The 546,012-nt window shown below is 40.9% G+C and overlaps 4 long non-coding RNA genes across 7 annotated transcripts; all 4 read right to left on the bottom strand.

Annotated features, from left to right (window-relative positions):
• Positions 1-40,215: 40,215 nt before the first annotated feature.
• Positions 40,216-71,725, bottom strand: LOC135454329 (uncharacterized). 3 transcript variants are annotated; one of them, XR_010442079.1, is made up of 6 exons: positions 71,658-71,725; positions 46,940-46,989; positions 46,765-46,851; positions 45,030-45,153; positions 44,460-44,504; positions 40,216-42,696 (listed from the first exon to the last, which is right to left on the bottom strand). It is a non-coding gene; the product is annotated as an uncharacterized LOC135454329 (long non-coding RNA). The 3 variants fall into 3 exon arrangements; XR_010442078.1 differs by having other exon boundaries at positions 46,765-46,989; positions 71,658-71,706; XR_010442080.1 differs by lacking the exon at positions 46,940-46,989 and having other exon boundaries at positions 71,658-71,703.
• An 84,765-nt stretch (positions 71,726-156,490) lies between these two features.
• LOC135454331 (uncharacterized) lies at positions 156,491-430,701 on the bottom strand. The gene is made up of 4 exons (XR_010442082.1): positions 430,542-430,701; positions 323,598-323,664; positions 274,791-274,906; positions 156,491-156,678 (listed from the first exon to the last, which is right to left on the bottom strand). It is a non-coding gene; the product is annotated as an uncharacterized LOC135454331 (long non-coding RNA).
• Positions 298,086-302,026, bottom strand: LOC135454330 (uncharacterized). The gene is made up of 2 exons (XR_010442081.1): positions 301,908-302,026; positions 298,086-298,449 (listed from the first exon to the last, which is right to left on the bottom strand). It is a non-coding gene; the product is annotated as an uncharacterized LOC135454330 (long non-coding RNA).
• An 18,146-nt stretch (positions 430,702-448,847) lies between the features above and the next one.
• Positions 448,848-519,237, bottom strand: LOC135454209 (uncharacterized). Of its 2 annotated transcripts, XR_010442041.1 has the most exons (4): positions 519,104-519,237; positions 518,946-519,015; positions 450,386-450,480; positions 448,848-449,289 (listed from the first exon to the last, which is right to left on the bottom strand). It is a non-coding gene; the product is annotated as an uncharacterized LOC135454209 (long non-coding RNA). The 2 variants fall into 2 exon arrangements; XR_010442040.1 differs by having other exon boundaries at positions 518,946-519,208.
• Between the last annotated feature and the right edge of the window lie 26,775 nt (positions 519,238-546,012).

Raw genomic sequence — 546,012 nt, 5'->3', positions numbered from 1 at the left:
GCAGAATTGATGCTGCAGAGATGTTTTTGTTCCTGCTGAGCAGGGCTCACACAGCATCCAGGTCTGTTCTGCCTCTCACCCAGCCCTGGGAGGAGGCTGAGGGTGAACAAGAGCTTGGGGGGCACGCAGGGGTAATTCCAGACTGTGTGGCATCATGCTCAGTGTGCAGAGCTGGGCAAGAAGAAGGGGAAGAGGAGACATTCAGGGGGATGCTGTTTGTCCCCCCAAACCTGGGACAGAGCCCTGCTTTCCTGGGTGGCTGAACACCTGCCTGCCCATGTGAGATGGGGAACCAACTGCTTGTCTCACTTTGCTGGCACACATGGCTTTGATTTACCTCTACCCAGGAGCTTTTTCATTTTACTCCTCCCTTCCTGCTGCTGGGACAGTCAGGGAGGGGCAAGGTGCTTCTCTGCTGCTGGCTGGGATGAAATCACAACTCAAATGCACCCCAAACTGTGGCAGAGAGGATCCCTAGTGCCCACACACCCCTTCACTGTGGTCTGGGGGTGCTGCAGGAGCTTGCAGATGTGCTGTTTGCCCACCCTGGTGCACACTGGTGTCTGGTCCTCGGGCTGGGGATGTCCCCTGTGGGTGCAGCACAGCCCTGCTGCTGCTAATGAGGGAAGAGCCCTGCTCCTCGTGCCTGCTTTACTGGCTGTGACAACACAGAAGCTCTTTAAGTGGAATTAAAAGCCCTCCCTGCCCTTAATATGCGTGAGAACAAAATGAATTTCTTCAGCAAGATACTCTCATTTTGTGAAACTTCAAAGAAAGCTCAAACTCCCTGTTTCTTCAAGAATAACCCAGTTTGAGGAGTATAATACTAATAAATGCATTAGAACTATTTTTAAGTAAGCAAAGACTGGATGATAGTCATCCAAATTAATGAAGGGTATGAACCTAAAATTGATTATGTAAACTGCATTAAATCCCTGCACAGATTTAATGATTTAAATTCAAATTTAATTTAGATTTAACTCAAACACTAACTTGAATTAAAACCACTTTAATTCTGAATGAGAGTGCCCAGAATGGGCTTTAGTATAGGTTAAAAGATCTGTTTTATGCAAAGATTTTCTTAAACTGCGTTATTTTTTCTTAATGCCATTAAGTCAGTAGATTGAGTACAGTGGGCTCTGAAAGAGAGCCTGTGCTTGGAAGTAGAGCATGACTCACCAAAATGCATAAGCAGCCCCCAGCTATAAGTATAGGAGAAAACTCACATTTTTCATGCTAATTAAATCCCTAAAGGGGAGCTTAGTCTTGCACTTTTCAAAAGAAAAGGAATTCCTTGCTCTGATGTCCAGGACAGTGGGCTGGAGCCTTGGATCCATACCCTGTCCCCCAGGAACAGAGCTGGAAGGAAAAGGAAGTTCCACATTACCAACTCCTGTTACTGGAGTTCATAAAACCCCAAAAATCTAAAGGAAAGCTTGGCTGCTGAAAATGAGCTGGAAGCTCCACACTTTGATCATGCTGACCCCTGGGTTCCACACGTGTCCAGCCCAGCCAGGGCCAGCAGTGCCCAGGGAGCCCTCCTGGGACACAGAGGGGTGGGCAGCAGAGCCAAGCAGGGTAGGGGGAGAGCACTGCATCTGGGTGAGAATTGGTATTGACTCCTCATTGATTCATAGAAGGCTGATCAATCTCTTTATTATATAAAAGAAAATTTTCACTGAAAGAATAATAAAGTACTGGAATGCCCTGTCCAGGGAGGTGGTAGAATCACCATCTCTGGATGTGTTTAAAAAAAGACTGGACAGGGCACTTGGTGCTATAGTCTAGCTGAGGTGTTAGGACATAGGTTGGACTTGATCTTAGAGGTCTCTTCCAACCTCATTATTCTGTGACTCTGTGATATCATTATTAAGAAACCCATTGCTCTTTTATGTCCTAGTTGTTACCGGTAGACCTACTTGTCCACCAATCTAAACACCATCACCATTGGGCAATTAAGAAACCACACTTTGATAAACAAATCTCCATGTTCACAACCACAGGGGCAGCAAGGCAAGACAAGAATTGTTTCTCATTCTTTTCTCTGCTCTTCTCACAGCCTTTCCCAGGACAATACCTGGACAGTAGTGTGTTTCTCTCTGTGGCCAGAGAGCTGCTGCCACAGGGGGACAGCAGCTAGAGGGGTCCTGGATTAAGGAGTGAAGTTGAGCTCAGTGAGGAAGGGGGTTATGGGGGTGTGTGTGTTAGTTTTTCTTCATTTCTCACAATCCTGCTCTATTTTTACTTGGCAATAAATTAGATTACTCTTCCCCAAGCAAACACTTTTTTGCCTGTGAAGGCAGCTGGGAAGGGCTCTCCCTTCTTCATGTTGAGCCATGAACATTTCTATTCTATTCCCTGTCGAGGAGGGGGGTGTGACAGTAGCTGAGCCTTGATCAGGTCAGAGCAGGTCTGAGAAATGCTGTGAGGACTGGTGGTGGATTAACACCCCCCACCCCTCCCAAAGGCATGGGGCAGTGCTCTGGTGGTCACCTGGAACATCTGCTGAGGCAGCTGGGGGGTTGGTTTGCCACACCTGTGTGCCCTGCCTTCCTGGAGGAACCATGGTGCCGCCCATCACCGTTCCAGCTCCTGTGCCTCTCAGCTGAGTGCAGCCAAAATGGCAACAAGGGATGGGAAAGGTCTCCCTAGGATCAGCTCAGTCCTCTTGGGTGGCTGTGAGTGGGACAGCTTCCCCTCTTCCATGCAAAGGAAATTTCCTTGAATTTCTGAGGCCAGAAGAGAGGCTGGCTGGGTAGAAGAGCTTTTCAAGCTGCCTGCTCTGAGCAGGCTGGGTTTCTCTTTAAGAAGGCACACGGTGTGCTCCAGCTTAATGGTACGTGTTAAGCAAGAACATCTGCTTATGGAGAGATAGATATGCTGAAACATTTACTGATGCTTTGCTTCCTCCCCTTGTGTCACCTGAAATCTATCATCTCACTATGGCATCCCAGCACAGTCCTGCTTGCAAATCCAGGGAAGCAGGGCAGTGGTGCACAGCCTTTAGAGAATGATTAGTGGTCTGTCAGGCTCACATCTAAACATGGGCACTGCCTCAGATGTGTTACCTATAAATCCATTCTTCAGCAGCTGAGGAACATATGTGCCTCCTCTTCCTTAAACATAAAAACATTAATTACATTATATTGTACCACACTAATGGGCAACACAGTGACAGAAGCTTGCCAAAGCTTTAATTTTAACCATAAATCTGGTGGGTCTGGAATGGTGATTCAAGCTGCTTTAAGAGATGAAGATAAAGCTGAAATCAGGTGTGTAGGAACGAGACTTGATGGGGGTGGGCAGGAAGGCGTGGAAAATTAGCATAGACTGGCTGAAATACTTGAAAATAAGGTAGTAAAACTACAGTCCTCCCTGGACAAGGGACAGGAGAGAAAAGATTGTAGTTCACTAGAAGATCCTCTTCTGACTTTCTGCAATAGTTGGGGGATAAAAAGTTTCTTCTCTCCTACTGTTGTATCCAGGCTTCCTACTGTTTCATTTTGCTGTCCCTCTTTTTTTCTTCCCTGGTGTAATCATCTGAGCACAGAGGGAATACTGAACAAGCAGCCCTCGGTGTCCTTTTGCTAGCTGGATTTTCATTTTAAATAGAGCTGATCAGGAGAAAAGATGAGGCACAGCAGGTAGCTTGCACTGTCCTTTGTGTCTGGATAAAAGCAACAAGAAGGAACATCCAGATTATTTATCAACAGAAACAGGAGGAGTATGGAAATCTGTGTGTACCATTAAACATGAAAGGCACCAGGATGGGTTCTCCTGTTGCTTAGGTGCTGTGCCATCACTGTTCAAAGGGTTTATCAGCTGGAGCAGTGCTGCTGCTTTGGGAAGGAGAGCTGGAGGCAGCACTGCCAGTGCTCTGTGCCCTGCCTGCCCCGCTCTGCTCTGCCCTGCCTGGCTGCCCTGAGCAGATGATGCCCACAAAATACACCACAAAATCAAGGCAAAGATGTGCAGGCAGAGATTTCTCCTTGCACTTGCCCCAGTCTGCCTGGTTTCACCCCAGGGAAAAGGGCAATAACTCCTCTTTCTGAAATTAGTGTGGATTCCCTCTGAGCTCCCTGCCTTCATTTTAGGATTTGACTGCAGTGTCAGAGCCACCTGGCCATGCACCGGTTACAAATCTAAAACAATGCAGCAACCTGCATCAGATAAGGGGTTTGGTTTTGGTACTAGGTCCTGAAAAGCTTCTCTTCCCTGACTGTGTCCACTCTTTTAAGGAGGAGGAAATTACACTGGAGATGGGGCTCTGCTGAAATCTACACCTTTCTCTCCTCATTTGTTTATTTAATTCTTTTGCCTGTTATACAAATTCATCTCCACAAGAGTTGTAAGTACTTAATCTTTTCCATACTGCTTCTCCTTTCTGATGCGAAAATCTCTCAGAAACTCAGTATTTGAGCTACAGATGTGTTTGTCCTGACTGAGCAGTGCTTTAATTCATCTCAACCCAGCTTCATCAGGCCATGTTAGCACTATTATTAAAAGGGCAAAAAGCTGGACTACCATCTACAGAAAATCAGGCCAGAATTTCTGAGCTCCTAGATTGTTTAGAAATTCTGTAAGGTCCATGACTTTTTTTTTGTTGTTTCCCTGGGCAGGAACCACAACATGGGAAATACTTTCTATTTACCCCTTGGCTAAAGGAACTGAACTGGCTGCCAGATGTATGAGCTGGAGAAGAGAGTGTAGCAGCAGAAGATGGCAACTCATCTGACACAAAATCCAGGCTGGGCTGCAGCTGCTGTGGGGGTGTTTCTGCCCTGTCAGAGCAGCACAGGATGTATCTATCATAGAGCAGAACTCTGAATATTCACTGTGCACTGGACAGCAATATTTCATTTCATGCATCATTAAGAACCTGCATTGATTCCAAGTAGTCATATAACCTCGTCCTGCACTTGCTTTAAAGCAAAAGGGGGAGGAAAAGAAAAATCTCCTTTCCAAGTCACTGAAAAACTTTAGAACTTGAAGAAATATTATTTCTTCATGTCATCTCTGCTGGGGACCTGGATGCTGGTGCAGCATCCATGACCTGGAAACCAGCAAGGACTCCAGTGAGGTTTCAGCATAACATAGATTTGCTTAGCACACATCCACTGTGCCTCATCTCCCTGTCGGTGTTTTGATTTGGAGTAACTTTCAGATGAAATATAATAAAAAGAGATGAAATATAAGAGAAAATACTGGCACAGTCGCTGGTGTTGGTCTCTGCAGCCAGCTGAGCTGGCTGGGAAGCCCACGCTCCTGGGCAGAGCTTTTGCTGCTCTCTGGTATGATCCTGTAAAGCAGAATATCAGCTTAAAATAAAAATAACACCTTAGTACATGTTTCAGTTTGAAGCTATTTGGTGGATTTTGCTCAATTTGCTGCTGGTGCCTAGAGCTATAGCTGAGTTTGGGGCCCAGATTTAGGCTAAGAGCTGTGAAAGGATTCAGTGATACGAAGCTGAGTTGTCCAACACTAATACTTCCCTGCTGGAGAAGGTAGAATGCCTTTGAGGAGCAGCAGAAGTGTTGGATAATGGAATCTCCCTCCCCAGCTGCAGCACATCAGCTGGACATGGCCTTTCCAAGGGTTTTCTCTGGACTGTGAGGGGGGTGTTCGCCCCATTGTGAACTCATTGTTCACCCCATTGTGTTTAGGATGAAAAGATCCCAAGCAGGATGATCTGGGAAGACTCAACCAGCTCTGACTGTATCCTTGCAATGGCCACTGCTCATTTCTAGCCACAGTCCTCGGCAGGTTATTCATGTTTTTAACTGAATTTTCCAAGAATCACACACACTTGTCACTCTCAAAGGGAGGCTGAAAATTTTTATGAGTAGAAGGAAGGACCCTGTAAGACTGAAAGAGGGCATTTAAGGGGAATGTTGCTGCTGGTTCACACTAAAAGTCCCTCCTCCTCAAGGAAAGGGAAAGGGGAAAAAGATGCAAGTTTAGCTGGCATTAGCTCCAGCTGCTCTTACTGACATCCATCTTCTCAGTAAAAAACACTTTGAAGGCTTATTACCTGCCTTCAACAGCAGAAACTGCCTCCTTGCCACTAATCTGTACATCAATGTGTCCCAGCATGTGGGGTAATGCACTACAGAAAATTGTATCAATTTCATATATTATCTTCTTTTTGAGTGAGACACAATACCCTCTGTAAGGTACATGGCAAAGACTGCCAGGGACCTGTAACTTCCATTAAAAGGCAATATTTGTTGTACATGACATAGTCCAGGGTAGAATAAGAGCTTTGCATTCATTTCTGACTGTAATTTAACAAAAACTTTTTTTTTTCTTGTATTTCAGTTTTTCATTGCCATTGTTTGACATTTTTTTATTCTCCCTGTATCTTCAGATCCCACAGCATCTGGTGGCAAATCAAACATGGTAAAATGTTGGTTTTGAGCTTAATAATATTTTCCAAGTCATTTATTTACCAAATGCTCTTGGTGGAAGTGCTTTGTTCTTTATGTTAACAGGTGGAACATACTCAGCGTGAATGTGTGGGTAATCAAAGCAGAGCAAGTCTCTCAGGGCGGTGTGTTCAACTTGGACAAGTTCTCAGTGACTCAGAGGCTCCATGCTTTGACTGTCTCAGTTTCCTGGCCACTCCTCCCAAACACAGTCATGGATTTTGCTGTCACATTTCTTTAACTGTGATTTGTTTTTCTGTTTTATTTATATTGCAGGGCAGTGGTGGCCCCTATCAGGGAGAATGGGCTCACCCAGCACAAACCTTCTGCTGAAAGGTCAAGATTTGGATGGGAAGTGCCCTCCTCATCTTCAGACCCAAGCCAGACCTTGGCACTCTGTGCTCTCTCCTTGGCAGGCTGAGCTTGTCTTTAGAGCTTGCCAGATGTATCTTGGTCTCCAGGTGTTTACTCATATTTCCCAAATAGAAGAGAATCAGCAGTAAAATGTCCAGTTGCTGTTCTATATATTGTCTTTGGATCAGGTCACTTCCAGTCTAGTGTTAGTTACCTAAATTCTACAGGACAAAGGAAATGAATAAAGAAACATTATAAGTAAAGTAGTCCCCCTTTTATTTTTAATTGAAAAATCACATATTTCTTTCAAAGAATGATAATTTTTTATCAGATTTCTTTTTCTTATAATTTCTACAGAATTATGGTGTTATCCTTCATCACTTCTGTGGCACCAAAACATAAGGGGCCTTTACAATATGATACCATGTATTAAAAAAAGTACTAGAAATATATCTGTTAATCAACAAAATAGAAACCCATTTTAATGGTATCAGACTTCCTAAAACCATAACCTTTCTAACGTAAGAGCACTGAGTAAATTCAAACTGTAAACTTACACATGGAAGTTGTTTGGGTTTTTTTCCAATCCACCAAACAACAGGAGCAGATGTAGATTATTTTTTGGATGAGACATCCCTCTTTTGGAATGATTTCACATGCTAACTTTGCTTGGGAACTGCTCCTGTTGGTGACCATGTGTTCAGCACATCTGCTTTGGCTTGTTGTTTTCTCTGAGACTGACAATATTGTGGCAAGGCGTCAGAGTGAATTGAGGTGAAGGAAAGGGAAAAGGAAAATGAACATGAAATAGCTGCATCGCAAGTTCAAATGAACCCTGAGAGACTTTCCATCCCTTGATCCTCCATGTGGATATCAGGATAGGTGTAGAGGGATTTGGAGAGGTGGGGGAACTGACAGACTTGAAGTAATACCTTGGCTTGTCTTGTCACAGTCAAAAACTGAGCTCAGTCAGACACCCTGGAAGGACATTTCTGACTTTTAGCCCACAGGAGAGCATGCCTTCAAAAACTTGGGAAAATCTTGCTAATGACTCATCAAGGCTGGTTTCACTGGTCACTGCACAATGCACCCATTCATCAAACCAAAAGGATTTCAATCAATAATGGCAAACTAAAAGTTATGTATTATATATACATGCACTTGTGCATAACCTGTGTGATGGCCATCATCAAATAAATCACAGGGCTGGCTTCCAAACTGAATTTACCAAAAATACTTCTCTCTACCTGTCTCTTATTTGCACTAAGAGTCACACATAAAATCCAGTGGGTTTTGTCTTCTTCAAACATCTTAATCTTCCCTCAGTTTCCCTTTCCCATTTTCCTTTCCCATTTCCTTTTCCCTTTCCCATTTTCATTTCCAATTTCCTTTTCCAATTTCCTTTTCCCTTTTCCTTTCTCATTTTCCTTTTCCTTTCCCATCCCTTCCCTTCCTTGCTGACTTCTCTCAGTGTCACTTGGTGGCTCCTGCCTCATGGTCTGTGCACTCATGTCCATGTGCCATCTCTCTTTAGACATACCTGACAAAAGAGGAGGCTGAAAATGGCTTTTAAAGCAGACCAGTGATGCAGATGAGGATTGAGTAAAGAATTTGCCTGTCAGGTTGAAATCTCACTCATATGAAGTATTTTATATGGGCATCACAAAGAATCTTGCAAGATAGATATATAAAAACATAAAAAGACATGAGAGTTGAAAGGATTTTTTTTAAATGGGCAAAAAATAGAGCAGTAAATCATGTAGTAAAGGTTCAATTTGACATGGAATGTGCACTGTAGTGCTTAGTCTAGAAAAGTACTTATATACAGATTTTAAATATAAGGATGTGAGTAGGCTCAGTGGAGCTAATGTCAGAATTCTGTTGGTGTGGGGATGGATGCACTGAAAAATACTCTCCAAATACTCTTTCCAAAAATACAGGAAAAGTCCTCTCCTTTTCCTTATGGGCTTGGGCTGCATGAGGTGGCTCAGCTCAGCTTCCCTGTGCTCCCTGTGCATGCACATTGACTGCTCTGATGTTCATGTCTCAGTTTTCTGAATTGCCAGCCCAAGCATCTCAACCTGCAGCAAAAATCCCTGACATTCTCTAAGGAGTGGCAGAGTATTACAAACCCAGAGTTGGGCAGGGTTACCAAGCTACTCTGTTGTGGTCACCGAAGAATGCACAAAGCCTTAACTGGGTAATTATTTTAATTATTCTTACTAATCAAGAGGGAGAAAGTCCTGCTCTTTCCCGCAGCTGTGGCCTAAGCTTTGTTTTTTTGTCTATTAATTTAGGTGTGTCTGTAGGGACAGTTTCTCTCACCTTTCCTCCTACAGCTTGTCTTGCTTTTCAGAGCTTGTTCCCCATCTCCACTCAGTAATCAAGTACCAAATATAGAGACAGCATTTTTGAGATTGCAGCCTGGACACTTTGGAAGCCTTTTGGCAAAACCAGAGTGCATTAACACCCACAGGCTTTGGAGCTCTACTTTCTGGAGTATTTTGTTACTAAAAAACCTAATCCTTGCCTGCTTATTCTACTTTTGAGAGACACAATCAACATTTTTCTGCTAAATGGGTTGAGTACTTTATAATATCAAAGAATTTGTGCCAGGGTTGACCTTACTGTGACTGGAGCTCCCTCCTTGGAGAAGGTTGAAAGCTGCATGGGCAGGCACAGATGGGAGAGGTTTATTGCAGGTATGGGAGCCCAGCTGATGAACTGCAGTGCTAGGTGAGGTATTTTATTCAGCATTTAGCTTTGCCTTGCATGTCTGCAGCCTATTAATCCATTCCCAAGAGACCTATTGTAATTTTCCAGACACTTGAAAATTTTCAAGCAGATGTCACTTTAAACAAAACCAAAAAACTTGGAGAGGTATCTGCTGATCCTTTCTGGTGTCTGCAAGCAGTAATTTCTACACTAAAGTTGTTCATTCTTAAAGTAAGAGAGGGACAGGCTGCAATGTCTGACTGGCAGCAATATTCTTTACATTTAAAAATGGAAATGTGGAAAAGGGATGCCTGTTATGTTGGAGAAGGAAAATTTGGGAGTGAGCACTTGGTTTTAATCCTGAAAAGGTCTGAAATAGTCAGCTTCAAACTGGGATGTGTCTTGCTAGGAGAAACCTTTACATAAGCCTTTTTATCAGCCCCACTCAGGCAGATAATGAAATTATCTGGAAGACGAATAGGGAAATGCACTTAGGAAAACACCAGTGCCAAAAGCTTTGCTAAGTGACATTTAAGTGGGGAGCTTGTCTGCAGGTGGCTCACACCTGAGGAATTTGAAATTTATTGTCATAGTATGGTTACAACCTCCCATTTGCCCAACTCCGTACAGAGATGTTTGAAACTGGATAACCAATGTATCCCTCTCCTTTGCAAGCTAATAGATTTCCAGCACACACCCAGTTTTCTGCACCATTTGAGGACAACCACAGATGTAACAGCATCAAGGTTGTCTGTAGGGACAATTTCTCTCACCTTCCCTCCTACAGCTTCTGCACTTCCCAAGGATTTTGTTACCTGCACACATAGGTGACAGATGAATACACTCATTTTTCCAGTTACTTCACTTGCAGCAGTTTCTGTGGGAAGGTTCAGGATGCTGATTGCTCAATGTGGTGGGACCTGCTGGGCAGCTGAGGTGATGCTGTCCAGCAGCTTTCCTTGCCCCCCCCGCCCCGAACAGCATTGGGGCAGATGTGGAAGGGCTGAAGAAGAGCACAGCAAACCTGGCAGCTCTAGCTCAGCCACCCTCAGACTGTGCCATTACAGGTGCTCAGGAGGGTGCTCCTTCATCCCCTGTGTCAGAAAAAAGGAAGAGTATAAGCAAAACTTGTTTTCTGTCTCTTCCACTCAAGAGTTAACAAAACAAGAACTCTTGTGAAGCTGGATGCCTCAGTCGCTCCCTGAGTGCTGAGGTGGTGAAGGATTAAGAACTTTGCTGGCTCAGTCAGGTCACTTCATGAGCATCAGAAAATCAGGCAGTGGACTGTGTTACCCATCTGTCAGGAAAGCTACCAAACAGCTTTCAATTAATTATTTTTAGGAGGAATGCAGATTGTCTTCACCTGGGACAGGGCGGCTGCAGGCCAGAGTCTGTGCTCACAGAGCAGAGATGCTCCAGCACAGCCAGGGCAACTTGGCAGCCTGAGGATACAACCTCTGCTCATTTTTGCTTAAGCCTTGTACAACAAAATGTTTTAACGCATGATGAGTGTTAGGTTTCTCAGTAGTTCCAGGTAATAATGGGATTCTGCTTGAACTCTTGGTGTTTGAGTCTTCATCAGCAAACTTGCAACTGTTCCAGCTGAACAAGCTGTACGTTTTCCTCTGAGCCAGAGGAAAAGGTTTGCAATAGTTATAGAAGTAAAAGACATGGACAAAATAGGTTTAATGTGTAAAATCAAACCATGTATCTATGAATATGTGAGAAGACATTGAGAGGAAATACTCATTGTGCAGACCACTGAAGGTGCAAGGCAAGCTGGTGCAACGCCACCTGATTTATGGCAGGAGCTTCCCAAGACAAGAAGTTTTCAAGCTTCTCTTCCCTTGCACTGTCATTCTCAACCCCTCCCTTGCACATAGGCAGGCCAATTACTGGGAGAGCTCAGAAGTTTCTGTCACAACTCCAGCAGTTTCTCAAAACAAGTATCAGCTTAAAAAAGCATGGGAGGCTGAAACAGAAGAAAGCTACAGGGATATAGCTGGAGGGGGAAAAGGGAGGGAACATCAGTTGTCGACTTCCAAAGCAATTGTGGATATGGATTGCATGGAAGGCTTCTCATCAGCAGGGAGTCTGACAGGTCTATCAGGGGAGAGTTCATCTACTTCTGTAATAGTAGTTATTTGAACAACTAGAGATCGATATAGTTTCTAGGGGAGATGCTGCTATTTATTGGGAAATAAGAGAGAAACACTGGTGAAAGTTTCCTCTCTGTTTCTACAGTAACCACCATCAGAAGGAGTGTGCACGTGTTTCCTGGCTGGGGTTCAAGGCTGGATGGCTGCAGAGCCATGGCAGGCTGTGTGTGTCACCCACAGACCCCATGGCAGGCTGTGTGTGTCACCCACAGACCCCATGGCTTTGCCTTGAACCCCTCAGGGCTCAGGGGGTCACACAGAGGGCAGTGAGGGATGGGTTAGCCCCTGGAGGAGCTCACTTGTGAAACAGAATTCAGCTCTGAATTTGCAGCAGCCTCTGATGGGGCATTTAGGCAGGGAGCACCCATGGGGGTGCCTGTGAGTGATTCTTGTGGCCCCTGCTGCTTCCAGGCTCTGAGGAGCAGCCCTGTGTGCTCTGAACACTCTGTGCCCCAGGCCCAGCTCATTCCTGTGCAGAAATATCCTGTGGGATGCAGGGTGAGTTTCCTGCAGCAAGGGGGTGAGTCCATCTCATTCATTGCATCCTGTGACACTCCTGGCTCTTGTGAGGGAGATGTGCAGGGCACTGCTGCCCTCCACCAGCTTATCCCACAGGCATCCATCACTTTAAAACAACACTCTAAGGATGTGGGCACCTCAGGGTCTGATTAAGTCATGATTAGGAAAACAGTAAATGCTTCTGCAAGATGCATCATCAAAGCCAGACAGAGACACTTCTACTCTGTTAGCAAACACACCTGCAATATCTTTACCTTAAATGAGCTATAAAGTTGTCTGCCTCCCCTTCACTGTTTACTTTGTGCTCCTGTTTTCTGCACATGCTGCAATATTTTGCTCCTTAAGAGGTGTGTGTGATAAGCTCATGAATAACAAATGAGGATTTATGTTTGTGGATTGTGAAATGATATTAACGTGACTATTACTTTTAATCTTTGCTTTTGAATGATGTATTGAGCTGCAGGTAATCCCAGAGGGATGTTATTCAGGGCTGAGCATTGAAAATGTCTCCTTCTTTTGTCTTCCCTCCTATTAAGTGTGGAATTGAATGTAAAAAAGTGAAGGAAGTAGGGCAAACACAGGCTCTCTGATTTAATGCCTTATTTTATAGTCTTAGACCCCTACCAGCTATATCTTCTGTGGGGAGGAGGGAGAAAAAAAGATGAGAAATTCTGAAATTCTAAACAAGCTACCTTTTTAGAGAGAAATTACAAAAGCCTCTCCATGCTAAATCTTGATCTCCAGTAATGAACACTGAAATTTGCTGTTTCCAGGAAACTTTCATTCACTTAAAAACTCAAACCTTCCTTACTGTTTGGAAAGGAACAAATGCATTTTCTTTGCAGCTTCTGATTACCAGAACTGGGAGCTGAACTGAATTTTGCAGCCCAACATTTACAATAATAGTAGACAAAAGCAAAGTGCTTGCAATTCTATTGGAACAAAATTGAATAGACTGTCTCTCCAAATTTACCCTTTTTCAGCTGACTGTGATAGGATGCTATTTCTTTAAGAGGATAGTTTAAAAATGTTCTGCAGGACTGTAAATGTGACAGTAAAAATATGATGTCTGGGATGGCTTCATGCAAATATTCCCCCTCCCTTCAAACATATTTGTAAGTAAACAGAAGATCCTGCTATCTCTTTAAATCCACTGTTCATTTCACAACATCAACAAATGTTGGTTATTATATTAGCATATCAGCAATACTGCTGATCACCTCCATTCCTACATTATTTTTGTACCTTTGATGGTAGAACTGGCTAGACAATAAAGGACATTTGGGGACAGAGGGAGAAATACCTTATACTATTTTAATTCTCATTTCTCATCCAGATACATTTCTAATAAACATATTTCCATGATACCCATAAAAAACAACTCTGTCCAACCTATTTCCATGATATCCATCACAACCAACTCTGTCCTGCCTTCAGGGGTGCTTCAAACTTCCTGGGAATTGTACCTGGGGTTTGCACTGGACCTTCTGCAGGCAGCAGCAGGTGTGCCCAGGGAGCAGTGCTGCTCCTGGAGGGGACAGGAGGAGGGTGGCTGATCTCAGAGAAGGACAGGAGGAGGGTGGCTGCTCCTGGAGGGAACAGCAGGAGGGTGGCCGCTCTGCTGTGCACTGCTGGGGTTGGCACAGGGCTGGGGAGAGCCAGCTGCAGGGGAAAACAGAGTGACCAGTGTGTCTTGGACCCCCCATCTGTTCCAGAGGCCACTGCTGTCCAGGCTGTGCCACAGCTGCAGCCTGTGGGCCTTAGCAGGGCACTGGTCAGGACAGCTCCCCTGAGGGATGGAAAGCTCCCATCCTCTCTGGGAATTGCTGGGTGCAGCAAAGCATTCTGCAGGACAGGTGTGACTGGGGCCACCAAACCACAGCCTGCTGTTCACCTGCTGCTGTCAGGGCAGGAATGCAGAGATGTCCCCAGGTACTGCTGGTGTCAGCTCCCCACCTTGCACAGAGTGACACCAGGCACCGCTGGAAGGCTGAGCATGGACTGCCACCTCCCCTCCTGAGGGTTCCTCTAGCAAAAACACTGTGGGGTAGCTCAGCTGAAGGTAATGCAGGTTTACAAGAAAAGGGAAAGCCTACAACACCTGGGGGCTTGCAGTGGGTAGACTGGAAATATGGTCCCTACTATGGGGCTGAGCAGAAATGAAAATTGTGGGGCCCAAGGCTGCCTGGGGAGGAGCAGGGTCCCCTTTCAGGAGCAGAGTGCCTGCAGGTCTGCAGCCCTTGGGTACTCACAGCTCAGTCAGGGGGGATAAGGGGTGAGGGTTAGGTCCCTTTTGTCCTTTCCAACCTTTACTCTGTGAGACATTTTAAATTTCAGTGGGAATTCTTATTCTTAAAGCTCAGACAGTGCTGTCCTTGAAAGCTGGTAGACCTAATTATGAGAGGCTTAGAGGGATGGTGAATAGATCATCTTCGCTTCTTGAGTTAATCTTGATATATAATGCATGGCAAATATTGTCTTGTTTCTTTTAAAAACCGTCAGTGAGAGGAAATTCCAGAGACGGGAAATGCAATCTTTCAAAGGATTAAGAGAGAACTAACTAACATGAACCAGATCATTAGCTTTGTATTTTCTGTTCCACCTTCTGATGCCCATATTTCACTCATGAGGATGAGTTGGAATGACTCCAAAAACTAAGTGGAAATTAATTTCTCAAAGGCTGATCTGAAAGTTAAAATGCATTTCAAAATCACTTGCTTTACAGATCCCATCCATTTGCCCTGAAGAAAGAAAAAAAATAATGCTTTATGTAGCAACACAAAGTACAAGTTGAAATGAATCTGGGTGAGGCACTGCAGGAGGCGCAGGGGGAGGCAGCCAGTGAGGCAGGGCTGCTGTGAAATGGCACATCAGCCACTGGGAAGGTGTTTAACGGGTTTGAAAGGGATGCTTAAAGCAGAGGATTTTTAAAGGAAGCTGGGAGGAGGATGCAAGGAGGATTATGCACACTGCAATTTCCCCTGAAATTTTAAGATACCAGAATTAGCTTTTTGAGGGCACTCCCTATATTATGAACCCTGCATTACAGAAAAATCAAGAAAATAAAAGCAAAGGTTTGATTTTATTTTCAACATTATGTTCTCTAATACACACCATTTAAGAAGCTATTTTCAAATTGAGACTAACGCTGATAAAATGTTAAAATTCTTTTCTTCCTCTAAAGGATTATTTTTATGATACATAGATTGTAATCTTTCTAAAATACTAAACCTATGGAAGGTTTAATTACTGCAAGGTTAATTTTCTTTTTGTGACAAAATCCTGCATTGCAGAAGGTTCCACAGAGCTCTTTTGGAACTGGCTGTAACATGAGCGTTTTCCATTTTATTTCCATTGCAAATAAAAAAAGAGAGAGGTAATTAATTGGGTGTTCTACTCTGTTAGTAACATTCTCTTCTGAACATATCTGAGCTCCAAATAAACACAGCAGAACAGGGAGAAAAGTAGGGCTGTTGTGAGGTCTGATTCCAGGCTCAGCCTCAAATAAAGTCCCTCATTTTAAAGCTGAGAAATAAAGGGTGAACCAGTGGTGCTTTGAGTTATGAATACTCTTCAGATCTTCGCTGAACTATGACATGAGGCTAACAATGATAAATATTGTGAAAGTGATTAAAGCACAGAAAAGCATTTATATTATTAATATTCGGTAATTAAGGTCCTTGCATCCTTCCTAGCTGTTATTACAGAGGGGTAAGAGGAATCACAGTGACATTGATACCTGCATTTGCAGAAGTGCTGAAAAGCCTCTTGTGCCACTCTTTTCCATGTGCCATGGCTACACTGAGCATCTCCAGGCAGTCCCAGGGCAGCAGAGCAGTGGCACAACTCAGCTGGTTTCAGATCCATCCTGCAGAGCAGTTTGGAAGGGATTTCTCTTGGCATGGCATAGGGAAGAAAGGATCAAGTGCTGCAAACAAGGTATGAGTCATTTAATCCTGACACTTTGTACTGTGATTCACATTGCAAGTGAAAGTATGCCTTGGGGTAAATAAAATGCTGACTCTGCAGGAGGAAGTGTCAAAATCAGTGTGGATTTTAATAGCATTGGATGTTAGCACTGACATTTCAGTGTGACTGACTGGGGAGATGAGTTACCACGTGCCAATCTAACTGAGAAAAATGCCCACTAAGTCAGAGCTAAAGACTGAGTGGGAGTGACTGGTTCCTTCCTGCTCTGGGGAAGCACCAGGGAGCAAGAAGGAAAGCTGGCCAAACTCTCTGGAGGAATTCTTTGCACCACTGCAGAACTAAGATTCCAGAGCTGCTGTGTAAACTTCTTTCTTAATGTTTAATCTAATTTGAAAAATAAAATGCAGTACCCATGAAAAACTCCCCTTTTTTCCACTCTTCAAATGGGTATTTTCATCCTGTTCAACCGATTTGCATTGAGTTAAGACATAATTGCTAATGCTGCTTTTGGTTCAGTGTTATTCTGGACAAATTAAGGCAATTATCTAGCTCACAAATACATGTAAAACACTCTGGTACTCTCTGTAATTGCCCTTGAAGTTCAAATGCCTGATGTTTAATATGGCCTGTCCCATTAAGTATTGTTCCAAGTAAAGTCAATGGTAAAAGTCCCAGTGACCTCAGGGATGAAGGTTCACACCTTTAGATTTAGTCCATCTTAGTTCAGAGGGAGATTTTGTTTCATTTTAATTCACTAGGTGGTAGCAGTGTACAAATTGTGGGTTTAGGTTTTTTTTTTTCCCGCTAGTTCTAATCAGACTTGCTTCAGGACCTTCCTTCAATTCCCAACCCATCATTTATTAGTCTTGCACTGAGTTCTTGAGGGGAAAGAAGACAAAAGGTTTTAAATACCCTTCTGAAGGGATGCCAAAACTTGTGCCATCCTGCAGATGTTTTCTTGTGATGGCAGAAGTCACACTGTGTTGGAAGAGAACAGCTACTGCTGGTCAGACAATGACATCAAGGCTGAGCTTAAACATTTACATCCAGCCATCATATGCAAAAAGAAGAGCAAAACATCAAATCTTCACTAGTTCTGTGTCCCACCAGTTTTTACTGAATCCCCTGCAATGTGTCAGGCAATGTGATTAAATGAATGTCCATTATTATTGCAGTCAGTCCTGGGAAAGCCACAGTGTTCAGCAAGGGGCAATCTAGCTGACAATAGGCAAGGGGACTTGGGCTTCCAAACTACTAATCTAGGTAGGGTTCCTGCTGAGTGTAATCCATATTTTTCAGCGGTGGATGTGCAGATTAATGAGAAGCTGTCATTTGGAACAGATGTTGCTGTTTTGTTCACTTTTATCACTGCACATTCTGGGATTAACCTCCTGATCTGCATGTTGCTACATGAGCATTAACCATTTCTTGGGAGACACAAAGGGAGGATTACAAAGCCCCCCTGTGCAGTCTTTCTCCAGAAATTGATTTCAGACAGGCAGGTATAACCTGTGACATTTCACTTCACCATTACCCTGCCCTGTCTTTTCAGTGACCATGGCCAGCCTTGAGTTGTGCTCTGAGGGAATTGGTGACACCAATGTGCCACTGAAAGCCTCTTTCCTGCCAAAGTGCTCCTCAGCATCTCTCCAGAGAGTCTGTGTGCCCCTGCTCCTCACCTACCACTGCTCACCCCATCTTTCACAGTTTGCTCTGCTGCTCAGGATCTTCTGGGGGCTGGGGTACATTACAGCACCAGCTTCACCCAAAGCCAACTCCAGAGAAGGGGCTGTGCTGCTGTGGGTTATCTCTAATTTGGGATCATGGCTCATCAAGCACACAGGGGCTCCTCTCCAGGGCTGTCTGGTCCTGCCCCTCTGTGTCTGAGCAACCCTGGCCAAGGGGGACTGCCTCACCCAGGGCAGCAACTTGAAACTAGATCAGCGTTTTAAAAAAAATATGCAGCTCTACATTTCATCCCTCGTGTTCTACTGCAATAGGTTAGGGATGGAGGAATAATAATGGGAATTTGAAGGGCTCTATCAGAGAAACATTTTTAGCCTAAAAACGTGTGATGCTAAGTAAGATGAAGATATTTATGTACTGATAGATAATGGCCAGAAGTAGCAGAGATATGATGAATGCAATCCTCCAGTGAGTAGCACGCACCAGCTGTAGTTATCCAATATCTCTGTCTGATCCTAGTGGGATGCAGATAGGAGCCTTATCACGAAGTAAAACAGAGTCCTGACTGAATCAGACAGCCTGACACTGGCATCACTTTGCAGAAGTTGCTCTATATAAAGCTTGCAGCAAATGTTATTTTCTGGTAGTACAATGAAATAAATCCAGGGGACATTTGCAGGAGAGCTTTCAGAATTCCTCCAGGCAATGACTGTGGAAGAGACACTGTAATATAAGCACACTCCTGCTTTGTGCAAAGCACGGTGAGACAGGCAGAATTAACATTGATGGGAGAAGGAACACTCAGGTTTCATCAAGATGTTTAAATATCTGATGTCATTTTCCCAATTTGAGTAACTGAGTGCCAGGAATATACTGGGTTTTGTATGTTATTTTTGGCAGCAAATGAGATACTGAATTTTTAAATGCTCATGCAAATGCAACAAAATAAAGTCATTGTAAATAGATGTCATAATTTAATGAAATGTCCATTTCCTAAGTCTTTGTATAATACCTTGGATAATATGAAATTTTAATAGTGCCACAAAATAATCCTAAAATATATGATAGAGATGGTGATAAGACAGACAAGATCAGATTTCCATTTTCTTTTGGTCTTGTTATTTCATAATTGCTAACAAAACTTCCAGAATAAAGGTCTCAATCTAAAACTTCAGCAAGGAAATGATTCACAGCTGTAAAGTAGCAAACAAAATCTTCCAGTTCATGTTGCAAAGATGTGAATGAGAGGAAAGCAGGGTATATGCTGATTCTGTGTCATCCTCATCCTACAGCTATCACTTAGGAATTAATAAAACATACCAGGCTCTGGTGCAGCTCCATCCCTGCTGGCTGCTGCTCTGGTGATACATTGCAATAATATGCCAGTGATAATATTCCAGTAATAAATGATGGCAATATCCCATCAGATCCTCATCACTCCAGTGATGCACTGTGCCCATCCATCAGCAGGCAATGGAGTTTAGGCATTAGTGGAAGAGGCAAATTTCATTGTACATGCTCTGAACACAGGGTTTGACATAATGCAGCATATGGGATATGGGGTGGAGCAGGACTGCTCATGGAGTGTCTACTGCAGAAATGGGCTCTTCTTACTCTTTGAATACTCAAAATCTAAAGGGGATGTGAGAGTGCAAACCATCATAGAATTGGATCACAGGCTCATTTAGGCTGGAGAAGACTCCTAAGACCATGGAGTGGTGGAACTGCTTGGGAATCAGCTCTCCAGGTTTTCACCATCTTGTACTGCCACGTGAGGGTGTTTGGTGATTGTCTCTTTGTAGTAATAATATGGAAAAATGATGTGTAGGGCCCTGGCATGATAGGTCAGGGCCAGGGGGCTTTCAATTTAATTTGTGACTGCTTCTCAACCTGTTCCTAAGACAGTGATTACTGCCAGAGGGCCTGTAAACTATTTTGGGAGTGCCAGCCAAGACTTCTGCAATAATGGTGTGATATTACTCCTGATATGCATGTAGATGGACGAGTAATTGGAGGGAAAAAGTAGAGATACTTCTTATCCCTAATTAGTCTTTATTTCTTTTATTTGGCAGCTGTCTTCATGGGAAGCTTATACAGATGCAAATCATCACAGCAGTAACATTTCCTTTGGAGCCTTCTCAGATGACATAATTCACAGTTAACTCTCCAATGAGATTCCCTGAAGAACTGATGCATCCCAGCTCCCAGACAGTGATGTGAGTTTGGGAAGCCATGCTGAGTCACCTGCCCACAAGCAGGTTTAAGCAGAAGGGAAGATTTTATTTTGGAAGCCAAAGCAGCAATACCAAGGGGGTTGAGGGAAGAGAGTCCATTTTGGGTAGCAAAGTGCAGTTTCAGATGTTCAGTTTTGATGACAACAGACCAGAGAATTAAGCAATGCACTTTAAAGATTTTTCTTAGCCTTTCTGATACTGAATTTCTCCAGAGGAATTCAGTACCAGCCAGCTCTGTGATCAATAAGTATGCTATTGATGGAGAGCAAGGGAAGGACTTACAGGATCATTAAAGGTCAGCTGACTTGTCCCTAAAGCTCACATGCTCAGCATCTGTTTCCCTCTTAGGAGTCAGACTGAGGCAGTGAAATGCACCCAGGAAAGAGGTTAGATTTTGTATGGCTGGCTGAAATTTGTATCTCCCAGCACTGAAGAATATTAATTTCTAGGGGCTGGTCAGGAGGAATCAAATTAGTCACTTCTGCTTCCACTGTTCTTTGATGCAAAACAAGTAAGATTGTTCTATTTGAGTTCAAATAAAAAACCCAAGCCAAGTAACGCATCAGTCACAAAACTTGGAGCACTACAGTTTCATCACCCAAAATGATGCTATTGTAAATTTGGTTCAGCTGCAAAGACTGCATCTTTTAGTACATTATAAATAAACTTTTCAGGATACTGTTGCAAGAGTCAATGCCACATGCTGTAAAAAAAGCAATTAGAAGAAAAGAAAGTGAGGAGAGGTGAGGATCTCCAAGTGGAATATACATTTTGTAACCCTGCAGAGCACCAAGAGCCACAGGGGCAAACTGCTGGGCTTGGAACATTTTGTCTGCTTTATTTCCTTCCAGGAGTGATAGTGGGCCTATAGCCTGAGATGGGAAAAATATCCACCTCTGATATAAAGATTGTTAGTGAGGAAAACTATCACAACCTTCATGGAATTGTTCCTCCACTTAGGAAGCACCATTGTTAGCAGCCTGAAATATATGTCTGGAACATACGAAATTTAGGTTGCCTAAAGTTGAAGCAATTTTGGTTCTACCACAGATTTCCTTGTTCAGCACAGGTTTCTGCTTTCTGGTGGCTTTTACCTTTCCAGTTATTTACTCTACAGCCAAGTTATTATGTGCCTTTCTATTCTGTTTGACCTTTAGTACACCTATTGATTTATTTTCTTTTAAACTTCCCAAGTCCACGGTTTTATTTTGTCAGCTGTATAGCAATGTTTTCCTGAAGCCTTGGTGTATTTGTTAAATGCTCTTCCTAAGTGAACTTGGCTAATAATCTCTCTAAGATTACCTTGAGCAGATATGTTTTCCATCCTTGATCAGCATTATCAGTAGCATGCACCTTCCAGTCTCTGTTAATTGAATTAAATATGAGCTTTTCCTTTGTTGTCCCATACTGAACTCAGCCCGTCAGGCTCTGTTGTCTCAGCCACCTTGCCCATACTTTTTAATGAACAAACAAGGAACTAGCATTTTCAAAGTTTTCTGGAAATCTTTCCTGTCCATGAGTTACTGAAAAATGAACATTACCTGCCAAAAAAGCTTCGCAGCCAGCTGTGTTAAAATTTCTCAATGCAAATTACCCAGAACTTCTGATTTAAGTATGTCTAACTACAGTAGCTGTTGATTAATATCCTCTTTAGTTACAGTAGGAATAGAAAGTATATTACCATCATCATCTAACAAATACTTCATCCTTTCTTGCAAATACAGAATAGACATCTTTATTGATTTTTTTTTGCATTGTTGCTAAATAAAAAAGAAGTATCTGTTGTTTCTGTTTGGGAACAGACCCATCGGTCTCTTTCAAGTGGGTTTTTTTCCACTCCAGAAATGTTTTACAAAAACTGTTCCCTTATTAATGTTCTCAATGACACATTTTTGTTTTTGTTGTCAATTATCTATCCTCTTTTACTATCTCATTTGTCTTTTTTGTCCTTATTGGTAAGACTTACTTTTATGGCTGCATTCACTTTCTACTGCAGAGGTTTTTGATTTATTATGCTGAGTTTATTCTGTTGTGTTTCTACATAGATACAGCCTTCTTTCTCCTGTTTAAATAAGATATCCTTAGGTTGTTCTTACAAAGCTCTCATATTTTCTGCCTTATTTCCTTCTTCCAGTTGATCATGCTCATAATGCTTTTTGGCTTTAAAAAGCCAACTTTCTTAAGGCACCACTGTGTTCTGTGCTGGTTCAAACTTCATTTTACTTGCATATAGCAATATTAGTTGAATTATTACCACTCATATGTCAATAATGAAGCCAAGATTGGTGCTTGGTGTAGGTATTTCCCCTTTATTCAAGACCACATCAAAGCTAGGCAAAAATTACACATAAAACTGATTCATTCACTCCTAGCACTGAAGTATTCCTTTCTGGGAAAGGTTCTTCATCTTTCCTCCGGGAAAGACCTGGCTGCAGAGTTAAACCAGGAGAAATGCCAGCCTCACCAGAGGAGTTTTATAGCTCCCTGTGGGATATGGCAAATCACTCCAGCTGGGCCCAGGCACAAATTCCCCCTCCCTCCTCCTTTCCCCATGGCAGGGTTCCCTGGCAGTCCCTGAAATGAGGACAGGCAGCTGTGAGGTGTCCTCTGCCAAGGCAAAGAACATTAACTCTCCTCTGATCACCCGTCTGATGGGGGTTGTAGGGCTTGGGAAGGAATCATTCTCCACACATGGGTTCTACCCCAAGGTTGCCTGCTGTTAAGGGAAAGATCTCAGAATTCTGCACTGGGCTGGCTTCCAGTCTGTGCTTATGGTGAAGATAAAGGATCAGAGCTTGGCTTTCTAGAAGGCTGAATGTTGCATGGTTTTCTGCAGCTATTCACTCAGCTGCTGGCCAAGAGCACATTTGTATCTGTGTGGAGCAGTTTTGGGCTCTTGCTCTTTTGAGGGAGAGAAAGAGCTGATGTTCCACATTCCCCCCTCTCCTTATGGCCCAATATAATGACTGAACAAACCCCTGTTCAGTCTGGGACCCTGGACTGAAACATCCCCTCGTTGTTTTCCTGCCTTGCACTCATTGCTGCTGTAATTGAAGCTGGTTAATGTGCAGTGGCTTCGTTAGGTGGTTAACAGACCCAATTAGGGCTGAGTTCAATATCTGTTCTGTTGCTTTGCAAGGACCAAACTGGCTTACATCTTAACTGATTAGAGAGAGAAAAAAAATCTTTCAGCAGCTCTTTCCCAGTGCATCATCTCCTCTGTCTCTGGAAGTGCTTGGATTTATTTTCAGCAGCAAGGCAAACACACAGAGGGGCTGCCCAGTCCCTTCTCTGTGGGACACTGAGTCCTGTCACCCCTGGGGTCACATCCCCAGCCCTCCCAGCCCTGCTGGGCTGAAGGAACACGGGTCCCCTGACCCCTGGGCTGAAGGAACACAGGTATCCTGACCCCTGGGCTGAAGGAACACAGGTCTCCTGACCTCTGGCAGTGGCTCAGTAGTCCTTGGGCTGAAGGAACACAGGTCCCCTGATCCCTGGCAGCAGTTCAGTGGTCCCTGGGCTGAAGGAACACAGGTCCCCTGACCCCTGGGCTGAAGGAACACAGGTCCCCTGATCCCTGGCAGCAGTTCAGTGGTCCCTGGGCTGAAGGAACACAGGTTCCCTGACCCCTGGGCTGAAGGAACAGAGGTCCCCTGACCCCTGGGCTGAAGGAACACAGGTCCCCTGACCCCTAGCAGCAGTTCAGTAGTCCCTGGGCTGAAGGAACACAGGTCCCCTGACCCCTAGCAGCAGTTCAGTGGTCCCTGGGCTGAAGGAACACAGGTCTTCTGGCCCCTGGCAGTGGCTCAGTGGTCCCCAGAGCTGCCCCTGAGTCACAGTGTGCCCAGCTCTGTGCTCCCCTCTGTGTGATGTGGGGTCCTCTGCTCACTCTGCTCAACAGGAACATCCCAGCCTACTTAAAGTGTGGAGTCAGGCTGAGCATCCAAATATGTCAAAAATATTAACAAAGCTTCTCTATAGCTGCTCTTCCCCCTCTTCATCAAAAAAAAAAAATCCTTTCTATTTTGGAGCTTAGGCTCTAGGCTTAAATAGTACATATACATGAACTTTCACCATGTGATTCTGTACTTTATAAAACCATGGCAAAGAAAATATACTGATTTCTTGCCAGGTTCCTCCCCCTCAGTCCTGCTCCTGACACTAGGAGCTTGTTGTAGAGCCAGGAATATTCCATCCTTACAGCTAAGCTTTGACAGCAGCTTCCTTTTGTGATTGCAAGTGAGCCATAAAAGGAAAAAAAAAAAACAAACCAGGAAGAGTTACAGCAAATTAATAAGTCTGTTTTGCTGAATATGTTATTTCTATTAAAATTTTAAAAGAGTTTTAAGTGACAGTAAATGTGGTCTTATTTTAGAATGGTTTCCATAACACTACACAACAGTTGCCAATGGCACTTATGCCTTGTCGTGCATACACACAGTTATTTAGCTGACAACAGTGTTTAAGCTATTAAACAAGATAATATTGCAACTGTTATGCAATGGTAAAGCTCTCACTTGAAAGAAGTATTTGGGCTTTTTAGCTGAAAGTTGACTTTTCCTCCATATTCATTTATATTTGCTTTATTAGAAATGTATAATTTAATGTAATATTCAAGGCCCTTAGGGTATACACTCAGTTATCTATAAAACATTCATGCACACTGAACACTTTTTTGGTGCCAGTTCTTGGCTTTGTACATCTGCTGTACAATACTGAGTATTCTAACTAACAACATGCCACTGCCTTAATTGAGTTTAGGTGTTCGAGTCATTTATTTAAATTTAGTAGTGTGAATAATTTATTTCAATTTACATTTTAATTATTTTACCCACTTTTTTGGGAGTAACCTCATTTTCTAGCTTCTAAAAAAATAATCGGCATATGTTTACTGCAGCAACATTCACACTTACTAAATTCTCTGAGAAGTTTAGTTCCAAACTGAGAAATACTAATGAATTATTCATACCCCAGGCACTAGCTGGAGTTGAGTTAGGATGTCCAGACCTAAAAGAGACCTGGCCTTCTAGAACGCAACATTCTCTAAAGCTCCTTGAGATTTGGACATCTACTATGGCAAGCTGGACTAAGCTGGATTTAAGTGTGGTAAAATGTGAATATTTCTGCTGCTAATATGGATTTATATGTTTCTTTTATTATTATTATTATTATATATTATTATCTTTAGTTGACCAGTTTATTGGGGCATCATACAAGGCATGGAGTTCCTTGTGCTTTCTTCCCCATCTAAGTAATGGATAGTAAGGTCTGAGACAGGCATTCCATTACATTTTCCTGTATTTTGGGCTCCCACAGGTGGGGAAATGGAACACAAACGTCTCATCTGGGCACCCTCAGATGTTCCCCAGTGTGCCAGAGCTCCAGTGGGATTGCTTGGGAGTCTGCTGGGAGAACTGCAAGGAAGTCCAAGCTCTAAGGACTTATGTCCTCAGAAAGAAATGGGGAATTTGATGGAAAAACAGCAACAGTTTAGAAAGCATTATTTACTTATTACCTAATTGCTTATTCTCCAAAAAATCTGCTTGCTTTAAAGGTAGAATTTTAGAGGGGCTTAAGATCTGCAAACATACCCAGTGTCTGAATCCAGCTCTTACAGAACATCTCTGTCACTGGAACCTGCACAGGTTTCAGAGTGTTAACAGGACAATCACTGTCCCCATTTTGTAGTTTTATAACCAGAAAAAGATGCATTCAACAAAGGGCAATGAAAACCACTTAGCATTTAGAATGAGGAGATTTTCCTTGGTGGCTGAGTCAATTTGCCACCACTGCAGACATGCACCTACACATGCACCTGTGACTCCTGGCTTGTCTCTTTTTTTAGAACGATCCTTTCCAAATACAATGTAAGCACAGGCAAAAATATATGCATTGTTTCCAGCCTGGATGTCTTTACTGCTTGGATTTCTGCATATAGCTATGTTTTTATTATTCACACTGTCTCTTTAGACTCATGCATATCTTTTCACACATACAAGTGTGCCCTGAGATGTTACAATCTCTTTTACCTGTCGATCTATAGCTATATAAATGTTTCTCCAGGTAATAAATTTCACCACATTTTACTTTAAAATGTAATTTTTTTCCAAATTCACTTTTACTGCTAAATATAGTCCATAATGGCCTGTCCATAAATGAACACCTTGAGAATGGAAAGCTGTAAGCAGAAAATATTTTTAATAATAACAATCTTTAGCTACAACAAACTACATGCATATCTTTGTTTTGAATATCAATGGAGATGCTACACAAAGTATTTTTTTTTCAGCTGTAACAGCACCTTCAGTTGTGCAGAAGTTGGGTGCAGAGAGTTCTGGGGAGTGACCTGGGGAGTTGTGGTGACAATCATTTTGGCCAAGACCATGAACTGGAGCCTTCCAGAGTTCAATCCATGGTCTGCAGCACCAGCCAAGGTGGTGCCAGTGCTGCTGTGCCTCAGGGGATTTTCCTGCTCCAGAGGGGACACAGAATTGTCCAGTTCTGTGCACAGGAAGGTGTGACGTGGGTGGCAGTGGGGTGCAGTGGTTCCCCTGCTCCACACTCTGCACATCCCAGCTGGAGCTGGGATCAGCTCAGCAGATGGTTCGACCTTTGTTGGACCAGAGCCATCCCCAATGCTGCACTTGGGGAAGGAGCTGGGAGTGACTGAGACAGGCACAAGGCTGAGCTCCCTTAGGAGGAGCTGTCCCAGGGCCACTGCAGGCAGTGGGGACAGGGACAGGGACAGGGACAGGGAGGGGAGCCCCTGGCTGGGGCTGGGGGCAGCTGCCCTGGGCAATGGGACACCAGGGGTGCAGGGCTGGGCTGGAACCAACAGGCAGCAGAGCAGGAGCATCCCGGGAGGTGTCACACCTGGAAATGAGTTCCAGGGACCCTGAGCTGCTGCAAATCCACTGCATGACAGAATCTGCCCCCCAGCCATCTTTAACTATTCATTCCTCAGCCTACAGTCTCACTAACACAGGCATTTTTCTCATTCAGACTCTTACAAACCCTGTCCTAAAACACAGCAGATTTTGTAGCAATGCTGGTGTGCCAGGAAAAGCTCCTGGTGAGCTGTGGTGAATATTCAATATACACAGCTTATTGTGTTACAAACCTGATTGTGGCCTGAAAAAATACAATTAAAATAATTTTTGGACAACATGACCTCTGTTTTGAAGGTGAAAGACCTTCCTAAAACTAGAATCAGTTGGTGAAAACAGAAAAAAGAAAACCAATTTTTTCCACACAATATATTTATAATTTGTGTGAAAAATGGTTCAAATATTTTGGTATTTTGTGGGCAACTCTGAGACTAATAGTTCTTTCTCCTATTGCACTCATTATCCAATATTGCACATATGCAATAAATTTGCAAGAAGGAAGATCAAAAGTGATGGACATAACTGAAAACAGTTTTGGCCTTGTTTGACTGTGAAAGGCTTTTCAGGGGCAGATTTATTTGAGAAAGGGACTTATTTGATGGCTCTGAACCCACCCCCTCTGCTCACCTTTGTGCTAGAGGCACAGTGGATATGCTGGCAGAAGCCTCATGCCATACTTTCCCCCTAAGCCTCCACTGCTGGAAACAGGATATTAAATGCTTGGCAATAAAGCAGTTTCTGCTTGTTGTTCAGTAACCTTGTAGCCTTCAGCTCTGCTCGAAAATCTTACAGGAGCCAAGCAGGAATCAATGATTTGTATCAGGGAGGTAGGAGGATATTAAAGATACACCAGAGGAAACAAGAAAAGAGGCCAACCTTGGAGCAGCCAAATGGGTAGGGACACTTTGGTTCAGCTCCTAGCCCTCATTACTTGTCCCTTCCTGTGGCTGAATTTAATCTTACATGGTTCTTGCCAGCCCCTCCTCTGGCACTGCAGGCTGGCTTTAAACCTGATGGGTGGCTTTTGTGCTCAGGCTCTGCTGGGCAGGGAGTTTAGCTGGGGAGGGAGATGAGGCAGAGGGGGAAATAGCACTGCTTCTCCATCTGGGCTCTGGCAGGGAGAGGGTTTGTAGGCACTGACAGAGCAGAGGAAAGCAGAGGTTTCTTCCCACACCTTCATTATTAGTCCACCCCTAACTGAGGGCTGCATGCTCCCAGGCAGCCAGCTCCTGGTGATGCCCAGGAGGAGCTGAGCTGCTGATCCCGATGGGAGAGAGGGATGCAGCAGGTGAGGGGCAGGGAGTGATGCAAGTTGAGTGCTGAGCTGCAGGTGAATGAAGGTGTCTGAAGGTGTCTGAAGGTCTCTCGGGTGCTGCTGGAGGTGCTGGACAGGAGCAGGACTTGGCAGGGCTTGCTACTCCTCCCCTCTTGCTCAGCCACTCTAATGGCCTCCCCTGCCTTCTCTATTCCTTTCTCATCTCTTAATAAAGTGTTCAGACTTTTGTTAAACTTGTACCACCCACAGAGCTGTCCCTGCAGAACGAGCCCTGCCCTCTGGCCTCTGCTTTCCACTGAGTGGTCAAAGCTGCAGTGCAGGACGGGCTGCTGGCCAGCCAGCTCTCATTGTAGCTCACATCCCAGAGGGCCTGGGGATCAATCCTCACAGAGACACAACAATTCTCCTCTTCAGAGGTACAGCTTTCTGTAGCTCCTCCTGAGCTGACTCAGCCTGCTCACACAGGGACTGTCCTTTGACAGCCAGGTGAGGCCAGGATTGGATGCCTGGAGGGTCTGTCAGGTACATGTGGCAAGTGAGGAAGGCCAGGTTGTGAGTACAGGACTCAAAATACATTTCAAAGTCCCCAGTGAAGGAGACAGGCAGGTTTGGGAGTGCCAGGTGTGCCTGGTGCAGCTCTCAGGCAGAGGGAGAGCAGTGCGGCTCAGGCCATGGGCACTGCTCTGGTGGCAGGGCTGCAAGGAAATGAAATGTGTGCGTGTTTTGCTTTTCCTCTGAAGCACATAACTCACTGAGAAGTCTTCAGGGAGCCTTACTGTTTACAGATTCTGAGTCAGGGAAGAATTACTTTGTTTTTTCTGAGCACAGTGGATCAAGTGAGTCAGATCAGTTTGGCCAGGAGGATATAACAGTCATGATGCCTTTCTGGAAGGGCAGAGGAGAGCAAGCTGAGAGACTGCAATTCCAAACTGGAAGGAGGAGAAGGTACAGCACCTCATGCTGGTCTCTGAGAGCTCACAGTGGAGAGCTGTGAGGGCACTGAGCCATCATGATTTGGGGACCACCATGATGCAGAACTCTGAAGGCTTAATCTGGTCCCATTTAGAGCAGTGCAATCCCAGAACAGCCTGTTCATTCTGAGATGTGGTGAAGAACCAACAGGAGCACATCCAGCCTCCACGAGCAGTCACCCCTCCATCTCTCCCTGAATCTACCTGGTGAAGCTTTCCCACACTCCTGCACATCCAGGACTGTCCCCAGCCCTTCTGCAGATGAAGGGCCCCCATCTTGATGGGTGATGGTGGCTTGTTCTGAACAGAGCATCTCTCACCTGATGTGAAATGAGCACTCATTCTTGTGCATCACCATAAAATCCATCTGGAATGCTTGATTCTTCCCAATTAAATGCCAAGCTTCCAGATTAGTCCAAGTGTAATAAGAGTCTTTAACTAATTCTGAGTGTTCTCCTAGCCCTAGCAGAAGGCTGGGCGAGAGGATCAGTGCTGTTAAATCCCTCTGCTGTGCTCTCCTAAGAAATGCCACAGCCTTCAGCCCCACCTGGCATTATTGCCATTGTTGTCCTTTAGGGGTTGATGCTAATGACGACTGAAAGAGCTTAATGAGCATGTGCCTTGAATAAGCTCTTTATACCTTATAAAATAATTACATTTTATTGAAAATTCCACAGGGCCAAGCTCACAGAAGCAGTCAGGGGTGCCAATTTAATAGGATATGGTACAGTGCTTTACTCAAATAAGGCCAGATCCTTCAGAAATTCACCTTCATGGCCACAAAGGACAGCAGGGGCCTCCTGAGCACAGGATACCTGCTGTTATCCACCCTGGGGCTCTGGGGAAAGGCAGGATCACAAAACACCTCTGAAATGGAGTGGTGCTGTTTGGTGAGAGGAATAGGATTTGTGTTCTGACAGCGCAGAGACACCTGGTGATCCCTGATGAAAGGTGGCTTGTCAATAGCCTGTTAAACATCCTTTAAATAGGGATGGTGAGCTCCTTTTCCTGCTCTTCCTCCCATCCAGCACAGATCAAAATTGTTGACCTATTAAGGAAAGAAAGACATTCCCAAAGGAATGCCTTGTGGTGTCTTCTGGGATGCAGTGGGGCCTCTGCCTTTAACAACACACAGCAGTGGAAGCTCTTAATGGGGCTATGGGAAGTTCCTAAATAGGAAGGAATGACAAAGAGCCTATTGAATCTGGGTAGGGTAAGTTTCTCATCATGTAAGCATTTTGTAAGAGGAAATGGCTGAATGACTCGCAGATAAATTGCTTGTAATGCATTTCATTAGAAAATTAAAATTTGTAAATTTATTTTTCATCTTTAAGCAAAATGCTTCCATATCTATCACTAAGGAATTACTCTTTGGGTCTGCACTGAATGCAAGAAAGTTCAAACAAAATACTCCCATAATGTGCTTTGAATGTTATCAAATACGTTTTCTGGATGAAATTTAAACCCTTGTAAAAACTTTTTAAATATTATATTATTTATACTGCAAAAATGCTTAAGGATCTCATAATTTCAAGACCAGACCTTTCAACAAAATGTGATTTTTTTTTTCACTAATGGGCCCAAGGAAACTCTTTTCAAAATATTCACTAGACCTGTGTGTCAGGGACTGCAAGGACAGAGGTCAGTGAGCATCCTTGCTGCCCATGACTCTCAAGGCAGGGAGTCTGCAGCTGTTGATGAGATCTGAGCTGCAGCCTGGACAAAAAAAAAAAACAAGGGAAGCCTTCAGCATGCAGATCCCAAACTCCATTGGTGGCAAAATTCTGAATTTTGTGTTAACACAAAATCAGTGCAGAAAATCACAGGATGCTTTAGACGTGAAATTCTGGTGTGTTTTTTCTCTGTCTCATGGTTTCTGAGTCCTTGCAGCAGACTACTGCCATGTTTTCCAGTTTTTCCTCTGTAACTGCGGTGGTTAACAGTGTATTTTAAAATGTCATATGCCTGAATAATTATCAAATTCCTGCTATTCCTGTGACATTTCCAGGCTCCTGTCCATGGCTGCTCATTCCTGCTCAGCCCTCCAGAGCTTCTGAGCCTGCAGCTGAGGAACATTCCCTGTATAATTGCTTAAGCTCTTGGCACAAGTGCAGGGTGGGATGAAAAGTAGGGCATTTTCCAGACTGGGTCCACTTCAAGGAGAACAGAGTGGTTGAAGAACAGAGAACAGAGCCTATGAAGATGCATTTCTGGAGGTTTCACCCATCCCTCTTGTGCAGCAGGTTATGGGACCATCAGAGTTCCCTGCAAGCTTCTGCCCAGTTGTAGTTGTGGTTGTCAGGAGGAATCCAGCCCTGATGGGCAGAAATGTCCAGCACAGACACATTTTGCCCAGTGTAGTTGTGCCTACAAGGCACATAAACAGCAGAGAAGGTGGCAAGAAGTTAAAAACTGAAAATAAGAAAGGTTTTTTAAAAAATCCAAACCTTTTTGAGCAAAGCAAGGCCCAAGCACTTCCCATGTTTTACCCCTACAACAGGGAGCCAGAATAAACCAAGGGAGGGTCCTGAGGGTGTCACCCTGTGTGCAGGGACATCTGCCATGGGCAGTCACTTGTGGAGCACTGAGGTGGAGCTGTGTCCAGGCTCTGGAGCCAGCCCCTCCAAATGTGTGTGTTCAGTGCCAGGGGTTACACTCTGCTGTCTGCCTGCAGTTTGTAATGAAATAATTTCATTAGGCAGGTGTGAGGTGTGAGGTAAATGTACAGTGTAATCCTGTATAACACAATCATCATCACATTTTGATTCCCCTGCCCATCACCTTCCACATTTATCTTCAGAGACCTCTTAATGAAACAGCTGCTTAGATTTAATTAAACAACAGCATTATATAAACAAGTTCTTTTGTTTTGTGTGCTGAACAGGGCATTCATCTTCAAAAGCTTTTCTGCCAGAGCTGGCCTGGCTGCCCCTTGACTTGTCTCTACTCCAATTACCACTCCAGTTTAGCTGATTAATTTGTAGCCACTGGCAAACATGCACAGTTGGCAGGACATCATTCCGTTTCAGTGACAAGCACTATAAAAAGATCATTATTTTCATTAGCATAAATAACTGCATGTTGATAGAACTCTGCTTTCTGAAAATAGGTTAAAGTCTTAACTGGCTGTGTCTTAACAGTGGCCCTGAGTGGGCTGCCCCCTCCTAAAATTCTGAATGGTGCAGGACTTTATTCATTACCCAGATATAATTGGAAGGAAAATTATCACATAAGTGAACAATAAGCTATCAGTGTATAATGCTTAATGACTGCACTCAGCCCAGTAATAGTCTGGAATGATTTTTTTTTCTTAAAATGAGACATTTTTTTGGTAAATGCCTGTGTAGACACACACTAATTTTTAACCATACCATACATATTTGATGGTATATAAGAAAAGTCAATGAAAGAAACAATCATGCACAAATAAATATTTCTCCTGCATTTCCTAAGGCATACAGATATTATTTTTCCAGTCACTGGCCTGGGTTGGCTGCTTTGAAAGCTTTTCTGGCTGCACTCTACTAGTCAATCATGTTCCTAAGAGTTTTTCCCTTAGTGGATTTTTAAGAGTTGATATTTTATAGCATGGTCCTTTGAGAGGAAAGGTTTAGTTTTGTGCCATTCTCTTGTCTCCACCATGATGATGCCTGGTGAACACCAAGACACCAACAATAAGAAAAGAAAGCAGCAATAATAAGAAGCAGTGTTTGAAAGGTGGCACTTTCAATAGGTTTGGTCCCTTAGCCCAGCTTAGCAGCTCTTCAAATGAAAAAGTGTGTTAATACACAGGATGTGACCATCTGGATGTTTTTAACTCATTGTCCTAGAGGGAAAGTTTAAAGTGAGATTTCTGCTGTTAGCTCTTAGGGAATATTTGGTTTTATTTCACACAGAAAACGCCACATATTTTTAAAATATTTGTATATATATATACACACACATACACACATATGAACACACAGAACCCTGGCTCTGTAGCAATGGTCTTGGGTAAACACTAGCAAGTGTTGGCCAAGCATGAATTTTAGTCACTGTACTGTCCATATGTGTTCATGATTCTGAGAAGAACAGCCTCTCAAAGGTAGCACTGTTCTTTTTTTACTTAATTCACTACTGATGGCATTAATGGTAAAATAACTTTTTTTTTGGTATTATACAACAAAACAAAAAATGGGCATGGAAGAACAAGAGAGGCTTTTTTAAAACTTTTTTTTTACCATCAAGAGGCCTTGCCATTACTTTGAAATGTTGCCCAGAGCATTTTTGTGCCCAACTTGTCTATGTCTTTCAGTCTGTGTCAGAAGATGACTTTGAAAATTAGCTGGTTTATATAACAGAGAAGAGCCAAGGGTAATAAAAAAGAGAGCAAATGATTGCCTCAGTATTGAATATTTTCCAGGAAAAAAATGTAGAGGAGTGAAGGGTGAAAAGGAGATTTGGACTCCTGACACGCTCTGCATCTCCTCACAGGTGTCCCCAGGCTCCCAGGCAGAGCCTTGCCCTCCTCCTGGAGCTGGATGGACAGAGCTGAGGAACATCTCAGGTTGTCAGAGGACAACCAAACTGAAAATGCCTTGCAAAATGCTGTGCAATGTTTGCTGAACTGTCACACCCAGAGTGGGATGCAGGGGAGAGGAAGGTGGCAGGTCTGACAGCACTGCTGAACACCCAGGTGGGGAATGCCATGGTGTGTTTGGATGCTGAAATGGATTGCTGGAAACAGATTTTGAAACCACTCTTGTGAAATGCTTGTTTTGCAGCAAATAGGTCATAAACCAACATTAAAGGCACATTGAAACATGCTTTTGCTTGGTCAAAAACAAGTAAAAAAAGAAAAAAAGAAAGAAACAAGCAGGAGAACCCTGTGACTTCATGCTATGGAGCATGCAGAAGTCTGGGAAATGCCTCTCAGGAGGAGTGATTTAGGAATCCATGGTGTTTACTGATGGTGGCAGGAGCCAGAACTGCAGCAAACTGTGGTTACCTTCTGGGGAAGGGAGAGAGGTGAAGGGTTGTTTGCAGTAGACAATGACTTGCAAAGAGGAGCAAACAGTTTTGTTTGTTTGCTTTAAGTTACTTCAAATCACCCTTGAAGGGTATACAAACTGTGTTTTGGACCCAATTATTTAGAGTGTTGTTGAATAGGATGCATTGGATGAGCAGGACAAAATGCACTACTGGGCCAACAGAAGTCAGATATTGAGGTAGAATAAGATCTTGCCTGTTTAATTTCTAGAGAAAACTGGATGTTTAAGATGCAATGCAACTGCTGGCAAATTGTGGCCTTCTAGAATAATGCCATTGCATTTCTGAAAAGCTGCCCAGTTCACCTGGGCTGTATGGACACAGGAGAGGAGCTTTGAGCAGAGCAAGGAGTGCATGGGGCAGCAGTCAGGGTGTCTGTCTGCCTAAATGTGCTCCACCATCCTTTAGGGAAGTGCTGCTTTCCCTACGGCAGCAAACTGGCGAAGAACAGCTTGCCTGAATTTTCTTAATGAAATAAAAAGGCACTCTTTATTTTAGATTGGTAGGCACTTCTGAGTTTTGGTAAACATGAAAATTTTTTTACTTGAACTGGCAGTTATAAATGGTTTTAAAGCACCAATTGCCATCTATGAAAAAAAAAAAAGGAAGAAAGAGATCAGAATAACTTCTTACGAAAGATAAAAGTCATCATCTTGCGTTTAATTGACTTCAAGACCATTTACCTGGAATAGGGGCTGCAATTAAACTCCCGGACTGTCCAGTGTGCCCTCAGAAGCACCTGCTCCATCCACAGGCACAGTTAGCAGCTGGTTTGGCAAGTTTGGCAAGTGACAGTGGGACTTTGTGCTCCTCAAACCCCAGGCAAACACAGGAGCTGCTTCAGCCCATGCTTGAGATGTGCTTTTTTCCTTGGAATGATTATTTCTACACCATCATATTGCAGGGAATATTCCAGAAAGCACAACAAAAGCAGGTGGTTTTCCTTGCAAGAATCAGTGCTGAGGACTCATTCTGGTGTCCTGGTCCTTTGCTGAGCAGAAAATGCTTGTGCTTGCATTTTCTTCAGCTGTTGCTGTCCTGGCTGCCAACATGGCTAAACTCATGATGGATCAGACTCACTGCTGCACGATGCTTGCTTGGAGCCAACCATCAAATGCTTTAAGAGGCATCCATGCTGCTATCCAAGTATCACTGCTGGCTGCCCTCCAGTAGCCTTATCTGGCTAATCCAATACTGCAGAAACAAAACTGTAGAGATTAAAGCAAAAAAACAACATGAATGGACATGTTTGTCTTAGAACACTGACAGGGGAGAACACATTTTTAACGTAATGCAGGTGGCTGGAATATTTTCCATTCCTGTGTCCATTTCCCTGCATGTCATACAGCACATTTAAAAACATCTCAGCTTTTTGAGCATGGATTTTTGGGCTGAAGGATCACAATGAAGCTTTACAGCCCTTTCTTATGAAGTGTGGCATTTCTGACATTATTTGATGCGCAAGAGCAACTGCATTAGTCAGAGGCTACGCTTGAATAGTTATCACTTTAAGCCCATGCCCTGGGAGTATTGTATTCGGTTCCCTCATTATTTCCAGCCCTCCAGGTTATACCAAGAGTTGCTATTAGTACATTACAATCACAAAATGAAGGTAGTCACTTTCTATAAGGGTCAAGCTTTCCTCCTAGGTGCAGGCAAAGTTCATTCTGCAGCTCAGGTGGACAGGCAGTGCCCCATTCTGGGCGTTTTGGCTTCCCAAATGTCTTGTGTATAGCTCTACCTTTTGGGTCCAAGGCTTATTTGGAGAGCCCTAAAACATTCCTTAAATGTTTTAGGGCTGCAGCATCCAGGTGCTGCAGCCATCAGCCTGCTCCTCTTACACACAGGCCAGGGTAACTGGGGAGTGTTTGTGTCCAAGTCAAGGGTGTTGCACATTCCTGCAAGAGAAGAGGATAGGATAAAATCTTAATGCATCTCATTGATGCTGCTTTGCTGAGGGGGCCAGGAAAGAACTTTATTTGGCTGTGTGTGTTGTCTTCATTCTATAATGCTTTCAAGTCTGGTCTTTAAATGTGGCACCTTCTCTATAAATAACTCCTGTTCTTACCTTAATTTCAGTCCTAACTAGCACTAACAAAAGAGTAACATCACAACTGCATCCTGAATAATTTCTTGTCATCTTAAATTTTAAAAGTTTCAACAATACATTAAAAAAAAAAGTATTTTCTTGGAAGCTTTCTGAGGAAACACCAAGTTCCCAGAAGTCTCAGGTTTATGGCATGAAATCCTAAAACTACAAGAACCTTTCTTCGACCCTGTCTTTTTACAGTAGTATGTTAAGAAAAATTAAAATAGTCAAATGACAAAATATTCTCCTGCATGAACTTTTTTCCTGAGATAAAGTAAAAAAAAATATGGTGTGATAATGGGTGTTAACCATGCCATTTGAGGACTTTAAATGCTGTGGTGTTACACAGGGTATCAGACAATAAATGGACTATCAGGGTGATATATTTAACATATTTATTTAGAAATATCTTTCTAAAAGGCATATATAGACTACAGGTAGTCTAGTACACATAGAGATAATCAGTAGAGATTTGTGAGGTGTTTTCCTTCTAATGTGTAGTGCTTGGTAAAGCTTCTTATTCAAAGCATTGTCAGTTTTTGAACAGTTAAGGCAAAGCTACTCATTCTGAGCACTTGCTAAGCTGCTGTTCCAGTGGCCAGCTGGGTCAGCAGGCTCTGTACCCCTGGGCTCCAAAGCTCACCAAAGCCATCTGCCCGCTGCTGCAGGGCCTGTGCTGTGTGAAAGGCACACTGTTGGTGCTGAGGACATTTCAGCCGTGCTGCCCAGTGCAATCCCTTCCCCACAGGCTGGAGAGCCCAGGTCCCACAGAGCTGCTCTTCAAAGGCCAGGGTTCCCCAAACTGGGGCCTGCATTGGTTGGTGCTAACCATGAGGAACCATCGGAAACAAGGCGGGAGAAATGACGAGGAGGCCTCCATCTTATCAAAAGGCTAATTAATTACACTATATTATTCAATATTATATTACACTACATCTAAACTGAATCTGCCAAGCACTCAACTGCACTGCACTCATGACTGTCAGCCCACAGTCCCAACACACACACACACTGATAGGCCCTGACAGGCCAAGGAAACAAAACACCATCACTCTGGGTAAACAATCTCCATATTGCATTCTACTTTCCACAAACACAGGCACAGCAAATGAGATAAGAATTGTTTTTCCTTTCTCTGAGGTTCAGAGAATGTGCATCTCAGAAATATTCTTGGGAAGTTGTGCCTTGCTCTTCTCTGTGAGGAGAAATGTGGCGGCAAGGAACCAACGGAGCATCCACAGTTTCAATACTCCCTTGGTTCCACTGATGAAATTCTCTTCTCTGATGAAAGGAGCTAAAGCAGCACACAGAGGGCTCCTGCCTTGCCAAGGTGTGTGTGGGAGAGGAGAAAGGCAGCCCAGCCAGGCTGCACAACCACCCAGCAGCAGCAACATGATGTATGAGCACCCTGCTCGTTTGCACAAGGCAGCAGTGGAACACTAACTTGTTTCCATGGCAACCTGAAAAAGAATTACAGCTTTAAAGCTGACTGAATGGTAGCCCCATGAAAAAGTAAAGGGCAGACCATATCTTTCTAAAATATAATTTAGTACTAAGTCACCTGAACAGTATTAGCTAAAAGGATTTCAGCTCTGGGCTTGGGAAGTGACCCATTTGGGATACGGAGTGTTAGGTTTTCCTAATGGTGTGCCTGAGATCTGAAGGGCCTGGTGGACACACCACGGTGTACAGCATAACAGAAGAGGAAAATACCCTTATGCCTGAAATCTCTTACCAGAAAAACAAGAATCTCTTCCCTCTTTACAAAAGTGCCAGTTTTCTATCAGATTATTGCACTCCCCTTCATCTCTTGTGAAGATATGGGGACACGTGTTGAGTGCCTGGTACAAAAATACATGGGAAGGAAGGAGAAATGTGGTGAAAATTCAATAATCCCTAGGGTGAGTAGGAGGAAAACTTGTGTGTTCAGACTGGAGACACATCAAGTTAGACTAGGAGGCCAGAATCTGCCTCTAGCACAACACATTATCCTGCCCTCTGAACACTACTCAAATCTAATCCTGAAATCCCAAAAGATTTCAGAAAGTTTTTAACAGAAAAAACTCCCATTAACTGCAGCCAAAGTTGATAAAAATGCTCAGGATTTGGTAATTTCTGTGAAATCAGGGCTGGGGAGAGGGGAAGGGGGCAGTAATTTGTACATGAAAGATGGTATTTTTTTGTACAACCACAGTTAAAAGAAATTATCAAATTTATTATGGTTGAAAAACTACAGAAAGCAGGAATCTAAATTTATTGTCAGATAGTTTTCTTTACAAACAAATAAAAATCAGATCCCAGCGAAGTCCCATGTACATCAGTCACAGAGAGCACTAACCAATATTTGGAAAGTGTGGTTGGAACAATGCAGAGAAACAGATTTGGAGCTCTCATAGACTGACATCAAACACCTGCACTGTTCAGGCTTTGGTCAGTTAAACCTCTCTGTAAATTACATAAATCAGTATTTTACCTAGAAAAATGGCCAATACAGAATTGAGAGCTGTATTCATGTCATGAAAATAGACTTTCTCTCGGGGTGGGGGCCAATCAGCTCCTTCCAAGCCAAACGTGACTGTGTGAGTTGTGCTGAAATCAGGGTGCCCCTGCTCTCTCTCAGTGGTTTACAAAAAGCATCTGTCTGTAAAAACTCATTAAAAAGTCTTGTTCAAAAAATAAGTACAAGAATTGACCTCGGTTTCTAGAAATGGCCACAAGAAGGAATTATTTCTGTGTTTGGGTAAATGAGACCTTCGATCCGCAGCCCTTTTTTTTTCCTTTTCCCAGCAGAAACCTGCAAAAACCCATTGCTTTGAGTATTAACAACACCACTGTCCTGATTCTCAAGAATGATCAACACTGTTAATCCCTTAGGCTGGGATTTTCAGAAGAATCTCAAAAGAAAAACCTCAGTGAAAGAAATAAGCACTCTAGGCAGCCTGGCCATCCCTGTCTGTGGGCCCCAGCAGGGGAGAAGCCCAAGGCTGGAGCTGAGTCCCAAATGTGCAGGATACCTTTACCCTCTTCTGGGAACACTCTCTTAAAACATCCTATTAAGGTATAGGTTGAAACAAATCACGAGTGTGTTTAATAACGTATAAAACAGCTTAGTAAAATTGTCATGAAAATTTAAAAGCTTGGGCAAAAACCCTACACCTCTGCCATTTATACTGATGACAATGATAATGAAAAAAATAATGATGTTTTAACTCACCCATCAAAAAAATTTATTCACCCTGAGAGAGTAGAAATGTGCAAAGCTGGTGGAAAGATATACTTACCTTGAATTTATAAACTGCTCCTCAGATAAAGAAATACAGGATGAGGAGTTGCCTCATTTACATTCATTCATTCATTCACCCTTGGCCATTTTTTCAGCCAAGTGGATGCAAATTCTTTGAAGCCATTAGAGCTGATAAGAGAGAAGCCCCAAACCTGAGCTTGTTGTCACTGTCCTCACACCTGAGGTGGTTCCCTGTGCACCCCAACTTCCAGGGACACCCCACTCACAGCAGCCTCCAGGCACCCTCTGCAGCCCATCCAGGGCTTTAACTGGGAGGGAAGGGCTCAGCACCAGAGGTGAGAAATATTTCCTTGTGGGCCTGCCTTATATAAGTCTGTTGAACAATCTTTCTGCTTAGTAGAAGATGAACAATCTTTCCTTACTTCAGTAGCCACAATGGCAGAGGAAATAGTGGGAATTAGATGATAATTACTAATCTGAGAAGGCAATTCCTATGCACATGTTTCTTTCTGGTTGATGTCCAGAGAAGTTCCCTGTCCTGAGCTAGAGCTTTGCCATCAGTTGGGTATAAAACATATAAAAAACCCAACCAAACAAAAAAGAGTTTATTTACCCTTGAACTCACATGCTGAAAGACCCCGAAGGAATGAAAGGCAGCAGGGGAATCGAACAATAAGAGTTGTGGGGAGGAGATCAATTTCACAAGGAAGATGTTTCTATTTTGGAATTGTTTCATATCACAGGAGAGGCCCAAGCTGGTCAAACTGCCTGGACACAGCAGAGCAGAAGTGATACTTGAGCAGCCCATAAAGAAGAAAGCTTGGCTGGATAGGGCACTTCTCTTTTATAGGGCAAAGCACGGGCATTTGCAATCAAAGCACACACATGGGCATTCAGCCTGAGATTTACTGAAGACAGTGGTGTAATGAAAAGAGAGGGCACACACTGAGCTGTGTGTGGCTTTGTTTTGTGGACAGTCACAGCTGAAGGAAATGAAGGTGTGAGTGAGGACTTTTGGGAAGGTTGCTGTGCTACAAGACATATTCCTGCGAGTGTTTATATCTGTCCCTTCCTAGCTGCAGAAAAAGGACAATTTATCTGTTCTTCTATCACCTTGTCTGACATTAGCCCCTGACCTCACCTGGGTACCAGAAGTATGCTTCAATGTAAACAGACACACATATTTAGCATTTAGCCACATCAGGTCTAAATTCCAGCTTTTCATCCCTGTGGTATAGTGGACTTAGGTTATTTGCCACTGCAAGGAATGAGAATCCCACCAGCAAATTGCTCCTTGCACTGCCCAGCAGCAGACCTTGCAAATGACTGTGATTGAATTTATTCTAAATTAATTCAGAAGCATGTGGGATTTTAAGACTGAAGAAGTGATCACCATGCAGTTAATTGGGCCTGCCCTCTCAGCCCCATGCCCTGTCAGGCCAGCCAAGCAGCTGTCCCAGCAAAGGGAGCAGGGATGCCAAGAAGGCCAGGAAAAAGCCCTGACAAGAATTTAAATGAAATAAAATTGCCAAACTCTTTGCTCTGTTGCCTTTGTTGGGGTTAGGTCTGCAGAGACCTTGAACCAAATGCCAAACACAAACAGAAGACCAAGCCCAGTTTGTGTGGCATTTCCACTTTGCTATCTTGGGATGCTCCTGCTCTGGGCTCTCTGGGGAGAGAAAATGTGCCTGCTCTGACCTCCGCTGTGCTTCTCACAACCACAGGGCTTTGGGGCCCACTTGCCCTGCTAGGCATGGGGATTGAACAGAGCAAACACCCTCAGCATCCCCCTCTCTTTGCCCTGCTGGAATGGGGACAGAAAATAGCAAACCATCCTCAGCATCCCCCTCTCTTTGCCCTGCTGGAATGGGGACTGAGCAGAGAAAACACCCTCAGCATCCCCCTCTCTTTGCCCTGCTGGAATGGGGACTGAGCAGAGCAAACACCTTCAGCATCCCCCTCTCCTGCGCTCAGTGCCTCCTGGTTGCTCATTCTGCAGGCTGGGGGCTGCCAGGTGCTGGGAAAGAGATCCCTAAGCACAAATAACTCCTGCAAATCCCCCAGAAGTGCTGGGGTGTGACAGAGGAGCAGCACTGAGGTGTGCACAGCAGGAAGGCATCAGGCATTTGGGAATGCTGGCTGTCAGAGGGAAGTGCTGGGGAGGGGAGCTCTGGCAGCCCCAGGGGCCGTGGTGCTTTATGTGCACTGCACTCCTGGATGAGGCTCCTGGTAATGACCTGCCCAGCAGAGCCTTTAAAACAAATTATGGATGATAAAGCAAGAATCCAAGGTAAATTTTCAGAGCTGATGAGTGAAAAACAGCTCACATCTTTATGTGCCGGCTGAGCACATTTAGGGGAGAGCCACTGGGGTGCCATAAGCATGATTCCACACTGTGTCACTTTTAGGAGTAAAACTTCATAATCCTTGGCAACTTCTGCATCCTAAAGAGCAGGGTTTGAAAAGTTAGCAGACACTGAAACACTTCCTCCCTGCAGGAGGCCATTTCTGCTCAGGTAACTCCTCCCTTGGGGGCTTTGGGTGAGACACACTCACCTGCTGTGTGAGGACAGGGAGAGCTGGGGCTGGGGGGCTGGATCAGGGACCAGCAGGTGCCTGGCAGGGCTACCAGCCCCACTCTGGGCTCCCTGGCTTGGGGGGCACCAGAAATGCAGCCCCTGTATGAGCCATGCTCACGTGGCTCTCTGCTCCTGATTCCTCAGGCATGGCATTCACAGGGACCAGGATCAATTAAATATTCCAGAATTCTTAATTTTTAGGCAGCAGCTCATCCTACACTAATTAGTGCAAATTGGGGGGGTGGGGAAAGCAGAGTTTAAACACTACAGTGACAGATGCATTTTACAGGATCTAATGATTCATTCTGAGATGCAATCATCTTTTCAAACACTATTACCAGCTACTGTTCAGGGGCTGCCTGTTTTCAGGGCTGTGCCCATCACAGGGCAGATCCAAACAGAATTGGAGATATTGCAAAGACTTAAATGCCTTTGATGTGGGAGGTAGCTGACATGTGAAGAAATAAATCTAATTAAATTCTCTGTTACATGGAATATTTGTGAATACAGGTACACAGAATGTTCTGTGAGGTGACTGTGATGGTAGTTCAAACCCAGCAGCAGTCTGTGGTTGCTGGTGAGCCACTGGTGAAGTTTCTGCTAAAAAAACCACAAAGGCAAGATTTATAAGTAACCCTTCAAGGTAGCTTTTGGCTACCTTGCCTATCCTGTGATGGTAAGGTAGTGTGACACACCAGGACACCATTATAGAAACTTTTCAGACCTGAACTCAGCTAAAATCATCAAATTGTTTTTGAATATTTTAAGCATACTAGAGAAATCTATTATTTTCTTACTCAAGTTTCAGATGTGGTTTTTTTATACTCTAGCAAAGCAGTCTTTAGGGAACAAAATCCAGAATCCTCAGAATAGAGCTGCTCTGTAAAATCTCTTGATCAAACAGAGATTTCTGCTCAGGAATTCAGATCTTCTTCAGTCCAGCTATAATTTTCCTTTCTCTGCCTTGCTAGTATTCTGGAGGTGTGCAATAAGAATCAGGCCACAATAAAGTCTGTTTCTCCAAATTACTGCACAGTACTCCACCCTTTGGGCATCTCAAACACTACTAGGACTGTATATCAGAGTCCTTCAAAACCCAGAGAGATAATTGAGCCAGCACTTCAATTGAAGTGACAGAAAGTTCATCTCTTTCATTCCATTCTTTATTAACAGCCATTCTTAGATGGCATCAGATCCCCAAATCTACTTAGTCCATCTTGTCTGCAGGAGTAGCAAGCAAGAGGTGAGCAGAAGAGAAAGCAGGAGCCAGAGGCCATGGTGTGTCAGCACAGAACTCTCATAATTTCCAATGGAAAGCCAAAGACTCGAGCCAGCTCTAGGGAAAGCTGCTAATCCATCACACCCAAAACCAAGCATCCTCCCAAGGTGGAAATTCCACATCCAGAGCCTGCCTTGTTTGCTGGGTGGCAGCTGGGCCCGAAACAACCTTTGGCAAATGCAAGGCAATGCACTGAATCTGGTCTTTCCTCCAGTTTCATCTGCAGTGGTAATTAATGAAGGTGACAAGTAGCAGACTCTGTCTTTGCATCCTCTCTGAGTGATTTGCCACACAGAGGGCACATCACTGCCTGAACACCTCGCCCACCACTGGGGCGAATATTTATCCAGATTTGTCACCATGAGCTAGCATGATGTTGCAGTAATCATTAATCTGCTATCTAGTGTTTAATTGCTCTTATCTGCTGCTGCAGAGGAAAGGAGCAGCTCATTAGGCAGAGAGCTCCCCAGCAGATCCCTGCTCTCACTCTGGCCAGAGGCTGGCACACCCCACTCCCTCCCTTCTGTGGCTGCAGAATCCACAGTCTGGGGATCACTTGTGCTGGGAATCTGCTGGGTTTGGGGTGTCTGTGGCATTCCCCAGGCTGGGGTGGGGCTGGGCAGGCAGAGCTGTGGCTCTGGGGGCAGCAGGGCTCAGGTGAATGCACTACTGACCATACACCTCCCCAGCACTCTGGACAAAGCCTTGCCTTTGCTCCAGCCTGCCCAGCCTCATCCTTCAGCCCTGGTTTCCCCCCCAGCCTCATCTCCCATGTCCCCTGACCCTGATTTCCCTCTCAGCCTCATCCCCCATGTCCCCAACCCTGGTTTCCCTCTCAGCCTCATCCCCCATGTCCCCTGACCCTGATTTCCCTCTCAGCCTCATCCCCCATGTCCCCTGACCCTGATTTCCCCCCAGCCTCACAATGCCTCTCCCTGACCCTTTGGGGACCTGGCTCATGGCAAAACCCAAACCATGAGTGACTACTGAACGAGATTGGCTGCCAGCTCCTCCTCTTCACACTGAGAATGTGAAGTATGTGCCTGCCAAAAATAACACCACCATCTACACAGATACAACTTACCATCAACCCAGCAGCTTCCCAGCGAGAGGTGTGGATGTGGCTCTTCTGGAACAGAAGGAGTAGAGAAATGTGATATCTACATAACCCAGTTTTCTCTGCTGCCTGCTCCAAATGGCACCTTTTGCTCAGATGCCCTCAGGCACAAAGAATCAGGGTGGCTGGGATGTATAAAATAACAGGTTTAGTTTTAGGGTAATAATATGTCTTTCAAATGAGAATGGTCTATTGCTGCAAGCTTTGAAGAAGCAGCCAGTGCAATTTTTAAAGCCCAAATAGGTATTTTATGATGCAAAGGATAAATCTGTCAGTAAAGATACTCATAAGTCAAGTAAATACAGCTGTTCTCTTATGTGAAGAGCTAGATATTACTTTTGTGGGGAAAATTGTGCCATTTCTTAATAGTGAACAAAGAAAGAGGGACAAACAGGGATGTAAGAATGTGGGGAGTATTTTTTTACACTGTGGAGCAGTGAGCTGCAGCCAGAGGTAGAATTGTGAGGGATGGGCTCTGGCACTTCAGCACCAGCATTTGGGATGTGTGGTGGGGGAAGAGGATGTGCAAGCTGTCACCTCAAAACACAGAATGTTTGCTCCACAGGAACATCAGCTGGTCTTTCAGAGCAGCCCTTTTGCAGGTTGCCGATTCCTCAGGTCTGTGGCAAATGTGGGAACACAGGTGTGGTATGAGATTCACCTGTAAGGGACAATTTAACACTGGTTTAGCTAATAATATTTCAACAGCAGCCATGAAGACACAGCTACATGGTCCCAACCATGATAATATCTAAAGCTGAAAATAAAAGAGAGAAAAGGGACTAAAATTCAGGCTCTGGAGCTGGGAATAAGCAGCCAGAGAGGGTTCATGATGCAGCAGTACAAGACCCTGTGCAGGAGCAGGTGTGTGGTGGAGGAACAGGCACTCCCAAGGTGGCAGCACTTTGTAAATGGGTGTTCAGCTGCCCACAGACACAGACTGGTGTGATCCATCACAGAATGGGAGCTGGCAGGAGCTAGGCAAAGCTGGCATGCACATGCACTGTGACTCTGGATGTCTCATGTGCTTTGTGGTTCTGACAATAAGAAATCAATACTGATGTTTTTATGAAGATAATATTTTGTAATTCCAGGTCCCAAATGGGACTCTTACAGTATTATCGATGAGAAATAGAAAACTCCCAAAAATCATCTTAGAGGGAGAGAGCCCTGTTGCTCCAAGTGGAGGGATGTACAAAAAGCCATGCAAAAACCTTCCTGTTCAATATCAGACTGCAAGATCAGCTATAAAACTGTAGGATCAAAGGTCTGTCTAGCTCAGCATCCTGCTGCTGTCATGGGCTGATATGTGATGCTGAAGGCATCCTGCAAGGGCAGGATGGTCCTGAGCAGTCTCCCCTGTGTGCTGTTCCCATTGCAGACAGTGCTCTACTTCCCCTGTCAGCGTTTGAGCATTTCCTGAGCCAGCAGTTGCCTTCAGCCCACAGTGTGCAGCCATACCTGGACCTTTCTGCCTGGTTAAATTCCATCTGGACCCACAAACAAATGGCAGCCTCAGGGAACGGGTCCCACACTTTGGATGTGTGTTGCACCTAATGAGATGTGTAGAAGAAACCTGAGTTGCAGTTTCTCCTCTCACTGTACCAATGGCTTGGTGAGCATGTGCTCTGCATTCCCAGTGATCAGTGCTTCAGCTGGGCCTGGAGTCCAGCTGGACTCTCCCAAGAGACCCTGGGAGAAGAGGGAAATGTGCTGGGCTGAGCCCTGCTGGCTGCCCCTGCCCACCCAACTGCTGTCATCAGCTCCTCGATGAGACAGGAGAGAAACAATGGAAAACTTATGGTCTGAGATAAAGAAAGGAGATCTCTCACCAATTGCATGGGCAAAACAGATTTAACTTGGGGGAAATGAGTATAATTTATTGCCAGAAATAAAATAGGGTTGGACAGTGAGAATCAAAGACATCAACCCCTCTTCCCAGTCTCAGCCTCACTCACCCAGAGCTGCCCTGGTCTGTGGCTGGTGAAACCCAGACCACTGGGAAATGTCCTGAGACAGGCAGCTGAAGGAGCAGAGTTTGGGGATTGGCTTTCCTGTGTTGGGCATATTCTGCTTAATCTCTGAAGGTTTTTCTTGTTTAATGACCTCCTGCCCTCCCCCCCAGAGCTGACTTTGCTGAACTCCCAGCATAAACACCAGCCCTTGGGTTGTCACCAGGAGGTTTGCTCAGGAAAAGCCACTTTCTCTGGCACAGCATATAGGGATTTATGCTGGATTGCAAAAGCATGATAAATCTTATCATTGTACTTACAGAAACAGGCTTATTCTGTGGATTTTCCCCTTGTGCCACCATCGCCTCCCAAGGAGCTCCTGCTGTCCCTTGTTCTCCCTGTGCAGGCTGGAGGAGACAACCAGGGCTGGATGAGCTTGTGGAGGAGATTCCCAGGAATGAGGTTTTAGCACAAGTTTATTCAGGATTAGTCCACCTGTAATTGAATGTGCTCCAGTGCTGCAGGGTTTTTCCTCCAGAACAACTCTGGAATAATTAAATAATAAGAGAGAGAAGGAAAAAATCCTGCAGAGTTAAATGAGCTTTGGATGTGTGCTGGTCCTACAGCTTTTTGCAGCCCCAGTGCTCCCTGAAGTGGGGCAGCAGGCAGGACACACTCAGTCCCCACTGCTCCCAGAGCCTCTGATGTACTGGTGCTTCAAAAGGAAAAGAGGAGACAATGACAAGTCACTTCCATCAGGCAGCAATTCAGTTTGTGTGGTTCTGAATTGTGTCTGCAGCAAAGAAATCTCATCACAAAGCATCTTTAAGTACAGTGAGCAGCAGAGGAGATGGAGAAATAATGAAACTCAAAATGATCTACTGTAACTCTTTCAACTGTGCTCTGTTAGGGAGAAGCCTAGGTAATAAATTATCATAATTTTAAAATCTAAAATTGAGCTATTTTACAAGTACTTCCTGGTTACAGTTCTTGTCAGTGAACAAATAGTAGTTAAAATCTCCAATTCCATTCCCTTCATTTGCTCAGTGGTCTTTCAGCTGAACAAGTTTGAGCTGGGTTGTACCTCCTGTCTGAGGCTTCCACCCAAAGATGATAATTTCTGAAGAGCTTCAGAAAAAAATCAGGATAGCAGCTTTTGAGTTATGTGAGGGAAGGGAAAAAATATGCTTTCCCCATATGTTGTGATTGAAATGTTGCATTTGCATAAGTCAAAACCAGCTGCAGCTATAAAATTTTTAGCTTAACTTGATTTATTGCCCTTCTTGAGGAAGGAGAAACAACAAAAGATGTCTCAAGAATGATCCATTCAGTGGATTTTGAGTTAGGACATGAATGGTTACGTCTGCCATGTGTGTAGCTGCAGCATTTTCTAGTGGGGTTTTCTCAAAACTCTTCAACAAGAAGGTTTTAGCCTGCATGGCACACTTAGATCCAGGAGTTCTAGATGAAGATGACAGCCTTAAAGGACACTCAGAATTAGTCTGCTCTTAGAAATAGCATCACTGCCTGCAATTGTTTATTATCAGTAGTGTTTAAATGCTGGACAGTCATTTAGCTTCAGGCTAAGATACCACTGAAATGGACTTAAAACTATCAGTGTGACATGTCACACACCCTGCTCCAAAGACCTTGAGTACTTAAAAGCAGATAACATGGAAGCATGTGCCAAATGAGGCAAGGATGGGAAACCTAGAGGGAACTCAGCACCTGAATGACACCATTTCCAGTACCAACAGGAACCATTTCATAATTTCTGTTAAAGGAGCATATTTTGCTCTCAGATTATTTTGTGTTGGGTCCTGATTTTTAGTTCCCTCTACCCTAAGAAGAGTATTCTAATTTTCATCTTAGATGCACCTTGGAACTGGTGTTCCTTTCCCCTCCTAGTGTGCTGTGAGAGGAGTCACCCTGCCCATAAGAGATTCTATCTTCTTCTCTTCCTGGCGCTGCAGTGAGATAGGAAATAAAGCTTTACTGCACAGCAGAGGAAATCTGGTCCTGGTGAAGCAGGAGACAGAAATTTCCATGCATTTTGGTGGGTGAGCAAATCACCCAGAAATGGCTGAGTCATTTTAACTCGTCTCTGTGGAGTGCTTTGAGCTCCATAAGGAGACAGGTTCATTAGTGCAACACACACATTTGTTTACCTGTGCACTAAAAAGTTTCCATAACGTTTTTCAGCTCTCCCACTTGGTCTAAATAAAGATCTCATTGCTGCCTGCACACACTGTCCCACCTGTGTCCCTAAGGGGCTGCAGCAAGGTGCCAGTTTGTTATCAGCAGGAGCCAAAGGTGGACTCTGGCACAATGCTGGAAGGAGGGTTTAAAGAATGATACAGAACTTGTCAGCAGGACAATTATAGAATCACAACCTGAGCAATTTCAGAGGGCAGCAGCCCACACGTGGCTGTTAAAGACAATATTAGGTTAATGCTGGACTGAAGGGAGCCACGTTGAGCTCCTGTGGCAGGAATGTGCTGCACTTGTCCTTGCCATGTGTCAGGCTCTGACAGCCCTTGTCACCTTCTTGTCTCAAAGACTTCTTCTGCAAATAAAACCTTGCTGAGGTTTGAAAAGCACTGGGGGTCTGCATGAGAACACTTGGCTGCCCTGGCTGCAGTGCTCAGGGTACCCCAGGCACACACAGCTGGTCCTGGGACTGCGCTGAGAGCAACTCTATCTCTTTGGCTTTCTGCTCCCCACCCCATGCTCTGCAAGTTTTGCTTTTGCTGGCAAAAGTTGTTTTCTCAGTGTCAAAAAACGAGCCAAAGTCTACAGTGTAAAATGATTTTTTTCACCTCTCTCACCTTTCCGTGGCAATTGGCAGGATTTGCAGGTTTCACATTACGTGTCAAGCTGCTTCCAGAGGCTCCCAACTCCCAGACTCTTAAAAATCAATGAGCTAGACACAGTGAAAGCTCAGGAATTTCTTGCTTCATCACGTACCACACAGTATATAATGGTTTTTAAAAGAAAGAAACCAACACAGGTATACACAAGCCTACCCCGAATTACAGCTTCTCTCCATTTTGGAGGGCTGAAATTTTGGGGAACTTGACAATGTGTCTGTCTGCATTAAGGCAAGATCTCATCAACACAGAGGTCACCAGGTAGGAGCTGTGTGTGGGGAAGAAGTAGCAAACATACTCCTAGTTTTGTAGCCCTCCTCAACATTTTCATCCTGTTGGCTTGAGTGGAAATAAGGGAATCTGACAGGAATAAGTGTGATACCAGCACTGCTTTGTCAGTAGAGAGGACCCACTTGTGCTGGAGAAGAGTTCTGGGGAGGATCACAGCTGAAGTGAGACTAGTAGGAAAAAAAACCCCAACCAACCAATAAAATAAATAAACAAAATTTTATAGCAATAATATAAATATATAAAAATAAATAATTAAAAATATTAAAACCTTATTATGATAACCTGTGAAATTGGGCAGAGTCTACTCTGTTCAAAATAATCTTAGGTAGATTTCAAACATGAGCTTCATAGTAAAGAAAGTAAATGAGATTATTTGGGAGCCCTGAGCTCAGCCCAAGATCTCCAGGGAGCTGGGGTGAGGGAGGAGCAGGTCCTCCTCTGTACCCACTGGAGAAGGAACTGGGGAGTTGCTGCCTGTCTTTCTCTTCTGATACACTAGGAAGGGACAGGATAATCAATGTGCAAATGATTTAAACAAACACCCCAATGGCAGGCAGAAAATGCTTATTCACCCATCTTAAAAAAGAAAATCCCAGCAACCTCTTTCAACAAAATCTGTTTTCCTCTTGGTGGTGAGTAATGAATCACTGTTTATTTACATATGGGAAGTAGCACCTTACAGTAAATGGATGGAAGTGGGGACTAATTTGAAAGTGTCACTTTGTGAAGGGCACCGGTAACATTTGTGAAACATTCCAGTTTTTGACCATCTGGCAATGTTGAGGGCTAAGCTAATGTATAAACCTTGAGAGACCCCATTTGTAGCAGGAACTGCTTTAGACTTCAAATTTTAATGAAGTGAGATCTCAAATCAATGCCACCCTAATAATGCAGAATGGATTTGGGCCAGGACACAGTGCTGTTTATACTGGCTTTCTCTGAAAGGCCAGAATTACAAATCCAGGGGCTAAATCTTTCTCCCCTAAATTGAAAAAGATCTATTAATAATGTTTGGGAGCCAATAGAAAAATCTAGACCCCTCTAGAGACAAAGGAACTGGCAGATACAACTGGGAGGTCGTTAGCTTAAGCTTTGCAATTGCTGCCCAAAGGGGCTCTCTTTCAAACCTGTCAGGAAATTCTTTCAGCTATTCAAAAAGTGTCTGCTTGGATATTGCAAAAGTCAGAGTATACCCAAAGAAAGGACACAGGGAGAAAGAAGTGAAATTTAGCAGCGAATCCAAACCCAAGTTTGATGGTTTGGCATGTATGGAGTAGCTTGGGGAGGCAGCTGGCCTCGAGGGTGCTGGGAAGTGTGGGAGTGAACCCAAAGCTCAATCTCCAGTGCCAGGGCAGGTCTGTGGTGTTGTGAGGTTCTCAGGACAAGGTGAGAGATGAGAATCTGACTCCACGTTCTCAGAAGGCTGATCTATTTTTTCATGATATTATATTATATTAAAGAAATTATAAACTATACTAAAGAAAGGGAAAGAATACATCAGAAGGCTTAGAAAAGAATGATAATAAAAACCCATGAAAGACTCAGAGAGTCTGACACAGCTGGCTGTGATTGGTCATTAAATTAAAACAATTCACATGCTGGGTGAACAATTCTCCAAATCACATTCCAAAGCAGCAAAACAGGGAGAAGCTGAAGCTTCCCATCTTCCCAGGAGAAGAAATCCTGGTGAAGGGATTTTCCATAAAATATCACAGTGACACAGCCCTGTGCCCTCGCCTGCCTCAGTTTCTCCGTGGCAGAGCAGGAGCAGTGACAGCGACCTTGGGAAGTCTTTCCCTTGACTCCAGAGCACACCACAGATGGAAAGTGCTTGCCAAGGGAAACTGCCACTACTTTGGGCGGAGGGAGGTGAGGCCTGAGCAGCTGAGACACTTATCTGCAGGCACACAGCGAGGCAGAGCAGCCAGGAATAGCACTCGGGTCTCTCAGCAACAGATAATGCTTAATAAAGAATTTAAAACAGCAATTAAGGGCACACTCCTCCCGACTCCACATTAAATGAGGAATCCCCTGGCCTCCTTGGGAAGCAAATAGACCTTGGAGCAAATTACGGGTGCAGACCTGGGACCTAGAGGACTGCTTTGGATGAACAGTGTCACTTGAAGTGTTTTAGCAAGCAAAAACCAAAGTCAGTGCTGAGGATTAAGATTTGAAAGTAAGTGCTGACATACTGAGGTCCTTGGAAATTTTGTCTGTGAGGAAATCTACTGTATAATTAAATTTGCAGTTTCCTTAGTGGGACCATCATTTCCTTCCACGAACAAAAAGATAAATTTCTTAGATATTCTGTCATGGAGTCTTCTAATGTAACGAGGCTTGACAGACTGAATAAGTAAGTCCGCAGCTTTTAAGAATAATCTTTTTGATAGCAGCGATTCCCTGAGATGATAACCTTCCTAAAGACAACTAAGGAGTCTAGCAATGAGCTGAGAAGCGTGCTTTCACCAGCCACAGAGGAATTGCAGTCATGACCTTGTCCAGCCTCTCTGACAGGATTTTGGCAATGACTGCAGCAATCGGAGGCTCGAGAGGAAACGCAAACTTCCTGGTCAAAATGCCAGCAGATAAGTAATTCAGCAGGAGTCCCCGGGCTGCACTGGAGGGCTGAGGATGCCAGCACTACATTCAGATGAGATGAGAGCAGTGGTGTCATCAGAAACGTGTCCCACACCTGAGGCAGCCCGAGAAGAAGAGGTTGTTCACAAAGACCTTTTCTGACACAAGGCTGTGACAAAATACCTGTAGATGATGTTATTCTTTCTGTGATGCAAGTTAGCCAACAACTTTTAAAAATTAACCTATTTGTAGGTTAGATGATATCAAAGAATTCTACATTTTCTTCCTCTAGTTTCTTCCATTTGTAGGTGCCATTTATATGGACAGGGCTGCTGCCCTTCAGACACCAAAGCAATGGTTACTGTTTTTACTGTTGGGAAAACCTCACTGGAATTTATTTTTTTAAATTCTAATTTATTCAGACTGAATGAGCTGCCTTAAGTCTTTGAGTAAGAACATTTAGCAGTCCAAGTTTTTCTTTTACAGGATTAAATCATAGAAAAATTCAAACCTGCTCACTGTCTCCACCAAACTAATCACAAATATGAGCCAACAATGGGACAGAAATCTTTTATCAGGAAGTATATAGATACGGCATTACAAAAATATGGGGCTTGGGGTTCCCACATTGGCTTTTAGTTCAAGAGTAATCCATGGCTACAGAGAGAAGCCAAACTGCTCTGCATCTCCTCTGCCTCTCCTCTCCCTGACTCACTGCAAGGTCACTCCAAGATAAAAGCAAAGGGTGAGTGCATCCATGTTCCTCCACATCCAAAGCATCTGCTGGGAAGTGCTTTTCTGCAAGCACAAATTAGAAGTATCTATAAAGGAACAAGCTATAAAAAAAGCATCCATTTATGCCAGTTTATGTCCAGATTCACTCATCCTTTGGTTGTACTTAGAGGACCCTCCTTGTCTGACTTGGCCTTTGTGCACTTTGGGGCATTTAAATGTTGTCTTTGGCACAAAAGGACCATTGAGAGCACTGGAAGAACGTCAGGATTTGTCAGTTTTGAATGTCCTCTCTGCTGTAACTGGAAATCATCCTGCCTGCTTTTCAGTCCTACTACACAAGAATGCTCTGCTCAGTCTAGACAATCTCTTAGGGTGTGGTAGTTAAATATCCCACTGCTGAAATTTGCACCCACAGCTCAGGGAGCAAGGAGCCATGAAAAAATGAGACTTTTTCCTAGTGCATTTCTCTTACTCTGCCTATCCTAAAGAAGACAGTTTCCTGCATTGTTACTTCTTTCCCTTTCAGAGCAAAATCAACCCTAAATTAGTCTGCACTGAACAATTGAGTACAGGCTGATCTGTGAGCCCTCCATCAGAAATGCTCTGTACTGCAGCTGAGAGGAGACTTTCAGGAGGGCTGATACCCAGCTCCTCAGCAGGCATTTCACCATCTGGATCCAGCTGACATTAAAAGGAGTTCAGCCCCAGATAGATTTGAGAAGCTGGGTCTGAAGTCTTATAGAGCTGTCTGAGTGGAGCAGCTGGATCTTGAGAGAATGGGGAATTCTCTTGTGGAGTGAGGCTGGATTGAGTCTCTATCCAGGTTTTTTTTCTTTAAGATCTGGATAGGTGCTGCATGTATGACAAACACTTCCAAAGCTGGTTTTCCCCTTTGACATCTGGTAGCTTGCATGAAATATACCATAATTTTTCCTGCTAATTGAGTTCATGTAATAAATTTTAGTTACAATGGAACTCCTTCAGGGAAATGAATGAAGCTCCCCACATGGCTGAGTCCCAGGAGAAAATAATCTTTACATGTGAATAGCATTTTCTGACAGTCTGCAGTGGTGCATTCTCTTGGCAGAAGTCCTTCCATAAATCACCAACTACAGAGTGTAAAAAAATGAATTTTGGTATGTTACCATGAGATTCCTGGCAGAACTACATGTGAGAGAGTTAATTCCTGTGCCCTGGCAGCTACCTAGTGCTAAAGAATGAAAGATAGGTTCACAACAAGGGCCCAAGGAACCTCAGAGGGACAAATGGTGCTCTGATCACTGCAAAGCTACTTAGGGATAAGGAAAAAAAAATTGTCAGCAAGTTTCTGTAAGCCAGAAATATACTCCAAGAAAATCTGAAACATTTCTGTAACCTCATCCTGCCAGAGTGTGAAGCATTCAGATTTAAGCCTGAATGCCCCAAAACACAGAAGAGTGAATTTGATCTGAAAGCAACTTCAGGGCTGTGGAAAGGGACACACAACATAAAGAAACAAAACAATCCTTCCTGCCTTCTGCTCATGGTTGGAGAGCAGGAATTATGGTCATCAAACAGAAGGCAAAACATTTCTAACATTCGCTAACAAACATGTGGTCACTCAACAACTCATTAGACCTCTGGGCCTTTGAGCAGAACACCATACAAGCTTTTTTTTTTTTTTTTGCCAATGTATTCACAGTCATGATCGTGGCAAATGCATTCACAGTGACATCAAGGGCTTGCAGACCAGCATGGCTCAAAGCACCAAGTCCTGTGACACTAATCCCACTCCCACTGCCTGTGAGAACACCTTTTTTGTGGTTGCTGCCTTTCTGTGCCCCAGCTAGAGGCAGAAGGCAGAGTTAGAACCCTTTCAAACACTCTAATGGGCTGGTTTAGCCCTCAGGAGGAGCCAAGCCCAGTCTCTGACCTCCCTTCTGTCCCCAGGGCTGCAGAGCTGCACTGACAGAGTTTCCTCCGAGCCAGTGCCACCGGGAGCTCCATCCCAGTTAGGGATGAGTGATCTGCTGCTGCACCAAGGCATGCCAGATGTGAGTGGCACTGCTGGGGGGAGGGATGGCAGCGCTGCAGCCCCTCTCTGGCTCCACCAGCAGTTGGCTGCCCATATGGTGGTGGCACACACCCCATGCTGATGGATGCTCAGCAGATGCTCTTCAAGAGCTAAATAATGCAAAGAGAGGCTGGTGTGAGCAATAGACAGCTCTCACAGTCCAGGCTCTGCTCACAGCCAGCAAATGCAGTAAATTGGAGAGAGAAGGAGATGCAGTTTAAAAAAAGAATAGTCTTAAAAACCCCAGGCCAGTTCACCATTTGGTGTGTTAAAAAAAAAAAAAAGTAGTTCCAGGTGGTGCTGAAGAGAAAGTTTTACTGTATTAACAAGGTTCTGTGCCTTCATTAAAAAATATTTATTTTGAAGAAATTTCTTGCTTTATTTAAATGGGTCCTTGGCCTTCAGGAATTTGTCTACTTTTATCTGGGACTGCACTAAAGACACCCATGCATGTGTGTTCATAAAGTGATTGTAGTCCCTGAAAACCCTGGGTCCCTCAAGACCAGAAACCTCCACTGGAGCTAATGGAATTTCTCAGCTCATCTGCAGTAGTCAGATGGGTACAGGCAACTATTGGAATCTGGATCTTTCCAGGATAATGCCAGACTTATTTTTATTGTCATGGTTAAAGAAAGATAACCTCTCTGCTCGTATCAGTACTTTAGAGCATCTTCAGTGGCAGAAATTAGGTCAGGCATAGACAAAATGCTGATAGTTGAGGTGAAAAAAAATAAAAAAATCAGTAAGGTTACCTGATACAGAGAGAGCACAGCCAGCAGCAATCACAATATTAGCACAATATGCATCAAAATCCGCTTATATGTGGGAGTCACAAGAAATGGAAACAAATACTAAAACCCACGCCAAGACATAAGCTGTGATTCATGGGATGAGACAGGAATGCAATTTTCAGAAGAAACAGCACTGAAAACAAAACAATCCAAAGGAAAATGCATTAAAGTGTGAGCCCATTTGAAGGGAAAAGGAATCAGAGCTGCCAGCATTGCCCTGTACCTCCTCCATTTTGATACCACAAGCAGCCACAGGGAAATGAAAGTTAGAACTTAATATCCAAGGTCATTAGTGCTCTCAGTAATAGATTATCCCTGAAAACATGTTAAAGAAGAAAATTGTTTTAAATATAAAATTGGAATAAGCCAAAATTAGCCCATAAACTTGAAATTAAAAAAAAAAATCCTATGCATTGCTAGCGCTTGTTAAAAAGAGCAAAAACTGCAAGGGGTTTAATGCTTAATGTGAATTAACTCAGCCGTGTGTATTCTACAGCCAGAGCCACAGAAATGGCCATCTAAATTGATTCCTGAGCTGGTAGGCCTGCAGCAGATTCGCAAATGATAATGAATATATTAATAGATACTTTCACTAATTTCACTAATGACCAATTTTAACGAGAAATTTGGATTTGTAGATGAACAGAAACATTCCCATTCCATCATCTGTACACGTGCGAAGAATTCCACATCCCAGGCCAGAGACTGAGGCAGCCTCAGCACAGACTCACCCCTGCACACCCAGGGCAGCACCGAGGGTCACTCACAGAGCCTGCCCTCCCCAAGCACCTTCAAGATTTATGTCCTGCAGAATGCTGCTTGGCTCTGGAAAATGCATCCCTGTCAGATTTTGGGACTGGGTGATGAATGGTGTGGGCTTGTGGTGCTGCTGAGGAAGAAATCACACACAAACCAAGCTGACAAACCAAAGAGCAGCCCCTGAGTGTGACACTCCAGGAGCCATGGGGACCCATCCTGCTCCTCATAGGGACCGTCAGGGAGCCCTGGGGACCCAGCAGAGTGTCCTGCTCCTCACACCATGCTGGGATGCTGCAGCAGCTGGACTCTGCCTTCCCACCTTACTTTTTGTGGGGAAAGAACCACCCAGCGAAGCCTGGCTTTGCCAGTGACCACACAGCCAGAAAAACATCCTGGTTGTTGTCCTTTCCTAGCATTTTCAGTCTGATCTTCCAGCACCACAAAGGTTCTGTGGGCACCCAACACCTGGGTGAATGGAAAAATTATTTTAACTGCAACATTAACTCTGGAGGCTTAAAGGTTTTATTTTTTTTCCTAAATTTAATCTGCCTTGCAACTAAAACATCTTACCAGGGAACACATGCAGAGACTCACTATCTCTGCCTCTGGCTTCAAAAGGCTCTGGAGGTTCCTTGGATCCATTCAAAACCTCTTCCACTTTCAAGTGCCACCACACATTATTCACTAGTGGTAACATGAATCTCCAGACACAGTCTGTGTCTGATCTTTGTATCTTTGCGGCCACCAAATTTTTACTTCCTTTCTCTTCCCATCCTCTGTTCTGTATTTCTATGTGTTAAAGTTTTGTTTGTTTTTTTTTTTTTTGGTTTTTTTTTCTCCTTATTTTCATTTTATGTCTCTGTTTTCACATTTCTTCTGACTAGGATGCTTTTATGCCCAGCATAATTTGGTACATATTTGAATAATTGTGCCTTCCTGGGCATTCAGTAAACTATCCTTGAAAATGCCCAGTATTTAGTCCATTAATGTGATTTGTCAGGAATTCTGACAACCAGAGCAAGCTTTGGAAAAAAGCAGGTGGATAGAATTGTAGAATAATTCATGTTGGGAGGGACAACAAGAGGTCATCTAATCTGACCTTTCACTCCAAACAGGGGCAAAAAGGGGTTAGCAGGCTCATGCTTGTTCTGTGCTCATCAAAGACAGGTTCAGATTATGAATACCTAGAGCTACAACACGGGGTAACTCCTCTTGTCCCTCATGAAGAAGTTCAATATTTCCCTTTCCAGAGGAAAGCTAACCTAACTTTAGAAATTAAACATGTAGCATGGCTTGAAATGGCACATGGGGAGTTTCCCCCCCCCATTCTTTGCAGATACCTGCTCAAGGAGATACAGCAGCATGCCCTCCCTCTCTGGATGAAAACTGAACCCAGTCTTGAAGGTTAGATGTGAACTGGAGGAAATCTGCCAACAGTTCACAGTGTCTTGGCTATAAAATAACCTCTCATTGCTTTTTGCCCATACAAAACCGATTTTAACTTTTTTTTTTTCCCCCCTGCTTAGGCATCTATCTGCCCTTTTTTTTCACATCCAAGTCCACACAAAATTCTTCAAATTATTTAGACACTAGCATTACCCTACAGATAGACAAAGCTGTATTTTTACATTTCCATTTGAGTTTGAACCTGTCACAGTCCCAGGGTTTAGTTTTAAAGCCAGCTGCCCAGGAGGCTTGCCCATAAATGCAGGTCATGGTGCAAGCTTTCAGCATGGAGCCACGTGGCAAAGACCTGCTGCAGAGCAGTGGTGGGGTCTTCTCTCTTCATTCTTTCCACATCCACCCCAGAAATCATTCCTGTAACCAGGAAGCATAATCCTATAAATAAGCACAGAATTTAGGCTTGACAGCTGGGCCATCTTGTTGTATGTATTACCCTGAGACACTCTCAGCTAATTACAGGTTTATGAAAAAAAAAAAAAAAATATCAAGTCCTTAGAGGCTTCAGCTATTGATCTAGTCAGTTACATACATATTTTCTTTTTGGTAGGCTGTGGTCTTGCTTTTTTACCTTCCCTGTGAAAGAGGTAACTAACTTTCCTTTAAGAGCAGAGGTGGTAAGGTTTATCTTCTCTATGCCCCCAGCATGATCCCAGCTTACCCAAGTGGGGCAGTGGCCCATGCACACGAGCATGCAGGGATGACTTGGGGGCACACACCATCCAAACACTACAGAGCAGTTCATGAGCACAAGCACAGGAAAGAAATCTCTCTCTGACATGATCTTCATCAGTTTTGGGTGTTCTTGGGTTCTGGAGAACCATCCTGCTGCTTTCTGAGGCTGCTGCCCCCACTGCAGCTGGGGCTCCCATGGAAGAGCCTTGTGCCCTATTCTCAGGCACTGATGTGAGTGTGAGGCTGTCTGGGACTGCACCACGCCAAAGGTGCTTCTTGATGCTGCAGGGACCTGAGTTCTTTCCTTTATCTGCATGGACTTCCCATTTTCCCAGAGCAGCACCACGACAGAAATTTGTTCATAGAGTATCTTTCAGTGCAAACAATTTCTACAAAGATGAAAGATATTTCTAATAAACTGCTTGAAGAGTAAATATTGACAATCAGAAGGGATAACAAGCAGAGTCTAGATGCAAGCTTACACATGGGAAAGTTCAAGCTGTGCTGGCTCCCGTTGCTGCAAAGTAGACCAGAGGAGATTTAGATAAGGGTAACTCTTCATGGGACCAGTACCATAATCAAAGGTGTGTAACAGGAAAGAATATTTTGACCTAAAAGACACCACAGAGTCTGCACTGCAATACTGTTGGAATTGTAACCTGTGAATGATAAAAATGTACTGAAAAATAACTATAACAAATAGAATGAATGAGATCAGAAGAGATGCTCTGTGCTGGAAGATCTGACAGAATCAGAGGGATGCCAAAATCCCCTCTGCAATAATCTATAACAGGAAACCAAGCAGGGTGCAGGTAGCCCTGGAGAGGCTCTAGCAGACATCCGTTCAATGAATTCTGCTGCACAGATGTTCCTTTGTAGTTCTCAAAAACCTTTAAGGCTCCTGGTCAGTAAGGAAGTTTGGAAAAGATTCAAACTTCGGCTCTGCAGTGTCAGCATAAATTCCTGTCTGTGCTAACTAAAGCACAGTGCTAGCAAAAAAAGCAATTCTGTAAAACAATGGCATGAAATCCCACCTTCATTCTCCCTGTTTGATTTCCTGATCACACACTTATTCCCCTCCCCAAAAGTTTCCTCTTGCCAATGCAGATAACCCTGGGAACTGTTTACAGCAACTCTGGAGACCCAAGGCTTGATTCATGTGAAAGGAACAGAAACTTTCAAGTGAAAAATACTCTTAAGAAGGGTGAAGAGAGGACAAGCATTGAATGATTAGCTACAAGGAGTCCTCAGTTCTGGAAAGACCTTAAAACCCAGACTGGCCTTTACAGCTGTCTGACTCAATGGGATATAACATTTGCACCAAGGTCTGGCTGCTTGGCTCGGCTCATTTAAACCTGACTGAAAAGGAGAGCTGAGATCTTGCTGCCTGCTTGCTCAGGGGAGCCTGGTAGTGTCTGTACAAAACAATTAAACTTGGTTTAAAAAACAAACTAACCTAAACCTCCAAACTGCCAGCAACACTGGAAGTATAACTGCACCTTGCCATGCCTGCTGCAAATTCTTTGATTTAGGATTTTACCCTGTATTTGTCTCACCAAATGCTGTCCTTGGCTACATATCAAATTTTCATTTGCTTTTGTATAAGTGGTATTTGTATGGCAGAGCCACTGCTTCCCAGCTGAGGACTACATCAGAGCTAAAAAAATTATACCCTCAGATGGGAGCTGAGGAACCCACAGTGCCTTGGATCACCTCAGTCCCCTCCCAAATGGCAGCAAGACCACATTGTGGGGACATATGCATGTAAATAATATCACATCTTGCCACTGAGGAGTAATCATCAGGCCACAGAAAATGCAAGTTCACAGAGTGGGGCATCTTCACATGAATTCACACTATACAGCAAGATTCATTAAAAAAAGAAGCCAGTTAGCAGTAATGCATAATCTGCATTATGAAATCATGAGCCCTGACCACCTACAAAATGTGCTATTTGGCTTAAGCAAACTGAATTACAGATAAAATTAATGCACTTGCAAAGAAACTGTGAATATTCAAACACAGACAGCAAAGACAAACTGTCTGAGAGAGGAAAAGCTCAGAGGGTACCTATGATGGCATTAAATCACATCAAACTTGCAAACCCTAAATATGTTCCCCCCTCCTTTCCTAACCAAATTCTTCTTGAAGATATCATATATAAATAACTGTGCCTTGCAAGCCTTTCCAACAGATAAAGAAGCACTCTTCAGGACCTCTTATGGTCTTTTATAATCTTAATCTATTTTTCACTTTAGAGATGCCAAATAGTGTTTACCAACATGCAGTTACCTAACAATTGCCATACCTCATGAGTAAATCAATAAAACATCTAATTGCAATTTTTTGCTTATATTACAACTAGTTAACAGAAACTGTTTGGGAAAGGTAAAAGCACATCCAGAAATGCATACAAAGCAGAGGTATTCAGCAAGCTGGAAGAGGAGATCAGACATGCAAGAAGAGGGCAGGCATTTGAAGTCAGAGATTTATATTGGATCAATTATTCCCAACTCCCTTTGACTATCTCAAATGGCTGAGGAACACAGCCAAGTAATGGACAAAGGTTTCTTAAAATTCAAAGTCGGTCTTGATTTGTGTCTTATTTAGAATTTCTATATCCCTGCACAATCCCTGTTATGTTGCAAGACTTCACAATTAGCAGCTTGCAAAAGGAGATAAGTCCTGTTTCCATCAATGTGCACATGTGCTGTGTGGTGTGGGGAGTGAGACAGTGTTTTAGTTGAGTTCTCCACTTTGTGAAAATCCAAACAGTTGTGAAACAGCAAAGCAGAATGAAATGGCACTGATTTCTGGGCTCCCATTGCACACAGCAAGCATTGGAGGCCAAGAGGTTACCACGGCTTGGAGAGCTGGGAATGCAGCAAACAGAATTTCCCCTGTCTTCACAAGAAGCACTAGTCAAGTGGGGTTTAGAGTTAATTTGATTTCCACCCATTAAAATTATATGTTCCACACAGAAGAGTCATAAAGAGCCCGTAAAAGTGAGAGCACACTGAATAACTCTGGCAGTGGGGCTGGCTCAGGGGTGAGGGGCAGCAGGCACAGGGGCAGCACAGGGAGCCCTCCCACCCTGTGACACAAGGGCTGTGGGGTGTGCAGACCCCCAAAAGTCACCCTGGCTCCACTGTTTCATGTCAGCCCAGCAAAACAACACAGGGAACAGGATACAAACCACCACAAAACGCAAGGATATAAGTGGTATTTGCCCTTCTTCCCCAAAATTGCCTGTTCTCAGCAGGCCAGGGCTGGATTGCAGGGTGGGGATGTGCTATAAGTGTGGCACACTAACTGCCACGCTCTTGAAAAGCAGCTGCTCCAGCTTGCCAAGGACTGTGCCTTCAGATGATGTAAATCTGCTCAGCTGCATTGAGCCGTGGTAATTTACACCAGCTGAGGGATGGACCAAAGGCATTTATTAAGGCTGCAGTGTATTTAAGAACAAGCAAAGATCAATAGTCCAACAAATATTCATTTCACATCACTGCTTTTCAGAAGAGAGGTCAAATGGATCCTTACACATTTTTTTTTCTCTCTAAAATTTCAAGCAGAGAGCAGAGAAAGTTGGTAATTAAATCCCCTTTGAAGGAAGCACTGGCAATGAAGAACAGGCAAGAGCTGGTACTGCACAGAAGCTGCAGTTGTGGCTCACAGGTGGCATTAAGGGCTCTGAGAGAGCAGGGCTTGTCCCTTGAACTGTCTTCTGGGAAGCCTGGCATCTCATCAGTGACAGCCCACTTGGAATGAGTGTAACAAATGAACAGTTCAGCCTGTAGATCCCCAAATAAACCAAATTGAACTCTGGACATGTTGAAATCAGTACCTTTCCCTGGTTATTTTTCATTTTAATGTACATGAATTCAGTGAGCTTTGTATTGGTATTGCTCTCTGCCTGGCTATAAGGAAGAAATATAAGTGGCATCACAGGGAAAAGTATTCTCACGAGATTGCCATCCTAATTATGCAAACCCAAGACAACGTTAAGATTTTAATGAAATTTCCAAGTGTATTGACATTTTCAAATACGACATGACAAGGCTGACTTTGGAGAGGGATGCAGTGATTCCTGGGGAGAGAGCACACACAGCCTACAACTGAGCAATCCTGCCAGACCTTGGGACAATTTGTATCAACAATGTGCCTCATCAGAATGACACAAGGAGTTAGATCATCAAAATGCCTCCCTTAGTGAAGGAGAAAGGGAAGATGGAACACCATATGTTGGGAGCTAGAAATCAGGGGTGTCAGTAATGGTAATTTCCTGAAGCTATAATGAACACTCAAATGAAAATTTTAGGTCAGGCTGCATTCCAAAATATGGAAAATTATTTTTCTTGCAGGGTAATTTAAAATTCATCTCACCATATCACCAGCAGACTGCTGTGGTTTACTGTGTTGATCTGTTCTCTCCATCCTCTTCAGAGCACAGCCCAGGCAGCTCTGCTCTCAGTTTACAGCAGGGGAAAAAAAAAGCCATAGGGCTTTAAATTTTTAAGTTGGTGTTTTGAAAATACTGCTGTATGTATTAGGCTTCTCCTGTTTCAGAGGCCCTTTCCTGGAGAGTCTTCCAACAGGAATATCATTTACATCAGCAAGGCTTTTTGGCAGTTTTTCTTTTTTTCCTTTTTATAACCATGTTGCAGTGAGACATCAGTTTAGGCAGCCAGCTCTGCAATAAAACTGACAACAGGTTTATTCTCCTGCTCCTCATGGGACCTATAGGAATTTTAGAAAAGAAAGCAGGAGGGAAGGAACAGCAAAAACATGTGTGTATGATCTGCTCCGTCCCAGCACACCAATTCTGCTGCTTCCAGAGTGATTCTCATTCTAAATTCCAATGTTTTTCTTATGTTTCATTAGATATTTATACATTTGAATTACTCTGCAAAAGCAAAATACCCAAAGCAGAGGCATTAGGAGGTCCTACCAACTTCAGAGCTGCCAGGATTTTATCTTTGGGGTCAAACTGCCCATTGTCCTGTTCTTGTCAAAGCCATGGAAACACCGGTGTCCTGGAACATTTCTGCCAGAGGGAATCCCCCAAACAGCACGGAAAAGATTTTAAAAAGAAAAGCAAATGAAACCCAGGCTCTTCAGACCATTGTGGAAGAAGCTGTTATCTCAGAAGGAAGTTCCTGAACCCTGCCCTGGCTGCTGTGCCTGCAGTCACACAAGTTCAGTTTCTGCTCCTCTCCCTGCAGGCACTGGAAGCAAAGACCTATTTTTCTTTGCACTGGGTGAAAAAAGGGTAATTTTTTTGATGACAGAAGGGTGATCTTCTCTTCCTCACCATCAGATAAATGACTGAAACTCCTGAGCATGCAAAGATGGTTTGGGTTCCCATTTAACCCAATATGATTCTCAAACAGACAGTGGTGAAAAGAGCAGTGAGCACAACACCCAAGAGGCACCAGAAGTCAAACCAGCAGCCTCAGAAGGTCTCATGGCCTGGAGCCAGGGGTTGTATCTCACACATGAGCTGCCTGTGGTGCACACCAGCATGCTTGAAACAGACATGCTGATAGATTACAAATTCCACCTTGATGTAATGGATTTAGTCCCAACAGTCTAGGACATAATTAAATCTTTATGAAAGGATTAATCCATCCTTACTACCTTGTATTTATCACCTCTAAACACTCACAGACTGTGTGTGTTTGTTGGGGGGTACAGATACTTAAATTTATTTGGAGAAAAATGCTGTTTTATGAGCAGGAACCATTTGCAGGTTTGCCCAGGCTCCAAAGTTTGTTTCTCTGAGCTGACTCCATTAATTCCAGCTGCAAACAGAGGCTGTGCCCAGATGATGGCGCCTGCAAATCACGGATCCCTTGGAAATCATCATTAGGTAACTCGTTCTGGCGGGTTACACATTGTGGGCTTTAGGCTTTATTGCAGAGGAAAAGAGAAGTCTTATTGCATTGCAACCCCTCAACCACCAAACCCCCAAACATTGCAACCCCTGCCTTCCTGTCCCCAGAAACCGTGGACTGTGTTATGGTGTTGTGTTAAATTAGCTTTTACAGCACCTTCCATTTGGGGAGTTACAGCACCAGAATAAGATATAAGAAAATACAAAGGGTTTAGACTAAAGATTCTTCACCCCATGGGAAATGCATAATTCAAGGTATTTGTAAATGTGTTTGTGATGTGCTGAAAAGCTGAACTGGAACAAAATAAATAAAGCCAAGCAACCAGACCTGAGAATCCCAATCCTTGATGGAAATCAGACAGGCAGGTTTAGGTGTATTTTTGAGGGGATTGTAGGATTTGGGTCAGCTCACTGAAAGGCTGCCCTGGCCAGCAACAGACTCACATCAGGATGAAGCTCTGAGTGCTCTGTGCCATGCAGGGGCTGCCTCTTACACAGGACAGCTTATGTTCATTGTGGGAGGGGTGCAGGAAATAGAGCTACATAGAAAATAGCAGTCTGGAGGGAGACAAGATTAATTCTAAGTGAATCACACATGTTTCAGGGATTCAGGGTCTGCACACAGAGCAAAAATAAAAAGCTTCAGACCTGATGTCTGAAAATGAGCTCAGCAAAGCATTTGAGTTTGGCTGATGTTTGAGTTCTGATGTTTTCAGAAACCAGGCTTCTCTCTGAGCATTACCTCAAATAGTTGGATACACCAGAACAGCCAGCATGCAACAAATTGGTGAGAAAATCCTGTTTCCTAATATGAAGATGTTTTATTTGAATTTTGTGATCATTGCTAATAGAGGTTCAGGTTTAACACACCATTTCCTCTAAATGTATGTGTTCAGATACATAAATGTTAATTCTGACCTTTGTCTACTAAGTACATCTAATTTTCCTCACATATTTCAGTCACCTATAACAAATTACCCATCCCTTCCAATTCTCTATGTTCAATGTCCTTCTAAAGATGCCCAAAAGAGAGGGAAAAAAAGCTGAGGAATGAAGATATGCCAAATTGATTTCAGATTTGGGAGCTATGCCACATCGTCTTTAGGAAAAAAAAAAACTCCAAAGAGGAAAATAATAAAACACCCCAAAACCAAACTTGTGAGCGTTTTTTTTTTAGCAGAGAGGACTTTTCTAGAAGGTTTCAGGTTTGCTATTTGCTGGCCCACAGCAGTATCACTTTTTCTAGGTCTTGCTCAGCATTGAGAAGTGCCTAAATCCCATGAAGCTCAAACATTCCAAGACTTCAACGTGAAGCTCCAACCAGCAGTTCACTGTTAATAAAACAGCTGGAACAGCTGCAGCTCCAGCCTCCTGTCAGAGCTGGGGAAGGAAGGCTCTGCAGAGCTCCAGGTCCCTTCTCTGCACTTGCACAGCCCCTCTCTGTGGGATGTTGGATCCTGGGCTGTGTCCCATGGGAGGACACTCTCCTCCTTTCCTTCCTGATCACGCTGGGGGCCTTGCATGATCAATATTCTTCCTGTGGCTGAGCCCTCCCAGCTCTGGGAGCATCTCCCCAGCTCCTCAGAGGCCACCCAACAAGTGCAGCAAATTCTCATGGTCTTGCCCTCAGATGATTTCCAGTCTACGTTCTAAAGAATCTCCTTTCTTTCTCAGCACAGCCTTTTGGCTGCTTGGAGCTTTGCTAGGCTGGGGGCACAGCAAGCATTTCCCAGCTTTTCCGTGTGGGGTACAAACAGCACTCACGCTAAATATGATTTTGGGTTCAAGATATGAAGAGTTTTGAGGGTTTTCTTAATATGCTTAGAATGAAGATTCTCAGCATATATGATGACAATTGATTTAAGGGTTTAAGGCTGACTTAAGAAGTCGTGAATGCCAAGAGAGACAGAGCAGATGGAATCATTAGGAATGACAAAATCAGGAGCATTTCCAGGTAATCCTGTGTGATGCTTGATTAATAATTACAGACAACTCTGGTTAAAGAAACTCTGTTTTAAAGATTAACATATTTTTATCCTAATATGTTTTTATCCATACAGGTGAGTGACAATTGTTTTGAATGGGGCTCATATTTTCTGACACACTCCCTACAAACTGAGCACCCAGAGAACCAAGGGGCCTCTCCTGACTCTTGGTGTTCCCAGGGCCATTTCAAGTGCCAAAACATCATTGTGAGGATTTAAAGATAAAACCAAAAAGCCTTGAGGAATGTAGTTTAAAGCCACAATCCTGTAAATGCCTTACTGTGAATTTCTTTTACTAACAGATGATAGATCTATTAAATAATTTCCTCCTTGTAAATGCTAAGAATAGTTTAGTCCCAAAATGGCATCTTTGACTTATTTAAACATCTCTCTCTTTCTGTCTAAGCGCTAGGGATGAAAAAAAAAATAGGCTATTTCAGCAACTAGAAAAAGTATTGTTTAGGTTTAAAATTAATTCTAAAAGACAAATTTAACCAAAGTGACTTGAGAGGTGGACTCAGAGGTCTGGCTGCAAGCCCATGATGAACATCTGAGAGTTGTGCCAAAGACTGCTTTCCATCAGCTCAGTGTGGATCCAGATCCCTTGGGCACTCCAGAATAAAAATGATCTCTGATCAGCAAAAGCAATGGAGAAATCCTGCTTGTTATTTGTTGGTGTCTCTTGGATGACCTTTTAAATAAAAAACACTCAACTAAATCACACTGAGGTTTTAACTGTCATAAAATTCATTAGGCTGGGGAGGATATGAGGGGATCATTAAGTCCATGCCAAAGCAGAGTTCAGAAGTTATTAAAACTATTACTAGGAATACTCCAGCATTAGTTTCTTACATCTGACTATTTTCAGGAAAACATACAGGAATTTAATTATATTTTTCTTTTTGGACTTCTAACCTGTGATAGAGTGAGTTTAAGTCTGTCAATAGGCTCAGGGATTTCTAGTGAAAGAAAACACAGACAGACAGAGTAATCTATAGAAAGTAAGTAAGGATTCTTACAGAAAATCAGACTGTAAAACCCCCAGTATTTGTCAGAAGTGGTCAGACATTTTTTTAGTGTGAAGAAAAAGGTTCTTAAAAGATTGCCAAAGACTCAGTTCCCAGTATTTGGCAATAGTTAGGCTTCTTTAGTCCTGTCCCCAAAATCCCTGGTGATTGAGAACCAGCAATGTTAGGAGAGCTGAGCACTGCCTGTAGTTAATGCAGTGCTGAGGGAGAGCACAGGCAAAGCAAGACTAGGAAACTCAGCTCTAAATAGAAATATCTACATTGATAGAGGGAATTAACTTCTTTCTATTCTGCCTTCACAGAAATCAGCCTTACTGACTCTGCAAGCACGCCAGCTATTGCAGGAAATGCACTGTCCTGCCTTGCAGCACACAAATACCTGAAATGCTGCTCCTGGGCACAAAGCCATGACATAGCTTCACACCCCCTGGCTGGAGTAATGCTGACATTAAAATAGGTGATATGAGTGAGATATTCAATTTTTCAAAAGCTCTGGCATTCCCCAAATTAATGAAACACTCCTAGGGTTTGGCTAAGGCACATAGAGAATCAAACACAGCCATCAGGGTTAGCAAAGCAGAAATATCTAACTCCCAACACATGCTGCAACAGAGCACACATTTATTCATACCCTGTTAGAGGCTCAAGCAAGAGACACAGATTTCCTGCAACTTGTGATTTATTTGTGAACTGAAGGCTAATATATTCTTCAGAATAAAGAAAAAAAATCTCCAACCCCCTCAAGGTTTTATTTGCTTTTCAGCAATCCTGGTCTTACCAATCAGTGTGTTCAAGCCAACTTAAAATATCTCCCAGTCAAACAAACCACAAAGCAGCACTCCTCCAGCTGGACCAGCAATCTTTCCCTATTTGTTTAAATTTGACAATAAACCCATCAGCAGCTGCACAGGATAGTAAGAGAGAGAGCAGGTAAAGGACCAGGCACAGAAATTCTATTATTAACTTTCTCAGCTGTATGACCTAGAAGGGACAACAGATATATTTTTTGCTCCAGATGGTTCCTCAGAGGAAACCTGGAAATCCAAAAACTAAGAACAAAAGGATGAAATAGAAAAAAAAAAAAAAAAAAAACAAAAAACAAAACAACCTTAGAAATTAAGCCAGTAAAGTACAAATAGACTACCAGGAAAAAGATGTACAGAAAGAAGATCGAAATCTGTAGGATGCCCTACGAAGAGGTGAAAAATCTCAGTGTTACAGACACATAAAGCTAAACCTGGATGAGATAATGCCCTTGAAGTTCTTACTGTAGGAAAAAACTTGGTTTTTCTCAGCTGTGCTGAGAAAGGTGGGTGAGGGAGGGTGCCACACAGGCAAGGAGGATTCAGGTCTACCCACATTTGAATGGTGAAAATGCTAAAGCCTCAAGATCTCTCATGTTCAGAAAACCCATATTATTACTAGTAACGAAGCATGAGCCAGAAAAAGCACAGCTTAACAAAGAGAGACCCAACTGAGCTTGTGGATAGGCAGGGGAGCCTCCTCTCCTTACACCTAAACCAACAAAAAACCTCCCCACCAAAACTTTCTGGGAGAAATGAAACTGGGAGAAATTCTTCACTGTGGTGATGAATGGCACTTTTTGAAAACTCTTTTCCAAGGGGAACTGTGTTTCAGCAGCCCAAGGGCAGCAGGAGCTCAGCAATGCTCCTGAGCAGCTCCAGCCCTGGCTCAGCTGCAGGGATCCAGGCTGGGGCTGGGTGCCCAGTGCTGCCCTGCAAAACTCTGTGCCCAGAGGGAATTCCCTGTGTACCCAGCTATCCCAAAGGGCAGTTCTGCAGGCACCAGGATCCAGGGAAACCCACTGCAGAGGCTGTGCTGCTCCCCTAAGGCACCTCCATGGCAGTGCAGCATTCCTGCTGCAGGACACACCATGCCAGAGTGAAATGGATGGGGAAATATGAGGAAAATGACCTACATTTGCAGCAATGGACTGACTCTATGAGAGGTGTTTCTCCCCTGGTAATAAAAGTTGCTCCAACAGAATTCCACTTTTTTTTTATTAATTTTTTTTACTTTCAGTACAGCTCCAGCTCCTTAATGGGGTGACAGACTGTGCTGTCTGTATTAGTCAGCAGTGGAGCTCAGAGAGCTGCTTTGCCTGGTGATGCCAGGGCTCAGTGTAATTCCTGCAGACATCCTCATCTGAAAACACCTCGGGTGACAGTTTGGCAGGCACACTGGCATTTCCAGCTGAGTCCCTGCTCCTCCTCATTGAACTTCAGCACTGCCTAAAGCCACTCAATGAGACAGAAACCCCTCCACAGTAGGAAGGGTGGAAACTACATGAGGACTATTCTGTGTCTCTATGCCTTGATAAAGAAAATAAACTAAATGGGGAAGGGGAAAAGGAGGTACAGAGAGTGTGACCATCTCTGGTCCTTGGTTGCTGTCTTATATATTAAGAGTTCTTTTATCATGACAGCACAAGGATTTCATATCCTCCGAGTTTCATACCTCCTCGATGTTTCTCATAGGCAGATCCTCTAAGCACTGACTGTTCTTGGTCTTGCAGCAGTCATCAGACTCCTCTGACTTATTTCACTCCCCTGACTCCAGTTCCCATCAATCCACTCTTTTATACCACTTGTTCTTATTGGTTACAGGGGTTGCCTGTTATCAAAAGGCCTGCTCCTAATCTTTAGTAATAGGGTCCAGCTGCAACTTGTTGGGGGATAAGATTGCATTCTACATTACCTGCATTTATCCACACTGTGTCCCCTACACTTGGCAGGACACAGCTTTCTGGCCCCCTCTGGCCAGGCCTGAAGGGATGCTGGAGCCAGAGCTGCTGTCCCAGCCCTGCATGGCTGCTCCACGGTGGCACCCATCTGTGCTGGGCTGAGCCCTTGCCTCCATCAGGCTGCTCACTGCACATGCTGAGCTCTCAGGTGAGAGTACACTGCTCTCACACCCTTCTATGAGCGCTGCATTTTTGGCCCCACCAAGCATGGATCTTGCTTTAGAGACCTGACAGCCCAAGTCAGGCCTCTCTCTAATCTTCCTATTCTCCTTGAAAAGCAAATGCATTTCTATCTTTAGAGACCACAGAGGGCACTCACTCCACCCTCCTGGTTCCCACTTGCTGCAGACACTTTGAAAGACTAACTCCTGTTAATTAGAGAAAGATAAAACAATTCAGGCTGCACTACACCTTGCAAGAGCAGGTCTTGCCCTGGCCCCCTCCAAAGGGGGAGAGGCTTTGGAAGTTGATTTACCAGACACGTTCCCTGACTGTCACTGGAGTTAAACCAGACCCCATTTATTTTCCATGCCTTCTGCAAGCTATGTTCCCAGGGAAAGGAGAGTAACATATTGATAACAGCAGGCTCTGTCACAGGGGAGGATCCAGAATCACCCACGCGTTGCCTTGAAAACAAACAACCCCCAAACAATTGATCAGTCACTGCTAGTACAGAGGCAGTCTATTATGGATAAAAATACAGGTGGAAAAAATTCATCAGGGATGTGCAAATACCTTTATTTAAATTCAAGTGCAGTAAAGCAAGCTTTGCTCCTATAAACAGGAGTAGTGGATTATGGATGCATTTCTCTCAAGCCCTGGCAGAGAGGGAATGCATTGCCAGGCTAGGGGAGTCAGAAAACTGAGTGATTTCCCTGTCGAGGCTGGGATTTCAGAGATGGCTTAACCTGGCTGCCAGGAAAGGTGGAGGTGCAGCACAGACTGCTGTTTAAATTGCTGCTCTGGCTCCCCTTGTGAAACCTGAGCACAGCCCCAGGTGAGCTCTGCATCCCACAGATCCCAGCACTGCAGGGCCCCTGGAGAAGCTGTGCAGCTCAGTGCCAACTGCAAACACACCGTGCTCAGCCTGAGCAGCTCTCACTGGATGTGGGAAGTGCTAAATTAGTTTAAAAAAAGCCTATGGAGAAGACACAAGGAAGTGTATGAAAGACACCTATGCATGCATATTTATGTGTGAAAAAAAGAGAGCAAGACCACTTCAGCTCCTCACCTCAGCTATCACTACCAGTTCCTTCCCCACCTTTTGCAGTAGATGTCTGGTATCTTACATATTTCAACAATTCTCTAATCATTGCACCAAAGTTTCATACCTGCTCGATGTTTCTCACAGGCAGCTCCTCCAAGCACTGACTGTTCTTAGACCTTGCAGCAGCCATCTGACTTCTCTTCCTACCAATCCACTCTTTTATGCCACTACTGCTTATTGGCTACAGGTGTTGCTTGTTATCATCTGGCCTGCTCCTAATCTTTAGTAATAGGGTCCAGCTGCAACTCGTTGGGGGCTAAGATTACATTCTACATTACCCATACTGTGTCCTCCTACAGGTGCCCATCTGTGTGATGCACTTCTCAAAGGAAAAGCTGACTCTCCTGTTGACTCACTAAACCTGACTCAATATTGTCCTAGAATCAAGCAGATGTTGCTCTGAATAAAGAAATATATTAGCCAGGCTTTTAAATCCAGAGCTAAGAAAAGAGAGTGGCCACAGTGCCTTTTGGTTTTAATTTTACCCTTTCCAGCTATGGGCAGGCAATACAATGTCCAATTTTAATTTAGTCTTTGCACTTAATTTAGTCACTGCTTACCTTGATTTTCACATCATTGCTTTGGGAGGTAAAATCCTTAAGGCTTTCTCAGCTGAACAATAAAATCTGAATGGCAAAGCCAGACCATGGCTGTACAGCCCTGCCAATTTTTTACAGACATTTCTGCCTAGGAGAGAAAACACTACAAAATATCTCAGATAGGAAGGAATCGTGACAAGAATTTACTCTCTTCTTTGCAATAGAAAAGGGAGACACAGAGAACCTGAATTTCAAAAACTCAGGTAAACAACAATAACTAAAACCACTTAATATTATTCAAGGCTCAACTCAAAAAAGTGAAAGAAAGATGTCAGCACTTTGACTTTCCTTCTCGCTCATGCCCATGCAGAGTTGCCCATCTGTGCTGGCTGACCTTGGCCAGCTGCCAGCCACCCACCCAGCTGCTCTGCTGCTGCCCTGCTCAACAGGAGCCCTGGGAGCCCATCCATGCAACAAACAGCTCAGACAGCTCACAGTGCTTGGTGGGACCCAAATCACAAACTGTGACAGAAGAGTGGGGTTACCATGAAGCATCATCTGTACACACACTCCCAGCCCCTCCTGTGCCCCTCTGGGGTTGTAATCCTGAATTCTGCACAAGGATTCTTCTGGGGGAGGTACAGTGCTCTGGCATGGGAGGCTGGGTTTGAAGCAGAGTTAGAGAAGGTGTAATCCATCTCAAAGTGTGGCTGGTTTCAGAATATATAAAATCTATGTAGAATAGAAATTGCGGAAGTGGCAGAGTGAGTGAACATCTTCAGCATGGAGAATGAGAACAAAGATGCCTTATAGGTTGCTACCCAGAAGGCATTGGCAGAATACAGTGGGTGTTGTTGTAGCCCTAAATTATTTGGAGTTGTTTTTTTTAATTTTAAGAACAGCAAATCGATATAAAATAAGACCATGCCTACAAAAGGCACCAAAAGAAATGTATCACATTCTATTCAATCAGGAAAAGAAACACACAGTCTGCCAATTTTTTTTATGCTTACTATTTTCAGTCCTAGAGGTTTTTGCAGCAATATCAACGTCATCAAGCAATGGATGACATCAGCTGGTGACTGCTTATACTTTGGTGCAGGCAGATGATACACCTCCAGTTTCCCTGCTTGAACTCCATTCCCTCTCTGTCTCTGCAATATCAGAAACAGAAAAGTACAGAAAGTTATTGCAGTAAAAGTCAATATAGGGGAAAAGCAGGTTTTTCACTTTAGCTGAGAGAACGGGGTCCCTAATGAGTACTCACAAGTCAGCAAATTCTGGGATGGCTTCCAAAGGCACAAGTAGGTGCTGGGGCTCATGAGCCAAAGGTAGTCAATAGCTTGATTGCACCACTCTTTAAATAGTGACAGTCCCACTGAGCTGAATTGCTGCTCAGCATGGAGGGGCTGGGAGCCATCTCCAGTATCTCTAACATCAGCTCTTCCTTCAGATGTACAAATACTGGACACCCCATCAGCCTTATGGACACAAGATACCTGCTCCTGGCCATGAAGAGCAGGGTGAGGAGGGGCTGCAGGCAGTGTGGGCTCCAGGATGAGCCACTCTGGAGCAGGCTCACCAGGAATGTGGGAAATGGACCCACTGAGCCATTAACACCAGAGTCTGTCTACTGAGGACACACAGGGGCTGCAAGGATACCTTTGCTGCTATTTGCTTGCACTCCTTAGTCACGGCGTGCCTGATACAGGGGCACCATTTGGTGCCTTTTGTCCCTGGTGCAGAGCTTTTTGTAAAAGCTCCTTGTAAAATTATTTGTTTGAAAACAGGATTTTTAAATAAAGATGGGAAAACCAAAATAAAACCACCATGAAAAAAAAAAAAAATCTCCCTTCTCCCTGCCAAATCAGCCTTGCCTGGCTAACAGTGAGGTCATTCTTTGTTTTGGTTCAGACAATTTATTTTCCATGAGCTATACTTTACACATAGAGACTTCATTCACATATGCAATTAAACATTACTTTCCTGAGCAGAAGTGGCCACACAGAGCATGCTGTCAACACATCCCTGCAAGATTTCTCCAAGAGTTCAGCAGAATAATTAGCTTTGGTACCGTTGCACAGTAGTTTTTATCTATCAGAGTTTTATCTTGCCTTCTCTCAGTGGTGAGTCTGAGAGAAATTCTGAACGTTTGCCTCATGGGTCTAATCATCTTATTGATGCTCAAAGCGTTTAAATGTGATCTGCAGCCCCTTCACTCTTTGACATTCCAGTTCTTAAAAAAAAAAGTCAGATATTTTGGCAGGTGCTTAGCTCAGACTTGTTCTTTAGGCTATAAGGCTTTTGCCTGTCTAATTAGCTGTGGCAAAAAGCTGAGAATGTTGACAATCTGGGGATGTGAGGTAATAAAAAATAGATTATTTACCAGCAGCAAATTAAGCCCTCTAAGAACCAGTGTGATGAGTTGTGCCCCTGTGACAATTCCCTGTGGCACACAGATACCACTGTCTCCATCTGTCTATCTTGTGCACGGCGTACCTGACGGCGTGTTTCTAATCTATTTTCCCATGCACAAGAATTGATCCACCACAGCCTTCAGAGAGTAAAGAAAGTAACCTTTCTGGTGACAGCAAGCAAAATCTGCCTGCTTCCAAAGATGATTTTTCCCAGTTTCCTTTGGGGCAGTGCAAATAATTGGCCAGAGTGGCCAAACGCTGCTTGGGACTGGAATAGTTGTGCTTCAGGTTTGGGCTGGCAGGGAGCAGCATGGAGGAAAAGGCAACTGTGGGTGATGGATGAGGTCTGGCTCCTGAGAAGCAGGGAGAAGCATCCCTCAGGATGTGCCTGCTCTGCTCCATGGCAGTGCCTGCCTGGCTCTGGCTGTCAGGGAGCCAGTGGGACAAACAGCAGCCCAGACCTGGAGACAGAAAAATCCATCTCCCAGAAGTTAGCAATGGAGGGACATGACTTCTTGCCTAAGCACACTGTCAGCAAGGCAGAACAGTGTGCAGGTGCTACAGGACATGTTGCTCCTTTTAAAACCAGCCTCAAGAGGAAGCTGTTTGTCACAGACATCTTTTTATGAAAAACCCTTTCCTTAGGATTTTTCCTCCTGAGAAGCTGTGAGGCCTCAGGAACAAAATGTAAACAATGATTATCTGCTGCTGTGGAATGCAACAGGTGCATCTGTGATTGGTCCATGTTAGATGTTTGCAATTAATGGCCAGTCACAGTCAGCTGGCTCAGACAGAGAGTCCGAGACACAAGCCTTTGTTATCATTCCATTCTATTCTATTCTTAGCTTAGCTAGCCTTCTGATTAAACCTTTTCTTCTATTCTTTTAGTATAGTTTTAATGTAATATATCATAAAATAATAAATCAAGCCTTCTGAAACATGGAGTCAGATCCTCGTTTCTTCCCTCATCCTAAAACCCCTGTGAACACTGTCACAGCTATTAAAGACAGTGGCTCATTAGAGTAGCTACTTTTATTTCAGCCAGTTTACTCCTAATGACAATCTGCCTTGGCTTTACTCCATTTTTATACCACATTACTTTGCAAATTCCTCTCCCAGAATGTATTTTAAGGGATGGGATTCTGGAATGTTTTTTTGTTTACTCAAACCAGGATATATGGATTTGGGAGGATACTATATGGAACATATACTGTCCTCTCATCCATATTTCTTTAGGAATGGATTAGCCACACTCTCCCGTATATTTTCCCCACTACCTTGTTAGCATAGGCATTAAACAACCCTTCAGGTCCCCCTGTAAGCCAGTGCAATAGTCTGATGTCAAAAGAATGGCAGGAAAACCCCTCTAGTTACAATACTTGCTGTCATAATATCCCTTACTCCAGAAAATGCTGGATCCATCCTTGGATCCAATGACTGGTCATGGATTTCAGGTTATGTGCTGCAGGGAGTCCGATTCTTTGTCAATGAGCTGTTATTGTAAGAATATTATTCTGCTTCCTAGGGAATTTGTTAATCAATATGGGTAGAGCACATGATGTGGTAAGGCTTGTACACTTCATTTCTGTGGGAAGCAGAGATTACACCAGATCTTCCTTTGGAATGGTCGCACCAAGGCAAATACAGCACTTCAGTAAAGGATACATGGATATGGATATGGATATTCTGCCTTTTGAGCAAAGGCTGCAAATTGTGCAGCATTTTCAGCTGTACCAACTCCCTCATGTTTTGGCTTGTCTCATCATCCTCAAAAGCTAAATACAATGTCAAGGTTTATTGAGAAGATCACAAAGCAGTTTGCATTTCCTAACAGCTGGGGATGTCTGCATGAGTTCAACAAACTGACACAGACAAGTTAAAACCCCGTTCACACATCTATGCTAAATTCCAGCAGAATTTACTCCAAGGTTTGGTCTGGAAGTTATACAGCTAAATCCTTGCAGAGATGGACAAGAAAGCCAAGTGCAGTTTCCCCCATCCAGGTAAAAGGCTGGAAGTATCAGGAATCTCCTGAGTGTGATTATTGCTGAGAGGCTGTCGGTTCCATTTTAGAGATCAAAGATGATACAGAAACATTCTGTAGCTCTGTTCTGTAAGCAGTGTGCAAGGAACACGTAGGTATAATTTATTTCAGCAGATTTCAGAAAGGGATTGAACATTTCTGTGGAACAGAACATCTATAAAAATAAATAAGACTGATTATAAAATGCTCATGAGTGCACTGTGGGTACAAATCTCACAAAAATTAGTAAAAGGATTTTTCTATTGACTTCTAAAGGCTTGGGCTGGATGCTAACGGGCATCAATTCAGATGAAGCTTTCTCTACAGATAAGTTACCCATAATTTTCTGCTAGTAAAGGTTGTTACACCTCAAACCACTTTATTTTTAATAAGAAAGGACCTTAGGGCAGACAAATTTCAATATTTGGATTTTTTTGTGTAGAAAAAAACCCCCATATTCTATTTAGCAATATATGGTATTTTGTTAGATATTTACTGGAATACATTTCACTGAATCTGCTGTCTCCCTGGTGATCATAGTTGGTAGTAACCATTACAAAGCACAGAGAACATGTGAGCATACAAATTCCTATTTGATTTTCAGCTTTTTCTTCCCAAAAATACTAGAAAAGACTAAAAAAACTAACTTTCCAATATTACAATTAATTGGAAAGGAACTTAAGGATCTATGTGTGTTTTGTAAGGCTTTTAAAACAGATACTGACAATGAACTTGGCAGATTTTTAGAAAGCTTCAATATAGTGAAGGAAAAATATTAAAAGAAGCTTGTGCAGTTTAGAAACAGAAATAAAATGTATTCCATTATATCTCTTTCTCCTTCCAATACCTAACACCACGTTACACTGCACTGCAGAAGCCAAATACTGAAGCAAATTACCTGTCAAGGGGATTTTATCAATAAATAATTGAATTCAGCTTTCAAGGAGGGCCAGGGCTGGGACATTTTCCCCTAGAACTGCAATGGTGCCTCGTTCTGTGCCCTGCAACTGCTACTGCTGCACCAAACCTCCACCAGGGAGGCAAAGACTTGGGTAGGGAACAAATTTGGAATTAAGGAAAAAAAAACCAAGGAGAGAGAGAGAGAAAAAAAAATTGTGTTTTTATTCTGGCTTCTTGAAGTTATGACCATGCATGTTCATCTGTTCCTGATACCCTCAGATCTGATCCACACTTATCAGGAGCAGGGCTATCAAATCAAATCCTCTCAATCTCCAGTACAGGAAACCTCAGTGAGGAAAGAGATCTTGCCAAGGGAAAAACAACAGCCTGACATTGCATTTGTTAGGCACAAAGAGTTCCCACACAAGGGGAAGGTGTAGAAGGTGGGCAGAAATGAGAGAGAGCGCAATGCAAGCTTGAGAAGGAGCCTGCATGGTCCTGGGCAGCAGGGAACCCAATGGGATATAAACCTATTGAAAAGCAGCCTTCAGTAGGGGCACTGCTCATGGAGCTGCATGTTTACAATTTGGGAGGAAATGGGCTGAAACTGTTACATCACAGCAAAAAAAATGGGCTTTAACACAGGGTTTATAATGGGTTCATAACAAAAATACAGCTTCTTAAAGGTCCTGGGTACAATTACAGGCATCATGCCCTCAGTGCAGCAGGTATTCCCTGAGCAGGATGCACAGAGCCACCACACTGAAGGTGCTTTGGTTTCAATTGCAGCAGAGTGGTCACGTTTTGCCTGTGGGGAAAATCTCAGGAGGGCAGAGTGGGAAAGCACAGCACAGATGTTCTGAGAAACTCAGACCAGTGGCTGGAAAGTCACAGGCAGGGCTGTGCTCCTGCTGAGGCAGGGAACTTGGGTTGAGTGGGAATAACTCCATCATCAGGGCTCTGATTTCATTTAGGTAAATTTTAAAGTTTTGCCTGACTCGGATGAGCTGCCTCAGCATTTCACCCTGAGCCTTTCCCAGGTGCTTTACAAACAGCAGAGAGTAAAACAGCAGCTCCTGAAGAGTTATTTGTGACTCAACAGGATCTGAAATGTTGTCTCCATAAAAAGATTGTGCTGTCCCTTCAGCAGAACAGTCCCTGCCCAGAGAAACCACCAGGTTCCAGATTCCAGTGGGGATTCTTCATATATCAATAAATGAAACACACTGGGGGAGGTTTGGGGTGTGATGCCCTGGAAGAGCCACCCATTCCTGCTGATTTTGTTCTATGTGGCCCATCACTACTCCTTTTTAGTTGTTTGTTTTTTAAATTTTATAATCCCCTGGTAGCTGTTTAATCTGGCTGTTCGCCATTTTTCCATTTAGCATGAACAGTTTTGGACAGAACTTTTCAAGCTGGTATGAGCACTTGTGGACTGGAGCCACACACACAGTGATTACACTCACATTCCTATTTTCCTGGTGGTGTTTTCCTGTCCCTTGGCCAAGGGTGGGCTGTGCTGGCACTGTACCTTCAGTACTGTACCATTCCTTGCCCTGAAGGAAAACTGTGTGCCCCATGGAAAACTAAAGACAAAATCCTCTGAACCTAAAAGAAGACAAACTCCTCCAGACTAAGTTTTCAGCTAGTCTCAGATATCCACTGCAGCAGAATTTATTAATTTTTAAAGTGCCTGATTTTAATATATATAACACATCTTAAAAGAAGTTGGATACTTACATAATTAACATTAAAATTTATATAGATTTGAAACGCTAATGGTTACACTAACAGCAAGAATCAGAAAGGAAGAAAAAAAAATCTAAACTGATTTAGGCTGTGTCAAGTCTCAAGTTCTATATCAAAATTTTTAGCAAATGTAAAATATTTTCTTTTGTGTGCAGGTTTTTAGACAATGGTTTCTACAGAGTCTCTTTCAGCTCTTAGTACATGCCAGTGTCACACTGATAATCTCTGAACCAAACAGGCCACTGATATCATGCAGCAAGGCCACTCTGACCTAAGAAAATCTGAATTTCCAATGGCACACAGCTCACCACGAGTCATCTCTTACAAGTCAAGCATTTGCAGCCATCAGTTCTGGTGCAGAGAACAGGTTTCCATATCATACTTGTTTTCAGTAGCTTGTATTGTGCAGGCTGAGAAGAAAGCCAGGATCATGTGGGAGAGCAATGCCTCACTTCTTGCCTGGTACCATTTCAGGCAGGAAAGGGATGAAGGAATAGGCAGAAGAGCAGCTGGTAATGACAGTGACTAAATCAGGCAGCAGGAGAGGAAGCTGCCACCTTAAGCCCTGAGGTTTTTTCACTCCCACATACTTGGATGCAGGGGAACACCTGAAATCAGTGTCAGATGGGGCACAGGGGATTTTAAAGCACTTTGGAGCACACTGCTCAGCCACTGAGATGCTGCAGACAGCAAATGCAAAGCACAGCATTCCCATTCTCCCACTCCTTTTCCTCTTTGCCCTTTTAGGGAACATTAAGTAGCAGCACAAAGAATTTCTGTGTGACTGAAGTGAAGCACTGCTTAAAGAACAACTACAAAAACACCAAGACACAGTGATGAAAAGGATTTTGGAAGAAAGATCCTTAATTTGAATGGAAAATGTCTCTAAATCCTTTAAGCTGCTTTGAAAATCTCAGCCTCCATGATATGGTTTAAATCTAAGATAACAGCGCTAGTCTGAAATTAGACAGAACATAACCTTACCAAAAAGAAAGAGGGATAGAAAAAAAGCCAAATTTCCCCTGAAGTTTGCTTGTTTGTGCTATTTTATTGTTAAAGACTTGATTTATTTTGAGGGTAACCTGAAAACCGGAGCCTGTTATTTCAGTGTGGGAAGCACTTTGGAGCAGCAGCTTCAGGCCACAGGCAGTTCCCAGATAAGCACCACAACAAAGGGGCTGCTCCTGGGGAGCCAAGCTCATAGCAGAGCTTTAAGCTGGGCTCAAAGGAGTGCTTGAGAGAGTTTGAAGCACCTGCAACTACATGGGAGGCTCTGGATTTGGAAAGGAACTTTATTGTCAGAAGATTGTGTTGCTGCCTAAAACAATTTAAAATGAACTAAGCGCTGCAGCAGGGATTCAAATGCTAAAAAAGAAATCATGGGATTTTATTTCTACAGATGCCTGCTGCACTGGCACTGTGAGCTAGAGTGCTCTCACATCACTCACTGGAATGTAGCACACAGATATACACATCTACCTAGATCTCTCTCCTTATTTATGTGCCTAACTCTGCTGGCAGGAAAATGTCATCTTAAAATTCACCATTCTTTAAAAAAGGGGGTAAAAAAAGAAAGGTGGCCAAGTGTTATACAGAGGGCAAGGATGAAGATGTATTTAAAATAATGTGGAGTGTGAAATAACCAGGGTGGTAAGTATTAAAGCTCCTTAGAGAGGATAGAGAAGAGCACAAAGAGAAATTTAAGCTTCACTTGTGTTGGAGGATTTATTAGTTCTTGAAAAGGAAGATTTCAAAGAAACTAGTAATGAATGAGGGAGTAATTACATACTGAGTTTGCAGAGAATAAACTAATTATAAAAATATGGTATGTTGTAGGCCATCTGCCCCCCAAAAAAGAACGGAATTGTCAAATTACTGAGCCAGAGATGACACATTATAATTATACTGTTACTATGCAAGATTTTAATACAAAAATCTAACAACATTTTCCAATAACCACCATTTCTCTTTCTTGTTTGAAAATGAGAGTCATTATATGCTATCATGAGACTTGATGCTGCTTGTCAGCATCCCAATGTGTTGGGATGACTGCATTACCCATCTTTGAGGAAGGAGAAAACCTTGTGACAAACCATGGAGGCACGTGCCAGAGCCAGCTCAGGAAATGAGGCACTTCCAACCCAATTCAGAGCACAAAGGAGTCACCTGATCATCTCAGCCAAATTATTTCATTCTGTGAGTAGGTCCACAGAAATTGAACAGAATGCACCAAGCTGCATGGGTGCCCCAAACTTTGCCTTGCCTTTGGACTTTATTGATCAGTGACAGAGATTGTGTTTCCCTGCAATCTGTCTGATGACAGAGCCCTTTCTGTGAGAATGCTCACTGGAAATCCAGTTAAAAATTAGTTTTGGTATAAATATTATAAACCCCACCATTCTGGCTGCCTTAGGACCACAAGCCCTTCCTGGCAGCAAAGATATTTGGAACCTGGAGTCGACACTTAGCCAATAGGTGAAAGGAATGGTGAAGGTAGGAGGTTTCAGAGGTAGGAATCAAATGGTTCCAAATAGTGAAGGCTTCATTTTATGTTGAAACAGGCTTGGCTGTTACTTTTTCCCCCTTTCATGATTCTTTATGAAGCTCTGCACAGTAATTTCCAGTGCCTAATATCATATTTCACATAATTTAATTCTGCCATACTCAATGGCTTTTTGGGATTTTAAGTCTCAGCAGAAATTTCAGTTCCTAATGGTGTTTTCTTCCGTGAAGAACACAAAGATGATATTCAAACAATCAGAGCTATTGCTAATGTGAAAATGAAGGGGCAGAGAGGAAAGGTACAGAAAACCAAAATCCATGTGCTCATGCCAGGAGCATCTTAAACAAAACTGAGATCTTACCTTGAAGCTTTGCACAGCCATGAGCCTTTCACCCTCTCAGAGCAGATTTTCATGAGTCACTCACATTTCCCCAGATTAGCAAAGCTCTCTGTTTCAGGTGAGCAAAGAACCCTATCAAAGACAGCAAGATCCTCTTGCTCTTACAGCACAGCTGCTCATGTGCCTTCTTGGCTTCAAACACTTCAAAAAAGGCATCTAAATTCTGAAACATGAAGAAAATAAAACCAGATAATTTTTCATCATCTATTTTTGGTCCTTTGAAAATCCAGGTCCACAAATTTTTTTGGTGCCAAATACCCCTGGGAGAATATTTCCATTGGCATTATTGGTCTTTAGATAAGAACCAACTGTAGGCAAGGGCAAGCAGGAATGAGAGATAAGGATTTTTTTAAGCAATGTGGTTCTAACCCTAAACTACTTCCTACTATCCCTAAGCAAGAATCTGCTTAATTTTTCCTCTCACTAGTGACTAAAAGTGGTAATTTCTACTTCTATGATGCATCTGTAGCAACAATCGCAATTGCTTACAAAAGGAAAAACCCACAAATATTGGAAAGAGTTTTTGGTGATATTTTCAATTCCTGACATAGTAAAGTACAAGAAATTAAAAAATCTCAATCCATGCATAAGGTCTTGATATATTAGAAAAACAACCTCCAAAAACACAAACCCAAATAAAAGCCAGAAGAGAAAGAGGGGGCAAAAAGGAAAATATTCAGAATTTTGGGATTTTTGTCCCAGTACCCCTGAATAAAGAGGTCACTGCATGATTCTGGGTCTCTTTTTGCCCAGAAGAGTTCAGAGATGAAGGTTCAGAGCTCCAGCAGCAGCTCCTGTGCTCAGGGTCAGCAGAGAGCCTGGAGCTCAGCCACTGACACCTGCAGCTTCTCATGCACCTTTTCTGTCATCTTGGAGACACCAGGCTTTGGAGCTGGGTGCACCAATTCATACAGTTCATGCTTGTTAAAATTAAAAGTGGTTCAGCATGTGATTAAAGTTTGCAGTTTAATAAGTAATTACAGCGTTCCTGCCGTCCAGCCTGCTGCACTTTTCTGCCTACAGCACTGACTTGAATACAAAACCAGGGAGTCTATTCATGCTGATGTCTTCACTGCGTGCTCTGCTCTTATTTGCACCCCCCCAAATTAAACATTTAAGAGGCAGTTAATAAAACTAACAGTTAGATGAGACACATTAAATAGAATTTCTGAAGAATCTATTAAAATTTAGTATTAGGATAATTCTATACCAAGTTACATTTTCTTCCACGTATTTTGGTTACAAAGAATTTTTACAATGCTCTAGTATTTAGCTAAATCTGAAATAATAGCTGTGTTTCCAGTGAAATGAATTAAATTGGCATATTCCTGGTTACATAGTCACACAAAGATGGGAAGCTGCCCCTGACCTCAAAGAGAAAAAATTCCCTAAAAATTTAAGGCATTCAGGCTGGCCTTGCTCATTCAGCTCCTCTTCCAGGTAGGAAAGAAGACTACATCTGAACAAATAAAAATAAATAAATACTAAAGATTTATGCCGTATATCCATCTTATTACAGTAAATTTGTACACCAGTTTTTCCTCACCACCAATATATATGTAGCCCTGTACATGCCAGTGCCCCAAGGCACATCCTTTTCAGTTGTCACTGTGGTCCCTGAGTTGTGTCATCACTGTTAGATGCACTCAGGCAATAATTATATTTTAGAGCTGCTAAGTTGTTCACAGAACAGTATTATTTTCACCATCAGGGGAACAGACTTTTAAAAGGAGTGTCCCATAAGACAGTTACATGTGTGTTTTTGGAGCTGGGGTCAAGCCTAAATGACCCATACTGCAGGACAATGCTCCCTGTGCTGCACAGCCACGGCTGCAGTGCTGCACGTGTGAGGAGCAAACCAATGTCACCAACCCAGCAGAGCCCTCCCTGAGATTAATTGAAAAACAAACAACCAACCAGAAAAACCCTGAAGAGAGATTTTCCCCATCTCAGTATATTAGAAGAGGGATTACTCCTGACAGCAACTTGAGAGAAGAAGAAATAAAGGACAGAGAAGGGGGAAGTAGTTTGCAGCATTCCATCAGTATGCAGCATCAGACTCTTAATTTGCAAAAGCTCTGCTGTAGAGACATTCCAGCATCGCTGATGGCCACTTTGCTTCCAATGACTGTAGCTACTGCAGATGAAGTTTAACGACTTCTGTAGTTGTGGAAAGATTTCCCCAAGTGAAAGCACTTGTTAAAACTTTGTTTCCCCACTCGTAGGTCGCTCAGACAGAGCACACACAAAGGGGAATCCATTTCTGTGATTTTTGTCAGGGCATGTCCTCTTGGTTAGTATACAGCATATGTTCAGATGGCTTTGATTAGCTTTAGCTCTTTTGGTGTGTGCAGGAGAGGCACAATAACTTCAATTGTGTCATTAGCTCCATCTCAGAGCAGCTCCCTGTGAAACACCTGAGAGGTTCCATGACTCAGACATAACCCTTTTCCTCATTACTCCAGCCCCAGTGGCAGGAGTGCAATATTGTCTCCCACTGATCTGTATTAGCTGAAGCTTGGCAGGGAAGGAGGTTTCTATGGGATCAAAGCTCCAGCCTCCACTTGTCCACCTGCTCCTGGTCAAAAAAAGAGGTCACCTGGCTGTACTTTTAAAATAAACTCAGTACCTAGTTAGCCTGTGGTAGCCCAGGGAATATTTTAATTTCCTTTCACAGAAACAGAGTAGATACTGCTGACCTCCAGGAAAAACCCAAAAAACAACAATACAACTATATTAACACATTTTAAAGCAATCTTCTGACTTTTCAGTAAGGCAATATAAAGTAAGGTTAAAAGTCTCTCAACTACTTTACTCAATACAGACTCAATTATAGAACTACTAAAAATGACCAGGTCCTGACAGCATCTCTGCTGTAAAAGAGGAGCTGAAAGCAGGCAGTGCACTGCAGGCTGACAGTGGCTGTAGAGTTAATAATAAACACTCCATGCATGCCCAGCCCTGTGCTCTGCACCTTCCCTACACGTGGTGAATGCACAGTGGCATGAGCAGAACCCCAGGTCACCGAGTTCCTCTCTGCTGTTCTGCCCCAATGGGTTTAACAAGTTCTTTTCTTTGTTGTTAATGCCAAGCAACTGCTACCAGTATCACTTCAACCTTGAAATGTCTGCTTAAAATGCTGCTCTTCCTCCAAGTAAAATCATTTTGATCAGATTCTGTCCTCTGCGCTTCTCATCTCTCCCCTAAACTGAAATGTGAAACATTTAAAACAATAAAAATCACTGTACTGGAAAGAGGCACTGTTTATTTTTCGCACACTGCACGCAAGTGTACAGCAGACCTTTAAGAGTTCTAAATTCATTCTGACCTTCTTCATCGGTTATTTACTTTGAGCCTTGAGGAAATGCTTAGCTTAAATGGCCTTTTTCCCTTTCAGAAATCTAATCTTCCAGAAAAATTCCACTGGACAGCAGGTTTTGTAATGGAATTACTGTAGTTAATTCCTATCACAGCAGTTCCTTAATGAAAGGCTGGAAGAAAGTCAACAGGTACTGTATTCTGTAAAAGGTGCTGTAAATATGAGTGTCATAGTTCAGAAAGGTGTGTCATCTCCCCATCAAGATAATTAATGGTCTCTCGAGTCACACAATTAAAGGTTGCAATAATAATCTATAAGATATCTCCCTTTGTTTCCCAATTAAAACTTTTCAGACTAATTAAAACCATGCTTGTGTCATGCAGCGTGGTGGTTTCCAACCGGGGCAATAAAATAATGGATCTCAGCCAGAGAAGATAAATGCCTGAAAAAAAATTACCCATTTAAGCACCATCTTATGTCAGCATTGATCTATGAAGTTTTGCTTCACATAGTGGAGGAAACCATCTTCTCTTTAAGGTAACCTGCAGTCATTTTCATAAAAGCTGAGAGCCTTGACTTTTATTAGTTCTCTTCAGGGAAACCTTTATCCATTAAAGTCCTGTAACCAAGAGCCAAGTGCTTGGGTTCCACAGAACAAATGAGCCCAATGTAATGTCAATTATAAAAAAAAAAAAAAAGAGAGAGATAAAGATTAATTAAAACTCTTCCAAAGTCTCTTCAATATCATTGTCTGATATGCTTGCTATCAGCAGAGCATGTCTTCCATCTGGCAGCTTCAACAATATAACATTTTGAGGCTGTTCTTAAGGTAATTATATCAAATATACTGAATATGATAGGGAGCAATTGGTATTAGTTTCAGATTAATCTCTGCACATTCTGGCATTCCAGCTCTGTCCTCAAAGACTGAATTTGCTTTCACTGTGATCAAAGCAAATTGGTGGTCAAGAGGGCTTCCCCCTTTCTGGTTGGCTTTTTGTTCTGTTAGCTGGGATTATATGGGAATTCCATGTTCCAGCCCTGCTGGGGCTCTCCCAGAGGAATCAAAGGGGCAGGACACAGTCACCTCATCTCTGAGATGAGGCTAAGAAGGACAGACCCCATTATCTACACCCTCAAAGATGTCCTGTAGCCTTTTCTGGCATTAGCGCAATAATTTTTAGACTTCAACTCCTCATTGCCCACTGCAGAGATCTGGGATTTATCATTCTTGTGGAACATCAGCGGAGTACAGCAAAACCACATCACTCAGCAGTTATACCCTGAATGACTTCTGTCTCCATTTCTGTCCCTGATCTCACTACTTAATTAGTGGTAGCTAATTACTGTGAATAGCCTTGCATCTTTAACTTAATGAATGTGTGTAATCCTCTCAGGTTTTCTATTAGAAAAAGGGAGGGGGTTGGTGGCATCACACAGATAAATATATTGTGTGGGAGCATCTACCTGGCAGATTGCAGAAAATTTGTCCCCATCTTCTGGAGATATGGGTCAGCATCTCTGGGACCATGGTGGTCAGCAGCTCTGGGACCATGGTGGTCAGCAGCTCTGGGACCACGGTGGTCAGCAGCTCTGGGACCATGGTGGTCAGCAGCACTGGGACCATCCCTGGTGGTCAGCAGCTCTGGGACCATGGTGGTCAGCAGCTCTGGGACCATCCCTGGTGGTCAGCAGCTCTGGGGCCATGGTGGTCAGCAGCTCTGGGACCATCCCTGGTGGTCAGCAGCTCTGGGACCATCCCTGGTGGTCAGCAGCTCTGGGACCATCCCTGGTGGTCAGCAGCTCTCTAACCATGGTGGTCAGCAGCTCTCTAACCATGGTGGTGCTGAGCTGAGAGCTCGAGGGGGTGCACTGAGGGTAGATGGGGCTGGTGGCTGCTGGGTGACACTGAGGACAATCAGACCTTGTTCCCCTCTGTGTGCAGTGCATCAGGACAGGAGAGAGAGAGCTGAACCTGCTGGGAGAAACCTCCCCCTCCAGAACCACAAGCAGCCACGGGAGGACGCCTGCATTTCTGTGCCTGACCAGGCACCCACAATGAAATACTGTCATTCCATCAAGTTTTCTGCTTATACAACATATATCATTAAAGGATCTGAGGGTTAAATGTGCACACGCAGTTGGTAACACAGGCACTTGTATCTGAGCTCTTGGATGCTCTGGCAAAAGAGAGAGATCAGGAATCTGCACAGCTCAGAGTGCCATGCTGCAAATCAGTCACAAAGATGGACAAGGAGGTCAAGATGCTCTGTAAGGAGAAGTTTCACCTTCTGCCAGTGCCCACGTGGGTTCCCAGCTTGGGAAAAGCCTGCTTTGGGGAGATAGAGCAGCACACACCTGCACACACCACACACACCTGCCACGCTGTGGCCAGCCATGGATTCCTTAAAGCAATGAAATGATAAGGGAGCAGGACAATCTGTTTTGAACACCAGACTCTCCTGGGATTCAGTGCCATAACTTTTTTATTTCCCTCCTAAAATGTTAATTCAAATGTGCAACTAAGTAAGTGCCAAAACAACTTGTAAAACTTTTAGTAACCCCACATTGACAGAAAAGTAGTATTGCAGAATATGCTCCATTCCCTTTGATCTATGATTTATTGATGCACAGTATGAAATATTCATTAAAACAGACTGCTGTTTCCCGTTGATTTGTCATGTTTTTAATTCATATTTTAACACATTAATAAAACTGACACTATTAATTATTTTTTGAAATACCAAATATATTTGAGATGTAAAACTGGCATGGGTTATGTTTGATATTAAAGTATCAGGAGGAATTAGTTCAAGCAAAATATGATCTGCAAGTGCATGTAATGATCCTCTATATTCCATCGCCCCAAACAACTCCCTAGTTCCCTTCACTACTTTGAAACAACTTTAAATTACAGATGCAAACTGCACTTAGAGGCAGTTGTAACATTAAGCTCATGCTGCTTCTGCATTTCATACAAATACATGTGTTCATCAGTCTCTGCTATGAAGGTAACACAGAAATATATTGGAGGGGCACAGGAACCTGTTTTTCTGAAATGATTACTGATCTTGGTCTTCAGTGGTGTTTTTTTCCCAGCAACAGTTTGGTTTAACAATCCACAAGGCAGCTCTGTTCTGCCACTCCATCTGCTGTGTAGCAATAATAGGGAGGCTTATGCATTTTTAAGGGAAATATACTCTGTCTTATAAAAGGCAGACTCATAATTACAGCTTCCAGCTTGGATGCGGACATGTTGAAATGTGCCTATGAAAAATTAAAGTTCATACTGGTCAGAAAAACACCACTGAGCTACCTTCATTTATGTCACCCAATTATTTGGTCCTCAGAGATGAAGTACTGCTCAAAGAATAAAGTATTGCTCAAAATCAGAATGACCACCTTTTAGGACTGTATTATTAAGTTACTGGCACTTGAGATCTGACCATTTCTACTTATGAACATCTTATTTTCTAGATCTCAAAGAGATTTATTAATTTGCTCATTAAAAAAAAATTCGAAATAAGTAAACTATTTTAAATATCACATCATATGAACACTCAGAGATCAGCTCTCATTTCTCAGTTGTTTTCAAGAGCATGTAGCTAGAGAGAAAAGCAGAAAAATATGACTGACCCAAGACCACTCAAACGCCTCAAGATTCTTCCACCCTTCTTGTTGTCAAAATTATGCAATTAAAAGAACTACAACTTTTCAGCTTTCACTGGAGCCAGACTTGCATGTTTTGGTGTCAATGCTGAAATCTGAGATGGGCACAGCTATGTATAAAATATTAAGGGTACCCAGCTTGGGTTTAAAAGTTATCTTTAGCTCCATGAGACAAATTAGGAAATCTCAGATTTCATCAGACTCTAACTTCTGCCCAAACCTGCAGGGTCCCAGTGAGACAGCAGGATGTAGGGGTGGGGAAAATGGGAGCCAGGAGGGTGACAGGGGCATTGCTGGCTGTCCCTGTGTCTGCCCAGCTGTTCCCTTGCAGGAGAAAAGCAATCCATGGCTTGTGGTGCAACCAGACAGGAGCAGAGCCTGGGATGGGCAGAGCTCACCAGAACCCCAACACTGCACACTGCTTTCTCTGGTTTGCCAGGATGGTTTAAATGGACCTGTCCAGCACAGTTTAAGGGTTTGGAAACTTGCCTAAGATCACTAAAATTGTGTAAATGTGTCATTAGCATCTTCCTCTCATGGCAGAAAGGCAACAAACAAGAGAGCTTGCCTGGAGATTTGAGAATGCTCACACATGCTTTGTGTGGAGAATTCCAAAGGCAGCTCCTGCAATGCTCTGACCTAATGGTCAAAGGGACCTTTGACTGCTGTGTGCCAGCTCAGGCCTCCCTGCTAACACTGGGTGCTGTGTGGGAAGAGCTGTCCTTGAGGCCTCATGGTGCTCTAGCTTTAGCAAAGAAAGGAAAAGCTCTTATCCACTCATTACACCCATACATAATCTGCCAGTCTCAAATCCATGTGTTTTCTATTGGCAACGTGGAAGTTCACATTTTCCAACCTTTTTTTTTTTTTTGGTGTGTGTGTGTATTGATTTGTTTTATAGCAAATCAGCATTTCATCTGACCTTTAAAATTGAAGTGTCCATGGTTCAGCAGCTCCCAAAGCCTTTGCCATCACATAATTATGGAACTGTGATTCAGGTCAGTTTAACAGCCAACCTCAGGCAGGAAGTTCTGCAAATATATTGTAGCTGCTTCTTTATTAATTATCAGCAACTTCAGCTACTGGGTTTCAAAACACACCAACATTCCAAAGTGAAGTGCTGAGTGAAAATAAGAAAGAAACAATACAGCAAAAGGCCAGAGGCCTGCAGACCATTCCACAAGGATGTGCCTATGAAATTCCTGATGTTGCATTTTCCATACTCTGTCTGCAACCTCAGGGCCAACCCAAAAAAGAGACTGCACAAATGTCTCTTTCAACGTGGTGATGACACTGGAAAGCACTCACTGATCTACAATAAGCATCTTTCTCTCCTGTATTGTGGAGAAGGCTTCAAATGCAAGTAAGTTCAGACCCTATATTGGGATGGAACAGATGCTGGTGAATTATCCTGTCAATTATCATTTTCTCTTTACTAGAACTGAATAAATATGTAACATAAAACCCCTCAAGATGCACGTAAAGCTTGTTATTTGAAATGCCAGTGCAGATGGAGCACAATCCTTACTCTGGTAAGGCTGCCTTTGCAGCTGTGTGCCCACAGCTTTTGCTGTGCTGAGGTGTGAGGGCACCTGAACACCTCACACCCCAAAGTGCAGCAGCACCTGGGGGACACAAGGGATGGGTCAGTGATAAATCCATCCAGTTCCAGTGTTTATGTAGCTGGTTTTTGGGGCTGTGCTTGGGGCACACCCAGGTCCATCCCACTGATTCTCTGGGTGTCCCAGGCAGGCTCTGCACAGATGGGGTGAGGCACTGGCTTGGGACAGCAGGCCAGCTGGAAAGGAGGTGATTGACTGAACCAGCACAATTAAATGTTGGCATTATTGTTGTAGGAGCTCTCTGGGAGGAATTTTGGGCAGTTGCAGAAGTTGCCCCAGGCAGCTCCTGCTGTGTTTAGCTTGGTCTGAATGCCTAAATGTGTTATTTAACAAACTGGGTGGAGAATGCAGCCTTGCCCTCCAGAGACTCCCCGTGGTGGATTCTGCTGTGGAAGGAATCAAGCTGTGCACCACTCTTTGTAAATAGTTTATAGAAATTGTTGCAGGTGGGAAGTCATTTGTAAGTAGTTAAGCTATTTAAGAGCTGTTTTGCCTTTAGTTATGATAGACCAATGGCAATGAATTAAACATGCTGGAACAGCCCTCTAGGACCACAGGCCAGCTCAGTGACAGCAGTCTGGGGTCTCACCTAAACCTGGAGACACTTCTGCAAGGACACCTACAACAGAAGCTCCCATCTCCACCCAGGAAACAGCCACCCATCCTTTTTGGGAGACTGGGCTCCCCATGGGAACATTACCTAATGCAGAGAGCCCCCCAAATTGCCTGCCTTCAAAAAGCCCTGTCTGGGAGTGCCTGTGCAACACCATCCATCCACAAATGTCCTGGAAGGACAGAGACCCAGGGGGACAGACCTATTCTGCTTCCAGAACTCAAAAAACAACTTATAAAGCTTGTTTAGATCACACAAATCACCTTGGCATGTGCACATCCCACAGGAGCTGTGCTGAGCACTGGACAGAGTCAGGGAGGTCCAGCTGACCCTGTAGGAGTTATTGGGCTATTTGCTCTGCATATGCCTCAGTTTCCCTGCCTGTGAAAGGGAGTGATATGCAGCACTAGGAATTTGTGGATGATTTAGGAGCTACACATTTATGATTAGTTTTCTCATCTGGTTTCAACAACCAGCCATATCAGGTCAAAAGCAAAGCAAGTTTTCATTAATGAAACATGAATCCTTCCCTAATACAGTGGGACTGAGCAGTCTGCAGGATGATTTTGTTGTCTGATATCGTTACCCTTTATGATCTCATATTTTATGGTAGTTAATGCCATTGGAGGAAAACATGATTAGAGCAGAAAGCAGCTTCAAAGCAGCCATTGCTGAGTGCATTCATCACACTTGCTGCAGAGCTGGATTTTTCCTCTCTACAAATATAATCAATCAGTGCAGGTAAAGAGTTAGTTGCAAATAGAAGCCCTTTAGGTGAACTAGTGTGTATCCTGTTTTTATCAGTGTTCTGGGAAGTGTAGTTAGACTGGGATAAGTTATGTGGTGTGGGCTTAGGCATTAATGAATATGAGAAACTAAATTATTGAATTTTGCAATGCAAATTATTTTTTGAGCACAAATTCTTCACTTTTGAATGTTAAGGGCTCATAAAAAATGTCAATGGTTTATGAATTAGGCCATTAGCATGCAATTTGTGATTCAAACAGTACCACAGCCCCATGTAATAAGTGACTGAATAAAGAGCAGCATTCCTCCCTGCACTTGCAAAATAGTTTGTCAGGAAGGCAAATGCAGGGAGATGTCACACGAGGGACTCATTCCCTCCCTCTGGAGATGCACAGCAGAGGGGTCCTGTGTCTATGGTGGCTGGGAAAGCTGTGTTTGTGTGCTCCATAATGTCCTAGGTTGACTATGTGATGCTTTTATCCACAGTTTTCTTGTTCTGTGGCAACAGAGCACCTGTACCTGTGACATGGGCCCAGAGCTCCCCAGTGCCCTGCAGCTCCTGTTCCCAACAGAGGGGCTGCCACCTCAGCCTGTCAGCAACAAATGGGATTTTTGGCCAGGGGTACCAACGAGTTAAACTGGCTTGAGACCTGAAAGGAAATAATATCTGAACATTTCTGAGCACATACATGCATCTTGACTGAGAACAGAACCTGTGCTGAGCAAGCATGTCTGAGAGGAGGGGTACCCTGCACAAGGCAGTCTGAAGGTGTCCCAAACACACAAAGCTGAACTCAAGTGAAGGGAGAGAAATGTTGTCTTGGTGGCAAATTCCCTATTCAAACAGTAGTGCTGACAAAGGTAATCAAAAATGCAAAACTATTATGGATATAAAAATTCCTTCTTGCCCAAGATGAGAAAAATTTTGCAAAGAAAATGCTAATTATGAGAATATTTATGTGACAGGTTGAATATTGCTGTTATCTAAAAGATCTCTGCAGCTGCTCAGAGTTTCAGAATCTGTGCTGGGGTAGAAAAATTACCCAGAAAGGAGGCAGAGGAATAGATAGAAAAGGGATGTTAAATGTTTTTGATATATAACGTACACTCTTAGAATATTATCTATGCATTACATGGGATACAGTGGTGTATGAAACTGCTGAAACTGCCAGTTTGACAATGCAATTCTCTAATTTGTGCCATGGCATCACTGACCCTCCCTTTCTCCCCTGCAGACTGGTGGCAGGGAGGCTGAAGTGTGCTGCACTCAGGGGCTGAGTGGTGCTCTCTTTGTTACAGAGTGGTCTCTAAGGAGGCAGAAGGGGAGGATTCCAGGGATCTCAGGAGGGGATGTGCCCTCCTTGCACTCCTACAGGGAGCAGCATTCACCTCAGTGCCCTGGCTGAAGTGAGAGGGGCTGAGCAGCTGCTGGCAAAAGGGAGGTGTGGAGAGAAACCTTTGATCTGCATCAGAAATCAGAGGATTTCTGGCTGCCCCTGCTGCTGGCTGTGGTCAGAACTTAAAGACAGTTCAAGTTCCCTGACTGCCTGTAACTGACCTTGCCATGGGCCATGGCCCAGAGCCCTGCCCTGGCTTTCAGGGCTACAGCAACTCATGCCCTGGATGCTTCCCTCTCTCCTTTCCTGCAGCTGAACACACACACATACTCTGTGTTTGCAATTTACAGATCCATGTGGTGGGTGTGTTTAAAATACTGAGATCAGGCCAGTTCCAAATTTCAAAACAACACCAGATTAACATTCACTTACCAATATAGGTTAATTATTAGTCTTCATGAAAAATTAGCATTACACATGCAATTAACTTAGCCCTTAAGAATCTTACTCTAAATTAGCTGTGAGTGTACAGCTACCATGAGGATGGTGCAAGTAGTTAATGCTGATTCAGGGTGGCCAAACTTATGAGCTCTTCACTATCTTTCTTTTCTTATCATTCCTGTGGTTCTCTCATACCTCAGCTCTCCAAAAGCAGCTCCAATCTGGCCATTTATTATTTTCAGGGGGACAGGGACTTGTTCTGTTTTCACCAGACATCTTGTCTGCATGTTCTGTATGGTGTATACACACACATAAATATGTACCCAAAACATATATAATTATTTTTTCCATATCCTTTTATGCCCTCTTTTTTTGCATATTTTACCATACATACATTTTTTCCAATACCCCCATTTGTGCAAGCATACAATTCCTGAATGTCTGATTTGTTGATAGACATTATTTCTACATTTCTGTTTAGATTTGCACGTTTGTTTCTTATTTAATTAGTGGTGTTACATCAGGGAATACTTACATATTATCACCAGATATGTTTTTAGCATGCTTATGTCCAGGTTAATAATATTTTACTTGATATTCTTTCACTCCACGGTACAACAGGCCCTGCTTTGGCTCCACTCTTTCATATCCAGTGGATCTATTGTGCTGTCTTTTCTTAAAGAAAATGTCATTGCTCTTAAAACTGTACTTAAGATGCTTTTTTCTCTGCTTGTTTTACCCACCTGATGGGACATTTTCCCTGTCAGGAGTACTCACAGCCTGTTGCTAACCTGCTGCCCTCCACAGTTGTGATGTTACTCTCTGTGAGTGGTCACTGTCTCTTTTAAAGCAAAATTTAAGCAGGTATCCTCCCTTCTCACATATTAATGGCTTGTTGTCATCCTTACAAGCAGAGTGCCTGGGCTGATGGTCAGCAGCTGAATTCAGGATGTATAAACCATGCCAAACTCCAGGAATGCTGATGTGTGATTGTCTGCTGTTACCTCACCACAGCACAGGACCCTGTTCAGTATCACAGGAGGCCGTGTACCTGCCAGGACCTGCCAGCTCCCATGAGCATCAGGGCACCCCAAGGACCTGCTTTTACAGCTCTCCACAACCCCAGATGCTGATACAGAGCCCATCCCTCAGTCCTGGCAGCCAGCAGGGACCAGGCAGAGCCAGGTCTCTCAAGTGTGAAATGTTAGCACTCAGTACCTCAGCGCTGTCAGGCTGCCCCTGCCCTGGGGAGAGGCTCTCCTCTGGCTGGCTCAGGAGCTCAACTATTGCAAAGGTCAGAAATCATAAAAGAAAACCTTAGAGGGGATGTTTAGTCATTTGAATCACCAAAACAATCTAAGTGAAGGCTCTGATCATTGTCAAATGTTGCTGTGCCACCACCCGATCTCTTGGAGCAATTAACAAAAGCTGATAATCAATCCCTAAAAAAAAAAAATAAATGCTGACAACCAAGCCCTTTGCTACACACAAACACAGGTGAGTTCAGACCTGCTGAAAACCAGCCCCTTGTCTGCAGGAAGGTAAAGCTCTGAGCATGCAGCCAGCGGTGCCCCCTCACACTGACCAGGATGCCATTCCCAGCGCTGTGCCCAGAGCACTGAGCCAGCAGAGCCATCCCTGACTGGGACAGGGAATCCTGCAGGACAGGCAGGGACTGGGCTGTGCCACTCTGGGGTGGCTGCCCAGGGTGGATTCCAGTGAGGGAGCTGAGATGGAGCCCAAAGCACAGGACTGACAGGCTGAAAAATGAGAACCTGGAGGTGTTTGTGCTGTAACTAACCACAGAGGCACAGAGTTATAGTCTACCAATACTGTCTCAAATTTAGGTCAATACCAGGCTTTAAACTAATAAATTGTGGGGGAAAGGTTGCTTTTTCAATAAAAGACAAAGAAATAAAACCCAACCTATGGTCCTTTCCATGAATGATCCTGTTCCATGGGCTGTGCTCAAGCTCTAGTTGACCAGAACATGTTTGATTCAGTGCAGCTGAGTGGGTTTACATGGCTCAAGGAGATGAGGCAGTCATTTTTAAATTATCCTGGTGGCTTTGGAGTTTAGTGTTGTGACCAGGTTTGCATAGCTGCCAGTCACCTCTTAACATGGCAGGCAAGCATTTTATTTTATTGCAGTGCCACAGTAATGTAGAATATGTTACAGTCAAATTCTTATTTATGGGTAAAGAGGGCACATAGCATTTTGCATGTTTTTAAACTGACCATTAATGAATTGTTTACAGCTGCTGTGTCTCCAGTGTCAATTCTCTATTTTCCATGTCTTTCACCCCTCCCTGCTGCATCCTGCCCTCCTTCTCATCCCTGCTGTCACACCAAGCCTGTATTTCTCTACACTGCATCATTCAGCTGGAGTCATAAATATCCCATTCTACCCAGAACACCTGCTTGTTACTGCTGTCTGTATAAAAGTGCAGGTCTCCATCAGAGACAAACAAAACCAAACCAGAGACAGACTCCTGATCAATTATAGAAATTGCCGTCCCAGCTAAACCAAGGAAAGCAAAGGCAGAGCAAGAAGAGATCAGACAAGGTGGGCCTGACATGCCTCAGTCCCAAGGTCTTGCAAACTCAGGACAAAGCTTGTGGCCTATTATTCACAGAGGCAATTCTGTATTTCTCCACTGCTACAAAAAAGGAACTATTTGCTGTTTTGTTCTGCTGTGTTTGTTTATTCTTGACTGGGAAGGAGTTGCCTGCAAAGCTCAGTGGAGCTGTGCTGTCCTGCTCTGCTCTGGGTGGGCAGCTGCAGTCACAATGAGCCACGTGGAAAACTTATACCTGACCTTGAAAACTTATATTTCCAACTAGATCAGCTTTTAATTTATGAGAACAAATTTTAATCATAAGGAAAAAAAGGAATTGAAAAAAAAAATCACAATAAGGGTGCACACATAGAAAGGAAATCTGAAAAATTGGTCTGAATGTCAGGAGTCCTTTCTCAGAAGGCCCAGGTTTGAAAGTGTTGTTGAGGTGATTAGTCACTAAATACATGCCAGAACTCCTTCCCTCCAATGCCAACCATCCCAGCACCCTGGCCTTTCAGAACAGCAGTCACATTCCCTTCCCTAGCAGTGAATGATGGTTGCCTTGTGTAATAAAATATTCAACTTCACAACAAGGCTTTATAAAGAAGGAGGTTCATGAATTTTTAAAATTATTTTGTAAATCACTCTGAGAGCTGACAATGAAGGCTAACACCTCTGCTGGTGTACAACTGCCAAGTTATCCTGGTATTCAGCCTGACACTGGGATTTGTGGGAACCTTCCCCTCTGATGTGTCAGAAACCCTCTTCTGAGTGCAGTGTGAAAGGCATTGCCCCCACTCTCAGCCTGGCAGCCCAACCCACGCTCTGAGAGCTGCTCAGGCACCCAGGGCAATTCTGTCAGGAGGAGCTGGTTTGAGGGTTACCTGATGGGATGTGTCTGTCAATGCAGCAGGGCTGTGGGAAGCACGGGTAGCAAAGCTGCTTCAAGGCATTCCCCAGACACCAGACAGGCAGTTTGAAGTGCATTTGTTTTGCAGCACTGATGACTACTTCCCTTCGTGGGAAGAAACTGGTGGGTGACTTAGTTCCTGTCTATAACCATTACCAGCAGTGTCCAGATCAGTTTTTGTGGAATCAGAGAAATCCCCAGCACCAATGACTGCAGGAAACTCTCCTCTGTAAGATGGCAATCTCTGTAAAGCACTACAGACAGAACTGTGAATGTGGGAGGAAGGGAAATGCCTTTCACACTGCCTTTCTCAGTTCTTTCTGTGCAGCTGCCTGTTCTCTGGCAGCCTGGTGAAGCCAGAAAGGAGAAGTTAGCCATCAGCAAAGCTAAAAACATTCATGAAGGTGAGCAACAGCACCTGCAGGAAGGTGGGAAACATTCACACATCATCAACTCAATAGACATCAACTCTTTTAGAAAAAAAAAATTAGTTACCATGGTTGCATCTGTGGAAGGAGAAACCCAATCCTGCTAAATGTCAGGAAACGATTGTCTGGAGAGATGTTTTGCTGTGCCTGCACTAGAAAACAAACTGGCCACATTTTTATTGCATGGTGCTGCTTCAGTGAGAAGCTCCTCCTTGGCCGTGCCCAGCAGGGAAGGAGCACAAGGGAGAGCAGGTTTATGGTGCATGGCCCTCCCTGGGTGCTGCAGGAGAGGCTGAGATCCTCCCTGTGCCTGCAGCAGGGCATGCTCTGGGTTCAAACCCTGCTGCTGACCCAGATGGAGGAGTTGTTATACAACGTTCTTTAATTGGCAATTTTCTGCTCTGTTCTCTTCTGCATCTGTTATTTATGTATCACAGCTTTCCTGCATGCTGGTAGACAACAAGGAGCTACAGCAGTGGTATCCCCTCATATTTAAAACATTTAGACAGACAAAACCCCAAAATTCACATAACAGAATGGTTCATTACACTCAGAGGAAATTTTGTTGCTTTACAAAACATTTCTCTGAGATGATAAAGCCCACATGGCTGCTGCACAACAACTACTGAGCAACAGAGGAAGAACAAAGAATAAACCAAACAGCAAGATGCTTCAGCAAAGATGCTGACCCAATATAGCAGCTTCCAGCACGCAGAGCTGCAGCCACAGCACCTCCTTGGAGTTAAGTGCCGATGAGCTTGGTGTTATGCCAACAAAATCATCAAGAAGCTGGATCTCTCCTTGTTATTAAATTGGGCAAGCAAACGAATGAAAGGAATCAAAGCAATAACAAAGGGCAGATAACCCCTGGGCTATCTCGTAAGCAGTGGCTGACAGATGTGGATTACTGAAAAAGTAAAGAGCTTGCCACTTGTATGTAATAAAGCCACAGGGATTTCAACAATACCCTTTTTGTTTTAAAGAAGAGCAAAGGCATATATTGTCAAAACCATAAAGCTTGCCACAGTGCACTGCTGCACTATATAAAGACATCACAGGCTCATGGTTTTGAAAGGAGTGACAGCTATTACATGCTGAAATTTTTCAGTGAGGCACTGCATGGAGTAACTAAGGATCATGCAGGGAAGCATCATCTATTTGTTCCCTGACAAGAACACCTGGATGACCCCTCTGAATTGGTCAGCTGGACTTGGTGGCCTGGACATTTATCACTGCTGCTGTTTTTTTGTTGTGGGTTTTATTTTATTCAAACAAACTCTAAGAAAGCAGTATTTTGGTTTCATAAGAACCCAGAGGCAGAAAAAAAACAACAGTTGACATGCTTGTTTTCAGTCCTTGTACTGACCAGGTATAATTTGTCATCTGAGGGTGCAAGCTGCCATTTGAACTAGAACTTGGCTGAATTTTGGCACAATTTCTAGTAGAGTTGTAAAAGCCCCACCTGTCACGGTTTTCAGTGCCCTGTCAGCTTACAATGCCAAGGAAGCATTAAAGGTGTCTGTACTCGGCTGTGGTGAGGCTGCACCTTAAATCCTGCTGTCAGTTCTGGGCTTCTCATGACAAGACAGAGATTGAGGGGCTGGAGTATGTCCAGGGAAGGGAAAGGATCTGGGGAAGGGTCTGGAGTGCCACTCTGAGCAGCAGCTGAGGGAAGTGGGGTGTTTAGCCTGGAGAAAAGGAGGTTCAGGGGAGACCATTCCTCTCTATAACCACCTGACAGGGGGCTGGAGCCAAACTGGGGGTTGGTCTCTTCTCACAAGTGACAAGAGATAGGCAAGAGGGAACAGCCTCCAGCTGAACCAGGGGAGATCAGAGTGGGTTAGAAAGCACTGGCACAGGCTGCCCATGGCAGTGGTGGAGAGTGGGTGTGTGGGTTTAATTCTCTCCATCCCTGGAGAGAATTAAACCCACACAGATATGGCCCTTGGGGACCTGTTTAGTGTGGCCTTGGCAGTGCTGGGGGAGCTCAATGATTGTAGAGGTCTTTTCCAACCTGAACAATTCTGTGATTCAGTGTCAAGATTCTGCCTTTGCTGCTGTTGTGGCAGTCTTAAGCCCTTCCCTGTCAAATTCAAACCGACACTGTACTCTTCTAAGACCAAATCTTCTCTTAATTAATGCTTTATTGCAGTTTGTGATGCTATTTTTCTGCCTGTGAAAAACTAAATGCATTGCATATAGCAGCATAACAGGTAACCTTTTCCTACAACATATATTCAGGCATCTGATACACACACACACACACAATCAATGCAACACAGAGAAAGCCTACCTGATGAAAAATATGTCCCTCTGTTCATCTATTTCCATTACATCTCCCTCTAAAAACTTCAATGAAAAATATGGGAATATCATCTTTAACAACCTGACACATCTTAAACTTCCCATATGGCACAGAGCAGATTTCTCTCTGCTCCTTCCAAGTATTGTTGTTCAGCCTTTTATTTCATAACCCCTTGGTGTTACCACCGGGAATTTTCAGCAGGGCTGCTTCCCAGTGATGAAAACATGATTCTAATCCTGAGGGATCCCATGGTGTCCAACTCAACATCTCCCCATGGAGGGTTTTGGCTCTTCTGCTGTGATGATTTGCAGGACATATTAAACTACAGCAATGTAAACTATTAAACAATGTAAACATATTAAACTACAGCTTCAAAGTCTCTAAGTTTGCCTGATGTAAATCATAATCCTACAGCTACACATAGGGTCCTACTGCATCACAGTGGAGAATATGGAAAATAATCTATTTAAAGGTTAAACTGATTTGAAACCACATTACCTTAGTGTACCTATGGCCCATGGAGTTTCCCTGTACTTATTTGGGCAAACAGCCCACAAAAAATTGCCAGAATTGGTCTGTCTGTGAAAGCTGGCATGATGAATTTGCTATTGTTTAGATAAAGGCTGAAGGATTTCAGAGGAAGGCAGAAAAGCAGGTTCTGGGTATTCTCTTTAAGTCCTATCAGTATCCAGCTGTTCAAAATCCAGATCAACCCAACTTTAAACCAAACTGCAATTACATTTTAATAACTCTCTCCCATTTCAATTTCCACATTTTCTTGTATGTCATGCCTAAATGGAACCATGAGATGCCAATTCTGCACTAATAAATGAATGAAGAGCAATTCAGTTCTAATAAAATCAGGAAGAACAAGTCCTGCTAATAACAAGCTGAAGATTTAGAATTAAAGCATTATGAAATTGAAATCAAAGAATGATTTTTCCACTATACATAAAAAGATTTTTCAAAATATGACAGAAAACAAACAAATAAAGAAAGCAATAAGAATACAGCAAGACATGGAATAATTCTAATATATAAAGAAAAGTGCTACAACATAACTTACAGAACCTCTGAATAAAATATGTGAATAGTGAAATAGAGAGAAACCCAGACTATTTTATTTATTTTAAAATAAATTTACAGCAACTATTTATAAAAATTGGCTCTTGGGGAAAGAATGACTCCACTGGAAAATATTGACATTAACTAACTTCAAAATATCTGAAATTATCAAATAAAACAAGTATTACAACCACTTTAATGGGCAAAGTCTCCTGTTTCCTCCAACCATCACATGATAAATCTCAGCCCACACATCAATTTATTAGAAGGCAAGTCAGAACAATAACAAAGACAAACAGCCATTAGTGGACAAGACAGTTTCATCAAGCAAGATCTTACAAATAATATATTGCTGTTTGTCATCAAGACACTTTTAATACACCAGAGTCCTTTCCAAAAGCACCTATAATCAATTCCTTCTAATTTACAAACTCAGAAAGACTACGAGAGTGATGGTAATTTCATATTTTACACACCCACAGAGGTTATGACAATTGATTCAGTTCAGCAAAGAACCGTAATGACTTTGAATGCACTTGAAAGATTTTTGCATTTGTTTTCTAGAGCTGTAAAAAAAGTAATTCAAACTCTGCCACATGGGCACGATTTGTAAAGGTTGTACATGAAAAGTATGGATTCAGCTCTGACAAAGACAGCTCTTGTCTTATTATAACCCATCTGCAAGGCATGCTGGGCACTGCACTAAAACACTTGGCTCCCCTTTGTGTGGACTTTATGCCATCTGAATAGGTTTCAGAATTTCCACAGAAAAAAAAGAGGGGCAGTGAAAAATGGGTGACACTTTAAACCACTTCAGAATAACTGGGTTTTAGTCAATTCTTTCCATCAATGCTTAAAGTAAGGATATGCAACCTCTGCCCTTAGATTAACAACCCCCATAAAGATGAAAGCAACCAGAGCCCTCCTTAGCTCAATGCAATGTTTCCAGCCATAAAACAAGACAAATGGCCACGTGGCCTGCCTTTCACTAGCCAAAAGTAACCAGCAATGAAACAGCAGCCTTGCTATTTCTGCCCTCAGAATAATATGAAACAGCTCAATTTACAAGATCATCACATACGTGAGTTGTGTCTCTTTCCTGTTGGCACTTTTAGAAAAGGTTTAGTGACCAGAGTCATTGTCTCTGAGAGGCTGTGGTCTCAGAGCAATAAGACAACAGTGTCTCCAGCCTGCAAGAGGGACCAAGAGTTGGCTAGAAACACATTTTTATGTTTTTTTCAGCAGTTTAGACGAGCCTTGCCAGATCTCAGCTAAGCAGACAAAGCAAGAGCAAAGAAATTCCATCTGGTCCTAGTGCCAAAGAAAGGACTTGATCTATCAGAGCTTGTTAGAGAAGAAAGGAAAGCAAAAGATACTCAGACATCATAACACTGCAATGTGAGACTTTAAATAGCACTTTTAACAAACTGGGGAACCTCCCGGGTGCTGAGTCCTACTTTAGCAACCATCTCTGAGTGTTTCTTCTCTCCATCACAGAGAAAGATCAGTAGATCTGCAACCATGGACTACTCCCACATGATGCTCCCAGCAGCACAAGCCTTCACAGAATCCTCTGGCCATCAAACAGATTATTTTTCACGTGTGTGATCATCATACTTTGGTGCTCTGTGCGATGTAAGCTTTTACTGTGGGGACAGAAGTCCTTATCATTATTTCCAGTGCTTGCTATGAGAACATTGGGTGCACATGTGAGTGAGTTGTGCTTCGTGGGCAGCCTTCCTTTGGATGTGCTCCATCCTCCCCAGGGCCAGGAGGGAGCACATCCCCTGCAGTGCCCACACACCTGGAAGGAAGGGAGCCCTGGCAGCACCTGAGCAGCTCCATTGTGAAATGAAAGGATGTACAGGGCACAGACATTCAGCTGAAGCAATTCTTTGTTAGTTCACTGATATCAAAGGAACTATGCTGAAGAACTGATTCATAATTTCAAATGGAACTTCTCATTCATACTTAAGACATTTTTGACTTAAAGACCTCATTTAAGAACTCTGTGCTGTTAGGCAGACACAGCAGGAGCTGGAAAGCAGTAACACAGCAATACTTTTCTAGTAATCCTTGGCAGTCTGTCTTGCTCATCTGAAAGATCTTTTGGGTGGGTCCCCAGAACTGATATTGAGAGATGGTGCAGCTTCTGCCAGTCTGGAATGGGATCTCATTGGAGGATTTTATGCTAAAAATTGATGGCTCAACAAAGTTGAAAGGAAAAAAAAAATCACCCCACCCTATTTGGATTAATGCTTTAAAATATGAAATCTTGTGTTCAGAGAAGACTGTGGCAATTCTGCATTGTATTCAGCAGATCTAGAATTTCAAGCACAGTGTTTGGGGGTTTAAAAGCTTGCCTGGTTAGACAGCTGATGAAGTGAGAAGCAGAAATTGCTGCTTTCCTCCAGACCAAGGGAATCAGTGTCATGGAAGACAGTGTAGTAGCAAAGAGATGGTACTGGTGAGGTAACACACTTGAATGATTTTATGATTTATATTCTCCTCCTTATCTGTGACAATATCCATCCTCTGAAGATGAAACAGGAAACATACAGCTGCTGCATATATATTTATTTTCATTGTGTTCTAGCTTTCAGAACAGTGAGAAGGTCCATGAAAATAATAACCTAAGGCAGCAAGAAGGAAAAGACAGGGCTGCACTGAACCTGCCCTGCGCTGCCCCTGCAGCTGTGTCAGTGCTGAGCAGGGGGTTCCTCATTGCTGCCAGCCACCTGTGCAGCTCCAGTGCAGGGACAGCTTCCCTTGTGCAGTGCAATGTGCCACTCATTCATTGTTTGCTCTCTGACATCATTGATATGACTTACATCTTTATATCTTTACATCTTTACCCTGCACAGTTTGCTAAGCACTGGTGCTAAAAAAGCAAAATTGCCTGCCTGGAGTCTCTGATGAAAAAGAGGATAAAGCCTTGTGGTAAACTTAACAAAAGGCAGGAAAAAAATTTAGAAGCCTAACTAACTTCTTTTTGTTGGAGAAGAGCTAATTCATCCTTTCTGAGGGTGAGGCTTTGGCTCCTGTGCATTTGGGTACTTTAATAGAAGTATTACAAATTCACGACAATGGTTAGTCTCAAACATTGCCCCCTATGTTTAAGACATAGACTTCAATCAATCTAAGGTTGTTGATGCTAAATTTAATTGACAATGCAATTCCCAAATCATTATTATTCTTTTTCTGTATGGTTAGGTTGAATGCTAAAATTGCAATCTATGATCAGGCAGACAAAATAGGACCTTGCTTTGAAACCAGGAAAAATCACTCATTTTCCCCCAAAACTCCTACAAACAAGTACATTAGTATGGATCTCAATACAAAATCTCAAGTCTGAAAAAACATACTGAGAATATTGGAACTTTGTTCCTTCTTTCCTCCAAGACACATGTGATACTCACAAGGCTGTGTTAAACTTTTCTATCTTGGAACCTATCAGAAATACTTTGATAAATGAAGAACTTTAGATATTTCTTGAAGATCATGATATACTCACAGAGTGAGTTCCAGGTCTAGTTTTAGTTCCAAAGATATTGCACTGGCTGGAAAGTGGTGAATGATTTTTATTAGCCATAGACAAAAATCAAATTTGTGCCTCAATCTCCATCAATCTTAGTAAGTCTCTGATGCAGTGATACTGTTTTATTGGCTAGACTAACGAACACTGGAGTCAGTTCCTTTGTCCTCAGCTGGTTAAAAAAGTTATTCAGGTCCTATTCTCAGTATTTTGAAGCTAATGGTCTGATTTCTGCCACCACATTGATTCCTGAGAGAACTCCACTGATGTTTTCTCCCTTATTCTTCAGTTACAGGTTTTTCTGTGCACACAACACAAGTGAATGAATTGCTAAATTTTCCCTATTGCAGCACCATCCAGCCTGTTTTTGCTAAAGCTGAGTGTGCATCATTTTGCTGTTTTGTGATTCTGTCTTGTGGAACTCAGCTTGGGGCTGGGACTCACAAGGAGCAATAACAGCCAAGGGAGGAAAATTGCTGTCCTCAGCCTCCTCAAGCACAACACGAGCACTGAAAGGGGATCTGTGTGAACCTGCTTTACGTCACAAAGGAGCAGGTGCTGGTGCACCACCAGTCACTGAAATTCATGGGAAGAACAGCAGCTTAAAGCAAAAGGCAACTTAGTTGGTGTGAGTCAACCTCTTCACTTAAAGGTCCTATGTTCTTTGTACAATGAAGCTCTTGCCACAAAGGGGGTCCCATGTCTCAGACATGATACTGTCTCCTGAGGATATCATGTCTCAGATATTGATATCCTCAGGAGAGGATATGAATGGATATCATATCCTGGGCTCTAAGTGTTCCTGCAGCTTTGGTTTTATAGCCTGCTGTGTTTCCAGCATCAGGCTCTTGCTTTGCTTTGTTCAGAGTGGCCCCCAACAAAATCCCCAGTCCTGCATTTTTATTTCTGATCACTTTAGAGACAGATCCTACATCCTTCTTTGCAGTAATTTTTGTGCCAATTCTTTACCAGCACTTAAATCTCTACTAACTACTTCTAACCAACCATTTTTTTGCCTTGAGATGTTTAATTATTACAGGATAAATGGTACTAGTGAGGGATTCATGGGGAAACAGTAATTAGCAGTTCCATCTATCTCAATAAAAGAAAATATTATTATTAATTAATATCCATACAAGGAAGCAGAAGGAGTTTTTAAAAATCTACAATAGAGATATCTACAGGGGCCACATTTGCTCAGAGTGTCTCTTTGACAGGTGCCCATTTATTATTTTAACAAGCTGAGATTGTCTGCATCTTCAATCACAGGAGGTCAATCCTTCATTCCTGTCAAATCTTTGATAACTAAAGTGTCTGTATTAATAACTAAAAACTGGAGAGAACAAGCTCAGATAGCTCCAGTAGGGAGTCACATTGCTTGAAATTGCCAAATGCCTTTGAATGCTTTGAAAAAGGAAGGAGTTTATCAAAGATTGCTGTGGTGGTGATTAGTTTAGATTTGCCTTGGCACCACTTGGCTGCCAAGCAGCCTTTTATGCCCAAGCAACCTCTTTTCTACCACAGCACTTCACTGCTGCAGAGGAAGCTGTCACTGAATCTATGAAGGGAAGGGAAAAGGATTTTTTAAATGCCCAGATAACACTTGAGCTACTGCAAATATTTGATGTATGAAAAATAATCACACATCAGGCACCTTATATAAGAAATGTAATAACCAAAAGTTACAGGCTCTCCTGGAGGAACAAGTGAATGTTCTACCCAGATTGTCAGATTATTAAATTGTGTCTCAAGAGGACAGTTTGCAACTGCCCCCCAAGGACTAAAGGATGGCAAATACATAGATTTACTCTATCCTTAGTGAGAGATTTTCTTTCTTTTAAGAAAATGGCATGTGAGTTTCCTATGCCCTGGCTGGTTTTGGAGCTAACAGAATTGAAAGAAAATTTCTGAATGTCCGTGGTGGGTCAGAGGTTTGTCATGGACAGAGCTGAGGACAAATCTGAGGCTATGAGCACTTGGAGAACTTTGTGTACTCACAGATCTGACTTGTCACACCCATCAACCACCTGTTTACATCACTGGTGTGTCTAAAAAACTCAAAATAGTGTGTCAGAAAAAGAGACCAGACCCTGGTGCTTTCCATTTATAGAATACAGCCTGAACAACTTGCTCACACAGAACTCCTCTCCTCCTCTCATGACACAAGCTCATGGTGACAAAAACGATCTCAACTCATCCTCTCAGACTGCATCCAACCTCACAAATTGATTTGATTCTCCAATTTGACTTTCAGAGACTTTCCTAAACCCTGCAGATTATTTCTGCTGCTCCCCTCTTCATCTTTACAAGCACCACATTTCTCTCATCCTTAGAACAAAACATAAAAGCCATTGGGTTTCCAGAACCCCCCTGGGTGGCTGCACTCAGGGACGGACTGTACAAGGGCTGCTCATTAACCCCAGCCCAAGCTGTGGGGGGCTGTGGGGTCCCGTGGGGTCCCCAGCCTCTCTGCTCCTCAATGCTCAGCAGTTCTGGTGAGTGCAGCACAAAAATAACCCAATGTCTAACACAGTGTGGGAACAGGAGGAAGCTCAGTGTTTTATGTGAACCCAGTTATGATGTCCTCTAAGCTTTGACCTTCTAGGAATGCAGAGTTTAATAGTGGTGGAGACTTTTTATTGCCCCATTAGTCATGGGCTGGACGGAGTTTAGCAGTGGGTGCACTGACAAAGGTGATGTTCGTGCTACGGAGCTTAAAGACAGAAACACAGCACCACTGTAGAGGTACAAATGTGGGCAGAATTAGAAGTGAACTTGAAAAATCTTGGACTCCTCTGTACAGGTGAAGCCTCAGGTTTTGTTCCTGACTTGCCTTGTGCAGCCAAGTAATTCCTCTGTGTGACTTGGTTCCTCCTTTGCTCCCCAGAGCAGCAGTGACAGTGATGGTCTCTCCTGCAGGCTTTGCATGAGAACTGGCTGCTTCCACCTTGGTTCTGAGGATTGCTGTTTGTACCACAACTATGGATTTCTTTTTAATGGTATAAAAATGTGATAAATATTGTATGAACACATAAATACAGTCCTAAACCTGAATTAACAAACTGGCAATCTGATACAAAGGGAAAGTTCATTCTTAAACATGTCTCAGAAGAAGAGAAGGATGAGTCTATGTTCAAAGAGGGTGGATAAATTTGTGCAATCACCCTTATTTCTTAATCTTACAGGTTTGATTTGATTTGGAAATCTCCTGAATAAAAACCTCCTAGTGTTTGACAAAATTTCCAATTTTTTCCATATAGTTTTAATTAAAAAATCTGAATTTGTTTTAACATGGAACATCAACTGTTCTATTGCAGAGGGAAGAAGATAGAAATTGTCCTTGTTCTTATGCTGCTCAGAAAGATTTTGCCCTTCTCATGTCTCTCACATTACCTGCACTTCTCATTTCCATATTTTTGTTTTCTCCTTCGTTTCGCTCTGTGGCAGCAAATAATGCTGAATACCAATGTAGTTGTATTCATCCATTTACAGATCATTTCTCTGAGCACCACACATGAGCACTCAGCTTTTCCAAACACAAATCAAGGCTGGTTACCTTAATTACTCATGGATTTCTGCAGTGCACAGGTGAGATGGGCTTTCATTACCCTGCCTATGTTAAAAGAAGCAGCTAAATCTACATATTCTTTCAATGACTGCTCAGTGTTCACTACTGGCACAGATGAATCCTTGTCAGGAATAATTCAGTTTGCCTGAACAAGGAGTTTCAGGAAGTGACATTACTTTTAAGTCAGGAGATGAATAATAATCCAACTGATCGCGTTGGGAGGAACATTATAAAAGAAAATCCAGTGACTTTTTCACCCAATTTACTGTTTCTGGGAGTATCAAAACACAATTTAGACATGCTATCATAAAAAAGAAAAATTTAGACATGTTATCTTTAAAAAGGGACTCTGGCTTCTCTTTCAAGTAAATTGGTAGCAGAGTATTAACAAAAAAAATTCACCAAGCAAAATGGAAATGCTAGCAATGCAGCAGTGCTTAAATTTTATGAGAGTTAGATTATCACTAGGTACATAAAAATGAGCGGGAAATCTGCAGTCGACAAGAGCTTGGTGCATAATTACTTTTCCTCTCTCACCAAATGGCTCCAGGTCGGAACACTTCATTTAAACACAAAGACAGTGACAAAAGTGCTGACTTGTGGTAAATGTGTGCAACACAAGCAGATTTAACACTGCTAAAGAAGTTAAAAGAAATGTGAGACTGTAGGAGTGGTTTAAAAAAAAAAAAAAGTTTCTCCACATAATCATTTTGGTCAGAAGGGACTGCTGGTGTTCTCCAGCCCAAAGCAGGGGTGAGTAGGGTGGGTTGAACACAGAGCAGTTTGGGACACCTCCCTTGTTGATCAGCTACATGGGAGAGAGCTCTAGCACATGTCTGGATGGTCTTTCCAGGTCCACCTTGTGCTTGTTGACTCCTGAGCCTCCCCTGTGCATCCTGAGCAGCACCTGGTCCCACCTTGGGCAGCTGCAGAGCCCCTCAGGCCCTGCTCTCCTGTCACCATGATATTTTCTGAAAAATCCCTTCGCCAGGATTTCTTAGACGATGAGAAGCCTCAGCTTCTCCTGTGTTTGCTGCTCTGGAATGTGGTCTGGAGATTGTTTATCCAATCATGTGAACTGTTTTAACTTAATGGCCGATCACCAGTAGCTGTGTCGGACTCTGAGGAGTCAGTCACGAGTTTTCATTATCATTCTTGTTAAGCCTTCTGATGTATCCTTTCTCTTTAGTATAGTTTTAGTATGACATTATTTTAATAAAATATCATAAAATAATAAATCAACCTTCTGAGAGCATGGAGTCAGACTCATCTCTCACCTCATCCTGGGGCCCTCACACACACCACACTCCCCTCCAGGCTGAGCATTCTCCCCAGGCTCTCCCAGCTCCGGCTCCTCGGTGGCTCTGCCGTGCCAGTTCCGTTCTGTCACTGTCATTTGCAGCCAGCCTGGCACACAGGGCTCCAGCTGCACTGGCACCCGTGCCAAGGGAAGGACAAGGATCACTTCCCTCACCTGCTGGCTCGCACAGCCCAGGGAGCTGCTGGCCTGCCCTGCTGCAGGAGCGCACCGCGGCCATGTGTCCTGCCCGTCCCTCAGCTCCTCTGACAACAGTGCAGCTTAATTAAAAAGAACTGCCGTTGTCAAAAAGGAAAGCAAGTTGGTGATTGTTCCAGCTCAAACAACTGGCTCACTGCTCCCTTCATCCAAGATTAGTTTGCTGTTCCCTGTCTGACACCCCCAAAGAGCAGCACACACTTTATGGGCTTGCACGGTCCATTCTGATGTTTGTATAAAACAGGCTTGCCTGAGGAACAAACTAGATTCTCTCCCAGACTTCTTTTCCAGACAGGAAAGAAATACTGTAATTTGCATTACTCTGAATAGAACAGTATTTTAAGTTCCAAATAAACAACTCCCTCCAGTGCACCTCTCAGTGTAAGCAGATGCTTAAGTCCAGTCTGATTCAGCAAAGCTTTAAGCATGTACCTAAGTGTCATTGCCTTCAGAATGAAAGTTAAGTGTGTGCTGCTATGCTTTGCTGAATTTTGGCCTCATGCTATAAGAAAAGGATAATTTGGCTCATTATATTTTGTGAATGACACAATGCCCCTGAACATTAAAGTTTATATCTATTTGCATATATATGTGCAGCATTAGGTTTGGCTCTCAACTCTGTAGAGATCAAAGTACACAGGGATCCTTAGAGACTATCAGACAGCAATTACACTGCAAAATAAATTATAGGCAGTCTCCCTTTACATTTCACTATGTCCAACTGCACATTTCCTTGGGTCCCTTTACTGCCCTTGAATGTGTTTTAGTTTTAGTTATTGCATAAGATCTTCTTAGATGAGGGCTTATGAAACAAACACTTGACTCCCAGTGGTGAAACAAAGCTCAGATTTAACAAGAATATTTTCTTGAAGTTGAAAAAAAGTAAAAAAAAAAAGGAGAAAATTATTTTCTCATGGGTTGTGACCAACTGTTTCCAAAGGTCTTGTTAAGGCTTTTAAATAACTCTCTGCAGAGAACAAACAGAGGCTGTGGGGCAGTCTCTGAACAAAGCACACCTTCCCATTTCTGTGCAGATTTGATGCCTCTCCCCAGTTCCCCATTTCTGTGAGTGTTAATTTATTTTGAAGCTGTCTGTGTGAGTGCTCAAAGCATTCCTGTCACAGCCACAGCACGCCCTGGGTGCAGGGTTCCACTCTCACTCACACAAAGTGCTTGTGACTGCCAGTGTGAGAAAGTCAAGTCCGAGTTACTGCACTGCAATGCCTAATTGAGGAATGTCTCTGCCTAAGGACTCTTGCCTGGCACACTGATGGGCTCTGACATTCTTTTTCTCTATCAATGTCAAGTGGTTATTTGTGACTTTAATGACAAATTACCAGTATTGGCATCATGATTATATCTGACTGCGCTTGGGATGGAGATTTAAGAACAGATTGAAGAACTGAGATATTCAGCTCCTTTCATCCATCTCTATGAGGTGAAACACAGCATCTGAAAACTCTGAGCTCAACTGATCACAATGTTTAGCTGATTTTTGGCGGGGGTTTTTAGTAAATTGTTTGTTAGTCTGCAATTGTGATCTCAAAAAACTGAAATTATCTTTTCAGCTGCTGAAACATATTGATCAGGAAAGAAATGGTCTCCTTCCTCAGTCCCATATGGGCATACCAGATCCAGAATAACAGGCAATGGCAGCTGAGAACTGCAGATTCTGAGCCACCTGGAAAGGCAGTGCACAAAAATACTGTTTTCCCCAGTGTTTTGAAAGCTTTCCTCCACCCATCCAGCTCACACCACGCAGGCACTGAAGATGCCAGACCTTCACTGGGACTCCTGACCTTGGAATCTTCCAGCTGGCAGCCAGTGCTTGCTGTGGGCAGAGCAGGCAGTTGTGGAGGGCAGCAGGATAAGATGGCAAAACAGCCATGGGTAATTTGCTTATTTTGCATAGGTGGGAGCCCTGGAAAGCCTGAGCCCTCAGCTCAGAAATCCAGTGCCTGGTACAGGCTGAGACAGGGATTAAGAATCTTGGTTTGCACCAGAACTGTCCCCAACCCTGCTCTCCATCCCAGCTCCATCCCCATTCCTGGGACAAGACCCCCAAACCAGGAGCCAGTTCTGCTCTGTGCTTACGGAACTCTGAAATCTGACCTCTCATTAAACCATGTAATCCTCTACAGCTGGGTACAGGTGTTGGAGATTTGGCCAAACCAGGTCAGCCCTGCATTAACACAATTCCATCTAGCAAAGGCTGGAAAGGTGTCGTGGGTGATGCTTGTTGCTGTCACCAATATCAAATCTGTTATTTCTCAACATGTCAGCTCCTACCCAAGAAAGTTTAGCACCAATTCTCTTGCCTTCTAACCATTCACCAAATGTATTTCCAAGTATCCCTTAGAATGAGAAGCAAGCACACAAACCAAACAAATGCCACTGTAGCCTGCTGCTGTCCTGATACCACTACACCTCTCTCACTACTTAGATTTGTTTTCTTGCTCTCCTCTATTTCTCCCTTGAGATGCTAATTTGAAGTTCTTTGAGCAGAGGAATATTTTTCCCCCTTTTAATATACAATGCCTTGCCAAATGGTGTGCTGGTGTTTGATTAGGGCTTTAAGCTCTATAACAATAGAAATAAATGAGAATAAAATAATGCAGTTCAATATTTTACAGCAATGGTAATTTTTGAATCATGCAATCAAAGTTTAACCCAATCCCTGTCTAGAGAGAAGCTCTGTGAGGCTGTGGTGTCTGGAGGTACCTGAAAGCCCATGTGATTTGTGACCCCTTATTTCAGTTTCCTGAGTTTTCAAATTTGCACACTGTGAATTTTTTCTAAGGACAAATATCAAAAGATGAACAGAAACAGGGTGATTTATGATGAATAAATCTCAAAAAGTTCAGAAGCTATGCTCTAATGGGATATGCACCACAGATTTTGAAAAGCTATTTGAAACTGAAACAAAATTCATATTTTGTAAAGCAGGGTTTAGGGGGATCACAGTCTTTCTTGCCCAAGGTGAATTTGGTTGTGTCATTCCATAGAAAGCATATCATAATTTAGATTAATGCTCATGACTGAGGCAGAAACATCAGGTAATAGTAGCAAAATAAGGAAAGTGAATCTTGCAATCTAAAATAAGATTTCAATTTCCAGTAAAAGCTACAGATAATAGAAGGAATATTCATGTGCTTTATTATTTTATTCAGAGTTTCCCACTTATCCCTGAAAAGGATTTCTCTTAATTTAAGAGACAAAGTAAAAGAGCTTTGCATTGAAGTGTATAACCAGTGAACCAGAGAATCCCAAACTGCTCAAGCATATCCGACATCTGCTGGAAGAACTCGATTGCAAATAGCAGGAGAGAGTTTCCATTACAGCACACACAGGGCTGGGCTGGGGGAAGCAGCATTAGAAAGTGTGCTTCCCATTTAGTAATTATGTCTTGATTGTTGTTTATATGTTTGCTCTACTGTAACTTGCCTGCCTTATGGTGGCACTAGTGCTAGCAAAAACACAAAAGTAATTTAGTTTTAAAGGGGAAATGAAAGTTTTAAAGCAGTTTAACATTTCTGTGAAACTGTAATGGTTGGAGATGACTGGATTGAGTCGATAAAAAGTACTAATTTCAATAGTAACTCAAGCCTTAATTCTCCTCACAGCAACAAACCTCCCTCCCTCCTTTCTGGCACACAATATAAATACTCTTTACACCGCAATCAATAGAACCTGGGAGAGAAAAAAAATTCATTTTTATTCCTCAGAGGCTTCATAAAGACCAAGTTTCCCCCAAGCTCTTATTTACTCCTATGTAAATGGCATTGGTTTTGTAATGAGGTGTAATCACCAGCACATCATTCATGTTCCCTTCCTCTCTTCTAGATTTACCACCCAGTTTCTCCACTGGTGCCTGGGATCTCAGAGCCAGGAAGTGGAGATAACTCTGTCGCAGGCAATGCCCTGATACAGTGATTACATTTAAAAAGTCAGTGTTTCCAAACCACAGCCCTGCAGAGGACAGTCAGGGACACCTGGTGGGAGCAATGCTGTGACATCAGCTGTTCCTTGCATCCCCAGAGAAATGCAGAGGCTGAGTGGAAACTCCCTGAAGGTCTCCACAGTTCCCTGTACATCTCACAAACCCTGGAACATGGTGTGGTGGGTGTAGCCCTGACCATGCCTGCTGGGCAGCTGCCATTCCTCACTCTGCTTTGGTCCAGCTAATGGGCATTTGCTCAATTCCACGTGTTCCAGCACTTAGCACTTGGCCCCAGAGAATATTGTGTGATTAATGCATCAAAAGACTTGTCTTAAAGTCCTCCTCCCCTCGCTTTCCAGCATTTTATTCTCTCAGTTACATTTTCTCTTTGTTCCTTTCTGCAAACCCTAGTGTAAATGTTTTTTGAGTAATTAATGTGTCAAATACCAGACCTGAATTTTCATGGGCAATTAGTGGGCTGAGTAAAGCCAGCAAAACGCATTTCAGTTTTAATAGTGAATTGTGGCTCATTTGCTGTTTTGCAGAAATGTATCCTGGAATACTGAGAGCTTCATATGCCTGCATATTTTTTATTTCTGTTTCATCTACCAAAGCTCCCTCTCCTTTTCTATTTTTCACCACATACAAGATGCTGCTTGTAGTCTATTACAATTTGCATATTGTCCTTCTGCCTCATCGATAATTGATCAGGTTAACATCTGCTTTCTGCTGGTGCCAGAAGAAATTTGTTTGTTTCTGCAGGACTCTGTAATTCCTCAGGGCCCCACAGAATTGCACTTCCCAAAAGAGAGGTGCCAGGTGCTCCCCCAGCAGCACAAGGCACACAGCCTGCCCATGTGGCTGTCCCTCCCCAAGGAGCTCAGGAGAGGCTCAGGGCTCACCAGCTGAATTACACACGGTGCCACAGCCAAATTGTCTATTGTAGCCAATGCAAAAACATTATAAATAGGATTACAGAGGAACCTCACACTCCCCAAAGTCCTGCTGAAAGCACCCATTGTGAGGAGAGCAGGTGAAGGCTCCAAAAACTGCCCAGAGAGAAGCACTAGTGTGCAGCTTTACCAACAGGACATGTACTTCCAACCAATTTATAAGTGTGGAAACTACATTGCTTTGATATTGCAGGGTTATTAGAATGATTTTTATTCTCTCCAGGTTTCTGGGGATTGAGCTGCCTGATTCAAAAAATACCAGAACCAGAATCAGTTCAGCTTAGAGACAAGCAGTCAAAATGATTAGCAAGGCAAGGAGCTGGTTCAGCCTCAAGGACACAGCATAGTAGTCTGAATGGCACAATCCATCACAGGTTGGATGTACCATAATTGTACACCACAGATTTGTAAATAATCTCCTTCTTGGTGTCTGTGTTGACAAGGAATAATATATGTGAGAGCTCCCTTGGTAGGTTACCTTCTGTCTAAACTCACTGTCCTGACACTCGAGTGTACCCAGGGCATCTTTAGGAGGTTCCTGAGGAGCATCAGAGGAGGATGAGACTGAACAAGGCAGTGTAGCAGAGGCATGCCATGACCTGGAGGGCAGCCTCACCTTCCCACCCAAAAGAGCTGGGCACAGCTAAAGGGTTAAGATTAGGACAGAAGAATGCACCAAGGCTGTTCTATTTTCTCAAATACACTGTGCCTTAGAAAGAATAGATGTGCTTTCATTAAAAAGCTTTCATTGCCACTCTCATTGGAATCTACAATTTCAAGCATATCTAGACAAACCCCTACTAGCACCAAAATCCAGATTATCACTGCTGCACAGTAATGAATGCAGTGTCCCATCAATGCCATGGCACCCAAAGTGCTCTCAGCCACAGGTAGAGCATGGAAGGATTGTCATACAAGGAGTGCACAGGAGGGACAAATGTGCAGATCATGTCATCCATAACAAAGAATGAAGATCAAAAGTACAGTTACTGAGGAGAGCAGAATGGGAATTTGTGAACCATCAGTACACAATGCCGCATGGGATGAGAATTTCTAAATGCAATTGGTAGCTTTGGGTGAATAGTTTGAGACAAAATGCAACTTCTATACTGCTTTGAAGGGTACTAAGCACCCAGATCAAAAAGTGAAGCCCTCTGCAGGTACCCCTGCTTCAACTTGCCTGACTTTATATCACCAGCCCAGGTCCTCCTGTGCAGGACACTCTAACTGGGCCTTTTGCTCACCTGGATGTGTTTGTTCCTGTCAATTACCTGCTGTTATAGTGTTATAAAACTTCTGTGTCTGATATACACAGGACACTATTCCACATTTCACCTACTCCATACACGGCAGTATAGCTGCTTCTATTGATACTCACATTAAAAACCCCAGAAATTTATTCCAGAAAGAAGATCCTTCTCCTCATTTCAGATATTTGATTCACAACACACTCCTTCCTCCCCAAGACCTATACTGTAGGCAACTGCACCTCTAATAAGCTTAAGGGAAAATAAAATACATCAAGGAGGATCAAGCAGAGTTGCAGCAGTCAAACCTCACACCAGACACGCAGGCAGGTCCCTGCTATGAAGCCAAGAAAGAGACAAAGAAAAATGAGTTGTCAAGGAGATGATTCTACTGAAGAGACTCCTCCTGGAGCTGGACATCTGGGTGCTTCACATGCCAAGTTTAAATCATCAGTCAGGGGTGCAAAACAAGAGTAAATGCTCACTGCCAGAGTGGGAAGGGGGTGCTGCAGCACAGACCCAGGCTGCAGCTGCTGGCTCCCCTTCCCAAAGCCTGCTCATCCTGAGGGGATGGGGCCAGAGCAGCTCCAAAAGGCTTCCCAGCTGCTTTCTGCAGATCCAAGTTTCATTTTGAGGCTATAACTTCTGAGTGTTTCCCCACCATGGCAGCAGGTCTTATTTTCTATTTGGATTGCACAGACCTGAAGCAAAGCTCATTTGTATGGGTTACAGGAAAAACAAATACAAACTCACATCCTGAGACAGGCAGGCCTCCTAAAGGAGAGCCCCAGGCCAGTTACTCAACCCTATGTCCTCCTATTCTCCAAATTATTCTTTCAGAGCATTTTCAATGTAGTGCTCTTTAAAGACAGCATATTTGTAGACAATTAAGACAGCCAACTGTATGTACAGACTTTCTATAAAGAAACTGTCTTAGCAGCCCACCTTTTTCACCTACAATATAAGTTTTGAGCACCTGGTTACGTGTAAACTTGCATGCAAGAAGCTTCTGATCCTCACGTGGATATCAGCAATGCATGAATTTCTCAAGTCTGGGCTGGAGTCCCAGCTTTACACTCTCAAAAACCAGCATTTGAAGGAACAATAAAACACAGAAAAAGTATAGCATTAAGCATGGTTTACAAGGTTCATGGTTTATACGAATCTGCAAATCCATGCAAGAGTTTAAATATCTTGATAACTGTGACTGAGGAAGAGAAAAAAATTTATGTGAGGCACTTGAGCTTTAAGTGAAGTTTACAGTTCTTTCTAGGATGACGGGGTATGGATGTCATTCATCTTCAGTTTCAGCAATAAACCTGAATTTGCTCTGTTTTCAAGGTTTGTTCATCACATGCACCATGCTCAGGGCTTGTGTTTTCCTTTAGTTTACTGGTGGTCATATTCATGAGATAAACACTTTATTGCCTTGCCATTAAAATTGCCTCCTGCAAAAGGGGAGAGGTTCTGAAGTGACGTATAATTCATTTACAGCTTCAGAATACTGGAATAACTTTGGGTATAATTCTGCAGCATTCATGAGTTTTCTACCTGAAGTCAGAGAGGCTTACAACCAGCAAAAGAGCAAAGTCCCAGTTAAGCTCTTCACTTCTATGAGGGAAGCTGACAAGCACACAACAGGGAGAGCACTACTGGACCTGAAATGTGCATTGAAGATGAATTAATGAGGGGTTTGGAATGACTAAGGTTGTCTACCTCAATTGCATGCTTCTCCCAAACCCAGCAGTATCAGTTTCCCACCAGGTCTATCTGTTGATCAGGTCTCAGGTCAAGATTTCTGAATGTTTCTATTCGAAAGAAAGGGTCTACAAAAAATGACACTGGAGTCAAATGCACATTGTCTAACTTGATGTCCATCTGACTAATGCAAGAACAAATATGAAGATTTTAAGGTGACTCTGCAAGCCAAGAAACTCACATTAGCTCCTGAATATTATTACAATATTTAGCATAGTCCTTAGCCAACATTTCCAGTGAAAACAGGGGGATGCTACCTTTGTTCCAATCCAAGACCAGCAGAACCTCTGTCCCTGTTTTTGACCCCCCATTAGAAAGAGTCTGAAGTCTATTAAATTTGTCTGCCAAAAGAGAGCCAGCTCCCATTGCGAGGACAGGACACTGAAACCATTGGTTTCTGCCCATGAGGTTATCAGCTGTGTTTCCACAGACTTTGTCTCGTGTGCTTTCATAACCTTTAAGCCTCATTTTTGTTTGAACTCAGACCTGTCAGGCTTTTGGTCAGCTCTGGAACCCTTGTAGTTATCAGCACTTCATCCCACTGACAAAAATCTCCTGGAACTTACAAAAAATATATCAGGAAAAAAAACAACCAAAATTGCAGCCCACTGTAAAATATTTCCTGTACCTGTACAGAAGGAGAAAAACACCAGACTCTGATAAAAAAAGTTCAAAGACATAAATCAGACTTAACCCTCACTTGCACCTTCTATTAAGGCTTAAACCTGAAACTATGTGCTATTAGCTTGGGTTTTGGTTTAAAAATGAGCTAGCAATGGCACTAGTAACCAAGCAACAGTAATTGCTTCTCTGAGATTAAACCACAACATGACATTAAAGCTCTGCTACTGAACTTCCCTACAAAGGTGCAAAATTTTTGCAGGCAGAAGTTAATTATGTAGAAGGGCAATTTCAATTTAAGTTGCAAGAGTCTCTGAGCTGTACGGAGGCAGGAAACAATGAGGTCAAGAGTTCAGCCTACCTGAGTTTTAAATCTAGAGCAGGATTATTGTAGCTTCCAATTTATAATTGATGCATCCAGCCTCTCAAAATAATTTCAACTAAATCAAAATAAATGACCTTTAAATAACTGCTATCCAATAATGTGATTGGACTCCACAGATTTTACCATGGCTGTAGTTGTTAGAATTCCACTTCTGAAGTGGCAATAATACCATGAATAAGAACTAGAGGGCATTGTATAGCTTAGAACCAAGCTAGAAAGTTCAGGCTACTCTTAATGAACATTCAAACCTATTTCCAGATAGCCAGCATGGCTCTTTGTGTTTATAGATAGGAAATGACTCATTTGGACTAATTATCTCTACTTGAGAGTACCATCACTTTACAAATTATATCTGCCTTTTCTATCAACACAAATGGATCCTTTTATTTATTCTTAAATCTAAATTAATTAAAAATTAAGAGTCAAGCAGCTTTCTTATTTGAGTGTTATATAGCTCATGTGATTTTCAGGTATGAAATATTTAAAGCCATATCTAGGTTCTAGGACAATTTTCTGAGGGTAGCTGGAAAAAGGAGTGTGACATTTTGTAACCCACAATATCTTTTATAGGGGGTACAGGGGGATGGAACATTTAGAACATCAGCTGAGTGTAGACGAATTGAGAAGAGGAAGGTGAAAGGAAACACTGAAGGCAAACTAGAATCCTGGAATAGGTAACAGTTTATGAAACTTGGACCTACTTGGGCCATGGTTTTCCTGCATGAGCTCTGACAAGACTATCAGGTCTCTTTATGTTTCTGTTCTCCATCTGAAAAACGAGAATATCACTTCTCATTTCTCCCCATTAGAGACCAGGGTGAAGATTAACCTTACAGAAAATGCCACGGCCATGAAACATAAAGTTCCTGAGACAAGCTGGACAGAAAGACAAGGCTCAAGAGATCTTGAAGAGCAGGCATGTCTCAGAAATGGGGGAGTGGCTGATGGTTTCAACCCTGCAATGCAAACTGACAGCACTTTGGCACTTGCAGATCAGTGCCACGTGCTGGGGGGGAGGTTGTGGTGGATGGAGCCCACACCTCCGCCGTGGCTGCGGCCACGCTGCTCTCCACTGAGGACACCACAAGTTTCCCCCCTGGTGGCAAATATTCCAGATATTTCCCATAGCTGAGAGTGCAGGAGTGGCTCCTACAGCTCCTACACTGAACCATGCCAAGAGTCTGTTGCTTAAACAGTTTCCTCACACCAGAAGGCACAGAGGCATTTTTGTCACTTGCACAGCAGTTGCCATTAGGAAGTCAATGTTTGCCAACATATCAACCCAGTAGGCTGCAATTGTTCCATATGCTTAGAATATGGAATTTCTGTGGTAACCGTCAAATATCCAAGTGCTAATAGTGACTCTTCTCCAAATATTGTTATTTTAGCTCTTTTCTCAGAGCCAAGGAGGAAATGGACTTCTCACCCATCTCCTTTTCACCTCCCACTGGTTTCCAGTAAAATTCTATTTTCTTTAACAGGGTTAATGACACAGCAATTCTATCTTTCCCTGTTGTCACAGTTCCTTTTCATGCCCACTTTTAACAAGACAATAATCACTTTGCTTCTGGAATATGGGGGAAGAAACCAGTGTGTGTTTTTCCTGATACTCAAGTGATAGGATGTGATGAACAGATGAGACCCAAAATGCTTAGCTTTGCCAGGAGAAAGCACATTATGCCAAAAGCAAAGCAAGTATCCAACATTTCTCAGCTGAATATAGAAGATTATAATGTTTAGCCTTATAGAGATGAAACATCTGGAACAGAATCCAATTCATAGCTCCAGATCCCACATACTGAGCTCTGACACTAATATTAGTATTCCAGTATCAAAGCTAATTTGAAGATCACTGTTTTGAGAGAGCTTGACTTAGAAATCTAACAGCAACACATTTATGTTGTTGAAAGCAGCATGGCCTCGTGGCCTTGCAGGGAAGACTGAAGGAAGTCGTTCTCTCAGAGGTGTGTATGTGCTCACAGATATTTGCTTTTCAAGAGGTTGGAACAGCAGTGAAATCTAAAGGAGCTCAGATGAGTTCCTCACAATACTCTGCACAGATGTGAACTGCTCCCTCACTGGCAGAAGCTGAACTCACAACATTTCCTTTTCTACAAAATGACCAGAGCCTTCCTACTGATATTAAACCACCAAATTTTAATTATGTTTTCTTGTGTGTTTCCCTTATTATCTGAGTATCAGGTTTGTTGAGTTTTTTATTTGCCCTCCTTCTTCCCAGAGGTAAACTGTTCAACTTAAATTTTGAGCACAGATTGCAAAAACATTCCCACTGGACTTACAGACAAGTAATGCTCTTAATTAGAGACAAGAAAACTGATTCAAACTAAATATGAACCAGCCCAGACTTCAGAACAAAATTTGAAGGGAATTTCTTTATTATCAAAGAAAATAATTTTCTGCCCAGACTCTCTCACTTTTGTTTGTCCTCTCTGACCTCTCAGTTATTTTTGGAATGCTTTCTCTGTCTGACACTCTGTAGACAGAACACCTAACTACTTTGTTCAGTAATATCTTTAAAAGGTAATAATTATGATTTAAAGTTAGATGTTTCCTGGGTCACTGGTTAGCACTCACTGTCAAGAGCATCCTGGACATTTAAATTCCTCTGAAGTTATGTTTACTCCATACATTCTTGCTATTTATCTGAATGTCCAATCTTGTGCTGACTCATGCTCCTGGCCCTATCACAAAGGATTTAAGAGATAAAAATGGGTAAAACAACTCCCTTCTATTATGGTGTTTGTTTTTAGCATCACATCAAATGCTGAAAAATTCCTGACACTGACTCTCACTTCCCTGAAGCTTGAGGTCTGCAAGACAAGATGTAGGATTTAAATACACAAATATGTACCATGTAAAACATGCCAGGCCTTTTAGGAATGGAGTGACTGAATGAAGCCATGTTAATAAACATTCACAGACCAAAAGAATAAAACATTTTGGATTTGTCTTTCCCTTTCTGGCCAGGTCAAATAATATTAAATGGCTTGGGATGAGGGGCAGACAAAGCTGGAAGTGTGCATCACAACAGAACAGCACAATGGATGCCAAAACCTTGCACAGTTTCCATCCTTTGCTTGCTGTTTGACCTTGAGACTCTCCCTGCCTCCTTCCCCTGGCACAAAGACTTTCTTCTTTCAGCCACTTCAAGATCTGCATAGGAAAATTGTTATTATGTAATTCCCATTCACTGAAATATAAGCAAAATCAAAATAACCATCAATGTCAGATTATAGTTTTATAGCATGACAACACAAATAATGTTTGCGCTCTCTGTAACACAAACCCATAAATCCTCAGTGGATTAACCTTTCAGAAACCCTTGCCAACTGTTCCTGCCACTACAGCACAATTCAAAATCTCAAGCTGCCAAAGAGCTCTGTTGCTGTTTTCAGAATGCTGCAATCAATCATGTTAAGGAAGGGAAGATGAGAGAGCAGATTAAGCAGAGACAGAAATGTTAACTTCAGAAGGAAGCTTCTAACTTTAGTTTTTACTGGAAAGAACCAAACATAACTCAGAAAACTGAGAAGCTCCCTCAATTTCCCTTGCTTGGGTGGAGGATCATTTCAGCTTTATTGGACTCTTTAGCTCATCACACAAATATATCTGTCCTACAGCACCACTTGTGCTTTGAAGGTGTGCAACCAGCAGGAAACCCAAATGCCACAGCTGAGAACAGCCCCTGCAAAAGCTCCAGCTCCTGGAAAGACCAGGAGTATAAAGATTGGTGCTTGTTGATGGCGTTTGAATTTCTCTCTGTGTTTAAATGAGTGAGCCAGCAGTGTAAGTGTGTCCCAAGGAGCTCAGTGTGAGCTGCAGAACCTGCCCAAAAGCTGCAGAAGTACTCCAGCCAGGCCTCTCACGCCAGAGGGAACTTCCTGGAGGAATTCCCTGCAATCTTGCTGTGTTTTATTTTTATAAATCCACTAATTTTCCTCTGTGTTTCATGGCTCTATAGAGCAGGAAGGATTACAGCCCAAATCTCTGTGTGTGCACATGTATGCTTTGTATTATTTATGCTAGGCATAAAATCTGTGCAATGGATTCACACACACCAATACTGGAGTTTGGCTTTCTAATTTTTATATAGAGAAAATCTGCATATATCTGTTAATGTGCACACACAGACCCTTTAGATGGGGCTCTGTGAACATCAAAATAAGTTAATTACTCCTAGGCAATGATATTCCTACAACTGAAGGTATTTTTCTTTTCAGATATAAATACAGTATTTCCTTGTTTAAAGCACACATGGGCTTTCCATAGTTTCATCAAATTTTTATTTTCCCTTTCTCCCTAGGGCAGAATGCATGAATGTCACTGTCATAAAAATTAATGGAAAGGAAAAAGAAAACAAACCAAACCTGATTCCAGCCTGGTCAGACTAATGATGTGCGTGATGTTAAATGAAACCAGAGGAGTGAACACGCAAAGGTGATCAGCACTAAAATGAAATCCCAGCTCAAACTCCTGGTAAAAGGCTCTCAGCAGAGATTCACTGCAGAGCTACTCCCAAAATGGGCTGAGGGGTGGCACCAGAGCTGAGGCTCATGGCAATACAGCTGGGAGCCACTGATATAAGCTCTTCTGACAACTTTCAATATCTAACTTCTAGGCTGTGTGCAAGGGGGAAATTGGAAATGTTTACTTGTCTCATGGAGGGATCGCACAGCTAATTTCATTAAAACTCACCAAAGGCTTCAAAATGAGGAGCCAACACTGTATAAAAAACAACTATTAGGCCTTAGAGTCATGGGACTACGATGAAAGGAAGAAAGTAAAAGACTGAAAGCACCTTCTGAATTTCTAGATGTGCTTGTTCTGATTATAAATGAGCATCCTATAACACCCATGGTGTGAAAAAAAAACCAAAAACAACAAAACCACACCATGACAATTACAGTCTGCATTAGCAAAGTGAAAACTACAACATTCACAATAAACTTTTCACCTCGAGGCATTCAAAGTTTGCAGTCTCTTATTTGCTCCATTTCAATACCAAGAAAATGTCAAGGAAGTCACAGGTTCTGCAGGTCCTGCTTTAGCAGCCCATTTACACCCAGAGCTGATCCCACTGAACTCATTCCTGCTGGGATCTCTGGGCACTGAGCCACAGGTGGTGCCTGAACCTGGAGGGCTCAGCCAGCCTGCCCAGGTGTTTCAGTGTCTGTGCATTCCCTGGGTCCCACAGTCCCCTCCCACACCAGATCTGAAGGATGCTATTCATTGCTGCTATCCTGTGCCACTGCAGAATGTACAAGAAATAAACCCAGCTTGCTGTAACCAATAAACAGACAGCTAACCCTCAAGGTTTATACAAATCATGTGTATCTGCTTTAAAATTCTCCTAAGGTCAAAGAAATAGCAGAGATGCTATCTAGCAATCTTCATCTATTTCCTGTTTTCCATGTCCTAATGACAATCCTTGCATGCAAGAGTTCCCACAAATGTGCTTCCTTGTATTTCCAGTACATGTTTTAGGCCCTGCCTGTGTTTCCCATGTGCTCTGGGAGGATCTGGAGAAGGATGGAGCTTGGGAATGGCTGTGCCTGGTTGTCAGGATGCAAACATCAGGTTCCAATGCTTGCCACACTGCAGGTAGCACACAGCGAGGGGCTGTGGCAGGGATGACCTGGTGCATTAGTAGTCAAGAGGAGTAACCTTTGCATTCCAGTACCCAGCACTTATTGCTGCTGCCAGGCACCTCTGGACTGATTTACAGGCACTCAGCTTTGATGGGAGTGGGGGAATTTGTTTCTCTCAGAGTCAGACCGAGAGTAAGCGTGAGCTTACAAACATTGATCCAAAACACACTCACAAAAGGCACAGGAGAAGGACAAAGTACCAATTCAAGCTACAGCCCTTGCTAGGAAATAGTTTTTAAGGCTAAAAAGAAAACAAACCTCCACAGTCTTATCAAAAGCCATGGTTGCTCACATGGAATTGGAGCTGTGATGCAAACAGTGGGAATTTAATGTTAAACATGGAAATCATCATTGTAATTTGTACTTCTAGTATTAAACAAAAAGTATGCTTTGTTCTTTGATGCTTATGCAGCACAATAAGATTTGCCAACTCAAAAAAAGAAAAAGAAAAGTATTGCTTAGCTGCAAAAACAAAACAGGAGTTAAATCTGCTCACAGCCAAATGGCTGCTCTAGGACTGCAGAGAACCACCTACAGAAATCCATTGGGAGGCCTAGGAAGGAGGAAATTGGTTTAGGGAAACAACCTTGTATTTGGTAGAACTAAATCATCTGGAGCTGATTTGGAATACCAAACCTCCCTGCTGGCAGATGGAACAGGAGTGGGGGTTCCATGGGGAGCACAAAGCTGCCACAGGAAATGGTGAGCTCAGGTCATACTTCTGGATTACTGTAATCATACTTATGGATTACTGTAATCAATTACAGTCAAGTTTCAAACAGTCTTTCAGGGGCTTCAGGTGTAATTTCACCATTTCAGTGGTTCAAGAGGCAGGTAAGGAAGACTCAGGGACAGACTCTGTATCACCCACTCCTCAGTGGTTCTCTCTACTCTTTAAATGCTTATAAGCTAATTTCCACATCTAAATTTTAATTGGTCATATTAAATTACTGTTGAAACTGTCTTCTATGAAGACAGAAATATGCTATCACTTCTATAAAACTAAACCTGCTCTTAGCAACTCTGAATATCTTTATTTCCCAACTGTGCAGTTGCAGATTCACTCCATCCAAGATCCTCCTCCCAAAACACCACTCCGATTTCCTCCTCCTTACTGCTTACAGAGTAATTGCTGGCACTGATTCTTTGCCTTATCTTGCAGTCTTATCTACTCCTATGCAATCCAAATATCTGTAAGCATGGACATGAGTTAGACCCACATGGATTTATATGGAAGCATGTGCACCAAAGCAGGAAAACATGGAGCTCTTTAGAAGAGACTGTGACCCACCTGTGCAGTCACACAGCCATGGATCCCTGGGATCCCAGCAGGAAGGGCCCTGAGTGCTGCACAGACAGCCTTGTAAAGTGCTGCAATCCTCTTGGCACACCACAAACACCACCCTGTCTCCCCAGGTACGGCTCCTTTTTATCTCTTTAATCCGGGGCACATTTGTGAGGATTTATTTTCACTGCCTGCACTGTTTCATTTGAAAGTTACCCAGGGTAGTTTGAGACAAATGCCAAATCCAAATTTGGTAAGTAAAACTAGAGCAAAAAGAAAAAAAAGTAACCCCCAAATAGCAAAAAACCAAACCCTGAAAGAAATATCTTCTTGGACAAATAAACATAAATTATAATAAAGAACAGAATTACTGGATAAATTAATGAATATGACTATTTGGTGGAGAAGTCAACACAGTTTTTGCCATGACCCTCAAAGCTACTGCTGCTCAAAGCTCCTTGCAAAGAGTTCTTTGAAGAAACCAACAGGCACAGGGGTAAGGGAGTTTGAGCTGGTATGGTCTATTTGTATTTCCAAAAGATCTCTGACAAGGTCCCTCATCAAAGCCTTTTAAAGGAGCTGTGCTGTCATGGGATGTGAGGGAATGTTCTGTTACAGATAAAGGGGTGGCGGAAAGACCGGGGCCAGCAGCAGGGCAGCTTCCCCAGCTCAGGACATCACTGGGGGATCCCAAGTACACAAACCATCCCTCCTCAAAATAGAGCTTGCAAAGGGCACCAATGGTGAGCAATTACATGACAAAGTCTTCTCAGGATAAAAACTTTTCCCAGAAAAAGCTATTTTTCCCAGGGAACTTGAAAGCCACTTGTGGAGAGGTGCAGGAGGCTCTTGTGATACTGAAAGGCAAATCAATTCCTATACTGTTACACACAGAACAATGCATATAGGAAAAACTGCACAGAAATAGGTTCTGAACTGTTCGTCACTGAGAAAGAGACCTCAAATTGTGAGAAGCTGGTTTGGTGAAAGTGGCAGCCCACTTCTCAGTCACATCCCAAAAAGAATTCAGTGAAAACAGACAGAGAATGTACCAAATGTTTTCAAAAGTACAGCTTCCACACAGAGAACTGTCACACAGCCTGCCTGCCACCATCCTGCAGAAGAGGTGAAGGAAGGGATATGACAGAAGTCTGTAAAATCATGACTAGCACAGAGAAAGAGCTAACAAAGGAAGCCAACAGCTGCTCCATCTCTATCTGTTGCAGGAGAGAGGGACAGCAACAACAAAAAGGCAAGCTTAGAGTACTAAAAGGAGGTATTACTCCCTGGAAAACATACATCTTCTGGGATAGTGACTATATATATGAGTTCAAAAATCAGCCTGAGAAATTGCTGGAAGAAAAATTCACAACAATTTTTAAAAACAAAGGAAATCATTAAGCCAGAAGTAAGCAGGAGAATATTCCAGGATGTGTTAGCCTTGTTTCTGACTTTTCCTCTGGCACTGAGCTGGACTGTTGCTGGATTTCCAGCCTGCCCTCCTACAGCCTGTTCCATAAGGCTCCAGTGGGGTGTTTTACTGAGAACTTTTACACTAGAGAAGAACATAAAGTTTTCTGACAGCATTTGCAGTTGTAGGAGGAATGAATCTGACTCCAAGAGTGATGACAGCAAGATCTGATTCCACTTTCACCCCTACCCCTCTCCCTCTGCTTTTGCTCAGGGTGCTGGTTTTTAGTGCCAGGGCTGGAATGGAGCATCAAGTTCTCTCCTTGCTCACACCACTGAAATCAGTGGGGTTCTGTGTTTGGAACAGAAGGCTGAATTGGGTGGTCATTGCTCCTCTGAAAAATAATTTGGATAATTTATTACTTTTAGCAGTAGCACGATGTACAAAACCTACACAGCTCGGCTCCTTAACTTTTGGAATTGTGCTGTTCTGTAATGCTGAGCATAAAATGAACACTTAGCAGTTTAATTCACCATAAAGAAAGAACTTTATTGTCATGAAATGTTCTTGTTGGAAATGTTGTTTCTTCTTCATTTCGCAAAAATAACAATACCCCAAGGGGAATGTAGAGCTGTGAGACTATAAGATTCAGACTTAAATAAATAATCCAAACCTAAAATAGTTCTTTACACTGATAGCTCAACTCCACAATGTAAAGGTGTTATTGTTAATACTAATTTTAAGACCAAATCTGGATGATAATTCAGTGATTCTTTAGAGTTCACATAAAACCAGATAATTGACATTCACAGGGTATCTGATTGGTCTTTATCCAGTTCTTTCATTTTTTTGGCTGTGCAGTAATGTCTGTTTTCCCTATCTGAAGGAAGTCTGATCAAGACAAAATGGAAATACAGAACCCAGAAGACTGGATTCATACTTGTCTCAACTATGGTTTGATGTTGACAATTTCCCAGCACATGAATTGGCCAGCAGTTTTATCAGCATTATCCTAAGGTTCATCTTGGAGTCAAGTCTCTCTTGTGTGAAGCCATGGGCACCAACAGAATCAATAATACAGTGCAAGCCCTCAAAATCAGAGTATGATCTCAGTATGCCCAAGTCTGGATCTCTCTGTTCAATTATAATGAAAAATATCTCAGTGGTGGTTTTCTAGAATGTACCTGAAAAAATGCACTGGGTGTTATTTAAAACTGATTTTTTTTTTTTTTGAATTTTCCTTATTGAATTATCAAACGCCTGAAAAAGTCTGTACTTTGCCAGTAGTTTTTATATCACAGCAGTGTTTTTGCTACTGACCAGCAAAAAAGTTATTCTCCATATTAAAGTATTTCTTTTCAACAGACAAAGGAAGATGTTGTCTGCTTCTATTATGAGCAAATTAAGAGTAATGGCAAATGCTCAGCTTCATATGCTTATAGAAATTCATTGTTCTCCTCTTATAACTGAGCCTTTTATTTTATAACAAACAAGGACAGTCATTGGTATTCCAGCACTGTGGTTGCCTACCTTCTTAACTTCCACAGCATTCTTCTTAATTTATGTGAAGCCTTCTGATAATCCTTGAAGGCCAAAATTAATTGCTGTCTGTTTTCCCAAACTCTTTTCGGGTCCAGATTCATAGCACTGTGATAAAGATTCCTTGCCCTTCTTCTTGACTGAAATATATCTATATTAGTCTGCAGGTTGACACTTAAGTAAATCATTTATATGCAAGGCTGAATATGCTAATTGTAGAATAATTTTGAGACTCTTTCTCCTCTGCAAGATAACTATTTCAGTGTGTTTAAAAATATTTTAAAACAGAATTTCATGTGGAATTCCTACCCACCCTCAAAATCGTGTTTTGAAATAGTATATTTTGACAGTTCTTGCATGGATAAGGGTGCTGGGGTTTTAGCATAAGATAAACAGAATTTAACACATTACATCCCAGATAAACAGAATTTAGAAATACTTCTGTGGAGCAGTTTTAATCTTTTGGGTCTTTTGGGTCATCCTGGTCTTTCCATGAAACAACTGCAGTTCTTTAAAGTCAAGAAGGTGAGAATGTCATGTCCAAGCAGCATGAACCACCTCCCAGATGGATTTCCCCAGTTAAAAGGAATCCTCAAAGAACAAATCAGCTCAACAAGAGTGGTTTCTTTTAAAAGATATTTCCTTGCAGTTTCCATTCCCTTTACTACAAATAATCCAATGGAAGTCACAAGTCTTTAGCAGAGAAATCTGCAGATGCTCTAACAGGCATGGGAGGATCTGTCAAGCAAAGATGAGTCTGAAGAATAAGAGGTGCTATAAAAAACACAAAATGGGCCTTATTGCTACATTTTTGGGATAGCCAGAGCTTCCACAATGCAGTGGTTTATGGCATGGGAACAGGATTGGATCCTAAACCTATGGATTTAAATCAGAGATGAAAAAAATGTTTTTTAAGGCTAGTTAAGAAATCCTTTGCTCCCCCAGATGTTCATCATTATAAGGCTGTTGAACAAAGCAACATTTCAGGCCATAAAGATTTAGAATTAATAAACCAAAAAATAATTCTGACTTCTGGCTCCAGGCAGATGCTGCTGGTTAACAGTGGTACAGAACTTGTTATTACATGGCCATGTATTACATGGCCAACTTGTTATTACATTGGCTTCAGATGTCATCAGTGTTAACAGATGTGCACTATATAGATCTTAAATTTGAAGTTATCTTCACTGCATTGCAACAAAACCAGAGAAAGATGTCCCATTCCCATAAAGCTTCACAAAGCTCTCATTTCCTGTGAGACAGATTTCATTGTTCTCTTCTGCAGGAGCTTAAATTTCTCTGGTTTTCAGCAAGTGAAATGCTTAGTCATCTGTCATGACCACATTTCATTTTAATGCATTTTTCCATGAGTTTTTTTCCAAATGGCCATGCTGGTCATATTTGTTGTCCTTCAACAGATTAAAATTAGTTTATGATCAGGAGAAAATATGCTCCCAAGGAAATTTTAGGATGCAAAGTTAATGGAGTGTCCCAAAAGCCTCCAAGTGTCCTGTAGAGTATCCATCAAGCAAACCCCAAAGGTTTTGTGCTGTTTTACTTCCAAAATGATAAACAACTCCCTTGCCTCACACTACTCTGCCTTGGAGTTCTAAAACTTGTGCTGATTACAAGTGCATTTTTCATCAGCTTCACATTGTCTTTCCAAAGTTCTTCAATAATTTTTTTTCCTCCTGTGCTAAGCAATATGAATATTCATCTTGGTGCTCAGAGCAAGGCTGGATATCTTTGAAGCAGCAGTCATTTACGACTGGCAGTGACAGGTATTACAACATTAAAATGGAAACACGATCGGTTTGATCTTTGCCAACTTTGTTCTTTCCTTTGTGAGAGTCAGTGTGGACGTGCATCACTCCATTGTACTCAACATTATCTGCTCTTGCTGCTTCCACAGAACAAAATGTCTGTCCTGTCAGTACAGGAACAATAACTTGATTATGTTCATTGTCACTCATTTAATTAACATCAAGTCTTGCTCTAATCTTGAAATTTTCTCTGTGTGCTATTTTCCTTTATATCAAGTCTTGTTACAAGTAGTTGCCACTTTCTGCAAACAGAGTTTTCTTTATTTTCTCTTCTTTTTCCTCCTGTCTTTGCATTGCGTTAGCACAAAGGAAAACTGATCTGTGACTTGGTTCCAAAAGACTCTCATGCTACAAACCATGATCATGTATGGAGAGCTGAAATCTGTCCCTAAATATAGTGGTTTTCCTTGAGAGGCACAGCACAAGACTTTCATTTATTTAAATATTTCCTAAGAATATACAGGGTTGAAATTTTCAGAAGCAATCAGTTTGGCTTAACTGCATCCCCATCAAAGATCCCCATCAAATCCAACAGTGGGTATATTAGATGTAAAACCAGAATAAACTGCTGAAAACATTATTCACTGATGTTCTAAAGGAGTGAATTTCCTCAATATTAAAAATTATATCAAATTTCATTCTTCTCAAGATGAGAAAATTATGACCTATCCATGTTGCGTAGGAAAAACCCTCAAGCCTAACCACCAAACATCTCAGTCCTGTTTCTCACAGCCAAGTCTCCCAGCTAATTGAGAAAAACTAGAAAAGGAATCCTTACTTTTCAATTTATATTAAATCTTACAATTCTTTTTTTAAGAATGCATATGGCACATGTTACACAGCTTGATTTAAAGAACACTAAAAGGGAAATGACATACAGAACTATGTGAAAATTCATGTCACAACACTACCCAGTATATCTTCTCATACACTATAACTTAGAAAAAAGTAAATCAAAAAATAAAGGAAATGTCCATTTGGAGTATTCCTTTTAACCTTTTCTGGATTCTGAATGCAGTAAAAACTTTTCAAACAAGCAAAGAAATTTGCTTAGCAAGTTTACAAACCTTACAGAGTACTTCAAACTTATCTCCACTACAAGAAATTAAGCACAGTGAGCATTGGAACAAGTTCTTTTTTTCCTTTTCCTATAGTTAGCCAAGACACGGTTAGAATTAATGCTGCCTTAACTCAAGCTGACTTTGGTTTTCCCTAACTTTGAAAAGTAATGAAGATCACCAAAACCCTGAGGAATCCAATACAAATTATTTTGCTACCATTGTAAGGATTGCATATGCAGGATCGAAAAAGAAAAAAAAAACAACCAAAAACCATACATAAAAATTAAGGAAGCCAGTATTTAAGTACTTGATTTTTCAAGGTTCTTAAAAAAATTAATGAAGAAGAGTCAGTGCAATAAGAGGAAGATCAAATGGAAAAATGATTAATTTCCACAGACATTAATATTCAGTGTGTATTTATAGAAAAGAAGATAAACCCAAAGTACATTTATAGTAGAACAATGTCTCAGACTCCCTCTGTTCAACACTGGGAGAAGAGCAGGCAGCAAGAGGGGCCCGAAGAAAAGAGACATTAGCTTGACACATTTCAAAAGCAAAGAGCTAAACTGTAGCACTGCTTTAAGATTCAAGGAGAAAGCTCTGGATGTTGTCCTCCACATCAACTGCCCATTACCCTGTGAAATCTAAATATAGGCCCCATGTGACAAATAGATTTGACTCTAAAGAGAGTCAGGAGAAAATATCTATCAATCAATAAGTTTTAAATATGGTGCTTATACAGGTTCCAAAGCAATGAATATACACAGGACAGCGAGGCTGTCCTGGAAAAATGCACTTTTTTTTTCTTTTTTTTTTTTTTCTTTCAGAAAAAGTGTAGCATAAATTTTCTTCTGATATTTCATGTCATTCTACTTATTGATTGCATACCAAGTCTCATGAGCAAGCACAAAATTTTAATCAACTTCTGGACTCAATCCCGCCACCACAGACTTCAATGGAAATTGGATCAATCCCATTATCTACCATATGACTCCACAGGGCTTCCACAGGGAGAACCTCATTTCTAGCTCCAGCCCGCAGGGCCCCCAAGGCTACATTTAAAGCAGTGAGCAATGTGAATACCAACTAGCCTAAAATAGCATTAAATGTGTTTAAATAGGCCAAGATTATTTGGACAGCTACAAAAGCATAATCCGCACTGAAAGCCCACCAATATTTCCCACACATTTCTCACAGAAAATAAGCTATAAAGCCCAGATGTGTTAAAAATATATCACATGGCCTCCTCCCGGCCAGGAGCATGTCAATGGCTGAAAAAACTTCTTGCTGATTTAGTCAGGATGAAATTCAGCCTCTCTTTGTCCCAGGAGTGCAGACAGCACAAGCTGGAGAACACCTTGTTCGGCGAGGAGAGGTTCTGCCTGTCTTGTTCCATGGTGGTGCCATGACTGGCATTGCTAATCAGACAGGGAACCTGCTGCAGCACGTACAGAGCCTGGTTACATCCTCAGCTCAGCAAACTAGCCAAACATCCCCTCTGGCCCAGCTTTCCAGAGGGTTTTGGAGCATGGGAAGCCATGGTGTTGAGATGGGTTCAGCATAACAAAAACAGGGCTGGCTCACAGTTAAAAGGTGCTGATCTGACATCAGCTGGGCTGGGCTGGAGGGGGAACTTGCTGGAACCTTCTCTCCACAGCCCCAAAGGCCTCTGGCAACAACTAGCAGTGGACAGAAGGGAGCCCCAGCACATGGTGTCCCAAATTCCCAAATGCTTGGAGAGCAATGTGGTGTTTGGGAAAAGGTTTGGAGCTGCATGCAGGAGAATGCAGTGTTTAGTACCCAGTCTGTTTGGTAATTACAGGAACATACAAATTAAACCCCTTTCTCTCAATAAATACTCCAAAAAACAGCAGATATCTGGTCAGTAAACATTCAGCTAGGACATAAAGTACCTTGACTGATCATTACATGACAGGGGGAAAAAACCATTGTGAACAAACCCAAACTCCAATGTTCTGAGTGGTTTTCTAAACACTTAGTGACAGCACCACAAGAATAATTTACAAGCCTAAGATCCACTGCCAGGTTTAGACCCTTCTGGAAATTAAGTGCTTTTGACAATTTTATTTCTTGTTCCAGTTTTCTATACAATTAAGTATGTAAAAGAACTGGAAATTTCAACTTCTGGGACTGTATGAACACCCAGAAGAGAAATGTAGTCCATAGGATGATTTTGGAGCAGGTTGCCTCTGCTGTCCTTGAGAGAAAAAGGGAACAGCTGTTTTGGCAGCTCCCAGCTCCCTGGCAGCCAGACATTCCCCACAGAGCCTCTGCTCAGCACCTGGGACATCCAGAACTGCTGCCACCTCGACACAGGGAAAATGTCCCCACCTTGGTGACTCCAGGCAGGACTCAGGAGATGGACAGAGAAATCCTGCTGGGCCCAGGTACAGCATCCCAAACCCCGCATGATGGGAAAGGGCCATGCACGGCAGCTACTGCTCATTACTCCAGATAATGGCTAGAATTAACTGAAACATTTTTGTAATACTCTTCAGGAACCTCATTCAATTTACCAATCCCTAGAAATTAATGGTATGAACTTGCATTAAATCAGTCTGTCATTAGCTTGGCTTTCTTTATGGCAACTCATTATGAGGCACTTCCTGCCAGCCAGAAACTCAGGGAACGTCTGCAGACACAAGTTAAAAAGCACCACGGTACATTAGCTCCCTGCAGAGCTCAGCTGCATCCACAGCACATGACAGTCCCCAGGGATGCATACAGGGTGACACACTGGGGACACCATGGCTGCAGACCCAGTAGTAATCAGGATGTGCCCCACTTGGATTAATTCCCTTGGGGCTTTGGAACGAGATAATGTGGCCTTGCAGCTCTGAGTTATCACAGGGACAAGGGAACCACCTGAAATAGGGGTGTTGTCCCTCAAAATGCAGGTCAGTGGGATGAGAACCCCACTATTTCTCATCATTGTAGAGGGGAACACAGACCTAATTAAAGCCCTGCATCTGCTGGCAGCCCCAGTGACCTCAGCAGGGATCCAGCCTGCCATGGTGGTTAAGCCACTTGGAGCATTTGGGGACTGGAGAGCAAGGCCTTTGTTATTTGCATGGAAAACTGCTCCAGAGAAACAGTCCAGCTCCTGGGGAGAGCTCTGCATGGCTTTGTGAACATCAGGCAAGACAAGATCACAGACAGCAACTGAGCTTCAGCAGGCTTATACTCCATAGCTTCACCAGGCTTATGTCCCATAGCTATGTGTGTGTATATCTGTGTGTGCCTACATAAACAATATTATTGCTCTAAAGAGGTATTTGCATGACATTCCAGAAAAAGGGAAGAAAGAGTTAAGAAAAATAAAAAGAGGAACTAATTTGTAAGATCCATATAGCAGGAGATGTGGGTTCTTCCTCTGCCTTCTATAAGGAGCACACAAAGGGAGTTGAATGGATCCACCAGCCCTCAGTAACCAGCTTATAACACAATTCAAATGGTTCAGATTTCCTTTTGAGGCTTGTAATTTTATTATTTATTATACACACTGAAACTTCACTTACCCTAATGTCTTATCTAAAAAAACCACACTTGTTTGAAATGAGGTCATGTCCCTTGACATACATTAAGTAATGTGGAAAGCCCCCATTTATCCTAACGCCCATTTATCCATTTTAATACCATTTGAATAAAGAAACTTTCCCAATATGTCAGGCTTTTCTTTTTTTTTAACAAAACCCAAAGTTAATTAAACCAAACTCTACAATATTTATGACTTTTTTGGTAGCTCAATGTGGTTTAGAAAGGTGATGTTAATATTGACATTAATTAACGTCAATCTTAATGTACTATTACATTAATAGGCTGGCATATCATTCAGCCTAAGGCAATGTTCTGTGCTGCTCAAGCTATTTATAACAAAGTATTTTAAACAGCTTTGCCCCCCACTAAAAAAAAAAAGAAAATCAATTTATACTAAATGTTGTTGCAGAATCAGATTCATCACCGTGGGGATTAAGAAAAAAACGAAAGACCAATTTAATGACAGAATTTAGTTCATTATTTATCTTCTAGCATGTAAATTATAGATTGCCATGAATTTTTCATCCTTTTGGTGCCCATTACCTAATTCATGCGAAAAACATAAGTCTGTGTTACAAAGAGCGAGCTCCCCAGCTCTGTGCACGAGGAACATCTCCTCTGCCTTGTGACAGACGATAATCTGTCAAAATGAAAAATTAATGGAGGCTCCCTTAATTCATCATCTTCTGCCTCTCTTCTATTAATGGATTTTTTTTTCCCCCCTCTATAACTCTGCTTGCACTGAATAGAGCTGGTGGGTGGGGGGAGAAGATAAACAGGTCAGCTGACTGCTTCAGCTTCTGCAGGGCACTGTAATTCAGCTGATGGATGGATGACGTGGTATTTATTGAATGCATTGAGGAATCCTGTGGTTTCCAACACAGTCTGGGAGCACGCTGAGATAAAGCTCATACCAAACGTCTCACCACTCTCAGCTTGGTCACAAAGACAATTACTTTGTACAAATGATCATAAAGGAGTGGCGTGAACTAAGCGTGCTGTACTGCGCACAGCTCAGGGCATCCATGGAGCAGGCAATAGAAAGAATAATTAGGATTCAGTTCGATTATAAAATGCATATGAAAACAAATCAATCCCTCTCTCAAATTACCTTTGATGAAATAGTTTATGTTGTTGAACACTCCACTCCTCCCAGGGTCTCAGAGCACAAAAACCCATTTGTCCAGTGGACAAATATGCCATTCGAAATATTCTAATTTCCCTAATCACTGAAATCTAAAATCAGAAAGCTGTACCAAAGGCTTTCTGCTTTTCACAACTCATCTGCTTCTGCATGTCTGATGCTTTGCCATGGTTGTGACAGGATAAAGCCCAGGAAAAGCATGCCTCATCACAGCCAGGGCTGACAGTCCCATGACATGATTGCTAAGGACAGAGGAGCTTTATGGAAATGGATCAGCCTACAAGTGAAATGAATATTTGCTAGGAAGAGCAGAGGGAATTATAATAACAGAAAAGCATTTCCTTTTATAAAGCACATGCAGTGCATACCCATACATGCTTTGATAGAATCATTTTATGCTATGGAAATCCCTACTCAAACATCCATTTTGAACACCACTGTAGCATTGTGAGTAACTCCAGAGCCGTTTCACAGAAAATAAAAAACCCCTGTAGCCTGTGTCAAGCTGAGTGGTACTTTCAGAATTAATTTCTGAACTAGTAACCTGCAAAGCCCAGAATTAACAACCTCTCACATATTCATTTTAACCTGCAGCCAAACAGGACCATTTCCATTGAGAACTCTCTGCTCCTCACAGAGCAGTATAAATATTGCAAACAAATCCATTTATCACAATTGGTGGAATATGATCACAGCACTGCATTCTGGCCACTGCAGCCAGCATCCCCCCAGTGCTGATGGAGAGATGCCCACAGAATGCAGGAGCAAGCCTTGACCCACATTTTGCAGCTTGCTCAAACCAAAACTGCTTCATTAAGGTAGATCCAGCTTGAAACAGTCTTGGCCCTGCATGACAGAGGCCAACCTGACAATCCCATTTCTGAATCATGCTTACTACAGCTACAGCTCCCTGTCTTAGGCACTGAATACGATGAAATAATATCTTCTTTCCCTGTGATGGGAAAAAAAAATGGTACTTTACCAGTTATTCAAAAGAATTCCATTTGTTTGTAAAATGCCTTGGTTGGATATGGTAACTTTTGGAGACCTTTCTCACCTCTCAAAATGAAATCATAAAAGCCTCACAAATATTGAAGGAATTCTAATCTCTCTTAATGGAAAAAAGACTAATTTATCATTACCAAACAGCTTTGCAAATTAATTGACTCTGCACATTCAAAACTGGTTACAAAGCAAGACATCCTCACAGGAGTGGCAGAACAATGGATCTGGTACAAAGAAATCTCCAGGATCAAAACTCATCAAGACCTGAAAGATGCTCTGGTGGCCTCCATATCTCCACAGGTGACCATCCACTTCATGTGTCACGTTACAGAAACCACCATTAAAAAAACCAAACAGTCATTGTTCCACTTTCTTTTCAAGTCTCAAAAAACATCCAACAGCTTGGAAGCCTGTAATATTACAACTTGCTAAAGAGAGCTCTCTCTCACCACGTGCAAGGAGATGAAATTTTTATTGCTGCTCTCTATGCTGTACTTGGCCTGGAAACCAAACACCTTTCTCCAAAAAAAAGCTTACCTGCTATTCACCTAAGATGATTATTATTTCTTAATAAAGCACTGCTGTACAGGTAAGATTGCGCCCATGCAGCACAGCTATTTGCCTTTAAATTCTTGATGATGGAGGATAATGCAAAGGGGAACAAGGGAATCATATTCCTACCTGCCATGGGTCATAAAAGGAGCCCCCAACAACTTCTCTCGTGATCAAGTATTAAATCCTTCAGATACCTAAAAATTATTATGCTGATATGGCTGTTAAGGTCAAGGTTTAAAGTATAATGTGGATCTTAGAAGAAATTCTAGTGATTGATGTAACACATCAGACACTTACCTTGAAAAAGGTATTATTCAGCTGCCTCCACAAGAAGATTAAAAGTGGGGGGAAAAGAAGTTGAAGAACTGGTTAAATGACGAGTGGTTGTTCTCAGTGGTCAATGTAGCAATGAAATTACAGTAAAAAATAGCTGCTGATATTGAAACTTGCCTGCAACATCTTCTGATCTCTCTAATACGTGTCCTCCAGGCAGCAGTTCTCTCCTCACCTCAGTAACCTTGTTACACCAGCTGGTTTCAAATATTAGCAATTTTCAAAATCATGTCTGAAAGATGTTTTCTGTAAACTCTGCATGTGAAGTTTCTGAAACTTTCTGACAATGAATCAGGCTCTGTTTTCATTTGCTTGGAGCTCAAGTTACTTGCACACAAATTGTTCCTTTCTGTTTTCTGAAATTGTATCTCATTATTTTTAATGGTTACAGAGAACTTGTGACCACCAAGCTTTTAAACAGCATTAAGATAATGACAACAGAGAAAAGTGGGCAGAACAACAAAAGTTATAGGGATGTGGGATGAACTATGCTTTGCTGAAGTCTTGATTCACTATAGGTAACAGCTTGGGGTTTTTCCACAGCCTGGGTTTAGTAACATATCAATTTACATCAAAGCTCCACTGCTTTATCAATAAAACAATATTCTAATTAAACAATATTATATATGTTATATAAACACCTTTATCATCCAGCCCACTACAAAACACCAACATTGTACAGATGATTTGCCCTATTATAGAGTTCCAGTTCAGAACATTAGCACTTCCACAGTGGGACAGAAAAGAACAAAGGAAAGCCACTGAATCTCCACAGCTGGTGCTGCTCTGGTGTGACCCTGGGCTCAGAATGGCAGTGGGGGAACCTGAACCCCCTCCTCAGCATCCTCCTCTGTCACATTCATGCCCACAGAAGCTGGGGGCACAACAGAAACATCTGCTCCTTGCTGCTTTGTTTATCTTAGAAACAACCAACTGAAAAAAAAAAACAAAACTGGAACACAAAAAAAAAAAGAATAAATAAGGGGGAAAAGTCTTTAATTCACATGACTGGAAAAATTCAGTTTCAGTTGCATACATTTAAGTGAATGAGGCACTGAAATTAAGTCCCTAGACAATGTGCTTCTGAGCAGAAAGTTCACCTTTTCCAGGTACTGGATGGAGTTTGAAAGAATGAACTTGAAATTAAGTGGGAAAGGTTGGGGAAAAGCAAAAGCTTTGATATCCATAGGAAACCTGCCCCAAGGCTGGATCAGTTTAAGATTTTGCTGCTCTAACACCGCAGCACTACCAGACACCATGTTCCACATTATTATTTAGGGTCCTTTACACCACTTTTGCTACAAAGTGACATAAATGCAGCCCTTAAAGCCCCCTGAGGTCTGTTCCATCCAGGCTACCTTTGTTCATACCTGCCTGTGCCCTGCCTGGAGTCAATCCTGATTTCCAGCTGTGTCAGTGGGAGCAGGATCAGGCCCTCTCCAGAACCAGGACACAAACATGTTGTGGCCACAAGATGTGTTTATGACTGAGATTAGCTTCATTAAAACACAAACTCACAGAAATAAAAATATGAGGCACCTGATTTTAGAATAAATTACCTTCATAAAATTATGGTCTTTTCTTCGCACTGCAATATTCACAGGAAATTAATGAGGTTGTCAGATGAATTCTATGAAGATTTATGTGCTGATTAGGTGACATGTCTTAAAACAAAATAAAATAATAAAGAACCTCTTCCATTAAAAAATCAGCACATTTAATTTGAATCCAATCTTTTATCAGATTACTTCTGTTTAGTGGCAAATAGTTCCTTTGTTTAAAAACCCTTCACAAAGACAAAGCCTCAGGAAAACATTTTGTAAAAGTATTCTGAAAGTCAAAGTCATTTTGACAGAAATCAAACCAGAAATAATTTCTCCCTGAAGGAATCCTGCTTTATTTTAATGATGTCTGGATTGTTTCCATTTAAATAGAGTAATGGGAATTTTGTTAAAAAATTTGATTCAAACTGTCCGTTTTAACAATGATCTTTCTTGTAAGCTTAGCCAGTAATTTGTCATATACATTTTGTTCAAGTGGAGAAAACAAATATTAAAGGAAAACAATTTGACTAAAAACATCTTCCCTTCATTAAGGAGCTTTATGTTCTAATGTCTGAAAGTGAAAGTCTGCTTTAATGGCTGCTGGGAGCTGGGGATCTCTCTGTCAGACACTTACCAAGGCTTGCTTTCTGGGTAATAGAGGCTATTTATGGGGCTTTTCATGACCTTTCTTCTTGGTACTGCCAACAGAGGAATACTGCAGGCATCTCTTTTGCATCCACATATCTGCTTGCTCACGGATTATTGTCTGGATTGTTTTCTTCATTTTGAAGAAAAATGTTGCATGTAATTAAAACAAGATAACAGCACAGGGCTGTGTGTTCTATCACACATCTCCCCAGTCCCTGCAGTCATTACACACACTAAGGTACATTACACTGTGGAGACAGATAGATTGGAGCTAAACTCCTGGCTTTATCGCCCCGTGCACCTCGCAGCCTGGCCCACATTCTGGAAGGTGCTTCTTCAGTGAGAAAAGTGCTCCCTGGCTTTTAAAGGAAAGAAGAACCCCACCCTGTAATTGTTTACCCAAATCTCAGTCTTCCCAAGTTAAATTGAAAGCCTATATATTTGAGTAATCCATTTAATTTTGCTTTGTGAAAAGCAGACATACTCTGATTCCAGAAGCAAGTTCCAGAAATCCCCTCCATGTAAACACTTCATCCTGAAAACTCCTTGTCATACCTTTAAACAGGGTTACTCTGGGTGCAACAGAAGAATAACAAAAAAATTGCTCATTTTGGGGGTTTCTAACCCAACAGCAGTGAACCTCTACAGATCTCCATCCATCAGCTGTATAGGCACATGCTATAGTGCCAGCTTCAGACTCCAAGGAGTCAAATTCCTGCATCTCACAACAGCACCAGTCAGCTCAACTTTTTAACAGCATTCTCAGCATGATTTCCTGTTACAAAGAGGATGTTGTACAATGCTGTGTGGTGATTTACAAAATTTCGTTTTGGTTTTCAAGTTTAAGAAGAATGGATATAGTGTGTTCCGCTCCAAACCCACTGGTAGCACACTTTAAGTAGAAAAACTTACACGTTGCTATTCTGTCACAATTGCTGTTAATAGTCCTTTGTCTAATGATAATTAATTTGGACCCAAGTACTGAATGTCTGAACTGGGCCCAGTGTCCAAGTGCTAGAAATGAGCCAGGGGTTCACCAAGTGTCAGCACCAAGCACTTGAATTTGGGAAAGGTGTTTTTACATAGCAGCACAACCAAAGTTTGGAAAAAGAAGCTTCCAAAGCAGCCCCAGTGAGTACAACCTTACTAAAGCAAAACCTGGTTATCTAAGCTATCAGAGTTGAGCAGCACTGGGGGTAATTGCCACTATGTCCTACTGCCCAGGTTTCCCCTATGGTTCCAATTGAGACTAAAGTTGAGAGCTATATGAGGCTCTGAAAAATAAATAATTCAGAAGCTTATTAAGGTTCTACAGTTCAGTATGCAAAACTTTGGAGGAGCCAGGTAGCTGGTTCCTTTTCCAACCTGAGAGAGGCAGTTTGTACATACATCTGTAATGAGAAAATAGCCTTGAATTTCAGGAAATAACTGATCACAGAATTCTACCAAGCGAGAAGGACTCCTCAAGCTGGAGTCTCAGAGACCTGGGTACATAGCACAGACTTCTACCTCTGGCTGTGATGAGATGTCTGGCAACAATAAGCAGACTGTTATCACCACAAGGGATCAAGTGCTCCAAGCAGGGAGGGTTTCACTGTCTCCCTGTGCTCTGGTTCAGTGCTTAACACCATAACTGTCTCTGCATTTGCTTCCTCCAGCTGCCAGGCTAAGTCCTGCGCAGTCCCTGCAGTCTGGTGATGCAGCAGGCTCAACACAGACACTTTCTGGACTGAATCCAGAGAGCTTTTACTTTATTTTCAACATTAGAATAACCAGATGAGCATGGTTAAGCTTAACACCACTGCAAGTGCATGTCTGCATATCCCTGCTCTGTCCTCTCCAGAGCCTCCGCAAGTCAATGCCAAGAGACTTCACCCAACTCAAGATGCTGCTGCCATGTGTCTGCAGAGTGTTGGTCAGGTGTGTCAGAGGTGTAACAGCTAAATATTGCTTGGACACTTCTAAAGCAACTTTAAATTTTGTTTCTCCCTCTATATAAATAAAATATCAACTGCAGGAACAGTTCTAGCCCTGTGGATATCTGTGAGGCAGACAGAGAGCAGGTGTGGTCTCCCTGAGTTGCCCTTGCAAATTAAACAGATTTTGGATGGTCATGGCCCTGCACAGTCCCCCAAAGAGCAAGAGCAGGAGCTCCCTGGGTTCCTGGGACTGTCCCAAAGCACAACCACACAGCACAAAGCTCTCTGGACACTTGTCTTGGATTGTCAAGGAGCTGAAGAAGACCGATCTCTGATGTTAGAGCAAATCTCTCTGCCAATTCTTAAACAAAGAGAAGACAAACCTTTCTAATTAAATAATTTAAATATTTTGTTTATCATGAGGAAAAGCTAATCTCCTCCTTTTCTCAGATTTCTGTACTCTTGGATGCGGATGAACTATTTTTCCTGAAAGTTCTCTAAAATATTTAGCCTGAAGCAAATATTTGCATAAAAAACTTTTAGTTTGAATAATTAAAACCTGGCAAATGAAAATGCCAAATGCTGGACTACCTTAAGAGTAAGCAGTGTTACCAATTCCATCTGCAACAGACACTTGCATAGCATTTTATGAAACCCTTTAGGGCAGGAAAAATTGCACTTTCTCTGCTGACATAATAATAATTTTGTTTATGAAAGTGCTACAAATCTTCTAAGTTAGAGATGTCACTGGTAAAAAGCAAACAAGGACCAGAAAAGATCATAGCTCTACTTCCCAAACATCATGATATAGCTGCTGCACAAAACCTGTGTGTAAAATGCCTCTGAGAAAAGCAGAAGAGCAGTCTGGTTGTCAGACAGCAATCTGCAAAATAGAGAAACACTTTTTTGCTTTTATTAAAAAAAAGAGAGAGAGAGAAAACAATTTTGAATGAAAAGTCTTTAAGTTAAAGACTTTTTTACTTGAGCACTGATTTTATTAAATGTGGATGTGATTTGATTTCTAAGTGAACAATTAAATGTTATATGTATGAGATGGATCAGAATGGTGCATATACAGACATAACTTAATACATCAGTAAATGTTGCCAGAATGTTACCATAGATTGCCTAAGATTTTAATTAAAGAACTCTGAGCCACTGACTAATCATTTCTTAGGCTATATAGGAATAAAAAACGTATAGGCAATGTATAAAGGAATTCTTTCTATCAGCTGCAACAAAGCATTTGATGGATGAAACAAGTCAAAAAAACCCTCCACAAAACAACCAAACAAAAAAGAAGCTGTACAGGAAGACAGGATAAAGGACAGGGTTTATGGCCCAGGCCTCTCCCCAGAATTACAGGTTCTCTTTAAAGATGGCTTAGATAAATATCTTTCATGAAAAGCTTAAATGTCTTGCTGATCCTGCCTTAGGATAAGGGAGGATTAGCCAACCCCCTTGAGGTTGCCTTTCATCAGAACTGTCTATAATGCTATGTTTGTAAAATGTTAGGGATTATCTTGGCAATAAGACTGTCTCCTGTTAGAACAAGACCTTAAAGAGATGAATTAATGACTCTGACTAATTGGATAATGCAGCAAAGGATGGGTCACGTGCTGCATCCAGGTCGAGCCCTGGTCCAAGCTGGCACAGCCCTGCACTACAGCTGGCCCTTGGCTGCACAGATTGAGAAGTTGTGGCCAGCCCTGGTGCTGGGGAAGCTGATCCTGCAAAGGTCATTTCCTGACATGATAAATGCTGCAGCGAGGCTGGCCCTGCCCGCTGCCTGCTGCGCCGAGCTCTGTTCCGAGATAAGCACGGCGAATTCCTGCACGTGTGGGATGGAAATATCAGCTGGCTGTTTGATGTGCTGGGGCAGTGTGGGAGGTGACCTTTCCCCTGGCTTGCTCTCCTCATCATCTGCTCACTGATACAGCAGCAGCCGGGTGCAGAGTGAGAAGGGAGCAGCTCCTGCAGGGGTGAGAGCAGCTGCTGCAGAGCCAGCTGTGCTGGAGGGTGCCCTCACTGAGCACCGACCACAGGGCTGCCACAGCAGCAGAGCAGGAGCTCTGCTTTGCTGCCATTCCCTAGCACAGGTGTGTTTTAGGCAGACCTGACCTGTTGTCAGTGAGAGCAGCAGCCTGGCTGCAGCCCGGGGTATTCCCCCTGACACAGGGCAGGGCAGTGCCCTCTCAGGCTGCCTGGCACCAAGGGTGCCATTAGCACCCAAATGACTGCAGGGCACGCTCTCGTGCTGCTCTCATCCTGACAAAGGCTCCGCGCAAAACTCCCTGTTCTCCTTCAAGTCCCAGCCCAACCAGCCTAAGCAGAGCCTGGCCTTGAGCATCCTTGAACAATTGAATATATTTCTCAGTTATTCACAGACAACACCATGGCTCTTAACTCATCACCTCAAAGTCCTTTCCAGAGCCAGGCAGGCTTTTTTGTGCAAAGATATCCATTAACATTTGACAGACCGAGCCTTATAGCAAATGCTCTGCAAGGACCTCAGCAGGTGATCCAAAGCTCCTCCCTCCCACTGCAGGCTCTGCTGGCCTCACAAACACTTCAGGAAGGACCCCAAATCTTTGCTTCTGTGCCATTATTTCTCCTGTTTTCAATAAACCAGGGCCTCAGTGGGGCTTTTTATTTCTTCCAGGCACTTGATTGCATTTAGCCTTTTACCGCTTTAGTGAACTAATTTTCAATCAACTTAAAAATGAATTCCAAATGTAGGGTCCATAATTAAAAAGAAACAGTTAATCCTTTGTGACAATCTGAGTCCAAAATTATGCTTCTAAATTATTTGGACAATCATTTAGGGGGAAAAAAGAAATCTCTTTCCCAAGGCTGATTACATCAATGCTCTAAAGAAACATATCTTCCTTAGGTCTGATTTCCCTGGTGGTTGTGATATAAACCCTGAACTTCTTAAATGTCACTTAATTTATATGATTTTTCTGTTTACCCTTTTAAAATGACAAGTTGTTCTCTAGTATTTATGTCTGTTTGAAAATTAGATATCATGGGCAATCCAGTGCTGCAGTTGCATTTCTGTTAGCTTAAGCTTAGTAAGCACTTACCATAAAAAGAGAAAATAAAAATATGCCTACTCTTACTTTTTCAGCCTTTCCCTTTTTTTGCTGCATCGTCCACCAATTTTAAACAAACTATTCAACTAACTTTTTACATTTTGATTCCTGACAGGGTAAGAAATTTAAACTGGTTACTGCTTTGCCTTTGATGAGCGATTGAAGGAGTTAAGGGCCTGCTTTTAACTCTCCATTGCTGCCAAGGGTTAATTAATTTCACTCCAGCATGTGGTCCCCACTGAACTCTCCTCCTGTGGCATCACCTTGCGGCGGGCAGTGCCTTGCAAACATTATAATCTTTTCACAAGACCTTTTGACAGTAATGAAATTAAATTGACCTGTGTTGCATCTGGTCTCTGAATTAAGATGGCAAGATTTGTAGACATCAATTTGGACTGGAGAAGCATAGCCCAACTCCCCAGATCATGCTGAATTTAAAACAATCTCTTTTTCCCATAATTATTTTACAGTCTTTGGAAAAGGCCATCCCTCTTTACCACAAGAAAGGCAAAACAAGTTAATCATACTAAACAGGCACATATGAATTACCTCTGTGTTTATAACCTGTGCTTGTAGTTATTTTATATCAGTGAAAAAAAAGTGAGTTAACTTTGAAATTACCCTGTATGGCAAAATAGTTAGAGAATGCCCACACTGTATTTGAGGCTGGGAAGATACAACAACCAGGAAGAGAATTCATTAAAATAAAATGTAAAAGCATCTTTTCATTCTTACCTAGGCAGACAAGTCTTGTGTTGCTCTACTGTCTGTATGCCTCTAATAACTTTTGAGACTAAAAAAGTTCCTTTTCTAAGTTTATAGCATGGGGCAGATCTCTGGGATGTGCATTCCCAAAGATTTGAGAAAGAAGGGACAAAACTCAGTATCAGAAACATCATGCATGTGGTTCTTTCTCTGGTCAGTGATCACTGCTATTGAATCTCAGACTAAATGAAAATAGGTTCTTCCCCATTCCTCCATGCAATTTGAGTCTCAAACTAAGAGAAATTCCCACCAGTGTCAACCACTTAATTCTACCTGATTACCTGCTATATTAATATGATGATTTGCTCATTTGAACCCATTGATCTGTTGATTCAGTTTTAATTGCAACCTTGATTTGATCACTGTGTTGCTCCACTCTTAATTACCTCAGAGATACTACCTAAGATTGGCTCAGTTATATGCTGCTTTAATTTCATAGCTCCTTGCTTATTCCAAGTTTTCAATCCAGAAGTGGGACACCAGGCTGCAACACAGCTCATGAAGGCAAAGAAAAACTATTTGCAAGGCACTGGTGACACTTCCGAATGAGCAGCCAAGTCATTCTCATAACTCTAGAAACCATTGGAAGCCCCTTCTATTTCATTTTTAAATAGGGAATGTAAAAGATCTGTCTGAGTCTCCCCTACTTGGGAATGTATTTGAAAATTAGATTTCCACTTTGGGATTCAAAGGTAATCCAAATTTTAAGCAAAGATTTCTGAGTTCCATGAGCAGTAATCCCAAGATTATTATTCCCTAAGAAATAATGCATAAATAAAAAATTAACTTGATATAATTTTTAACTCATACTGAATTCTTACATAACCCTCCCTTAAGACAAAATTAAAATTTCTGCTGAAACACAGATAAAAAGGAAATGAAGTTTTAGAGAGGACACCTGTTGAATAAAAACCTTAAGGTCACTTTTTTTTTGGTGTAGATGCATATGAAGAGCCAAACCCCCCAAAGGGCCTGACAGGAGTCATAATTAACTTTCATTGTCTCAAAGCCCAGGGCAGAAAGAAATTGAACCGAGGGTAAGGAAAGAAAGGTCAGAGATAAAGCTTTGCCTGAAATGTCACATGCTATGCAGGAATGGCATGCTGGCACATTTGCCAGTTTAGTGAGAAGGCAGAAATGATCATTTTTCACCGGCTGAACACAAGGGCAAGGAGGAGGAGAATAGTGCAGGATAAAGCAACGAGAACAAAAGGTCCCTGAGAGATCACGATGCCATCCAGGTGCTTTCTCACCTGGCTTACCTAAAAAACAGTAGCTAGAACTAAGCTGAAACTTTAGAAGTTTGAGACTTGCCACCTTCCATGAACACCAAGCTATTTTGGGAACCACCAAGGAAGAAACTCTTACAAATTTTAAGAACTTCAGTACAGTTACTTTATCGTGCAGCTGTGAAAGGTCCAGGCAATACACACCTCATTTTGTACTTCTTTCTGTGAATAATTCACTGCCCCAGTCTGCTGGAAAACCAAAGCAACTGGAGTATCTGAGGCAGTATGCTGACATGTGTTTCATGTCTGGTGGAAAAAAGGAATAAACCAATATTTATTTGCATCACTAAAATTAACTGTGTGACTTTGCCTTGGTCATATGACCAGAAATTCAGTAATTTTATATATTTTTGCCTGTAGAATTTATCCTGATTTTTCACCTCTTGAGAATATCTGGTGGGGATTTCTCCTCTGAGCTAAAACAGAACAATGGAACCTTGGGACCTGGGTGCACCAAGGGTCCAGGGCCATTAGTCAGTTATAGGAGGTGAGGGTGAGATCTGAGCTACCAGCAGCTTATAGAGGGGCTGAACACAACATTCCTGAGCCTTCCTCAGTGGGAGCTGCTTTTGTCTGTTCCAAGATGCTCTGTGCTGCAGGAGGCTGAGCTCTGCTCCCCCTGAGCAAGGCAGCACTCGCTGGTCCTGCTGGCTCCTGCATCCCTGGGATGTGCCCCGGGCTGCCCTCATCTCCAGAGCAGCCCCCACGAGCACTGGAGATGCTCAAAATCATCAAAAGGCACAAAAACTGCCCCCACATTTCCTCTGCCAGGTCTGCCTCTGTTTGTACCTGGCATAATGGGGTCTCCAGGCACTGCGCTGCTAATAATAACTTCAAAGCACCTTTTTAAAGTTTAAGGGTTGAGCTTGAAAACAACTCCTACACATGACATCTTTTAAAGATAGCAGCCAGTGGACTAGAGAATATTGACAATTGCAGTACTAGGATAAGTAAACAAGTCTCTGTGGATTTGATAGCCCAATAAATATCCATTATTGCTTGTTGCCAGGCTATGTGCCTGAAAATGAAAATGAGGATAGAACAGTTCTTAATGGCTGATAGCAAAAATAATCGAGTCTTATCTAAATCAAACTTTATTGGCCTGGATGAATTATTCTTGGCCTCCTGTAATCAAAGCTGAAAATTCACCTGTCAGGCACAGTATGGTAAAACTCATTAGAGCCTCACCATGTGCTGTTATGAAATTGCTCCATATGGCAGTGCATGATTGTTTATTTACTAGATTCAAATATAGGCAGGTTTCAGAAATATAAAAAAATAAACTATTATTTTCAAATTCCTTCAAGGCAAAAGTGTATATGCTGAAGTTCCAGACTTCTATAATGGAAATATTTCACTTGTAGAAGGAATTTTGCCTCGTGCTGCAGTGAAGCTATTGATCAGGCAATTGGCAATCCTCAAGTGTGAGGACTCATTAAAGCAAAGGTATATGAATCATTTTTTAATGACATCTCTTTGCTTTCAGCAGCTTAGCATGTGTCCTGGTTTCAATGGATGCACTGTAATTTAGGCAAGCTGTCTACAGACTTCAGCCATTACTCTTACCATATGTTTTCCTCAAAAATTACCATGCACTGGGGCCTGCTCGCTGCAGTCGTGGGGCGAGGTGCTCTCTCTCTGCTGCATCAGCACGTTAACATCACTTGAAAAAGCAAGAGTAATGTGCTTATAAAAAGAAATTCCCAATTAGCAAGTTTAGTGCATGTGTGTTAACTTGGATTAAATACATTCCAATTATGGGCAGCTCATTATTAAAACTACAGCCAGCTGTTTGCCAGAAATGGGAGATCTGGTAAACAAGTCTTTCCCTATTTCCCTGCAAAAAGATCCCCAGGTTATTTCCCCTTCTCATTGGTTTCCAAAATAGTGCAAGACTGCAGTACAAAAACTGCAGCTCTGCCACACCATGTATACATTTAAAAGCAGAAAAATGCCAGAAGTGTGGTGAGTTGGTTAAAATATCAGGAAAGTCAGATTTTAAAGGCCAGCAGTTCTTGCAGGCTCAGGCACAATTTGGAAAACAGACTGTTAGCAGCTTCCCTTACTAAGAACACTTGGGGAAAAAAGAAGTACTGAAACAAGGAGAATTTAATTCTTCTAGTTCCATATACTTTGATGGCCTCAGGTTTCAAGTGGCTCACGTGCATGTCTTGGCTTTATTGTGCTTAACACCTCCACCCTTCAGGTGTCCCAGTTTCTGGGGCCTTTCAGAGTGGGCTCAGATTACAGAGAAATATGCACTTTTAAACATTAAATAACAAATGTTTTAATGAGTGGACAAAAAACCAGACAGAAAAAAAGTGAAAGATACAAGGTATGTTTTCTGTTGCACCCTTAACTTCTTTGTGTCACCTAAAACATATCTACTTAAAAACACAAGCCACATTTTCAGCTTATTCCACCATCCAGTTATTTAAAAAGAAGTTAATTACTCAAGTAGGAATTAAATACTTCTGAACTGCAAAATATCCTTGGAAGTTTCAAAATATGACCGGTGTAGACAAAGAGGATTTTTCTTCAGGGTCTTGTTTTTAGGCATACATTTTTGGGAGAAGGGTTTTATGCCAGGAGGCCACCAGTAACACTGACTTTTGTGCTGCTGTATTTACAGAAAACCAAGGGCCCTCTCTGGGTGTGGAGATGGAGGAGCTGGTGGCTGCAGGGAAATACCACAAACAGCAGCAAACAACACTGGCTTTCAATGCCTCTGCTCACCCAAAGCCCAGCTAAACCCAAACTTAAGTTCCTAGAAAAGGGATTTGTTTCTCAGCTCTCTGCCTGCACAAACAGCCCAGCCAGGGCTGTGCCAAGCTGAGCCATGCCAGGAAACTGCTGCTGTCTGTTCACAGGCCTTTCAGGTCTGTGATATTTCAATTACATCTGTACAGTGCCAAAATCTAACAAAAGAAAGAGAGTAGATGCAATTAAATAGGGGAAAAAATATAAAATTGCTCACATCGAATATTTCATTCAGATAGGGCTTTAAACAGACACAGGGACAGAAGGCATGCATGGCCAGCTCAGGTGGAGGTCTCAGTTTGGTACTCAAGTGACCTGAAACCATCACACCAGCCAAGGAGCTGCAGAAAAAAGCAGGAAGATTCTTCCTCACTATTTAAACACAGAATAAAATGAAGACTGTATTCCTGATCCCTACCCTTACCATCCCACAGCTGCTCTGGGTGGCTTCCTTGAACCTACCCTTGAAATGAGAGTAGTATTGAAAGAGGAATTTCACATGTCAAAGAAGCATGTAGAAAATGGATGGAACTCTGTGCTGAAATTTTAGGACACAGATAAACATGGGAATTTTTAAATCTTCCATGAGGAGGCAGCAACTTCAGCTGTCCCCAGGTGTGATTTTGGTCTGACAAAAATACTCTTATTTCCAACAGTAGATGGGTTAAAGAGCATGTGTGTAAGACAGATGCAGAATCTGTCTTGAATTATGGAATACCAATTCCTTGTGTTACTTGAACAAAATCCCCACAGGCAGCCAACACTTTCCCAGTGCAAAAAAACCCCCAACCCAATCCAAGTTAGTGGTAACTGAAAGAAAAGACGTATCTGAAGGACACCTCTATGTGCTCTGTTATAAAGCAAAAGACTCTTTGGAAAGCCAGAAGAAAGAAGATAATTAAGAACCACAAGGAAATACCACTCATAAAATCATAGCACTTGGGAGCTTATAAAAGAGGAGGAAAATCCTTGTATCAAATATGGACCAAAGACAGAGCACTGGAGGGTTAGGGAAATGACAATCCCACTGTAGGCTGTCACACACTTTCACACTGTCATTAGAAAATTCTGTTTAGTAGACAAAGACTTTAGTGGCTCAAGGGATACTGCTATAAAGGTTTTCAGCATTGTTTGTGCATAATCTACGTATAACATTCAACTTGGGAATGAGATATGATGTAGAAAATTGCTTTTGCAGTCCTTGAAGCCAATAATTTAGCTCTGCAACCTTAATTTATAAGGGAAAAAGGAAGGTAGTTGGAACATGAATTTGGATCACCGTCAGATTTAGGAATGAAAGTAATTAATGCTTCTGTGAAACTCCCCTGATAGTTATTTTTGGATTCAAAATCTTTAAAGAAAAGTTTTAATTTAGGGGCAGAAGCTCATTATATTCTCAAAAGAATCCTGCTGTACTAAATCATTCTGTCTCCAATTCATAGCCCCACATTCCCTCTGTACATGCAGCTCCTTCACTGATAAAGCAGCAAATTGTTTCCCACCTCAACTACTGAAAGTTTGGCTCTCAGTTGCTCCAGACTGAAGCTCCTTGCCCTGATACACCAGGCCCTTACTGTTACCATGGAGTGATGGTGACCAAAGTCTGGCTTTCCACTTCAGCTCAATATTCCCTGCTGGCTGCCACACCCCCATATTCTGAATTTCCTAACAGCTTTCCAAGCAACTTCCTTGCAAAGACCCTGCTCTATGCCACTCCTCGACTCCCCAGACCACTGCTAACTGTTGTTTCCCTCTGTGGTACTCCCAAGACATCATGGGGTTGTCAAAAAAACTACTGAGGTGACAACATCATGTGATTGACAGCTGTGAATTTCACCTCTCTGCCTTCTCCAGCTCCCTCCTGCACCAGTTTGTAATTTTATCTGACATTTTTCACTTGTGGATTGTATGTTGCTCCAGACTGTCAAATGTTCAGGCCATATTTGGTGATATTATGATATATTAGTAATAAACAACAATGGAATTGTACTCCTGGGGAAGGGAGAGTCAAGGACTTCTGTGATATTTAGGCTGTGGTTTGCTTTTTTTTATTTTACCCTGTTCTTTAATGCCCTCTGTGACTAAGTCCCGGGTGATACCAACCAGGCAGAAATTAATATTTAATCCTACTCCAAATTCCTGAGTCCTTCAGCTCTGTTAGTTCTGTAGGAGTCTTCATTTGCACTTGGAGCTACAGTTCCAGGGATCAGCACAGGTTCTGCTAAAGCCAGTGGAAAGGTCCTGGTTGGCCACAAGCGGCACTGAAAGAGGGGCTCGGAACACTGAACAGAGCAGCGAGTTTAAGAAATGTTTCATCTATTTACTTATTCCCCCTTATTCAAAAATCACCTTTCATCTTTGGTTATTTACATTCTCCAAAGCAAGTACTTATGACAGACAGCTGCAAACAAAACCCAAAGGTTTTGGAGCTGAAAAGCAAGCAGCTGTGCTCTGCCACTTCTATTGGCATGGGGACACATTTTCAGATTCTCAGTCAAGCCTACAAGTGCTATTCAAGGTTCACACAGGGATAGCTGCTGTTTGAAAACTTCCAAAAGGCCAGCACAAACACTGGGGCATCATCCTTGCTTTCAAGCCAAGGGAACTATTTATGTGAAAAAATTAAACACTGAGCAAGCTTTACAGGTTTGTGCACTGATAATATAATCCTACACATGAGCAGAATTGTTAATTGTCCTAATTCCTTGGCTATTTCAGTAAGAATAATGAAAGGAAAATCATATGCACACTTCAGCATTAGCTTAGTCTCTCTCCTGCTGCCACTGATAGCTCTTTTGACTTAGAAATGGTAGCCAATGTTTGCTGAAAAGGATGGCCACACCATTCTCATTGCTAGCCCTTGAAAAATATATTACTTAAAAAAAATCCTATCACTAAGATTTGGGTTTTGTAAAATGTCTCTCTTGGAGAAGAGCCACGAAACATTTTATTCTGCCTTTTTATTTTTTTCCAAAGTAAGATTTTCCACCCCTGTTTTAATAGGCTGTTATAGCCTTTAACATGCCATGAAATTAAATGCCTCCATTGGGGATCCATAACTTATCATAACAATAGTATTTCTAGCACTTGTTGGAACTGTGAGGAAAGTTGGAAGGTGGTATAATAATAAGTGTAGCATTTTAAAGGACTACAGAATTGTCACTGTACATTACTGAGCTCCCACAGTTAACACCCATGAATTAAAAGCATATAAAAGTGATAATAGCTGGGTTTCTAAAGAAATGACTGACACTTGGTGAGATTATCTCTTTGCTGGAATTAACCTGTGATCCGCTGGGAACCATAAACCCCACAAAAAATTTGGAAGCACATTAATTTGATAACTGACCCTGCTTGAAGCAGGAGGCTGGAGTAGCTGACCTCCTGAGGTTCCTTCCAACCCAAATTATCCTATGATTCTAATCACTTCCACTAATTTTTGCTAGATACCTGTAATGATACATATATTAGGTATGTAGCAAGAACAGATCACTTTCTTCTTGCTTGCATAACTTTACAAAATCTCCAGTGTAAAATTAATTAAAAATTGAAGGCCAAGTTATGCCAGATATAAGTGGCCTTTTAAAAGAAGGGAACTGATATGTGCACCCCTCTCTGGCACTGCAGAGATGCACATTGTCTAATTTATAGAGGTGCCAAGCATTTACAGCCTCCAACCAAATTTCTTTTCTTTCAAGAAAGATGGGAAGTTCTTCAACCAAGCAAATTGCATCTCTCAGGAAAGGAAAACTTCTGTAAGAGTACTCACAGCTCTGTGTGCTTACAGTACCTTGCCCTGAACCAAAACTTCATTCAGCTTTCAATCCTTCAAGGCTCCAGCAAATAACTGCTCAATGTAGAATCATTCAGGTTGGAAGAAAGACCATCAAGTCCAACATTTAACCCAGAACTGCCAAGTCCACCACTGATCCATGTCCCATGTGCCACATCTACACACCTTGTAAATCCCTCCAGGGATGGTGACTGTACCAATTCTCCAGGCTGGTTGTTCCGATGCTTGACAACCCTTTCATGAGCCACTTCACATCTTTGCCCTGCTGGTTTATTCAGAATCACATCAAACCCTCCTCCAGCTGTGTACACCCCTGGTATTGTTTGCTGGTTTGAAAAGTCTTAAAGAACAGGCTGTCATTGACAGTCCTTGAAGATCTTTCCAGTTTTCAGCACTATGGACATTTTGGTTTTTATCACAAGAGAATTTCTCAACTCCTTTTGAAAGAGTTAGGAAGATACCTACCGCTCTTCAAGGAAGGTGAGAGACATAAAACCATTTTCACAATGACCAGAGTTTGGCAGAGACAAAATCTGCCAAGCTATAAATTTAGCTAAGGCACTTGCAGGAGTGATAATACTTAAAAAAGCAAAATCAGTGATTGTTTAGTTAGATTCTGAGAGGGAACAGAACCATCACATAGAGAACTTCCACCAGCCTTTAAGCATCCTAAAGAGAACAGGATTTATTTTGACACAAATATCACAATAAAAGAGAGTAATTGAGGGTAGCCGCAAGAGAGGTCAAAAATTTTCCTAAAGAGTCTAGAGCAAATCTATTTTTATTAGAGGGAAAACCAAATGCTCTTTAATTAGCACTGCCAAAGACCTATCAACACTACTGGAAAAACATTCATTTTCTCGATCTAAATGATAAAGCCAGCTGCAAAGGAGTTTTTCTGTAGTGGTGGAAATTTGGATTAGAGCTAGTGATTTAATCTGAGCCTGTCCACATTGGAACACTGAATATACAGAGTTTGAGACCGCACCTCAAAAAATGTTAGTTTAGGGTATGGGCACAACTTCCATTGAGGGCTGAAGGGGCAGGAACAGAAAATCACATAAGAAATATTTGCACAGTCAATTGTCACCGAAATCTTGTTTGGTATCACGTTAGAGGAGCATGAGGAGGATGAAAAAAAATCACCAATTCCACCTCATGCAGGCACCACTCCTATATAATGCCCCAAGTTTTCAGGCCATCTGAGGATTTGCCCATCACTAGGCACAGCTGATGGCTCCACAAAATGATAGCTAGGACTTGTCAGGATGAAAAATAAGTAAGGAGTAATAATGAAATATTAATGTACACCCTGTTTAATTAAATGACAATATCATTTTCTTGTAATCCTTCTCTAACTCTGCTGGAAGAGTACAGTGTTGACATGATAATTTTATAAACTTCCTTGACAGTTCACGTTAAACCATCCTTCATTACCACAGATTGATAATTGGCACTTACAAAGGAAATGAAATGTCTGAAAAATTCATTAAACATGCCAAATATCTGAGGACACCCAGTGCAATGGCAAAGTTATCTAAATCACCATGTAAGCAGCTAAAGGGCTGCTTTCCTTTATAAATTCTTAAAAAAAAATAGGAAAAAGTCATGACTTGCTATTATATTTTTAATGCAATGGAAGTGAAGCAGTTACTTTGAGACAGATTCAAGTCTTCCTTCCATCAGGTGATTTTGGCAACAATTTCAATTAAGTCAATAAAGTTATAATATTTGGCTTTAGATCTCCTCACCCCTCCTTTCACCTTCCTCCAGGAAACAGAAAAAGGAGATAAATCCTTATTTCTGCAGCTATTCCGTTAATAATCTATTACAACAGAGTCTTGTCAGAAAGCCTTATTTGGGTATTTCCAAGTGATCTATTTCCACTGTATTTGTCATTTCATCCCTCACAGTCTATGCAGATCCATCCAATAAACTGCAGACACCTTTCCCTTTAATGTACTTTGGCATTTAAATTCCCCATGGCTGCTCTATCTGTGCAGCTCAAACTGCTTGAAAAAGCAAGAACATTGTTTAATTACAGAAAGCTGCTAAATATCTGAGCAAAAGAAGTTCTTGAGGATATGCCAAATATCTTGGCCTATCCCTCAGCTCAGGCAAGGCTCAGGAAAAAGTAGAAACTAATCAAGAGTAAAATTTATTTTGTCAAAATTATTGTTTGTCTTTTCACTGCATAATGGAGATGAAAAACACTGATAAAATTAATACTTTTTGCAAGCTACACAGAATCCTAACAATTTTCTGAAGTCATATAACAGGGATAGAAGGTAGAGACAGCTGAGCATCAGAATTGCCAGCTCCATTTGAGCATGGCCTGACCACTGGAACCCCTGAGGCTGGATCATCCCCTGACCATGACAATTCACTGAAATTCTGGACACAAGAGTGGACAAGGTACCAGACAAAGTTGCCAACTGCCTGATGCTTTTGATCCAATTACAATCATTTTTTCTAATGAGAAATCACAGCTACCTAAACAAGCAAAACCACCATCTACCTTTCCAAATAAAAAGGCAGAACCAGATCTTTGTCGATTTCAACATGACTGAAATTTTCAGTTTCTCTAAAATGATAAAAATAATTGAATAGATTAATTATCTTACCTACAAAGGAACATTTTAGGAAGCTCACTTGTTTCTGTTGACTGAAGCTGGATACTTGGTGTATCAAACAATTCAGTGATGAATCAGAGATTCATTTCTGCTGTCACTTCCATGCTCCACATCTCAGAAGCTTAATATTCTGGACAAGTGGCAAGACCATGGGCAAAACACACTTTAAAATGGCATCCTGCCTTCTGAAAGAAAAAAAAGAAAAAAAATTTTTTACATTTCCTAATGTAGCTAATTATTTTCCCAAACAGTTTAATTTATCTAATGAAGCAGAGAAGGACAAACCATTACTAATATACATTACAGAATGAAGTTTGATAGAATTTTTTGAGACTATATAAATAGACTTCTGAAAGCATAGGCGAAAGGAAGACCAGTATGGTAGATACAGACAAAAAAAATTCTGCCATGACTGTCTTTCCCTCTAATTAACCATCAGCTCTTCTCATGGACAGCAGGAATGTGAGGTACAAAACACATCCCTCAGGAAATGGCCAAACTTCCACAGATTTTTGAAAGTTCTGTAAAAGGCTTTATTAGCCCATCCTCAAGGTTTACAAGGCAATAATCACAAGGCTTTGCTGAGAGCTGTGGTGCAAGGAAATGTTCCAGGGGTCAGCAAATCCTCAGCAGAGCCCTGGTGAGCGGGAGCATCCACCCCTGCCCAGCTCTCACAGCACCAGGACAAACCTGTGGGACAAAGGCAGGGAAAGTGGCAGCTCCACACAACACCCGTGTGAGGCAGTGTGAATTTATGTTCTAAGGTGTTCTAGGGTCTTGTAAAACCACAGAATAAATTATTTCCATATTTCAGCTCTGACCTTACCGTAAAACTTTTGCTCTATGAATAATCCCATTTCATTATTGCAAGGTTGCATTTCTGAAGGTTGGTAGTAAATTATATCTATAAATAATTTGGCAAGTTACTGTTTTCAAGTTGCTTGCAACTTTTATCTTTAGGAAGGTCTGTCCTTAGACCACCTCAATTCTGGTCCCTCACCTTTGCTATTAAGCTGAAAATCCAAAATATATAGTGATGGCTACTTGAGTTTGTATCCATGCTGTGAATTACCATTTAAATTTCTTCCCTAATGACAACAGAACTTGCCCAAACAATCTGAACCATTAAGCTGCTGCTCTGGACATCATATTTTTACTTCAGCTTTTCTTTTCTCACAGCCTATTCTCTGACCATCAAAGACTCAAAGGAAAAGCAAAGTTGGAGGTAGGTCAGATAACCGGATTCTAATTTTTATCACCCCATAAAAAGATCTAATCAGCTCCTTTGTGGCTTGCCCAAATTCCATGGAAATCAATGTAAAGACTCACATTGATTTGACAGAGTATCTTTGCCAGGTCTTTAACGTTTCTAAAGCAAAATTTAATAGGATGCCTAATTAAAGACTTAATTAATGTCTGGATGATGTTTTTCAGAAAAAGAACGGAAATTAATGCTCATGGTATTCACAATTCTCCACACCAGCCTACTGATTCTGTGCTGATTAAAATCTCCTGAATGTATTATATATTTAGAATTACAGAAATCAATAATTAAAAAAAAAAACAAAAACAAAACAGACCATATTCATTTAAGAGGAGAAAGAAGAGGATTCACTCCTTTCTCTACCTTGTAGCTGCTAAGAGCTTCCTATAACCACTAAAGCCCAGAGAAATTTATGTTTTTATTTACAAAAGGCTGAATGCTATCAAAGATGCAGAGTTCTTCTTTTTTCTTGTTCTTGTTTTCCCTATGCTTGTAATAAAGCTGATTTTTTTTTCTTGCTTTAGCCTGAAACAAAATAGCTGATTCTCAGGTGGAAAAATAATTAGTAACATGGGAAGCTGAATGAATTTTGAGATATTGAGGAAAATGTAGTTTGAACTGTCAGGTTTACTCACTTACCCACAGGAACTACAAAGCAGCAAAGAAATAAAACCCTCTTAGAACTTAAAGCTTTCATCGACCTATTCCCTCTGGCTGATTTTTTCCCCAAAACTCTCTTTTCCCAGTGGTTCCTATTAGAAACACAAATAGTTTGCCTCTCTGCATAGTGAAAAATGTCATACTTCTTTTAAAAGGACTATTAAGTTATTATTACCTTCTAATGTGAGGATAGCACTACTATGCAACCTGTACAACTAAACACACTTCACAGGAGCCCTTGCACTGCCTGGATTGTCACAGGAATGGGAGTTGTCAGCAGCTCAGATGTCACTGTCTATTAGGCCAAAGGGAGTGGCCTAATAAGCCAACCAACACAGGTGTAGGGCCTGCCAATAACAGCAGGAGAAGATCTTGGTATGGATTGGCACAGAGGATCCTCACAGCCTCTCCCATACTCTACTGAGAAAAATTTATGGGTAGAAATTGACTCTTGGTTTTACAATTATGAAAGAATAAGGAAGAGCAGCACGCAGTGCCTCAGCAGGACCCTGAGTCTTTTGTTGTTTGTCATGTTTTCTACCTTTTGTTCATGATGTTGTTGTTGGGGTTTCTAGGTACCACCTGAAGTCAAGAGCCCCAGGTGTATCAATGCCAGGGCTCAAAAGGGGGCAGCTGAAGCTCCATGGCTGCTCTGAGATGTGTGCTGTCATAGGGATCTCAGGAACCTGCCAGGAAAACCTGAGAGACTGGAAGGCCACAATGGGTGGCTACAAACTCCTTTGTGAACAGAGGAAGGGAAGAAGAGGAGGAGAAGTTGTATTTTAAGTAACAGAAAAATCTGGATGTATGAAGGTGAGCTGAGACCACAAGAAGTCCATTGAGTGTCTTTGGGTCAGGACTAGTGCAGTCATCACTGAGGGGGAATTTAGGTTTGGTGTCTGCTACTGACACCCCAATCAGAATGAATGAATGATAAAACCTTTCTTCAGCTGCTGAAAGAACTCTTGGACCCACAGAACCTGGTGCTCAGGGGTGACTTCAATTGCCCAGGCACTTGTGAGAGCAGCACAGCCTGGCAGGAGCAGCTCCAGCTGTGGGCTCTGACATGGCAGGGACCATCCCTCCCAGCGTCTGCTCCTTTGATCTGATGCCTGCGCTCTCACCAACATTGCTGATTGGAGCCCGGGTTGCCCATCCCAGCAGCAGTGGTGCAGTGCCTCCCTCTGCCAGCACAAGGGTGTTTGTACCCCCTTGTTGTGTCCTTAGAGCTCAGTGCCCCAAGCCAGAGCAGGGGGCTGCTCTCTAAGGGTGCCTCCTCCTCCTCTCCCCTCATTCTTCTCCCTTCAGCTGACCTGCCCTGTTCCTGAGGCACTGCTGGCATCAAGAGCACATTCAGGGAGCACCTGTGAGGAGCTGCAGGATGTGTTCCACACAAACTACACCAGAATCCTTAGTGAGAACCACTAACCTGTAAACTCTGAATTCATTCTTAAAGGGAAGGAAATTGCTGCAAGCCAGGGCACATGAAAAGCACAGGACATTCTCCAGATTGAATTATTTGCTATTTATTTTGTAACAACTCCTCTCTTACACTCCCCCTCTCTGTTATGGTGTTCACAGGGGTCTCAGATTGAGGGAAGAGATGAGGATCTGACTCCATGTTTCAGAAGGCTTGATTTATTATTTTATTATATATATTACATTAAAACTATACTAAAAGAATAGAAGAAAGGATTTCATCAGAAGGCTAGCTAAGAATAGAGTAGGAAAGAATGATAACAAAGGCTCTGTCTCAGACTGTCTGTCCAAGCCAGCTGACTGTGATTGGCCATTAATTAGAAACATCCAACATAGACCAATCACAGATGCACCTGTTGCATTCCACAGCAGCAGATAATCAATGTTTACATTTTGTTACTGAGGCCTCTCAGCTTCTCAGGAGGAAAAATCCTAAAGAAAGGATTTTTCATAAAAGATGGCTGTGACGTCCCTCAGAAGATTTTAAGTACCCCGATTCCTTGTTAAGCTGTGCCCAATAGAAGCACCAATTTCTTTGTGCAATTGCACCAGTGATTTGTAGCTGAGCCCTTCTCCTCCTCCACTCCAGCCTGCTTTTCCCAGGGGATGGAAGTGGCTCTGACTGCAAATTCCACTGCACTGTGAGCCCACGAGGCTCAGTGCTGTACCCAGCCCCTGCCAGCCTGGGCATGGAGGCTCTGAGCAATGCCAGCCTGAAACAGGAGACAAGCATGGCACTGTCACACAAGCCAGAGCTGCATTTGTTATTTTCTCTTACAAGTCAGTATTTTGTTAGCACTGTTGCTTGTGTCAATCATATTTAGGAATTCCCATTCATATGTGTGCTTTTTATTAAACACTAAGGTCATGGCCCTTCAGGGAGATAAAGTTAATTAAAATACTGTGCATTAGAAAGAAGAATGGGGTGATTTCACTTGCTAAAATCTCACCTGATTCAGCCAAAGATATTAAAAGCGCATGAAGAAATGCTAGCTATAACCTTCCACTGAAAGATGCTGTTTGTATAGAACATTAGTAAGCAGGGAAATGGCTGCATGGATGCGGAATCTTTATCTTCACTGCCCAGTTGCTGAAAAGTAAAGAAAACTAAAGCAACAAGCTCCAAAAGTGTAGAAGCCTACAGGAAGGACGAGAAGGAAATTTGTCATGGAGAGATTGCAGATAGCATTCCTATCAGAAAAACGTTGGAAAAGTAATTATAGAGACATCCAGGTCTTGGCAGAGAGCAGAACAGGTAAGGGAAAGTCACAAGAGAACTTCTCAGCACCATGACAAGCACCAATCCTTTCTGTGGTACCATGAAAAGTGGAAAGTGTAAACGACAATCCCTAATTAGTCTATACTAAGAGGCATTTTTAGATGGTGAAGAGGGCATGGAAAGCATCAGGGCAAACCAGAAGTGATCCAGAGAGCAAACTCGACACTGGGCATGGTGGAGAAAGGGGGAAAACACATTTAAGAACAACTTATTCAAAGGCTATTAAAACAGCCAATCACTGTTAAATTGTGATTGGAGGAGGAAATATGCCCTGGAGGGAGTGCAAGCCACGAGATTGACTTCTTCAAATGCACAGCTGTGGTGGAGCAATCAAATAGTCCAATGGCAGCTTTCCCCTCAGAGACGAGACAACCTGGGGCCATATGACCTCAACCTTTGATACACACAAGGAAAATTTAATGAGAGGCCTGCTATAGAATCTGGTGTCTAGAAATGACAAATTGCAAGCTTTGCTGACCCCTCATGAAGGCAAAGTTTCAAACTTTCATTGGCAAAATTGAGCATCCAGGACAAGCTTGGAAAGTGAGACATGAAAGGAAAGGAAAACTGACTGTAACCAGACACAGGTTGATAAAAGCAGCTGAATTCCACAATCTTGCTAGCTAAAAGTGAGATGGCAATGGAGGAACACAAAATAAACCATAAGAGCATCAACACATGATGGAGATGTCATCACTGGCTGGGAATATCAATTTGCTTTCCCTCAAATCAACACTGCTTGAGAAGAGGTGCTCTGGTGATTTAGTCATTGCTAAATTCACGTAGAACTAGGAGGGACCCAAGTGTTCACAATCACAAGAAAATAAATTAGATTAAATTCTCCCAAGCTGTCACAGCTTCCAAAAAGGCTTACTTTGGATTTTGGCTACAGGATAAAGCACAGGCACAGCACAAAACAGAAAGATTATCTTTAGGAGCTTGCATCTTTGTAATTGCCAGAATGTTAACTGTAGGAGATTGTAGCACTCAAAACAAGTCAGTTAATATTTCCAAGTGCCAGAGATTTTACCCAGATTTCTGACACCCTATCTCATGCAGTTAATAAGTTTCATGCTGATTATTAAACTGAACAATACAGAATATCATGCTGTTGGCAAAAGTCTCCATTATCATTAATAAGATTAGAAATTTGCCTCTAAAAAGGAAGAAACAGCTCTAAGCAATTGATCTGTGCCTCCAGAAGACTAATAATGTGAAAAAGCAAGTGATTTGTCCCATCAGCCTCTGTTCTAGCTCCTATTCTAGCAGCAAAAGAACATTTCTGACAATTAAAAATCTCTACAGATTGAACAAATGTTAACTTTGAGAAGTTTTTTTTGCTAGATCAGAGCATGGTATCTGAAATACTGTCCCTTACAGCCATCATCATTGACAGCTTCAGAACAGAAAGTAGCAGAGAGTCAAACCCAATGATTTGGGGGGTTCTGCTGGAGGCAGAGCTTTTCTAAACAAGCTGGATATGTGTGTGCCAAGCCCTGAGCCTCCCTGGAATGTCAAGTGAGGTACCTGAAGGCAGAGACACCTAAAAGTCACTAGCAAAGCTTAAAAAGCGTAATTCCCAACACCCACACAATCTCCCTCTCAAAAAAACCCACACTGGCAAATTGAGAATAAATCACTCCTCACAGAAAGTCTTAAATGACAGGATTTGGCTGCAGTGCCTACAATTCTTCACTGAAATGTTACATCATGTCACTTTTTATTGTCCTGTGTGCATGCAAATGTGTACAACATTAGTGCTGCTGCTGCAGATGAGGAAATGAACAACTGCTCTTCCTAAGCCTGAATCCTTTAAAAAAATCATTGATATAATGAAATCTAATTAAGAACAAGCTTAGTGTTCTTCTGTTTTTTTTTTTTTATTTTAGGAGAAGGGGAAGAAGCAGAACTCAGACAAATCATGTGCCCAAAAGACCCCAAAAAACAAAGAAAAAAACAAAGTAGAAAAATAATCCCTTTTCAGCGGCATCACAGCAACACAGTTTAAGAAAGGAAAACATATCAGTAGCAGAATGTTTTAAAAGATCTCACAGTAAAATCCATAAACAAAAACCTAGAGGAAAAGCAGATTTAAAGGTTCTGAGTACACTCTCAAACTGAGACCAACCAAACTGAGGGTTAACAATCAATACTCTTTAGGCATGTTAAAACTTCACCTTCTAGCTATAAAACAATCCAATGGTGGCTCCTATATTTTGTATGTGGAGTTTTGACAGCAGAGTAGATATATCTTCATCAGCACTTTGTGTCTGCCTGCCCCCTCACTTCAGTTCTTATTGTCATTTTGCAATATATTAATGATCCAAATCATCGAGTGATTCCAGTTAGGCTGCAAGAGGTTCTCTGAAGTAGGCAGCACTCCTTATAATGATAGATTGCAGGAATAATGGCCTCTTTACTGAAAGCAAAACATCAGAAAACTGATTCAAAAATGGCAGAAGAGGAGGGACTGAAGATAGCAAGTGCTTCATTAGCAAAAATGGAATAAACTGTTTTAGAGGGCAGCATAACTTTATCCTCATTTCTGCAAGGCTCACTTGTGTGTTAATGATCATGCAGACATTAAACATCACACACCTAGGAATGTAAAGTGTTAAGAAACGATTATTAAGGAAGAGATGGACTTTAATGATCTTAAAACTTAATTCTTAGAAGTTTTTCTGTACACCTGAAAAATATGCACCAGAAAAATATGTGTTTTTCTTTCACTGTAACTCCTAAACACAAACACCTAAGTTTAATAACTTAATTTTAGGGACTCTGGAGACAAGAGGAAATTGTACAGGTAATGAAGAGATTTCTTGAGCATGACCTGGACTGGAGCAACCACCTATCTCTCTCAGGCTGTCATTGGTTTGGCACACCTTAAACAGTCTGAAACTTGAAGTGTTCAATAAAAATACCATCATTCACAGGTCGATTAAAACAACCATGCTTTTCTCCCTTCCTCTCCCATTCTCCCTCCCTTTTATTTCATTGGGTTTGCTGCAGAACTGACCAAATCTCATCCCTTTCAACCGCCCTGAAAAGCTCTTTAATTGCTTTCTGCTACTGCAATTAGTAAATGCAACATGGTGGCCATTATTATATTTCCAGGTGCTCTACAGATTTTCTGACAATAAACTGGACTGATGAAAACCATGAATGCACAAACAATCTGTAAAGTTCAATGCTTCCATTCATTAGGCTACCCGAGTAAGAAAAATAGCATTAATATGGATAAGTCCTTCAACTTCCCCCATTAATAGCTGGTCTTAACTCACAGGTGCCTTTTTAAACTCTCCTGAATTCCTCTAGAACCTAATGAATACATGTAATAATAACATCAATTCAGAATTTAATCCTGATTCTAGTCTGTCTTAAATTAGACCTCAGTCATTAAGAGATTACAGGATAGTGAATGATAGTTAATCAATGTGTTTAATTTGGCCCCATTATTTATTTGATACACTTTCTCACATGGTGACTATAAATCTTTTTCCCCCCAAGCTTGGCCATCAGAAGCAATCCTGAAATATTGAGTGAAAAAATATTAGATTTGATGATCCTCTTAAGTGCAGGTTAAACTATAATTAATCTCTCTGCATGTGCTCAAACCTTTCAGACCAATGCATATATGCACATATGTAATTCATACATAGCAAACACTCCAGGTAAGATTTATTGTGCTTTATTTTTTGTCTCTGTTAACTCTTAGCCCTATCAGTCAAGATTTCCCAGCACTTACCACAGCATTAGCCCTAAGCATCAGGAAATCACATTTCTTGGTGCCAAGGGTTTAAAAAGATTCTAATTCAGCTATTAAACTGGAGGCAGCGTGTGCCAGCCCCACAGCGCATTCACCCATTAATTCTGTCCCCTGGAAAAAATGACTACCTCTTGCACCAGGCTGATAAAATGAGGAAACATGCTGATTATGTCTGTGGCAGCTATTCTTGACCCAACCAACAGTGACAGTCATCAAACCGCAGCACCTAGAGCGCTGCAAGCTGTGTGAGCTAACCCGAGACATCATTAATTCTAAACACCAGAGCTCTCGTCCAGATACTGGAGTTCAGAGAAGCTTAAAAACAAATCCCTTTGGTGGGTGGAAATGCTGTGTGCTGCTCATAATCACTTCACTGACAGCATTTGGAAGTTGTTTCTCTAGCTGGACAGGTCAGACACGAGAAGCAAAGTGCCAGTTCTTTCACTGGATTGCTCAAAATTGGGCCTCAGATTCAATTAATAATGTTAGATGGGCAGAGAACAAATGGGTTGAGAGAATAGCTGGTTTTTAAGGGTTTTTTTTTATCACTTTTAGCACAATGGGATAGAGGAAACAAAATAGCTGTGAATGCTGCAGACTGATTTGTCCAGCCAGGATCAGAGTGTATACATGTGTTCAGTACAGGAAAAATATAGGGGGAAAACCAACACGGAGCCCTTTCAACCTCATCCTGTCAAGTCTTTGGGAAGAGACAAACTATTCAGAGGGGTCTTGGGACCTGAATTTCTTGGCAGTTAAAGCATGAGATAGGATCAAGGAGGCGTCCCATAGGATAAGTGTACATTAAGCTTCCATTGTAGCTTAATGAAGGATTTGCTCCCCCAAAAAGGTCATGTACTTCATGCTGGTGTGTGCACTGTGTGATTTACTCTTAGACGGAAAATTACAGCTTACAGCATTGTCATGAGGCTGCAAAAGACACTCTCTAAGGCTTGGGGGTACAGTTCTAACATCAAGGGCAGGAAAGGATGGAGGAGAACCAGCCCAAAGCCAGTAGCATTCTTCTCCTTCGTGTCAGAGAGGTGAAGATCTGGCTGTATCATTATGATATAGTTGATAGCAAAGCCTTACCTTAAGCAAAAAAAATGGCTTTGGCATATTTATGTTCTCTTCTCATGTAGGTTCATTATGATTATTTCCATTGCCAGGTTTAATCATAGACCCAAAGCATTCGTAAGACAGAAGATCTCTGTAGAGCCCTCCCAGACACCAGGAGTATTTTGGATACAAAATGTGGTTTTTCATTAAGTGCTACCCTAAAATTTCTCATTTGTACCTCTCTGCTCATCTGCGAACAAAAAACCCCAGGCAGACTCATATGCATTTTTCCATGGGGTGAGTATCCAAATGGTATCCCAGAAAGTATTTAGGTTATAGACAAAATACCATGTACAAAATACCATCGAAGTGCACTACTCAGTCTTCCAGTTTGTGTTTCTAAAGACAAATGTGCTAAAAGCCAGTGGCTGACTCCTGCATAGAGGAAAACCACTAAATGTTCCTGAGTATCTTCACATCTTCACCTTTCCTTTCAGGCATAAAGAAAGTAACTAGATCTTCAGGATATTTAGGGTGACAGACTGTCCTGAAATACTGGTAATAAATAGGAGCTAAACAGCACAAAGCTCCCACAGTAACATTTCAGTCCATTCAGGGCCCACTGGGTACCCCACCAGTTTCAGCTCTGACTTTTTATTTCAATAAATACATTCTGAACTCCTTAAAAAATATGGCTAATTGGAATGGGAATAGAATCAACAATTCAGTACAGAAACATCTTAGGGAGACAAATGGTTTGAATTTTTAATAATTCATTTATTCTCCTTTAACCAAAATTTTGGGGTGCTGCTTTCCAGTAGCAAGCATTTTAGTTTTGGATAGTCTTGAAATGCTATTCAGATTTTTGTTGATTTTTTCAAAATGGCAGAACTTGCGTTGCCTTAGCAATATAATTTCATGCTGTGTTATTTTCACAACTTCTGCATTCATGTTTACTTGCCCACAGCAGCAGAGCTAAGAAATTTTTGCTTGCTCATTCTCCTTTTAAGAAATTTTACTAGTTAATAAATAAGGCTTAGCCTTGTTGCAGGGGTCCCGTCCCTCAATAGTTACTATTCTCTTTCTGACTCAAAGACCAGCTGCAATGAAAACAATGCCCTCTCATTCCTCCCAGCACTTAAAAAGGTTTATAGATCTCCAGCCTCCTACAACTCAGCAGAAAACTGCTCGCACTTGACAGTCTTCAGAAATCAGCATTGTTTCCACCCTCACTAAACCTGTCAGGCACACAAGGTCAGGAAATGAGGAGAGCTGATGTCACCTGAATCATTACTACCTCTGCTCAGACCTCTTGCCACACTCCTCTCTTCCAGAGAAAGCCGCTATACCCAAGAGTAAAGACTTTGAAGTCTTTTAAAACTGTCATAAAATAGTTTCTGGAAACTGTTTGGAGGACTACAAAGAACTCGAGCGCTTCAAATCCGTAAACTCATGAATACTTTCTTGCCTGAGTTGTCAAACTGTAGCAGTGTTTTGCAGGGGGCTCATGAATATGAGCACCTCTGCAGTAGCCTCTAATAGGTGTTTTTATTTTCTGGATGTGATTCTACAAGGACAGCAATAATGAATTTTTCAAAACTATCTAGACTGTACCTACTAGTCATGCTAATTAAGAATCACTGTGCAAGTCTGTGAGACAGCTCAGAGAAAGCAGCTTGCTCTCTGAATAACATGGTATGGGTTCCTAAAAACAATGTCCACAGGAAAAGAGGAAGATTAATTCCATCATATGCCTTTGAGACAGAAACATTGTTTCTGTTCTGTTTTAAAAATCATAGAAGCTGTTCATGACAGAATACAAGCAAAAGGCTTTTTGTGAACTGAGGTACTTTCTCTGGTACCTGTAGGTGCTTGAGATGACCTCATGGACAGAAATCATAGTTCCAAGACAATGAAGCAGTTCTAATTAAACATGAACATGCTGCATGCCACTGGCTGCCACAACTCCACAAAATGCACTTACAGCCTATATCTATAAAACCAGACAGAAAAATATGATATCTATTATCCTGGTCCCCATATGAGAGCAGCATCATTGTTCACCTGAAATCCAGATCTTTTCCCCACTAAGTTTTCACAGAGATGAGCTTTTTCTCTGCAAGGCCTGGTGGGTTGAGTTTAGCATCATGCTAACACCCAGAACATGTACCAAACACCAGCTCTGGTCTGGCATCCCTGAAATCTGCTCAAGTTTCCTTTTAACTTTACTTTGCCAAATCAAATCCATATTGATTAAAATTCTGCCTTCTTTCAACGGGAGTTTTTGAGCTGATTTCAGTTGTGGTAAGTTTAGAAACCCCATGAATTTTCTTTGGTCAGCTACAGGTCTCCCCTCCCCACTCTAAGCAGACCACTTTATAATGCTGCATTCACCCTTTTGTTAATGATAACGGTAAAAAAAGAAATCAATGGCTCAATTAACAATCAGGAATGGAGCTTCCAGGCAACAAGCCCCATGATCAATAACTTATGTTCAGTGAAATTAAAGGTACTTGTTAAGTCAAGTGTTAAAAGCTGCACACACTTAATATGGGAATATCAGTCACGAACAGTTTGGCAGTTTAACTTGAGAAAATCAGTAAGTACAAAGTTCCCATACTATGTTCCACACCAATGAGTAACTAATGAAGCACAAATATTCACACAAATTCATTTATGTAATAAATTCTCTAATCCCCCAATACACCGCAGCAGTGCTGAGTCGACATAAGCTTTCACTTTTGTTATGAGTTACACTTTTAAAATATGAATCCAAAATGAAGCTGGCAAAACCAAATTCACAGCTTGCACAATGGTAGTTCCCAGTGGTTTGAAGTAACATCAGTGCACGATGGCCTGGCTGCTGCAAATGTCAAAATTTTCCATCAGCATAAAGGGATGCGCTAAGATTTCTCCCAATAAATTTCTCTGAAGCTGCCAAAACATGTTCAAATGGAATAAAATGCATTCATCTTATGGGACAGGTGAAAGCAAGGATTCACATGGCACGTGAAAAGCGACATGAAAGCGTTTGAGCCCTTTAGAGGAGTTATGAACATACATTGCGATAGCAAAATCAAGAAACCTCTGCAGATGTAATCTGACTTATCCTGTTACTAAATTCCTACCACATTTTGTAAGTTGGTGGTTTAGGGGGAGATTTTTCAAAGGCATGAAGGACAGTGAAATGTTCAACTCTCAGTAGAAGCCTGGGTAAATCAGATGTCTCATTCTCATCTATGCAATCCAAAACCTCCCGCTTAACTTTTATACATCTGCTCTCAGCAGAGCTTTCCTTTGACAAGAGAACATTTAGAGCAATGTCAAAACTGACTCCTACATCAAGCTTGTGACAAAATTCATCTCATGGTCAATAGCCTTGTTTTTAGAGCTCCACTGATAACAGATGATTTAGCAGCACACTCCTACTCTGGGAATAGCCAAATTGAAGGCTGCTCTTCCGATTACACTGAGCTGCTTCTACTCAAAGTGGGGAATATTCAGAGGATAATTTATCCTTGTTCAAAACTTTTAAAAATAAATAAAATAAATGAAGAGAAATCTCTGCATGGCTCATTTTGTATATCAAGGACTCTCTCTTACTGCAATGTGCTGTATGCTGCACCCTTTTCCAAAGAGCACAGAAGCCTCATGAGGCCTGAATTCCTGAAGCAGTAATAGAGAATATGGCAGTGGGGCTGTGATGGGGTGGCAGGCTGATTCTCTTTGTTTAATGAGTTGCCCCTGTCTTCAGTGGGCACTGCTGACTGCATTTTAATGGTTACCTAATCAATGAAAATCAATCATCTGAAATTGCACAGACAGCATTTCATCTCCATCAAAAACCATCTTCCTACAGAGCTCCATTAATCTCTTCATCATTGTTTAACTCAAGAAGAAACTTCTGTTTTTCAGAGATATCAGACTTTGGTTTTAAATGATAATTAAAGCTGCGCAGTGTTCACTTTGCAGGAAGCAGTTAAGGCTATGGTAAGTATTTGGTTTTCCAGGGCAATTTTCCCATGCGGAATGAGCCAATACACCTTGACTACATGCAGAGGGATGAGCAACTGATAAATTTAAGTGTGAATAACCTATTGCTAATAGAAAAACACCTTACCCTTTGATCTTGCTCAAGGAGCACATTCTCAGCCCTCGTGAGCAAACCTCTTGCCTTGAGGGAATCAGAAGGCCAACCCCAACTGTTCCCGGGCCAGGCTGGGAGGCACATCCATGGCAGATGGGTGGGAAGCTTCTTTTCTACAAGCTATAGATAAATGTTAGGGTAGGAAGTATACTCCTGTTTCTCAAAGTACAGGCCTTTCATACCTGCCTCCCCAGCAGCTCCTTATAGCCCAGCCTCAGCATCCCATAAACTTTTGGCTCAACCTGTTTTACAGGAACACTTTGAGCCCTTACTGCACCCTATTCTACTGCCCTGAGCATTTTAATCCAAACTCCACAGTCTCTAATGTTGTCTTATATATAAAGAGTTCTATTATCATTAAAGTGCAAGGATTCCATATCATCAGATTTGTCATGGTTTGAGCCTGGCACAGAGCCAGTGCCCCCCATGAAAATGCCTCACCCTGGTGTCTGCTGTGAGATGTGACCAGGAATAAGCAAAACAGGCTCCAACTTAAATATAAAGAACACTTTATTACCTAAAACTACAGGAAAAATAGGGAAAGACTATAAGGAAAAGAAAAAAAAAATTGAAAACCTTACAAAAACCACTTTTCCTCCTCCCTACTCCCTGACTTTCCCAATCCAATACATTCTCTCAAAAACACCAACTGCCCAGCCCGGCACGACACTTTAGTATACTCAAACTGCAGTTCATGAAGAGGAAAGGAGTCCTTCTTGTTCCATAGGCTTCTCCTGGAAACACACTGAAACCTCGGATGCTTCCTTGTCACTTCGGCACCGCCCGGGGAAAAAAAAAGTCCTTTTGCCGCTTGTGACATGTTCCTTCCATGCCCAGTGCTCTCACCACCGTGCATGGATCAGAGCTGCTTTTAGGGTTGTCTTTCAAGGATGCCTTGTCTCACTCCAAAAAGGCACAGTCTCTGCTTTTGGGACATCTGTCCCCCCCATATTTTTCCAACCCCCTGGGGCCGGGGGGTCCTCACGAATGAACCCTCCTGGTTTTGAGGCACTGCCTCCCCCTAAATGCAGTCTGTGTCACAGGAACAACTGAGTCCATGGCTACAAGAAAAAGTCCAGCTAAAAGGCCACTCCAAATCATCTCCCCCCATCCAATCATCTCCACATTCTTCGGGCCAAAGTCCTTGTCTCATCTCATCTCTCATCTCCCTTCTTATTCAGCTTCGAGGAGGATTAGCATTTTTGCAAGGCCCCAATCATGCAAGAAAGGGTTAAAAGTTTTCAGTCTCTGCTGTCGGTCCCGGAGCGACTCCCACGCACGCTGCCCACACGCTGCCGCTCCGGCCGGGCAGTCTTCCTCCCCCTTCTCCTTCTGGCTGGCTGCTCTCCTGGGGGGGGGGGGGGGGGGCTGCCCGAGGGCTGACTCTCTGGGACCTTCCACCCTTCCATCCTCGAAGCCCCCCCGAAGCCCCCTCAACCCCATCTCTGTCCAGGCCCCAGGCCTACCGCATGGCGGCCCCTCCCCCGCCCAGCAGCAACAGGCTGGGCGAGGGAGAGAGATCTGAACTCTTTGCTGCGATGTTCAAAAGAGGAAGTGCTAAGGGCAGTGCCTTGCTTTTAACTCCTGTGTATTCTCGGAGGTGTGTCTAAACTTCACTGGCCACACCGGACGCCAGTCTCAAACTCAAAACTTTCATTGGTTTGACCACAGCTTCCCAGAATTCCCACTCCTTCCTGGTCAAACCATGACAAGATTTCATACCTCCTTAATGTTTCTCATAGGCATCTCCTCTGAGCACTGACTGTTCCTGCTCCTTGCAGTAGTCATCATCTGACTCCTGATCCCACCAATCCACTCTTTTATACCACTGTTCTTATTGGCTACAGGTGTGGCCTGTTAACATCAGGCCTGCTCCTCATCTTTAGTAATTGGTTCAGCTGCAACTCTTTGGAGGATAAGATTACATTCTATACCACCTTCATACTGTATCCCCCTACACTGATCCTCATCCTCCTCCCCAGAATCAGGCATGCTGCAAAGGACATTTCCCAGCGTGGGTGGGGTGTGTTAGCCCATAAACAGGGTGAAAGTGGGCACTAAGAAATGCATCTCTGCTGGCTGGTGTGTTGGTGGTGCCTGCCCCAGAATGAAGGGCGAGCCGTGTCTGCTGAGGATACCCTGGTATGCTCAAACAGAGAAGGTGTTTGGAAAGCAGGTAGCAAAAGCCCCAGAAAATGGCATATCTAGGTCAGTTAGAAAGACTGGGAGAGCAGCAGGAAACCTGCTGACAGCAGGGAATAAAACCTCAGCTGATGCTTTCACAATCCAGCAGGAATCCTTGCTCTGCCCAGTGGCTCCACTGTGGCCTCTCAGAACAGCTGCTCTCCCTTTCCACTGTGCACAGGTTGTCCTGCACAGCAGGGGAATTACCCAGAGAAGAAATCCTCCAAAAATTATGATTCCATAACTAACCTAGTGGAGAGAGGTGCTTGCTGCTTCTCCAGCCCAGATTAACACACCCCAGAAGTGCTGCCTGCAGTGAAGATTTACAGTGCTATGGGCTATCACCCACAGGGCCAGTTCTGACTGCAGCAGCTCTGGAAAGACAGTATATCACAGAGAAGGAAAAAACAGCCCTGTGACACAAAGCCAGCCGTGGGTTCAGCTGCTGTTTGCACTGGGAGCAGCACTGATGCTGCCTCGTGCCTCCTCTACTAACAAAGAAATGGGACTGCAGCAGGAGTTATCACTGCCTGCCCTTTTTTCACAAGCATGGGACAATCTGTGAGCTGTATAACTCTCCACTGTAAATATTTAAAACAAAGCTAAGCCATTGAACAAACAAACAAAAGCACTGTAAAAGAAGTGAAACCTAATTCACAGTAACTGGATCTAAGAGTTTCCTCTGTCCTCAACTCCTTCACAGCACTTTTCTTCTGAACATGGAACCAGTACAGGGATGGTCCACATTAATACATCTAAAGGTGAGTTGAAGAGACAAAAAAAAAACAAAACAGAAAACCAAGAACCCTTGCTGCTTTGGGAAACAAATGACTGTCTTGAGTGAATCCTGGTTTAATCTTCTTGATATCGTCCAACCACAACTACTTGACTGGAAACAGAATTTATTTCAACCAGCTTCTATATCCAGGACTATATAGGTCAGGATCACTACAAGAGTCTTTTCTAAGCTTAAGATATCTAATCAACACAAGACAGAGTTTACAAACACTTGAGAACAAACAACAACCTGCCTTTGTCAATCCTCTACCACCATGATCAACAAAATTAAGCTAGACACAGCTTTTGTGTATCAAGATAAGCACAGAATCTGTTTTTCAGAGCTATACACAATACCTTTGACTGACTTTGACAGCACTTTTCAGAACTCAGTGTTTGCTGATGTACATTGCAATACCTGCTCCAGAATTGTTCATGTCTGATAAACTCCCTGGGAACAAATCTCTCAAATGTGCCCTTCCATGGAGGCAAGGGAGAGGTTATTCCATGCTCAGGTCATTTTAAGCTCCTCCTAATTGTAACTTTTGAAAGATTTCTCACATTTTTCACTGATTACCTTTCAAGGTTTTGGGAAACCAGGGTACCCTTCTCTTTATTTCTCTAGTGAGAAATATTACTCAGGTGTTTTATGCATTCATTTCCATGTTTCTCCCAGGAAATCTGAGGGAAAGCTAGCAGATGCAACTTGAGCAGTATCAAACCTTTGCATGGCCTGTTTTACTGCCTGCCTTTCAAACAGCAAACAACAGAAGCAATTTCAGTTTTCAGAAATCACAGCTGCTCTTTGGGCTTGTCAACACAAGATGGCATATACTTTACACACATCTGACAAGCATGATGGATACTGGAGAGCAAGAAGCTTTTCTGTGTATTGGTTTCACACTGCCCCCTTACAGAACAGTCTTACTGGAGTTGTATAATTTGTGCTCTGTTAGAAACTGGAAAATCAGATTATCAAAATGCTTTTAAAACATAGAGAAGCCCCAGACACAAACAGCTTCTATTTTGTCAGGGCCTTTTCCTGGCCCTTTGCAGGACAGTCCCAGGCTGTTGGCATAACAACCTCCTCCAGGTACCTTGAGAGTGAGCAAACATCATTCCTGGCAAACCTCTAATGTCACAGAAACAAATCAGGATGTCAGTGCAGAAAATTGGGACCCAAGTGCAGGAGCCATAAATCTGTCCCATCCTGATTGAATGAGTTGTGCCCTGAAGGATTGCAGAGTGCTGAATGGCTTTTCCCTGTCAGCTCTCTGATGCAGGCTGAGGGGGAGCAGAGTTATGGACACAGGGTAGAGGTGAGCCCTCTAAAGGGCCCGGTGGAGAGAGGAGATGAAAACTCTGAGTCTGGACCAGACTGGCTGAGGAGAGGAATCAAACAATTGCACTGACTGGTATATTATTCAACATGATATACTTCAGGTTGGGGTTTTTTTTTAAACACCAAAGGATGTAAATGCATTATGGAAAGGCCTGAAGAAGGAAAAGAGAATAATTTACTTACCAGCAGACTTAAGCAGAATTGGCTAAACAGTGAAGTCTCCAGAAAGACAATGTGGCAGTGCAGCTGTGAGTTAAAACAACAGCTTCATTTTTTACTATGGAAGAGGTATTGCTTATTTTAAGCTACTGTTCAGTAACTGATGGTTCACAGAATGACAAAACTGCTTAATAACAAAGAGCTTCTAGGATATCTCCTGAAATATTTAGTGAGGAATGCATGTAGAGTGCAGCTATCTGTTCTGGTGTGGGTAGTCAGAGCTGATCATTTATTTATTTAGAGAGAAGAGTGGGAAAAGCAATTTGGATCTGTAAGAGAGAATGAGAATTAGGCTTGAAAATTCTTGAATCGCTTTGGAAAATAAGGCAAAGCCAGACACACTTGTGCAGCCCTGGTATTTCTACAGCTGATGGCAACTGCCTGCCTGAACACTCCCAGTGTCTTCCAGGGCAAAGCCAGGCATTTTATTTTAAACTTTTTTCTTAACTGGCTCAACTTAATCCAGTCTGACAATCTGTTATGGTGGCATAGCTAATAGGGATTGCAACAAACAGCAGGGGGTTGTAACATCTTAAACAAATGCATCTGTTCCCAAACTGTATTTGCATGTGATATTATTATGTTGAAAAATTGATCTTGCGGTCTCACTTCGTGCAGGTTATGAGTTTTAGGGTTGATATTTTGTGCTTCATGCAGCCTGAGTGATGCTGGGCTCTTTGTATTCTTCGTTTCCCACAAAAATACGGAAGTATTCAGGAGATACTATTTCTACAAGTTTAAGAAAGTTACCCCTCCTGAAATTTGAAGCATTAAGTATGGCAAGTCAGTATTATTTAAAAAATTCCAGAGGGAAATACCTTTGGAAGCATCAAAAACTCAAGCTTGTTTTCACTACAGGTAACAGAAATTTTACCATTAACTTAACTGAGAAAAGGAAGTAGGTTCTAGTAAGGTAAAAGGGATATCTTTTGGTCAGGTGTTTCAACTTGCATATGTCTAATGGAGAGCAGAACTAGCTGGGGAAATTCAGATTTTTCCTACCACCTCACTCACTGCATGGCTCCTTTCCCAGACATCTTCTGTGGAGAATAAATCCAAGCTGGGCACCCTTGAGCTCCCAGGAATTGAATTTCTTCAATTTCAGAGAGCCAGGTGTTCTTGAAATTAGCTATAAATATCTCCAGTGTAGCTTCCTGTGTAGAAAAGCACAGGGAAGTGGTATCTTGTACTCTAAGGAGAGCTGAAGGAGTCTGAGGAGCAGACTAAGCACTCTAAGGAACTTGACCAGTGACTTCACAAAAGTTACTTGTATGACACATTAATGCCAGGTTAGGATGCCCAAGCTTGGGGATGAATTGAATAAACAACCCTGTTTGACACTCCTATGACACTGCACAGATCCTCAAGCTGCAATATTCTTGTCTGTCAGACATCTTTAGTGAAAAATGCTTTCCTTAGGATTTTTCCTCGTGAGAGGCTGAGAGGCCTCAGGAAGAAAATGTAAACAATGGTTATCTGCTGCTGTGGAATGCAACAGGTGCATCTGTGATTGGCCCATGTTGGATGTTTGTAATTCATAGCCAATCACAGTCAGCTGGCTCGGACAGAGTCTGAGCCACAAACCTGTTATCATTCTTTCTTATTCTATTCTTAGTTAGCTTCTGATGAAACCTTTTCTTCTATTCTTTTAGTATAGTTTTAATGTAATATATATGATAAAATAATAAATCAAGCCTTCTGAAACATGGAGTCAGATCCTCGTCTCTTCCCTCATCCTCAGACCCCTGTGAACACCGTCACACTTGTCAGGCTCCTTTTATCAAACCCAACCCCTCCTTGTGGGCTGAGCACAAAGTGCTCATCTCCAGCTGCAGCCCCCACCAGGGATGTCCTGCTGCACAAGGATGAACAGGAATGGTTCTTTACCAGCACCCTCTGAAAACCTATTGGGCTGCACAAACCCTTTTTCCTGGCTTGAAAAGAATTAATTGTCTTGAATCATTCTGCATTAACAAGGTTGATTTACTCAACACAAGCCAATTAATGGGCACAGTAACAACCCAGTTACCCAGTTACAGCCCAGTGCCTCCTTTTCTGCTCTTGTTTCAGTGATTCTCATCTCCTCACAAACATGACTACCACAATAAGATGAAAATTGGAAAGCAAACACCTGGGTTTTGAAAGGACAACGTGCAGAAGCATCTTTGCGGTTTCTACCTTGCTCATGGGAGCCAAAGCCTTGCAAGGTACTTGCCAAAGTTTGAACACTGTGAAGGTGGGGCTGGAAAAAGTTCAACAGAGCTGAGCACTAAAACATTTGACGTGAAAAGATGATCCTCCTTACTGTGGCAGCTTTTCTGGTTTTACCTTCTCCTCTATTTTTCTTCTGCCAAGGAAGTAGAAACTTGTTTCGGATATGCATTTCTAGTTATTTTATTATCAAAAAGACACTGAATGCTATGAATTCTTGTTTATTCTCATAAATTTTTAACTTGAGATATACGCAATTTTCTTGTTTTGAATGGTGGAACAGAAGAAAAGATATGAAGTGATGAGTGTGCACGCAAGGGAAAAAGAATGGACAGACAGCAAGATCCCTCAAGGCCAAAGGACTCTTCCACTGAGAGATATTATCTTTGAAAAGCAGGTCTTACACCAAGATATTTTTATGTCACTTTGGCAGCAAAAAGGGTTCTCAACACAAAGAATTGGACTCCTGAGAACAAATCCTGCAAGAAGAGTGTCAGTAATTGATGAAACAATGTCTGAAGCCTCCTCCAGCTTTGCAGCCAGTACAGGGGTTGGATTATAATGAAATCTGAATGTACTGAGCTAATGGCTTTTCTTCTTCCCTGGTAGCAAAATTCCAGCAAAGGGGCAAAACCAGATGACAGGCACTGAGATATCAGAGAAAAGAAAAGCCTTTGTGTTTTTTCCATGTCCAAGCTGAAATCACAGCACAGCATTTCGGTTTGCATTTTTTCTTTGGCCACAGCATTGCAATATTGCTCAGGAACCTGAGAAAGGCCAACCCTGTTCCAGCCCCACTGCAGCTGCAGCTCTGGCCAAAGAAATTCTGCAATGCCTTCCCTACAGAATATATTCAACACTGTAACACAAAGGGATCCCATAAACTCCCCAGAGACTCTCCCTGAATATGGACCCTGCAGAAGAGTGGGGAAACAACACAGGAGAGGCACAAGAAGAACTTGCAATACCAGCAAAATGATTACAATTTAGAAGAATATTTTCTAAAATTATTTTCTTAAAAAACATCCAGGAAAAACAACAGATGTACATAACAACTTTTAGAACACTGCATTTTCTCAGTTTTATTATTGCTTATTCCTTTTAAAGAATAACACACATGTTCTACAAGATCCTTTTTTCCCTCTTCTCTAATCACTAGAAAATCAGAATAAACTGCTTTCCTTCAATTAGGTTTGACCAAGAAAAAAAAAATATATATATAAATATATAGAAGAAAAGTTGGATTAAAGGATTCTGCCTTGACTTCTGGAAGCTTCATTCACAGCAAGTACACAGCAAGTCCAAAATGCTTTTCTGCCTCAACTAACCTCAATTAGTTACTGCTCAATTCTGATATAAATATATGATGAGAGAGGAACTTGAAGGTTAAGGTACATTCAACCCCAACCTGGACACAGCCACAAATCTGAATGAAATAAAAGCTTCCTTCAGTATGGAGGTTTCAACTTAAACCAACAACACTGTGAATGCTTCTTTGATCTTTTTCTGTCATGATCTAATTATTAAAACACAGACACTGATTCCTGTCTTAGTTACACTGACTCACACCAGCAGTAGCACCGCTTGTTTTAAATCAAGACCAGAAGAATGTTCTGTAGTTCTTTTCAGAATCATGGCATTTTTGTGTTTGGAAGGTGTGCTGGATATTTTCCTGTGACCTATAATTGGAGCAAAGCACCAATTTTTATGATATTGCAGCTTTAAAAGAGATTCTAAGACCCTCAAAGGTTTTATCTGTCATTGCATGGAGCTGTGCCTGAGCCGAGCAGTCCTGCATGGAGCAGGAAAAACCACTGAGGGTTGGTGGCCATGAAAACATGGCTCTCACCTGTAATTTGGTAATTTTTTCCCTCTCTGTCATAGGGCTGCTATAAGATGAAAGGTTTTCGGCATCAGTTTTCTTGGTGATCACATGGATATATATATTTTTATTTTTTTTTTGAGAAGCTGAAATCTGTAGTGGTTGTACTCTGAATACCAGCACAAAGAAATACATTCCCTGGAAAATCAGCCCCAAAGATCTCCACAAGATCTCCACAGAGGAACACAGAATTGGTTGTTACTTCAGTTTTTGGCTGATTTCAAAGTACATTTGCTGCCTGTGCCACCTACTCTTGGTCAGTCTCTTTCAAACATGGGACTAAAACAAATGGCCCAGGATGTGCCAAGCCCCATCCCAGCTGCTGTCTCATTTATGTCAGATGATGAAAATTGTCAGGGCTATGGCTGGGATGACTGTCTCAGCTCCATTTGCAGTTACTTGATCTCAGAACAGTTGACCATCTATCTCAGAACTGCTGTTTCCTTGTACTTTGTTTCCTTCCTCTTTCTCCTGGAAAATGTAATTTTTGTGTTTGTGGGCAGTGAGTGACTGCTAAAGGTGGTTTGCTTTGATGATTTTTTAAATTATTATTCTAGAGCAGGGCTTTTGCGTTTTAAAACAACCTTTTTTGTTAACTTCTGTAAGATATGAAGGGAGCATTTCAACCACTTCCACAATCTTCCTCTTCCTAAAATATCTGTGTTATTTCTTCTACATAAGACCTACATCAAAAACTTTCCCTGAGCCTCTCCAGAGTACTTTACTCAGAAAAGCAGCTATCAGATCAAAAAGCACTTCTGTTTATTAGTTCAATCTCCTTCATTAGATTCCCTGAATCATGTGTTTTCCCACACAAACGGTGATAAAAAAATCTGCTAAAATCCACTGACAGCTGTGGCTGTGATAGACTTTTCCTTAATCCGATTAGCTGCCGCCTCCCTGTTCGCACCAGTTTCTGTGAGCAGTTACCATATTACACTACAATCTGCTGATTTCATCTGCACTGGCATCAGGCAGCATTCAAAGAAAGTCTGGCCTCATAATAACAGGCTTTGAGAGCCAGGAATCTCCTCTCCACACATATGCACAAGCTGCTGCCTCTCAAATTGTAAAAAATCAGACTGATCCAGGAATTCAGCTCTGAAGGAGCAGGGCATTCCCACAAACAGCCACCTGAAACTGCTGTCACCCAAACAATTCTCTGCTCAGGCTTGTCTTTTTTTCAGCTCTTTCATTGTGATGCTTAAATTTGCTGAGATGCTGAAAGAAAAACTCATCCTTGCTCAGACTGGTGGCTTGTGGGGAAAAAAAAAAAAAGAGAAACGTTTCTTCAGATTGGAAGGGAAAAAAGCAGCTTATGTTTGAACACAGTAATCTTGCTCATGTCTGCTCAGCCCCTCACTTGTGAGTGCTTGCGTTCACATTTCTTGCTCCCAGCAGCCCAAAGGGATGCACTGAGTGCTCCTTCTCTGCACGAGTGCACCAGAAAGGAAAGGCAGGTTTTCAAACTCCTTCCTCACCCACAGCCAGATTCTGGGGGAAAAGGCCACAAACAGTTGACAAGAGGGCTTGAACAGACCTTGACTTAACATAGGGGACATCTGAAGAGATACAAGTTTAAATACGACTTATAGATTTGAGGTGGATCTCGAAAGAAAATTCTGATCATAATGATTTTACCCTTCCAGCCTTCAGCTAAAAGTCACAGACGTAGTTCCCCAAAAAATGCTACTTAATTTCCTTTCTCCACCTACCAATTTTGCAAGCTTTTTTTTTTTTTAATTTTATTTTGTTCCTATTACTTAAAAAAAGAAAAGAAAATGGCAGAGGACCAAGTCACAGAGGAATTTTTGGAAGAGATATGGAAATTATGGCTCATCATACAGTATATAAATGTTGCAAGATGCCAGTTTAATGGTTAGGAAATAGGCAGCAGACTCATTCCAGGGAAAAGGCAATGTAGTCATTGTTCCTGAATGGTGTAACAAAGATTTTTCATCCTGTACATGCCCTTGGTCTCTGAGCAAGTAGTTTTCTTCTGAATCCAAGGAGCATGGTTTTACCAATGATCCTGACATTACAGCATTTACCTTTAAACTGTCTGGGGTTTTTAACCCCTGCCAGCAAAACAACAAAAAGAAAACCGAAAGAAAACCAAACTTGTTTAATCTTCAGAACTACCTACTCATAAGAACATTTGGCTTTGCCAGTTTGAGCTTTTGAATTTTTCCCAAAATTATCAAAGGGAAAGCTCCACTGAGGATGTTCCCCATTGGCCAATTCCAATGCAAGAAACGATGAGATGCATTTATTGCATGTATTGATTTATGCATTTACTGATTCTGGGCAATGCCTTGGCCCTCAACCTGCCCAGGAGTGCAGGTGTGGCAGTGCAGTGATGAAACTCTTTAAAACTTCACTTGCAGGAGAAGAATAAGCACTGGAGCAAGAAGGTACAACTGTACTCAGAGGATCATTTAACATTAACAGTTCCTTCTTTGCCATTTCCCACATCTTCCAAAGCAGTCCACAGCTCTAAAGAGATTACAACCTCAAAATTCAAGTCTAAGTATTACATGCTATCAAGGAGGATGGTTTAACACTGTCAGCATTTTCCTTGTCCTAGTTTTTAGCAGATTGAGAATTTCAGCACCTTTGATAGCTACCATTTTAGCTCTGCTAGAAAGGCAAACTGCGGCAAAAATGGCCCTACCAAAGTGTTTTCTAGCTTGGTCCTAGCTGGCGGTTTAAAGCCTTAAAATAAACATACAATGAAGCTGAAATCTCTTATGATTATATATTATTATTATTACATAATATGCATTATTATAATATTGTATATAATATACATTATTATAAGGATGTTATAGTAAATAATTTTTATTGGAATGCCTTATTTTCAGTAGGGAAATGCACATAATGTAAAACTGTAACGCACCAAAAATGTTTAGACTAATAACTAGATTTAGACTTGATACTGAGCTTCAAGTATAGAAAAAGAAATTGAAAATTTCAGTTACATGATCTGTTCTTGGAAAAGAAACTATCTTATAAACTTGTTTTTTGCTTGAGATCTAAACAGAGTCATTGAAACAACACCAAACAAGTACTGGAGTTATTATGAGGGCAAAAAGTAGAAAATTGGATACTTATTCCCCATGGGAACATGGGAAACAAATGAGAAACTCAGAAATAAAAAGATATGATTACAAAAACTAAGCACTAAAATGAAATGCTCTGACAATGGAAGGTTTCAAAATCATTTGTTACTTTTTTTAATTCCATAAAACAAATTTGTATTTGAGAAATGAGATTCTCTGAATAATCCAAACAAGTCTTTCACTGTAGCAATGATTATTATCCTATTTAAATAAAAGACCTATGTTTCTGTAGTAATTATCATACCATATCCCTAATTAATTATTACTCAAAATATCTGTTAAAATTCTTGCCAACCATTTAGAAACAGGCACAAATTATTCCCTTTGATCAGACTTGCATTGCTAAAGGCACATTAAAAATACAGAAACAGTCTGGAAAAGCCTTACAAAATTGTCCATAAAGCCAGAATCATGTTAACTACTGCATGAGCCCTTACTCTGCATATTCACAATTTGATTGCACACGAAGACAATTACTGGTTTTGGACAAGAGGTCAACCCACACCCTCAACATTAACTTGTATACAGTTCAAAAGAAAATAATTGCCCTCTAATTTGAATACATTATGAAAGAAATTAAGGAGAAAAAAAAAGCCACAAGATTTGTGAGCTTCAAATCGTGCTACAGTTAAATAGGAAATAACAACTGCCCAGATTCTGCAAGGCTGAATTCGACCTCTGGATGTTTAGCACACTGCCAAGTAGTTAATGAAGAGAAAATCCTGGCCAGAGAATGTGATGCTCTGCTCGTGGTCCTTTGGAAAACTCTACAGATCTTTAATTCCCATGAACAGAATCTCATTTTTTAAATGATTCCTGTGAAAGACCCATGACAGCAAAGATAGCTGCTCTTCACAATTCAAATTTGTGATGCTCCTGCACTCTGTCTTCAAATCTCTAATGTTTCTTTCACTAAACCTCCTCAGGAGTTGCAATTTCTATATCAGGATCCTCATTTCTAAAAGAAATACAGGAATGCTCGCTGTGCATGTTTCCATGAAAGCTTTGAAACCAGTTTCAGAAGGTACTAAATACACAGATGAAATGGGTAATGTATGAGAATTCAGTGCTGTCAGCCTATCAACAGCTTAACACCCTTTTGGCAAAATTATTTTGCCAATGTCCATGCAGATGGTCCCAGGTCATTAAAGAATTTCTGATATTCTCTTAACTGAGAATAAGCAGACTAAATAGAAACATGAAGCGTGCTAGACATGTATTGATATCAAAGAGCAGTTGCATCTACCAGGGTCAAACTCATTTCAGCTCAGAACTTACAGAAAACCTGGAGGCATTAAAGATGTTCTCCTGCCTGTGTCAGATTGCAGGAGCCACTGGGCACTGTCAAACCAGCCCAAATTGGCACTGGTGCCAGCTTGGGTCTGGGAGGCATCCTGTGCAATGTGGAATTTCAGGAGCCAGCCACAGGCCCCTGAACACCAATGCCAGTCTTTTGAATCCAGGTTTTGAAAATCAAGGAAAGTATGCTTTATATCTTGCATCATCCTGTTTAAAAAAAAAAAAAAAATTACCCTTCATTTTTTCAAAAATACTTCAGGTAATCAAAAAATACTGTCGTAGTCACACACAGGTTAGATCAAACTTAAAACCAACCAAAATTGTCAAGAATACTGCCCCTCATTCTCTTGTTACATATTCAAATCAAAAATCCCCCGCCTATCATAATATAACCTATGGAAAAATCCAGTGAGATGCAATACAAGGAACAAAGTATTTTCCTAAATTGTATTAGGCCAACTTTTTGAACTAAGTAGAAAGATCTGCTTCTTGTATCTAGTTCAACAAAACAAAACCAGAACACCTCCAAGGCTCTCTGGAGGTCCTGCTTAATTATGCAGATATTTTAGGCTCTGTACTTGAACTGCACAAGAGAGCTGCAATGGATATATCTGTATTTTAAACCTTGATGGAAGATGTTACCACAAAAGAATATTTTAATCAGCTGCTAAGAAAGTGGTTGGGATCCTGAACTGCAAAAATAACCAAGTACAAATTTTAGAAGAACATTTTCCTGTAACAACTGTTGGAGTGCAGTAATGATGCCATGACATTTGTTTCAATATAGTTACCCATCTGAATTATTCTAGAAGCAGGTAGGACTGCCCTACAAAACCCAAACAAAAACTATCAACAAAAAACACACCCTAAGCCCAACACAGATGAAGGGGCTTCTCCCTCCACCCCCCAATACATAACATGTGATGCTAATGGGAGTTTTGTGCACTTCTAGAAAAACATAAAAAGTAATTCCCATATGCTGCAGTTGCCAAAGGGAATTTCTTGCATTCACTGGTGTTAAATTAGGCCATTGTGTAAACACTTCAGAAACAGAGCAGACCATAAAACTCCTACAGGTTATTACTTGAGCATTCATTCCTCAGTTCATCTCATTGCTGATATTAAAGTCTGAACGTTGTTCATCAGAGAGCGACTGATAATAAAGAAGTGATTGACAAACTTATTACTTGGCTTTAAAAATAAGTTCTCCCAATTCAAAAGATTCTTCTCAAGTCTAGGGAGACGTGGCTTGTTCTTTGTAACAGAAGGCTGTAATTGGAAAAAAAAAATATACACAGTAGGGAAAAGAGGTTTGGTTTGTATTTAAACCGTGCAAATAACTGGATAGGTGGTTCTTAGTTGAAAGTATCTGGCGTGGCTTAGAGAGAGGAGTAGGAGCTGGGGCTGGGAGTTCTGTTCCTTACTTCAGCATCACTCTGAGCAAGTGGGGTCACTCGATGGCATGCTGGCAAGGAGCTGCTGCTCCAGTAGAGCCAAATGTGTGCAGCAGCACAATGGGATGCTCCTTACTTGTCACCTGGGGACCCAGAACCCCTGTGCACTTCCATTTAAGCCCACCATGACAAAAGCAATGATTCCCCTCTTCCCTGTCAGTCCTCTTGCTTGTCCCCAATCCCTTTTTGCTGCCAGTGGCCAGGGAGCTGGATAGGCTCCCTGCTGCTGAGGGCACGAAGGGCTGAGCACGAGGGTGTGCTGGGACCAGCCCTTGGCAGCAGAGCTCAGGTCCATGCCTGACTAACGTGTGCAGCCCTAAGGCTTCTCCTGGTCATGATTTCCTGTCTTTGGGTGAGGACAGGACCCTGCCAGCAGATAATTCCCTAGTTAGACTGCACTTATTTATCACCCTTTTAGCTCTCTGAGCATCTATTGCATGGTCAGAGAAGCAGCAGTGCTGTCACAAGGAAGCAAGAGGCAACTGCCTGAGCTGCAAGGCCAGCCATGCCTGCCTTGGAGCAGCCCCAGAGCTCCGACCGCAGACGTGCAAATAATCCTTCAGTGCCAAGGGCCTGATTGAAGGCTGCTTTTGATTCATTGGGCTCCAAATTAAAGTCAGACCTGCTCATTTTTTACTTTCAGTGGACTTTTAGCCTCGGGTACCAAGCAGCAAACACTTCAGATATTTTGCACATAGACTTCACTTCAGCAGCTCCTTCTCTCAAGCACACTGTTGCAACAAGGTCACTGAGATTCAGGCAGAGGATGGAGAGTTCTGGCTGGCAAAATCCACAGCCAGAAAGTGCAGCATGTGCATAGGTGTTTGCAAAAGCACAGGCAGTCTTCGAGTCTCCTGACCTTGAGAAATTTTCCTAGCATATGCCTCTAAAATTGTAGGCACTTAAAAGCAAAACCAGCCGAAAACAAAGCCATATTATTAGTTGTGTGATGGGAAAATGCCAGCTCATTTCATGAGCTAAGTTCTATGCTTTCATTCAAAATAACCAAGTAAACAATCTTTCTCAAGTCTCTCCCCCACTTCCAATTTTCTTTTAATTCTTGGCCAAGCCCAAATCCCCTGTCAGCCATGTGCAGCTAACCTTCAATTCCTGTCAGCATGGTTTACCATCAGCCTGAAATCCTCAATCATGAACCTATACACCGTTACCTGAAGCAGCTGCTTTTTTTCTAGTTAACCTTTTAAACTATCAAAGCTCAATTTTTAGTTAGGGTCATCTTTCCTCTTCCCTGATCCCTTTTTCTCCCTCACCCAATTACTCACACGTGAGCTTAAAAGCATGTTAAATGGATTTATTTGGCTCATCCTCTTTGACTCACTGGCCTTTAAATAAGCAGTAAATGTTTTGTTGTTTAAGATAAACCATTGCCTTTCTCCATCTATTTGTCTACTTATGCAGCTGCATTTTCTTTTCAGTTTGGATTATAATTTACAACTTGGAACTTGATTGCATAGCAAGAACTGAAACCATCTTCCTGTTTGCTCAGGATTCTGAAGGAATGCCAATGCTGCCAATGGCTTTTCAATAGTGTCCTGCCACATCCATACACAAAACCATAAAGCACCTTATATTACCTCAGACTGCAACAATAGAAAAGCTATTTCTAGGAAAGTCTATAACAATGCCTTGCTGTCTAGGACTCCAAAATCACAGCTCCATCTCAGCAGCATACTTCAGATTTTATTCATCTGAAGAAGAGCCAGGCCAATTCAATGGCACAATGCAGCTTTTTGTCACTACAAGGTGTGGTGCGAACAAGGTTTCTGACAAACAGTGAATTAGCCCTGGAAAAGAGTTTAGTTTTGGCTTGGAAATCAGCACAGATAAGTATCTTCCTTTAATAAAAGTTAAATTAAAATTTACATATATTGAAAGAAGTAAAACCCTTGTTCAGTCTTATTCAGAAGGGAAAAACAGTAGGCAGCGTTTTACTTGAACCCCTGCCCAACCTCTGACTTGTCTTTAGGTGACTTCTATTACTCACACTAATAAAAAGACCATTACCTCGAAGTTCAGGTACACAATTGAGATATTTCCAGATAGTTCAATGACATTCAAAATAAGTGGAAAAATATGCATATTGATTTTCCGTTTTGACAGCATTAAGATTTATTTACTCTTGATGTTTCAGTGACCTCTAGTTTGTCTTGGTCAATACATACCTCAAGGGTTGATAAACCTTAATATTCACCTCCATGAGAGTCAATATCCACTTTATAATATAAAAGCCATCCCATGGGACAAACATTAATATTGTCGAATAGATTCAGTCCCTCACCTCTTTCTTCTCTTAATGTGAAAAATGACCGAGCTTGGATCGTTGGCAAAATTGAGGGGAAGGAAAAAAAAATGGCAATAAATTCTGACAAACTAAAGAATGTGCAAAATGTATCATTGACCTTTATCTAAAAGGACTCTGGATGAAATAATCATCCAGATCTGGGGATAGGAGAAGAGTCAGGCTGGTTTTTACAGGATAACTTCAAACTTGTTCTTGTAGAAATTTACCTACTCCTAAAAACTCAAGATACAACTTGCCCATTTCTAACTGGCTGTCTTCTGGTGGTGCTCTCCCCAAAAGGCACCAACAGATGGAGTGGGATGTTGGGGTTCTTCTCAGAATACAACAGCTGCATGGGATGTTGCTTTCCTAGTACCAGTTAACTTCTGGATGATCATGCAGCTCCCAAAAATTCATTCTGGCTATCATGAATTATAATTACCAGTGCATATTTGGGAGTTTCCTACAGAGACAACCACAGTCCAGAACAAAATATAGGAATATTGCAATTGCATCTCTCTTTTAATCCTACAAGTTGGCTGTTTTACCACTGGGGGTATCTTAGGCCCTATAGGCTGTGCTCATTCTTGTCAAGGAACTTAACCAAGGGACAGTAAATTTCCACATATTACAGAAAAAGAGTGTGAAGCCAATTTGAACTGACTGCTATTGCCATTAAAATAACAGGTTTTTTCCAAAGCCTACTATTGTAAACATCTGGGAATTCTTCTATTCAGGTAGCAGATACTGTGAGATGAATTTTGTTTTTTGTTTAGTGTTTTTACAGAACTGCTGTCTCCCTCAGTGAGTGATGAACTGGCACTAGGCCAGGCTGACACACATCTGTGTGTGCACCTTGTAAGTTGAAGAGAGTTATCAATGCAACTCAACTTTCTGATCATTAATTCCTACTTTTGAATTTTCTGGTGGGGAAAAAATCCCCTGCAAGAGCTGCAGCAGCCCAGAAAGGATCCACTGCAGGAATGTGGGCAAGGGGGAAATGTGTCCTGGTGTCCAACAGACTTGCAGATGCCAGAAGAGCTCTGAAGATTTTAAGAGATGATTTATCATTTATATTAGGATGGTTGTAACTTATACTGGAAACTGGACCAGTGCCCAGGGCTGGGCTAAGTGTCATGAAAAGCTTTGTATGTCCTCACACATTTCACTGTATGCTCATAAACTGCTACATTCATGTTGAAAAAGGCAAGATTTTTATTAAAACACATGGTGTAGAACCATTTCCAGTTCTGCTCCACCACTAAAAATCTTAGGCAGTACATTTTTAATCAAATATTCTTGCAAATTATTTGGGGTATTTCCAGATCTATTTTTACTATACATGTTAAATCAGATAATTTATTTCCCAGACAAATTAAAGAACTAATGAAGTTTTCAGGAGGTCTATTTTAGTTGCAATCTTACTTTTAACTTCCATTAATAACACAGTGCATGAAAGTCTGCAGTTCATTTTTATGCTGATTATGGCATTTTGTATTCAATGGGTACCTCTTGGTCAGCAATAATGAAGACGTAACAATAGAAGTGAAATAAAATTCAGTGAGTATTTTCAGGTATGCATTCTTCACTTGTAATTAAAGCTCCACTAATCTCTTTTAGAAGGAGTATTACCTGCAATATTGCTAGCACCTAACCTAAGTAGAAGAGCTGTAAATCAGATAGTGAAGCAAATCTCATTTTAAAACTACTTGATTCTATGTAAAGCTATTCACTAAACTTAAATACTTACATTGATTCTTCAGAGCAAGAAGGAAAAGAATCAGATCTGAACTGCACTTCAACAATACTGGACACAGCTGAAGCAAAATCTGGCTTGTGAAAATTGCCAAGCCAATGCACAACATTTTTTATTGCCAAAAGCAGGGGTTCTGCTCCACTGCTATGGTCCCTGACTGAAAGCTCTTCCAAAACCATCCTTATGATTAGGAAACCTCTGCTAATCTCCAATCTAAAATTACTGACAGCCAGTTCAGATTAATTGATTTTTGTTATCAGCATTATTTGGTGCAAATCCTTCTTTCCTGGAACAGGCCCTGAACTGTTCTGCAGGTTTATTTTCCTCACTGCCTCAATTCCTTTACTCTGCATCACATCAGATTTTCTAGTGCCAGAGAGAGAGGCCATTCATCCCTTCTTTCTTGTAACAGCACCTTGGGCACCTCCTCCAGATCCTTTTGCTTGAGGCCACAGCTGCTGAGTCACAGGGAGAATTCCTGCTGGATTCTCCTCCTGGACATCAGTTTTCATCACCAGGCTTCCAAAAGTGAGGGTAAATTTCTGTCCCTGTGCCACTGATCAGACACAGACACAGCAGCATCTGAGCTTTAACATGAATTTTCATCTATCTGCTCCTCTCCTCTCAAAGCAGACCTTGGAATTGTCTGCATATGTTCATTATCCAGGGTTAAAGGTGCTGCTGCTTTTCCTTTGAAAACCAAGAGTGTTTTTTTGTTGTTTCAATGGTTTGCCATGGGACTGGGCTTCTTATGTGAACAAACTTACAGAAATTAAAAAACATTCTGCTCAAGTTAAAAATAATTACTGCTTTTCCCTGGGGAAACCAGCACATGTGTCTCAAATACAGATTTTGATTTTGTGCTACTTTGGAAATGACCAGGTCATACCATAACAAAGCCTAGAATTTCCTGTGAAGCTAGGCTTGTCTCTTAAACATCCAGTTCCTCAAGAAGAGTTGATATCTGGTGATTTGGCTCCTTTTTGAGACACAGAAAACTGAAGTTCAAGGGTTTACACTGAAACAGAGTGAGAACATTTGTAAAGTATGACATTTTTCAGGATAAGATGTCATTTCCTGCCCAGATCCACGTCCATAATCTGTTTTTGGCACAAGAATACAGGAGTCTGAAGAAACACTTGTAGTTATTTTTTGTGATGTGTATTTCTGAACACAAGCTGTGACATTAATCTAATGTATGTCTCTCTGCATTAACCAATCAACAAATTCTTGAAATATTGCATTCCCAAAACTGAGTGCTGGAGGTTAGAATGTACCTAAAATGTCTGCTGATAATTTGTTTCTGCCCTTCTCGCTTGGGTGGGTAAAGTCTAAATATTTACAGTACTTGGTACATAAATTGTATTGTACTTGGAATCATTCTGAAGTTCTGCAGCCCAGATTTGTTCTAGAAAGTCATGATATGCAAAAAAGTTTACAGTCAAACATTAAAACAAACAAACACCAGTATACACATAGATGCAGTATAGATTTTGGTTGTTGAATGCTGATACTAGTGGCCAAAATATAAGAAAAATCATAAATAGAGAAATTTTTTTTCCCTAGATCACTTTAACAAAGAGCCTGGAGGAGTTTACAAACTCAGTAGTCCACAAATCTCCTGCCTGTGTAACCGGTTCCCCTACAGATCTGCTGCAATCTGCTTGTTCTCTTCTCTCAGAGCAATCTTTAAGGATCCAATAAATCCAAATACCACTGACAAAAGCCTCCAACCTCATACTGAGCTCAGAACTGTTCCAAGGAGAAGCAGCTTTACAGGAGGAGACAAAAGCTGCACAAAACCTTTGCACTTCCGTGCAACATCTCTGTCAGAATGTAAAAATCAGGAAACGGGACCAAAACTCCACCACTAAACACAGCAGACATTCTCACTCACAGTTATCATTCGCACTCAACAAGATAGATATTAATCCAGAACTTTTAGAGGATTCCCACATGGCTTTCCATGGTATCTCATTAGAGAGAAAGGTTTTCATGAATTTCCATCCCAGCTGCTCAGTGTCCAATGTTTTAGAGCGCAGAAGGACAGAATTTCAGTTTCCCATCACACTGGTGTGCAGCGTGGCTCTTCCAGCAGCTAAATCCCACAGAGGGATGAAGATGGCAATAATTAAATTCTCATCCAAACTTCCAGATTTTGCAGTCCCTTCATGGCTAAGGACTCCAGGCAGGTTTTGGAGGGTGCATTCCTCCCCATGAGAGAGTTGGAGGAGTCCTTTTTATAGCAAATCCCCAACCCTCAGAGAAGGAAATGCACTAGCCTGCAGGGCACAGTGTTATGGAAACTCAGCCTGCAGCATAACCCACAAGCAGGACAAGAACTGCAGTTTTCATTTTAAAGAAACAGCCAGAAATCTGCATTTATACCATGGGACCAAATGTAAAAAAGGCGGCTAAAAGACACTAAACCATTTTTTAGTTTCCTGGAGGTGTGATACAGACCAGATTAAAATACCTACAGTTTTCTATACAGGACTTTTTAAGATACCAAACAATAAAGAATGTAGCTGACATTAAAAAAAAACACAAGCAAGCAGAAAAGCTCCCAAACATCCTCAGGAAAAAACTTGGAAGAAAAATATTTAGAATCATACTCAGCATGGCAGGCTGAGTTCATGCTGGCACCATCTCTGCTGCTGAATTATAAACCTCTCAGAAACCAAGGCTATAATTACAGCTGGGTGACACTTGAACTTTCCATGGCCAAACATTTCACAGGACATAATTTCTGCATGAGATTTCATGGCACATTGTAAAGCCTTGAACTTCTTCCATCATACTGGAATTTTGTGATCCTTTTTTGCCAAGACATAAATGAATAATTATTGCTAAGTAATGACAAAAATTAATTACTTTCCTTTAAGAGCAGAATCAGTAAGAAAGCTGAGGCAAAGGCTGGAGAAGAGTGGCCAGCAGTGTTATCTGCAATGTTTTGTTACAGTGAGTGATAGCTCCTGGTATAGAGGAGAGGGCATTTCATATCTTCTTTTTTTTTTTCAATCACATCTTTTCATTAGTGGTGACTGAACCTCAAACCCAGCTGGAGATGGTGCAGGTGAGCACTTATAAGCGTGGATGGTTATCTAGAGCTTATCTGAACAACTTTTATCAGCAATATTGCAATGGGAATTTCAGAAGAACAGCTTTCCTGCTTCTTCCTTTTCCTGATTAGGTACTGCAGGAGCTTTGCTGCTGCATGCAAGACCCAGCCTGCTGCCTGGCTGCAGTCAGAAGGGCAACAAAACCAGCTCATTCCACCTGGTTTCCCAAGTGTCTTAGGGGATGCAAAATCAGCACTGAGGCAACATCACAGTAATACAGCTATTCTTAATTTGCAGGCAAAAATCAGAAAGATAAAAAGGCTCAGAAACTATAATCAGGTTTCTCCATCTCTCCTTTCCCTCCTGCTCCCCTTTCCCTTTTTATGCAATAAAGCTAGGAAAAAAGTAAATTCCGATCAGGTATGGGAAACAGCTGCTAAGATTTAGCACAACTGGATCGAAAAACAGAGGAAAATGAAAGCCTGGTTATTTGGGTGAGTGGAAATTGGACAAAGCAAATTAGTGGAAAACAGAATATAGAGAGAACAATTTTGCACTGGCTGGAGGGTAAATACAATGACTGAGGCAAGCATCCATTTCCAGTGTGCCGAATTCCCCTGCACAGCAAACAGCTTTTACCAGCATCACTGGGGACAACTGGACAATCAGATGCTCAGTTAATGCTGGTTTCCCTTCCTGTGGCTCTGCCCACCCAAAGCAGCTCCATCCATCCATTCCTGGGTGCTGCCAGCTGGTGTCCCAGAGAGAGGAAGGGCTGAGGCTCTGCAGGTCCCTCCCAGGGACCAAAGCCCTGCCATGGCCACCCCTGGCTCAGACACAGCAGAGCCCCCAGGGCTGCTCTGACCCATTTCATCCCACTTCCAAAGCCAGCACAAAGTGGATCACGCCTCTGACAAACAAAGGCAATAAAATTGTTTTCTTAAATACTTTTAAACAGGCTTAGGTCACTTAATATATTTAAAATTAAACACCTTGCAGTACTTCTCTTCCTTTTTTATTGTTTTTTTTTCCTTGTTTTGTTGTGGGTTGGTTTTTTTTTTTTGAGGAAACACATCAATTAACAGATATTGCCAAAGGCAGACTTTTTGCTCAACAGCTGTTCTTTCACTCTAAAAAAGCAGAATACATTGCAGACAGAAAAATTCTCCCTCACCATAGGCTGGAGTTAGATAAGAGACCAAAAAGAAGTTCCAAGAGTGATCAGCCTGATACTCATTTTGTAAAAGTTCTTTTCCCTTTACATTGATTTTTCTCCTCTGAAATGCGAAATGTAGTTCAAAATATCCCATGTGGCATGTCAACTTCATTTACCCACTGCATTTCTAATATGTTTTCTCCATACTCTTCTATCCCATCACAGCAATTGCTGTATGCCACAGCATGCTATCATGTTTTATGCAGAATTTCACAGTGAATTCAATGGTGACTAATGCTTAAAAAGAGCTGCCACAACGTGGTCCTACCTTTTATTATAAAAGCACCTACCTGGGGTGTGAGATCTGGCTCTTAAAGAGGAACAGTCCCCTAATTTCTATCATTCATTTCCAAGTGTGGGAGGAGACCCACAACAAAATTCATTTGCAAGTACCCATCAATGAGTCACATCCAGATCTGAATTCAGATTTAGGATTTAGATTTAGGTTATTCAGAAGCAAAGGGCTGCACTGCAGCCAGGCCTACATCCACACTTGCAGAACAGGGACAAATTCCCCGGCACCAAAACTCAGCGAGATTCCCCCCATGAACCAATGCCAGTCCCTCTAACACCTTTCATGACAAACCCCCCTTCAGTGGGAGAGCTTGAGTTACTCCCCTGTGTAAAGCAGGAGCTGACAGTGTGTGGCTCATCAGTTTGCTGCTGGTTTTATCTGCATTCCACTAAAATCTGAGCACAATCACAATTAAACCCCATTGACACAGCCCAGCCAATATCAGACACTGCGAACCCTATAATCCCAGTTTATAAAAATATTACAGCTATTAAGAGAACAAACATTTTCACATTTGTTAATCACACCCAGCAAGACTTGCAGCAGGGTTTTGCAGTGCAATAAATATTCAGGAGCTGGGAACTGGCCATGTTACCAGCTTTGCAAACGCTGCTCTTTGGAAAAGTCCTTGCCAATGGGATGTAGGTGGCAGTGTCTTGTCTTCATTGACTGTGAGGGAGTACAAACAATTAGCTCAGTTGGGGATGAATCATTCTTAATGCTCCCAAACAGGAATTTGCCAAATTATATACAACATTGATTATGTTTCCTAGTGCAAGAAGATACAGTTTTAATTATATGACAATTTTTCATTCTTATTGCACAAAATTGTTACTCCAGACAAAGAATGTCAACTTCTATTGTGACATTCCTTAATTCTTGTCTCTTATCTCATATTAGCAAAGACCCCTGAACAAAAGAGAGAGTGACTACTTTGACTTTTTAGTGCAGCAGTATTTAAATAACAGGTAAAATTTAATGCTAGCTGAATTTAAACAGTCGCAGCAGGTTCATAGCAATAAATCTCTCCTCAGAGTTGTGGGAACACTGAATGTATACCTTTCTATACCAAATTTCAATCTAAGAATCAAATGTGGTTCCTTCCTTATCATCTTTCTCTCTGCCCCCTTACTTTGACAAAATAGAAATAAAGATGAAGCTACATTATTTTGTCTACATCTCTTCTGGATGTGTGTGGGGAGGCTTGAGCAAAACTTATGAGCTACTCATACATTTTTATGTCTTTAAGATTTTGGAATCAGCTGCTGTGCATGGAAAATAACAGCTCTCAAAATAGTTCACTTTGTTGGCAGGCAAATTGCATTATTTGTGTCTGTAAGGTCAGAAAAGCCTAATCTTGTGGACATCAGAGAGGGAAAGTGCTGGCCATTATGAGTAACTGCTTGTAGTAAAAAACAAAAGGAGGCACTGTCTGCATTCCAAAATGTGGAAGTGGATTACAGGCCAGAGAGCTGCCCCTGGCATCTGAAGATGCAGCAAAAGGAAACCACAAAGAAATGGAAATTCAGAAAGAATGATATTCAAGGAAGAAGAAATAATGTGGTCAAAGAGAGAGAGAGGATTGAAAAACCCAGAACTGAACAAGAACATGGGCAGCAGGAAGATGGGATCCAGTTATAGTTTGGGCTGTGTGCTGTCTGCTGTTGTATTAAAAAAAAAAAGAATTTACTGAAATTTTCCTATTCAGTTGGATAAGAAACAAGGAATTATTACATCAGACATATTCACCAATTCTTAGACTTTTTAGATGAGCTCAGATTGACCTTCTAGTGTTGAAAGCCACAAGGTACATATTACTGGCATTCCTATATGGAGGTGGGAACATATGTAGGTGACATTCATCATGCCTTGTTAGCTGCATTCGTAGTCTCCCCATGTGATATCAATGTCTGAACTCCCACAGAGCTGGATGGGAGCAAGATCAGGTCTGCTATCTGTCACATCAGTAATTGCTACATGCATTAAAAATTAACCATCTAATTTGAAGGAGTGGCTTGTGAACAGAAGCTTTATTGGGTTGAAAGCAACATTTCCAGCAAGAAACATGGTTTATCTACTGCTAAATCCACTGCTTCTCGTTACTGTTCAAATGAGATCTCTCTCTCCCATCTGCAATATATAATCTACAAAGTCCCTGCTCCAATGATATTCTTTTAGAAATGAAAGTTTAGACTGATGTTTTGCTTGAGATATTACAAAGCTTTCTATTCCCATCAGTAGAAATTCATGCCCTGTCAACACAAAATTGACTGTTAATGTACTCAAATAATTTAGTTGGGAGAAAAGACAACTAATGCAATTATCCCTGAATGGTTTAGATATTAATGTCTCTGGAGCATACTAAGTGCCCCAAAAGCCAATTGTAGCTTCTTAGAAATAAACCTTTAATCCTCTGCACCCCTCTATAAGAAAGAAAATCCACCTGGGAGCTGAAAAAGAGAGAAGGAGCCAAGTTTTTATCCACATTACTAGAGAAGAGCTTAGTTTACACAGACTGTTATTTTCTCCTTGCTTCTGAAACTCAGCAACACACTCAGAGGTAAAAAAATGCACTGACCTTTTCCAAAACATTTTACAGCTTCATGATCAATCATGTCATTCGTACATGTAGATTACTAGTCTCTAATGAATATTCCCAAACCAAAATCAACATAATCCTAAATTTTTTTTTAGGATTCCTAAAGACCTAGAATTTTTTATCCCCTTGCTCTGGAACCTCTTAATGTCGGTGTATTAAAAACAGAACCTTGGGATCAGAGCAGAAGCTGGAGTGAAAAAGGAGGCAAATTAAGGCCTTTATGTTGCTGATACCCTTAATCATGCATTTTACACATATGTGTGTCCTATGCAGTTGGGCAGCACCAGCAGCTGTGCACAGATATTTGAAATAAAAGCTCGCAGAGAAAGCGCCATACCTCTCAATTTGCAGTAGGCAAAACAAGGTGGAAGCAGGCTATGCGCAGGTGGTTTGATTGAATCAGCTGCTAAAACTCACAGCCAGTTCCCAAACTGTCTACTTAACACTGCCTCCAACAAGCCCTGCTGTCCCACAGAGCTGTGCCATCTGTGCCTGCTTAGTGTGCAGCTTTTCCTCCTCCTCTCTCTCATGTTTAGATTGTACCCCAAAGCCTGGATTTCCTGGCCCTCCTCCCAGGGTAGCTCCTTGTTACAGTGGCAGCACACAGGAGAAAGGTATGTCAGCCTCGTATCCAAAATACAATTTCTGCAATGAATATGTTTCTTCAGGCAATTCCTTCCTCTTAGCTGCTCTGCTAGATTTTTAGGATTACTGTTTTAAGTTGCAGTATATTAAACTGTCACTTTAAAAAAAATCCTAATGAAAAATGAAACAGCTGAAATTGATGAGCAGTAATAAGAGCTCATCACCGTGGAGATTAAAAAAAGTCAGTGGAAGCACTGGGCTGCACAGAGAACACTCCAGCAACTCCGAGTGCTTGATTCCCAGTGCTGGAGGTGAGGGGAGAGGATCTCCAGGATTTGATCTGCTCTTGAACTGAAGCAGCTGAGGATTTCTTCACCTGCCTTACACAGACTGCACCACAGAGGTTTTATCACCCCAGAATCACTGTCATGCAGGATGGTACTGCTCTGTTTCCCAAAGACACAGGCATTCCTACAGCCCTTATGCTTCTAACTTTAGGAGTTTTGGAGACCTAGCAGGGAGAACATCTCCAGAGTATGTCCATGCTTCACTGACTCTGGAAAAATCTGCAGCTTCAGGCAGAGCTTACCCCAAACCACAGTTCAGCCCCAAGGCAGAATTCCACAGGAAACAGATTTCTGTCAGTGTATGGTTTGAGGTTGTGGTCCACTGGAAAACAAGTGGCTCCACAGATCAAGTCTGGCCTCTGAAATTGCCAGAGTACCTCATCTAGGGAAAAGGAGAGGTCCATGGGATCCAAAAGAATGAAGGTTCAAATTCCATCATACTTTTCAAGCATAATTTTTCTTTGTATGCAATGCTCCTGAGGCTTCTTGAAAAATGCTTTAGTTGACCATAGATAATAAGGAAATAGTATCTCTGAATTAATTTTGTGTTCTTCCTGCCCTTATAGTTTCCCACTTTCCCACCAGCAATATTCCCCTTATTACTAAACACCCTCTAAAAACTCATTACTCAATAGCAACACAAACTTTATCATTTTACAGAATGTACACTGAGGAAGTGCAGACTTCTCAATAAGGCTAAACAAAATACCCAAGCAGATGATGGTTAATCTGTACATGCAGAAAGCCACTGCAATAACTGTGTAATGATTCACATTCCTGAGTAATGCCACATATTAAATTTAGGCAAGCAGAATTCTGAAACGGTCAAGTATATGCCTCTGGAGAGGTTTCATTAAACAAAAATGAAGTATAAGGAGAAAACCACATGCCTGGAAGACATTTGATTATTCTATAAAACTTGTGAGTAAATTTGTCCATTAATTAAACTTTAGTGTGTTTTAGGAGTGGTAAATTGAAACAGATCACTTATTGACCAAACTGGGTTTCCTTGAAATCAGCAGTGGACACTCATTAAAATCAATAAAACCAGACTGGGATTAACCCTGAATATTCCTGGAGTTCTTTGTATGTGGATTATTACATGGCTGAATGAAATAAAAATGTCTTGGGCCATTATTTGTTCTAAATATACTGAGAGTTTTGATGGTAGCATAAACAAAACAAAATAGATTTGTTGCCTAGACAGCTGTCATAATCTTGAAAAATAAGAGTTTAGGCCTTCAGTTCATGTGAGGGGCAGAGCAAGCAATCTCTTACATCCCTACCTACCAAAACAGGGATAATAATGTTCACATCCTCCTCTTTTCTGTCTCTCTTGTCTATTTAGACTGTAAAGTTCCAAGATAAGACCTATTTCTTTTGAATGGTAGAATGAAAATTATAACGATTATATTATTAGAATAAATATATTTTTAATGATTTAAATTGAAGATGCATTTAGAAAGTTCAGCTGTACAAAATCAAACTTAAGTTTCTAAAATTGTTTTGGACCTTCTGAGAGCAGCTTCATCTCAAAATTAAGTAATTTCTACTTTTGGCCTTGGTGTGCCAAGTTTATCATCTCTATGCATAGGATCCCTAGGATCCCACGTGTTATTTACAGCCTCTGGAGAAGATCAAGTAGCATTAAAAAGTTAGAACAATTTTCAAAAACTCAATTCCCCCACTGTCAAATCTCATAACCTACCCAAGCCCCCATCAAATACTTTCTCTATAAATTTTTCTTGTTTTTTTTTTTTTTAGCTAAAATTTATTGATAGCTTAATGACTTTGACTTGGGCAAACTTAAATAAAGGTGGTAGGATGATAAAAGAGAACATCATACCGTTATTCCCCAAAAAGGGACACAAATTGAACTGTTAATCACACAGTCATTAAAAGTAAAACAAATGCTCTAGCTGAGCTGGGGCCACACACTAATGCTAAAGGGATGAAACAAAATGTTAAGATTGTGTAAAATAAAGCAGAGCAAGCCACAGATCTGAAATTTACTTTTAGTATAAGTGTAAAGGAAAACAGAGAAAAACAAACCATGTAGAGCCAAAAAACTCACTGTACCTCACAGCAAGATATCCTGACTTGGCAGGATATCAAAAATACAAGTAATATTCATTCTGTGCACTGCCTTAACATAATCCATGTTATGGTTAACTTTATCTTGCTAAGGTTGCTACTAAGAGAATGCATTAAAGCCTGATGGCATTTCCATGTAACTTCATGCACGCTCGGCTTGAACAACGTGGTGGTGAAGTTATTCTTGTATAATGCTATTTGTGGTGTTTTGGGGAAAAAGAAAATTCTTCTAAACTCCTCAGCTAAACCCAAAAAGATGGGGGTTCTGTCTGAGACTTTTGCTGCATTAAGGACAGCAGATATCCCTGCTTGAGGAGGTCACTGTCTGATTCATTCCCGAGTTCCATTACAAATCAGTTATATGAAGAATGAGGTATTGAAAGCAGATTTTAAATCTAATTGAGCATAAAAGGTTTGCCAATTTCCAAGACTGAGCTGAATTATATGAAATTCAACACCCACTAAATATTATTTCTCTCAACAGGCTGCAGGAAAGAGTTTTAATGATTTTACTTCTTAGACTGAGCCAGCAGATACCCAGAAAAGATCAGTATAATTGCTATTCCTAATTTAACGTATTTTAAATGATTTCAAGTATTAAATGTCTTTCACATTGACAACCAGAGGATACGGGGCAGAGGGAAGTTAAAAAACAAGATCCCCTTTGTGAGCACAGGTCCTGATTCTCTGCTACTTGGCTCCTGGTTCTAGGATATTAAAGGGGGAAAAACTCTGGTCAGCATCACTGAGGCCAGTAAATAAATATTGGTCACCTAAAGACAAGAATCACCTCTGCTATCTAATGGTTGGCAGAAGGGAAGCTGGTAAGAATTGTGCAAGTTTCCATCCAGGGCTATTAAGGCTTTGGAAATTCCCCGTTACTGGGAGCCAGCTCTGCGGTTCACTGAGGGCTGCCCGAGGCAGCACAGGATGCATGAAGTCCTTGTCCATAATCTTTTCTGGAAGCCTGGAGCCAAACAGGCTGAATTCTCTTGGAATACAACTTAAGTCCACCAGGTAATGGTGCTGTTTGTATGAGGGCAGTTTTTAATTAACTGGAAAGTCTAAGATTCAAGATGCTCTGATTTTTGAGTCACTTCTGCTTGTAACTTAATGCATCAGCTTGATAACATTAATACTTAATAAGCAATATGCTTATCATCCTGGGCAGAGTGGAAATGGGCAATATTCAGAATTTCTGCTGCCTATTGTACATGGGAAATATATGAGAACTCATCTTTTTGCTTATGGCTCTGGAATTGTACACTCTGCTCGGCACTCGGTATTTCACTTAGCAAAGGACAGCACTTTATAACTATTAAATGCACTGCCTTAGGGATGTGGTAACCCATTGACTTGACAAGTCTTTTAAAAAATGCTATAGTCAAACAGCAAGGCAGGATACATAGGATTTATCTGATAAGCTGAAAAGTCCCTAATGACCCCAAACACTTCAGGCAACACTAAGTAAAAAAGTCATTTTGATGAACCTGCAAATCACATATAAATCAGGAGAGAATTTTTGTGTCCAAATATTTTTAAAGGCATATATTTCCACTGTGTCTTCTTTTTCTCCCTCTACAATTCCCTTGACATGAAAATATAAGAAATCATTGTGTTAACTGATCTGAATTAAACATTTCTTCCACTTTGGCTCCCTACCCCCTTTTTTTATGGCTTCAATGGGAAAATGGCAGCCTTCACTCATTTTCCATTTTGATGCCTTTCAACAGGACATGTTTTTCTGAGTTAATTTAAATTTACAAAGGGGTAGACAAAAATGATGCTTCCCCACATGACCATGTGGATGCTGTGCTAGTCCTGAGGATAATTTTAGCTATATGGTACATGCAGAAGTGACAGGAATAAGCGACACGCTCTGTTCAGGGTGCCAGTGCCTGCCAGTCTGCTATTCCAACAATATTCTGTAATTAATGTTGAGTGAGCAATAAAGAAAGACCCAAGAGAAAGGCAAATCTGCTTGTTTTCTTTTCATTATGGATGACTATGCAAGAGGAAACCAGGAATATTCTGACAGTGCAGCTAAGATCTGGAAACTGTACATCTGTTTTGATCATTTGGATCCCAGCATTCATAAAGATGAGCAGTTTATTATGCTCAGTGCCATTTGTCAATACATCTTTCCCTGTTTGTCCCTGCTGAGATTATGGCTGCTACAAACTTAACAGCTGGCACTAGCACTGACAGCCCAGGGCCAATTTATGGAACTCAGCTGGTAAAATACTGACCGCTTGTGACACAAAAGAAATGTCCCTGTCCCTGCCATCCAGCTTCTCTGCCCTTCTGGTGCCTGCTCTGCTCCTTTTGGCCAGGATGCTGCTGCAGGGGATGGCTCCTGCCAGCACTCCCAGCTCCAGCAAACCAGCAACACTCCCACCAGCCTGGAGGCGCTTTGCCACCCACCTCCCACCAGATTTCCTTCTGGCAGATGGGCTCAGCTGAGTTCTGCGCCATCCTGACACCCAAATGCCCGCCTGGAATGCTGTCAGCTGGACTGTGCTGGGAGCAAACATCCTCCTCCTCCTCCCTGCCTTGAGAGCTGCATTTGAAGTTCCAGGCTTTTCCTGCTAGAGGAGACTGGTTTACAGTTTAAAAAGGGAATATTGTGCTTCAGAATGTCTTTTTTTTCTCAGCTGAGCAAACCTGAAACTATTGAAAATGTTCCCTCCTTTCTCCCCCTCACTGTCCCCATGGGTGGAATTTCACTGAGACTTTGCATTAGGGGTGAAAAATCATCCATTTTATAGCTGTGAGGGTCATGCAACTCATTTGTTACCAGGAGGACAATGTGCTTTAGAGAGCTTTACAGACCTGTGTGCTGGTGGGATTTTATGGTGGCTTACAACAGGTAGAGCCCCAGTTGTGCCTGTCCTGCTCCTTCCACCCTTCCTGTGTACAAATTGTGACTTGCTATGCTCCACTTTCTGTGTTCTTGTTTTGTACATCAGCATCTCGTGCTTTCAGATCCCCAAACACCCTTTGCTGGCACACAAGATGCACCACATGCCTCTGGCTGGCACAGTTTGTATTTTCTGTCCCCCTCATTCCAGCTGGAGCTGTGTGTATTAACAAACCAAATCCCAGCATTAGTCAAAGTCTACGGGTTAGATTTCTGTGATTCAAAGTCCACAGCTTTCTTATTGGCTGAAATCTTGGTCCAAGTGAAGTAAACCAGAACAGTTTCAATTAAAACCTAGGAAACACTTGTGGGCCCCATGCCTGGCATGGTGCTACTTTATGTCTCTTTGGAATGGAATATTTCTTGTTCTTATGGCTGCCAAAGCAAAAAAAAAGGACAAAAGTACACTTAAATTCAAGTCAAGCTCTCAGGCCTTTTCTTGCCAGTCTCTTCTCCTTGGTGCACCTTTGAGTAAACAGGGCACAAGGACACACAACTCCTCTCATCACAAAAATATTTTATATTGGCACTTCACCTCAGTAGATAAACTCTGTGTAAGATAATAGGAAATGGCATTGTTTTGTGTGGCATGTTTCTGTTACTTGCCTTACTCCTGGGGAAGGAAGGTACTCTCCCCAAGCCTATGGGACCTGAATCCCTGTTTGCTCCTGGAGGATCCCAGGTCTATGAAGAATTTTCAGTGGAATTGTGCTTGTGACAGCTTTGGAGCTTTTGGGAAGGTTTCACAAGGTCAACTGTTCAATAAATAATCTGTTGGAGCCACAACAGTGTTCAGAAAAGCTTTACAAGTTGGCAACTTGTAGGTAGTGCAGCCACTCTGAATAGATTTTAGTAGCTAAAGGTCTTGCTTGGGCAGATAAAGGGTCATTTTACTGAAAAATGGTGTAAATTACAAAGATAAGATACAAATTTTTCCAAACCACTAGTTTTTAATGTGGTTAAGTCTAAGGGCTTCAAAGGGGGAATGTGCAAGTAATGCCTTCTGTGCAGGAGAACACATCTTGGATCTACAAAAGTTATTTTGCTGACCTGCATTGCAGCAGCCCATGGGCTCTCTGTTTATATGGATGGTTTCAGTTCTGTAGTTACCTGAGCCCTGTATCAGCAAGAAGGATTTACTTTGCCCCACTGAGGTACATCACAAACAAGATCTCACTATCCTCAGAGAAGAAAATCAAGAAGTGAAGTTAGGCTAATTTATCCCACTAACAGTTTGAATTTTCCTCTTAAGTCTCTACAGGAAAAAAATAAACAAACAACCCCAAAAAATAGCAATATCAGACAAATAATCATTAACGCAGACTCAAATTCTCAAACCATGTCCAACAAGCATTTATAACTCACAGTTTGTCTCCTACCAAATACACCTAAAGCTTATTTTACACAGATGCTGTTCCTGCATCTGAAAAATCTATGAAACTTGTGTGAAGTTAAGCCTGATGGAACCTTAAAATAGACTTCCAAAACTGAGCAATTGAATCACAGGGTAAATGTGTATGCAAATCTCAGGCAAAATATGACAGCTTTGCTTTCTAGGCTTACAGAATGATCAGTCCATCAGTGATAATTAGCTGAGGTTAATTCCACTAGCACTTGGATTGTAAGAGAAAGCAAATCACTAATTGAAAGATGAAAGTGGATATAGGCATCAGCAGAGCAGTCTTTCTGACTGCCAACTGAAGAAGAAAATAAAGTGATGTGTTAATCTATATGAAAACAAAAGACACCTTCATTAGTGTTCATTTCAGGAGTCACTGTGTGACACTGCTGTTGCATATGAATGACTGAATAAAGCAGCTAATACAGCAGGACCAGATTGTGCCCCTTAAAATATTTCTAATCTCAAGCCCAACAGCCTAGGAGTTGGTTATTTTACACCTTTCATTCTTTATTGCCATACAAGTGATAAAAAGTAAACATCTGACATTTTTTATTCCAATATTTTAAAAACTGCTAGGAAAAAAACATTCTGATTTCCCCTCACCATTGCTGCTCATCTGCTGCCTTCATTTGGCATATGAACTGCCAGCAGAAGGTTTGGCATTGCAAATTTTTAGCGGCATGCAGCTGCACCACAGGTAGCTACAGAAACAAACAGGTAGAGCTCTTTTCACAGCAGCATCTCTGAAATTATTGGGATAAAAATAAAGCAACACAAGGATTCAGGCCCAGAATGCAAACAGCCCATGCCCTCATTATGGCTGTTGTTCACATGAGCAGTCCTGCAGACAGCCAGGAAGGCTCCCCAGTACCCAGGCAGGCTTGGATCTCACTGCCCTGCATGCAATGGGTGTCCATGGGGCAAAGGGCTCCAAACAGAGCCCTCACCAAAGAGAACAAACTCCACTCTGCTCCTGCCTCCCCCAGCAAACACCTGGCAGAGCTGTGCATGTGAGGCATGACACTGTACATGCAATTTTGCTGTTGGGACAAGAGAACAAACCCTTTTTGTGACAGATGGGAGTTGTGCTGCTTAGTGCCGTACTGGGTGACACTTGTTACACACACTTAGGGTGCAGTGACAGAAACAGCACGTGGACCTGCACAGAACAGGAGAGGCATTCAGCTTAAAGCTTGAAGCATTTCCTCTGAATAGTCTTGTTCTACCAGAGACATTTATTAAAGGCAGAAACATGGTCCACACTGAGCCCTAGAAAAGGAGTTGGTAATTTAAGGGGGGGGGAAAAAAAGGGAATTCTGACACATGCTTCCAAGGCAGAAGTGTACAGGCAGCCTTCAGATTTCTCATGCTGCTCTACACTCCTGATACACCTCCTGAGCTATTTTTTAAATGTATGTACATCTTAAGGTCTAAGATCTAACATGAATAATAACTGAAATGATACATAATTAAACATTTTGCACATCAAGGTGTGATATTGATGGTTTAAATATTTCATGACTAATATGTTCAGTTAGGTTTAAGCCAAGCTACTGAGTTATTTCTCCCTCACCTCCACTGCCCTACATCAGAGAATATTGATATTGCTTTCACCACAAGTTGAAAAGATTTCAAATCTACTTCCTGGAAGGGTAGTTAAATAATTACTGCCATGCTAAAAAAAAGGAACCCTCAGACCATAAAGGAGAAGGGAAAGGCATCTTTTTCTGCTAACATGCAGCAGAAATCAGCATCTCTCTGGTGCTCAGTTTTCAGCACTGTGAATGCTGGTGATGGAGCTCTCCATTTCCAGGACTAGTAGCCCAAGGTAGCAGCCCTCAGAGCCCCTGGACCCATATCCTGTATGTCATAAAACACGGTGCCTTCTGTAATGCCAGCATTTATTCGAGCCCATTTACTGCACTCGGGTTAGTCATGTCAGGATCAAGGCCTGCAGCCTGAATAAATCACGGGTTCAGCGTGTTCCTCTCCATTCTCTGCTGCTGAGCTACCCGAGAGGGAATTGCTCCCCAGGCTCAGGGAGAGAGAGATCTTTATTTTTAGTGCTGGGGACGAGAGGATCTGTCCTTGCTGATGACTCATGTCTGAGGGTTGTTACATTTGCAGCCTGTCAGGGGATGTGCTACACACGAAGAGCAGGGGAAAAAAGTCCAGTGACAGCAAAACTCCTCTTCAGGATGCCTGACTTTTTGAGTTCTAGTCAATGGAACTTTTCCCAGCATTTCCTTCTAGCTCTTTCCCTCCTCTCATGCTGCATTTTCCATTATCTTTAAACTTGCAGTGCACTTTGAGGTGCCACTCTGAAATGCCTTTTGAACTACCATGTTTATAATACATCATTGTATCCAAAGCACTTCTCTTTTATTCACAAATGGAGGCATTTCTCCCATTTTTTGGCCTTTTCCCAGTTTTATCCTCTAAAAGTGCCAGCCCCAAAACATACACAAGAGTTTCTGATACCATCCTATGAAGGGCAGCAGGATGTACAATATAGGTACAGGTGTAGTAACTCCATAACATTAACAAAAAAAACCCTAAAACTTCTCTCCTTAAATAAACTAAAGAAAGACTATTTTAAATGTAGTAAACTAACTAAAAGGTTTAGGTTTTGGTCCTTTACATTGTCCATAAATAAAAGCTATAAGAAAAAAATAGTGCTCTAAAAGTTTTGTCTTAATTCTTATTAGTCTTTATTTGAGTTACTCTAAATAAAATTTTCTTTATACTCTTTTAAATTTTTAAACCTACTTTACCTTTCTCCTAATCCTACAGCAAAACAAAAAATAAGTGAATACATTCTAATAAGTACACTAATAACTAGCCAACTCTAAACCAACCACACTCATCAGTATATTAACCAGAAAATCTCAAATTAACAGACCAAAACCACTACACCTTGTTACAGCACAGAAAATGCTGAAGGCCAAACCTCAGCATCCCTTGCACCTCTACAGCCATTTTCAGACCCTCAGCATAAGGCAGGCTGTTGGGAAGGTAAAAGTTTTACCCTTAGTTAAAATTAAAAAAAAAAGCCATGAAGAACACCAACATCACAGTTCTGCACAAGTTTATATTCAAGACCTTGTGTTCACAGTCAAACTGCTCATCCCAAGGGTTTTAAAGGCATTTGAAGAAGGGAGGTACCTAATTCCTTTGGGCAATAGGAATGAGGAACTTAGTCCCCATGTCAATACTTTTATGTCACCTGAAACACCCACAGGTACAGTCCACTAAACAAGGAAAACCACCCCAGACAGCCACTCTCAGCACTAGTTAGGGAGATAGATGCATTCCAAAGGGATTAACAGGTCTGTGATCTGCTGCCAGAGCTGGTATCATACACACTGCATACTGTGCTGAGTGTGCTGTCCACGGGTGACCATAAATATCTGTTGTAATAAGGGAGATACAGTCAGTTATACAGCTGGGATAGCAACAGAAGGGCACATTCACCGACAAAAAATCAATTTTAATTAGGAAGACAATTATATTTTCTCCCAAAGGTTGCCAGGGTCACAAGATTTATCTTTAGGGTGATGGAGAAGTAATCTTTTGCCATTCTATATCTCCTGGGTAGCACTGAACTGTGGAACTATTTAAGGTCCAAGGAAAGACCACGAGGTCTCTCAAGGTCTTATAAGGAAAGGCAATAAAAATCACTGGCACATCATTAGCCTGTCCCTGCAACAGCAGCAGCTTATGATTGCATCCTTTGATTTCTCCTAGCAAAGGTTGGTCCAGCTTCTTCCCAAACTCTGCAGCAGTGACTGGTCCCTCATTCCTATGGAGAGCTGAGCTTTGTGCAGGTAGCTGGCTCTGGGTTAGAGACTGCCCTAAAATAGGCACAAACTACACAAGCTCTCAGATGGAGACAGCTGTCTGGCCACTGGGAGGTTCTTTGGGATTTTTATCAAAAAATTTTGTTCTAGTAGGTGAGAAGTTATCCAGATATTTCTGGAGAAGAAGGAGCCAATTGCTGCCAAGCCTTTCCAGTGTAATGAGGAAAAGTCAGCTGAAATGCAGAGGAGGTACTTGATAAATGTTTCTAGATGTCAGTGCTTGCCTTTTCTCTACTGCCACTTCCTTGCTTTCTCTGCTCTGTGTTTTCACCCTGCTCCTCCCTGATCCCTCACTTTGCTCCCTGGACAAAATGTCAACAGCCACTCCAGCCTTGTGTCTCTTCACATCCTTCCCTCCACACTCACCTCTGCCTGAGTAACCCCCCAGAGCTGCTCTGTCAGATTAATGAGGTAGCCTGCAAATAGCAGCCAGTCTCATTTTCCCTTCTCCACTACTTGCAAGTGAAATACCCTGTATGTAACAACCAAAGCTGGACCCACTGGCCCAGGATAACCTGGTGCAGTCTCATCCTTGACCCTTTGCCAGCTAAGGCTTTGCTCTGTGGCATTGCCAGGACAGATCGATCTTTATTTTTGTGTGTACACAGTACTCCACAGCCTTGGTGCAAGGTACTTTTGAATTAATATCCCCAAATTCCAGGCAAACTACTGAAAAAATCATAGTTGGCTCCAGACACTTCAATCTGCTTTGTTGAACACCACCATTTGTAATAAAAAAAGATGAGCACTGGATCCTCCCAAGCAGTACTGGAAAAAGATCTGTCAAACTACTGCCAATGTTCACATCTTCCTCTGCTCTCTACAATGGATTTCTATTACAGACTTCAAACATGCTCTGCTCTGAAAACAGCCCCATTGATGTCAAGATGTCTTCAGCATATAAAACAAGTGCAGGGTACATAAGAGAGAGGCACAGCATGGCTCTGGAGTTTTGCATATTCTTGCAGCAGTGTTCTACTTTTTGAGATGTTGGAATTGCCAGTGAGTGGCCCAAAGCTGCAGGACCTTCCAGGGTGATCAATCTGTAATTTCCACATGTCTTATTTTCTCTCTGAAATATATCCCATTATATATTGCCATGGTGATACTGCTGTGGTTTTGTTTCACATCCCAGTCAAATCAAAGAGGAATGCTTCAGAAACAATAAAATATTCCCATGGCTTTTTAACACCACAGCAATTTTAAGCTGTGCAATGCACACTCTGCTATTCACTCATCTCCCAAAACAGTGAAAACCTTCTTGTCCAGCTGTCACAATTTTGATCCTGAATGTGCAAACTATTAGCGGTTCAGGAGGGCTGCAAACTCCTTGCTGACACTGACACAGCAGCAGTGGCTCAACAGCCCAGAATGTGTGATTTGTGCTTATCAGAGCCAAAGGTCCAGCCCTGAGCAGCATCACTGTGAACAGCACCTTGGAGCAGCTTCAAACATAACACTCTTCACTAAGTGTAGTGCAGCCATTGGAATAAGTGCAGAATATCCCCATTTGATAAAACGTATACAAGGAATATATTTCAGACAGAATATCTGTCTGAATTTTAATAAGTAACAAAATAAAGCTCAGAACTGAGACTGAAAACGCAGGATTTTTTTTCCTCTCTGTCTTGGTGATCTTGGAGTGCCCAAAGTGATGTGAAAGCCATGGAAGTAAATCCATGGAGGGAACTTAGACTTTAGAGAGACATTTGAAGATTAATTTCAGTTGTAAATAAGAAACTTGCTTATTCTTTTCTGTAGAACACTAGAACAAGCCTTTTTAAAATAGTGTTTTATCACTATAAATTCTAGAAAGCTTTCTGATTAAATGCAATTGCATTCAGGGATGTTTTTATTATGCGATTTCAACAAACAAACTTGAGAGTAAAACTCAATTTAATTTCAGGAAGCAATGAGACAGGGGAAATTTAATAGGAACATATTGTTCCAGGCATGCTCTATGCCAGCCTGCAGACCTTGAGCAAAGCCAGCCATCTGAGAGCAGCAGGGGAGAGAATGAGAGAGACAGAGGGAGGTAAAGAATGAGAAGGAGGGGGAGGACAGCACAGAGAAAGAGACAGATAAGAGAGGAAAGTTCCTGTCAGACTTTGCTGTGATGAGAGAGAGGAGTTGAACACTGTGGGAGAGGGAGATATGAGGGAGACTCTGAGCTGACTGTGTATAAAATAAAAACAGTACATACAGCACAAGCCCAAGACGCTTTCCAACTTTCACAAAGTCAATGCAAAGACTCCTCTAATTCTTCTGGTGGCATTGCTCAAGCTGCCAGTAAATAAAAGCCAGTGCCTGTCCCTCTCTTCACAACAGGAAGGGGCTGTGGAGCACAGAATGCCACTGTCTGCTCCTCCCCAATCAAAGGTGGCAGGGAGGGAGTTCCCTGGAATTCAGCAGGGATGGTTTTTAGCCAGGTGTGCTCCCCATGCCCTGATGGCACACCCCAGAGAGGCAGGACAGGACCCAGAGGGGCAGGACTGAGCACACCCAGCCAAGAACGTTTTCTAGAGCAGGCTGTAAGATTTCAAGGTCTTTGAACATCACATTCTCCATCAAGAGCTTTTCAGCAAGTTCTAGTGAAAAGCAGAAAATAAAAGTACCCCTAAGCCCTTTCAGGGGAGACACCAGCTTGTGAAAAGAGCTCCAGCGCATCAGCTGACAAACTGGTTGCTTTTCTTTTGTTCTTCCTCCCTTCAGCTCCTGTCTCCTGATCACTTTGTTTATTGAACCAGGTTGTAAGAACGCTGGTACAAACCCGGTGACATTGTATTTAAAAACATGCCATATGTATGCCTGGTTTGAACAACACTGCTAATGAGAATGTTGAGCACAAAGACCTCACCCTGATGATTCTCAAAACGTAGCTGAAGTCCCTGGGATAGAAGATGTTCAGTCTGATACACAGCCATGGGATGAGAATGAATTTTACCAGCTAAGCACCTGTAAATATCAGCTGGTATAGCAAGATATACATTGAATTCCTCAGCATGAGGGGCTCTGTGCTTTGGGGAGCCGGTCTGTGTCTGTACAACCAGTGCTGGGCTGGCTTGTGGGACACTTCAGAGTCAGGATCCCCTCACATCAAATCTTAGCTCTCATAACATCTGCACATGTGAACTTAGGCAAATAATTCTTTCTATTCCTACTATCAGATATTATTCCAATTGCCCAAACCAATTACTTAGCCAGGTTATAGAGCTCTCTCTTGCTCAGAAACTATTTTGGTAAAAGGCTTGAAAGAAAATCCATTTTCTCCTCAGGATGGTGAAGATCAACAAACTTCTATAACTAAAGCAGCACATTTCTAAATAATATAACTCTTTAAAATTTATGTTGATTTAACTGGAAGGACATTTAAGGAAGTTTTGGATTCTTTTGGAAATCCCTCTCTTCAAGCAAGAAAACTTTCAATGCAGAGCTGGTTCTCTATTAACACGTTCTCAGTTGCTACGTGGTTATCCCACGATGTACAATGATTTATGAACACAGATAGGATTAACTCTGACCTTGTGAAAACCAGCAACTTCCCTCTTCCTTTTTTCCTCACCTGAATAACTTACTGGACCCCTTAAACAAATTAAAGAAATAAGTAAGAGTGACTGGAAACACTGCTGGACTATTTAAGTAAGCCTCAGAGAACTTCACTGGATAATTTATTCTTGTGAGAAACATAATGATCACCCAACAAGTTTGGTTAGGAAGGTGGTTTATCAGGCCACCTTGATATACTAGGGCAAAAAAATACACAGAACACCTCCTGATGATGGATTGCAAGATATATTAATACAGAAAAGGATTGAGATTTACTTTCAATAGTAGATTAAGGGGCCCCAATGCAGCCCAGACTAGTTCTTTTAAAACAACAGGGACTGAATTTCTTCTAGATAAGGACTTAATTTTTATTGAAAACCTACCACCTTCAAACTGCCTGAAAGTTGAGGCACTATAAAACTGTCAAATAACACCATTATTAAAAGCTTTATTTGACAAATCTTCCACTGCTGGGATAACTTGTGTGTTTGCCTTCTCTCTCACATGAAATAAAATCATTCACTTATGCAAACTGCTGACAGGAACGGAAACAAATGGGGTTCTCAGCACAGGGTGAAACACACTATCCCCTTTCTGCAGCTTAATGGAAACCAGAGTTATTCATAAATCATAAGGCACTCAGACCAGAGAGCCGCTCTGCTGCTGGTTGCAGAGTACTGGGGGAATGTTTGGGGTGGACTCAGGAAGCTCTCTATGGTGTTCTGGAGCAGCTGGGAGTTTTCAGGAGCAGCATCTGCATGAAATTGCCCAAGATATCTCAACTGAACAATATCTGACAACCAAATGCAGGATTTATTTTAACCTCACAACAAAAAGGTGTGAGTAGCTCTGCTGGATGGTCTGATAGTTAGCCCTTTATCTCTGACCAGTGACCTTTTGCTAGCACTTGCTATCGATTCATAGATTTTTAAGGCCAATAAGGACCTTTACACTTTTCTAGGCTGACCTCCAAATTAACATAAGCTTGTGTGAGCTTTCTCTTGTGAGTAGTCTGGTATGAGCACCTGATGGATAAATACCTGACAACATGCCTGCCATGCAGGAGGGATTGAGTTGCAAGTGAGTCACAAGCATTTGAGAAGATTTACCAGCTCCAAGCACCTATGAAATACACCCAAATATCAGGAATCTTAGCACCTGGAAATGCCTGGGGAGGTGTCTTTCTGCTACCCTTTTTAAATAACAAAAAAGACTTGAACTTCCTAGGCAGAGCTCCAGGAAAACTGCAGGATTATTAGGCAAGTAGGCAAATTCCTTCCTTGGGAAACTCCCCCTAGAACATCCCATTTTTCAGTAGACACTTTGCAAGAGGGTTGCCTCTCCCAGGGATTGACTTCATCACACATCTGAATTTTCTACTAAGGCAGAATGATGTGGAAAATCCTGGTGATTCCTGAGTAGTTGTGGCTAAATTGTGGTGCATAAATCTGGGGCAGTGAGGCAAAACAAGCACCCCCTGGGCTCTGGGGAGTCTCCAACCTTTCATAGGCAAGGCAGAGTGAGAGCAGGGGAAATAAAGACTTCTTCAGATCAGGCTGTATTTTAAATGGGATTTAATAAAGAATTGGAAGTAGCAAGGTTAGAGAAACTAAACAAAACAAACGAAACAAAATTCATTTTCTCTGTTGCCACAAAGAGCAGGAAAAAAATACCAGTAAAGGGTAGAGGGGGATCTGAGCTCAATCACACTCAAAGGAGTGAGGCTGGAAGTCCAGCTGAGCCATTGCAAGAGCACCAGAACTCTAACACACCTTCTGTAATGAATTCTGTCAATCAGAGCAGAAAGTCCCACTTGAAGTTAATGTTCCCTGAATATTTTCCCCATCTATTTTAAACTATGAAGCCTGGACCACTCCTTGGAGATCAGGGAAACGTTCTACCTATTAAAAACATTATTGGGCACAAGTGATAAAACACTTGCAATAATAAAATTACATTTTCAGGACCCCACTTCACAAACCTTTGCCATGTTCTACCAGTACATCACACACACAGTCATTCTTATTGCTTAATACCTTGAATTTTAAAATTTAGCATTTACTTTCTTACCAAATAATAAGTTTGTTTTTTTTTTAGTCTACCCTTGTGACAGGCCATTCTGCTTCTGGCTGTACAGGATTAGCTACAATATCTATCAGTAATTGGTAATCTAGATTTTATTTCTGCTCTACATTCTATCTCTAAATAAAAACTGAGTTGCTTTCCATTGCACTGGATTCAGTAGGTCCTGCAGGTTTGATAATATAAATTACAACTTAGCCCAAAGATATTTTTTGGGTTTGATTAACAGAGAAATATGTACATGCTCTTAAACACCCTCTGTCCATGAAAGCAGGAGAGCTTTGGGCTGTAAAAGCATCATCACAGAGGCTAGTGCATGGCTATGGGTAGATTAAAACATTCTTTGCAGCATTTCATAAACAACCCACAGCCCTGCTTTTCTCTTTTCTTTGGTTCCCCTAAGCTTCAATTCTCTACCCCAGAATTTACCAGCACAACTTCTGCTCCAGGAACAGAACTAATGCAATACAAGTGATGACTTCCCTTTTAATATTGGTTATTAAGGATGTGAAGGGGTAGGTTAGGGGATGAACTGTCTGATTTGTAAGATTGACCAAAAAATTGGGAACATCACTAAAATAAAAACTTAGGAGGTTAATTGCTCAACCTAATGAAAACACATAATAATCTGATGTTTAGACTTAAAATAACATTTAGAAGCACCAGATGAAATCAAGCCCTGTTTGTCAGGTATTTGAATGTCTCTCAAACAGTGCACAAGGTACAGGAGAAAATACAGAGGGAAAACTGAGTGTGGAAGGGGAGGAAGGAAGGAAGGAAAACTGAGATGCAAAGGGGTGAAACAACTAATCAAAGACAAGGATAATAAACCAAAGAGATCACAGATGTCCTGAGCTCCACCACTATGAGTCATCCTTTTTCACACACCACTGAATAGGTTGATGAAATTAATAGACTTGTAAAAGATACTGAATTTGTTGGCATAATATTCTCCAAACATTGCTTAGGAGAGAGTATTTTACCTCAAATTACCAATCATTTTATATCTCTTCTGGAATGATTATAACCACATTATTTTTCCTTTGAAGCAGAGCTACCTCTTCTTGTCTTCTCTACTCCCTTGCCACATTTTCACCTCAAGGAGCCCCTGTATTTCACTTTTCACTGCAAGCCTGAAAGGATTTAATTTTTCTGTAGGTCAGCCCAGGCTTCTCTGAAAACCACCAAGAGTGGTGTCACCTACCCAGTGAGTAATTTGAATTGTGGCATCCTCAGGACCCCCACACTCTGGTGGGTGATCTTGTTCTGGGCTCTGGGTGGATGCTTCCGAAACATATGGGAGTGAGAGAGAGAGGGGAGGGAAAGGGAAAGAAGGAATGAAAAATATATCCAAATATTAGACTCCATTATTTTAATGGACCTTTTCATCTACTGTAAAGTTTCAGGAAATAAACAATGATGATGGAGTAAATAAATGTGAGAGGGCTGTGCAATGAATGTTCTTCATAGTAAATCCTACTGTGGCAACTGAGTATTTTGTTTGTTCACTTGTAGGAGACCCATGACCCCCAAACTCCTGTGGCACTTCAGGTGTTGGATTTTCTACTCCTTGGCTTTCATTGAGCCCATGCAGAAGGTTAATCCTTGCTTTATTTCCAGGGCCAGAACTTTGCTCTCAGCCTGGCAGGCTCCTGTCTCCAAGGAGGCAGCAGGCACTGAGAATGTCCAGCTCCCTGCTGGAGCAGCACAAGGAAGGAGCTGCAGCCCCACCAGCTCCTTGGGGGATTTTGCCTGTGGTTCTCCATTGCTCATTCCTAGTGCTGTCAAGCTTGCAGAGAATATAGATTTTCTCAGCCTGATAACAGAGATGGAATGGTAATAGGTAGCAGGAGATGAGAAAGTGTTAGAAGAACAGCATTTTCAAGAAGTGCAAACTTAGCACGATTTACTGTGGTGTTTCGTGATGACTGACTGAAAATTCCTACTCAGATATAATGCCATGTAAAAAGAAAACTTGTAACAGCTGCAGCGTTTCTGGAATCCCTCTGCCAGGTTTTGTCAGGGGTTGAATACTTCAATTGGAAAAACAGGAAGGAAGATTTACAGGTAATCAGTGCTGCCAAAAATAGTGGACTACAACAGCTGAAATATTGGAGCAGAAATTCCAGACAAATCTTTGTCTCACAAATAACTTTACAATTGGTACCTCTGAAGAAGCAGACTGAATGTGTGCTTCAATATGTGGAGAGCTGCATGTGTGAAACAATAAATATTTATGGTAAAAACCAAAAGGAATGGGTGCTTTTCTGCTGGACAGAAATTCAGCAAAATTTCTGAATCTTTGAAGATTCACTCAACTTCCACTGCAACCCAATGTGCTCTGTGGGCTCTACCAGAACCTGGCACAACATGTCTGAACAATCAGAAATTAATACACGAGTGTTTTAGAACTAATGTAATAAAAGACAGTCTGAGTTACAATTCTGAAGTGGCAGCTTCTCACCTGGGTGGGTCTGGCAAAATGCATATCCCTGGCATGTTAAAACCATCTCCACTCCTGCTGCACAGCTGAGGGTGCCTCCGTACCCAGCTGAAAGGAGACAGCTCCCAGCTACCAAAGGCTGAGAGCTGCACACCAAAGTGGCCTTTGGTGGGAGAGGATTATTCTCTGAATAAGGGTCTTGCAAAGCCATCCTTGCCATGCTGCTACTCTGCAACACCCTCTGAAGGGACGGCAAAGCAGGGCCTGATGGTGCAGAAAAAACCCTTTAGCACACTCCCATCTTGTTGGTCCAGACTAAAGCCCAGCTAACACTGAACTGTGCTCTCTGAGCCAGGCTTTGCTCCAGTAGAGAACATAATCCCAATGCAAAGGAATAGCAAGAATAACTAAGGGAAAGAGAAAAATAATATATATATTGCTCTGAGATTCTTATTTTCTGGGGTGAAGAATGTAGAACTTGTCACTCATATTCCAATATATATTTCTGACTGAAAAACAGACAATGTCTATTGGTGCAAATGCCTTATAAATATTTCTTTCTGTCAGCAGATAGACAATGTTGGTATTTCATTTTTCTTCTTATCTGCTAAGTGCATGAATGCTATTTGTCCATAATTTACCTCTCAGCAGAAAATGAAAGCAGCACCTACATACCCAAGAGCTGCTAACACAAACTTGTGCTTCTGTGTAAAGGTATTTACACAGACATGTGTTTGCACACACTGAGCATCACAGACATCTCTAGGAATTCCAAAAGTTTCTGTATTTCATACATTATTTTTCTTCCCTAGGAAAACACCAAAGCAGAACCTCTTTTCCCTGAATCTCACTCTTGGGCCAGTCAGGATTACATTCTGTTGTTTCCCTGTTTGCAGAGTACAGAGGCTATCATGGGGATAATGGGAATGCTTCAAACCATTCCTACACCAGCCCAGAGCTCGTTTGGCTCTCGTGCTCTCAGTGACACAGGCAGCTCCACTGGAGTAAAGCACTTAGAGGTGCCACATTTTAATCCCCATGCCACCCACACATACTCCCACTGATGTGGTTCAGCAACACAGCTTTGAGGGCTCCTCTCACTGATGCTGCCACTGAAACTGCCATGCTTTCAACAAGGATAAGGATTTTGAGGGCATGCCCAGAATTTTACCAGCTTGGTAAAGCTTTACTGCAGGTTTTCAGCCCCTGTGTCCCCCCACACTGGTTTTGAGAGGGAATGTAAATTGTTTGTGTTCAGTGCTGCACACGAGGATTCGAACCCCAGAACACTCCTGCCTTTGTGCTTGGACTGCTAAACTGCGACCCAAAGAACAAAGAAAATGAATATGATGGAGATACTCAGCAGGTCAGCAATATCTCTGAAGAGAGGGATTTAACTTAGACATTAATCAGTATATAATTGCTTACGTAGCATGCCCTTCTCCACTATTAATGATTTAACATGATGATTTACCAAGGCACAGAGAGAATGCCTGGATGGAGGGAGAAAAAGCACAGAAATATAGCCTGTGGTATTCCCTGCCAGAGAATGAATCTACCCATGCAGGAGTGTCAAATTGATAATGAAAGATAAAATGTATGGGGAGCCCAAGAGGCCACTTTACATATTGCAGTGAATAATGCTGCTGCTCCCTGTGCCCATTACACTGGATCAGCTCCTTGCAGACAATGACAAAAAAAATATGGTGATCCCACTTCATTCACTGGAATTGTTTTCCACTCAGGATAGCATTCCCAATGAGCAATTCCCTATCTAGACATATGCTAGTGAAAAAGAAAAAGCAAAATCAAATAAAATACATGTTGTAAATAAGGAGCACAACAAGATTTCCTCTTTTAATAGTAACACCAGGCCTCCAACTATTGGCCTTCCTAGAAATTGCTGTGCTGATGATTTGGCTGAAAGAAACTTGCCATTTAAACAAGAAATTTTTATCTGTTGAGACTATTTTAGCCTATAACAGTGGTTTTCAAGTGGTTTACTCTTGGGCAGTTGAGGATTATTTGTAAGTAATCCATAAAAGCAAACCAAGAAACTCAAGCCTACTATCAATAGGTTTAAATTTCCTTAGAGGAGTTTGGATCTCCAGACTAGAAAGTTGTTCAAAAGCATAAATCAAAAATCCTTGAAAAAAACTTTGATGTAGGAGAGTACTATGTACAAAATATGCTGTTGAATCTGCTGGTAACTTAACAGTGGGATAGTTTGCTGTTGTCTGGGTTTAAGGCACATGACCTAACAATTAGCACCCAAAATTCTCTAGAAAGACTTAAAAATATTTAATGAAAGCTGTGAGAAGAGAAACATTTTCAGGATTTCTCATTTGGATCACCACAAAATCCAAAATCTCTGATAATGTGCCGTCCGTTGACGTTAGAGTTATATTGAAAATAACAGTATTCAACAAAAACTTGAATTTTTCTGTCACAAGTACCACAACATCCATTCTTACCCTTTCTAGTGGGAAACAGGAGCAACAATAGCAATATTGAATAACACTGTGACTGAGTGAAACAATTCATTCTATGGTATATTTGCATAGAATCAAATGTAATAATATTGGTCATAAACTCCCATAATCCACATGAAAATTAATTTTAGGATTGAGCACACACTTTCTGTGATTCATACCCTCAAAAAATCCCCCAAAACAATGCAAAACAAAACAAACTCTAAGCTACCACCTACTATTCAAAATATTCTTCAACTTTAGCCCCAAGTATAACCACAGAGATACCTTATGTGAAAATATGATTTTACTGTTTATAAAATTCTAGTCTCTACCATCATCTTAAAACAGTGGCTTGAAGAAAAAAAAAAAAAAAAGTCACTATTTCCAAGCTCCTTTGTTTGCAAATTTGCATTCTGTTTGCATTTATGGATTAAGAACCACAAAATTCTAAAGTAAATGGGGCAAAATTGTTTATAATGAACTAAGCAGTTGTAACATCCTCCTGCAGGATGTTACTGTAGGAATTAATGGATCCAAAAATTGTGAGCATGAGGCAGTAGGTGTTTCACACCATCTCAATTATCCATGGTCCAGTTTCTGATCAGTGGAGTGGTACAAACTGTGTGGGTTATTTTCTTCAAAGCCAATTAGCTTTTAGTTCCTGACAGTGGAATGAGTCTAAGTGGCCGGCACTGTGTTTATTGAGTGCAGTCTGCAATCCCTACCCAAAGCACTCCAGCTGGGGCTGGTGGCTGCCCTTGGTGCAGGGGAGCTGCACTGCCCCTTGCAGGGTGCTCAGGGATGCTGTGGAGGCAGAAATATCTCTGTGAGAGAGTGACCAGCACCAGCTGTGGGGAGCTCAAACTGGGACAGGTACCTGGGCAAAGCTGAGCTGAAGGGACCCCTAATGAATCAGTCTAGTCTGGAACCTGTCACCTCAGCAATCCAGCTGTAAACAAGGGGGGTTTGTTAGAAATCACAGACAAGCTGATATGAAATGAACAGGGCATCCCTTTCTGCAACTGTGTGCAACAGAAATGCAAATGCAAGCACGCAATGTTGGGCTGCACATTATCCCAACAGCAGACTTGCCTCTAGGATGTTTCTGCCTACTAGAAGTTGACCAGCGTGTCGTCATCCCTAGGAACTCTACTATCTGAGTCGTAGTTACTGCCAACGACATCCTTCACTCACGAGCTGTTCCTAGCCAAGGTGTAAAAACCAATGCAGTCCCAGGGCAACCTCCTTCCCTGCCTCCCAACCAGGTGTTTTCTACGGACAATGCTCAGAAATCTGCGGAGCCAACCACAGCTTCACACCAATCGTAGTAGAATCCACCCCTCTCGCTAACTTTGAAAGCTGATCCTCTCTAAGCCTGAGCACTGGTGCTAAATCCCTGTTTACAGCCAACTCAACCTGCACAAGACCAGCTCTCAAACCCCCTGCAAACACAGGCACAAAGGCAGGGCTCGTGTCTGGGTGCTCTGAGTCTCTCCCAAGTGACTGAAGGAAGCCAGCTGCTAAAGGGAACAGAGCAGAGGCTTCCTGAGGGCCTGCACGGCACCAGCTCCAGCTTGCACTGCTCCTTCACACAGGGATTTGCACTACACAAAGTGGAATTCCTGCCTGTGCAAACGTTGGTGCTGATTCTCACTGTGCTTTCACTGATAAATTCAGTGAAATTTCACAGTACAGCCAAAGCCAGCCAAACTGGGCTTTGGTTGTATGAATGAGATGCCCACGTGAGCTGGGAGAGGTTCTGGCATTATGGGCTTTGCTGGCAAGAAGGAGCTGATGAGTTTAGCTTTAGCTAAGAAATTACAGCACTGGAAGTCACCCCCCACCACCTGAGAATGCTTGAGCTACAAGAGCATTTGACAGTTAACTCTGGAAAAGACATGACACAGTGAATAAAAGCACCTGGCCAAGACATGGCCCCTGGTGGCCTCTTCCTCTGTTAGACTTTTGTCTCGGAGATATGGAGGAAATGGAGAGGGAGAGAAAAATGGATATAAAACTGCTGACACTTCAGAGATGGTATTTCTAACTTATCAAATCCTAAAGCTCCTTTCTGCTAATACACTCTGCAGTGGTTAGCATTAGATCCACCTGGGACAATGGACAAAAAAGAATTAACATAGCTGCTTCTTATTCCATCCACAAAATCTGTTTCCATTTTAAAAGCAATTTTGTAAATTTCTCACACTCCTTTTATTTAATCAATTCTGATGTAGAGTATTAATTTCTAAATTGCATGAATCTTAAGTATTTGAATACCCCTGTGGTCCTAAACCCTCTACATCAGTCCCGTGCATTTATCTTTGTTAGTAAATGACACAGTGCATAAAGAGTACAGTTAAAGAGTAGAAAGATCACAGCTGCTGTCGTATTAATATTTAGAGAGCAGATTTAATAAATACCATATCTCACTCTATGTTATTATCTGCATTAGTGCTATCAGGTTTTAAGGGAATTCACAAGATGGTTTCTTATCCATCAGGTTGTCAGAAGCAGACAAGAGGAAAATCAAATGTTCATTTACTCACATCTGGTGTTCCACAGGGATCCGTGTTTAGACCCCTACTGTGTTTATCTGTATAAATGGTTTCTATCTATCATCTAAATCAGAAGAGTTTATGTGTAGAGCAAACAACATCAGATAAATATCCTTATCCACTAACTTGGTATAAAAGTACAAACCAAATGTACACAGCACATTGTAATTTCTGCTATTTACTGAGGTTATAAAACCCTCTTCCACTTTTATTTTAGCTCGAGGTTCATAACTTGATTTGCAACCAATTATTACTTTCCCCTTTTCCTCATGCCTTTTATCATTACACTGATGCATAGCTTCTCTTTTTCTTGTACCGTATCAAGGAGCTGGAAAATCGGTTTTAAAAAGTGTTATAAATAGGTAACGCTGAATATAACATGAAAGAAAAGCAGATGTACCCCTGGAAATGAAATATTCAAACCAAGAGATATATTGCATCTTGCTGCAGGGGACCTGCCAGGGAGGACAGGGGCTGTGGCAGAGGCAGGGGATTGTGCAGAGCTCTTTGCTAATGCTGCCATTATTATTCTCCTCCCTCCACCTCATCTTTTTACGACGCCAGCTTCCTTCCCCAAGGAGGAGCTGGGAGATTTTTTTATGGGAAGAAAGGAGCAGAGAGAGACCATAAGCGAATGGATTTTTGATATCAACAGCCATTTTGGCTCACAGGTTTTTTTAATGCGAGTTACCTAAATTGTTTTACTTTTATGCAAATCTGGGTAATTAATGCATAAATATTGAGACCATGAACACCTGTGATTTCAGTTCCCATCTTAAAGAGCTCTATGGAGCTGCTGCTCTCTTCCCTTCAGGCAGCTATATGAGGTGCATATAAGAGCCATATCCTCCTGCAAAGACAACTGGGTGAAGGACATTCAGGTATTGCCCTGTTTTAAAATACCTCCCCATAGCACAAGGAGTCTTGTCCAGCATTAATATAAGAGCCAGCTCTGTTGGGAAAGAGAGTTCAAGGCATCCTCTGTCCTCCAGCTCTTTATCAAGATAAATAATAGTCAAAAATACCCTCTTTCTTAAAAAAAAACCCCAAGCCCCTCACCTCCAACCCCCCCTCACTTCTTTATCTCTGTCTTTTGATTTCTGATTTTCTATATAAAAAATTATATACATTAGACTCATTCCACTGCAATAACACAAGACTCTGGATTTGGCTTTAAGCAGCACAGCAGACACCAACCGGCTCTCTAAATAAGAGTTCCCTGCTGATTGTATCATATCAGTTAAAATAATAAATGCATGATTCATTGTTTTCTGCCGTCCCGGAACACAGTCATACATTTGTTTTAACATGCAATTATTAACAAGAGTGCTATTTGGAATGTCTCATATGCCTTATTTAAACAGAAAATAATTATTAATCTCCCCCAATAAAATCCATGTACACTAATAAGCAGTCTGTGCCTTTCTTGAATCTTATTTTAAGAAGGATGTAGTTTGAAATAATTAAAAAGCAATACTTTTTAAGACTGTATAGGTAAGAGCTCCATATTTGCACATAATTTACCCTGAATAGTTCTGCGCAAATCCAAGTAACTCCTCAACACTGGTGTTATTCTTATGCTTTCCAAAAAGATGCAAAAAATCATTTGACTATCTATGGGCAAAGATCTTTCAAGTCATATGCTGTCAGTAGCATTTTGCTACACATACTTTTGATTATTATCCCGTTGGAAAGTATTACAAAATGAACAAACAAAATATAGAACAATAATTAATATGCAGAGGATGCAGAAAGAGAAAACACCATTAATATGACTTTCTCTCTGCAAAGAGAATGAAGTAGAAAAAGTGATTTTTCTCAGCACAGGATGGGTAAATTAATTAAAAAAACAAGATATGAGTGAGGCTACTACCTGTAACAAGTAGAAAGGTGAAGACTCTGTGAAGGATGATGCAAGGGAAACAGAACTCACATCAGAGATCTGTGCTAAAGAGACAGAAATTTATCTGCCTGTGCTCCAAGATGGCCTTAAGAATTGAAAATGTATTTTGCAAACATGCTTTACAGTTTCTTGGCCAAGCTAACATGCCAAAACACAAAGTGATGTGCATTGCCACAGGTTTGCATACCCATGATTTTACAGGGAGAACAAAGATAAATGAATTCAATTATCTCAGGGAAAAATATAAATTGTTCAATAATTAAGATAGCCCTGCTTTTATTCTACCATTGCACCAGTCAAAGTTTAAGATAGAATTTTAAAAATCAAATTTTGAGCTTCATTTATCTTCAAAATCCACACATTTGAAGCCAAGCAATGCTATCAGCTCCTTTAAAGTGAGCAACAGAGGTTCAGGGATGTAAACTGCTTGATCAAGAGCGTTACAGGACAATTCAGTGCAAAAATCAGTCTCCCACACATCAAACTCACACCTGGACTTGACTGCCCTTCTCTACTGACTTCCTTTTGTCCTCCATGGCCAGAAAGCTCCAGTGAACTTTCCAGGGAAGTGTTCTGTGTGTTGCAGTTGGACTCAGGCACCACAGACAGCAGAAACACTCCAAAAACATCAAGGCTAAGGCAAGCTTCTTGTAGACACACAAGCACACACACAGGTTCATTCTAAATACACAGAATGCTCAAAACCAACATTATTCCAATAGAATATTTTGTCCAATTCAAAGATATACCACACATCCTACATATTCTTCCTCTCTGACAGAGCTGAATAGCCAGTTCTTGTTTAAAAGCAATGTACAGGTGGCTTAAGTGTGCAGCTCCAGAAATTACCAAATTAATAAAACTCCAGTCCTTGTATATTCCAGACAAGAATAAGAAACATATAACAAGTACTTTTTGTTCACAAGAATTTTTACTATACATTAAAAAATAGATTTCACCACACTATTTAGCTACTGAGAGTGGGCATCTGTGCTGTACTAATGTCCCTTCTCATGTGAGGCATTTCTCACTGGTGTTTAGCTGGCCACACCTTCTGCTCTTAACACTCATACAAGAGTACAATGAAAATGGGTCTAGATTTTCTCATTTACAATATGACTTCCCCAAAACTCATGAAAATTTCTGTTTTCCTTTCCAATCAGTGGCATCAACAGTTTCAAGGATACTGCAACAACAGTTGAAGTAAATATGCATAAAGCAATAACTGGTGAAAAGGATCTGAGATTTAAAAAAAATGAAGGCGAAATTACAGTTAGCATCAAATTAAATACCAAATGTAGTGATGGTGCTTTAAAAATTGAGAAGGATTTTTTCACAGTAAAACACACAAATCTAAAGTGTTATTTAAAAGCAGAGCTCAGTAATGACTGCAGTTACAAATGGTTAGGTTTTATGGTATATATTTGATTGAACCTGTGTTTAGTGAGGTATGGATCATTGCTTTTATATAAGTGGCAAACTTCACTTTTATTTGGAGTTGCATCTCATTTTTAGGATTCGGATGTACTTTACTACTGTTTTTCCATGTTACAAACTGTGCTAAACTTTGCATCTCACAGCTCACACAGGAGGTGTGGGATGAGCCCTGTGTTCAGGTGCATCTGGCACAGTGTCACTGCACACAGAGCTTTTCAAGCAAACATTTCCATTGTCAATAATAAAACTGAAATCTGTATTTCAAGGCACTTTATGCACTTCAAGGAGCTCACTAAGGTCTATCTGTTGGCAGTATGCAAAGCACATATTTTGAATTCCAGTTTGCACAAACACCAGACTGCAAGCTTCTTTCTAAGCCAGGTATTAAAACAATGACCAGACAAAGTGGGTACAACTTTGCTGAGGGCACAAACCTCCTCATACTTTGACTGCCTGACTAGACAGATGCAGATTTAGATATTTGCCACTTAACCAAGGGAAGGTACAGAATTTTTCCTGTGCTGTGAGTCAGGTTACACCAATTCTGAGCACCTCTGGAGCTTCCCCCGGTGGCCATTGCTCATCTGGAATACTCAGCAGCAGCAACAGCAAAGCAATTTCATTTCCTCCCCCCTGATTCACGTGGGATCTGTCACCAAAAGCAATTCTGACAAGTGCTGGGGAGGAGCTGCAGGAGTCAGAGCCAGCAACTCTCACACGGCTTCATTACAGCCCCTGCCTAAATTCACACCCGGGACACCGCTGTGAGATGTTACTCCTGAGGGACAAACTGCATTCAGGACATCTTTTTTTCCAGGGACATTTCATCCACCCCTCCTCGAGAGCATTAAAATAAAGTTTTCTTCAGAGGCACATCAAATCATACATCAAGGAGGCAAACTGGCTTTGCAGCCTTGCAGTAATCAAAAGGAAGGCTCGATGGCGAGCACCATCTCTCATGCACTGATAAATTGGTTTCTCTCCTGTTTTCATTATGCACTGCTGGAGTTATGTTCATTGAAGTTAATGGGAGTATTTCCATGGACTTTGGTGTGTAGTAGGTCATATAATAAGTTCCTCCATATGTTGTAGTCTGAGGGCCAGAGCAGCACTTACTCATTTTAAGCACTATTTTAAGATTTGATGGATGACTTAGCTCTGTTTTCCCAGTTTTCCAAGGACGCAAGGCAAAAACAAAGCTAAATACAAAATACTTCATGGCATCCTCCTCTTTTTTCTTGGTTGGTTGTGCTGCTGTTGGGGGAAAAATGAGCATTTTGTACAGCCGATAAATCATTTTGTCACCTTAATCTTTTATTGATCTCAATAAAAATTGCATTTTCTTTCTTAACAAAAATTCACCAAGAAGGACATCACATCCAGAGATGTGTATAATGTAGGAAGTGCTCATCATTTAACATTCTTATTTATGGGACAAGATATGGATTTTTGTGGAAAAATCTTCAACTGTTTTTGTAAGGCGATGCATCATATTTTTAAAGATGTGCTTGACTAAAAGGCAGGTTGTTTACCAACTACACTAAGGAGTCATATATTATTGTGAGGTTTTATATAAAGAGATTATAAAAACACTTTTTCTGAAGCAGTAAATGGGAGGGAGTAGAGAGCTTTTCCCCACTAAGTCTGTCCTGTCACTTCAGGTTGGTACATCACAGTCACTTCATCTTGTTTCAGATGATCACACTGGGAAATCTTAGGGAAAAACGAGAAAAGAAAGGAGAAGTGATTGCTAAGGGAGCCCTGCAGTTCCCCACGAGGATAAGTGTGACACCACACTGCCACTGAGCACACCAGAGGCAGAAACAAAACACCTTGATCATATCCCATGCAGGCACTTGCTTTCTGGCCATCTCTGAGAATCCAAACCCGTGCTGGAGCAGCAGTCTGAGCTCCCATCAGAAGCACTCTGCTAGAGCAGGATTTCCTCTCTCCAGCCCAGCACAGGATGCACTCTGGAACCCATGGAACCAGTAACTTTCGCACAATTACACACCAAGTTACTGACTACGGATATAATTCCCACCAGTCTGACACTTTCCTATGTCTCACCAGAGATGAACCATAATTAATTCTAATTATTCTTCATCATAATTGTTTGAAGAATCTTCAGGCCCTTCTCCTTTCCACAGTCTGGCAGCACCTTTAATGAAGGCTTTAGTGCACCATAACTCTGTAACCAGGATTAATATGTGCTTGCACGAATTGCATAATAAAGGTTTCACTATAGAGTAAGCTAAATGAGGGCCAGAATCTTTCCCATTTCATTTTCATAACCTACAGGACTACACCCAAAACTGGCTCCAAGAACTGACTTGCACAGTCTGCAATATATCCAGGCTGTCTTCCTGCCAAGGCAAAGCACAGGGAAAAGGCCTCTGCAATCCCTCTTTGCAATGGAATTAAAAAATGCAGCCTGAAAAGTCGCCAGGACTCTTGGGCCCAAGATTTCTATCCATCAAATCAAGACAGAGTCTGCACCAAGAGTCCCCTCAGTCTCTTACAGAAGGAAATTGCGTGGTCAGATAAGCATGTCCTTAACATCAAAGATTCATTGCTCATAAAATTATCATCAGAACCATCTCTCACGTGAGACAATCCATTCTGCACAGCAATAGCTACACCTTTGATTTCCTCCAATTATGGGTATGGGCTGGTTTGGGAGGGTTTCAAATCCAATATCTCAAACAGACCACAGCACCAGGCTTTCTCAGCACATACTGCTGCATAAAGGATATTTTTTTTTCATTTTAATGTTAGTCCCTAAACCATTTTTGTATCATATTGTCATTGTCAAAAGATTAACCTTAAGCTGAAACAAGGACTATTTCTTTTTATCAGACTCTTGAAATTCTCCAAATATTCATCTAGATTTAGAGATGAAGATAGAAAATCCTCATGTTCTTTATGTTCTGCTATTCAGTCTTTGCTTGTTCATAGTCTGGGCACATACTGTTTCAGACTTTAGAGAAAAAGAAAGTTCCACCACTGCCCACAATAAACCAGAAGGCACTTACTCCCTGCTCATTCCTGTAAGAAGTGAAGCTGAAGAAACACTTTCTCTGTTCTTTATTTGTTTTTCAGGGTCAGAAATTCAAGGCACATTGCACAGGCTTCTTATACCACGGCTAGAGGTCAAATCTCGTAATACATGACTTGTCAGTATCTTTTAGCACAATTGATAGGAGTGTGCTGCTGACTCCTGCATTCCAGACTGAGAAGAAAATGTCCAGAGCAACTGAGGTTATATGATAGATTTCATAAAATATCACCAAGTCTCAGCAAGAAAGATGGTGTTGGAGGCTAAGAAAAAGGGCTGCACATCAACCTTACAAAATGCCAGAGTTTTGATTGATGTCCAAAACTGGTCATTAACAGCAGTGACTCCTGCCAGCCACAAAATCTCTACCTGCTTCAGGAGGAGCTCATATATGCAGCAGAAGCACTGACAAACAGATACTCCATCCCAACTCAAATTAAAAATAAATGTAAAAAAAATAAAATTACTCCTTTATTATAGCTTGTAAACATGTAGAAAATATAAAGATGAAATTCTGGCCATTTTGGAGTAAATGGAGAAGTTCTGTCTGCTTCTGTAGACACAGAACTGTACAAAATGCTATTTATGAGGGGGCAGGAAGAGCCCTTGAGTGGCTTAGCACAGGTTTTTGTAACATGGACAAACAGTAGTAAAATAGATCTGAATCCTAAAAATGAGATGCAACTCCAAATAAAAGTGAAGTCTGCCACTTATATAAAAGCAATGATCCATACCCATGAATGAGTCTATTTTTTCCTAAGTAAAAGGAACTGATATGTTCTCTGTTAATACGGAGAACTGGCTTCCAGTAACTTGCAATTGATCTGCTCTCGGTTAATGTAATGTACAGAAGTGTTTCCAGCAGAAAGGGAAGGTAAATGCAACCAGCAGATGTGGCTGCAGTCAGAGACAAGGACTGGGGATGGAACCCAGGAATTAGTGCTGGGAAAAATGATAGCCATTGTTTCTTGGTTTGAACTCAGCTTCAATTCGCTAATGATAATAAAATCTTTTTTAGGATTCTGAAAGCTTACTAAGGACACATGAATACCCAAAAGCAGGTGTTCTTCCATTAACTGCTCCATCTATTTCCCTAGCAATCAGTGATGTGAATAAATCTTACCCACACACACCCCTTCAACAAAATCCTCCCTCCCCTGCTTTTTTTTCCAGTTCTGTTCAGGTTAGAGCACAAGAGAGGATGGTAAATAATGATCAGGGAAAGGTGAAGCTACATACACACAATACCAACCTATTTCCTACAGAAAAAAAAAAAGTGTTTAGAAAATTATGAGGAAAACATGAAGTAAACTACACATGGTTATGGAGGATCAGGCTCTTCCCTTTACCTTACTGGAATCCTGGATTACCTTCACTTGCATGAGGACAGCAAAATATTGATTAATGGGAAAAAAGAGAAGATCAGTCAGCATGGAATGTTCTTCAATGCACCCTGCTTAGTTTCAAAACAAATGATGTTTTGGGTATAAGACAAAGTCTACTATGATATTTGATCACAGATTGGTATTAGTATTTCCTTTGTCTGCATACCTACAAATTCCTGGAGAGGTTAATTTTCATTTCTGCAACTTCCCTTTTACTATAATTCCCATTTAAAACAATTTTTCAAGAAATTACTTTTTCAGCTTTCCATTATTTCTTAAGGACTCAATTTTTTTATAGGTTATATTTTCAAAGTGGTGCCACTTCCTGTCAGCATGAACAGATGAATGTAAGATTTTACTTGATATAGCAACATTTTCTATTTAAAAATATTTTTTAAAAAATTCCCAGACACAGAAAGGAGACCACCTTTCCATTATATATACCATAGAAAAAAAGATTATAAATAAAAATGTTTAAAAGTCTATTTAGATTCAAAAAGAAAAGGCCTGCAGAACCCTTCCTAATTTCACAAAAAAAAAGTTACGTTACAACTTTGCCATGTGACTCCAATGCAGTTTTCAACAAGTTAAATGTGAAATGAGAGCAATGGAAAACAGGGTGAAATCCTAGAACCAACTCAGCTCCCTGTCAAGCAGTCAACACACTCACACTACATGGCAGAAACTGTTACAACACCAAACTTAGGAAAATATCAAGGTCCAAAAAGCATCTGTTGTGCCACCTGATTATGGTGTACATCTCCTAGCACCACTTTTACCAAAATTATGGGTAAAAAGCTTGTGAAGATCAATCCTTGGGTGGTTCTTTATTCTCTGACAAAAATTATATCTGATATTAATTGCTTTATGATAGCCTTCCAACACAAGAAAAGTACATATTTCAGAGCAAAGTTCTTGTGCTTAGGCAATTAGGAGGAAATACATATAATGTCTTTTTTTAAGAACACAATTAAAGAGTAATCACACTTTTGTCATGGCTGACAATTAGCAGCCCTCCTCCCCCAGAGACATAATAGAGCTATGTCATTATCATTACCAAAACCTTAAGCCCACTGAGGGAGTATTAGATCTAGGCAGAAAAACAGGTTGGGAGAAACCCTGGCTCCACTGAAAACAATGGCAAAACTCCCATTTTCCCAACTCTAATTAGCCATGGTTAAATTACAGTGAACATATAGTGAACTCTGCTAGAGCTGATGAAAGAAGAAAAGCAGATCTTAATAGTCAATGATCCCTCCTGAGCAGTGACTCCAAAGAAAGAAGTTCAGAATACTTTTTTTGAGGCAGCCATCCTAAATCTTCCATTGTCTCCTTCTGGAAGTCTGTTGGCTTCAATCCCCCGATAAAAACAACAGAATCAAGGTAATGAGAGGGAACCAGTTCCACAATCAGGCACATCAAAATGTGCTCACAGCGTTTTTGTGGCGTGCATTTTTAACCCTCCAGTATCATGTATCTTGTATTTCCCCCCTCCTTCACAAGCCAGGCACCCCAAAAGCAGAGCAGCCCTCTTCTGCTCTGTCCTGACTGATAATGGAATGGCATCAGGCTGGGTTAAAGGGGACAGTCCAGCTTGGTCCAGATTTCACCTTTCCTGTTACCTGATATTGCATGAAAAGCATTAGTCCACTGTTGGTGCACAAAAATGACCCCATACCAGCATCATAAACACCTTGATAATTGCTGGTATTTAGCACTTTCTAGTAGGAAAACCAGGAAGTAAAATCAGAATACCATTATATCACTGTGCTACCCATCTTCAGAAGAGGAAAAGACAATGTTGTTGAGATATGCAGAGGAAACAAACAATATTCACCTGAACAGGTACTTTTGTGAGAGCACCAGTTGATATGGAGGAGCCAGAATGGAAGCCAGCACTGCTTATCACAACAACAAAGAAGACCATGGCAAGAGCAATGAGAGTTCTGACCACCCTCCTTTGTGACATAACTCTCAACTCTTCAGTTTTAAAAGGTTTTATTTAGTTTACATTTTTATAGTTAATTTTCCACATCCTCATAACACCAGACTCAGACCAGATGAGATGATTTTCATCTGTAACTGAGATTTCAGCTCCTTGTGAGCCCGCAAAAAAAAGATGCTGTGTTCATCCATCATTTTTTTGATAGAGATACATGCTGAGAAGATTTGATTATTCATCTCTCTGTTTTTAAATACATCAGCTAGTTAGCATGGCCCAGTAGTCTATCCAGCTGCACGTATAATAGGTTCTGGCACAGAAAGAGGAATAGATTGGGCCCAGCAGGACCTCCTAAAGACACTGCTGCCTTGTCTGTCCACTGGGGACAGGAGTGACCTGGTCACAAAGCTCAGACTGCACATACAGCACCATACCAAACTGGAAAAATGCCATTTTGTGGAAACGTGTGAAGCCCAGCCCTCAAATATTCTGTTCTGTGTTGGCCAAGGAGATTTGGGTGGTTGCCAAAAGACAAGAGGCGTAAATTTTGGCGAGAAGCCAGAAGACAAGAGGCAATTGACCCAGCACTTTTCTGTTCTTTCCTGGGAATTGCAGAGCTACAACATGCCACAATTGCTTACAAATGTTAGGATTGTTTTCTCTACCTGTGCATTGTGTAAAGAGACTAATGTGCTTTGACCTGCAATTTGCAAAGGGGTTACAACTACCATGGGAGAAGCAAGGCGCAGCGCACAGTTTCAGAAGTGTTCAGGTGGAAGGAATGGAAACAGCTGAGTTATACTGCTCCCTGAAAGGGATGTGATGCTCCTAAATCTTACCTTGTACATAGACCCAACCAAGGCTAGAAGTATAAGAAAAATCTTGGACTGATTAATGCACAACCTCACACAAAAACCCTCAGAGCACCTGGCCTCTGCTTCCAAACGGGGCTGTGTTTCTGTGACACCTGAAGGGCTTTGAGTTTTTTCTGAGCAAGTCCTTTTCTTGAGCTAGACTTGGGAAAAAGGGGTGCCCAAACCCCCTGCTCTGAAAACGGGAATTTGGGTGGGTTGCACCACCCAGCAGTGGGCACACAGGCAGCTCACACTGTTGGTAAAATGGGCAGAGAACACTGAACACTGTAAGGAGCCCTTACAGACAAAATGCTGGCCCTAGCTATTTACCTTCAGGGACTTTCATTAATTTCATTCTGCCCTCAGCTGTGCCAATATGTGGGTGCAGCTCCATAGCCACTGGTCCCAGCACTGGAATGCTGTGGGTGCTCTGGAACGGCTGTCAGGAAACAGCATTTGGGATGCCACGTTCACCTGGGGAAGGGCTCACACACACAGAGTGCATGGCAAGGATGTCTCACACAGAGTTAACAGCGAGCACAAGGCTTTCTCAAACCATTTGATTTTGTTGCCCTTTTATAAAATGCAAATTAAAAAAATTATGAAACAGTAGGCAATAAAACCTGAATTTTTAATACCAAGCAATCACTGAACCTTTGCACGTGAGTTTGAAGGACTAAATAATCCCATTCTTTCTCACAGCACAGACCCAGGAGAATTTCTTTTTCTATATTACTTTTATAACAGCTATCTATCTTAGTCTGGTCTTGTTGATATATTTTAAGGCTTTTAATTTGGAGGCTGTTATTTGCTCAGATGTTATCTTCAGCATATTAAGTACAGTAAGCTTCCACCAAGTCATGCACTGGGCGTTTGAGCTGGGGCAGAATTTCTGACTTAAATACCCATGTACAACGGCAGAATAAATAAATAAAGAACACCTTCAAGGCCTCCAAGCACCTAGTAACAAAATCACTCTAACCTTACAATAATGCTCTGCTTACAGTCCTCCCAAAATGCAAGTCATTTGCTGGATCCCAAATGATATTTGGTTGATGGATTGCTGGTGATTTCTACATCAGAGCACCTTGGAGCCCTAGTGCTAAACCCCTGACAGCGTTAGCATAAAAGATTTACATTTATGTTATGAGGGCCACACAAGAATAATAATTTTAAAATACATTGCCTTGGCTGCTGATGCACCATGGGAAATCTAAGAGCAGCAGGCAGCATTCCTGGGCTGTAATTACAAAATGGCAGCACGGGAGAGGCTTTGGAGACAAGGAACCAGGGACTGCAGCCATCTGCATGCCTTGGCGAATTGAAATTACAGTAATATATGAAGACATTACCTGAAAAGCCCAGCACCATTTAAATGATTTACTATTACGCCCCAGCAAGCTTTAATTTAAGGATAAAGTCATTCAGCAAGCTAATCTGATATAGGAAGCATTATTTCACACAGTTAAGTTAATTTACACTAGCTGATTGTTGTTGTTGCAGTTGGCATTATTATCTGCACAAACAGCCGATCGGCCCTGACAGAAGCAATATACTGTTTAATACAGTGTCTTAATTCAGCAGGCCAGCTATCTGTGATAAAGGTTTGTTTATAAGCAATAATGGGGAGGAAAGTCATTTTGAGGCTAAGCTGATAACACTGATGAGAACTATGTGGGGGTTTTTCTGGTAAGAAAACAAGCAGGAACCATCTACTCATTTGTCCACCTGTCTCACAACGGGAACATCCCGACAGATTTCTCTTACATGGGTTTTGCTTTCCCACCCTAACTGCAGAGTGTGGATCTTTGGCAGTGTTTTCTGCATATATTTCCTTTGACAAGCAGCCATCATCCAGCAGTGTGTGATCGCCATCACAGCTCCTCTTCCCCAGTGAAATCCAGGCTTCAGGGAGACCTCCACAGCTAAACTCTGCGCTGTGAGCCGGCTGTAAAAGCTCCTAATGCATCACAGAAAAGGCAAAACACGCATGACACACTGCATGGTTTGCACTGGCTGGCTTACCTCCAACAGCTAATAGTGAGAGGAACTGTGATACAAGTAGATGAATAAGATAATTCCATGTTACAAAAAAATCTGATGGAAAGGGATGCCAGGGAGGCAGAGACAGCCAATGCCTGGGCCAGAATGGCTTTGTGCCTCCTTTTGAGCAGGGCTTGGATCAGGTTGGCCTGATCCCCACAGGTATTTGTAAGCACATTTATTCACTAAGAACTGTAAAAGTCCTTACAAACATCAGCATTGTTTTCCCAATAGAAAACAAGCTACAAATAAGAAGCTGTAAGGGAATTACTTCCCGTAGCTTTCTCTTCTCCACCTGGCCAAGTCATCTACTGAATCACAGACTCCAAAAGCTGCTTGAGGGAACTCCTTCAAGTCAGCTGTCCTCTGCCACACAATATTTAAAGCTCCAGGAACATGCTTCTTGAGCTTGCCCCCCTTCCCGGACAAAAACCTATCACCCAATAAATACATTTCTCTGTTCATGAAGTCAGACTGAATGTAATGCCAGTGCGACCACAAGAAGAAAAAACAGCCAACCCTACCCTGAATTTGCAAGCAGACTTTCTTCACCTTTCAACAGAAATATAATATTCTGTAATACAGGCTCAGTGGCAGTGATGACAAAAGGATGTTTGGAGACTTCAGCATAAAATGTATCTTAAAACCAGATCATCAAAAGCAGTTAGAGGACTCTGTACCATTTACAAGTCAAACCCCATTGAGTCAGAATCCTAAATACTTCTGAAGCCTCAAGTGTTCCGATGTTTCTGAAAAAACATCTTTTTCACAAAAAAGCTTAAGCATAAGTTCACACAAGCTGCTCTAATACCACCAAATCCCAAGTCTGTGGTCAGCTTTCCTGCTGGTCTAACAGCACACTCTGAATGTTTGGGTGCTGTGGGGTATCAGCAGCTTGCACCTCCCATGAACACAACTGCTGCACCCAAGCAGACCCTTGAGAAGCTGTCCTGGCAGCTGAGGGCATGGCTGCTCCCTGCTTCAGCTTCTCTGGGGCACAAAAATCCCATCCAGCTGTCAGTACAGAGGTGTTAAACACTGCCAGTCCTCCCAGCACATTGAACCCAGTGCTACAGTGTCGAAGACATCTTTTTATGAAAATCCTTTCCTTGGGATCTCTTTTTGTCCTGAGAACCTGAGGGGCCTCAGGGACAAAATGTAAACAATGGTTATCTGCTGCTGTGGAATGCAACAGGTAGATTTTTGATTGGCCCATTTTAGATATTTATAATTAATGGCCAATCAAGGCCCAGCTGGCTCGGACAGAGACAGAGTCTGAGACAGCTGCCTTTTGTTATCATTCTTTCCTTTCTATTCTTAGCTAGCCTTCTGATGAAATCTTTTCTTCTATTCTTTTAGTATAGTTTTAATGTAATATATATAATAAAATAATAAATCAGCCTTCTGAAACATGAAGTCAAATCCCTGTCTCTTCCCTCATCCTGGGACCCCTGTGAATCCCGTCACGCTGCAGCACCTGAGGTCACCAAACCTGCCCTGCCCAGCTGCAATCTGGAACATCCTCCCCTTTAACCTCTGCATTGAACTCCCAGTTAAATTCCTGCTGAGCATCTCTCTCCCCAGCCCCTGGATCAAGCCCCAAACCCCAGCTCCAGTTCCCTGGGGAGGCAGCAGCTCCACAGAGCTCCAAGGGAAGGACTGCACATCCCACACAGCCTCCTCCTCCTGGGGTTTGTTACTGACTAAGGAACAAGGGCTGCAGGAATTCCTTTTGATTGCCAGGTCTTAGATGCTCCATGTTTTGCAAGATTTTTATTAAGGAGGAGTTGCATTATTTAACATCTTATGGCAGAAGCTCACAGAGCCTGCACTCAATTAGTTCTAATCAGAAATCGGTGGAATGCAGCACGAGAGCACACAAAAATAATACACAGCAAAGAACAGTTCAAGGGATTTTTTCCCCATGTTTTATAGTAACAACATGATTTTAATTACACACTTATTAATATTAATTTGATTTCTTAATTTCTGTTTTTTCACCCGTATCTGTTTATGAAAGTATGTAAATAGTGCAAAAATAATAATGAATACAAGATGGTTAAAAACATTCAGTTTGAGCTAAGTTGTTACTATGCTATAGTCCTTTCTAATTATATTTTAAAAAGCCTAAGGTAGAGCCTTAGCTGGTGTAAAAAGAGAATCATACCTGAAGATTACTTCCCATTCCAACACAATAAAGGCAGCTGGGTGTGTGAGAACCATTAGAGCACCTTAACCAAGGAGAAAAATTTGACTTCTGTGTAGGTTTATGTTTGAGTATCAGGGTTCTAATGCAGAAGTCTTTAAGAAAAGGATTATAATGGAAAAAAAAAAAGGGAGAATAAAAAATTTCCTGTTTCTGTGGTTTTATTTTGAACAGCACAAATACATTCAGACATGCAGAAAAATAAAGAGGAATAATGCAAATTAATTTGAAATTATTTGGATGAATTAGGCCTGTAGTTTGATAGCTGAATTATGCAGTTACATACGCATAACATAGCCCAGTGTATGGGAACCTAAGGTAATGAGACTAAAAGCCAAAACATAATCAGATATTAAAGGGAGGCAATGCACTTTCACAGATCATTTGGGGTAAATTCAGGATAAAATGATAAAACAGCCGAAATGTTGCAAAAAGAAAGCATATCAAGAATAAAGCAGAATAAATTATTCATAATTAACTCACATACATGCTTTCCTATTTACAGTACCCCTTACAGGGGAATTTTTTTTTCCCTTTTGTAATATTAATTTAAAACAGGTATTAATTTTATAAATAATTGAAATTCTGTGGACAAAAAATGGCTCCAGCCTTGCAGAGCTAGAGAGCCCATCCCCAAAGTACTCTTAATTACTTTATCCATGATTTGACTGTTCATTTTTACTCCACTGGGATTGGATAAGTTGCTCAATAGCTTTACTCCTAAACTGAATGATCTGTCATCTGTCAAGGATGAATTTCATCCACATGAAAGCTGAATCTAAGAAAATATTTTGGGGTTTTTACATGCCTCATGCAATTTCTATTTAAATATTAAAATACAAATAAAGACAGAGTGCATGGAGGCACCATGCATACACACACACAGACAACTGGGAGTGTTTCTAATTTCAGAACTTGTTCTATGGTCAGGGAGGTATGTCATTAAACTGTTTTACTCCACCTAATAAAATCCGTAACATTTATTAACTGGGGGAAAACCACTAATTGATTTTGTCTCCTGGACACCCATACCTCCTAGCCATGTTTAACTGCCTGGGTAATTGTATAAAAATGTGATGTACAGTTAGATAATGCATGCAATATGAAATTAATGGTTGAATTCCTCATCCTTGATCCATACTTAGAAGGAACCATCAACCCAGCCCCTGCTCCCTTTGATTCCAAACCAGAACCCTGTTAGTGGATGGCAATAGAAGCTAGAACTAACAGGTTCTGGTCCTTTCTGGAACACATCTGGGACTGGCTGTGCCCAGCACGGGGCAGCCCCAGGCTCTCCCCACCCTCAGGCCTGGCTTTAGGGTTCTTCTTCTCACTTTTGATCAGTCTTTTTGCTGTTAATGTAATTGTTTTTTAAAAAAATACTTGCATGTCTTGTACTATCTCACCTTCCATTTTATATTTAAATAATTGTTCTAAAACTACTTTTAAGGAGAAAAATCACTAAGAAGTAAACACAACAGTATGTGCTATATTATTAGATTAAGAAATTCTTAATCATATACAGGATCTTAGTAAATGCTGCAAATTGCATACATCACTTTTCTATCAATCATGCAGGACACTCAGCTGTGTTACTTCTATGAGAGAGAGCACAGGAAAAACCCTTGGAGAAACTGCCAGATAGACTGAGCAAAATGAACAAAAGATAGAAAAGACATATATTCACTGCAAAAAGTAGACATATGTTAGACTAAAAGTAACTACCTGATATTTCTCCCACAGGTTTGGGGTTTTTTTTAAAACAAAAAGCTAAGAGGGCATTCCTATTAAAAGTATACAACGAAATGTCTCCAAAACCAAGCCTAAGTAGGGTAAAAATATTCCTGCCACAAAAGATGATGAGTTTGTATTTAGATCAAGGGCTTTAAACAATGCAGAAAAATCTACAAGAGCCTATTAGGAGACATTGATCTGTTAATAAATTTTATTTCTTTTTTTTTTTTTTTTTTTTTTGAGGGGGAGGAGGAGGTGCAAAGTGCTGCAAAGGCTTGGAACAGAGTTGTGGCTAATGCTGAAGCAGTCTATGTTAAAATAAAGAAGAAAACAAAATATCTGAGGCTTTGCCATGAGATTGGCTGCAAAGAGCCTCAGGTGATGGCAACTCATAGGTGCAGCCAAAAGGGGACCAGGCCATCCTCCACCCAAAAATTTGTCAGCTCTCCAGAACTCTGGGTGAAGCACTTGATGTGTCCATGTAAGCCTGGCACATTCAGCTCTGAGTCACACATTCCCCCTAGCAGGTCATGGGTTAATCAGCACTAAAGGGTTAGTCGGGGTTTTACAAGCAGAAAAACAATCAATTTACTCAAATTTATGCCTTTAGTGAGAGGACAAATTAGACTTGGGAAGATTGTTCCTGCAAACACCACCTGCAGCCAGGCAAAGAGCAGGCAGGTAAGGAAGAGAGGCACCCAGACGGCCCAGAGCAGTGTGGCTGCACAAGATAAGTTCTGCCAATTAAAAAAGGAGTTCAGTACATGGCTGCTGATCACCCCAGCCATTCCCTTGGGGGTGTCACACAGAACAACTGGGAAGCAGCACCACTTCCCAAGATTCCATAAAGAATCATCAATATGAGTAAGAATTTCTGCTATTGCTATTCCTGGAACAATTTTGAATGCAAAATTCTGTGAAATAATGTATAATGATTATTTTTTGCTCGCATTCTTAAGAATTTCATTCATTTTTGTTAACATTTTTTGATTTTGCTAGTAAATAACACACAGAGATGAACCCCCTTTCACCTCTGGGCATGGATAAGAATGAGGCAGGGTTTGTAGGTAATATTACTTATTAGATCAATGAAAATAGCAAGGAAAGGACAGACGTGCTGTCAGGTGTACAGGCAAGTCACATCAGTCAGTCTAATAAAAGATACTGCCTCTCTCCACAAACTCCATCTCACATTCCTAAACCTCTTTGTTTACAAGAACAATATGGTGCACATAAAAGAGCACTGCTGCTCGGATCAATCAGATAAGAACCTTGCCAACAAAATAACTTTTTCATTAAAACAGAACACATTTAAAATTGGATTCTGATCTTATATGTTTCTTTAGGGCCTCTCTGACTGTATCACCAAGTAATGAATTCTAATTGCAAATATGGATTGATGCCTCTAATCTGTGGCACATTAGAGGCGTGATTCTGCTCTCACAGAATTTTGCTACAATGGCAAACCATCTTCAAACTACACAGATATTTCTGGTTCATAAAGATCAGAATTGAATAAAAATTTTTTTTTGGATAGTCAATATGCATTGGAGATAGCCAACATGGAATATTAAAGGCTTTGCCTCTGCTCCTGCATCATTTCCACTCTTTAACACATTACCTAACACACAGATATAAATATTTGGATTAAATCACTCACACACTGTGCAGGACCTCTTTATACTCAACATTGTTGTCTTTCTGTATTCTAAATCACATGCATCAAATCTTCACTCCTTCTCTTACATTTAATATGCAGCTCTGGAACTGCAGTTATACATAATTTTCATTTGTTGAAGAGTGATATATAATCTGGACTGAAATTAAATAATGTCATCCTGTGTTTAGTATTTATTGATACAAATTTAACCTGCTCATATTTCAACCTCCAATCTTCCACCGAATAATCTGTATTTAATTATGCATTCCACCTCTCTATTGACCTTTCAAAATATCCCTCATGACTACCAATCAAAAGTGATATAAATTAGAAATTCTTTAGAGTCTTTTTACACTATTTATCATTCCACTCCCCAAATAAGTCAGCACTTAAGCTTGTTCTCAAAACCTGCCCCCCTAATCCTAAAAACTCCAAACCCCCAAGCCCTTCAAGTTCCCCACAATTCCAGTTATAATTAAAATATCACTATGTATTTGACAAAGAGAAGATTAATGAACACATGAAGCAATCCCAAGTGATGTGATGGCTAAGAAGCAAGGAACATTTTGGACATACCATCCTAAGCACTGTCAAATAAGTTTAGCTTAGAAGCAACTAGAGCTGTACTTTTTGATATTCAAGTACAGCTTACTAGAAACATTTATTATTTGATGAAAGAATCAACTTCACAATGAGGTAATAAAGTGGGCAGAATTGTAGCCCTCTCCACAATTTATTTACTCATTCTTACAAGTTGTGAGAATAAGTTGTAAATAAGCTGCCATTTGAGCTGCAAAGGGATGTCTGTTATAGATATGTGGCTTTTAATTTACTGCACAGTATATGCGAGTTCAAACTTAGAATCAACTCACAAAACAGCAACTTAAGATGTTTTTAGCATTTAGAAGAGAGCAACAATTTTGATAACTTTCTGTGGTCACACCACGAAATTCCCTTTACCCTCCTGAAGCCTGAGTATTCTGGCTGCTCTCAGAGACAAAAGGTTGTGAGGGAGGGAAATTCATCTCCTGTGGACTTTGGCCCAGCACATATCCAGAGCATATCTGTGAGCAGATACATGGATATGTCACAGACATCAACTCCAGGACACACAAGACTTCTGTTCCAACTCTTTTACATGCCAGCAGGAGTAAAACATCTTTGCATGACTGTAAGACCTATATTGCAAATAACTAAGAGCTTCAGAACTTCTGTGTGCCACAAAGAAAAAAAAACACAACATGGGGCATATTTCACCTACAAGGTTCCATGCATGTAAAGCAGCCTAAGGATGTAATTCATTTACACAGTGCCAAAACAACACCAGTGGTCCCAGCAAAAGAGGCTGCAGTTACCAGTAATTGGATTCATTCTATCATGCAATCAGAAAACTGGAGGTATGTACCTCAGAAATTCCCCAGAATTGCTTTAAGGCTCAGAGTCTGACACACTAAGAGCAGACAACTTCTGGTGCTCCAGAGACTACTCCCACTCCAGCTATAATAAGCCAAAGACAAAGGAAATTTTCAACCTTTAAGAGCAACTCGGCAATAACTCTGCTGTTTGGATTAATAACAGTGTTTGAATGCAGGGCAAACACACTGGAAACATCCATCCATTTTACATGGATTTTATTAAGTACTGTCAAGAAATAAAATAAAAGGCTTCTTTCTATGCTGCTTTATGTTCTGACAGGTCTCAAACCTAATTTTTGGGATTGTTAGCAAACTTGGTAGTTTTAACTATGATATTGTACTGGTATTTCCAAGCTGGTACCAACTTTTAGGCTTGTCATGCTCATAAAGGAGAAATCATATTCACATATAGTTCATCTTTGGCTTAGTGAAACAGAGTTAAAGCTCATCACCCAAAATAACCTGAGGATGTCCCTGCCTGTGGGAGAGAGGTGGGAATGAACTTTAAAGGTCCCTTCTCACACAAACAACTTCATGATTCTATCCTATAAATCAGCTTATCCATACCTCTGGTCAGGCTCTAGGTCTTAAAAGCATTCTTTCATTTTAATCTTTTTTCTCAGTAAAGGGTACACATAGTTATACAATATTTTGCCCATTTTCATACTGCTTCTTCAGTTGACCTGCAAAATTCTAAAACTGCATTAACTGCAGTCCATGCCTTCACATTAGCTCACAGTACTTCCTTCAGCTCAGTCCATGGCCCACTCATGGGGCTGGAAATCTTTCTTTTTGTGCCCAAAAATGCATCCCTCTGCAGACCAGCCCTAATCCTGAATAAAGATTTCATGCTGTGGATTCCCTTTGCTGGACTCCCATTTGGTTTGGACAAGGATAAACCATGTTAAGTAACAGCACATTTTTCTGACCGTGTAACCAAACTTTGCACCTTTTTTTCCAGGACTTTAAGGGTGATTTTTGTCATTGCTGTTGAGATCTGTCCACGCCACCCTGAGGTCCTCAGAGCCACAAATTATAGGTGTCAGGATAATGCACATAGCAGCAGCAGTTAATTAATATTGCTAATATACTGAATATGTATCCCCTTGGTGAAAAATTAATACTGAGGGGGAAAAAAAAAAAACCAACAAAGCATAGTAAGAGTTGTATAGGCAAAAGTTTTGATTTGGTTTATCTTTTGAGACAGTTTGATTAGATAGATTAAGTTTTTGTGCATCTCTCTAAAGACCACAGTAATAACCAGTGTCATGACTTTCAAATCCTTTGAACTGCAGAAGGGAATCAAACATGGTTGTCTTTTTATCCCAGCTTTTACTCTTTAGAATTCTAAAAGCTTGCTTTGCTCATCTGTCAAAGGGATGGCATTAAGGGGATCACTGTTGACAAGTGATAGTACAAATTATGCAACACAAATGACATTTCACTACCTCTCCTCTGATCTGCAATTCCCACTCTCAATCATTCCCTATTCTATGAAAATATTAAACCACAGATCCAACTGCAGAAAAAGTGATAGTGTAGGTGTCTCTTGATATCTTGCTACTGAACAAAAATATGTTCTGAAGCCCACACCTATAATTATGTTTGTGAGAGTGGGTTCCATTTAAAGTCCCCTGGTTCCTGTGGGGATCTTGAAATATAAGTATATAGATATCATGGCAGGATCAGGGCTATAAGGTCTGTTCTAAGTAAATGTTAACAGTTCTGAAAGGTCTTGCATTAAATTCAATGTAAACCAACAGGCAAAATCATTAGGCTGCACTTCATCTGAGGTTTCTCCTTAGGCAAGGAGAAACTGAAAAATGTATGTGTCCTTCCAGTTTGCCCCTCGACAAAGCCTTATCTCAGACCCATTCACCATCAGCTCCTGAGGAGTGTTCTCATTTTCTTCCACGGTTTAGAGAGACCTTCAGTGACAAGAGGATTCTGAGAAATCAGAATTGCAGCATCCAAGGCACTCAGGTCAGAGCAAGAGCAAGCAACCAAAGAGCCAGGAGTGTGTCAGCAGAGTGGAGGGGAGGAGAGGAGCAACTCCAGCAGCAAGGACACGGCACCAGACAATCCACACACACTGGCTGCATGGCACTAAATACTGCAAAAAAATGGCTTTTCAAGTTTGAGCTGCACTCTTATCGCTGCAGTGAGACAATTTAGTCCTCAGACATTACAAATCAGACTAAAAAAGGCTGGAGGCAAACTAGCTTTCAGGCTGCCTCAGAGGAGGAGGACTGGAGGTGGGATTTTCCCTCTTGGTGAGATTATTCCTGCCTCATCGACACATGTTGATGCTCATGTAAACTGGAGTAATACAGAGGGAAAAATGATTTTATGAGTCACCTGAAGAGGCTGCATGGGCACCACAAGTGATATTGCTGCCAAGGAAGCCTCTGCACACAGACTTTGCAAATAGGACTTTCGATTACTCTCAGAGTCAGCAGTACAGAGGAGGTTCATCTTCAATTGCTTCTCTTTTGGAACAAAAATATTGACTGAAAACAATGCACCAATGTTTTCAGGATGGGCAATTGACTAGTTTGGGCACCTGACCTCAAGACACTGTCAAAACACCAAAATATTGAAATGAACACAAGGGTTGCATCAGACAAGAGAAACAGAAAGGGGATTAGAGACAGAAATTTTGCCACAAGGCTGTGTTTAGACTGAAGAAAAACAAAAGAGTAAAATTATATTAATCTATTTTTGCCCAAAGCTGTATAAAGCTCTTGTGTCAAAAACCATCCCTCTAAGTTACACTCGGTATCCCTGCTATATATTATGTTAACTGCTTTTTATTAGCAGTCTTATTGCTCTCAATATGCACAAGAGCAGAGCAGTTTGCAAATGAGCAGAATTGGACTGCAAAGAGTACAAACCATGGGAAATGCTACAAGTTATTTACTGGCTTGGTATAAATCTGCATATAGATTGAGGAATTCAGCAATAAGCACCTCCAGGTGAGCCTCAGCAGAGGTGGCCATGGGGGCACCTGGAAGCTTTGTGTGCTCACAATGGGCTGCTACAAATGGAAGGGAACAGTTCAATTTGTCAAACATGCTTAGGCATCTCTATTTATTGGGGAATTATGGCATGGTATGTCTTGGAAGAAAAGGAAATAGAGACCTTGGCTTACTGCTACAGAGTAAGCCACTGGAGTTCTTTGTGAAGTAGGATTATACTGAGTTTAAGGATAAAAATCCCATATTTTAATGCGATTTAGGACACGCAACTCCCTGTGGAAGTTCTCCCAACCTTGATCACTTTTTAAAGCTGATTTTAGTTCTGCTGAGTAAATTATCCAAGAATCAGTCAGATTAGGGGGATAAAATGGAACTAGAGGGAAAGATAGATGCATTAAGAGCATTAGAACTTAAAATCTTCCGTGTAACTCCCAGTTTAGCTGAATGCTGCTCCTTTTTAAAATGGATGATGAATGCCTTCTCACCTGCTGATGGAAACCACAGGTACTGCAAGGGAAATGAAGGGTACTTCTATTTTTTGTGTATATCACAGCCACTTCTTAAATTCTCTTCCTTTTATGTTTGTAACAGTTTTCATTCAGCAGAAGGAGAATAGCAGGAGAGAAGTTAAAATGTGAAACCATAGCTCTAATTTATGCTTTAATCCAAGTAAAGCCCGAGCATTAACATGACAAACCAGGACCATGATTTTTGAAAGTCAGATTGTTATATATTAAGATAATTCCTTGCTCTCAAGCAAAAATTCCTCAATTAAGACAGGAATGCTCTATGGTTATATGAAAGAGGACAGCCAGCCCCAATACACTTAATTTTTGCTATCTCTTGTATGATCTACACAAGATCACTTCAATATTTGCATCTCTAATTGAAAAGACAGTATTTCTCAGGGAGGTATATTAAAATAAGTCCTCAGCTTCATCTGATCTGTGAATTATTATTATTCATGGGAGTTCCACTGTTAGTGTCACACCTAATGTAATCTCAAGCTATGTTAATTAATGTAATTTCAGAGTGGCCTCCTCATATTGCTCCTCTCCTCTCTCCTCATCCTGTCCCTTGTGTCCTTTTGTCACCATGTTCAGCATGGATAAAATTGTCCTGTGGAATAGAGTGTTTGACAAAATCAACCTTTTATGTCTTGGACTGTCTCTCAGCTGGGGCAGCTCACCCATAAGGAATTATTCCTTACCATGGCTGCCATTAAGGATTCTGAACCCCCTACAAGTCCATAGCAGGTGAACTTAGGAAAGTCAATAAGCCTCTGAGGGGACCTTAAGCTGTGATATGAGCATTTAATCCTCTGTTTCTTTTGGAACCTTTACACAAAGTGCTCAGCAGCTGAATTCTGATAAAATGAAAAGGTAAACTCTAATTAGAACAATGCAGTTCAGGCTTTTTACATTAAGGTTGTCACAGCACTTTCAATGTGAATATCAATCTATGAGGGCTTACAGCTCAGACATTAAAAGGTTTCATGAACTTCACGGGGCTGGCAAAGGTCTCTGCCACTTTGTAAAGCTCATTTTTAGCCAGGTTTCATGCAGAAATAAGTCTCATTAAACAAAAGGGTACAAGTGATACTGTATTGGTACGAGAGCTTGCCTAACCTAGCAGCTTTGGAACCCATTGATCATTTTCAACTAAGACGCCCAAAAAAAGTGCAGTGAGAATTACTTTCCTGTGGTCTCTGTGGGTGTAGCTGTTAGATATAGAAGGTGCACACCAAAACACAGAGAAAAGAGCAGTCCAGAAGTCACTCATTGCTCCAACAGCCAGAACCCACTGAGGTCACCCTATGGACATGATTCCCACCACAGAATGCACAAGTGCTGAAAGGCTTTTAAATACTTTTCAAAAGCTTTTATAGAAGCACTTGTTTCACATAAACTTGTTTGCAGAGAAAAATCCCCACAAAATTGAGGGAGGATTATAGTGGGTTTGACTGCTTGGTGTTATCTGCACAAAATTTCCTCTACCACGCAGACAACATGCTTACAGTGAGCAGAAGACTGAACTCTCAATTCCAATCTCTCTTAGAACTTTATATTCTGCTCCTTACTTGTGAATTAAGATTTTGACAAAGTTAATTACCCTAAGAAACAAGGAACATTTATAATTTTTTTTTTTTTTGCTCAGTTGTGGCCATGTGGCTATTAAGATATGAAAGAAACAAAAATAAAAATTAAATGCACTAAGACCCTTAGAGGCAAGGGTCACACTGTTGCTCAAGGTACCTGGGAGCTCTGAAACAGGACATGTGTGAAAATGAGACTCCTTTGTGCTAAGTCTATGCAAAGATAACATTCCAAATTGTGAAGCTACTCAATAATGCACAAAACACACCCACAAAGGTAAATTGCTTCCTGGCAATGCTTTTCATCTCAAACCTAATTATAACATCCCAAAAATCTTCTGCTGAAGCTCACTGAATTTATTCCTTCCTAAATCTATTTTCCTTTAGGACTAACTGCAAATACACTTTTCTAGGACTTTCAAGTACTATAAGCAAAGAACAGCTTTATCAGCAGAAAAAAAAATAGCAAATTAGGATCTAGATAATTTCTGCTTTTCCATGTAGCTCTAGAGCTCTGACTGTCCCCCTTTTCCTAATGCATAACTTTATATAATACTGTGCCATTACAGCTGTTCTATAATTCAGTCTCCTGGGTAATTTGCTTTTCTTGTTTTGAACATACAGCGAAAAGTTATAGAAATATTGATAATTACCCTTAAGACCTGAGATATGAGTGATTTGAGGACAAGTATAAAAGAAAACAGGCTTGGTGTAAAACTTTTCAGCAAAAGAAATCTTAAAAGGAAAAAAGATAATTGGAGAATAGCAACATGGATTTGGGCAAAAGAGGAAAGAAAACAGGTTAACTTTAGTACTGTTTTAGATCACATGAAATAAAAGGGAAGCATCACCCTGGAAAAGCTACCCTAGAAACATGAGGCCATTAAATTCTTTCTTGTTTCATCCTGACTCCTGTTGTCCTCTGGCTGTTCAGCTATGTTAAATAAAATACTTCAAAGGAAAGTCTCAAGTGTTCAACAGCTGATTTTGCTCCCAGAGGTGCTGAACTGGCAAAAGTGGAAACATGTGGAGCAAATATAACTAACCAGAGAGGAAGGATGGGCTGCCAGGGCATTTTAGAGAAGGAAAATAAAATAGTAATGAATAGGCCTGGAAAACGAAGGTGAGCATGAACTAGGCTTCATTAGGAAGGAAGCAATGGCAGGGATAACAAATCTGCAGCTTCCTAATACACATCTAATTGGGGCAGATAAAATTATATTCCCGTGCATAAAAGGAAATAACACCTTCCTTCTGCCTCTGGGTGTGAATTCGGGTCATGCAGAGCAGGCTTTCCAGGGTAATAAAATAAAATAAAAATAAAGGCTGGGTAAGGAGTTCTGCACAGCCCAGGCACTGGCTTCTTGTGGTATTAAGGATCTAGGTATCTGAATATTTGGTATAAATCAGAACTAGAGTCAACCACCATTAATATGGTGTAATCCACCATTAATTCTGCACAAAGAGCCATCCCTACTCCTCAATCACACAAAAACCTCCCAGCCCAGACCAGATCCAATAATTCTGTTAGAGGAAACACAAGCACAGTCATTTGGGGGGAACATTGTCCTGCAGATCTTCAGGCAGAACTGGGGACACACTCTCCCACCATATCAAAAGTTCAAGTGGGAAAAGCAATTTATTCATGCCCCACATGTCAGTGGATGCAGATTAGATCATTACACATTTCTGTTGCAAAACACTGTTGATAGAGTGTCATAGAGGATTAGATTTGCTGTATCTTATTTATTATACATGTCCACATATTGTGATAATTGGGTTGAATAATATTTCATGCAGGCTAATGTGAAAATCATTTTTGCTGAATATAAAATTACTTATTTTGATTCTGCAGGGGTTTGTTTTGTCAAAACTCATGTAGCACTTAGGAAACTAATAATTGTTCAATTGTGGAGCAGAAGTGTAAAATTATCTTAACAGAAGTGCAGAAAATGAAAAGAACAATGGATCTGACCTCATTTGTTTGATTATTAATGGTGTTTCATCTAATTTACAAGGTCTAACCTTGTGTAATGCAAATGTAGAGTGCAAATGTATCTTTTTATCTCACAGTCACTAATTAGTTATGCTATATATCACCCTATTTTTGCTCTAGTTAAGCAATGGGGCAGAAATACGAAGGAAAAAACACCAAGAATAACATTTAGAAAATATCATTAGATTAGAAAGACTGAAATAAAAATCTGTGACAATTATTTAATATACTTTATAATTTGGTACAGTTCTCACTCCTCCGCTAAGGAAAACAAAATGTTTAAATATTAGAGGTGAAGCCTTTCTGGCAATGCTGTGATTTACTCAGAAGTCTTGTTTCTCTTCCTAAGACCTCTCAGAGCTACCAGCCCTGGCAGAAAATGGCCCCGTATTACATCAGATACAGGAGCCACTCAGACTCCACACTAAGAATGACATTGCTCTTTGCATCTCAGAGAAAATCACCTTTTCTAAAGACCAGGATAATTAGATTTCAGACATGAGAACAGTGAGAATGGTGAAACAAGGCAGAATCTGCACCTATTTCTGTCACCATGATATTCTCTGAAAAATCCCTTTGCCAGGATTTCTTCTGGGAAGATGAGAAGCCTCAGCTTCTCCTGTGTTTGCTGCCTTTGGAATGTGGTCTGGTGATTGTTTATCCAAACATGTGAATTGTTTTAACTTGATGACCAAACACCATCATGACTCTGAGGAGTCAGTCACAAGTTTTTCATTATCATTTTTGTTAAGCCTTCTGTCTGCATCCTTTCTCTTTCTTTAGTATAGTTTTAGTATAGCATTCTTTAACATAATATAATATCATTAAATAATAAATGAGCTTTCTGAGAACATGGAGTCAGATGCTCATCTCTCACCTCATCAGGACCCCTCAAACACCGCATTTCTTCCACACAGAACACACAGATGGGTTTGCAGGGAGGTTGAGCAGGAGCAGCAAGCCCTTCCCTGAGCTATGTGGGTTATGTGCACAGCAAGGAGCCGGGCAGAGGGTGTTGGTTCCTCCCCCTGCCCCAGATTTTGTTGTATCAGACTTCAGATGTCTTTCACGACTTTATGAAGTTTGGTAAAGTGAAAATCCACCCTTGCTCAGCTGATGGGTTTTGTTGCTGCTGTAGTTAAATTGCCACAACAACAGAGGAGGGCACATGCTGGGATCAGGCCAGCAGCCTCAGTCTGGGTGGTTTCTGTGAGGCATTGGCATCTCAGCAGAAGAGAAAATGCATCTCCACTAAACAATTAGGTAAAAATTAGAAGGTGATAAAATGGAAAATTAGTGTACTCAGATAGAATTTAGGACTGAAGTGTCTCTCCCTCCCATTAATTCAGTGATAGATTACACCACTATGTCCTCAATGCATTTGTTTTAATTAAACAAAACTGAAGGATGGTCCGTGCTCATTCAATATTTTAGGTCAGCACCACTACAGAATTCTGTGCAAGTTTATATCCCACCTATTGCTTCCTTTACACTCTAATGAGGTCATATATCAGTTGAAAAGCTCTAAATCTTTAGTTTTCAAACTGTTTTTTTTTTCCTTTTAGAGTTTTCTTCTGAAAGGATTGCCCACCCTTAGTCCCATTAACAACAAAGTCATCTCCTCTCTTTTCACTCCTGTCTGACACCACCTAAAGGACCCAACAATGACAAGAGGAGACTAACCAAGATTCTTTCTGCTCCTTATCCATTTGATTTTATCTTTCTGTTTGATGCTTCTGAAGTTCCTAGCACAACAGGACACTGGCCCATGACAGCAACTCTGAGACACAACCATAATACAAATAAATAAGACATGTTTAAGAATTCCTTCTCTTCAAGGAAAACGAAAAGGCTCCAAACTAATATTATTTTTAAAGTTTGCACTTAGAGAGTATGTAAGTTCATTTTTCCTGCTCTCTGGCAATTAGCTGTCTTCTCAGCCCTCAGGTCAGTCTGGGCTGCTGAGCTGCTCTTTGTGGCTTCTGTACAAAGGGACATGTCAAGGGTAGCCAAACTCACTAATGCCACTGAGGAGAAAAATACTCCTAAATTGTTGGTTACATACAAATAAACTCAAGAACCTGCTTCCAACACACTGCAACCCCTACTGGATTTTGCAAAATAATTTTTGGGTAGCTGTCTTGGCCCCTCTTGCCTTCATTAAGTTTGTGCTACATTTATGTCTCTCTGAATTGTTCCATTAACGGTTATTTACACGATGCCACAGATTTCCACTGCACACAAAAAATTGGATTTTGAGAATGTTGACCTAAGCAGAGTTCCCAAGAACATATCAGAGATGGGAGTGTAAGAGGGAATGCAGCATAGGGCAAAGGTGAGCCACAGTCTGAAATCCTACACCCAGAACACAAAACACCAGTTTAAGTATCACAGCACAGAGGTTTCTTCACAGGGAATAATGCCAAAAAAACAGAGGCTTTTCAAAAGTAAGGTATCTGTGGAAAAAGCTGACAAAAACACCAACACCACCCAGCCTGAAGAAAAAACTCAAACAACCAAACCAAAAAGACTCCAGTAAAATCAGAAAATGTCCTTTGCATCACGTTTCCCTGGCACTATGTATCTGATCTCCAGTGCTATTCCCTGGCAAAGGGCTTCAATAGCTGCTTAGAATTTTCCTCACTGTAACAAGGACAGCCTTCAGCCTGCAGGGGACTAAATCTTGCAATATCAGCAGATCAATACTTTGGTATTCAGCAAAATTCTATTTCACTTTTTTGCTTTTTCTCTTCCATCTCTGTTGGCCAGCATGTTCAGGCTCCTCTTTTCCTGACCAGAAATCCACAAAATTCTCTATTCTGAAGCCTGATTTTTTTCTCCAGACACCCAAGAGCCTCATTCACCTTCACATTACAAATGCAGAGTACAAGATTATTTATTTTTGATCACTTTGAGCACAGAATCATTTCCCTTGCCAATTATTTCATTCATATGCTGGCCGGCATGCTCTCTCTTGCTCCTTCTCAGCCCAGTTTGCTCCTCTCAATGAACAAGTTATCAGTGCAATTTTTATCTTCTCATCCACGAGGGTGATCCTTTTCCTTTGAAGAAAACAATTCTATTTTCCTGTCTCAGGGCCCACCACTGACCACACCAACACAACCGAAGACCCCTGAGCTAAGGGAGAGCGAATAACACAGAGCTCCATAACACAGCTCAGCAGGAGCTTGGCTTCCCTTCTGCTTCTGAAATAACCACCTTGCATCTGCCCTTCACAAAAAGATGTGTGTGGATTTGTTTTATTTTATCCATCTGTTCAGATGCTCCACTATCCAGGCAGGATTTCTTACCATCATACAATATATATCCTTATGACTGGATGCTATGCAATAATTCTGACTAGAATTTTCTCAATGATGCTACTCTCAGATGTTTTAGCTACTGAGTTTCATTTTGTTTGCCCTTCACAAAAACACAAAACAGGAGTAGAAGAACATCAGAAAATAACAGGAAAATGTTCAGATACTCAGAAAAACACCTATGAGATTGAGCTTCCAGAGACACTTACAACAAGCAGCAGCATTGGAAAGGTTAGCAAAATATACCTACTTGTCTAAGAATATTATGGAAGAAGTTAAAAATTCCACAGGAGCAAAATATTGATAATTAATGAACAATCTTTTGTTCATAGTTGTCTAAATTGTTTCTAGCCTTGTTTTGATCAAAATAATTTAAATAAATTAAACTCCAGGCAAAAAATTAAAGACTTAAGGAAAGGAAGTGTTCAATTAATTTTGACAGGCTGTTTTAGTCACAATGGTGCTCATATTCAGAAAGCCCTGCTTATAATGGTGCACATTATAAAAATCAGCCCTTCAGACCTGGGTATTTCACAGCACTCTGCTGTGATATCCTGGCTCACCATTACTCCTTCATTTTCAAGTTTAGATCAAGGCTCTGGTTTTTGGTTTTTTTTTTGTTTTGTTTTTTTTTTTTAATTTCAAGGTCCTTGCTAAAACATCTGTGTAACATAGTGCTGCTCAGTCCCATTTATTTGTGCTTATTATCTTAATTATTTTTGCCAGAAAGACTGATAATTATGCATTTGCAGATGTAGTAGATCAAAACCCCCTGAACACTCTGGTGTTTGCTCTGGGCTTATTACTCCCTGATACTTCTGCTATCAGTAGAATTTGCTTGTTTACCATGGCTATCTCTATTTAGATCATTTATTTAGATGAGAAACAGCGAGGAGTTGCACTGCTGACTCCTGGGAGGCCTCATTTGTTATCTTCCCCTAAATGAACAGCGGCTACTCTACTACTGTTTGCTATTTTAAGCCAAAGCTCCACTCACACCTCTGTTCTCACTCACACTTCACACAGATCTGAGTTTAACAGAGATTAAGCTACCCTGGCTCTAAATTCAGCAGAGGGGTAAAAGGTTTCCAAAGCAAACAGAAATGTTAAATTCCGGGCCAGTGAGAAGGAGAAGCATTTGGCTTTTACAAGATGGAAGAGAGGTCATTATAGTGCTAGAAAAAAAGGGTGGGAGGACAATATGGAAATAAAGAAAAATATCAGCTTAGGAATTTTGCTGTCAAACTTCTCTAGCACAGAAGACTAGTCATCCTCAGCAGAGGCACAAATATAAAGCACAAAAGTAATTTTATTTGGAGTCCAGGTACAGTTTCAGGGAAATGAATATTCCTTACCTCCAATGTTTCAATATCTTTTTAGAGGTTGTCTTTGTTTCTCTTTAGTGGAAGTAGTTGAGTGCACAGGAGAGTTAATAAAGCTGGATTCATAGAGATTTCTATTTTGTGATGGGATTTGACTGAAATTTATTACAGTGTAAAACCTGAAACTTTTGGAAATCTTGCTGTGGGGAAGGGAAGGAGAAGGGGAACTCATTCTTAATTCTAGCTGCTATTTTCAAGTAAGCATGTTTAAACTATTAATTCTCCATCAGACTTGGCTGAAATTGGTTGACGCACTCAGAACAGAATATCATCATAACAGATAGAAATCATGATTAGATGAGACAGTTCCTAAAGAAACAAACTCTTTGAAATTAAAAGAATTAAGCAGCAATGCCACAAAGCACTGTGAAATCAAAGGTACAGCTTTGGTCATGAGTCAACCCACCCTCTCAAGCAGCTTAAGGTTTGTTTTCTCCTGCTAACTGGATTAACTCGGCTCCACTGAGGACATCCTACCCAGAGCTAACTTAACAATTCCAGCTGAACCCCCAGAGCTGTAGTCTGGACTCTGGGCTCTTGGCATTTTCTCATGATGCATGTAATTCTACCCATCCATCAACTGATTTTAAACTCAAACTTAGCATCTTGTGTTGATCAGGCTCACAGGAATTACATTCACCTTTTCTTTAGAAAATCACATTATCCTGACTACTATTTTCAAAGTATCTGCTACCATCAATATGAGGATTTCATGGTGGATCAGTAAAAATAATTTAATTTTTACTCTTTTTTGTAGTTTGCTATCCCAGATCAACCCTGCTCAGTATGGCCAGGTATAAAGGGAGGTTTTTTTTGTTTATTTGTTTTAGCAACAAAAATTCCTAATATTGAATTTTTTTCTTCTAAATTTATGATTTCAGAGAACTAGGACAAAAACCCTGTGTGCACAGGACTGGACTTACTGTGCCCTGCATTGAAACAGCTTTGGGTAAATTACGGAGGTAATTAAGCACTGCACTTCTTTGACTGCCACATGGCATCCAGGTGTGGAGTGAGCTGGCAAGCACAGCAGTCTCCAGAGCAGCGTAAGGGGAGCAAGGAGATTGCCCACAATCAATGTTCAGTATTTTTCAAACACATCATCCCCAAGGGTCTCCGCCAAAGAGGCAGATCCTGGCTCACGTGGCCTCTGTTGTGCCTGTAAACGTGCTCAATTTTTGCCTTCATTACAAGAGAAACAGCACAAAAACTGGCACAAACAGCTGAGAAGAAAGCACTCATGGCCAGCTTGGCCTCCACCTTCAGGCCAAGGAAGCAATTTGCTTTTCTGCTCCCAAATATATTAACTTGACCCAACTCCCATCACAAGAACTCTCTTTTGCCATTGTGGAAAACATATTACAGCATTAAATGTTCCTTCTTATTTGGGATGATTCTGTAGGAAAGCATACATCTCACCACAAGCACTAATACTACACAGAATTTTCTGCATCCAAAAATGTTGCCTTTTCCTTTGCACAGAACATCTCAGCCTTTATATTTTTCATATCAAGGATTATCTCAGCCCTTTGCATTTTTATGAAACAACATTACATTGAAACAAGGATCATGTAGATCTACAACATTCATTCTTTTCTGTGCTGCTGCTTAATCACACCAAATACCTGCACAGAGCTCTGGACCTTTCAAAAAGTATTTCAGCAACCTAAACAACTGGAGTTTCATTCACAAGACCAGATAAGTTGCTGACAATAGCTCCCAAGACTTTTTAAATCACACTGAACGGGACCGAATATCTCCTGCGCATCAGAAGCACTGTAAATATTATAAACCACTAAATGGTGCTTGGGATACACAAAGTGTAAAATTTAAATCCTCAGGCCACAGGTCCCTGGTGCTCCTTAGAGATGCTTTCCGACTTTGTTACTGTTCAGAGAAGCGCAGCTCAATTGAAGGACATTTACATTAACATACATCCAGATTTTCTCCTTTGATCTTTGTTTAAAGGCTGTACAACCTCCACAGAGTAGCACACTGTATGTCAAGGACTACATTTGAAGCCAAATGTGAAAACTCTATTTTCCAAAAATCTTCAAAATATTGTAGGAAAATACAGTGGGGTCTCCCTCAGGGCAGCAATTGTCCTTAAGCTAGGGGTTGACAAATCTCTACAAGATTTGTCAACCCTTAGCTTAAGGACAATTGCTGCCCTAAGAAAAATGTGAGAGGCAAAAAGGAACAGATAAGTTCTATCCAAAGAGGCACATGTACTGTGGTTAAGACTTTTCTTTTTCTTTTTTCCTCTGTGGATAAGGTAGACAATGGGATGCACGGCCCACATTGGCAAAGCTTTCAGGCAGCAAGTCACTGGAACAAGGAGAAAAGGCTCTGCCTCAAACTTCTTAGAGCAAGAAGGAGCACTCCAAGCTGACTGCAGTGCTTTCCACAGCATATCAGGGCTGACTTGAAATCATTACTGAGAGCCAGGCCACTGCTATCGACTTTGCAATTACTCCGTGTCTCAGCGTGGGCGCGGTGGCAGCCGGCATCGACAGAGAGGAGCTAAAACTGGCTCTGGGCTTTTGTATCTATTGGTCTTTGTTAATTGCATTTCTACTTTCTTTATCTCATTTGCTTCTAAACACTCAGCAGTGCAGAGGATGCTGACGGGGCAAGTAAGTTTTGTCCTAAGTTCACACAGAAGCCTCTACAAATCAGGCTCCGGGTTCGGTGCCGCATTGTGGAGGCAGGAAAACAAAGCAGAGCAACTCTTGGCAGCCATCCCAAGCATGCAGGAAGGAGAACAACAAATGCCTCCAGGGACACACTGATACATGGAGTTGAGCAGCACCAGAAAAGCCCCACACCTGTGATGCTCCCACAGCGCTGTGCTGGCTCAGTGCGTTGCTCAGCCACGCGGGATCCATCGCGCCTAATCCAAGGCACTGACACCTCCGTTAGTTATCCTTGTACAACCACTGGAAGACAACTGACACCTTTACTACAGCATGGATCATCAAGTGCAAAGAGGCACATCTAAAATAGGTCAGAGGAATCACAGGCTGGAAGCAATGAATTCTCTGTTTTCTGTAAAGAACTCTGGAGGAGAAGATGCCTTGAGAGGTGTAAGGGCTTTTCAGACAATGGAGTCTAAAATGAAACTCAAGATGTCAAGCCTATTTACGTCAATAAATAAATTATTCTATTTTCCATTCAGCACAGGGTATGGAACAGCAAAAATCATATATGATTTTCTTTATCATGTTATCTCAGCTTGTCATCCTGTAATTTCTTTGTGACACACAAACACTGCAGCCCAGAACACACCTGCCACAGAGCAGAGCACAGCTCCCTGGCTTCACACTGTTAGCTCAGGGAAAAAGAAGAAAGCTCCATTCCATACCTCTCTCCTTTTTCACACTCCTGTTCATACATAGTTACAATAACTACCCATGTGTAAAAGAATATGGGAAAGCTGCTCTCACAGATCACAAAGCCTGACTGCCAAGAATAGAGTACATCTGTGACTACTTTGAGGTGGACTCATGCTTCTATTTCTCAACATTTCTATCAAATATAAAGTGTTTCACAAAAGCACAGCTCCTGTCTTTTAGCAGAAATTCAAGGTTTGAGCCTCCCCTGCCCTACCCTTGGTGTGATTGTTCCCACTTGTGCTGCCCACGAAGGACTTTCTCACCTGCACAGCTGGACACAAACACCTGAGCTGGCAGAGGCAGTGCCCCTGGGGAGCCACAAGGGCTCTGAAACTGTATTTCAATGTACATTGTTTCCTCTAAATTGGATCAGATTTGTTTCTACTGAACAGTGCATCACTTCCTAACTAGCCTGACATCTGAAAAAGATGCCCAATAAAATCTCTTAGGGAAAGAATTCTATGTTATATCTTACACCACCAAAAGCATTACTGGGTGTGTAGAGGATGTTCTTTGATGCTGTCAGATAAGGAAGAGAATAAGGGGAAGAGGAAATGATATTTCTAACAGTGCAGCAGGCCCTAGAACCATACTGGAATACTACAGCCAGGACTGACTCAGATGCTGATTCTGCTCTTCCCTCTAAATCTGATTGCTCAGTTTTGTAGTGGTAAACCAGGATTATTGCCATTTGGGTGGAATTTTCTGCCATTTGGAAAAGGTTACATGTAATCGTAGTGTTTTATGAGATACAAATTTTTGCAAGTAGGTATGGGGGAAATCAGGCTACAAGAGAATTGGGGCTTTTGTTTAAACAACAAACACTGTACTCTGGGCAAGAGGAAATTATCCATTGGGACTCAAGGGTCCTGTGGTGCTATTGTGTCACCTATGCCTCCCTTAGACCTGTTGATCATGTACCATGAGTATAATGTACATAAATGCATGTGGCACTACAGGGACAAGCAGCACTTGCAGTGCAGTGACATGTAGATTTTGATAAAGCTTGGTTTAGAGAGGGAAAACTGACTCTCCACACCAACCTTCTGTCATGATTCATCCAGACATCCTCTTACTCCTAAACCCATTAGTCCTCAGAAGATTAAGTAGCACAGCACAGGCAGAAAGACTAAAGGATTGGGATGCATTATTTAGCTGCGATTCAGTGCCTGAGCTCTGCTGTTTTCATATTCCTAGCCTGCAGCAGAAAACACCTCTAAATGCATTAGCTGAAATGAATGGGTTGAACTTAAGTTGTTCCTCCTCATGTTTGTGAAACAGGAAAAGTACCAGAGCTTATCTGCTGTGAAATAACCAACAGGGGTTTGGGTATGTGGGCACACAGATACACAGTGAGTAGCTGAGCTACACAGACAGCTACTCGCTACTGCCTGAGGTGGTGTGGTGGCTATAGCCTGCCTTGGTTCCCAAAACAGGATCAGTTTCAGTCAGCTAGAGCTTGAATATTAATCAATGTGTTCTGTTAGGTGCTCATTTATTAAGTTTCTACTGAAACCTAAAAGAGACAGCATTTGACAAGGTTTAGATACACTTGTTTACTACACCCAGGCCTTTATCTGTGCCAGCACACTTTTCTTTGATTGTGTTCCCTGTGCCAAGGCTTTTGGAATGCCTTCCACCCAGCACAGGTGAGCACTGCACCAGTGCAGCCCTCACGGAGTCAGTCCCTCTCTTTTGGACTCACCACCTCCATAGGAGTCACATAAAAGTTAACATTTAATCTCTTAATAAAGCTGTCAGAGGTAAACAATGCTTTACTACTTTCTTCTTAAGGACACTAGAGACACCCTCTGAGGGAGAGATATAGATTTAAATGAAGTCATCTTTTAAACTACCCTCCATCTTCGACAAGAATAAATCTCCTTCAAAGAGCTCTGACAATATGACTGGTTTGGGGATTGGGGCAGGAGGGAGGATGAGAGGGGGAGAACAAAATAAGATCATCCCCCCAAAACAAACAAGATTTCATTTCTGACCTCAGACACTGAGAACACAAGATTCTCTGTATTGCTTCCAAGCACTTTCCTATCCTATCTGCTGTTCTGTTCCCAACCATGGCTGATTTTTGTTGCTTCAGAATAAGGCAGAAAAACAAACAGGATACAGCCAAGCACATGCTGGAGGGGAAAAAAATATCCTTTTAATGCAGTAGGAGACTAAGGTACAAACAATGGAGTACAGAATCTTAGCCTGAGTCTCAGCAGCTCTGTGTGAGGTTTTAGACAAATAAAAAATAAGTTTAAAAGAGTCTTGCTATTTTGGTCAGATACAACAGTTTACAGGTCAGGGCACTGGGACTTATTCTGGTGCACAAGACACAGGTGATTCAAAATCTGGCTAGTCCAACACATGTCCCTTTTTCAAACCTGGATCAATTATTTCTTCCCGTGACAATTTCTAAAGCTTCAGCTTTTTAAAATTCACTTCTGAAGCCATCAACTGTCTCTCCCTGCTACTCATTTGCTAAGAGATGAAATTCTCTGAGAAACGGTCAAACTGCTCCTTTACCAATGCAGCAGAGAGCACCCCCAGACTGGCAGACAGATGTGTGCAGGACACAGAGAACACAGCCAGACCCACAGACAGATGTGTGCAGGACACAGAGAACATGACAGTGCCATCAGGGACCAGCAGAGCAGCTCCTGTCTGCACACATTAACATCCCAGTCACCCAGGCACTTCCCCTGTGCCTCTGAATCACCTCAATTGCTATGGATTACCATCCCTCAGGAGATTCAGGATGGCATTCCCATTATCCACTTAGGTACATGCTTTTACTGCATCATCTGCTTAACTTAAGCTGATCCTACCCACTGCCATGGCTTTGTGTGATGAATGCTGGAGTTGATAGACATCCACCTGCCATGGCTCTCTCTTCCAGGGCACATGAAATCAGGAAGTGCTGCAACATTTATCTCAAAGCTTATGAAACACCCTGAGATGCCAAAACCTACACTTTGCAATTGGTTAGCTATAAAGTTGGTTCTATTAGAGGTGAGCACTACTTGTTTCAGTACTGAAATGTCAAAATTCTTCAAAAAAGAAACATTTGCTGTAAATCTGAACCAGACAGTTCCTGCCACTCTAGTATTTTGTCCAGGGTATGACAAGACTTAGTTTCCACAGCTTTCCCACCCCCATGTGCCATGTGACACTCAGTGCAACAAAATTATCAAATGAGTCAACAACAACAACAACAGCAGTTTGCATTTAAACAAATGGCAGGTGTAATATCCACACTATTATCAAAATCTGTTTTGTTAGAGACAGATCAAATGATTAACAGAGTACATAGAGTCAAAGACCATGAGCCATAGTGCAAGACATCTGCACTCAGTTCTATAATGTTATTCCAGTTTCAAGACAAGCCTAGTTTTTAAATGACCAACTAAGTGACACTACCCCATTAGGTTTTCCATAAAAATCACCTTATTATGTTCAAGTGCTGTTCACTTCCTCATGTCATAACTCCTAGACTGAATACCTCTCATGAAAAGACAAAGTTATTCACTATTCCAAAATTTTCTCTATTGCTGTTAATATTACATTCATGGAAAAATTTGATAAAGGTTTTGATTAAGTCCTCATGTAATGTATTAGAATGGCCTAAACAGTAACAAAGTAACTGTTGGAAAAGGTAGAAGGACCCCAGCCTGAAGAATTCCAATTTAGAGAACGAAAAAAAATGCATCGGATAAATACATGCAATGCACAAAGAGAATGAAAAAAATGTTCATCATTCAGCAGCTTTTGGAAGCAAAAAGGTAGCTGGGAGGGCATAAGGTGCTGGGGGAGGATGGGAGATGGGGGCATGGCAGGAAAGGTGCAAAACTGGAGGGATATATTGCTCTATAAAGAACAATGAAGTTGTAGAACAGCTAAGCAGAGCCAAGGATGTACAAAATCCTCTGTATAATTAGATATTTACTGAGAGAAGGAGCAATTTCATTTTGGGGGAACATCCCCCTTCCTCCTGATTGCCTGTGGCTGTTATTGTCACACACAGTGTCCTGTGTGATGGAACATCCCTTTGGTCAGCTGGGGCCAGCTGTTCCAGCTGTGTCTCCTCAGCTTCTCGTGCACCTGCAGCCTCCTCACTGCTGGGACAGTGTGAGAATCAGAAAAGGCCTTGGGGCTGTAAAAGCACTGCTCAGGGTTTGCTAAGCTGTGTCTGTTAGCATTGCTTTAATCACTAATACAAAACTCAGCACCATACAAGCCACTGTGAAGAAAACTCTCTGTACCCCAGCCAAAACCAGTGCAGATGTCTCTGCAAGGCAGCAGTGTCCATGCTGATCCCACAAACACACACTGAAAGAAGGAACTGGCACGTTCAGGACTATTGTCTTGTCATAGTCCAGCACTGCATCCAACCTGTTTGATGTAATTAATAGGAAGAGGATGCAATCCCTCTTGTCCTCAGGGGTTTACTCTGAAATCACAGACACTGCCACCAGCAAGGCTGGAAGCTGCAGAGTATTTAACAGGATGGTTGCTGGGCTCTCTGTAGGTATTTGTCTGTAGTAGTACTAGTCATTAAAAAGTCTGTCCCCTTTTCAAGTGGAAAAATATTTAGTTTCTCTGGCTTATGACAGTCTTTGTAAAGAGCAGTGCTATATTGATTCTTTCCTCAGTGTGTATACAAACTCATTTATAATGTTGTGACCTGAACTGTAGAGCACAAATTTAAAATGACCTGAACATATTACTTGGTAACATTTGGATTGCAAGTTAAATACTCCCTGATTAAACATGAATGCTTTTCCCTGGGAGTACGCGATATCTTATCAGAAAAGCCTTCTTATCAAATTCACCATCCTGGAGGCAGACACATTCTCTTGCAGTGCTGGGAGTTTATAATGATAAAATTAACAATGTTGTATTTCCCAGTGAAGTCAGCAGTAGTGCACTGCATCCTACCATTAATCATTAGAGCCAGTTCTCATAACAGAGCCACTTGCTGGCCCTCAGGCACCTGCATCACTCCCCAAGCAATTCCAGTCCCCAGCAATAACTTATCGCAGGAGCCAGGGATCAAGATTAAAAACCCAGTGAATAATGGGAGACTGTGTGCACCTCTATTCCTCTGGTAGATACAAGCAAGCTAATAACCTCCTTAAAGGGGAAGCAAATCATTCCATATTTTTCACTTTATAGACAAGCCAGGAAAGACCTGTATCTACGTCTCAGTAAAATTTATTGTACTGTTTAAGTTACTTGTTTCTGCCTTGTGCAAGGCATCAGCATGCATAAAACATTGCTGGGGGAGGGCCCTCTGCACAGCACTGCTCCGAGTACACTGCCTTCTGCTCACAATAAAAACTGCAGGGGAAAGAAATTTTCATCTAAATCAGGAAATCGGAAATATTACCCATTTTGTAAAACATTTGGGCAAGCAGTATAATCAGAGGCCAGATTTCCAGCAGGCAAAAAAATGGCTTGAATTGACATTCGTGCCATAGAGGTGATGGAAGAGTCCCTGAAAATGCATTTCAGCCATAGCTTCTCCTCCTCTCTCCTTCCCAGTCACAGGGCACAGCACTAAAACACTGAGTGTTCTGCTGCTGCTGGGATCAGTGCAGTTCTCTGGGAAAGAGTCTGCTGAGCTGATGCAGCTCACAGCTTGCTAAGTATGCCAGAGAGACAGGTCTGGAAATAGGAAAGGAACCTTCATAGGGACCTCACTGCAGTGTCCCTGCTGGGAGGACAAAACGCATGCATACACACACTTGGATATGTATGGAGGTAGATACAGCTATTTACAGAGAGGTTTTTGTCTCCTTCAATTCAGCATCAAATGTTATTCCATTAATGAGACCATGCTCACAGGTTATCCCAGATATTCCTATTTTTACCTATAAGCCATATGAAACTTTTAAATAACTGCTATTGTATTGTTTATTCAAAGATTAATCTGGAAAATTAGTGCTACAGTACATTGAAAGGAAGTGGGGTCTGATCTAACAGACTTAGACACTGTGCTTGTGCTTTAGTGTTCTCAGGAATTTCATACAAAGTTTTCACTTTTTTGGAGGTTACTTGAAAGGGAGTGCTGGAATTCCTGAGCTAAAAACAATAATTACTACACTTGGAATAATTAATACTTGCTACAGATTTTGTGTGAGGTGAGCAGAGAAAGAATTTCAAGTGTGGCATTGGAGAGAAGGAGAATACAAGGAATTTAAGAAAAGTAAATGTAGAACTATTGTGTTAAAAGCATCCAGTTCACACAGGCAGCTCTTTGGGACACCTTTATATAATGCCTCAGTCAACAGCAATTTCAGACAACACACTGAGCTGAACCAGCCCAACCTAGCACTGCATGCTGGAGAATAATGTGTGAAGGAAACACAACTGAGGCACAGTTGGGCTGACTTCATCATGAAAACCATACAGACACAGAGGAGAATCTTCTCTTTAGCTCCAATTTGCCATTTGGACTACATGAAATGTTAAGAAACTGCAAATAATTCTTTAGAAGCTGAAACATGGCACTAAAATTCTGGGAGAGAAAGGAATGGATATCAAATATGACCACAAAAATTTGTCAAGTGAGATTAATCACTGAGCCTGGTTATAAATTCTTAGTGTTCCACTGTTTTCCCAAGACTTTTCATGAAACATTTATTTTTGATTGTCAGGTCTCAGGAATTCTGCCTGATTTTCCCATCTGCTAAGAATATAACTTCATCACAGTTATAAAAGCTTGATGCCCCACAAAAGCTTCCCAAGCATACAGGCAAATGAGATAGAGTCATTACAACTTACTGATATATCTGTAAACCTACATAAAAAACACATTATGCTTAATGATTAAGAAATAAATAACAATGCATTAATGTAATGGCTGCATTTCTGAATGGCTGCATCTCTGAATACCATGTGATATAGTGGAGTGGCAAATGATTCAAGCCAAGTGCTACTGCCATCACTTCAAGAAGTTATTGGAAACACAGACAATGTTGGAGTATGATATGTGTTGAGATCAGCCCAAAACATGAAGCAAACAAAACCAAAAAAATTACAGACAATTATTTCCACCCAAAAGTCACATAAGATGTCATTATTTTCTGTTTCAGTTTGTGCCCAGGGTGGGAAATACCTGGAAGAAATCAGATTCATGATTGTTCCTGATTAACTCTGACAATAACTCAGTTGCCACAAAAAAAAAAAAAAAAAAAAACCTCAGTTCTTCCTGATTTGATCTTTATTTTGATAAAAGAATTAAATCCCTAGTATTAAAAATCAAGTTTAAGCAAAATAACTCAACTGATTCTACCTTGGAATCCTCTGATTCTTATTCCTATTACAGAAGTCTGCTGTAGAGGGAAGAATAAAGAATACTGCAAGGCATAAAATTGCTGGGATTTTAAAATACACCCATGAAATGCATGTCAATCACTTTGCAAACATCAGAACTGGTGTCAACTGGAGGCTTTAGAGACATCATGCTGTTAAGCAGCTTCTCCTTGAGTTTTTGAAGGTGGGAGGATCAATGGGAGGACGCTTCAAAAGCTGGGTGCAGGTGATGTACACACTGCTGATGGGAACAACAGAGGAGCTTTGGGCTTGTCTGAAGGAAGAAAAGTGACAGTCTCATAAAAAGAAATTCTACAGGATTATGCTTCAGAGAACACAGTCCACACATGGATGAAGGCAGCATAGCAAGCCATTTTCACAAGTTTGTGGGTTAGTCTGGTAGCAAGGGGTTTTATTCAATGTACAGAATTGGCTCCCTAACCATGCCCCCTGGGGTCACAGAGGTTTGTAAATCAACCTTTTACACCTGGTCAAATAATTCATAAGGACATAGGCACACTGTGGGATCTCTGTTCCATTCCTGAGCTGATCTTTGTCATGCAGAACTCAAGCTCTTGTACCTTTCATTTCAGAAAGTCTTGTACCTTTCATTTCAGTGTTCATTTTGCACTACTTTAGTTGGCCTCTGCCTAATTATCAGCTTGAAGATCTGTCCTTTTGCTGACTTTAATGATAAATAATCAATGGGCCCCTTGTACTGGCACTACCAACTCATTCACACTCAGTGAGGACTACACCAGATGGAACTTGCAAGAGCAAGAGATGGCAAGCACAGACCAAAATACAAGATAACCCATTTAAACATCCCAAAAAGCTTTTTTTCTCAGCACTGACTGAACACTGGAACATGTTGTCCAGACAGTCTGAGTTTTTTTCCATTCTTGAAGCTATTCAACACTCATTTGGACAGTGCCCTACACAACCTGCCCTGTCTGACCCTGCTTTGAGCAGGAAGGTTGGACTCGAGGATTTCCAGACATTGCCACCAACCTCAACCATTGTGTCATTCTGTGATTCTATAAAAAGGCTTTGTTAATTGACACCTTGTGGCTCACCCTGGTCCCAAGCCTTTGGCTACAAATCTGAGAGACACCTGTGACTACAATCAAAATGCACAGATCCACGTTCCTTTAGCCAGAGGCTTCCAGCACACAGCCCTCTCTCACACCCAAAATGAGCCTTCCTGCCTGCCTGCAGAGCCCCCAGAGGCACACCTGTGATCCTGGGACCTGTGCTGAGGGCTGGCACAGCTGGAACAGCTGTTCTGCACAGGAGCTCCATGCATGGGACAGTGGGCAGCCAAAGCCAGGCTCAGGCAGGGATCCCCTTACAAAGTGTGGGAGATGTTCATCACACATCACTGCTGCTGGGGACAGTAATGTGCAGCCTGCCCTGGCACAGAACAGACATATTTATGAGCTCCAGAAACAAGGATGAGAAAATGAAGCTGATTTAAAGATACAGGACAAGTATCAGCTAGACCTGACTTCAGACTAGAAAAACTTAAATTTTGTATTAGGGAGACAACTAACAATATGCCAAGCTCAATTTCCTTTCTACAAACATACAAGAAGGGAGTTCAATTTAAGACCTTGCTCAAGGTGTTGTTATAATTGTCTTCTCCATGAGAGATTGTAAATCAGCATTGGAGGAAGAGACAAAAAGCACCAAGGGAGACAAGGAGAAGCTCCACTGTCACAGTCAAGACTTGCAACACTTCTGAAATTCAAAGCAGGAGAGAAAGAGGCAGGGTGTGTGTTGTGGAGGGAATGTTGGATTTGAGGAGCTGGACAACAGACTAGAGGAAATCTGACTGTGACTACACTTAAAAAAGGTATAACACTGAAGAACCTTTTCCCTCCTGAGACAAAATATTCAATCCCATGGCTCCTAGTTCAATACATTCATTTTTACTCCCTTCTTTCTATGAAAACCATAATTTTCTTAAGAGCAGGCACTAGATGTTTGTATTTATGAGATAAAATTTAGATTCCTTAGATTGTTAGAAAAGTTTCCCTAATTATGTGATTTTTTTTTCTGCAAATTGGTTTAAACATATAAAAAAATCTTTAGTACTGTTGTGGTACTGCTCATGGAGATTTAAATAAAACAAAAGTAAATAAAATGCTGCAGTAATGTAAACCAAAATGAAGAAATACATACATTTGATTTTTCATGAGGAAGCAGAAAGTTGGAATTATTTTACTTGGTTTGACTGTGTGTAAAAAACCCCAACAAAACCCAAAACCAATACAGGCACTATAAGAATGAAAACAATGGTTTAATCCCAAAAATGCTTCTGCACATGAATAATTAAAATACTCTAGAGTAGTATTATTCCTGCTCTGGAGTTCATGCACAAGTATTAGGATGCAAAAATCCAAGTTATCACCTCATACTGAAGATTACAGTGTTATTCTGTCTATTTAGGCTTCCTAAAATTCCTGCTGATTGCAACAAGCAGTTTGCAGGAAAAGTTGATCAGTATTTGATGATGCCACTCAAAACCTGCATGTTTTGGTTACAGAATCCATTATTGGTGAGAATAACTCCATCTTATCAAGTCCCACCTTGTATTTAGCTCCAGCCAAACCCAACACACTTGGCCCTCAGTGCTAAAAGATTGTATTTCATCTGCTAAAGATTTCATTGAAACAGCTTAGATTTAAAACACCTCTACAGGAAACAGAATATGACATTTCAATAAAGCTGTACTTTTTTGCAATAGTCTCTAAACAACGTATGCCAAAGATCAAGGTGCTGAGCTCAAGCATCTCTTTGTGAAGGCCCTCAAATGTGTGAGAGTGAGTTCTTATGAAAGGAAGAACACAGACACCAGAGGAACACAACCAGCCCTTAGCCTAGAATAAAAATACTGTCATTCCACCAGAATTGCTCAGGTACAAAATGTCATTCAACTCTTTCCCTCTTTCAGGTGGCTTAATTTTACAGAAACTTTCTCTTCAACGTAGAATGTGATGTGACTTTAGAGAGAAGAGGGATTTGGGATTTTTTTGTGTTATTAAGCCATGAAGAGTCAAACATTTTGCTGAGTTAAGGTGATTCACTACGCTGCCCTGCTTAAGCTCAATATCTATTTCTGTGTTGCCGATTTTAATCTTAGTTGCAAGTTAAACTGACACTGCTGAAGCTCCTTCCTAAGGGTTTCCAACACATAAGCTAAATTGCAGTGCCTTGTAAATGGGGTTTTGTCTGTTCAGCAGATGGATAGTGATTGATTAAGCTTCAGTGACTTGTCTATGGATATGAATTCTTAAAGACACTGATCTGCAAAATCAGAAACCCAGTGGCAGGTTACATTGGTAAATACTCCAGCAGTGCTCCTGAAATTAGTGAAAGTTGTGTGTGAGACAGAAGGGATGATCCAGCACTTTCTGTTCTTGTAGGCCAACAATTCAATGCTCTTTTGTATTCCACCATTTGGAAGAATGGGAATACATCTACTACACCAGTTTGTAACATTTAAAGGACTTCAATCTCCAAAAAGGCAGCTACTTTAGCAAAGTATTTGTAACTTTAACAAATTGTAGAGCTCATAACAAAGAATCCTTCTGAGATGACTGCAGGAACTGTGGAATGAGTTTACTGAGCCCCACAACCTGATGGCCGATGAAAGAGGATGGCAGACAAAGGTGTGCTAGGAATTGCTCTGCATGGCTCAGGAGGTGTGATTCCACTCAATATTTTGAAGAGAAAAGTGTATTTCAGAGCTGAGCCAATTTTTAATGTAAATTCAGACTCCATCCTTCCAAGACTATTATCCTTATGAATACACCCTGGAGTACATTGGTTCTGTTTTCTCTTCTGAGCAGCAAACTTTGATACAAACAGCTTGTGAATCAATAAGCAACTTGTTTTGTGGCCTCCCTGTCCATTGATTCACAAACCATTTGTCTCCTTGCAAACACTGTAATAAAACAATTATCACTTAATAACGCACCATTACATCATCAGTAGCCAATCAGAATGCTGAGGTGTCACAATTCCCTTCTCCCTGTATATTATCCATACATTGCAGTTCATTCAATTTCATAATAAATCAATATTTATTTCTTTTCACGGCCTGGGTGTTTTGGGAGCACTTATATAATTTTTCCCTAAATAAACAAAATATCACCTGAGAAAATGAGGTAAATCTAGATTTTAATAATCTGTAAATAAAGGAAAGAAAGCAGATTTTAAATGACAAGTATTGAGGAGTTAGGCATAAAATTTCTATTGCATCTAACTTCCTAACTATCTAACTTTTAGATAGGAACCTGCTCTGAATTAATTTAAGGAGCCAACTTTGGGAGCTGTTCACTGAAGTCCCCCAGTTTCTGAAGGTCTGTGTTGTGAGACCTAAGCGCAAATGTAGTGTTACAGACAGAGCCTGATGACTGCTGTAGAGGAATAATCTCTTCTCCTGATCTCCTGGCCATGCTCTGATACCATCAGCCCTCCTGGCTGCCCAGACACTGCTGCCTCCTGCTCACTTTGGGGCCACCAAGGCATCCTGACCCTCTCCTGCTGTGTTTTTCTCAGGGCTTTTTCCTTGATGTGCAATGGTTGGGGTTTTCCCTGCCGGATTTTGGGAGTTTTGGTCAGCTCACCCCTCCAGCCCATCCCGGTCTCTCAGGATGGGTCACTCTGCCCTTTCTCTCTCAGCTCCAGTTCCACATCCCCTCTCTGAGGCTGATCTGGACAACCCCTCACCTGAAACACTGCTAATATTAAAGTGAAACAGGAGGGTTTTACACACACACACCCTGCAGTGCCCCATTGTGAGCAGCTCCAGACAGAGCAGGATCCCTGACCTCCATCCTGTGACCGCAGCTCCCACCCAGCTGGATGACCGCCCATCCAGACTGGGAGATCCTAACTTGAATACAAGACTGCCATGAAAAGCAGTGTCAAACGCCTTGCTGATGTCAAGACAAACGATCTCTCTGCTCTCCCCTCATCCATAATGCAGTCAATTTGTCACAGGAATCAGTCAGGGTGGCCAGGAATGCTTTGCCTGGTAAATTCACATGACTGCTCCCACTCATGATGGTTTCTCTCATGCCTATCAGCAACACCAAAGCAGAGCTGACTGACCTGTAGCTCCCAAAATTGTAATTTTGGCTGATTTAAACATGGGTGCTAAGAAAATCTGAAAAAATTTATAATCCATGATATTCTGAATATAAACTCTTGTGTTTCTTAATCACCTGTTACAAATAATCTCCTCTCAAATTTACACATATAGGTGACACCTATGGAATGCGTCTAAAATGCCTTTTGCCTTTCTGTTCCAGAAACAATTGTGATTTATGTACCAATGATTTTTTTTCTCCAGAAAAAAAAACCCTGTTTCTTTCTTGTAAAGAGATAGTCCTAAGTCTTGAACATTCTAAACTCCATTTTTTTTAACAAATTGACAATTTGGTCACTTGTGTTTCTATTTTTAATAGCAACGTAAAGTTAAGAGACCATGACAAAAATTAAATATGACATTTCATATTTATTCACTACTTATTTATGGGAAAAAAGCCTTGTATGTTTCATCTCTTTCAATGAACCCAACATTTGGTAGGACTGTGGTGTAAAAACATCTACCACTCTCTATCAGTAATATTTTCCTCAAGTGTTATTGATAAATCCTCCTAGTCTAGAATAAACTTGTTGCATGCTGCAGAAATCCACATGTGTACTAAGTTGACAGTAAAATCACTCATTTGGTAATTTTTAGATCAGATTGTCACAAATGACTGAAACATCTCCAAAAGGGACCTTTTGAGGTCATTAACTCAAACCTCCCAATGATGTTTGCAAATCTTACCTAGGACAATTCTCCTAATTTACTTTAAAAATAATAGATCTTACTTTAAGAAATTAAAAACCCAAAACCACACACTTGCAGGTCTCTCATCCTTTACCTAAACATGGTGAAAATCTACCTCTGTTTTATCACCTTTTTTCTGATTTATCCATGGCTTTTTGGAGGCATTTAATCCTCCCTCCCTTGATCCTTCAGAAGAAGCACTGCAGTGGACAGGCAGATAAATGGAAAAAGGTCATAAAGGGAACTCCCTGACACAGAGAAGTCAATAAAGGTCAACAAGCAGATGTTAGCCTGACACAGCATCAAGAGCTGTGTCTTTATATACATACATGTAATGGATCATCCCCTGCAGTTTTTGGATTGTGCTGGTACCAAAAATTACAGCAATTTTTGGTTGATACTCCAACTACTACACGAACCTTTGGACAGGATATTATACCCTGGGAAGACAGGCTAAGTCACCTCTGCAAAAGAACTGAGTACCTAGGGTATTGGAAAGCACATGCTTTAAATATCTTTAAGTATAACTTTAACAGCTCTTTACAGCATATGTTTCAGAAATACTTCTTCATGTTATTATTGTCTTGTCAATTACCCCACTTTTTGGTACCTTTAAGTAATTAACTTAAATTCAGTGACCCAGGAAGCACCTTCTGTAGTGATACAGACTCAGACTGCACAATCCCTGTGCTGAGCACAATTCCTCCCCAAGACAAATAAATCCCTCTCTCAGCCTGCAGTAGCTGCATCCATTTGGGGAACTGCACTGCCTGCTTTCACTGCTGCAGCACAGGAAATTTCTGTTTCCACCTCCAGTCACAGCATCTGCTGCCTCAGAAATCCAAGTTTCTCCTTGCAGAGAAAAGTGTGCAGTCAGAAGAACAAAGCAGGGCACTGACCACAGACTCATCCCAAAAACTCTGATACAAAAATTGCACAATTCTTGGTTTTCAAATACCTGAGAGGTTCCAGCACCAAAGTGACTGAAGGGCTTAGTTGGTGCCAAAAGTGCAAAGAATTAGAATATTCCTAAAAAGCAATGGTCCCTGGATGCTACAGGAGTGCTACAGCAAAGGCACCACAGACCTTCACACCCTGCATGACCACAGCATTCTGCTGTAATTAATTACAACCTCTGTGTTACACCTTATGACATTTCCAGCCCCCTTCTTTCCTTTCCAGTGATTCCTGCAGCTCTGGGAAGTGATCGCAGCCCCACATTTCTGAGAATGCTCAGGATGTTAGAAAAGAGATGTCAGTCTGTCCTGGCTTCAGCACCACACTGTGCTGCATTCAGCAAACAGCATCACTGCAGGTGGCTGCTCCACTTTTTAGTGAAATGATTTTGTTGTTTTGGGTTTGGGGGTTTTTTTGGTGGTTTCTTGGTTTTTTTGTTTGGTTTTTTTTGTTTTGTTTTTGGTTTTTTTTTGTGTTGTTTTCTGGTGGTTTTAGGTTTTTTTTTTACTCCTCAGAGACAATATTTTGGAAAACAAAATTGTCCTAAGCTAACAAGGCCGAGCCAGGGACACAGGAGCTCCTCACCACTGAGGCTTTCCATGTTTCCTGTAACAATTGCTTGGATTATAGTCACTGTACTTTTTCCAAGTTAATAAATATTATTCTCTTAAACTGCAGTATCTGCTAATTGCTGTATGGCTGTTGAATTGCATAAGCTTTTAAATTCCTCTATCACACTGAGAAAAGGCTGTGCTTGTGAAGCCAGAACTAACAGTGCATGGTGAAAGCAAAATGAGATGAATTTTGGCTATTACAAACCTCTCAGGGGAGGTTCACCCTGTTCCTGGTGAACTTCTGGGGACTGCTCAGGGTACACCAGTGATCTGAGCAGGGGAATTCAAACAGTTTCACATGGCTTGGACCCTCTGCTCACTTATGGGAGAAATCAAACCCCCCGTATAAATCCTGGCTTGAAATAAAGTCACAGAACTCTTTGCTAATCATATACATCTAAGCACACAGACACAGTAGATGCTGACCATCAACACACTTATGTTCAAAAAACAACATTAGATTCAGACTTATAAATGCCACACAAAAATCTGTTTGCATAGAAACTGTTCAGAAAATTGTGAGTTACAGAAGCACAACAGCAGCAGTTCAGATGCAACTATGCAACAATGTGCTTTTATGTTTCTAATACTGTATTTTTCTCTGTTTGGACAAGTGAATGATTATTATTTTGGTTGGCATTATGGTAGACTTTTGTGAATCTGACAAAATAGCCTCCCTAAATACATAGCAATGAGTGTTAAATTCAGCTGGCCCAGAAAAAATGGCATCTGCTTCAGCTTTGATACTTGGCTTACAGGGTGTTTCCCACTCTTCATGGCAAACACAGGATTCTAGCTTCACTTTTTATTTTTACCAATGCCAGTATCAAAACAAGTAAAATATTTTTGAAGATATAACGTGGGAAATGTCAAGATAATTCCTTTTTTTCTTTACAGAAGTTGTGCAGACCAAGTGCAAAGAACCAGGCTCAGTTAGATTCCTAAATACTTGGAATTGCCTGATGTATCTTGCCACCTCTGTCATCTTTATTTGCCCTGATTCAGCCATGGAATCTAAATTCCCATCTCTCCCCAAAGAAAGAAATTTTCCAGTTAACTTAAAGATCCTTATAGGAACTGTAAGAACCCTGAGCTGTCAAAAAGGGAAAGTTTTATCAAGATTATGGTTTCTCCAGAAGAACCAAAGACTCTTTGATGCAGTTTGAGTTGAGAGGGCACATTGGCAAGACACAAGGAGCAAGCCTGAACCCGACTTGGGTGAAAATGAAATGTGGCATAGAACAGCAGGACAGGTTAATGAAAGTTTGTCAACACTACTTGTGGGGAGGGAACAAACTTGCCTCCATTTCCACAATGCCTGAGAATTCTCATTTATGATTTTTGGTTGTTTTATCCCTCCTCCCTGCCTTTAGCTGAGGAAAAAGCTCACTGGTGAATCTGCATACCTTTGCAAGGAGGGAGGGTTCTTTGTGGCGCTCTCTCTCATGCGATCAAACCTAATTTCCTTCTCAATTTGCTGAGCCACTATCTCCAGTAATTGCAATTGGTCTGTCAAAACAGTTGGCATCTTGAAATAATGGAATACTACCCAGTATCAATCTCATTTCACATTGCTGACAGAAAGCATGATTTCCCTTTGTCTCTCCCATTTGCAGTAACAAACTGCATGATTTCCATTTGCACTAATAATTTCAACACACACACTTGGCTGGCCAGCATTTCAGATCTATTCCTTCATTCTTACATTGATATAAATGTTATTTAATATCTGAAAAAGTACTTAAGGCCTCCAACACATTTTGCTTTTAAAATGAAAGACTGGAATTTATTTCATTGTCCTGGATCAATATGGAAAAATAATTGCTGAAAGCTTGAGGAATCAAATTTTATCTTATGTTGGGTAAAACCCAAATGAGATAAATCTGAGAACAACAAATTCCTTCATTTTACTCATAACTAGTGCTGGTTCCAAAGAGACAAGAATTCTTTCCTGTGTACTTCAGATGGAAATATCTTTTCAGTCTTTTCACATATGATCTCAGATATCCATTTTGGAGCTATTTCCCTATTGCCCACATGCCAAAAACTTTTGGTCTTTCACATTTAAATCCCACAGCTTCAAAAAGGAGGCTTCACATTGCAAATGTGAGGAGAAAATGTTAGGTCATATCAATCAATGTAATATTTGGAAAGAATGTTTTTTAAAGTGGGTTATGACTGATTTATCCAAGAAGAAAACTCCAGAGAAGGGCTATAAATTTAAAGTCACCTTTAACTGGTCTCAGTGGAGCCTCTTTTCCTTGGCTTCTGTCCCTTCCAGCCCCTGGAATATTTGGAGCCCATTCAGCTTGGATCCAGTCTATCAACATCTTTTACTGGAGGTCCAAAACTGTACACAGCTTCACAAATCTGAGTTTAAAGTGCCAGATAAAGGGAAAAGTTTCTACCTCATGGTCTACTCCCTTCTAACTACATGATCCAGTCCACTTCTGTACATCAGAGAACACCTTCTCCTTCCACTTAAGAAATCTTCATTTTGTTTTAAAATTTTGTCCTCAGAACAAAATATGTATTTCAAGAACTACTTTATGCTCCTATACTCATATCCTTGAAGCTGAATTTTTCCATTTAGTTGTTTTCCTACAGCACATAGACTATGTCCTAAAAATGACCAACAAATAGGAATTTTTAAACATGAAGGTAATATTAGATTCCTTTTCATCTACCTGTTGTATACAATAATAGAATTTATTAATTAAGAACACATTTATTTGCTTCCAGTTTGTAAAAAAAAAAAAAAAAAAACCAGTCAGAAATTCCTATCTGACAGCAATTTCTACTCTGGCTGAGCAACTGTTGGTTTTAAATATATTAATGCTATATTAAAACAGATAACCACACAGTCTGCAATTGGGAAAAAAGAAATCTTGAATGATCTATGGGACCCTTGTGTTAGCATTAAGACAATTTCCTCTTGAAAGGAGCCTGTTTCTACGACATCATGTTATTCCCCTTTGTTACAACGACTGTCACAGCAATCTCCCAGGCCTGACTTCTGCAAGATTTACAGACAGCACCCCCTGACTCCTTACTGAGCTAAAAAAGTTTGTGTGACCAAAACCACCTAAGCAGTTGTTCCTGTGACTCAGCTGACCCTGCCTGCTCCTCTCAGAGAGGCCAGGGCTGCTGCAGAGTGTGACACAGCCAGGGATGAGCAGCACACAGACCTGCTGCACTCCTGCAATCATCACACAGAGCTCATGGGCTGCAGCTCAGCCTCAGACACCCTGCCAGTGCAAAATGCCCACCAGCGCTAAAAGAAGTTGTTGGCATCCCCTCATTTGAAAGCACTGTGAGTATGAGAATACCTCGTTACTCTGCATTTTAATGGCTGCATAAATTAATATCAACAGTCCTGGCAACAGTTTTGTTCCTTGTCTGAGTACTAAATACTGCTCAAGAGGGATTGCCAAGCCATATTTTCCATTACCTCCAATGGACAAAATTATCCTTCTCCAAATGCCAAGCTTCAGAGAATTTCATTGGACCTCATATTCCCCCCATTTTCTGTTTGGCCAGCACATTTCTGCAGTATGAGACCCACCACACCCCCTGAACACCATTTTCCCTTTTTCACATCCTGATGGCTGAAACAGCACAGAGCAGCACGTCTTGGGAGGAAAGCCATGGCAGATTTGGGCATGTTGAGCTGTCCCTGAAGAGCCACTGCACTGGTTCAGTGTTTTCCTCATCAGAGGAAAGGATTTTGCCCCACATCTCAGTAACCCTCAATGGGTCAGTGCCTGTCTTGTCCCAAAGCCCCACACAAGATGTGCTCCCCGAGGGTCTGGCAGAGGCCAGGGGCACTGGCTGCACTCTTGCTGATCCAGCCCAACATGTCCTTGGCATTGCTGGTGTCTGACTCAGTTTCAGGGCTGCTAAAATGCAATCTGCTAAAACAGCCCAAACTCCTCTCCCAGCACTGTAAGGATTTCAGTTTGACCCGAGCTCATCCCAGATTTTGAGTTTAAGAACCCAGTTTTTGAGGGGGTCCTGTGTATCTGGCAATGCTTTAGCATTTCCAGGTCAGACTCTCAAATTAAGTACAGCAGCAAAATAGTTTTAATTTGTTTTTTCTTCCCCCTATATACACATAGTGCTTCCACTGTCTGTGCAAAGCAGCAGGTTGAAATTATAGCAGATACCCCAGAACCAAATACTGAAGATCTGCATATCAGATCTTAGCATCTCTAAGCCTGGTCTCTATTACAGACACAGGGACCTCAGGGAAAATATTCTATTTCTCTGTGTTCAGTTTCCCATCTGTAGCATTAATATTACAGTATCTTCTTACTTCTTAATTTTTGTCTCACATATTTAAATTACAAAATACAGTCTTGAAATTATTTCTAACCTGTGACTTGACAAGTCCTATGAAACATGAGAATTACAACAATACCTACTCGAGGCAAGCAATACAAAGAAGGGAATTAGCCCTATACTGACATTTATAAAGTTTTAGCAATTACCACACTGTGCTGGCTCTGGTTTTGATTAGGCAGCACACTTGCTTGTGTTCCTTTTGACAAATCTTTGCTGAAGCAAACGTATACATTTTTTCCCTATGTATTTCTACTGCCTTGTGTGCAATTTTGGTGGAAAGTCCTTTCTCAGAAAGGACAAATTCACCTCCATTCATCAAGAATTCAACATGGGAAATTTCCATAAGTGCAAAATGAACCTGTTTGACCTCAAAATCCCTCACACAATAAGTTTTGAGTCTGAAGATAAGAGAACTAGAAAAGCAAAACTCACTCCATTTCAATTCCTGACATGTTAAAACACTGATAGATATTTTGAATATGTTCTTGTGATAATTGTTCATAATTATACACACACACACATATTATATCTGCAAGTGAATCTTTTGTAGGGAAACAATTTCCATTTTGATGACTAATCTCACAAGGAAGCTTGAAAAATATCTTCTGCCAAAAAATCAAAAGTCCAAACCAGACATCCAACAATAACATCAGAAAAACTTTAGTCACATTTCACCAGAGTCATCCCAAATCATTGTAAATGAATCATGGAATAAGGCTGACCTACCTGCTGCACCCCTCGTGTGTAGGACCAAGGTTAAAAGTGTTTGGAGTTTACCAGCCCCAGGGTAAATATCTGTGGGATTTGGACAGCTCTCCTGATCTTTATCTTAGTTTCCTCATCTGAAAAAGAAAAGTGAAAAGGCTTCCTCAGCAAAAGTAGTCCAGTAATACAGCTCAGCAAGGCATTACATGAGCAACAGATGCACAAACCCAGCAAAGGAAGGTATTGATGATCCTAATAATTATGGGGAAATAATAACACATTTGATCCAACAATCTACAGAGCTAGCTCTCAAAGTGTCTGATATTGACTGCAAGTTCAATAATTATCTTAGCAGTTATGACACTACACAGAACAAGATCTGCATCTCTTAAAATAAAAGTAAATTGCCTTCTTTCCTTGGCATGCAAAAGATGTTTCCCTTACAGCAGTGGAAAGGCACCCCTGGGGTGGACACTGAGTGTCCAGCAGTGAATCCACAGCTGCTGGAGCCACCCAGCTCCAGTGTTTGAGCCACAAATACCACTTCACATGTCACAAACACCATTTCAGTTATGCCTATATGAAATGGAATCTAACTACACCTGCAAGCATGCAACTATGAGAAATTATAAATAACCCTGGCTTTATGATTGAGTGACAATGAACACAAAAATCGCTATCAAAGAGCTCTGTGTGCTCCTGGCCAAGGAGGGTTGTGTGCCTGCTTGCCAGGTGCTGCACAGGGAAGTCCATGGACTTGGAGCCAAACACCTAATGAGACAATTATGCCCTCACAGGGTCTTTGCCTTTCATCTCATTCAATGAGAGGTGGGGATGCATTTTTTGCTGTAACAGAGTGAAATGTTCTCTCCTGCTTTCCCTTCTTTCTTGCATGACAGCACCATCTGTTTATAAATACATCACTGGAATGACAGTGCTCTGATGATGTACTAATATAATACATCATCAAAGTGCCATCAGTGATGATCTAATGATGTATTAGAAAGCTGTTTATCAAAACCCTGTTGCTCTGATGATGTATAGGTGCAATACATCACTGGAATGCCTTGCACCGGTGGCACTGCACTGATATAGACCTTGTGGGGAAAAATAGGTCCTGCAAGGATTCAGCAAGGCAAAATGCACACAGGTGAAAAAGGACAAGGAAGGAAATGCACAGTCAAATGTGTAAATGAATTAGATTCAGGAAGAGTCAAAGGTGAGGAGAAAGAGACAGAGGTTTTGGACAACTGAGATTCTAATGAAATTGGATTCATCAGCTGCAGAGACAGACACTTGGTCACATTATAAGTAGAACAGAATGAAAAAGAACACCAGGAAAGACCCAGATTAGTTATAATCTGTTTCACAGCTCAAATCCTGATTCTCTTTCACCCTTTCCTCTAATTCTTTTCTGCAAATAGGCTCAGAAAATAAACAACTGGGTTTAAGATATGAGGTAGAACAAGAGTAATTGACCCAGAGAGGCCCATGTGCCTCACAAATTGAGTTTTAGAACACTTCAGTTAAAGGCTCTTCATTGTTGAATTTTTGTTGTTATTGTTTCATTGGTTTGGGTTTTTTTTTCTTTCCCATACGTCATCCTGCACTTCTAACTGCACCCTCCTAGTGCAGCACATGGCCTTTGTGACTAAAAGAGTGTGGATAAGCCATGAGCAGACAAAACAGAGGAGCTGGGGATGGCACCATAAAGTGCCAGTCAAAGCTCACTGCCTTCCCTCCAGTTTATAGCTGAGCATGAGGTTAAATGAATCACAGGAAATGCGGTTCATGATTTTATTAATCAATCCAAAACAGTTCTCTTTAGCCCCCACTTCTTTAAATGAGTGAATGGATTCTGCTTGATTTTTTAATGGGCCTCCTTAAAAAGAGGACCCTTACCAGAAATAACTCTTTAATGCAGAGAAAAAAAGAAGACTGAAGAATGAAAGATGCAATGGCTGCTCCAGCTGAGAAGTTCCCCCACCTTTGCACTTAAACAATGTAAAATTTCTTGGGGTTGTTTTGTTGTTTGAGGTTTTTTTATAAAGGACATTTTTCTTGCAGACAGGCAGGAGGCAGCTGGGTTTGTTTTGCTGGTACAAAGTGGATCTCATAAATTTTCAACAGCCATCATAGTAACAAGCTCATTGTATTTTTTTCTAACCTCATCATTATGCATTTCAGAGGTTCTTCACAGGCTCACAAAGCATTTTTCAACCAGTGGATGAAAAATGTCTTTAAGTGACCTCCAATGGAAAAAATGACCAGGAAAGGTAACTCAGCATCCCCTTTTGGCAAATCCAGGCCACATCTTAGCACTGGTGAGGCTTGGAGGTGCAGGAGAAACTTGTGCTCCTTCCATAGAACAGCCATGGGCCGTTTCTGTGCTCATGTACCAAATTTAAGGCCATCTGTATGTAAACAAACCTCAGGAGTGTCACATTTCAGTGTGTTCCTAGGAGAGGAACATATATGCTAAAAATTAGGAACCCTAAAAAACGCTAAATTTGGAACATTATAAACTAACTATCTTATCGTCTCTGCTTTTAACTATTTTCATACTTCTAAGCCTTTGAGGAACATGTCAAAGGTACAAAGCTGTCAGAAATCAGTTTGGTAAGTTTACCAACTCAGGACAATCAACCCTTTTTCATATTAAACAAAAGCACAGAACATTCTTCAACAGATCTTGTCATTTTCTGTTCATGAACACTCTTGCAAAAGAGCCTTTTCCTGCTTTTGTCATTCAAAATTACCTGTTCTTTCTCCAAAGCAAATTATTCTCTTTCCATGGACTGCTTGGTTACAAAGTGCAAGTAAATCACACAATTCTCCTTGCAATGTATTTGAATAGAATATATCATTTAGCATGTGCATATTTGAAGTTCTTTGTGTGACAGCAAAGCACAGAGATCATGCAATCAGAAAAAGAAAGAACAAAGCCTCCAAGTCTTATGTACCCAATCTACATTTTTACATCTAAGTACACAATACTAACTCACTCATAGATCCCTCTGTTTCAGGAAAGATTTATTGTTTCTGGCTCAAGTTTCTCAGAGTGCGGCAGATATTTAAGAGAATCTGATTTTCTGAGGCAAAGACAATTCTCTTCCACAACTTGAGACCTGAGAATTTGGACATCAAAACCAGAATATCGAATATGAACACTCTGGCCTTGATGCTCAGAGAAAGGGAACACAAATACTGGAAAACTGAAAGGTAAGCACACACAGACACAAATGTAAAAATTAAGTCATTAAAATCCTTATCAAGTGTTTCATCAAGCCTATTTCCAATAGCTTCATGTATCAGTGACAGAGAAACCTTTAGTGTTCAAGAGCTTGGAAAAAGGTCAGTTGATTTCACGAAAAAAAGAAGAAAAACTTTGAAGTTCTGAGCCTCCCCATAAAGTCTGAGGTTTATCAGGCAGTTGCTATTTCAGATGTGAATTCTCCCACTCCACAGGCTGCACTACTGCCCAGACTGATCCAGCTACAGAAGTTATTTGGAGAAGCCTGGAGTCCTGGACTTGGATGCTAGGAAGAGCGTTTGGTTTTCATGCCTGAAACCCTTGAAACATTTTCCCAAGACAGAAGCATTTGTTTCAGTTTCACTTACAGGTACCAGTTTGAGACTTTGGCGCTGTCACAATTCATGGGAATACTCTCACTCCCGTGGCTGCTGACCCTAAAGAAGTCCTTTAAATGTCACAAAAGTGAGAATTGTACACAACTGCTGTGTCTTTATTCTAAGGGCAGGAAAAGAGCAATTACCTGGATGAAATGATTTGTGTGATCTGTTGGAGGCCACTGAGCAGCTGTGAGCTAAACTGGAGGACAGAGAACTAAGCCAGGTGCAATAACAATCTTGTTAGGATTCACACTTTTCTGACAATTATTTTCACCTGGGGCCACTGCAAAGATGAAGAGCATGATCACTTTTCAGGGAGGAAGTAGGTGTTTCTTGATTTAACTTCTTGGTCCTTTGGCAGAATGTTTGATTTAAGAGATGTTTTGGAGACATGGATTCCAGCAACACACACAGATTTGAAGGTTGGAGGGGAACTCCTAAAGAGTTATGGCAACTTGCCCAGAGAAACATCAGTCACCCAAAGAGATGTCAGACTGCCTTTTCCTGTCAGGGCCACCTGCTGTAACAGGATCCTGTACATTATCTCTCAACTGCTGAAACTCAAGTATTCAACAGTGGGCATCTCAGGAAATAGGTACAGAGACACAGTTATTAAGCCTGGCCCTTAAGAATTTTCTTCTACCATTCTATGACTCACCTGAAATTCTGATCAACATGCAGCCTAAAGGTTTCAATACAACAACTATGAATAGAATTGGGTGGATTTTCTATTTTAGGGCAGCTCCTGAATAGACACAGCATGAGCAAGGCCACAGACACTTGTTGACACCAGCCCCATGCCCTTAAAGCCCAACTCAAACCCACAGCACAGCCAGTTTGTAGGGTGGCTCTGAGGCAGGGCTGCTGGGGTGGGGTGGTTTGAGAACCAGCCCTGAAGGGAAATGGGGCAGCCTGAAAGCAGGGGCCAAACTGCCAGTGCTGCTCAGCAGCGCCAGCCGCCAGCTTCAAATGGGATTTGTGCAAGGGCAGCAACACAATGATGGGATAATTACAAATCAGCATCTGCCTAATGCTGTAAAATTGAAATTCTGATAGTTCTAAAGCAGCCAGAATCCATTGAAAAGTGGGGGCAGTTATATGGCAAACTAGAAGAGATTTCTGGAATGCCAGCAAGTGCCAGCATTAACAAAGCCACGAGACAAGCAATGCTCCAGCAGTTTGAGCTGCCTGACCACTGCACTAAACCCTCCTGAGAGTGCCTTTTTGTCATTAATTACCAAGAGAGCAGAATTTAAGGAAGGATTGAGGCTTTAGTTAAATAAATGGAAAATAGCTAAGCAGAAGGCAACACTTGTAGAACAGCTTTGTAAGGGTTTTTTTTCCCTTTTAGAAAAATCCAGAGGCATACGACAACTTCGCATACAACAGAATCAATGATTTACCACCTCATTTCATTTTTAATTTAATGGTTCTGTTCATTCATAAAATAGAAATACTACAAGGTGAAACATGGACTGAAATTTAAACACCTCATTAGAGTTACATATTATTTTGTCTACCAAATATATTGCTTTGTCAATGAAACATGCTGGTTTATGCGAGATCTCTACCAGGCTGTTACTTTACAGTTATTTGTTTGGGTTTGTTATTACTCTGCAGTTCCCTGATCTACATGTATATAATTTGGTTTATGTGTAGCACACTCAATGATATTATAATGATTTGTAAGGTATTTGTATTGATTTCACTTTACAAAAAAGTCAAAATGCAATTAATCATAACAAAAAGAGACCTAAAGCAATCTTTAGAGTTTTCTCCACAGAAAAACTTATTGAAAAGAGATGAGATCCAGAAAAACACTTTGGTTTTCACATTTCAGTTTGGCTTGAAAAAATTTGATTGCTGAAAATATTTGATCAATACTTGTCACTTCTGATTTGTCATTTCATAATAGCTGCAGATAAAATTCATTGTAACACAGAACTGAAGACTACCAAGATAATTAAGTGGATGTATCTAATCCATAAAAGTTCTATAAACAAAATGAATTCTCATGTTTCTAACCCTTTGAAGATAGAAATTACAGTATTGAAACAAATCTGAATCTAATGAATGCAGAAAACAGTTTGACTTCTATGAATTTGCTCTTCTTTTGTTCAAACTAATTTTCCCTCAAAACTTTTCAGCAACTTCCAACTTAAGCCAAACACCTGACTGAACTTGAAAGATCATGGCAAACTGGAATTTTACAAACAGGAAAAACCCTGATGAATGTGCCAATAAGCCTCCATTTAATAATAAATGAGATCTCTAATAAGTCTGCTAAATAACCACCTGGTTTCTATAGCTCAGTGCACTGGCAGCTATTACAGTGCTGGGGCAGATAAAAGCACTGCAAACAGAGAGGAATCCAAAGGATTCAGCAAAAATCAGAACAAAAGAAAAACAGGTAAAAATCAACACCAATCATACACGTGCTGCCCTCCAATTTAACAAATCAGTGCTTGGGAATTCACATTTGGCATCAGCATGGCTCTGCCAAATTCCCCTCCCTGCCTGGGTGAGTTTTTCCTCAGATAACAGGAGCTGTTGTCAGACAGATTCTTGTTCTTTTGAGCTGCATTTGCAAAGGGTGCAGAGGAACAAACTTGTCACCAGAGCAGCACACGTGCTGGGAGAGAGCACAACGTAAACAAGGCAAGGGAGCTTCTGCTAGCAAGAGATGACAGATGAAATTTCAGTGAAAATAATATTGGTCAGCATCCCAGCAAAACCAAAACCCATAAACGAAGGAACAGCAAAGAGAAGCCAGGTCTTTTCCCGGGATTTACATTGTTTTCATGCCAGCCAGAACCAAGTCAAATGAATCAATTGAAATAGCTGGTTATCAGCTCACAGGAGTGTCAGGGAGTAAGCCAGATGACCTGCTTGGCAGGCATGCCCTCCTCCCCAAAATTCCTGTGCTCTCCAGCTGCTCCCAGCATTCTCCAAGGCTGTTTTTGAAGGATCAGCAGCAGCTCAGACCTGCCCAGGTGCTGGGTTTATAGATGGGAGCCAGGGCAGGAGCTGCATTTCCCTCTGTCCTTAGCCTGGCCTCTCCTCCAGGCCTGCCCTGTCCCTATGGAAAAGCCTTCAAGGGCTGGAATCCCACCATCAGCAGAGTCAGACAGTAATTCCACATTATAATGGCACCCCACCATCTCCATAAATGATACATATAACTGAACAAGAACTGAGGGATGTTTTCAAAAATTACTCGTAAACCGCCTTTCCAAAGCTCAATTTTACCTTCTTTTTCTGTTTAATGGAGAATTGCCAAGCTTTTCAACAGCTTTCTCTAGGCTGCCAGAAAACTGAAATATCAGTAGTTGAAACCCCAAAATACATTTAGCTAGTTAGGACTGTGCAATAACAAGGTCATGTTAAATTGGTTTTGCTAGGAGCATTTATTCTACTGAAAAATAATAAAGACAGTATTTGCAACTATAATAAAAGCAATAATAATGGTGACAAGTTCCACCTGTTCCACTTCTCCTAAATTGGAGCTTGTGTAAGCCTATCAGAATTAAATTGGATTGTATATTGTGACTTTCTCATAAAAGCAACAGAATTAACAGCTGAATCAGTAAATGAGAGATAATCAACTATTTTCTTTCTAATGCAAAACCCAATGTAAACCAGTATTACTGGCATGCACTATGGAACAACTCTTTTTGGCACATAAAAATCAACATAAATCTAAAGTGCACTACAAATTAATCCACATATTTATGCAGAATGAGTAACCTTCACAGAAAATATATTTAACAGAAACCAATAGAACTCTCTGACACAACAGTATTTTACACCTGTAAATCAATGTACCTTCTACCTGGTATAATTTAATAACATCAAAAAATGAGATTTTGAAGCCGACTCAAATTTCTCTTAAGTTGATCTATTACAAGCAAACATTGATCTCTCCAGAACACATCAGGTACTAACATGGGCAGCACTGAACATGGATTAAAATCTGCTGTACAGAGGAAGAAATTGAGCCCCGTACACAGTAGGTGCACATTCCTGATCACCTTTGGTACCTTGCTGCAGTCCTACACATTATCTTGGGATTCAGATGCCCTTTGGGTCAGCCCTCCCCTGAACTCCTCAGGTAACTGACTTTCTATTATGCTAGAAATGATGCAGCAAGAAAAGTGCTGTAGCTAAAGTCACCACACAAAGCAGCCCCAAATTTCAAAAAAATGTTCATTTCTCACAGCTAAAAACCTTTAACAACAAAGCCCCTTCCAAGGAGAATAATTGCAAGCAGAAATTTTTCCAACTGATAAATTGAGACATGGGAAACTAAATTAACCTTCCCAAGATCTCAATGAGCCCATGTGAGCTTTGTGATTTCCCCAAACCAAAATCTAAACCACTTTTCATGAACTTCAGGGCAAGAAAAACAGTGAAAACATATTTTAAGAAGTCTGTTTAAAACTCAACTGAAAATAAAATAAAGGACCTCATCCTCCTGTAAATTTGGGATTATCTCTGATATTTTCTAAACCAATTCATAGACTTCAACTTATCATCCTTGATTTATGGTTTCAAAGTTGTTAACCTAATTAATGAAGCAGTGAAATAATAAAGAAGTTATTCTTGCCAGAGCAAACATCTAAGCCTAATTATTAATATTAGTTTTTAGTGACATCAAAATGATACTCTGATTTCTAGCAGCAATCTAGTGGGTGAGTGGTGGGGACAATTTATCATGGAAGAAGGAAAAATGGTACATGCTGTCACATCATGTATCATAGAAGTATCAAAATTGCTATGGAAACTGTGCACTTTTTATAGAGTAGGCACATAAAATTCACATAATATGTCAGAGAATAAGTTATCACTGTCCTGAGGCTGTAATAAGATCTACACCCTTATTAGTGAAAAGTTTTGACAGATTTTGTTTATAATGAATACTCGTAGCCAATGAGTTTGAGTCAAAGTCACCCTTCTTTGACCCATCCACTTGCTTTTTTCAGGTTTCTGTCTCCCTTAGATACAGGGAGAGTGCAGAGTAATATAATTTCCAATGGTTATTAGATTCCATTATAGTCACTTGTGATATGACAGGGAAATCGTCCATATTCAAAATTATTATTATCCAACACCAGCTTAGTGTTGGATTTTATTCTTGTATTATACAGAGCTATTCTTAGCATTTGTGTTGTTTACAATTTGTTGTAGAAGAAAAAGCAGATAATTTAGGATTCATTGATAAGACTGCAAATTGAAAAAAAAAAAAACCAAAAACCTAGGTTTTAGCACAAAATGGTTTAAAGCATTTCCTGTGAAGAACCTAAACACTGGAGCCCTTTGCCACCCTGATCTCTGTGTGACAGGTTTCTCACTGATTGACAGCATCTCTGATGGGTTAGGTTGGAGAAAAATGAGCTTGTTTAGGAGAGCAGAAGATACTACAATTAGGTTTTTGCAGTCCAGCGAAACGGTGACTGCTGAAAGAAAGGAAAGTGGAGAAAAATGGTTGCACGTGTAACACCCTGGGGTGCTCAGGTACATTTATCACCTTGTTTTATATGACACACTGGATGAATGTTGATGAAGATTGTCAGCATCAATGTCAGGGAAAGCAATTCCATGAATAAAAGAGCCTGTGTTAAAAGACTCTGCACCAGGAAGAAATTCACATTATTACTTTATCTGCTGTTATCTGCTTTGCTCCATTTTGTAAGTTGTTTATTTATCAAAGATATTTTTTTTTTAAACATGGGCTCCTGTTTACTGAAGACAGTGCTCTAGTGGTAAGCACAGAGCAGCCAGACTGAAACCTTGGAAAATAATAAAGGTTTTAAAAAAGCCACTGAGCACACTACAGCAGCAAGGAGAAGTGCAGGACTGCACTACATGTAAATGTTATGTTTACATTGCTTGCACATTCTGTTGGTGTGTAATGTATACATTACACTGTTCTACAGTAGCCCATTGTCATAAAACCTTATTTGATCAACTAACAAGAATTTTAATTCATATATATTGTCTTCAAATGATATACGATACAGCTCTTAGAAACCTGAAATTTTGAAATCATTACTGATTCCTACAAATAATCCATCATTGTCCATTAAAACAACAAAAACAAGTTACACTCAGCAATTAAAAAAACCCAGACAATAGAAAATCCAAAGCAAACCAGAAAAAACAAACAAAAAAAAACCCCAAAGAAACAAAAGAGGATTACTTGATGCACTCCCAAATTTCCTCAGTAGAAAAACCACCTAAAGACCAAGTTTTTTAATATATTCTGGGGTGAAGGTGGACCAACCCAAGCACAGCCATGCTCTTGTGGAGCATTGCTCTGTGTCATGCTCATCTTTGGCCAGGGACCCCAGGGCCCCACAGAGCTCCCTTGTGCAAGAGTTCCTTCCCTTCCCTCCCTACACTGTTATGGTCTGCTGCATTTTACCTCTTCCTGGACACCTCCCTTGCAAGGCACGAGCAGGATTGGGTGTTTTGCGTTGTCTTATATATCAAGAGTTCTATTATCATTATAATGCAAGGATTCCATACCACCAGAGTTTTGTGCCTCCTCAATGTTTCTCGTGGGCAGCTCCTCTAAGCACTGACTGTTCCTGGTCCTTGCAGCAGCCATCTGACTCCAGATCCCACCAATCCACTCTTTTATACCACTGTTCTTATTGGCTACAGGTGTGGCCTGTTAACATCAGGCCTGCTCCTAATCTTTAGTAATTGGTTCAGCTGCAACTCTTTAGGAGATAAGATTACATTCTATACCACCTTCATTTACCCATATTGTACCCCCCTACAGTTTTGCCTGAAAGGGACTCAAATATGTGACAATAAAATGAAATTAAGCTCTCAGAACTGGTTCTCCCAAAGTTACAGCGCGACCAGAAGAAGGGCCCAGCTCTGCCCCAAGCCCAACAGACCCCTCCACCTTCCAATCCCAAAACATCCCCCAGTAATACTGTGGGTATTTCCATGGGCTATAGTGACCCCAGGGCTCACACCTGTATCCCCATAACCCCAAGTTTTCAGCACTTGAAGCTTCCCCTCCAACCTGTACCTTGCAGGGATAACCACTGGGGAAGATCAGCTCTGCAGTAACGAGGATGGATTGATTTGTTTTGCCTGTGCAATCATTGAAACTTCCATTGGGTGAGGATACCAGCAGGGTGAAAACAGAGATTTCATTTTGTAACAAAGTTTTGCTATTAAATTCTGAAAACTTAGCCTATTTTCAACTAGCTGTGGAAAGACAAACTTTTGAGACAAACTGCTTCACTGAAATTTCATTTTAAGGGTTATAATTTTTATGGATGTCTCACTTGCATGTATCTATACCCTCTATTAAATGCACAGCATACATATCTCAACATATTTAAGGATATTTAATGAGTTTAATAAACTTAAAGGGATGTTATATCTGTTCACTCCATAAAGATTGTTTATTTCGGGAAATAAACCATTTTGAAATGAGTAATATGACTTTTAGAGTTATGACTATCTCATTCAATTAGTTTCTGTAATTACTGTCATTCCACACAGTATATGCAGTATTAAAGGAGAGAATACATTTTGAGGAATTACAGTGTAGGTGTACAACAGTTATTGTTAATGAGCCATAAACTTTAGTCTCCTGCTCTGTAAATTCATGCCGGTGGAAAGTAATTTGGCAAAATAAGTCAACAGTTACAGTTGGACAAATACTGTTGTATTTTAATATTCTCTGAGATTATTATCCTCTAGCACATTTCACAGAATTTATTTTTCCTCTATATTTTAAAACATCACCCTACTTCCAAAAACACATTGTGAGAGATGGAAGCAAGATCTGAACAGTGCTGAATTCTCCCTGCTCAGTTGCAGGTTACCTGGACTAAAACAGAATTTATAAGACACTTTCACCTCCACGCAGTTTTGCCTTAACTCAATTTCAGAGATACTAAAGGACTAATTAAACACAATCCTACAATTTCACAACTCATGGATTTGGACTTTATTTACATGAGCAAGGGGCACAGGTCAGCAAGAGCAGAGCAGGGAAGAAAGCAGTGCTGAGGCCCAAACAAAAATCACTGGAAAACTGATAATTCTGATTAATGATTTTTCATTTGGAATTCTGCTACCCAGAACTTGAAAGTGCCTTTCAAGTGGGAATACTTCCCACTTCACAAGATAAAGTTTATTGTATTGCTCTGACAAACTCTCCTAGGAAATATGTGTGTCTGCCAGGTTGGGAAGGAGAACGTCATACCAAGAAAGAGAAAAAAAATAATTGCAAGTATCATCATTTGCATTCTGCCCATAAAACAGGTAAATAATAATTAATGTTTTTCCTAAAGCAGAAGTCTGGAATTGTCTGGCACCTCCAGAACCTGGCACTGAACAGCCAGACTCAATAGACTGATGAACATGAACAGAGATTGTTCTGTAATTCACAGATTATGATAAAATATTCATCATCTTAAAAAAAAAAATAAAAAAAAAGTCAGGGTGTTGCCATGTCACTCAAAGGAAGAACTTTGATCAGTATTTTCTTGGTTTCAAGTTCAGGGAATCACTACTGACAGATTAAAATTAGTAAAGAACAACCATATTCTCTACATTGATACACAAATTCAAGTTGTATTTTTCCTTCACTGTCACTCTATGTGTAGGATACCTGAGGCTCAAATTCAAAGAAAAGCCCTTTTTAGTGGATATTTTACCCTTTGCTACATAGTGCAGTGGTACAGGAGAGATTCTTTTAGTCAATTATCTGTATGGACGTTGTCCAAGAGAAGCCAATGATCTCAGATTTCACTCAGTTACCAGTAAAGTTCAGTATCACAGATCACCACACACCATGAAAGAGAAACAAGAGAAGAATCCAGAGAATTTCCATTCTGACTATTTTAATTACTTTAATAATCTCTTTAATTGCAGAGCTAGCTTACAGAGAAGCAATAACGGAAACAGCACATTGCTCAGTTTTTCTTACTTTGCACATCAAAAATGCATATTCAACCTTACAAAATGCAGGATTCACAGCATCAGCAGTGGTGCTTTGTGAGCAACATTCCAGCTATACAAACAGTAAGGACAGGGCCAGCAATTCACCAGCTACAAACTAATTCAGATTACGCTTCTCCACCAATGCATCTACTTCCCTCAAAATGCATTTTTTGGCTCTCCTGGAGCTTGACTTGAGTACGCTCCAGAGAAGTCTCCTTTAGAATAGCTGTTGGCTTTAAGTTTTACTTTCCTACAAAGTGATTGTTGTGCTATAGGCTACACAAACAAATATATTTCAACTCAACTTCAAGAAAAACCAAACCAAACCAACTCAATCACAGAAGCAGCAGAGTACTCTGCATTTCCTGGGTACTTATGCACCTCATGCACTCTTTCTCCAGGTCCTTGCATACTTCCTACTGCAAGCTCTCAGAGATGGCAAATTTAGGGGATGATGACTGAGCACGCCCCAAAAGTTAAGAATGGCAGGGCGCACGGCTGCTCAGCACAAAAATTGGGATGCACTGGGAAGCTCCTGGCCTCACCCTTCTACAGCAGGGCTAAAACCAAGTGAGAACAAGGAGAACACAAGGCTTTGTTTGGGATTTCTCTCCCCTCACTATGGCATGACATGGAGTGAGATCTCTCTCCTGCTCTCCAATTCTCTCACTGCAGGAACCCCTCCACCCTCACTGGTGATAAATCCCTGTTTATCCATTGGTCTTATTTCCCCTCCTGCCCAGCAGTCACCACCAGAGCCCTGGGGCTGACAAACTCTGCCCCAAGTGCCCAGAGGTGCTGGCAGAAGCTTCTCAAACACCTCAGCAGAGCACCCAGTTGAGGTCATGCACTGGAACGCTTCCACTCCTTTCCCCACCTCCCTTTCTTTGCAGGTAATTCCCAACAAATGCAATCAGGTGTGGCTCCGGCAGGCTACACCCTCCCCTTGAAGGGCCACCCCAGCCCCAGGCAGTGACAGCAGAGGGTTTGGGATCTGCATTCACACTGGCCCTGTAACCCTCACATGTCACATATGGTGGGGAGGGAAGGGTGGCAGATGTTCCTCTGAACCACAGGCTGAAGTGGCAGCTGCTGAGGGGCTCTGCTACACCCAGGGGGCAAAGACTGCTCTCCAAGTCTCTTCCCAGCCTTGCTTTCATGCCCCACTCTTGGAAAAAAAAAAATGTGAGCAGCAGTTGAAAGCAAGCTTCATCAGCTTTGGAGGAAGCAAAAGGAACAAAGAGCTGGCATATTGTATCTATAACACAGTTTGGGTAAAAATTCCCAGTTTGTAATTTGTCCTTTCATTAAGCTATAATTCAATAAATCAATTAAAGTACAATTCAGTAAACAGTGGAACTGAAATGCACCAGTACTGCTTTTCAGTGCACAGCTGCTGTTCTTTATGGCTTCAGAGCTGAAACACCACTATTTGCATCAAACAGAGCAAAAATGGGAGCTCCCCTCTCTGACATGTCAGAAATCTTCATTTGTAATCAGTTTTGTTATTTGCTGAAGATGAGTTTTCAGTCACTCACTCTGGCAGTACAGAGGGCAGTGAATGAATACAAACACTTGGATCATGTTCTGTGTGCCTCAAGGACTGAGCTCCTAAAACCAACTTCCCTTCCATCTAACAAAGATAATTCCTGATATTTTACCATAAGACCATGCCCCCTCCAACCTCTACCACCTTATGCTTTATCTCCTCATATCATAGATCTCTTACAAGTTCTACACTAAATCTCTGCTGTGCATTCACACAAAAGAAGGAATAAACCACGTCAAATACAAGTGCCTCGACAAACAGAAGCTCTTGTCAGATAAAGCTGCATCTACACATAAATATATTCACAAAGGAATTTTTGTAGCATCTGGGAACCTAGATGAAAATAAAGAGATTATAAAAATCGGCCCCATTGAATCACAAGCAACAGAGAAAATGCACTCAGGTCCTCCTTCACACCTAGCTGGCTTTTGAGAGAGTTTGGGTGAGCCCAGGTAGAATTTTGGAGTAGGGTGCTGGGTCTGCTTGAGAGTTTTGTGCATACCCAGGGAGTTCCAGGCAGCAGCATGCCAATACACAGAATTATCAGCACATCAAAGGCATTATATTTATCAAACCCTGCCACAGCACATTTACTAGCTGTATGATGGATGTTGTTGTAGCAAGCAAGGAACACTTTGATGTACATGGCCTTCTTTGATTAATGAGGGCTCTTGCTGAGAAGCTGCATATGGAGTAAATTACTCTTTTCAAAAATGGCTGATTTGCACTATTGTACTAATTATGTCACAAGCTCAGAGCTGGTTCCAGACTCAGTCACCCAAAATAAAGAAATAAAAATTCACATATACAGGTCATGATTTTGTCACACACATGCATCAGCTCAAAATCCTCAAGTCCTAATTAAATTAATTTTGACTTTCTTTTTTCTGCAGAGAGCACCAGTAAGCATTTCCTTCCTCCACTGAAAGCTTCTACAATCTACTATACTGGTAAATAATTTCCTCCTCAGAAATGAATGCAATTTTATAGTAAATTCCACTGAACTTATAAGAATATTATAAGAACTCTGAAAACATTTCCATTTTTCACAAAAACCCCACAAAACATCCGGCCCAAAAAGCAAACCCAAAAACCCCCAAAGCTGAGGGAACCACAACACACAAAGCGTGCCTCTTAAAAGCTTTTTCTAAATTAATTCTACCAGCTAGACAAACACTACAAAACTGAAGTTATTCCATTAGCCTTGAGTCTCTAAGCATGTGGTGCCTTAAGCAATTTATCCACTTAGCTGCAACAACAAAAGTATTTCTTTGAGAGCATGAAAGCAGTGTTAATGTCCTTAAAATTTTGAACAGTAAATATTTTATCATGTTAATTAAGTATATTTGCAATCTCCAATTTTTTATTGTAGGTAGCAGAATCATTACTTGGCCACAATGACATGGAGTGCACAGATCAAATTTATCTTTGGACACATAAGCAGGATGAAAGGAAGCACCAAATCAGCATTCAAGTCCATGGGAAGAAACTCCACTGAGGACAAAATGGCTCCTTAAGTGCACTTTCTATTAGAAAGTTCAGATTTAATCCAACCTGGGCTTCATAATTCAACAGTTTTACTCAACACTTTTTGCTACAGTTGCATGACAGCATATGAACTACCAAATAAAAAAGAAGTAAAAGGAATAGCTCATTTTAACCCTACAGCTTGGACAATAAGGTATCATAAGACACCTTGTTAGGCCTTACAAGGTAAGATCTAAAAAGCCTTGTCAGATTTGCACAGGATCACAGAATGGTTTGGGTTGGAAGGCACCTTGAAGACGATTTTGTTCTACCCCTGCCATGGCAGGGACACCTTCCACTGTCCCAGGCTGCTCCAAGCCTGGTCCAACCTGGCCTTGGACACTTCCAGGGATCCAGGAACAGCATCAGCTTCTCTGGGCACCCTGTGCTAGGGCCTCACCACTCTGACAGTAAAGAATTTCTTCCCCAAATCCCTTCCAACCCTGCCCCTGTCAGGTTGCAGCCCTTAGCCCTTGTCCTGGCAATCCATAATATTCAGGTGAGGGATTGTTTCATGTCAATTGAACAAAGAATTGCACTTGACACTCTAAGTTGCACATTTCTAGAGCACCATGATGTTTCCATGGGCTCCAGTCAGCCAGCTCACACAGATCTGAACCAGACTGGATGGGTGGAAAGTGTTTTCTCTAGAGATTCCTACACCTACTTCTGAATTACTGCAACAAAGAGACCGATTCTGTGAAACGTATATCAATAACATCACTTTGCAGTTTTTTCCACAGCCCCCTTTCCATGAAAGCAGTTCTCCAGGTATACAAATTTATATTGGGTCTCTTGAAAACATAAGTCAGAATACCTGCACCGTCAATAAAATACCCAGTTAGGTGTTTCCCAGTTGTTTAGAAGGCAGCAACTCACAAGTATCAAACTTCTGAAGAGACTTGGCTCTTGTCATAGAGCAAAAGCTGGAAAAGATTTTTTTTTCCAAAGCCATATTGGATTTGATAGAAGCCCCAAAGGGAACTTATGAGGGGAAGGAGCTGAGGAAGAAGGGCACTCAGATCTTGGACAGGTCTCCCTGGACATGCATCTGGAAGGTCAGGAGCTCACTGTGGGGAGCTGCACTCCCAGCCAAACACAGCCCATGAGGGGCTCCACAGACTGGCTTAAAACTTGTGTAAAATATCACCTATTAACACCAAAATAATCCTAGGCCTACCTACAAGGCATATCAAGCAGGTGGAGCTGTATGAGCCACACCACATTGGAATGGAAGGGAATGGTCAGCATGGAGCTGCTGGCTGAGCAGCAAACAGCAGGAAGCCCTTTGGGACTGCTAGTACAGAAAGGAAACATGAAAAACAATAACTTTGTATTATACAAAACTGTTCTTGGCTCTCATTTTGGTGTAATTTCACTATTTGCTTCTTCTACATCTGAATTTCTTTAAGAATATGTTAATTTTTGATGGATTTTAAACATTAGGGGTTAACTAGCATGTACAGAGCATACTATATCTTATTTACCCATGCAAAAACAACACATTACATCTGGGTGTGCTGATGGTCCTTTGGAAAACCCTAGGATTTGTTCAATTCCTCCCCCAAGTACAAGTACAGCTCCCCAGAACAGCTGACACAACTCAGGCTCCAACTTCTAGGACAGCACACAGCCTGGCTATTGCAAGCTCTCCAAGAGAGAGAACAACTCAATTTATTAAAAATAATCATATTGTAATGTGTTCTTAGGTCTGGTTTAGAAAAGCATTTGGAGTGTTTAAAGGTTTGGTTTAGATCCAGAAACTGAACTAAAATGAAGTCAGGAACCCTCAATAAGCCATTATGTTATCAAGACCTTTACTTCTGGTCAGTCACACTGAGACACTCTGTGTTAAGTGGTTAAAGCTTGGCAAACAAACAGATTAAAAGGTTCTATTAAATCCTGCTAAAATCTCAAAAGAAGATGAGCATATATCTTACTGACCATAACTGATATTTCCATCCCTGATTTTCTCTGCCTGCCTTTGAGGCCAAAGGCAATGGAGATGACATTGTCTGCTGTAGACGACAATTCCACCCCACAAGAACATTCCAGACAAAATGTTCTTGCCCAAAAATTCTTCCAAAGTTGAGGATGAAATATTTCATCTGTTTCTTATTCCTTGGCCAAGAACATCTGCCTGTCAAAACTTTCCCATTACTTTATATAATGAAAGTACATGTTGCCAATCCTTTTGCTGTTTCCCAAGAACCCCTGCCATTAATTTCCCACACTAGGCAAACTGGGAAATTAGTTTCCAACTCAAAATTGGAAATACTACAGAGGTATATGCTCAGATGATAATGTTCTGTTGTAGAGAGATGCCCAACCTGATTCTTGTATCACAAACAGTGTAAAATATAATAAATGAAATTATAAAGAGTAAAAGTTCTGCTAGAAGACGTGAGCCCAAAAAAACTGAGAATACATCAAATGCAGCAGACAAAAGCATCTAATGCTGACCTCATATTAGTTGCAAACTGCTGGATCAGCCTGCTGCCTCCAAAGTCACTCATTTGGCTTCAGGGCATTTTAAATAAGCTTTTAATGCAGGAATTGCTACTGTAGAGCTGGAGAACAGCAAATGTTGACTTTAAAAAGCAAAAAATAAAAGCAAGCTGGATAATTGCAAGCTGGCAAATCCAACAATGGAACAAGTTCTGAAGGGAGAAAAATTAACAATTTAGAGGATGGCTCCTAAACTGGGACAAGAAAATTGAAAATACTGAGAAGGGAAAAACTGACACATGAAGGCACATAGAGCAAGACAAGTGTGTGTAGATGAGCTAGAAGTTTATGCTAATTATTAGAAAGGAATTTTACCAATTAGAATTGTAACAGTCTGAAATAGCTTTATGATTGGCAAGAAGAAAGTTACAATAAAAACCCAACAAAAATGACACGAAAAAAACCCAAAAAACCAAAAACCAACATTAAAAACCAACAAAAATGACACAAAAAACCAACCATCCAACCAACCAAAAACAACAACAACAAAAAAAACCCAAACAAACAAAAAAACCACCTTACATTAACAAGCTCCTGCCATCCTGCTTGGACAGTGTGCCCTACCCAGGAGACCTCTCCCTCTCCAGACATGTCATCCAGGTTATCTGTAATTTGTCTGAGAATCAGGATTCATGTCTGGGGCTGCCTACCCAAGCAGCAAGGAATGAAATTCTGGCTTTCACAAGGAGTGCAGTTTTTTGAGGACAAAATGATATTTTGTAGTTGTTGAGTATTTGGTTCTGGGGAGTAATAAATATGGTAGGAGGCATAGATGTTAATTTATTGTTAGCAAGACAGAATTTTAGCAATTATACTCAGAACTTATGAGGATCTGAGCTGAAGGAAAAGTAAAGGGAAGGGAGGTGGGAGCAATCAAGAAGTAGGGAATTAAGCATCTCACCCAATGGTGTATTGAGCTCCTAGAGCCAAACTGCCAAGTGCCAGCTCCTGACCCAGGAATGGGTCTGGGCATTGTTTATTTTGCTCTGGACCTCCCAATGACCCTGTGCTAATGCTGCAGAACTGGAATGAGCAGAGCAGAGGGGCTTTGTGCCCCTCAGCCAATGCAGGACAGGGCACAGGGCTGCCCTTTGTGTTAGCACTGGCACCAAGCCCAGCCAAGCACAGAAGTGCAACCACCTGGCTTTACCAGAAAAACTGACACCAGGCTGGCTCTGACCATGATAAATGGATAAGGCAAAGGTTGAAATCCTAATTAACTAACACATTTTCCAATTATTCCCATCTTCCATCACTCTGTGGTGTCAGGAGAGGCTCAGAGGCACCACACAGGCTGGTTTGCTGGGATGAGAAGCGCAAGGGGGCTCCTGCTTCAGCTCCTGGGACTGAGCCCAGCACAGGCTTGGGCATCACTTCAGTACTGCAAGGAAGTTAATAAGGCCACTTACAGTTTACAAACTACCTGCACTTGCATTGACCATTGTAAGCCTCAAGCAAAGCTGTCATGAGGCTTTTGTAGGGGAAACCTTAAGGGCTTTGGCTAAGGCTTGCTGTCAGAAAGCTGCTTGAAATGAATTCAAATCACCAGGCTCCCTTACTGAAGGTCAAACACAACATTTGCAGCTGGAATTGCCAACACAATAGCAACATGAGGGGGAAAATAAAGACTACCTGAGAGGGAGATTCTCTGTTAGTGCTTTACTGGCATTTGGGGAAGAAGAAAATGGGAGAGGGCAGGCAGAGGCACAGAGCCGATCAGAAAGGTGCAACTGTGAAACTTCCTCAATACAGCAACTAGCCCAAGTATCTGAATTTACTTTAAAGGATGAGTCAGCCCAAGCCAGGGCTGAAGGAGGAACCAGCCCTGACCATCTCCCTTCTGCTGTGCCCCACAATGAGCAGGCTGGCTCCTAGAGAGAGGAAATCTCCCCATCCAGCAGGAAAAGGGAGCCCTGAGAGTTTCTGGCAGGCAGCCCCACGGTCCTTCCATAGCCCCCACCAGCCTTCCCTCAGCAGAAAGTGAAACCCACCCAAAATGTGTCTGTGGGTGTCCTGAAGAGCCAGGACATCCTAGGGGAAGTGCTGTACTGCATGGCAAACGGTCAAATTCAGGAGATAGCACATTTTCTCTCTCGGCTTGTCCCACAGCACAGGAGTGACTTGTACAAGGCTCTGGCTCCCTTATATTTTGTCTCCTCTCCTTACAGAGATTGGCAGCAGTGAGAACAGCGAGAAAGCTTCAGCACTCAGTAAACATTTGCTGTGGGGATGTTTCCCTAAGCAAAGCTCAGCTTGGACAGGAGGGTGACCCCTGAGCCAGCCATGGGCAGAGCTGGGTGCTGTACTGTCCCCAATCCAACCAGAGAGCTCTGCTGGCCCCAATCCAACCAGAGAGCCCTGCTCTCTCTGTGCAGGAGCAGAGGAGGCACAAAGTGGCCCCAGAGCCCCAGGCAGGGATGGCCACAGGGTCCTCACTCCCCTGCCCAGGCTGTGCTGGGCATCTCTGGGGCTCCAGGGCAGGAGCAGAGGGTGGTGACAGCCCAGGGAGGCTGTTCTGGGCCATTCAGACCTATCAGAGCAGGTAGCTCATCACCCTGACACTGTTCTTTACCTTCAGTATGAGAGTACAGAAATAAAAAAATAATTAAAAATCAACCACATTTAGCAGAACCAATCACCTCACTTTATTTCTTAAATAATTCATCTTTTAGGCTCAGCCCTGGCTAAGTGCCCAGATTCAGATAATTTTTCCATTTTCCTGATCTAAATAATACAGTTATAAACATTTCCATTTTTCACAAAAACCCCACAAAACATCCGACCCAAAAAGCAAACCCAAAAATCCCCAAAGCTGAGGGAACCACAATACACAAAGCATGCCTCTTAAAAGCTTAAAGAAAAGCATTGAGAAAGATATGGCAAATTTTCTCCACTCAAAAGTTCAGCCCTAGTGCATACATTTTTGAGCATCTCTCTAGAAAAGCTGTCCTGAACATTTATCTGAATTTGTATTAAAAAGAAAAGTCAGATTCTTGTTTGCAGTGAGCCAAGCTTCAAACCCTCCAGAGAACCAGATGTGTGGAAGGCAGAGCCAGAGCAGCAAGTCCAGCACCTGTGTGTGCTGAGTCAGCAGCTGCTCACCCCCCAAGAGTGAACAAGAATAATAGAATTGGCCCCTGGCACCAGAATCAATCTATTAACCAATATGATCTGGAGACCTTGGGTCCTCTCTCATATTTTCTACAAATTGTATTGCTTCTTGGTGAAAGCAAAATCCTTATGGTGCTGCTATCTCAGGATCGCAGCAGCATTTTTCATACTACCTTGCTGCATGATAAGAAACTAAAAATATGAAAATGAAACCAGATATCAGTTCATAGGGGGGAGGAGAGGAAGAAAGAAAGGCCTATGATCAAAGTAAAAAAATGAAGAAGAAATGTATTTTCTCCTGTTAAAAAAGTCCTAGAATTTTATTAGAGTATGTTAAAAAAAGATACAAGGAAAAGTTATGTAGGCATCAGCAGTTAAAATGAAGAATCCATGTGCTTCAGAGAAATTATAGGGTAATACATGAAATTTATACAGCTAAGATCCAGCTCAGAATATTGTTATCTTACAAGCCCTGCATAATTCAGCTGACTAACCTACCCACATGGGTCAGGGTAGCTGCCAACCACCCCACAACCCAAGAAGCTCCTGTTCAGAATTCAGTGTTTAAAGGGGGTAGAAAGAAGATGGAGAGAAGAGTCAGTTTCAAAAACTGGAGTTAGTTTGGAACTTGACAAGCTTAGAGGAAAAATCCTGAAAACTCCTCCATGAATGGCAACAGCTCCTGCCTTTCCTGTACAGGAGGCCAACAGATTGTGACCCTGAGCAGGAGCACTTAAAATGCTCAGAATAATAGAAAATGCCACAAGAAAGCACAAAGCAAACACTTTTGGTGAGAAACCACTATGGCCCTTTAGCATGAAGTAGCTGTTTAGAAATACCCAGCTGCAGCTAAGCCTCTGGTGACAGCCCCTCTCAGAACAACTTCCCAAATAAAACAGTTTGTTTTCCCTCATGATGAAATCTGCTTTTCTAACTCCTCATTCTTTTTGAAAGAAAGGTTTATCCCAGTTGAGGTGTTTTGGAAACAGAATATTGAATATGTTTGACCTCTTGCATAATCCTCTTTACCCGTTTTAAAACTGACCATTATTATTAGCAATATTGATACCAGCAATAAAACATTAAAAGATAAAATTAACATCTTATTCTCCCATAACAATTTCAATCTCCATTATTTCACCACATTTTATTTTTTCACAAAATACCACAGCACTCATTTCTTCTGGAACAATGACCTGGATGTCCTCCTTTGTGGTGGGAATTTAAGAAATAGGAATCGTGAACATGGACCTGACCCATAAATGGGTTAAATTTGAGGAAACCATACAAAAAAAGGGGTGAGGAACTGAGTCCACAGCAGCTGGGTCAAATAGGAGTTTTGAAAGATTGCAGCTTAAAGAGAAGGAAGATTGAGCCCAGACAACGCCCAGGACAGAGCAAAGGCACAGCTTCAAGTGGTCCAAATTCACCTGAGCACTTGCAAGAACAGAATTAGCTGTCATTATTCCTAGGAATAAGAAGGGTTGATCCAGTAGACAAAGTTAGGATTTTGGAAAATGATAATTTTAGTTGAACCCAGCAATAATTGGATTTTATTGTTGGTTCTCAGGAACTGCAAGATGATCCAGGAAAACATTTACTTTTATCTTTTCCCTCTGCATCTCCTGACTAAGATCTGAAAACCAGTAAAGTGCCTTTTCTTTACTTACTCTTTTACTGTTAAAGTAGCCACAGGTTGCCTCAAAACCAGTGAGCCTTGCTGTAGCACCACATTTGTTTTCTTTCAATAGGAACCAAAGCCTAAATATCACATTTGGCTATGCTGCCCTTTTGCAAATAAACCCTGAAGGAATGTGAGGAACAGATACTGCAGTTCAGGGCTCTGCAATGCCTGCAGTAACACCAGCTATGCATCTCACTGAACCATGCCATTTAGCAAAGGGCAGAGAGAGGAACAGACAAGGAAAAAAAAACCCTCATGCTACACCCAAGCTTAATATAAAATAAGAATAATTTAAAAAAAAAATTAAATATTCAAGACACACAACTGGTCATTTCCTCCTTCTTGTTGTTTTATTTTTAGCACCCTTTTAGCCATTGTGTGGTCTCTCTCAGCTTAGTTGTTCAACTCAGTTTTTAAATCTCATGAATAAAACACAAATCATGTTCAAGGAGCATTTTAGGAAGTAAAAAGGAAGATCTCATTAAGTCCCTTTTTCCCCTCACAGGTGGCCTGAAAGCAGCTTGAAAGCACTCTCCCTGTCCCACCAGACTCAGTTTCTCATTCTCTCCTGTGTGGCTGGTCCCACTGGGGAGGATTTGTCCTAAGAGGCATCACAGTCCTGACTCTGACACCTTCATTTGTTGCAGAGGGAGCATCACACCAGCAGCAGCTCATTGGTAAAGGCAAAATTGCTGAAAAAAATTCATAAAGGACTAAAATGAGCACCCAGACCAAACTCCAGGATGTAAAGCACAGCCCAGCTTGAGCAGAGTGCTGATCTGCATCCCTGGGCATGGAATGTGCTTGCAAATGATGCCACTTCTAGCATTTCAGGTAGCAGCTGATTCATAAGAAAAGAAAAGCCTGGGGAGCAAAGAAAAAACTGCACTCTTACTCTGTTCTTCTCATAGTAACAAATAAACATTCCATTTTTGTAATAAAATACTTTAAAACTTTCCAAGGAAATAAAACAATAACTATGCACATTAACAATTATTTTAAATTAAAGGAACATACAGCTCTAGGGATAGCATCAGAGACCAGAAGTCTCATACATCACTTTGTGGTCACACACAAACTCTGGCCAGACCCTGCAACAGAAATTCACTTCAGTGAATCTCAACCTTTAAATGCTCACAACAAGCCTAATTATTAAGCCTGTAATTTCACATTGAACTTTCAGAATGACTAGGTTGGAAGAGACCTTAAAGATCTCAGGGAGCTGTTTTCTTTTTAGCCAACACTATGAAATAGTTTAACTTCTGGCTATAATTTTCCTAGAACTTTGCATCAGTCCTGTATCTTTTGTGGCACTGATTCTGCGGCTGAGCTGCCCTTTTCAGAGGAAAAAGAAAAAAAAAAAAAAAAAGAAAACAAACCCCAAAAGTCATAATTGGCATGTGGTATCTGCTGGTTACTCGTTATGGAGTTTCAAGTGATTTCAGCAGTGGGATTTCAAAGGGGCAGAGCCACCCACAGCTCCTGGGTGAGCCAGGTCAGTCACCTCATGTACAGCACTCTAATTAACCCCAGCTCTCTAATCCAATTAAAACAGCCAGCCCAGAGCCTGCAGCCCCAGCTGGCAGCTCTGTCCCCCTGTCCCCAGGAGCAGCCCAGGTCCCTCTGTGTGTGACTGACAGGGTGGCAGCCACACTCAAGCTGTCCCTCTACTCCCAGGAGCCAGGCAATCCCCAAAAACCCCTTGCCAGGCTTTCCCAGCCTGCAGCCAGGTCAGGGCAGTGACAATAAAGCGATCTGGCTCTGTGAGATGCTGTGGTTCCTCCCAGTCAAACCTCTGCTGTCTATTTTGGGAGGTGTCCCCGTCTCCGCGCTGTCACTTCAGATGAGCGCGCAGCTGTTCTGAAGGCTTTGTACCTCAGCTCCTCCCTCCACCACATCCAGCTCTGCTGCTTTTTCCCCTCCTTCTCTGCACGAGTTACCTTAGGTGCCAGGAGAGTTCCCTCCCAGAATTTATTGTAGCGATCTTAATTAAATTAATATTCCTGAGTGCAGGGCTGCTGGGATCTGAGGCTGGTGTGAGGTTCATCGACTTTCACTTAGAGGGTAAAGTTTCCAGTTTTCACTCTCACGAGGCAATATGAAAAATTTATGACAGAAGCAGGAGAACTCTTGCTAGAGGCAATGACATCCCTGTGCAATTAAAACACTTTCAAGTGTCTTTTTTTCCTCCATTCTCCTTCCACTCATCTTAGAAAACAATATACAGAGCAACTTTATCCTGCACTGTAAGTTTTTAAGTTAAAGATCTGTAGGCAGTTGACAAATTATAACCTGATCATAAAAAATTTCTTACAGTTTCAAATGTTACATATTGTACAAGGTTATGGCCAGATGGTAAGGAGGTTTTTCTTTCCTCTGTTTTTTTTTTTTTTTATTTCTTCTGGTAAGAAAAACAGTTTAAAGCTTTCAAGCAACAGAAGAAACTCCCTCCACAAATAGAAACAGAGACCTTGCCTGCACTCATTGGAGATGGCAGATTTTACTGAACCCCTCCATGAGCAGCTGTGGCAAAGGGCAAGGCTGGGTTTGAGGGTCCCAAGCTCCAGGGATGCTGCCAGCACATCCCAAGGGCCAGGTTGTGCTGGGCACCCACATCCTGCAGCTCCATCCTCCTAAACCCTCTCAGAGGGGCAAACATTCAGAGCATCAGGAGACAGAGCCCTTGGACAAACCCCTCTAGATCTGAAAGCCACAAGTTTGACTCTGAGCAGCCCTGGGATGGGATGCCTCTGAAATAAACCCACTTCATTCTCTCTGATTTTGCAGAGCTGAGCAAGGGAGAGCTTTGGGGCAGTCAGCTTCTTTGTAAACCAACATTCAACTATTGCTGTGACTGCAAACTATGGGGAATAAAGCAACAATAAATACGTAATAACCAACACAATGCAATGGTTCTTTCTTACCTCACCAGAGGACATAATTTTTTGCACAGTGCATTGCAGAGCACACTGCAGTAACCAGAGCTAACTCTGCAACTTGGGAACAACAGAGACTGTTCTTTCCATGACCATGTAAAATTCTCCTTAAAAGCAGGTGCCCTGAGAGAAAAATTTACTTTAGTAGCTCATGCTTAATTCTAACATGCTAATCCTTGTTACCTCTGGATAGCCAACATCACTGCAATGCAGTGATCTATAAAAGAAAATACTGACTGTTATTGCTGAAATCAGGAATAATGGGAAAAGGACAGTTATGACTTCTTAAACTCACTTCAGAACTTAAACCTGAGTGATGCAAATAATGTAAATATCACAAATAACCACCAGCTGATCTAAGCAGCAGAGCAATATTGTTTTAAATGCTGTCTCACTCTGATCATAATGGCAGTAATACAAATAGGGTGTGGATTATAGTTGCAGAAAGTTGCACGTGGTGAAAGATTATGATTGTAAATTTACTTTCATTTTAAGATAAATCTACTGTTTTGTCTTTGGAAAGCTTTAAGAAACCCTTATTCCAGCCTCATATTGACTCTGTCCCTGCCCTGCCACCACTTCTCTCTTCCTCCCTCTCTCTGTAAATTCAGTCTCTCTTTGGACAACATTTCAGGATTAGGGTGGTGCCCACAGCCATCTCAGGGACCCCAAGCAATAAACACCCAAAGGAACCAACAACCCAGGGCTCCATTCTCAGTCACAAGTCCCATGGATCCATGGTGGGACACAGCAAAGCTGCCCTGGAGCCAGCTGACCCTGAGCAGTGGCAGGTTCTCCCTTGCCAAGTGCAGGAGAGTTGGAGCAATGCCTGTCCCTGGCTCAGGGCAGCACAGTCTATATTGAGGGAGCACTAAAGGCTAATCTAACCCTCCTGTGAGCACCCTGGTGTGGGCCAGAGAACTTGGGCAGCTCCTGAAATGGGACAGCACATCTTTGGTGTGAACTAGATGAACATCAACACAAAGGAAAACACAAACAATGAACAGTCACACCAAACAGAAAGGTCTCCCTGCTGCCTTTCACTACTGCCAGTGACTGGCACCCACCTCTCACCAGACATTTTGATAATGTGCTCTTTCAGCAGTGGTCTTCCATAATTTTCTCTGCCACACAGGCCCCTTTTCTCATTCCCAACTGTTGAGTGGTTGAGCCTTAAGTACAATAAAACACAACAGCAAGCAGAATTTTCTTACCTTAGAGAGGCTTTTTCATGGCACTATGCAAGAACAGCTCAGCAGCAAGGCTGGCAACCAGTACTTCTTGGGGCAGAAGCTCCTCCTTAAGAGCCTTCCTTGCTAATTACCCCAAGCTGCATTGAATAAAACAGCTTCAGGTGTGTAAGGCTTTCAGGTGTTACTAATGAAGGACTGTAATGAAGGGCAATAGTTTTCAGGTGAAAGTTGTAAAAGGACATAACGATAGCCGTTGAAGCCAGAAGTAAAGGAAAATAAAGTGTATTTCATTATCAGCAGGGACATCTCCTGAGAGAAACATAGGCTGGGCTCCAGGATGGGGCCCAAAACCAGATAGTGCCTGGGTCCCTCATTAATATGTGGATATTTCTGAATCAGTGCTTAAGGCACCAGAGAATGGCCTCAAACAGAACTTGTAGCTCCTGGGAGGGAGGAGAGGAATCACAGTTTTTTGAATGCCATTTTAAGAGCTGAAGCTGAGTGAAACACCACACAACCATCAAATCTGCGACAAAGAGGAAACAAGCAAGGTGCTATCATAGGGCAGAGCTCTGAGAAGGACTGACCCCACATCATATACAATACTCCTCTCACTCAGAGCTTAAACATATGCAAAAGAAGTAATATTTGATATATAAGGTAGCTGAAATGTCAGTTCACTGGACAAGGAAGAGAAGACTGTGATATTGCCTTTTTTGAATGCACCAAAGTATTAAACTTCCCATCTGAAGTAACCTTGAACCTGTTCTAACCATACTGCCAAGAGACGCCTACAATAGAAACACAAAGATAAACAGAGATATCAGCTCAAAGCTGAATTTGGAAGAAAAGGATAACCACTGGATACAGTAGCTTATTATTGTGTAGGTGGAGATGACAACACAAAATACAAAGAAGCAGGAACTCCTTTGCTGTCTCCAAAACATCCCTGCTAACACTTTGTGCTCCTGAGCAGTGAGGACTGCTTTGCCTAGCAAAAATCAGGCAAACTGTGAGTCATTTCTTTCCCCTAAAGAAGAATTCCTATAACCAAACTGTGACTGTTTTAACATCTTGCCTTCTTTTCTAAAATAAAGATAGGGGTTTAAAACACACACACACAAAGCCCACTCTTCTGTGCAATCCCCTCACCTGGAAGTTGCCATCCCCACAGCTGGAGGCAATCATGGCTATCACCTTCAGCAAAAATTGAGATCTACCCAACAAGCTCTGTATTAACTTCAGCTGAACACAGGCACAGAAATGTCCTGGAGTATTTCAGCTGCTTTTAAAGTGAATGCATATTTCTGTCCCAAATTAGAGAAATATGACAGTAGAGCACCAGATTGGTTAGAAGGTCTGGGCTCTCATACCTCTGTCATAAATGTCACGGAAAATCTATCAAACCTCCAACGTTTCTGTGTAAATGGGGAATGCAGGACTGCTTCCCATGGTAAGGGATTTCTGAGGGTAACAGCTTCAGAGCACACAAGCACCTCAAATAACACTGCAGTCAGGACCTACACCAAATAAATAAGGGATAAATTGGACAAAACCTGAGACAGGCATCTTCCCTTCTTCTGACACTCTCTCCCCCAGCCAGTGGACAGATTAACTCCAACAGCTGCTGCAGCCTAGTTAACGAAGGCAGGAATTCAGGGCACCAAGGGCAATTGATACTGCATTATATATTTTGCCAATTTAGCCTCAGTGAAGAAATCTATACTCCCCATCTGCACAGGGTTTTGCTAACACAGCACAAGACAAATAGTAACCACCAGCTGTAATAAGTGAAGTGAGGGATGAAGGAATTCGTGGAGTTCAGGATAGTTTCCCAAAGGTCAGAAGCTCACATCACCAAAACAGTACTGGGGGAGATGTGGGACTTCCCTGAGAGAGCAAGTACAAGCCCAAATGGAAGAATTCTGTGTGAGAGACTGTATAGTAATTGGTGTCATGGAAAAAACCCTCTCTTTTCAAGGCAGAAGAAACAGACAAGATGATGGAGGTTATAAAAAGCATCTTGCACTGTAACTGACCTTGAAACCCTTCTTTTCTCTCAGCCTGATTAAGGGAAAAATACTTAGTTAGACACTCTCTTTGTCCTCCACATGGATAAGCACAAGAAATAGGGGAAAAAAAAAAAGAAAAAAAAAAGGAGGAGGAGAAGAGGAAGAGAAAATCAATACAAGCTGTCTTCAGTTTAACCAGAATGTTACAGTGAATAGGTTTATGAAACCTCCAGTAAAGAGGAGCACAATTGCTCCCACAACAGCAGAAGCTGCTAAATTTTAGTGTAGTGTAACTTTCTAAGGTGTCATATAACAAAAAGAAAATGCAGGTGTTCTTACTGTCCAAGGACAGTACTTGTATTAGAGTGTATAAATTACCAACCTGGAATTAACTCATCTGATCTAATGCAGGGGTTGTGACAGCAATCACTACTCTGTGCTGCACAAGAAAATAAAAAACCTGCCTCACACATGGGAAGAATAAATAGAGATAATGGCCAGCAGCTCTTCCCATCTCTCTCAGCAAAAAGATTTATGCTCTGAAAGAAGAGTATACACCCCATCAAGTGTTTTTGGTTTAAGTATATGGATTTAAGCTACACAAAACAATAATTGTCTACATTTTCCTGATAAACAGCTTAATGAGCACTGGTGAATTCCTGTCCTTGCTGGTGTCTTGTAGCTGTCAGTCCCACAGGAACATTCTGAGTAGGATGAAAACAGAATCCTGCTCCTGATTTCTCTCTCTTTTCCCTTTCTTCCTTACATAGCCAGGTATATATTCTCATTGAACCAGCTGCATGATCCTGCCTGACAACAACCAGACAGATACTGAGGAAGAGAAATAGTGGCTATGGAAAATAAGCAGATGGTCTTTCTTTACTATGCAGGTGCTGTTCAGCAATTTTTCCCACCAGTGAAGCTGCTGTATTTTGCACAATGTTTTCCCAATTCACCAGACAATCAGGAGCAGAACAACATGAATGCTCTGTTCTGCTGCGAGGTGCTGAGACAGCAGGTTATCAGTGGTGACTCTGAAGCTTGCTGACATCTGACATGAATTCCTGGCATGCTGACTTTTTAAAAATCGATGGGGACAGACCTCAGAGTAACAGAAATAGCTGTGAAGTTTAACACTGCTGAAACTGTTCAGGTTTGATTGGCTGCTGAACATGGAAGGTCAGAAAGAGGAGCACTGGATCCTCATCAGTAGGAACAGAAGCAGATTATTATGGAAAAAAAAAATCACCCTGAAGTTTCATAGCTTACTGTTCCTGTGAAATAGCCGAGATCAGGAGATGCATAATGTGCAGCAGACCTCTCCTTTATTAATACAACCTTAAGCTAAGGATGAAAAATGTATATTGGCATACAGAAAGGCTCAATGGAGTGTTATAAAGCCATTGCTTGACCTCCATTTTTTGATAATTTTAAAGCAGTTCCTAAAAACTTTTTTTAAAGGAAACACTTTAGCCTTTTTTTTTAAAGGAAACACAGAAAGATTGTTGATGTTAATTAGACTGCACTCTTTGGAGTGGAAGGGGGGAGGGAACTGTTAAGCTCCAGGAGAAAAGTACCTATAAATTTAAGTTTTGCTTAAAACATGGATGTAGCCTCTTTGCCTTCTTAATAAAGCAAGTATCTCTTCAATCTAGAGCAAATTGCACCCTCAAAACTGCAAACCACCTGCCTGCAGAACGCATGAAGCACAATTCCTCATTTATCTCACTCATTTATACATGCTAAGAAGGCCCACATAGAGAGAAACACCCATATAGTCAATGGAAATGTAAAAGAAAGTCAGCAAACTCCTTTGTAAGGCTATCAGAAAATTTTAAAAACCAAAAAAAAATTGGAATTTTCCTTTCTAAACACAAATAGGAATGAAACCTGGATGACAGAAATTGCTGACAGAAGAGGGTGAAAACATTTTCATCACTATTTTTCAAAAGGACCTTGCACTTACAGGTCAAAAAAAGGCCTCATGCTTTAGAACATTAGTACAGTAATCATACTAATACACTTTATTGAAACTTAGTAAAAGGACATTGTCAAGTGCTTTTATGCAGTTTCTAATGTAGGTGTTTCGCTCTCCACTGATTGTATAATAACCTCTCAACAGTTTGAAAATAACATCTCTCTCTCTCTCTGTTCCCCTTGTTGGTAAACACAGTTTCTGCAGTTATGGACCATGAGCCAGCATGGTAATGGACTTCTAAATTCAGGAGCACTCAAAAGTGTATCAGTGCTAACAATTAAAGTAACAAATCCTTAGCTTGTGTTCCTTGAACTTCAGCCTCTGCACTCACATGTTTGTGCTGTTGTACTAACATTATTTTTTTTTTACTTATCTCCTCAGTTAAAGCGATATTTTTTCATATATTGCATAGTGTGCCATGTCTCCAAATGGAGTTTTGCATTGATTACTGGTACCATGGCATGCAGGATGCCCATTCTGGCAGGGAGTGTGGGTTCAGAGTGCCACCATCCAACCCTTCCCTGTGTTTGAGCAGCCCAGGAGAGAAGGACCCTCCAAGAGCCGTGTGCTTTAGAAGCTTCCCAGCAGCTCTCTCATAAAAAGCAGACCTGTTGCCAGCTGTTGGGTGCACATTTTTCTCCCTCATAAGAGAGGGACTTCTTCCCAGTGTGGACTCTCTCCTTTACCTGGCTCACTGCTTTCCAGCTGCTGAAGGGTTCTGCTGGTCTGTAGGGAACAATCTACTGCCTGTCCCTTAAGTGTGTCAGAAAACAAGGACCACATACACCGTGTTAGGGGAGAGGCTCTGGACAGGCCTTTCTGATCTCTGCAGAGTGAGGCCTCACATTATGGATGGCCAATGTGCTGCTCAAACCATGAGATAACACCTCTAATCTCCTTGCCATGTAAATCTGCATGGCCACCATGGAACTCCTGCACCAAAGTGCCTATTCCACTCTCCCAGCACATTCTCTTCAACCATTCCATGCCCTTGCTATTTAAATGCCTGATGATTGGAGATCCAGTGAGCTGAAATTACCTTATTTAAAAATATCCCTAGTAGGGAGATGCCCAATTTATTTACTCGCAGAGAATTTTCTTTTGAACATTATTTTGTTCAATACCATTAAGTCAAAGCATTTAAAAGTGAAACCAACAAAAGCATATAGAAACAGAATGCTAATGATTTGCCCCAGAGAGGAGAGGTCTTTTGAGTGATTTCCAGCCTTATAGGAAAGCAACTTTCCCTTTTAAAGTAAAACAAAATTTTCAGGTCAGCCCATCCAACTCAGGTTTGCACAAAGTTACTCCTGCTGCAGTTTAAATCTTACTCAGCTGTCTTCTGGCTTACTCCAGTGATTCCCCAGAGTTGTGGGAATAAAATGAGTAAATTTTTCTGTAGATACAAAAACTGAAGATTTCAAAAGCCTAAAGCTTTTCAGTGGACACACTATTAATTGCCAACTAACCACTTGGGGATAACCATTTTTCAAGGTATCTGTACATGACTCAGTTCAGGGTTTATTTTTAGACTACCAGATTCTAGAAGTTTTTGGATACAATATATGATGAAACCAATCCCAGACAGCAAAAATAAAAATCAGAGCAAATGTGACTGAGCACAACAACAATAAAGATTGCATGGATCAGAACATACAATACCCTGGGCAAGATCCTCCTGGATTTTTTTTGAATAACAAGCCGTCCCTTTTGAATAGAACATTCAATACATTCCTGCAAAATTTGTGGGATTCGTGGGATATGTCCTGCATCTCCAATGTCTCTGCAGAGCCTCTGAAGTGTTTTTCATGGTTAAATCCCTAGTGCCAGACTCTTCAGCTAATCAGATCATCAATTCCTAGTGTGCCTATTTCTGGAAATAAGAACAATTCCCTGTGTCTGTAATGCCAAGCTCCTCTCTCAGATGTTATGCCTCCTACTAAAACAAACAGAGATATTTATGGCAGATATCACTGAAATACAGGAGAGACAACAAAACCCAGAAAGATTAAAAAAACGTGATTTAAAACTAAAATCCATTTTGGGAAGACAAAACCACACAGTATAAGTGTCCTTTTGTTATTTCTGCTTTTTTAAGACAGTAGATGCCATGCATAACACAGATTTTTGGTTCTGTGCTGTTGACGGCATTTAAGAAAATAAAAATCTCACAAAACCAAGAAATTCTTTAGATTTGAAATTCTGGGAATCTTACCAGATGGATGCCTTAGTGTGTGAGAGAAATATTCTGACTATAAATGTCGGCATTGGAGCGTTGCCTCAAATTGAAAGTTTAGAAGCAATTGAATCCCTCTGCTTCCCTCTCCCAATCTATGCTTCCAAAAAATAATCAAGGACTCATCAGATCCCAAGGACAGTGCATTATTTCAAGAATGGTGAATGCCTAGAGACATAAACTCTTTTATTGTCAAGTGACTTACAATACATGGGCAACAAATAAACCCAGGAAAGATCTGGATTGAGCAAGAACAGATTTCCTTACATGATAAAGGGCAATATTCACTAAAAATGTGAGAGAATCAGATTCTCATCTAGCAACAATGAATTTGAAAGTGAGAGAAGTATAGGAGCAGTCTTAAATCCTGAGTCACAGGCATGGCTTGGTCACTGTGTAACCTTAGGCTGGTGTTTTGGAAGTGTACATGGCAATGGATGCAATATTCCTTGTCCTGACAAAGGGGCAAAACTTTAAATTCTTCAGCTCAGCTCCCAGAAGATTTCTCAAAAATCAGTCAGAGTAGCCAATGCCCAAGTTCCAGGACAGGCTGGATGCTGATAGCAGCTCCAGAGGCAATGCAAGGAGCTCAGGGTCACCAGGGAGAGTGGATGTGCCTCAAACAGGACATCAGGAACATCCAGGATAGTGCTGGAGGCCTCCCCAGTCCCCAGAGCTCTGTGCAATCAGGATTGAGATGAGGCAGTTTAAAGATACACAACCATCTCTTCCTCTGGGCTTTCAGTCCTTACAGCACAGGGCACAGCCAAGCCTGTCCAGCTCACAGTTCAGTGTTTAATTCATGTCTCCCTCCAGACAAACTGGTACTTTATCAAGTCATTCTTGCAACTTCTAAATAGATTTAAAGGCACCAAAGTCTGAAAATTAATAAGTGAGTTCAGGCAAAATCACTTTTTTAGTAATTAAACCTGAGCAAGGAGGTAATATTAAATGTGTTTCATGTACTTATTATTTTAAAATTTTATTGGCCTATTGTATTGAAATATCCCTCATTCTCTTTGATTTGATTACATAATAATCATTCCACTGCTACCTAACACAAATAGGGAATGACTTTATAATCCAGGCCCTTTTTCCAGGTATTCTGTAAAGTGAACAGCGACACAACACCTCAGAGAACAGTAAGGCCCTTGATTTTCATTCCAGAGAGTCAAAGTTCTATGTTTGGATTTAATAGTAGTTAATTATTACAGATAACAATGTAGCTTTTTAACAGTCATGAATTAATTTACTTTAATAGACAAAAAAAAAAAAATTCAATTACCCAGAAAATGACTATTGAGGTGGCAAGCTGTGGTGGTTTAACCTGACTGAAACCAGTTTTAAGCTCAGCATCCATCACAGATTTGAGAGAGCACATCCACCATCCCAGCCCAGCCAGACCCCAGCACTGGGGCTGTGTCAGAGAGCAGGATGAGAGCCTGGGACTCTGCTCCCACTCCCTGCTTTCCCAAGGCTCTCTGCACTGCAGCCCCCATCTCTGGGGCAGGATAACACAGCGAGGAGAGCTGGGCAGGGCAGGTACTGTGCAAAACACGAGAACAGAAACATCAGTGGCACTGAGGACGGCCTCTGATCTCAGCAACCCAGGGAGCTGCTGTCCACGAGCACTGAGTACCCTGTGAAGAGAAACACTAAAAGAAAGCAAGAAAGCACTGTCCTTTACTGGCCCCTTTGATTTTATCACCTGTCACAGCATCAAGTGCTCCTTTCAAAATTTGTGAGACTTGAAATATTATGGCCACACAACACTAGACTAAGAAAAGGACCTTTTACCTTTTTTTTTCTCCCCCTAGGTAAGCAGGATATCAGGAGCAAAAAGTATCACATTTGTGAAATCTTTATCAACATTAATTCTGAGGACAGAGATACTACAAGGAAAAAGAATTTGTCTCTGCTGATTTGCTGTGTTTTTGACACTGCTTTATTCTCCTCAAAGCTGATTCTAGGTATTAAATACATCAAATGTCAGCCTGCTGTCTTTTCAGGACTCTAATTTTGCCATTGACTTGGAAAAAAAAAATATTAAGTTCCCATTAGCTTCTATTAAGAGCCCAGACTCAAAAGAACAAAGATTAAGAATTAAAGCAATGATAATATTAGGTTTTGCTTTATGCCTTTTCCCTTATAATATCTAGGCTTTTCATGAGACCATTCAAGGGTAAGAATAATCTTTTTTTGTTTTAGGTCAGTCTAATGCAATATCTATCTCCACAGAACTGCAATGGGATTTATGTGAAAAAGTTACTAAACCTGGGGTTGTGCAGTCAGCCTTCTTCAGGATTTATGAAAAAGCAGGGACATTTCTCTATGGACATTTTTGAAGACTTCTAATTTGCAGAGAAAACTTGCTTGTGGATCAGAATTCTGCAGTGCCAAGCCCAGAAACAAAGACAGCCACCATCCCCATCCCAGCACCCCAAAGACAGGCTGTGCTCCCCCTGGGCCTGAGATGCTTGTCCTGAAACATATTTCAAATAAAGGACTGGCTATTTGGAACTATACAAATGGGAGACAGAAAACACAGATGCAATAAAACAAACAAAAAATAATGCAGTGGAAGAAGCCTAGACACAGATGAAGATTTTGTTGTGAGAATGTGAAAGAACTGGGCAGGTATTTTGGACAAAGCAGTGCCTGGAAAGGTGCTCAGCTGTGGATATAAGACATAAACCTCAGAGCAGTTTTCATCAATAATCAGGTTAGCTAGGCCTGTGCAATAAACAAATTAGGTGCAACCTGGCTGGTTTTCAGTTTTTCTACCAAGGAAAAAGAGCACAGAAGACCTCATGTTTCATTTTAAATTTGAGGAAAAAAGGTTTGCTGACAGACCAAAACACACCTGAGCAAAAGCACACTCAGTCCATCTCAAGAGTTGCATAAAGCAGAGCTACTGTCTTCTAAGAAGCTGATTTCCATTTAATACATGTACACACATATATATATACATGCATATATACATATACACATATATATATTTATAAGTATGGTGAGAACAAAGACTACCATCCTCCAGAAGTACCAGAATGTTCATGAGGGAAGCCACTTCCAAGGAGCTGGTCTCCATAAGCACAATGCTTGTTATTTTATTAACATTTTGAGGACTTAAAGGCACCTCACAAGAGCATATACTCACATAGGAAAGATGCTTCTAACTTAAAATCAAATTATTCACCTGATAGATCTCCAAGCCTTTCACAGCACTGAAATTCAGTTCTCTTAATGAGGATCAGTAATTGTAGATTCAAAGACTGCCCAAACCAGCCAGCAGGAGATAATATGTAATATGTAACCACAGGAAAAGCAAACTGGAAAAAGAAAGACCACTGGCTTTCATAAATCATTTTTTGACAGGAAGGTTATTTATCATGGGAAATAAGCTTAATCAATAATAGAGTGAAACAACCTTAATAAAAAAGGGAATCAAGCTCTGTTCTGTTAGAGCATTATAATTAATGTGGGTAGGGGGAGCGAGAAGAGGCAGAAAGAATTGTTACAGAGAATTGTTATTATCCTGACAAATGGATTCTGGATTGTTGCTAAAAGTTCATTTTCATCCAGCAGCTTTGAATGAGAAAGGATCAAGGAGTGCATTTTGTTTTCCTAGAAGTAATGAGAAATTTTGAGGGAGGTGCTCAATGAAGGAAGAGTTATGCAAGGGATGAATATATTTTGCTTTGATCTCAAGGGAATGATGTAACCAATCGTGACTATATTAAACATCAGCTTTCTTAAAAGATGTGGGAAGACCATGTTTTTCTCAATTTATTTTTATATACAAACCAAGCGTTAGTTTTTCCAAAAGTCATAGTTTTTGTTTTGAGTTGATTAATTTTACAAATATGAGAAGAAAGGAAAAGCACTCTAGAGAAATTTCAGAAGACTGATGAAAAGAAATGATTTCATCTACATTAAAACACAAACACTTGTGTATTATAGTTATTGTTTTGTTCAGTCACTTTTCATTTATCTTTCCAACTATTTTTATTGATAGATGATAATTCCATACGATTTTGAAAACATTTAGCAAATTTTCTGAAAAATATTGCAAAACTTCCTCTGCAAAAGGAAGTACATGTAAGTATAGTGTTCACAGCTATCCCAGAGGGAATAGATCTCCCAACCATAAATCATTTATCTCAATCCACTTGGCCACATCATCAACATAAAGGAATAGTGTTGTTCATGCTTAATTTAAAAAAAAAAAAATTAACACATAATTTCTAATTGAAGCAAAATCAAAAATTGAAAGAAATACCAGTCCCTAAAGGAAGTAACAAAGAAGCTGCAATTTTCTGTGGAGGACATACAGGTACATTAACTCAAAAAGTACATTGAGAGGGAGAAAGAAAATATGTGTAAAGAATGATGAAAATGGGAATGGAGGAATGAACAACAAATTTGCTGGACTGACTCAGATTCTGTATTTCAGTTATGATGTCCAAAATTCCTGAAACCTGGAAGCAACTGTCTACCAAAATAAAAAACCAACAAAAAACCCCAAACAAACAAACAAACACCAAAAACCCAAACCCCAATACTGCAAAGGTTTTAATAATTTAACAATCAATGTAATGATTAGCATGCCTAGCCTAAACTTTTGGATTTCAGGAGAGTGGCTCTTTTGGCTCTAAAGCAGACATTCTGTTCCTGTTCCCAAAGCCCTTCTGAGTTCCACTCAGTATTCCACTGACTATTCACACACAATCTACAGACAAGCCACAGGTCAGGAAAAGCAGAATAGCAAAATAATTCTTATCCAGGAGATCATTTGAAAGCCTCTTAAAGTGTTCCCAGACAATTTGTGAAGGGGGAGAAAAAGATTATGAGGTATCCTACCTGTTACAAATTATTCAGCAGCTCAGAAAGTCACTCATTTCTAGAATAGAGTGGTTGAAAACAACAGAATTTTTGATGATTTATTGTGAAATTCTTAACTTTTTATTTTATCAGAGGATAAAAAAAATGTTTTCAGGTAACTTTTTACACAAGCCCTACTCTGTATTAATTTCAGCTTTTTTTCTGCTTGATCCTACCAGGATTAAACTGGCAATGTTCCTGAGAACATGGAACAAGCTGGATCAGGACCCCTCTTCTTCAGGAACTCCTTATTTTCCCCACTTTGTGTCAATAAGTTATCTCAAAACTGGAGTAACTTAGACATAAAGGAAGTATAAATATAAGATTTCAAAGTGTTGTACTCTAGGCTAAATTCTTCTTCAGGTTCCACTGGGAAGAGTTTCAAAACCCAATGCATGAAACCAGCCCAGAGTTCAGCCTGCTCCTGCTTCCCCATCCAGCATTGCAACCCTGCCACAGCTTCTCAGCTGAAATTAAACACTCAGCATCCCTTCCTTCCCATTCTGTTCTGTGCACAGCATCAGTGAGGCAGAGCTGGGCTACTGTTAATTGAATTAAGTGGGAGAATGGAGAAGAGAACACCTCACTCCTGTGTTACTGACAGTCAGCACAGCACCCACTGGTCCCTCATCCAGTCCCTGTGGAGAATGCAGCACTTTAATCACGCTCACTGCAGCACTGGGAATGTGCTTCCTGCTCCTTTTACACCTCCACATTCAGGTGTGTTCTCTCTATCTCTTCCAGAAACGCATGGATTGCTCTCCTCATTGCAAACGTGGACCACACAGAAGTGGAACCCAGTTCTATATTGATATGCACTTTTTTACACAAGTCATTAGAACTGCAGAAGAGGAATCCTTTTTCTGCTGGGAGAGACATGGCAATAGTGATTGACCATTCTTTTTCCTGGCTTGCTTGCAATAAAACACTTATTCATAATGCATGTTTAGTGCTGCAGGTGGCATTGTTACTGTTCAAAGATCCCTACTCAGCACATAATGTGGTTGGCACTTCATCTTCCTGAAAATGAATCTTGAAAACTTCTTGAATTATATATCTCCTCCTGCTTTTCAGTAGATCCATAATTTCCTTCAGAAGATGGATTGCAGATAGCAGCACTGATGAGAATTAAACTAGCAAGGTTCATGTTAAGAACATAGTCAGTAAATCAAAAACTGAAAGTAATGTCAGAGATTCAAAATTGTAGACTGACAATATCCTGAGATGCTGCTTATGATGGAGTCTGGTAATGAAGTCATGAGGTTAAACATCAGCCTTTCATAGATATCCACCTGCTCAAGTACCAGAAACCTGCACTCCCCTCCTAGGAACTGTGAATTCACTCTTGCTGCTTATATGGAGAAGGACCCCTCAGTCAACTAATTCTAAAAGGAAGAGACTGTATGCAGCAAAAGCCATAGAGCTGGTCCCTCCAAATGCCAATAAATAATGCCAATAAACACAGAGATTTAGGAAGTTACCACCGGGGATATTCTCCTGCATCACAAAGCTACATGTTCAACCAATGGAAAAAACCTCTTTATCTTCAGAATTTTTAAATACCCATAAAAACTGTCACTCCAAAACAATCATATTCACCTTTAAGAGTAATTGTATTGATCCTGAAAAATTTAATTGAAGTTTAACTGAAAGAATTCATTAGTGATACTTGGCACCCATATCAATGTATTGGAGAAAGCTATTCCTAACCCCTTCTGTTTTGCTGGTGAATAACCCTGCCAAAATCCATTTCATACCAATCCCTCCAGCTATGGATGTGAAGCAGATATTCTGCTCCAGTGCTTGTCTCCTTATGATGTCTGTAGGATAGTGAAGACCTCCAAGAAAGGTAGAAAAGAGGATTCACATCCCATACATTTTATATTTCTGACATCAATTACATGCCCGCTCCCTTCCTTGTGTCATAAACTGTTCTACTTCTCTGTTCACAAATAATTTGCTGAGGAGGACCACACATAGGGTAAATACTTGTTTCATGGCTGTTGATGTTAGTGGGAGCCTTGCAGCTCTGTCTCTGTGCATGCACAGACTCTCCACCCCTGTGCAGGGCTTTAGGCCTTCAGGAGTGTCAGGCTCAGGAAATTGATGGGCTGTGCTCCCATCTCAGAGCATCCACATCTCTCTCTAAGGGATTGATGTGCAGAAACCAACATGTGGCAGGATAAGACACTATCCTTAGTTTATGGAGGTAACCACGTTAGACCATGAAATGCTCAGCATTAGAAAGCTCACATCTACATGCAGCAATTTCCCTTTTTTAATAAAGAGGTGTTTGCATTCTCACATGAATTTAGTCCTTGTGGAAACAGCTCTAAGCATCCCATTTCTTGTTTACCTACAGAAGTTACACAGGACCAATGGAAGCACTGTGACTGTCCTCCAGAGTCCACCAAAACCTCTCAGCCTTGGCCAGGACAAGAGGGTAATTCAAACTTTGTGTCAATAAAATCATCACAAGCTCACTGAAGTTTCCCAGTGCAATGGTGAATTCTGGGGCATATCAAATAGGGGCTAAATCAAATCCAGCAATTTTCCACTGCTCTGATACATGCTTCCAAAAGAAGAAGAATTTAACAAACCAGAGCTTCAGTTGATATAAATCAGCCCCATTCCACTGAAGCTAATGCAGCTGCATTGATTCACAGCCACTGAAGTCTTGGACTCTGGTCTCAGAAATATGATAGAGATTCCATTTGCTAATGTAAATGTATATTGATGGTTTATCACGTAAATTTGTTCAGGAAAATGCATGAATCAGTGCTGCTTTTTTAGTAATAAATCGCCATAACAGGTAGGAATAAGTTTTGAGCTTTTAAAGAACCCGATATATGCACTTCAGTCACGCAGTAATTCTGCAAGTACTCCCTTGCTTTGTAAAACACCTTTTTCCTTAGTGCCCCTCTTGATGCAAGCCCAGAAATTGCACCACCACTCCTATGACTGTAGACAACAAATTTAAAATACCCTTAATTGGAAGCTGAAAAAACTAAGCGAGCTGCACAATGGCTGAGACACAAGACTTATGGTTGTTTACTGTAACACTAAGACAGTCCCATTAACAAGAATGATGGGAAACTGCATCCTGGCATTATTCTTAGCAAAAGACTTGACAAATATGTTTTGTAAATGAAGGAACTACAACAGAGAAAACATATAATACACTTTTCCCCCCTTTTTCCCAGCGAAATGGTTGCATGTTTAATGCTTTATACATTATTCAAGGCTCCATTTTCCAGGGTTCATCAATACCCTAGTCTGCAGCAGCTAGAAGCTTGTAACAACTGACAAATGTAGACAAACATGCTGCTTAACCCAGGAACAGTGGGTCAGAGAACAAACAGGAAAATTTATTGTCTTTGCTATATTACTGTTGGAATGGAGAAGTAAATGAATACCATACGTTATAGCTTATCACTTACAGTATGAGTGTATCATGAACAGCCCAGCATGTCCTACTTAAATAATACTGATGGATAACATGCAGGCAGCTTTTGTTCACTGCTGAGGTTTTGTCTTGTCTACATGTTGTTTATACTTATTTAGGGCTAGAGGAAGAGACAAAAGAATAGCAGGAGCCATGCTAGAGGCTCATACAGCCCCCTTCCTCCACGCAGCCATAATGAATCCAGGCTGTGCCTACCATGGAAAGCTATTGCAGAGAAATATAGAAGCCTTCTTGGGGTAAAAAGCAGATTCCACAAAATATATCCTTAGAGCAGACATTATATTATTTCCCAGCTGCACTTGTAAGCAGCTCTGCAGAGGACAAAGGAGAAAAAGGAGGGGAAAGAAGGTGGTGGCAGGGAGGAATATCAACCTGAGTTTTATTGCCTCTGCCTGCTGGAGAACTGTAGGGAGATTAGCAATAATTTTTATATTCAGCACTGTACCTCTGAAGGTGACTCAAGAACTTGTGTGAACTAGAATTCTAGTGGAGTATAAGCAAACCCCCAGACCTGTGCTGCTGTTTCTGTCCTGCCCTCAGCCTGCTGTTTGGCCAGACCATTCCAGCTGTGCCAGGCAGGCCTGGTGCACCTCTGGATTTCTGCATTAACATCTGCAGCACGATTCCTCAGGTACCTGGTCTGAGGGGATCACTGCCTGAGGATCTCATCCCACACTGCCATCACACTATTTCAGACTTGATGTCGGTGCTGTGTGAATGGCAAATGGGGAGGAAAAGGCACGGCATGCTTGAAAAATGGAATTCAGAGCCATTTGATATTCATCCTGCTATTGTGCCACAGAAACTGCAGGGCAATGTAGAATCAAGCCCCACATGAAGGAAATAATTTAGCAACATCAGGGATCCTTTTAAATGATGATTAAGCTTTTTGCTATTCAATGGAAAAAATAGATATCAAGCACACCCCCATTCCTCCCTCCCACTCCCCCAAAAACCCCAGTAATTTTTCTTAAGCAATTGAAGGTAGTTGTGACTGAAGGGTTAGATTTATAATTTTTGGTAATTTAAGTCACTTATATTAACCACAGGAATTAATTTGGTCTGACACCTTTGCAAGCAGGTTTTTACCAACAGAAAAAAGATATTCCCAGCCCAACATGAATTAAGTAGTGCTTGTCTACTCACAAAACTGTATCATTTTAATTAAGATTTTGCAGTCACCACTTATTAATTTAAACCTGACCTATATCTCAGTGAGGGAATTTAAACTAACAAGTCAGGTTCCAATAGATTGGAGCTCCTTACACAAATCACAGGGATTTTAATGAAGCAGCTCGATATTCCATCTGTATTTACTCTGGCATGATTTTGTGATGCACGACAAGCCTCCTGTGAAAAGGATTTTAAAAAGAAACCTTGCTTCAAAAAGGAAACAAGATGGGATGAGCTCCAAATGGGACTCAGGTCTCCAGTTCTCAGTGGTCCAAATCTCATATTGGTCAAGATGAGCCTACTCAGCAAAATATCACATAGTGGTGATTTCTCTGTGTGAGTAAATTCATTCTTTAATACCTACTCCTCGTTTTAATTGGTTGATTTATGCTTGGTATAAATGAAGAACACAGATATTTACTCAGATACAGAAAAAAAACCCAAGAAACAAAGAACCCCCACCAAAACAATCCAGTCCTTGGACCCTATTTGGGTAAAGAGATTTTTCTTTCCCACTGCCACTTCCCAACATTAATTTTCATGCCAGTATCCCAGAAATCTGTGGTTCTTTAAGGCTGCCATTTGCTTATGCAGAACACAGTAAAATTCAGGAGCTGTTCTGGGATGTATTCAACCTGGCTGAACATCGTTTTCCTTTTCAATATAAAAACTGAATTAGCAGGGCTGGCCAACAGGGCTCTATGGAATGACATGAGGAAACTGAGGCTATTTATGACCATCATGGAGAACTGGTATCCATGCTAAAAATTTTGGTTTACTCTGCTATAAACTGAGAAAAGGAACCACCAAAGCTGTTTCCTAATCTTGGGCTGATGATCCAACAATCACTGAATGAAAATATCCAGAAAAGATTGTTAATCCAAAACCTGTTTCCCAAATTTTGGCAGATTTGTTTGGGCATCTTAAATACACTTCTACATTAAATTTGTGCACCTGGTACCTAGTGTGGCATTTCTTTGCCTCCACTGCAGCTCTCTCAGTGCAGTGTCTGTGATTAGGCTGACTATGACAAAACTCAAGCACCAGCTTTGCATTCCAGAAAGTCACCAGACAGCAATCCTGGGATATGACTGCTCATCAAGAGCCTGGTGACATCTGCAGCAGAGCAGATGGTGACGTTCCACAGGTCCTGCTGCAGGGGCTCTCAGTTTTCAAGGCAGTTCTTGTAAATTTGGAAACTTTGATCTACAGTCTTTGCCATCCTCTAGCACTTAGGAAGACGACACAGACAGCTAAGCACAAAAAAGGCCCTTCAAGCACAAAGGGAATGTAAGAATCCCTGCAAAATAACCGAGTGATAAACCCCACACCTTGCTCTAACACATGAGCATTGCCCCTGGCTGTGGCCACTGGCAATGCTGAGTTTGGCTCTGCTGTGTTTGTTTGCCTCTAGTTAAAGGTTATCAGATTTATACCCATTTAAACCCACTCCTGTTCCCCATCCTGCATACACAGCTCAGGCTCCCAGTAACCTGGATAACCCCCTCAGGACCCTGTCCAGCCTCTCAGCATCCCCCTAGACCTGCAGGAATCAAATCATGCTCTGGGTAGGGACACCAGCACCACCAAGAAGGTTGGGACAACTTCCTGAACCTGTTTGCCACACTCCAGATGTGTCAAATACGTGGTTGGAAGTCAAACATGACTCTGCAGCTGGCAATGTCAGACCTTACAGGTTTACATGGATGCATTATTTTCTGTTATTAAATCCTGCTCATGTTTCCTCCACGATGTGCAGCCACTGTCAATGCACCTCATGCCTTTGCAAGGTCCATCTAACTCAGCACTAGGAGCACCAAAATAGCAGCTGGAAAATAAACCAGCATCAATTTGGTTCAAAGAGCTGGCAAGCTTGACAGTGACCCAGGTAAATTCCCTTCTGCCCCTTATGACATTCTCATACTACCTCTGGCTTCTGCAATTCATTTGCCTCCTACTTGGAAGCATTTACTGAGAAATAACCTTTATCTTAACTTCTCACCATTCCCCAGGCAAATTATTATGTTTTCTTACTGTTCCTTCACCCCATGGTATTTAACAATTTTGGTTTCTTGCCTGGGTTCATTCAAAGCCTCAAAGTGCAAAACAAAAATAACCCCAGAAATGTGCAAGTAATGTAATAATTTTTGAAGATGTCCTCTGTGGAACCCAGCTGGAGCAGGGTAGAGGAGGGAAAATTGAGAATTACATAAAACAGACAATGCTAAATGTAAAATAATAGTAAGGGTAGAGCTTTGCTTTATACAATAATTCCTGGTCATTGAAAAACATTATTAATATACAGGGTTAAACACATTTTCAGTTTAGAGGTTCTGGAGCTCAGAAATATCTGCAACCCATAACCTTGCACAGAGAAAGAACCAGGACACAGAGAGCACAGAGAGGTTCTCTTGCTGAAATTCCTTTTTGAAGAGAATTGTGCCAGACAAGAGCCATCCTTTTGTTCATTAGATATCCAAAAAGAGAGACAGAAAACATTTGAGTGTGTCACACACAACTGGACAGCAGGAAATCTCAAACAATTTCTGTGAAAAGGATGGTGAAAAAGAGGATGGGGGGGAAATGACAGGTGAATGATGGACACCAAAACCCCACACAATATCTGCTCACCAGCCAAGAGGAAAGTAATGGCCAAAGTCCTGCAGAACTGTAATGCTTCCTCTGATCCCATTTATCAAGGACAAGGGGGCAAAAGTCCTTAAAATGAAACTGCTTGTTAGCTGAGACCCACAGCCAGATTCAGACAGTCACTGCTATGGAGACATTTAATAAAACACCTATTTTGCATTAATTGCTATTTTAAAGTTAATTAATTTAATTATTTTGGTTCTTACTAATTTATTTGCTGTGATGTATATCTGGACAGTTTCAGAAGTGAGGGAAAAAACAGAAGTATAACCTTAAGTTGCCTGAAGTTATGATTCACTATATTTTTGCCTCACTTTTTTATTGCACATAAGTGCAGCCTTACTGTTGCTCATAAACAGGTGTGAATCTGTCCCTGCTATCACACCTAACTATTCCAGGGAAAATAATAGAACCTCTGTAACAGCAGCTGCAGTGATACACCATTTTTTCAACCTACCTAGTCCTGAGTCAGTTCAAGGGCTGCTATGAACAAAGCTAAAAATACTGAATTTTGCACCACAGGATACTCTAGCCAGGTAACAACTTGAATTCATGTTTATTTACCCCTCCGGTTATGTATTAACAGAAGTGTTGTTGTTTCAGAAAGCAACACTGTCTTCTCCTGCTTGTTTTTACATGATCCAAAAGTCCACCAGATGTTTTGCCTCTTTTCCTCTGGTTCTCCAATACTTCTACAACTCCTCAATGCTCTCACAGTCCCTCAAAACCACTCCTGTGGACCTGCAGCTTGTGAATTCCTTTTCCTCTTAAATAATTCTGAAACCTCAACAGTCACACCAAGTACCCAAGGCTTGGGTCCTGCTAAGACACCCCCACCCAGCTGCCACAGGTTCTTTATGTGCTGAGGTGAAGAAAGCACTGAAACATTGCCCTGCTGCTCTCCCTCACCCCCAGGAAGCTCTCAGGTGATGACTGAATGCAAACCTTTGGCTAATATTCACTTTAAAAAAAAAGAATAATAAAGAGCATAAGTCGCTAATTAATTTTTCAGCAGAAGGCATTCTCTTGCCTTCATTCTCTCATTCAAATCAAATTAAATTCTCAAAAACAGAAAACTGTAGCTTTATTTTCCTGTTGCTCTGCCTTCATGCCCTCTGCAGGCAGTGCCCCTGGAGGTGCATCATGAACACTTTGTGGTTGCCTGGTGTCTCCTTGAGGAACCTTGGGCTGCTGCTGCCTCCAGACCTTGTTCAGAGGAAAGCCAACAGGAGATCTGGTTTAAATATGTGAACATCAATAATCAGAGGTCTGAGGGTTGAAAAACACTCATTACCCTTTTGGTCATGAGACTCTGCCAGTTTGATATCTGAAATTAATTTTTCTGGGACCTTATCATAGCTTTGCCAGGGCTCCAGATGACATTATGCACTGATGAAAATAAACTTAACTTCTGCTAAGGATGCTGGAGACAGCACAGGGCCTTTGGCTGTACACAGTGTTGTTTGGCACTTACTTTAGTGCTTTAACAACCTGAACCTGTCTGACTTTGCTGGTCCCAAAGCAACAGCCATGTTTCATTTCCAAATATTCTGCTGCCTATGTGCACACACACATGTGCCCAGGGAGTCTGGAAACTCCAGGGCTCAGATCCAGATTTCAGTAACAACAGGGTAAATGAGCAAGGAACTCCATGGAATTATTGCACTGCCTGTTTGGGATTACTCTAAATAACTCTAGAATAATTCAGTTCAAAAATGGTTTATTAAACACCAAAAGATCCCATAAAAAAGGAAAGATGATATGAGATGACTTGGAAGATGTGCAGAGCTAGCTGTGGTTTTAGCACTGTGTACACATGGCACACACAAGTGTTTGCCTTCATTAGCAAGAATCCCATCCCCAGCTTTGATTGGTTTTGTTATTCTCTAAATGAAACATTCATTTTCCAAATTAATCTTCTGCAAAGACAAGGGGCAGAACAGAAGCATTATTGGTCTGAGATCCCCACTGAAGGATATATGAAGAAAAAAACTGATAAATACTTTATAAGTAAAAAAAAGAAAAAGGAAAACAAATTTGAATCAGAAAAGAAAAAGCCCACCCCCAAAATCACAGGATAAACTCTTCATATCACGAGCTAAAATTCTACTCTGGCTTTTGACGGCTGCTCTTTTTATTATTAAAGGTTTTGTTGAAAGTCTACATTTTGATGTTAACATATGAAAATATGATGACTGGCACAGAAAAACAAACTCATAAATTTCAACTTTAAGTATCTGTTTTAATGCATTATTGTACTTTATTGGTAATATTCCTCTAGCAAATGCTTTTTTTATTATTGTATCCCCTCTTTGCAATAATGAGGAATGCTGTTGACTGGCTTCCATTTTGGGAAATATGAAATCATTGTTTCTTGCTAGCTGTGGGCAAGAAGTAGTTCTCAAACCATGCTAAAGTTGCAAAAGTGTGCTCACAAGAAATATATAGCAAGAAATATGTTAGTACCTTTCATAAATTTTCAATACAGGGATATAGCAAGATCATTTCCAAGCATAAACAGACCCAGCAAAGAAAATATATTATCTTAAATCAGGTATCATTCCCTGGTATGACAAAAGATGGGTTGTTTAACAGCATAAAACAAGCAGACTTCAGCCTAGTACAATATGATAGCTGAGAAAGTTTTAATATTTTACATAAGTAGCCAACCATCTCAGGCTAAATCTTTTATCCTTAACAGAAGCAAAAGGCACATTGGCTTCTGAGAAATATTTGTCTGTCTGCGGGGGAGGTTGTTGAATTAATTCAAAACTTTTTTCAGTAGCTGGCAAAAAATGTTGAAGGGGGAATTGATGCATTTATCCTAAACTGCATAAATAGGACACAGCAGTGGAGCCCACAGACTTTGTGGGAGAAGGAAAACACGAAGGGCAAGCATGGCCCCAGAAAGTCGTGTCACCCACACAGAGCTTGGGGCACACAACAGGAGCTCACCCAGCAGCCAAATGCCCTTGCTTTCCTTTCTGTCCTTTCTCCAGTTAATTATGCACAGCCCCACCTTGCATTTCACCAAGCCAACCAATAAAGGGAAAAGCTCATCAGAGAAATTCTGTCGTGCTGGGCAATAACACCATTAGCACAGGGGAGCAAAGTCACTGGACAAACCCTATTGTCACAGTGGGGTTTGTGAGTCAGTCCCTTGCACCAGCACCTCACACCTGCCCTGTATTCTGGTGAGCCACAAGGTGCAGAAACTCACCTTTGAGCAAAGCAAAGACCAAGGACTGAATTCTGACACAGAACCAGCCTTTAAGCAAAGCAATAATCCAGGGCTCCCTGGTAAACAAGGTTTTACCTGGTGAGGTGCAGTCCTGCAGTCAGTCTGCATCCACGTCCCCAAACTCAGACATTTTCCTTGGAAGCTGAAAAATACAACATGAGCCTGCAATCAATAAGTTGGCAGTCCTACTGCTGCAGATAGTCAGTAAACAGGTGGTTGAAACCCACCAATTTCAGATATTTGTGCCCTCTTCCAGCTGGTACTGAGGTCCATAATGGAATTGTGTTAATATTTCATATACAGGTCTAAGTTAGAGCCTAGATTCCTTTATAGGCAATATTTGCATCATTTTTAAGGTAGCTCCTTTAATTTTTCATATGCAGCGGTTGGTATGAATAATTTAATTACATCCAGAGATCCACTATAAAACCCAGTGATTTAATGACATATTGAAAATTTATTGTAGAAGGTGGCACTGTCCTACTCTAAGCAACAATTGATGGTTTCAGTCTGCTCCCAGTGGATTTGGGCCAATTGTGCCATAAAGATCTTTGACACCACCTGGTGAGCCTCAAGGTTTGCTTACAACAGGCACCTATAAGGGAATTTGTTTTTTCTGGTGTTATATTTGCTCTGTGGTCAGATAAAAACCTAAATTTTGGAGGCTTGTAAATCAATGAAAGTTGAAATTCATAGGCTTGAAATACAAGCCTAAATTCAGACATGAATTAAGAGATGTGGCTGTAGAGATGAACAGGTTCCCATTAGCTGTATTTATTTCTGCTGCAGTCATTCTCTGGGGGTTTTGAGTATAAAACTTTGCCTGCTGCCCAGGTGCTGATCCAAGGTCTGTGAAAGTAATTGGAGACATCCAATTGACATGAGCAGATATAGGTATTGCTCTTAAAAAACCACATCCCATATTACTTTTTAGACACCTGCTTTGGAAATAGTTTCTCTTAAGTCTCCAGTGACACTATAATCATGAATAATAGAATAAGACAGCTGTATCAAAAACAGGAATGAACTTTATATTTAATTTTTTTTACAGGCATGTATGTGGTCTAACACACATATAACAGTCAGTAATAAATTTGGGTGCATACATATGTGTGTACAAACATAAATTCTTAGCAAATACAATCTTACTGCAGAAGAGATCCTTGTTTCCCAAGAATTGAGAACCAATGAGGAATTAAGGTCTAAAAATTCAGTCTTTTAAAAATCTGAGAGCAGTAGGCAAATTCTGAGCCAGTCTTAATGTCTATGTCTTGGTTTCAGCCATTTCAGATCTTAATAATGTAATTCTAAGGAAATATAGACACAACATTCAATTTTGCAACACACATTTTTGGCACATTTGTAAAGTTTCAATTTTATCTACAATCTCAATAACAAGTGTCTTTATAATGCCAGCTGAAATGAAGAGAGAGCACTGGGGAGCTCCCACAGTGGTCATTTATTACCTACTTTACACAAGCACCTTATCCCATAGTCTGGGATTTCTAACAAGCAATGTGACCGTCCCTACAGGAGATGCAATATTTGACAAATTGGTAAAATGGTAATTTTAATGTTGTCTCAGGGAGTAGATGAAGAGTAAAAAAATCTCTACTTATAGCAGCCACCGGCAGGCATTGAGAATGAAGTGGAATCACAGATATAAACATCAAGGACTAAGGAGAAGGACATTTGTTTAGGCATGGGGTTAGTGTGATAAGTGCTCCCCTCCTTTTGCCCTTTCCAATTAGCAGGTCCTGTCCCAGGTTGTGATCCTGAAAAAAACCCTGTAATTCCATTCTGGGATCTCCCTTCTCTCTCTAGTCCAACATCTCATTATACAATATAGGAAACAATCAATACATCCACCCAACCTTTTTGTGCATCTCCTTTTCTTCCTGACTTTCTGAGGAGCACACCTCCAGTCTGCCTTAGCAATATGTGTTATTCATTAGCAAGAAGTAAAAAAGCCTTGTTATTCTACTATTTGCATTCAATGTGAACATCAATATCACTGCTCAGAGCCATCATTATTTTTTTTTTTAAGTCTAGCCTGTAATAAAAATCTAATTACAGTACTACCATGCAAACACATAAAAAAGCCTTCACATAGTCCTGACTCCCTAAAACCTCACAGTCCAAACACGGGACTGTAATGAAGCATAAATAACCAAGTCTTGATCAGAAGCAGCTCTGATTTGTAGCTTCAGTGGGAATAGATAATAATAAACACATGGTAAGTACCTCAAGAAAATTTACATCTCCACCAGACATTAGCATAAGAGGCACAGCTGAAAAGACATGGCTAAACTCACAACTCCTTGCATTTGCTTGTAAACCTGGAATTTGAAAAATGAGATTTGCCCTGACTTGTGAGGCATCCTTCCTTTGTAAATGGAAAGTCCCATCAGTGAACACAGTACCTGAGAGACATGAAATCCCTGCTCCCCACTCACACCCAGTTACACCCATTACTCCCACTACTCCAAAGGTATTCTGAATCCAGATTCATTCCTGATGACTTCAGATCAATCATGCTATCCCTGCTATCCATTTTCCCAGCATTGCCAACACTCCAAGAGTCCCCATGTGACCACTGGGGGAAAAGGCAGCTGCTTGTTTGAGATCCATTTGGAAATGCGGTTCTGCTCAGCAGGAAGATGTGATCCACTTGTTACAGGTTGGAACTGTGGATAGGCTTAGCCTGCCTGGTGGTCTTCCTGGCATTAATGACAGAATCCTCCAGGCAAACCTCTTCCCTCACAAAGAAAGTAAAAATCTCTGTCCTTCTTGGCTGGAATGTGTTATTTTCTGTCTGTGAGGGCTGAATGCACAATGACCTGCCTACATGGAAAAAAGGCTCAGACAAGTTTGCTCAAGTCTGTTCACTCAAAGGGCTTCACCTTGAGCTAACATTGTCCACAGGAATTAAGATTACAGATTTTTTTTTTCCTTTATATGTCCTTGTTACAAAGGAGGAAGACAAGGTCACATTAAAGAATAAATAAGTGAAAACCCCCACAAAAATCCCACCCAAATTAGATTTGCAGAAAGCCAAATTTTCAGGTGGACAGTTGCTGAAAAGACGAGCAGTTTATCCTTTAGAAACTTTTAGTTTCATCAAAATTACTTTAACAGCAAGGACAGAGGTGGAGGCAATCCTAAATCCTGAACAATATACAGAATGCTTCCTTTCTGATCCAGCACATTCCACTGACACACAGATAAAGGAACAATTTTGATGAAACTCTTTGCATGGTTAGATTCTGTGTTTGTCTGTTCTCTCCAACATTTTGGTTTTTAACAGACAGATGAATGGGATGACTTTACTTGATTCATTGGCACTGTAAAGCACTGACTCTTTAACAGCAATCATAAATGGTTTCGAGATATGAAACAAGTGTTGCAGCATGGTCCATTGAGCAGAATGGAGAGCAGTGCCTTCCCCAGTGTCACTGCACATGATATATTTAATGATTGCTACCCTATGTTTGGATCAAAAGTGCTTTTAGACATGGGATTTCATCTTGTTCACACTTTTTGAAAAAGCTACAAAGAGAGTCATAGTTTGATTTTCCATATTCAAAACTCTGAAATGCCTTTTTATACATCAAGTCTTCCTAGCTTCTTTAATTTTCCTTTTAATATATCTGTACAAATATATGATAATAATAAAGTGCAATGCTTAAGCATTAAAAAAATGTTAATTATTGGCTGGAAAAGAACATAGAGTCTGCAACAATTTCAGTTTACTATAGCTATAAATGCATTACACCACCATTCTGCTTGCAGCTGTTCATGAAAGCCACAATATTCTACTGTCGTTCTCAATATCTTGAAACATTTTTCAGCAAGCAACATTTAGAAATTATATAGAAAAATGGACTTTTGTTTACCAGAACATTTCAAAATTTTAGTTTCATTTGTTCAGAGATGAAATACAATATTTTTTAAATTCCTAGAAAAATTGTTTTAATAAATTTTTACTTGTTTAGAGTGTTGCATTTCACTATGTGTAACATTTTCAAAGAACATAATCCATTTGGAAAATGTGAAGTACTTCAATACTGTATCAAGCAGATATTTATCTAAATAAATAAATTGATCTGTGGAGGTGTTACAATATCATGTTGTTTTCCTTGAGCAAATTGTTGGGCTTGTTTTCCTTTAATATCTTTATTGGGCTAATGTAGCTGAACAAAAGCTGAACCCCAAAGTTTAAAATAGTAGTGAGATTTTAAATGCAATCTTTGCCCACTAAGGAATATTAGGATAATTTCTCATCTGCAGGAAATAGTATCTTGCCCAATACTCTGAGGGCATCTTTGAACAAATTCAGAAAGTAATTGATAGGATGAGATGACAAGAGAAAACAACCTCATTTGCATCAGGGAAGGTCTGGATTGGATATTCAGAAAAAGTTCTTTGCCAAAAGGGCCATCCAGCAGTGGCACAGCTGCCCAGGGACATGGTAGGGTCCCCATTACTAGAGAGATGTAAAAGTGGCATTTGGGAGCATGGTCTAGTGCTGGATTCATGGTTGGACTCCATGGTCGTAGAGGGCTTTTCCCACCTAAATGATTCTATGATTTAATTGAATAATTGAAAACTGACCACCAGGCAACAGTGTGGGGTGAGGATGTCTCTCAGTGACCACGACCTGACCAAGGGCTCTCCCTGCGCTGTCCATCTCCTGCCTCCCTGTCCCTAAACCTCACTGAGTCCTGTCTGCTGTTATTCCTGCACACCTGAGGCACAACCACAGAAAGAATTCATCCATCTCCCCGCTGTGTTTCCATGCTCCTGGGCTGTGCATTGCAGCCTTGAAGGGCTGCCAGAACCATCTACCAAACCATTTGGACTCCAACAACCCTGATCAGCCTCACCACTGGGTGACAGAAGGAGCCTCTCTGAACCCCTGGGAGATGTTAAAAGTAGATTGACTTTAAAATTGCTCACAGAAATAGGGAACAACTTTAACAGAGCCGCTTTACACCCTGGACTGTGTGAATTCCAAATCAAGAACCTTTCTCAGAGTTCTGTGTTCAATACAGGGTATAACCCACAGTCCTACTGTTTTGAAACAGATCATGATCCAGTTTAAATTCCCTCCTCTGAGCAGCCATTTTCAGACTATTTCATGACTTTTAGAAAAAAATTTCCTCATTCCAAGTGAAGCAGATCACTTGTTCCTGAATGATGGTTTCTGTTCCCAGATTATGTACTGTACCCTTAATTGTGCAGTTTGATAAAGGTAGTTGATATCCTCAGGATTTCTCTAACCTTTATTTTAGCACACTCCAGGATAGTAACACTCTAATCAATTATAGCATGCTGATGGCACATGGGGAGCCCTAAATCTCCTATTGACAGCTCATCAGGGAAGTCAGCACTTTTTTGTAATTTTCCATTTAAACAATTCCTTGGTACAAAGCCATCTCAAAGGCTCTACACTGTTTGTTCACTGTCCCATGATCCTGACATGGAGGATACAAAATTTCATATAATTTTATGCCTTATTTATGTGCCTTTAGTTTGCTTGCTTCAGAATTTTTAGGTGTTTTAACTTCACAGAGATACACAGGCTCATTTTTAGACAAGAAAAACACTCAGAAAAAAGATAAAGGGGAATAGTACTCATTTTTTATTCTGCTCTTTGGTTTTGTACTATATTCTCCATGTTCAGGGAACTGATGGGAAACACAATTTACTCCTTTAAAAGAATTTCATTTCACGGAATGCAACCTATACCACCAATTCATACACAGATATACTGCATGAATTCAGCCAACAATCCATTTCAGTGACTAAATTAATTATATTTAAGCTTTCCAAATCATTAGATAGTACCTGCAAAACCACTTACATGACTTCCTCTTGATCAATGCTAAGTTATAGCAAATGTCAAATGAATTAGTTAAAGAAAAAAAATAATTCAGCAAAATTTAAATTATCAAAACCACAAGCAAGGCACATTAACATAAGAAAAATAGCTGTGAGAGTTCATTCCACATGCTGAACAGCATCATGCAGAACACAGATTTTCCCCTATGAGGAAACCCCATCTCTGTGTATCAGATATACTTGGAAATAACAAATGCTGCTGTATTGGATATTTATTACAAAGTACTGTATAGAGAAAGAAAAGAAAGGTGAAGCCTTTTATTAGCTAAGATTCACTTTCCATGCAACTGTAGAACTGTGACATTTGCAACAAAGCATAAGAACACAATAAATGTGATATACTGAGAGAGCTTTCAGACATACCTTTTCTATCCTTGAACTCTAAACAAGGATTTCTGCCTCCCTCTCTCCCATTATAGAAACCCTCTAAGTATTAAAATACAGCAATTTCAGATGGATTTAGATCATTGTCCAGCTATGAAATGGTATTCTTTGGAAATAGCTATACTTATTTCAGAGTGAGGAATGGGAACTATCCATTCAGGGCATCTGTTGAACCTTTACATAAAGGTCAGTCAGTCCTGTTGTAAATGCAAACATTCTACATGGTACCCAGGCTTCCCTTTCATGACTGAAAATAACACCCTGGGCAGACAAGGAGGTTTCATTAAGTGGGAAAGGGAAGGAACCATTACAAAGAGAACTGATATGGTAAGTGTTCTTTAAGAGAGAAAAAGTAATTTAAAAAAAATCGTACAAATGCTGAATCCTTATTTTTTGTCTCCTTATGTCTAATGAAGTCCACAAACAGTCTGAGGTCAAAATGGTAGCTTCTTAAAATAGCTCCTGCACGTTTGATTTTTCATATAGAGAGACTTAAAGTGAATAAGATCTTGATTGCAGAATAGCCAATAGCTATGAATGAAAGAATTAAGGTGCAAATTGTACCGAGAGAAAAATTGACCCAAATAAAAAATCAGCTGACATCCCTAAGGCTTTCTCAGTTGAGGATTTTGGCACAGATTGGCTCTGTTTGTTTGGTTTTTTACATCCATATCTACAAATTGTATCCACTTCTGTAAAATTGGATGTTTGAAACATCTCTTATGTTCTTCTGGTGTATTTGCAGCACTTTTAGCTGCTTCTGGTGCACAAAAGGGTAAAAGAAGTAAGGGGACATTTATTGACTGGGGCCAGCTCAGTGTATCTCATAAATTCACTGTTGTCCATAATTCTGATTAGTGAGGATATATCCCAGTTTAATTCTGGGCAATTTCATTCACAGCAGACTCCAGGGTGAGCATGTCTGAGTTGCTACTCAATGGCTCTGCTGTTGCTATGGGTAAAACAGCCTGGGGAAAGAGCAGTCCCAGTGATCCCATGCAGTCAGGATGCAAAGCCTGTGCATGCAGAACTGCCACATCAGCTCTGCCACAGCTGCTGCCAACACCACTCTACAAACTTTACTTTAAATCTCTAAAATATTCCCCAACTGTTCCAAATGTCCTTGATACTCAGACATCAAAAAAATACCTTTTCTGAGATCTCTGAACATTATTTTAAGCGTTTGCCCAACTCTTAATCTTAATTGCCATATAGTATTTTCTGCCTGGAAACAGCTGTGACAAATCTCTTGATCAAAACACACAAATTGTTACTGACTTCTTCACTATCAGGTATTTATGTTTTACTTTAAAAATGTTGCCTACAATTATTTACACAGCACTATCTGACACAAACAAGATGCTATCTGTGGAGCATACATTTTACCATGTGAAAATCCATTATAGCAATTTTTCAGAGAACAGTTTAAATATACTGTTCCCAAGGTAAACTTCTTTGCTGTAACATAAATATGAGTTTGTAAAAGCTCCTAAGCAATGATTTACTACCTTGCAAGGTTGGCTTGGTACACAGTTGTGCAGTAGTTGTAGCTGAAACACATTTAATTCCAAACCTACATGATGACATTATCACTAAGTTCTGTCCTTAACTCATGGCCCCAACTTCTGAAGGCAAGCTTGCCAAATTTCTGCTACATATCCAGCTGACTGGAGGGAAAATTAACATGGAAAAAAAGAAATATCTAGGCATACATACTGACAGGATACCATCAAAAGAAACATGGGTTTTGGGGGTTCTGAACTGAGGGATCTACAAGCCGTTCATCAGTTATGAGCAGGAAAATCTCTACCAGCTTCTGGTGCTGTTTTGGAAAACAAACGGGGAAGGAAAGGCCATAAGGAAGTGAATGTTAAAAAGCAGAGGCGAACAAATAGTGGTTTTTTAAATGCTGTGGACTTTAACTCATGATTTCTCAGTTTCTGAAGCTCAGCAGTTTGGGCTGCTTTGCCAGGAGAGGGAGAAGGAGCAGAGCAAACCTCTCCAAGGCCTGTCTCAGGAGGGTCAGCACACACAGCTCCACAGGGAAGAGAACAGCTCTCTCTGCTCCCTGATTCACTCCCAAGGCTCTTCCCTGCAGCACTTCAGGCATCCCTCAGTCCCAGTGGTCACTGAGCGCTGCTTTGTACAGTAAAGCACACGTTTTGCTTAGCAAAAGGAGGAAACAACATTCACAGAGATGTCTGTTCCAGATTAGTGCCATAAATAAGAATAAAAGCTTGTTCCCTTTCTTTCTGGTCTGCAGGAAGCTGAACTGATAGAATACATTTGGTGAGTTTCTCTGCAGAAATCACAACACGAGAAAATGAACCAGTCCTTTGAAAACTGCAACCACCTTTGATGGTGCAAGCAGTAAATAACAAAGAATTCCCAGTCTCCTAATTAACATGAGAAATGTTTGCCTTCCTTCAGATATGCTATTGCAACGTGACTCACAAAATCAGGAGATGAAGACTGAATGGCTGAATATTCTGACAGTTTAATAGGAATTTATTACCAGAAAGTACTGCTGCATCATCCAGAGAATTCATCACAGACTGAAAACATGAAAGTGCCCAAGTTCTAAGTGTATTCTGAGATCAGTTAATTCCTCTATTTCTTTCTTCCTGCAAATAAAAGCAATACTTATAGCAGCTACTTTCAACACAGATTAATCTGTATATTTGTCTATCAATTTTGCAGCCCTGTGTTCACACAAACAATAACACTTCTTATGTAGCCAGGGGTTCCTTATCATCATCAGGTAAGTTTTGCACAGCACTTTTATGTGAACGCATATTATTAAAGACTGACCACTGTAAGTGACTAAAAGCTTCAGAACAAAAGAAAAAACAACTATATAATCTTTTAATAATATAACCTCATAGGGATAGAGAAATTTTATCTTGAGGCAAAAACACAGGTTTGGTTGTTGTTTCTTTTTAATTATAGGAAACTTTATTCCTAGACCAATTCTGAGATTGAAACATTCAGTCCTTGTGATCACTGGAAATAACAGTCTTAACAACAGTATCAGATGAACAAAAGTAAATTAAATTCTAACAGCATTCTGATTTGCAGGCTTTTTTAAAATTCTAACCTACAATTCTTAGCACTGTGGAGGAAGGACAGTCCCTGCAGCAGTGCCTCTTTGTATTTTTGCCACTGTATCTAAAGGATATCTTAGAGGAACAAACTAATTCCACTGAAATGCATCTTAAAAGCTTACTGCAAAAGGCAAGGGTGATGACAGAGGAATATTACTGACAAAGGAGAGGATACCCTTCACATCTCCAGGATGTTGAACCTGGGCTCCCCACCCAAATCAAGTTCCAGAGAACAGGCCACAAGTCAGTTAAATTTGTCCCCATCAACACATTAAAAAAGCCCAAAGAAACAATCCAAACTGTTCTCTTTTATACCAATGTTTTGATCCTTAATTCTTGTAAACTCCCTGGTGTTTCTCCCATTTTTATGAGGGACGGGATGGCAAAAACTTCTCCTTTCATGAATTGCAGACAATAATCTTTCCCACAGGCAGAACTGAGAGTGAAGCAGAGTTTTAGACTCTGAAGAATATTAAGGATGTCCAAACAGGGTCACTCAACCCATCGGTCACTCGGGCCCAAACAGCATTAGGGAAGTGCATTCTGTTAATTGGGTTAAGTAGCTTGAGCTGCAGGACACAGAACTCACAATATTGAGCCACTGGCATTAATGTGATAAAAGAGTTACAGGCCAGCGTGGTAGAAAGAAGAGAAAACAAAGCTTATAAACCTCATTTAATGGACTAAAGAAACCCATCTTTAACATTCCAGTTGTCTTTGCTTTATTGTATTGATTAAAAAAAGACAAGATTTTGACTTGAGGTCTCTGATGATATAAATAAATGCTGAGCTCTCAAAACATTTTCAGGAAAAACCTTCTATGTGAGAGGGACGTAACACATCCTAAGTTTGACAATAGCTTTGTCATTAAGGAAAGTTAGTGAAATTTTTAATTTGAATAGTCTACTTCATTGTTTTACCAGCTGATTTGCAATCAGGATTAAATGCCAGGCTAGCTTCTAAGAAAATTTCAAATTAAAAACCACCAACAAACTACTTTTTTTCCCCCCTGGGTTATGTAGGTGTTCTCACATTTCTTTAAATGTCATAAAGATCACAGACATAATTTTCAACCAAAGTGCAGTTATATCTCCTTCCTCACTGTAACCACAGAGGATCACTGCTGCCACACTGCTGCCTTTGTACTACAATTTTAAAGTACCTCCATGTAGTATTTATTTTTAAATCTTATTTTTGTCTCTTTCACCTACACATTAACTGACATCCCATTAAAATAAATGTAGTTAGGAAGTTCAGCCACCAAAGGCAGGACCAGCAGGCTTTAGTAGGGTCAAAATTTTACCCAGTGTGCTTGTTAAGTGAATTTCCAACAGGATGGACTTGTGCAGGTTAAATGAGTATTTAAAGATTTTGCTGAAGAGGGACCATTAAACAGGAAGGGAAGGAGTAAAGACTACAGTAAGCTTTCAAAATTATAGCCTATCAAGGTCTCCCCTCCTAATGATGTACATAAAATTATACCAAATAACAAAAGATTAAAAAAAAAATAGGCCACCCTCAGAAACACCTCCAAATCAATATGTATGATATTCAACAATTTTTTTAAGCTGATGAGAAATGGAGTTTGATTTAAAGATGAAGGGCCCCCTGTGCACATCAGCCCTGCTCCCCAAAGCAGCTGACAAGTGATGCTGCATTCTGGAAGGGCTGACACAACAAACAAACAAAAAAATGAGAAACAGGGATGAGAGGAAAATCCATCCAAGCTGCCCTGACCATGGGGATGAAGCACCCAGGGGCAGCACTAAGGAAAAGGATTCTGTCTGGGTGTTACGAGTTCCAAAACACTTTTTTGAGGAGGAACCATCACCTCTCTAGAGAGGAATCTATTTTCCTCATCACAGAGAGCAGGGGGCAGCATCCAGCTGCTATCTCAGTGAAATCAATCCCATTTATGAGGTGGAACACCCCTCAGTATTTCAGCTTAGAAGCTTTTTAGTACTGTGAACCCAAGAGGTTTCTCACAACACTTAAAACATAAGTTTGTCTCTACTGTAAGGTTAAAAGTGCAGTCACAAACAGATTGCAACTCATCCTTGAATATATAATGGTATAAGGTGATCAAGGATTAGCTTGCTAGATAATGTCCAAGTGTGAGAGATTATTTTTGATGACCATTTATCATATTTCAAATGATTCACAATTTAAAATTACCTACATGAATCTTCCTTTAAAAACTTCAGCATCAAGCTAGCCTAGTTTAGGCCTGTTCACTAAATAAGAACTTCCTTCCTGTTTTAAAATTAGGCCTAGTAAGTGGAACATTTCTTTTCCTGGTCAGAAAGGTAAAGACTTCTGCATTTCTCACTTTCCCAAGCTTGCCTAGCTACATTTCCACACTTTATTGCTATGTAAGGTTCTTCTAGGAGGAAATGCTCAGATTGCTTAAAGGCTTTGAACTTAGTCCACTTTCTTCCCCCTTCAGTGATAAATAAACACATACCAGGGTGGCAGCTGTTAAAGGAGGTGCAAGGTACATAAATCAAACAGACAGAGCCTAGAGGGGAAAAAGTCTCAAATGATAAATAATTACCAATTCTACAGAGCTTGATTACTGCAGAAGTAATGGCAGAGTAAAACAGACCAGGATTAAGGCAGAGACCTGAGCCAAGAGCCTGAGTGGCACTGGGACAGGAGGATTCACCATTCTGCTCAGTGGGGACACAAACCAGGGCCCTGAACTGCCCTGGGAACCCTTTGCCATCAGAGACCCACTTGGATCAGCTGGGTGATGATCCAAGGTCTGGAATGTTGAAGTTTCAGGGTGTCAATTATTTCACAGATGTTTCCATATTCCCTTTATTGCTCTGGTTCCCAAACTCTCTCCACTAACAGCTGAGAGGCCCAACACTAAATATGTAACTCAGTCTCTGTGGCACTACATTAACTCTTAAAATTTGCTTTTCCGAGGTGTGCTTGTCAGCAGCTATTTTGTAGGGATTTTTTCCTTCCTCCTTCTTCCTGTTAACAGAAGTAATTTCACAATAAATACTGATATAGGTGAAATTTGTTTTCTACTCCATGATTTAATGGGAACAAATTTTCTTGCAAGTTCTTCAGCATTTTAAAATTATCCAAGTGATAATTTATTGTAATTGCTTAGAGTTAAATCAGAGCATGTCTTTCCAAATTCAACATTTTTATAACTGTCAGAAGCTTAGTATTTTAGTTTTCAAGAAGTGAATCTGGAGAATTCAACTTCATTTGGCTTTTCCAACACTGAACCAATGAAGCAAAATTATGAATCCATGATATTTTGGGTCAGGAAGGGCTCTGAATAACTCAGATGTGTTCTAGGATTGCAAAGAATTAGCTAAAAAGATGAATGGAGTTCCTGCTCTTAAAAATAAAGATACCACAATTCAAGAACATGATCTTGAAGCTTTGGCTACCAAATAGCATTTTCAGCAACTATTAATGCTAAAAAAGCAAATAGTCAAAAGCTACTCTGTGGTCAGATTTTTCACTTCAGGCTACTTATGGTGATTCTTTAATCCAATCTTCAGTTATTATGCTCTTGACCAAAACTCCAGGGAAAGATGGTGAGGGACAGCTGATGAAGTTAGACATATCAGTTCACATAAGGATGCATAATTAACCCAAATTAATGCTACTCAAGATAATCATACAGACAGTAGATCATGAACTTTACGTCAATATTTAGAAAAAACAGTGTGTTGATTTGTTGATTTTCATGCCCATGTTGCCATAGCTGTAGCAGCAAGACAGAATCACATACTTTAAACTTGAAAAAGTCATACAAAACCTCCCAAGCCTGCAGGTAAATTTGAACTATGCTTAATCAAACAAGAGATTGTAGTTCAGCACAATATTTCAGGCAGGGATGTGGGGGAAAAAAATACCCCAAAGCAGCAAATTATGGAAGGGCTCATGAGCTGCCATGAGCAAATGAATGGATTGTTACAAGAGCCGTGTCCAAGAGTCTGATACCCTCAGTCTGCAGTCATGAAAGACAAGACAGTTCTACAGAAGGGAAAGAAAAAATGCTGAAAGCCAAATAAATATTTAAAGAGCCTAGCTCCCTCTACATTTGAAATTTTCACCCCATTTATTTGCAGAGCTCCCTGGCCTTAAGAAATCTAGTATGGAGGTTACTGGGGAAGGCTGCCTAGAGCCTGGCCCAACCATTCTGCTCTCCAGCTGGAATAAATCTCTTTGCCGGAACACCTTGGTTGCATCTCTCTGCTACTAAATCCATGCCCAATACCGATACAGGGGCATTACAGACATCCCAGCAGCCCTCTTTGTGTTACGTTGTAAATGCAGACTTTTTTACTAGTGGCTTTATAGATATTTGAGTATCCAACATAAAATATTCCATTACAAAGGGGAAGGCTAATAAGAAGCTATAACACAGCACAGCAAGGGCAGTGATCGGGCAAACGGAGAGAATTATGAAAGATATATAAATAAATTTGCTTTTTCACTCTGAAAGGTTACAGCACATACATGCAGACGATCTATAATTCTCCCATTTGCAGCACTGACTGCAACATTTACTGATCTGTGTTACTGCTGCACTCGTTTTAGGAAAGATGAGCTAAACTCATCCCTATTACAGGTAACGCATAGTCTGGGTGCCAAAGATCCAGCGACTTGTCATCTATTTTGATACTGTTATGTTAATGCTGGACTGGCAGAGCTTTTACTTCACAGGAATGGGTTCCAGTGAAGCTCCTTCCTCTGATGCTTTGCCTGGAGTCTCAGCAGAATGGAAATCTTTATAACCCCATAAGGATTTTATGACAGATGCCTACAGGAATATGCACACATATACGGTGTGAGCTAAAGCAAAGCAGCCTCGCGGTACCTTCAAATTCTGATCAGCTTTAAATGCTAACATATTCTTGTCTGGTAAAAAAGCAGATAGAAAACATACCTTCCTAGAAATAGCTGATATATTTCTAAAAATTTTAACAACAAAATTAGATACCTTCAGGCAGCTGAACCATACTTTGTTAGTAGTCTTCCGTGGTAGGAAAAATAAAAAAAGCCCAGCATTGATAGAGAATCATAGAGTAGTTGGGAAAAGACCTTTAATTCTCATCTGCAATTTGGAGCCTCAGAGTACAGAAGCCAAGGAGGAGCAATGTGTGCCACGGAACAGGTTTTGCAATCCCTGCTTCCAGTGTCGACCCTTGTGCTGGAATTTATCATGTGAACATTACTGGGTTGGGTAAAGCTATCTCCAATTTAGAGGAGTACAAAAAAAAAAAAGTTGGGATTCATTACAGGAACATTACTAGGTTGGTAAAGCTATCTCCACTTTAGAGGGGTACCAAAAAATATTGCCTTCAGCTCCTCTGTTCATTTTCATCCCAAATACCACCAGACTGATTTGCACAAAAGCACACATGGGACAAAACTACTTCTCTACTATAATGAGGCAAACAGTTGCAATGGTTCCATAAAACAGAGAAGTAAAACAACAGGAAAGGGAGCACCAAATTCTCCAGTGGTGCAGAAATCCAAATTCTTCCAGAGTTACACCCAAAGGTAATTTGGTCAAAATCAGTATTCTGAGGTTCAGTAGTAATTCCCACTGTATCTTTAATTAAAATGAAACCCAAGCAAGCACAATCTGTGAGCACAAAGTGAAATGAATCCATTAATTCACAACACAACTAAACTCAGTAGCCACATTATCCTGGAGGCAGGCTGCCGACTCAGGAAGGGTCGGAAGTAAATAAATCATCTCTGACTGTGATAAATGATCAGTGCAGGATGTGTCAGAGTGCAGGCCTGATCAGCCATCGTGCTGAAATGCTCTCAGCTACCACGGGAGGTTTGGGGGCCTGCAAATATGAAATTGGCTCTTGTTAGTGTCAGAACTGGGCAAATGATTTGCCATGAATTAATACAAAAGCAGAGCTTAGCCCTCTTCACATTTCTGAGCAGTGAAAAAAGCAGGTAGTGTTTCTTAATGTGCTTGCAGCGGTTGTTCCACTTTCTTTCCCCAGAATTGTAAATTCCAGTATTTTTTTCCCATGGTTATCTATTAACAATATGTCATGAATGGTTTAACTCAAGACACATCATTTATCCTCAAAATCCCAATGCTTCATGCCAGTGTTAACAAAAATTCATGCTGAAAATGTTCTCAATCCAAAATAAAACATCATTAAGATGCCTATATGTCACAAAGAGCTATTAAGCAGGGAAGCAGATCCCATTCCTTTTACATTCCCAAGCTCAGTAATGATTGTGTCACATTTTGGTTCTTTGTCACCTATTGTAAAGCCCTGACAGGTGCAGAGACATATGACACTCAGTTCCATGCTTGGAGGCATGTGCAGAAAACCATTTTGCTTTGTTTTGTTTTTTAATTAAAAAGAGATTAACAAGAAAAACTGTCAAACCAGAAAAAAAACCATACCATCAATATGAACGCTGAAAAAGCCCAAACAGGTGACATTTCACAAAAATCCCATAAACATCAATAAGAGAAGTAGATTGCAGAAGTGGGCTGCATTTATCTCAGCAAATGCCAGGACAGCAGCACTGGCACACTGGTCCTGGGGAGAGCTCAGCAGCCTGGGGGCCATGGGAAGGCACAGCAGGGCTGTGCTGCTGCAGGAACTGCTCTGTCCCTCCCTCAGGTGTGTGACAGCACCTGCTGCAGGTGACATGGCATTCAGAGACTGAGAGGTGTCTGAGTTTCTGAGAGAGTCAGACTTGACAGGACAATGTCCCAGGGCTGTGCAGAGAACACAACAGCAGCTCTCAGAGAACCTTGGCAAGGTCAGCCTCTTCCTAAGGTTCCCTTTTCTCTCTCTCTGAAACCTGCATGAAACCCAAACCTACTGGCATCACCAATGCCAGACACAAAACCCTACACTGTGACCGCGTTCACAAGGGTCAGAGGATGAGGGAAGAGACAAGGATCTGACTCCATGTTTCAGAACACTTGATTTATTATTTTATTATATATATTATATTAAAACTATAACAAAAGAATAGAAGAAAGATTTAATCAGAAGGCTAGCTAAGAATAGAATAGGAAAGAATGATGATAAAGGTTTGTGGCTCAGCCAGAGAGCCCAAGCCAGCTGACTGTGATTGGCCATTAATTAGAAACAACCCCATGAGACCAATCACAGATGTACCTGTTGCATTCCACAGCAGCAGATAACGATTGTTTACATTTTGTTCCTGAGGCCTCTCAGCTTCTCAGGAGGAAAAATCCTAAGGAAAGGATTTTTCATAAAAGATGTCTGTGACACTACACAGGTACTAAGTCTGCTACTCCTGTGAGGTATGCACTGATCCTTTTCAGAACCCAAATTGTGAGAAAGATCAAATATTCAGGAGGACAAACCCAATCCTCTAACACAGAGAGTCAAACCAGTTATGCTTCGTGGCTTTTCTTCACCTGTAGTTATGCAGTTACATGATGTCCAAGGCTAAGATTGCACAGTGGTTATTTCTAGGAGTAACTCATACTTGGCTATTCAAAATATCTCTGAAGCCCCTTTCTTTCTACAGGGGCTCTCTGAGCCTTCACCCAGCTGGGCTGTGACCTGAAGCCAGCCAGCCCTGCAGCGCTCACAGTGAGGGATCACACAGGCAGACACTCGTCAGCTCCTCTCTGCCTTTATTTCCTCCTCAAACACCAAATCTCCCTCTAGCATGAGACAACAGCCATGGACTTCGCAGAGCCTGAAGTTAATCGTTTCACAGAGTGGCCAGCCTGCACTCTTGCTCCTCTGCAGCAGCATCTCCTGTTCCCTGCTCTCAGGGCGTACCTGAGATTTATTGTCCCCAGAATCCTCATTCTGGTCTCATCCCCGAGCACAGCCTGAGCCCAGGGCAGCAGCAGGAGCTGTTCCAGCAGCTCTGAGTGCACAGCTCCCCTGACAGCTGGCACATGGCCCTGCCAGCCCTTCCCAGCCCCTCTGGATCCCTGCTTCTCAGCACCTCCACTGCCTCTGTGCCTCTGTTCTCTTCACCTGCTACCTTGGGACTCTGGAAACACCAGCTCTGGTTTGGATTTGAATACATCCATAGTGCCTTACTCTGAGATAACAGTTGGAGGATGCCATGTTTTTATTTCTAATGATGTGAAAACACACAAATTGTGTTAAAATTCCTCCTCCAATCAGCCTTTTTCAGGATACCAGACTAAAACCCACAAAAACATGAGTCAAGATCTCTTCTTGACTACTAATAATTAGACTAAAGTTTTCTTAACAGTTTGCAAACTTACTGTTATCATTTGACTGTAAATGTCTCCCTTCTCTCTGATATTATTGGCACAATTAAAAAGTTAGGGACACAAAACTAATTAAAATCTCAATTATGTGAAATCTTCCTTGCATTCTGCTATTATATAAAGCAGTAAGTTACCATAATTCCATAAAAAAAGAAAAGAAGCAAGACCAAGAGAGAAACACCAAGCAAATGATGGGAAAAGATAAAGGATTTGATTTTTATGTTAGATATGTGGGCACACAGAGCTCTATATCTTGTAGAATCAGCTAATGTAAATGCATTACCAATTTGACAAGACATAGCATAAAAAAAAGGTATGAATCCATTTGTCTTAGATGCCATCACTGATCCTGGGCTGTTTTTATGTATCCCTGAAGTTCCAAATTATTTAGACCTGGGGTACTGAAATGTATGAAATGTATCAGTGAAACAACATCCCCAACCTTTCCTTCTAAGTTAATATGAAAGAGGTTTTTCTAATCCTTTTGGGAACAGAGCAGACAGTCAAAACACATCAGAATATTTTTTCTATTTCTCACCTGGGCAAAAAATTGAAAATGCTACAACAAATAGTTTTGCCATCTCTTGTGACCAAACTGAAAGTCTCATTACTCTTGTTGCTGTCTAAAACTATCATTTTCAGATGCTAGTGATAACATGAGAAACTCAGTTTTCATTATTAGAAAATAAAAACTTTCCCAGCTATCATATCGAGTGGAGATCCATGATAATACACAATCAACAGTTAAGACATAATGAGAAAGAATTATTTAAAATAAAATTGTGACTTTGATGAAGAATATTAATATTAAATGGTTATTAAGTATTGCTTGAGAACACTGAACTAAATCCTCAATGCAGTATCCAATATACAAGAAATAGCACCAGAATAGTTAAAATTGCATAGAAATAATAAAATATCAAAGGATGGAGGTAGGAACAAATCTACCCCCAGGGTTTTAGTTTCCTGTAACAGCAGGGGATTTGTTAAGCAAAACTTCCAGATCATGTTCTATTGCACACTTTTGCTGTAAAAGAATGGAAAAAAACTGCAGGTTTTTACCAGCAGGTCCTGCTCTGAGGGAGGGAAAATTCCTGTGCATCTCACGTGCAGGTGTAAGCTTGAGCTCATCATCTACACCCTGCAAATGGAGAGCACACCACACCATTTTCTTTGATTCTAATATGTCTTTTGCTACAGTGTTTGGTTTTTCAGAGTTAGATGGAGAGGGACAAAAATCTCAGCACAAGAACTCTGAGAGGCAAAACAGTTTCTAACTCATTTATTCCAGTGTACACTGCAAACATCAAAAGCTTAGTGCAATATATGTGGTGCAGACAAATGGAATTTTATTTAAACCCCATGGGAGACACCAGCATGCTGAGTGCCCAAAGATTCCTCTCCCACCCTCAATTTTCTCCTTCCAAAAGCATACATTTTTGTGCTATATAATCCTTTCAATACACTTGCCAAAATGACTGTGGGATGAAACACCACAGTACATTGCCAAGGCAGTGGCAAGGTGAGATGCTGTTTGTTTGTTTTTCTATTGCATCAAATCGACAAGGAAAAGAATGAGAAAAGTGACAAAATGAAAATTAAAGGGAACAGCTTACTGACAATTAAGAAAACATGTTCAGCTGTCATTTGAACAACATTAATGCACAAACAGATCTTGGGGACTAAACTGAGCCCCAGTCACCCGCTAACAACTCACCCTGCTCTGAACCTCAGTGGGTTCACAGGCCACTAACTAATATTCAGCTAAGAGGCTTTAGTAATGTAGATTAATGTTTCATGCTCTAGGGAACAAGCTTATCACAAACTGTGTCGAAAAACTCTCTTTCCCCCTCCAGGGAACAGAATTACATAATCTGTTAAGTACATTATGGTTTCTTAGCTCTTCCTAAGCCTTGGTCCAGCAAAAACTTCTGCTGGGGTAGGTGGGCAAAGGGTCCCTGTTACAATGCCCAGTACCCACCAGAATGACTCAAAATAAATACATTAGCAGCATTCCAGCTGTGCTGCTCTTATTCTGTTTAATTCCATTAGAACACAGCCCCTGTTTTCTATCTGTGCTCCTTGACAATTGGCAAATGACCATGAAAGAGCCCATGTTTGCAATCACACAGCCCAGCGCTCCCCCAACCAACCAGAGAACCCAGGATAGTGAAGGGTGGAAAGATTAGTTAATTAGAGGGTGAGAAACAGGATTTAGGATTTATGTACAGGGGGGTTTAGAGGAGCAAGATGGAGGAATTGGGGTGTGTCCTGTCCTCCTCCTTCTTCCTCCTCTCCTCCATCTTCTTTGGCCACGGTGGCACCTTTCTATTGGTTATTACTAAGAGTACACCGAGTTATAACAATAGATGGTATTGGGGAAAAATGATAAATATTGTATACGTAGCAAAGGGTATAAAGATAGGTGCCTGCCCCGGAGGGAGAGGGAGTGTGCCCATGGCTGACTGCTGTGCAGATCTCTGTTGAGCTGAAAGAACATCTTTTAGATAAACAATTAATAAACATAAAACCAGAAAGAAGAACTGAAGCCTCTTCTCGTCCTTTGATACGCGGGCTGCGTCAAGGCCACCTCCGGGCCACCTCCGGGCTCTCCAGGCCCCTCAAACAGCCGAGATAAACCTGACATATTGGCGTTCCCTGGGCGGACCAGAACCACCACAACCTTTCGGGGGAAGATAAACCGGACATATTGGCGTCCCTGGGTGGGCTCGAACCACCAACCTTTCGGTTAACAGCCGAATGTCCGGTTAATCTTCCCCGAAAGGTTGTGGTGATTCTTGTCCGCCCAGGGAACGCCAATATGTCAGGTTTATCTCGGCTGTTTGAGGGGCCTGGGAGGCCCGGAGGTGGCCCGGAGGTGGCCTTGACGCAGCCCGCGTATCAAAGGACGAGAAGAGGCTTCAGTTCTTCTTTCTGGTTTTATGTTTATTAATTGTTTATCTAAAAGATGTTCTCTCAGCTCAACAGAGATCTGCACAGCAGTCAGCCATGGGCACACTCCGTCTCCCTCCGGGGCAGGCACCTATCTTTATACCCTTTGCTACGTATACAATATTTATCATTTTTCCCCAATACCATCTATTGTTATAACTCGGTGTACTCTTAGTAATAACCAATAGAAAGGTGCCACCGTGGCCAAAGAAGATGGAGGAGAGGAGGAAGAAGGAGGAGGACAGGACACACCCCAATTCCTCCATCTTGCTCCTCTAAACCCCCCTGTACATAAATCCTAAATCCTGTTTCTCACCCTCTAATTAACTAATCTTTCCACCCTTCACCCCGGTGAGGCCCTGTGAAGCCCTCATCCTTGTCGTCTCCTGTGTAGGGTTAAAGTCCAGCTACCAGACACTTCTGGCAACATTCCAGGACTCCCGAGACCCCCAAGCTGGTCTCGGAGGCTCAGCATCTCAGGGCTGAGATTTTGAGATCCGACATCTCCCCCTTCTCTTTTTGTATGTTTGTGTCACACCTTATAAGGTGGACAAAATTTCCCGTTGTTCCTGGGAAGGTGTGCCTCCCATGTTCTTATTTTCAGGCTTTCTTACCAAATCTGTCGCCAGAGCAGTCTGGACGTCTCGATCTGTCCAGCAGATCACGAGAGGTGGACCCAGGGCGCCTTCTGGTTCCAGTCCGGGCTGTTCTGCTACGAATTCTCTTCGGCAGAAACTGAGAGATGGAATTCTCAGTGACTGCTGTTTTTTTTTGCAGTCTCTGCTGGCTTTTTTTTCTCTTCTTCTCTCTTTTTTCTTCAGGGCTTTGAAGGTGGTGGTGGCCCCCCTCCGAAAGGTTGTGGTGGTCAGAGCTCACCCAGTGGAAGCCAAATGTCCGGTTAATCTTCCCCCGAAAGGTTGTGGTGGTTCGTGGTCCGCCCGGGGAACGCCAAGTCTGGGTTTATCTCGGCTGTTTGAGGGGCCTGGAGAGCCCGGAGGTGGCCCGGAGGTGGCCTTGACGCAGCCCGCGTATCAAAGGACGAGAAGAGGCTTCAGTTCTTCTTTCTGGTTTTATGTTTATTAATTGTTTATCTAAAAGATGTTCTTTCAGCTCAACAGAGATCCGCACAGCAGTCAGCCATGGGCACACTCCGTCTCCCTCCGGGGCAGGCACCTATCTTTATACCCTTTGCTACGTATACAATATTTATCATTTTTCCCCAATACCATCTATTGTTATAACTCGGTGTACTCTTAGTAATAACCAATAGAAAGGTGCCACCGTGGCCAAAGAAGATGGAGGAGAGGAGGAAGAAGGAGGAGGACAGGACACACCCCAATTCCTCCATCTTGCTCCTCTAAACCCCCTGTACATAAATCCTAAATCCTGTTTCTCACCCTCTAATTAACTAATCTTTCCACCCTTCACCCCGGTGAGGCCCTGTGAAGCCCTCATCCTTGTCGTCTCCTGTGTAGGGTTAAAGTCCAGCTACCAGACACTTCTGGCAACATTCCAGGACTCCCGAGACCCCCAAGCTGGTCTCGGAGGCTCAGCATCTCAGGGCTGAGATTTTGAGATCCGACAGCAATCACACAGCCCAGCGCTCCCCCAACCAACCAGAGAACCCAGGAGCAAAGGAATATTTGTGGACTCCTACCAGCACCTTCCCTTTCTCATACAGGGATGGAAAACAGAGAGAGAATTAGGTTCCAAAGCAACATTCATTATAAGGGCATATCTTACAGCAGGCATGGCTACTGCAGCCAATTCTTGTTGCAACTTAAACTGAACGTGCAGCCATGTGATAAGACATATAATGAGATTTTTAACACAGGGCTGCATCTGAGTGTTTGACAAAAAAAGATTCAGCTGGGGTACAATGAACTGTTATTTATTTCCATTTGAGTTTAGCAAAGGTTGTCCTACACAACTGTGAAACAATTTTACACTTTTTAAATGTATTAGCTTTGAACTGAAACAGTAAATAAACTATTTATTTGGATTTTTTTTAGTATCTCAAAATGGATTAAGAAGGGTGTGTAGAGAGTATAACCACCACAGAGAACAATTTTTTGATGGCAGGCTAATGGGATTGCAAAGGGTCATTTTGCTGGAGAGGAGATTTTCAGATGCTTTCTCTCTAATGAAGGTTTTGTTCCTCACTTACAAAGTGTTTTTTGCCTTTGTTTTTCACCCTTTTTCTTCTTCTTCTTTTAAACAAGTCAGGGAAAGGTGAATTGCCTTGGAGAACCGTGTTGTCATTGGACTAAATTAAACCTTACAAGATCAAAGCTTTCAAAATCATGCTGAGATCAAACTGGGATCTCTGGAAGATTTAGAAGGAAGGAAAAACACTGATCTTTATGGTTTGTCTGAAAACATATTGCTCTTCAGCTTCTCAAACATGCAGGAGGAACATTCCCATGTAAAAAACTCCTGATCTTCAGTGATGGTAGAGCAGATTTTAGATAAATCAGTCTCTCCTGAGAACAGGTGAAATTCACCTGTGTTCCAAGAGTCCACCGGTCCTTCCCTGGCCACGTTCATTTAACTCTCTAATGGCTCAGTGATTTTGCTATATATTTTGTCCCATGCTGTCCTAAACTTCGCACCTCCCACCAAAGACTGTTGAAGATAAAATAATGTTTAAGTAAATTAAAAAAAAAAAAAAACACCTCTTTCACAGCAGCAGAGAAAACCATTTTTAAGTAAAATACCTGCTTTCTTCAGAAATCTCTAGGGACTAAAATGGCCTTTAATGTCCATGGGGCCTGATATAATTTTTCTCAGGTTGAAAATGACCTGTACCTGCTGCTCCTGGTACATCTGTCAGCAGTGGCTGCCCCAGCCAGCCAGCACCAGGGACTCACTGCGCACTGGGGCAGGGGAGAGGGGGCACACACCTGCTGGGCAGCCCCATGGAAAAGAAGCAATTGCAAAGGTCACCTGCTTGGGATTTTGCTCTCAGGGCTGTTTTGATTATCTTTTCCCTAGAGAAAGGACAGAGAGGGACACTGACACAGTGCCAGGGGCTGGTCTTGCCTGCATTAGGGGCTGGTTCTACCCACAGCCATTTCTCACACGCTTGGCAGACTCAGAATTGCTCTGTGTGTCCTGTGGCACAGCTGTGATGGTTAAACCCACCTTTTAAAGCTCATTCCCTCTCACCAAGGTCTCAAGGACTCCACCTGCCACATGTATGTCTCAATTTACAACCAGCCAAGCTCAACCACTCTGAACCCATTCCTGCTTTGGATGGTGAGCAGCAGTCCTTGAGGAAACTGGGACACTGATCACAGCCCCTGCTCTTCAAACAGCTTCAATATTTCCAAACACTGGGGAGAAAATGCCTGGGAAAGCTAGCATTGTTTGGGGTTTTGCTCTCAGGGTTGTTTGGGAGCTAGATTATCTTTTCCCTAGTGCCAGAGAAGGACACTGACACAGTGCCAGGGGCTGGTCTTGCCTGCATTAGGGGCTGGTTCCACCCACAGCCATTTCTCACATGCTTGGCAGACTCAGAATTGCTCTGTGTGTCCTGTGGCACAGCGGTGATGGTTAAACCCACCTTTTAACGCTCATTCCCTCTCACCAAGGACTCCACCTGCCACATGCTTGTCTAAACTTGCAGCCAGCCAAGCCCAACCTACAGACACCAACCCCAACCACTGAACTCAATCCTGCTTTGGATGGTGAGCAGCAATCCTTGAGGAAACTGGGACACTGATCCCAGCTCCTGCTCTTCATACAACCTCAATATTTCCAAACACTGGGGAAAAAATGCCTGGGAAAGCTGCTGCAACATGTAAAGGCAGCAGATGTAAAGAGTAAAGTGTTTAGCTTTCCAAATAACTCAGATTTCTATATTGTACAGATGCACAAATAGCACTGAGCCCAATTTAAATGTTTGCCGCCACCACATCCATCAGAATTTTCCCTCAAAAAAACTCCCTCTCTTTATTAATAGAATTAATGTTTCTGTATGAACATTCAAACGTAATTTTCTCTGGGATTTCCTTTAAAGAACTGATGATTGCACACATTGCAGGAAAAGTCAATTCAGAGGAAAAGAAGAGGAGCAAGAAATGTATTCATTTAAGTCCTTGATTTTTGACTATTAGTACTCACAAATCACTTTAAACCATTTACAAATGATTATTTAGACTTTACAATAACAAAGATCAATCTGACAGTTTATACTGGAAAAAATATCTACATCAAATTATTTCAGCAATTTCCTCAGTGGACTTAAATTGCCATGAAATTCAATACAGTGTGTGGAAGGATCACATTTTACAACACTGCAGCATATATTCTAAAAGGAATTCAGAGTTCTAGCAGTATCAATAAAGAATTAAAAGTCTACATGGTATTTTATAGAGCAATTCACTTATCTATGTTAAGAATAGGACAGCAGTTACAAATCCATGCTATTTCAAAAGGTATAATCTGTAATATTAACTAGATTGAATCACAGCTTAATTCAAACTAATTGCATCAGATGGGGTTACACCACACAGTCACACTGTATTTGTTTCATTTCTAGAATGTTTTCATGTCACTTTTAGAAAATTTTAGCTCAGTACCTCCCATAAGCAAAATGGAAATCCATATTATTTCTGGCAGATTATGAGGGGGCAGAGCAGGGGACAACAGGAGCAGCTGAGTATTTCTGAGAGTTCAGCAGCCAGGTTTTCTGCTTCCAAAACCATCAAAACTGTATTATGCTTTATTACAATGAATTCACAAATGAGTCCAACAGAAAGATAAATCCAAGTATCACTCATGCACGAACACTACTGCAAAACAGGATGAGAAATTATTTGGCCTTCAAAATACAAAGATGGAGCACATAAAAAAGCAGGTTTACTCTGTGATTTTCTCACAGTCCCTCTAAACCATGGTGCAAGTAGCAAGGCAAAAATGACCAAACAAAAACATCCTAGAAGCTGCTAAGAAATATTCAGCTTGTTCTTTTGTATACACAGAGATGCACTATTGTTAATGCCAGAGAAAGCACAGCTCACACTCCCAAATGCTGATTTATCAAACTAGAAAAGTAGAAGAGACAATTTTCCTCATTCTGATTTTCAAGAAAATTTGTTTTGCTTCAAAATGTACACCTCATTCAGAGTTTCCATCCATCTCCTGAAGTATCCAACAGATCATGTTTTTCTTTTCCACCTTTAACAAAATGGCCCAGTTGCTGCAGCAAAACATGCAACAGAGTTCTCTTGTGCAGTACCACCTCCTTTCCAGGACACATTGTCAAATTCAAGTGGCAAATGAGAATCATGCTGTATTTTATCCAAGGTTTCTGAACCCCCTGAGAAACTTTAATTTGTGTTCACAAGTGTGACTTGAAACACTCGCAGAGGACTTCAGCAACCCCCTTTGGGAAAAGTCCAACTAAGCCTTAAAACACATGCGTGGTGCATTTTATGTGAACATGAACATCTCCACCAATGCCATCAACTCTTCAGCAGCCTTAAAATTAAATATGAGCTTAAAGCATTTTCCAGATTAGGCCCTCTCTCCTTACTTTATTAAAATGGGACAGTGGCTATAAGCCAGCAAGAACTCTAGTGATAAAGTAGAAGACATAAAGTTGGAGAGAGATGTGATAAAATTCACTTCTATACATGAGGAAATGACTCCCATAACTCATTTCAGGCTTTACTTCTTGTAAATAGCCTGGCCCTGTAAAAAAGCCACCTCCGTATCGTTCTGGATGCACACCACACTGATTGCTGACTAGCTCTAATTCCACAGAGCAGGGACCATTCCTAAGGGCTTCTTGCCTTTTGTTTCATTATCTTTACTGGATTTGTTTTTTCCCCTTTGGATTAAAGCAGTGAATATAGAATAGAAAGAAAAAAGAAGAAAAAAAAAAGAAAATTCAGAAGGAAGACGGATCTAGTGCAGAGGCAAAATTCACATTGCAATTTCTCTTCTGTTCCACGGGCTGGATGGATGATCTACCTTTCTTTCAACTTGCCTTTGCTGGAGGCAAGAATAGTGACAGTATGTTATAGGACTAGCCAAGGTGCAGAGCAGCTGGATTCCCCAGCCTTCTATAAAAAACCCAACAGGATGAATTTTGGTAAGGTCTAAAACTATCAATTACCTTTACACAGCTCTTGCAACATTGACTGCTGAGATATATAATCTGGAGAAAGTTCTGCTGGCCAAACACACGTTCTCCATTTTACTGTATTGTGTAGCTGTCCAAGAAGTATCTATCCAAATCTTTGAAACACATGGCTGTGAATGGATTTTTATAGGGTGCACAAAAACCCAAGGCCACAGTGACTTCTGTTAGTTTGGGGTCATTAATTATCTGCCATCTCTTCATATCAGACACTGCTAAAACAGAGAAAAACCAACTCCTACTTTAAGGGATCAAGTCTTCAGTGACAAAAAAGGCACAGAACATAACTGGAACAAATTTATTACTGCAATAAAAGACAGTAGGGACCTTGCTCACATTTAAAAGTGTGGTGCTCTGAAAATAAAGCTTTAAAAAAATTAAGAAAACAAAACAACAACAAAAGTACTGTGTTTACAGAAAAGTCTCCTAAAAGCACATTTTACGTTGTTGAACAATAGGAATGAACCCAGTACAGCACTATAATGTACTTTAGTCTCGGTCATTTGTTAGGAGTATAAAATTTATATTCCCTGTGCTGAAATAGATAAGAAAGGTAAGCAAATCAGACACTACACAACACTCTGGTTTGAACTTGGCTCTTGCAATTATTGCAGCTCAGTAGAAACTTCCTCACCTTATTATAAGTCTATCCCATAAATATTCAGGCTAGAGGAGCTTGGTGTGCATCCAGCTTTACAGAGAAAATACGAAGATACAGTGAGATACAAAAAATGCCCACATGTCCCTGGGGGATGTTACAAAGTCACAAAGCCTGAAGATTGTCCCCAGGAGAGCCTCCACATTTGCTGTGGAGGGCAGGTCTGAGAGAGGCTTTTTAGTAATTTTCTTTTAAACAGTGTCGTCTATGCATACAGTCATGTTAACAAAGCCTAACAGGATCCAGGAAATGTCTTGGTACTTATACAGACAAAGCCTCTTGAATTTTTTAAGTCTACTACTATATAATCAGAATTATCACACTTCTTTAAATGTCAGAATTCACTATAAAATTTTTAAGAGAGATATTCCCAGCAAATCCCATCTCCTTTCCTTCTCCTAGGCACCATTATTAAACTAAAAGGGAAACATGAGGAGAAAGAATATGCATCTTCAGAACTGAATCATCAGCATGAAAAGTTTTCTATTTTCAGGATATTACCCAATGGAATACACTGACTTGAATTCAAGTAAAAATTGTCTTGTTGATTTTTATTTTTAAATTTCATTAATTTCATTTTTAAAATATCTTGTCCTGATATCAGACATGAGAGGCTGTTCTCTCATTTTACAGAATGCTGGTGGCTCTGATGAGTTCAATGCATGCTTCGGTTAATCTACCTGAAAAGACAAATAAATACCTGTTTCACAATGAAGATTCACCCCAGGAGACCAGCATTTCTCATGGAGGATGCATCCTGGGACAATATTTAGTCTGGGAGTGTCTTATGAGGGCCAGTGAACATACTGCTACTTAAGCAAAGATGTATAAAATAGTTTTGTGTTAAGCAATAAATAATTTTTCTAAATAGTGTAGATTTGCCTGGCTAAAGGTGACCCCACAGAATGAACCAGCTGAGGAATTGTAGCAGCCATAGATTCAAATACTGCTTCTTAAGAAAGAGAAAAGGAGAAATTTAGATAGATAAATCTACCTTGTTGCTAGATGGCAAAGCTGTTCTTTGATAGCCAGAATTTACTTTGAAAATAGATGGACTGAATTCATCTTCACTACCAAAGAGCAGCCCTTTGCCAAACAGCTGAAGTCACAGCCTGATGGAGTGGCTGTACCTCTGCAGCAAAAAAAAAAAAAAAAAAAAAAAAAAAAAAAAAAAAAAAAAGAAAAGGATAACGTGAAACTTCTGAGATGGAAGAAATGAAGAGAGGATTCTGCTGCAGACATGTTGCAATTATTAACAGTAACAGGAAAAAGTTGTGCCCTGACCCTCCAAACTAGCACAGCCTTTCAGACAGTGACACTGCAGACACAAACCTAACCCTTGTTCAGTCAGACCAAAACCCCAGCTGGAAATGAGACACACAGAGCACTTGCTGTTATCCATCCTGTGCCTCACCACTAACAAATCTGGGGAGAAAAAAAAGTTCCTTTCTGGATGCACACAAATCACCAAAAGCACACACAATGGAAATGAAATCCAGACATAACAGCCCATTTTCTGTTAATGAAAATTTCATGTATAATTACTTGCATAATCAAAAGCCCATTGATTTTAATGGGAGTCTCTGAATAAGCAAATGCCCTCTAATCACCTTCAAGGTATGCAGGTATGTATAAGAAAACACAGATTATCAGAATTTCAATGTGGGTATAAAGACAGAGTTTCACATCAGTTGTGGTTTTTGTGTGTTTAGTTGGCTATCAGATAGTGATACAATTATTATTATCATCAGGATGAGTTACCTCACAACAATGTCAATATTACATTTCTTCCTGTCAGCCATGAAAGTGAGGAATCAAGTCAATGTATATGGAATTTGATGTTGAAAGTCTCTTTTAAATGAGCCTATCTTATATGAATTTAGTTTTAAAAAACATCTTTTCAGTCTTGGTCTTGGTATTTCATTACAATCTGTATCTGTCTACAGTCTGTATCTGTTCTAACAAGAGTATGATTTTCTTTTTCAATTAATGTTCCTTACATTATCTGGCAGTCTTTACTATTCATCTTAAGAACTCCTCCTGGCATTTGGTGGAGCCAGTTGTGCATGCCAGAGTGTTTTTAATTCAATAATAAAACCATGTGCTAAGGCAGTCAATTGACAACTGTTAATATTCAGCTCTTGTTCTTGATTTCTGCATTCCTAAATGGCTCTGAAATATCAGTGCAGCTCTGAGGGGGAAGGTTCTGGCTGCCTCACCTGCAGACATTGGAAGCAACTTTCTATTAAAGTATTAACTGAACAAAGTTTAACTATGAGGTGTTTATTCCTCAGACCATTCTACACCAGCCCATTCGCTTGGATCTCCCGCAACAAGTGGAAAAATAAACTCAGCTGGACCCTGGCAGGGATGGATAGTGCTCCAGAGAGAGGATGCTGCTGTGAACATGGGGGCTCAGGGAGCGAGGCTTCCACCATCAAAAGACCTCAAGAACAGTAGTTTGATCTCCAATTTTTAAACCTAAATGTATCAGTAGAACATTTAAGCACTCAGCAAGTTTTAGTCCCTTTTCTCTATAATAAGACTTAGAATTAAGCCCAAGTGCTTTAGGATTAGAAATGGACTTAAGCATGCCCTCAGAAATTTGAATAAATGAAAGCCGTGATACATACATATATATGTAAAGTAATTGGCTCTATATATATATATAAAGTAATTGGCTCTATAGATGAGTTTTTCATCACAGCCTCACAATAGATTTCAGAATAAGCTTGAGAATTCCTCTCCTTTCGTATCGGTTATCAAGAGTCTGGTCACACTGCAGAAAGACTGATTTCAAAGGCAGTCAACATGCTGAAGCTCCCACTCCAACATCAAAAATAACAACTGCTAACATCTTTTTGTGCCACTTTAGAAGGAATGAGTAGATGCAGTAAGGATTTTTTTGCTTCTGACTGAGGTTTCCAGATAGTCTAAGTCTGGAGCAGTAACCCCTATCACTCACCACACTCCACAGAGCAGCATGGGGACGTGTGCCAGCTGAATTCTCCAGACTTGCTTAACACTGTCCATTATGAGAATATCCTCTTCAGACATGGCGAAAATGTTTATTTATCAGAAGGAAAAAAATGAGGCTTGCACCACAGTGCTGTGGAAAGGTGAGTTTAGGCCCAGAGCTGCCAGAGACTGCCAAAGGTAAAGGGTGACCACTCATGAAGCTTCTGCCTGGAACAGTATCCAAGATGAGGTCTCTTGCATTGGAGAAGCTTCACACAGATCAGAAACTTGAACATGACTGGGTATCCAGAACACACAACCAAATTCCCACATTTGTGCTAAGTTATATCATACTGCATTAATAAAATAGCCTCCAGAGCACACAGCCACTGGTGCAACACATGGGAAAATGCTGCCTTCCTCCCTGGATCCCAGGCAATTTCTTTGCCTTTTCTTGTCTCAATCTACCATCCTGGGATTCCCTTTCCCACCAGCTCCAGTTGACAGGTGCTGAGGGGAGCTGCTGGCTCTCTAGAATGAGGTGGTAACTTTCAGAATTGTCCCTCATATCACTTGGCTCTCTGTTGGCATAATGAGCCACTAGAATAAATAACTTTATTAATGTCTCTTGAAGTTCCAACTTGACCTGCCTTTTTTTATCAGTTCAACCTCCTGTGCTACAGAAAAGAATTGGCCTGAATAATTAGATAAAAGACTGCCAAGCAGTGATAATGCATAGTGATTTTTCTATTTAAATTACAGGGCCAGTGAATAACAGAAACATTTGTGGTTCTCTTTAAATCCCAGCAGGAAATGAATGAAGCCCTCAACTTATACCTAGGGGATACAATGGAGCCAGAAATTGCTTTCATGACAATAAATATCTGCATTGCCTTGTAGTTCTACTGCATTTGGAATTGATTTTCGGTCATCTCTTAGGTGCACTTTAAAAAGTCTGAATTTGAATCAATTTACATACTCCCTAACAGAGTGCAGATGAGCATAATTTCATTAAAAATAAGAGCGACTGTGGCAGTCCTCAGTCTTTGCCCGATATTCTCAACTATTCTACCCACCACATGCATACATATAATTAAAATGTTATTACATTTGTAGAACTTCACTCAGGGGACTCTGGAGACATTTGTTATTTTGGATTTCTTTTTTTTTGGGGGGGGGGAGGGGTGTGGAGCAGGGGATAATAATGAAAATACTCTATAATAATAAAAATACCCTGTCATTTTGCCATGTGGCTGAGAACACATCGGTGCTTTGAGAAGCTCAACACCAGCAATGAAAAGGTCTCATAACCCTCCAGTCTTGCCCAATTTCTTTTCCCTTTCCAAACTGAAGGACAGTTTAGGAAGCTCAGCAAAATACTCTAGCAGAACAACTTAGTAAGTTTTTTCCCCATATTTCTGATTAATGATTAAATGATTTTACTAACAGGACTAAATCAAAACCAGACCACCTAAATAACAGAATCATACAAGAGCTCTGGATTATCATGACTGTATTTTTTGGAAGCAAGTTAGAGTTTCCTATCTGAAAGCTTGATGCAAATTCCAGCCCAAGTTCAGCAAAAAATGTGTTTATTTTAAGAGCCTGGAAACCAGGTAGATGTTTCATGCAGCACACTTCAATAAGAAAAACTGTTACTTTCATACTGCCTTTTTGCTGATATTTCAGAATACTCAGAAACGAATAACCAGCTTTGGGCTGTCAGGCAGATCCAGAGATAATTCAATGAGAAGTGCTGTTAATCCAGAATAAAACTTGACAGTTATGTAGATCTGGCATTCATTATTAGTTTATTAATATTTGGTTAATCTTGTAACAGGAAGTAATCAGTAGTGCAAGAGCACAAGTCTAGAGCAGCACAAATTCCATTTTGGTAATATTTGAGTTGGGGTGTTTTTGTGGGTTTTTTCCCAGAAAGTAAAGCCAAAAAATGTTAATTTGGGCAAGAATGTACAAGGCTTTTATGGTCCAAAGCCTTAGCAAAAGGAAAGAGTACTAATTACAATCAGAGCATCCATGAGATAAATTTTAGCATTCACTACCTGCAACAACATGTGCACCTTTATCACATCAAATATCCACACAGTGCTGGCAGCAATCCTAAAACAAATTAAGTGCCCACACTTTTCTAATTATTATCAACATTAGGATCTAAATGATCTGTAAAACCTGAGATAAAAAAAAAAAAAGAAAAAAAAGTTTGTGACTTCTAAGCATCAAAACCAAAATGCTGTGTTACAAAATTTTCATCTTTCCCTGGCTCACAGGTCTGTGCTTTCCTCACAAGCCTTAAGCCTTTTACAATATTTAGCTGCGTGGAGGAGAAGCTCCACCTTCCTGATACTTCCACATAATTAATACTAAAATCACAAGAATATTAGAAATGGCGCAGAAAATCTACTGTCTAACTTATACAGGAGGCCCAATGTTTCCTGTAATGTTTTATTACAAAGTCTTGGATTCTCTTCCAAGGCATTTTATAGGAAGCACTGCAGGGGAAGAAACAAATTAAAAGACAATATACTCTTAATTAAATAAATAAATAATATGATCAGTTTGGCAACAAACTAATGCTGTGCCTGAAACTATGAAGACAAGAAGCAGCTGTTAATAGCAGCAGGGTTTAAATGAAAACAAGGAAAAAAATGAAAGTATATGATGGAGAAGAAAAAGCCTCTCTCTAAACTACTGTCTTTTCAATTTATTATGAAGGATACAAAGGGCAAACAGAGCCCTTTAGATAAGATTTTCAAAGCTTTCTTGGAAATCACACATTCATAGATTTTCAGGGCTGACAGAGGCCACCACAACCATAACTTCCTCTTCAACAAGCCAAAACTCACGCTCCACATTCACACACCCCACAAACCTTTTGGCACTCCTGAAAGTTCTTCAGTCTTCCCTTCCCTTTTACATTCCTTGTAAATGCATCAATGGTGAGCCAGCTCTGCTGCCTGTACCTGCATCTTCAGTCTAACATCTGGTTTGACAATCTCCTTCAGCATACCAGTTGCCTGTGCCTTGATTGTTTTTGGGGACTCCCCATTGCAAACACAAGCATATTTCCCCTTTCCCTCAGGGTTTTCTCTCTCCTGCCACTGCTACACATGTTCTCACCAATCCTTGTATAATGGAAGTTGCACATGACTTTCAGAAGTCACCTATTCCATTCCTCTTATTCCAAGCCCGGGTAATCTGTATCTTTGTTTTAAAAACACCTCAACTTAGAGAAGTGCCATAACCTTCACATAGCTGCTGGCATCCTGCTGTGTCAAAGTAAATCTCTGTAGGTGCATTTTCAAATCCTATGTCTTGCTTATTTTATATGGGTTTCTACACTTTCTTTTCCAGCTCGCTGACCCTTTTCCTTACTATGCTCCAACCTCTCCACAGAAAGCCAGTTCCTCCTTCATCTGATCACACCAGGAAAGCCTGATAGTGTTCAGAGTCTCTTTCCCACCAGTTCCACTGGGGCATCGTGCTCATCTTCCATCACTTTAACTAATTAGTGATAATTCCACACCACAGAACCTAACCCCACAGAGATGGATCTCCGTCAGGGATGTTGGTCTGTATTGATGACATTTAGAATTTCTTCAACATCCCATCACACACTCTGACACAATCTGTCATAAAGCTGCACTGGCCGGCTTTACCACCTTCAATTCCATATTTATCAGGCCTTGTATAATTCTCACCATTGCTAACCTTGGAGTCAGTTTTCAAGACAACTGTGTGTGTTGTTACAGGCTGTGATCTGGCCACCATGGCTGTAAAGCCTGGCTGGTACAGCCCAGAAAAGGCCAACTCCAGCACAGTGACCTCCCCAGCACCAGAGCAAAGGACAAGCAATGACAGAGCCAGGGCAGGATCTGAAATGTCCTGAGCAAGAATGGGACAGCAGCCAGGGAGGCTGCTCCACACCTCACATGCTCTTTGAGAATTCCCCTGAAACAAGCACATGACAAGCAGTGGCCTCTGAATTAATTTCTTTGGGTAGTTTCTTGAACAGCATCTCATAAATCTTTCAATGAGCAACTTATTTTGCTATGCTGATCATGGGTAGTCTTTTATTAAATTTGGGTATAGATTTTTATATGATTTAGTCCATTTAGACCAAATTTCAGCTTTCTCCTTGCAAGAACAGAATTAAAACTCTGGCTGAAGCTGCCTCTGGCTTTCACAGCAGTTTTTTAATGTGAAGATGCAAAGTGCCCAAGAAAAGTGGCATATTGAACTGTTTTCTATTATTTTGTCAATGACTGCGACTATATCCCCCATGGAATTCTTCCATAGCTGACTAGAGTTCCTTTTCATGCAGCAATAAAAATGAAAAGTTTCTAAAGCTGGACATGCAAGAACCTTTTTCTGTCATGTTGGCAATTTACATTTCAATTCAAAATAAGAATTCCTTGGGAGTTTTCCCCCTCCCCCTGCTCTGGATACTGTACTCTAAGATACAACGCTAAATTCCACTGATTCATTATTCCTATTAAAAATAACAACAACCTCCAATTGTTTAGCAAACCAAAAAATTGCAAACACTAAACTTAAACAGTAAAACAGGGAGCACGTTGGGTAAATGTTATTTCCCTGAACAAGGAAAGCTTTGGGCAAAGTGCTTAACTTGAATACAACAAAAGGCAATTTAATTTAGTAATACAGCTGGATGAAAAATGGAAACCTCAGGTTTAATAAGAAGGGGAAAAAAGACAAGCATATATCATCCAAAAGGATAATTATGAGAAACTATTTTGTATGATCCAGCTAAATCAAAGCTTTTAATGCTTTCTTACTCCTGTCAAAGGAGGGAGATTTAGTGCTTTAAAAATGGGGATTTTGCAGACTCCACTGCCCAGAAAAAATGATTTGTCCCTTGATAAATTACTATTGGGTTTTCTACTTGAAAAAAAAATACACTTACATTGAAATAAATGCCAAGGAATGGCTAGAGAATTTATATTATTCACTCGTATCTGTCACTGGATTGGTTGAAAAGCGACAGTGCTATTAAAAAAGTCTTCTTGCCTCTCGACAGAATGGCACAGAGGGGCCATGCCAGCATTCCCTGAATGGGAAGGAAATGGATATGGTAGGAAGAGTAAGCAAATCTTTATTCCTCTCCACCATCCTGACACACCAGACTCCAAAGAGTGACTCTGGGTGTCCCTGTGTGTATTTTATATTTAGAAGCTGCCAATTCCAATGAAAACCCCCCTCCCACTGGGGTGGAAATTGCTCATTCATTTTCCTAAGGATTTTCAAGGGCTCTTAAATGAATCCTAGGAAATTTTTCTCTCTTCTGACAGAGGAGAAGAACATACGTGCATATATGATGATAGCTGAAGATCTGCAGTGCAGGAAAAGGAATTTTTCCCCAAATAAACCTCTCTGAGGGTCTGTCCCTTTCTCCCCAGTCCTTGAACAAGAACTGTGGCTGTCATCAGGAAGAAGAAACACGGGGCAGTCCCAGCCACTGGGAAGGGAGTGGGAGCAGATATTTCTGGTGGGACAGTCCAAAGAGATTTTTCCTATGATGCATTTTGGGACTACCCAAAAACAGAGGCCATAGAAAATTAAGGGAATAAAAAGCAGTTCTTCAGGTGCATTTGGGGCAGGTGAAGCCCTCCTCAGAGGGGCTACACCCAAAAATGGACACAGGTTTTCATACTTTTATAAATTCGGTCCTTTTGCATACTGGAGGTTAGTTTTCCAATTACAGGTTCAAGTAATTAAGTAATTTATCCCAAGCTTGCTACCCCCCAGCTCACTTCTGTTTTCATCTCTGGAGCCTGAGGCAGTGAGCAGTCCTTGACTCCCAGGCCTGGAGAGGAATTGTTGTGTCTGCCCAAATTGGGACAGCAGCAGCTCACACTGTGTGTGGAGTTTGGAGTTATACACTAAAAACTGCAGGATTACAAATACATGAAAAATAGAAAAGCTAAAATCCTAAGGCATCACCTGCAGGTATTAGTGCCTGGGAGTGGCTCAAGGTGCCACCCAGAAACACTTCTGTTTTCCAGGGCATGGCTGGGGACAGGAACATTGCTGAAAACATCTGACCTCTTTTCTCTCAGATTTCAAGAGCTGAAGTCCCTGTCACCAAGGCTGCCTGTGTGCCACCAGGGTCGAGGCAGAACTTGGAGAGTGTTTGCAGATGGCCAAAGAAAAATAAAAATTTGATGGCACTGGGGTGCCACGGGCAAGGTTCACAGAGCCAAACAGGTTTGTAGGGCAGATTTTATCTCGACTCATCTCTCAGACACTCATTGATTAGTCCTAATTTTACACAGACTTCATTACAGTCTTAGAAGCCCCTAAAAATTACTTTGTTCATTTCAGTGTTTGATGTGATCTCCACACACTTTCTGTTATTCTGCTCTAAGATTTCCTCTTTTTTTAATTAATTGTAACATCAAGTTTCTAGCACATGCAAGAAATCTTTTGCATATTTAATCACTGACTGACACTGACATTTATCTGTCTCCTGAGAGCAGTAACCGCTACATGTTTTAATGTTTCTTTGGGCCCTGGACAACTTTTATGCCTACTAATGAAATGAGTATCAGTGGGAGAGCTCTGAATTCACAACAACAATCAAAAAGCAAGAATAAAAGCTTTCCCATACATGCACAATGTTATATTTATTTGCAATCATTCAATGCTAAAATGCAGAACAGAGAACAAGCTGGAGAGAAATAAGAGAGGAGTTTGACTTAAATGCCAGTGTTTTTCATTTAGAGTGCTTAGTCTATAAAATCTTTGCAACAGAAACAAACTTCTTTCTCCTTCACTACCAGGAATCTGCCGTCCCTGGCCCTGACTTGTGAGCCCACCATTTAGAAACTGCCAGAATATGAAGACAACAGCAAAAAAAGGAAATTCTAACTTCAAAAGACAGTTTGGAAAACTTCCATCTGAACAAGGAAATCAGATTCTAGAAACCATCACCACAAATTAGCCAAAGTTAGAGGGATTTTATGCAGTAATTTCAAAACCATCTGGCTTACAGTCCTGAAGAGTCTACTGTTCAAAACCATATGGGGCAATGGCACCAAACCTGACCTCCAGCTCTTTAAGGGTATTTTACATAGGTGTGCATCATCATCCCAGGTACTAGGGTACTAGAATTTTCATTTTTACTTTCTTCTATCAAAATCCCAAGATGATTTCACTGGAAAGCTGCCATTTGCTCCAGAGTTGTCTCGCTTTTAAATGCAAGAAGAAGCATTTTATTTAATTTTTGTTTTTACTTCACAAAATGTAGTTCAGTTTTGCAGCTCAGCAAATGCAGCATTTGTTAAAATCTAGTGAGTTAGAAATATCCAAGCCTCTCTTGGTAAGAAAATTAAAAAAAAAAAAAACAAGCCATAATCAAATAATTGAAAGTCACAGAAAGTATGAATCAATGTCATTCTGATGTCTCAATTCTTTTTTTTTCATATGGATTGTGCTAACAAAGCAAAAAAAAAAATTCAATCTCTATCTTTCTTCTGACAAGGTCTTCTCACAGAATTCATAATTATATCTTCTCCAGCCATTTATCTTAAGTTAATAATTCCACTGCCCTTCTGGAACTGGCATTTTGCAAATACACTACAGAATCTACTTGAGGCAGTAATTTATTTTCAAATAACATCTTTATGTTATCCTCTGGTATGTAGGCTTAAGTAGATTGCCTATCTATAAAAAATGAATGTAGCAGAAAGTGTATTCTGTAAAATAAGTTTCGTGAGAAAAACAAATTTCTTCCTTAAAAATTCAGTTCCAATCACTAATTAGCATGCAAATACTAATATTACATGGAGAAACAAAAGAATAAATAGGGATTATATCAGAATAATCCTTCCAGAGCTTTGTTCCTAGCCTATTGTTTTCATGTTCTTAAATCTTTGAAGAATTAAAGAATAAAGCAAGTCATTATGTCTCTGTCTTTTACAGGTGCTCCCTTAGAGCAGTTATTCCTTAGAAAACTGCTTCCAAAGGAGCATCCATCACTACTGGAGCCCTGGCAGACTGCTTTCAGCCTGGCAGTTACACCTTTGGTTGAGGGCACTTGAACAGGATACCTCAAAATGAGATTCAGAGGAGCAAAGCATAAACAAATTTTGAATTGTTTGGATTATTAACCTCTGGGAATTCTTTAACATGAGGTAGAGCCTCCATCCCTCAGTATCTTCAACAAGCAAAGATGAAAGAGCAGAGAACAAGGCCTCAGTAGGGATTATGATCTGTGGTTGTTTGGTCCTTGTCATGGCAGATCATGGAATCATGGAAAGGTGGGGAAGGGACCTTTAAGACCCTTTAGTCCCTCAAAGACCTTGTGGGCCTTCAGACACTTTAGTCCCTCAAAGAACCTCTAGCCCCTCAAAGACCCTTTAGGCCCCTAAAGACACTTTAGTCCCTCAAAGAACCTTTAGGCCCCTAAAGACCCTCTAGGCCCTCAAAGAACCCTTAGACCCTAAAGACACTTTAGTCCCTCAAAGACTCTGTGGTCATTCAAAGACACTTTATTCCCTCAAAGACCCTTGGGTCCCAGCTGTCCTGTCAGGGACACCTGCCACTAGACCAGGATGCTTAAGGGTTAATTCAGCTGTGTCCCACTGATGTGCTCTCCTGGCTAAATCACCAACAGATCCACATCCTTGGCACCCCTAGATCTGGCACAGGGATGAGATCAGTGTCACCACGAGTCTCCTGTGAGGTGTTGTGGTGACAGATCCCAGAGCTCTGTGCCACTGGGATCCCTCTGTCCTGTGCAGCCAGTCCTGCTTGTGCACAGCACCATGAGGAGCCTCTGCAGACTCATCCAGGCACTCCAGGATCCCTGACAGGGCTCCATCACTTTTGGTAGAAGAACAGAGCTCACAGCACTTTGAAGGTTTCCATCAGTGCATCATTAACACAAATCAGGTGATGATTGCACTCCGGATTTAGTGATCTCTGCTGGAATTTATGGGGCTGCAGGACATTTTCAGTTCAAAGATGTTTAATCTTCAAATGTCTTCCCCTTTGATCTTAAACTGCTATGTCTTCTGACAGCCAGGACAAAGGATAAATCCACAAAATCAAAATGGTTTTCTAAAGCTATCTTTGTCAAAGGAGTTAAGAACAGAGGACATCATCAGAGTTTCTCTCTTACAATCCAAGATCAATTCTGCAGGCCAAATCCTCAGCCAGCATAAATCAGTGCAACTTCATTCAGATAAAGTTGACAGGAGTTTTTATTACCTGTGGAACTGGTATTGAGAGTTCCACAATTTTGTGACCCTCTTTAATGTCTGCAAAGGCCCTTAATGAAAAATAGCCAATAAACAAATGCTAATAATCTAGCCTGATATGCATGCAAACAAAGTAATCAGGTAAAGCAGGCTGGAATTACAGTTTTACAAGGTACTGTAAGTCCAAGAAGAGATAGAAGACAGAAGATAGAAGATGCATTCACGGGTCTACACTTGCCTGATTTTTTGTTTTAAATTATAGCCCTGTAAATTTTTCTGGACTGTTTATTCAACATGCAAAAAAGGCAGCCTGTACATGGAGTAGCCATTGTGAATCTCCTCATTTCTATACCCATTAGCTGAAAGTATACAGCCAATTCTCAGCCTTGTATTTTAGGTCATAAATCTGCTCCCTGTGTTCCATGGGCAAATTAAAAGCTATATATCTTTTGTCAAAGTCTTTCTGACACAGAGCTCCTACCTTCACAGCCTAAGGCTAGCTGTGTGTCTGAGAAAATTATATACAATAGGCACTGACAGCCATGGAGTCCAGCATTTAGGCACTAGTCAACATATTTTTATACATGTAAAAATCATTCTACCTTATAACCTGAGCACAATCTATACATATTTAAAAGGATTATGGGGGTATGAAATAAGAAAAATGCTTTCAAAAGCATAGGAAGGTGGTCTGAATTCAATACCCCAGCAATCTTTAAAACTGTTCTGCATTAAGCATATGCATTAGCCCCTGCATTGCACTGATACAGGCTGCACTGTCACAGCCATAACCTATTTCCTTGCGCTCTAACCATGGCCATGCTTCATTTTCTGACCAATGTGTAGGCACCTCTTTTGATTTCAGCCCAATGTGCAAACAGTGTATGTATTTTAATTAAATGCATACAAAATTGTTGTTTGGGAATGTCACTTTGTCATGTGTCACAGCAATGGCTTGTCTAGTTATATTGGAGTTTTATGGTCTTGAAATAAAGCATTGTAAAATGGAAACATTTAAGAAGCCCCACACAAATTTTGGCATTGTGGAAAATTTTCTAAACGATGGGCTTCTGCACATCTTTTAAAAGCTGCAAGAAGCTCACAAAGAAGTCATTTTAACTGTAAGACAGAGACATATTTATAAGAAACTGAGTGTTTAATCTACTTATTTGTTCAACAGTTCTGCCCCTCTGCCCAAGGCAGCAGCTCTTCAGTGTCTCATTCTCCTTACACTGCAAGTAACCCCTGTTTCACACTTTTATCTGAAACACTGCTTGCCCTCCTTAGACCTCTTTGGTTTATAGCTGCCATTTTCACAATGTCATATCTCTTACACTGTGATCAGAGATGTTCATCTTTATCCTTTCCTAAGTGATATTGTTGTCACATAATTTACTTCCTCAGTTATTCTTTCTGGCAAACCTGGAAGGCCTGTCTTCCTTCCATTTAACACACAGCCACAATGTCAATAGAGTTGGTAGATTTGATCTGCAGTTTCCATTTATTGCTCATTCTGAAACAAACACAGAGTAGTGCTACTATCCAAAAATACCTCTTACTCCTATTTTTGAATACATGGTTTATATTCCTTAGGAGAACAGTTCCCTTTCCAACTGTCATCTTTTGTCCTAAAGCAACCAGCTTTAAGATGCTTTTATGGGCCAAGCAATTTTTCCTTCTCAATGCTGATGATGGTAGTTAAATTTGAGGATGTGATTCTGCTGTCATCTCATTTCATGCAGCACTACAGGAAGGGAAGTCATATCTCACTTCAGAACAAAAGTCATTTACAGAATAAAAAGGGATAGAGAACAGCATTAGAATTGTTTGCAGAGAGTCTTGTAGTCAGGTTCCTCTGACTTCCCATGCTAGTTAAATACATACCCAGGCCTTGCCAGTCTTCAACTACTTACAGACCTTTACTGTGTATTTCACACCAATTCAATTTCAAATCCCCAAGTCTGATTTAATTAGAAAGGCAACAAAATCTGGGAAAGCAACCAGGCATCTAAAACTGCTGCACTCTGTAAGTGAAGTAGATGATGTTTATTGGAATCTCAGAACATATAAACTCCCAAACTGATGGTGGCTTCCCTAATGGACCAAACAGCACAATTTTAATAACCTAAGTGAGGCTTAGATAATAAGTGAGGCTTCCCTGGGCCAACCCACAGCTGGCACAGCTGTGTCCAAATCATTCCCATACCTGAAAGGCTGTGGGAGCATCACACAGGCAGAACAACTCTTAAACAAATCAATGTCTGCAGTGAAGATGGACAAGTCCACAGCTTCCCCAGAAAAAATTAAAAATCATTGTAGTGCCAAGGATTCATTCTGAAATCCACCTCTGCATGCACAGATGGAAAACTTTAATTTGCTTTACAAAACCTGTTTATTTTATACTCTTGCATCTTGTGCTGCACTGGAGGAATTTGATGGATTTCTTGTGAAAGTGGCATTTTACAATAAACACCTTTCTGATTGCATTGTTTACTGACCTGACATTGCTAATAAGCCTTTAGTGTGCTGGCCCTGTGACTTCCCTTGTCTGACCCACACTTTGTGTCTTCAGTAAACACATTGATCTGGGCAGGAGCATTTAAGTAATAAACCATTGCTCTGTGTGAGGAGGACTATCAGATTGCAATCCCAAGCTAACAGAAATTGTTCTCTCTTTAAGCTGCTTGAAATGAAAAACACCACAACACTGGCATATCTGCTTGCATTGTTATTTTAAATTATATACACACAGCATCTTAATAGAAGAAATTATATGCTCCCAAGATGACACATTTCACAGTTAGAAATAGATGTTAAAACGTTTTCAGATAACAAATTGACAATCTTAGTCCTGCTTTCCATGTGTGTATATTGCTTAAAACCACAACCAGAAGGGGGAGTAAAAAATTGGATTTATAATCCATTGCTTACAGAATTTGCAATAGTTGTTTTTTTCAGCTTTTTTTAATCACTCAATTGAGAAAAATATTTTTTCCAATTTCCTTTTAAACTTCTGTTAAAGGTCAGAAAACTGAAGATAGCAAACTACAGAAAATACACAGAAGATGTTTATGCATTTTAACTGCATTTTAAAAAAACCCAAACATACTTGTGCTTCTAAATAGCTTCCTAATTTCAAAATGTTTATTTTTTTCCTAAAAGATTGCAATTCACATTCACACACACAGAGTGAAAATCTGCAGTGTAGCTCCACTAACTTAAAAAACCTCCAAGTGGAAAGGCTGTTAGCTAAAGTAGTACAAAACACCAGGTCAGGAGCTATCGTTGTGGAATAATTTCAGCTTAATACTGAAAAGGGGTAAATAAAGCTCAGAAGAAATGCAGTATACTGAATGTTTTTCACAGCGAGTGAAGAAACCCTCACAAAGAGTGAGGTGAAGTGGCTGAGGAATCTTGCAATTACAAGATGTGGTCCTCCTTATTTTTGTTTTAATCTGTTCATACATGAGACATTCTCCCTCTGTCAGGAATGGAAAATTTTCTTCTATATTTTTTCTTTCAGTGTATTTCTATTTTCAGAGAGTATTATTCTCCTTTTTCTACAACAGCCACACTGCACACTCAAATCACTCACAGGAGGGACGGACAGTGCCTCCTCCAACTGCAATGTTAGTGTTAAAAAAATCAACTCCTTTTGCAACACCACAGGAATTATCTCTGTCCTGACACCAACCATTTACATGAAACGCTGATATGCTTTAGTGCCATTAATAATTTTGCTCATATTTAGCAGCTATCAATATCCCTCAGCCAAGGAGGAGCTATTGGCTTGACTAAAACTGTGCCAACCACCAAGTGTATCACTCATAACCTATCACAGAGCTGAATTAAACAGAAGAGCTTTGTTAAAACAAGATTAATCTTGCCTTCCTCATAGATCAAATTTGTCTCAAAGATCAATATATATTGAAATACTGAATAGTTATGATTAATCAGGGAGGAAAAACCAGATTCAGGTTGCATAATGTTAGGAACAGAAATGCAGTACTTCCTTGTGTACTCATAGGCACTATCCATTACTCCTGCTAGCCATATTTATATTTGATATAAGACCACATACTGGACTATAAAAATATGATTTCCTTTACAAATTCTGCATAGAAATACTCCAGGAAGAAAGCAGCAATGCTCCTGACTCATAATTCTTGTTACAAGAAGGAAGGAAGGAATGAAAACAGAACTGGGGTACCTTCTCTTATCTCCAGTCTGAGGAGCTGAGACCTATTCAAAGAACAAATAATAGCAAAATTTCCTCTGTCTTGCAAAAGTCCAGAAAAGAACAGCAGAGAAGGCAATTAGTTTAGGGAGCAATTATCTTCCCTGAATGTCTTTACAGGACGGAACTGTGAGACAAGGCTTGGAAAAAATCAGACTTTGATAAAGGTCAGTGGCATATAACCTATTTTGGCAATTACTTGTCAAATATAAGAATGGTTTAAAATACATTGAAGCAACTCAGGAAATCTGGTGACAGGGCTGTTTTAAGCAATGCACTTGCTATTCTTCAAAGGTAATTCTGAGTTTAACACTGGCAATACTGAAATAAAATTGGGTGTGAGAGAAAAAGGAAAGAAGCAATATGCCATGCCCCTGAGTCTGAGGGGTTTCTTGTGACAGAGGTCACAGGGGTTTTCAGGATGAGGGAAGAGACGAGGATTTGACTCCATATTTCAGAAGGCTTGATTTATTTTATTATATATATATATATATATTACAATATAACCATACTAAAAGAAATAGAAAGAAAGGTTTCCTCTCAGAAGGCTGGCTAAGAATAGAATGGAATGAATAACAAAGGTCTGTGGCTGGGACAGAGAGTCCAAGCAATCTGGTCTGTGGTTGGCCATTAATCGTAAATTCAAGATGGCCCAATCACAGACACACCTGCTGCATTCCACAGCAGCAGATAACCATTGTTTACATTTTGTTGTTGTAGCTTCTCAGCAGAAAAAATCCTAAGAAAAGGATTTTCATAAAAGATGTCTGCGACAATTTCTGGCACAGCTGTGGTGAGTGATCTAATGCCATTTGGGTTGTTGTGCCATCAGCCCCTCCAGGCTCTGTTCCTCATCCTTCCCCAGTCCCAGACATGAGTGAGGCACCAGTGCCCTGCTGGCACATGAAGAGGGCTGGTCCCTCGTGTGCTCCAGAGCAGCTGGAAGCTTTCAGGAGGAGTTCTGCAGCACACTCAACACCCCATTATCAAGCATCCCTATTGTTTTCTGCATTGAATTACAATTTTCTCCCCTGGAGATTCATCCCTCCCAGGTCCCCATGAAAGGTGGGGGATGTTTGGGGTCAGATTTGAAATGTTGGACCCACCTGCTGTTCCAAAGCTACACAGGCTGCGTTCCCCCACCAGCTCTGACACTGTGTGATTTCATCTGTGCCAGTGGTGGAGGCTGATTGAACATCAGGAGGGAGAGAGAACATTCCATAAAACTGCAGGCGGAAAAGGTTTGCCAATTATTTTTCTTCTCATGACTTTTAGGATGCACAGATTCCTTTTGGCAGTTTCCCTTGTTTTGTGCCCATAAAATAAGTTTAATAGCTGAATTTTCCTTAAGATAATCAGAGGCTGTATAATTTATGCATCTGAATAGCATTGTAGCCAGATGTAATTTTGCTTGAAGTTTCAGCATTACAGTTAGTAATGACTCTGCTGGCTGTGTTTTGTAGAATTTGCAATTTATTTAACAGTTGACTGAGCACTGACCCCATTTAATATCGCCATAATCAAAATGTGGCAAAAATTAAAAATTAAAATCTAAAAAGAAATCTGTGCCTTCTGGGAAACAAGCAGCCTACAAGTGGACAGGGTATAGAAGCAATCTCTAAAATGACAGGTAACTAACATGTCTTTAAAGTTTATAGCAGAGACAAGCTAGCCAATCAAAGATTGAGCTGAATTAAGATTTAAAACATTCTCTAAGTAATAGTTATGGCTTCAGGCATTTGTTTTGTCAGCCTTTCTGCTGTTCAAGTCCCTCTCTCTGATTTGCAAGAGTTGGTTATTCCGTGATCAGACAAGGGAAATATCAGAGGGTATCCTGTGCTTCCAAAGAGCAGGGGAGCCTGAGGGAGAGGAGAGGTAAATTGCAATTCCTGTCTGTTTCTGCCATGGCTTCCCAAAGAGCAGTGCCAGGTGGGAAGCTGGGACTTTCTGAACCACACTGAACACAGCAAGGGAGTCCCCTGGATTTCCAGAACAACTCCTTCCCACTCTGCTGGGCTGTCCCAGCCTTCCCCAGGTGCTGTCCCATCGTGCAGAACCATTTCTTGCTGTCCCATGTCCTGCTCACCCCTTCCAGTACCTCCCACACCAGATCTACCAGTCTGTTTGGGTCGTTACATTTTTTTTGGGCCTGTTTATAACAAGGTTTGCACTTAATCCACCTTTTAGCCCACCCACTGGGTGACATTTAATAAATTGTATTCTTCATTAACATTTCCTTCTCAAGCATTATAGATGATTAATGGTGATAGAGAAATACAGTGTCATCAGCATAAAACAATGATTTATGGTGATAAAGAAAACAGCACCATCAGCATTAAAAAAAAAATTAAGTTATTTGAAGAACTGAAGTTAAGATGGGAAGAAACAGATCCAGAATTTGCTGTGAGTTCAGCTCTGCTGCATTCATGAGTGTCCCTGGTTTGTCCTGTGGACATAAGTGTGGCTGGCACTGTTCTGTGTCCCCAGCAAGGGTGACAGAGCACAACACAATGCACAGGCATGAAGGTTTCCTCTCAGACTGCCTGTGAATCCTCACTGCATTCCTAAGCCAATTTAGATCACAGGCCAATATTACACACAGCTTGCAGCAGGCTGCACTACAATTTGTGTGCCGGGTGGGATACAAAGAGCCATGAAAGATTTCCTTTCAAAGCACTCAAAAGGCTGAAAAGATTTCCCAGCCGGTTGCCATTTACACTGATAATCCAATTGGAGTGAGAGTGTTTCTAACAAAGTTTAAAAATGGCAGCACAATCGAGGACAGCAGCCCAAGATAGGAACAACACTTTAAAAATGGAAAAATAGGGGAGAGAAAAAAATAAAATCCTTGTGGTTCACAGACACAGGACACTTGATCCAAAGTGGAACATGCATTTAAGACTACAACGCTTTAAACTCCATACAACTTCCCTAAGTTCCTCACTTCAGTGATTTTTTTCCCCCAAAGGAAAAAAATTCTTATGACAAAAAAAAAAACCCCAAAGAAAACTGTGCTAAAAAGTCATATTTGGTAGTATATTAGGAATGGGCATCTGACCCTCAGGATTCTCTGAAACAGGGATGGGCTACACAGCATGATACCTGGTTACATCTTGTCCACAACGAAAAGTTAACACTACAAGTTTCATTTAAAAAAAAAAAATCACCAAAAGTCCTTGTGCTCTTCTCTAAGTGCCACTCGATCATAATAAAACACACAAAACAAAAAATTCAAACACTTTCATGGTTTGGGGGAGGAGGGTGGTGGGGGGAGTTGAATAAAAAGATAATCTACTCTTATTTTCATTCTACAGTCGCATTCACTGCAGCTACAGAATCAGGTATGCCAGCAGTCAAAGCAGTTACCTACTTGATAGCATTGTTCCTAATTATTTGCTGTTCCTTCCCATTAATTTTCAAACTTGATTATCTTGATTTCAACACTACTAAAAGAGTCATTTAGGGAAATAATGGAAAAGAATGGTTCCAGTGCCAATTCATGCTGTCCTCTTCCATAAATCGCTCTCCAACTTTAAACACTTTCATTTACAGCTACGATATTTTTGACCTTTATGATGTTTCCAAGCCTCTTTAACCAGCAGCAGCAGGCTGACTACTGGGAGATTTTCCCTCCTGCATAGCCTGAGTATCCATATAGAAAAGCCACAGGCAGAGGACATAAATCTGAAACAATTCTCCCCTCTTGCAAAGAAAAACCCCATGATTGTGTCTTTAACATTAACATGGCATATTTAAAGCTACAGACTAAAGGTGGAGTATGTGGCACTAGGACAAAAACATGCAAATTTGAGGACAAAGCAGCAGGGATCCTGCTTTGCCCTCTGCTCAGGTACCAGCCCACAGGGAAGAGCGTCTCCTGAGAGGAGGAGGAGGAGGATTTTGGGAGCAATGACCACCACATGGATTCCCTACTTGCAGATGCACTTCTCCACAGTATCAGCAAACAGCTTTTAAACAGAAATGACTCCTAGAGGCCTTCTGTACATGGATTTGCATGCCACAAATACAAGATATTCTCTCCTGACACAAATTACAAAACTCCCCATTCAAGTCAGGCAGCAGCCAGGGTCTTTCTACCAAGATGAGGAAATGCTCCCTGAAGAGACTGGATGAGTTTAAGAGAGTCATCAATAACAAAAGGGGAAGGGAGGTAAGAACTGCCAACTATTTTCTAGACATTTGTATTTAGATATTTGAAACAACATACTTTGACCAATTTCATAGTGTTTAAACTGGAGTATTAATGAGAGCAGAGAATTCTAAATGAATTATGGAAAGCGTGTGCACACCAAAAGTCATTCACTCCAAGAGTACATGATTGCACAGAATATACAGACTTGGGGCAAAGAAACATTTCAGGTTGCTTCTGCATTAAACAAGATGAACCAAGTTTCCAGATCAGGAGCTGCCTTGTAGAATTGCTTTGAACAAAAAATTACACTCCATTCTCTGCCCCGCTGCTTTGTGGACCGTCTTGTGTGATCTGATATTTCTTTACTATTTTTTTCCTAAGTTGAGTTAAAATATATTACTCCCAAACCCACAGCTTTTACAGGTGAAGTGGAAAGGAAAAAAAAAAAAAACAACCAAAAACTAGAAGCTGAAAAAACTTATTTGTTATTCAGCTGGGAAAGGCAGAATTGTTTTACTCTGCCTATCTCACTTGCTGGCTGTTTTCTTTTTCACCTGTGAAAGCAGTTTCTGTAATAGCAATTCAGTTCTTGTTCCTCAGACTATGTAGAGATTTGTTTGGGCTTGGATAAGTGCCCAAAACATGCTCCTAACTATTCCAGTCCTATTGAGTCTCTGAAAAAGCCCTACATGTATCTTTTCAGAATTTAGGTCTTTTATTTCAGTCTCAGATGAAAGCACACAAAGCTAAACAAGGGGAAAGGGAGGAAAGTGATCTCAACTGCACAGAGATAAAGAATGGCTCATTTAGAGCCTGGCTGGAGTTCTGGATGAATGACCACCTTAACTTTTGCCTTATGCCAACAATACTTTAACCCTGGGTAACTGAAACTCTAACTTTTGCCAAGTAAAAGTGGATTATGATGACACTACATTTTAAGGTAGAAGATGTAGGAAAATTGTTATTTTTTCACTGAAAGTCAACAGCAGCATATTAACAGCAGTGTCATGGGAGATGGGAGCAGTCATCAAATACAAAAGTTTTCACCTTGAACTTGGTGTAAAACTTTTAATGCAAACTTGTTAAAATGAGAAGTCTTTCAACAGCTAGCATTCTAAAACACCAACAAGTTTTTTTTTTTTTGTTTTTCCTTCATGGGGCACTTCTCACTGGAGATATTTGGTGGGTGATCTGGGCTATCCCCAGTGCCAAGCTGTCTGTGAATGCAAGGCAAATGTCACAGGAGTCAGCAGCAAGCCAGCACGTAGAGCAGTACATCATGGTCACAAACAATCACTCCAATATCCATCATCCTCCTAACAGCAGTTTTTGTACATTTTTCAGATTCTCTTTTCACAAAGTATTAGAGTGGTCACTTTTTTCTGGATTTTAAGTAATCTACTGCTGAGCAGGAAGCTCATAAAATCCCCACTCTCGATTTACATGCCTCTACAATAATAAGGAGAAAAGGCCTGCCTCCCCAGGACACCTGCTCAAGCACTTGGGATGAAAATGGAATAAAATACTCTGCTGTAGCAAAGGCTGGCCTTGAAAAATGCTCCTTTAACAGCCTCTTCCACTTGAAACAATTAAAGCAAGCAAAGTATAAGTCCCACTGTATCATTTTCCAGAAATAGCAAATCAAACAAAATTTGAACAGTCCTGTATGACATTAGAAATCAGCAAGTGGAATAATAATGCATGTTATGCACCTCATGCACTGTCCAAAAGTCATAGGAGGGAGACAAGAATTTTAAAGCTCTTGAAAGATATTTCTGAGAAAGTCAGCCACAAGCTCCACCACACTCAATAACCACTCATGGGAACCTACTCAATTATGCTGAGACTTCTGAAGCAAACATTTGACTTGTATCATGTTTATGGAGAATGTGTTTGAGCAGGGACCTGGAGCAGTCCACCCCACTGAAACACTGTTTTTTATAGCTTTGGTCAGCCCAAAGCTGCTTTCTCCAGCCCAAACCCTGGGCAATGCAGCCATGAGCTACAGGAGACACCCATCCCTTTTCTTTCTGGCAGAAGGCACATCTTTGCTATTGCCATAATTAGCATTTTTTAAAGGCCTGTGAGATGAAATATTCACCTTTCTCCCTTACTTCCCTGCTCTTCTCTCTTCTGAGAGCCCCATAAGGTCATGCTCACCTCTGCAGCCCAAAGTAACTCAAGTACCCTCAGGTGTTTTGGCTGAGCTCAGGTAACTGCTGCACCACAAAGCCCAAAACCTCCAGCACAGTGACTGCTGGGGCTGTTCTAGATTGACACAAGGTTAAATTCAAGGTGTCCATGAACTCTCCAGCCAATTTTCCTGTGTGCCCTTCCCTGCTCTGTCCCTCTCTCATGATCTTTTACAGGAGCTCATGGGGCTTGGCCTAACAGTGCTATTTGCTTTATATGGAACAGCTCATACTCTTCAACTAATACAGAAAACCAAGAGTTGCCCCAGCTTCATTTGTAATGGAACTCAGTATAAAAGAGAGTCAATCAGCTGTAGGAATAGAAGGAAAAACCCAGAGCAGCTCTGACAGTTCCTTTCTAGTAGCTGGAAAAATCAAATATAAGACAATCCTCCAGGTGGTGTTCCAGGAGCTAAATTTGAGAAGAAGTTGCAACCAGAAATGTATTTACTGCTAATTGTGGATCCTGCCAAGGTACCAAAGATTGAGCAGAGACCTCAGGGAAGCAATGTAACCTTTGTTTCAAGGGCTGTGGGTGTATTGTCACTGACTGGGTGCCAAGGAGAGGAATGTTTTCAGGCAAAATGACAGGAAATCCCAACAGTGTTAGGTATTGGGTTGATTTGGAAAATTAGATCATTAAAAACTCGGGTGGTTTGAGTGATTTAAATATTAAAAGAAGAGAGAAAGAAATTAAATACAACAGGAAACAAGAGCAATGACAGATACTGGAAAGGAGCAAGGAAAAGCAGATGCAATAGTTCAAAATCACACAAAAAGAGAAACAGGAACAGATGGATTTCCATAAAGAATAGAAAAATCTCTGTTTATTTTCATTTGAAGCCAATGGAAGAAAGAAGTCCTAAAGGCATGGGAACAGTTTAATTTTCAGAGCTGGTCTGGTTGACATTTTCTTTTGAACACCAGATTAAATAACACAGCTCAGCTAACAGCATCTTTGCTATAAATGCTATGGGGCTAAAGACCAGATAAGCAGCATCATTTAAAGGCTTTTCCCCTATGCAAATAAGTGCTGGTAAATACTATCAAAATACACATATTTTGATGAAAATAAAAAAAAATTGTTGACTGCTCAAGTCCTAATCCTGATGCCAACACCTGACATACATCAGCCTGAGACTTGTGAGATGATTATGCCAAAGGTGTCCTAAAAGCGACAAACAGAAACCTGCAAACACATTTAACTAACTGCATGCCATTACTCATGATTTGCAGTAGTGTTTGAATTTCTTAAAGTCCCTTAACATGAAACATGAATACACTGACACGATCATCAGGGTACTTGAACTTCTTCACCCAGAGCTTTGTTCTCAAAGGCAACGCATTGATGAGAATATCAGTTCCCATATTAAGCGTAGACTGCAGCTCACCAAGTAATAAACAAAACCTTCAGAAAATACTCCAAAATTCAAGGTTCCTCAATTCTTCACAGGGAAGCATCAACACTGAAAATTTAGATGCACATTTCAGCCTTTATATGTTTTTTTTTCATTTTAAATACTTAGAGTTGCATGATTTTATCTTTTGGCGTTATCAGTAATATAAGAGTACAAATACTGAACAATATTTTCTGATCCAAAACCAAAATAAAATGTTAAGAAAAAAGGAGCCAAAATCAATCAACCAACAAAAAAGAGCAAAAAAAGAGCAAGGCCTGAAAGAGATTTTGGGAATGTCAAGCAGGATGTCACAGCAGCAGTGAGATCACCCCTTTGGGTGCACCTATGCTGAACATTTGCAACCTGGAACCAGAATATATCCAGCACCACACGTCTGATATAAGCCTGGACACTAATGAAGCCCTGAAGAAGCTGGTGGATATTCTATTGGGAAAACAGGTCCATAAAGAGCCAGTTCCATGGAAAAGGATCTCAATTTTATTACCATTTTTGAGTCCAGACAAGTTTTATACTCTAATATGTCTGCAATAACGTCTGATGTATCTGACTTAAAGGACAGAATTGTAATAAAGTTAGAAGCGTACAAAATTGCAGAAAGGACAATTTAAACTGAAGCTCTCAACATTAACATCCAGGTTTTGAGCATTCAAAAGTGAGCTATGAAACACCAGAAAATTGAGGCCTTTGGTAAATGTCAACCAGGGGAAATGTGACTTAGATTATTAGAGAGTCAAAGAATATAATCCACAGTAGATCACTTCAGCCCTGGCTAATTACTAAAGGCACCAGTTCATTACACTGCTCTAAGTGTATCTAATTCAGTTTGCTCTGCAGTTCATCTATTATGTCTTTTTTATGTGTTCCTGCCCTGGCTGTTGCCGTGTACAACCTGCTCTGAAGGTGCTTCTCAGCTCCTGCCATTTCCACTCACTAAATCCAGAAACCGTGGCTGAGGTTTGCTCAGTTTCAAGCTGATTTCTAATTAGCAAGAACAAGTAAGAAGAGAGAAAAAAAAATTAAAAAAAAAAACATGGGGGAGGGATAAACTCATGTTTAAAAATCAGGACCGCAGTTGAGACATTTTTGGTAATAAGTTAAGCAACTGGAGTTGGTTAATAGGAAACCAGTGTCAGATGCAAATTTGAAATTCAAAAGAACAAAGCTATTTAACCTCTGATCAGACCATTTAAAAGATACATTTCATTATAAAGAGCTACTGAAATTTATTCCCATGAGATTCTGTTGGTGTTGAAATTTTACATGGATTCAAGACTTAAGTATATTCATATATTCAGAGGGGGAAAAAAAAATCTCATTCAGGGTTAACAACTACAAGTATCCAAAAATTTGTAAGTCACAGATGATTGGGGAAGTATCTTATAAGGTCTTTTTTTTCTTATACTCATGCATTTTTCTTGTTGTCTGCCCTGGACACCTTTTATTGACCATTGCTGGTTAGCTGAACCTTTGGTATGGCTTAATATGTTTACTCAGGCAAATTCCCATCTCCTCCACCACTTAGCAAATGTTCTGAATGCAACACTCAGTTTTTGCCCAATTTTTAGCTTTTCACAGAGCAAGCATAACATAGGAACAGCTACACACACCTCACAAACCTCTACAGCATTTAAAAATACTTTAAGGCCTTCAGAGCAGCAGCAAAACACTTTTTAACAGGAACAAATATTATAAGTTGGGAAATTTGAAGTGGCAGTTCATGAAAATCTGTACTCCATATCAAAGAATATTTACTATCTGTATCTGACTTTCCAGCAGTTAATAATAATAAAAACATTTTTTTAAGTGACCATAACAAATTTCTTTTACACAGTGCATGCCATTCTTGTCACTTTTACGGTTTGGAAGTACAGCAACATAATGGATGTTAAAACTGACATTCTCCAATATTTTAAATAGGTCTCATCTGCTCGTATTTTTTGTTTAATAGGGTTCTCAAAAGTCATTCACAGCTAATTGGTATTAGTTTTAATTGAGTTTTGTGTAGGTATTAGAAGGAAAACTGAAAAACCAGCTTGCAGTAATTCTCTATACAATGAATCAAAAAATGCAGTATGTGTGAAGAGAGTGTATAAATTAAAAATGACTGAAAAGCACAAGAAACTGTCAGAGAAAAATGATCTGTGAGTGAAAGGGGACCTGTTTTCTTCTGTTTGTGCAGTGGGTGGACTGTCCAGCTCTCTCATGCACAGATGAACAAGACAACCAAGCAGCTTAAACCTTCCCTTGCAACACCAAGAAAAGCCCAGGCTGTTCTGGAGTCATGCTGGTCATACTGGGAGGGAGCAGCCTCTGATGGCAGCTTCAGAAACTTACCTACAATCTAAATTACCTGCAGCTGCCTGGTCAGACCTTGGTCCTGCCCCTACTCACTTAACCTTCAGCAGCAAACCACCAAAAATAATGTTTCCTAAATCCACAAGTTACCCATAACCTGTTCCCAGCAGTTGCAAACAGATCCACAAGTCCCAACATATTTTTTTAAACACTTGGATTACGGAGAGCAGTCAGAGCCCTTAATCCAGACAAGATCTTCCTTCCAAAGCCAGCTCTGTTTGCTTGTTTTGACCTCCCAAGAGCTGCCAGGGCCCATTTCCAGTGGGATGGTTTGTCCCTGCTGGCAGGATCTGCTCTGAGATGTCGTGGTGGCTCCCTGGCTCTGCGCTCCCCAGATCTGCACGTTGCCTGCTGATAAGTGAGGACAGCATCTTCAGCAATGTGATGGCAAATGTCTGACCCAGCTTTAACTTGTGCAAGGACATTAATGGGTTCCCTGAGCTGCTGGCAGCCCCTAGGGGTTGCACAGCTGATGCTCCTGCTCTTGGGTTTTGCCTCCTTTTAATCTGTATCAGCTGCAGGAGGGCAAGCTGACATGTGCCTGCTCCCTCTTCAGTTTCTCCTTTACCCAACACACCACAGACACCTCTCAATGCAGCAGCAAATACATCAAGCCTCCTTGTGCCTCAGAGCCTCTTAATCCAAAGGAGAGATAAAAACCCTGAAGAACTGAACTGCATGATACAGAGCAATACAGCAGAGTATTGGGTGTTATCACTTCCTCTCTCACTAGAGCTGACTTTCATGTCTGTGATCACTTTTCCTCCCTTTAAGCCCCAAACCTTCACACTAAAGAAGATAAGGAACCAAGGAACATGGAAGGAAAAAAAAAAAAGAAAAAAAGCATTTTATAGCCTTATTCTAGACCTTCTGCACTACTAGCAAGCCAAATGCAACCATTGCTGCCTGTGTTGGGAACCAAAGCCCAGCAGCACCAGGCAGTGACCTCCATCCCCTGCCCCAGAAAAACCACACAGAGGCATCCACCTGTGTGCCACCAGCACCACGAGCCCGGCCTCTGACAGCCCTCTCTCCTGGGCCAAAGGCAGCTTACAAGCCCCCAGCACTCAAACTGCTTCCTGAGGGTGATGTCCCTGGAAATACATTTGGAAAAAAGCTGCATGGTCCAGTATCCCTCTCACACCTCACTCTAGTACATAAAGAACAAATTATCTTATTATCTTTGTTAATGCTCCCCCAGAACATCTTACAAGAATAACACAGACACCATCACACACTGATTCCTGTTGTCTCCTCCACCTTCATCAAGCTGCCCCTGTAGTCTGCAGCAAACTCATGGAGTTATTGATGGCTGTATATTAAATACAGCAGGATCATTTGTCCTCCAGGCCCTCCATTCAACACAGTAGGCAAAGCTCTGTTTTCTGAGTCCAAAACTGTTGAGATGATGAAATAAAGACTTTTTATTAAGGCAAAATACAAAAACACACTGACAGCTCAGGGCTGTGTTGCAAAAATCAAGAAATGCTCAAACCCTGGTGTTTGCACCAGACAGTTCTTTTACCTGTGATGTCAGTCCAGATACCACACATTACAGAAAGTAACTGGTTTATTGGAATAATTTCTGCTACAATATTGACTTTCTAAAATAAAAACCCTGAAAAACTTCAGGGAGACGATATATCTTTGAATCCACACAGGGAGAGGGGTTTTGCTTTCATGTCTTTTTTTAGTTTAATGTCATCTTTACCTTCATTTTTACTTTTGAAACACATGTAATATTTCCTTTTAAAATTGAAAAACCCTATAACTTGCTTTCCACAGCGTTTGTCTCCTTCAAAGCTACTGCAATCTTGCAAAATAGTTTTAGTGAGAAGAAGATGGATCATCACTAAATCACTTATGATCAGAGGACACATGAGCTGGTGTATGTCCTATAAACCATGGAGTAATGCTGCCCCTTCCCACTTGAAAACTATCCAAATGCTACAAATCCTTACTTTCCCAGGATGGATATTTACTTCTTATGTCCTTCAGCTGCAAGACCATAGCAGCTTTAGCTCTACACTTCTGTGGACTAAGGGAAACTCAGCTGGAGAGCACTGAGTTTCTGAAAATGACTGCAATTACAGGTCAGAATTAGAAACCCACTGAGCACAGGCTGCCCTGGAGCCTGCCATACCTGGATTTGGCACAGTTTTTGACTGATGTCACCTCCCAGCAACAATGTTTACTGCTTCAAGGTAAAAGGTGAAGGAAATCTGCTGTCCTTCCATTTAACATTGCAGCAGGCCTAGGGAAAAAGCCTTTTGACACACGGCCCCTCACAGAGAAATTGAATAAAGGTGCAATCTGTTAGAGGCGTGTTACAGCACACTGCTACTTGCAAAAGATAATTTTGTTTCTTTACTTTTCTGATTTATGTGCTTGAATGAATGATGTCTCAGTGCTCAGAATTTTTATCAGAACTGTAAAACTGGGAAAGGCAGTGGCCTTTGCTTGGCAGCACAGCCCTTGTTCAGGAGCACCAGTGCAGTTACAGGGCTTGGGACAAAAACCAAACATTTCCAGTGACCTCTCCTCCCTGCCCATTGCTATAGGTGTGGCCCCTGCAGCCTGTGAGAGGTGAGGAACTGCTCAAAAGGAAGCAACTGGCAGGGCAGGTGAAAGGCAAGAAGGGAGACAGGAATGCTGTCCACTGAATTAAATACACTGGAAGCTGATGGAACCATAGGGATCAAATCCAAGGAAAGATAAATAAAGCTCTGAAACATTTCCCAAAATTTAAAAAATCCCACTTTTCTCAAAGGATGAATTTCCCTGCCTTCAGGCATCAAAAAGGCAGATAAAAGGCAAAGAAAGTATTGAGGGCAGCCCTGAAGAGACGGTTTTGGACATTGGGGCTTGGAGCAACCTGGGACAGTGAAGGTGTCCCTGCCATGGCAGGGGGTGGGATAAGCTTTAAGATCCCTTCCAACCCAAACCAATCTGTGATCCCATAACAGAGAGAGAAAAAGAGATGGGAGAAGACAGAATTTTGAAATCAAGTTCACACCAAAGAAACTGCAAACTCTGACTCTCTCCCATTACTTTCACATAGCAATCTTGAAATTGGTCAAGCTGGTGAGCAGGATAAAACTTAAATACAAAATGAAGAAAAGCTCATTCAACACATGATTCACCCAATATCACCCAATCCCTACACAGTCCTATATTTAGCTGCAAAATCATTTGTATACCAGCCATCTCTTTCCTCTTCAAGAAAGTTTTCTAATTACAGGTAGATGCCACCAGACAATATTTGAATTTAGTTTAATTTATAAATTACCTTGAAGCAGGTTTGTCTCTGGTGAATTTGAAACATTATCTAAAAATTCATGTTTTATCCACAGCTGTCAAGTGAGCAATTTCCCTACCTTGAAATATATATAAGGAAAAGTGCTAACCCTGAAGAGAAGGAAAAAATTAATCAAAATCTCTGTCCTCAAGAAAAAAGAAACCTTGGGATACTCCCTTCCATCCCATAAGCTTGTGATGTATTACTGATACAAAGTGCCAAGCATATGGGGTGGGTAACAGCATGTAACCATTCTGGAATGTGGGTATTGCAATTACCCACCTACACCAAAGTGATCATGGGATAAAGGTTGTTCCCTTACCACAAAATCTCCTGCAAAGGCCAAGTTTGGGAGGAAGATCCAGCTGGAATTAAGCTATTGCTAGATCAACTTTGCTCCCCCTTTTGCCTTAGAAACTGGGGAAAAGGGCTGCCCTTGTGTCAGGAAGAATTTTTGTTACAGTTGCCTGATCTCAGAAGTGCTGGGGCAGGGAATGCAAAATATTTGTGTGTTTTTGGTATTAAAAACCCAGGAATGATGGAGAGACCAGGGAGATGGGTGGTGCCCAGAGCTTTGGAGTGTGTGAAATGCTCTGTTGGTGAGCACTGTTAAGTCAAAAATTGAGGAAAAAGCACAAGGATTTGCCAGCTATGTCCAATAGTAAATATCCCACCCAGTTTAAATAATAGAAAAGGTTATTCATTCTAAGTTTATAGAGATGTGTGGCACTTCGGGAAGCACAGAGAGCAGCAGCTTCTCCTGAGGGAGCTCAGCCCCCTCCCAGACCATGCCAGCCTTGGGTGAGTGCAGATGAATTTTATTATCTCAGCTTTGCAGAGGCCCCCCAAGCACAGAGCAGGAGCTGCCTGCACTGCCAGAGCTCCAGGAGAGGAACCTGAGTGTCTGAGCCCCAGTTTAACCCTATTCCTGCCAGGGGAGGAACCTGTGTCTCAGCCCCAGTTTAACACTTTGCCCACAGGCCCGGCCTCTCTCATCCTGGGCACTCCTGCCTGCCCATCCAGGCTGAGCCCACCTGCAGATCTTTATTGCTCCTCCTCTCCACAGCCTTCACACAATTTCTAGTTTTTCCTTTTAAATGAAACATTTGAAGCTCTTTCAGGACAAGGTTTAAGGCCATGGGTCCCTGCACCTACGAGGGCAGGCTGGAAACCCCAACCTGGGGAACAGGGTCCATGCTCCCTGCTGCTGCCTCTGTCAATGCCAATAATTTATGCCAGCAGAGTCAAACCCTTGAAATAACCCAAGAGCAACTCATCCAAAAGTTACTGGAGAGCTGCTTTAGGACTCCAACTTCAGCCCTGTGTGCAGTGGTGTTACATAAACATAAGGGTTGGCATGAATGATTTAGGGGCCATGACCATGAATGAGACAAGCTGTCTCATCAGCACAGAAGACATAAGAGTTTGGAGTTTAATGAAACCTTGAGAAGTAAATAAACATCTCCTGTGGGTGTATCATGAAACATTTACACCTAATTAAATTAACTTTCAAAAGAAGAAAAAGAAGCAATATTCCTTATGAGGAGAAAAAATTAAAAATATCGCTGCAAATGATCATACCACTCTGATCATTTGCAAATTTTGCAGTCTCAAAATCTTTAAAAATCCACTGGATCTTTAGGAGCACATTTATCAGCCATCTTTTATCACCATAGAAATGAAGACACTGTGCTGACAAAGTCTGACAGAGTGAATCAATGGCAGAACTAAGTACCAAAATCCCCTGATTCCTACTGCAAATATTACTCCACATTACCAACATTATCAACTGCCTTATACACCTGCTTTTACTACCAAGTCCTAATCATAAGCTAAGACTTTCATCTCTATAAACTTAGAACAAATAACCTTTTCTGTTATTTTAAGTTGGTGGGATATTTCCTGTTGGATATAGCTTGCAAATCCTTGTGCCTTCCTCAATTTTTAACTTAACAGTGCTCACCATCAGAGCATTTCACACACTCCAAAGCTCCAGGCACCACCTATTTCCCTGCTCTCTCCATCATTCCTGGGGTTTTTTGATATCAAAACCAAAAAAAATCTTTTGCATTCCCTGCCCCAGCACTTCTGAGATCAGACAACTGCAACAAAAATTCTTCCTGAGAAAAAGGCAGCAGCTTTCCCCAGTTTCTAAGGCAAAAGGGGGAGCAAAGTTGAGCTAGCAATAGCTTAATTCCAGCTGGATCTTCCTCCCAAACTCGGCCTTTGCAGGAGATTTTGTGGTAAGGGAACAATCCTTTATCCCATGACCTCTTTGGTGTAGGTGGGTAATTGCAATATGCATGGAGAAATAATAAACAAAAATCCTTCTGTTGGCACAGAGACCTGAATCTGGACACCCTCACAATTCATCTGAAATTCACTGGGGTTTGGGTGTTCTATGTGTTTGCTTTATTTTTTCTTTTTTTAGTTTTTAATAAAACCCTCAAAAAAGGGTATATTTCATTTGATGGAGTAGAACCAGGGGGTTTAAAACCCACAATATCTGATGTTTCTTTTGTAATATGTTCACATACAGTGCTTTAAAGCACTAGAAAACACTTGATGTGCCTCAAGGACTAGAAAACTTCTTCACTACAAATTCTCTGTATTGGAGGGGATTGGCCTGTGCAATACATCACATTATAGCTGGTGCACAAGTGAATGGACTGTCACTTTTCAAAAGTTTATCACCTAAGTACTAAAACATTGCCATTCCATACAAACTCATTGCAAATTATACAAAATATACAGATTTAACACAAATAAATATTCTATTCCATCCATGCCCAGTCACAATTCAGATGAGGAAAACTCTCATATATTCCAACTTCAGTCTGACTGGCCTAAAAAATGTAATACTGAGATGAGACCAGGGGAGTCTCACGTGAGGGAGGAGCAGCATTCCCTGAAATAGAAGTTTTCTCCGTACACAAGAAATTGGCTACTATTACCTAAAGTCAGGTGAGAAAAGAATAATAGGAGAGAATATTACTCCAGAAGTATAAACTCAATCATCTCAAAAGCTGTTGGAGAGGAGTTGAGACAACCAAGATGATCAAGACTTGGTTTTTGGCTGAGTTAGACAAAACAAATCTTGGCACCCATTTGTACTGATGGTGCTTTTTGTTCATGATGATTCCCTCTGTGAGCGAGGGGAGCAGTGCTGGAACGTTCCTCCCGCAGCTCACCCTCCTCCCAACAAAACCCCCAGGGCGTCTGGGTCAGAGATGCTTCCCTGGGCTGTGGTGGCCTCTGCTTGGACATTCAGCATTGCCCCAAGCAGTGTTTGCTCCACTGTCTGATGCTCAGCTAAAATGAAAACTCCTCCACCTCACTTCCACATCCCAGCTGCACCACCCTGCACACACCTTGCAGTTATCACTGCAGTGAAAGAGAAGGGGACAATGATGCATCTCCAGGAAAATCACACCAAATATTCCTTTCTGACTCAAACAGGTTTGGAAAAGTGCCTTTTTCTCCCCTGATTATCAGTCCTTTAGACAAATTTACAAAACACCACAAAAAACATTGTAGCAATGAATGCTTCGGCTATCTTCAGTACAGCCACACAAGGTTGGGGGCTTATTTTTCTCTCCAGCCTAAAGGCAAAAGCAATAAATTTATAAAGAATATAAATTATTCTAATGGGTCCCATAGGTGTCAGTGGCAGAGGAAGATTTTAAAAAATGAAGTGGCCTGTTTGCTCCTTGGGATTCTCTCATTATTTCACTGTCTATATCTATTTTTTTAAAATTAGTATTTTCATTAAATAAAAATTCCTAGTGCATAGTGTTAGCACTGCTGATTTTAGATCTGACTGCTGATACTTCAATATGTTAGACCCATAAATGCAAATTGAAGCAATCGCACAAACATGGGAGCTGTGAGAAAGCAGAGCTGAAAGGTTTTTAATCCAAACAAACCCAGCCACTTGATTAAAGCTCTTGAATAATTTGCCCTATGTGAAGTTTTGGGGAAGTCTACTGATAACTAGGATATAAATTCTCTTTGCTTTGGAGTACCACCTATTTCCATGCTTACAATACAGTGGAAATATTTCCAAGCTCCCTGCAGCCTTGCTGGCTGTACTCAAGCTCACCTCATTTTGGGAGTTGTAGATCCAGATTATCACAGAGCTAAGCCCAGCCTATTTTGGCTGCCTCACAGCAGCTGCCAAGTGTGCAGCAGGGAGTGCCCTCAGCAGGCACAGCCCCACACTTGGTGAAAAGCAAAGCAGCTGCTGTGTCTGTTGGGGCATGTGGGACACACAAACTGCTGTGTCTGCAGCATGATGGATGCATGTCCATGGACCACAGCCAGTGCAAGCTGAAGGAGCATCCTCATCCATGGAACATTCCTGCTGATACCGCACACTGAGCATCCCTGCTGATCCCATACCTGGAACATTCCTACTGATCCAGATCCATGGAACATTCCTACTGATCCCATCCATGAGTATTCCTACTGATCCAGATCCATGAAACATTCCTACTGATCCCATCCATGAGCATTCCTGCTGATACACACACTGAGCATCCTGCTGATCCATACCTGAACATTCCTACTGATCCCATCCATGAGCATTCCTGCTGATACAGAGCATTCCTACGGATCCAGATCCATGGAACATTCCTACTGATCCCATCCACTGAGCATTCCTTCTGATGCACATCCATGGAGCATTGCAACTGATCTCACACACTGAGCATTCCTACTGGTACCACCCACTGAGCATTGCTACTGATACACATCCACTGAGCATTCCTGCTAATCCCATCCACTGAGCATTCCTACTGATCCCATACCTGGAACATTCCTACTAATCCCACACACTAAGCATTCCTGTTGATCCCATCCCACTGGCGTTCACAGGATCCCACACACCTGTTGAAACTGCTGCTGTAATTTCTGTTGTGAGAACCTCAGATCTGAAACTTCTCACACATTCCTAGTGATCACCCTTTGCCCTTCCAAAACACTCATTTCACAAAGAAAGTGCAATAAATTCTTCCAAGTCATCTTTCAGTGCAAGGTGCCATTAATTCTCAGTGTATCTTGCAGACACAGGTGTTCACATATTATCATATAAACATGTCACACTATACAATACCATCCTAAATCACTTGGAGTCTGGATATTAAGCTTCCTTTATTTTTTTTTTTCCTCCTTAAAGCAAACATACCAAGAAACACTATAGGTTTATATTAAACCAGGCTTTGCAAGACCACTAACTACTGACTTATTTTAAGTCAGTAATGACTTAAAATACAGAGAGCTCAGATGTACTGAGGGAAACAGGTTAAAACAAACTGCAAACAAAGCCACCATGAGCCCATGATAGTCCTGCAGGGCCAGTCCTTCTGTTAAATCTTTCTCCCTGGAGGCTTCCAGTAGCTTTTTGAGTTAAATACTGTGAAGTTCTTCTCATGTTCAGGGAAACCTCAAACCTACAGGTTTGTGTTCTGCTCTGTTCAAAAGTCACCCTACCCATGCAGTTCTGGGAGCTCTGTCCCATCCTTCCCCTGCAGGAATCCACCCTGCTGCCAGCTAAAAATGATTTTGTTTTTGAGAAATACCAATTCCACCTCCTGCCCCACCCACCAAGAGGGCCAGCATCAGAGAGAATTAATTCTCAACAAAACCAAATTTGGATAAAAGAAATCTGAGGGGTTTGTAGGGCCTTTTGGCATAAGTTGGCCTTTTGCCAAGCTGCAATAAAAAAAACAAGAGTCTTTTATGGCTGTCTGTAAAATACAGAGCAGACCTCTGTCAAAAGAAAAGTAGTAGGGACCACTTTCTAAATCAAGCTCTTCTTTGTATTGACAACCCTTGAGAATTCACACCAATGACTTGCAGGAATAGTTACACAGGTTTTGGAATCAGCAATACTCATAATTTTGCTTATCTGAGATTTTTTGGGGGGTTGTTTGGGTTTGGTTTTTGGGTTTTTGTTTCATTTTTGGTTTTTTGCTAACATTAATGTTAAAATATTCTGTGATTGCCAAGAGTATTTAAAGACTATTTCAAAATGCATTATTATTAAATATTACCCAATAGAACTAGACATCACTTCCTTCTCTGGTTGGCAGTAGACAAGGCATTGGGACATAATCAAAACTAAAAAGAATCACACAGCAGCACTTTCCTACCACATAGATGCTGTTACAAATCCATTATTTCCTTAATCTGCTTATTAAAGTAAATTTGGATCAGTTATAGGGGCAGCTACATTGATACCTTGGCTTTTAATTCTACTTTTCATTAAGAACTTCTCTGTAAAATACAAACAAGACTTGGATTCAAGATGTAGATGTTAATAAGAAGGGTCTCTTTTCAGTTTTAGGTCAAAGCAAAAGCATGGTCCCACATTATTGTGGATTTTTGTCCACAGTAATACCACATTATGAATTTTTTGCTGGTACAATTTATTTTGCTGCTGCAAATCTTTGTGGAGTAGTAAATAGAGGCAGGTTACTTTTACTCTTGCAGAGAGACGTGAATCACTTGCAACCTAAAAAATGCATTTTAATACAGCCAAATGCAGCATCATACAACTGGGAGCACAGAGAGTCTACTAAATCTACAAACAAATCTGCAAAGTAAATCTGCAGGCTGAGAAAGCCTGTCTGGGAAAGCAGCAACACAACAAGATTTAAAGGTCACTCTTTAGGAAAGTTTCAAAATTTTTGTGACAAATAGTTTGTTTTCTGAAAAATACACCTAACAGCACTTTAGGGAAGGCAAAATTTGTTGGGTAATTAAGGTGAAATTTGCAATAGCTTTCCAAGGTGAAAATTCGGATTTTTGTTCCGTTGAATATCACTTCTGTGCAGTTTAATAATGAAATGTGTGCATGCTATGTCTGTGGTGGTATACACACATTTAACAACACCTGAGTGCCCCCCTGTACTTGCTGCAGTTACCAGTGAGCATCTCCCATGCTTGGAACTGGAGTCTGAAGGACACCACACTCCCACCACACCAGGACTCACCAGGACAAACTCCTTTCTGAGGTGCTTTGGAAATGAGATTTGGTTCCTGGGCATGCACATGCTGGTTTTTTGGTGTTTTTTTGGTTGGTTTTTTTTTTTTTTTTTTTGTTTATTTTGGGGTTTTTTGGGGGCTTTTTTTTGTTTTGTTTTGTGTTTTGTGTTTTGGTTTTGTTTGTTTGTTTTGCTTTGTTTTGTTTTTTTTTTCCCAGACTTAAATAATCTATTTGTTCACATCTAACTTGCCTGGTATCACCCTTATATTGTCCCAAAAGATTGAGTGCAAGATTCACTGTCACACTCTCTGCCTCTTAAAAGAGAGCCACAGTTTCCTACCCACTCCCCAACTCCAGCCAGGAGTTATTAGTGTTTGATGATCTTTTGTTTCAAGACCTCTGTTTCTTTTAGTTTGAAATTGAAATTCCTTTGCCTGTGAGGCCCCCAGAATCTGATGGGTGACTTCTTGAACTTTCCTAAACTGCAACAGCAAAGAAAGTAAATCTATCAGCTCTGCTTCTTACAGTAATAGCATTTGCTAAGGGAGGGATAAAGAAAAAACAGCAAGCAGTGCTGGCAGTGTCTACTCAAACTACTGTCCTCACCTTTTTTTTTTTTTCCTCCATTAGCTGAATTAAATCTTATCTATTTACAGACTATTGAACAGATCTGTTGAAGTACTGGTATATCTTGCTTGGATTCAGCAACTCCAGATGTGAGAAAGATTAGAGAAGGAAAAGCACTTTAGCAGCTGCATCAATTGTGGGAGGGTTTCTTTTCCTCAGAGAAAGAAATTTCTGGCTTTGTTCTGCTTTGTCTTCACTCCACCTCTGTGTAGCCCAAGCTGTGCTAATCCACTCCAAGACAGGGAAAATAACACACCAAACAAACAGTGAGGAGTAAGCCAGTAAGGGAAAGTAAATATTAGAATACTGAACCCTGATGCAATGAAGAGTTGTACTACCAGAGATCATTTCCTTCTAGGTTCAAAATTCATTGACCCCTTTCCATTGGTGGCACAGAATAATGACAGGTATTTAGACACCAAACACTTTTAAAGTGTCAAATCTCTCTTCTCCTGACATGTATTTGTCCTAACTGTATCATGGGCCTAAGAGAAGTTCTTCTCTAGGAATTGTAGCTGAGGTAGGTGAGGATTAAAGGGTCAGTATTCCCAGGGGTCCTAATGACACATGGAACATTTCTGTGGCCACATCTAATCAGCAGTACCTTGCTTTTTCCCCTTGAGAGGCAGCATTGCATTCTCACATTAATATTCCCTTAGAAAAGACACTCTCCTTGTGTTCCAGGAATTATCAAATCTCCCTTCATCCAATAAAATAACAGAGAATTAAAGACATCATTTTTTCAGCTAGAGAAATCATTAGCTCAAGAGAATACCCAAGCCTTGAGACTTCCAAGAGTTTTTCTTCCCCCAAAATGTTCAGCAGTATTTTAACTATTAAAGTCTTGATAAAAATAAATAAATAAATAAAAGCTCAGGATACTTTTATTTGATACTTTTTGAAATATTTACCTTAAATTAATAGCAATTTACCTTAAGCTTTGAAATAGTTACCTCAAATTGGAGAGGTATGCATCTGTTAAAAGTTGTTAAAGAAGGATTCAGGCATCCTAAAGGTTCTGGATTTGATGGAGGAAGGGGAAGGCTTCACTGTTCATGAAGCAGTTATTGGGTTTTCAAGACTAGTTAAAGTTCAAGACAAAAACAGAAACACATCTTGAAGAGCAAAGAAAAAGTTGGGAAGTCCAGAAAGAAAAAGCATCAAGGCAAAATAAACAGAAAAATATAAGATTTTATGTAAACCCACAAATTTCTATTATTAGGCCAATTTTGACTATCGTGTCCCATTCAGAGCATCTCTGGAAAAGTTTCCTTTAGTAGCCAGACAGGAAAGAAGCAACTCCTAAAGTTTAAAGCCCTCCAGACAGCCTTCTTACAGCACAGAGAATGTAAATATCTGACACACCAACAGGGAGTTGCACTCCTGTATCCTGGGAAAGGGATGATTGCTTTAAACATAAAACAACAGGTCACCAAAATTTCTGGTACCTACAGTTTGTAAAATACCAATATTTTCTATTTGAGATACAAAGCTCATTGCTTTGATTCCATGCAAGCATGGGAAGGATGCTCACAGTGCCCTGAGCACTCTGCAGCAGCCAGGGTGGGTGGGAGCAGAGCAGCCCCAGCCCAGAGCCAGGAACCTCTGCTAAAGCTCAGGGCAATTCCCTGGCTCTTCCATGTACCTGCCCATCCCAAACCTTTCCACAAAAGGATCTGCATCTATACAAAGGTTTAGGATATGGATTCTCCAATCCAAGTGGGAAGCTGAGAGCCAGGTAGCTTTCAGTTCAATCCCAGACCTATTTCTGTATCCGGCACTTACTGTGCTCCTGTTTAGCAAATTCAAGGAGAAGCTGATGCTGTGTAACAGACAGCAACAAATAAGAATATAGGTACTTCTTTTGGACTTGAGGCCCATCTATTTCAATAAGATGGCTTTTAACAGCCCTCAGTGCTAAATACTTTAGGAGAAGCAGCAAAATCTGTATTAGGCAGATAGCAGATAATCCTCCCTCAGAGTGGATCTCTTCTAAATTCTCAGCAGAACCAGAGAAAAATCCCCAAACAGTGAAGTTTAAAATCCTCAGGGTTAAATAAAATGATTTTCAGGAAGCTCACAGGTTGAAAATACAAAAAAAATTTACCAAATAAAAACAGTTTTTATTTAAAAAATCAGATTGTCTTGGGGGAGGGAAAGGAGGAAGGAGAGGGAAAACACATTACCTGTCTACTGATTCATGAGATCTATTGCTGATTTTTTATTGTACTGATAAGATAGAAAAGACTACTAGAAATTCTTTCCTTTAGTGCTAGTGTTTCTGTGTGCTCTGCATTGGTGTGTTGAGCCTAAACAAATCAAAGATATTTGAATCATTAACATCATGCCCTAAGCCACTAAGAACTGCTGCATGCCAAGCATAGGAGCACGAATAGCCAACTCATTCATAAGCTGAAAGATTTTTTCTTCTCCCACAGATGCAATCAAAATCTAGCAAGACAGCTAATTGTAACTTAATCTTGTCAATTCTATGTGCAAAAGCAATTTTAGGTATGGCTGGAAAATGTGCAGAAGGAATAACAACAGGGTATTTCTGGCCCCCTCTGGGATTTAAAGCCAGATTTGGTGGTATTAAGTACCATAGCTACATTTGCTAAATCAGATAATTGGGCTAATAAGGACATCTGGAAACAGTTGGTATCAAACAATGCTCAATTTGTGTTTCATTCATGACCTCAATACATGGCTGAAACAGAGGCACTGCTGCTTGCAGCACTGGTGCCAAGTGCTGGACACTCCAGGGGAACTTGGGGAGAAGAACTTGGGGATAAAACTGGCAAATGTATCTAACCAATAATAACAACACTGATTCAAGGTCAGCACATTATTTAACAAGAGGTAGTTTTGTCTCTATTAGCATATTAATTCTATATTCTCATAGTAGACTGGATGGTTGGTGTTGCTCAGGGTCATTAAAGGCTCTTGGTGCTCTCAGGGTCCTGGCAATGGAACCCCTCTGGTTGAATTTGCACCATTATTTTATTATTTTGGGGGAAGTGTGCTTTTTTTATTTGGAGACAGATTCAGCTCCCAGGATGTTACTGTTAAAACAATCTTTATTCAGTTCAGTTTTGCTGACTGACTTACCATAGGCAATAACTCTTAAAATTGAGCACATCTCTTTCAATTCAGAAGTGCTTTGTTGGAATCTCAACAATTGCCAGACACTACAAGATTAACCACTGGACTATTAAACAAGGACTCAAGGGACATGGGGTTTAGTGCACAGATCTGTTAATTAAAACCAAAAAAGCTGGATATGTAACAAATATATTTCTCCCTCATCTACTATATAAAAGGCTACTAACTGTTCTTTGGAGTCTGTTTCTGAGGGCCTTTACAAAGGAAATCAAATATCCATGGAAGTAAAACCAGCAGAAGTCAGTAGAGCTAATAATAAAACTGGCTTTTATACAATGGGATCTAAGAATAAATGGATAAACTCTAAAAGCAACTAAATTTTAGACAAGTCATTTGGTATACTTTGTTGTTCCTATACTGATTTTTATAACATGCAATTTATCCCTTTTCCCACAAGATACAAAATAGGCACCCGTTAATAGCCTGAATTTTCACCATTTCATTGCCCTGGAGTACCAGACTTCCTTGAAAACTTCTCCATTAGTGCTCACAGCATTCTCTCCTTTCTGCACAGAAAGGATCAGAACTCCAGCTACAAGATCAGACTTGTTTCCTAAGAGAGCTCCCACAGATCACTTCATCCTGTCAGCACTAACACTCCAGAGCATACAGAGAACATTCTGCATCTTATTTTTACATGATCTCTCCCAGCATCCAAACTAAGTTTATGCAAGGGGAGAAAAACTGAAAATCCACAGGCAAAAGGAAAAGTCATGTTCTGCAACACATTGATAGCTCAAGTGCTACTTGAAAATGTTTCAGTCACCTTGAGTTTTGACTTCACATTCTTTAGAGTTGAGAAAGAGACTGCAGTCTACATTGAGACTCATTTCAAAAAATTCAAAAGCTGCTTGAGAAAAAAAAAAAATGCAACCAATGCTTCCCTGTTAGTAAAGCAGATCAGTCTCTCATAAGATCACTTTATCCCATATGCCCAGCCTTGTCAGATCCATAATCCTTTCTTTGTCAGGTACAGGATAACATCTGCTTACATTGCCAAATTCCAGGGCAGTGCCATGCGGCCGGGGCTCCTCTCCTGCAGTCCTCAAACCCTGACTAAGGGCACGAGCAGGTACAACTCCTCTGGCTCTGCTGAGCCACCTCCCTTCCCCTGGGGCTGCCTCCCTCACTGTCCCCACACCTGGGTGATAACTCCAATATCAACAAATCTGAGATGTGGCTTCTAGATGAAATCTATTTCTGCCCTCAGCTTTGCTCAGTCATTCCAATTCTGCCTGCATGTGCTGGTGTTGTCCTTGCAAGCACTCTCTGTGCTCTGATGACACTCTGGGCTCTAGAGCACTGAAATAAAAGAGCAAAGGTGAGCATTTCCCCTCTCAGGATGTCAGGGATCCTGCCTGTGGTCACTCACAGCAACCTGTCCATGGAAAGTACACAAGGAAGGGATTCTTATCAAGGCCTACATGCAGCTTTCATTAGCAAGATACTGAAGGAATTTAAGAGATTTAACAATTTTCATAGCACATTATACCTGTATGCACTTGATTCACCTTGAAAGGAGAGACACTGTAACTGCACAGCCTAGAGACACAGGCTGGATCAAACTATGCCAGGGAACATCGTATTGCTTAAGTAAAATTTAATGAAAAATAGGAGCCTCAAGCTAAACACAGGAAGCTGTTATCACCTCAAAAAAAATGGAATGCTAGGAGTTAAAACACAGTGAAGTGCAGATCTTCTGGTTGCTGTTTGTTTTAAACGTAACAAAAGATAGAAGAATGCAAAAGTGGCATCAAGTTGCATGAAAAGGGGAAGAAACTAAGCAGAAATAATTTCACTTCTTTCCTGTGGGAGAGCAGGCCAGTAAGACAGAGTTTTGAGTTTAGAGTTGCATGGTGAAATCTTGGGGGTGCAGCCTTTCATTTGGGCTTGGTAGTAAAGAACTGCAGTCCAGGCAGCTGACTCCATTACCAAGGCTTCCCCAAAACTGAGCAGCTTGCAAAAACGCTGAGTTTTTGTCTACATAAAATCTGATGATAAAGAAAATGAGGTGCCAGAGCAAAACAGCAAAAAGGAACAGTTCAAGCCTGGAAAGGCAAATACTGACACTACTGACAGTAAAAAGGATTTGGGATTATTTCAGCTCTGCTTTATGCAAAGCCAGCCCCTTTGTCCACGAAGCCTTGACTGTGCACACGAGATCTGTTAACTTCAACTCTTTACACTATAAACTGACATTAACTTCAACAGGGCATTTATCTCCACAGATGTATTCTGGCAATAAAGATTGCAATTCAGAGTTCCGGAGTTCTGATGACTCCAATAATGTATGTATTAAGTTTAGGAGTGGTGTAATTCTTTGTAGGATTGGGACCCAATATTAAAATCTCTTCATGAAAGAGACAGTTCCTTCCTGTGTTTTTATACCAGAACCACGGTCTTTATTGCAGCTTTTATGAGCCACTATAATTCAAATTTTAACTTCCCTAGATTGCAGCTTTTGCTTTTTCCTATTTTACTTTTGCATTTCATTTCACATGCCCTGCACAATCTACAGTGAATATGAACGACCACGTTTGCCATAACAAAGGAAAGCAGAAAAGCACCCTTGTCTGCAGAGGCAACCATTTCTGCCTGGATTGCCATTGATCCAGTGATATTTTTTCGCATCCATCCCTCGAGATTTATTCTTGAAAAAGCGATAACTAGTCAGAAGAGTTATCACCTTGTCTCCTTGTGGAAATGCATTGCCACCCGAGCCACAACTCATACAGCAAATATCAAGGCCAGCAGTGGAATATCTCTGAAACTAAAGGGTAGGAACATTTCACCTAATGACAAAACAAAATCCACAACAAAATCCCATTACGTGTTTTTTGCTGAGATAGGATTTTTCCTAATAATTTTTGCTCCAAAGGCAATCTGAGTCCATGTTGCTCACACCTGCATAATGAAACAAATGAGACAAAAACTTCTCTTTCCTGTGGCTGTTATTCACCCACAACTTGCATTATGGATCGCCACGTTTCAGCAATCAGCAATGTGCTCTGTGTTGAACATTTGTTTCAAATGGAAATAGCTAAACCAAAATCAAAGGAAAGTGTTATGTCTTTGATGTAGTTCCATACATTTGTTATGCTGCGAGGGCTAAGGCTGCTAGACCCAGCTGATGTTAAGGATTGGTTAAATCCTCTTTCAGACTTTGTGGAAGGGACAATTAAATCCCTGTAGATATGGCCACAGACGCTTTAGTGATGCCACATTTTTTCAGCTATTCCATTGCTTGGTTTGTTCCCATTGTGTTTCTGGGAGAAGACCTAAAGAAATGAGCTGAGACCAGGATCCAGAGATGAGGGAAAGTAAGAGACCAAGATAGATGGTTAATCACTGTGTCAAACTGGGGTTTGACCTGGGCAAGGCGATTTCCTGATTGTTCTTTCCTCCTGTGACCAAAAAAACATCCCCACATGCTGCCTGTGAGAAGAAACCTCACCCTGACTCCTAGATACCAAATTTTGGTGGTGACTTCAGAAAAATTACTAAGTTTTTAAACTGCTAAATTTGTAATTTCATCATAGCTAACCTAAAACTTACAGAATAAGACCAAAATATTTGCCAGCTCATATTTGTCATAGCAAACATTACCCTGGGCAGAAGGAATGTGAAGCTTGGGAACCTGCAAACTCTTCTAAGGCAGACGAGCTCCTGTCAGTCATGCAGCATTATGATGGGGTAGAAAAAACAAAGAAAAAACCCAAACAAACCAACAAAAAACTCCAGCAAGCTGCGTAGGCTTTTCTAGGGGAAAAAAATAATAATTCACACAAGTGGCATAATTGTGTATAATATGTAACCACAGGAAATAACTACTTTACCATGTTCATCCATTCAGAAAGGCGAAAATGGAAGGAAGGAAAAGCTAATCCTCTCCAGGCTTGCACAGGCTGCCTCCTGCTACAGCAGCTCTGGGTTTGTGCTGCCAGCTGTGAGCACTGCTAAAGCACAGCCCTGAAAGCTGGGTTGGACTGGGGCACGTGGGGCCTGTGCACACTGAAAAATGAAAAATGCCTTTCCCACACGGTGCTGCATTCACAGGGCTGGAAATATTCCAGCTCCAGTGTGAGAATCACTCGTGTTCCCTCAGAAAGGAGCTCCATAGGGGTATGTGATATAATGAATGGTTTAGTTCAAGTTGATTAGGCTCCCCTGGTCATCCTGGGAAATGAGAGCAGAATAATGGGGAAACTTGAGCACATGAGCTGCACAGCAAAACAGGAAGAAGAGTTAAAGCACAAAAACAAATATGTACTGTGGAGCTTTATAACCATTGACAATCCAGACAAATATTTTAAAGAGGTTAATATATATAAATATGACTTCGTTTTTGGTTTGGGTTGTTTGGACCTTTTGTTTTTGTTGAGTGAGTTTATTTGTTTGGTTTGAGGTTTTTTTGTTTTTTTTTTTTAATACAACTTCAGGCATGTTTTGTTTCATTCCAATGCAGAAGTAAGCCAATTTGAAGCATAAAAACCTTTCATATTTGGAACTTCCTCTATCACAGAGCTCTTGTCTGGAGTACCACATCACACCACAGCGCTTCAGAGCCTGGAATCTCACTAGAGCATCCAGTAAATGGATTAAATGGATCCATTAAACAGAGTTGGTTTTGGTGCTTCATAATCCTATCTAGACAATCAATACACACTTGCTTCTGACACAACTACTTCATTACAGAGCCTGCAGCAGCTTTTGCACCAGGGCCACGTTACTTACAAAGCCTCACCCACTGAAGCCTTTCTGCAACTCAGGCAGAGCTTGTTAGGAGGGCCTTGATCCTGGCCCACAGGCTGCAGAAAATCCTGCCAGTAGCTGAAGCTTCCTCCACGAGATTTAAAGCCAGAAATCACTGAGCAACACTGCCAGGAACTCAGTCAGGATCAGCTTGAAGGTCTAGATTGCCAAGGGTTTTATTTTTATTTTTTTAGTGCAATTTTAAAAGGGGAATTTATTATATAGTATTTTTAAGCCAGTGGTTTTTTTTGTTTGGATGTTTTTTTAACAGGTCTTTTTTAAATAAAATTATAGCAGAGGAAAATAACTTGAAAAAGAAGTTAAAGAAATAATAATTTGTGTTTATGTGGTTCTATGATTTATAATAAAATTTAAAAATTGCACTTGACATGGGAGCAGTTGAGCATGCCCTAACAGCAACACACTTTCTCAATTGAGATCAGCATGGTCTGATAAAAACAAGTCCTTTACACACAGGAAGAATGAGCTCAGGAAAACAGCTAGGCGAAATAATAACCTTTAAGTTATGTACCCATAGGAGAAGTAGGAGGAAAAAAACCAGCCACAATCTCTCAGATAGTTGAGAAACAATTTGATTGTATTGCAGATCATTTGCAACACTTTGAAGAGAAGGTCATTTGGGCAATAGCTCTGTCAATGTATTGAAAGAATTAAGACGAACAAAGAATGCTGTTTTGCTATTCTTGTAATGCACAGTTCTCCATTTGAAACTCCATCTGAAAAACATTCACTTGTAGCTGTTCACAGCTAATGCATCAGCAAAATCCTGCAACAATAAACAACATGGAAGAGAAGATCAACCTCCCTCCCTTGAGAAACATTTTTGGTGGGTGCAGGGGAGGAGCCCCTTCAAAGGCTATTTAATACTCCAGTGCATTTATCACTTTGAGGAGGATTTAATTTCTAATTTTCTAACTGAGGAGGTGCAGCTTTTCTCAAGCTGGGGATATTCTTACTTAGCTATCTTGTCTGCTACATATTTCATCCAGAAATTTTGACTAGGCTACAACCTCAAGCCCTTTAAACACTGTGGCACTCAGGGGCCAGTTCCTGTTGAATTATCTGAAAGCAAAGGTGGTTCTCATAAGAGGAAACAGATCCATGAGAACCTGGATTTTTTATGAGCTCTGCTAATGCACACTGGGAAGATGCCTGCTTTTCTGGTTTGGGAGCTCTCAGTGTGTGCATGCACACAAAGACACAGAGTTTAGTGCTGAGCTACCCTGGGTGCTAAAGCAGCCACACCCATCACCTTCATACCTGGAAAAAGGGATATTTCCTGCTTCCCTTTCCAGACCTATTTTCTTCCCCATGGCCACATCAAAGAAGAAAACAGCAGGGTCAGTAGCACAAGGAATATCTTTCCAAACACAGATTCATTCCATAATGGACATAAACAAGTTCCAAGTGATTATTAGAATACATTTTACCTAGTAACCTCTCAGGTTGATGAGATTAGTTACTCAAATTAGATCACAAAAGTTATTAATGCCTATTACCCTTAAATCTGTATCCATAAAATAACAACTTGAATTAAGAACACACTAAAGTTAACCAGAGAATCATAATGTAACTCAGACTGGAGGGGAACCTCAAGTTGTCATCATGATCCAATCTCCTGCTCAAAGCAGAGCTAACTTCACTGTTGGATAAAATTTTTCAGCTATATTTCAGTTAAGTTTTAACTCCTCTGAAGATGAAGATAATTTCTAAGTTTACTGCATATCTTAGTCAAATACATAAAGTGTATAAACAACCAAGGGATTTTAACTAGAATTTATAAGTCAGAAGATTTTTTCTATGTAGTAGAAAAGTCTTTTTGACTAAAGATTTGGCACTATCCCACATTTCGTTTTAGGTGTCTATATTGTGCTTTCAGTCATTAACAAAAGCAGAAAAATAAAATCACATTCTGTCTTAAGCTTCCAAATCTATGCACACCTCTAATAATCTTATTTCATCAGATTTTCTTTATTTAGCTTTTTAAAATTAGAGATTTACTACCATTGCATAAATCAGAGGTATCTATTTTCCTTTTGCAACTCATCACCAATTGGGTAAATCTGATGGAAATAGGCTTGTCTTGCCATTTTTCTTTAGAAAATTATTTTGTAGACAAAGAAGCACAAACCTTCTGCCATGCCATGAGTCTCTTTCCTAGAAAATGGAGGAACGTCCTATTGAAGCTGCATAGAAATGATCCCATTACATGTGAACCGTTTAGAGCACAGTGGTTTCCTAACAATTAGAGCTTTATGTGTTTTGTTCACAGCTTATATAAAAATTCTCAATTGTCTATTTGCCCTCGCCTTCTCCCACAGAAAGTTCGAAAAGACATCAGTAAAGATTCTTTATGGCATCTAATTTATTCTCTTGAAATTACCTGCAATTCCTTAGTAAAAGAGACGTTTTCAAATGAATTATCTCTCTGCCAATTACAACCTCTCTCATCATGCTCTGGCTCTGCAAGAGCACCAACATGACAACTTCTAGCTAGGAAAAAAGGCAATGTGTGTGGTTTTTTTTCTTAATGGCAGTTTGGTTTTGTTTCTAAATTCACCAGTCAGCCTTTGTGAGCTGTATCCACAGCTCAGGTAGAAGCGCTTTGTTTTACAGTTCTCTGTAACACACCTTTGAAGACCACAGAAGCGTGGAAACAGGGAGATGGTGGTGATCTCTCTCCCATAAAGCAGCTAATTACATGATCATCTTGAACTCTCTGAAGTCAATTACTGTAATTACTGCAACTGTTGTGTTGTCATATTTCATTTGGAACAAAATTGTAGCATGAGAGAAAACTGCCAAATGTGGTGCTCCAGACTTCTCCCACTTTACAGAAATGTGTTTAAAGTGAAAGCTGTGTCCCGCCCCTAAAGAGCCCATGAGCTCGAGAGGCACAGGCCCTTGAGACAGAGATGGGAACCCCTGTGAAATGGAGTGAATTCAGCACAAGGAGGAGGCTGCAGCAAGAACAGCTTTGCACAGAATCCCCTCACCCATTCCCTTCCACACCCCCCTGCCCAATGCAAACAGGACACACTCAGCCATCACTGCAGGCAAACACTGATCCCCAAACCACAAAACCCCTCTGGAGAGAAACTTCTCCATCCTCAAGATGTTTTCAGGAGTTTGCTTGGCTTAAAACAGAGCTTGAATAAGAAAAACATTATAATACAAGGTTAAGCTCAGCTTCATCCTGATGGAACTATTTATCTGTCATACAAAGATAGGTATATTCTCCATGGACTGCTTTTTTTAAGGGCACATACACAAGCTATTTTCTCACTACACTGAGGATGTCCAAATAAATCTCTTACAGGCAAGTAATAGGAAATATTTCAGCTCCAGATGACTACACTCGACTATTTCCCAACCTTCAGGAAAGCCAGTGAATGTCTAAAAGTATTAGCACTTGGAAAAGAACAGAGAGAGAGAAGTTTACAAAACACAGCAGTAACAACCTCTGCATTAGCCCTGTGTTCTAACTTCAAGCACAAACTTCTCTAATACTCATTATCACACAAAATGTGCCACACTCTATTGCAATTCTGAGTTCTGCTTCCTTGAAACAGGATACAGATGGTGATATAGGCAGTAATTTTTCTGTGCTTTAAGGCGCCATAAATATTTAAGCCTCTCTCCTGTAACTGCCTACCTCAGGAAAGGCTGAGCAGATTCTCCAAGGAGCAATACTGAAACAGATAAACTGTGAGCCCTGCTGAGGGACCTGCAAGCTGCATTTTGATTTTTAGCACAGCTGTGGTCACTGGAAGTTTGCTGGGACATAGGGCCTGGCAAAAACTCTTTCACAGAGCATCCTTTGTGCCCCATCAAGCCTTCCAAGCACTGATCCTTATTCAGGAATAACATGAATTCCCAGGATAACTGTGTCAGACCAGCACAGGCTAGGTCAGGGCAGACACTTGGATTTGACACTGTTCACCTCCAGCATGTCAGACCTGCTCCAGTCAGTGTAAAGAGAGCACAGGGCTGAAACCCTTCTTGTGTCACAGTTCACTTCTTATTCCTGTCAGACAGGCAGGATGAGGTAATGGATGTCAGCAGGGCTTCACTAGCAAATGGCAGTGTCCAAGACTAATGAAAAACTTTGTTTTGTAAGGAATTATGTAAGGAAACCTCAAAACAGATAAGGTTTTTTTGTGCTGACACCAAGCAATTCAAGATTTCATGCCTAAATTCTCAAAGATAACATAAAATATTGAGGAAAAAAAATCAGAACCATTGCAAATTAACAAATTCTGTCTGTAATGCTAAATGAGGTAGGCAGCATTATCATTTTTCCCAAGAAAACTCAGGAACTTCATCTGGTTTTTTTCTACAACTTCCTGACACTGTCCTTTTCTATAGCACTCTTTTGACATCACCTAACTGCTAAAGAGAGCATGAGAACAGCTAAGGACAATGCAGCACTTTTATACTGATATGCATGATAAAATAAATAGTTTTCAATCCTCAAAATTAAATGTATTCCATGTTCTCACAATGCCTACTTAATAGTTTTGGGACTGTGTGTGTGTTTCCCTTAAAAGAGAAAAGCACAATGCACTACACCATTTTTTCTCCTCCTGGATCTAATTATTCTCTAATTTAAATGCAAAGGCCAATCCAGGTTGCTCCTGAGACACTGTGGGACTCTATTAGGATCTCTTACATTAAGACTTTTTATGATAACGATTATATGATAAAGAGCATCTGGAGTCTAACACAATATTAACACTATTTCTTAAAGGCATAACCCTATTTTTTCCCCAATTTAACACTCACCTTGGCTGCACTTACACAAGCCAACTTAAGGGAACAGGATTTTTTCTTCCAAGGAGACTGTATCAGTTATGACAATAACAGAAAAGCCTGGTGCAGGGACAACACCAACTTTAACATCCACTAAACACAAAATTCTGCATCTTCACTTGAGCTAATTCCCTGCTGTTCCAATATCTCCTACACAGAAACGACCTCCTATTTTGCTTATGTAATTTGAAAACTAATATCACTAAAACCTTGAGACAGCCCCAGAGAGAATTCCCTGGCACATGTGCTGGAGCACAGCATCACATTGCAGCCCTCCCTAAAACCTCCACGCCAAGCAGCGAGACACTGATGAGAATTGTCCCAGTTTGTAAAATGGACACAGCAGAGCATCCTTTGTGGCAGTCTTCCAGCTGTGCTGAGGAAAACTGAGCATTTCCACAACCTCAGAAATCAGGGAGACAGCTGGAATGTGGGAAAGGTGAGGTCCTGATTTCATTAGGCAGATTCCCCAGAGTGTGAGACCTGAAACACCACACTTTGTTGCTGACTATCAGCTGGGCTTTCACTCTGCTGTACTGTACTACAATTCAAGGGAAAAGGACTCTGCTACATCAAGAACAATCTCAATTTTTTATTTATAAGTAGGAAAAAATGCCAGAATTATGATAAGGTTATGATCTTCTTCTGCACACAAGTAGCTTACAGATAAAGAAACAAAACATTCAAAGAAGGCAATGAAAGACAAAACCCAGGATTTTCACCTGCAGTGTTCAAAGTCCCAAAGGTTCATTGATTTATCCACAATTTGCTTCTTTCCATAATTCTCTCATATATTTCATGCCAGTGCCCAGGTATCTATCTATGTACCTACCCAATTAACGGAGACGAGCACTTAGAAGATTAGATTTTGAAAGATCCAACTTCAAAAAGAGCTTGAAGCACACAGTTTTTACTCTAGATAATTGAAAAGGGCTAACCCTTACTCTTTTTTCAAGTGTAGTACAAACTTTTTGTTTCTCTTTTTGATGAAATATTAAACACATATATAAAGGAAAGTATCAGGAATACGAAAACGCTTTAAGAATTTTTTTTTCTAATCATTAGATTATACAACTTTAATAATTTTATTACACTACCATACTACGGCAACTGCACCAGAGCTGTGAAGAAATCAGCAGGCTAAGAGAAAACAAAGCCACCTTGCATTTTCCCATGCTGAGCTATTTGTTAAAATGTTTCATTGAGTCTTTTTGTTTTACCACTAAACCAGAAATCTATACATCTATACCCCACCTGTTATATCAACAAACTTATCACAAACAGAACAGTTCCACTGATTACCAAGTACAGTGTCCATATAGGAAAGCAAAGTGTTTTTCCCATCACTGTAGCTCTAAGATGAGCTCCACAGCCCACAGGCTACACTACAAAGAAAAAAGACACTTTCCAGTCTGAGAAAGAGTTTCAATCTATGATTAATGCACACAAATGCCTCATTACTTCTGGACAGACCTGCAGAAGACATTTTAACTGCACATTTTTAACCAAGTAGAGCCAACTAGCCACCAAACTGAAGCACAGCAGCAAGAAACTTCTGCCCTCAGTGTTCTGAAAATGCTCACTGAGGCCACCCTTAACAAAGAACCAAGCTGGCTATTTCCTGCCATAAGCCTCTTGTCTCATGGTGCCTTTTCCAATTCTCTTGATGTAAAATTAATTCTCATGGTCTCAAGTTCATGTTCCATATTTGCACTTATGTTCAGTGAGTGAAACCAATAGTACCCATTTTGGTTACTGTTCTAATGTTCTGTGAGTCTTTTCATCTCTTCCCAAATATGTACATGTAACTGGGGAGGAGCAAGACCAGTAATCTCTTAGGAATGCTTTCAGAGGCTAAAAACTATCACATGAGACCAAAGACTACAAAAGATTACTAAAATAAAATGTAAAATTCTGGTGTCTTTCCGCTCAAACAGCAGAATAAATTTTATTGGTTTATAAGTCTAACTTATTTACTCAGTTTAGAGTATTTCCATAGTCCAAGATAGTGACAGGAAAGAAAAAACAAACCCCTAAGCTTCCTTGCAATATCTGACCATCATTTAGCTGCAGCCATTCTCTAGAGAAATTAATGTAGCCTCAAGGAAAACAAGAGTGCTCAAATTTATGTTACAGGTACTCTTTGCTTTCCAAAGTGAGAGCAGACCATTAAATGTGACTCTATAAAACCAACAGCCAAAGTTGCATTACCTCTTAAAGAAAGAGGATGGAATTTTGCACTGGAAAAGGAAAAAAGCCTTTTATACCTTCCAATTTTTCATTCCAGTAGATGTCAAAATGAATATAAGAATCTTTCAGAAGCCAGTTTTAATATATAACTAAATTGAAGCCCTGGGGATAGAAGTAGGCCAAGGACCAGCATTATTATTTTTATTTTTAGTTAAATCACGTTTTTGATAGGATTTCCTGACACTGAAAATTTGGATTCTTAGATATGCTTTATATGTGACTTGTCTGTTGACTATGATATTTACATAACCCACTTTAAAAGAAATAAATTTAGAGACACTAGAATAAGCAATTGATCTATGATTTATATTGTACTATTAGGCCAGTCTTTATAAATATTTTAAGAAATATATTGAGAAAAATTCTCAATATGTCCACTATAATCCAGGTGATTAAGGATGTACTATTCCACTGCCACCTATAGTTATAAACAATCTGCTCCCCTGCATTGTCCAGGAGCTGGATGATGGTGTTTGACAACATTCCCACCCTTAGGACTGATGAAATATCTGACACAAAAGAGATATAGTTAATTTAATCAAATGCTTCCTAACTTTGTGATTATTGTTGTTTTCATACTGTGCAGTTCCATGAAACAAAACATACCTATGTTTATGTGATTTTGGGTCAGGATTTTTGAGTGGAGGAAAACCAAAGAAATCAGAATATCAGCTCTGTCATTCAGGATTCAAAATCACCAGTGCAAGCATCTGAAACTCTTTATATGGTATGGCGATATTCTCAGGCAGAAAATCTCAGAGAATTTTAGATATTCTTTTACTTGAAATGCTGATTATTTTTAACGTTATCTTCTTCAACAGTTTGTTCTTTCCTGCATACAATAAACTGCAAGGTCATCTAATTTAAGAATCAATTACCAATGTTCTTGAAAAATTTTAAGGAGCTTTTTTTATGTCTTCACTGTAATCCTGCCTGCATAGGGAAGAATGACAAAACCTAGAGAATCCCTTCCCAAAGGAAAGAAAAACCAAAACAAGGAGAAGCGCAGTGAAAGGCAGAGCCTCTGGCTCAGAGTCCGGCACATGCTTCAGGCAGCCAAGGGAAATCTGCATTCCAGTGCCATTCCAGTGTGTGGCTGGGGACAGCCAGGCACAGCCTTGACTTTCTCTGCCAGTCAAGGTAAGAGGCAGCTCAAAGAGAAACCATTTTCCAATTGCACACCATCAGGAGCGTGGCCATTCCTTCATCTTTGCAGTGCCCTACACAAGGCATTCTCCAGAATTTGTCATTTCTGACAGTTCCACATCACAAGTGGCACATGGACAGAGTTCTGGGTTGGAAAGAGGCAAGATCAACTCTACATTAGGGAACTAAATCTATGTTTAAGGAGTGATTATACTCTATTGAAGGTAGAGCCAAAAGTATATCTCTGGTTTTTTCAGTAAGTTACCAGTTGATTTCACAGGATCAGACGTCAGAATTTCAAGACAGTCCCTCTCTCATGTTCCTGTCTCCACGTCCCTTCACAGCCCACAACCCTCTGGGAAAACAATCACAGATTTGTTCAGGTTGGAAAAGCCCTCTGAGGCCATAAACCCACCCAGCACTGCCAAGGCCATCACAAACCCCTGTCTCAGTGCCACATCTACCCTTCTTTTAAAGCCCTGCAGAGATGTCAATTCCATCACTTCGGGCAGCCTGTGCCAATGGTCAATAACCTGTTTGGTGAGGAAATATTTCCCAATAGCCAATCTAAACCTCCCCAGGGAAATCTGGGGCCATTTCCTCTTGTCCTATCCCTTGTTACTTGGTACAAGAGTCAGACCTACACCTCACCTAGCACCTCCTCTCTGGGAGTTTTGGGGAATGATAATGTTCCCCCAGCCTGCTCAGCCACTCCTCATTAAACTTGTGCTCCAGACCCTTCACTGGCAGCCTTGCCCTTATGGAACAAGAAACTCTGAAAAAAAGGATACATACTTATTAACCAAAAGGGATCATTAGACCATTTTAGTCTGATCTTTCATAAGCCATGTCAAATGTTTTTCACCAGTTGCTGCTGCACTGGGGCTTAATAACTTGGTTTTGATTAAAACAGGCCATCTAGTAGCTGCACACATGGAAAAAACTGACCAGCTCTATGAAGTGATAGCAGTGCTTGAACAGTTAGTGAGCAGCTTGTTGTTACAGCTGGGATTTATTTCTAGTCAGTCTTTCCAGTTTTAATGACAACTTCAGTTTCCCTGGCTCTGTGCTTCAGCGTAAGTAGAGTTTTGCAAAACAAAAATTCATTTAGGGCCACAAAGTAAATGGAACTGCTGTAAAATTGAACATCTTTTGACTTGTGGTTAAAAGTGCCAGTGGGATGGAGCAGCTTTGGGTAGTAGCAGTCAACTCCTGGAATTTTCATTTCTGACTATGTGGGATGACACCTGTGTATGGCAAATGCCTGATGATCCTCTGAGGAAACAAGGTGAGCCTGCATGCACAGCCCTCATGCACAGAGCATGGCTCCTGCTTGTGGACACCATCACTCTGACACAGATTTAAGTAATTTGTGCTGTGGGACATCTCCAAAGCTGCTGGAGACCATCACACAGACCCATTCTCATCACCCTATAATCCTATCAGATCTACTCTACCTTCTAACAATACTACAGAAAATCCTGTTGTTGTTTGGCCTTGCCTTTATTAGACCCTAAAATACAAACCCATTTTGTGTATAGAGAAAACTTTGTTCTTTGTATGTTGTTTATTCAATTTTAAAATAAATGAAAACTAGGTTAGAGTAGTGTGGTGCACTTCTTCATTTTCTGGTTGGGCAGCTATTTTCACAGCTTAGACTTTTATTTCACATTAGCACACAGAACAGCTCTCATGCAGTCAGTGCTCTGCAAAATTGAGTAACAAATTTTTTTTTAAGCATGGCCAGGCAAAGTCCAAAACCCAAGACTGCTGCACATTTTCTACATGAGGGTTTATCACTTGTGTGTGTGCCTTTCCATGCCAATGGTAGGCAAAAAGGGTTAAAAAGCAGCAATCATGTAAAGGAAGGACTTGCACTAAATAATGCTCCATAAAGACCACACATAGGTGAGGGAAGGTTTTACAGAAAAGAGCTACATACCCAACAACTTAAAAACTCAGCAGGTCTAAAATGAAAACCAAAGAATAAACACCCAAAAAAACTTCATGAACTTCCTTTCCTCAGTGAAACTAACAGCCAGTTTATCCAGTGGCACAGCAGATATTTACCTTTCCTTTATGGAAACAGTGGCTGACAAGTTCTCCCACAGCTGAGCAGCTGCTCCTCAACTGCCTCTAACCCACAAATTAGACTAGCACAGGGGATTAATGAACAAAAATGTGATCAAAGACCTGTTGGTACATCCACAGAGCTCTCCTACAGACATCTGAAGGGTTTGCTCCAGGTACCACAAAAAGGACTGCTAACAGAAGTACTTGTCCTCTCCAAGCCAGTCACTAGGAAAGCACTGTGGGGTGCACGATTAAAGAGGACAGCAAAGGACTTTCCTGAGAGGCCCAGGGAACAGCAACATCTGTGAGGAAGAAATCCAGTCAGAAAGGGAAAATATTTGTTTGACACACAGAGTAGAAGAAGAATCATCAAAGCCGCTTGAACCAATTTCTCATCATTAATAAACTGTACTCAAGAAACAAAGGTTTATATCATAAATCATGGACACCATAAGAAACCATGGGCATCCCATTTTCCTTGGATATCATGGACATGCAAATGAAATGGGGTTCCATTGGACATGCAGAGGTCCTGCAAGCACATCACTTCTCCCTTACATTTTCTATTCCTGTAGGATTTGTAGTGACAGAATTCCTGGCTGGTAATCTATTTCATTGCATCTTTATCCTTAAAATTAGGGGGTTTCCCCAATGTCTGGGCTGACACTTTCTTGCAAAAATTTACAGCTCTCCTGGCTGTCCTGTCCCTTTGCTTGAACATGGACAACAAAACAGAAAGGTCTTTTCTGCTTACCCACAGCAGGGGCTACAAGCAAACCATGCACTCCTTGCCCTGCCATTTTGTACTTGATATCCTTGCCATCCCAGTACAACCCAGATCATTCCTTTCCCTTTCCAGCACCTTGTTATCTATTTGAACACTGTTCTTATGTACTCTTCAGACTTGACAGTTCAAAATAAAAGCAGTCCTTGCTTTCTCAAACAAGCTCCCATAAAAGCAACTCAGCATTCTGGTACAGCACACGTGGCCAAAGAATAAATAAATAATAGAGACATTTGTCCAGCTGTGTCTCCTGGTGATTCTGCAGGGATCTCATGCACCTTGGAGGGTGATGTTTTATTGTGGCATCAGGCATGTAACTCAGAATTACTGATACCAACAAGATGCTAAGGAACCTGGAAATATCTGTGACACCAACGTGTGCCCTTCACACCTCAGCTCTGCTGGCTTGAACATGGACAACAAAACAGAAAGGTCTTTTCTGCTCACCCACAGCAGGGCTACAAGCAAACCATGCACTCCTTGCCCTGCCCTTCCCACTGTCTGCCCCCACAGGGCAGGAGCACATCCCTGCAGCACCAGGGAAATGAGGGAACTCACACAGGAGCCAGGGAGAAGGGTGGCACCAAAATCATGAATTATTCAAATGCTTTGTCCATCAGAGCCTAACTTCATCTCATTTTCTTCTCTCTCTTAACACCAAGAATACCAAACTACCCATTACTTAAAATATTCCCAGAGCTTACAGAATTTCTAAAAGTATCTCTGATTGAATGCCACTATTAGATTATCCATTCTCCAGTTAACAATATTAAAAAAGAACCCTTATGACCAAAAGCAAAACGTTTTTTTTCTTTGCATGCTTTACATCTAAAAAAATTAATTGAAAATAGCATTTGTTTTCTGCGTTTCATGTTTATTTGCTCTTTTGCTTAAGATTTTATTTCTGTTTCACCTTCTATCAAGACGGACGTTAAAATGTGGTGTGAGGTAAAATTTAATATGCACAATAAAATTTATCATGTACCTGAACAAAAAGTCACTGCACCAAAAACGGTCCAGTCCAGCAGTTTTCTAAATGATGTAGGAGAAAAATAATGGGGCAGAGTAGCAGAAGCCTGACCCTATTCCCATAAGACTGTAAGATTTATCACCTACATAAGCAGAATGCTACAGAAAAGAGATCTATTGACCACAGCAATAACTCACAGCCCAGTAAAGCTAGCTGAGATGCTAGGCTGGTATTTGCTGATAGTACCTTTATTATGTGGCACTCAGATCTTTTTTTAAGTAGCTCTGCTCAACAAGTTACTGTTTTTAATATTATGCACCACCTACTCTTTTTTAGACCAGCCACTTATTTACAGTACTGTTATTCAGGAGAGGGGGGAGCTGCAGGGAAGGATTTATAGGAGTGGGGATTTACTGTTTGAATTAAAAACTGTGTTGTCGCAATTGTGGATTTCAGGAGAGGGGGAGCTACAGGCACATGCTATCCTGGTATAACAGAAATATTGCTCAGACAGAAATATGTTTGCATAATGCCCTGTATTTGAATAGAATATTTAGTGGGGAAATGAAAAAAAAAAAGGCAGAAAACTGCTATCACTTGCAATGTGTGGATTGAATTTTTGCCCTTTTGTGTAGATGCAGGGAAGTGCTCAGCTAGCTTTGTTTAGCAGAGCATTTCTTCAAGGGCTTGTAGAGCAAGGGTCCAAGGTCCTTTAGCCATGCTCCAACACCAGAAGGTGACACAGGGGCACTGTCACAGGAGGAGTTTGTGTCAGAGCCCTGAGGGCAGAGCTTTGGGCTCTGCTGCTGCTGGGGTGGCTCCAGTGCTGAGAGAAGAGCTGAGAGAAGTTGGCACTGCCACCCTTGACTGAGGCCATCAGTCCTTGACTGATGCACCTGAGCTACACCTGTGCCTGTCCCTGAGCTGCACCTGTGCCTGCCCCTGGGGACCCCCACCACAGACTGTGCACCCTAACCCATCCCTAGGACTATCCTAGAGAAATGGGATTTTCTTCCCTCAGCCCTCACCTCTAGTGTAGCCATTTTAGCCCAGCAAGGGAGTAAAACATACACCATGGGCTGAAGAAACAGCCCAAGTCTCTATTCCCTTCTCCATCTTCAGATATGTTACCTGTATTCTCTCAATATTTAAAAGAAAATGTAATGCTTTTTGGAAGTCCTAACCAATCACAAGTTGGAAACAAAACATCTGTTTGCTTCTTCAAAAGTTATTTCAATTATTTGTGCAGGTACCAAATACCACAGAATCCTAACAGAAAGAGCAGCAGCTTTATTTATCCAAAAGGATTCTTAGAGTTAGCTGCATGAAAATATGCTGTCACCAAAGCACAACTGAGGACATAGTTTAAGCAAGGACAGAGACAGAAGTGTCAGCAGTTCAGTGGAACCTGGGGCCTGGATGCCTTCCTCAGCTCGTGCTCTGGTCTGAAATAATTTTGCTTTTCTACACAAAGCTCTACTTTCACTTTCCTCTGAAACAGAGAAAAGCAGAGCAACAGGATGAAACAAGGAAAGCTCCTGACTATCAAAGGTAGACAGACTACATTCTAAATTAGGAACAACACCATTTTCATTTCTAGCATGGCCTGGTTACAGACATTTTGAATTCCTCACAAATGTTCTGTAAAGTTATCTTTACCATACACCAGTCATCCTCATCAAGAAACAAACCCCAGGCTCTACTCTCTGGAACTCTGAAAATCCACTTGACAACGCAAGTCATGTATCTGGAAAGATCGATGCTCACTAAAGGGTGATGTGCAGCAGAGTAATGGCCCAGTTTTACTTTGGCCTATAACAAGGTTAGAGACCAAAATTTCAGTCACTGTAGGTTCATATTTCACACCAAAAGAAAAAAAAAATAAACCAAAAGGAAAACAAAAGAAAACAAAACCAAACCCCAAAAAACAGCAACCAATCTTTGCTCATGAAAATATAATTGCCTCAGGTAAAATCAAGTTACGTAATTAGAATAACAGAGGAAAATTCTAGCACACAGAGTCCATCTGTTGCCATGTGCATAAATTCCCTATGACTTGCCAAAGTAATTTATCCACCCAGAACACACATCCAAGCAGGCCAATATCTAGTACTGAGCAGAAAGGAAATTTAAAGAAAGGCACATCATTTATCATTACAGACAGCTCAGCAATATTGTGAACAGGGAGCACAATTTCAGTGGAGGGGGAAGAGGGAGTGGGAGAATGAAGATTGGAAATGCTTGCTGAGCTCAGAGCCTGCTGTAACAGCCACCTGACATGGGGATCTCAAGGGCTACTTCCTCTGAGAAAAGAGCAGCACAGAAAGCCATGTCTTAACCATTCAACCCTGTCCCAACACATATTGTAATTCAATGAATTGTTATTTTGTGATGGGAAAACTTGCTGCCGGAAAATTTTCGACTGCTCTCGCATAGCATGCAGTAGAATTTAATGTGAAGAATAAACAAACTCACCACTCTATGGCAGTCTTACATTAAGCCTGAAACCTTCCAGAATTAACAGTTAGAAAAAGCCCACTTCCACATGCTGATTGTAAAATTCTGCCCTTTCCTCTCCTTACTTAGAGGGGTCCTTGCCATTGGGGCTTGATGCAGTTATCAAATACAAAAGCCTGTTAAATTTTCAACACATTGTTCAGTTTTGAGGCTCCAAAATACCAAAGAAGGGACATATTAGGGTAAATATCACTGTTTGATTCACTCCCAGCTTGATCAACAATTCAAGTTTAGATTAGAGAATATACTGACACAGGGGTACAAACTTCACCCTACAAAAACACACTTGATATTAAAATGACAAGCAGTTTTAGCTCCAGTTGTGAACCCATGAATAGGCTGTAAACAGTGCCTTTGTGAGGCTCCAGGCTCCCCAGGGCTTATACACAAGCCAGCATTCTGTTGTTCTTGATGGTGCATCAGCATTGATGCCCAGTGAGATTCTTGGAGGCAAGGAGGACGTAAGGCAGCTCCAGATAGAAGAGGTAATAGGAGCTGTGGGGAGTAAATTTTACTGGAGGCAGATTTTAAACAAGTAGTTTGGGAGATGTCTGTATTTTCAGGAGCTATTTCAACTGAACTGCCTCCAGCAGTCCTGGATGAAAGCACGGTTGCAAAGCTGCTGGATGTGAGCCCTGGCTAGCCTGTTCTTAACACACTTCACAAGTTTTATTCAACTTCCTAAGTGAGCACAGGCCCTTCTGCTTCCCCCTTCCTTTTGGAGGTGCTCCGGCAGAAACAACCCTTGTGCATGAGCCACTTTCACCCATCCTGGGCTTGAGAGGAAGAACCAGCAATGGTGAAACCCTGTGCACACCCAGGGATGCAGCAACAGAGTTCTATTCTCCTGCACATGTGCCAAAGGAGTGTGTTTGCAGTTCTTCATTTCTGGGAACTCCTTGACTGAGACACAGCAATGACACAGTCATTTCTCTGCCACAGAGCTAAGTGCAGAAAAATCAGCCAGCTGCACAAGAAAAACTAGATTATTAAAATGCATGTCTTCAGTCACGCTGGAAAACTTAAATAACTCTACAGTAAATATTTTAACTATCATGAGATGCTGAAAGCTTACAGTATCACACTGAAAAAGAGACAACAAATTATGGGCCAGAAAAAGAGGAGGAGGAAAGGAAAGCAGAACCCAAAAATATTCTAACAGTGGGACAACAAGTGACATAGTGCTAATCAAATGTTTCAGTACAAGGTAAAATAAAAGGGCAAAGACTGAGCAGGGTCCTGATTGTTCCCAAACCAAGACCTACATCTGCCATTGCTGAAAGAGAAGATCCATTCTGCCCCATCCCTCACAGGCCAGCAGTATCTCAGGAACCAAGAGGGCATTTCTCTCCTAGTTACCATCAACCTGCATCCAGCAAAATGCAATGCTACTGCTTATTTCTGATCAAGAAGGCAAATTAAGGCTCTCTTCTGCCTAAACTTAAAGGAATTCCACTCTTAAGATCAGAAAAATGTGATGGTACTGAAAATGTTACCTTGCTAAGGGCATTTTATCAGAGCGCATCTGACTAGTGAGACTTGAATCAATCTGATTTAAACAGGAATGAAAAAAACCACAAAAGATCCACAAATAAATGAAAAATTCAACCAAAAAAAAGCCCCAAAACAAAACCAACCAAAAACCCCAACCAAACAAAGAACAAAAACAAAACCATAAAAAAATTACATAAAACCCAAAACAATAAAAATATTAAAACAAATATCAGCAAAGCACACACCCACTCCCAAAAAAAGTAAAACAAATCCCAACCAAAGGAGAAAGTAAAACCAACTTCAAATAAAAAAAAAAAAAAAAAACACACCCATAGCTCTTTTCCTCACACCTTGATTCCTTTTTCAATGGGATATTCACAAAGATGGTTAATTTAGAAAAAATTAAACTCAGAATGCTGCTACTGGTATACAATAAAACTACTCCTGAGTCAAAGGAACATTTAATATGATGGAGGCAGAAATGGCCTACCAAAAACAGAAAAAAAATAAAATATTCGTTTGCCAGTGGCTTTCATAGAGTCAGAGATCAGGCTGGCTTTCCTGAAATAGGCTCTAAATTTTCACACCACTGACACTTTGCTAAAGAACACATGGAAAGGTTCAAGCTGAAATAACGCCTGGAATGAAATCACTTGACACCACGTCTGGCCGCTGCTTTAAATAGTTTGCACAGTTCTAGTTAGGACTCTTCCAGCCATGTTTGCTGTCTGAGGGCTGATTAAATGACATGTTTTTAAAACATGGAGCATTGGCCATTTTGTGTTTCTGTTGCCATCCTTTTAAATTTCACAAAAATGGAGTGAAAACAACCCAAAATGGTTTGGAATTCCCATCATGACCTGTACTTCAGTTACCCAACAAAGTCATGCTACAGTTAAATGGGATCATTTTCATCAGGGAAGGTGACAAATTGTCAGAGAACTATAAGGCGGCAAAGAGGTGAGAATCCCAGCTCATATGACACCCACCCCAAGGAAAGGGTCATTTTGCAGGGGAAAATTGTGCATGGTTCCATGGAAGAACCATTCCAAGGCTGAGTCTGCACCAGGGCTCCTGTCCACTGGCAGGGCAGGTGTGAAAGGGCTCAGGCAGAAAAGGCTCCTGTCAGAAACCAGATTTACTTTAAAGAATCACACTGTGAGCCCACAGGCTGGACACATTAGTGCTCATTATGGCTGGGTCTCTCCCAGAAATATGTAAAATGTGGGGGTTTTTCACCCCTAGTAAAGCTAACTCATTTATTTTGTGTCTATCAAAGCAGGGCTTGGCCTTTTGGTCCCTGTCAATAGTGCAGCTTGCACTGTGCTCTCCAAAAGCCACACAGAGCCGGCATCCTCTCATTATTAGAGGGAAGCTGGTGCCAGTCAAACACGGACGGTGCAGAGCTCCAGCTCAGGAATTTCTCAGCCACTGACACTTCTATAACAGAATTAATTACTGCTCTATACAGTCCAATTGACAGAAACCCTGGGCCCTTTGACAGTGACATGTCAAAACACAATTCAGCGTGGATGTAGTAACACATCCTGAAACTGGCCTCAACTAGAAGTACATCAAACATCAACTTAAAAAAAAAGGAAAAAAAGGTAAGCCTTCTCTGTCTTGGGCCAAGTCACATTTTTATTTTTACAAAAGAACAGTCCACTGAATTTCACCTAAAATAAATTGTCAAAACGAGCCATTAATGTATTCTAATGTAAAATGCACAAGTCTAAACTAATGAGTACTTGAAATAAAGAGAGTGAATTTAAATTATTCCTACAGAACCTACAGATGTTGTAGGAAGGCTCAAACATATGTGTTCACTTAGTCATTTTACAGAGTGCACAGCCATAGATTGTCTCAGCTGGAAAGTTAATTTTTATTTATAATGTCTAGCCCTAACATATTTGAGCACAGGCTCATGTTTTGCTTTGGATATAACTGAAATAATAAATGGAGATGCAAAAAGTTCTTTGTTCCTTATAAGGCTCCTAGGAGCAAACACAAGAAGCTGTTCTACAGGGAAGATTCCGACTGTTAACAAGAACAGCTTTTGTACAGTAATGTCTAAAAGCTAGAAATGAAAGAGGGGCAATATTTTAACATATTTTCAGAACAGATTCCTTCTATAAATCTGAATTGCTGCAGTTATCTGATACAAACTTTGGCAGATTTTTAGCAGACCAGATGTCCACAATAAAATGTTATTCAATGTATCAATGAACAGTTTCCAATATGCAAATCACTCAGTTTCTGCAAACATCTTATGGACAACTGCCAATATGATGGGTGATCTTTTCAGCACAGCAGAAGTGGCTGTAGAGAGTCCTGGGCTTCTGGCAAAAGCACCATTAAAAATTATTCATTTCTGAGTAGTGCATAAGGAACATGTTTATTTCCAGCAAATAGTCTAAAACCATAATAAAGTTAAGTTACAATAAAATTGGGAATAAAATCAACAATGCCTTCAGCAGCAGGAAGTTGAAGCAAGAAAAAACAAATTATCCACAGGACGCTTAGCAATTGCTTTCCACATAAATTGTGTGAGATGGCAGATTCCTAAATGCCCTGGAAATTTGCATTGCTTGGTTTTAATGCTGCTTTCTGTGACTCCCTGTTGCTGACAGGCCCAGTGGCACAGGCTGGCCTGGGGACAAACCTGGTATCAGGAACAAGAAAGCACCTGGGTATAGTAAATCCCATGAGCTCAGGGCTAGGAGAAGTAGCCAGCCTAGAAATCCTTTCCTCCACAGCCCCCAAAACATCAGCAGCCACCCCATCCTTGCCACATTTCAGTACATAAGGCCAAGCACGTCTTAGATCCTGAGGTGAAGCACAAGGATTTACAGCTCCGTCCCTCTGTCCAGGCTCTTCCACTTTAGTTCCTATTTCCTCACTTCCTTAAATCATTGAAAAAAATTCACTCAGCTGATGGGTCTTTTCAGTTCGTTGTAATTTGATTTTTAAATAACCACCTTGCTGACATATTAACTTGTCTATGGATTGGTTTTTTTTTAATCTTATAAGAACATTACAAAATCAGTTATGTATGGTATTTACTACTGTAAATCAGGAGCGTGTTCTAATTTATGAGAAAGCCCCCTTCCCTCTGACTCCAAAGGAAACATGATTGACCCTGACACAGTTATGTGCTCCAGAGGGGAGACAGTCTGTCATGTTCAATCATTTCTTGATCAAATCCAAAATGGCAAGTTAATTGTTTAATTAAGGGAACAAGGCCCTTAGAAACTTTCATGTTCTACATAATTTTATAATGGGTCTACGTAAATAAAATAAATAAGATCTGATGGAATTGAGAGAAATTTCATAAGAAAAAACAGTGCTAAATATCTGTGTTACTAACAAAAAGCTATCAACAGCTAACCTCCAGTGACTAAGCCCAAGAAAATAACTTCATTTTTAAAATATTTTGGAATTTGCTTGAAAAACAACTAGCACATTTGAACACAGTTGTAGCACACTCAAGTTATATCATGTTTCAGACAACAATGAACCACAAAACCAGAAATCCATCTTCACTTTGAGGCAAAACTGAAAAAAAACCCCAGGACCAACAAAAATAAAATAAATTTGCAGGAGATTGTGCAGGAGATTGGTAGCAATGTTACAACATTTAGTGTCTTTTGCATCTTAGGGGATTTTTGCCATCAAAATTGCTGTTGCCTGTATGGAGAGGTCACTTTTCACAGACAATGAAAGTTCACTTTTATAATGCAAAGCTCTGCATTGGGAACTCTGCACCAGCTCCTCAACCATGCACTGATTTATTTATCTGTGAATGGGCCCCCACACGTGATAAACCCCATTATTTATAAGGCAATGTGAAAAGCACTGGTTCTTTTTGATATATAATTCACTGGGAACAGCATACCTGTGCTTCTCATTAGTGGGATTTCTTCCAGCATTCTGTGTTCTGAGGAGTTTTCCCTCTCTCTCCCAAAACCCTGCCATGATTTTTTTCTCTTTCTTTAGCTTAAACTATCATGATTTCACTGAAACTCAAAACTAACTTCATCATGAACGTCTCAACAACCACGGTTTTCAATTCTGACCACAGCATGGCTAAAACATTTCTACAACTCTGGCATCTCGACACATTTCAGGTTTCCAGTGATGTTTCCATATACTCAGTATTCGGTAACAAATTCAGCCAGGGCAAAGCTGACTTTTCAGGCCGATTTAAGCTTCTACATTTCACATCATCTGTGAAACTTCTGTTAATGGGTGTTAAACAAGAACTGTTTAAGATCCCAATTGTTAAAAGTGGTCTGAGACAGCCCATAAGTCACAGCCATGGATTGGAGGAGACAGAGCAGCCACAGAAATGCTGGTACTGGGGCCCCACTTTCTGTGTGCGTTGGGTTTAAATTCATTGAAGCCATATCTACATCCAATAGCTCTATAAAACAAAGAGGATTATTTTTATTTTTTAAAGCAAGGTATGGGATGCTTTTTGCTTGTTTTAGATTGACAATTTTAGGAGAGGGAGGAGGAAAAGAATAATGGGAAATTAAAGAGAAAGGAAAGGAAAAACACAGAAGAAAATTTTAAAAACCAAAATAAACCAGGAAAGAAAAAGAAGAAGATAGAAATCAAGGAGAAAGATTTTAAAAAAGGGAGACAGGTACAGGAGTGAATTACCAAGCCCCAGAGATGATAGGAGAGTCAGCTGTCAGCTCAGGAATAACAAAGGGCACACAGAACATTATTTCCCCCCCTATTTTACTTTTTAGTAGAATCTGAATTGTAAGATTCACTCAAGAACTTAAGCATTGCATAATGGGCCCCCCTAAACTTCTCTAGGGGAAGCTGTGTGCTTTCCAAAACAATAACAGTTAAATTTTCACTCTCTTACATTATTTTCAATGTGATATATAAGTTTCTTGTCTTCTTATCTTAATTATGTGTGAGAAAGTCTCTAAACTTTTAGCATAACTCAGTTTTATGAAGAGAGAACTTGAAAAAGGCAAACCATAAATAGTTTTAAATTCACAAAGAAATAAGTTGAACAAACTTTGCCACACAGATATACCTAAATTCTCTTTTTTCTATGTCACTCAGCTTAAAAATACATGACTAAAATGCCCCTGTTGTAAAGGGGCCAGATGGGGTGAGAAAGCAGCAGGAGCACAGAGTGTGCTCTGCCAGTCCTGGCTCACACAGTGCAGAGGGAAATGAAATAATCCTGCCTGGATTCATCAGCATTTAATCAAAACCCTCCTTTCCCCTCCCATCAATTAAAAGATTTGCAGAAAGCAGCAGAGAGGAAAAGGTAATAAGTCGAAAAGTGATGAGGGAACAGGAGGGTCACATCAATAAAGACACATTTTTGTAGCAATTGTCTTTGCTCCAGAATGAACAGAGAAGCACAAAGAATCTGCTTTCTCCAGCCATGCTGAGGAGCTGTGTTAAATCTCTGATGAGACAAAGATTTTCTTTAAACTTTTATAGGAATGAGAAGGTCTTCACTAATGAGAGTTTAAGGGAATTTCTTAAATCTAAAGTGAAGGATACCAGGAGTTGAACATAACCTGAGGGTTTTCCTGTGCATGTTCGCTAATATTACAAAGAGCTTTCAGAAAACCCTCTGAAGATCCTGTTTCCTGCAGGAAGAAAAAGAAGCAGGGCAGACAGGCTTCAGGGAGCTGAAAAGGAAAGAATATGGCAGTAAAGGTACACACACAGGGTGTTGTTAGAGGAGGGAGAGCCATCCAAATGCCACGGTATTATTCTGGCATCTGGGAGGTAATTTGAAATGATTAAAAACATTCTGTCCTCACCCCTTCCTACAACAAACTGCTCAAGCTCACAGAACCAGTGCATCCTGAACAGAAATACTGTGCTTTGACTGGGATAGTAGCTCCACTCATGGATAGTGCTTGTGAAAACCTAGAAACGTTCATTTCACAACCAAAAACCGAACCCAGGCCTTTTGGGATAATGCCCAAGGAAGAGCTGCGGAAGAACACAAGAGGGTTTTTCTTCCAGGATGCCAAAGTCTTCTGTGCTATTGCAATGAAGAAGAGTAAGACAAACCCCATTCACACCTAGATGGCAAGTGAGCCATTTGACACTGCTGCCTGAAAATGTCCCCGTGGTGATAGGGAGCTTAAAAACCAAAACACCATTAGGTCATTTAAAAGGTGTAACTTTCCCTCCCCTTTTTGATGGGCATGTCTCTAAATACAGCAGACCTGCACCGTGCTGATCCTGCTGGGTCTCCCCTGTTGCAGGGGTAATTGCTGCATGTCAGAACATGAGAAGTTTAAGTTGCACCTACTCCATGACCTATTGCCGAGGGGAAGAAAAATAAAATAAAAGAAACCCCAAAAGCCCCGACAACTACACCAGATGTGCCTGCCTTTATTGTATTCAATGGAAGCACTGTTTTCTAAATAGCATATTGCTCTAAAGCACAGGCAGAGGGGAAGATTTAACCTTTGTGTAAATGGAGAGCAGTCAAGGGCAATAAAAGCTCCCGTCAGGTACGAGAGGCTTATCGATGCTGACAGGGGGAGGAATGAGGAGTCGGAGCCCTTGCTCCTGAGCACGAGGTGTCAGCCTCACTGAGACCTTTACAAAGCTCTGCCCTGCTTCTGCTTCATTACAGAAAACTCCTTTCATGCTGCAAGACCTGCCAGGGAAGGGAGCCACCTTTCCAAATCCTGAGGAAGGCAGTAGTTCACCCTTCCAAAACAAGGAGGCTGGAGTAGGAAATGCTGCTGTGCCAGTTGCCAACCAGGGCAGCAGTCAGAAGTTTTCTTTGGAAGACAAGGCACTCACGGAGCAGCTTTTGGGGCCTGCAGAGAGCCACAATTCCCCAGCTGTACTTTCTGCTTTATTCCCATTGTAACCTTGTGATCATCTGAGCTTTAAAGTTCCCGCACTGAACTTAAATGTGTTTCTTTAAGGACAGTTATGAAGCTTTCAGGACCAACTGGTCACAGCAGCCCTTCGGATGCTTGATTTCTGGTAGCTGTTCATTCACCGGGCTGTCATTTGGTTCTCTTCATGCCAGTTTTCTACCTCTGTGAGGATTTCTTGCCTCTCTTCTGTGCCCTATGGTCCATCTGCTCCAATGTATGGGAGCGTCCCTGGGGCAGTACACAACAAGGATGGGCCATGGGCACAGAAGAGAGGCTAGAAATCCTCACAGAGGTAGAAAACTGGCATGAAGAGAACCAAATGACAGCCCGGTGAATGAACAGCTACCAGAAATCAAGCATCCGAAGGGCTGCTGTGACCAGTTGGTCCTGAAAGCTTCATAACTGTCCTTAAAGAAACACATTTAAGTTCAGTGCGGGAACTTTAAAGCTCAGATGATCACAAGGTTACAATGGGAATAAAGCAGAAAGTACAGCTGGGGAATTGTGTGGCAAGTGGGAGAGAGACAGAAAAACTTTCAACATCGTGAACTTATTTAAAAAGCCACCCAAATCCCCAATAATAACTTTTTAAACATTGACAGAAATCCTGGGGCATCTAAAATTATTTATCCTTAAAAAAGGAGTAAAGGGGTCACAAAGGCAAACAGCTGGCACATCCTGCCTGGGACACTGCAGCAGCTGAAGGGAGCACAGGAGCAATGGTGGATGTGCAACTGGATTATCTAGGGGCTTTCTGAGGCCAGGATTTCTTCCTTCATCACTGGCTCTTTTCCTTCATTTGGCCTCAGCTTTCTTAAGCCTCAAGTCAGTGGCTGACACAAGGTTAACTTATGAAAATAATCCTGTCCCCAGTGCTTTGCTTCCACACAGACACTCAGTTCTAGACCCTCCTTAGCATCTACAGTGCAGCTGTGCTACTTATCCTGAATCACATTTAAAGTTCTCTGTTTCCTCCCAACAAGAACTCAGCTTTCTTGTCAGAAAATACAGGAATAAAATTTTGTTCAATATTCAAAGAGCAGCACAAGTGTTGTAGGTTAAAAAAAATATTAAATACTTGGAATAATATTAGTTGCTGGGAGGATTGTGTTTGTGGACTGTTTGTTATTATCTTACATGAATTGCAGGAAGCTGCTCCAGTGGATATTTGTACTTGTGCAATCTTATTTGTTCTGTATACAGTGGCTCTTACAATGTGGGCATTTGTGCAGCCTTTGTATTTTACATGACTTCCCAAGAGGGGAAGCAGTAGTGAAACCAATAAAGCAGGCAATAAAGCAGTATTAATAATGTATGCAGAGCTATAGATGTCTATTTATATGATACAATATTAAAGTGTAAACGCTTTTTGTTTTTTAAGATGAACATGAATGACCAAACCAATGTTCTTAGTTTGTTTTTTTTAACCAACAAAGACATCACCACACTGCTGCATGTTAAGGAACTCTCTATACACACACAAAAGCCCTCAGAGTTGTACTACTTGGTATCTAATTATAATATTGGTAAAAACATTTTAAACACAGGAAATACAGACATTAATGTGCTTATTGGTTAGGAAGATTAACTGATTATATTAGTTCAGTGATTTTTTAAAAAATCACTGAAATATGCTGATCTTTGTAAAATTCAATTCTAACTATCAAGATTTGTAAGAACTTGAGGTTTTATTACTTCGATATTTCTCATCTAAGTGATTATGCTGACCCTGAACAGCAAACAGTAAAATCTATCATTTCTTCATTTGAAACTGCAGCAGAAATGGTCTTGCTTACACCTTAGGCAAATATAATTTTAGGGGGTTTTTTGGGTGACAAACATCAGTAAAACCTATTTTTGAGGTTCTTGTTCACAGCACCTGAGTGCTTTTAGGTCTTTAGAGTGGCTTGAAGTGACACCTTTTATTCCCACTTTACTGAGGTGGTTTGTGACTCACTTCTAAACAAGGAGGAGGTGGTGGGGCCACTGCCAAGGAAGACATCAGATTTCACTCCAGAACTTAAAAATTTCATCTTGCTGAGAGCATCTTTGGCATCATATTTTGCTAACTGCTAGATCTGAAATATCATTACTAATGGACATAATAAGTACTTTAATTGTAAAGCAGTAGGTATCATTGTTACCATTTATTATTCAACCCAAGGTATTCCCAAATATTTTAGCAAGCCTCAGATGCCCCAATTTTTTTAACTCAAAGACAGAAAGAAATAGAACAAGCAAAGCTTTCTTTTCTTCTGCTGTGACAAGACTACAAAGTAGTTTCCTCCTCTGCTGGGGCTTTGGTGTGTATGAAGAGAGACCAGAGGTATTTCTGTTTGATCAAGTGCTTAATATCATAATAGGATGTCAGTTTCCCTTTTTACAATTTTTATGCAGGTGACAACTGTGTACCCAGATCAGCAGCGTAGAAATCAAATTAAACTTAATTCTTTAAGTTTACCTGCATGCCTGCAAGCTCTCCTGGAACTGGAAGCTGCTCTGGCTCTGCTCTGTGTCCAGCCAGCCTGAAGGACAGGGCTCCCAACCCCACCATGTCCATGTCACCACACAAATGTCTCTACAGCTGATTTCTCACCAGCACTTTTATAAAGTGTTACTTCCCCATTTATTTCAAACCAAGTTCTCAGTGTGCACTGGGGACAGAATGAATAAGAATGTTTTACTGTCATTGCCATACTTTCTGAAAAATCTCTTTGCCAGGAGTTCTTCTCCTGGGAAGCTGAGAAGGTTCAGGGAAAAATGAAAACAATAATCATCTGATTCTCTTCTCCTGTGTTTTGCTGCTTTGGAATGTGGTTTGGACATTGTTTACCAACTGGCCATTGTTTGATTGGTTTCATGTGAATTGTTTTGACTTAATGACCAATCATGGTCCAGCTGCATCAGGACTCTGGTGAGAGTCACAAGTTTTTAATTAGTATCTTGTTAAACCTTCTGTAAGTATCCTTTCTCTATTTTTTAGTATAGTTTTAGTATTATATTTTACAATAATATAATAAAGCAATAAATTAGCCTTCTAAGAACATGGAATCAGATTCATCATTTCCTTCCTGCCATGGGGGACCCTGAAAACACCAAATTTTACCCTTGTAATTCATGTCCTAGCATACACCCAGTGTTTTATCTCACACATGCCCAGTGACAAAGGTCTCTGCTGCCCCTCACCTGGAAGGAGGACACCTTTGCTCTCTGCTGCACCAGGAGCTGTTCAGTGCTTGCCAATGCTGGGAACTCCACCAGAGCTCAACACTGAAAGTAAGATTTCTGCACTTTGTGTCTTTAGAACCTCCTGAGCAAGCCAAGGCCACCTTGTCCTCCAATCACCCCTATTTCCCACCACTGCCTCAGTTCTCTTCTGCACTCTTCCCTCACTCACTGCAAAGGTTAGAGGGGAGAAGCTTTATGGGCTGCTGTCACACAGGAGAGCTGGGAAGTTTGCAGGTACAAAGGAAATGCAGGATTTCAAAGTGACTGTGATTTAAAATATATTCTTCAAAAAAAGAGAGATATCTGTCTTGGTCTTTGGGAATGACAGAGCACAATTTTCTTATTTTTGCAGAGAGGACTGCACACATCAAGGGAGAGCAATGCCCACCTGAGAATTTTTGTATAGACACATCTTGGAAGAAGCAGCTTCTGGCATAAATCCTACACATTACCAGGGGACAGACAGGTAGTGCTTCACAGGAGGAGAAAGAAGAGGCAAAAAAGAGTAATAAACAGAAAAAGTCAAGTAGTTAGAGAAGAGAAACAAATCAAGACAGGAACAACAAAACAAAAAACCCAAAAAAAACCCCAAAAAATGGTGGGGAAAAAAAGAGACTGACAAAATAATCTGTCTAATTTTCAGAAAGTTCCTATCTATTTGATGGATGCTTGCAGGACTGCTGAAAATATTTGTAACTCTCTCCAGTGAAAGATAGATCCATGAAGAATTAGATATTCATGTTGGATGAAGAGAAAGGTTTTCAAGCTCTCTAGGGCTCAGCACTGTGACAGGCAGAGTGAGGTTGAGTAACTGCTCAGTCCTACAACACCACAGTATCTTCAATTTAACAGAAACTTTATATCCAGGAAAGGCACTGAAAACGTACTGGGGTTTAGCAATATCAGGATTAAAATGCATTCTGATAATTAAAAGTGAACCAGGATCCAAGGAAAGAACAAAAAACATTTATGCTATTTCACCCATCCTAACCAAGATGATATAATTTGAACTTTATGGCTTTCATTAGAACAGAGGAGTGTAAATAAATGTGACAAGGTGACAGCTACAACACGAGATGCATCAGAATTTTGAAGGAAACTCTTAGTAAATATAAAAGAAGCTGCAACAGAGAAGTAAAGTCTAAGCTGTTTGACCTACAGAAAAAAACAATCAGCAGGAACCTGAGGCTCTCCCATTTCTGGCTGTTTATCTTTGTACAAATCACACATTGCTCTGGGCTCTTACTTCCCTCCTAACCTTTGTCACTCTTGTCAAATTGGCCTGTAAAGATCTCCAGGCCCAGGCTTGTTTCTTACTATGCTGGACCAAGCACAGCCTCCATCAGGCCTGGTGGGCAGCCTGGTACAGAAATACAGAATACAGAAACATTGATAAATAACCTGTTGGATGTATCTGAGAACATAAAAATGTCCATACGGGGTCAGACCAAAACCCAGTGCAGAGTTCAGTGACCTCCCTGTTGCTGAGGAATGGTCCACAAAAAGGTGTAAGCACAGGGCTATGTCCTTAAATACTCTCTCCCCAACTCAGCTTTGTCACTCTGAGTTTTTTAGCCAGCAGCAGTGTAGTGGTGCCTTTGTTTGGATGCTGCAGTGTCCATTTGCAACATTCCAGCAGGAATTCAGGGCCCTCCTGCAGGTGGGGAGTTAACTGATAAAAACTGTTCCTTCCTAAGGATGCAAGAAGCAGCAGAGTTTGTTTCCTGAGGAGATTACACAACGACTGGTAAATGGAGCCAGTGAATCTGTGGGGAGAAGTTTCTTCCATGATCTGGGAGTGATGTGGAATTGCTAAAAAACTCCAGAGCCCTGAAGGGGTATTGCCTATTGCTTTTCTATTAGGAGCTCTGTGTCAGGGCTGATGACTTCCTGGTAACCCAGACTCACATATAAACTACTTTTTTTTGCTACTTTATGTCTTCCCTATAATCCTTTCATTCCGAATAAATAGGATTTTGCTTTATGGAAGCTGGTTAACCTTATGCTGAACTAAAAATCAGACTTGCAGTTAATTACCAGGATCTGCAGTCTAAAGCCCTCCAATCTGAGCATTTTATACAGAGAAGCACAAAAATTGAAGCACAAAGAAATGACTTAGGCCAAAACAGAAAATCTAATCAGACTTTGGCAGAGTTCAAAACAACATTAAATCTCTTATTGTAATTGCAAAACATATTCCAGCAAAAACTGATCATCAAATAGCAATAGGAAATAGCAAAGGTATTAAGAACTAGATAAACAGTACAGCATTTGAGATGCTCTATTTCAAAACTTCATCAAATCATTAACATACCTGGTAATAGACTACCAATTATTTCTTCTTTATAGGCCAAATATATACCAATACAGAGTAGAAAGAACCTCTTAGTTAAGAAATGGGGACATAAAAGTGTCTGAGAAACATACACAGTACATCTTGAATGAATAACAAAAGCTGCTATTGGAGTGCATGGTGACACCACGCAGAAAGGAACTGCTGTTTTCCCAAACATCAGAAAAACAAAACCCTTTCTCCTCTCACTGCCATCATTTTAATTCTATACTGACCACCTTGACTAGACTGATAAAATAATATTCAAACACTTAGCCAGTTGCTCTTACATGGCTGTGTTTTGTCCAAGCTGATTGTACCCCAGAAGTTTGGATTCATGTCTGGTCAGTCCTTTGCTGCTTTTGAGAGCAGTTATTTATTTATTCATTCTATTCCACATAGCACCCCTCCTTGGTAAACTGTGCCAGCATAGACAGCTGACCCAGAGACAGAATACCTAGACATAACACACTATTTCTTCACTTGGAGATGTTCCAGAATTTCCAGGGAAACACTGGAATCCTTTGAGATATTGTTATAAGTGTAGTGTGAAACACTACATTATATGTACTTCTCCATTTTATGCCACGTTAGCCTGCACATGAGTTAAAACTGCACAAATGGGGGTCTGAAGTGCCACAGAAAACTTCAAAATTTACTGGACAAAGACCTCAAACTCTTAGAACATTGTTACTCACATCAGCTTTACCTACATTTTCCAGGCTTTGGTTCTGCAAAGAGTTTTCAGGTCAAAACACACACTCAGGTAACTCAGGTGCTTCAGCCTCCTTTCAGTCTCAACAGGTGAGTCCCAAAAAGATGTTCGGACTTAGATTGCCAGGCACAGTGGTTCTTCACTTACACTGGCACTGCTTGGACTCTCCCCTTCTCTGAGGGACCCTGCAGTGTCTCTGTTCCACACCCTGGATCAGCACTTCAGTCTCAACCTCTTGGGGGAAAAGAGCTATGAGGTAAACAGCCAAGACTTGCATGGCTGGAGGAACAGAGTCTCCAGAGTCCACATCTCCACATGAACTGCTCACTGAAACCAATTTGAATTCTCTTTAACTGATTTAGCACCATGCCCTTTGCAGAGCAGCCAAGGAGGAGCAGTGCCAGCTGTTGATTAAGTGTCAGCTCAACCCACTCCCCCCAGTCACCTGTGAAAACCAACAGCCCCTTGCCAAGAAAAAGGGGGGAAAGCAACCTCTGCTCAAGCTAAGGAAATGAATGAGAGAAAAATCTGGCTCTGAAAAATATCCATGTCAGAAAGCATTGAGCAGAGCAACCAACAAAACTTTCCTGCCAGACTAATTGGGACAATGAGAAAAAAAAAGTTACAGGTGTGGGTTGGTTGAAACTCCTAGGACAAATGATAAATAGTTCTTTGTGACTCTGAAAGAAGCTTCTAGTTTGCAATCTCGTGCTAGTCTGTGGGTTTTACTGATAAAAAGAGGTTAAAGCCTTTACACCAGTAATTTCTAAACAGGCCAATAGAGCAATCTGTTTGCAGGGCTCCTCCTCCTGGCCTCTGCCTCAGCACACAAGGCATTTTAAAAGTGACCTGACAACAGTCTTCTCTAAAGTGTTACAACTCAGGATCTGCCACGGTTTGAAAAGGCCCCAAAGTCTTCCCTGTGATATACTACAGCAGTTTAACATCCTCTTCCCTCTGTTGAGCTATCAGTGCCATCTGAGGCACAAATTCTGTAAAACAGGGTGGCAGAAACCACAATCCTGAACACATAGCAAATAGATGGTGTTCTTGGGAACATCTTAATCATTTTTCTCCCTCCGGTTCCATGGGTTTTCTGGTTTTGCTCCCCTCAGCAACTTTTCAGTGCAGGGGGGCACTGAACATGACCTTACAGAATTAGCTACCTGCACAATTCCAATATAAACTGTTCTCTCTGTGGAATGATCAAAGACACTTTCTTTTTCATCAAAACTGAACATGTTAACTAAACCACCATGACAAACCCCGTGCTATTGCAGTCAAATCTAAATGGCTGTTCAGTGATGCACAACAACCTCTTCTTTTAAATCCCAGCCTGCTTTGGCTCCCTAACACAACCAGTTACAATTGGATTTTTCATTCTTGCCACATCCCTTCCAGCCACCTGCAGCCAGAGCATGGATTCCTTATCCAATCAGTTTGTGCTCTGTACCTGCCAGTGTGGAGATGATCTGAAGTAAATAGATGGCAGAATCTGCCTGATTCCTGTCCTGGGGAAGCCTTAGGGAACGTTTCAAGCACTTAAGGATGGCAATAAAGAGCTGCCTTTGAAAGTAGATAGAAATAAAACATAAGTAAGGACTATTTGTGGCCTGATTTTAATCATTAGTGGCCCAGATTTTCTGACTCTGCACTTCAGTTCCTTGACCTCAGTTACAACTTGTCAGCACTTCAGAATCAGAATCAAACTTGCTAATGTTACAAAACTATCCCAAAATTTAGCCCAGCAGTGGTCCTTATTGGAAGCTCAACATTGGATTAACCAGATTTGCAGGAAGTAGAGCAAAGTGAAAATATGGCAGATGCAATTCTAGCATAGCATGTGTCCATGATGTGGCTTGAGTGACTCACTCTGGGTAAAATGGGAACTACCTTTATTTATCTTGAACCCAAACAAAGTCATTTTTGGAAATGCCCATCTGTTATAACACAGTCTGGTTTTTTTCCAGGGCTGTTCAAATTCCTCCAACATTTTCAATACCCAAGAAAAGAATGTTTTTTATATAGTTGACTAAATTTGCAATCTCTTCCTTTCCTTATGCCTGGGCATATATTATCAATATCTATACATAGTGGGGATTTACAACCCTAATTTAGCATTGCTCAGTTTTCAGAGAACACTGAATAACAAAGGACTATCGGACAATACTGGGTGGTGCTGGATAGTATTACTCAACTTCGTAATTATCTTATCTCTACTTGCACAGACATAGTTTCAATCAGAAAAAACCTCAGTGATTTCCACTCCTACTGCAGATAACGTGGGCCAACAGATCACTTAATCTATGCCTGTTTCTCCACAGAGATGATAACAGAAATTCAAACTTCCCTGGGACGTTCCTGCATCAGGCTCATCTCATTGCTGCACCATTCCACCTCAAACCAGGTTTCCTCAAGGCCAGAAGTTACAACTCAGAGTAGATGTGGCTCCTATCTAATTATATATTTTTGTATTCACGTCTCCATAGACATTGAATCAGTCAGAGTTTGGTTTTCTCATTGTGGCTTTAGAAGGACTAGAAATCACTGTGAAAGCCTTTTCAGTGCTGTTATGCAGCCCTGAGCAGAAGGACTTGGGGGTGTTTGCTGATGAGGAGCTCAGCACAGGCACTGCCAGCCCAGAGCTCCTCTGTGTGCTGCACCAGAGGAGGGCGGGGATTCTCCCTGTGCTCACACCCACCAGGAGCATCCAGACCCCAACACCAAGGTGTGGAGCTGCTGCAGGGAGTCCTGAGGAGCCCGAGAGCCGCCCCAAGGGCTGGAGCCAGGCTGGGAGAGCTGGGGGTGCTCATTTGGACAAGGGAAGGCTCCAGGGAGAGCTCATAGCCCCTTCCCATGATTAAAAGGGCTATAGGAGAGCCGGAGAGGGACTGCTCGTGTAGTTAAGGGGGAATGGCTTTAAACTGAAAGGTGGGTTTAGATCAGATGCTGGGAAGAAATTCCTCCCTGTGACTGTGGGCAGCCCTGGCACAGGGTGCCCAGAGCAGCTGAGGCTGCCCCTGGATCCCTGGCAGTGCCCAAGGCCAGGCTGGGCAGGGCTGGGAGCACCCTGGGACAGTGGGAGGTGTCCCTGCCATGGCAGGGGGGTTAAAATGAGGTTGGCTTTAAGGTGCCTCCCAACACAAACCATTCCATGGTAAGAGATTTTTGTGCTTCTCCATAGCACCATGGGGGGAACACAAAGGCAGAAGGACACACAGGTGAGCTCTCAACACTCATTGCCCACATTCAGCTCTTCACTGCTAATTTAGGCTTCCGATATTTCACAATTTACTTGCCATTTAAAGTTGCCTTCCTACCAGCCAGAGAGGAGCAAAGCTTTCCCTTTTTGCAAGGGGAAAAAAATCCAAAACCCAACAACCAAACAAGCAAAGAAAGCAGCCACAAACCCCTCTCCAGCCCCAAGCAAACAAATTCAGCTCCATCAAAGAATCTTTTGGACACAGTTCTGTTCAGCAGCAAAATGAAATTACCCACAATTACTTTGCCAAGGCTGTGACATATGTCAACTGCAAGCATTGCTACAGTAGCATATACTTAATTTAAATCCTTTACAGAGCATTTTCAGCTCTAATCATGCTTCTCTCACACTATTTAAATTTATTTTAAAAAAAAGAAAAACAAAGAACCCTGTAACACATATTCCCTAATGCACATTTGCAAGCAAAGCATCTATGGTCTCAAATCCAGCATGACTCACGTTACAGAGCAAAAAGAGTAAGATGATTAAATAGACTGGCTCACCCAGCTTGTTTTTACACATCAATAAATAACCTCAACACAGCAGAAATAGAGATGTGGTTTTCTGTTTGGAGGTAATTCAAACACTGGCTCTTCTTCAGACCTTCCACACTATGTAAAATAGAGCTGGGCAAATAATTCATTATGAATTATTCATTCAATTAATTTAATTTCTCCTGCTCACTAATTAACTATCTTGACTTTTTTGAATGTTTTCATTATCTGAAAATTATTTACTCAACAGTTTCTATGAATAACTCCTTGCCTCTAGATTGTTCACAAGCAGATTACTGCAAGAAATCAAAATTGTAAATTCAAGCTGTGCTGAATAGTTTTAATTAGATATGCAAGTCACATGGAATGTTTCTGGTTCCTTATTGGATATATGTAGAGAAAAAAAAAGAAAAAAAAAAACCACAAGAAACCCCACAAGCAACACCACAGATTTCTCCTGCAAACAAACCCCATGCATGAGAAAAAAATTGACATGAAAATTTTTGAACATATAAATTTTATAGCAGAGAACGATTTTATCTTACCCTTTGAAAAGAAAAAAAAAAACAAACCAGTCAACTAAACACTTGAATTCAGAAAAGTGAAACACACCTTCCATGTATCTCATCTTTAACCAGTCCAGCTTCCTCCGCAAGTCTGGGTCCTGTTCCAGGCTGAAGCCTCCACTGCACTTCCCCACCCCAGCAAGGCAGGCTGCAGTGCCCCCAGTATCACTGGGGTGAAGGAGATGTCCCAAGTCTCCTCTTTATTCCCACCAAGGACAAGGTCACCTCATGGCCAATTTAGCTGGCTCTAGAGAAGCTCTTACAAAGGCTGTGTAGCTCTATTTCTGCTTTTCAGAGGAAGTTTAGACAGTCATGGGACAAACAAAGAGACCATGTGGACTAACTCTTGTCTTGTGATTCAAATGCTACCTCAGCACTGGGCTCTGATCTTACAGCAGAGCCAGGCTGTGCCTTGGACCCCCAGCTACAGACACAGGCATTAAACCATGCCCTTACTTGTTTATGCAATTTTAAGAAGCACAGAAGGGAATGACGGAATAGAGAACAAACGCAAGCGAGCAGAACATTGTCAAGAGCAGCAAACATGGCTGGGGAACCATCTACATACACAGACACAAGAAGTATAAAAAGCTTTTCAGCACAGTAAAAGAAAATCTTCCCTGCATCATCTAATAATAACACACACAAAAAAATCCTGCCAAAAACCCAAGCCTACCTTGGAGACATCTTCTTCCTACAGCTGCTGCTGCTTGTAAATGGGAGCTCACTGCCCCTTGCTCCATGGAGAGAGGAAAAGGAGAAGCAAAGATGGCCAATAATCATCTCTCAGAGCACAGAGTGTTCCAGAAAGAGACAGAGGGACAGCAGGTCCAACAGCCACCAGCCTTTGCCTGCTCTGCCCGAGGGCACTCAGCAGCTGCAGGTAGTTACAGCAATGGGCAATTCTCTTGCCAATTAACAGCCACCCATTATATCTGCTTCCCACACCTGAGGCAGAGGCATTGTGTTGAGGACCCTCACCAGGTGCCAGCAATCAACCCTGATGGAGCTCATGTGACACAGGTGCTGTCAGTTGCTTAAAATTAGAGTTCAAAGTGGGGTGATAATTAACAAAGCATGGATTTTCATAAGAAACATGCCCAATTTGGATGCATTCACCCCCAAGAACAAATTTTTGCCTTATCTACGTGCAGGTGATAAATTATTTTGGTTTAAATCCTGAAGTGTCAGATGACCTTTTCCTTCAGCACAATAAAGACCCTGTACTCACAGCTGAAGACCTTATGAGACACAAGACTATGCCCAGGGTTTGCCAAGTGGAACGCTTAACATGCCTTACAAATAAGATTGTCTTTAAAAAAACATTTTCAGATAATCCATGTTACAAACAGATGAATTATTATTTCTGTTAAAATAATTCCTATCTCTGTCTTTAATCTAATATAGAGTGTTTCTAGCCAACTAAATTCAGTTAAAATTAGTGTCCTACAGTATTGTTATTCACACAACACAGTTTTTCTAGAATACCACACAGACCTGTGTTGACAAAAATCCTTGAAGACTTCCTAAAAAAGACTTCTTTAAGTCTTCCTTAGGACCAAACACCAATTCTGCTCACTAAAACACCCTGAACTCATTTCTCGACTACTGGAATTCCACTTATTAAATCTCCAGCATACGTGTTACAGCAAACAGATGAAACTGTTGGTGACAATGTGCATAATGAAGAGACCCCATTCCTTACAGAGAAGGCTAATTAATCATTAGGTGAGTGCTAGTAAATTTTCTGAATCACCAAGTTTCTGACAGACACGCTGTTAAGCCAGCGAAATGCCCGCAGATGTTACTTGCCCATCAGAGGGGAACATATTCTCTGGAGGGCTCTGAGCATCTTGTCACCATTTATTTTTTATTTCTGAACAAAACAAAAAAATTAGCGAACCCATGTAATGATTAATGTATATATGCAAGCAAATGATAATAGCATGAAGCCTATTAATAATTAAAGCCAGTGCTGGATTTTAAGATACTAAAGTTGAAATGTGAATTGCTTTCCAGCAGCTCTATAGAATGGTACAGTTAATGAATCCATTGCACTGCCTCCCTAATAGCTTCAGCATAACTTAATTCAGAGAAAACAATCCTGAATTTTCACAGCAGGAGTCTCAGTTTTACTTTACTTTCTCCCTATGCCTTTTAGTACTTCACTGGAGCAGTCTCCCCACGAAGGCTCCATCACCAGGTTCAGTAACCTGTGTCATTGTCCCCCACTGGATACAAAAGCCAGAGCCTTGGAACAGCTCTGTGTTTGCCAAGAGCCCCCCACTGCTCCCACAGGCCGCTGGCCAGGATGTGGCCAAATGTGCCACAAACCCAACGGCAAAATCAGAGCAACACCAGACAGCCTTTGTGGTACACTGTCACAGACATCTCTTATGAAAAATCCTTTCCTCAGGATTTTTCCTCCTGAGAAACTGAGAGGCCTCAGGAACAAAATGTAAACAATGATGATCTGCTCCTGTGGAATGCAGCAGGTAGATCTGGATTGGTTTTATGTGGTTGTTTCTAATTAATGGCCAATCACAGTCAGCTGGCTCAGACACAGAGCCCAAGCCATAAACCTTTATCATCATTCTTTGCTATTCTATTCTTAGCTAGCCTTCTGATGAAACCCTTTCTTCTATTATTTTAGTATAGTTTTAATGTAATATATATAATAAAATAATAAATCAAGCCTTCTGAAACATGGAGTCAGATCTTTGTCTCTTCCCTCATCCTAAGACCCCTGTGAACACGGTCACAGTACACCAGAAAGGTGGGACAGGTTTCTGCAGGATTAGGACAGGGTACTTCTCAAGGACACCTTAAATCTGCAGTTTGTTTTAAATCATCCTTCTCCTTCACAGATATTATAAGAAAGGTCTCAGAAAAACATAATGAGTATTTTTTTAAGTATTTCTGTAATGTCAGGGATATTTTTCAGGTGCAGACTTCCAAGCAGGGCCTCAGCAGGACTCAAGTTTGAAACCTCTCTTCCTCACTAAACGTTTTGCTTTCAACTGTCTTGAAGTTTTTCCCCCCCTGCTATTACAAAAGAAGCTGGCATATATGAAAACGACCATTTCTTTTATTCCTCCCCCTCCCTCCCCAGGTATTAATTACATTATAGTTCATTAGCCCAGCTCATTAAGACCACAGTACAGGTAGGAAATAGGTAATTGGCTGGGTACAATTATTACATTAATTTAATTAGCTGTTTTGTGCTTTTATCAAAAAGGTGACCTCTGTGGAGTCTGGAATAGGTTTTCCTTCTTTGCTGCTCGCTGGGTTGCAGCCTTGGGTCTGTGATTACCTGGGAGGATGAAAAGCAACATTCAAATTGCTTTTGTTGGGGTACAGACTGAAGGGAAGAGGCAGCTGCATCCAGACACTGCTGTACAGGAGTGCTGCATTTGGATGTGACTCAGACACCACTACTGCTTTATTGTGTCCAGGCAAAGCACAAGCCTGGATGTGGGAAAAGTGGGATTGTAGTGCTCAAGACAGGCCAGATCCCTTCAGAGTCTGTCACAGACATCTTTTATAAAAAATCTTTTCCTTAGGATTTTTCCTCCTGAGAAGCTGAAAGGCCTCAGGAACAAAATGTAAACAATGGTTATCTGCTGCTGTGGAATGCAACAGGTGCATCTGTGATTGGTCTCTCTGCGTTTGTTTCTAATTAATGGCCAATCACAGTCAGCTGGCTCAGACAGAGAGTCTTTGTTATCATTCTTCTTATTCTATTCTTAGCTAGCCTTCTGATGAAAGCTTTTCTTCTATTCTTTTAGTATAGTTTTAATGAAATATATATCATAAAATAACAAATCAAACCTTCTGAAACATGGAGTCAGATCCTCATATCTTCCCTCATCCAAGAACCCCTGTGAACACCGTCACAAGAGTCCATGAAAACCAGAGCAAAAGGGTTAAAACCCACGGAAAATATAGAAAATATTCACACAATGAAAGCCAGAGCAAAAGGGTTAAAACCCATGGAAAATACAGAAAATATTCACACATCTGCACATCAGCACGGGCTGGCTTGGTGACAGTGCCACAGGGAGCACAGCAGGACTTTGACCCCGTGCCACTGTGAATGCCTGCTCAGGGCTCAGCACAGGCTGCCCCCAGCCACTCCTAAAGGAGGTTTTATTTCAATATTGCCTTAATTAAACAACCAGAATGATTTGTTCCCGAGAACACCACACAAATGAACACCGCTGGTGGAAGCAGCTCTAGGGATGCTTTCAATTAAAACAGCAATTGGTGGGGGTGGCAAGGCATGGTCCAGCTCCTAATTAAGTAAATGTGACATCTCCCACTGACTAAGGTGGGAGCTGGACAAAGCCCAGAACAGAGAGGGAGGGGATGCAGCAGCAGGTTCAAGCGAGTTCAAAACAACACTAAGAGGTTTATTTGTCATTGTTATAGGAAAATTGTTTAGTCTACAAAGGAGTTTCCAAAGACTCTTCTATCTAAATAAAACATAGGCTTAGGTAAAAAACAAAGCAAAATCGTAAGTAAAAACCGGGAATTTAAAAAAAAAAATCATCCCTGTGTTCATTTTGAAAAATATTCTCTTCAAAAATAAAATATCTATGATCATTCTGAGGTTTAACATTTTTGTCGTACCACAGACACTCACATCTAAATCTCACATTGCTAAAATCCAGGTTTGTGTACTTACTGCTTCAATATTATGTGACTTCCCAGTGCTGACAAACAGCAGAAATGATACCTGTCTGTTTGTGCAGTCACACAAGGGATGAAGCTGGGATTATAAATTATCTCCAGAGAAATAAGAGGCACAAAACAAAAGCTTGTCAAGTCAACTGGAGCAAATTGGTATTGTGCTGGAACAAACTGGAGACCTAACAAGCAATACAAATGAAATCATGGACAGCTAGAGCAGATCCATAGTTTATCTTCCAGAGTCAGTTAATGTCAATGTCAGTGGAATTTGCACAAGCAACAAACCCTCAACCTCAGCTCTACACTAGCTGACATTTCCTTCCTTTTAAAATTGGCAGTGGAACCTAAATTTAACCTCTGGAGAATATGCCACATGACATCTGTGTTCTTTACATGTTCAGCTTAAGACTTTGAAAGCTAATTTATCCAAGCAGCACCTCAATAAGTGACTCGCCTGGCAACTGCTGAACTCCTGTCACTTGTTGGCTTCTGGCAGCAGAGCCTTTTTCTCCTGAGAACTCATTCTTTAATAATGACCGTCTCAGACCCCTGAGGAAGATACTAATGAGCATTTGAAAATGCCAAAAAAAAAAATCTAACAGCGTTCAGTGATTTTTGAAGAAACAACACCTGTTAAAAGTGATCATTGTACCAATAGATTTTTGCAACAAATTGTGCCAGGCTGTGTTATTAGATTCATATCGAATCTCATGGCCAAAATACAAACACTGAAACAGACGCTTGAAATACTGAAAGCCAAATTAACGATTTCTTACAAAGTGCTGCTTCTGTTACATGCTTAAGAAAACAGCATGTGAGGAGAATTTTGAATCAAATATCCAAAGCAAAACAGCTTCAAAATAATAAAGTCCAGTGACAAAAGTCCCTTCCCAAGCTCCCATGGATCCAGATGTGTGACAGTGTTCACAGGGGTCTGAGGATGAGGGAAGAGACGAGGATCTGACTCTATGTTTCAGAAGGCTTGATTTATTATTTTATGATATATATTACATTAAAACAATACTAAAATAATAGAAGAAAGGGTTTCATCAGAGGCTGGCTAAGAATAGAATAGAAAAGACTGATAACAAAATGCTTCTGTCTCGGACTGAGAGTCCAAGCCAGCTGACTGTGATTGGCCATTAATTACAAACAACCACAGGAGACCAATCACAGATGCACCTGTTGCATTCCACAGCAGCAGATCATCAATGTTTACATTTTGTTCTTGAGGCCTCTCAGCTTCACAGGATAAAGAATCCTCAGGAAAGCATTTTTCCATAAAAGATATCTGCGACACTAATGTAAGTCAGTGGAGCAGGGTATGGAGAAGTGGCTTTTCCAAGTGACCCTGGCCTGTCCCTGCCCTGAGGGGAGGCAGCAGTGACACAGACACAGGTGAGGCACTGTAGGTTTTCCAACATTCCTGCAGAGTTTCTGTAGCTCTACAGAGAAAGCACAAATTGTGCAGCCACGTGTGTACTGAATTTCGCTCCTCAGTAATAACAGGCTTTCTCATTCTACCACTGGGCAATGCAAAATAATTCCAGAACTGCAAAATAAACATTGGTGAGAAGGGAAACACAAAATGCAGGCACACATTGGTCAGAGAAGGGTCTGGTGTCACAGGGACTCTGCCCCACACACCCCATTCTCCATCAGTCCAGGAGGTTTGGATGCTGTAGGGGTGTGACAGTGGCACAAGGCAAATCTGCAATATTTACATGAGTTTGAAATGGAGACTCGGAGTACCAAATAAAAGCAGGTACTTCTACTACTTCATAGATATCTTAACATCCTCCCCTGAAGAAATGAAGTGGTGTTGTACCCAGCTGTATTAGCATCAAATCAAATGTTCTGCAAACACCATGAGACCAGGAGAAAATGAGTTTGAGATATTATCCTTGTTCTTTACTTACACGCCCCCATTTGCAGAAACACTCAACTCTATCCTCCCTTTATATTAGAGGAAATTAATTAAATGGGTAATAATTTAGAACAAAAAAGGAGAAACAACCTGTAGCACCAAGACATTATTAATGAAGAACTGTTACTTGAGAATAGATGGATAGATGCATTAAAAGAAAAAACAACAAGGAATAATTTAACAGGTATAAAACTGTGCCTTTCAGATAGTCATGGTCATTTCAGTAAAATGATGTGCTTGTTTTGGGGGAATCCAGCTCTCCTGAAAGCTAGGTAAGAGTTTAAATTACCCCATCTATTTACAGTTATTGAATAGCAAAGTGCTACAGGAAGATGTGTCAGGGAATAGGTAGATATATGCTGATAGCATCTTGTCACCAACCTGAGATGGGCTCTTACGCTTGAATATGCAAGCAGAGGTAGGAAGAAAAATTCATATGCATTATTGAACCATTGTACAAATGCCACCTGAATCAAAATCCTAGACTGGCCTCTCTATAAAATAGCAACAATTCTAAAAATCTTCTGATTCCTGTCTGTAGACTGGAAGCATCAGATAAAATACTGGGATTAAACCCCAAATATCCAAATTTGTTTGCTCTGCCAAAATTCGCACACTCACATGTGCTCGTGTGCACAGGAGTTTGTGCACTTTGCCCACTCTTCAAGGAACTGAATGAGCTTGAGGCACTGGAAACTAGCAGAAAAAAAATCCAGATCAAATACAAACTATGGCTACAGAAAACAATTTTCATTCCAAATTCTTAATTCCAGAAAAAAATGCCATTCAACCCGCCAGAACATCTGTGAGGAAAGAAGCTTTTGCAGTCCCAAGAGTTTGGTGGGCAGCCACTGGCAGACCTTGAGTACAGAGCATGGCAAATGGCCAGGGGGGTCAGGGCAACCATTCCCTCACTCTGTGTTTTTCTGCTTACTAATTTCCTCTTTCATTTAACTCAACAGAAATAAGCACAAAGCTGAATCTCAGTTGCACGTGGTTAAAATTAATCTTTGCAAATTCTACAGACCCCAAATCCTCTTGGTACAACTTAATTTTTAAGGGATGTCCAGCAATGATTTGCTGTGAGATGAATAATACATTTGTATCACATACTAGTTGTAGCAAAAATAATCTATAAATGTTTAATAAATATCCTGTAATGCTTTTGGTGAGCATGTTATAAATAAGTAACAATAGATTTGCAATGAAATATTTATATGCATTTTGGCTATTGTTATGCTTTAAGTGTTCAAGGAGCCATTACTAACAAAGTGAATGGAGTTATCAAGGTTATAGATATGTTCTGCAAGCCATTTATAATGAAATGTTCAACACTTAAAGTAAATGCATTTGTAGAGGTTGTTGACAAAGTGTAAGTGTCTAACAAGCCATTCATACTAAACTCCACATAGATATAAATGATACGTAGGCATTTGATAAGTCATTTATAGTGGGCCATGAAACTCTTCTCTGCTGGGAATGCATTGCAAGATCCTGTGTGGCCCTGTATCCCAGCCCTGCAGCATGCTCACTAATGCATGGGCAGGGCTTGACAAATCCCTTACAACTGATATTATTAGCTCAGTTGTTACACCCAGATAACCTGCAGGGTCAGCAGCATGGATAACTTCCAGACCAGCACTGGGGGCCAAAAACTGCCTGAGGGTTCTGTGGGGGGACTCAGGGAATTCTGAGCTATCCACTGGTCCATGGCAGTGTGGAGAACAGCCCTGGCACCTGGCAGGACCAACTGTCCCCCTTGACAAACTCTGAGTGCTCCTGGTGCTGTTTAAAAGCCAGGCATGAGCTATTCCCAGGGATATCAGTGATGGGTTTGCTCCACACGCTGTGATCACTCACTGACCCTTCAGATTTCACAGCACCTGTCCCCGTGGGGGCTCCTGAGGCTGCCTTTGGCTCCCACAGCTGCCCCAGGTGCTGCTGCTTTGTACTGTGCCCTTTCTGAGCACTTTCACAGCTCCTATGAAACACCCTGGGCTCTGCAGCAGCTGCTGCTCACAGCTCTCACTGACCCTCAGAGGCTGAGATGCCCAGGACAGCAACATTGTTCTCATGACAGGAAATCATCCTGGCTCCTCACTTAGCGAAAAGAGCACTACAAATAGCTGGAAGGGTTTAAAACCTGTCTGAAATAATACCATTAAAAGGTGGAAGGATTTAACTTGCTCTCGCACAGCCACTCAGCCAGGGCTTAACAGTAAGGGATTTGGCTTGGAAAACTGCAGCAATATCAGAACAACTAGTTGAATACAGGGAAAAATAATACTCATTTCTGTATTTCAGTTAATCTGCTAAAACATAGGTCTATTATATAGTCTGCTGGAACATGCCCATGGTCACAACAGAACTGAAAAATAAATGAATACTTCCTTTGAATCCCTCCTTCCAAGTGGATGCCATTGGAAGGAAGAGGACATCAATGTGAGATAAATTAGCCAAATCACTCCCTGAAAACGTGGGATTATATTAGGTTAAACTTCAGAGGAAATAAATAGAATTTTAAATTCAGTAACTTCCGTTGACATTATGAGCTATTGTATGTAAACTGTAATGCAAATTTAATTGCTCCACTATTTTGTGTGTTCCAGAGCACTGATTCATTCCAGGGTCAGTATGGGGTTTGCTCGCTTTGTGTCTCTACCAGGAGTGTCAGGCACATGTGAGAAGTATTAGATTTTGCTCTTCACTTATCCCTTTTCAAATTGCAAAATCAGTCTGTGAAAATAACCTTCACTCTGTCTTCAGCTAGCTGCAAAGGTAAATTCTTATCTCAACTTTATCTGTATCCTCAGTTTTATATCAACACTAAACCATTAGAGGGAAATACCTTCAAATAATGATACATTAATGAGCAATAAATTACAGGGGAAATACTACTTAGAACATCCATATTAACACTAAATGAGTTCTTCATTATTAATATAGTATCATAAATATAAAAAGGGAATTATAAATAATTAGGTTATGATTTTATATTGTTAAACGCTAGAAATTATCTTTTTATTTCAAATAATTCCAGTAGATGTTGGAAAATCTCTCCACCCTTTGGCAAAGGCTTTCATGCCAAGTGAAGCAATGTGAGAAGGAATGGGTGCTCCAAGTGCACAAGCCCTGCCATGCCTGAACCCAGAGCTTATCTCACTAATAGGAAAGATTGTTTTGCTTAGGATTAGAAAATCTGAACTAGCACAACCACAGATTCTAGAAAAAGGAAGTAATTACAATTTTTCCTTGTAGGGGATAACATCTTTCCTGTTGTGATTATAAGCATTTTATAAGCATAGGAGTCAAATGAAAGCCACCAATACAAAATGTGTCCCAGTGACCTTGTGCCAAACATCCACAATGGTGCCAATAGCAGCTTTTGACTGCAGTTCATCCTCCCATGTTTTCAGATTTTAGACTCTGAGAGTGCTAAAAAGCAACATGGCCTTTTACCAACAAAATATATTACAACCAGACAAACTCAGATTTACTTTCTCATAGTTATTTTCCTTTTCTTCTCTCATTTCCTAAGCTTCCCTGATAAAAGTCCTCTGATACATCTGCTAAAAACTGCTGATGGTGATGCTGCTTCACCACAAAAAATGAGGAGAGAAAAAACAGTGTTTAGGCAGTGCATGAAACAATAAAAAAGATAAGTTTCTGTGACTTTTCTAGCATCTGACTAATACCAGGGTAAAGGAATCAAATAGTTTGTGTTTAAGTGAGATAATGGGGGCCAAATATTGTTGCATATGGCTGCATATTTTCTATTTTTCTGCTATGAAAATGGGGGCTGCCATTCTCTATTATACCATGTATAATAATGATATTTCATGCAGGAAAACCTTACTAAGGTGCTAGAGGGCTTTGGGCAGTTTAAACTTAACTAGGTGATGGATCTGGGAGAAGGGACCTACAGAAATGCTCTTTAGTTTTCTGCATTCTCAATATTTAAGGAGGCCCTTCTGTACAAAGATGAATTCACACAACCCATCATTAATACAAGCTTTGGAAACTTATCACTTCATAATTTTACTTTGTCACAGATCTAAAAGAAAAAACGACATGTACACAGGGAGTGACAAACTGCAATCTCACAAGCACCATGTCTATGCAAATGCTGTCAATAAGGTTCTAAACAGCTCATTCATTGCCAGGCTCATACCCAAAATTGAAACTCTTCTCACCAAGCTCTTGCAGGCTGCAGGTTATTTTTCATTTAGATATGACTGCTTAAAATATAACTATGTTGCTGAGGTCTCATTTGTCTTGCCCATCCTCTGAGAAAGCACAATTCAGAATTTTGCTTGCCAGCCTCTCAGGGAGGCAGGTGAGTGTCACAGCTGCCTTCCTGTGGCCCTGTCTCTCTTCCCATCCCCTCCCTGTGCTCCACAGGATCCTCTGCAGGCCACCAGCACTGGAGTGACTCTGGACCAGCCAGATCAGTAAAATATCACACACATTTTTGCATCATTACTGGGGTTGGATATTTTTGATACTGGGCTGTCCTTGAGGCCACAGAGGGGCAGGAGGTGAGAGCACAAGGGGAGCAGTGGAAGTGTGTGATGGTGTTCACAGGGGTCTCTGGTTAAGGGAAGAGATGAGGATCTGACTCCATGTTTCAGAAGGCTTGATTTATTATTTTATGATATACATTACATTAAAACTATACTAAAAGAATAGAAGAAAAGGTTTCATCAGAAGGCCAGCTAAGAATAGAATAAGAAGGAATGATAACAAAGGGTTTTGACTTGGACTCTCTGTCCAAGCCAGGTGACTGTGATTGGCCATTAATTAGAAACATCCACATGAGACCAATCACAGATGCACCTGTTGCATTCCACAGCAGCAGATAACCATTGTTTACATTTTGTTCCTGGGGCCTCTCAGCTTCTCAGGAGGAAAAACCCTAAGGAAAGGATTTTCCATACAAGATTTCTGTGACAGAAGTGCCAGTCAGGAGGACAGGAATGGGATCACCCCACCAGGCTGCAGGGACCTGTGAGCTCAAGTTCAGCCTCTCGTGGGAAACTGGTGAGAAAAACTGAGCCTGACTGGCCCAAAAAGTGTTTTTGTGAGGGAGTTCTCTGTGGCCACTCCAAGGAGACTGAGGAGCCTTGCAAGTGCAGCTGAGGTGTGGATTCTGTTCCTGCATCCTCTGCATTGAAAGAGCAGCCTCACACGGGGACAGAAAATGTGGTCAGCTGAAAACACATCACTGCAGAGGTGTCTTGTAGCCATATTGTCTGAAAAATCCTTTCCTTAGGATTTTTCCTCCTGAGAATCTGAGAGGCCTTAGGAACAAAATGTAAACAATTATTATCTGCTGCTGTGGAATGCAGCAGGTGATTAGTCTCATGTGGTTGTTTCTAATTAATGGCCAATCACAGTCCAGCTGTCTGAACTGTCTTGGTCAGACACAAGCCTTTGTTATCATTCCTTTTCTAGTCTTAGCTAGCCTTCTGATGAAATCCTTTCTTCTATTCTTTTAGAATAGTTTTAATATATATCATAAAATAATAAATCAAGCCTTCTGAAACATGGAGTCAGATTCTCATCTCCTCCCTCATCCTAAGACTCCTGTGAACACTGCCACAGCGTCTCAAAATGAAAACGAGTAAGAAAGGAAGGAGGAACCTGGATACATAATTACCTAATGCAGGTTTGTGTTTTCATGTGACTACCTTAATGTCATAGTTGTGCTCCAAAATAATAACTGAATGAAGAAGATCTATAATTAGGGGACATCAAGAGCTTCACTGTAAACTGGAATAGCCTGTCAGGTTGAGATTTCTCTTTCAAAAACTCCTGGAATTGCAATGACAGGAGTTCATTAAATGGATAAAAGATAGTGATACTGCTGCTTTTTTGAGTTACTGATCTTGCTTTTAATGAGAAATGGTGGGGTTTTTTCCCTTTTTCTGTTGGAAATTATGCATGGAGCCTCCAGCCTGCTCAGATGCATCCAGTGCAGTTGAAAAGGTTCTCCCAGTTTCTGTGGCTGTATATTCAATTAATGTAATATGTCACAACATTTTCAAAATGCAAGTTTCTTAGGAAAAGAGACATTACTGTGAAAAAAGGAATTTAAAATACCTGTAAAACACATTTTCTTGGGAAAGTATTTGATTCAAATTGTTAGAAGACAAAAACCCATAAAGGTCTCTCTTATGCCTTCCTTCTTAATCTTCAGCCAAAGTTTCAGGACCATAAACTGACATCAATAGAAGCTGCATCTCAGGAATGAAAGGAATATATGGCCTTTAGAGAAAGAAATTTTTACACTTAAAAGAGAGAGAGGGAACATTTCTATGCTTTGCAGTCATTCAGCATAAAATTACTTACTTATTATTCATGACTATCTTTAAATGCTTTATTGAAGCATAATGCAAAAAAGTACCTGCTCAAACTTAAACCCCAAATTTTCACCGATCATTCTACATTTGGGCTTTGGCTTCAACATCTGTTAAACAATTCCATTATTTCCCCCTATTTTTTGACATTGCCTGGTCAGTGTACCAATCATTGCTTTGGTTGTGACAGGGCCAACCACCCACAAAAAAAAAAAAAAAACACAAAAACCAACAAAGCTACAGCAAATGCAATTGTACAGGTTGCAAAGGAGAGCTGAAGATGGGGTTGCTAAGAAGGAGCAAAAAGAGTCAGGTGCAGCCTGGCTTGCTTTGGGCATTCAGTGATTCAGTGCCCTGGGACCCTCACACTGGATGTTTTCCTTAAGGCTTGCTAGGAGTGTTTGGTTCCTTGAACCCAAAATCTTCACCTACCTTCACTAAGCTTTCTCATTCCACATTCTCACTCCAAGGACTTATCCCTCTCATGTGTGCTCAGGATATAAAAGCTGTGTTCTCTCAGGTATTTTTGGGGCTAGGGGAGTAGAGACTCCTCATTTCCCCCTGCAGCCCAGACTCACATTTGCTTCTGCAGATCCTGGTGTATCATTAAACCTTTAGTCCTACCTGGGGCTGCACCCCAGGGGAGAAATCAGCCTGGATTTCTACAGAAAGAATGAACTCCTGAGGAGCAGGCAGCTATCCTCCTGAATCTGGCTGAAGAACAAGGCACAGAAAAGCTCTGCCAGTGCCTGAATCAAGCCCAGTGTGCATTCAGATCAATTCCACTGAAGCATGAAGCAGACAGATATTAAGCTCTTAATTACAATTTGCAAAGATTATGAAGAACTGTGTTAGTGAAGGATAAACAGTGGTTTTGTTTAGCAAACTGTTTCATCTGTTAATGGTTGCAGATTTTCTCGTGTCAGGAACTGTTGTCTGCTTCATTTCCAACTTCAGCTTCCTGCAAGTCCTTCTCAGTTAGAAAATGTGAGTGGGGTGATTTCCCCTCCTGCCCTCTCCAGCTTTACTCCACAGAGCTGACATTTCAGGGACAGCCCAGAAGCTCCCTCTGCCCACCTGCATTTCACATTCCCTGTCACCACTGCACATCCTCAAGAGCCCTGGACTAGGCACACATTACTCACCATCCCTATAATTTCCTCAGAGTGCAGCCCCAGCTACACTATTTCACTCAGCTATAAACCAGTGGCTGAAGCACTGATGTTGAGGAAGATGAAATAGGAAAGCCTTATAAAGATGATTGTCTGGCAAAAGATTTTGAGAATATGGAAACTATAGGCGAGATTGAAATGAAAGCAAGCTGAGAGATCCCTTAGTTACCGAACAACTGGAAAACAATGGTGTGGCCGGCTGAAGGTAATCCCTTTTTGATGGAACAACACCCTCTGCTTGCAGACAGGCCCAAGGGTCAGAGCAGACCCTACAGCTTGGCAGAAGGGGCCCAAAGAGGAGTTTTAAGGGTTTAAAATGTGACACAGTATGGTAATGTAGTGATTCTTACAGGCTGTGTGTAAATGTTGTAGAATTTGTATATTGTACTAGACTGGTTAGTGAGAATTAGAATATTCAGCACAGAAGAAGATTTATTGTATTGTATCAGGAACTTTGCATGCCTACCTCTTGCTCTTACCTCTTGTCTTTTGCTCCCTTACCCTCTCATCCTCTCTCCCCCTCTCTTCTCTGGGGCCTGCTCTGAGCTGTGGCTGGCAGATCCCAGCAGGGCCCTGCACCCAGGCCCTTTGCAATAAACCCCAAATCCCAGCAGGGCCCTGCACCCAGGCCCTTTGCAATAAACCACAAGTTCCACGACCTGGCTGCAGAGATCTCTTGTCTCTGTCTGTCCTGACCCTGCTACCCCCATCAATCCTACAGACTGACACCTTCCTTTTCTTTGCAGCTGCTACACATCACCCTTCTGGGGTGTGTTTTTTGCCACACAAAGCTTTGATTCCCTATATTAAAGAGAGGCTTAGGCCATTCTGTTTGCCACCACTCTCTCCCTTTGGGTTTAGCCTGGCTGGGAATCTGGCAGCAGGAATCCATGGAAAACAGTGACCTCACTCCCATTCCAGAATGGAGTCAGGATGTCCAAAAAGCCTTTTCCCTTTGTTTAACAGGAACCCAGGGTATACACCTGAGCTTTTCTGCAAATGAATGGACTCCTCATCCCACTGTCACGGCCTCCCTGCCTGCTGCAAGTTTGCTCTTTGGGCAGTGATTCTGGTGGAATGCAATCATTTAAGTGTGATTTATGGCAGGGCTCTGTGCAGCTGGCTTAGTGCAAGGTGAGTGCACAGCAGTGCTTTAATAGTCCTTTTCCATTAGCAGGTATGTTTTTCAGTTGGCTTCCCTGCGATTGGAAGAGTTATAAACGTAACATATAAAACACTGTTGGTAAATGTCTGCAGGCTGAGAGAGACTTTACTGCTTGCCTCTCTGAAGGTGAGATAACTATATGCCTCTGGAAAATAACCTTCCAGGTGATAGCTGTGACTAAAAACTTGATGGGGAGAAGGAAAGAGTGTTTACTGTAGTGAGCTTAAAAGGAACATCTATTCAGAAGCAGATCTAGAGGGGAAAACCAATCTTCTCTTCTCACTGCCCTTCTTGCTTATAGGCTACCTCTCTGAATATCCACACCAATGCTAAATGGCATTAATAATTGCTAAGTTGTATTAAATTGCATATCAATCAAATTAATAATGTCTACCGTACTTGAGGCAGTTAGGTTCTTCAAAATCACTAGCATCTGCTCCTATTAAAAATGCCAGATGATTTGCAAATCCAAACTTTTGGTGAAAAAACGTTAGCTAACAAGGTGAAATTAAAATTTACATCTTACTCCAGCATAATGAATATAATTAAAAAGAGTGATAAAATCCTTTGATTAACCCTCATCCCATTTTGCATAGCACTATTATGCAAATTAAACACTGAAAACTTAGTACCAGCAAAAGATTCTAATATAAATACACTCTAATTTTAAAATTAAGAAAATATAAAAACATGCCACTGGATCTGTGACTGCACCCTTTGTCACTGCTGAGTTGAAAAGCATAACTGGGGGCATGTGCCACAGTGAGATAACTCATGTCTTGAGTTACTGAGGGATTAGAGCTTGTTCCTGCTTCTTCTACCAGGCATCATATTATTCCCACAATTATTTTGGTGTATAATTTAATTAGCCTCCCTGCTATAATCAAGCTGCACTCTGTCATCAGAAACATTCAAGCCCTGCAAAATATTCATCAGAATTGGAGTGTTCTGGGTTGCTGGGTTTTGTTTTGGTGCTTTTAGCGCTCATGTGATTTTTGTAGTGGAAAAGTCCTAACAAAAGCATTTATTTTAAGTTCTGCCTGAACAAATGATGTCCTGCATGGCTCTGAGCATTTCAAATCTTTGTTCCAAGTCCTCTCAGTTGGCTCCCCAAGGGTCCCTCCTGTGGTCCCCATGAAGGCCTCAGCTGAAGACAAAAGTGTCTCAGACATCTTTTCATTAAAAATCCTTTCTTAGGATTTTTCTTCTTGAGAAGCTGATAAGCTTCAAGAACAAAATGTAAACAATGGTTATCTGCTGCAGAATGCAACAGGTGCATCTGTGATTGGCCTATCTTAGATGTTTATAATTAATGGCCAATCACAGCTGAGTTAGCTTGGACTCTCTGTCTGAGCCACAAACCTTTATTATTCATTCCTTTCTATTCTATTCTATTCTTAGCTAGCTTTCTGAGATGAAACTTTTCCTTCTATTCTTTTTAGTATAGTTTTAATGTAATTTATATCATAAAATAATAAATCAAGCCTTCTAAACACAGAGTCAACATTCTCGTCTCTTCCCTCATCTGAAAACCCCTGTGAACACTGTCACACAAAAGCACAGCAAAAATTCCGAGGTTTTGGGTTTCTTCTCCTTCCGTGTGGAAGGAGAAGAGAAATGTCTGCTTTGCAGGACAAGTCCTGGGTTCCTGCAGATTTCAGGTGGGTAAGTCTGCTTTTCTAGCACAGGGCTTGGACAGCTAACAAGAGTTCAAAATAGAAACTTCTTTAAATTCACAATATCCGTGTTGCAGAGAAAACTATCGCTGCACAGGGGCACAGATGAGGTGCTACAGGGGTTGGAGTCTATCTCTCAAATCCCAGCTGCTGCTCAGAAATACTGTGTACAATGCTTCTACCAAATCTACAGCAAGTCATTGACCAAACTACTTGTCTGCTTCTCCCCCTCCCATCCAAATTAGAGTAGCTAACTTAATGAAAAATGATTTTTTTTCTTTTTGTCGCTTAGGAGGGTCTGAACATAAAGCTCTTATCACCAAGCCACAGCTGTAGGAGGAATCCTTTAATCACAGCCTTCCTCCTTGAAGAAGAATATAGATTTATGACCGGACTTTGGTTACTGAGCGAGAAAGAAATATTGCCAGCAGCCACCATACTACTTCCCATAGGCTGTAAACAGCTTTAATCTGCTTTAGCTGTCATTTTGAAGTCGAGAGATATTAGAGTACAATGTAATTATGTAGTTGTGGGCAGAAGCACAGTTTATTTTCTTTAAACCAAAGTGGAAGAGGTAAACTCGTAGCCCAAACAAACAAATCCTCCCTCCTTGCTCGGGCTGCTACCGTGGGTGCAGCAGTCCTAGCCCTTGGGTGTTGCTTTGCCTCTCCTTTCCTGGGGACACTGGGTCCCCATCTGCTAGAATTCATTTTTTTTTCTCTCCCAGACACACAAAAAGGAGAATATTTTCCTGACTAGTACAAAAAGCTACTGGAAATGTTGTTTTTATTAGGGGCACCCCAGGCACATGTTCACCTCTGAACTTCCCAGGGTGAAAATCTACTCCCAAAAGCACAGACACTCATTTTCTTACTTGCTTCAATATAACACATTGTCTGTTGCTATAGAGAGAGTATTGGGATAGCCTGGTTAGTTATCATTTATCTTTGCTTTTCTATTTAATAGGGCCTCTCAGGAAAGAAAACTCCTTCTTAATTATTGAACACCAATAAAAGGGTGTTTAGATTTTTCCCCATCTCTAGGAAAAAAACAAACAAACAAACAAAAAAAAACAAGCTGCTCCCTTTGAATTTATTTTTTGTCTGGTTTTTTTTAGGAAAGACTGCCAAGTTCAAGTCTGGAATATGCAGGCTCCAGGTACAGCACTTACTGATAGAGTTTCCTGTGTTCTAAACACTCAGTCACAGTTACCTGATATTCTGGTTTGTATGCAAGGTGACATTTCTTCAACAGAAAATAAATCCAATTCTCTATCACCATACCACCACTGTCAGCCAACAAAATACCCATTCCCCAAAAGTTTTGCAACCTTTATTTCCATCCTGTCCTTGAGAAATCTTTACAGTCACTTTTTACCAATATTCTCAAAAGATTCACCTGCAAAGCAGAGTCCAACATGCTTAAGTCTAACCTAATTCAGCGTATCATCAGAGCACCCAGTTTTACTGGAATCTGACATTTATAAAACTGCAATAAGCATATAGATATGTTTCCTCACCTTATTTGTTAGGTGAGCATAATGAATTCACATGGACTGCTGTCATTAAAGAACAGGTGCCTCTTGGTCTGAGATTCCAGGGAAGAAAATTCTAAACCACACTTTCCTCGTTATGTGATCTAATACTGCTGGTTCTTCATGAGTTAAGACAACAAAGCACAGATAAATTGCAGTTTTCCTGGATATATATTGTTTTATGCTTCATAGTGCATTTTAAAATTCATAGATTGAGGGATCTATTTGCCATCAGCTACGTCCTATTGCCTTTGCAAGGAGCTGCTGTGGCTGCTATGCAGGACACTGCAGCCTCTCTGGATTTTCATACCAATAATCTCCTCCTGATGGAGTTTTTCCACCCCTCAAATTCTATCAGAAACTGCTTAAAATATCTGAGCCTGATCCGTGCTGTATCTCATCAGTTCAACTGCTTTTAGGTGGTGCACAGACAAGATGTCATTAATTAATACCAGAGTGACCTAAAGAAAATATATTTGTTCATTCATTAACAAAAAGAACGGGAAAAGAAATTAAAGACAATGCGTGGTTTATGGGGCAAATTAAAAGGAGTGATGTGCTATAGCACCAGGGGCAGTAATTATCAATTCTGTCTGAAAAGGGAATAAACAGTCCTGCAGGGCTCTGTGCAGCATCATTTTGCCTCTGTATTCCAGCCAGGCATCAGTCTCCATGGAGCCCAAACACTCATCCCAGCAAATCTTTCCTGCTAAGAGCAGGACTTCTCCCAGCAGCACCACAGGTCTGGGTGCTGGGGGCCTGTCAGGAAGCAATGTTGGGCTGAACTGCTGATTTCAGAAGCTGAGGAAGGCACATCTGTGGCAGATATGAAGAAGGAAAACACAGTGGCCTGTACACTTCAAGAGCAGCTCCCTCAGTTCTTGATTCAAGTGACAACACTAAAAGGAAAGGCAATTTTAGGTCACTTCAGAGCTTTAAAAAATGAAGATGCAGAGCAAAGAGGACAGGAAAACTCCAGCACAATCTCAAAATGAAACCACTGAGCTTCAAAGATTGAGAAGTCTTCTCAGTAAGGATTAACATTTTCAATTAATAACTTTTATGATAAATTGTTGTGATAATTAAATGAGAATAGAGACTGGGTGTGTAGCTAATGTTCTGGAGAGTCAGTGACTGCAAATTTCTCCTTTCTTTTCTCCACCAGTCATCCCAGACAATAAAATGAACAGCTAAACATAATCCTGTACAAAACAGCACCAAAAAAAAGGAGGGGGAAGAAAAAGAAAAACCTAAAAAGCAGCCCTGCAATTTCTATTAAAATAGAAAGGGATGCTCATGCAAAACTGGCATGTTCTAGTGAGACATACCAAGATAAAGATAACCATCAAGAATATCTTTGTTGGATTAATGCTGTAGGTGGGGTGATACTGACACTTATTTGTAGTAAACTCTATGATTAATAAAAGTGCTTGGAGAGTGGTTCTTTTAATGACAGACAGATATATATTGTATGACCCAAGTTCTTCCTAAATGCCATCTTATTGTCAAAATGCTGAGAGAGAAATTTGATATGATTAATGTCCTCCCTCTCTCCCTCTCACCCACACTGATCAAACACAAGAAGGATAATCCAGTTGCCTACACTGAAGCAATGAGCAATAAAAGGGGTGGTTTCTGCAAAATTCAGTCCTCTGAAGAGAAACCTTTAATTTTACTCATTTTGCATTACAAATAATTAAGGGATATGAGTCAGAGGGCTGGCAGTGATCCCCAGAGATCAGTTAAATCTGTTTCCCTGCTTGCAGGCAGAAAAATCCTTGGTGGTGTTTCCCAACACAAGTGTGTCTATCTGAGCCTTTCAAAGACCCACACTCAGGGTCTCCTGCAGCATCCCCAGCCTGCTCCAACATTCCACGGTCAAGGAAAAGCTTTCCCTGACAGCTGAGCTAAATTTTCACTTCCATTGTTAGAATTTCTTACCTCATCTGCCACCAGCATGGAAAACCTGCAGCTTCACCATTATTTTAAACTTACCCAGGGTGACTTTCTGTCAAAAGTTGTTATCCCAGTGACTGGCTGCATATCCTTGCTGATGGATCCAGTGGCTCTGTCAGCTGCTGCTGATCCAGCTGAAAATGAATGGAGAAAAGCAACAGGGAAGTTTAGAAGCAGATCCACGGCTGTGAGGTAGCAGGACATCAGCTTGAAGGCTGAAGGTCCTGATATTGCTGCCACAAAGATAAACCTCCCTGGAGCACCAGCCCAAGATCCATTCCCACTGAATGGAAACATTCCCAGCTGTTTTCCATCCCAGGTTTAGGCACTTGGTGATTCCTGTGTAAGCCCAGTGTTTTTTTCTTATCTCTGTTTATTAGAGCCATGTATCTGGAATAATGCTATACATCGATAAGAAAACCATAAATCAAATCATCCTCAATCTCCTGTCATCCAGCATTCAGGTTCCTCCAAGCTGGTAAGACCTGCAAGTTTAATAAACCTCTCCCCCAGCACATCCTCCTGATCACAACTTAAAAAAATTAAATAGCATCAGTATTACACCCAGATAAAACAGTGAGTTAGTTAATGCCTCTGTAATTGAGGACACCTGATAAACATTTTAATAAAAAAAAAGGAAGACAGAGCTGTTGATGCATCACTCAATTAGAAATTAGGCCTCACTCCTAACTAATCAGCTGAAATATCAGAACAACTGGAAGGCAAGTATGGCAAACACAGCAGCCATGTGTGATTATGAGCCCAGGTCCCCAAGAGATTTGGTTTTATTGGTTCCTTTCTCAGACTGGCCACAATGGATCTTCAGAGAGATGCAAAAAGCACAGTGTCTACTCTTATTGTCTTACTGCAGCTACAACAGTTGCAGGCCACAACTTGCAAAGCAAAAAGAAGGATCACCTTATTCAGGAGAGGCAAAGCCAACAAATACTTGATAGCAAAGTCCTGCAGTTATCTATGGACTAAAGAAAATCAGCTTTCAGCCATTTCATGAATATCACTGTTTGCCTTCAGGGGTGATCTCTAAGCTGTTACAACCTCTGTGATTCTTTGACACAATATGTTATATTAAGGCCAAAAGCTACAGAAAACCTAAGAAAATTTTCTTCATGCTGACACCAGCAAGGCCCTCTGTGGTTTCCACGGGGAAGATGGAAACACCAGAGAAAACTTTGAAAGACACTACACAAATTCATTTCTAGCAAAAAACAGAAAAGCTATTGGAAGTGTTAATTGTGGTTAACTACCAGGACCTGGCTCGTGAAGAAGAAATTTGTTAAAAATTCGAAAGTACTTATATAAGGTTTGTGTTTTCTCTTCTTGAAAAGCTTTCTGATGTGGAATCAGGGAGGTAAAAGAGGGCAGATGAGGGAGCCCCTATCCAAACCAACTATTGTTATCCAAACAGAAATGTTAGGAATGCAGGTTTGCTCCTTTCCATCCAAAAACCCAACCACTGGGATCAGCAGTCACACTGTTCCTCCCTTCCCCCACAACCAATATCTATCCTTTCTTCCCTTGCTTCATAAACCAGAATTATTTCTTTCTTCCCTAAGCCCTGAGAAATGGGACACCAAATTAGATAGACTACTGGCTAATCTGTTAAGGTGTTTCTTGTATTCCTCATGGAGACCAGTTCTTGGAGAGTTGAACTCATGAAGTTAAAATTCATTCCCTGTGGAGAGAACCAATATGAGGCTTCTGTGGCATTTCCCAGCCCTACAGCTGTTGTGCTGCACAGATATATCTTTAACCCATTCATATTAGTGAGCAGCAGCTCCAGGATTTTGTTCAGTCATTAAACAGAATCTAGAGCAGGTTACAAGAAGAAAGAAAAATAACACTTCTTTCTACACAGGTAAAAATCCTACAGGATGTTTTCTACTAATAGGAATTTTAAAACTAAGTTCAAGCATATAATTTGCTGTTCACAGGGGTGCAATACTACCTCTATCCACTTCTTCATGTCCCTTCCTCTACCTCAGAGACTGCAAATCAAACACTTCTTGAATATAACAAAATTGTTAAAGTACAGCAGTTTTATTTTAACACCAGAAAAAAAAAAAAATTGTGATTAGAGCATTATGTGCTAATATAACATTCAACAATTAAAATTACTTGCATCCAAATTTTATTGCCAGTTAATGGCATCTAAAATAATATTGATAACAAATGACGCAGAATATCTTCCCAGAAGTCTAATTCTGATTCATAAAATTGTTTCCTGTACTGGCTTGAGTAATGATACAATATATAATGGGAATAATACATCCCAGTTGTTGACAATTTTCTGCAAGTTCTACATTAGAGTTTTCCATAAACTTACACAGAAAGCTCAAGAAAGTAAACTCCATGTGAAATCAAAGTAGGTCTAAAAGGGTGCCTGAAACCAGCTGGTTTTCCCTGTAGCTCTAACAACACAACAGGGAACACCAAAACTGACCCCAAACTCGACAGGGTTTTCACATTTACCAGGGTTTTCAATGAACTCCACTCCATGCACACACAAGTGTCCCCATTGCAGCCACCACAGAGCTGCAAGGAGTGCTGCCAACCCTGATGGGCAGAGTGAGGAGCAATCAAAAGAAACTCTGGCTCTCAAAAAGAAAGGAAGAAGTCAAGAAAACCCCCGGTCATTGTTTATTAGCCAGGTTAAACAGGTTTTCTGTGGTGTTTGTGAAGTCCCCAGGACGAGGTGAGAGATGAGAATCTGACTCCATGTTCTCAGAAGGCTGATTTATTATTTTATGATATTATATTATATAAAAGAATACTATACTAAAACTATACTAAAGAAAGAGAAAGGATACAGACAGAAGGCTTAACAAGAATTAATAATAAAAACTTGTGACTGCTTCCGGAGTCCCAACACAGCTCGACGTGATTGGTCATTAAGTAAAAACTATTCACAAGAAACCAATCAAATATGCACCTATTGGTAAACATTCCAGCCACATTCCAAAGCAGCCAAGCACTGGAGAAGCAGATCACATAATTATTATTTACATTTTTCTCTGAAGCTTCTCAACTTCCCAGGAGCAGAAATCCTGGAGAAGAGATTTTTCAGAAAATATGAGTGACAGTTTTCCCCTAGCTCCAAGAGTCTTCAGAAGTGAGGATTCAGCTGTTTACATGTGCTAGAAGGTGAGCATTCAGTGATGACTCCTGAAAGCAGCAGGTGTTGGTGAAACACAAACACCAAACTTGCTCTTTTATTGCTCACCAAACTTTGCAGTTGCAGAAGTTCATGGAGTACAGCACATGCACTCCTCCAGTGGGGGATTTTTTTTTTAGCTGCTCTTCATTCTCTCCTCACAGAACTCCTTAGGAGGAGTGCAGGAGAGGCTGTAACTCCTTTTCAGAGCCAAGTCACTGTGAGCCTGCTGTGCATATCAAATGCTCTGTGGTTGCCCTCTCCTGCTGCACCAATTCTCCCTGGATGCTGCACACAGGGCTCTGTGCAGTCTCCTTGGCCACATTTGGCAGAAATTAGGGTCATCAATAAAACAAGTCATAGCCACAGTGCAGACTCCCTTGATTCACAGCAGGAGGGAATGCTACATCTTAAAGCAAGTGCTGTCATTTCAAATGTCACCCAGTATGTCACCAAATGTCACCTTCCTGGATTTTTTCCTGTAATGACAGTTTAAAGCTATATGTGGTGTTTGCTGAACTCCCTGGTAGATCATCTATTATGTTCCACTTCAAAATCAGATGTTGGACCTCCCTGACATCTGGCAAGCAATTGCCCTGTAGTTACAGCAGTACAAAATGAAAAGAAACCCCAAACACCTCCTCACACACACACCACACACACACATGCTCACTGAGCTTTTACCTTTGAAAAACACCTTATAAATGTCTTCTAATCCACACATGCACTTAAATATCACAGCAGCACCTTCACCTTTCACTGCACATCTTCTATTGATTTGTCTATTTGTGGTCTTGAGGGGTCACTTCTCTGAGAAGGTGAGCATTTCTCCATAACCAGAGTATACAAACTACCTTTTTTTACTTTAAATGAAAATTCCAAGTAGACCTACTAAACACCCAGGGACAGATGGACATCCAAATTCTATCTTTTTAGACTACACAGGTGTTTGTAAACAGATACACATGGAAATGAGCATAAAGTGCAAACAGCAGAATTAGTACAGGAAAGTTTGTCCCACTTGGCCACTATTTTTCATCAGTTTGCCATCATGGTAAGTTCTATTATGTATTTTTTAAGTTTTAGTGCTCTTTCCAGTTTACACTGGAACATTCTGAACATCAGTCACAGAGCATCAGTAACACCCGGATTACAAGGAAAAAAAAAAAAAAGAGTGGTTCATGTGCTTTTCACAGGAACTCCAGCAGAATTAAAGGCTAGATGAAACTCTCAGATCCATCAAGTGTCACACCCTAATACCATCCAACTTTTCTGCAGTTTTTTAGCTAACACCTGTGCTCTGATAATCCTTATTTTTAGCAATCTGTGCTTCAAAAAGTGATCTAATCTCTTACCCACCTAAGCAAATCTTAAACTGATGCAGGGACATCTTCAATTGCATTAGTTATTTTTAGGATAGTTTCTAAAATACCTGCAGAAGAAGTGGGCAGTTTTATTAATGACACTCTCTGGCTTTATTTCCTAATTAGCTCACTGTCTATTAATGCTTGCTTTTTTATTTCACTTCAACTTCTCCTCTTCTCTTTACTTTTAAATTTCTTAACACTTGGTGCTTCTGCAGAGCAGCCTGTGCTGTGTTTCTGGCCCTGGCCAGTGCAGGGCTCCTGTCTCCCTGCAGTACCCTCAGTGATCAGTGGATCAGTGCAGCCCATCTGTCTGGCTGCTGACACTGAGCCCCTTGGAGCCTCTGTTTTCCTGTTCTATTTTTGTATCATTCAGCAACATGCCTTTTCCTCTGGGGTCACCCTTAAAGGTCCATGTGTCATGTTTTTCATTTCTGCCTTGTCAGGAAAATCTTGCCACTGCATCTATCAAAGTAATCATCAGGCCTTGATGTAAGAGTGTGGTTCCCCTCACATTTTTCATTACCAGATAATTTATTAATATCCTCCTGAGCAAGACTAGATTCAGCTTGATAAAACCGCTATCAGCAGTGACACAGGAACACAGCTCTGAGTGTTCAGCTGGCAAATGCTGAGAGAAGAGGTGTCCTTCAACCTCTCCCACCCCTTAATTCCTCAGCAAGCTAAAAGATTTTGGATCCTGTGGCTCTGGAGGCTTTTGGCTTTGTGCCACTTCAGCAGGGATGACCTGGGTCGGCCTCCTGAGACCAGCCCTCTCAGCACATCTGGCTCTGCCTGCCTGGTGCTCTCACTGGCATGGAATACACACCCATTAAATGAAATAAAAGTAAGCTAAGGATAGACACAGCAGCAAAACCTTTAGTGTTTGGAGTGTTGCTGGATATCAAAAAACTGCAGGCAGTCATTTTACATCTCAGGCTGAGCCACTGACACTGCTCTGGCTATTTCCTACCCAGGCTCTGCTCTGTTCCAGCTGCTGCATCCTGCCCATGCTCCCTCCCTGCCCCAGCACGCTGCTGCTGTGCCAGCCATTCCTCCTGCACATTGTACTTCCTGGGAAAAGCATCCTGTCCTGTAGCAGCCATTCTTGCTGTACATTCTGTTTGCTGGGAACAGCATCCTCTCCTGTATCAGCCATTCCTCCTCTACCAGCCATTCCTTCTGTACATTGTATTTGCTGGGAAAAGCATCCTCCCCTCTACCAGCCATTCCTCCTGTACATCACATTTCCAGGAAACAGCCTCCTCTCATGTATTATCCATTCCTCCTGTACATTACATTTTCTGGGAAAAGCCTTCCCTCCTGTACCAGCCATTCCTCCTGTACATTCCATTTCCTGGGAACAGCATCCTCTCCTGTACCAACCATTTCTCCTATAACAGCCATTCCTCCTGTACAGTTTGTTTGCTGGGAAAAGTGTTCCCTCCTGTAGCAGCCATTCCTCCTGTGCCAGCCATTCCTGCTGTACATTCTATTTGCTGGGAAAATCATCCTGAGGCCTCAGAGGCAGCTCCCTGCTCCATTTCAGCTCGAAATGGGAGCACAGGAGGCCCTCCACAGAAGCGGCTGGCTAATGGCTCTCCGGGTGGACATTAGGGCAGAGATGCATTTGTGACATGAGTGGCAGCTGTGCAGACACCAGTTTATGTGATTCAGCACAGCTATTTCATTAATTGTGTTCCACGGTTCATTTCCTCAGATTACACTCTAAATAAATAAATAAATAAGAGTACAAAGCTGCTGTGTTCTCTGAACCGTCTACCCAACAAAAAGAAAGGGAAAAAAGGTTCTTATTTTAATTGGCTTCCTACATATTTCCCTGTCTTAGGTGCTTTTTAAAGTGTAAAAAAATAAAGTAGATTGCAGTTATATTCCACTGTCTAATTATCTCTTCAGATTTCCACAGAGACTTGGTAACTTAGAGAGAGCCCTGCTATGAGGAAGGATGCTCTAACCAAAGTGAAAATGCAGAGAATTACCTACAAACGTGATGTATCTCTATCTGCTGCTTTAAATGTTTCTATTTCGTGACTTAAATTTAAAACAGAAAAACTGTGCGTGAAGTCTTTGGAAATCAGCAGCTTTGCTTAAAAACAGATCCTTTATGTATCTTCATAACTATATTCATAATGAAAAAGTAATTACAAGAAACAATGAAAAATGCAAATGCAGAAATAGAGAAAAATTGCTTTGATTCAAATCAGGAATGCAAGGGCTCTAAAAAAGACAGGCAGCCCGTGTTTGAGCAGGGAGTGACAAGTGACTTGCTCAGCACCACAAAAACCAACCAGAGCAGCCAGCATGGTCATGAATTTATAAGATTAAATGTCATGGGAGACTGTCTTAAAAAAAAATATTGTTTCATAAACTAGCAGCTTTCACATCAGTCATTTACAAAAAATATCATCAGTAAGGAGCTTTTGATTGAAATATTGAAATTAGTGTGGAACCCTGACCCAGATCCTGTGGCTGTTGCCAGAGCCTGTGTCACTCATGGTCAAAAACCTGAGCTGAATCAGATAGAGCAACCTTCTAAAGATCACAATTTCTATAGATTCTTTTTTTAAAAAAAACATTTCCTTAGGAAGCTTTTCAGGTTTCCAGAGGAAAAGCTGCACCCAGGAACAGCCTTCAGCCTTGCTGTAGAGCAACCATGTGGGAATGTAGGTTTAAATCTTCATTCAAATGTAATCAGAACACGTTCTAGCTGAAAGCCTTGTAAAGAGAACAACTCTTCATGAGAAAATGCACATCCCCTCAGAAAACAGCTACTTTTGACAGGGAAAATACCCAGTGCTTCTCTTTGCTTGCTTGTACAAAATATGCAAATACAGAAAGCTCGATGTTTGCAAAAAAAGAAATTGAGAGTGAACATATTTAGAAAAATATGGGGCAGGGAGTCCAGGCAAATGCTGAGTTATAATCACCAGCCTACTGTAAACACCCTCAGTGTGAGAAAGGCTCTCTCCCCCTCTGTGCTTTAGTGCTGCTGCTAAGCATGGAGCTTTTTTGTGGTTTCATTTTAGTAATCAGGATCTCTCGTACTTCCCGGACAGATGGCCATTCACACTTCAGTGCTCACTTAAACACATACGTCAACGATAACAGAACATTGCAGCTCAGAGCAGGCCAATGCAATCTTCCAAATCCAAGGCTATCTGTCATTTTTGTTAGTTATATAAAACCAGAGTCAAAAGAAAGTAGGACTGTTGCTATTTGGAAGGATAGAAAGAAAATGGAAAATTCCACCTGGCTTGCTGTCAACATGAAACTCCAGCAAGGCTATTTAAAATGATTTGAGAAGGTTTGAATGTGTAGCCTCTGCTGATCCATTGGCACTCGCTCCTGGGGCCTGCTAAGAAGTGGGAGCAGCAAATCTCAGATTAGGGAATGAATGTTGGGCCTGGCAGGCTGCTCAGAGCCCCCACCAGTGCATCCAGTCTGGATTTCCTCATCAAATCCATCCCACGGCATCGTGTAATGCTCCTGGGTTTGTCTCCTGAGGTTCTAGATGTGCACCAGCACCTCACAGCTGCACTGTCCAGCATAAGAGAGGCAAACTGGGATGGAGGGGAAGGATGTTCTCAGCTTGGACACTGATTCCACATCTGCTCAGAGTGGGCGCGGTGTTCACAGGGATAAAGAGACAAAATCATTTCCTGCTGCTGCTAAGGCAGCATCTTGGACAAGAAGGAAAGAATTTAAATTTAATAAAATTTAATAACACTCTCTTTAGCTTCAGGGTGGTCTCTGTGTGAGAAATGGAAATCTGAAACAAGGGGAGGGAAAAACCTATTTATGACATTTCTGTGCCCTGTCAGTCCCAGGAAGATCCTGTATTCTGCTGAGGACCTCTTCTCAACTGAGATTGTCAGCAACTGACCTTTTTTTTTTTTTTTTTTTTTTTTTTTTTTTTTTGCTAAAAATGAACTTTGCAGGCAATCTTTTTGGGAACTTTGCCAAACCTAAACCAACCTATGAGCCATTTAAAGTTCAATTAATTAGTAATTAGGAGGACAGAATTAACACAGGGAAGCATTTAGGAGAGTGTGTATGTAATCAGCCAATAATTACCAACATAGAAACAGAACTATGACACAGTATGAGTTTCCAGCACATCCACCTAAGTGTTTAGAGATAATCACATAGCAGTGGTTAAATATTTTAGTTTGCCATCCAGGGGAATGTTTTGTAAGTTTGCGTTTTCAGTTTGCACCTAAGCTACTCACCATAAAGCTAAAGAGGCACTAGAAACTTCCATAAATTCACAATGCTGTTTATTAGCTGGGTCTAAAATCTCTCTTTTTCAGAGGACTGCCAATAATGGAGGCATTTAATGTAACACACTTTTGTCATGTGTGTTTGCCAAAGGAGATTTCTCATCAATAACCAAAGCACAGCAGTGGATCAACAGCCCAGCCAGAGCCACCAAACAAATGAGTCTTAGAGGTGAAGAACAAAAGTCATGAAAATCACCTTGACCCTGGATGGTTCTATCATTCTGAAAGCAAAAACTGTGCAAACTGCAGAATTTAGGGAACATTTTACAAGGGAATTAATTTATGCTGAAGTGGTTTAGACAGTCAGGAAAAGCAGTGCCACCCCTCTGTGATAGCAAGCGCTGGTGGTACTGGAGGCTGCCAGTGCACTGCAAGAACACAGTTAAAATCCTTACATATGGATCATAAAAGATCAAAGAGTTATCAAAGCCTTCAGTATTTTCTGCCATTCCCGGTACAAAAGATAAAAAATCTTTGAGATAACACAAGCACAACTCCTTCCCAAGGCATAAAACACAGCCCTGAGTAGCTGGATTTAACCTTAGCCATGTGGTTAGCACTGGAAAAGTCCCCTTAAACAAACTTGTCTTGTCAAACACATTGTGAAATAAAAGAAGGTGACCCAGAAGATCCTTCAAGGCACAACAGAGGAGTGACTTTACAGATCAGCAGCTTTGACAAAGTAGAGGAGCTGACCCAGGATAGGATTAGCTGGGGAGGCAAGCAGTGTGTTGTGAGCACCTGATTGAGCTGGAACAAGACAGAAGATGAGAATAAAACACCCTTCAGCTCCTCACAGAAACCACTGCTAAACTTTGAGGGGGACAAGATAAATTTGAAGGAAGACAATAATTAGCTTTTCTCCTGGAGTGTAATTCGTAATTCATTCTGACTGAAGAAAAAGGAGTGTTTGCTTTGTGGAGGAGGCTGAAGGTACCTGAAAATCTCTGTGCCTCACCTTTCTGCTTTTTCTGATTTAAGCTTTCTTTTGTAGCTGGTGGGAGACTTTAAAGTTGACTGAATGCAGATAAGAGGGCAGGATGGTCAGGATGCATGTTCTTTTTACAATTTGTCTGTGTTTTACAATTCTCTGTGGTGATGAGATCTGCCACAGCTGGTTGACAGTCCTTCACAGGAGTGCCAGCAAAGCAGAAATTGCTTCTGGGTGAACAATATTAATTTTAAACAGCATTTATTTATAGAAAGCATTAATCTAAAATTAATTTTGTCATAACTATGTGGAAATAACATCATTCTTCCTGAAATAACTGCTGAATCACTGTGCCTCCTACTGTAAGTTTTATGTATTTTTCTTATGCAATCTCTGGAAAAAATTGGTCAATAGTCTCCATAGGCTTGGGTATAATGGACCCCAAGTACCACAGCTCTTCTTTGAATAGATCAAACTGTTTACCTGCTCTAGAACAGATATTATTTGCATAAAGATTTTCTGAGTGCTTAATTTGAATTTCAGAATTTGAGGTCTGTTTGCCTGTTTTTCACTTACATGTGATTTGGCACTCCTAAGATGGTTTATGAAAGCTTTGCATTTCCTTCCTGCAAAGTGCTGTTACCTGTAAACATCTATTGTGGCATCCAGATGAACAAAACCAGATTAAAAAAAAAAGTATTATGACTGTTTCAATATTCCTCCTTTAAGCAGATTATTAAATTAGTAAGCATGGTCCAATGCCTGTTGGCCTACTCTGAATTTTTCAAAAAGTACATTTTCAGCCAAAGAGAAAGCTCTAACTGCTTGGTAACACAAATCTAAAGATGAATATTCAGGATCTTGCTCTCCATACAATTACTCAGTTCACTATGTGCCATCTCAGCACATTCCTCCATCAGCTGCAGCAATTTTTTTAAGTCTAATTTTTTTTTTTTTGTGTACTACTTGATGACATAATTGCTACTAATGCCTCCTAATTGAGTGCACATCCAGGTCCCTGTCAGTGACAGAGGATCAGTAGGACATGTGGCTTTGCACCCCACACTCACACAGCCCCTGCTGCTCCCCATGTCCCATTTCAAGCCTTCCCTTCAGCTTTAGCACTGCTTTGCCTAAAGCAGGCAGCAGCAACAGGAAGAATTTTGCTTGGGCTATCAAGTTATTCTCTGCTCAGTAATATTAATGACTGTATAAATAACAAAATAACTTCTTATGGCTCTGCAAGATGTAATTCTCTTTTAATACCTGACCTTCTTATGCTTTAATAAACTTATTGAAATTCATTTTTTAATAATTAAACATTGTAACTATAAAAAGGGAGGGAACGCTTTGGATATTGCCTGCGGTTTAAATATCATAAACAAGAATTTTGCCTTTCAAATGTCAATTGTCAAACATTTTGCTGAACATATGCCTTCCATTTAAAGATGAGGCTACCTGCCTGAGCTGCTTTTAAAATATCAAGCTTTAGATATCAACAGTGCAGCCCATTTATTAATCTTTACTTATTTTGATAATAGGATGTAGAAGACACCCACGTGAAATCTAACTCTGTATAGGAAAGAAAGGACAGTCCCTTTGGAGCTGGAGTATTGACTATTGATTTTATATCTGAATTGTGTTAGTGTCCAGGAGATTTAACCCTTTAAAACAACAGAATTGCCCCAAAGTTCTACCATCAAACGAGTTACAACCTAAAATCTTCACCCTGCATGCTCCTCAAATATTTCTCATGGCTAAACATAGAAACTGCACGTTTCTAAGAACATTTCTGACCAAATGGATTGTTCTCCCTGTTTGCTCCAAGCACACATCTCACCCCAGCAAGCTGAATGGCAGCTTGGTGCCAGGGCTGTGAATTAACAGATGAACACAATGAGAGCAGCAGGAGTGGAAGTGACTCACTGGGGGAAGAAAGACCCATTTCTCTCTGGAGAAAGGAGTTTGTCTCACACAGGAGCTCTGAAGCCACAAGGAAGAAAGACTCCAAGGGCTAATGAATCTTTTTTTGGGGGGGAAAAATAAATTAAGTAATAAGGTTGTCCACGCACAAGCTAAATTAGCTTTGAAAAATCTGCAAGCTCTATTTCTTCAGGTAAATCAGAACTCCCAAGTAAACTAATAACAAATGCCAGTATAACATTTTCACATAATAACTTTCATTGTAAATGGAGCAGGAAAATAGGACTGGTTTTAATAAGATAGAGACTGATTAGAAAAAAAAAATTACCTCAAATTTCCAGACCACTTGTCTAAATTTTATGCAAATAGCTGTAGAAACTCCAAGCTTTTTCTTGCTTATGTTTTCTGAAATTATGTTATGCTTACTTTTATTAGAGTGCTTGAATAACATCTTTTGCTACCACAAACTCTAAGACCACAGTCTGGAAAACTGTGAAATGCTATTTCAGATGGAGGAGTCTCCAAAATCCAATCTACATCCATCTTAGCTCCCTAAAACAGATCATTATTTGATTATCAGACACACATGCCAAGTCATAAATTAATATTAAAGTCAGTGATGGGACCTGAACCTTGATCTGGTGGCTTCCCAGGTGAGTGCTCTGCACTTGAGGTAATAGAGTAATTAGACAGCTTTTCCTCTGAAGGATAATTGCTAATACATGTTAGCTGTTGGAGAGAAGCCCTCCTGAGGAGCAGATATGGGTTTCCTTTTTCATTAAAAAAGAAACTTCACTTTTTCAGTGTTTAACCTTCAGCATATTAAAATGTTTAGTGCCTAAGTTAGATAGAAGTGTTCCTCTGAGTAACAAACAATTAAACAGAGCAGAGAAGTGGGGAAAGTAGGACTATGTTTCTGAGACAAACCCACTGTGACAATTAACTCAGAGCTGCCCTGGCAGCCATTCTTTAACCCACACGGTTGCAAACCAGCACACAACCTGTGTGGGGGTTGATAAAGGCAATAAATCCTGTGATGCACAAGGAGCTCTAACAGCCTCACCCACAAATGAAGTTTCTCAGAGATGATCTCTGACGTGTGCCACACCCCATGTGTACAAACCTCCCTGCTCCCAAAGTGAAACATTTCTGTTTGATAATTTTTTTGGACTCTGCCCTTAGTGTTGGAGAGTCATAAACCTGCTTAAATAAATGCATATGAATCTATTAAATAGATCAGACTCACACATGTCATTTGAGCTAAACCTGTACTGATCTTAATAAATTAAGATTACATTGACCCACATGAAGACAGAAATATCACATATGCTGAGTCTTTAGACTGTAGATACTCACAATTTCTGACAGATGAAAGAGAACTGCACATCTTGTGAATACAAATCTAATACCATGTGAGGAGCTCAGTTTGGTTGAGTGTGTATTGAAGTGTGAGTGAGTTTTCCTATTGACATGAATTAAACCAGGTTTGGAGTCTAAATCATCTAGGTCTGATCATGTCTTCCCTTATATCTCCTGTGATCATTAGCATTTTAAAGACTCAATGTCCAGTGGGTATGAAATGCTGCTAATCTGGTGAGTCTCAGAATACAAATAACAATATTTCAATTTCTTTTTAGGTGTTTTTATTTCCAGAAAACATTTTTACTTTGAGAAGCACAACATAAGGTACATCTCAATATATTACAGGTGAGTGCCTCATACTGCTTGATGGATTCCGTGTGTTTCACTTATCCATGGGTTTAATTGATGGATTCCATGGGTTTATTTTTAACTCTGCATGAGGGTTACAAGCATCCCTGCACCTGGATTTCAGTTCTAATGTGAGATTTGAGCAGCACAGAATCCTTTCCCTAATTAAAATTTTGGTTTTGTTTGTTTGTTGTTTGCTTGCTTTCTTTTACCTTCTCTCAGAAATTTCCTTAGCTTCTCTTTCTTTCTTTCTATATCTTTCCAGGCTGCACTGGCATTCCTGGAACTCAGCAATTCCTGTCAATCACTAAGAGTTAAGGCCACTTCCAGAAAATTTGAACTATCAGCATGGCAGCATTAGTGCTGCAGGGACAAGTGGCATGTCAGCAGTAGTGGATGGAGCCATTTACAAATTGCATTAAAAAAGAAGAGAGGGTAAGATTACTGACCCCTGGAAACAGAGTGAAAACCCATTACAGCATTTTTGGTTATCATCCCAGACTGCACAGTAATTTTTGACACTATACAATAATAAAGCAGCTCTTTGTTTGCAGGCTCCTCTTGCCCAGGGCACTGCTCTGCAGGCAGCACCAGCAGTGTGCTGGTCATTGCCTTCTGCAGGGCATGGAAAGTCAAGGTCCTGTCCACAAAGGCTTATTGAGGGCTGCTCTGGGCTTTTTCCACATTTGGAAAAGCTCAGAAACCTCCACTTGTGAGTTCTATTTAAACTTCTGTTGGAATGACCATAGGTGCCTGACACTCAGCTTAGACTCTCAAAACAAAGGAGTGGTTTCCTTCTTTGCATAAATAAATACCCACACAGAGAGAAACCTGACAACACAACATGATTCACTTTTTCTATTTATGATCTTCTTCCATGGATCTGCTACCATTCATCCCCAGAGACAATCCCTGGATATCCATTCAGCCCCTTGGAGAGCAGCACAAGTGTGAGGTAAGGCCATGCCATTGCACTCCTCCAGCTGGCAGTCAGAGAGACAAAACCACTAAAACCCGTAACTCCAAAATTATATATACACCTGTCTTCATAGAACAGATTTCAAAACAATACACTCACAACAAAACAGAAAATGGGACCAAACTTTGCAGAACCCTGTCCTGTTCCCAGATGGAGCAGTCAGTGCATGCCAAAGGGTCTGGGCAGGAGCTGCAGCCCCTGAGCTGGCACACACAGGCAGCACACGTGCAAGCACTCAAACCTCACCACAGCCAGGGCACTCAGGGGTTTATGGATTAAAAGCTGCAGAGATGATGATTTCCATTACAACATAAATCAAACAAAGGTGAGAACTCTTGCTCTGCCACCTCATTTCCAATGTACCTCAGGAAGGACAATTAAAGGAGGCCTTGTGTGTGCATATTCATCAGTCCTATTGCTGAGGCTGCCAGCATGAATAACTGTGCAATCCACTCATGGTGCTGGCTGACAACTGTCCTCTGAGAGCCTGACCAAGAGCACTGTGACCTATAAAACCTCATTTTACAGGTGGGAGATTTTGGGTTCACTCTGGGCCTTTAGTTTAAGCCAGTTTAGTTCCAAAGCTCAGCTTTGGGGCTGGGCTGGCTGTGGTGCTGCAGCTGGGTGGGAAGGCTCTCAGGGATAGGAGCTGTTCCTGGGCAGGATGGTGCTATTGAATGTGCTGTGTGAATGTTTGGGAGTGGGAAACTCTTTTACAAATTCTGCATCTTCATCTGTTGGCAGGTTACAATTCTGTAATTTATTCATCCCTGTTTTATCTGCCAAACTCTCTCCAATTTTTAGTCTATTAATTGAGCACCAACAGTGTACATTATGAGTATCTGCTATCCCATTGTTTCTGGTTCTCCTCTGGGTGAGGAGAGTTCTTGGCAGCCAGTTTCCACTGTGAGCACTCAGCTTTCCAAGTTCCACATTAACTTTCTGATGAACATTCTCTAATAGTCACTAAAAATTTACAGTTTCAGCAGCATTACTGCCATTAAATTTACTTGTCTGAATATTCACAGGAGTCAGCCCAAACAATATAAATCCAATATGTTGCTGAATATGAGGTTAAAATGTGTATTAATCTGATAATTTTTTGTTATCAGAATATGATGGATAACTCTTCAGTCTGTCCTACTGCTGATGTTGAGGTACTGATAATATTTTAGTTGTGCAGCCACTGTTTTCAAGGATTTGCAGTCACTATCCTTAATGCTCCAATTGGCATGCACACCATGGTTTTATTACAGTTCATTTATTGACCTGGATTTGAAGAACCTATTGGTTAACATATTAAAACTGACAATAACAATACTGACATATTTCTTCTTAAACCTGAAATTTATCATACTGCTAAAATTAAATTTTTTCCAGCATCTAGGATCCAAAAATTAGTTTACAGAGCATAATTTGGTTGGGTTTGCCATGATTTGCTTCACCCATGTGCATTTTCTGCTGCTATTACTAAGCATTCCATTTGGCTGACATTTTAATCTACCTGGCACAGAAAGAGACTCCTCTCTGATTTTATTTCAGAATTGCTGAAAACAGTACATTTAGCTGAACTCAATATTTATAAGAGGAGCAAACTGTGTTATGATGCTGGCCTAAGAGTTTGCTTTTAAATTTATCTGCCTTTTAAATTCCACAAGATGTGCTGGTAGAGAATGGCCACAGTGACCCTTCCATGGGGAAAGAGGCAGCTCTGGCTGGGTGTGAGAGAAGGGCTGAGGATGTCAGCAGGACAGGATGAAACAGAACAGACCCTGCAGGAAGGGCAGGGCTCTTCTCTGATTTGTATTTGTTCCATTAAACTGAAATCAGACCCAACAGACCCAGGAGTGAGGACACCAGACATCCTCTAGCTTCTCTTGGTGGGGCTGTTGAACAGAGAGCTCTCGTGTGGGGATTATAGGTGGGACTTTTTCAAACTCTTATCTGAATGATTATGCACTAGAAATAAGCCTTTGGGGTACCCAGTTCCCAGCCAGTTTTCTCAGCTTTGAAAAGGGAAAAAAAAACCCAAACCAGTGTTTTGTACTCACTGTGACTTTCTGAATATTATTATTCCTCTAGGGTTGTTCTGGTTTTACATGATTTCACATTTCCCTAAATTTTCTTTGCTGCCTTTAAATATTACTGTAAATCCCTTCACCCATTTGCAGCTTGGCAAATCAGCTTTTTGTTTAACCCTTTGTGACAAACCTATTTTAAAGACGCTCTCCTTCCTTCCTCTTGCTTTCTAAGTTATCAAACAAGACCCTGGGGATCACTGGGGATACAAGGGAATATTCCACACGAGGAGCCTAATGCCCTGATCACATTCAGGGTTGAGTAATTGCATTTCATGCATAGTGCATGAACACGTGGCAGAGTCTCCTCTTTGCACTGTCAGCTAGACACACAGCACCATGGATCAAACTGTTATTTTTCACATTGCTGGGAATGCTTTGTGGAGAGAAATATATATCTGCCAGCCAAGCATTTTCCAAATGAAGACAGAGCATAAAACCATCCTGCAAGAAGCACAGCCTGGCAGTGGTGACATTTTGCAGTTTAACTGCGTGTGCCAGCGCAGTGAGTCCAGGTGAGGAGCGAGGCTGTCACAGGCATGCAGGCAAAGCTGGCAGCATCAGCACCCTGATTCTGCTGGGAAAATCCAGGGCAGGCCCCAGCAGTGCCAGGAGGAATTCCTGCTGGCAAACAGAGCAGCTCCCCCTTTCCAGATTGTGCCAGGAGCAGTGAGAACCCAGAGCAGCAGCAGCACCTGCCCTCAGTCTGTCTGTCTGTCCTGCTCCTCTCCCCACTCCTCCCAGCATTCCTCATCCTCTCCTCAAGAAAACAACACCCATTTCTATCAGGAGCAGCACACGTGAGCCACTATCAAGTTATTTTTTTCATTTTTTCACAGAAAAAAGCAGATAATACCATCACTGATGCGACTGAAAAAATGAATAAAAAAGGTGTGTGTTTTTTTAAAACAAAATCTGCTGCTAAAAGGGAAAGGGAATAAGGGACCTTGCTACAATGAATGTTTTACTTTATACATCAAATGCTTTAAACCACTTACCCTTTTTTCCTGCAACTTTAAAGGGAGGTTAGAAGTATTTCTAGAGGTGATTGCTTGCCATGGAAGTAAGTGGGTCAAAGACTCCATACGTGAAAAACCTGGATCTTATTATTTAACTCCTAGCACTGGCAAAACAGAAATTTCTAAACTCATTTATTTCGTACATATTAAAGTAATAGTCCTCAGAAAACCAATTTTTTCCCCTAAGAATTAAGAATTAAGGGCATTTAGGTACCTAGGAGGAACACAGCATGGTATTCACATGCCTATGATACGAAATTTTAAATTTTTGCAATACTTAAAGAGATAGAAAAGCAATACCCATTTAAACCAGTGAGAAATGCCAAAGGATGCTCACATCAGGAAAACAAGAATTGGTGTAAATCTAGCTCTCAGAGGATAACAGGTCTGTTTTCAGGTCTGCAAACATTGGCTGTCATAGGAGCAAGTTCACTTCAGAAACTAAAACATTTCTAGCTGTTCACACAGAATCAGAAGTCAGTTGATGGCTGAATTGAGACAAGGTTTCTCTGTTTCTTGCCATTCCACACTGAAGCCTTTGAACTTCTTTTTCATTTATGGGAACATTTAGAGATGCCTGATTACAGGAAGTGCATAAAATCCCTATATCAGAGCATCAATGCACCCCAGTATAGAATTTGTTTTTTCCCCCAAACAACTTCTCAGAGCAGCAGAGCTGTCCTTGCTTACCTACTCTTTCCTCATATGGGTATTTTCTGTTGTATTCTCTTTTGATTTCCTAGCAATTTCTAATGTCCTACTTAGTGTTTTGGCAGCAAATCAGCACTAACCTGATGTCTTAAGAGAACAATTTACAATGACTTTAAAATGTCTTTTGTGAGTGGCAATACTTAATTTGGAGCCCATAATGACATAAGAAAAGTTAGAATTACTTTCCTTTCTATAAACAATACTTTGAATTAATTGCCCAATAACTCAATAGTAAGTGATCCTTCTGTAACTTCTCCATGTCTGCTATAGATTAAACTGTCCTACATAAATTTACACCAAGCAAACTTTCTCTGAGAAACTCTCTTTAAATACACAGCACAAAGTTTAGCACAGAGCCCTGAGAGACCTCTTTAATAACCTCCTTACAGCATGAAAATTTATCATTTATGTCCATCCTTTGTTTCTCTCTTTTAACCAGTTGTTAGTTCACAGAATGAACTTGCCCTTCTTAGAAACACCTCTTTTGACAAAACCTTTGGAAATTCAGGATTGCTCTGTTGTTCAGATTCAGTTTACCCATGGAGCACCTTTCTACTGGCACCTGTGGATCTGCTCAGTCACCTGTGAGTGGCCATGGCAGGTCCCAAGGGCTGTCAATAGAGCTGCCAGGTGTGATGCTGCAGCAGCACACCCTGGTTACCTACATTTTGTTTGTAGGTTTGGGATGCTGCTCAGCCCCAGGACCTGGAGCAGTGCTTCCCTGGCAAAGGGTAGAGGCCAGAACTTGATCCAGTGACTCTGTGTGTCCCTGAGCTGTGCTTCTCAGACACACTCTGCACTTCTAGCACCTCCCTGATCAGCTTTACCAGGCCTGTCATCTGGACAGAGAACAGAGACCGTGTTACCTCCTGTCAGAGCAGAGACAGGACAGTTCATCTCTGTCAGGAGCTGCTGGCTCCCAATCAATAGCCAGGCAGCTCCTCCCCAGACACTGGGCACAGCTCGGGGGGAGGCTGGGGGATGGCTGGAGCACAGACAGGACAGAATTGGAGGGGAAACTCTGGGAACTGACACCAGCCGGGGGCTCTGTACAAATCACAGACGGGACGGGGCTGCTGAGGAACTGCCTTGAGCTGTTTGATTTTCCACCATCACTCTCATTACATGGCTATGACAATGGAGAGGTGCCAGCAGCTCACATCCCAGGCAGTAGACCAAGGATTTAACGTTACAACTTACTTTATAAGTTTTTTGACCAATCACACAAAGCAAAAGCACATTGACAGTAGTTCTATCCAATCACCATAAGCACAGGTACCTTTGGTTAAACAATGCTTGCTTATTTCAAATACAATACCTGCTTGTGAGCCTTAAAACACAATGCACAGAGCTCCATTATTAAGCTTCAACCTCCCTTATATCTTGCTAGGTAAACTTTCTGCAGCTTAGAGAGTTATTCTAGACAAGCGTTAATACACAGACCATTGTTCTATTTGTCCTTGCTTTTCTACAGTTTAAATCATTTTTCAGCCGACCAATCTCATGGCTGCTGCTTAGCTCTAACCACAGTTCTGCTGCCTCTGGGGCCTGCCTTCTGCAGCTTTCCCAAAACCCTCCAATTTTGTGGATTCCCACAGGAACACAAGAGGGTCCCTGAGGGAAGCAGGGGGTGGACAATGCACTGCTGGAAGGAACTGGAAAAGGAGATTGCAACACAAGGCAAATGCACTCGTGAAAAGTGTTTGTAATAGAGACATGCAAGGGATTTAAGATGCAAAAAAACCAAAATGTGTAGGAAAGCAGACTTCATTTTCTGCTGTTCACAAGAAAAAAATAATTTCTAATAAGGTCTCCTTGTTAACAGTCTTCTCAGATACCAGACATTTTCAAAGAACTAATGGTCTCTTCATCTGCTGCAGATGATTCTTTTTTATGCAGCTGATTGTTAATTCCTACAACTCTTGTAATTCCAGATTCTGAATTAATCTCCATTCACTTTCAGGATGTAACTATCCTATTACTCCTTGAAGTTACTCATTAAATTCACCCTGTCTTATTCAAGAAGCACACTGAAATCCTGATGGACACTTTAGTTACTCCTTAGCTGAAGTACTTTAATGTGCTTGATTTGCTTCAGCTCCCTCATTTCTGTGTGAGCTGCTTTGCAGTGATCTAGAATCCAGCACATTCTCCTCCTTGAACTCTCCACTTCTGTAGCTGCTCTGATGCTGTGTCTTCTATCAGATTATACATAAAAAACTAATATTAGCACACACCAGTCATGTCACTGATGATATTCCCCACCCCACTTAGCTCATGGTCATCATCCAAGCCACTGGTTAAATCTGGCTGCCTTTAAAGGCTGGAAACCACAGTAAGATCTGGCCAAAGTGAAAGCATTTGATGATTACTTTCTTTTTCCTCATTGATTACCAGTACTGAGACTTACAAAAGCATTTGCATCACTCCATAGATGGCTGATTTTCAGCAGAAAATATAACTGTAATAACCATAAAAGAATGTGCTCCATACTGAAAGTTTTTTATAGCATTCATTATGTATATAATTACAAATAACGGTATATATTAAAAAATAATAAGAGAATACATACACTGTTTCTCTAAAAGTAAAAATTCCTCATCTTCCCAGACTTTCTGCAATGCTTTATGAGAGAGAATGGCAGATTCAGGATTTACAAGACCACAGGAGAAAGCTAACTGCAGATTAATGTGATCAATACCAAAGATATTTTCTTGAGATATTTTAAGATAAAAACAAATGCTTGACAGTTGCAGTTTAGGGATCAGGCAGGTAGCTGCACCCATACATTACTGCTGGCTTTCAGCACAGTTAGGACCCCAGCCAGACTCAGAAACACCCCTGCTTTAATTTTAGGAGCAGTCTCTGTTACTAAGCCACGCACTGAATTTTCCTCTATAATCAGGGAGAGCTGATTTTTGCTGCCACCATGTTCCTGCAAGGCAGAGCAGGGCCAAAAGAGGATTCTGCCTCCTCTACCCTCCCCACCATCAATTCCAGACCCATGGGAGCCCTCCCTGGCTCCAAAGCTGGGACAGGAGGGACGAGGAGCTGCTGCTCTCCCTTTGTCACACCAGGGTGTGTGGTGAGAGCTTCACATGAGGCTGCAAAACACCAGAGTTATGGATGAAGGATCCATTTCAAACCACACTCCCTGTTTTTGGAATCTAAACATGACATACTCCCCACAGAAGGCAATTTAATAGCCTTGCATTTGTACAGGTGGCTTATAAAACAAATATGTCTCTCCTCCAGCAAGTGGCTGTTAAAGAGCTGCAAATACACAAACACATGATCGAGCCTACTGCCTGGAAATGTGGGGCAATTAAGATATTTTACTGCATGCCCTTCTTAGCTCCATTCCAGTATAGTTACAAAGTTATAATCTGAAGTTCCCTAAAGCGTGAAACAAAATTAGCGTTCTGCTCACCTGAATAAAAGTGTGTTCTTCACTGATTCCTTTCAATGGTCTGAAAAATAAACTAGCTAAACCCAAAGTTTTCATAAAGTAACAATAGCCAGCTCGAATATTTCAATTTTCACTGAATGGCTAATGCAGCAGAGGGCAATCTTCAGATAAGTAAATGTAAAAATATTATCACAAGAACACAGTATATAGGAATAGACAGAAGAAAAAGGCTGTGGGACTGTTTATTCTGTTCTCTCTAGTTATTTCTTGCCTTTCACCTAACTGAAGGCACCTGCAGGAAAGGCTGAAGGAGTAAAGAGCAAGAATGAGTCAAGATGGTTTGGTTAGAAACGTTCATATTGATTTCAGTTGCTATGTAGGAGAGGAGAAAAAAGTATTCTTGTTTTAGTTTTAAAAACCTAAAGCCAAACCAGTTTCATTTACTTAATGACAAAACTAATCACAGCAGAAAGATTATTGTTTTTTTGAAGTGCTTTACAATAAAAAGAGAATTTTGGCAAGTTTTTAAATAATTGTATGATATTTCTGCTTTTTTTCCACTTCTCTCTACTGTTGTATACAGATATCAGTACAGGAAAAAGTTCCCGTATTTCGACAAAGACTTAAAAATATGGCTAGAAAGGTGATGGCAAAATCTATGCAGTGATAGATGACTAAACATACAACTGACTTTCAGAACTGCTGTGTAAGTTGGTTCCATTCTTGCAAACACTCCAGAATTCAGTATTCAGTCTGGGTTTTGAGATCATGGTCCCTTAAAGCATCTTGGACCTCACAAAACTACAGGGTCTTCCCATCCTGAAATCCAAATCAGACCCAGTGTCTGATGCTGCTCATCTGACTCATGTAGCACAACAGCTTCAATATTTCAACTTGAATATTTCTTGATTTTTTAAAATTAACAATCCGCATGATTTTACTCCTCATACCAAGCAAGTCTATGAAAGTTCACCATGCCACACACTCTATGTGAAAACAAAATAACTCCACAAAACCACAGCCTGCTGAGCTTGACCATCAGTCTTTGCTGAGAGAAGCTCAAGGAAATGACCTGGAATACACTTTAAAGTTTCAGGCTTATTTGACTTGTAAGTTCTTTAAACAAATATAATAAAACCTTCAAAAATAATTTCAAAGAAAGAGTCATTAACAGAGGTAATCAGGTATATTCCAATGCAGAGTTCCACTAGCATAGTCAGTGCCATGCTGAAGACACCAGAAAAAAAATAAACTCTTTAACTAAGCAGAGAAAAATCACAAAAAATTTCTTTAAACATTATGGCCTTGAGAACATGCTAAAATATTCTGTTTCCTTGGTTGGAAAGGTGATGTGCAGATAGCACTGAGGAATTTGTGAGTGTAAAGCTCCCTGTGCTTTCAGGGTTGGAATAGCATAGCCCCAGGAACACAGCTGCTGCTCAGAGCCTGGGCAGAAGATGTCTTCTTTTCAGCTTTATAAATCAATCTAGCTGAGGCTTTCTGCTTTGACACAACGTTCTAACCTCAGAGAGGGAATTTTGTGTTTGGGTGAGAGATGGAGGGTAACAGATTTGCTGAACATTCTGCATAGCAAAAGAGGAGACCTGGCTGCTTTCAAGGGGTGCTCCCTGAAGCTGAACAGGTTTCTGTGAAAATAAATGGCAAAGGGAGCTGACAGAACAGGCAGGGACCTTGAGCTGTGAGAGCAGAGCAGAGCACAAGGCTTTGTTCTGCAGTTGCTTTAGCAGCCCACTGCAGATCATCCTGAACTCCCATTTCCATTTGCAACGGCTGCACAGCAGCTGATGCACCACAAGGCTGCTCTGTAGCAGCCCAAACCCTTGCCAAGTGCCCTGCAATACATTTTTAAATGCACATTTGTGCCCCATGGCCTTCCTAATGCATTATCCTATTCTGCATGAAAAATTGCAAACCAGCATGTGAAGATAGGGACTTGATAAACATCCACAATTTGTCCAAGATAGGTATTCAGCTGTAGAAGACTTCACTGTAGCTACAATCATGCTTTATCACAGTCAATATATACACCAAGCACCAGCGAAGAGATAAGTGCATCATTCCCAACAAATCCAGCATGGCACAGCTGTGTAATGTGAAATATTACCCTGGAGCACTGAGATATACCTTTACCTATGCAGAACCAAAGTTATAACCTGACTGGCCTTTATCATGTTTGCTTGCATATTTGCAGTCAAAAAAAATCCTCTTTTCATTTAAAGTTCAAGGAGGAAATAATGGAAGGAAGAAAGCAGCAAACAACAAAGTGACATCAGACTTAGATGTAGAAAACTGGACAGCAAGGTTATAACTGGTGTTCAGAGCAAGAATAAATGAATGGCCAGGCTATGGTTTGTACTTTCATGGTAAAGAATGGATTTAGGGATTCAGAGGGTAAAATTGAAGTCAGGGGGCCCTTGGTATTAACAAAAACATTGCCCTTACTTATGTGCAGGAAAGGGATTGGTGAAAATGTGTATTTCACCCTCAGAGCAGAATTATACAAGCTCAGGGGAGCGCTTTAAGACCCGAGTGCTGTGGATATTAGCAGAGTCAGATATACAGAAAACACTGTGGAGGATTTAAAAGTATGAAAGGCATAAGGATTATATAGACTTGAACTGTGAATGAGGTTGAAGTGCATTCAAGAAAGCCAAAAAGACTAGTGAACCAGAAACGCCTTGCTCACTTATGATAAAATATCTAGTTAATACCAAAGAAAAGCTTCAAATAGACTTGTCTAGTTCTTTAGAAAGTCACTATAAAATAATGCTGGTATTCTTTGTATAAATACTTTCACAAATAAAGACTTTTTTAGAAAGAAGATTGAACTTGGTAAGTAAGCAGCTTAAGCAGTAAGGAAAAGCACATTAAAATTATTTCTTAACTTGCAGAAATGTTGAATAATGGTCCACGGCCATGTTCTGTAATGACTACAGACTGTGCACTGTTCCCACAGTAATGTAGCTTCCACATTTTACATAGGAGACACACACCAAAAGGTTATTTGATCCACTATGGCAATACAAACCAGGTAATTAGCACAAGTGCACCAGCTCCTTACACTCTAATCCCTTCAGGTTTGCTCTTTTCTTGAGAATTGAGGAATTCACAGCTAACCAACTCTCTGCACTACCTTTCACAATTTTAGTGTGAAGGATAACTCAGATTTAGTGGGTTAAATTACTTTGACTAACCAAAATAAGTAATGAAAAGCATGAAATACTTTCATCTTAATTAGCTCATATTTCATTTAAACAGAGTCAGACTTGCTGTTTTCCATAGGAGGGTATCAGAAGACACTGTAAACTCTACAATTGCCTTGTTTTGTTTATGGGGGATCTTACCAGAATTATAAGACTCAAGTGAACTATGATAAGAAATAAAACCACATTCTTGCATAAGAAGCATTATAGACACTAAGACAAAGCTCAGCACTTCTCCATCTGTTCCCAATTCAAAATGTGATCCTCATCAATTTTGAATGTGAGACTAATTTTGTTAAATCAGGCATTCTCATACTCTTGGGTGAGGGTTTTGTTTTCTGTTTTCAGCTGCAGAACTGAGGGATGTGGCCTGCAGGACTCCTGCTCTCTGTAGGGTCCCCAAAGCAGTGCTGGTGGATCACAGCACTCAGAGCCAGGAATTTTCTTTATTCCCTCAAAGCTCTGGGCACTGGAGCTGCACGGGGAGAAGGGCAGGGGGTGAGGCAATCACTAAACTCCTACAAGTGCCAAATCCTGGCTCCCCAAACCTGCTCCAGATCAGCCTCCTATCGCCACCACCTCATTGTCTGCGCCTCCTCATTTGCAAACCTCATTAGCAACTCATTAGGAGCGCCACAGATGTGACACACAGACTTGCTCTGGGAGAGGGAATTAGGGAATCTAAGGAACCTAAATGGTTGTTCAGAGGGTGTCCTGATCGTTATGTGAAAAATAATAAATCTCTACTTTTGGCAAACACAGAGTAAGGAAAAAGATAGACCCTTTTAGGGTCTAAAAGGTTAAAACAAAAGGAATTGCTGTCTGGGTCAATTCCCAATTTATACTTGGAGTTGCAGTAATAACAGAAACGAGTTATAGCCTTTAGTGCCTTTAGGAAGGACTGAGTTTATTTAAAGGCAGTCAGTGTCTTTTTACAATAATGAACAGGACCTTTCTTTCTACCCTGCTGTTAGTACCAACAGCTCCTAAATAATTCTGACAGTTTCTTCTTTCTTCTCTGGTAAAAAAAAAAAAAAAAAAAAAAAAAAAAAAAAAAAAAAAAAAAAAAAAAAAAAAAAGAAAAAAAAAGAGGCAGCTCTGTTATTTATTATGTTAGAACAAATACCAGTTATCTCATCTTATTTCATACCTAGTTCCATCTAAAATCAGGTATTTGATACAGAGACAGTCCTTCTTAGGAAAACTCTTAGCAAAATTCTGTGGCAGCAGCTGCAGCACAGCTTAATTCACTACCCGTGTCTGGGAGCCAAATGCCTTTTGAGGACAAAACACCTGGAAACAAATAGTTAAAAAGATGAAAAGGTTGTGACCTACACTTATTCAAGCAAACTCAAGTCCCTCTGTAGTACTTCTGCCTGGTGATGTGTGATGGGGATACCTGTGTTAGGATTGTGATGGGAAAATGGTAGAAATGAGGCTAAATGACTATCATAGCTCTGGTGTAACTTTGAGTAGTGATCCTCAAACATTTGGAAAAAATTGAATTCTTTGTGGAAATATCTCAAAAATTGAGGACTCAGCTATGCTATTATACATTACACCATTTCACCCCACCATCATCAGCTTTGTAGGCTATAAAACTCACTTCAATGGCATGTATCAAGGCACATTTGGGGAGAAAGGGACTATATTAAGGCTGAATTTTACACAAAAAATACAAATACAAGCAGGTTTCCCTCTGGACACATCAAAACAAGCAATCACCAGTTATTACAGATGCCCTGTTCTCTCTTCTGCTCTTTTCTACTATTCTTCCTCTCCAAAGTCATTTAAGCAGGATTAATTTAGCCAAAGTTTTGTCTTTAAAACATCTAATCTGATAAAGTAGAGAAATGCAAAATAAATATTGAAAGGGAAGGAACTTCTGAGTGTTCATGGAGTTGCTGTTGCCATGGGAATGCTGTTGCTGCTCTTCCCAGGCCCTGGCCATGCCCCTGCTCCTGGACAGGCAGCAGCTGCTCCCAGCTCTGGGGTCAGGGAAAGGAAAACTTAGCAAAGCTTTCAGAAATATCCATGGACATGAATTCCAAAGGTTGTTGGTTAAAACTTGCCTGTGAGACCTTCAAACTCTCTCTTGCTCAGAGCAGTGTGGACATAAAAACTTCTCTCCTCCTATGGCAACCCCATTCCTGCTTCCTTCTGTGAACTCCACTTCTGTATCCTTCACCTTTCAGGGATTCCATCCTAATTAATATGAAAGTGTTTTATGCACTAAGGATGATTTGTGTAAGATAAATGGGGTTTTTGTCAAGAGCTCTCAGGGAATTAAGGGATAAACCACGCAATGAATACAGGTAACTATCTGAACCACAAAAAGAGGCCACATTGTCCCTTCCTTTCTGCCAGTGAATTCTAGAGTAGACCCTTTAGAGATTCTTGGCAACATCACTTGTGTTTGTACAAGCCCAGTGTCTCCTTGAGGGTGGTGGCTTGACCCTGGCTGGACCAAGGACTTCACCACGGGCTGCACATCCTCCCCCTCCTTCTGCTCTCATCTTTCTCTCTCCAGCTGCAGTTGCCAGTGGTTTTTTGTGCCCCTTCTTAAATTTCTTATCCAGTGGCATCACCACTGTCAGCCTTGGCCAGTGGCATGTCCATCCTGGAGCTGCTGGCACTGGCTCTGTGGCATGGGGAAGCTAACACATGCCATCAAGTCATCAATCTGTTCTAAGAAGATAAATATCCAGACCCAAACTAAAAATAGGTTGATGGGAGCTGAAACAAGCCTGGTAATCCACAAGCTCATCCCTGGCTGAATACAGAAGTAGATGTAATGAATCAATGCTCTAAAATCCCATGAATTCTAACACTCAGTTGAGTAAAAGGGGGGTTAAAAAGAAATCCTGAACAATTGGAGAGAACATAATCTTCCCATCTCTGCAACCCAACCTCTCACTGAGTAGGAAAGAACAACATTTTTGTGTAGGCAAGCTATATCCTAATTATCCTATTCGGGGTTCCTTATATTGCCTTCCAAGCACCTCATCTCAGGTAAAGAATTCCAGTCTAACTCAATATGGCGAGTTTCATTTACCTACAGTAACACTGAGCAAGGCAGATTTAATTTTGTATTGGTATCAGACTGCGGACTTCCCAGAATAAAACTTTGTGAAAATTAAAATGCAAAGTTCCTAAGCTCCCTTTGGAAAGAGCTATAGGATTTATAATGTATCCTTCTCTTCAGTTTGTTTAAAATCTGTGGTTACCCATAACGAAAACACACATTTTTATTAACATACATACTTTTCTTTGTGTTTATTTCCTTAAATTTAATAAAGCCTTCTAGCTATCAGGGTAATTCAGTCTCAAATCTCCACTTTCCAGCTTGGTTTTCATTATTTCACATTATTCTTTTACCCTTATTATAGAAGCTGGCTTTATTCCCATCTCATAAAGTGACCCGAATTCTCCAGGAGATATTTTCTAGCATTGATTTTTCTTCGTCCATAATGTTAATGGCATGGCTGCTCCTATCTTTACTTCCTCTACTTTCTTAACTTTTATTATTCTTATAATCCCACACTATTACACTATTTTTTCCCCTGTTCTTTGTGCATTTCATTTTCCTCTTACCACCCCTTACACATTTTGAAGATATGTTTGTGGGAATTTGGGTGCTTATCTGTTTTTAAAATAACCTCAAACAAGAACACCAAACAGCAAAAAATTTTAGAATAAATTCTTACTTTTTAATCTCTGAGTCCCTGTGTGACACCTGTTATTCATTTGACCAAAAACTCCTCTCTGAATATACTCCAAAAACTTTTTATCTGAACAGCTTTTCATCTCAAGCACTATCAGCACTATGTAAACATGTTTTTGGGGATGTCATAGCCACTTTCTGGTTAATGGCTTTATGACATTCACAATATTTTTCATGATAAGCTTTAGAAGTAAATATGAAATATTTGGAGGAAATATTTTCTCCCCAGCATATAGTTGGCCTCTTTACTTCAAGTGTCTGCACATGGAAAATCAAATAGTTACCTTTTCTCTCTAAAACCTCACACTTCTCCCTTCAAATTATCAGTGTGGGCTTTTCTTCATCTCCATGTCCTTTTAGCTGCTTAGATTTCTTCATGTAATCTGTCAGGTTTTGTGAGAGAGCTTTTTACTCTCTGCTTTCTTAACAGGACATTAGGCAACCACAAACAAGTCTTTCCAAAACTCATTAAATCAAAACTTCTCGACTCTGAACTTTTAACCTTTCCCCAAAAAGGACAAAATTTTTTAATTCCTCTAAAGCCTATTTCACCTTCCTTCACAAAAGACTCTCTCCTACTTAAGAAAAAAATGACGACAAAATATCATCTCTGTTAAATTACTTTTTCAATAGTAGATGATTTATAGTTGATTAGGTAATTAAATCAAATACAAGTGGCTGAAAGTAAATCTATTTTTATCATCCCTGTAAATTAAAAGTTCCGCATCATAAAAAATCATGACCATCTTGAAAATGACTAGTCAAGTGCTTTTTATAGGCAAGCAGGATTTATTGTCAATTAACGTATTGAACTGGATAGTCAGCATAACCCTGTGCTCAAGACTTTTTAAATTATTGGCTTCCGCTATCAAGCTGCTCCATATCACAGTAATGAAATGTATCTTGCTATTCACATATTGAACAATTCCTTAGGTTGGGTTTATATCTCACTATAACAACATTTCATTTTATTATTATCTCCGATCCCCTGTAATGAATACAAATACATTCCTTTTTTCCATCATGGGTTTATCAATTTTCATTGATTTGCCTGTAATGAATGCAGACAGGATGGTGAGAGAAAAATTTAAAGAGATCATATCCTTTAAAATATCTGTAAATTCAAAGGTTTTTCACTTGCAGTCACATCAATTAAAAGAAGCCATTTGGAAGAACAATTGAAAGGAAATATTGGTTTAAGTCTTAACACTTAAACTGTAAAAAGGAACTTGGGGGCCTCTTTTGGGAAAGAAAATTTGGTTTTACAATTTTCTCTCTATAGACTTTCAAGAAAAAATAAAACTATAAATTCTCTGTATAGCTTTACATTTCACATTTAACTTTTCAGAATGCACCACATTTTTCCTTTCCAACAACAGTCAATTTGACAGATGAAAATGCAGTTTTTGGTGCAGTGATTTGCTAGACACAAAGTGCATTTTGAAAGTTACTCAATGACATCTCTCATTCCCATTGGGAAATTCCCCCAGCCCAAACCAGTCCTCACTGAGGAACTCACTCCAACTCCTGGAGTGGAGACCTCTGCAGTATTTTGGACACTTGGGGCACTGATATCTAAAATTGTTTTCTAAAAATACATTGATTGAAGTCAAGTGCAGACATACAGAAACTCATATTCCAACTGTGTTACCAAGTCTCAAACAAACTTTTAAATGAAATTATAAACAGTGTTCTCAGTTGTGACATTTTATTGCACTATAACATTTGCATCTGCTTGCGTTCTGCAATTATATCATTATGTGATAATGTAATTTGATATGAAGTGATACAATAACATCCTGGCTTTCATTCAGCCACCAGAAAAAAGAACAAAAATACCTCCATGGAACATATAATGTCCAGCTTACCCAGGAAAAGCATCCTGACAGCAGAACCTGACCTATTGTATTTATGTTGTGTGGCAGAATGGGACAAGATTGGCTTGACAAAGCAAAATAAACTGTTGGGCAAAAACAGCCATTCTACTTTTTACACACATTTTATTAGCTAGAAAACTTGTTTGAAACAGATGCACAGATAAGTTTTGGTGGTTTTTTAAACGAGGAAATGCACTTTAACTGTCTAGAAGATTTCTGTAGGTTTTATTGCCCCAGGAGATCATAACTGAACACTATAGTCAGAGTTTCACTGAGATGGATACTATGACCAACAGCAAAAGCACACTTTGAGGGGGAAAACTCCAACTGCTGCACATCAAAACAGAAGTTTCTTATTATTCCATATATACTGATTTCTTGTCTAAAAAAAGCCAGTATTGTTTAGTCAGAACACAGCATAACCCTTTTCTCTATGGAGAAAATGCACCACTGGTCTTCAGCCCCACTTGAAAACTCTGCAAACTTCCTGTTAATGGGAGAAGAGACAGAAAACTACATCCAGACAGGGAGTCCTAAGATGAGCAGGGAAAAAAATACACTCTGTTTTCATATAACTCTTTTCTGTCTCTCATATGTATATCTGTTGTGCAGAACAAACATACCCTCCTCTCTCCTCTTCTGCTTATCCACTAATTCCTCTAAAAATACCACACAGCATCTCAAATAACCAAGGTAACCCTGACTGCTGTTGTGGGTCACTTCCTCTGGGATAAAACACAGAAAAGATGTGGGGGAAATAAAAGATGAAGTCAGTGCCCTCCTGCCAGTGACCAGAAGAAGTGCAGGAAACCAGCAGCCAGTGCTGTCAGAGCAATTTCCAAATTGCAAGTGCCCTGGTTCTTCTTCCCTGTTAAAAGGATGTTCAGACACTGCCAGAATGATTCCCTCTAGACCTAGTGAATCTCCATTTTCCAGAGATATTCTCAAACTCATTTCTTTAGATCACCCTACTGAAATGCAATGAGAGCCTGCTGTCTGACTTCTCTGTGCTGCTTTGAAAATTCCAGCCTACAGCATTACAAACATGTCTTGAATAAGCTACTTAAAAATAAAAATGTCCTTATCTTCTAGAACTTTAACAGCTTCAGGAGGCTCTCAGTGTTACTCTTGTCAGTAAATAAAGTAGATATTTAATTTTCATAGCTGGTTTGTTTGGTTAGGTTCTTTTTGGTTGGTGTTTTTTTGGTGTTTTTTTTTTTCTTGCCACATGTAATATAATTCACAAGTGTTGCATTTAATACTTTATAATCAGCATGGTCTAAAGCTTGAGAATGTTATACATGAGGAAAATGCTGCATGCTGAACTCAGTGGGACTATTTGCAAACTGTGCCAGATGGAAGAGACTCTCCTTAAAGTCTTAAGTGACACAAAATTTGCAGAATCAAAGAAATTTAGAGGACAACACCTATTGTAAAACACACAGGTGAATAATTATGTGCCTTTCAGAAGTAATCAGTTCTACTTTGATCCAAAAGTTTTGGTTGGGAACAGAAGCAGATAAAATTATTTAAAGAACGTTAAAGAGACTAGAAGCATGTAAGAAAACAATTCATTACAAGAGGGTTCTGCTGTAGATTCATCATTTCTTAGGAAATTTAAAACACATTGTTTTGAAGCTCCAACATGGATACAGCATTGAATGAAAATAAGAGTAAAAATGAAAATTAAGAGGTTGGCATCTAGGAAGATTTTTGCATCAATGGTAAAGCCATCAGGATCATTTTCTAATGTGTTTTTTCCTCTCTCTCCAGAGAACAGCCAGTGCTTCCTAATACAGAGCACTTCCCTAAACACACAGTCTCAATTCTGTGCATCACTGATACATTTATTTTAAATACGAATACTCTTATACTGTAATATTTGCTACCAAATACAAACTTCCCTAGCAGCCCCCTGTTTGGGAGTTTTGCTCAGGTTCTCTGATGGAAAACCCTCATTCAGAGCCAACCAGTGGTCAGAGAGGGGTCAGTGTGTCACAAGAACTGCCCTTCTAAAGGAGGGCATAGCAGGCCTGGAAATATTAATGGTCTTCCTCATAAAACACAAAGAAAGCTGAATAATGCACATCCAGCCTAAAAGTTTGCCCATCAGTCAAACTGCAATGTTTTGGAAAAGGTTTGGTGCCCTTTTAGTGTGCCTTGGCCCCACCACAAAACATTTCACATCTCTCCCAACCTCTACCATTATTATTAGAAAATCCATTACTAACGACAGCATACAATCTCCAGTGGGGATTAAATCCCCAAGAAAGTGGCAGAAATGGAGCTGTTCAGAGGGATGCTGGGCATTTATGATTTACTGAACTGCCAGATCTGATGGCTAAAGGCCAGGGGCTTTATGCTTTCATTGGAATAGTGACTTTTCATTACTGAAAGAAAGATGCAAAACTAAAGTAAGAGACAGGGAAAGTCAGTGGGTTATTTGTGGCTCAGAGGATCCTGATTCAAGCTCAGAGCCTGAGAGAAAGAAGCAAAGGGCAGAAAATACCAGCTTGTTAAATGAATGGACTGTGAGTCCAGCACATTTTTTTTTCAACTTGGTGAACAGGAGGATAAACTCCCTTTTTTATCAAAGGCATTGTGCTTCCAACTGTTATTTGGTGATTCTCTGCCTCCTCCCACTTCATTTCTGGACCAGCTGAGGAGGTGAGAGGCTGAGCAGAGGCACACCCTGCCACACTGGCTTTGGGCAGCACCAACAGCCCACCTTTTTGTGGCGTTTGTTAGCACACACTCACCAGCCTAAAAACCCACAGCTGTCTGAAAACCCGGGATAAAAATCTCTTCAAGTGGCACAGCACTGTTTGACAGACAACCCAAAAAAACCAGGTTTTTAGGACAAGCACAGGGATGGAATTAAACCTCAGTGACCTCACCCTGCAGACACAACATCATCTCCCACACCCAGAGCAGCCTCTCCACCTTCAAACACTTTACAAGATGCCTCAGTAAAAGAACGTCTTCAATCTCTTCATTTAAAAATCGATAACCTTCAAGTTTCCACAGCTTCCTTTGAGAGTAAGGTAAATAAAATTGAGGGAAGGCTGGAGGGATTTGAAAAGCAATGGAGTCAGTTGAAACTCAAACAACAAAGAGAGGAATTCTGCAATAAAAACAAAAAAAAAATCACAAAGGAGAGAAAACTGTGTTTAAGAATTATGGAACTCCTGAAATAAGATTAAAGTATTGGGAAAAATCAACAGCCTAGTCATAGTATTTAATGTTCTGAGCATCTTCTCTGAAAGATCCAAGATGGATGGAAATTAATGGAAAAATCCAAAGGAGACATAATGAAGAAAAACCCATTATCTGGAGTAACAAAAGTAATACATCTGCATGAATGTTCAAGTCTCAAAGTGCTGCATAGGAAGAAAATAATCACAGAGAGCTGGACCAAAGGCAGGGTTTGAGCAGTGGCCAAAGAATTAGAATAAAAATCAGCTATCTTACAAACTCCATAAACCCTTGGCAAAGGATAGGAAGTAACTTCATTTGGAAAAAAAAGAAAAATTTTTCCTAAACAACCCTGCATCGATCTTCTGTCCTGCCAGATTGCGGTTGCTGCTCCTGAGAGAAGAAACACGACACTGCTGGGAAGCAGGAGCAGCACAATGCTTCACACAGGACTGAAAAAGAGACAGCAGGAAGAACTGAGATAGCTAAATCCATCAAAAAATCTCCAACCTGCTTCCTCCGCTCCTTTACCCCAGAAGATGCATTTGAGGATGATTGTTCTGGAAAAATCTCCTTGCCCTCTCTCACCCAGCATTGGTGAATTTGCTGTCACGTGCTGCCATAACGGAATAAGTTCAACTAAAATAATGCAAACAATAAACATAAATCATTTTATGGCTGGTGTGCTATTCTTGGTAAATTAATCTGCTTCCTAAGCCACCCTTTCAGAGGACCTGTTTTTATATTTGACTTATGGGAGCATTTGCAGATTGCTGTTAGGACCAAGTACCTCAACATTACCAGTAGCTATAAATCAATATTTATACTATTACAGTACAACAAATAAATACATGAAAATTGCCTTTACTAAGTTTGCTCCTACTACTGAGAAACAGAAAGGAAAAGATTAATAGAAGCAAGCTCAAAATTCAGCTTTCCTATTTTAAGGAGCACCTTAGGACACCTTCACTTTAACCTACAGGGAGTGGCTCAAGTAAAGCCTGAAATTTGGGTACTCTGGAATGGAAATGTCCTTGCATATCTGAGCTAGATGTATTGATTTCTGGTGAACTGAGATGAACTGTCACTGTGCCCAAAGGGGAGGTGTGAAGCACGTGTGACAGTGGCAGTGCTGAGAGGGAAATGTCACAGGACAGGACAAGGAGCCCACGCTCAAAGATGAGCATTGGCTGAAGAGAGAGCAGGCAGAGAAATTGATGAGAAATATGTATTTATCACAAATAATGCAATCAGGTGCTGGGGTTCTGGCACCAAGAGATCATCCTGTCCCTGAGCAGGGTCCCCACAGCCCCTGGCCATGTGCAAGGACAGCCAAGCTCAGGCTGTGCCCCAGCCCTGCTTGGGACACGGTGTAGGCAGGGCTTCAAGGGAGAAACAACACACAAAGGGTGCTCTAAGCCAAACCACTGCATCCTACACATTCCCTTCACTTTCTCCCTGAGTAGTGTGGTTTGCATGACCTAAACTCAAAGTAGAAACAGATGTAAATATTTTGAGGCACAGGAATTTAAACAGCCACTTTCCATTCTCCAAGAGCAACATGTAAAGAGTAGCATCTCCTCTAAGTAAAAATTCAGAGGTTCACTCTAAAGACTTCCCTACAGCTAAGAAGATATTCTTAAATTCTCTACATTGAGGCTGAAACGACATGGTTCTACTGACATCCCTACTCCAAAGCACTGGATTGAAACAGAAAGAACCTGGAAACAGAATTCAAATATTGTTAAAGCATTTACTGTCTAGTTCAGGCTCATGGTTTTGACTTGGCTTGCTTTCAGTTTTGTGACTTATGCATTTATGAAGGCTTCTGTGGCTAACTAGTTTGCTTGTGGTTCTTTGTTGCAATGTTTTGTTAACCTTCCTTTATGTATTTTTAATGAATACTACAAATAAGAAATGTGTAAACTCATCCTGAGAAGAGGCTATAATGTCTGCCTGTGCTTTTGATTCACTGCCTCATTTGCAAGATTGCTGCTTATTCACAAATTAATTATGCAATGGCATCTTTAGCTAATAAAGTCTAAACAAAAAACATTTAATCCAATTCATAGTTTTCTCTCAATCAAACCAAGTCTGTCAAACATAATTACATTACACATGCAAAGCAGGAAGGAGCCAAACATGTGCCACACCTGCTTAGTGCTTCTTCAGGCAGACGATATACAGTAGAAGAACAGTTGGCAGCACAGATGGCAGCGCAAAGAAGACTTGTGAAAAATGTGGTTATGGAGTGTGGCTTTGTGCCTTTTATTGATGGGAAGGGTCAGATAGTGATCTCAGTTTATGTCAAGCACACCTTTCTGGTACCTTTAGGCTTTGACAATTCTATTTCTGGAGATACCAACTCCAGCCACCTTCTGCTTTCTGAACGGAGGCACCTCTGCAGCTTGGAGGAGTCATTGCTGGCTTCCCACCACAGCCATGAGCTCTGGGGACACCTGTGTTCTCACTTATCATCATGTGTTTCAGGGTTATTCTAAATATTATACCCCCACCAACTTCATTGTATATTTATATAATGAAATCTATTTGCCAATTACAGGGACAGTGACCCTGCACATCTCAGTGCACCCAGTTCACAAGCTTGGGAAAAAGCAGATAATTCACTTGTGATCACAAAACCAAAAGATAACTCAAGCAGTTCTGAGTGGCTTTTCAATTTGTGAGTATGCTTAATTGGAAAAAAAAAAAGTATGATTTAATATTAACATGCAGTTATAGTAATTTCTACTTAAGACTATGCAATTATACTGAGTGGTAGAGTTCCTGAAAATTACTTTAACTAGAGATTTTTTAATCTTTTCTTATACCATTGAAACCATCTCTACGACATAATTTCCAAAGTCAGCATTTTCAGGAGGCAAGACGCCCAAACCCTATCACAGCACCACTCATTATTTCCTAAAATACCTAACACCTAACCTCTGTCTTCCTGTACCCACAGGAAAGAAAAGAAACTCAAAAAACAAACCTCAAAATGTTCCCATTCTAAAAAACTTAGGTCTTATCTCCCTTACCATTATCTGTCTCTTCTCATCAACACAATCCTGAGCTCTGCAAGTTTTGCACAGCTGTTGCTCCTGTGCTGTTTGCACAATTTTAGGAAAGCTGAGTGTGAAACCAGCACTCTCCTGTGACCATCTGCCCTGCCTTTGGGTTTTTCATAACTTTCCCCAGCTCTACCCAGCTCTGAGGAAACATTTCCACCACAATTTGGAAGAAGACCTTGGGTGCCTCCATAAAGGAATTATGAGGATGTGAGGACAAGTGGGTTTCATAAACTTCATTAATTCCTACAGAATGTTTTCTCTAATTTCTTTAATTCTAGTGGTTTATCAAAGATGCCACCCAGTGCAAGGTTTAGCATAAACTCACACCAACCATGTAAGGCCCAGAAGGATGGAATTCCTTTTCTCACCACACATGCAATGTGCCCCTGCAGTCCTGCAGCCCCACAGCCCAGTGGTCCGTGCTGACTGGGAGAGCTGGGAGCACACAGGGGATCTGCCTCTGCATCCCTGAATGGGGGAATCCAGGGAGAAATAAGCAGAGACCAAGTTCCAAGCGAGCAAATTTGACTGGAGCCTCTCCACTGATATTCACACATCTGGCTGTGCCATACTGGCTGCAAGATTTTAGCAACTGGAGCATAATTCAGTAGCCAAATTTGATTATTAATAGCATTTTATAATAACAGTATTAAGACTCCCTGTCAAGTTCAGTGTTGGCACACCTGCATCAAAGCAGACTCAGGGTCAAACACATGCAGAATTTTTGTACAGCAGGGAGAATGGAGCTGTCCTGACTGCTGTGTTTCAAATAAGTTATACATTAGAGGAGCTCTTTCTCCACTGAAGTCCTCCTCCTGCCTGCAAAATTGTCTCTCCCCTACGTGACCAAAATGCTAACAGAGCCTTCCCACAGCATTTCCCACCAGTGGAGGTGCACTAAATGGAGACTCTGCAGCATCAAGGACCTGGAAAATGGCATTGAGAACAGAGCATGTTCAAATAACTTCTGCAGGAGTCATTCCCTAGAATGCTAAATTTTCAAACCTATGAGTGTGCTTCCAGATTCAAAAATATTCTAGTGCAGAATACCTTGTCTGCTTTTCTCCAAGGACACTTGACCAGGGGGCTGTTAGCAAGAGCTGGGGAACTGTCAGTGGAACTAAGCAGACAGCAGCAAATAAATAAATAAAACCCAAAATGTTTTTCGGGGATTGAGAGCTAAAAATTATTCAGAGGAAAATACACTGGGATTTAACTTAAACAAAGTTTAAAGAAATTCACAAAGTTTAAATTACTGAGTGAACAACAAATGTCCTGGGAAAATCCTTATGACAGCAGAAGTCGGAAATAAATCAGCAAAAAGGAATACGTGTGTTTTTCTGAGAAGAAAAATCTCAGTGCCATCATAAGTATTAAAAATAAAAATAAAAAAAAGCCTAACCAGACAGTCTTATTCAGAAAGTGTATCTGTTCCAGAGCCTCAGCTCCACTGAAAGGCACCAAGATGAGCCAGCGAGCAAAGCTATAAAAGCAGAATCCCAAACGAATAAATAAAAAGGCCATCTTCTGTTTCAGAAATCAGCAGTCCCATAACACACTGCTCTATAAATCTCTTCCCCACAGACTGCAAAGAGAATGTTCTTGACTAACAGATCTTTCTTGCTGAAATATCACCTGGGATGGGCAGCACTCACTGGCAGGCCTGCACCATCTGCTTACTGAGGCTCCAGTAAAGGAAGCAGCTCAAGTGTTTCATGTTTGCATAGCCTGACTTGAAGGAAATAATTTTCATTTTTACTTGGTCACACAGGGACAGTTATGAAAAGCCCAAGTTTTTACCACGCTATTTTCTCAACTGTGCACTATTGCAAATTAAACTTAATGGATGCTTTCCCAAATCTGAGAAATGCTGTTTTGCTGGTATTTGTATTTCAGTACGAAGTACTGGTCAATAAATTGTAATACTCTCCATAGATGGCTGTAGAATCATGGATATGCTGCAATCTGAGCACCAAAATCTCTCCTTCCCCCTTGCCCTCTCTTTCCAGGCATGAAGACTTGGGGTATTTCTGCTGGGTACGATGGAGCACAGCACAGACAGCACCAAAAAGGACATTTTGGAGCCAAAAGCAGCGCAAATGTGGAGCTTTGCAGCCTTCATGAGGCAAGAGGATCCTCAGCAAGGGTGCAGTCCTGCTGTGCTGAAACAGCCAAGAAAGTATTGGTGGGTTTTGCTGCAGGAACAGCCTGGCAACACCACGGGTGACATTTCCCTGTGCTGTGCTGGGCCAGGCAGGCAGCAAAAAGTCAAATTAGATTTTAAAAACTAAGCGTACTTCACAATCTCTTCCACAATTTTCATGAGTTTAATAAAAATCTCGTTGTTATACCTACAGATAGAAAGCAAGATGTGTTCAACTTTTAGAGTTTTCTCCCAGCTTTCTACCTTTGGATTTTATTGAAAAACTGAGGTTCTTCACCACTTCTCCTCTCCCAATCTCCCTATGAAGTGATGTGACCTTTCATCTTTTCATTTTTTGTTTAAAAATCTGAAGTAATAACTGGTTATTAATTCTTTTAGTATTAAAATTCAAATAAAAATGCTCAACATAGAACATGTGATATGTGAAATATCCACATTTGTCATCTGTCATCATTATGGCAATTTTCACAACAGTTGGGTTTCACTCCAAAGTTAGATACAGCACAATTCTGAACTTTCATTAAAAAGAGCCAGTTATCATAGAGTGACAATATACATTATGATTAAACCATTCAAAAATACACAGAAAATAGCATCTGCTTCTTTATTCTTTCCTAAGCTTTGTTGTTTCTATATCCATCTAATGATTTTTGTTTGAATGTCTGAAATTTGCTATGAAGTTATCGTGTGTTGCACAAATGCATGTTGCAAATATTTATGTATGATTCAGTGTAAGTATACAGCCCTAGTGGTGATGTTTACGTGCACAGCCATAATCACATGCATAATGTCAGACAAGTATCTGTTTAATTTCAGAACTGATTTTTAATAATTGATGTTTTTAGCTGGAAACAAGATTATTGAAAAATAACTCCTTAAAAACTACAATGTTTTATATGCAGGGAAACATTCCAGATTAGAAAAACAAAATTTAAAAAGCCAGAGTGGATTGACAAGCTTGCAACAAAATGGGGAAGTGGCTCTCCAAAGCCCTTTGATTCTCATAGTAATTAACATCATTGTAGCAAAAGAGATTTTTGGCAACATCTCAAGTTTAAAGGTAGCCAAAAGAAGCTTCCACTGGAGCAATACAACCTAAAGACCAGGGGAAAGAAGGAAATGGATTTTCACCTGGCCCATGAAGGACTGACATCACCCCTCTGCTCTGGGTTGAGGTGTCAGAGCCTTTTACCCTCTCATAAATGAGGTTCTTCCACTCATCACTGAAGCCCAGCAATTCTCCTGCATAATGGGGCAAGTCTTCAACAATGAAAAGAAAAACTTGTGTTTGTATCCACTGATGGAAAATATTTAATTGTACAACTATGGAATTTTACTAAGCATTGATTTTATTGCCATCATGAAGAGAGAGAATGGTGAATCTTGTCAAAACACACAAGCACAGGTTAATGCAGGGTTCTAAACTGATCCACTTCACCAAGACTATTTATTCCTCCACTAGCAGGAAAGTACCAAAGGATGCAAGCACATCCCAAACATTTGTAAATAATGAATGCCTAATCTCACTCGCTGTTTGCAGTGGAATAAAATTCTTGACACCTGTGCCTTGTTTATGTTAGACTGTGAAAATTTAAACCAGCAGGCACTTGCAAAGATCCAGATGATGCCAAGGAGAAGTGGAAAAGGATTTGGCCATTCCTCAATCTATACAAACCTCCTTTTGCTTTGGAAGATCTCTGTCAGGTGGGATTCATGTGCTACTCCTGGAGCTCATAGGCAGGACTGCAAACCTGCTCAATAGCCCTGTATGCAAAAGGAGCACTGTGGCAGCTGAAAAAGATGTTTGTGCTCAGGATTAAGGCCAGTATTTATCTTCTTGGCAAAGGTGTCTATGTGAAAGCCTAGAGTAATGATACCATACTCTACAGACTACTACAAAAACAAGATCAAGAAGAATTGCATAAATACACCTATGTAACATCCATCACGTTAATGAGAATGTAGAGACAAATGCAGCTTGCTGCTAAACTTGGCATCTATTGACTGCAGAAGAAAGTTAGACACTGCAGAGACAAATACTATCCTAAAGCCATTGCAGGAGCATGGATCCCAAATGATTTGACACACAAAAGTTTCTCTCTCACACTGAGAGCCATCTTTCAGGCCTTGCAGCCCACCAAAGGCAAACCTGAATGCTGTTATCACTTTAACAATGCCCTTTTCAGACTGGCCTCTGAAAGACCTGCTTGGGAGGCAGGGATAGAGAGAAGGATGGCAGTGCACTGGGAAATCTCACTTGCTCCAAGTTTAGCTGAACACTATTTGAATATCTGAAACTAAGGAAGGAGCTAACAATGGCTGGGCTAGATTGATGGACTGGAAATCTGAAAATAGGAACTTTGGTTTATCAGATGGGGTGGAAGGAAAAGCTCCTTTCTTTCTGAACACACCAAGTCACAGGGATATTTTGCTGGACAGAATGCCAGGCTTTGCAGAGGTGGTAGGGGGAAGTCAGCCTTAACTTCAAAAATGGATAAGAAAATCTAAGCTGGTGAAAAAGGTACCCCTGTGCTGTTTAGTCATAGAGATCTAAATTTTTTTAAAGTATCAAGTTAGAGCTTAATTTTCAAGCTTTTTTCAGCTTAGTGAACTGCAATGCTTTACTCTTTGTTTTCCACCTGTAATTATGAATTGTTTTTTAAAGGAAAGTAAAAATCATAATTCCCATAAAAGTGAGGTGGAACCATGAGATTACTGTTTTGTTTTCTTTTTTTTTCCTTTTATAATTCCAGAGTTCTGTTCAGCAATTTTTCACCCTAAACCAGATTTGATGGCTTTATGGTTAAGCAATCAGTTGTTGAAACATACAGGTAAAAATAAAAACACCACTTCATGTAATTAGCTCAGGACTAATTATAATCACCCACTTGTTATTTTTCTTCTACAGTAGTTGGACCAAAAAAGCTTTTTAGCCAAGAGCTATGTACAGGGGATAAGAGGGATTTTTTTCCAGCTAAATTTATGAGACAAAAGATACAAAAACTTCAGGTTGCACAAGAAGTCAGAAGAAATGTTCATTAATGATTGCAAGGCTGAGTACAAAGAGATAAAATGGGCTGTGAGATGCCTGTATCCCGCCCAGAAAACAAACCAAAGGAGGTGAAATCCTGCAGAGAATGGAACCACTGTGAGCTGCAGGCAGCAGATGGTTCTGGGTGCACCCTGAGTCCCACAAATGTGAGTCAGAGCCAGGATTGCACAGCCTGCCTCAGTTCCACACAACAGAGAGAGAAACCATCCCCGAGGACAGGGCAGCTCAAATCCCTTCTGTGGGGGAACCATCAATGTTTGGCACGAGCTCCCAGAGTTTGCTGCTGCTGCTCAGTGCCAAAGGCCACCCGCACCGGTGTCACCTCCCATCAGCAAAGCACCATTCCTGCCCTGCTGACAAACCCTGGAGAAGGCACTGGGAAAATAGATGCCTTGCAAATGCCTCCTGCAGATTTTCACCACCAGAGCTGCAAACAGAGCAGCTCCAAGGGCAGCAGCTCCAACGTGGTAGAGAGAACCAAAGCGAGCACTGCCGCACGAGGGTGGTGATGGCAGCTCCATCCCCAGCCCTGTTACCCCAGCCCTGTGCAGCTGTTTGCTGTCAGAGCACAAGCCCTGGCACTTCTCCTCCCCGCTGGCCCCTGGATGGCTGCTCAGCACACCGAGGTAATTGACTCATCTTGGCTCAGCCATAACCTCCATCAGCTGGACCATCTCATTTTCCCCACAGCCAAGGAATCCTGCAGCTCTTAATGTCAGGGCAGCCGCCAACCTCTTCTTGGAGGGAAGCTTATTGCAGAATATCCCTCTGTATCCCTGGGAATTAGCTGAAAGCTTAAATGTTTCTTCTGAAGGAAAACACTTTTTCCAAGAAGGGGGAAAAAAAATCTCACTTTCTACTGCCTTTGTGGCAAAAAAAAATCTCGGAACAAAAAGCCAAACCTCAAAAAAAACACTGGGAAAAAGTGAAAGGAAAAAAAATATTCTGGGTTAAACATGACTCTCACACTTGCTGAATTCACATCAAAATGTTTGTTCATTGGATTTGAATTCCACTGCAGCTCACTCTCATCTGATTGCAGAAATTGCAAACTGGAAATTTCCAACTTATACATCTGTGGGGCTTGAGGCACAGGGATTCAAGGAATGGTGTCAATAAAAGTGAGAGTCTTTGCCTTTCCTCTCTGGAAAAGCCACACTGTAACCCCACTGCTCCACGCCCAAACTGTGGTTCTGAACCTTAATCAAACCTTCAATATTGAAGTGAGCAAGAACTTTTATAAACTTCAGTCACCTCAGTAATAACTGTACTTGGGAGTTCTGTGGCACACTGCATTATCTTGATTTTCATTTAATTCCATAAACAGAAGTTCAACAAAAACACACAATTTAATTTTAGGAACTTATATTGATGCCAAACCATAATTTTACCTAAAAAATCAGTGGGAATTTGGAATTTGGGGTGGTCCCATCCCAGCCCTCTGTGCCCACCAGGAGTGCCCCAGCACCAGCCTGGTTGGAAGGAGCACAGAGCCTGCCAAAGTGACATCCTGTCACACTGCTTGGTGCCAAAACATTTCAGTCAGGCTCTGGTGTGTGTGCTCTAACACTGGCATGCATAATTACAACTTAGAGAAGAAAAACAGCTTTTCAGCTGGTGCATTACAGGGAGGAAAATAATATTTTCCTCCAGAGCACTGAGCCTGGGGAAGATTTTCTGCTCCCTCTGCTGCTGGCTTTTATATTTGGGAAAGAAGAGAAAGGAGAAACCCTGCTGATGGTTCTGCAGGTTGCAGTGCTCCTCACAAGCCTTAACCCACTGCCCCTCACTCCCAATTTGCCTCCTGGAATTTCAAACTAAGCTGAACTTGGTTCCTGGATGCAGTTGTGGGTGGTGGTGGTTCAGTTCCTGCCCCTTTTCATCTGTCTTTTTGTGTTTGTTTTCATCTTGCAAGAACCCCTTCTCTTTATGCCCATCCTTCTGCAGAACTTTCTAATTCAAGTCCACCTGAAGTGGGGGCAAGGAGATAAATACATTCAGACTTTTACTCTGAAAAATGTCCTTTTCATCATATCTTTTTTCCCTTGACTTTCACATATTTGCAGTAAATTGTTGGCAGCTTTTTCCTTCCAGTCTTCCTCACTTATAGCCTAAGATGAAGATAACCCCCATAAACATACACATCACACTGATTAAATTTAAATTCTGTAAATATCTTGTGGTATGCTAAATCCATCCTTTGGGCTGGAGGACCTGATTTCTTGCTGTGACACATGGAATTTCTTTTTAAGTCACCTATGCAGTGTGAGATGCACATCCAGCTTGATCAGAACAGGTTTCATCAGTTAGGGGATAAAGTTCTGGATCTGAGCATGCAAAGTGGCCACTAAGAGATACTGAAATCTTGCAAGGGGATTGATTATCGGAGATAGCAAACAGTATCATTGTTCTGCAGCTCACAGAATTTCCCTCTGAGGCATCTCACACTTTATCACAGAAAAGGCTCACTAAATGATGATTACTTCCACTTTGGTTCTGCTAGAGAATCTGAGTGGGAAAAAAAAAAAAAAAAAAGGAAGAAAAGGAAAAAAAAGACTGGAAACGTTCCAGTGGGTTTTCTGATGGAAAAACACTCCACATGTAAAAATCAAAACATTTGATGGGAATGTGTTGATTTCAATGTATTTTTGATGGGTTTCTCCTGTAAACGTGCCCAGTTCCTCTCTGATGTACTGCCAGCCTGGCTGTCTGCTGTGCAAGCCCAACAGCTGTCTACCTGGTGGCCTTCCAGGGCCTGCAGGGCGTGAGGGGAGCCAGCAGCACCGGGACTCCTCACCCACAGGGGAACAGAACACACAGAACACTCTGTTCTCCCTATCCTGCTGCAAACAGCACTCAGACTGCCCTGCTCCAGGCACTGTGCTGAGCTCTTGCACAGCAGATCTGCAGCACAAAGGGGTGCTCATGCTCATGGTGCAGGAGAGCGCTGTCTCAGACATCTTTTATGGAAAATCCTTTCCTCAGGATTTTTCCTCCTGAGAAGCTGAGAGGCCTCGGGAACAAAATGCAAACATTGATTATCTGCTGCTGTGGAATGCAACAGGTGCATCTGTGATTGGTCTCATGTGGTTGTTTCTAATTAATGGCCAATCACAGGCAGCTGGCTCAGACAGAGTCCAAGTCACAACCCTTTGTTATCATTCCTTCTTATTCTATTCTTAGCTAGCCTTCTGATGAAACCTTTTCTTCTATTCTTTTAGTATAGTTTTAATGTAATATATATCATAAAATAATAAATCAAGCCTTCTGTAACATGGAGTCAGATCTTTGTCTCTTCCCTCACCCAAGAACCCATCACAGATCACATCACCAATTACCATGAGCAGTCACAGTAATTACCTAAGCACTCCAGCCTGCATATGCATGTGCAAATACTGCTCAAAACATGTGCCAATATGCATACACATGTGTGCTTATTAATTTAAGGAACACATTTCATACTCTCTTACACGAGATGAGGCATTTGTAGTACAGCATCCTGAAATCTAAGCATAGAAGCTCCAGAATTTGGCATTATTTCCTCTTAATCAGTATGAAATCATTATAGCTTTGCTATGAAAATGAAACAACCCTAGTCATACAAGACACATCATGACACAGAAAAATTAGAAAACACTGTGAGCTCTGCACAGCAAGATTTGTAAGCCTGCCAGCAGAATCACAAACTCGCACAGCTCTAATTTGTCTAGGAAAAAAGGGGTGTTTAATTGCTGTGCATAATAAACACACAAACGTCAGAAAGCAGCCACAGATAACATGCACGAGTAGATTCCAGCTGTACTGCTAAGGAAACATAAAAGTGATTCATTTTATATCTTGATCTTAAGTCCAATAAATCACATTAGAATGAAATGACCACATTTGCCTAAGTGCTCAGCACTCAGCAGCTCTGGCCCCTGAGCTATATTGGAAATACATTGATTTTGGTCAGGTGTCTTCAGGGAACAGTGCCATGCAGCAGCACCTGAGCTTCCAGGGGCTCCACAAGCAATAGCTGCTCACTTGTTCAACCAGCTTACACAGAGCCAGCACCTGAGCTCCTTTATTGACAGCTAATTCTGGTCAATCTTATCTCTGCTCCATGTGCAATCCCTGATTGCATCAGCTGATTGCTTCCCAAAGCCTGCCCAGGCTGTGTGGCCTGGCAGCGCCTCCAGGGACCAACCCTTGTGTAAAAACCCAGACACAAATTCAGCTTTGCTCTACCCCTGACCCTCAGCACAGAGCACCAGATACCTGATGCCAGCAAGGGGGGTTATTTACAGATGCCAACGAGACAGGGCTGCTGTAGAAAGCACCTTGAGCTGTTTATTTTTCAGCATCAGTCTCATTACATGGGTATGACAATGGGAAGATGCCAGCAGCTCACATCCCAGGCAGCAGATCAGGAACTTAATGTTACAATTTACTTGATAAGTTTCTTAACCTATCACACAAAGCAAAAGCACATTGACAGCAGTTCTATCCAATCACTATAAGCACAGGCACCTTTGGATAAAACAATGCTTGCTTATTTCGAATACAATACCTACTTGTGAGCCTTAAAACACAATGCACAGAGCTCCATTATTAAGCTTCAACCTTCCTAATATCTTGCTAGATAAACTTTCTGTGGCTTACAGAGCTATTCAGACAGGCATTAATACACAGACCATTGTTCTATTTGCTTTTTCTACAGATTAAATACTTTTTCTGCTTACCAATCTCAAGGCTGCTGCTTTAGCTCTGCTCACGGTTCTGCTGTATCTGAGGCCTGCCTTCTGCTGCTTTCCCCAAAACCCTCTGATTTTCTCTCTAATTTTGTGGATTCCCACAGATACCCACTGTGTGCATGAGTTAGGAAATCATGTTTACACCTCAGAGTTATTTTTTTCTTTCCCTGCAGAAGCTGATGGGGAAATACAAGGGAACTGCTCTGCTGGAAAGGCAACTGGTCTGCTGGAAAGGAGATTTTGAGGGGCTGGGTCAGGGTGACACCAGCCATAAGCTGGCCTAACATCAAATTCTTCACAGCCACTTCTTCTCAAACTCATCTTTCATTGATAGCTGGAGAGGAGATGTACATGCAAACCATCCTAGCAGATGTGATCCAAGTCACAATTCAACCCTTTGAAGTGTCCATCTCAGTGGACATTTCAGGTTACGTTGGATCAGAGCTCCAGCCTGTGCTTTGCAGTGTTTGAGTTTAAATTGTTTTTCTGTTTGCAATCATTAAACCTTACTTTACTGATAATGAAGTTGTCTGAGATTTTATTGAATCTGGAATTCAGAAATTACAAACCTCTCCAAAGTGCTGATATTTTTTTCCTCCAAGACAACTTTTAATTGAATAATCACTTCCTCATTACCTTTCTTTTTCTGCCCGACTGGCTCCAAGAAAGAAAATAAGAACTATTCCTTGCAGTATTGAGATGACAAACCACTTCTGTTCAAGTTCTTAGACACCTTAGGGTTTATCACTTTTCACTGAAGTCCTGCTTTGTACATGGCATTCTTATTACCTGCAACTGTCCTTTCTGTACTGCAAAGCATTCCTTCCATTATAATCAAGACAAAAATTCATCTCTATTGCCCTAAAAAGTGATGGGGCACCCAATAAAGTTGAATATCTTGTGATTTTTTTCCTACTTATTCACAGTACAGGATTTATGTGAGAATTAGACCACTGTTTACTTGATTCAGGAAGAAAGCTGTGGACTTGCAGGGTCTCCTAAAAGAAAGACATTTAAAACTATCTGGCTGCTATGTGTTTGAAATCAAAGCAGAGATGAGACCTAGGCTTGTTTTTGTGGTCAAGTGCACCAGGTCCAGCCTCATCCTCACTGCCATTTGTCCAAATATGAATAACACACATAAGAACTTTCAATGCTTTCAGAATTTACATCAATTTAACCAAAAATAACACCAGAAAATCACAGTACTTTAATTGCTTCCTTCCTTTTAAAGTTGTGGGGTGCAGAGTTTGAATAACAAACTGTGCACAACAGCGAGGCCGTTTCTCTCTGTGATCACAATGATAAAAAAAGCTTTACCTGAACATGAAAAAGATATTGCCATCGTAAATACAGAAAATAAATAAATTTGTCCTTTGTTCTAGTGGAAGGTGCACAGTTGGAGAAAGGAGAGGCTTGGGACTCTGTTATTTAGTGCAGGGGACTGCTGAGCCATCTGGCCATGAGCAGAGAGCATCCTCTCCCATTTGTGCTGGAATAATCTCCCTGAGACATCGTGCTAGATCAAGGCTGGTAATGAAAAACTGACTGGAAGAACTGAATAAAAAAGTTAGGTTGGGGAAAGTTATTAAGAGAAAATCTTACTAGAGAAAACACTCACATGAGAGAATATTATGATGCTAAGGATGCAGAGACAGATACAAATGGTGCCTCCCTAATCTCTTGCATGCTCAGAGTCAGAACATATTTATACGAGACAGTGCAGCTGGAAATTTGGCTTTGACCATAGAAAAAAGTAATTTATCTCATATTGGTTAGCCAATGGGCAAAATATTAAAAGTAAACCTCAAACAAAAATATAGTATAAAATTTTTGAAAATTTATCAAAGCATAAATAATAAGACCTGATAAGAAAAGCTGAGTAAAGTATTTGCCAGAAACACTTGTTAAAAAACTGTCATCAGCTATTGCCATGTCACAAAGCAGAATAAGAGAAGGCAGCAATGGTAAACTACTTCTAAGCATATTTTAAAAACATGAAACAAAAACAAACATAACAAAATGTAACTCTATTGCTAAAACAGGTGTTAAGTTGGCACAAGTAATACAACAAATGTAGAAAATACATATTTTTTATAGAGCCATATTTCTTTGAAACTTGGAACTTACATTTTTCCCTGAGAATTGGCAAGCAGTTAAAACATTAGGGTGAGAGGATTCAAGCACTGGAAGTGAGAAGTCTGTGTTTAAGCTTATAACCTGTGATTCAACCTTTCATCTTCCTGGCACTATTTATATGGCAAATAGATCATTGTTATGGGATTTACATAACTGATCTGTGTACGAGCAGCAAGCTAAAATAAAATGTTGCACTGCCTTTGTCAGAAATGGGAGAACACACACTTCCCTTTGCAAATCAGGGAGCAAACAGATTTAAAGCTGCATCTCAGAGTCCAAATGAATCACAGCAGGTTGTGCAGTCAAACACATAAAGGGCTAGAAGTCTTCTAATGACTTTACAAGTCATCTTAAAGCCATTCAATTTAGATAACCTTTTCAGAATAATGGCTTCTAAAGCTGCAATTCAGCACAAATCTGGCAATTTTACTGTACAGCACATCCACATCTTTGAGAAATGATCAAGGAAAGATTAAACCACTTCACAATAGGATAAACTATTGCTTCAACTTGCAGTTTTAAGTGAAGTATTATCAAGATCATCTCGAAGAACCCCACTTTACTATTTAGATTCTCTAGTACCCAGAATGCTTCTTTAGGTTTATCAGATTTACAATAAGAGGGAGAAGGGAGATTTAGTAAGTCAATAGTGCTTGCTAAACTACATTTCTCAGGCTGAGTTACAAGCACATTATGCTTTATAAATTAAACTGGACTGTCAAGATAAATGCATAGGCAATACGGTGCTATTTGTAAGTAAATGCCTCTTTATGTTTAAACAGGTTCTTATAGACCAAGAGGCTGAATCTCTTTTTCCTAACAACATTATAAATCTAAAAGCCAAAGGAATAAAATGAAAAGGAAGTAGGCCCTAGGTCTTTGTGAAGGATTGATGACTCAGGCAGTGCTAAGTCTACCAGAAATGATTCTTTTTTTTTTTTTTTTGCCTTTAGTTGGCTTTTGTCTAATCATCACGGGGAGCAGGGGGAGGGAAGACAGAGAGAAGGGGAATAAAGAAAAAGCAATTTTAGCTTTTTACTCCTTCTTTTAGGAAAAATTGCCTTACTTACCTGCATATCATGAGATACAGATAACACTAAGTCAGCAAATTACTTGTTCTGCTGGATGTGCTGTACTTATCATGATTCACCCTGCCACTTAGAGAGAAATGACACCCTATTGTAGCAGCAGAATGACTACACTCTGAGGCTGCAGAAACATTCAGCAATTATCACCAGTGAGAAGGGTGCATCTGTTGGTAAACTGCATAATAGCAGTCTCCCACCCCAGCCCCAAAAGCCTGCCATCCATCTCTGCCCATTAGGGGGAATGATTCTGCAGGGAATGAATCAGAGCCCATAAAGAACAAGCAGGATGCAGCACCTCAGACCCTGCAGGACTGGGGCAGTTTCCTGCACCCTGCCCTTGTGCCTGCATTATGGGGCAGCACCTTCCAATTTCTGCATTAACCCACCCAATTAATGCCTGGAGCAGTTATTTCTGTCATCCATCTGAAGGTGGTGTAGCTATTCAAACAGGCAAGCAGTAAAAAGCATCTTTGTAGCGATAAAGCACAATAAAAGGCACTAATGCTCTTATTCAGCACAAAGAAGAGTCAGATTTGGTTTGAGAATATGTTTTGAAGGTGGTGGGCTCTGCTGTTAAGGTTGGTGACTCTTCTAGCATTCAAGAACAAAGCTACAAAGCTTGCTGACAAGCTCTGCACAAGCCACAGGAACATGGAATAGCAGCAGCAGCAGGGCTGGGGGCTCTGTGGGGGGATCCTGGAGCCCACCCTGCTCATCCCTGAGCCCCTGCCAGGCTGGCACGGCCCAGGGGGACAGACCCTGCCCAGGCCCAGCTGCCCTCCCACCTTCTCGTCTCCCCCAGCCTGCTGAGGGGAGTGGAGTGCATGGCTGTGTGGGCAGCTGGCACAGAGCTCCAGTCATCCCACCACATCCCTGATAAGCTGAGCAGGAACATTTGGTACAGAGCTTGGTGCTTGTTACTGTCATTATTTAGCAGGGAAAGTGGCCAGAGACCATTTTCCCTGCTAAATTAGTTTAGGTTTTCCCCTAAACCCACTAAAACTTGTAGGATTTAGGCTGTGTCTTTTTCCCCCACAAAAATGCACATATTCTAACCTACACAGCCCAAAATACTGTCTCCTCTCCAAATCAATGTTTTATCGCAACATTAGTTGAATTGCAGACACCAGAGTTTGCAGAGGTCTGGATGTACAATTCTAACAGCAAAGATGTGATGCAAATGTTCAGATTTGTGTTGGAACAGAATAGCCACAGGCAGTACTTCTGCAATACAGTTGATGCCTATGAGAAGACAAAGTTTTCATTTTAAAGATCTCTCTCTTCCTTTATCAATTCAATATTTGATCTCCTAGTAAGAAAAAAAAAAATAATCGTTCCCTACTGGAACATGTGCACAGATTGCATTAACAGAGTGGTTTTGTATTTGCATGGACTGTTTGGACATCCAGAACCACAAAGTTTCCATGCAGTGCCTATAAAAACAGATTTGTTTTGTCATTTTGAACTATTCATCAGGAATTTCAGCTTTTTTCCTACTGTTCTTGTTTCACTCGGCACACTTTCTATGAAAACCAATGAACAGAAACCATTTCTGCATCCCCCCAATATCTGTGTTTAGATTTCAGTCTATTTTAATCAAGGCATTTTCACCCAGTACATAACTCCCTCAGAAGCAGTTCCAGTTCCAAAGAGAGCAGGTGAATGGTTCCTTTTTAACAACCTGTAAAGGTGCCACTTTTTATCTACTGCCCTTTGATAAGAAAGCCAAGATTTCCCACTCAGCTGATTAAAACCGAGTGGCTGCATAAGATTATTATAATCTCATCTATTACTCAAACAAAATGGTTACCTACTGCATCAGAGTGGCTAAGAAGAAAAAAAAAGGCTCATTTCCATTCTGAAACTTGGTAAATTGTCAGCTTTCCCATATTTAGTTCATCATTAAGTCACACAAGGAGGTGTCTCTGCTGTCATGAGTTTCCACCACCCAGTGGAAACATTTTGTGCTGTCTACAGTTGGTGGTACAATTTGGTGAAGATGAAAAATGAGTTAAGATCACTTCAGTACTGCAAGATACCTGTGGGCAGCCTGCATTGCTTTTGGAAGGCCAGGAAAAATTTAAAACCAATTTAAAAAGCTACCGAATTTTCTAAAGACACCATATTCTCTCGTGGTCAAGTTCTCCCACAGAAGTCACTGAAAGTTGCAGAGTGCACAACACAAGACAAAAATAGCAAGGCCAAGCAATGAGACCCAGCATTGTCCTTCCCCCTGCCCAGGATGCCACTGCATCTTCTGGCACTATCTGGGCCATATTTCTGGTCTGAAAATGAGCACATAATTTATTTTTTTCCCTAAGAAACTCTTTCCATTTCCAGACTACAAAGGCAGCAAGGTACATTTCTCTCCTTTTCCCTGCAGAATGATGCAATGTACCTTTGAGCTCTCCTGTACCAGGCTGTGCCCCAGGGCAATGGCCATGGGAGGAGCTGCCAGGATCACACTCAGGGGTGAGATCACCCTCACAGCTGCTCCTCTGCAGCCTGCTGCAAAGCTCCTGCTGGGAGCTGCTCCATTTCCCTCAGAGTTAGCCCTACACCTCACACCTGACGTAAATATTCACTCCTGGCATGTATGGATGGCCACACAAAAGTAAGTCATGGGCATCACTTGGTCTGGGGTTCTTTATTTCCTACAAGTGTCCAAGATTCCCCATCTTTAGCATGCTGATAACTTTCACAAGGTTTGGAAAGTGAGAACTGGTGATGTGATAGCATTATTCATGCAGTTCATGCTGTATGCAGTTTCTACCAATTTGAAACTGCAGTATTGAACAAAAATTTCTGTAAGACTCAGAAATCAGGAGAATAATTGGTTTCCATTTTCTGTCACATTAAGACATCAGGGTAGCTGGAGAAGGAGTGCCCTTATTCCATCCAGCTCAAGTTCTGCACTTTAGTTCTGCAGACAGAGAGTAGGACTTGACTGAGAACAAATGTTTTGTAGTCACATCAAATGTAAAAATACCTTAGTTCTGTACAGAGCCTGAAATATTTCCATATTTCTCTTTATATATTAGTGGAGATGCTTGCATAACAAAAATCCCTCTTTAAATTCCATGGTCAAAATGATGCTCTTCCAGAGAACGTGACTTCACTTTGACCTGGACATTGCACAGCAACCCAGACATTTAAATTCCTGATCCTTACTGCAGAACCATCCAGCAGTGCTGCTGAGATGGCAGCTTGGCTTTCTCTTAGACCTCAAAGGAAAAAAAACAAAAATGCAATTCTTGATTAAGTAGATGTTAAACAATTTTTAACTATTGACTAATAGGAGCAGAAATGGAATCTGTAAAGGAATAGCCATAAAACTTCAGTTTGCATCTAGCAGGAGATAACTTCCATTATGTCTCTTCCTGCAGTGCCCAGGGCATCTTTCCAAGGGGCAGAAGAATGATGTTCCAAAACAAAGAGCTGTGATTTTTCTTTTTCTTATAAAACTTAATATTTATTACCATGCTTTTGCTGACAGAATGCTCTTTCTTTAGCTTGTCTTCTTGCTTAAAAATAAAATAACAATGGGTTGATATCTTGAGGCGATATAAATAAATCCATTCATTATCTAGCACCAATTTCCAAAACTTCAAGTGGCTCACAGCAAGAATGCTGGGATGCACCTGGAAAGGCTCAATCTAAGGCAGGTGTGACTGCAGGACCACTGACATCTCCAGGCTGCACAGCTTCTATCCAATGAGGGCAGCTAAGCATCCTTTACAGAAGCACTTAGAAGCACAGCCTGAACTGTCCTAAGGACATCTCAAAAAATGACAGAAAACCATGGGGTTTCCTCCAGCCCCAGAAGAACCAGTCTGGATCTTCTTTTTTAGATAAGAAATGGGGACTCTTTCTCTGCATATTTTCTAGAGTACTTTAAAAACCAGGGATTTTTTTATTTTCTTATATTTTAAGTGCCAAATTCTGTCAAAAGCATTTTTAGTGTCTCCTGCTACAGCCTGAGATGTGTTCTTCTAATACACATTTTTTTCTTCCTGGCTGCTGTATTGACAGTTATTCAAATAATGCCAAAACTTCTCAAGTTTCCAAGTTATTGTTTTATAACCAGGTGCAGAAGTTGTCACAAAGCAACATTTAAACACTGAGGCTGAAAAACCTCAAAATTTTTTGTTTATTGTACATAGATTTAAAGAGCAGAGTCACCCTTTTGTTCTGTAGAGTCTGAACCACTCTGAGTTGCAATGAACCTTTAGCGCTCTTGTGTTGCAAAGAGCCATCTGAGTGTAACATCACTCCATTTGCATGGAAGTGATCCCAAAATTCAAACTCTTTTCTTGTCATCTGCTTCGTTAAACTGACACTGAGAGGAACTGTTTACAGCTTTAAAACATATCACAAGTAAAAGCTGGTAAATGAGCCACCCTTTTCTACTGTGTAAGTGAAAAGATATCTTTTTAAAAAGAGCAAAGTTCTGAAGAATTAAGTAAATTATTTAATCTCATAGAGTTACTGACATGACCCTTTATAAAAATGAATCATTTAACCTCGAGCAATTCTGATATTGGGGAACTAAAGAAATTGATATTGTTAACTGAAGAAAAATTGCACTCAGTATCTGGGCTCCAGCTCTACTGATAAGAGGAAGAAGAGAGCATTCAGGCATTGCAAGAGAAGCAGGGAATGTTTTAAAATCCGATGCTGGCCCAGTGCAGGCTGTGCTGTGTCCCCTTCTGCTGACAGGAGCAGCTCTGCTCCAAACTCTGCCATCAAATGGGCAGCACTGCCACATCTGGGCTTCCAAACCCCAGCCCTGCACTTCGAAAGAATTCACCTGAACTCCCAGGTTTACAAGAGGCAGGAAATCACACTGCACTGTATTTATCTTGCATGGCATTTTAGCTTTATTTTACTTCATCTCTTTAATTCCCATCTGAATAATAGTTTCACAACTCAATCACGACCCAGATTAATTTAATTAAAAAGTGAAAGTATCACGCTGTGTATCGAAAGCACATTGCCACCAAGATGCTTATCTTGAAAGCCAACTATTTAGAACAAAGTCTATCACCCCTGGAAATTAAAATACAAAGTAAAAAAATCACTTATCCTCATTTGTTCAGATACCACATGAATAAATGATGCAACACAATGATCTCTCACTTTCTCAGCCAAAATACCAGAGGTCTTTTTAAGGCCTGCTTGATAAAACTACAAGAATATCATTGATAGAAAAGAAACTCAAGAGAAATCTGTTCATCTGATCTCTCAGAGTTCATTTCTGTTTTCTTCTGCACCTTTTGGCAGAATGGAATCAGCAGGGAACACACATCACCTTAATTAGGTCTGTTCCTAAATCTACAAAGGTGAGTGGCATGTTTTTCAAAAGGAGCAGCTTTAAATACATAAAGTAGTGTATAGCTGAAAAAAATATGAACGGGGAGGAAAAAAAAAGCAACCCTGTGAGCAATTTTGACAGATATATGTATCTCAACTAATTATAGAGATTTTAAATGCTGGTTTGAACTGGAGTTCACTCAAACCATTACCTGGCCTACACACAGATATGTTTGACCATGTAAGTGATCAGAGAACTGATGCAAAAGGAGGTCATGGTATTTATTTTGAGTTGCACACGAGAATTTTCATGATGATTTTATGACTTCATTGACAGATCTGTAATTACCTTCCAAAAGATGTCATGAAAGCAATGAATCAAAGGGGAGAAACACTGTTGGAAAAAACATCTGAGACTCAGGTAACTGGGTCAGGCAAGCCATGATGGGAGTGGTCCCCACACTCTCAAACGTTTAAAGGGTTAATACTGCCAAAATTTAACTGAGGAGCATTTCTTCCTGTGCTGATGGAGGATCAGACTTCATTATTAGGGGAAGTCAGATCTCTTTTTAGGGTTAAAGACAAACAAATGCCTTTATCCAAATTAGTGGTAGCAATAAGAAGTAATTTCTTTGTGAATTTTCAATTAACATCATCTTATGTAATTGTCTCTACAAATTAGAAAATAAATTTTCTAATTTATTAGAAAATAAATATCCCTTTGCCTCAACATCAGTCTCTTTCTTCCTATAGGAGACAAATTGTCCAGAGCTCCAGAAAAATCTTCTGATTTAGAATATGGGTACTGCAGCACACTGCCTCATTTCCCCTGCTCTTTGACCCCAAATCCTGGTAGAACAATTCATATTAAAAAGGTTTCAGTCTTCCACAAAGCCCATTGGCCACAGGTAGCAATGGAAAACAAACACCACTGCACTTAACTAAAATGAAAATGCTTTGTTTGCAGTATTATGAGACAATAATTACATTAAAAGCATTAAATTTGAAGCTTTTGTTATATATATAGCTCTATGTACAAAAAATTAAAAGAAAAAAGGAGAGAAAAAAGCACTACTCATTTTTTGGCACTGAACAAACAAAAAATGCTTTCAGTATGAACTGCTGAAAGTTCTGTTATTTTTCAGCATCCTTTTTTTGCTGTAAATTTCACCTCCATCCTCCTCTCAAAGAGGTTTCCTACTAAGAGTCCACTGCCATTCAATCTGCATGAAACTGTAAATGCATTACTAATTGAGACAAACTTTCAAGAGACGGTTTACAAATTAATTTGCACTTTTCTATGATAATTTTATATTAATTAAATGCATCATATTAATTAAGTCAAAATTAAATTAGCTCTTAGAAGGAAAAGTTAAAATTAATTACTTTGTGGCATGTTCCATAAAATTCATCAAGGAACTCAGGACTGAACTCTAACCATATTACATCACATTCTACTGTTAATAAAGATGAAGAAATACCTGGTAATAAGTAGGAGGTTTTAATCATAGAAGGCATGGTAAAGTTCATGTGACAAAAAGAGTTAGGGCTTAATTCCTGGTTGACACAAACATGGTTATTTGCTCAATGAAATACCAGTGAGAAATTCAGTAGATTAGGTAGGATCAGGTAAAGGGTCAAGGGGATTGAATCCAAAGCCTCAAAAGACAGCTCCATCTACTAAATATGCTTGTTTTCTGCTTGTTAGTACAAACCACACAAAACTCCTCAGGTATTTGCATTCCCACAAAACTAAGAAATATCTATTGTGGATAGTCCCATAAAAGAAAATGCTATAAGAGGAAGAAAATTAATCAGGAGGTAAAAACCCAAAAATATCTGATATGAGGCATGAGAGTATCATACCAAGAGAACAGAGTGAAAATGAGTAAAACTATAATTATTTGAAAGACAATTCCAACCCATAAGGGCTGGAGATTGCTGTTCACATGCAGGACTGCATTTTACCAACACTTTTTTGTGCTCCAGCCCTGAACAGGGAGCTCCACTGGCAGCCACCAAAAGATTCCCCCTGCACATTCAATATTAATTGGCCAGCACCTCTGGTGATTGCTGTCCCTTCTCTGTTGGTCGTTTCACTCACTTTTACCTCATTTAACCTAAATCAATTCTGTTCCCCCCAAAATGTCACAAGCAATAATCTTGTTTCAAGTGTGATTCTTTAATTCAGAGGTTTGAAAATTCTTGTCCTTCAGAATTTCTAAACGTCATGCAGGTTTGAGTCTCAAATTTCAAGTTTTTCATTGGTGTTTATATGATGACATTCTCAGTGAAAAACTTTAAATTTCTTTCAAAGACCAGAAACAAATTCACAGATCCACTTCCCTCCTTGCAGAGGAGTATGTCAGAAGAAAATCTGCTCAAGTGAATGGAGTTGCAGTGGTGAACTTCAAAGGGAAATCAGGGAGAAAGGCACACAGGATTTTAACTGACTTCACTTTCAGAACAAACAACACAATCCAAACCTAATCAAGAGCATTTTCCAATGTAAAAATCCATAAAGTTTAGGACATAGACATTTTGGACAGTACTCAGTATACTTATACAGCATCATTTACTGCCTAGTACTTGAGTTCTACAGGTTATTGAAAAGAAAATAAAATCCAACCAAAACACAGTGAATCCTACAGAACTGAAAAGCCCATCTGATTTCAAAAAGAGCTGAAATACATCAGGACTTGCCCAAAATCACAATGAATAATGTGATAGAAAAGGACAGGGCATGGGAGCCATGGAGCATCCTACTCACATTTGATCTCCACCTTCCTAGCCCAGTGCTGAACAAACAGCATCACCTTCACCCCTGGACAGCAGTCACAGAGCTAAATGAGTTAAATGCTCCATCCTGGGTTCTCTTTGGCCAATGAAACAGGAAAACTGCTGACCCTCCTGGCACAGAGCACCTGGGGCCAGGAGTGACACAGGAATTATTCATAGCCAGGGCTTCAGAGGAGGGAAAGGCAAAGCAGGCCCAGCTCTGTCACAGCTCAGCCCTGCCCAGTCCTGCTGCCTGCCTGGACACTTGGTTTGAATGGAGATTAGGTCTATTACCATTTCTATTCCTCTCCCAGCAGATGCATATGCATTTGCCCTGTGTGACCAGAGGAAGATGAGACCATCCTATTGCAAACTAATCTGGTGCTGCGTACACACTTTTGCAGAGGAAAATAAATCACTGGAGTGTGACTTCTGGGTAATATAGATGTGTTGTTCCCCTTAAAGAACACAAGTACAAACACTTCACATTCTGGGTGATCGAATGATACCCTTGAAAAGAAAACTGCAGCAGAGGAGATCCAACTGAACTAAGTATGCTGAATGTTAAGTGCTGTTCCATCTAAATACAGGTAAAAGAACAGTTGCTTGGCAGCAAAAATTCATTTTAAAAAGGAAAATGAGATATCTTGCACAATTTTTAACAATGTATTTTCTCACTTCTTATGACAAAGGATTTGTCAGAAACTCAGGCATCCATTTTTCTGATGTATTTCCTGTCCATCACAGGTATCTTTTCTACTTTGACAGTGTAAAACTGATTACAAATGATGGACCTCTGACATCTATATATCTGTTGTAAAGCAAAACAGGCAACCTCCCATATGTGTATTGCAAATATTGCTATTCCTTTCACATTAATACAGATAGGGATATATGTGAAGTTAACAATAAAAAACCTTATAATCCCTATGAGTACAGGGAGCACTGCTGACAATTCACATGTTGCTCCAAGAATACCAAAAGGCTTCAAATCAATATTCATAAAAATGCCTCCTTTGCCTCTTTAAAATACACCTTTAAATAGTCCAGACACAGAGCCTGGAAATAAATTCAACCTTCTTCCAGTCAGACAAATGGCAAACTTGAATTACTTTGTTCTTCATCTTCTCACCCATCTACTTAATTTTGGTTTTTCTTTGTACCTTACAAAAACCTAACCTATTTCTGCTGAGCTTTCCTCCAAACTGAAGATAAGCACTTTTTGTGGGCTGACTTTTAGCTTAAGCTGATGAGAAGGTGAAAAGTGCAATTAGAATGCAATCCTGTCTGGAAACAATATATGGTGATGAGAGGATTAAAAAACTGAACTGCCCCAGTTTATCCAGCCAAGGGCTGGGCTGATCACCTTTGCCATTTTCTGTGTAAGGTGTTTACAGCAGGAGCACTCACTGAGCACAGAGGGGCACAACTTTTGTGTTTCCTGCAGGGTGTGAAGCTCCTAAAATACACTCATTGGTTAAAGGCCGGGGTGCCTAAAATCAGCTGCAAGCACAGAAAGAAGCAACTTTGAAATTGTCAGCTGGAGGTCAAAGCAGTTTGATTAAGGAGTGCAATTATTATTTCCTGTTATCCTGCAAACAACAGAATTTACCAGAGCACTTTGTCATCAACACATGTACTACAAACAATAGGAAATGAATCTATCTATCCATCACTGATAAACAGATGTAGTGCAGATCTATTTTGTCTTGCTCGTAATTACAATGCTCAGAACATCCTCCCCTTTTGCACATGCCATTATTCCATTTGCCTCACTGAATTCTGTGCTTTGCTTGGAAATTAAATCAGGTCTTGAATTTGAAACCAGGACAATATTGAATCCCAAATCTATCAAAAAGTGCTGTCTCCTTAACTGAGCAAAAATTTCCATTTTCCCCTCAAACTATTAATATTAAGATACAATCACAAGAAAGAAAAAAAAAAGGCTGAGCTGAGCTTTAGAATATATCTCTTCGCTGAATAAGTGACAAAAAGTTAAAAGCAGTAATTTAGGAAACTTAAATGTGACAGTGTGTGATAGATGTGAGTTGGCAAGGCAAGAAAATGAGAAACATTAAAATCATATATTAGAATAGATCAAGCTCTACATACCAGTTTATGTCAGCAAATTTCTTTTGATATGTCAAGTCCCTATAGGGCTGGGATTCAAGTATACTTTGAAGATGTATTTTAAAAGGAATATGTTTATGTTTAGAAACTTAATAAGATCATGTATGTACGGAAGGCAAAGAAAAATAAAATTGAATGCAATATTGTTAAGTTCACGGCAAGGTTTCCCAATGTGTGGCATTTCTGATACTTTTCATGTTCTTCAGGACATTTCAGGTTCTTTTACTGATATAGTCTTCTGCTTTCCCAGGTACCAAAGTGAACACTGTAAAAGGCCATATGGGATTTTATCCCCAGCCATTGCCTATCAAAAATTATACCAAGTCAATGAATTGCAGCTTGGTCAAAGGACATCAAGCAAATTGAATTCAGGCATGCACCAGCTCCCCCAGGATGCTGTCAAAGGCTTTGTCACTACCAGCAGGGGAAGAAAAGCCATGTTCTAGTCAACACTGAGCCAGAGATTGCAGGCAGGCTGGATCCTTCTCCCTAGCTGCAATCCATAATATCATTGAACAGAAGGTCACTCAGCTATAAATAAATAGATTTGTACATTGAATCCTTGCCACCACTCCATTTTAAATGCCACAGCGTGGACTGGCAATTAGATGTAATAGCAATGGCTCTGCATCTGAGCTGCTGTCATTAAAACCAGAGCAGGGGCTGTTTGCACACTGTCACACACCAGCAGCACTCTGGGGGTGCCTTCCAGGCCAAATGCAGAGATCCACTTCCCTCCTTGCAGAGGAATATACCAGAAGAAAATCTGCTCAAGTGAATGGAGTTTCAGTGGTGAACCTCAAAGGGAAATCAGGGAGAAAGGCAGACAGGATTTTAACTGACTTCACTTTCAGAACAAACAACACAATCCAAACCTAATCAAGAGCATTTTTCAATGTAAGATCCATAAAGTTGGATCTTACAGGAGGGATGGAGCTTGAGCAGAAACTTGGTAGTCCCAAGTGTGAAAAAGGAGACTGGAGTGCTGTGAGCCATGTGCAGCTGAGTTTCTCCAGCAGCATCAGGGCAGAAATTCAATCCTACTGTTCCAGCCAAAGAGGAGGCTCCAGAATTTGTCTGCTCTGTACAAATACTGTTTACAACTACCAGTGCTACTGTAAAGTGCCTCCAAGATGTGTGATAAGATGCAGACAAAGAGAGTAGCAAAATGCAGTGGATGAGCTGGTCATTCCCCTAACACAGCACAGGAGGTTGGCAGCTGCAGCCACAGAACTCATTTTATGGACCACTGCTGAGCTGCCTGTGCTTTGGATCATCCTGGAGGGCTCCTGGCATCCCAGGAAGCTGTAAAACCCTGGCAGAGCCCTCAGCCAGCCCTGCCACGGTGCCTGTCAGGTCCAGGGGTGCAGGTGCTCCCAGATGGAGGGCTGTGCCTCCATGGCACACAGTGGGTTTCCACACAGCGCTCCTGCACCTTTGGCTGTGCAATAACCAGGTGTGATCACATGTCTGCAGTCACAGCAGGATTAGTGGATTCCCTCTCTTTCCCTGGAAATGAAGGGCTCCATTCCCCTGCTGGCAGCACACAAACAAACTCCTGCTGGTGCACAAGAAGGTTTGTCCTCTGCATGGGCACGCACAGAACCAGGGATGCTGGGAGCTGGCTTCCTCCCTCCTGACTCTGAGCACATCCACACAAAGCCATTCCAAAGAATGATGTTTGATAGCAACAGAGAAAAGGCACAAATGCTTAAATGGTTCTGAATCAAAGGTGAGCCAAAGGTAAATAGCATCTAGAATGACAGGGTGGACCATGGAGTCCCTCAGCAGCCACCCAGACCCAGCTGCATCTCCAAAGCCATCAGCACAAGTGCCTGTGGGCTCTGCCAGGAAGCCAGATGCCATTTTCTGGAAAAGTGTGCTCTATAGCTTGGCATCTGGTAATTGTGATGTCCAGCCAGAAACTGAGAGAGGAGGAAAATATATTTTCTTCAGTAAACATTACTTCAGTGAACAACAAGCAACTGATCACCCCCATTTAAAAATGTCACTCTAAAGAAAGAAACATAAAAAGGCAGGAGGAAAGGAAAAGAAAAATAAAAACCACCATCCAACCCACAGAGATTTTATTAACACACAAAATGAAATATTTCCTTGCACAACAAATATGATAAACTCAAGCTTTCATTTATGAGCTCTCATAAATGATACATTTTTAGGAAGGTTTTTTTCAAGCATCTGTAGAATTTGCTCAGTTCTTTGTTTTCATCCAAATAGTCTATTGGCAATAGGGGGGAAGGTTATGAGACAGTTCTGCTCACCACTTTCATGGACCATCACCTCCCCCTGCCAACCCCTCCCCAGCTTTGATCTAAAAACGTTGCAATCAGCAGACCACTAGGAAGCCTTCCAAACTCCACAGTTGGATAACAACCAGCCCTCCCTCATCTGCTGCATGTTGAAATCTCACACAATTTAGGAGATCAGGATTTTTTTTTGTGGTGTGGCTGGAAATCAGGCAATTCTATGCAAAAAGCCAAAGGGGGGGATTCTCTTCTGCAAGTTGCACTGACTGAAAAATTAGCTTGTTTCCAAGTCTGAAAGCAACCCTACAGTTACTGATAATCCTTTACTGCAAATGAAGTGTCCCTCCGTGTATTCCACCACCACAGGATCACAACAAGCCTTCATCCATCACTGATAAATGATAAAAATTAGATGATCATAAAATTTTCCTACTAACTCCATCCACAATGAACCTCAGATTTGCTTAGAAAAAAATCCAATCCACCATAATATTCAAACTTTGGTTAAAAATAAATCTTACTATAGTCTGCCTGAAAATACACTCCCTGCAAAACAGTCAAAACCTTTAGCAATTAACAGTTATTTCGTCATGTTTAATCAGTAAGTATTTCTGTTAATTTTAAGAGGAAAACTGTAGCTGTGGCAGCAGCATTGTGCAACACCAAAATCTGCTTTGTCTCAGGAGCAGACTGGGCTGTGAATCAGTGCCATAATTTTATTTCCAGTGCTGGTCTAGCTGGTAGAAAAGCAACCTAAGCCAGCTCTGCTTCTTTGGTGTGTGTTGTTCTCAGGTCACCTTGGTTTAACAAACACCTGCAGGAAGGGGAGCCCAGGGCCAGCCCTGCCCCACCTGGGGGAAGAACACTGATTTCTGCTCTGAGGAGGAATCCTGAGATTTCTGAGGAGAAATCCTGAGATTTCAGGCAGCTGCTCTGCCTCTCTGCCCTCATGGGCCACAAGATTTCTCAATATCAGAATGTGAATCATCTTCCATCTTTCCTCTCCCACGTGACATTTGAAATCTTCATTCAAAGCCTTACAGAAAGCGTTGTTGATCTTTTCAAGCTTTGAATCAAGCAAAGATAGTTCCAGTTATAAATATTTCTGTCCAAAATATTTTAAGTAAAAGCACCAGATCAGTAAGGCTAGCCCTTCATAAATTTATTAATGTAGAAAATTAAGCATGTTCTCCTTAATTTGAAAAAAAAGAGGGAAAATTCTTTTCTTTTCCACATAGTTTGCTGCACTTGCATGCAGAAAGAAAGCTGTACATCACTGCAGTAAAGTATAAAAGACTTAGAAAACAAAGACAGCCTTTAAACTGAGACTGTAGCTTGTTTCATTTCTTAAACAGCCAGAGCCAAACTACACCCTGGGAAACTGTCAGAATTATTAAAACTTATCTAAACATATCAGACAGCAAAATAAGTGCATTTCTATATGTAGGGTTTCACAAATCATACAGAAAGAACAACTAGCACCACACCAGAGCTGTTATACACAGATACACAGAGGCTGCAGAGCAGCAAATGCCACCAAACATTTCTGCCATCAGGTCTTACAGTGTGGAGCCTAACACAAGACAAAAACTTTAACTCAAGGACCTCTTGTTGCTCAGCTATTGAGGAATAAAGTTGAATTTAAGCATTCATCTCACTCCAAGTGTAAAAGTTCTAGTTCTGTCATTTGTAATGAAGTTGCCTAACAAGGGATAAAAGATTATTGGCAGGAAAAGACAACTGCAGGGCATTAAAAGCAGATTAAGGTTGTAAGAAAAAGCAGTGGCAGTAAGAAAATTCACAGTTAAGGGGAAAAGGCTCCATATGTCTCCTAACACCAAGATCCAACTGGGGGCACCGAGCAAGTCATTAAGGAGAGACCCCATTGTGTGCTGGAATTAGCAGACATATGGCACGTTTTCCCTAAACTGTGGATTTTCTTGATTATCTACCATCAGCACACAATCCTAATGTTTTCCAAAAGCCAGTTTTTAAGGAGCAAAAACAATCACCTACAGCTACACTAGGAGTGGTTTGCCTTGTGCAAGGAGCACTGCATTGTCTGCCTGTCTCCCTGGGACAAACCAAGCATGGGAAAATTCAACAACACCCATGCAACAGTGTGCAGAGCCAGAGCTCCAGCCACACTGCCAGGAAATGCAAGGGCAGTAATGAATTTTGCCCTGTTCCATGCTTCCCATCTAATTTAGGACAACTTCCACGTTTTAAGCAGTCTGTGGAGGTAGAAGTCCCTGATAGTGGAACCATCACCATCTGTCTGGTGAGGACACCCCCCCTAAAGTGAGAAGGAACCAAAGCTTACAGTGACATTTGAATTGGTCACCTAAACCCCTGATAACTTCCCTAGGAAGTGCTGGAAACATCCACTGCCCTTAAATGCTGACATAATCACTTAAAAACAATTAAAACTGCATGCCTTTTATTACATAACCAGGCACATTTATCAAATAATCATCTAGCCCTTTAGACTCTTGGATCTCCCAACTCAAGCCACACCAGCTGCTCCAAGGAGCTCAATTTTTGTACTACAGCATCAAATGTGTAGGGAGATGTCTCTCATGCAGTAAATGTGTCATGGTAAAACAGGTGCTTGGCCACCTCTGGATTCAGTGTTTCACATGGTGATTGTGCCACCAATCCCAGTAAGATCACACAGTGAGGATGGCCCACCCATGGCCAATGACCTGGTGAGCAACACCCACTAAAATCAGAATCCACATCTGATTTAATGAGTGCCCAAACCAATTGTCCATAAATACAATTTACTTCATATTACCATATCTTTTTTATATGAATCCCTTTTACAGCATTTATTATTTTCTACTCATTTGGGCAAAATCTATTTCCATCTATTCCACTAATATTGTATTAATAATCTTTTAGCACCATTTTAATTTTAAAGCAAATTAACATAATGAACTACACTTGAAAACTATTCACAATTTCATTAAGATATTTATTTCAATTTGGTAATTGAATTCATAATAAGTCTACAAAATTATCTATTAGAAAAACTCCATTGTATTTCCTGGCATGTCCTTCTTACTCAAATAATTTTATTGAAGTCAAAGGTTCACCCTAAGGACTGTGAGTCACTGGAAGGATCTGACCTGAGGATGAAAAACAACATTTCAGACTGTAAACCTGCCATAATCTGTGGCACAGGAGCCTTTAAATAACATGGCATGTCAGACCTTCCTAAGGCAACCACACCACCAGAATAACTTCCAGCCCCTCAACATAGAAGCTGAAATGCTGATTTAACTTTTTTTTTTTTGCTCTATGACTAATGCCAAGTTGGCTCCTAGAGAGGCACTGCTGATCCAAGCAGAATTACCATGTTTTAACAGAATTTGAGCTGAATTTCCTCCATGCCTTTGAAAAGCTGTGTCTGTGTGTGAGTTTCACCTCTTTCAGGTGATGTTGGGGCATGGTCTGAGTCCAGCACTCCCTGACCAGGCTCTTTTAAGCTGTTCCACACATGGAAGGTGTAATGTTCAAAATCAGCTGGACTCTCCTGATGTCACACAGGACTTGGCTTGCAGCCAGTTCAAAACCCTCCTAAATCCTCATTAAATGTTGAGGTTTTATCCCCTCTGCTGGCCCGAGCTCCTGATCCACTCTCCCCACTCTGGCTTGGCCAGCCCAGGGTGGAACAGGCACAGCTCCTGCTCCCACCCAGCTGTGCACAGCTGAAGGAAAATCACATTTTGGCAGCTGCTGTGTGGTGACAGCTGTGGTCAGTCACACCCTGCCTTGCTCTCCAAAATCTACGGGCACCTCACCCCCTTCTTCCTTGGTTGGGTTTATTCAGTGAGTCACAGTCACCCCCAGAGGGTTGAGTCAGTCAAAGGCACTAAAATATTACTTTTAATGTCCTATTCAAATTTACCGAATGTTAATTTAAGGTGACATGAGAAGCTGATAGAAAATTTTGGTCATCATTTCTTCAGGAGGTCAAAAGTAGCCTGAAAATCCTTTCATGAAAAACCTTTCTTTTCATGTAGCCATCTATGCACACCTTAATTTAGAAATGTCAAGTGCATTATGCCTTTTTTTTTGTTTGTTTTTCTCTGAGGACACTTTGGAGGACTTAAATCTAGGAGGTGAAAATTTTCTTATCTTTACCAGGTTTTAAAACAGCATAAAATAGCCTGCAAAGCGGCTCTATACCACCTCATTTAAAAGGCTTATTGGGGGAAGGGAAAAACAAACCACAGGTTCTGATTTTTTAATCTTACTGGAAAAATCTCCCTCTCAAATGGAACCACAAGATTCAGTTTTTAGTTACTGATATCTCAGTCTTACGTGTTCTTTAAATGTAACTATTTTCAAGGATAAACACAATGAAACACAGTAATTTATAAACACAACAGAAATTTAAAAAAAAAAAAGTTTTCAAATAGATCTTGGAACTTTAATATTATGAGGAGACAAAAAAAATCAACACCTCCCCTTCTCTCTCTTGGAAACACACATCTCTGTTCCTGAGATGAGCCTGAATAAGAATTACTGCTCTGAAACCCCTGGAACTTGGTGGCAGTTCTGACTTGGATTCACACATTTGTGAAGCCATCAGGCTCCTGCAGACACTGCATGTGATTAGCTGGATTTAAACAGCTTCAACTCCCACCCACAGAATCCCCCTGAGTCCTCACAGGTACAGAACCACACAGGTACCAAATCACATCTCGCATCCTCTGCTCGTGGCTGTCCTGCACCACACAAGGAAATCTTATGGAAAAGTAAGAGTAAAATAAAGATTTTGTTTGCCTGTCCTACAAAACATTATAAAATGATAAAATTAACTTTTTAATTAAGGACAAGATTGATGATAATTGCCCAGAAGAAGGTATCTGTAAGCAACACTGACCAAGAGGGGAAATTAAGAAAACCACAAGCCTATGCTTATGGTAATTTCTTCTCTAAATGTAATATCCTAATGAAGCATTAATTTGTCATATAAATGACATTCTCATGACAATCTTTCACTGGGGACTTGAACTCTAACCAAAATGTGTGATCACTTTTTATGGTTCCTTTATCTTATGTGAAGTCTCACTTTCCCCACCCCAACAATAAAACTCCCCCAAGGGCTTGTTATCCCTCTGCTAGCTTCAACAATGCTGGTGTAAAAAAAAAAAATAAATAAAATTTCTTAATAAATCTTGAAGCCCATGGCTTAGGTAATACAATAATGACAATTGATGACAACATACTCAAAGTAGCATCATAATATTAAAAGCCAACTTCTATAAATGACCATTCTCTCAGTTTCTGTAGATACCTGATAAAATTGAAGCTTGGGAGTTGGTTGAGTGAGTTTTTTTAATATGAAAAGCATTGAAGTGTTCAAAAATTAGTGGAACAGAGTGAAATAATTTGATATTCATCTCTCTGCTCTCACTACCCATCTCACAAGGTCACAATATAAACCAGCAACTCCAGTCCAATGAGATACAGAAATTTGTCTCCTGAGCCCAATCAAGGATCTGAGAAGCAACTTCAAAGATATTCTTGAGCTGAAGACCCTTACTTACTTTACTAAAAGGAAGAGAAAAAACTCCAAACTTTCCAAGTAGAATGGTAATGGGGGGAAAAAAAGGCAGAGGCTAAATGAAGTAGTGCAATACTCTTTTTCTATGTCAAGAAAGAACATAATTTAAGCCCAGTCATAGTTTTAACCACAAAAAAACCCACAAAAGAATCTTGTAATTGTTTGTAAGCCAGCATAATAATAACTGATTGAACTTGCAAGGGTATATCTGGCAGAAAAGAAAAAAAAAACCACAACCAAAAAAAACCAAACTTGTACAAAGCCTAGTACTGTTTGAGTAGCAACAACAGGTGAAAAGAGATATTTTATCTACCAATGACACAAATAGCCTCAGATATCTCTTTTTTTACCCCTTTTCTAAGCACCAAAAGGAGAACAGTGAAACTGTTGAACGGCACATCTCAAGACTCCGATCCACAGAACGTGCAAGTTCACCTCAAGGATAACAGCTGATTTCAAGGTGAAGTTATTGAAGGATAACAAACCCAAAGATAGGTTAGAAACTGCAGGTAGAGCTGCACAATTTACCAAAAGGCTTCTCTCTAACACCATATCTACTAATTGGAGTTTTCTTTACATATTTATTTAAGGACACTGTGCCGTAGAAATAAAGCAACAACTATACTCTTGAAGGAAATAAAAAATTAAAAAATCCAGGCAAAAACTTACCAGTTTAGTTTTAGGTCATGAAAAGTCTGGCCTGGAGGAGGTGAGTCCAGCTATTTACACTTCCATTAAACTGAATAAAGCAGAAGAGGAGATCTTGCCTGCTATTGAATTTCCCCAAGTCTTCAGTGCTCTTTCTCCTGACCTTTCCTTAAGCTCACCTGACTTCCTAAACAACCTTGTGCTGAAATTAATATCTAGTAACAAATCTCTGAGAAACTGTAAAAAGATAAAAGCAGCCATTTCTCTGAAGAGCTGGGGCAAGAGTTCAGAGGGAGCAGGAGACAAATAAGCTCCTGCTCAGACAAGGTGCTCTTGATTATCATCAGACAATGGCAGCAGCCTCTCTGATAAGCCACACCTGAATGCAGCCTTATCTCTTTGCAAGTATAATCTCTTCCAAAACCTGTTTCCCACAGACAGAAAACTGGCAAGCGTCTCTCATTGTTGGATATCAGGAGAAATAGATGCCCACACACAGAGAAATGCAGAAGTTAACCTTAAATTTTGATACTTGGGTGTCTTTTCCACTAGGACTTTCCCAAAGCACAGCAAAATCACATTTTGCTTTTGAACAAATTATGGCAGGATAGAATAGGAGTGGTAAACTAAGAGAAAAAGGGACAGAGAGAGAGCTGGGCTAATCAAAATGATACAAAAATTTCACGTCTTGGATAAAAACATTTCACTAATTGTTTGACGTTATCCCAGTCTTGGAAGAAAAATTCTCAAAAGTTTTTAATCACTAATATTTTATGAAGAGGAGTATCCATTTTCATGATCATATTCCATGATTTCATCCAACAATAAAACAGTTCTCTGTTTCCCTCTTAAGATATGAATTAAATTTCTCCAATTTCAAAGAGCAAACTCACCTTTTTTACCCAATATTCAATAACTATAGGCAATCTGTTGTGCATCGGAATGCCATGCTCCCTGAAACTCAACATCTGATACCTGAAGTGAAACAACATTTCAATATTCCAAAAGAGTTTCCTCACTTAGAATCCTAGAATTAAAACAATTAACATTTTCACTTGTCCAATTACATTATTAAAAAAAAAATTAAGAATTCATCTGGAATTTTGAAACTTCTTGTATTTTCATTCCTCATTCCCTCCCTTTCTCTGGCAGACGTTGCCATTTTCATGACTTGAGTCTGGGGTAGCAAAGACAAAGTGAATCTGTGGCAGACAAGGTGAGAGCAGGAACAATTTCACACACCCTCTTTTCACTCTGCTGCCAAGAGTCTGGCAGAGCCCAAAGGCTCTGAGACACCCCAAGTATTCCTTAGCAAAAGCATCTGTCTTGGCTAAGACACCGTTTTAGAGGGATGACAAAACAGACTTTGGCATTTATGAACCAAACACGTGTATTAATGCTGAAGTTCAAGAGAAAAAAGCCACCAAGCTGGGGTGGCCATGTTGGGAACTCAACACACAGGAGCACTTTTAGTAAGAGGGAAAAAATAAAAGAGGATCACAAGTAGCCTCTGTGTGTGGCTATTGACTAGTTCACAAAACAGGCTAAAAATCAATAGCATTTTCTATGGGAAGTTAGATAACTTCCCAATAGTATAAAACAAGGGTCTGCTGAGGAATAGATGTCATTTCTGTTGATGGCTTAACTGCAAATTTTCCATTTATTTATTTCTGCTCCTTGAAGAGCTCACTAAGTTCAGTCCTGGTACCAGCACACCAGGGAATAAAAGAAAATAGTATTCCTGTGTAAAAAGAAAAGGGAAGCCTCAAGCCATGAGCAATGCTGAACACTCAACACTTCCATTGCTGTAAATACCAGAAAAATTACCAAAAACCTCTGAGAAATATTTACTGGGGCAAAATTGATCTGATGACATAAAGGGAACAAGCTCCTGGATTTCCTATAGGATTGAAATCCTGTTATGCTTTGCCTCTTGTTATGGGCAAAATGGAAAGCACCTTATAAGCTACTAACAAAATAGCAGTTGTCATCCCATTTCTGTCCACAGTCTGCTCATGACAATGACAAATTTCAACAGATAGCTAAGAAGGGGAAAAAACCCAAACCTCGTTTAGCCAGCACGATTTAAAATGTTTAAACCAAGATTTAGAAAGGGTAGGTACAGTGTGGAAAACAGCCTCTGCTGTAAGGGAGGGCTGGGGGGACTTTGTGCTGCAAACAGACCACAAATATTGGTCAGGTGCATTTTTACTTTCCAAACAGCCAAGTGGAAAATTGCCCTGTGCATTCATGTACTCACATGCAGCTCATATTACTAAAAATAGATTACAGATTTTTTTTTCCAATATGAAATGGGCATTTGGAGAGGGGGGTTAATTTAAAAGTTGTAATAAACATGCAGCATCTCTTTGTCAATACCAGTTATCCTACTTTGGCTATCTAACAAGTAATTAGTTATAATAATTTCTGGGAGAAAAGTGGATCATTTTTTCTTCTTATTAGCACATGCTTTGCCCTTTGTCATGGTTTAATTTGAATACAACTGCAAATTTAAAAGCATTTTATTTTTACTGCAGCAAAAATAATTAAATCAATGTTGTATTTGTGGAGCTGCTTTAAAGTATTAAAGTAACTTGATCCCAAATGAACTTAAAATTTTAATTCATTTTACCTTATGCTGGCTGTGGAAGAAGTCAAATTTTTAAATGCAATATGACATATGGCTGTTCATTATTTATACATTCTGTAGCAGACTATAAATTTCACTTTGGACATATATCGAAGCACTGAAACCATTTCAGTTGCAAACACATAAATCATAGTTACAGTTATTAGTCTAAATGTAATGCCACCCAGGTTCTAGATCAAAACCTTTAAAATCCATTATAATTGACGTTTGCTGCATAACTTATGTCTGATTTTATTAAAGGAGCTCATTATTATTTATATCTTTGAAACATTATATTCATAGCTGTGTAACCAGTTAAATGTGAAAGATTTGAGGAAAGGAGGGAAAAAGCAGGGAACAATAGTCTATAAACCAGAAAGAAAAAGGCTATAATAAAGGACAAAATGTTCTGAAATGGAATTACATAATCCAGGGTACGGATTTGCCAGCCTGCACTAGCAACATTTGGGACAAATGCAGTGGGAATTCTGTTTTAGGCAACTCACATCTCAGTGAGAAGGCTGCAAACCAAAAAGCATCTCCCCTGCTACACACTGCTGTATAAGAGGGCAGGGGGAGAGGTTTCAGACAGCTCCTATAGCTTGAGAAATCCCTGAAACCAACCAGAAAGGGCTGTGAGGCCCTTACAGATTCATTAGGAGGCTTTTTGCTGATGAGCTGCCTCCTTTGTGCAGTCAGGATGAGAAAGGCACTCTGGGATGTACATCCTGTAAACATGGACAAGTCCTTGGCTTTTTTCCTTTTCCCAGAGTGGCTGAGCCTCAAAGCCAGGATCCTGTCTGTGCTGCACCATGGAGGCTTTATCATTCTCTTCCTCTTTTTTGTTTCCCTTTTGTGTTCAAGATTGGCTTTTTACTTGGCTCTAAAACGTAGCCAGAAGAAATAAATGTGAGAGGAACTATGTCAGGGAGATGTCTGCTGAGGAGCTGACACTGCTATCCTAAAATCAATGGCAAGGCTTCAAAAGACAAAGGATCAGACTTTCGGGTGGTTTGAAGTTGTCAGTGAAGGAAACCATTCTCTCAAACACTGTAAATTAACTATACATGGGAAATCAACATTTCCCCACCAAGGACAAGGAAATCCTTGGAAAAGATCCCAGGGTGACCCTGGGTGGGCACCAAAAAATCCCCTTTTGACTGAATTCCCTGGAACAAAAGAGTTCTTTATCACCCAGTCCACCACAGCCTTGTCTACTTTTAAACTACATTTAGCATAACACATTTCTACATTACACTTACATTTACATTATGCATATATTACTTCTAAATGATACCAATATATTTAACTGGATTTCAACACCATTTTACCTTCTTCTCATTAGCTGAAGAGAAAAATAATCAAGAACATGAACATTACTCTCTGTATCTAGCTTTAGCTTCACATCAATAGGCAAGAAAAAGTGATGATAAAAGCAAAGGCAGCATTTGTAGAGCTGGTGATATGATTGCAGAATTTGAGATCTTTCCTGAGTTATTCTTTGAGTTTTTCACACCTGGCTTACATACAATAAAATGTAATTTCTGGAGACGCTGTGCATATTTCATTGAACTTCACCAGCCTTCATTTTATTTATTCTTTAATACTTCCTATTTTACTTAAAGTTCCATAACCTGAGCCAGAGAGAGCTCCAGTTTTAGGAGGAGGAAGCCAGGTTGGTCCATAGCAGGACTAAGAGGATATTCATCAGTAGGTGCAAGAAATTCTGCCTTCTGTTTCAAACAGAAAGGGCATGGACTCATCTTGTGGTGGGCCTGGACAACTTTTGTGTATTGAAAATAAGAAAAGCTTCAGGAACAGGACTAAGGGAACAGAAATTAGCTTCACTTGCTTAAAAATGCCTGAAAATATTGTATCTCAAATGAATATTTTCAATGGAAAGTAAAAGAGAAAGATGTTGCTAATACAGATTTTGTGAGTATGAAATGCTCAAAAATAAATTCCAAAACCCAACAGCAGTTTAATATAAAGAATTTTCACTTGAAAATAGACACAATGAATATTGAGAGTTTTTCCCCTCAGGATTAATCCCATCAATACAGAACTGTGCAATTAAAATTACACCATTTCTTCTGCTTAAAAAAACCTGCACTTCTGTAGAATCCTGTTCATTGAACATATTGTCCATTCTCAAGTTTTACACCAAGCTTTTTTATGTTTCCCTTTGTCCCTAAATGCCCATGCTGGTTTCTATTCAAATAATCTTCATATTTCAGATAAAGGAAAATTTGAGCCTTGACATAAAGCACATGAGGAACTGGCCACCTAGACCCTGAATCTGGATAATTTGTAAATCTGCTTGTGTAGGCTGGCAATAATAATAAAAACTCATTAATCATGTAAGGCTGAGGTGCACACTCCTCTACAATAGCCCTGCAGCATTTCTTTGCTGTGGGGACAGCATGCTTCATAAACTCAAATTAGTGAGCTGCAAAAGCTAATTGAATGCACGTGAGAGGCTTTGCCTGGGGATAACACAGAAAGGTCAGGTGGTTTTCCAGTTTTATTACTTGGTTAAGAGAAGCTGAGATATTCCTGTACAAGGAGCCAGTGCAGAAATTCTCTGATTTTCTGTTTATTTTCTACAGTGGCCTCATATTTTCTTTCAGTGTGTAAACTTTCAGCCAAAGGAAAAGGAGAAATCCACAGTTTGTTGGCCAAACCGGGGGTGAGTGTGAATTTGTGAGCTGGAGGAACTGGCACTGCCCAGTTCTCCTTGGTTTCTCCAGGTTTGTGTTACAGTGGACGCAAAGATCAAGCAAGAGTGACTGATTAAATTCTTGCTCTCAGTTATTTACATTGTTTGATAACATCATCTCAGGGGAATTTTGGGGCCAAAAACTCAAAAATTCTACAAGACCCTTTACATACTTCCCCCCTGCTCTCTCTCTGAGGAGGCTGATAAGAGATTTAAGGTCCAAAATGAAAACAGATCCTTTACCTAATGAATATCAAAGAGCTAATCATCTGTATATTACTGCCCATGGAAATTATCTCCTTGCTGGATGAGTGGTTCACTGAGCTTTAGTTTTGATTTTATATTAAATAAGTTCTTTATAACATTGGGAACCTGTTGAAGGCTTTATGGCTATTATACTTACTGCAGTATTTACTGATCTAAGTCAAAATACACACAATGCAACAAAACACGGATGTGGCATAACCATATTAATGTCTTATTCTATTTGTGTACTACCACAATAAGTTAAATGGACTGAATATGTACTAGATAAAAGATTAAAACACTTTCCCCAAAAGAACTAGGCAAATTAAGCTATCAGAACTCCGATTTGGGGGGAAATAAGCTGATTTTACTCTATTATCAGCAGTAGTACACTGTGAAGATAACACAACCTAGAATATTCTACAGAAAAAGAGGCTGTATTTCAAATTTTGGTGATTTGTCTGTTCACTGGAGGAGAGGGCTGGTTTCAATGTTATTGCTCAAGAAGTCTTGCCCAGTCTATTCTTCTATATCTCACTAGAAATTTGAAGTGAAATAGCCCTTGTGTGGCATTTCCATATTTTAGAGAAAAACCAGAGAAAGCATTGTTCAGATCACTGATGATGATCCAGACCTACACCTCTGTAGCTCAGCAATTGCAGGTGACTCACAACAAATTAGAGACCAAGGGTAAGAAATCAGGAAGATTTGGTTTTCATTTCAGAAATGCCATCTAATACAGTTACGCCATTTTCAAAGGCTAACAGGGTATGCGGAGGAAAAAAAAAAGAAAAGAAAATTTTAACCTCCAGCTACAAATATTGAGAAAGATGATCAATAAGGATGTGAATCTCAGAGTGGGCAGAATTATGTAAAGCTCCTCCAGCAGAAAAGGGATGCTGGCAAAATCCTGTGCAGCCTTTTCCCTCTACCCTGACAAGTTTCCTTATTTCACATGGTTAAATCCAACTGCAGCTCCTTCAGCCCTCCAGGTTCAGCATGGAAGAGCTGACTTCATTCTGCATAATCAAAAATAAAACTAATTCCATAGTGCTCTTTATAGCTGGTCATTAGCAGGGTATCTAGAGCAGGGAAAAGGGGATGCAATGGGACTTCAAAAAGTGCCTTGATCCAGCAACTTCAACAGCAAATTGCTTTTGACCACTCAGGTGCTCCTCAGCCCTGAAATCCAAGAACATTTCACTTCCTAATATGAATAAATTGGTACGTATTTTAAATTAGTTCCTTCAGTTTTGATAGCTACTGCAAGCTCTGATGTTGGTGGCAGATATTTTCCTTGAAGGGTGTTTTTGCTCACTATTTTTTCCTGCTCCTTAGGTTAGACAGCTATTTAGGCATTTAGCTTGTCTTCAGCTACCAAACACAAGTGCAGGAAATTACATTAATTTGGCAGTTATTAGATTTGTTAGTGCTTTTTCATCTCTTACTATTAAATAATTGGATCTGAGTGTTATTTTAAAAGGCAAATGTCTTGCTGTTCCTTGGAAGGGTATTAAGAGGAAGAAATGGCTAAGATTTGATTTCATGAAGGCTTAACTTCAGCTTTCTACAGCTGGAACTCTTGTCCTGTGTCTCTCAGTTGTCCTAAAAGCTGCAAGCTGTGAGTAAATACAAAGATGAATCTTGCAGGATATATGGATTTTATACTTTTTTGTCAGACATTTCTTAATTTTAATTTATCTGGTAAAACCAGACTTAGTTTGTGTGGTTTCCCCCCACCTTTATCATCCAGGTTGCTAATTTGTTTCAGAACTCAAGGAAATCTACAGCAATTCTGTTGACAAAGAATAATTCTATGAAGCACCTTTAGTTACACACAAAATCAGTTTTCTTAAATAAGAGGGAAAGGACAAAATTCATCATTGTCCTACTGGGTGTGCAGCACAGAGGGTGGCAGCGAATGTATGAACATTTTCCCTCTGAAATGGATTTCCATCAGGAGCCCCCTGAATGTGTGACACCTTTGTTTAGGACATGAGGAGAGAATATTTTTTCTTCATTTCAGTTTGTTGGAACACCAATACAGATAATAACTGGCAAAAGGACTGTGGCCCAGTGCTTAAAGAATTTGTCCTGATGTTAGATTATAATTGTCAGAACAGCAGAGCAAGGCAGGGGAGGAACACAAACACACAAATAGGCTGTGCACAGCAGAGCAGTCATGACAAACCAAGCAGCCTGATTTTCCTGTGAGCAAGGAAAACCCCTCTTCAGGTCTTCATCTCCCTCAAATTCTTAAACTGGAAACTTTTCCTCCCTGATCCACCTTCAAACACAGCTAACTACCAGATCTGGCCTCTCATGTGTGGAGATTCTTTGTCCCTGGAGCCACAGTCATTCTCAAATTATCTCTTCTACATCCTCAAATGCCTCACAAATAGTTTGGGGGATCTGAACAAAGTTTCAGCACAGTTTATTTGGAGTGTCTGGCTCAGATTTCCAGGTCTGAGGTGTCAAATGATCTTTATGAGTCCCTTCCAACCTGAGATTCTCTGGGATTCCATCAACTCTGTATATACCAGAAAACGCCCTCTGTCCACATAATTCAATGGCAAAGAACCTAACAGAAAGAATTGGGAAATGAAGCACTGATGTTAATTGAGTGTTAAAAGAAGCCTTGTGCACAGGAAGATCCTACAGTTCCACATGGCAGAAGTGCAGATGCATTACAGCCAAATGGCAAACCAAGCAGCCTGATTTTCCTATGAGCAAGGAAAAACTCTAAACATTACTATTTCCACAGACTCCAGGCATTTTATATTAATTTTTCTACTTTTTTTACCCAGCCAAACAAAGATAATTCCTTTCTCAGTGACAACAAAATACTAGTTTTTTACTCTAATGTGTAATTTCTTTCTAATACCTCACTGTGACACTGAACACCTGCAGGATATCAGGAGTCAGTGTAGGAAATGCACATGGCAAACCCCACAGCATGTTACATTTTGGAAAATACAACCCTGTCCCAAAGTGAGCCTCGTGGAAACCAAAAGCTTTTTTATCAGCAACTAAATCTGGGATGGCAAAGAAGACAGCAGATTCAGGAACTGACACCCTGTGCCCTCTGGGGAATGGACTCTGTGGCCTCCTGAGCCCCATTTTCTGTGCCCAACACCCCATGGCAGAGCTTGCTCACCCTTCCAGGCAGTGCATGGTGGGGCACTGCCACCTCCTGCCTTTTGCTCTGTTTTTTCCTACCCACATCAGCCAGAGGTCTGCTGGTGACCCAAATTAAACTCCAGCCAAACCTGAAGCTCAAACTGATAAAGGAGCTGCCTTCCACAGGTAAAGGCATACAGAAAGGTAGCCTACATTTTACATCCCGTTTGATAAACTGCAAACAAACTTGGCACAAAAAGTTTTTAATCAGTGAAGCTTGCTGCAGTGTGTTCATTACTGTTACAAAATGGGATTACAGTTATTCGGGATGGAGTTGTACGCTTCATATATTTTTATTGTTATTTATTTTAAGGAATATTTTTACACTGAAGCATAAAAGATTATATGCTATTACTTGTTTAACAGTTAAATATGACACTGGCAATATTCATCAACATTTCCCTACTATCATTCCTAAAATTAGTTTTCTAGCAGACATTTGGGTATCTGGACCAATTTTCAGAAATGATTAACATCTCCAGTTTCCACTAGCAACTCAGTCTATTTGCTGTACCAGTGTATACTTCTAAGCACAAATTTCAGAAATTACTTTTAGCTATCTGTGTTCACAAAACTTGGATATTACGTTGCTCAGTATTTAAGTTTTGTGTTTCTCCTCCCCCCACACATATTTTTTTTCTGCTAACTCACTGGTGGTGAGTAGATAATGATTTCCATTAAAAACACCTCTCTTACAATTTTCATCCATACTGAAAACACACACAGATTATGAGGATGAACTGTAAGTAGTTTTCAGCTGTGATTCCTACAATTTCCATACTTTTACTACATGTGAATAGTAAAGAAGGGTAGCTGGAAAATTTCACCTTTATTTTCTTCTCACACCTCATTTTTCCATCTCTAAAATCCAAGTGAATCTTCCTCTGCCCTCTGTGTAGGTCAAGAAACTGTGTAAACGTGACACATTTTCAAATAATGCCATAAAATCCTCTGTAGGAGAAATATCTCTGCTTTTACAGCTGCATCTTCTGGTTTCTCTAAAATTCATAAAACTTGAAATACTGAGAAGTCTGGTGCTGTACATTTGTAAGAGTTTATACCGAGAATAATTCTTTTATACATCACAAAAAAACTTAAATAAAACTTAAAGATTTACTTCCGTCGTATTTCCTACCCATTTTTCGCAGCCTTGGGAATAAATTTTAAAGGAAAGTACACATTACCTGCAGTAATCTGTGTATTCCTTCTCTCCCCTGGTCACAGGGAACCACACAAGTTATGCTTTTAATAAGTCTTTCTTAATCCAAGCATTGTCAGACAGCACAGTTTTGTTGCAGGGAGATCTTTCAGAGTGGTTGACACAGGGAGAGGTTTATGAGTGCCTTTGCTAAGCAAGGAAGATGCAGTAATTGAAAGTGCCCACGGGCTTGGAGATTTATTGTGAAGGGAAGTGTGCTGTAAACAAGAGTAACATTAAGGATTTGACTGTAATAATTCAATCTATCTTAGTTTACAAAAAAAAAAAAAAAAGAAAATAAAAAAAGTCTAAGTTTTCAAGTAGTAAGGTCTTGTTTACAAATAATTTGCAGCCTTCATGATGGTGGCTGCTATTAAAACCTCCCAGATGAAAGTATTTTATAAATATATGATATTGCTACCCAAACATTGGTCACAGGCATGTAATTTGAACCAAGTGCATCTTTCATTGGCAGGGGTTCAGCCTCTCTGCACTCGAGTGTGTGGGACTGAGACTAAAGCAGAGCAATTTTCCTTTGGGGCTGAGCAAACAGATCCAGGTGGGATTTCTGGATTAGGGCTGGGAGGATACAGGATCTACTGGGGCTGAAGATGACTCTGTTTGGCAGCAGCAGCCACATCATCCTGCACTAAATTCTCCAGTACACCTGGGCAGCTCCAGGCTCTGTAAATTTGGTCCTTTTCCTCCTGCAGCCAAGCACAGGCTGGTGCTGTGCAGCACAGACCACCCTGGGAAGGAGCACACAGCTCTGCTCTGGGCTGAGCAATTCTCACCTCACACAAAGGGACCATCACTTTGGTAAAACAGCAGTAGAAACTGCACAAACCACTAAAATACACTAAAGCAAACCATTAAAATAGACTAAAGCAATTTTCTTGGAAAGGGAAAGCACGTTGTTGTGGAAGGACAGATTCACAGAAATGTATATTCTTTAAGAATCTGATTTGCTTTGCCTAGAACTTCTCTTTGTTGCATCCCAAATTTCAGAAAAGCACACTAAATTTACAAAATTAAGAACACCTATGACTGTAAGGCTTAATTCCTGAGAACAGAAGTTCAAGGTGCTTCCTTCTTTACATAAAATTCATCTTAAATTGATCCTAAGGATATTCTGAGAGGGGAACAATTTTTTACTCCTGTCCCAGAACAAAAGATTGACAACTTCACCAGCAACATTTGGGTTCACAGACTGTCAATTTACAGAAACAGCACAGGTCTGCTATTTGTATTCACACAGCACTCCATAAAATATTGTAAAAAATACTGTAAAATAAATACATAAAAATACATAATAATCCATAAATAAATACATAAAAACACTGTAAAGTTGGTCTTGAATCAGACAAGGAAAGGAAAAGATTAGGTAGTCCACTTGATCTCATATGGAAGCATATGCTGCTCCAGAGGAATTATTAGAATCTATCTGGATCTTAAGGACAAAACTGTTAAGCCAGCTCTTTTCTGACAGAGTTATTTTACCATTACTTTTTAAGATCTCTGCTGCTATCTACAATCTGCTCTCCAGCACATCACTTGGTACAAAGACAAGTAAAGCATGGGATTTTGGGGTATGTATAAGAAATGAAAGTAGGTATTTAAAAAGATCTTGAATCTTTAGAGTTATCAGAATATAAAGTTTAATTAGAGGAATATAAAAGGAGCATGAGGAGAATTATTTTCAAGATTCTCAAAATATCACTATCTTATCTGGGTCTGCAAATGTTCTTGCTTACAGAACTCATTTATTTCTCTACTTAGAAGTACCCCAGTTGTTCAGAGAATGAAAAGTACTCTCAATTCTCATGCTGCCATTATGCAGAGGTAGTTAATAAATGTACTAAATAGCCTTTTACACCTCAAAAGCACATTACAATAGTGATAGATGGATCTGCATGCCAGTGTGATGAGGAAAGAAAAAAGGAAGTGAACTGAAGACTGTTCCATTTTCATGGCAATTCCTTTTATAAGTGCCAAGAAAGAAAAAAAAAAGAGAAAAAAGATTCAATCTCTATAGTGGAGATGGTGACAATTAAAAGAAAAGACTACACCAGTCTATTGATTCACAGCTCCACAACAGGCTTTATCAGCAACCAAAAGCACTGAAAAATGTGGATACCTAACAAGGAGGAACAATCCCTAGAAACATTTTCATTTCCTCCTTTGTGAATAATAATATCCTTATAAAATAAGACCTTAAGTACTTCTGAGATGGAGAACAAGATAGGCAGACACCGAGCACGTCTTTCAATGCAAAGATACAAATATATTTTGTACCTATTAATTAATCAATTCACACTATTCCCTGTGAAAATATTAGAACAAATCTTTAAAAGAACACATTAGGGCATAAAGAAACTTAGATTCTTCAGCCTTTAAAGCTGAAAGGTAAGTTTTCTACTGAGCTGTTGCAGAATTGGGCAATAGATTGGTTTTTAGATTACACAATGAGGAACCCTTTCAGCAGCGGGCACTTATTGATTGAATTACTGCAGGAACAGACACAAATAATCAACAGAAAGTTGTCCAGAATTTGCCACATTCACCTGACATTTAAAACTTGAATAGATAGAATTTATCCCATTCCTTTAATTTTATCACATGATTCTATGTAATTAAAAGAACACAATTTGTATTAGTTGTTCTTCCAAACCAAGCACTTTTACTATGTATTTGTTTATATTTATTTATATTTAAGAACAGCCATAAGACTTTTATGGTAATATTTCTGTTTTCTTCTAACTCCCAGTAGGTTGTTTGGATTTTTGGTAATGGAACAAAGCTAAATGAGTTTTGACTTTCAAATTTTTGTCTTCCAAGTAGTTCTTACAGTAGTTACATAGCAAAAAGCTGTAAGGACAGCACATACTGGCCCTCAGGGCAGATCAAAGCATGAGGGAACAAAGCTGGGAGGTGAAACAGAGCTCATCTGAGAGAGGTTCTTTGTGGTCTCAGCCTTTAGGATGGGACAGTTTATAACCTGCGACACTTGACACCAGTGAGCCATCAGTTCTTCTCCCATTTCCCACATCCATTACCTGCTTTAACAAATGCAAAATTAATCAGCACTGCTCTTTCTCAGTGAATCAATACAAAAAAGGCCACTTTAAACCACCATTTAGGCAAAAACTGCCAGGTTGTCTGAGCATAGTTTTGTACGCTCAGTGAAGAGGGAATGCAAAAGCTTTTTGAAATGTGCAAGCCTTAAGGAGCCAGAAGAGAGGAAAATCAAAAGCTGAAGTGCATGGAAAGCTGTCTTGAAAAGGCAATGGTTTCTGGTTGTAGGATTTTGTGAACGTGTGAGCCGTGCTCCCCATCTTTCTCCAGTGGATAAACATGTATTTTAATGCAATTTGCAATGGGGTTTGGGACTTATTACCAGCTGTCAAGAGATCAGTTATTGAGGGCTTAATTGACAGTGGATAATTAGCTTCTCTATGAACGGTGATTGTGTTTCACTCTGAAGATAGTGTACTAAGAAAATGAAGCATATGGCAAAGTCAATTATGATTTTTTCTCAAAACTGTTTTTAATGGTATTTAACTATTGATCTGTTGGGTTCCAGTTTACTTTGATGGGTGTGCAATATCTTAAGAAGCTATTGGATTTAGGCTGTTTTCCATTTTAACTACTTATACCCTATGTAAACATAGAGAAATTACTATATTGTTATTCCAAAAAAAGCTATTCTTCAGCACAATTTATGGAGCAAATGAGAACACTTCACAGGGCTGCAGAACTATCAGCAAACAGATTAGAGTTTTGTCATGGCCTTAAGGCAGGCTGAGTGATCCCTATTACTTTCACCATTCAGCAGAGTTAATGCTGTCTCAGAACTGAAGATATTGAAAAAGGCCTTCTAAAGTGTTTTTGGAAATTATTCATTCTGCCTTTGTTAAGCCACACAATGAGAAATTGTCACAGCATTTTAGGGAGCTGTCCCAGCTGGGGGGCACAGGGCTGTCCCAGGGGGCACAGGAGCACTCAGCCTGCAGAACTACATTTCCATAAAATATCAATTGTTTGAAGATATATAAATGCCTTCTGGATTAATAATCTCAATGGAGCTGTGTCATTCTTGTACAGATAGATGAACTCAGTAGCAATGCAAAATGAAATTCTAGGAAAAAAAAATCACCTGCATCCCATAGTTGAAGGAATTAAGACAATGTCTGCTTTTCTCAGTTTTCATGTATCAGGAATTTGACACAATATGTTTTAAACAAAAATTATTTTCCAACAATACTGAAGTGGTTTGAAGACAATTAAGATTATAATTTCCCTTCTCAGTCTGGCCCTTGGCTTTCTCAACAACATTGGCCTAATCAATGCTTTAGCATCTAGAGCTTTAATTTACAGACATGATAAAGGTTTGGAATTAGACAAGGCAGGAGAATGGAAATTTATTGCAACGAGTCATCAAAAGTTAAGAATCTAAAATTCCTAATCTCAGGAGTTGAAAATTTTTATTAAGTCTTAGTGTTCTGGTTTCTCTAATAAAACTAGACAGAAATAATGTGATTTACAAAACACAAAGTCATCCAGAAAGAGGGTCATAAAAATGCTGCAAGTCTACATCTATTAATGTGAGAAATGAGTTCCTAACAGATTAAAGTTACAGCTTTAAGGGAAAAAAAAAGAACATAGTTGTATGGTTTAAAAAACCCCTCCCCATCCCATACAGCCTGTGCCTGTTGATGCAGTCACTCAAGGTCTGGGATGACATAACATTTCATCTTTTGTATGCATATATTCTCTTTTTGGAAGCAATCCCAAACCTCAAAAGAAACTGTACGAAGATTTAGGCTTCTGGAACTGATAGATTTATGGGCCACTAAATCACTTCACTGAAGGCTTTTAATATAAAATTGTAAAGTTCAGAGAGTCTGATGCAGCGTCTTGATAACAGCTGCTTTCCAGGACTGATAATTTAGCCTGGATTTAATTCAGAGATCTGAGAAGTCAAAATTGGGCAGATAAACCACCAAAAGAGTGTCTCTCAGTGTAATAAAAGCAGAGCCAAAAGCGATAATATCCAATTCCTCTCTAATGGCTTTTATCTGTACATCTCAAGATGCTGCTGATATTCCAGCAGCCAAGTGCTCTGCATTCAGCTCAGGAGGAGGTCAAGGGCAGAACACCCATGGTCTTTCAAAGTTTGCTGGGCTGAGGCAGATGTATCAAAACATATTACTCCAGTTTCTGTCGTGCATAATAAATTGTGGGCCAAAGGAGCAGTAAACCACCAACCACCAGCCTGATAATTGCCTTTCTAATGAAAATGTGTGCCCCTTTCGTGTCATTTCTACTGTAAAACAGCATGCCAGTGCTCACTGGTGAACAGTGCACTCAGCAGAAGCATAACTAATAGGAGAAATAAAAATTATGTCCCTGATGGTGTATTTTTTAATGTATTAAATAATGATTAGGGGCAAAGGGCAAATATTCAGCAATCAGCAAGGAACCAACAGGGAAAAAAGTATACTGATTCAGTAAGTAAAGGCCATTAAAAAATCTGAGTGTAGCCCTTCTCTGAAATCTCCCACTTGTCAGGAAAGTGCTGAAAAAGATCATCCTTTATTTTGATTGAAGGTAGACTCTTCTCCAGATGTTAAGGCTATTCTGTTATCTGTTACTATGTAATATATATTCCTGCAAATATCATGTCAAAAAGACATCCTTGCAGGTTGACAGCTAAGATATTAAAAGGCAATTCCAGTTACAGCTGGGCAAATTTTTGATTAGCTCTTCAGTAAACAAAGGGCATTATTACTGACAGTGGGTGATTTCAGACAAGATAGGTCTGTGTCATGGCACGGCTTGTGAGCCTCTGCTGTGTGCTGTGGCATGTCAGGAGACAGCAAAATCATCTCCAAGAGCATTTTTGCCAGGCTTAAACAGAGGCAAGGGTAATAATCCAATCTGCTCGACAGAATTTCTCAGTTGCGCTCCTCTTTGGTATTGAATATTTTGAAATACTTTTATGTACAGCCACAAATTGTTGTTGGGTAAACCTAGCTAGAATAGGATATCATTAGGTGACTTAATACTTCTGATCCTTGCAAAGGTTGGCTGGGATAAAAAAGCTGTACACAGGAAAAAATGACAATTATTTCTTCTATAAAAGGAACAGCATAATACAGACAAATAGACATGGCAGGAGAATTGCCAATTATGCTTGGCCTGGTTCAAAAGGTTAATGATGAAATATATCTCTGGCTTATATTTCAAGAAGAAAACCAGCAGCAAGGCAAAATTATTCATTGTGAATCAAGTAAAAATGTTTTCTTTGGTCTTTCTCTGGCTGTTGCTAACAATTTACTTCTACAAAATGCTTTCTGTTGTTGAAACAGGTATGCTTAATCTTCTAAATTAAATTTAAATACTTTCAGATAGAATGACCTAGATTTTTTACTTTATCTGCTACTTATATACTTTTAATGATGTAAACAGAACTGAAGGACATGGGAATGATCCTCATTAATCCAATAATACTTTGTGGTTAGACCAGGTCATGGGAATATTTACAATAAAAAAACTTCATTTGCTCTATGGGTTGGTTTGGAAAAAGGCAGTAAAAGACAACAACTTAGATGAACTTAGATTAAAAAAATCTACTGGTAAGCAAGTTTTAAAAACAGTATTTATCCCATTAATTGTGGTAAAGTTAAGGCAGTTGGCCACACAGAGCAGAGTGAAACCAGGGGAACACTCCCTTCCTGCTTAGGGAATGGAAGAAACCCATGAAATTATTTGAGGAGCCAGCCAGCCCAGACTTCACTGCCTCCCAAGAACAACACACAGACTATGAACTACACAGCAATTAACTCTTGGAACTTCTGGGGGGAAAATCAGCTGTGAGATTTGGTATTATTTCAGCATTCAGCCTGTACATCCTGCTCTGCTGTTGCTTGTGCTGATCCTTCTGTGAGGAGGGATCCCGCACCTGGAGACACCATCACACACTGCTGTAAACCTTGGCCAGCCCCAGACTCCCTCCAAGGGCAGGAGAGCTGCTAAACCTCAAAGCCCTGGCCCCTAAACCCCCAGACCCTACTGTCAGAACTCTGTAAAGGATTTGATTTGCTGAGAATATATGCCAGTGGAAATGAAACTAATTTAAGATAAAAGTTAGATATGCACTTGAAGTTCAATATTTACAAGTCTACAGGTATTTTTAAAGGCCCTGGCTTTCGGCAAGTATGCATCTGAAGGGTACCTTGTGGTTTTTTCATGTAAACTGAGACTTCATAAGCAAAGAAACCCTATTGAGCCTTGCACATTTCCTCCTTTTCCCTATTAGATTTCTCTTGAAGTTTGATACAGCTTGGTAAGTCAATTACTTTAAAAAATATCTATGCAGAGTCTGACTTCTGCAATGTGCATCTTTGTCATTCATCATGATCTGGACAAAATCCTCAGTCAAAAAGACCAAACAACAACAAAAGCTGCATTCCTAGACCATGATCAGAAGCCTGTCAGAACTCAGGTGCTGACACAAAAGCAGAGAGCAATCCTCAAAAGGGAATCTGACAGAAACAACAAGTTACTATTAACAATAAAACAAATCAAGTCATTGCAGTTAAATGCCAGAAACCATATTCTGAATAACACAGACTGAGGGACAAAGTTTTGGATCAGTTCTAACCCAGCTCCAAAGATCTGCATTTAACAGGGAGCTGAGGTCTGCCCTGGGTCACAGCAGTATCTCAGAGCATCACAGAGGTGATCTGTGTCATCTGAAAACTCAAAAAGGCAATTGCTCACTTCAACCTCCCAGCCCCACTGACATCAGAGGTATCAAGAAAAACAGAAGAGGGTGAAGAGGAGAGCAAAGAAAAAATGTGAGGTAATGTATGAAGCAAAGCAATGCAGGTGCTCAGGAGAGCCACCTCTGAAAAAAACAGGCCTTTTTAAGCAGTCAGGCCTTTATCAGTTACATAGTTTAAAATCATAACAAATATAATCCAACCAACCATCATATACCGCTGTGTGAACATGGTTCTATAACTTGTTTTTCTACCTCTAATTCAGCTGAGTCACTTTCCCATAGTCCTGCTCTATTTAGCCCCAGTAGCAGGCCTGGGCCACGATTTTACAAGGGTAAAAAGGCGCTTACTTTACCTATATGAAACAAAATAACAAAATGGAAAGACTGAAAAAAAAAGTTAAAAAATTTTGCCATAGAGGATATTTTTGCTCAGGTCATGAGCACATGTCACATCCTCAACAGAACTGGCAATAACTATCTGTTAACCTCATACAGAAACAAAACAAACAGGATAGTCCATATCAGCTGCTGAAATACAAAAACATTCCAATGCAAAACTAAAGGGTGTACAACAATTAAATGATACCACTGATGATAAACAGCACAGAGATGTGGGGAGCCATGGGCTCTGAACTTTAACATCAGTTGTGAGAGTTGCTTATGTGACCTTGGCCAGTCACTTGCCCCTGATTGCTCCGCAGATGCACACAGAATTTGGGAGCAACATTTACAGATTTGGGGACACAGCAGTGTGCAGCTGATCCTCTATCCACTGTACAAGTGCAGCTGATAAATCCTTGTATTAGACAGTGACCAAGTAAGGATTCATATGTACCATTATTGCCAATTTTCACTGGTGTGGGGTCACTCAGGAAGGATCAGGAATCCCTGGCAAAGCCAGAGGAGAACGTGCAGGGCTCTGGCTCATGAATGTGGGATGAGCAGAGGACAGAGCTCATGCAGAGCACAGGGGCACTGCAGGGCTCAGCCCAAATCAGTGAGCAATGATCCCATTTCTGGCTGCTTTAAAAGATGCAGGAAAAGCAAAAGATTTTCTAAATGCTTACAAGGGAGGCAAAAAGGGAGGAGAAGAAAATCAGTGAATACTTCATAATTATAATAGCAAATCATAAAAGTTCAGAATCTGTGAAACTACCACGAGTTCCTATTTAGAAAACAATGTTGGGAATTGAGATTTAGTCCACAACATCTATTTGGCTCGATAATTATGCTCAAAATAAATGTTATCAAGATGTAGTTACTAAATTAAATTTCTTATTTTGTAATCTAGTTTCATGGAAAATAAACCCAGACATCCTAAAACTGTTCCAATTAATTAAAATTTTATAGGAAGAAGTTTGATTTATGCCTGGCAAGGTATCTTGATGTTTTGTGAATTGGCTGAATTGTTCTATTGTCACATGTTAGATCAACTTTTTGTTTAATATTAGCTGCTGATGAAAGCAGAACACTCAAATGCATCCTTCTTCCTCCCAACTAACTTGAGATATATATCATGTACTCCAGACTGATAACTAAATATTGTTTTCAAGGACCAACTTAAACAGTGCTTTAGAATACACAGAGATGAAAGATTAGGACAATATTTTTTTTATGTTTCAGGGATCAGTAACACTGAAAAGAACAACAGATTAATTATTCCTGTTATCTTGTTTGATTTCCCAAGAAAATGAAATTAATCCTTACAGAGGGATTATCATTGTGACAGTCAACACCAAAATCAAAAGCTCTGATGTATCACCAGTTTCAGCCCCCATAGTTGGCAGCTCTGAATGCAAAATGTTATTATTTCCTTTGAGGGTTTCCCACACTGAATAGCCCCTATCAGATAGAACAAATCTTTAAATTGTTAAACTACCCTAGGAGATGAGTGCACAGAAATGGATATAAATAAACTACCAGAGCTCCAATATTCACTTTTATCTTTCACAGAGCCAGACTTATTATACAAATACGTGATCATACAATGCACCTTACACTTTTTAGCTGCACGCAATGTTCTGATAATAGTTATTTACATAATTATTCTTTCTGCAGGGAAAGTATGGAGCACTATGAAAAACACTCTGGAAAAGTCATTACACAATTAGTCATACAATACTCTGGAGCTAAATCCACACAACTGTGGATCAGTAACTTCCTCCATGTGCTTCTGTGAAGGAAGGTTATCCTGAGTTATCAATTCTAAACTCAAACCTCCCTAGCTGTAGAGGGAGACAATAAATTTCATAGAGCTTACAGATCAATTTTGCATTGCCATTACAAATAACATTACTTTTTTGTTAGGACTTTTTTTTTTCTCTTTTTTTTTTACTATCTTTCCTACTAATATGCTTCTCAAGAAATAGGAAAGAATCCCAAGTCCATTTCTCAGACCTCAACCTTGGAGTGCTTTGGGCTTCACACAAATGAACATTATACTAACAGCACGACAACTTTGGGCTTTGCTTTTTCATCCTCTTGATCCCAAATAATTTTAATTCTTGAAAGACTGAAGCAGTTTACACACATCAAGAAAAAGACACGTGTGGTTCACAAGCATGGTGAAGTAATAGATCCACATTGAACTGGATTATGCACATCTTCTAAGACAGACCAAATTGAGTTTACTTGTTCAATGACAATTTGGAGTACATAAACAAAAAAATAAATGATGTCGTTTGCTGCAAGGCAGTGATGAGGATGACCTTTGTGGCCCACTGCATAAGATTGCTTTTTAAAAGTCAATTCAGGGCAGATAAAAGAGCTGGAACTTTGTAGCTACTGTGCAATACCTCCTCTTCTGAGTCCTCCTCCTCCCCAATAACAGTGAGTGCATGGGGCCTATATTATTTATAAGTTCCTAATTATTTCTTACAAAGAAGGATGAGTCAAGAAAAACTCATAGTCTCATAATCATTAAAAGATTTCCCCAGAGAATTCCAGTGAGCTAAACAGCCCCACTTAGCTGCAAAGGAACCACTTATGCAATGCAGGACGTGGTAAATAAACCCCACGGACCCAGGGTGAGGATGCTGCATACAAATCCTGCAGGGGTGATGGGCTGAGGCTCCATCAGAGCTGCTGCTGCTGTGCAGCCCCAATGACCTCTTTGCTCCCCCATAATGGCCTGTCCTGCCTTATCAATTTGAGCCATTCTTCTGGGAAAAGCTGCCTCTCATTTTCTCCACCTCCACCTGCGGCCCCAGGCTTTGCTGCTGTTTCTACAGAGTGGTGGAATAAACACCAAGATAACAGGGGGACAGGGTGTGTGTCCTGATTTGGAGAACTGTCCTGTGCCAGCAAACAGCAGCTCTTCCTCAGGCTTACAGCAAACAGGTGGAAAATACACCTCAGAATGCTCTGTGAACACAATGCTCAGCTTTAAATAAACGTTGATGCTGCTAATAGCTAAATATCATTGCCCTGAGCCAGCAGGTTTGGATACAGTTCTGTATATTCCTTACAGTTATTTGCCCCCTAGTCGTGCTTGTTTTCTTTTGAAGAATAATTAAGATTTAATGGCATATTTTCACAGGTTTTTTCTGCTTGCTTTCTTGCTGCCTACTGTGCTGATTGCTTGTGTCTGATCCCGGTCATTATAAGAACTGTACAGTAATTGCCTATCTGGTGACTCGTTAATGAAGGTCCCCAGAGAGATGGGAAGCTGTTCTTTTGAAGTTCATCATGCTTGCGGTTGGCCTTCTAGTTTAATCTATACGTTCACAACACCTTATTCAATTATTGGAAACTCCTTTTTTTCTAAGGATATAGACACCTTGTAAACAAGGCCCTTTATCTCTGCTAACAGCAGGGCTTACCTCTGATAAATCAAAGCATTTTACACACCAGACACATTCTTTTCATCTTAGAAAAGCCAGGATGGTTAAAAAAAGAAAAGAAACCCAAAACACATTCTGGTACAAACAGGTGTTTTGAATAAGGGAATTACCTCCAAAATGTAGCATTACAAACATCTAAAATTCTGCAACATATTGTAACAAAGAGCTGGGCTCATCAACACACATTTTCCAATTCTCAAGAGTTGTTCTCCCTCTTTTAAGCTGAGCTTTGTAAGAGAAAGAATTACATTTAAGAATTTTCTGTGAAAGAAAAGTTTGAAACTGCTTAAGGAACTGTTATATTTGGCAGCAAGCCACACAAACACTTCCAGCTAAGTATTTTCAGGCATCCAACCTGTTCGTGCAGACAGAGACACAATCCATAATTTATGCTTTATCCTGCCCTAGCCCACATCTAGCAATCCTACACCTCCCAAACACTTATCTGCCCCCCTGCACCAGCTTAGGGGTGTGCAGAACATCTCACCTGGTACCTGCTGAATGGATTTTTGAGAGACCTACCCTCATTTCACCAGGAGCTTAGCAAAATGTTTTACAGCACGTTGTGGTTTTGACAAATGAACCTGCCAGGGAAAGGACTGCTTCAACTGAACATTCCTGCGACTGTGGCACTGCAAATGCTCAGCATCAGCTCAGATAATTAGATTTTTGTAGGGTTTGTTTGTGTGGTGGATGGCAGCACACAGAGGTGGAGGGCAGCTCCTTGCCTTCGGTGAAGGGCACGCTGAAGGTGATTAACTGCTCTGGGTTTATTATCTGTGTCCTTTACTCCATTGTTTTGCTGCAGTTGTGCTCTCCTTGCAGGAAAACTATCAGCCCGTGTGGGAATCCACTCTTTGGAGTCAAGGATGCTTCATTTTCTCAATTGGTTTACACAGAATTTAACAGGAAAAGAGCCAGCTTGAGCAGAAGGAATTCTCCAGAATGAGGGCTGAGACCTCCAACAGGAGCAAACACATCCTCTGGAAGTCTCAATCACTTGAAAATCCATGCCAAAAAGTTTCTCTGCATGTTCTCAAAAGGAGAACATTGGAAAGGATGGATCCCTTCTGGTTTGAGGTTTGATGGCAATGGTAAACAAGCATGAGAGGACTGATGTCAAGTGGAGCAATCAGGCTGGCAGAAGTTAAGGATAAGTTTTGCATAAAAGCAATTATGTGCAGATACAATATGGGAGAACTTAACAGCTCACAACAAACCTGAGGTAGCTCAAAACACCTGATGATGAAACTGCAGCCTCCTTGGCACCTGAGGGACTGGGGTTGTCTAGTCTGGAACAGACAGGCTCAGGGGAGACCTCATATCTCTCTACAGCTGCCTCAAAGAGGGTCAGAGAGAAATAGGAGTTGCTCTCTTTTCTCAGAGAATAAGAGGAAGGATAAGAAGAAATGGCCTCAGGCTGTGCCAGGGGAGGTAAAAGTTGGATATTGGGAAAAATTCTTTCACTGAAAGGGTTCTCAAAAACTGGCAGGGGCCGCCCATGGAGGTGGTGATGCCCAAGGAATGACTGGATGTGGCACTCAGTGCTCTGGGCTTGGTGACAAGGTGGGGATAGGGCACAATTTGGACTTAATGATGTTGGAGGTCTTTTCCAACCTTTATGATTCCATGATTCTATCTGCATACAGCCTGACATTTTGCAGAGCACCAGTCTAACAGGTCTCCTCAGCACAACACAAGAAATCCCATCTTAAAAAATTCAAGCAAGATCAACCTTAAGTTACCTTACAGTCTGATTTTCCTTCCAGACACCAAACAGAAGGCTGTACAAAGCCATTTATGTCTCTTTTGTAGGTCAGGAGGACCAAACAGGAATGGGATATCCTCTGTGACTCCTTGCTTGCACAAACCAAGCATGGAAAAGCAAATGCCTCCCACCCACCCCCTCTCCCCACAGAAAACTCTCTTGAGTTCTCTTTTCCTCACCACCTCATGCTCTTGCGAATTACACACAGGACTGAGCAGCATTAAATAAAGATAAGCTTTAGCACTTCTCCTAGGATGATGCACAAGTGAGGAAGACAGTGGGGCTGTCCATAAACTCTGCATTTTAACATCTCACAAGTATCATCACTCCCTGCAGCCAAACTCCTCCTCCTCTGCTTCCTTCTGTGGCCTTGTATTCAACAGAAGTGAGCTGGCAGTAAAACACCATTGTTCACATAAAATGTAGCCTTCTGCTGCTAATTCTTCACATTTTTGACATTGAAGCAGAACTCTTTCTCGAATATTTGAAATCCATCCAGTTTAATAAAAAATGCCTACTGCCCAATTTTCATCCAACACCTCTTGAATATTTTACAATGTTAAGCAAGCTTCAGGGTTAGTGATACTTTCTGGATTCACATATTAAATTTTTTGGAGTAAAATTAACATCATGCTATCAGGAGATCAAATTCAGAGACTCGTGTGGAGAGACCTACCAGCCAGTGTGGAAAAGCTGAGGGTTTGTAGCTTTTATTTGCAGCCAAACAACATCAGTCCCTCCATCATTGCTGCTCTGCTCTCCCTCTAACACGACACAGGCAAACCACAGCTCTCCCAAATTCAAGGCAGAAATCCATGTACTCACACGCATCCTGTGCTTTTACAGCTCTTCTGCCTCAGCTGAACTTCACCCTCAGAGAAAAGATCACACACTGCAAATGCCAGACACAGCACAGGTCAGTTGTTATCCAGGTGTTTGGCCACCTTCACCACCCAGAATTGGCATTTTTATCCAAAAATGATGCAAACTCGATGGGAAGTTTTCTCCAGTAAACAGAACATGAACTGCCAAAGGGAACTTAGAGCTAAGCTCACCTTTTTAATAGTTAATCAGAGAGTGATGAGAAAATGTAAAAACAGCTTTAATTGAGACATTTGTTCACAGCTAATTAATGATTCCACTGAGATTGCTTTGGAGGTATTTTAGCTTGGTATGAATGAAAATATCTTTACCTTATTCACCCTTACAGTATTCTACATGCAAAAAAGCTGACATTAGGAGGATTAAAAAAAGGAGGAAAAAAGAAAAGAGAAAAACTAACCCAAACCTCAAGCACACAGCATTTATATGGCTAATGAACAATAGCCACTTACTGGCTCTTATATCATTAAAGTACTAACACAATATAAATTAATAGATATTGCAATTAAGATTAAGTAATGAGAAGGCTAAAAACTGTTCCTGGTGGCTTCTCAATTAAACAAGGAATGAAAAAAGCAAAGCAAATCACACACATGACAGTTACAGCACATGATTTTCCAGAACTGAAAGTTTTATTTGCTGAGACTGGAGATACTAGGCTAGGAAAAAATTAAAAATAATACTTATGCAAACACTACATAGAACATTTGTTATATTAAGCAGTCTGTAGCCTTGCAACGCAAGTTAAACCTGGGTTAAAATAAAATGTGATTGAAATACAACGAGATTGCAGGATGAACAGAATTGCTGTAGCCATTGCCAAGCACGTTCTGAACACAGGGCAAATAAGGGGTCATAGAACACTGGGAAGAGGGAATTAAATTCAGTGATAGCATGGCAGAGTTTGCACTGTGGCAGCAGACACTGTCATTGCACAGCCCAGGAAAACTGCTGCTTGCAAAGCAATCTGATGCCAAATAAACAATGTAGTGAAGAGATAAATCAAAGTATTAGCATGATGCACAGCTGCCATTCCTACAATGAGGGTGAATAAGACAAAAACTTATTCCTCACCAGAGTCCTTGTATCGATTTCTTATTCAAAACATGACCTTCCTGCCACAAAACTGAGTTTACAGGAGAAAGATGCAAACTAAACCAGGGCTTTAAGAAAGGCTGCCTGATGCCTTGGCTTTCATGGTGTGCCCTGGTACCCACTCATATGAAAGGATATATTTTTGATACCTGAGCCAAAGGATAATTTCTCCAAAGGGGATGATGGAATGTGACACAGCCCTTCCCATGCTTCCCTACAAGGCCTTCCAAGAATGATGAGTGTTCTTATGCTGGTGTTATTATAGCAGTAAGAGGTAAGGGTTTCTCAGGTTGGAATCAAATAGAAATGAAACTACAACAGCTGATGGTTTGGTCAAGTTTGCTGCTTTCATGTTCCAATATAAAATTATTTTTTGTCCAGGTCCTAAGGGTAACATCAAGAGGAAGATTTTTTATCTCTTGCTAGAGTAGATAGATGTTTAATGAGCACTTGATGATTCATCTAGAGTATAAGATTTCATCTGAGAGCCTGGTGTTATTATTCAAGCCCATTTCGCAGTCAGACAGCTCCCACTCTTCTATAAAGTTTTTTTTTTACTCTGTGAAAAACAAGGCCTTGGAGGCAAGTCAGGGGATACATAGTGACATATTGAATTTACTGGCTTTGTCTGGAACAATATGCAGAAATATTTCAGTGATGCAAGACCATACCTATAAATAACTCAGAAACATGGTAAAAGATTGTGCCAACAGATTGCTGAAATCCCCAGTGGTTTCAATGGGAGTTTACTAGAGAGAATTCCTAAAGGATTACAGTTACAAGTAGAATGGAGCCAAATAAAAATAAAACCAGGGAATCTAAAATATCACTGCATAAAGGAACCATCTAATATTGCAGGGGAAAAACACTTAGTGTTCAGAGTTTTACAGTTTCAAATGTTGAATTTCTTGAAAGTGATTAATTTTCCCTTAACTCCCTTTTTAAATTGGAATTCACATTAAATATGTGTGCTTCAGGCCAGGATTGAGGAAACACAGATATGGTACCAAAGAGTGGCCCAAAGTGCAGACAGCCAGATGAGCCACCAGGGCATGAAATTCTCCTTTTCCCTTCGCAATCTGTTTGCTGATCTTGATTTCCTAACTCCTCTCCTTGCTCTGATTTGTTTGGCAGATGCAGCCAGAAGCAGAAGAGAAGAGGTTGTGTCCAACCAGGGAAGAACTGCAGAGCTGCACCTCAAACCTGGCAGTGCAGGCCTGTCCCAAACCTGGAGCTGCACTGGGACCACAGAACACAGACACCTCTGAATGCAGCTCAATTCTGAGAGAAGCTTGAGGGAAAACCCATTTTCCACAAATTAACCCTTCCTTTACATCAAGAAAGCTGAAGTGACAGCTTCAGCCATGTACAGGTGAAGCAGGCAGCCTTTACAATGCTATAGAAGTGAATCACACCTTGCTTACTTCTCTACTTGCAAAAAAACCCCAAAAACCAAGAGTCTTTGGACTGGCTACTATTGCATAACACGTTAAACTTGTCACCTTCCTCTCCTTTCTGTGACACTGCAGTGTCATCAGGAAAAACAGAAAATTACTCAGGGCTCATACTGCATCCAATTTAAATCATACAAAAATTTAACATTTGAGTCAAAATTCTAATGCAAAGCTTGTTCCCCCTAAGGGAATAGATGAAACCAATTGTCAGATTAGATTTAAAAAAAACAAAAAACCTTTAAAAGAAGTTCAAGATGATGAAGATATTTTTTAGCTACCCCAAGAT

The sequence above is a fragment of the Zonotrichia leucophrys genome, chromosome 14 (genome assembly GCF_028769735.1).
Source record: "Zonotrichia leucophrys gambelii isolate GWCS_2022_RI chromosome 14, RI_Zleu_2.0, whole genome shotgun sequence".
NCBI classification, from domain to species: domain Eukaryota; kingdom Metazoa; phylum Chordata; class Aves; order Passeriformes; family Passerellidae; genus Zonotrichia; species Zonotrichia leucophrys.
This window is presented reverse-complemented; position numbering and strand designations above follow the sequence as displayed.